Source organism: Macaca fascicularis, chromosome 15 (genome assembly GCF_037993035.2).
Source record: "Macaca fascicularis isolate 582-1 chromosome 15, T2T-MFA8v1.1".
Taxonomy (NCBI): Eukaryota; Metazoa; Chordata; class Mammalia; order Primates; family Cercopithecidae; genus Macaca; species Macaca fascicularis.
This window is the reverse complement of record NC_088389.1, coordinates 106,578,971-107,154,880: the sequence shown is the minus strand read 5'-3', so window position 1 is coordinate 107,154,880 and position 575,910 is coordinate 106,578,971. Positions and strand designations below refer to the sequence as shown.

At 40.6% G+C, this 575,910-nt stretch overlaps 2 protein-coding genes, 3 long non-coding RNA genes, 1 other non-coding gene and 1 pseudogene across 11 annotated transcripts; 5 read left to right on the top strand and 2 right to left on the bottom strand.

Annotated features, from left to right (window-relative positions):
- The first annotated feature begins 64,303 nt into the window (after positions 1-64,303).
- RFK (riboflavin kinase) lies at positions 64,304-72,403 on the top strand. Its single transcript, XM_005581950.5, has 4 exons — positions 64,304-64,746; positions 66,280-66,431; positions 69,273-69,375; positions 70,399-72,403. Exons 1-4 carry the CDS (start codon positions 64,644-64,646, stop codon positions 70,527-70,529), a joined length of 489 nt encoding a protein of 162 aa, XP_005582007.1. The 5' UTR covers positions 64,304-64,643; the 3' UTR covers positions 70,530-72,403.
- A 21,664-nt stretch (positions 72,404-94,067) lies between these two features.
- Positions 94,068-559,894, bottom strand: PCSK5 (proprotein convertase subtilisin/kexin type 5). Of its 6 annotated transcripts, XM_005581952.5 has the most exons (38): positions 559,195-559,894; positions 518,090-518,194; positions 462,972-463,085; positions 424,312-424,455; positions 421,409-421,485; positions 381,984-382,072; positions 378,415-378,587; positions 353,593-353,805; positions 342,604-342,704; positions 315,887-315,990; positions 292,961-293,078; positions 290,969-291,157; positions 279,548-279,684; positions 274,260-274,403; positions 269,753-269,855; positions 267,869-268,062; positions 264,716-264,800; positions 260,601-260,698; positions 260,040-260,169; positions 259,531-259,646; positions 215,535-215,637; positions 209,596-209,732; positions 203,983-204,189; positions 202,493-202,561; positions 154,475-154,517; positions 151,332-151,468; positions 149,872-150,072; positions 145,101-145,181; positions 141,086-141,169; positions 138,976-139,171; positions 132,871-133,088; positions 131,171-131,407; positions 126,236-126,466; positions 121,907-122,084; positions 116,067-116,284; positions 106,151-106,251; positions 102,908-103,094; positions 94,068-98,498 (listed from the first exon to the last, which is right to left on the bottom strand). In XM_005581952.5, the coding sequence occupies exons 1-38, from the start codon at positions 559,384-559,386 to the stop codon at positions 98,089-98,091; spliced, it is 5,664 nt and encodes a 1,887-aa protein (XP_005582009.3). In that variant the 5' UTR covers positions 559,387-559,894; the 3' UTR covers positions 94,068-98,088. The 6 variants fall into 6 exon arrangements, with proteins under 6 accessions (XP_005582009.3, XP_005582010.3, XP_073873792.1 ...); XM_005581953.5 differs by lacking the exon at positions 145,101-145,181; XM_074017691.1 differs by lacking the exon at positions 315,887-315,990 and having other exon boundaries at positions 97,258-98,498.
- On the top strand, positions 98,439-98,779 carry LOC135967475 (uncharacterized). The gene is made up of 2 exons (XR_012424802.1): positions 98,439-98,576; positions 98,672-98,779. It is a non-coding gene; the product is annotated as an uncharacterized lncRNA (long non-coding RNA).
- On the bottom strand, positions 105,637-105,698 carry LOC123569256 (U7 small nuclear RNA). The gene has a single exon (XR_006692898.2). It is a non-coding gene; the product is annotated as a U7 small nuclear RNA (small nuclear RNA).
- Positions 123,639-128,229, top strand: LOC123569106 (uncharacterized). Its single transcript, XR_010581617.2, has 3 exons — positions 123,639-123,763; positions 127,857-127,963; positions 128,100-128,229. It is a non-coding gene; the product is annotated as an uncharacterized lncRNA (long non-coding RNA).
- Positions 129,208-131,863, top strand: LOC141408673 (uncharacterized). Its single transcript, XR_012424800.1, has 2 exons — positions 129,208-129,363; positions 131,203-131,863. It is a non-coding gene; the product is annotated as an uncharacterized lncRNA (long non-coding RNA).
- On the top strand, positions 158,808-159,890 carry LOC102145457 (pre-mRNA-splicing factor RBM22 pseudogene; annotated as a pseudogene).
- Positions 559,895-575,910: the final 16,016 nt, after the last annotated feature.

Genomic DNA, 575,910 nt, shown 5'->3' with positions numbered 1-575,910 from the left:
ACTGTATCTGTGTCTTCTTTCGTTGGATTTTTAGCTCCTAGAAAGCAGAACGAGGTCTTATTTGTTTCCATGTTGTTATAAAACAAAATTCTGGCCGGGCGCGGTGGCTCACGCCTGTAATCTCAGCACTTTGGGAGGCCGAGGCGGGCGGATCACGAGGTCAGGAGATGGAGACCATCCTGGCTAACACGGTGAAACCCCGTCTCTACTAAAAATACAAAAAATTAGCCGGGCGTGGCGGCGGGCGCCTGTAGTCCCAGCTACTCAGGAGGCTGAGGCAGGAGAATGGCGTGAACCCGGGAGGCGGAGCTTGCAGTGAGCCGAGATTGTGCCACTGCACTCCAGCCAAGGCGACAGAGCAAAACTCCGTCTCAAAAAAAAAAAAAAAGAAAAAATTCTAACTTGGAGGCCATTACACTGTGATATGTTTGACACCTGCCTAATTTGTCAACAAAAATTAACATAAGATGATGATGTAGGGGAAGAAAGACTTCCCCTCTACTCTCTGAGGGTTGGATAACTAAGTCTATGAAATAAATTGACAGCAGGTAGATTAACAAGAGAAAAAGTATGCAGATTTCTTGTAGGGGGTAGCACAGGAAAGAAAAATTAATATTCACTCTGCCTCCCCCAACAAAAACTGAAATTTTAGGAGCTTGTGTACCCTCTTCATTGGGGAGGGACAATTTAGGGGAGAGGAAATGATTTTGGGGAAAACTCCTGAACTCCTTCAATGGCTAGCTTTGTTTAATGTCTCATGAAATTTTTCACGAGCAATTCAAGCATAATTGTTAAGAGCAACTGAATTAGGTAAATGTAAATGGAATAAAAGTTTATAAATAAACTTAAAAAAATGATGTTTTATAAAATTTGTCTACTTAAAAACAATTTTAAAAATCTTTTTTGGTAACTTGAAATCTCGAACATATTAAATTAAGTAATAGATATTCATTAAATGTCTGAGTCGTTTGTAAGTTAAAATACTGACATATTAATTGCTAAACATAAGTTTAAAGTATAGCTGGGGCCAGGTGCAGTGGCTCATGCCTGTAATTCCAGCACTTTAGGAGGCCAAGGTGGGCAGATCACCTGAGGTCAGGAGTTCGAGACCCGCCAGGCCAACATACCAAAACCCCGTCTCTACTAAAAATACAAAAATTAGCCAGCCGTGGTGGCATGTGCCTGTAATCCCAGCGACTCGGAAGGCTGAGGCATGAGAATTGCTTGAACCCGGGAGGTGGAGGTTGCAGTGAGCCAAGATCGTGCCACTACAGTCTGGCCTGGGCAACAAAGCAAGGCTCCATCTCAAAAATAAATAAATTAATTAATTAAAGTATAGCCGGCTGTTTGCAATGGCTCACGCTTGTAATTCCAACATTTTAGGAAGCCAAGGTGTGAGTATCCCTTGAGCCTTGAGCCTGGGAGTTTGAGATCAGCCTGGGCAGCATAGCCAGACCTCACCTCTACAAAATAAAAATAGATAAATTAGCCAGGGGGGGTGGCCAAGCAATAGATTTATGAATTAACTTTTAGAATATATCTTGTTTGTCAGTTGGATACTGCCTGTATACCATAAGTATAATCCATTTTGTGTGTGTGTGTGCATGACAGGGTCTCACTCTGTTACTCAGGCTGGAGCACAGTGGTGCAATCACAGCTCAGTGCAGCCTCAACTTACCTCTGCTCAGGTAATTCTCCCACCTCAGCCTCCCAAGTAGCTGGGACTACAGATGTGTGCCACCACGCCCAGCTAATTTTTTGGTATTTTTTGTAGAGATGGGGTTTCGCCATGTTGCCCAGGCTGGTTTTGAACTCCCAGGCTCAAGCAATCCACCCACCTCAGTCTCCCAAAGTGCTGGGATTACAGGTGTGAGCCACCTTGCCCAGTCCACTTATTTTTAATTCCTGCAATAACATACACCCATAAATCTATACAAGTAGTTTAGAAGGTATTTCTGGAATGCTTAGGGGTGTATCAGTCAGGGCCCAGTCAGAAAATAGAAATCACAGCAATTATTTTTACAGAGAATTTAAGGTCATGAAGACTGGCAAGGCAAAAACATTGCAGTAACAGAGAGAGAGAGTAACTGCAGGAAGCAGCTGCCATGCACAGAGCTGGGTAGAGGGGAAGTGTTGGGGTTGTTGGAACCTAAAAGCCGGGAGAGGACCCCTGGTTGGCTGGGAGTCAGACCTCAAAGGAGGGGGTAGTACCTAGCTGGTGCTCTTATCTCTGAAGGTAAACATTGAGGCTGGATGGGACCGGGTGGATTAAAACAAACAAACAAACAAATCTAAGAAACTGGAACCAGCTGCTGCTGCAGCCAGGGGGAAGAGCCATTGTTTGGTAACACGGACAGGAACAGTAAGCAGCTATAAAGTAGCAAGTCCCTCTCCTCAAGCACCCCTTATAAGCAAAACCTTATAGGAAATGTGATTTGCTGAGTCTCAGCCCTGGCTCACAGGGCAGAGGATAGAAGCTTGAGTTTCCGCTCTAAGTCATACTTCAATAACCGGCACAAGGAGCAAACTCATGATCACAAATATCCAACTCTCCTAATATTATAGATGTGGGAAAGTGTCTGATAAACACAGCTGTCATAGTAATGATGAATACAATAGCAATATATTCTCAAAATGTCATAATAAAACTATAGTTACAAGTCCAATCAAATAATGGGACAGAGGCCGGGCATGGTGGCTCATGCCTGTAATCCCAGCGGTTTGGGAGGCCAAGGCAGGCAGATCTCTTGAGATAAGGAGTTCCAGACCAGCCTGGCCAACATGGGGAAACCCCATCTACTAAAAATATAAAAATTAGCTGAGTGCGGTGGCGCACACCTGTAATCCTAGCTACTGGGGAGGTTGAGGGACGAGAATCAGTTGAATCTGGGAGGTGGAGGTTGCAGTGAGCCAAGATCATGCCACTGCACTCCAGCTTGGGCAACAGAGCAAGGCTCCATCTCAAAAATAAATAAATAAATAAGAATACATTAAAAAAAAAATAAGGGGATGGTGTTGCTTGACCTATACTTTGTGTTACTGGAGAACAGTGAAGATCTTCTCCCCCTTTTATTTTCTGAGAAACCACTAACTACATAGAACCACCTTTCCCCAGATGACTTAGGTAAGCATCGCATCGTGGATAACATCCTTTCACACCTACGACAAGGCCATAGACATGCCCTCCAAATTTCCATTCTCATCTTATAAATGGTTAGCTGAACCATTTGCCCCTACTGATCAATCTGGTCAAATACCTTACTTGATCAAACTTCAGTCAGGCTTTTCTCCTTCCACCAGGTCTTTGCCCTTTAATCTAGTCTTAGCCTAAACCAGCATTGGAATTGGGAATAAGCCCCTTAACATCCTGTATTAGTCTGCTTTCACACTGCTATAAAGACATTTCTGAGACTGGGTAATTTATAAAGAAAAGAGGTTTAAAGGCTGGGTGCGGTGGCTCACACCTGTAATCTCAGCACTTTGGTAGGCTGAGGCGGGCAGATCACGAGGTTAGGAGTTCGAGACCAGCATGACCAACATGGTGAAACGCTGTCTCTACTAAAAATACAAAAATTAGCAGGGCGTGATGGTGCATGCCTGTAATCTCAGCTACTCAGGAGGCTGAGGTAGGAGAGTCGCTTGAACCCAGGAGAAGGAGGTTGCAGTGAGCTGAAATCATGCCACTGCACTCCAGCCTGGTGACAGAGTGAGACTCTGTCTAACAAAGAAAAGAAAAAAAAAAAGAAAAAAGGTTTAATTGACTCACAGTTTTGCATGGCTGGGGGGTCTCAGGAAACTTATAATCATGACAGAAGGGGAAGAGGCACCTCTTACATGGTGGCAGGTAAGAGAGAGCAAGCAAGAGCAGGGAAAACAGCCTTATAAGACCATCAGATCTCCTGAGAACTCACTATCACAAAAAAAACATGAGGGAAACTGCCCCCACGATCCAATCACCTCCACCAAGCCCCTCCCTCGCCACTTGGGGATTATGGGGATTACAGTTCAAGATGAGATTTGGGTGGGGTTTGGGTGGGAGCACAGCCAAACCATATCACATCCCCTCCCAAGAAGCCCTTTCCCAGCTGACCACAAAGAAACTATGTCCTGATCAATTGCCTGATCAGGCCACCTGCTCATCCCACTCCCTGATACTGGTTCTTCTTCCTTTTTTTTTTTTTTTTCTTTTTTGAGACGGAGCTTTGCTCTTGTTGCCCAGGCTGGAGTGCAATGGCACAATCTCGGCTCACTGCAACCTCTGCCTCCCAGGTTCAAGCGATTCTTCTGCCTCAGCCTCCCAAGTAGCTGGGATTACAGGCATGCGCCACCATGCCCAGCTAATTTTGTACTTTTAGTAGAGACGAGTTTTCACCATGTTGGTCAGGCTGGTCTCGATTTCCTTACCTCAGGTGATCTGCCCACCTCAACCTCTCAGAGTACTGGGATTACAGGCATAAGCCACCGCACCCAGCCAATACTGGTTCTTTTTAACATTGTTTACTAGTCCCAGTAAAAGAAAAGCCCTTTTCCGCCTTACCTTTCAAAAACTTGCAGATCTTATGGTTGAAGCATTCTATTAGAATGCTGTCCCTCCCCTATTGCAACATTCTCTTCTTAGGTTGCAATACTCCTTTTAAACAAAGTCTCTCCTTACCTAGGTCTGGATTGGGTTTTTATTTGACAGTCCTCGTTGCTGTGATCCAGCTCAAGACTGGAACTCACCTAGGGACCTCCACAAGCCCCACCCAGGTAAAGGTGCCATGTTCAGGACTTGAGGACTCTTGGGTGCGTTCAAGTCTTGAACTAGCGCTCTGGCCATCTTGTCTGTTGAAGAACAGTAAAAGGTTACTTTGATTGTTTTAGGCAAAGAGATGCTTTGGCCCTCCTGTGAGACTTCTGTGCTTTTTCAGCTCCTCGACCTGGGGATTGTTCGAGGGAATTAATCAAGTGAGACTTTTTCTTGGCTCCTTTAAAGATTTTTTTCTTTGGGCTAACTATCCACTAATGCCAGGGTAACTCTCACTCTATCAGATGCCCTCCTCTTCCCCCACTGAGTATATGCCATTATGGCACTAAGTCAGTTTAATAGCCTCAAAAATGGCAAAATTTACTAAAGGTAACCTAGAACCTCAAAGGCCTCTTTGGGAAACATGAGATCTCCCTAAACCAGCTCATCTAAGACTGCTCCCTTCCCATCATCCCCATCCCTCCGTTTTTACCACTTTAAACCTTCTCTTTTGTTGCCTTGAATTCTTTAATCTGTCTACCTCCTTCACCCCTCTACCCATTCCTACAGACCTTTTCCTACCCACTCCAGCTCCTCAACTCATGGTCACTCAAGATTTAGGCTTCCCTTCTGTTCTGACCACCTTCTCTTCACACCATTGGTGAAGGAGGGATCTTCTGCACTAAATAGTATGAGATGGCTGAACAGATGGTACTCAATACTGGACAGATGAGATTGGCTACAGTTTTTTCAGTTACGTACAGCCTAAGGGATGAGGAGGTTGTTGCATGCCAGGCAGAGCTACAGGGGAATTGCATTTGAAAGTAGACTGAAGCAGCAGGGGCTGTGTGAGGCAGGCTTTGTAGTAATAGCACAAGAGTGAGGTAACCTTTTGTTCCATGGGAGGATGTAATTGGCTTGTTCAAATAGTTCTGTGGGCTGGCAGGGAGGTAAAGCTCCTTAGATTGAGGATTAAGTAGGGTATAGCTGGTCTGGCTGAAGGGGAAACTAGCTGGGTAGGGAGACTTTCCCACTTCAGGGGTGATATGGTTTCGATCGGTGTCCCTACTCAACTCTCATATCAAATTGTAGTCCCTAGTGTTGGAGGCGGGGCCTGATGGAGTGTAATTGAATCATGGAGGTGGTTTCTAATGTTTTAGCACCATCCCCCTGGTGCTGTCTTGTGATAGAGTTCTCACGAGATCTGGTTGTTCAAAAGTATGTGGCACCTCCTCCCTGCCTCTCCTCCCCCTGCTCCAGCCATATAAGACGTACCTGCTTCCCCTTCAACTTGTGCCATGATTGTGAGTTTCCTGAGGCCTCCCCAAGCCATGCTTTCTGTGCAGCGTACAGAACTGTGAACCAATTAAACCTCTTTTCTTTGTAAATTACCCAGTCTCAGGTAGTTCTTTATAGCAATGCAAGAATGGTCTAATATAAGTACCTAGATCATTTCTAAGTAAGATAGAATAGTGGAGCATAATTTAAAGCTTACATAAATTTTTTTAGTACAGGGAGGCTAAATATATTTTGGTCTGCTAATGATGTGTTCATTCTTGCCACATTGAAAAGTTGTACTGGCCAGGCATGGTGGCTCACGCCTGTAATCCCAGCACTTTGGGAGGCCAAGGTGGGTGGATCACTTGAGGTCAGGAGTTTGAGACCAGCCTGACCAACATGGTGAAACCCCATCTCTACTAAAAATACAAAAATTAGCTGGGTGTGGTGGCAGGGGCCTGTAATCCCAGTTACTCAGGAGGCTGAGGCAGGAGAATCACTTGAACCCAGGAGGCAGAGGTTGCAGTGAGCCAAGATCACATCATTGCATTCCAGCCTGGGTGACAGAGTGAGACGCCATCTCAAAACAACAACAACAACAAAAAAAATAAAAATAAAAAAAGAAAGAAAAGAAAATAAAAGTTGTACTATAAGGAGTATATGGCTATTAAAAAGTCACAAGATATATAACCTTAAGCTTGACTAGTCTGCTACAATATGCTGGTGTATGACAGATAGCTAATAGTTTTCTCGGTAGGTATATTAACTTTGCTAGTATGTCATAAGAAAGTACCATGGACTGGTACTTCAAACAACAGAATTTTGTTTTCTCACAATTCTGGAGGCTGAAAGTCCAAAACTGAGTGTCAGCAGGGTTGGGTTTCTTCTGAGGCCTCTCTCCTTGGCTTGTAGATGCCAAGATTAGTATTTCTTGGGCCTTTAATATTAAACCTTTTCATTAATATTTCTAATATCTAATAAATAATAATATTTCTAATATTAATATTTCATAATGGTAGGCATTCCTCATTTTAAGATACCTGACCCTTAAACAATTGATCTTTGCCACCACCTCTCAACAGATGCTTCAGCTGGTTTTGTCAGAACGACACCAACCAGAGTCCCCAGGAGATTGTTTCTTAGTCCCTGACTCACCCCATGCAGGAGGCTTAGGATTGCATCTGAATTGCTCAGTGGTGAATAATATTCATTTATCATCAACAAAAGGAAGGTCAACAGTGCTGATCTTTGCCAGAGACTTGTTTTCCTGAAAAATAGCACTGGCTAAAGAGCTCTCCTCATCCTTTTGTGATAGCCACCCATCCTCTTCTTTCAATAATCCTTTTGAATAGTCTCCCCTTGCCTAAATCCAGATTTGTTTATTTTGACAAATGCTACAAAATTAGTTTTGAATTGTTTTAGAAATTTAATCAAATTACATTGAAAGGAACATGAGGAAGACATAAAAGAGTAAGGTACGACTTCCAAAGCATGAAGATGAAGAAAGCAAATTCAATCATAAATATACCGTCCAGGAAAAAATAAAGTGTGGCTCCTGAGTATGCAAATTCCAGGTAGAGTAAAGCCTGAAATATGTTTCTAAAACCCATACATGTAAGTTCTTCAATGTTTTTTAAAAAGAGACAGGTTGATGTCTTTTAAGAGCAGGCAGCATTTCTCAGAATGGCAACAAAGCTAAAATCACACAAAATAGTTTGATATAGTTAACTTAATACATTAAAGTGTTAAATGTATGTATAACAAAATATATCATAAGCAAAGTTAAAAGTAAAACAAACTAGAAAACATATGCAATAGCATGTAAGCAAAAATTAACTTTTCAAATAAAGGGTTTTTACATAAAAATATGCACCAGGTGAAAAACAGGCAAAGGGCATGGTAAGATACTTCACTAAAGAAGAAATCCACATGAAAAGATCCTCAATTTCAATAGGAATTGAAGAAATGCAAATTAAAACTACAAACCACTTTTTACGTGTCAGATTGGCAAAGCTGAAAAAGATTGATAAACACAATATAGATGAAGGTGTAGGAATACAGATTGCTATGCTGCCCTCTGTCGTAGAGATCTCTACAAACTTTCTAGAAGGCATTTGGACAACATGAATACTTATTAACAACTATTCATCTAGGAATTTATCCTATGTAGGAAATTTTACAAACACACAAAGATTTCAGAATCGAAACACTGGAAACAATGTGAGGGTTGTTAAAAAATACTTTTCAGAAAAAGATAAGGTCGTGACTCATACCAATATAAAAGTGCACATCTGTTAAGGAATTTACGCATATGATAGGAGGGAATCAGGCATATGTTATAACCATTTCAAAGGAAAAGTCAAAAAGCACAGATTTATCTGGAGTAAAGGAATGTCAAGATGAATTGCAAATGGAAACAAAACTGGTATTTTCATAGGGTGGGGATGGTGGGAACCAGTTAAATTATTGCCAGACAGGACAGAATTTACACACTATCAGTTACATATAATTTATAAAAAGTGGCGAATAGGGCTGGGCGTGGTGGCTCACACCTGTAATCCCAGCACTTTGGGAGGCTGAGGTGGGTGGATCACCTGAGGTCAGGAGTTTGAGACCAGCCTGACCAACATGGAGAAACTCTGTCTGTACTAAAAATACAAAAAATTAGCCGGGTGTGGTGGCACATGGCTGTAATCCTAGCTACTCAGGAGGCTGAGGCAGGAGAAACGCTTGAACCCAGGAGGCAGAGGTTGTGGTGAGCCGAAATCGCGCCATTGAACTCCAGTCTGGGCAACAAGAGCAAAACTCTTGTCTCAAAAAAAAAAAAAAAAAAAAAGTGGTGAATATCTCAAAGACAATTGGACAAGGTTAGAGTTTATAACCTGGAAAGTTTGCTATAGACAATGCTAATTTTCATTAAAAAATTTTTAAAACAGCGTTCATTGATAGAGAAATTATTATGTTTTGCGACTGTCAAGAAGCTGTAAAAAATGATGAGGGATATTACACTATATTGTCATAGAATTTGTTAAAAAAAAAAAGCAAGCAAAATCAATACATGTATTATCTCCAATGGTGAAAGATATGAATAAATAATGGATATGCAGTCCTTACCAGGAATGTTTGCATTCTACTTCTTAAATGTTTAAATAAAGAAAAATAGGCCAGGTACAGTGGCTCACCCCTGTAATCTCAACACTTTGGGAGGCCAAGGTGGGCGGATCCCTTGAGGTCAGGAGTTGGAGACCAGCCTGGCCAATGTGGTGAAACCCCATCTCTACTAAAAATACAAAAATTAGCCTGGTGTGGTGTCCTGAGTCTGTAAGCCCAGCTACTCGGGAGGCTGAGGCAGGAGAATCGCTTCAACACGGGAAGTGGAGGTTGCAGTAAGCCAAGATTACGCCACTGCATTCCAGCCTGGGTGACAGAGCAAAACTGTCTCAAAAAAAAAAAAAAAAAAAAAAAAAAGGAAAGAAAGAAAGAAAAGAAAAATGTACATATATACATGCTTTTACAACTATCATTTGTCAGAGAGGAAAAAAGCATCTTTCCTCTAGCATGTTAGGTTCAGTAGCCAGGGCCTGTGAATTAAACTGACAAAAGGCAGATTAACAGCAGAAAAGGTTTCTTTTGGCTGGGTGTGGTGGCTTACGCCTGTAATCCCAGCACTTTGGGAGGCTGAGGCCGGCGGATCACTTGAGGTCAGGAGTTTGAGACCAGCCTGGCCAAAATGGAGATAACTTGTCTCTACAAAAAATACAAAAATTTAGCTGGGCATGGTGGTGTGCGCCTGTAATTCCAGCTACTTGGGAGGCTGAGGCACAAGAATCACTTGAGCCCAGGAGGCAGAGGTTGCAGTGAGCCGAGATCGTACCATTGCGCTCCAGCCTGGGCGACAGAGACTCTATCTCAAAAACAAAACAAAACAAACAAAAAAGGAAAGGTTTATTTTGTTTGCATATGTAAGCTTCACAGAAAAAAAGTGAAAACCCCAAAGAGGTGCTTAGACCCAGGAGCTTATACACCATTTTAACACAGGGCGATAAAGTGTGGGAAGCTACTAGACAAGGAAATGGGGAGAGGCTGGCCTTCTCTGGTGGGGATAAATTGTGGGAAGGTAACTGGGAAAGGTATGGTAATTAAGGCTTGTTTAGTGAGGTGTGTTATGCAGATGAATTGTTCACCTTATCCTCGTATGGGAGAGGGCATCACCTTTGCAAAGGGAAATTAGGCTCTGTCTGTAGGTAGAAAGAGAGAGAGCAAAGAGTTTTGCTTGTGTCTGCTGTTTCTCATTTGCCTTTAGCTCAAAATAATCCTTATGCCAATATGTCATGTTTTGAGGTGGCATATTCTTTTTTACTTTTACTTTTATCATTTTATTTGCTTTTTGTTGTTGTTGTTTTCTAGAGAGACAGGGGTCTTGTTTGTTGTTGCCCAGGCTGGAGTGTAGTAGTGTGATCACACCTTACTGTGGTCTTGAACCAAGTAGCTAGGATGACAGGTACACACTACCCTGCCCCGCTAATTTATTTTATTTTGTTTTTGGTAGAGACAGGGTCTTGCTTTATTGCCCAGGCTGGTCTCAAATGCCTGGCCTCAAGGGATCTTCCCACTTCAGTCTCCCAAAGTGCTGGGATTACAGGCCCTGCCACCATGCCCGGCCTGGGGTAGCATATTCTGATCCTTTTCCCATTGTTTCAGAAAGATGTTTCCATTTTGGAAAAACATCAAATAAATGAACAAATAATAGTAAATTTAGCATTTCTGTCCAAAAGAAAATAACATGTACAGTGAGCAGATGCCCATCAGGGTGTTTACCAGCAAAAACAAGTTAAAAGAAGTACCTGTCTGAACGGATCAACAAATTGCAGCATATCATATTCATACAATGGAATAACATTTCGGAAAACAAAATTCATTCACACTTCAACATGGATGAATCTCCAGAGCTTATGTGGAGATAAACATGCCAAACACGAAAGAGTACAGACCATTTGATTCATGTTTATATATTTGAAATTCTGGAAGAGGCAAATCTAATCTATAGTGACAGAAAGGAGAGCAGTTGTTGCTGGGGCTGAGTGTGGGGAGAGGAGGGTGCTTACTTTTTGGGGTCATAGAAATATTCTTTATCTTGATTGTGGTATTGCCTGGGTGAATAGGTTGGTCAGAACTCATTGAACTATACACCTAAACAGCTATCTTTTATTAAACCATGCCTCAATAAGATTGTTTTTGCTGCTGTTGTTTTGAGATGGGGTCGTACTCTGCAACCCAGGCTGGAGTGCAGCGGCATGATCACAGCTCTCTGTAGCCTCAGTTTTCTGGGCTCAAGCCATCCTCTCACCTCAGCCTCCCGAGTACCTGGGACTACAGGCACGTGCCACCACACCTGGCTAATTTTTGTACTTTTGGTAGAGATAGGGTTTCACCATGTTGCCCAGGCTGGTCTCAAACTCCTGGTCTTAAGTAATCCGCCTGCCTTGGATTCCCAGAGTGCTCAGATTACATGCACGAGCCACCATGCCTGGCTGTTTGTGTGTGTGTGTATATATATATGTGTGTGTGTGTATATATATATGTGTATATATATATATTTTTTAAAGTATCTGTTAGTAAAGACTAGAGGGGTAAACAGAAAGCAGACAGCATGTGTTGCGCAGGATCTGGACTCTCTGAGTTTGCAGTGATGATAAGCTTCCAAAGAGCAGAGGCTCTCCAGGCTTCTGAAAGTATTCCTGGACTCAGTGATTCCTATCTGGAAGCCATCTGGACAAAGACGGCTGGCGCAGACATGCCACTAAATGCACTCTTTTGAGGGTGAGAGTGCATAGAAGTTGTGAGGCATTTTCACAGTTTCAGGAATCCAGCACAGCAAAGGAAGATGACAGGGTCAGGGCGTACTGGACACAGGGATTGTGGACTGACATGCTAAAGAAGACGGAAGAGCCAGGGGGCTCACAGAGTTGTTTGTTGTTTGTTTGTTTGTTTGTTGAGACAGAGTCTCTCTCTGTCGCCCAGGCTGGAGTGCAGTGGTGTGATCTCGGCTCACTGCAAGCTCTGCCTCCCGGGTTCACGCCATTCTCCTGCCTCAGCCTCCCGAGTAGCTGGGACCACAGGGGCCCGCCACTATGCCCAGCTAATTTTTAAAAATATTTTTAGTAGAGACGGGGTTTCATCATTTTAGCCTGGATGGTCTCGATCTCCTGACCTCGTGATCCACCCACCTCGGCCTCCCAAAGGGCTCACGGAGTTTTTTTAAGCTGAGCACCAAAATGCCTATGCTAAATGAACAAGAATGTTCTAGTTATAAAAATTGTTTAATAAACATCCCCCATACTGACGTGTAAATATTGCATGAAGTGTGGCAGAGGCCCCCTCTGGTGGTAATGTGCAAAATCACATGTATAACTATAAAATAGTTAAGAAATGGGGTGAAAAATCAGCCCTAGTGTTTACATACATTAGATGTTAGAGGTATATACTAAAGAGGCAATTTAGGCCGGGCACAGTGGCTCATGCCTGTAATCCCAGCACTTTGGGAGGCCAAGGCAGGCCGATCAAGCCCAGGAGTTTGAGACCAGCCTGGGCAACATGGTGAAACCTATCTCTACAAAAATAAAAAGAAAAAAAAATTAGCTGGGGCGTAGTGGCACACACCTATGGTCCCAGCTATTTGGGAGGCTGCAGTAGAAGGATCTCCTGAGCCAGGGAGGTTGAGGCTGCAGTGAGCAGTGATCACGCCACTGCATTCCAGCCTGGTTGACAGAGTGAGACCTGTCTCCAAAAATGAAAAAGAAGAAAAAGAAAAAAGAAAAGGAAGAAGCAACTCAGCAACACCCACCTACCATCCATATCCGTTCTTTTTTTTTTGGACACAGGGTTTCACTATGCCCAGGCTGGAGTGTAGTGGCGCGCTCACAGCTCACTGCAGCCTCAATCTCCTGGGCTCGGACAGTCCTCCTACCTCAGCTTCCCAAGTAGCTGGGATTACAGGTGGACGCTACCACGCCCAGTTAATTTTGTATTTTTTGTAGAGATGAGGTATCACCATGTTGACCACGTTGGCCTCAAACTGCTGGACTCAAGTGATCTGTCCTTCTTGGCCTCCCAAAGTGCTAGGATTACAGGCGTGAGCCACTGTGCCCAGCCTAAACTGCCGCTTTAGTATATACCTCTAATATCTAATGTTTGGAAACACCAAGCCACCATGCTTGGCCCATATATGTTCTTTACTTTGCTTCTTCTCACTTAACACATTTGGAAAATCATTCCATATCAATTTATATAAAGCCTCTTTGTTCTTTTCAGTGTCTACCCAGCACAGGGGCTATGCCATGATGTTCAAATAATTCCCTAATGGGCATGCCAGTTATTTCCAGCTTTTTGCTACTAAAAACAATGCTACAGTGAATGTCTTCACACATATGTAAAACATATGCATAGTATTAATTGCCATAAGTGGTATTGGTTGGTCAAAATGTATTTAAAAAGTCGATAGGTCTTACCCTCTGTGTGGGGGAAGATGATTGGCAATAGATGCCATCAGACACAGGCAAAAGAAACAAGTTCCTTAGACCTTGATAAACGATAGGAGAATTTAAACTCTAAGAAGAGTGCGTGGAGCTGGAGTTTCGGCAGCCATCTTTTCCACAGGGGCAAACTTCCCTGGGTGCTGTGTGCTGGCTCCCATCAGCTTCTGCAAAAACTCTCCTTCTCTTACACCTTCTATATGTTCTGGAGACCCCGGCTATGTTCCTGACCAGAGAAGGGCACTGGAGTCACTCCAGTTCATTTCTGCATAATCTCTGCAAGGGGGACTTGAAGGTCAGTTTCCCAGGGTAAATTTTCTAGATAGATGATCCCCTAGGAACTCCCAGGCCTTAAGCTTCCTGATGACTCTTCATGTCTTCCACAGAGAAATTGTACCAATTTACATTCTCACCAACAATGTGTGACTTCCTGTTTCCCCCCCACACTCATCAGCAGAGCAAATTGTCACAGGTTTTAAAATAGTATTTATTGATTTACTTATGAAATGGGGTCTTGCTCTGTTGCCCAGGCTGGAGACCAGTGGTGTAATTGACCATAGCTCACTGCAGCCTCAAACTTCTGGGCTCGAGAGATCCTCCCTCCTCAACCTTCTGTGTAGCTGGAACAATAGGCACACACCACCATGTCTGACTAATTTTTGTATTTTCTATTTTTTATAGGGATGGGGGTCTCACCATGTTGTCCAGGCTGGTCCTGAACTCCTGACCTCAAGCATTCCTTCCACTTTGGCCTTAGAAAATGCTGGGATTACAGGTGTGAGCCACCCCACCTAGCCACAGTTTTTATCTTTGCCAATTCTAATAAGTAAAAACTGAGGGAGGCCAAGGCAGGCAGATCGCTTGAGCTCAGGACTTTGAGACCGGCCTGGCCAACATGTTGAAACCCCATCTCTACCAAAAAAGAAATACAAAAATTAGCTGGGCTTGGTGGTACATGACTGTAATCCCAGCTACTCGGGAGGCTGAGGGACAAGAATTGCTTGAGCCCGACAGGTGGAGGTTGCAGTGAGCCAAGACTGAGCCACCGCACTCCAGCCTGGGTGACAGAGTGAGACTGTCAAAAAAAAAAAAAAAAAAAAAAAAAAAAAGAAAGGAAAAGAAAAAGAGAAGAAAAGAAAAGGAAAACCTGAAACAAAGAGTTTAAGCTTTACATTTCTCTCATGTGTAAGGTACCACATCTTTTCATACAGTGATAATGAAAGACATATGTGTCTATATTCCTAGCAAAGCCAGCCCTTCCACTGGTGCACCTGATCCTCATTCCAGGTATAACATCCTCTGATGTTATACTTGAGAACATCATCTCAGCAATTCTTTCTTCTACAACTTCAACTTTTTTCTCTCCACGGAATCGTTCCTATCAGCATACAAAAATGGTATTTCTCCCTTTGACAATCCTTTCTTGAACCCCTTCCACCTTAGCTACTGCCCTAATTCTCTATTTATAGCAGAGCTTTCCTTTTCTGGAAAGGGCCAGATAGTAAATATTTTAAGTATGGTGTGCTATTCAGTCTCTCACAACCTCTTACCTGTGTCCCTCTAGTGTGACAGCAGCCACAGACAACACGTAAATGAACAGGCATGATCGTAGTTTGCTGCAGTTTACTGTCTCCTGCTTCATAGAAAACTGACCTTCATTCCCCCTTGCTGTGGTCAGGGAAGAAGGTGCTGCAGTTGTCTCCTGTTCCTTGCCCTCCGCAGGTTGGCAGCTGAGGCCTCCAGAACAACACAGAGGGCCCAAGAGGGCATCAGCCTCCTTGTGAAAACAGCAAAGGGAGTTTCTGGACGAACCTGATTGTTCTGTGTCAAAAGAATTCCCTGTATCTGGTGTCTCCAAATTCCATTAAACTCTCTCTAATCAGGAGCTTAGTCCGATGCCTCTAGGGAAGCTGGCCCTGTCCATTTTAGCTCCCTGGTTCTCAATCCAGCAGGCATTTATCTAAACTTGTTTTACCTGTACTCTCAGCAGCATTTCAGACACGTCATCACTCTTTGACCTTGAAACCCTTTTCCTCACCTGGACTCTTAATCCTCATGGTTTTGTTCTTGTCACTCTTTGTCAGCCTTCAGTTTCCTCCTCACACCGCAGGCCTCTTAACCCTGCAGAGCTTCACGACTCAGGCCTCAGATCTCTTCTTTTTTCTCTCTACAGCCCTTCTGTATGGCCTCATCCAGCCTCATGCTGTTAAGTACATCTAGATTTAACCTTGACATCGCCCTGATTTCTATCTCTAGTCTGGACCTGTCCTCAGAACTCCAGACTCATATTTCCAACTGCTTAGTTAACATCTCCCCTTAGAGGCAAAATTGGCGTTTCAAACAAACATGTCCAATACACAGCTCCTTATCTTCTTCTCCCGGAGCCTCCTTCTCCCACCGTCCTCCTGGACTCACTCATTGACAACTCCATCTAGTTGCTCAGGCCAAAAACTCCTGCAGTCACCTGTCTTGCCTCTCTTTCTCACACAGCACACACCCAATTCAACAAATGCTTTTGGCTCTATTTTCTTTCCTTTTTTTTTTCTTTCTTTCTTTCTTTTTTTTTTTTTTTTAGACAGAGTCTTGCTCTGTTGCCCAGGTTGGAGTGCAGTGACTCACTGAAACCTCCACCTCCCAGGTTCAAGTGATTCTCCTGCTTCAGCCTCCCAAGTAGCTGGGACTATAGGCATGTACCACCACACCTGGCTAATTTTTGTATCTTTATAGTAGAGACAGGGTTTCACCATGTCGGCCAGGCTGGTCTTGAACTCCTAAGCTCAAGCGATCTGCCTGCCTTGGCCTCCCAAAGTGCTGGGGTTACAGGTGTGAGCCATCAAACCCGGCCTCTATTTCAAAATATATCCAGATTAGGATCTCTTTTACCTACCTCCATTGCTACCACCCAGGGCCATGCCACTGCTGTATCTCACCTGACATCTGCTTCCTCTCATGCCCCCCATATAGCCTGGGATTACAGGCGTGAGCCACTGAGCCTGGCCAGTGCTTGTTTTGTTTTAAATCTGTTTTGGCTTTAGTATATTCTCAACATCTATAAAAGTGCTTGGCTCAAAGTAGGAGGAGCCCAATAATATTTGATGAATAAATGAGGGAATAAATGAATGAATACTTTATCTTCATATGTACTTTGTAACTTAAGAACCATTTTCACATTTCTCTTACTACTTCTGATACTCAGATAGTCAGATAAAACCACTGCGTTAGTTTCTTTCCTTCTTTTTTTTTTTTTTTTTTTGAGATGGAGTCTCACTCTGTTGCCCAGGCTGGAGTACAGTGGCCCGATCTCGGCTCACTGCAAACTCTACCTCCCGGGTTCAAGTGGTTCTTCTGCCTCAGCCTCCCGAGTAGCTGGGATTACAGGCGCCCACAACCAAGCCCAGATAATTTTTGTATTTTTAGTAGAGACAGGGTTTTGCCATGTTGGCCAGGCTGGTCTCGAACTTCTGACCTCAAGTGATCCACCCACCTCAGCCTCCCAAAGTGCTGGGATTACAGGCATGAGCCATGGCACCTGGTCACAACTGTATTAGTTTCTTATTGCTGCTATAACAAACTACCACACACAAAGTGGTTATAAGCAACACAAATTTATTTTCTTACCATTCTGTAGGTCAGAAGTCTGAAGCAGGTCTCCCTGGCCTCAAATCGAGGTGTCAGCAGAACCGTGTTTCTTTCTGGGAGTTTTAGAGGAGAATCTATTTTCTTGCCATTTCTAGCTTCTTGAAGCCACCCTCATTCATTGACTGTGGACCTTCCTCCATCTTCAAAACCAGCAATGGTCAGTTAAGTCCTTCTCATATGAAGTCACTGTGACCTCTGCTCCCACCTTCACATCCCCTGAGCCAGATCTGGTGAAGAGAGGTGTCGCCGAGTCACACTGTGCAAATTGCCATGGAACAGAGTTAAGCTGTTTTCACACTGATGCGTATCACAACTGAGTGTTTTCCCCAGCTCTGAGTCAGTCTTTCTTTTTAAATCCAAAACCATATTATTAAGTTTTTTAAAAACTCATGATTGCTTTACTTCTTTAGGTTTCAGGTTTCTCAGACTTAAAACCTTAAAACAGAAATGAATACCTGATGATTGCATTCCAGTTGTCTGCATTACCCATTAAGAGTCTCTGACCTTGGCCGGGCACAGTGCCTCACGCCTGTAATCCCAGCACTTTTGGTGGTTGAGGCAGGTGTATCACAAGGTCAGGAGATCGAGATCATCCTGGCTAACACAGTGAAACCTCATCTCTACTAAAATTACAAAAAATTAGCTGGGCACAGTGGTGGGCGCCTGTAGTCCCAGCTACTTGGGAGGCTGAGGCAGGAGAATCACTGGAACCAGGGAGTCGTAGGTTGCAGTGAGTGGAGATCACGCCACTGCACTCCAGCCTGTCAACAGAGTGAGGCTCCGTCTCAAAAAAAAAAAAAAAAAAAAAAAAGGAGTCTCTGACCTTCTTCTGGTCCTAGGAAACCTCAAAGAATAATATTGCGTCTTCCATTTCATAGGCTTTAATGGGAGCAGGACTGTGGACGGTGACACTGGGCTTTTCCCTCCTTAACAGTTCACCTGTGGTCTGTCTGGTATGACTCACATTTTCTTTGTGTCTCAAATTTCCCACATGCGAAACAGATAGTATGATGAAAATATAGCCCACTTAATTGTGTGAAGTGTTTTGAACAAAATTGTTACAACATCTTAGCATAATGTGGACTTTGTGTACATCATCTAGTCTAATGGTTCTCACCATTGCCGCCCACTGGAATTACTTATGGAACCTTAACAAATCCTGATGCTGGCTGAGCGCGGTGGCTCACGCCTGTAATCCCAGCACTTTGAGAGGCTGAGACAGGCAGATCACCTGAAGTCAGGAGTTTGAGACCAGCCTGGCCAACATCGTGAAACCCTGTCTCTACTAAAGATAAAAAAATTAGCCAGGCATGGTGGTGAGCACCGGTAGTCTCACCTACTCGGGAGTCTGAGGCAGGAGAATTGCTTGAGCCCGGGAGGCAGAGGTTGCAGTGAGCCGAGATTGTGCCACTGCTCTCCAGCCTGGGTGACAGAGCAAGACTCCGTCTCAAACAACAACAAAAATCCTGATGCCTAGGTCCTGCACCAAGGATTCTGATGTGATTGCTATGGAATGTGGCCTAGGCATAGGCATTTTTTCTTTTTTTTGAGATGGAGTCTCTCTCTGTTGCCCAGGCTGGAGTGCAGTGGCATGATCTTGGCTCACTGCAACCTCCGCCTCCCGGGTTCAAGCAATTCTTCCTGCCTCAGCCTCCTCAGTAGCGAGGATTACAGGCACGCACCACCATGTCCAGCTAATTTTTGTATTTTTAGTAGAGATGGTGTTTCACCATGTTGGTCAGGCTGGTCTTGATCTCCTGACCTTGTGATACACCCACCTCAACCACCCAAAGTGCTGGGCTTGCAGGCATGAGTCACCACACCCGGCTGGCATAGGCATTTTTAAAAGCTCCCCAGCTGATTCTAATGTGCAACCAAGTCTGGGACCAGGGAAGACTCCTCCTAGGTAGCTCTAAACAACTTCTTGTGGATATGCCACTTTCTGGACCCAGTCCCCAAGTCATCCCCCGTGAGTGCAGCTCATTCTCCCCTCTGGGTTTTGATCCTAGCAACCATCAGGAAGGAGGCAGGACAGGTGGGTGCAGGACCTGAGCCCCACACAGGGCACGGGGACACGCAGGTTGCAACATCATAGTGAAAAGGACCAGAATCTGATGTGTACACACTGGAAACCTGATACCACTGTAACCCAGGTTTCCTCCTCGCCCGTGGAACAAACATAAATCAGGGAAATGTAAATCGATGTCACCTTCATTCAGCATAGCTTTAGTGAAAGCTGAGAACTGGGGAATTTTTTGTTCACAAGGCAAACAAAGTCTTCAATTTAATTCCTTTAATGTCCTTGAAGATTATATTAACTAGTAGCTGAGGTTAAGACTTTTGAAAGTCGTGTGGGTATTGAACTGAACTGCTCTTAGAAGAAAATTCAGAGAGAAGGTGATGCGGATCAGGAGCAGGAAGAGAGGCTAAGCCAAGAAGAGAGATTTGGGAGATGAGATACCTCAAAAGGTTTGTTAGTTTATTTATTTATTTATTTATTTATTATTTATGAGATGGAGTTTCGCTCTTGTTGCCCAGGCTGGAGTGCAATGGTGGGATCTCAGCTCACTGCAACCTCCGCCTCCCAGGTTCAAGTGATTCTTCTGCCTCAGCCTCCCAACTAGCTGGGATTACAGGTGCCTGCCACCATGCCCGGCTAATTTTTTGCATTTTTAATAGAGACAGGGCTTCACTATGTTGGCCAGGATGGTCTCGAACTCCTGACGTCAGGTGATCTGCCCACCTCAGCCTCCCAAAGTGCTGGGATTACAAGCATGAGCCAATGTGCCAGGCCTTGTTTATTTTTAAGTGCAATCTTGATATCATGCTGTACAACTTCTCTCTTCTAGCTTCCTTCTAAAATCTTGAATACATTTTATATTCATCACTAATGCATTCATATTAGTGTAAGGAGAGTACTGTTTTCAAATAATTCAAAGAGGAGAAAGCCATAAGAATATGAGTCACAATATGAAGAAAGAGGCACACAGCTTTTACCAACAACCGATTTACCCCCATCTCTAATAAGGAAATGCAGACAAATTTTTTTTTTTTCCTTTTTAAAAAGAGAAGTGAGGCCAGGCACAGTGGCTCATGCCTGTAATCCCAGCACTTTGGGAGGCCAAGGTGGGCGGATCACCTGAGGTCAGGAGTTTGAGACCAGCCTGGCCAACATGGCGAAGCCCCATCTCTACTAAAAATACCAAAATTAGCCTGGTGTGGTGCCACACACCGGTAATCCCAGCTAAAGGGAGGCTGAGGTGGGGGGATCCCTTGAACCTGGGAGGCGGAGGTTGCAGTGAGCTGGGATCATACCATTGGACTCGAACCTGGGAGACAAAGTCTAGTCTCAGAAAAAAAAAAAGAAAGAAAGAAAGAAAACACAGATTGCTGACTGCACATCAGAGTTTCTGATTTAGTAGGTGAGGGATTCTAACAAGTTCCCAGGTGATACTGAAGCTACTGGTGTGGGAACCACCCTTTCAGAACCACTGGCTTACAACACTCTCATAGAAATTATCTCCCACTTTCATGTTTATCATGATCTGTTCTTTGAAATGTTAATAAATCTGATGAGAAAAGAAAAGAGTGTTGTGGTCAAATGTGTAAGGGAAGTCAAGATTCTTTAGAGAAAACAAAACTTACTGCCCACATTTACACGGCTTACTATCTATCAAGCTTGTCCAACCCAAGGCCCACAGTCTGCATGCAGCCCAGGAGGGCTTTCAATGAGGCCCAACACAAATTCATAAACTTTCTTAAAACACTATGAGATTTTTTTTTGCTCATTGGCTATCATTAATGTTAGTGTATTTTATGTGTGGCCCAAGACAATTCTTCTTCCAATGTGGCCCAGGGAAGCCAAAAGATTGGAAACCCCTGGTACATTTACCTGACTTTCTTATTTCAGGAAATTTTTACCCAGAAGGATGAAATGGCTGTAAACAAAAACTTAAATTCTAAGCTCCCCTAATCATCTGAATGCACCTCTCCTCTCAGTCAGGGGCATTCCAGAGTTAACCTGAAAAACTAATTCAAGTCATGATGGAAGAGAGGCTCAGATATGCCTCATTATACCCCTTCAGCATCAACATCATCACAGACCTTAAGTCTGGTAAGAAACATTTGCCATCTACTCTCTCCAAAACCTGCTACTGAGAGGCTTCAACTGCCTGATAAGGTCTTAGTCTCCACAACACCTTATCATAACCCAGACATTCGTGTCTCCTTTCTACTGATAACTCTTTCAATCAGTTACCAGTCAGAAAAAATTTAAATCTAGCTATGATCTGGAAGCCACCCCCCACACCTCCCTTTGAGTTGTCCTGCCTTTCCAGATCAAACCCACGTAAATATTACATGTATTGATTGACGTATTATGCCTCGCTAAAATGTATAAAAGCAAGATGGACCCCAACCACCTTGGGCACATGTCATCAGGACCTCCTGAGGCTGTGTGACAGGCATGTCCTTAACCCTGGCAAAATAAACTCTCTAAATTGCTTGAGACCTGTCTCAGAAACTTTTGAGTTCAAATGGACAAAAATTTTATTTGTTCTAGGATCTTTCTGAAAATCCATTAGCCCAAACACTAGACTACTTGATTTATGCTCATTAAAGTAAGTACCACTTTCCAAGGAAAATAGATACAATCAAAAGATCATTTACTCTTTAAGACATGCTTGGGAACTCTCACCTTGCTGTGTCCACCAATCCTAAATCATTGTGTCACATACTTTCCAATCCTAATCAAGCTCTATATCAAAATAGCCACCTTACTCCAGATTCCAAAAACCTAATAAATATTCTGCTTTGCTCTCACCCTTCCAAGAAGCCAGTAAGACTCTTGTTATGAAAATGATCATAGAAAGGGGTCCTGATCCACACTCCAAGAGAGGGTTCTTGGATGTCACGCAGGAAAGAATTCAGAGCGAGTCCACAGAGTAAAGTGAAAGCAAGAATATTAGAAAAGTAAGGGACTAAAGAATGGCTACTCTATAGACAGAGCATCTCCAAGGGTTGCTGGTTGCCCATTTTTGTAGTTATTCCTTGATGATATGCTAAACAATGGGTGGATTATTCATGCCTCCCCTTTTTAGATCATATAAGGTAACTTCCTGACATTGCCATGGCATTTGTAAACTGTCAGGCACTGGTGGGAGCGTAGCAGTGAGGATGATCAGAGGTCACTCTCATCGCCATCTTGATTTTGGTTGGATTTGGCTGGCTTCTTTACTGCACACCGTTTTATCAGCAAGGTCTTCATGACTTGTATCTAGTGCCGACCTCCTAACTCATCCTGTGACTTATAATGACGAACCATCTGGGAATGCAGCCCAGTAGGTTTCAGCCTTATTTTACCCAGCTCCTATTAAAGATGGCGTTGCTCTGGTTCACACGTCTCTGACAATCTCTCTTACCTCAACAAGCACTGAACCAAGCCTGGCGCTATCCATCCATTTTGAGGGAGTCAGCATTCAACTCTCCATTGCCTTTACTTCCTATACTAGGTTAGGTTACTCCTACTAATTCCCGTCGTACTCACAGCTTGTGCCTGGAAAATAGTAGGCATTCAATAAATCAATAAATGTTATTTGAGTAAATGGACGAAATTTTCAGTTTTTAATATGCTACTGTGCATTGTGACTTTCTTCTTTTTTTCTTTTTTCTTTTCTTTTTGAGACGGAGGCTCACTCTGTCACACAGGTTGGAGTGCAGTGGTGTGATCTCAGCTCACCGCAATCTTCACCTTCCAGGGTCAAGTGATTCTTTTGCCTCAGCCTCCGGAGTACCTGGGATTACAGGCAGGCACATGCCACCACGCCCAGCTAATTTTTGTATTTTTAGCAGAGATGGGCTTTCACCATGCTGGCCAGTCTGATCTCGAACCCTTGACCTTAAGTGATTTGCCCACCTCTGCCTCCCAAGGCATCATGACTTTCTAAGCAGGGAAACGGTATAATTTTCCCCTAATTCCCATCACTTGTGGAAGGTATGTTCCTCAAACACCCTTTGGAGAACCCTATTGTAATGTGTTACACAGATGTTTCCTTAAAAGATGGAGGCTGAGGTAGGTGGATCACCTGAGGTCAGGAGTTCAAGACCATCCTGGGCAACATGGTGAAACCCCATATCTACTAAAAACACAAAAATTAGCCAGGCATGGTGGCACATGCCTGTAATTCCAGCTACTGGGGAGGTTGAGGTGGGAGAATCGAACCCAGGAGGCAGAGGGTGCAGTAAGCCGAGATCATGCCACTGCACTCCAGCCTGGGTGACAGAGAGAGATTCTGTCTGAAAAAAAAAAAAAAAAGATATGGGAACTACTGCTTAGCACTCTGTCATTCTTACTAAAGGAAGTGCTCCAGGATTGAATGTACCAATAAATTTAAGACCCTTCACTGTGTGAAAATCCTAATCTTAGGACTCTTTTCCATTCAAGATTATGGTCTTTGTTATGGACAAAATTGTGTCCCTCCCCAAATTCATATGTTGAAGTCCTGACCTCTGATGTGACTATATTTGGACATAGGGCTTTAAGAATGTAATTAACATTAAATGAGGTCATCAGGCTGGGACCCTAATACAATAGGACCAGTGTCCTTGTAAGAAGACTAAAAGACACCTAAGAACTCTTTCTCTCTCTTTGTGGGTGCACACAAGAGGACAGACACAGTGAGAAGACGGCCATAGACAAACCAGAAAGAGAAGCCTCGCCAGAAACCAACCTTGCTGGCACCTTACTCTTGGATTGCTAGACTCCAGAACTGTGAAGAAATAAATTCTGTTGTTTTAGCCACACAGTCTGTGGTATCTTGTTACGGGAGTGGGAACTAACTAATTCAGTCTTCTTGGGGCTAAATTTGGGACCAGTGAGTTATCAGGGGAACCTGCCCCCAATATTTCAACATAGGTTCTTTCTATTTTCCATAAGTGTCAGCCAGTCTGAGAAATAAAGAGAAAGATTACAAGAGAGGAATTTTACAGCTGGGCTGCCAGGGTGACATCACATATTGGTAGGTCCATGATGCCCAACCGAGCCGCAAAACCAGCAAGTTTTCATTAGGGATTTTAAAAGGGGAGGGGTGTATGAACAGGGAGTAGGTCACAAAGATCACATACTTCAAAGGGCAAAAGGGAGATCACATGCTTATTAGGGAACAAGGCAAGGACAAAAGCAAAGATCACAAGGCAAAGGGCAAAATTACAATTACTGATGAGGGTCTATGTTCAGCTGTGCACGTATTATCTTGATAAACATCTTAAACAACAGAAAACACAGTTCGAGAGCAGAGAACCAGTCTGACCTCAAATTTACCAGGGCAGGATTTTTTCCCCACCCTAATAAGCCTGAGGATACTGCAGGAGACCAGGACGTATTTCAGTCCTTATCTCAACTGCATAAGACAGACACTCCCAGAGTGGCTGTTTATAGACCTCCCCCCAGGAATGCAATTCTTTTCTTAGGGTCTTAATATTATATTCCTTGCTAGGAAAAGAATTTAGTGATGGCTCTCCTATTTGCACGTCCATTTATAGGCTCTCTTCAAGAAGAAAAATATGGCTCTTTTTGCCTGACCCTGCAGGTTGTCTTCCCTTGTTCCCTAAAATCGCCATTATTCTGTTCGTTTTCAAGGTGCACTGATTTCATGTTGTTCAAACACACGTTTTACAATCAGATTTTATATTGTTCAAACACACATGTTTTACAATCACTTTGTACAGTTAACGCAATCATCACAGGGTCCTGAGGTGGTGTACATCCTCAGCTGATGAAGATAACAGGATTAAGAGATTAAAGTAAAACAGGCGTAAGAAATTATAAAAGTATTATTAGGGAAGTGATAAATGTCCAAGAAATCTTCACGATTTATGTTCCTCAGCCAAGGCTCCAGCAGTCCCTCTGTTCAGGGTCCCTGACTTCCCACAACAGTGATTCATGAACATGACCTATGACTCAGAGAGCTCTCTCTAGCCTAGCTATCCTGGTGTCATAGCTGCTGTTGATGATGATAATCATACTACATTAGTCCCCCCTTATCCACAGGGGGTACGTTCCAAGACCCCCAGTGGATAGTTACTGAACCTGTAAGTGGATAGTACTGAACCCTGTAAGTGCTATGCTTTTTCCTATGCATAATGTGAAAATAAAATGTAAAAGTTGTTGAAACCCCCCGAAACACTATAAGCCTTGAGAGAGATGTGACTCTGATCTGAGTCATGTAGCATGTAGTTGTAACTTCTGCTTCTTAGATTACAGATTAACTCTCTTCTTAATTCTATTGAGGATAACTAAAATTGTAAAAAGTGAACCCAAGAATAAGGAGGAACTGCTGTATTATTTGTATATAACTTTGCATTTTACAAAGCTCTTTCACAGGCCTGAGCTCAGTGGCGCTTCGCAACAACTGAGGGATACGAGGAGTTTCACTGAAGGACACAGTGAACTGAGGGCTTAAGTCGCAGCCACTAGAAAATGGAAGGGTCAGAATCCCGTATTGTCTTAAATCCATCACACAGCATACTGTCTGGTACGGATGCAGGATTTTTCTCAGCCACCTTGCCAGCAGGAAACCTCCAGCTGGTGACAGCCCTGCCCAGGCCTCACTCAGCCCAGGGCTCCCCACAGGAGACACCCTGCCCACTCAGCCTGCCGACCCGTGCCTGGCTTATACTCCAGCATAGATCCTGTGGCCACTGTGACTGCAGCGCTCAGCCCCCAGTGGGAGGGGGTTTGTGGGCAAGTGAGTCCAGGGTCCAGCTGGCCTCTCCAAGGGCCGGCACAGGAGCAGTCTACATGCGGGGCTAGTGGCTCGCCCAGGCGTGTGGCAAGTGACTCCCATGGTGGACTCCAGCATACAGATGAGGGGTACGCCGTGGCATACAAACAGCAAAACCTGCGACTCCAAAGCCCCAGAGGGGGTGTTACAGTGTGCTAATAGCTGTTTTAGTCCCACTACAGCCTGATGATCATGGGGGCATGTTAACAGTTCTGTCAGTCCCATTGCCCTGCTCCAGCCCACGGGTTTGGGGCTGACCTGGCCCTGCTGCTTTTCATCACATGTGGCAACTGCTGAGCTTGGAAGAGGGGGCAGGGCAGAGGGCTACAGTGTTACTGTTGTCTTTGTACCTGCATTCGGAGGGGTCCCGAGTTCTTGGTCCCCAACCAAGAAGAATGAGATTATGCTGACTATTGAGGGGTAAGGAGGGCAGAGAAGAGTTTTACTGAGTGATGAAACAGCTGATGAAACAGCTCTCAATGGAGAGGGGACACAATGGAGAGGGGACACAAGGGTGGTCTTGTCTTGTGTCCCCTCTCCATTGAGAGCTGTTTCATCAGCTGTTTCATCACTCAGTAACTAACACCAAGACCCGCTTGGTCGGGTGGTCTGTCTCTCAGTGTGGTTGGGTCTGGGGCTTTTGTGGGCTCAGAAGGGTGGGAGTGAGTGCTAATTGGTTTGTGAGTATCCAAAAAAGGCTAAAACAAAGGCACCATTCAAAGGTGAGCATGAATGTAAAAAAACAATTAGGAAAGAGTAGGTATATGTAAAATAGGAGAAGGGTGAGGATCCATCAGAAGAAAGCATGCCAAATGGAAAGAGATTCTCAATCCAGTTCCTATGTTTATCCAAGACTTTTAGCTTGGCTTTCAGGCTTTAAACTGCCTTTGGCTTGAAGGTGGGGTTTCACAGGGGACCTACCCCTGTTCTCCTAGTCATCTGACTGCCTCCTGCCGCTATCAGTACATGAAAGACAATATTAAACTAAGGCTGGGCACGCCTGTAATCCTAGCACTTTGGGAAGCCCAGGCAGGTAGATCACCTGGGCTCAGGAGTTCCCAGTCTGGGCAACATGGCGAAACCCTGTCTCTATAAAAAATACAAAAATTTGCCAGACATGGTGGTGAGTACCTGTAGTCCCTGCTACTCTAGAGGCTGCGGTGGGACCACTTGAGCCGTGAAGTTTGAGACTGCAGTGAGCTGTGATTACACCACTGCACTCGAGCCTGGGCTACAGAGTGAAAAAGCCTGTCTTGAAAAAACAAAAAACAAACAAATATATTAAACTAGATATTAGACATTTTAAAATTCAATTGCCCATATTTTCACTAGACAATTTTAATTTGAATTGCCTATATTTTTTTGGACTAGTAATACACTAAATGTAATATATTTACGTGGTCTTTGTCTCATGTTTTTGGCAAAGAGCTTCTAAACCCTTGGAATTACTTTCCTTTTTTTTTTTTTCTTGAGACAGAATTTTGCTCTGTCGCCCAGGCTGGAGTGCAGTGGTGCAAACTCAGCTTGCTGCAACTTCTGCTCCTGGGTTTAAGGGATTCTTCTGCCTCAGGCTTTCAAGAAGATGGGATTACAGGTGCCCACCACCACACCCAGCTAATTTTTGCATTTTTAGTAGAGATGGGGTTTCACCATGCTGGCCAGGCTGGTCTCGAACTCCTGACCTCAAGTGATCCACCCACCTCAGCCTCCCAAAGTGCCGGAATTACAGGCAGGAGCCACCGTGCCCGGCCTGGAATTTCTGAAAGAATAGGAGTCTTTGCTGTGCTAATGAGGTGATAATGGCAAGCTCTTGGATGGCTATAGGAAGGGGACTGGTCAGTGGAAAGACAACCACTTAATTTGAGGGTTGGTGCTTTAATATCCGTCCGACCCCCTGACTTCCAAAGAGGTGACTGGGGCTGGAGACTGACTTCAGTTGAGCAGACAGTGATTAAATCAATCATGCCTAGATAATGAAACCCCAATAAAAGTCTCTGGTCGCGGAGGCTCAGTAGGGCTTCCTGGTTGGTGAATACATTGATGTGCTAGGAGGGTGATGTTTCTTGATTTCAAGAGGAGAGAGGAAGAAAGCTCTGCGTTCCCTCCCAGACCTTACCCTATGTGTAACTTTTATAATAAAATTATAATCATAAGTATAGCCCTTTCCTGAGTTGTCCTAGCTAGTTACTGAAACTGAGTGGATCATGGGACCCTGAAATCTGCTGTGAGTAGGCCAGAGTATGGATGACCTGGGGTCCCTACTGAGGGCTTGCATCTGACGTGAGGGCAGTCTTGTGGAGGACCGAGCCTTAATTTGTTGAGTCTGATGCTAACTCTGGGTGGTTAGTGTCAGAATTAAATTTCAGTGCACCTAGTTATTGTTAGCCCAGTTGGGAATTTTTCCAAGACATTTTAACATATTCATTTAGTTTCCTCCCTCTGTAATAGATGCTCATTTTAGAAAATTTAGATACGAGAACATAAAAATTATCTGTAACTCCACTACCCAAATTGAACTACCCCAATATATGTTCTTTCATTCTTTCTCCTGTGTATGTATGTGCATGTTACTTTAAGAGATGAGGCCAGGTGCAGTGGCTCATGCCCATAATCCCAGCACTTTGGGAGGCCAAGGCGGGTGGATTGATTGAGGTCAGGCGTTCGAGACCAGCCTGGCCAACATGGTGAAACCTATCTCTACTAAAACTACAAAAATTAGCTGGGTATGGTGGCCTACACCTGTATCCCAGCTGTCAGGTCTCTGAGCCTAACCCTGCACGTATACATCGAGACGGCCTGAAGCAAGTGAAGAATTACAAAAGAAGTGAAAATGGCTGATTCCTGCCTTAACTGATGACATTACCTAGTGAAATTGCTTCTCCTGGCTCAGAAGCTACCCCACTGAGCACCTTGTGACCCCAGTCCCTGACCGCCAGAGAACAACCCCCTTTGACTGTAATTTTCCACTACCTACCCAATTCCTACAAAACAGTCCCACCCCATCTCGCTTCGCTGACTGTCTTTTCGGACTCAGCCTGCCTGCACCCAGGTGAAATAAACAGTCTTGTTGCTCACACAAAGCCTGTTTAGTGGTCTCTTCACACGGACGTGCGTGACACCAGCTACTCAGGGGGCTGAGGCACAAGAATCGCTTGAGCCTGGGAGGCGTAGGTTGCAGTGAGCTGAGATTGTGCCACTGCACTTCAGCCTGGGCCATAGAGTGAGACTTGGTGAAAAAAAAAGAGGGCTGGTCAGGTGCAGTGGTTTATTCTTGTAATCCCAGCACTTTGGGAGACCAATGAAGGAGGATGGCTCGAGCTCAGGAGTTCGTGACCAGCCTAGGCAACATAGTGAGACCTTGTTTCTACCAAAATAAAAACATCAGTCGAACATGATGGCAAGCACCCTTAGTCCCAGTTACTGAGGAGGCTGACGTGGAAGGATCACTTGAACCCCCAAGGTCAAGGCTGCAGGGAGCCATGATCACACTACTGCACTTCAGCCTGGGCAACAGAGTGAAACCCTATTTAAAAAAGAAAAAAAAAAAAATGAGTGCTCTGCCAATAATTATGCAAAAAGATATACAATCTTCCTAATGACCAGAAAAATGCAAATTAAAATAGAAACAATAGTAAGATTTTTAAAACTCCTTCTCAGATTGGCAAAAACTTTAAAAGTCACTTAATACTAAGTATTGTCAAGAATGTAGGGAAACAGAACTTTCACCCACTGCCAGTATATAGTAGGTTGCAAAAAAAAATAAAGCCACATATTTCTCCCATGACTGTATATATAACGCTTTATAAGGTAATTTTGTCTCTTCTGCCACCAAAGGCTAGAGTATGTTTCTCTGCCCCTTGAATCTGAGCTTGGTCATATGACTTGCTTTGGCTAATGGGACGTTTGCAAACATGATGAAAATAGAGACTTGAAAAGCTTCTGTTCATTAGGACTTTGTACTTTCTTGCTGGCAAGAATCTTTCTGCTTGTATGTGAGCGAGCTGGACCTAGCCTCCTAAATGATGAGAGGCCATGTGGAGAGAGACTCCAGCTATTCCTCTTGCCCAGCTATCACATATGAATAAGCTATCTTAGAAAACCCAGCACCAGCCAAGATCACAAGCCCAAGAGAACAGGCTGCCAATCCAAAAAATCATGAAAAATAATAAATGTTGGTTTTTAAGCCACTGTGTTAAGGAATGATTTGTTACACAGCAAAAACTACCTGATACACATGGGAGTGTAAATTGATACAACCATTTTGCAAAGCATTGAGGCAGTATCTAGTGTAGTTAAAGATGCATATACTTAATGCCTCAGCAATTCAAATCTTAAATACACACCTTGGAGAAAATCTCACACATGTGCCCAAGGAAATAGCTACGAGAATACTCATGGCAACCTTGTGCATGGTATAGGAATAAAATCAGAAAAAATAAACAAACAAACAAACAAAAACCAAGTTATTCACCAAAAGAAGAGAAAGGTATATTATAGTGTACTCATATAATGGAACATTATGTCACAATTAGAAGAAATATTGGGCAATATATTACCTGAGGGATTAAATAATCTGTACACCAAACGCCTGTGACATGCAGTTTATCTAAATATTAAGAACAAACCTGCGCATGTATCCCTGAGCCTACAATAAAAGTTATAATAATAAAAAAAAGAGACCTGGCGTGGTAGCTCATACCTGTAATCCCAGCACTTTGGGAGGTCAAGGCAGACAGATCACCTGAGGTCAGGAGTTTGGGATCAGGCTGACCAACATGGAGAAACCCCGTCCCTACTAAAAATACAAAATTAGCCAGGTGTGATAGTGCACACCTGTAATCCCAGCTACTCAGGAAGCTGAGTCAGGAGGATTACTTGAACCCGGGAGGCGGAGGTTGCAGCGAGCTGAGATCATGCCATTGCACTCCAGCCTGGGCAACAAGAGCAAAACTCCATCTCAAAAAAAAAAAAAAAAAAAAAAAAAGAATAGGCTACAGCTACATGATTCAAAGTAATGTATTTTGAAAATACAATGTTGAGTGAAGGGAATTTTTGACAATGGCTACCTTTCAGAGGATGAGGATGGTGGTGGGAGGAAAATACCATTGGGGAGGGGCACCAAGATTATTTAACTGGATCTGTAATGTTCTATTTCTTTCTAAAAAGAAGCAAAAAAAAAAAAAAAGCAAATTGTCAAAATATTAACATTTTCAAAATCAGTGATAGGTATTCATATTATTCTCATTTACTTTGTATTTAAAAGAGCTCATAAATTAAATAAATAACTTTATGTATATCTAATTGACCTGCCAAAAGAGCAATTGTAATGACTACTTGGTATTTTAGCTTAAGGAGCCAACATTTCTCCATTTCTCTCTCTCTCTCTCTCTTTTTTTAACGTTTTTAATGTGTGTTTTAATGTTTTTAATGTGTGGTTTTTGTTTGTTTGTTTGTTTTGTTTTGTTTTTGAGATAGAGTCTTGCTCTGTTGCCCAGTCTGGATTACAGTGGCATGATCTTGGCTCACTGCAACTTCCATCTCCTGGGTCCAAGCAATTCTCATGCTGCAGCCTCCCAACTATCTGGGACTGCAGGCATGCACCACCACGCCCAGCTAATTTTTGTGTTTTTAGTAGGGAAGGGGTTTCACCATGTTGGCCAGGGTGGTCTCGAACTCCTAGCCTCAAGTGATCTGCCCACCTTGGCCTCCTAAAGTGCTGGGATTACATGCCAAGAGCTAACATTTCTTAAACTAATCCTTTTAATTCTTATATCTAGGAAATTTATAATTTTTCACATGTATAACCTATGCTGTAATAAACATCTTTGACAACATTGATATTTCCATATCATTCATTCTCAAAAGTATAACTGATATGTCAAAGTGTATTCACTTTCTAAGGTTAATATTTCTTGTCAAATTTTTCTTCAGAAGGTAATACCAATTTATACCCCTGTCAGAAGTATATTACCCCGGCCAAGCATGGTGGCTCACGCCTGTAATACTAGCGCTTTAGGAGGCCGAGGCGGGTGGATCACTTGAGCCCAGGAGTTTGAGACCAGCCTGGGCAACTTGATGAAACCCTGTCTCTACAAAAAATACAATAATTAACTGAGCATGGGTGTGTACCTGCAGTGACTGAGGTAGGAGGATTGCTTGAGCCCAGAAGGTCAAGACTGCAGTGAGCCAAGATTGTGCCACTACACTCCAGCCTGGGCAACACAGTGAGACCCTATCTCAAAAAAAAAAAAAAAAAAAAAGGTGTTGGTAGAATTAGTGTCTCCTGAGGACTCTCTCCTTATCTTGCAGATGGCTGTCTTCTCCTTGTGTCCTCAGATGGTATTTTCTCTGTGTATGCTGGTGTTTAAATTTCTTTGTCATATAAGGATACCAGTCATTTTGGATTGGAGTCCACCCTAATGATCTCACTTTAACTAACACAGTCAGTTCTGAGGAACTAGGGTTTAGGACTTTAACTTATGAATTTGGGGATGACACAACTCAGCCCATAACAACGAATATTTATTCTTGTTTTGTTTTGTTTTTTTTAGATGGAGTCTCACTCTTGTTGCCCACGCTGAAGTGCAATGACGTGATCTCAGCTCACTGTAACCTCCGCCTCCCGGGTTCCAGCGATTCTCTTGCCTCAGCCCTACCCTCTGCCACCCCTGAGTAGTTGGGATTGCAGGTGCCCACCACCATGCCTGGCTGATTTTTTGTAATTTTAATAGAGACAGGGTTTCGCTATATTGGCCAGGCTGGTCTCAAACTCCTGACCTCAGGTGATCCACCTGCCTTGGCCTCCCAAAGTGCTGGGATTACAGGCGTGAGCCACCACTCCCAGCCTGTTCTTAAATTTATTATCTAATTTAAGTTTTCTTTTCTTTTTTTTTTGAGACACGGTCTCTCTTGTCACCCAGTCTGGAGTGTAGTGGCATGATCACAGTTCCCTGCAGCCTTGACCTCTTGGCCTCAAGTGATACTCCCACCTCAGCCTCCTGAGTAGCTGGGACTACAGGCATGCATCACCATGCCTGTCTAATTTTTGTAATTTTTGCAAAGACAGGGCTTCACCATGTTGCCCAGGCTGGTCTTGAACTCCTGGGCTCAAGTGATCCTCCCACATTAGCCTCCCAAAGGGCTAGAATTGAAACCACCATTGCAATATTATAACTGAGAAAATTATTACAGTGAAAGAGATCTGACCTAACCAACTCCATCTTCCTTTTAACCTCCAGGCTGTCCTTGTTCATTCCTGAGCGTAGGACGAACTAACTTTGGGGGGAACTTATAGTTTAATTTTGAAACAAAGGTGGTAACAGCCCTTTCCCAAAACAAACCTCCTTCCTGCCTCAGGACTAGACTGCATTTGTAGGACTAACAAATTAGCCACAAGATTAGAAATTATGGTTTAGGAGTCACGCAGCTAGAGGCCACGAGATTCTGACCCTTCCCAAATTGCTCCTGGGGAAGCAATATCACTACTGTAAAACCTAAGATATTTTGAGAGATTTTGCAGACCCTGCACTTGACGGATCAGCTGGCACCACCCAGATCAATCAACGGGTTCATCTGATCTTGTGGCCCCCCACTCAAAAACTGACTCAGCGCAAGAGAACAGCTTCGACTCTCGATGATTTCATCTCTGACCCAACCAATCGGCACTCCTGACTCACTGGCCCTGACACACCAAATTGTCCTTAAAAACCCCCATCTCTGACTTTTCAGGGAGACTGATTTGAGTAATAATAAAACTCAGGTCTCCTATACAGCCAGCTCTGCATGAATTAAACTCTTTCTGTGTTGCAATTCCCCTGTCTTGATAAATTGGCTCTGTCTAGGTAGCAGGCAACATGAACCCACTGGGCTGTTACATAAGCTTGGTCGTCCACTTTTTGAGTAAATAATAAGTATTTTAAAAATTAAATCAAGGCCGGGTGCAGTGGCTCATGCCTGTAATCCCAGCACTTTGGGAGGCCGAGGTGGGCGGATCACCTGAGGTCAGGAGTTCAAGACCAGCCTGGCCAACTTGGTGAAATCCTGTCTCCACTAAAAGTACAAAAATTAGATGGGCGTGATGGTGGGTGCCTTTAATCCCAGTTACTCAGGAGGCTGAGGCAAGAGAATTGCTTGAACCTGGGAGGAGGAGGTTGCAGTGAGCCAAGATCGTGCCATTGCACTCCAGCCTGGGCAAAAAGAGCAAAACTCCGTCTGAAAAAAAAAAAATTAAATTAAATTAAAATACTATTCCTTACTAGCCTTTGGGTGATGTTTTTCATGTGAACTTTTGTGATGGTTCTATGTCTTTTTTATTTTTTATATTTTTGACACGGAGTCTCATTCTGTTGCCCAGGCTGGAGTGCAGTAGCATGATCTCAGCTCACTGCAACCTCTGCCTCCTGGGTTCAGGCGATTCTCCTGCCTTAGCCTCCCAAGTAGCTGGGACTACAGGTGCGTGCCACCATGCCTGGCTAATTTTTTGTATTTTTAGTAGAAACTGGGTTTCACTGTGTTAGCCAGGATGGTCTCAATCTCCTGACCTCGTGCTCCACCTGCCTTGGCCTCCCAAAGAGCTGGGATTACAGGCGTGAGCCACCACGCCCAGCCTCGATGTCCTTTTTTATGGAAAGTTCTAGACCAAATACATTTGTGTTGATTTCAGTTACAAGATGGCTCGTTTCATTTTTACTCTTTTCTGAGATGGGGTGAATGAATCACCTTTGTCTTAATGCCAATATGCAACTTTTGAACTTTCCATTTTAAATAGGGCACAAAAAGAGATTTAGTTATCTATCATCCAGTTTTATATTACTAAGAGTGCTCTGTGAAACAGAAAGACTTTAAGGCCCAGGTCCTGTCTATCTATTTTTTTTTCTTTTTTTGAGACGAAAAGAGAGTTTGTTTATTATAAACTTTTTGGGCTACCCCAAGATCCAGCCTTACCTGAAGTCCACCAGTCCACATTAATTGCTGTGCTATTATCCATTTATTGCCTCTCAGTTCCAAATTCATTCATTACTTCCTCTGTGAAAATGGACCTACGTCTTTTAAATATTGTTTCTTTGCCTGTTGGCATAATGTTAAGCTATGTCAGTAGTGGAACTGGAGAGGCACTACAGGTAGAAGCAACTTTTTCCCCCCTAGTTCCAATGTGCACCTGAGGCAGGCTCCTGCTGCACAGACTGCTTCCCCAGGACCCTGGCCTTGGTTCCAGGTTCTGCTTAGCTTTTGAAAAATGCAAGGACTTTTAAAGTATTGAAATACTAGATACTTTTTATAAGATTTAACAAAATATTACAGTCTGATTTTTGCCTGTCTATGAGGATGGATATTCATTTCACTAGGAAGGCAAAGCAGCCTCTTCAATTCTTCCCCCACTGCTGCTGGCTTCTTAGCAACCATCGCAGTTCAGAAAATGTTTACACAGTCAATCGTTACACCTTTGATTCAAAGGCAAATCATTCTTTGTAATCTCTAGCATCTAGTTCTGAATGCAAGATAGAAAGTATCATGTCAACAAATAGTTCTGATGTGGTAAATTTTACTGTGAATCAACCCTGTTCAGGGGGGAAAAGCAAGCCTTTGATCTAACAAATTATTTCAGATTGTATTTAGAAACACCAACAACAAAAATGACACTATCTCAATAAATTCCTTGCCATTCCACAGTGGAAATTTTAATGATGGCATCAAATCAATTCACCTCTGTGGATTTTATCAAACTATGTCATAGCTTATATTATTCCTAGAAGAGTTGTTGAATCCCCATCTCACAGAAGCATGAGGAAAAAAGTGTAACATCATCTGTTCCTTTCTCATTGCAGATCTGCAGAAAACATGCCATTTTGAAGTATAAATTAAGTGATTCTTTTATTCATTAAAATCTTGCCAAAACTGGTAACTGTGATGACTGACCTCTGTTTTACTTTGTTTTGTGCTGTCATAACACAATTCATGAGACTGGATAATTTAGAATAAACAGAAATTTATTGGCTTACAGTTTTGAGGACTAGGAAGTTCAAGGTCATGGGGCCAGCATCTTGCAAGGGCCTTCTTGCTGCATCATCCCATGGGGGAAAGTCAAAGGGAGGGTGCAAGAGAGCAGGAGAATGAGCTCACAGTGTCAGCCTTTTTATAATTGGTATTAATTCATTCATGAGGTTGGAACCCTCATGACCAAAACACCTCCAATTAGGCCCCACTTCCCAACAGTGTTGCATCATTAGGGATTACGTTTCCAACACATGAACTTTGGGGACACGTTTGCTGTGGTAGCAACTGCCAAGGAAGAAAACATGATGACTAATGGCCAGGGTGATGGCAATGGTGGTGGTGACCGTGGACAACTCAATTAGAAAAGTGTAGATGTTCCTCAGTTTACAATGGGGTTATGTCCTGCTAAACCCATCATAAATTGAAAATACCTTAAGTCAAAAATACATTTAATATGCCTAACCTGCTGATGATCATAGTTTAGCCTAGCCTAACTTAAATGTCCTCAGAATATTTATTATATTAGTCTACAATTAGGCAAAATCATTGAACACAACGGTTATTTTATAATAGTGTTGAATATCTCATGTAATTTATTGAATATTGTACTGAAAGTGAAAAACAGAATGGTTGGGCCAGGCATGGTGACTCATGCCTGTGATTCCAGCAATCTGGGAGGCTGAGGCAGGCAGATTGCTTGAGACCAGGAGTTTGAGATCAGCCTGGGCAACATGGAGAAACCTCATCTCTATAAAAAATACAAAAATTACCTGGGCATAGTGGCATGTACCTGTAGTTCCAGCTACTTTGGAGGCTGAGGTGGGAGGATCACTTGAGCCCAGGAGGTCAAGGCTGCAGTGACTGCAGTGAGCCATAATCACACCACTGCACTCAAGCTTGGGTGATATAGCAAAACCATGTCTCAAAAAAACAAAACAAAACAAAACAAAAAAAACCCAAAATGAAAACAAAAAACACCAGAATGGTTGTATGGGTACTCAAAGTATGGTTTCTACTGAATGCATGTCATTGTTTCACCATAATAAAGCCAAAATATTGTAAATAAAATTGACATAAATCAAGAACTATCTATCTGCATAGTGAATGGATGAAATCTACTGTAGATTAAGATGCTACTGCTGTGTGCCGTAGTTCACGCCTGTAATCCTGGCACTTTAGGGGGCTGAGGCAGGTGGATCTACTGAGCTCAGGAGTGCGAGACCAGCTTGGGCAACATGGCTGATATGGTTTGGTTGTGTTCCCACTCAAATTTCATCTTGAATTTTAATTCCCATAATCTCCACATGTTGTGGGAGGGACCCAGTGGGAGGCATTAATAATTGAATCATGGGGGCGGTTCCTCCCATGCTGTTCTCGTGATAGTGAGAGCGTTCTCATGAAATCTGATGGTTTTTTAAATGTGTGGCATTTCCTCTTCTGCTCTCATTCTCTCTCCTGTTGCCTTGTGAAGAGGTGTCTTCTGCCATTATTGTAAGTTTCCTGAGGCTTCTCCCACCATACAGAACTTGAGTCAATTAAACCCCTTTTCTTTATAAATTACCCAGTCCTGGGTATCTCTTCATAGCAGCCTAAGAATGAACTAACATAATGGCAAAACTCTGGCTCTACGAAAAACACAAAAATTTGTTGGGTGTGGTGGTGTGCATGTGTAGTCCCAGCTACTTGGGAGGCTGAGGCAGGAGGATTGTTTGAGCCCAGGAGGTGGAGGTTGCAGATTGCTGTGACTGAGCCATTGCACTCCACCCTGGATGACAGAGCGAGACCCTGTTAAAAAAAAAAAAAACTACAAACACAATTGAGTTGCCATCAATAAGACATTAAATTGTGTGGGTTGTTTTTTGTTGTTGTTGTGGGGTTTTTTTTTTTTTTTTGGAGACAATGTCTTGCTCTGTCATCCAGGCTGGAGTGCAATGGCTCCATCTCGGCTCATTCAGCCTCCCTCCTGGGTTCAAGCAATTCTGGTGCCTCAGCCTCCCTAGTAGCTGGGACTACAGGCACACGCCACCATGGTCAGCTAATTTTTGTATTTTTTTTAGTAGAGACGGTGTTTTACAATGTTGGCCAGGCTGATCTTAAACTCCTGACCTCGTGCGATCTGCCCGACTTGGCCTCCAAAAATGCTAGGATTACAGGCGTGAGCCACTGTGCCCAGCCAACATTTACTTGTTTGTAAAAATCCAAATGCTGGCATTGTCCAGGAAAATCTAACAAGTTTATTTATAATTGTTATAAAGGTGAATTGCTGACACTTGTTTAATAAAACATTTTGATTTGCCTCAGTGCTTTATATTTCCACATTCATATTAACAATTCGCATGTAAGTAAAAATGGTAAAACTGTCAATATCTGATTTCTATCCCCTATTTTTCCACTTGCAATTATATACTTAGGTACTTTTTGACCCCACGAGGAAAAATATTGAACATTCAAAACTACCACTAACGGGAAGATGAGAGGTTTTTTTGTTTGTTTGTTTTGAGAATGAAATGTTTCCTTTCATAGTGGATTCCTTTTTTTTTTTTTTTTTTTTCCTTTTGAGATAGGGGCTTGCTCTGTCACCCAGGCTAGAATGCAGTGGTGTGATTTTAGCTCACTGCAATCTTGACCTTCTGGCCTCAAGCCATCCTCCTGCTTCAGCCTCCTAAGTACCTGGGACTACAAGTGCATGCCTCCAAGCCTGGCTATTTTTTTTTTTTTTAAATTTTTTTTTTTAACTTTTAGTAGAGAAGAGGTCTCACTATGTTGCTTGGGCTGGTCTTAAACTCCTGAGCTCAATTTATCCTCCCGGCTCAGCCTCCCAAAGTGCTGGGATTACAGGTGTGAGCCACCACACCCAGGCATAGTGGATTCTTTTTTTTTTTTTTTTTTTTTTTTTTTTTTTTTTTTTTTGAGACGGAGTCTCGCTCTGTCGCCCAGGCTGGAGTGCAGTGGCCGGATCTCAGCTCACTGCAAGCTCCGCCTCCTGGGTTCACGCCATTCTCCTGCCTCAGCCTCCCAAGTAGCTGGGACTACAGGCGCCCACCACCTCGCCCGGCTAATTTTTTGTATTTTTTAGTAGAGACGGGGTTTCACCGTGTTAACCAGGATGGTCTCGATCTACTGACCTCGTGATCCGCCCATCTCGGCCTCCCAAAGTGCTGGGATTACAGGCTTGAGCCACCACGCCCGGCTAGTGGATTCTTAAACACATTCTCAATCTATCTAGCATGGCAGCTGGATGTCTTTAGTCATACTTGGGCTGGGTGTGGTGGCTTGTGCCTGCAATCCCAGCTAAATGGGAGGCTGAGCCTGGAGAATTGCTTGAGCCCAGGAGTTCAAGACCAGACTGGGCAACATAGCAAGACCCCTCTCTCTAAAAAATTTTTTAATTATCCAGGTCTGGTATTGTGTGTCTGTAATCCTGGCTTCTCGGGAGGCTGAGGGAGGAGGATTACTTGGCCCAGGAGTTCAAGGCTGCAGTGAGCTATGATCATGCCACTGCACTCCAGCTTGGGTGACAGAGCAAAATCTTGTCTCTAAAAATATAAATAAAAATGAAATATAAAAAGAAAAAAAAGACACTGTTACACATTTGATACAGATGGCACCCAGGGTGGAAGTCCCACATGAGAGACCACACTTGCTTTCTACAATAGACCTCACTTGCTTCCAATAGCTGTGCTCTGACAACACAAATCTGTTTTGAAGTCCTAAGCAATTTCTAATATCAGGTACTGGAATGAAAGTTTGCAAATCAGAAATTTGGTGGACTTTTGATAACATCTAATTTCATGGAGTGTCACAGGATCAAGCCTGTAATGCTGAGGTTTCTTCACTTCTCCAGTAGAGGGCGCACTCTTGGGAAAGGCATTTGTAGCCAGATGTTTTCTGGGACCAGTTTTGTGGGAGCCATGGTTAGTAGCAGACACCTCCTTACTTACCTTCCTTCTTTGCTGGAGCTCAGCAAGATAGAGGTGCTGGTGTTAGAGAGTAGCAACTGTGTGGTGGCTGCTCAACTCATTTAGTAAATGTTGTTTTTAGACAGTACATTTTATGTCAGGATTCAATTTGTAAGTCACAATGTAGCAGTATGATCTGTACCACTGCTCCAGAGGGAAACATTGCTTTATATTTTTTCTTTCCCTTTTTCTTTCTTTTTAATTTTTTTGAGAGAGGGTCTCAATTTGTCCCCCAGGCTGGAGTGTAGTGGCATGATATTGGCTCACTGCAGCCTAGACATCTTGGGCTCAAGGAATCCTCTCATCTCAACCTCCTGAGTAGCTGGGACTACAGCCACACCCCATGCCTGGCTAATTTTTGTAGAGACAGGGGTCTCGCCATGGGGCTCAGGTGGTTTTGAACCCCTGGGGTCAAGCGATCCTCCCACCTTGGCCTCCCAAAGTGCTGGAATTACAAACAAACTATGCCCAGCTTACACTTTAAATTATTTATTTTCCATTTATTTTATCAACCAATATGTATTTAGTAACAACCCTGCGCCAGACATAGTGTTAGCTCTGGTGATACAGTAATGAAGATGGACAAAGTCTATTGTCATGGAGTGTATATTCTGGAGCGGATATTGTGACAGCCAATAATCATGTAAATAAGATGGTGATGATTGGGATGGGGGCTATAAGGGATTAAGCACTGAGAATCAAAAGAGAGAATGACTATAGATGTTATACAGACCATGCAGCAGTATAGAAGGCAATGTTGGGGCTCAGAAAAATGATACCCCAAAATATGGTGTTCTGGTATGCTGAACTAAAAGCAGCAGCCTCAAGGTCTCTCTGACCCCACCCTCCAGCCTCCACCAACACTTTGTCTCTCCCAAGGCACAGGATGAGGCTCTTCTCTGATATTCCCTTATCACCTTTAAGACTGGACCCACAAAGAAAACACAATTGTCTTCCATCCCCTCTCTGAAATCTCATTACCTATCACAGAAAAGGAGATGAATTTTTTCACAAAACAATGTCTGCCTTTCAGACTCATTCAAATTCTAAAGAGAATAATTTAGAAATTAATTCCTGTCTCCCAGGTTCATTCATTTCCCCTAAAAATCATTTACTACCCCTCAAAATTGTTACACCCTCATCCCCTCTTCCCCTGTGAACAAGAGTATGTAAGCAACTGGACCTCATTTGGGTTATTGGGTAATCCTCCTCCTGCAATTCCCTCATGTTTGTGCATGTTAAATAAATTTTGTATGCCTTTTTCTGCTTTTTAATCTGCCTTTTGTAAACCACAAATAAAATTGTAAGGCCCCGCAACCAACCATCTGAATAGACCCCCTCCTCTCAGCCAGGCCACTCCAACATTAACCTGAAAGCCTGGTTCAAGCCACGACAGGAAGAGAGGGTGGCACATGCCTCATTATACCCTCCTCCCTTTTAGAATTCTGAAAAAACTGACCAGCATGTACCATCAACACAGATTTTAAGCTAATAAGAAACACTTACAATCGATTCTCTCCAAAGTCTGCTACCTGGAGTTTTTCTTGGCATGATAAAACTTTGGTTTCCACCACCTCTTATTGCAACCCAAATATTCCTTTCTATTGATAGTAGTTATTTCAACCAATTGCCAATCTAAAATATTTTAAATCTACCTATAACCTGGAACCCCCTCCTCCCCTCTCTGCCCACTTGGAGTTGTCCCACCTTTCTGGACTGAACCAATGTATACCTCACATGTATTTGATGTCTCCCTAAAATATATAAAACTAGGCTGTATGCCAACCACTTTGGGCACATGTTCTCAGGGTCTCCTGAGGGCTGTGTCATGGGCTGTGATCACTTATATTTGGCTCAAAATAAACCTCTTCAAATATTTTTAAAAGTTTCACTCTTTTCATCAACAATTTTCAATAAACCCTTAACAGGATGATGGAAGCTTTCCCTTGGCCCCTCTACAATCATATAGGTGAGTGATGTGTGAGATTTGCAATGATCTTACTGGGGTTCTATGAGTTGCTGAGAAATTACTGAAGAAATTAATAGCCTACAAAAGTGACGTGAAAATTATTTTAAACTGAAAATGCCTGTACAACCAGCAGCTACAGAAATAAACATTATCCAAACTTAAGCAGGGCCTCCTGAAACTACAGATGCCATTGACTCCCCCATCCACCAAAGGAGTTTCCTGTTTGAATTCACTGAAGTGTGAATTCAGCCATCTATTAACATCAGAAAAGCCCACAGTATCTTTCATTCTTCCCCTTTGAAGTTTTAACCCCTCCCAGTTTTGTTCAGTTGACATAAAAACATTTACCTCTAGCTATTTATGTGGTTACTCCTTACTGAGTAATGAGTACATGTATAAATAATTCTTGTTCTTTTTTCTATTCATCTGTCTATTGTCAGTTAATCTTCAGGCCTCCAAGCAATTGAAACTTAGTGGGTAGAGGAAAAATTTTCCTTCCAACATTACACTGTGATACATACTCAGGTGGGTAAAAAAAAGACTAGGGCACATTTTGTTGAATATTTGTCATACTTCATCTACTGCAGAGATGGCATTTTTATATCCATATACCTCATTTGCTAACTCCCTGCATTATAACCTCTGAATTGTAATTTGAAGAAGTTGCTAAGGTAGGATTACATTTATTTCACCCATAGTTATTAAAGCAAATAATTTCATGAGCTTCATAAATAACTTTATAAATTATTTCAAAGAAAACAATTTCTTACCTCATTGTTTAGATTTAAGGCAGATAAAGGACACATTTTTTTTATCATATCTTCTTCTTTTTTTTTTTTTGAGACAGAGTCTGGCTCTGTTGCCTAGGCTGGAGTGTGGCACAATCTTGGCTCACTGCAACCTCCATCTCCCAGGTTCAAGTGATTCTCGTGCCTCAGCCTCCTGAGTAGCTGAAATTACAGGTGCCCACCACTACACCCAGCTAATTTTTTGTGTTTTTAGTAGAGACAGGGTTTCACCATGGTGTCCAGGCTGGTCTTGAACTCCTGACTTCAAGTGATCCACCTGCCTCAGCCTCTCAAAGTGCTGGGATTACAGGTGCAAGCCACTGCACCCAGCCAGATCATATCTTCTTAATTCCTAAGTATCACAAAAAAGCTTTTTCATCTTATTCAAAACTTAAAATTAAAAGAAGAATTTATGCCATAGTGTTAGTTAAATACATAGTGAGACTGGAGAGTTCCATGGATCCCTTCATGAGACTCACAACAGGGGTGTGGCTTGCTTACTCGGCCCCCTATTCAAACCCCTTGCAGTAGGGGGAGCATGCAGGCAAGCAGGTGCCAAGGCTGGGGCAAGTGCTTTTGGGCTCTGGCCCTACAGCAGCATCTAGGGGTGTGTTAAAATTAATGCTCTTTTAGCAGTTGCCATTCATGGATGGCTAAGTGTTAACTGACTCAGAGAGTCAGCATGACAGCCTTTTACTCCCTGCCCTCTTGGTACCCAGGTCCTTGTCCGGCATCCAGGAAGAATCAGGTCACACGGACTTGAAGGATGGTGAATGCAGCAGAGGTTTTATTGAGCAAAGGAGGTGGCTCTTAGTGGGATGGGGAGCTGGAAAGGGGATGGAGTGGGAAGATAATCTTCCCCTGCAGTTTGGCCGTCCCCGGTCAAACTCATCTCTACATTCAGATGCTTCTTCTCTTCTCTCCTTCTCTGCCATGCCACTCTGCTTGTCTGTAAGTGGAATTTGAGGTTTTTATGGGTATGGGATGGAAGGTATGATGAGCCAGAGCAGTTTTGGAAAAAGCAACATTGGAGTGGGAAAACAGGAATGTGAAGTTCTTATTTAGTGCTGTGGGCCCAGGCTTGTGGGTGGGGCCTTTGCCAGGGAACTGCCCTCTTCTATTCAGTATTTCCCTGCCTCCTGTCCATATCAATAATACTTGGCTACTGCTTCAGCCCCTGTGATTACCAGGAAGCATCAGAGCAATCTTGGCAGCAGAATAAAAAAACACTGAATAATGATTTGTGGGCACACCATACAAAATCACAATGGAAAGACAAACAGGAAGTCTCAGGGTTTTAGGTTTTTCTTGTGTTTCTGGGGATAGAGGGGGCCCAAGCATTATGTAATTCATTGTCAATAACTTCCTTTGTGAATTCTACATGTGGAAGATCTGTTTCACATGTGCTTTGGCATTGAATAGTTATTTTATTGATGCTTTGTTAAAACAAAGAATCCCATTTTATATCTGGTTATGTAAAGAGAAAACTGTACACACTGCCCTACTCTTGCTTTTCATGGGAAGGGAAATGGCTTTCCTCTACCCTTCTAGGTTCTTTGGTTAGGCCATGAATTAAATTGACAGATGATAAATTAACAGAGAAAAACCATCTTAATTACATATGTATGCATAGGACTCTGACAAATATGTGAGACTTAATTCCAGCTCCCACTAGGCATCCTGTCCCACCTAAGGTGGGGGAAAAATCCAAGAGGCAGAGACAATTTGTGAAGTTCACCCTCAAGGTCAGGTGTGGTGGCTCACACCTATAATCCCAATACTTAGCAAGGCTGAGATAGGTGGATTGCTTGAGCCCAGGAATTCAAGACCAGCCTGAGCAACATGGTGAAACTCTGTCTCCACAAGAAATACAAAAATTAACCAGGTATGGTGGTGTGTGCCTGTCTACACAGGAGGCTGAGGTGGAAGTATCACCTGAGCCTAGCAAATCAAGGCTGCAGTAAGCCATGATCACGCCACTGCACTCCAGCCTGGGCAACAGAATGAGACCCTGTCTCAAGGAAAAAAAAAAAAAGTTCACAGTTAAAGGGCACATAGAGGCTAACTAAAGGACTAAGACCTAATTATAATGCCAGAGGCATTTAAAGGAGAGCAACTCCACCTTGAATAGGGGCTAGGTGAAATGAAGCTCAGACCTGCTTGGCTGCCATCCCAGGAGGTTAGGCATTCTTAGTCACAGGGTAAGACTGGAGGTCAACAGGACTGGTATCACAAGTCAGAGGTTGTAAAGACCCTACTGATGAAACAGGATGTGGTAAAGAAGCCAGCCAAAACCCACTGAAACAAAGATGGAGATGAAAGTGACCTCTGGTTGTCCTCACTTCTCACTATACGCTAGTTATAATGAATTAGCATGCTAAAAGACACGCCTACTAGCACCATGACAAATGCCATGGCAACTTCTGGAAATCACCCTGCATGTTCTAAAAAGGGGAGAGACCCTCAGTTTCTGGAACTCCCCACCCTTTTTCTGGAAAACTCATGAATAATCTACTCTTTGTTTATCATATAATCAAGAAATAACCATAAAAATAGTCAACCAGCAGCCCTCTGGGTGCAGTGGCTGACACCTGTAATCCCAGCACTTTGCGAGGCCGAGGCAGGTGGATCACGAGGTCAGGAGATCGAGACCATCCTGGTTAACACGGTGAAACCCCGTCTCTACTAAAAATACAAAAAATTAGCCGGGTGTGGTGGTGGGCGTCTGTAGTCCCAGCTACTCGGGAGGCTGAGGCGGGAGAATGGTATGAACCCAGGAGGCGGGGCTTGCAGTGAGCCAAGATTGCCACTGCACTCCAGCCTGGGTGACAGAGCGAGACTCCATCTCAAAAAAAAAAAAAAAAAAAAAAAAAGAAATATCTTGAAAGAAGCCACAGGAAAAAACACTTTACCTATAGAGGAGAAACATAAAATTTACATCCAACTTCTCCTCAGAAACCACACAAGCAAGAAGAGTGTTCTATTTTTCTGTAATTTTATCTTAACGTCTCATTCTGGAGAATGGCAGTAAATTCCTGTCCTCTCTCACATGGCTTCAGGAGATTTGGTTGTGAATGTTTACAATGTGTCTTTCATAAGATACTTCTTTAGCCTGACAAACAGCCAGATGTCTAAGTGTCTGACCTGTGTCCAGGTTTCCCACTCACAGGAAACTTGTTTATAGTGGCAGATGTCCTTATGGCTCTTGTCTGACCTGTGTCCAGCTTATTTCTACCAAGATAGCCATTCTTTAGGAGAGCCCTGGCCAGGAAAGAAGTTAGGTTTAGATGTGTCATTCAGGTGAGACACAAAGGAAGTAATTCAAACAAAACATGAAATAACACAAGCAGTATATTACTTTCAGATCCCAGAAAGAAGACAGCAGCATGCCCCATGGGGCCAACAGGAAGTAGGGAGCTATTTGGGACATGTACAGTCAATCAGCAGGCAAGAAGCAAGAGAGAGAATGAGGAACCCATGGGCTGAAGCCTTTACTGGGGTCTAGGGCGTTACCCAGGCAGGTTTCCCTCGGGAAGTTCTAATTAGTGGGTTTAGAGGAAGTAGATACAAGTTCATGAAATCATGCTGTGACTGAAAAGTGGTCACTGTGGCATATCTGCACAGTAGGGGGTTCAGCAAGGTGAGTCAAGTAGGTTGTATCTAGCTGTCTGATAGGGAGGTGGTCACCAGGAGGCAGTTGTATAAAGCAGATATCTGGATCAACCACATTGAGGAACTGGAATGAAGTAGAGAACCGGAACCTGTGTCAAGGGTGACTAAGCCCTGCTTCCAATATGAGAAAATTAAACCTATGTTCAAAATGGATGCTGAGGTGACATAAAATTGTAAGAAACTACTACAAAGAGAGTCAAGTGAAATATTTAAAGTGGTGAGAGAAAGAAACTACCAACTAGAATTGTGTATCCTGTGAAATTATTCTTCAAAAGTGAAGTAGAAATAAAGACTTTCTGAGACCAACAAACACTAAGGAAATTTGTTGCTAGTAGACCTGCCTTGTAAGAAATACTAAGGAAATTCTTCACATAGAAGAAAAATAATATAGTTCAGGAATGTGGATCTACATATAGAAAGATAGAGTATTAGAGAAGAATAAGTAAAGGTAAATAAAAACTTTAAAAATGTTTAATTGGTCTAACATAACATTTTGTTTCAAACAATAATGGCAAAATGTATTTGATTGGATGTATATACATACACTTATGCTTATGGATGCTTTTCACTAAGAAAATATAAGCATTTATTAAGTGAAATGAACTACACAATAATACCAGGGACAGGAGGGAAGGCTTAAAAATATTTTGTTATCATAAAGTACTTGCACTACCTGTAAAGTAGTATAGTGTTAATTGAAAGTGGACTTCAGTTAGTTGTAAACATATATCGCAAACTGTATAGCAACCAAAAAATTATTTTTTAAAAGAAGCATAATTGGCCAGGAATGGTGGCTCATGCCTGTAATCCCAGCACTTTGGGAGGTCAAAGTGGGCAGATCACTGGAGGCCAGGAGTTTGAGAACAGCCTGGCCAACATGGTGAAACCTTGTCTCTACTAAAAATACAAAAATTAGCTGGGTGTGGAGCCATATGCCTGTAATCCCAGCTACTCAGGAAGCTGAGGTAGGAGAATCGCTTGAACCCGAGAGGTGGATGTTGCAGTGAGCCAAGATTATGCCACTGCACTCCAGCCTGGCCACAGAGCAAGACTCTGTTTTTAAAAAAAAAAAAAAAAAAGTATAATTGATGTGTTAAGAAAGGAGAGAAAATGAAATCATATAAAATACTCAATTAAAATCACAAATGGGCTGAGTGCATTGGCTCACACTTACAATCCCAGCACTTTGGGAGGCTGAGGCAGGCAGATGGCTTGAGCCCAGGATTTCAAGACCAGCCTGGGCAACATAGCAAGATACCATCTCTACAAAACATACAAAAATTAGCCACACATGGTGGCATACGTGTGTAGTTTCAGCTATGTGGAAGGCTGAGGCAAGAGGATCACTTGAGCTCAGGACGTTAAGGCTGCAGTGAGCCATGATTATGCCACTGCACTCCAGCCTGGGCAACAGAGTGTGACCCTGACTCAAAATATAATAATAAAAAATTTTAAAAACAAACAAATAAAAAAAACCAAAATGGCAGGGAAAAAGTGGAAGTCAAAAACAGGAACAAGGAATAAAGACAATGAATACAAAAGAGTAACAAATATTATAAATATTCATCCATTTATATCAATAATCACTTTAATATCAATGGTCTAAATACACCAATTAAAATACAGAGATTGTCAGAGTGGATTAGAAAACAAGACTCAACTATATGTTGTTTATGTAGAAACCCAGATTAAATGTAAAGACATATATAGATTAAAAGTAAAGGGATGGAGAAAGATATTCCATGCTAACACTAATCAAAAGGGAGTGGGAGCAGTTATATTAATTTCAAACAGAGCAGACATCAGAGTAAGGAAAATTATCAGGGATAAAGCATGGCATTACATAATGGATAAAGGGCTCAATTTTCAAGAAGATGTAACAATCCACAGTGTATCTATGCCTAACAACAAAGTTTTAAAATATGTGAGGCAAAAACGGATAGGAATACAATGAGAAACACATGAATCCACTGTTATACTTGGAGACAGTATCTCTCTAACAGAACTCAACAGCACCATCAATGGGGTATAATTGACATTTCTAGACTGTTTTACCCAACAACAGCAGAATACACATTCTTCTCAGACTCAAATGGAACATATACCAAGATAGATAACATTCTGGGTCCTAAAACACACCTTAAAAAATGTTATTAGTTGTTTATTTTTTAAAACTTTTTTTATTATTTAAAAATAGAGACGAGGTCTTGCTATGTTGCCCAGGCTGGTCTTGAACTCCTGGGCTCAAATAATCTGCCTGCCTTGGCCTCCCACAGTGCTGGGATGACAGGCATGAGCCACCACACCCACTCTTAATAAATTTTAATTAATTAATTAATTAATTAATTAATGCTTTTGAAGGGAGTTTCGCTCATCACCCAGGCTGGAATGTAATGGCGTGATCTCAGCTCACTGCAACCTCTGCCTCCTGGGTTCAAGCGATTCTCCTGCCTCAGCCTCCTGAGTACCTGGGATTACAGGTGCTTGCCACCGTGACCAGCTAATTTTTGTATTTTTAGTAGAGACAGGGTTTCACCATGTTGGCCAGGCTGGTCTCCAACTCTTGACCTCAGGTGACCCACCTACCTCCGCCTTCCAAAGTGCTGAGATTACAGGCATGAGCCATCATGCCCAGCCCAAATTTTAAAGATTATAAATCATCCAATATATTATTTCAGGTCACAATGGAATTAAACTAGAAACTAGTAACAGAAAGATAGCTAGAAAATCCCAAAATACTTGGAAATTAAACCACACTCTAACACATTGGTCAAAGAAGAAATCTCAAGAAAAATTTTAAAATATTTTGAAGTAAATTAAAATAAAACCACAACTTATTAAAATGTGTGGGTACAGTGAAAATAGTACTTAGAGGGGAATTTAAGGCATTAAATGCATATATTGGATAGGAAAAAATATCTAAAATCAGTCATCTAAGCTTCCACTTTAGGAAACTAGAAAAAAAAGGGGGGACCAAATTAAATCCCAAGCAAGCAGAAGAAAAGATATAATAAAAATTAGACCAGAAATCAATAAAAATCAGCCGAGTGTGGTGGCCCATGCCTGCAATCCCAGCACTTTGGGAGGCCGAGGCAGGTGGATCACCTGAGGTCAGGAGTTCGAGACCAGCCAGGCAATGGGGTAAAACACCATCTCTACTAAAAAACCAAAAATTAGCAGGGCATGGTGGCATGTGCCTGTAATCCCAGCTACTCCGGAGGCTAAGGCATGAGAATCACTTGAACCTGGGAGGCGGAGGTTACAGTGAGCCGAGACTGTGCCACTGCACTCCGGCCTGGGCGATAGAGCAAGACTCTGATCACCTCCCCTGATTCCCAAAAAAGAAATCAATAAAAATTAAAACAATAAAGAAAATAAATGAAACTAGATGCCGTTTCTTTGATAAAATCAATAAGCCTCTAGCCAGGCTAGCCAAGAAAAAGAGAGACATACAAGTTACTAATATCAGAAATGAGAGAGAGGACATCACTACAAATCCTGTGAACACTACAAGGATCATAAAGAAATAAGAAACTCTATATGTCCACAAATCTGATAATTTAAGTAAAATAGGCTAATTCCTTAAAGACACATTTGCCAAAACTCACACAGAAGAAATATACATTCTGAATAAGTCTGTATTTATTAAATAAATTGAATCAATTATAACCTTCGAAAACAAAAAACATCAGGCCCAGATAAATTCACCAGTGAATTCTTCTAAATATTTAAGAAATAAATTGTATTCACTTTCTACAATCTCTTTCAGAAAATAGAAGTAGAGAGGCCAGGCGTGGTGGCCCACACCTGTAATCCCAGTACTTTTGAGACTGAGGTGGGTGGATCACCTCAGGTCAGGAGTTTAAGAGCAGCCTGGCCAACATGGTGAAACCACATCTCTGCTAAAAATTACAAAAATTAGCCGGGTGTCGTGGCATATGCCTCTAATCCCAGCTACTTGGGAGGCTGAGGCAGGAGAATCAACCTGGGAGGCAGAGACTGTAGTGAGCCGAGAGAGCACCACTCAACACTCTAGCCTGGGTGACACAGCGAGACTCCGTCGTAAAAAAAAAAAAAAAAGAAAGAAAGAAAGAAAGAAGAAAAGAAAATAGGAGCAGACGAAATGGTTTCCAACTCATTCTATGAGGCCAGCATTATCCTAATACCAAAATCAAAGATATTTCAAGAAAACTACAGACCAGTATCTCTCATGAACATAGATGCAAAAATTCTCAATATTAGCCAGTTAAATCCAACAATGTGTAAAAAGATTCTTTGAACTGAAGCTGCAAGAAAAAAAATTATATACATGACCAAGGAAATTTATTCCCAGTATGTAAGCCTGGTTCAACATTTGAAAATTAATTATTATTATTATTTTTTTTTTGAGACGGAGTCTCGCTCTGTCGCCCAGGCTGGAGTGCAGTGGCGCGATCTCGGCTCACTGCAAGCTCCGCCTCCCGGGTTCACGCCATTCTCCTGCCTCAGCCTCCCGCGCCCACAACCGCGCCCGGCTAATTTTTTGTATTTTTAGTAGAGACGGGGTTTCACCGTGGTCTCGATCTCCTGACCTTGTGATCCGCCCGCCTCGGCCTCCCAAAGTGCTGGGATTACAGGCGTGAGCCACCGCGCCCGGCCGAAAATTAATGATTTAATAATTCATCATTTCAACAGACTAAAAAAGAAAAAACGTGATCATATTAATAGATGCAGAACAATTATTTGACAAAAACGATACCCATTCATGACAAAAACTCAGGAAATAAGGAATAAAGGGGAACTTTTTCAATAGAATAAAGAACGTTTACAAAAATACCCCACAGCTAATGATGAAAAATTAGAAGCTTTCCCAGAGCAGGAGCAAGTCAAAGATTTCCCCTCTTACTACTCCCTATCAAAATCATACTTGGAAGTTCTAACTAATGCAGTAAGAAAAGAAATAGAAATAAAAGGTATGCAGATTGAGAAGGAAGAAATAAAGCTGTCTTTGTTTGCAGATGACATGAACGTTTATGTGGAAAATCCGTAAGAATCAACCACTACAACAAAAAATTCCTGGAACTAATAAGTAAGTATAGCAAGGTTGCAGGATACAAGATTAATATACAAAATTTGATTCCTTTCTGGTATATCAGCAATTAACCAGTGGAATTAGAAATTTAAAACATAATATGAATACCATTTATATTAACACCCCAAAATATGGAATACTTAAGTATCAATCTAACAAAATACGTGCAAGATCTATATGAGAAAAACTACAAAACTCTGATGAAATAAAGAAGAGCTAAAGAAATGAAGAGGTATTCCATGTTCAAGGATTGGAAGATTCAATATTGTTAAGATGTCCATTCTTCTCAATGCAATCTATAGATTCAACACAATACCAACCAAATTCCCAGCAAGTTATTTTGTGATACTGACAAACTGATTCTTAAGTTTATATGGAGACACAAAAGACCCAGAATAGCCAACATAATCATGCATGAGTGTTAGTCAGAGGACTGACACTACCTGACTTCAGGATTTACCATAAAGCTACAGGATTTACTATGAAGTAATCAAGACTTAGTAGTGTTGATGAAAGAGTGGACAAACAGATCAATGGAACAGAACAGAGCAGCAGATATAGACTCAAATAAATATAGTGAATTGATCTTTCACAAAGGAGCAAAGGAGAAAATGGACAAGAGTCTGTTCAAGAAATGCTGCGGGAACAACTGTACATCTACATGCAGGAGAAAAAAAAAAGAATGTAGACATAGACCTTGTACTCATCCCCAAAATTAGTTCAAAATGAGAAAAATAACTATTATAATATACAAACGCTATTTTAGAAATTTGAAGTGTAAATACAGTGCAGTACAGTGTGGCAATAGAGAATACTGACCCAGAAACTAAAAAAAAAAAAAAAAAGGAACTCAAAATGGATCATTTTGTAAAATGCAAAACTATACAATTCCTAGAAGATAACACAGGAGAAAATCTAGATGACCTTGTGTATGGGAATGACTTTTTATTTTATTTTTTTGAGATGGCGTCTCGCTCTGCTGCCCAGGCTGAAGTGCAGAGGCACAATCTCAGCTCACTGCAACCTCTGCCTTTGGGGTTCAAATGATTCTGGCACCTCAGCCTCCTGAGTAGCTGGAATTACAGGTGTGTGCCACCATGCCCAGCTAATTATTGTATTTTTAATAGAAACTGGATTTTGCCATGTTGGTCAGGCTGGTCTTGAACTCCTGGTCTCAAGTGATTCACCCAGCTCAGCCACCCAGAGTGCTGGGGTTACAGGCATGAGTCACTGTGCCTGGCCAGAACTCTTAAAACTCAACAAGAAGAAAGTGAACAACGTGATGATTTTTTCTTTTTTTCAGATGGAGTCTTGCTCTGTTGCCCAGGCTGGAGCAAAGTGGTACAATCTTGGCTCACCGCAACCTCTGCCTCCTGAGTTCAAGCAATTCTCCTGCCTCAGCCTCCTGAGTAGCTGAGACTACAGGTGCACACCACCACGCCTGGCTAATTTTTGTATTTTTAGTAGAGAAAGAGTTTCACCATATTGAACAGGCTGGTCTTGAACTGCTGACCTTGTGACTCTCCCGCCTTGGCCTCCCAAAATGCTGGGATTACAGCCTTGAGCCACCGCGCCTGGCCGATTTGTTCTTTTTTCTTTTTCATTTTTTCTTTTCTTTTCTTTCTTTCTTTTTATTTATTTATTTTTTTGAGACAGGGTCTTGCTCTGTTGCTTAGGCTGGAGTGCAGTGGCACAATCATAGCTCACTGTAGCCTTGATCTCCCAGGCTCAAGTGATCTTTCTACCTCAGCTTCCCAAGTAGCTGGAACTACAGGCATGCATCACCCATGCCCAGCTAATTTTTAAAATTTTTTTTGTAGATATAAGGTCTCACTGTGTTGCCCAGGCTGTCTTGAACTCCTGGGCTCAAGCAGTCCTCTCACCTTGGCCTCCCAAAGTGCTGGGATGAGCCACTGCAACTGGTCTGATGTTTTTAAATGAGCAAAAGACCTGAACAGACACTTCACCAAAGATGATATACAGATGGCAAATAAGCATATGAAAAGATGCTCCACATGATATGTCATCAGAGAAATGCAAATTACTACTATAGGCCTATTGGAAGGTCCCAAATCCAGAACACTAACGACACCAAATGCTGGCAAGGATGTGCAGCAACAGGAGCTCTCCTTCATTGCTGGTGGAAATGCAAAATGGTATAGTCATTTTGTTATACAGTTTGGCAGTTTCCTATAAAACTAAAGATACTCTTACCATATGATCCAGCAATTGTATTCTTTGGTATTTACCCAAATTAGTTGAAAACTTATATTCACACAAGCACCTGCAGATTGATGTTTAGAGCAGCTATATTCAGAATTGCCAAAACTTGGAAGCAATCAAGACGTCCTTGAATAGGAAAATAGACTGTGATACATACAGACAATGGAATATTATTCTATACTAAAAGTAAATGAGCCATCAAGCCATGAAGATGTGGAGGAACCTTGACTGCATATTTTTAAGTGAAAGAAGGCAGTCTGAAAATGGTACATCCTTTATAATTCCAATTATATGTGACTGTGGAAAGAGCAAAACTATGAAGACAGTAAAAAGATCAGTGGTTGTCAAGGATTAGGGGTGAGGGAGGGATGAATAAGCAAAGCACAGAGGATTTTTAAGGCAGTGAAAATACTTTGTATGATATGATAATGTTGGATACAGGTTAGTATTCCTTTGTCCAAACCCATAGAATGTGTAACTCCAAGAGTGAACTCTCATGTAAATTACAGACTTGGGGTGATAATGCGTCAATGTAGGTATATCAGTTGTAACATATACATTCTAGTGCCTAGTGCAGGATGTCTATAGTGAGGGAGGCTGTGTGTGTGTGTGTGTTGAAGGTCAGGAAGTATACGGGAACTTTCTGTACTTCTCAATTTTTCTGTGAACCTAAAGCTGCTTTTTAAAAAAAGTCTATTTAAAGGAAAAAAGTATTGGCAAAACAGAGCTCACTAGCTGGTTTGACTATTTTTGTAGAACAAACCACCTCAAAATTTGATGACTTGGGTTGGGTCTGGTGGCTCATGCCTGTAATCTCAGCACTTTGGGAGACTGAGGGGGGTGGATAATCTGAGGCCAGGAGTTCGAGACCAGCCTGGTCAACATGGTAAAATCCCATCTCTAGAAAAATATACAAAAATTAGCCAGGTGTGGTGGTGTGCGCCTGTGATCCCAGCTACTCTGGAGGCTGAGGCAAGAGAATCTTGAACCTGGAAGGTGGAGATTGCAGAGAGCTGAGGTCGCGCCACTGCTCTCCAGCCTGGGCCACAGAGCAAGACCCTGTTTAAAAAAAAAGAAAAAAAAAACCCCCAAACAATAACAACAACAAAAAAAACTGATGACTTAAAATAATCTGTTATTTCAAATTATTTTCTGGTTTGCCTGGGGCTCACCTGCGTGGTATTTCTTCCGGGAGCTCATTTGAGACTGAAATGTCCAGGATACTTCAGGCCTCTCTTCATATCTCTTTCTCTAGAAGGGTAGCTGGACTTATATCATGCCCAGCTTCTAACAGAGAGCGTTCAAAGCCTATCACAGAGTTGCTGCAGATCTCTGTAAGTACACCTCTGAAGTTACACGACATCACTTCTATCAAATTTTATTGGTCAAATTTCACAATCAGGTCAGTTTTAATGGGGAGAGGAAATGGGCTTCCCCCCTCAATAAAAGGAGTGAAAAAGTATTTGCGAGCATTTTTAATTTACCCTACTATTTTTTATTCAACTGGTAATAATTTTCCAATCTATACCACCCCCCCCATGATACACTTTTGTTTTTCATCTTCTAAATATATAGTCCATGCTGACGGCCCGGCAGATTAGACCAATTTTCTATGTAACTGTATTATTTTACATATTGGACAGAAAAAATTTCTAAAATTAAAAAAAGTTCCTAAAATGTTATATCGCCATTGTGAGAAAAAAGGAGGAAAACACCAGTAATTTTGAAGACAAACTGAAATAATTAAATATGTAATTACTGTTGGTAACACCTATATTTTTGCCATGGCGGTCACATGCCAAAGGTATCATGAATTTGAGAGAACACAAGTCAGACACCTGTCATGGACACTAAAGAATGGTTAATTTCACAATCAGTAAATCGTGCCTTAAAAGGAGTATTATTCTGAACAGAGGTGAAAGTTCATCTCCAGAATCTCAGACGTATTTACTCATTATTATGAAAACAGTCCAGTGTTAGAAAGTTTTTCTTCTCTCTCGTCCCAGAAATTTTTAGCATCTTTATCTCCTATACCATCATTGCACCATATGTATAATAAAAAACATTTTTTTAAATGGGAAAGAAGTCTGAATTCTTCTATCTATAATTCTAGGTGCTCTTCTCCTCCTTTTTCTCTTTCTCCATTTTATTCTTCTATAGTGAAATATATATATATTCAGAGGAAGCACCAAAAAACATTAACTTTCCAAATTAAGACAGTCTTTTTATCTTTTGTGATTGAGGAAGAAGGTAGAATACAACAGCCATGCTTCACCAAAGAACCAAATCCAAGCACATGAAGCAATGAGCAAGCCAAACATTTCTGAGTACAGAATCCTCCCGTGTCTAGCACAGGGCCTGATGAACCTCATTCCCTAACTTTCATTTTCCATTTGCAGTTCTTACTTCACGTGTCACCGCAGTTCTAGGTTCATGTCAGTAAAAAGCAAAATTGTAATATGCCACCTTGTGGATGCATGAGGAATGAAATTCTCGTAGTGCTTTTGATTTTGGTGGTGAGAACTTAACATTGTATTTGCATAGTTTTTCCCCCGTAATACAAGCAATTTTTGCTCATTGCAAAAACAAAAAACAAAAATAAAAAATCCATACGGGAAATACACAAGGAACAGTAGGTACTCAAATATTTATGGAGTATAGATTTTTAAAAATTAGTAATCATCACACCCTTGATTTGGACTGGACCCTATTAAAGCAGCCAGTGAATGAATAGATGAAGGAAGGAATACCTTTCTCTAAAACATTTGATATTTTAGGTAAGCTCTTGGTTTTCAGGCTTGACCTGACATTAGAATCTAATTTTCCAGAGATATTTTTAATGTCTCATGTGGGTAGAAGTTGACAAAATTTGGTTTACATTCCATACAAGAATAAGAATTATTTATTAGTACTATTGACAACTTTCCATTTCCATATGTGTGGTATATTTATTAAACAATCTGGGCTGGGCATGGTGGCTCACGCCTGTAATCCCAGCACTTTGGGAGGCCCAGACTGGCAGATCACGAGGTCAGGAGTTCAAGACCAGCCTGGCCAACATGGTGAAACCCTGTCTCTACTAAAAATACCAAAATCAGCCTGGCGTGGTGGCACATGCCTGTAATAATGCCAGCTACTCAGGATGCTGAGGCAGGAGAATCGCTTGAACCCAGGAGGTAGAGGTTGTAGTGAGCTGAGATCATGCCATTGCACTCTAGCCTGGGCAACAGAGTGAGACTCTGTCTCAAAAAAAAAAAAAAAAAAAAAAAATCAGCCAAATAAACATTTCATTATGGGTTATTATGAATAGCTGCATATAGCAGACAGACCTGATCACTTAACTCTTCCAGAAAAGGTGATCTTAGGTCCATTGTCAAAGGGATGGATGGTTTCTCAGCATTTTGTAGACTGTCTGTCTTCTTTTGGGTTTAGCAGGTCGTACGTTCAGTCTGCTTTTTTGGTGCAAAATAACAATGTTAGACCAGATGAGTAATTTACAATCTGTGTTGCTACAAAAGGTTCTAAATATTCAAACCACATTTTATTTAAAAATGTCTTTTATGAATTTAGTTTTCAAAACGTTTTTTTAAAATACATTTTCTGAATTTAATATGATAAAATAGTACAAACAGTGATAAGAACCAAATTTGGATGTCGTTGAGAGTGTTGAAGGAAAACCAGATGTGTTAACCAAAAAACATGCCTCTTTGACATAAAATGTTTTAAGCTAAGAGCAAGGGGGAGGAAGCAGATATATGAAAGCTCTCTGCCCTTCCTCTTTTTACCTAGTGGCAGGACACAGATTTACTAAGACAAAGGTGCCCTTCTTCCCCCTCTACCTGGAAGGACAAAAGTTAACCACTGAAGATAACTTTAGCCCTCATCTGGCTGGAGATGGCACAAGAGGAATCTACATTAATAAGCGTTGCTAAGTGGACTTCATCTACCATTATTTTGCCTTCCCACAATTTGCCACCTCTAGAGATTCAAAGTTCTTTTCCTCTGTCTTGTACTAAATTTAGAAATTTAGTGTGTTTTTTGATTGTTTGTTTGTTTGAGACAGGCTCTTACTCTGTCACCTAGGCTGGAGTGCAGTGGCATGATCATGGCTCACTGCAGCCTCGACCTCCTGGGCTCAAGGGATCCTCTGGCCTCAGCCTCCCACAGTGCTGGGATTATAGCAGTGAGTCACTGTGCTGGGCCTTAATGTTCTTTATTGAAGTTTATATAAGCTAGAGGTCTGAGTCACCTCTTTGAGAATTATTCATTCCCTGGGCATCTCCTGTATACGTATAAAATATACATGATAATAAATATTTGTTTTTGCTCTTACTTTGTTATTCTGTTTTTTGTTACGGGGGTCCCTTCTAAGAATGCATTAGGGGTGAGGAAAAAATATTAGTTTTCTTTCTTTACACTGTAAACTTCATTAATGTGTTCTTATTGAGTAAATATATACTATATGTAGTAAATTTTGTGAGTTTAAACCACAAATACATTTGTGGTTATAACACTTGTTTGTATGGCATGGCATTGTACACCTGTAGTTCCAGTTATGCAGGAAGCTGAGGCAGGCAGATGGCTTAATTCTAGGATTTCAAGGCTGTAGCGTGCGATGAGTTTGCCTGTGAATAGCCACTGCACTCTAGACTGGGCAACATAGCAAGATCCCATCTCTAAAATAAATATGTAAATACATAAATAAATAAAACATTATTTATTTTCTATATTGGGCTTTTATGTGGAATTTTACATGTCTGTTTTCCAAGGTAGAATTCTGAAGACACTTATACTCAGCCAAGCTTATTTGGACTGTAGTCTGGTTACAATGAATTTTCTATAACAGATCATCAGGTAATCATCATCATAATAGCCAATACAGAAGGCTTACTACACGTTACACACTGATTTAGTTGCTTCACATGCATTAAGTCTTAAATCTTTCAAATGCTTTATGAGGTGCTATGGTGATTATTCCTTTCTCACAGACAGGAAACTGGTGTAAGAGCCAGAGTCCCTCTTACCTACTACTAAGCTCTATCACCTCTCAGTAGAGTTCAGTAGTTCTGGCTTGTTTATTGCACATCCCTTTCTTGGAAATATGATCACAGGAACTCTCCCTAGCCAGACACTTTTCTTTCCTCTTCTCTGTTTAGTGGATTCACACATGCCCCAAGGCTCCAGCTTAAGTCCCACCTCTCTGGAAGGCATTGTCAAGCATACCTAACTCACAGGGTTCTCTTGCTCTCTGGTCTACTGGTAGCATTGTCTCATGCTAGGAAGTCTGTTTATACGAAGTCCAAAGAGTGAGTTAGAGGAACTGGAAAAGTTCCCTAGGGCTTCTGGGTAGAGATTTTAGAGGCAGGAGCTGTGGGGTGTGATAGGGAGAATCTGTGAACAATGGTTTAGTTTAGACTGATCCTAAGACAAGGGGAAGCACAACATGACTTTTAGTGTGATGTTATCAGATTGGCATTTGAAAGGTTATTGCAGCATGAAAAAGCGGTTGAGAGAGACTGGTGTCAAATCTAAGGCTGGGAGAATGGAGAGTTGGCTACACCTGTGCAGGTAAGAGGTCATGACTTGCATTCAGTGGGAGGAGGGGTAAAAATGGATTGGGAGAGACTTGGTAACTATTTAGGTGTGGAAGGTGTGAACCTTGATGTCAGACTCCAAGTTAGCAATTTTTAGATTAATTATTCAAAAACTAATAGACTCTACTATTTAGAGCAGTTTTAGGTTGGCAACTGCTGTTGCTGTATAGTTCTATGGGTTTCGATACATGCATAATGTCATATATTCATGAGGACAGTATCATGCAGAATAGTTTCACCGCCCTAAAAATCCCCTGTGCTTCACATTCATCCCTTCCTCCTACCTCCAACTTCCCCAAACCCTGGTAACCACTGATCTGTTTACTGTCTCCATAGTTTTGCCTTATCCAGAATGTAATATAATTGGAATCATGCAGTATGTAGCCTTTTCGGACCAGCTTCTTTCACTTAGTAATATGCAGTTACGTTTCCTCTATGTCTTTTTGTGGCTTGATAGCTCATTTCTTTTTAGTACAGAATAGTATGGCATTATATGAATACACAACAGTTTGTTTATCCATTCACCTATTGAAGGACGTCTCACCTGCTTCCACGTTTTGGCAATTCTGAATAAAGCTGCTATAAACATCCATGCGAAACAAAATAAAAATAAAATAAAATAGAAACAAAACATCCATTCATCTGTTCCATTTGCATTCAGTGGGAGTAGGAATAAAAATAGATTGGGGTAAAAACAAATAGGTTTTTGTGTGGACAAAAGTTTTCACCTCATTTGATTAAATATAAGTGAGCACAATTTCTGGATAATACAGTAAAAGTATGTTTAGTTTTATAAGAAACTGCCATACTGTCTTCCAAGGGGCGGTACCATTTTTGTATTCCCACCAACAATGAATGAAAGTTCCTGTTGCTCTGCATCGTTGCCAGCATTTGGTGTTGTCAGTGTTCTGAATGTTGGCCATTCTGATTGGTATATAGTAGTATCTCACTGTTGTTTTAATGTGTATTTCCCTCATGATATATGATGTTGAACATCTTTTCATATGCTTACTCAGATCTTCTGCTCATTTTTAAATTGAGTTGCTTATTTTCTTATTGCTGAATTTTAAGAATTCTTCAGATTCATTTTTTATTGCTTACTTAGAGTGGGTCATTTTTTATTGCTTACTTAGAGTGGGCCTTCTTTTCCTTCACAAGTTGCCAGTTCTACTTTCTCTTTAGTCTCATTTGTGATCCTTCTTTCTACAGAGACAACTTAAACCAGAGATGTGGAGTCTTTCCTTACAGGCAGATGAAAGGATGTGTAAGTGCAGTTCAGAGGGGGAAATAAAAAGCATATTTTAGAATACTTCCTTGGTTAAAAGCAGTTAAGTTTGGCAAAGATACATACATTTTTAACTCTAGATTTATGCTAGGTAGCATACTTTGGGAGTCAAATGAATAAGAAAAATAATAAAAATTATTTGAAGCATATTCTTTGGCCTCTGAAGCAAGGTGGAGGGGTCTGCTTTGATCAACAGATTAAATACTTGATGGGAGTTCTTAGAAGTACAATTCGGCCGGGCGCGGTGGCTCACGCCTGTAATCCCAGCACTTTGGGAGGCCGAGATGGGCGGATCACGAGGTCAGGAGATCGAGACTATCCTGGCTAACATGGTGAAACCCTATCTCTACTAAAAATACAAAAAAAAAAAAAAAAAAAAAAAAAAAAAAAATTAGCCGAGCGCGGTGGCGGGCGCCTGTAGTCCCAGCTACTCCGGAGGCTGAGGCAGGAGAATGGCACGAACCCGGGAGGCGGAGCGTGCAGTGAGTCGAGATCACGCCACTGCACTCCAGCCTGGGCGACAGAGCGAGACTCCGTCTCGAAAAAAAAAAAAAAAAAAAAAAAGAGAAGTACAATTCTTGGAGGGTTTATTCTTCAGAGGGGAGGAGCCATTGAATGCTATTGAGCAGTGGTAGAAAATGATCAGAATTCTTCCTTCTTGGGAGGCCGAGGAAGGCGAATCACTTGAGGCCAGGAGTTGCAGAACAGCCTGGCCAACATGATGAAAACCTGTCTCTATTAAAAATGCAAAAATTAGCCGGGCATGGTGGTGTACACCTGTAGTCTCAGCTACTCGGGAGGCTGCAGCAGGAGAATCGCTTGAGCCTGGGAGGTGGAGGTTGCGGTGAGCCGAGATCGCACCACTGCACTCCAGCCTGGGTGACAGAGTGAGACTCTGGCAAAAAACAAATAAATAAATAAATAATTTAAAAAATAATAATAATAATTCTTTCTTCTATATCCTATGTTGATTACACAATAATTACCCATATGACTTGACATGTAAATGGTAGTTTTAAAGATTGGAGCCTGACTGTTCCATCTTAAACATTCTACAAGTCTCTCCTTATTTATTTATTTATTTATTTTTGTTGAGAAGGAGTCTTGTTCTGTCACTCAGGCTGGAGTACAATGGAACAATCTTAGCTCACTGCAACCTCCGCCTCCTGGGTTCAAGAGATTCTTCCGCCCCAGCGTCTCGAGTAGCTGGGATTACAGGCGTTCACTGCCATGCCTGGCTAATTTTTGTATTTTTAGTAGAGACGGGGGTTTTGCCACGTGGGCCAGGCTGGTATTGAACTCCTGGCCTCAGGTGATCCCCCTGCCTCGGTCTCCCAAAGTGTTGGGATTACAGGCGAGATCCACTGCGCCCGGCCTATTTATTTATTTTTTAGTGATTGTGTCTCGCTTTGTCATTAGGCTGGAGTGCAATGGTTCAATCACAGCTCACTGCTGCCTCAGATTCCGGGGCTCAGGCGATCCTCACTCCTCAGTTTCCCAAGTAGCTGGGGCTATAGGCACGAGCCACCACCACCTGGCTGAGACAGTCTCGCTGTGTCGCCCAGGCTGGAGTGCAATGGCGTGATCTCCAGCTCACTGCAACTGCCGCCAGGTTCAAGCGACTCTCGTGCCTCAGCCTCTGGTAAATCTAGGACCACAGGCGAGTGCCACCATTCCTGGCTAATTTTTGTATTTTTTGTAGAGACTGGGTTTCACCATGTTGCCCAGGCTGGTCTCTAACTCCTGAGCTCAAGTGATCCACTGGCCTCAGCCTCCCAAAGTGCTGGGATTACAGGCATGAGCCACTGTGCCAGGCCCTGGCTGATTTTTAAAATTTTCTTTCTTACTTTCTCCTCTTCTTTTCTTTCTTCTTTCTTTTCTTTTTATTGTTTCTTTTCTTTTCTTTTTTCTCTTTTTCTTTCTTTCTTATTTTTATTTAAAAATTTTCTGTATAGACGGAAGTCTCCCTATTTTGTCCAGGCTGGTCTTGAACTCCTCGGCTCAAGGAATCTGCTTGCCTTGGATCTCCCAAAGTGCTGGGATTACAGGTGTGAGCCACCACTCCCCGTCCTTTTTATACGTTTAGGTTAATGCTTTCCAACAAAGCTGATGAGAGGATTACACGAGACAGTGAGAAAAATCCTTAGCATTTTCTCTATTCTTAAAACCACCACTCCTCATTTACCTCCTATGACTCATTTAATTATTTTATCTCATTTAATTCTCATACCTTCTTGCAACCCAGGGCTTAGTGGAGTAAGACCCAGGGATGATTTATCAAGTTCTCACCTCCAGGCTTTTCTTATTTGGTATATCACTGCTGATGAAGTTAAAAATATGCCATTCTTGCATATTGACTACTTTGCATTAAAAGCACTTGAAAAACAGTAGATACAAAAAAATCATTCTGACCTCTTTTCTATTTCTTAGAAGCAGATGAAATTACCATGTGAAAGACATCCTCCCTATATTAGAAGGAATGCAACATTCTTATTAAGGACGGGAGTCAAGAGTGAGAGAATCCTGTACAGACCTTGCTAAAATAACTCTTAAGCGTCTCCAGATAATTTAATTGCTTTTCACAACTTGCTATTACTACTGTTACTACCGGTATTACTATTATCGTTATTCTCATTATTCTTTGTTTAGTTCCGTATAGATAAGTAACCAACCATAACTGCTTCTTTGGGTCCTTCTCCCCTTTCCTTCCCTTTCCTTTTCTTCCCTTTCACTTTCCCTTCCCCTTTCCTTTCCCTTCCCTCCCTTCCTTCCTCTTCTCTAGTTCTTTGACTGTGTCACCCAGGCTGGAGTGCAGTGGCGTGATCATAGCTCACCGCAGCCTCGATCTCCTGGGCTCAGTCAATCCTCCCCCATCGGCCTCTCAAACTACCGGGAATACAGGCGTGAGCCACCGCGCCTGGCCTAGAACATAAATTTAATATCAGGTAAATATTAACAGAGATACATACATGTAAGGTAGAAAGAGACTACATGGTCTGGACAGAATTGTATACAAACGTATAGACCAAAAAAGAAAAAAACCAACTTCTCTGGATTCCATTGATTAAAAATTTTAAAAATAAATTTAAAAACTTCTTTGTCTTTGAGAGGTAAGAGGATGCACCTTCTTAATAACCTTGCACCCTGCTTTTCCTGTGAGTGAGCCCAGAGCTACTTCCCCAGGAGCGTGCGTGTTTACAGCTCCGAGGGTCTGAAGGCCTCTATTTGCATTGCAGTAGCGGGACGGCCTGTTATCCGGCTTGTGAAGTTGTCAAGGAGACAGCCTGGAGGGGACAGTCACCGCCCATCTCGGTAACTGGGGTTATCAGCGTCACAGACAGGGACTGCTGCCCTGGAGCTTACATTCGAATATATTAGTAACTCCAGAACGTGGTCAATGGTCCCGGAGGAGGACGACCACTTCCGGTAGGGCGGCCAGGAAAAGCCTCTGTGAAGAGGCGATCTTTGAGCTGAATTTTGGAGCTTTAATAAATACTTAAAGGGCGAAAGGAACGAGTGATGCCTGACGTTCAATCCAGCGGTTGCCAAGAAACTAAAGAGCGTCTCGCTTTGGCTTCCGGATTGTTATGAAGAGGAGGAAGGAGAAAAAAACAAAACAAAACAGAATTGTTCGAGAATGGTGCTTTCGCAGCTCGCAGGTTGAAAACCGGGTTTCCACATTAGTTCCCATTGCCTGAGGGTGAAACGAAGCCCGGGATATTGACCTTGGGCGCCGCGGGGCGCGGCAGCGGCGGGCGGGCGGGGCTCTTGGTGGGGGCGGGGCTACGGAAGCCGAGCGGGCTCGAGGAGTTGGGCTGAGGAAGCGAGCGCACGCCGGCAGCGCGGAGGCCGGCTTTGGGCGTCGGGCCGCCCCCTCCCCACACCCCGCCCACACCCGGCACTTACTTCGGCTGTCTCAGCTGCCAGCCAGCGGAGACGCAGCTTTTGAGTTGCCGGGCGGCATTTGTTGGGTCGACGGCATCAGGGATCCGCCGCCGCGTGTGGTCGGCGTAGTGCGGCCCCTGCTGCGCCCCCGCGGCAGGCAGAGCTCACGCTTCTGCCCCCCGACTGGTCCGGGGTCTGGGCACCGCGTCGACGGCGGCTCCGCAGGACGCGCAGACCGGGCCGCAGCCCATGCCCCGAGCAGACTGCATTATGAGGCATCTGCCTTACTTCTGCCGGGGCCAAGTGGTGCGGGGCTTCGGCCGCGGCTCCAAGCAGCTGGGCATCCCCACAGGTGAGAGCAGGGCGGCCAGAGTCCCCCGGGCCGGGTCACGTGGGGAGCGGGGAGAGACTGCAGCCGGGGACTCGGGACTGGGTCGTGGGGCCTCCGGACCGCGGGCAAAGGGGACATCCTTCCTTCCTCCTCCGGGATCCCCTTGTCTGCGGCGGAGGACCGTTGGCCAGGTTGAGGGAGCTGGTCCCTGCTTCTGGCTCCGAGCTCCGCGGGGACGGGGTTGAGGGGTGGTGAGAGCGGGAAGCCGGAGTTGAATCGCGGGATCCGTGGTTCACGCCTCTCTGGCCAGCCAAGGTACAGCTGGTCAAGCATGACGCTTGTCTTGTCCATTAGAGACGAATCGTGGGCCAGATCGGCTGAACTCGCAAACCGGCTCTTAGGTGGTTTTGTTTTTAATTTGTAATCATGTGGTGTCCAAATGATAACATTGGTAGTTGAATGAGAGTCAGCTAATCTTCTTGGTCGGTCTACCTTAATTTCAATAATTGAGACCTGACTGTAATTCATCCTTAGAAATACATGCCAGGGCTGCGTCTTTACTTATTAAGTCAGCCTTGAGCTTGTGTATTTCAAAAATAAGAAACGTTGGCCGGGCTTGGTGGCCAACGCCTATAATCCCAGCACTTTGGGAGGCCGAGGCGGGCGGATCATCTGAGGTCAGGAGTTCGAGATCAGCCTGGCCAACATGGTAAAAACCCGTCTCTACTAAAAATACAAACATTAGCCGGGCATGGTGGCGCGTGCCTGTCATCCCAGCTACTCTGGAACCTGAGGCAGGAGAATCGCTTGAATCCGGGAGAGGGAGGCAGCAGTGAGGTGAGATCGTGCCACCGCCCTCCAGCCCTGGGTGACAGAGTGAGACACCGTCTCAAAAAAAAAAAAAAAAAAAAAAAAACTTTTCAAGTGATTCAGTACCTGGTTAGGAAAGAACAGATCTGAAAAAAATCCATCTACTCTGGTACTTGTTTTTTGCCTACTACTCAGAGTATGGCTTTTTTTGGAGAGCTTTATATACTTACCTGGTACTTTATTCATAACCTATCCACATAAATATGAGAGGGAAATCTGAGCCGGAAAATGTAAGGATGGGATTGATAATTATAGGCAAAGTTGTAGGAGTTTTGTGAATGTAATGATTTACATTAGCCTTGCATGTGATTTTTACAGATGTTTGTTTGTTATTATTATTTTGAGACAGAGTCTGGCTCTGCCACTCAGGCTGGAGTGCAGTGGTGGTGCGATCATAGCTTACCGCAGCCTCCATCTGTGGGGCTCAACTGATCCTCCTGCCTCAGCCTCTCTGGTAGCTTAGACTATAGGTGCAGGCCACCTTGCCCAGCTAATTTTTTAATTTTTTAGTAGAGACAAGATCTCGCTATGTTACCCTGGCTGGTCTCAAACCCCTGAGCTCAACATGAGTCTCCTGCCTTGGCCTCTTAAAGTCCTAGAATTACAGGCATGAGCCATTGCACTCGGCTACAGACATTTAATACAAAATTTGTAAGACTCAAAATATTTTCTTCTGTTGTTTAGCTAATTTTCCTGAGCAAGTAGTAGATAATCTTCCAGCTGATATATCCACTGGCATTTACTATGGTTGGGCCAGTGTTGGAAGTGGAGATGTCCATAAGATGGTGGTGAGCATAGGATGGAACCCATATTACAAGAATACGAAGAAGTCTATGGTAAGCATTATATTTTGCTCTGTAACTGAAAATGGTATGATGACGTAGAGTAATATACTGCAGTATTCGTTGCAGAAATAGCTTATCAATGGTAATCACAGCATAGTTCAAATACTGGAATTTTGGGCAATCTCTGCCTTTTAATTGGAGAGTTTAACTCATTTACATTTAAAGTAATTTCTGATAAGGAGGGACATCTACTGTTTTGCTCTTTGTTTTTTACATGCCTTATAACTTTTATGTCCCTCATTTCCTCTATTACTGCCTTTTGTGGTAGTGTGCTTTTTTGTTTTGTAGTGACATTTTAATTCCTTTCTCATTGCTTTCTGTGTATTTCTATAGATACTATCTTTGTGGTTACCATGGGGTTTATATTTAACATCCTGAAATTCTAAAAGTTTATACCAACTTAATTTCAATAGCACACAGAACTCACAAATTGCATCTTTTTTTTTTTTTTTTTTTTAAGATGGGGGCTCACTGTGTTGCCCAGACTGAAGTGCAGTGGCTGTTCACAGGCCAGGTTGTAGCACACTGTAACTTCAAACTCGTGGGCTCAAGTGATCTTACTCCTTCAGCCTCCAGAGAGCTGGAACTATGGGTGCATGCCACTGCCTGCATCCAGCTCAGATTACATCCTTATACATTGTGGTACCAAATAACAAAGATTAATGATTGTTTTTTTTATGCATTTATTTTTTAACTTATGTAGAAAATGAAGAGTGGAGTTACAAACCAAAATGATAATACTGACTTTGATAATTGCTGTCTATGAAAGACTCACTTTACCAAAGATAAAAATGATTTAAAAGCCTGTTTCATAAAATTGAGCTTGCCACAATTAATGCACTTCATTCACCGTTTACTTCATGCATCAATTACTTGGTCACCCTCTTAAGATAAAACAGGTTACTACGTGAATGGTGGATGGCGCTTATTGATACAGTCCCACAGTGGTGCTTTTCTTTTTCCTTTTTAAACCACCTGAGGGTATACTTTTCTGCCCTACTCTTTTTACAGGACCCCACAACTTCAGTGTTTTATCTGTTAGATTTGGCTGAATCTTTTGTCAGCTCAAATGTGTGGCAAAAACAAATTACAGTTAAGCTACATTTTGTTCTGTGTGGAGTTAATAGAAGTGAAGTGTGTCACTGCTGGAAAACTACAGAGCTAAATGCTGGCATAAGCAATAGTAATGACCCAGAACTACTTAACATTTTCCTGAGTATTTCAGTTATTTTTGAATATTAATGATTTGAAAATTATTTTTTGGAGACAAGGAAAACAATAGAAAGATCACAAAATACCATTCTATTGAATGAGGAAGGAAAAGAAGGGGAGGGGACCAATAGCCCATAACTAATTTGTCTTTAGCTACTCAGATAACAAAAATGTTATTATACAGCCAGTTAAGGAATGAATGCCTTTTGAGTGTTAGGAAAAATTGAATTTGAAACACAGGCGTACCTTACCAGCGGAAAATTGAACTTTTGCTTGCCTTTGCCAGTAACACACATCTATAAAGTGCCTGTGCCAGACCTTTGCCCTTTAAAAAGAAAAAAAAAAATGTGTTATCTTACCTTAAATAAGTTCTTAGTAACATATCTAGGTTCACTTCCTTTGTTGGAACTGTGTATTATATTACAAATTGCTTTCATTGTGTGTTGCTTTTTTTTTTTTTAACTCAATGGTGTGTTGAAGAACAGAGTTTTGTTTTGTTTTGTTTTGTTTTTTCAGATAGGGTCTTGCTCTGCCACCCAGGCTGCAGTGTAATGGTGCAGTCTCAGCTCACTGCAGCCTCAACTTTCTGGGTTGAAGTGATCTTCCCATGACAGCCTCCCGAGTAGCTAGGAAGGACCACAGGCATGTGCCACCATGCCTGGCTATTTTAAATTTTTTTTTATAGAGATGAGGTTTCTGCATGTTACCCAGACTGGTCTCAAACTTTTGGGCTCAAGCGATCCTCCTGCCTCAGCCTCCCAAAGTGCTGGGATTACAGGCGTGACCCGCTGCGCCTGACTGGTCTTACATATCTTAGTTTCTTTTTTATTATTCAAATGTTTACTGAAAAGAAAGAATACACGTCAGATATATTGGTTTATGGCCCCAAAGCCATGGTGTACTTTATGTATCTTCTAACTCAAACCGCCTCCTGCCCATTACACATGAGAAAACTGAGCCCCATGGAAGCTAGTTATACAGTTAACCAAGTGTGGGAACCCAGACTTTTGACTGTAAATCAGTGCTCTTAACCATGGTACTGCCCCGATGATTTAGCTGAACTAGCTTCTGAGGCACTTTCTACTTCATGCAGCATTTTGCTTTAATGTGCCCTGAACCCTTTTGCCACTTCACTCCCTGATCAGGAAGCTACATGGCTTTCCTGCCCCATCATTCCTCAGCTCTGCCACACTCTGAAGTTTCCATACGTGTTGTGTGTCAGAGGTGTGCAAATCCTGACCTTACAACTAGTTGTTTAGTAGTACCGTCTTTTAATACTTTGCTCATTCCCTCTTTGGTGTCCTGGTTTCTCACCTTGATAAGATATTTACCTTCTTGGATACATGTCAGTTTTTTTTTTGTTGTTTGTTTGTTTTTAAGTAATGGCAAATCATGCCAGACACTGCCACCTCACTCAGTTATGTTTATAAGATAGGGGCACAAACAGGAGTGCTGGGAAAATTTAGGAAAAACTGCACTTAGATTTTAAGCTAAATCTTTAAAAGTTTAAGGAGTGTTGATTGTTTCATTTAAATTAACTCACCATAAATATGAAGATATATTTCAGATTTCAGTACACTGTAGTCTGATAGCACTCTTTCTGACATGTCTTGACTATAGGAAACACATATCATGCATACCTTCAAAGAAGACTTCTATGGGGAAATCCTCAATGTCGCCATTGTTGGCTACCTGAGACCAGAAAAGAACTTTGATTCTTTAGGTAAGTTCTTATTTTGATCTTCTTAAATATTACTACTGCTACCACAGGTACCTCTACCACTACTACCAGTAATAATGATGGCAGGACAGATAATATTTGAGCATTTAATATATGCCAGGCACCGTTTTAAGTGCTTTACATGAATTTATCTTCTTTCACCTGTGAGGGATTATTTTGCCTATTTGTCAGATGAGGAAATGGCACAGAGAGATGAGGTAACATTCTCAAAGTCACATAGTAAATAACGGAGCCTGGCTTCGAACCTAGCAGGCTGGCTGCTTCTCTCCAGCAGTATGAAGTTAATGAAGTCTTTCAAAATGCGTGAAGTTTGAGATGTAATAAATCAGAGAACATTTGAAACAAATGTTATCAGGTATGTATTAGTGCAGTGTGATGGTTTTAACTCTGTTATAAAGTTTCTTTTACAAGTGTAAATACCAACCAAAAAGAATAGTGAATGCTTTTTTCCTCCATTTGATATTTGCGGTGTACATTTATGCCTGTGCCTTTCTCTTAAATTGTAAGATTAGGGACATACCTTTTTTTTTTTTTTTGAGACAGAGTTTTGCTCTTTGTTGCCCAGGCTGGAGTGCAGTGGCCCCTCTCACTGCAGCCTCCACCTCCCAGGTGCAAGTGATTCTCCTGTCTCAGACTCCTGAGTAGCTGGGATTACAGGCGCCCACCGCCACACCTCGCTAATTTTTGTATTTTTAGTAGAGACAGGTTTCACCATGTTGGCCAGGCTGGTCTTGAACACCTGACCACCTCAGGTGATCTGCCCGCCTCAGCCTCCCAAAGTACTAGGATTACAGGCGTGAGCCACTGTGTCTGGCCTAGGGACATATCTTTTGTGTACCATTGACTTAGGCCTGGAAGGAGTGATGGAACGAACATTTATTGGGTATCTACCCTGTGCCAGAGATACTGCCAGCCTGTGAGTTTTTAGGAGAGACTAAACACAGGAGTAGTAAAGAGTATGTTAACGGGTTTTCATAATTTTTACCTGGTATATTCTCTCTGCAGAGTCACTTATTTCAGCAATTCAAGGTGATATTGAAGAAGCTAAGAAACAACTAGATTTACCAGAACATTTGAAAGTCAAAGAAGACAATTTCTTCCAGGTTTCTAAAAGCAAAATAATGAATGGCCACTGATGAAAAATCATATTTATTCATTCACTGTTTTCTAGTGTTTCTGTGTTTATTACTGTCCAGCCTCGTCTTGGTTATATACTAAAAATCAAACACTTTGCTACAGTTGTGAATTAGTTTGAACAGTACAACGTAGTTACCATATCATGCTTCAACTGTTAAATTAAGGCCATCATGTCATAGCACGAAAAAGATTCAGTTAAAAATCAAGATTTAAAGAATATATATTGATTAAAATGTACCACTAGAAAGGTATTACATGTGTATAAGTATGGGTAAAAAGGCAAGTCACTAGTTTGAGATGAAAATTAAAATTTTCATGGTAAAATACCAGCATATATGTACTTGTATAATGTGTACTTCTAAACAGAGAAGGCTTATAAAAGTAAATGCATTAAGGCCAAGTGCAGTGGCTCACACCTGTAATCAATCCGAGCACTTTGGGAGGCTGAGGTGGGAGGATTGCTTGAGCTCATGAGTTCAAGACCAGTCTGGGCAACATAGTGAGACTCCATCTCTATAATAAAAAAAAAAGGAAATGCATTAAATAGAAGGTTTATCATAAACCTGTGAGAAAGAAACTCAGACTTTGTATTTTGGTATTTTGGGCATTAATACATTACAAACATGAAGATGTTTATAAAATTTTGTTGTAGTCATTTTCTTTGCAGTCACATTGTACCACCTTCATTATTGTATAGAGCTGCTTCAGTTCTGAGTCCTCTGGACTTCCCCTGCCTATCTGTTTTTTGTTGCCGTTGAAGACAGTAAAATAAGTGTTTTCAAATCGATATGTCTCCTTTTTGCTGGATAATGTTTCTTCTTTTTAACAGTAAATATTCTTGTTTTTCAGCATTTTTCTTTTGTTCTTTTTTCCTTTTTTAGGAAAAACAAAACAACAGACTTCATGCTTAGGTTTTTTCTAGATTTAAGTGAACACATTTACATGTATCAATTTCTTAAAGAACACAAAATGTTTCCCCCACCCCCAGCAAAACTATTTAAGAGCCAAACTATGAAATAGTTATAAAATTATTTTTAATATTTAAGGCTTTGAAATTAATTATATTCCAAGGCAAATCTAAACGGGTGTAGTTGTATATGCACGATGTAATTTAATGCTAGTCTAAAGAGTACTTACAGCTTGAGGGAAGAGCATAAAGTTTTAGTTTAATAGCCTTCATACTGTGGATTTTTCCTCCTACTAACTAATATGTGGGAAATTCAGATTACAGATTGCATCATTGTTCAACAGTACATTGCATCATTGTTCACTGTAGCAACAGATTTGGTGGTGATGGGGGAGGATAGAGGTAGAAGCAGATAGAAGGTAATGTTAAAGTTAATTTATTATGAATCATTTTCCCCTAATCTGCATAAATGAATTAGAACTGATTTTAATAAAAATACTTTATTTTGTATAAAAAGTATTCAGAAAAACATCTAAAGCTGTTGGAGAAGAGGGACTCATATAAATACAGTTGGATTGTGTTTGCTTTTTATTTCTTTATAAAAATATGTCAAAAACAGTTTTTAATTTTAGAAATCTTATACTTGAAAGAAGCCTCAATCGTCAGTGGCTTTATGAAGTAAAGTTAAAAACAAACGTGGGAAATGTGAAAATATTTGTGTTTGTGTTGTCTGACTAGCTTGCTGCTGAATGCTCTCTTTAGGTGTGTGAAAGTTCTTTGATATGTTATTGTCCCTTTATATCTGGTTAAATAGCCATTGCTTTTGAGAATCGGATAGTGTGTTGTTGAGGGGTTGTGTCTATATTTTTCAAAAGCTTTTATATTATGTGTTATAAGAAGTTACAGTAGTACCATTTTGATTAGTCTGAATGTTTTCAGGCCTTGAAATAAATTTTGACTAAGTGATATTTTTTCTTTCCCTGTGTCATCTTGAATCATTTACTTTATGTATTTCGAATTCATTGACTGATTGCTACTCTAAGTGTGTTAAGTTGCCTGAAGAGCAAGATATAGGTGGCAGCTGTAGTTCTACAACAAAGGGCCTTGCCTTCAGGATCCCCTGTGTTTTATGTCTGCAACACAGTGACTGAGGTTTATTTGGAGAGCATTCACAGGGCATCGCTACTAAAGTCCACTTCCTGAGGGTAAGGGTTCTCGTTACATTTTGGAGTTAGAAGAGCCAGAACAGTATAGATAGGTCTGGGTTCCCTTGCATAACTCGTGCCCCAAAACAGAGTTCTGTAACCTTCTTGTCTTTTGCTACCAACCCCATAAGCAGCAACCTGGAACTCAACGTGCCTTTCTCTGTTGCATGCTGGTACTCTTTGAACACCCATCCCCAGAACTCCCATCTTCCTCAACTATGGAGGCTTACAAGCCTGCAGTTTGATTGGGAGATGGAAGTGGAAGTCCGGACTTCAGAGATGGAGCCAAGAAACAAAACTATTCTGCCAAAAAAGATGCCATTATAAACAAACTTAGCAGAAACAAATTGTAGAATAAGCTCTACAGAGATGGCAGATCCAGGGTTATCAGATACAGAATTTGAAATGACTGTTTAATATGTATAATGAAATAAAAGAGTAACAAAAATGGTAAAATGGCAAGGTGTATAAAATTGGGCAGCTGGGTGCTGTGGCATGTGCCTATAATCCTAGCTATTTGAGAGGCTGAAGCAGGAGGATTACTTGAGGCCAGAAATTGAAGGCTGTAGTGTGCTGTTACGGGCACTTGTGTCTAGCCACGGCACTCCAGCCTGGGCAACATAGTAAGATCCTGTCTCTATTAAAATTTAAAGTAAAGTAAAAATTGGGCAGATAATTGAGAATTGTTCAAAATAGAATATATAGTTATAAAGAAAAATTGAAATTAAAAATTTGATGGATAGGTTAAATATATATTAAACAAGAGAATTGGTGAACTATGAGACTTAAGTCTATGACTGTGCTATCAGCTCCAAATTCACCATTGATACTCTGATGTGGCTGTGACTCGACATTTCTTTGACAATTGGCTGCCTTTTAGGTCAGATGATAAATGGAATTTGAACCCCAGCTTGTCATTTCTCAGGCAGCTCAGTAAGTCCCTGGACCTGCCCTGTGCTTATTTTGCTTGTTCCCATGTGTATATTTGAGATAGACATACTTGACTATTGTCAGAATTTCCACTTAGGTTCCCTGACCATTACAAGTGCCAAGTAGAAGCCGGGATAGTAAACCACAACAATGCTACATCTCCAGGAAAATTGGAGAGGTCATCATCAAAAATCCTGAAAGATGAGCTGCGTGTGGTGGTGTGGGCCTATGGTTCCAGCTATTTGGTCAACTGAGGTGGGAGAATAGCTTGAGCTCAGGAGTTCGAGACTGTGGTATAGTCTAATCATGTCCATGAATAGCCACTGCACTCCAGTTCGTACAACATACGGAGACCCTGTCTCCAAAAAAAAAAAAAAAAAAAAAAAAATGCAGAAAGTTTGAGGATAGAGGCCGCTATTATATCTGTTTAGCCTGCACAGAAATTTGCTAAATCTTGGAGAATGACTATTATCAGCTAATCAAGTGATGATTCCAACCGCAGCTATTGTCTACGATATATAAAAGCATCAGCAAATTTCTAAGGACTGCTATAAAGAACATACTGAACAAAATGCAATGGAGAAATCAATTAGGCATAAAAATACAAAAATGTCACAATGTAAAGCTATTTTGTAATAAATGATAATATGTGACACAAACATTTGGAGAATGCGGGTAACACTTAAAAGATTTATAGTTTTAAATGCTATTAGACAAGATGGAAGATGAGTCATGATCTAAGCTTTCATCTCAAAAAGCTAGAAAAAGAACAGTAAAACCAGACACCTCGCAAAAATACGCATGTATATAAATTTCAAGAACAGGCAAAAGTCATCTACAGCTGTCCCCAACCCCAGACCATGGATCTGTACCATGGCCATGGATTAGTACATTAGGAACTGGGCCATATAGCAGGAGGTAAGCTGCTGGCGAGTGAGCATTACCACCTGATCTGGTTAGGCTTTGTGTCCCCACCCAAATCTCATCTTGAATTACAATCCCCTAAACCCACCTGTCAAGGAAGAGACCAGGTGGAGGTGATTGAATCATGGGAAGGGGGGAACCACCAGCCATGTGGAACTGAGTCAATTAAATCTCTTTCCTTTATAAATTTCCCAGTCTCGAGCAGTTCTTTATAGCAGCGTGAGAACGGACTAATACAGCATCTGAGCTCCGCCTCCTGTCAGATCAGCGGGGGCATTAGATTTCCAGGAGCGCAAACCCTATCGTGAACTATGCATGCGAGGGATCTAGGTTGCTCGCTCCTTACAATAATCCAATGCAGTGGAAGAGTTTCATCTGGAAACCATCCCCACGACCTGTCCATGAAAAGATTGTCTTCCAGGAAACCGGTCCCTGGTACCCAAAAGGTTGGGGACCGCTGATCTACAGCAATAAAGATGAGGTTGATTCTCGAGGACAGGGTTGACAGGAGGATCATAAGGGTGTTGGGAGCTTCTGTTTTACTGTCCTATTTCTAGGTTGGGGCAATGGTTGCCTAGTGTGCTCCCTTAGAAAATTCATCAAGCTTTATCCTTGTGTACAGACAAATAATGTTCTGTATAGGCCGGGCGCTGTGGCTCATACCTGTAATCCTAGCACTTTGGGAGGCCGAGGTGGGTGGATCACTTGAGGTCAGGAGTTTAAGACCAGCCTGGCCAACATGGTGAAACTCTCTCTCTACTAAAAATACAAAAATTAGCCAGGCGCGGTGGCTCACGCCTGTAATCCCAGCATTTTGGGAGGCCGAGGCGGGCGGATCACGAGGTCAAGAGATCCAGACCATCCTGGTTAACATGGTGAAACCCCCGTCTCTACTAAAAATACAAAAAAAAAAAAAACAAAAAAACCAAAATTACCTGGGTGCAGTGGCGGGCGCCTGTAGTCCCAACTACTCAGGAGGCTGAGGTGGGAGAATGGCGTGAACCCAGGCGGCGGAGGTTGCAGTGAGCCAAGATCGTGCCACTGCACTCCAGCCTGGGTGACAGAGTGAGACTCCCTCTCAAAATAAATAAATAAATAAGATAAAATAAAATAAAAATTAGCCAAGTGTGGTGGCAGGCATCTGTAATCTCAGCAACTGAAGAGGCTGATGTAGGGGAATTGAACCCAGCGGAGATGGTGCCACTGCACTCCAGCTTGGGTGACAGAGTGAGAGCCCATCTCAAAAAAAAAGTTCTGTATAGCTCAGGTATGACTATCATTTACATGGTCATAGAATTACAGCACTGAATTTTTATGTAACAAAATGTTGTGTGTATTAACTGGAGGAGGAGGAAATGGGAAGTATGCAGGGGTGGCAACAGAAGGGAGGGATCTGGAGACAAACTGCTCATCTTGCGTTAGTGAGAATGAGTAGATAGATGCCTTGCCTGGAAACAAGCAGCAATCTAAGCATCTCACAGAGTTAGGCAGATAGATCTTAAATAGCTGAAAGGTTTGAAGTTGGTTGCTTTTAGGAAATGGGAAGTGGGATGTGATGTTAATGACAGGTTAATGTTTCTTTTTCTTAATATAACTTGTAGAACAATTTGATTCTTCAAACTATATGCAGGTATATCTTGATGAAAAGAAAAATTAGCCTTTAAAAATTTAATTATGGGCCAGGCACAGTGGCTCACACATCTGTAATCCTAGTGCTTTGGGAGGCCGAGGCAGTGGATCACTTGAAGCCAGGAGTTCAGGACCAGCTTGGCCAACATGGCGAAACCACTGCCTCTACTAAAAATACAAAAATTAGCCAGGCATGGTGGTGCATGCTTGTAATCCCAGTTACTCAGGAGGCTGAGGCATGAGAATCGCTTGAATCTGGGAGGTAGAGGTTGCAGTGAGACAAGATCGTGCTACTGCACTCGAGCCTAGGTGACAGAGTATCAAAAAAAAAAAATGTATTTCGAGAGTGTTCAGAAAGTTGGGAAACATGGGATGAACTTTTTTCTTTACATCTTCCATATTGTATATTCTTTTACTTAGTAGCAAAAGATCAAATGCTTTTTTAACCTCATTTATTTGTGGGCAGAACACTTAAAATCTACTCACTTAGCAACCAGGGTGAACTATTTTTTTTTTTTTTTAAGATGGAGTCTCGCTGTGTTGCCCAGGCTGGAATGCAATGGCGTAATCTTGGCTCACTGCAACTTCTGCCTCCCAGGTTCAAGCAATTCTCCTGCCTCAGCTTCCTGAATAGATGGGATTACAGGCACCTGCCACCACGCCTGTCTAATTTTTGTATTTTTAGTAGAGGCGGGGTTTCACCATGTTAGCCAGGCTGGTCTCAAACTCCTGACCTCAGGGGATCTGCCTGCCTTGGCCTCCAAAAGTGTTGGGATTACAGGCGTGAGCCACCATGCTCAGCCAACTTATTTTTAAACAGGATATTGTATTTGCAAATTTCATGCCCAGTATGTTTTCATTCGGTTTTTAGACATCTTTTCAGGTAAAGTACTTCTAAATTTAATGAGCTCAACTATTAATGTGGAAAAACCCCACAAACATACTCTATAGAGCATTTTTTTACTTGCATCAATAAATCCTTATAGAGCGTTTCATCAATAAATACTGTAAATGCCATATGTGTCTAGTGGCCACTGTATTAGACAAAACAACTATGACGGTCTATAAAGTCTGGAAACAGAGGAGATAGTAATTGTATTTTTTTTTCATTTAACAATTGGACTCTTACTTTAATTTTGAGCAGCTTCATCTGAAAATGTATTGAGCATTTTACCTGAAACTAACATGTTTCAGGTAAACTAATGTTTTAACTAACATTCTGACTAAAACTTTTTTTTTTAATCTAAAGAAGAAGAGAAACGCCGTCCATAGTGTTTCTCTATCTTGATTGCAGGAAGCTTAGGACTAAATTAGTTCAGTTACAGTAACTATAATTACTTAGAACTGTGAGTTTCAAAACGTTCTACAAAGAGCCCTGGGGCCTCACGGAAGCGTCTTGGTGATGAGCAAACAAAGGGATCTCTGTCCCTTCCCAACCTTAAGACAGCAACATTTTTCATTTGTTTGTTTTAAATTTTTTTAGAGATGGGATCTCGCTCTGTTGCCCAGGCTGGTGTGCAGTGGCATGATCATAGCTCACTGCAGCCTAGAACTGCTGGGCTCAAGGGATCCGCCTGCCTTAGCCTTCTCAGTAACTGGGACTACACGTACGTGCCACTGTGCTCAGCACTTTTTTTTTTAAACAGTCAGGGTCTTGCTCTGTCACCCAGGCTGGAGTGCAGTAACGTGATCATAGCTCATTGCAGCCTCAAATTTCTGGCATCAAGTGATCCTCCAGCCTCAGTCTCCCAAGGAGCCGAAATCACAGGCCTGGATCATTGCGCCTGGCTTATGCAGCACTCTTAATTGTTTTATTTTTATTCATTGACTTATTCTCGCCCATGGACTCAGGTCATACTAATTGTTTTATATATGGGTTCCTTAGAAGACTTCATTGCGTAAAAAGGCCTCCAATGCTAAGAAATACTAGGTAACTTCTGTTTGGTTTGATTAGTTACACTTCCTTCCTCCTCACTCATGGTTCACATTCTCTATTTTCATGTCAACAACATACACATAATAGGCAGCGCCTCAAGCATTTTCTGGAAGCAGTCCATGTCAAGCCTAGGAGTCACTACCTCTAGGGCACTGAGCAGATTCCCAGGTGTGAGTTCTGCCTGGCTCCACGTAAACATACACCAGCTGCTAACTACACGTCCGTCATGGGAATTTCAGGCTCATTTCAGAGTCCCTTTAGGTCTTTCTGAGCCTTCAAAATATTTTCTAGGGTTGCCCGGGGAGTTGTTTTGATTACTGATTTGAGGATATTTCAAATTTATTAATGACTCCTCACCTAGTACAGAATTTCTGCCAAATGAAGATTTTGTTTTATTTTACATTTTATCTCCTGAAATCAACAAAACCTAATATTAAGATTCTGAGATTCCCAGCATATTTTACAACCAGACTTTTCCCCTGGCCCTTTGTCTGACCAGCTGATTTATTCTGTTCTCTACTATTTTCTGTGGATTTGGTTTGAGTATGTTTTTGAAATTTTAGAAGACGGAAGGCAATGTTACCTTGGATTCTTTGCTCTTTGGAAAGTTTATTTTCTTCCTTTTTAGACAGTCTTGCTTTTTAGACAGTCTTCCTTTTTAGACAGTCTTGCTTTGTTACTGCCACAGCTTAACTACATTGAAGATATCTCGTTCTTCGTAACATTTGAAAAGGTAAACAAAGATAACTAGATGCACATTGAACATTCAAAAGAAAAAAGAAAAAAAAAATTTTAAAAAAGAAAAATGAGGCCAGCATGGTGGTTCATGCCTATAGTCTCAGCATTTTGGGAGGCAGAGGTAGGAGGATCACTTGATCCTGGAGTTCAAGGACAGCCTGGGCAACATGGTGAAACCCTGTCTCTACAAAAGATACAAAAAATAGCTGGGTGTGGAGGTGTGTGCCTGTGGTCCCAGCTACTCAGGAGGCCGAGGTGGGAGGATAGCTTGAGTCTAGGAGATAGAGGCTGCAATGAGCCATAATTGCATCATTGCACTCCAGACTCCAGACTGGGTGACAGAGTGAGATCCTGTCTCGAAAAAGAAAAAAAAAAAAAATTAAGTCCCCACGTTTCACCATAGAGATTCAACATGTGAGTGAGTATATTTTCTCCATTTCATCTACTAAACCAGTAAATTTCAGCAGTTGTAGCAGCAAGAATTTCAATTTGCTTTTCTTTATATCACTTCATTGTTCATCACAATACATCTGAATCATCTAGCTAGATGTCATTGTTACTGCACTTCAGAAGAAACTGAAAGACAAAGATAAACTGAGACCTACTCAAACCATGTAGCCAACATACCTCAGAGCTGAGCGTCAAATCTTAGTTTTCAGCTCACATTCAGAGGGACATCATCTTAGTAGAATCAGGCTTAGCTGCTACGCCCTGGAGTTGTGAACATCTGAGACTTGGGTCCCTGTGAGCTGTGAATGCTGGAGGGTAAGTGAGGACGATCTGCAGGCCCACCAGTTCAGCTTCTGCAGGACATGTCCGTTCATCCTTTGCTTGGCTCTTGCCCCTGCTAGCTGGATTGTTTCAGGCACCAGATTAAAGTTAGCTAAGTTGGAGATCAACCTTTTAGCAGAAGCAGCAAAAAGGCAGAAACTTCATAGACACACAAGCCTTAATCAACCTGATACACTGTGACAGGCACAAAGTCTCTGAGCCTGGAGGAATTGGGATGTAACGAGGATCCAGAGCACAGACTAGACCAGAATGGTCAACTAATGCCAGGAGAGAGTAAATTTAAATCTAAGCCCCTGGCAAGCTTCTTGGCCTACCTGTTGTTGCTTTTCCTTTGACTCATAGCTATCTTTTGTTCCCTGTGGAGTTTTACCACACCTGGACTCTCCATAGCAAGCTCATGTTCCGTAGTAATCCCCAAACTCTGATTGCTTATCCAGATTCCAAGCCTTTGCTCATTTCTTCCCGTTTCCTCCACTTACACCTACCCATCTGTAAGATGATGTGCAAATGGAGCCCTTGATTTCTTCATACTTTTGGAAGAGGCTGCCAAGGGAAAAATCTTTGTAATAGATGCAAATTGGTACACATTCCAAGTCCTAGAAAATCCAGGTCATGCAAAAAGATTGTGAAACCCTTTCTGCCCATAACTAATTTCAATTTATAAAGGAGTCAAGTTGAAGAGGGGAGGGAGGGAGAATTCCTTTGGAGATATCAGTGTGCGCCGCCTCCATCCCCTTCAAGTATCAATCAGAGAGCTTGACTTGTGTCCCCCTAGCTTAGGAGGTGGTACATAAGAATTGTTTGGGAAGTTGTGGCTGGATTGGCCTTAGAGAACAGAGCAGGAAGAGAGAAGGCAGCACCTTCACCCTCAATGTAGGGGGTTGAGGGTGGACAAAGATGCATGCTTCCCACGGACCAGGTCTGCAGATATGACTGGAGTCACATTTGCAGAAGATTCCATTCAAGATGGCAGCGTGCAGAGGTAAAGTGACCCAGAAGAGGGGCAGAGGAAAGATTTCCAGAAGTTCAGGGTCTGAAATGCTTCTTGGAAGCAGTCTGCTGAAGGAGGCATCGGGCACACTACAGACATTGTAACTGAATTGCCCCAGAAGGGAAAGTTCAGAAAGAGAACATGTTTTCATCACAGCAAGCTCGGGGTCAGCCAGTCAGTGTTGGGCTTTTTACCCTGACCTAGAGTTTCTCAAGCTATATATTTGGAAATCAAATTAGTGGATTTTGGTCATCTTTAAAAAATAATAATAATAAATTAGAATGTGTTGGAAAATACATTGGTTGGATATTGTTTCCTGAAACTTTTGCTCCAGTTTTATAAATAGGTGTTGGTGTAAATTTTATTTTTTTACTGTGAATGTGGTCCAAAAAAGTGTGAAAATTCCTGTTTTAATTTGTTCTCCCTGTGCTTGGTTTTGGAGGGATTAGGCAGCTGCAATACGGGAGATCAAGATCAAGGCCTCTGGAGCCAGGCAAGTTATTTTACCTCTCTGTGGTTTAACGTCTTATCCATAAAACCTGGATAACGATAGTGCCTACCTCATAGGGTTGTTAGGACGATTAAAAGGATTAAACTATTTGATCCATGCAAAGTGCTTCTAATGGTACCTAAAATAACAGTATGTGCTTCACAAATGCCAATTGCTTCCGCCTCCTGGAGATTTTTTTCTCCTGGCCAAAGATAACAAGGTGATTTTAAAGATACAGTAAATTCTTCCCTAAATTATGTGCACAATCCAGTTTTGTTCAGCTCAAGACAATGATTTCTGTGAGCAAATACATACTCCTCAAATATTTGTGGAGTAGCTATTACATGCTGGCATTCTGCTATGTGCTAGGGGTACAGAATGAAATAAGATAATATCCCTGACCTTGAAGAACATACAGTCTGCAAAAGAAATTCCAATTTATTTGACTTTATCTCCATCACCCCCACGTGGTGCCTGGCATATTGTAGGTGCCTAGGGAACAGATGTTTGTTTGTTTGTTTAGGAGACAAGGTCTTGCTCTGTCATCCAGGCTGGAGTACAGTGATAGGATCGTAGCTCACTGCAGCCTCAAACTCCTGAACTTAAGTCATCTTCCCACCTCAGCCTCCCAAGTACTGGGACCACAGGGGTTCACCACCATGCTCAGCTAGTTTTTACATTTTTGGGGGGAAGATGGGGTCTCCCTATGTTACTCAGCTTGTTTCGAACTCCTAGACTCAAGCAATCCTCCCACCTCAGTCTCCCAAAGTGGGAGCTGGGATTACAGGTGTGAGCCACCACACTTGGCCTCTGGAAAATATATACTGAGTGCATTTTGCTGGAAAGAATCATCAGCTCTCATTACCTCAGCCAGATGCAGTAAATAAGGGAGCCTCTTATCATGTCATCTTTTCTTTTCTTTTCTTTTTTTTTTTTTTTGAGACGGAGTTTAGCTCTTGTTGTCCAAGCTAGAGTGCAGTGGTGCAATCTCAGCTCACCGCAACTTCTGCCTCCCAGGTTCAAGCGATTCTCCTGCCTCAGCCTCCCAAGTAGCTGGGATTATAGGCACACACCACCACAACTGCCTAATTTTTTGTATTTTTAGTAAAGACGGGGTTTCTCCATGTTGGTTAGGCTGGTCTCGAACTCCCGACCTCAGGTGATCCGCCCACCTTGGCCTCCCAAATCATGTGATCTTTTCTAGTACATTTGAGATGTGGAGGAAAGAACAGCAGCATCGGAGACTTTTTCTGTAAATGCCAAAGGTTTCCAAAAGTCTACATTTGAAGAAAGATTAATTTGGTCTTGTAGACATCCTCTGGTGTCTCCTTTATACTGTTTATTGAAAAAAGTTTCTAGGGAAGGAAAAAGAAAGGAAACAGATGGCTCCAAATGACAGAGCAGAACCTTATGATTTCTTCTCTCTTTGCTGCTTGGAGCAGCTGAGAAGCCAGCGGGAAAGAAAATCAGGGATGTGGTGTGTCCTCCGGAATTGTTCCTCTCCTCCTCCTTCCACTCCAGCATTCCCAGTCCCTCAGCTATGTAAATAGAGCTCTGACGTCACAGCCCAGGGAGGTCAGGCGGGGTGAGCAGGGCCAACACTTCCTCCCACACCCTACTCTTCAAAGCCTCGCAGACTTCCAAGAAGGTTGCGTGGGAAATGAACCAATTGACAGGTTGGTTTATTTTTGTTTTTTGTTTGTTTGTTTGTTTTGTTTTGTTTTTGTTTTAGAACAGAGGAAGTGAGAACCAGAAAAGAAATGGGGGGGAAAAAAAAGACTGATTTGTGATTTGGGACAATAAAGCCCTCCCCGACTTTGCTTTAGAAAGAGTATAGAACTGTAGGCTGTAGAGTGACGACACTGGTGTGGCCGAGGGTCAGGAAGTGTGTGTGTCTCCTAAAAGGGCCAAGAACTACCTTCAGAAAGAGCATCAGTAAGAATTGATACTTAATTGTCATGCGCGTTTACACATTTATAACGCACAAAGCATACCCACGTACATTATGTCAGATGAGTTGGTCAGTGTCACATGGAGCTGAAATGGGAACGAAGATATCCTGGACTTGAAGACCAGCTGGCTTTTAATTAAGCTTTTTATGCCTGAAAAGAAATTCTTCCCCTTCCGTATCAAGCCATCTTCCTCAGCGCTTACATGCTTTGTAGATCTTAAAGAACTGTTCGCCTCCCCTCACAGCTCCCACGTTTGGTACTAAATTCTTTGATCCACTTGTGGGTGGAGGTAGATGCAGTAGCTGATGCATTTTGCATGCTGATCAGTGCTGTGAGTACATTGAATATCAGGGTCAGCCCCGTGGGTGTGCCCTTTGGGCAATCAGCAACACAGGGCCTCATGCTTATTTTTAGTTTTTGAGACAGGGTCTCACTTTGTCACCTAGGCTAGAGTGCAGTGGCACAATCTCGACTCACTGCAGCCTTGACCTCCCGGACTCAAAGGATCCTCCCGCCTTAGCCTCCCAAGTAGCTGGGACTACAGGTGTGCACCATCCCACCCAGTTAATTTTTGTGTTTTTTATAGAGACGGGATTTCGCCAAGTTGCCCAGGCTGGTCTTGAACTCCTGAGCTCAAGGGATCCACCCACCTCAGCCTCCCAAAATGTTGGGACTACAGGTGTGTGCCACCATGTCTGACCAGGGCTTGGTGCTTGTATGGGTCCCATATGCTGCTGCTGCCATCTTGAGATTTGTAATAATTTTTACACTGGGCCCCACAGATTATGTTGCCACTACCAATTGACTTTGTTAGTTTTCTGAGAAGCCAAATCCAGATGGTTGGTCTGAGAATATTGTTTGATTTCTGCCAGTTTCTACAGTATAAGTGGCATGCCTACCCAGGACGGATAACAGGTGAACAAGGCAATAATTACATTGGTGTAGCAACTTATAGTTTAGGACAGACTTTCATGTGCATAACCTCCTTTAACCCTCATGAGCAAATGTCAGGAGGCAAGTCTATTTAAGGCAATCAGAAACCCACCTATAGGAGATTAAATTGATTTGATAGGCAAACATCTCTTTAAGTGAAAATCAGCAGAAAAACAGCACAAAAAATTATCCAGATGTTACACAGCTGCGCTGCAAAAGTTACAAAGTCAATAAAGGACTCAGTGTGGAGTTTAGCCAAAGGGATCACGGGGAATAAAAATTCCAATCACAAGCCAAGGAAGAGAGAGACATTGTTCTTGGAGCAACTTGGAGCATCGGTCACAGAGATCCCTCATGGTTGCTCACAGCCCAGGGATATACATCACAAAGTCCAGCTGAGAACTCCTTTGTCAAGGATTCTGCCTTTGACTCATCACTTCTTGATTAGCAATTTGATTTGGTTTCTGTGTCCCTTTTTTTTTTTAAAGCAACAGATCAATGCTGAAAACAGGGTTTAAGCCACCTTTATAAGCTTGTTGGCCTGAGACCTAGACTCTCAAATCCAGACCAAATACAGCCCTTTGACAACCCGGCAACACCCAGTCTGTGGTTTTTTATTTGCTTCCACCTGGTTGTCCGACCTAATCTCCTGCCTCTCTGCCCGCCCCAATTGCACAACTGTGGTTCCGATCTGAAGTCTAAAGTCCAGGCTGCTGCTGCTATTGGCAAGGCACTGGCTGGCTGAATTTCCCTGCGGGAGCGTAATCTACTGCAACTTTGTCCCTAACTCACAGCCATTTGAGGGCAGAATGAGACAAAGAAAGATGCGTTCATGACTTTTCACCCCCATGCTACAGACATGCTCGCTTTTCCAACTCTTTTCTCAGGGCACTCTTCAAATCCTGCACCCTAAGGGGTTTTCTACATGCGTTCAAAGTAAAATTGACCTACAAGGAAGACTGGGTCATTGTTCTCCTTCCTTTTCCAGTGTCCTCAGCACACTCCTAAGATTGCCTGTGGCATCGTAGCCAAATTCCAACATTCAAGTTTTTCACAACTTGGAGAGAAAGGAGGGGTTTATTGTAGAAGCATGGATTTTCTTGGATGATCAAGGTATAAATAGGATTTCTATCAAGAGACTATCCTGCTGGGATGCAGCTATGGTTGCCTTATGGAGAATAAAAAGCTGTAGGGGAGATAAACACATTTCACTAGAGGTCAAGTACTTGGTCAGTGTATTTATTGATCTTCTGGCGCTTTAACCAAGACTTGATGACTTGAGTCAAGAATGCATTTTATTTTCTCCTGGTTCGGAAGCAACTCATTTTGGGTTTCTGAAAGAGCAGTCTTTTTGTTACTCTATCTGCTGAGAAATCAAGTTGGAAAATCCAGTTAATGATCTAGTTATTTAAAACCACTCATTAAAGTGTAATTGCTTTTTGGAGGAAAAAAGGAAGGTCTTATTAAAAGGAGCTGAGTGGGTGTGTGTTTGGTTCCAGATTGAGTTTATAGAGAAGTCAAATCTACTTTTCGCTCCCTTATGTAATCTTGCTTCACAAATCCTGTCAAAACAGATTCGAGGAAGGAAGACTATTAACAAGCTGCACAGCTACTAAAATGATATGGGAGGGATGAGGGGAAATTAACTATGACTGAACCCCTTCTGCATAACAGGAGTATTGATGGTGGAATCTCATTCCTCACAGCAACTTTGGGAGGTCAGGAATGCAAGTTTTCCACATGTAACAGAGAATCAGAAGTTTAGTAACTTGCCCAAGATTCCACATCAGCAAATGTCAGAACTGAAATTCCATCCCAGGAATCTTTGGCTCCCACCCAAACTCATGATGTTTCTGTTATGCCAAGCCCTCTATATAAAAATAAATACTGTGTAGGAATGATAAGTCTAATCATGGCATCACCTACTGAGGTTTATCTCTTTTTGTTTTTAAGCCAGAGTCTCATTTCTGTGCCCAGGCTGGAATGCAGTGGTTAGGTCTCAGTTCACTGCAACCTCCGGTTTCTGGGTTTAAGTGATTCTTACGCCTCAGCCACCCAAGTAACTGGGATTACAGGCGTGCACCACCATGCCTGGCTACGTTTTGTATTTTTAGTAGACATGGGGTTTCACCATGTTGGCCCGGCTGTCTTGAACTCCTGACATCAAGTGATCCGCCCAACTCAGCCTCCCAAAGTGCTGGGATTACAGGCATGAGCCAGTGTGCTCAGCCTTTTCTTTGATTTTTTTTTTCCTTTTTTCCTTTTTTTAAGATGGAGTCTCACTTCCTCGCCCAGGCTGGAATGCATTGGTTAGGTCTCAGCTCACTGCAGCCTCCGGTTTCTGGGTTCAAGTGATTCTTATACCTCAGCCACCCAAGTAGCTGGGATTACAGGCGTGCACCACCATGCCCAACTAAGTTTTGTATTTTTAGTAGACATGGCGTTTCACCGTGTTAGCCCAGCTGGTCTTGAACTCATGACATCAAGTGATCCACCCACCTCAGCCTCCCAAAGTGTTGGGATTACAGGCGTGAGCCACTGTGCCTGGCCTTTTCTTTGATATTTTAAAAACAAAGCTGAGCTGAAAGACCACTGAGATTTAAAAAAGAGAAGAGCTTTATACTTAGGAATAGTCTATGTTTGAACGGAATGGGATATAATTATTGAAATCGAAGTGTGGGTATAGTTTGTTAAGCTGGCACTGGGCCAATGTCTTTGGACACTGGTGGAACTTTCCCACTTCTTAGGGGTCATTGGTTCCTTGGAAAACTATCACAAGAAAAGGAAAATTAAGGTGACAAGAGAAAATAGGTTCCATTGATGACATTACTTATTACTTTTGCCTTGCCTCTGCCAACTTCAAGGAGCCTGGCTTGGTTCAGGGACTAATGTCCATTATCATGTTGAGTTGAAATTGACCTGTGATTTCAAGTTCACTTGAAAGTGCTTGTCATTTTATAGACGACAGGAAAGTCAAGTTAGAGACTTGACATCTATAGTTACTAAGCTCTGAAGATCCTTTTATTCTCCTAAACACTTTTCTCAACTTTTCTTCTAAAAGAGCCTGTATATGAATAAATTCGCTTTTCCTAATCTTCCCTTTCTTTGTGTTCCAATGTTTTGTTTCCCCCCGCCCTCTGAATTATTGCAATGCTCACATTCTCTCTCATATTGTGGCTATTTGTACACATATATGTTTTTCCACCTAATTATTAAGCTCTTTGAGGGCAGATCATATGTCTTGCTTTGCTTTCTACGGTTTAGCTAGCATAATCAACACAGGGCTTTATTTTTTTTTAATTGCAAAAATACAGTGGAAATGGTCATGTACATAATACACTTTTATATCTTGCTTATTATATGTAACTATTATAGCATATTTTGTATAGTCTTTATAAACTTAGGTTTAAAATGTTATGAAGTAGTTTTATATACAAAAATGAACATTTTGTGTGTGAAAGCTCTGGTTCTGCTTATAATATTTTTAAATGTGGAACTGGTGAATTCAAATAGAACAAACACTTAAAAGACTTGATTTTGCTAAATTGATTTCCAAAGGAGTTTTATTGGCTGTGGTAGGCCCCCAAGCTTCCCCACACTAAAACCTGGGACTGAATATGATGAAGTGTCATGCCTGTGACTGTTACAGCCAAAGGGAAATGAGCCAGGTGGGTCTAATCTAATCACACAGCGTTATCCCCAGCTGGTGGTAGAAGCAAAGTCAGACAGATTCAGAGTATGAAAAGGATTCTAGGCACAGTTGCAGGCTTTGAAGAGGAGGGAGCCAAGCACAAAACCAGGGAGCTCCCTTTAGGAGCAGAAAGTGACCCCTGGCTGACAGCCAGAAAAGAAACCTTGGTCCTCTAGCCGCCAGAAACAGTCTGCCAGCCACCTGAATACCTTGGAAAACAACTCACCTCCACAGCCTTCAATAAGAGGCCAGCCTGGCTGACACCTTGATTTTACCCTGGAGTAGAACTAAGCCGAAAACCCAGGGGAGCCTACCTGGTCTTCTGACTTTGAGATAACAAATGTGTGTTGTTTAGAGTAGCTAAATTGTGGTATTTTTTAAAATGCAGCAATGGAAAATAAGGCGAGGCACAGTGGCTCACGCCTGTAATCCCAGCACTTTGGGAGGCCGAGGCAGGGGGTCACCTGAGGTCAGGAGTTCGAGAGCAGACTGGCCAACATGGAGAAACCCCGTCTCTACTAAAAATGCAACATTAGCTGGGTGTGGTGGCGCATGCCTGTAATCCCAGCTATTCGGGAGGCTGAGGCAGGAGAATCGCTTGAACCGGGGAGGTGGAGGTTGCAGTGAGCCAAGATGGCGCCATTGCACTCCATCCTGGGCAACAAGAGCAAAACTCTGTCTCAAAAAAAAAAAAAAAAAAGAAGAAACAAAAGAAAAGAAAAAAAAAAAAAAGAGAAAATGAAGACATTGGCTTACTCTCTTACCAAGTAACACATGAAATTGCTGATGTTCGTGCAGGTGGTAGTGGACAGAACTCCAGAATTGTATACTACAATTAAAACAGTGTTTGCTGGCCCGGTGTGGTGGCTCACACCTGTAATCCCAGGTCGAGGCAGGTAGATCACCTGAGCTCAGTAGTTCGAGACCGGCCTGGCCAACATGACAAAACCCCATCTCTACTAAAAATACAAAGTTTAGCTGGTGCGGTGGTGTGCGCCTGTAATCTCAGCTGCTGGGGGGCTGAGGCAGGAGAGTTGCTAAGACATTATTAAAAATTTTGTATTGCCCTCTCATAGCACTGGAGTGTGGAAATAAATGAGAAAAAAAGAGGAAATTCTGGATAAGAGATTTGATACTGAGAGAAAAATCACAGAGGAGAAGATTCTACTTAGAAAAGAGTAGTATGTTCTAGACTTCTGGAAAAATTATTATATTTTTAAGAGTAGTGTGTTGAAGCTGGCTTCTCTTACCTTACAAAAGCCAATTGTTAAATTTTCAGGAATCTAGAGAGTCTCTTTCTTTCTTTCTTTCTTTCTTTCTTTCTTTCTTTCTTTCTTTCTTTCTTTCTTTCTTTCTTTCTTTTGACATAGAGTCTCGCTCTGTTGCACAGGCTGGAGTGCAACGGGGCAATCTCGGCTCACTGCAACCTCCACCTCGCAGGTTCAAGCAATCCTTCTGCCTCAGCCCCCCACGTAGCTGGGATTACAGGTGCCCGCCACCAAGCCCGGCTAATTTTTGTATTTTTTATGGAGACGAGGTTCCACCATGTTGGCCAGGCTGGTCTCGAACTCCTGACCTCAAGTGATCCACCTGCCTCAGCCTCCCAAAGTGCGGGGATTACAGGCGTGAACCACTGTGCCCATCCTGAGGGTCACTTGTTAGATACGGCTATCATTAAAAGTTAAGTTAGAAAAACTTTCAACTAAAGAAGTTATATTAAAAACATATAAAAAATGCCCCCCAACTCATCTTTCTGAAGTTTACATTTTATTGTTATCTATGCTCTTAAGATTATTTACATCTAATGCATTTGTATGGCAGAAATACTATATAATGGTTTGCTTATTTCCATTTCTTTCTCACCCTACATTCAGTGGTATGGCAGGTGAGGCTTGAAATTGGCCATGATGAGAGTACTTACACCATAGAACCAGGAAAATGCCTTTTCTAAGCCAATGAGATATCAAGAAAGCTTTTCAGAGACTTGGATCAGAGCTAAGGCCTTTTTCCTTTTGGATGTGGACCAAAGAGAATGCAAAGTCCAGCACTGGCGGCAGCCATCTTGCCAGTGTTTAGGGAGACTCCAGTGAGAGTGGAGCCAACGTATCAAAAGCCAGGAGAGAGAGATGGAGACAAACTGGTACTGGGGACATGGCTTGTTCATTTCCAGCAGTACCTGATCCCACCCCTAACCCTACACTTTTTTTTTTTTTTCTGTAAGAGACAGGGCTTCACTCTGTCCTCCAGGCCGGAGTTAAGTGGTGCAATCATAGTTCATTGAAGCCTCAAACTCTTGGGTTCAAGCAGTCCTCTAGCTTCAGCCTCCCCAGTCGCTGGAACAATAGGCTGTGCCACTATGTTCAGTTGTTGCTGTTTTGAGATAAGGTCTCGCTCTGTCGTCCAGACTGGAATGCAGTGGTGTGATCATGGCTCACTGCAGTCTCAACCCCCTGGGCTCAAGCAATTCCCCCACCTCAGCCTCCCGAGTAGCTGGGATTACAGACGTGTGCCACCATATCTGGCTAATTTTTGTATTTTTTGTAGAGATGGGGTATCGGCCATGTTATCCAGGCTGACCTCAAACTCCTGGGCTCAAGCAGTCCTCCCACCTGGGCCTCCCAAAGTGCTGGGATTACAGGGTGAGCCACCATGCCGGGCCCTCTACACTTTTTAATTGAGCCAATACATTTTTTTTTTTTGTATTTAAGTCAGTTTGGTTTGAATTTTCTATCATTTACATTAAAATCAAATTAAATGACACAGCAATGTCTGTATCAGGTCCAGAATTACACTGCTAGCCCCCAAAGTGGCTTCACTTGGTAACAGTAACTTAGAGGGATGGGAATTCTCCATCCTCAGTCATGTTCTGATCTTGTATTATAATCCTCTCTTTCACAAACAGATGTTTGCTTCATCTAATAAGCCTTATATAATTTCCCTTGCAGGCTGGGATCAGTTTTTCTCAGTAAACACTTTTGTTAGAGTGATATACATTCTTTTTTTTTTTTTTAATTAAAAAAAAATTAAAAAAATAGAAACGGGATCTTGAGGATAGGATAGCTATTCTTAGCTGTTGGTGACCTAACAGCTACCCTGTCCTACCCTCCTCTTCCATGATAATAAAAATTGATTTTTATTCAGAGCTACAAAGCCCCAGAAGATGAGTCATGATTTAATCTCATTACCCTTTATCACATAACTGCTTTCCAGCCTTCCTTACAGCTAAGTTTGGCCATGGAACCCAGTTCCATGGCTTCTACTCTTAGAAGGCACACATATACAAGCATTTTCATGTCTGTAATCACTCAGCAAATATTTGCCTTTGTACCATGTAGTGTGCTGGGCACTAGCACAGAGATGAACAAAACATCTGGTCATTAACTTCCTTTACCTTCATGACTTTTTTTTTTTTGCCTGTGTTTGAGAACAATACAAGGTGGCATTAGTGGCTTTAAAACCCCAAGATATAACCTGAAATTTTAATCTTGTTTATTCATTCTCAGAGTGCCTTGCTAAATTACATCTTGTTAATGTGTGGTGATCACGTTAGATCTGAAGTCTATATAGGCCAAACATGCATTGATAGAAATTCTATTTCTTTTTTGATACAGTCTTATCTGTACTTCTTTTTTTTTGGAGAGTGTTTTGCTCTTTTGCCCAGGCTGGAGTGAAGTGGTACAATCTCGGTTCACTGCAACCTCCGTCCCCTGGGTTCAAGTGATTCTCCTGCCTCAGCCTCCCTAGTAGCTCGGATTATAGGCACCCACCATCACATCTGGCTAATTTTAGTATTTTTAGGAGAGATGGGGTTTGCCATGTTGGCCAGGCTGGTCTTGAACTCCTGACCTCAGGTGATCCACCTACCTTGGCTTCCCAAAGTGCTAGGATTATAAGCATGAGCCGTCGTGGCTGGCCTGTACTTCTTATGTGACAGTGTAAAATGAAGGCCACTATGTATTTCAATTAATGGCATCTAAACTTGGTTCCTCACTTGGGTAGGACACGGAGCAGTTTCTTTTTTTGTGAATTCTAAAGCAAACCTTGTTAACTCTGAACAGATCTTGAGAGATGTGATGTCAGAAGTATGTATTGAGCACCTAAAGTCTTTACCTTCAGTTTTTCTAAATATTTTACCTCCAGTTGATGCCACCTCTGAATCCACATTTGGAAATTCATAATTCTTCAGATATTTTTTCTTTTATGGGGTAGAACCTCTCATGAATACTTTTTAGTGGGTTGAAACATAGTTACACAGCATTAATATTTACAGTCACCTAAACTTATTTCTTTGTTTACCGAGCCTCATCTCCATGCCTCTAGATGAGATTGTGCACCTGAACTGCAGGCTCCCTTTAGGACCTCATTGGCATTGCCTTGTGATGACTCACCATTATAGTAAATTCCACCCAGCTCAAACTAATCCCAAAATAGGGTTCAGGGATTACCGACAAAGGCTGGGCTAATTCTTTGCATAACAGCCGAGTGGTAGAGCAGAAAAAACAGGAATCAGAGAGTCCTAGATTCAAATTCCAGTTTGACCATTTGCAGACACTTTGACTTAGAGCACTTTAAGTATCATCACCGAGCCTCCCTTCCTCATTCGTGAAGAGGGATCATATTACTCACCTTATAGCATTTGTGTTGTAAGGAGTCAATAAGATCATCATACGAGTGAAGTGCCAAAGACCATGCCTGGCCCACAGATGTCATTAAACATGGTAGCTGTTTTCTCCCTAACTATAAAGCAGCATCATTGTCTGAGGTAAATACCTGAAGTTCATCATCTCACGCCAGGGAAATCGGGGATACGGACACATAAGAAGTGAATTTAAGAGCAGAGATTTAGCAGGGGAAAGAAAAAGAGAATAGCTCTCTCCTGCAGAGAGAGAGGGACGGCCTAGTGGGTCTTCCGGTTTCATGGTGAAATGCATGGGATTTTGTAGAGGAGCTTGAGGAGGTGGTGTCTGATTTACACAGGGCCTGAGAGGTTGGTCAGACCAGGCGTTCCATTTGCATAGGGTGCAAAGAAGATGGCTATCCCACCCTAATCTTTGATTATGCAGATGGGGTCTGTACCTGGCTGGTGCCATGTTGTCTGCTTTTTTACTGCACATGTGGTGACAAAGAAAAGGAAAAAGAGAATCTCCGTGCTGAATATACCTGCCTTCCAGGTATCCCTTTTCTATTGGCACAGCTGCTGGCAGTTACCTATGGAGGCTTTTAGCTTGCTTATCTATGCCCGCACCTTGATTTTTTGGGCTGCTTTTTATTAAAAGGAAACCTTATCGAGGACTCTCTCACCCTTACTATCTGCCTAAATAATTTCTTTCTAGCTCCTGTATCAACTAGATTGAAAGTTCCATGAGGCCTCAAATCTGATGGATCCCAGTTGCTGTTTTTCCAGTAACTAGAATAGTGCTGGGCACATGCTAGACACTTAACAAATACTTGGTAATTGATTGTTATAATATTAGCATAAAAGTCAGGTAAACTCCAGTGCCTTCTTCAAAGAATCCTGCCTCCATCCTCTTTTTCAAATTAAGTCCAAGCACAAATCTTTCCATGAAGCCACATCTGTATGCTCTAATTTGTAGCTATTTCATGCTTAACTGGCACACCTCCTCCCCTCCTTACCATTTACTGTCAGGATTAAACAGGAGTGCACTGCATATACAACGTAGGGCCTAGATGATTTCTCCATATCTTTGAGTCTTGTCTTCTTAAAATTCAATTCTACCAGTCATTCTTGATTTTTAAGCAATTGCTGGGCAGTGTGCTGGGTTCTAGAAAAGAAACAGTATCTGCCTCTAGGAGTACCTAGTTTTTCAGTGGATACAGCTTTGTAATCTAACAATTACATCACAAGGTGATATGAAAAACTATATGCACAGAGCATGTAGGTAGCAGAGATGGGAGAAAGTAATTAACTTTCTCAAAAATCAGGTTATAAGGAAATGTGACTTCTCAAGGAAGGTTAGGAATTTTCCAGCTGGTTAAGGTGGGAGAAGAATATTCCAAGGAGAGTAAACAATATGTGCCCAAAGGCATGAGATAGCAGGATATTATCCTGGAGAACATAGAAGCAATTCAGTACTGTTGGAGCATAATGAAGAAGCTGGGAAGTAAGGAGGGGGCCAGGAAATTGAGGGTGATAAGTTCAGAGACAGAGCCAGTGGCCATATGTAGCAAAGTTTTGAATGTCATAAATACTGTAGGTGACGGGGACCCTGGAATGGGATTATCTGAAGAAGTTTAGAAATGACCGTTGATGGCAGGGTAGAAAATACACCAGGAGAAAAAGTAAAAGAGATTAAAGCTGCACAATACTTCAGGAAGAAGTATGAGTGGTCTAGATGAGAAACACTGAGGGCCTGATGTGTAGCAGGACAAGCCGCAGACAAAACTCCTCAGACACAGAGTTAAAGAAGGAAGCAGTTTATTCGGCCGGGGGCATCGGTAAGACTCCTGTCTCAAGAGCCAAGCTCCCGAGTGAGCAATTCCTGTCCCTTCTAAGGGCTCACAACTCTAAGCGTGAGAGGGTCGTGATGGATTGAGCAAGCAGCAGGTATGTGACTGGGGGCTGCATGCACCGGTAATCAGAATGGAACAGAACAGGACAGGGATTTTTACAATGCTCTTCCGTACAATGTCTGGAATCTATAGATAACATAAGTGGTTAGGTCAGGGGTCAATCTTTAACTACCAGGCCCAGGGCGTGGCACCGGGCTGTCTGCCTGTGGATTTCATTTCTGCCTTTTAGTTTTTACGACTTCTTTCTTTGGAGGCAGAAATTGGGCATAAGACAGTATGAGGGGTGGTCTCCTCCCTTAGACTGAGTCAGTGCTGATGAGACAGAAAGACAGATTGAGCTGATTTTTAGGAGACAAAATTCAGAATTGATAAGGCTAGCTTGGACTTCGGGTGTAGGTAGATAAAAAGGAGAAAAAAATAGCACTGTTATTGTTGTGTATCTGTTACTCGGTAAAATGTAATGCTAATCACATAAAAATGCTCAGAAATAGTTCTTTAATAAGTAAGTCTTCATAGAATTATCTGGTCTTGATTTAATTTTATTTCCAATTTTAAAATTACTTTCTATTAACTAGAACCTTCCATGCTTTACCCAGCCTCTTGGTGTGTTTCCAGTCTACAAGGATTCTCTTAATATTTCCAAGTGATTTACAAGCAGAAAACTAAAAGGTGACTTTGTTTTCCAACCACATATTTATCTATTTAGATAGTCATTAGCATAGTATTCAAAAAGCCATCTGAGAATGACGTTGCATGACTAAAAACAAAGAAGGAAAGATGTCAAACCTCAATACACAAGCATGAACCTTCTTTTCATTGCAGGCCACATAGAGGAACACCACAATTTTTCTTAGTATTGAAGTTCATCTCAACCTGAACCAATCTTTAACTGTGTATCATAAACACAGGTTTTTTTTCATAGAAAACAATTTCTAGTTTACAGAAAAAAATGTCAAACTCAGTCTATCAGAGCTTTAGAATTATCATGGAAGATGAACAACAAAGTATAAGCAAAATTGCTTGTTTTTGTAAGCTAACTGCAACTACAGAGATGAGAAAGTCTTCCATTGATATGATGGCTATCGTGCATATATTTTTATATATTTCTAAGGATTGAAAGGAGAACTATCAGGGCTTCAGATACATTTTGAAGAGATAATGTTATGTATTTATTTTGAGACAGGGTCTTAGCTCTGTCACTCAGGCTGAAGTGCAATAGCAAGATCACAGGTCACTGCAGCCTTGACCTCCGGGGTTCAAGTGATCCTTCCACCTCAGCCTCCTGAGTAGCTGAGACTACAGGCACTTACCACCATGCCTGGCTAATTTTTAAAATCTGTAGACATGGGGGTCTCACTATGTTGCCCAAGGCTGATGTCGAACTCCTGGGCTCAAGCAATCCTCCTGCCTCAGTCTCCCAAAGTGCTGGGGTTACAGGCACGAACCACCACTCCTGGCAAGGAGATAATTTTATTTATTTATTTATTTAGCTATTTTTTTTGAGACAGAGTCTTGCTCTGTCACCCAGGCTGGAGTGAACTGGTGCCATCTCAGCTCACTGCAACCTTTGCCTCCCGGGCTCAAGTGATTCGCCTGCCTCAGCCTCCTGAGTAGCTGGGATTACAGGTGTGCACCAACACGCCCCGCTTTTTATTGTATTTTTAGTAGAGATGGGGTTTCACCATGTTGGCCAAGCTAGTCTCGAACTCCTGACCTCAGGTGATCTGCCTGCCTCAGTCTCCAAAAGTTCTGGGATTACGGGTATGAGCCACCATGCCTGGCCAAGGAGATAATTTTAAATGATCAAAAATTTTGAAGGCATATCATACATGTACGTGTATGATCTCTGAAAAGTGTTTTAAAGATAAAGTCAGCAAAGTATAGCCTGTTGGCCAAATCCGACCCACCACCTGTTCTTGTAATGCTGTTAATTAAGAATAGTTTTTGCATTTTAAAATTTTTAAAAGGTTGAAAAAAATCAAAAGAAGAATAAAATTATCTGAAATTCCAATTTCAGTGTCCATAAATAAGGTTTTATTGAAGCACAGTTCACTCATCCATTATGTACCAGCTGCATTCATGCTACAATAGCAAAGCTGAGTGGTTATGACAAGACTTTCTGGCCAAGAAAGCCTAATGTACTTACTAGCTGCCTCTTTCCAGAGACTGTTTGTCAGCCCTGTTTTAAAAGCTTTCCTCTAAAGAAACACAAGCCTTTAGTAAACTGAAGACTTCTTCATAAAGATTTTCTGTGTCAGTCATACATTATGTTAAAAAAAAGAAAATACATGAATTTAGTAAAGATAAAATTGATGTTATAGACTAAAATAATAGGCTTGCCTTTATATTTAGGATACTTATTTTCCCACCTTATGTCAGTAGCATAGTTACAAGAACACATGCTTTAGGGTGGTCATTCTTTTTTCTTGAATCTTGATGAGCTTTGCATGACCTTAGGCTAGTTATCTAACCTCTAGTAAGCCTTAGGTTTCCTACAAGAACAGAATAATAACCATACCAACCTCATGGGAGTATGGTAAGTACCAAAATGGGTAAGTGGGGCATTTTTTGGGGGGAATTACTTAGCTTGTTATCTGGTAGTAGGTGTGCAATAGATTATAATTATCATCATTCTCTGAAAATGTCACTTTTGCTTTCTGGTGCTCCATTCCTAGTACTGCCTGTAAGGTCTGCTTTGACAAGGAAATCTGTAAGACCGTGCCAACATCATTTTGCATAGCCAGAGCCCCTCTCTGTGTTACAATCTGGAGAAAAACTGTCCTCAGGTACATGAATCCAAGAACACACTTGACAGAAGAATGGAAAAAGGGAAGCCTAGGAAGTCTAGAAACAAAAATCATAGTGATGAGCGGTGCTGGAAGGCTGGTCAGCAGCCAGAGTACAGCTTGTGAGCAGCATATTGGGATTTTTTTTTTCCACGTTAGACTCTATTCCAACTCTTTCTATGGAGAGCCCACGGTTTTGTGATGGGTTGTTGATGAAGGAAAGCTCTGAATTTTTTAGAGTAGATGAAGTGTTTGTCATTTTATTCCATTTTATGTTAGGTTCACACTGCCATTTTTCTTTTATTATTTGATGTCTTAGCTGATGACATCCCAGGCGACTCCCAGGAGAAAAGTACTCGGAAAATCATGAGGGTGCAGTTACTGAAGACTCAGTGATTTCTTTTTCGCTGGGCTTGTTCTGCCTTTAGAATCGTTGTGACTGTGGATTCCTGCAGAGGAACTAGGGCCTGGGGACCTCATGGCTCCTCAGCTATGATGCACGTTCTCTTTTCTTCCCTTATCTCAAGTAGGTCCTGAGCAGCCCAGCCCAGGTGGTCTCTTCTGCTCACCAGGGGTGGCCTGGACTCAACTGATAAGAGCCCTCTTTTCTTGGCCCTTACAAAACAAATCTCTGCCTAAAGACAGCTAAAGGGGAAAAAAACACCACCAAGCCAACAACTCCTTTGTACCTCCATTATCCCCAAAATTAGATAAAGAAAAGTTAGAATACCAGGAGGCAGCAGACACCTCCACAATGCAGCTTGGAAGCAGAATTTCTGTAGATCTACTGTCTTTTTTTTTTTTTTTTTCAATCACATAGAAGAGTTTGTACAAATCTCATTTGTTTTCACTTCCTGCATTTTTGTGTCTTGACACATTATTTTGAGGAAAATTCCTCTGAATTTTATGCTTGCTCTTCAATTACGGTTGAACAGGAACTGTTAATTGAGTTTAGCCACTCAAAAGAACAAAGTATTTCATCATTCTCACATATTCTGGTTGGATTCATGGTTAAAGAAGACAAATAGAAACACACATCAGCCTGGTGTGGGGATAAAACCAAAAACAGCAATGCTCACAGGCATGCCTGAGAGTGGAATGGTGATGGTGGGGGGGTGCCTGTTTACTGGTAGTAGGAGTAACTCTCGTCATCGTATTCCAGCTCATCTTCCTCATCGTCATCCAGCAGCCCATACTTAAATTTCCGGTAGACTGTGCCATCCTGGCCCATGTAGACGATGTCATCATCATCATCCTCATCATAGTCCCGATCCCTGTACTCAATCACCTGATCCTCTTCAAAGCTGGTGCTCTCTCCATAGCTGCTCTTATAGGAGGAGTAAGACTTGTTGGGGTCGGCCAGCTTTTCATAGCCGGCCTTTGCTGCTGGCTGGACTCGGCCGCGAGATTTCTTCCACACGACCACAGCTGCCCCGAGCAGAAGCGCTAGCATCACGGAGGAGGTGATGAATAGAGCTGTCTTGAAGTGCTCAGCTGCAGGCCTAACCTTGCTTGTTCGAAGGATGCACTCTTCTGTTGGAGGAAGATCCCAAGGGAAGAGGCAAGAGGGAAAAAGTAGAAGAAATAGAATAGAGAAAATTAGATTCTGAAGTAAAGAATTTCACCTTTATTTTAAAAATTGAAAATGGTAGAATCACTGTCTCTGATTTTCCTCTTTTTTTAATTTTAATTTTAATTTTTTGTAGAGACAGCTTCCCACTATGTTGCCCTGGCTGGTCTCAAACTCTTGGGCTCAAGAGATCCTCCCACCTTGGTCTCCCAAAGTGCTGAGATTACAGACGTGAACCACTGCACCCGGCCTGTCTCTAATTTTCCTAGAAGGCATACCACTGTATAAAATTGGAGTATGTAGCCCGTGAGAATCCTAGCCTATGTCTGATGAAGCCAATAAATCCTTCTAGAAAGAAGGTCAGTTTGCCATCCAAAGGGAGTTCCCTTATCCCCGTACCTCATAGGTCAGTCACCAAGTATCCAACCTTATCAACTGATTCTTCTATTTCCCTCCTAAGAAAATATTTCATCTTGGACCAAGCTTTAGTTATTGCTAAATGCTCTATTTTCTTTCCCAATTCCAACTTCTTTTCTAAGACTGAGTCCTCTCCCAAGGTACCCTTAAGCCTGGGCCAAGATGACTGTCCCACCACTTAAGGGCAAGAGCAGATAATTTATAAAACTACTGACTCTGAGAGCCATGTGGGGCCTTAGAAATTACTTAGGCCAATTTGTTGTTTGACATTTGAGGGAACTAAAGTCCATTGAGAGGAAGTGAATTGTCACATTGTTAGAGACAAGACCTTATTTGTGGAGCAATCAGAATTCAAATCCAGGAATCTTAGCTCCATGGTACGGTCTAAAGACATTAGGACAAAAGGCTCTGACAAGTGTTCTTTGGCTTCTTGGAGTTTTGTGCTCCTAGCCTGGCAGAAAAAGAAGTACCATCTTTAAATCCTATCAACTTGAATGATAGGGAATTTTTTTCTATCATTATTAAGAGTTGTTTTCTTTTTTTTTTTGAGATGGAGTATCTCTCTGTCGCCCAGGCTGGAGTGCCGTAGCACAATAGCTCAGCTTACTGCAGCCTCTGTCTCCCAAGCTCAAGCAATTCTCGTGCCTTAGCCTCCTGTGTTGCTGGGACTACAGGTGCACACCGCCATACTTGGCTAACTTTTGTATTTTTAGTAGAGATGGGGTTTCATCATGTTGGTCAGGCTGGTCTTGAATTCCTGACCTCAGGTGATCCACCCTTGGCCTCCCAAAGTGCTGGGGTATAAGCCACCACACCCAGCCATTATTAAGATTTTTGAAATCCAGAGCTCCGATCCCTGTCATCCATCAGCCTTTGTTTTGATGCCTTGATTGAGAATATGGAGTAACCAAAACAGTTTCATGGAAGGAAAGATTCAACTGTAACTTTAGTGATGAGGATGAGCTCATTTTTCTTACTTATTCATTTATCCAGGTGGTATGATTTGGGTAGTATGTCTATTTTTTTTCTATTCTTTAACCCACCACATGGGAGTATGAAAGAACCAGAGAAAAAAACTATCAGGCCATGTTGGATGTACAGGCTGAGATACACGTAGGTTTTTCATAAATATTTGTTGAACCTCTTGGATCTCTCTTGTTCAGGGGGTAATTTCATGAACAATTCTAGGTACATTCTACACACTAGATAAATAAATATAACACTGCTGCCAAGGTGCAATGATTTTTGCTTATTAAATATTGACCAATTAGATCTGATTCATCATGACTGTGTATTTCTCTTTCTTTTTTGCTAGTGAGAAACAAGTTTTCTACTTTATCATAATTTTCATTCTCATGGGATTTTACCTATCAAGCCAACTTTCTTCTTCTAAAGTAACAGCCCTATCATTATTACATTCATCATTAGCAAGTTCAGCACAGAATTTTTCCCTGGAGAAAACATTAAAGCAATGGAGAGATTGATAAGCAATCTGTGTGTGGTACTGTGAGATAAACACTGCCTGAAGCAGTAGAATCAATATAAAAACCTTTCGATGTTGTTTCAATTACTAGGGTGCCATATGCAGTCATGGCTTGCTTACTATTCTCCATCCCAGATCTGCAGAGTCAGGGTTAGCCTCTGTGATATGGTTTCCTTGAAGGGGCAGAGTGTCTCTGTAAAGAAGGATCAGGTAATCAAGAGCATTTAGACTTTTGCAGATTGCCGCAGGTGGCTCTTCAAGAGCTGCAGGGGGACCAGAAGAGCTGACAAGATAGTTCTTAGTTGGAACAGGCTTTCAGAAACTCTGCATGCAACATGCACAAACTTCTGGTTTCATTTAAAGGCGTTAATGTTGTGAGGGTTATTATTCTTAGCTGATACAGAATGGATACTAGCAATCAGACCCTGAAGGTAGGTGTGTCTGAAGAACAGGGAAAACCAGCTGCTCATGGGGTTGGGAAAGCTGAAAGCAGGAAAATGTTTTTGGAAAGATGATACTTAAAACCCAGCTGAAAATGCTGATCAAGCCAGATGCGGTGGTTCATACCTGTAATCCCAGCACTTTGGGAGGTTGAGGCGGGCGGATCACCTGAGGTCAGGAGTTCGAGACCACTCTGGCCAACATGGTGAAACCTGTCTCTACTAAAAATACAAAAATTAGCCGAGTGTGGTGGCGCATGCCTGTAATCCAAGCTACTCTGGAGGCTGAGGAATCGCTTGAACCTGGGAGACAGAGGTTGCAGTGAGCCGAGATTGTGCCATTGCACTACAGCCTGGGTGAGAGTGAGACTCCATCAAAAAAAAAAAAAAAAAGAAAGATGAAAAGAAAGGAAGAAAGAAAGGAAAGAAAGAAAGAAGACAAAAGGAAGGAAGGAAGGAAAGAAGGAAGGAAGGAAAAGAAAGAAGAAAGAAAGAAGGAAAGAAAGAAAAAGAAAAAGAAAGAAAGAAAGAAAGAGAAAGAGAAAAATGCTGATCAAAAATAAAAAAGAAGTGGCTGGTAGCAGTTATGGGTCTGGGATTTTCTTTTTTCTTTTTTTTTTTTTGAGATGGAGGTTCGCTCTTCTTGCCCAGTCTGGAGTGCAGTGGTGTGATCTCGGCTCATCGCAACCTCTGCCTCCCAGGTTCAAGTAATTCTTCTGCCTCAGCCTCCCTAGTAGCTGGGATTACAGGCATGTGCCACCACACCCGGCTAATTTTGTATTTTTAGTAGAGACAGGGTTTCTCCATGTTGGTCAGGCTGGTCTTGAACTCTCGACCTCAGGTGATCCACCCGCCTTGGCCTCCCAAAATGCTAGGATTACAGGCGTGAGCCAACGTGCCTGGCCTGGGTCTGGGATTTTCTTTACTTACAAATGGACCAACTCAGAAATATGGCATCCTTTTTGTAGGTGAATGTTACTTCTAGACCCCAAGGAAATTATCTACTTCTGGCCTAGAGAGTATATTTTAAGAATATATGTTTCTTTTTCTTTTTTTTTCTTTTAGAAAAAATCACTCAGTTTGAGATTTTTCTAAGTTTATGACCAACGAGAACCAAGTACCCACATGGATGGGGTTAGTTAGACTTGAGGATAGCTGAGGGACTGGAAATTGGTAAAGGGGATTTTACTTCTTCTTACCCTTCAATAAAAATTCATTTCTAAAATGTCATAAGTCTCTAATGAGAGGCCCCGGTTTGGGCTGACTTTCATAGAATGATTCTTCAACAGAATCAAGATAATATTGACATCAGCTTCCTTGATAGTTGATTCTTTTCCTTTTTTCCCAGGAGGGAAGAATAAAAAAAGGAACAAAGTAATTCATAAAGATAAAATGCTAGCTCTACTTGAGTTCTAGTCTTGGAGGCAAGTGGAGCATCTAATTCCAGATGAACCATTTTTTTAAAAAAAATTGAGCCAGCATCTTGCTCTGTCACCCAGGCTGAAGTGCAGTGGTGTGATCTCGGCTCACTGCAATCTTTGCCTCCTGGGCTCAAGAGATCCTCCCACCTCAGCCTTCTGAGTAGCTGGGACTATAGGCATGCACCACCACACCCAGCTAATTTTTGTATTTTTAGTAGAGATGGAGTTTTGCCATGTTGCGCAGGCTGGTCTCAAGCTCCTAGACGCAAGCGATCTGTCTACCTCGCCCTCCCAAAGTGCTAGGATTACTTACAGGCATGAGCCAACGCGTCTAGTCTCCAGATGAAACTTTTAATATTGGTGTGGACTTGGGCATGTGAATCAAAATCTTTGAGCCTCAGACTTCTCATCTATAAAATGGGACTGATAATCTCTACTTGTGAAGTGAGACAATGGACGTGAAGTTTCAAGTACAGTAGGCCCATAGTAGGCACTCAATAAAAAGATAGCCATATTGATTCTCCTGAACTTTCCATCCCCACTCCCTCTGCTCCCATTGGCTTCCTGAGGACATGCCCTTCCTCTGCAGGCTGCTCTTGCTCTCCCCTCACCCGTGGTGTCCTGGCAGTCACAGCACTCCTGGGCACTGGTGGGATCGGAGGTGTTGCAGCAGTGGAGGCAGCGGCTGTCGTCCATGTGCAGCACCAGGTTGGCGGGGCACAAGGTGCAGTTCTTGGCCCCTGGTCCCTTGCATTCCATGCAGCTCTCGTGGCATTTTTCACAGTTAAACTTCTCTCCCTGGTAAGAGCAATCAAGAGGTTCCGTCTGAGTGCAGAGGGATTAACAAGCACTGGAGTTCCCAGATGGTATTTCATCTTGTCTCCATAAGGAGGGAGGTGTGTGGGGGACAGCAGAAGGATGGTGTGTTCTGAGCCCATTTTTAACTGTGCTGGGTGAAAGAACCCACTGTCTGTGATGGGGTGGAATCATGGCTGTGCCCTGCCCTTTGAGATCTGCTAATAACAGTGGGAGAACAGACGTCTAGAACAGTTTGGGTTAGGAGCTGACAGCTCCTGTGCTCAAGGACAGCTCCTGTGCTTAAGGACAGCTCAGGTCAAGGACTAGTTTTGTCTGGCCCACACTGTTGACTTTCAGTTTAAAATATTTTGCATTCATTTCCCACATCTCAAAAGTGGGATATTTCACATGTAAATTCGTTCCTAATTTCTCTTTAGAAACTAGAAGACCTGTCAACACTGGATTCGTCACTCCCACGTGGCAATGGCCCCCCTTTCCACTCTTCTATTTGACACAATTCCCAGCACTTGCTATGATGTCACCAACATGTAGGTGATACATCAATTTCTACTTCCCTTCAAGCTTCAAGCTTACACTGTGGTTTTCTTTGACCCAGCATTTATGTTTGTGACCTGCTTGGCCCTCTGTGGTTACTGGATTATTGTGGTCAGGCCCCAGAATAATATAGATTGTGGCTGTGTAGCTCAAGTAGTTACATCTCTTTAGGAAGAGAGTGGAGAGATGAGAAGAAAGTGGCTTCCCTCCTGACAAGTTGCTCCTTGACTGGTGCTGGAAACGTGGGTTAGGGAAGGTGCCTTCCTGTTTTACTTCTGTAACTTTGGAAGTATGGTATGACAGAAAAAGAAGAAGGAATGGAAATTGCTTTTGTTGAGCACCTTGGCATGTTTCAGGCACTGACAAGGTGCTTTCTCAGCTGTTACTATCTCATTGAATCCTGCATCTCACATATTATCTCATCCTTCAGGTTTAATCCCAGCTTTGTTACTTACCACTCATATAATTTTTTTTTTTTTTTTTTTTTTTTGAGACAGGGGCTTACTTTATTGCCCACGCTGGAGTGCACTGGTGTGATCGGATTCAAGCAATCTTCCTGCTTCGGCTCCACATATAGCTGGGACTACAGGCATACACCACCATGTCCAGCTAATTTTCTTTTTTTGTATTTTTTGTAGAGATGGGGTTTCACCGTGTTGCCCCGGCTGTACTCATATAATCTTTAACACATTATTTAACCTCTTTGAGCCTCAGTTTCTCTGAACTGTAATGAGGGCTGTTGCCAGAATTTAAAGAGAACTCATACGTAAATATATTAGTTTGTGTTAATGTCATCATGGGGAAATTTACTTATTTTCTAAAGTTTGAAAACACAATCAAGAAATTTGTGGTCTTGCCGGGTGCGGTGGCTCACACCTGTAATCCTAGCACTTTGGGAGGCTGAGGTGGGTGGATGGCTTGAGCCCAGGAGTTCGAGACCAGCCTAGGCAACATGGTGAGACCCCGTTTCTACTAAAAATACAAAAAATTAGCTGGGCATGGTTGTCAGAGGTATTTGAACCAGAGCAACTCCATCTTGAATAGGGGCTAGGTAAAATAAGGCTGAAACTTAGTGAGCTACATTCCTAGATGGTAAGGCATTCTAAGTTACAGGATGAGATAGGAGGTCGGCACAAGATACAAGTCATAAAGGCCTTGCTGATAAAACAGCTTGTAGTAAACAGCCAGCCAAAACCCACCTAAACCAAGATGGCAATGAGAGTGACCTCTCGTGGTTCTCACTGCTACACTCCTACCAGCGCCATGACAGTTTACAAATACCATGGCAACATCAGGAAGTTACCCTATATGGTCTAAAAAGGGAAGCCATGAATAATCCATCCTTTGTTTAGCATATCATTAAGAAATAACCATAAAGATGGGCAAGCAGCAGCCCTCACAGCTGCTGTGTCTATGCAGTAGCCATTCTTTTATTCCTCTACTTTCTTAATAAACTTGCTTTCACTTTGCCCTATGGTTTTGCCCTGAATTCTTTCTTGTGTGAGATCCAAGAACCCTCTTTTGGGGTCTGGATTGGGACCCCTTTCCGGTAGCATCTTTCTGGCAACCACAGAAGTGACAATAGTGAGGAAACTCCCAACCCAAAGGCTAACTTTGCGTAAGTGGTGGGGACCAGTGACATGGTAGTCCCAGCTATTCAGGAGGCTGAGTTGGCAGGATCACCTGAGCCCAGGAGGTCAAAGCTGCAATGAACTGTAACTGCGCCACTGCACTCCAGCCTGGGTGAGAGTGAGATCCAGGCTTAAAAAAAAAAAAAAAAAAAAAATTATGGTCTCAAAATCCATGGCAAATGAATCCTCATTTTTTTCCTTCCTTCCTTCCTTCCTTCCTTCCTTCCTTCCTTCCTTCCTTCCTTCCTTCCTTCCTTCCTTCCTTCCTCCCTCCCTCCCTCCCTCCCTCCCTCTCTCCTTTCTTTTCTTTTCTTTTCTGTTCTTTTCTTTTCTTTTCTTTCCTTTCCTTTTCCATGGGGGGTTTTCTGGTAGAAACCAGAAAACCCGCTGTACAAATTCTAAAAGAGCTGTAACACTGCAAATGAATCCTTCTTAATACACTGTGATCGGGTAGAGGAAACAAAAGGTCAACATTAGCTGTGTTGCTCCTATGTTATTCACATGTTTCTGGTTAGACCAGAGAGAAGTAAGGGACAAGATAGTTTGTATTTCTGACATAATATTCTTATGTTGACTGAAACTTCTGTGGTGATGAACAACAAATAAAGAATTCATTCCAAGGCCCTCACGACTTAACTTCTCCATTAGCTTAGATCTTCTCAGTTCCTTTGGAGTAAAAGTTAAGGCTACAGGTGGGTAGCACCATTATTACATGATGCAATGGTACAAGATTTTAAAATATTAAACATACAGTATTTCTATAGTATGAGAATGTTGGGACATTTTGATTGGCCAGAATGACATGCAGGAACTAAGCTCATGTTCCTCTCTGGAGAGAGCAGAAGGCCCAGCACCCCTAGCCCTCCATACCTCTCCCACTCTGTATTCCCCAACAAGACAGTCCGAGGTGCAGATCCCTCCCATGAGGTGGTAACTCCACACACAGGATAAGCAATTCAACGCTCCTTTTCCTGAAAGAGAAAACATTCTACGTTATGAGATTGACCTTAGATTTCAACCTCTGTCTCTGTTCCGGAACACTTAGGAACAAGGAATATGTCAAGTAAATTGAAGCGGAAGGGTGAATTGATTGAGGATATGAAAAAGAAAAAAGTCTCCCACACAAAGTAGAAATTATACAATTAGTTCAATCTATGTCGACTCTCAGTCTGAAAATTGAGGATTTTGGGATGACAGATATTTTATTACTGCAAGAGAAAAGATTTTCAGAGAATGAGAAATCATGTAGAAAGTGTATAAAACCTTTGTTATTCTGCTTATTGTTTAACTAGTGTGGAGGATGTTACCAGCTGTTTGGAGGACTGCAATACTCAGTGCATAAATCATGAATAGAGAGTTTCTAATTGAGAAACAGCACTAAACTTGGCACTTAAATGCTAGGGCTAAAAGGATTCAGCAGGTCATTTTGTTTGGTGGTTCTTAATTTCGGGGTGGTGTTGATGGTGCTAGATTTCTTTGACATTCTCTTCAAAGCTGTAAGTTCTCTTCTCAGAAATTTGACACCTTATTTATTTCTCTTTTTGAAAATACTGATAAATGAAAACTAAGGCCCAGACATGTAATGCCACCTATCCAGGGTTACATAGGTGGTGGTCAAGATTCAAATTCAAGTTTGTTGACTCATAATCCATTGATCTGTCTGTCTTTCTTTTTGTTTTCTTTTGTTTTTTTTCAGATGAGGGTCTTGCTATGTTGCCCAGGCTGATCTCAAACTCCTGGACTCAAAGGATCCCTCTTGCCTCAGCCTCCAAGTAGCTGGGATTACAGATGTGTGCAATTGCGCCTTGCTGAGGTGCTCTTTCTACCACACTATCTGCCTTAGCACATGAGCCACCAAACAGAGGAGGTCTGAATCTACAGCCTCTGTTTCCTGTGGAGACAATACTCTTTCTCCTAATTCAGACACCCCAGAAAGGACCGACCCAAACATTTCTTCTATGCAGGTATCAAGGGATAACTTCTGGAAAGTTTGGGGACAGGAGATCTAAATCTAGCTCATTCTGTTAGGAAGTCCTGGACATTTTTGCTGATCATTTTAAAATGGGAACATAAGATTAATGAGCATAGAATGTGCCTGGTATTGTAAGTTGGAACTTGATATAGGTCTTCCCATCAGAACAATCCTGTAAAGGGTGGTTTTTGAACTTGAAATAGAACCATGGATCTGTCATTTACATTCACAATGTAGTTAAATTGACATTTCATGGCTGAACTGTGAGCTCAATCATTTATAATGTTTCTGTGGAAAAATAAATTCTGAGCTCCAAACAACAGCTTAGAGAATAAACACCTTTATTACTGAACAGCTTCTTAGGTTGGAAGCTGCCTGTAGTGATATAAATTCAAAACCACTTTATTTTTATCTTAGCTCTAGCTTCATACAGAATTTCCTACATGTTCTGGAACATTATTGTGGTCTCTGATGGAAGAATCACTCTTCTCCTATTTCCATTCTTCCTTTTTCCCATTCTACATTTTTCTAAAATATAGCTTAGATGTCTTACTTCAATTTTTAACATACAAGAGACTTTTTTTTTTTTTAAATGAAGAGAAATTAAGGGTAGATACATGTTCTCACTTTAATGTGGAATCTAAAACAATTGAACTCATAGAAGTAAAGAGTAGAATGGTGGTTACCAGAGGCTGAGGGGACTGGGGAGATGCTGGTCAAAGGGTATAAGGTTCTCGACAGGAAGAACATGTTTTTTGAGATCTATTATATCTCATGGTGACTGTAATTAACAATAATATATTGTACTTTCAAAATTGGTAAGACAGTAAATTTCAGATGTTCTTACCACAAAAATGATTAAGTATTTGAAGTGATGGATTTTTTTTTTTTTTTTTTGGTGGAATCTTGCTCTGTTTCCCAGGCTAGATTGCAGTGGTGCAATCATGGCTTGTTGTAATCATGGCTCACTGCAGCCTCAACCTCCTGGGCTCAGGTGATCCTCCTACCGTAGCCTTCTGAGTAGCTGGTACTACAGGCTCACACCCCATACCCAGCAAATATATATTATATATTATTTATTTTTGTTTTTAGACAGAGTCTTGCTTTGTCACCCAGGCTGGAGTGCAGTGGCGCAATCTCAGCTCACTGCAAACTTTGCCTCCCAGATTCAAGCAATTCTCCTGCCTCAGCCTCCTGAGTAGCTGGGATTATAGGTGTGCACCACCACACCTGCCTAATTTTTTTGTATTTTCAGTAGAGATGAGGTTGCATCATATTGGCTAGGCTGGTTTCAAACTCCTAACCTCAAGTGATCTGCCTGCCTTGGCCTCCCAAATTGCTGGGATTACAGGCATGAGTCACTGCGCCTGGCCAAATTTTGTTTATTTTTTATAGACATGAGGTCTCACTATGTTGCCTAGGCTGGTCTCAAATTCCTGACCTCAAGTGATCCGCCCACCTTGGCCTCCCAAAGTACTGGGATTACAGGTGTGAGCCACTGTACCTGGCCTGATGGACATGTTAATTAGCTTGATTTAATTATTCCACATTGTATACATATATCATGACATCCCTTCGTACCCTATAAATATATATAATTATAATTTTGTCAATTTATAATAAAATAAATTAAGAGTAGAAAACACTAAAAGAGGGGGAACAGTCCATAACTAGGTTAGGTCACAAAATTCCTACCTTAAGGTTGGTTACATTTTCTTTTTTTTTTTCTTTTTGTTTTTGGAGACGGGGTTTTACTCTTGTTAGTAGAGACGGGGTTTCACCATGTTGGCCAGGCTGGTCTTGAACACTGACCTCAGGTGATCTGCCTGCTTTGGCCTCCCAAAGTTTACAGGCATGAGCCACCATGCCTGGCCAAGTTTGGTTACATTTTCCAGAAGACCAACAATAAATTATCTGAGGCCCAGATCCTAGGCAATACCCAAGGATATATGTCAGCTTTGGGTGACAAATCAGACTTCATTTACATCTCCTACACCGATTTATTGCAAAACTTGCACACTTAGGGTACTCAGAATCTTTAGCAAAAGGCACTTTGTTAATTTCCAGAAGGCTTTCTATTATTTTAAAGTTTAACACCCTACATCTATCATCGCTTCTAAGGTTCTGCGGGAGCTTTGGGACCTAAAAGACAGGCATTTTGTCATTTCTTTAAAACTCAGAGCAGCTCACCATCTGCTCTCCTTCAGACTGAATCCCATGGGATGAATTCAACAAATGCAGAGCAACTTCTGGGGTCTGTTCATGGGCCTCAGTCCGCACAGAAAGATGCAGCTTGGGAGAGTTAAGAGGCTTTGGTTACTCAGCCTGGATTTTGATTCCAAACCATTTTACGAGGAGAAGAAACAATAACACAAAACCAAAAAACAAACAAAAAATAAATAAAATTTTATGAGGAGGATAAGTAAAAGGTTAGGTGTGTGAAGGCAAGAAATGAGCTAATTATGGAGGTATCAGTTACAGAGAAAGGTACATATGAAGCCTGAGTGTGCTATGTTTTCCTGCTCCACCTCTCCTTCCATGCTTTTACATATTTTTCTTTTTTAACATCTAAAATTGTTGGGCAGTCCAAAGTGAAAGAAATGTAATTTAGTTGGTAATTTCTTATTTAGGTTGCTAAATTATTTTTCTGATTCTTTCATGCATCCTCATTTCTTACTATGAGAGTTAATGACTTAAAAAGGAAGGAATTCATCTTTTTTTTCTACATAGTTTGTATTCCATGAGAAAAACCTGTCTCCAGATTTTGTATCTATATGTTGCAAAACCAGATGATAGCACAACATTTTCCTAACCAGCAAGGGACATGTGTGCTATAGTAAAGAAAGGACTGCTCATTGCAAATAATTATATTAAAAAATAACACTAAATAAAAAATAAAAATTAAAAAAAGAATGATAGCAGAAAAAATGAGCACCAAAGATAGAAAACTTCAACTGGGCAAGTTCATGGGTTGACGTCAAATACAAGAGGAAGAGGTACAAACACTCAGGACAGCTTCAAGATTTACCCACTAACTCCTAGTCATCCCTTGAATACAATCTCAAGAACACTGTGTGGATGAACTTTTGAGACTGAGAATGCCCAAAATCATCATCCTTAATTCACCCAGGAAATCTCAAACCCAACTAAAGACACGTATAGTATTTCTATACTGTAAGGGCACAGTAACCAAAATACCATGGTACTGGTACAAAAACAGACACATAGACCAATGGAAAAGAATAGAGAACCCAGAAATAATGCCACACACCGAAAAACCTGATTTTTTACAAAGTCGGCAAAAATAAACAATGGGAAAAAGAATTTTTGGTCAATAAATGGTGCCGGGATAGCTGGCTAGATACATGCAGAAGAATAAAACTGGATCCCTACCTATCACCATATAGGTGATAACTCAAGATTGATTAAATATTTAAATGATAAACAACCCCATCAAAAAGTGGGCAAAGGATATGAACAGACACTGCTCAAAAGAAGGCATTTATGCAGCCAACAGACACATGAAAAAATGCTCATCATCACTGGCCATCAGAGAAATGCAAATCAAAACCACAGTGAGATACTATCTCACACCAGTTAGAATGACGATCATTAAAAAGTCAGGAAACAACAGGTGCTGGAGAGGATGTGGAGAAATAGGAACACTTTTACACTGTTGATGGGACTGTAAACTAGTTCAACCATTGTGGAAAACAGTGTGGTGATTCCTCAAGGATCTAGAACTAGAAATACCATTTGACCCGGCCATCCCATTACTGGGGATATACCCAAAGGATTATAAATCATGCTGCTATAAAGACACATGCACACGTATGTTTATTGTGGCACTATTCACAGTAGCAAAGACTTGGAACCAACCCAAATGCCCATCAGTGACAGACTGGATTAAGAAAATGTGGCATATATACACCATGGAATACTATGCGGCCATAAAAAAGGATGAGTTTGTGTCCTTTGTAGGGACATGGATGCAGCTGGAAACCATCATTCTCAGCAAACTATCGCAAGAACAGAAAACCAAACACCGCATGTTCTCACTCATAGGTGGGAATTGAACAATGAGATCACTTGGACTCAGGAAGGGGAACATCACACACTGGGGCCTATTGTGGGGAGGGGGGAGGGGGGAGGGATAGCATTAGGAGATATACCTAATGTAAATGATGAGTTAATGGGTGCAGCACACCAACATGGCACATGTATACATATGTAACAAACCTACAGGTTGTGCACATGTACCCTAGAACTTAAAGCATTAAAAAAAAAAAAAAAAGTAAGACTTTGGCCAGGTGTGGTGGCCCACGCGTGTCTTCCCAGCACTTTGGGAGGCCAGCGTGAGCTGATCACTTCAGACCAGGAATTTGAGACCAGCCTGGCTAACATGGTGAAACCCCATCTCTATTAAAAATATAAAAATTAGCCAGGCATGGTGGCGCATGCCTGTAGTCCCAGCTACTCAGGAGGCTGAGGCAGGATAATTGCTTGAACCTGAGAGGCAGAGGTTGCAGTGAGTGGAGATCATGCCACTGCACTCCAGCGTGGACAACAGAGCAAGACTCTGTCTCAAAAAACAAACCAACAAAAAATACGAAAATAAGCCACGGATGGTGGCATGAACCTCTAGTTTCAGCTACTTGAGAGACTGAGGCATGAGTATCACTTGAACCCGGGATGCGGAAACTTCAGTGAGCTGAGATTGCATCACTGCACTTTAGCTTGGGAGACAGAACTTTAGCCTGGGCGACAGAGTGACACTGTCTCAAAAACAAAATAAAATAAAACAGGTGGGAACAATAGACACTGGGGAATACAAGAGCAGGGAGAGGAGGAGTGGGGCAAGGGTTGAAAAACTATGAAACCCCGTCTCTACTCAAAATACACACACACACACACACACACACACACAAATTAGCCAGGCATGGTGGTGTGTGCCTGTAATCCCACCAGGCATTTGGATTAGTAGAGTGAGGCTGGGCAATAATTTAGGGTACAATCCTCTTCTAAGTATCTGATTATCCATTAGTAATACATATGCATTAAAAATAATATTTTATAAGTTCAGGTTCTGACAGCCCATTCACTTTAAACATAATGAAATTATGGAATAAATATAAAGAGAGAAAAACAAACAAACAAAAAGATAGATGGCCTTATATAGAAAATGTAATCTCTTTGGAACATAAAGGAAATATAAATGCAAAATGGCAGTCAGGTTCTAACCATCCACCTTCTCTGCTCCAGGACTGGAAGTAGGCAGTGGTGGCTGTGAGTTCACCTTTTCTACCAAAAAAGGAACTAAAAGTGTTTTATGTAAGACCAGGGCCAAAATCCAGGCTTAGAGCTTAAATCAGGAGTCATGTTGAGACTCTGCCTTCATAGACATCAACTTCTGACAAGAGCTCTCCTGAGCTGCTAGTTGAATTGCTGATGGGATCTGTGCTGTCATCAGTATCACTTCCAGGAACGCTGGAACATCTTGTTTCTGGACTGAGTTTCAGGTTGGAGACAGGAATAGTTAATGGAAAAATTTCCAGACTATGAGAAGTAAAGATAAAAGAAGAGAGAGAGGGAGTAAAGAACCAAAACCAAAATATTTCATTTACAATGAGCTAAGACCAGCATTCCAAAGTATACAGATAAAATGAATGCTAAGAAAGATGTCAGGCCAGTGCAATGGCTCACGCCTGTAACCCCAACACTCTGGGTGGCCAAGATGGGAGGATTGCTTGAGCCCAGGAGTTCAAGATCAGCCTGGGCAACATAGCGAGACCTCGTCTCTATAAAATAAAGTTAAAAAAAAAAGATGACAAACACAATCAATAATTAGAACATAAATTTACATCAGATAGTATTGATTTCATAAAAACATTTGACAAAGTCTTTAAAATTGGTGTGTTTAAGATGCTCATAAGTAAATAAAGACATAGTATCCATAAATATATTAAATTATAAGATACAAACAAAGATCTAAAATAAAAATGGATGAGAAAAAGAAACAATTAGAAATCTTTTTTTTTTTGGCATGGTCTCACTCTGTCACCCAGGCTGGAGTGCAGTGACACAATCACAGCTCACTGCTGTCTTGACATCCCTTGCTCAAGTGATCCTCCCACCTCAGCCTCCTGAGTAGCTGGGATTACTATTGTGTGCCACCACGCCTGACTAATTTTTGTATTTTTTTTTGTAGAAACAGGATTTTGCCAAGTTGCCCAGGCTGGTCTTGAACTCCTGGGCTCTAGTGTCACTCCCACCTCGGCCTTACAAAGTGGTGTGATTACAGGTATTAGTCACTGCACCTGGCCAATTAGAACTCTCAAAAGTAAAAATATAGTCACTTAAACTGAAAACAAAAAAATAGATGGGTTGGATTTTAAACGGAGCACGGAGAACAAGTCAGGGAATGAAATGGAGTGCTGAAGAATTAACCTAGTATAACTCACATAGAGTCAAAGAGGTAAAATATAAAAGAGTAGGTAGGATACAAAGGACAGATAATAAACTCTAAATTGCATTTAATAGAAATTCCATAAAAGAGATTGGAGGGGAGAGTGGAGAAACAATATTTGAAGATTTTTTTTTTTTTTTTTTTGAGACAGTCTCGCTCAGTTGCCAGGCTGGAGTGCAATGGCGCAATCTCAGCTCACTGCAACCTCCGCCTCCAGGTTTCAAGCAATTCTCCCACCTCAGTCTCCCAAGTAGGTGAGAGTACAGGCACTTGCCATTACGCCCAGCTAATTTTTGTATTTTAGTAGAGAAGGGGTTTCACCATGTTGGTCAGGCTGGTCTTGAACTCCTGACCTCAGGTGATCCGCCCACCGCAGCCTCCCAAAGTGCTGGGATTACAGGCGTGAGCCACCGTGCCTGGCTATTTGAAGATCTTATAGTTGAACACTTTTTAATTTGCAAAAAGACATTAGGAATTTGTTTCCTATACAGTCATTCATTCATTCAGTGAACAAATGCTTAATGAAAACTTACGTTTTACACTCCAGAGTAGAAAGAAGGGATACACAATGAATGTAGTATAATCCTTGCCTTTGCTTGAGGGGCTCACAATCAGTAGGAGGGGTGGACTTGTTTAATTACAATGTAATGTAAAATTTCTATGATAAAACAGTGTATTACAGAATTAAGAAGGAGGAAGAATACTCCTGGGAGGACTAACAAAAGCTCCACGGAGGAGATGAGATGATACTCAAGCTGAATCTTTAAGTCGAGGGTTCCCTAGAGCATTGAGTCAATAAAGGCATGAAAGAGCCTGGCACATTTGGTGGCTGCTGAGTGGTTCTGGGTAGTTCTAGCTTCTAGAATATATGGAAGAAGAGTCCTTAAGGCATAAGTTAAGGGAACTGCTGGGAAAATCTGAATCACCTTTTAAATATAAAAACATTTATTGGCCAGGTGCAGTGGCTCACACCTGTAATCCCAGCACTTTGGGAGGTCAAGGCGGGCAGATCATGATGTCAGGAATTCGAGACCAGCCTGACCAACATAGTGAAACCCCGTCTCTACTAAAAATACAAACATTAGCTGGGCATGGTGGTGTGCATCTGTAATCCCAGCTACTCAGGAGGCTGAGGCGGGAGAATCACTTGATCCTGGGAGGCGGAGGTTGCAGTGAGCTGAGATCATGCCACTGCACTCCAGCCTGGGTGACAGAGCGATACTCCATCTCAAAAAACAAACAAACAAACAAACAAACAAAAAACACTTATTAAAACTTTACTGAAGTGTAATAAGTAAATGCATAGAATGGAGAGATATACCACATTCATAAATATAACTCAGGATTGTAAAGGTGGGATTTTCTCCAAAATAAATTCAATGCAACGCCACTCAGTATCAAAATACTTTTTAAAAATGAAAGATTTTTAAAAAATGAAACTGGACTCATTACGTATTTACATAAAAGAACTAAGCACAGCCAAGATAATTTTGAAAAGCACAGGTATGTATCCTACCAGCTAATAATATTTTTTGTAGAAAGTTTTAACAATTAAAATATGGAAGTATTTCTTTCTTAAATATTGAGAAGCATTCACGGTGATCACATATTTATGGCAAGGTGTAGAGAAAAACGAGAAATTTGAATTTCAGGGCACTCACTGTGGCATTAGTATACCAGATGACCTGGTGTGGGGGCAAGATTCAGAGTTGGGGTGACCTGCTGGCTGCTTCAAAAGGTGTGATACTAGATACTAAAAATGGAAGATGAGGGTAGTGAGGGTGGAAAAAGATCTCATTAGATAACTATTTGGGAAAGAGAATCAACAGATCTTGAAGTTTAGCTTTGTTGGAGGTGGGTGGGTTGGGCAGGTGACAAGGGAAGAAGAGTCGAGGAGAACTTCAAAGTATCAGCCTGGGCTCGTGGGTAGATGGTGAGCCTTGAGGATCTCTTGGACAGACAGCCAAGTTTCTGTAAAAGAGGTATGGAACTTGGGAGAGTTTGAGGCACAAGTCTCAGGGAATAGTGCAAGTCATGAAAATAAATAAATCCCCCCAGACAGATTCATCAGGTAGAATAGGAAAATGATGAGTGGACGAACAGTGCTTCCTCAAGGAGATGATGCCTGTCTCTGGGCCTTGAAGGATGGGGGATGGGCAGGAGCAGCCCAGGTTAGAGGGAAGAGGCAGAAGTTAAGAGCCAACAGAGGGCGCTGATGCTGGAGAGGATCACACACGAGGTGGGGAAGCAAGAGGAACCTCCCAGGTGGTGAGAAGAGAGAAAGGGGCAAAGAAGGAAGAAAACCTTTTCATTTTTCTACGCACACATGCAAAATGACAGACTCTTACCTTTGCATTGACCACAAGTCGGATGGCATCTCTCACAGGTCTGTGTGCTTTGCTCTACATAGTAATGGTCTGGGCAGGAGGGACGACACTCTCCTTTGGAGCGGAGCAGAAAGAAAAATCTCTCGCAAGACAGGCAGTCTGTGGGCCGTGGGCCCCGGCACCCCTTGCAGATCCTGTGGCACCTCTCACACCGGCCGGTGGAGTTGTCTGCGTAATACCTGAAACCGAGGGAGAAGAAACGATGGAATACTAAGCTTTGCTCCTAAATTGGGTGCAGTGGAAAAACGTGGTAGTCAGGTTTCATTTACAAGCTGGGTGACTTTAGCCTCTTTACCTTACTCATTAGATTCATTGCTAATAACACTAATGAATCCAATGATTCCCAGTGTTCTTACCTGTAAATTGGGCCAATCCCTCCCCCATTATTTGTGAAAGTTAAACTGGGTAACTAACACATATGAAAAGACCTAGTGCTTATCACACCTAGTAGCATCTCCATTGTTGCTAGCTACCATTGCCTTTTTCTACCATGTGCCTCTCCAAATTCATGCTTTACGTTGTGGTTAATGGCTGGCATCAGAGAATGGAAGGATTAAAAAAAAAATTTTTTTTTTTTTAAATAGTGATGAGTGTCTCACTATGTTGGCCTGGCCATTCAGAGGTACATTTAAAAAATCCATCCAGGCTGGGTGCAGTGGCTCACACCTGTAATTATAGCACTTTGGGAGGCCAACATGGTTGGATCACTTGAGGTTAGAAGTTTGAGACCAGCCTGGCCAACATGGTGAAACCCTGTCTCTACTAAAAATACAAAAATTATCCAGATGTGGTAGCATGTGCCTGTAATCCCCGCTACTTGGGAGGTTGATGCAGGAGAATCATTTGAACCTGGGCGGTGGAGAGTGCAGTGAGCTGAGATCATGCCACTGCACTCCAGCCTAGGCGATAATGTGAGACTCCATCTCAAAAAAAGAGATCCATCTGGCCAGGCACAGTGGCTCACACCTGTAATCCCAGCACTTTGGGAGGCCAAGATGAGAGGATGGCTTGAGGTTAGGAGTTTGAGACCAGCCTGGTCAATCAACATGGTGAAACCTCATCTCTACTACAAATACAAACAAACAAACAAAAATAGCCAGATGTGGTGTGTAGTCCCAGCTACTTGGGTGGCTGATGCATGAGAATCGTTTGAACACAGGAGAGTGAGCTGAGAGCACACCACTGCACTTTAGTCTGGGTGACAGAGTGAGACTGTCATAAATAAAATAAAAGATAACAAATAAAATAAACGTACCTCTGAATTATTCTTCTAATTTGTCAACTAAAAAACAGATTTTGAAATAGGAGGTGACAAGTGTGATATTGACATTTACATAACAGATATAACCTTGTTTGAAAAGATTTTTGGAGGTTAAATATAGTAACTATAACCACTATTCATTAAGCTTCTACTAATATGCCTGATAGTATTCCAGGGACTTCATAAACATTATTTCACCTTGTTGAACCTGCAAATGAGACCCTAGAGTGTGGAAGTTGCCACTTGCCCTCGGGAACAAGACTAGTTTTAAATCCCAGCCATACCACTTACAAGCTGTGTGACCTTGGGCCAGTCACTCAACATCTCTGTGCCTCAGGTTTCTCATCTATAAGATGGGGCTAATGTTAGTACCTACAATTAAACATGTGATTACTGAGAAAGGGATGGGGACCATGATGGGCACTTTATAAATAATTAATGTACATTAGTGATAATTATAAATTGTGTGATTTATCCTCATAGCGAATCTTATGATTTAGGTATTACTATCCTTATTTTACAGAAGCAAACATTGAGGCTGAGAGAATTTAGACAACTTGCTTAAAGTCAGTTAGTGAAGTGGGACAATATGATTTGAGCTTAACTGTTAAACGCTGTAACAAAATAGTTCATTAATTGAAGGTAAACAAAGGTTTGCAAGCAAGACAGAAGAGGGTAACAAAATTCTTGCTAAGGATGAGCTTCTAAAGGTCATCTGATTCATCTCTGTATCTCTAGACATCAGCACCACTAAACCTATCCTAGAAACCTCAAGGTTCATCTTTGTTTCCTCTGGTGCAACACTACAGGTCCCAATAGGCTTTTTTTTGTAGACTGATTCAGCTCCGTGAACTTGCTGAGAACTCACACCATGCCTAGGTTATGCTGAGCCTTGCTCTATTTAGCCACCCGTCACTGATCTGAGGGAGCACATTGGAACCTCAGTGGCCCGGCTTGTGGTAACTGGAGACCTGCTTCACTTTGTGCAGTTATGTGAAGAACAATGACTACTATGTGTCAATCTGGAAGACTGAGGTATCTGAGAGACAAAGCGATGATGAGCTGAATGGCTGACAAAGCCCACATAAGACTCAAGAAAAGAAACCATCAGAGAAAAGTGAAATCTACACAGAGCAGAGGGAATACACAGGATTAGAGTCAGAAGATTGAATTTTTACTCCTGGCTCCGCCATGTATTAGTAGCTCCATGACTTTAGGCAAGTCACTTAACCCCTCTGAGCCTCAGTTTCTTCATCTGTAAAATGGAGAGACTAATAGCAACCTCATGAGATTGTTGTAGAATCAAATCATAATGTAAAGATACATTGTGAGTGGAAATACTTTGTAACTCTTAAGCAGCATACGAAAGTTTTTTTTACCTAATGTTTTTATTGTAGATTGTTATAAAGATGAAAATCATCAGTAGGAACTGTGGGAAAGAAAGCTTATCAATTTTAAGTAGGTTTTTTAAATTATCAAGGAGGAATGCTAAAAGAGACAACAAAGAGTTTATTGGACCAGATTAAAAGAGTACAACACCACTGCTTGCTTTGAGGACTCATCAGTGTCCCAGCTTCGAAGAGTATAAGCACAAGCAGTAACCTAGGCTTTAAAGAAACTTCTCTGAGTTAAACACCAAAATAATTATGTGGGTTGGGATAGGGTGCAGAGAAGTATATATCTACTTTTCCAAGGCAGAGATTTAACATACGAGGCTTATGCCAAGCATGTGGAACACTGATTTTACTAAAGGAAGAGTTCTCCTCTTATACCTCATGAATATTCAATTTCTTCTTTATTAAAGGGATCTATGGCAACCTGTGCCTCCCCTCACCAGCCCTGGGTTCACACACGGTGAAACAACTGTCTTCTTAATTCCATGGTCTGCATTCTACCTAGATGACAGGATGATTAAGTACCCTTTTTGTGCTTGAGAGTATTCACTGACTTGATTTGAGCAAGATGGGCTCCAGATCTTTTCAGACACTTACTAGGGTGATGCAGAAGGGCTAAGCCAGGTGGCCTCATCCCTGGTTGTTTTTTTTTTGTTTGTTTGTTTTTTTGACAGAGTCTTCTTCTCTTGCCCAGGCTGGAGTGCAGTGGTACGATCTTGGCTCACTGAAACCTTTGCCTCCAGGTTTAAGCAATTCTCATGCCTCAGATTCCCAAGTAGCTGGGATCACAGGCGCCTGCCAACACACCCTGCTAATTTTTGTATTGTTAGTAGAGACAGGGTCTCATCATGTTGGCAAGGCTGGTCTTGAACTCCTGGCCTCAAGTGATCTGCCCACCTCAGCCCCGGAAAGTGCTGGAATTACAGGCATGAGCCACCATGCCTGTCCATCCATCTCTGTTCTTAATCTGGCAGGGCCCTTTCTTCCTTGATCTATATGGCTGGTATTTTTCTTTCTGAGACAGAGTCTTGCTCTGTCACCCAGGCTTGAGTGCAGTGGTATGATCTTGGCTCACTGCAACCTCCTCCTCCTGGGTTCAAGCAATTCTCCTGCCTCAGCCACCCAAGTAGCTGGGATTACAGGCACATGCCACCATGCCTGGCTAGTTTTTGTATTTCTAGTAGAGATGGGGTTTCACCCTCTTGGCCAGGCTGGTCTTGAACTCCTAACCTTGTGATCTGCCCACCTTGGCCTCCCAAAGTGCTGGGATTATAGGCGTGAGCCACCATGCCCGGCCTGGCTGGTGTTTTTCAAGAGCTGCTAATGTGTGGCTCTGTGCTGAGTGTTGTAGAAGCAGATGTAAGGCATAAGAAGTGTTTTTCTTCCATGAGTTTATGATTTTCTTGGGAAGAGGCATATAAAAATAAGAATAAACTCTTAAAGTCAGTGATACGGTTTGGCTCTGTGTCCAAATCTCAGCTTGAATTGTACTCCCATAATTCCCACGTGTTGTGGGAGGGACCCAGTGGGAGATGGCTGGATTGTGGGGGCGGTTTCCCTCATGCTGTTATTGTGGTTGTGAATAAGTCTTACGAGATCTGATGGTTTGATAAGGAGAAACCAGTTTCACCTGGCTCTCATTCTCTCTCTTTGCCTGCTGCTATCCACATAAGATGTGACTTGCTCCTACTTGCCTTCCGCCATGATTGTGAGGCCTCCCCATCCACGTGGACTGTAAGTTGAATTAAACCTCTTCCGTTTGTAAATTGCCTGGTCTTGGGTATGTCTTTATCAGCCGCGTGAAAACAAACTAACATGGTCAGTCTTTCTCTTACTCATCTTATTTATATATAAAAAGTGCTCGTCATGAGATGTGTTAAATAAATACGTGAATGAATGAGATAAATCAAAATGCAAGGCAGCATATAGCACTAAAATGAATGAAACAAGCAGTAACTGCTATAGGACTGAAGAGACGTGTCAATTTGGGTGAAAGCATTTGAGGAAGGTCTAAGGTTACAGCCCTTGATTTGGGTCTGGAAACTCCCAGTGCTCTAGGTTATTGATTGGGTAGAAAGAGTCAGCAACAGGCTTATCATCAATCTTTTACTCTTTACTGGGAATGCCTGGGGGAAAAAAAGGATATCCTGGCAATCAGACCTTTGGATAATACGGACAGTTCTTCCTGGCAGAAAAATAATAGAGTCCTTATCCGTGAAATGCTTTTAGAGGGATACATCAAGTGTGTGTCTAGGTTGTTTATGATAACAAGACCTGTAATTTGTGGATTTATGGGGGACATGACAGGCTGGGGAATTAATGGGGAATAAATGGAGATGTTAATGGAGCTATTTCCTTTGTAAATCAATGTTCTGCATGCACTGCTCTCCTCACATAAGCAGGTTGGGAGAACATGAGACCCTGAATTTTAAATCTGAATCAGAACAAGTCCTGAAGCCGAAGAAATAGAACCTCCATTAATGGTCTTGGGCTTCTCTGAGGAAAGGATGCTTTGCTTCTGCCTTGTGATTACTGAGACCCTTTGCCAAATTGTTTTAATTTTTAGAAACAAGGTCTTGCTCTGTCACTGAGACTGGAGTGCCATGGGGCAATCATAGCTTACTGCAGCCTCCAACTCCTGGGCTCAAGTGATCATGCCCCGCCTCAGCTTCCATAGAAGCTGGGACTATAGCCTCATGGCACCACGCCCAGCTAATCTTATCTTAATATTTTACAGACGGGGTCTCACCGTGTTGCCCAGGCTGGTTCAAACTCCTTGCCTTAAGTGATCCTCCAGCCTCAACCTCCCATGTCGTTGGGATTACAGACATGAGCCACAGTGCCCAGCTGCCAATATGCTTTGAATCATCAGTGAGGACTGTTGCTGAGGAAGATCAATTGCTCAGGTGAGTCTGGCTTGACAATCTGACCCTTTGTGATAACTCACTGGATCACAAGAGTAACAGCCTCTCCTGTTTCTCCTCTGTTATTGTGAATTGGTTCATCTTTGCTCCTTACTAGCACTGAGACTTCAACCTGGTTTTATAAGTGTTCTGAATCTTAGTTTCCTCCTTTGTAAAATGGGTTGATATCTGGTGTGACCATGGAATTACATGGGGCGAGGGGGAAATGTATTGAGCACTTACCCTTCCCTGCACTGGAGCAGGCACTCTTTTCCCAGCTGGAACCAGCCTGGTCGGCAGGAGTGGCACTGCCTGCTGTGTCTCCCTTCACATGTCCCGCAAGAGCTGTGGCAGCGGGCACACTGGTGGCTGTCCTCATCGGCATAATAGCCCTCTGGGCAGTCCTTCACACAGGTTGTGTCTGTCATGGGAGGAAAAATGTCTCTTTGGACATTGAGCATGACACATGTCTCCCCTGTGTCCTCCCTCCTGTGCACCATGGTGGGAGGGAGGAGAGGGCTGCAGGAAGCATGGGACGATGTCCCTGTGAGCTGATGGATATGTTTGGGAACTAAGATGAGTGTCCAAGAAACAGAATCACCCTAAGACCATGAGGAATACAAGGAAAACAGAAGTCAGTGATGTGGTTTTGCTCTGTGTCCCACCCATATCTCATCAGTGATCCTATCTCATCTCATCAGAGATCCAAATCTCATCTGTGTCCCACCCAAATCTCTCAGTGGATTAGCCGAGGTGGGTAGAACAGAAACTATGGTCCGGCGACTGTGGATGTTGGCAATGACTCATAGTCCCGCTCATGTATCTGGTTAACTAGGGGGAAGCCCTAGCTTCCTAAAGAAAAAACATCTCTGTATTAGTCTCTTATTGCTGTTCTTACCAAGTATCCCCAACTTGGGGATTGAAACAATAATTTATTATCTTACTGTTCTGGAGGTCAGAAGTCCAAAATAGATCCACAGGGCTCTGTTCCTTTTAGAGGCTCTAGGAGGGAATCTGTTTCCTTTCCTTTTCCACCTGCTAAAGTTCACCTGCATGCCTTGGCTCATGGCCCCTTCCTCCGTCTTCAAAGGCAGCAGTGCAGTAGCTTCTCTCTGTCCCTCTGCTTCTGATCACATCACCCTCTACTACTGACTCTGATCCCCTGGCATCTCTCTTATCAGACCCTTGTGATGGCATTGGGTCGACGTGGATAATGCAGGATAATCTCTCTATGCTGAGATCCTTAATTAAATCACAGCCCCAAAGTCCCTTTTGCCAAATAGAGTAATACGTTTACAGGATCTGGGGATTAGGATGTGACATCTTCAGGGGGGCCATTATTCAGTCTAGCCTAATGTCCAAAAAAAGTATCTAATTTATAAATAGCCTGCCCTTGGTGGTGTGGTGGGGTGGGACAGGGTGGAGAGAATGTGAGGAGACCAGGCTGAGCAAATCTGCACCCACCCCCAGGGGCACTACACCTCTGTGTCCTACACCAGCGCTGAAGCCTCAGCTCTAGTCTAATCTGCAGCCTCCGATGAGGGGAAGGCCGCTTTGTGGAGGCAAGGTGTCTTCTCTGTATGAAGGCATCTGAGATGATTACTGGTGGCGCTCTAGATTGGAGGTAAGTAGAAAAGAAGGTTTTGGGAATCTTCCCATGGGATTACGTGGAAGACGTGCCTGGAGGGAATGCTTTTATGAAGTAGCAGCTGCTGGGAAGGAGAGTCACAGAGATTTGTGGGCCAGGAGCTAAGGTAGATGGATAGAGAAGAATGGTTTCTCTGAGTGTTTTCTATTGTGAAGGGATCAGGAATGGTATTGAGAATAGGCCTCCCTGTGTCTTAGCAGGGGGATGGTGTCCTCCCTCAATATGAAGAGGAAAAACTTGCCGCACATGTCTTTAAAACATTTTTCTTTTATTAATGTTTAAACTTTTAAAATTTAAAATTTTTATTTTTATTTTCCATTTTTTTGTAGAGATGAAGTCTCACTATGTTGCGTAGACTGGCCTTGAACTCCTGGACTCAAGCAATCCTCCTGCCTTGACCTCCCAAAGTGCTGGGATTACAGGCGTGAGCCACTGCGCCCGGCCCACCACAGGTATCTATTTGGAGTTTCATGCTTCTCAGGTCTACTCTCCTGGTGGGGGAGAAAAGTGCTCATACTTCCCGGTCTTCACCATATTCATGTCTCCCTTCTGTCTCCTATGGCTTCTTTTTTAGTTCAGTTTTGTTTCATTTTCTTTCTCCTATGCTTGTTTTAAGCCTAGTCACAGTATCCCTGGAAACCTGAGGATATTACTTCATATTAGCAATAACCTTCAAACTGGATCTGTGGGACGTGGCCTATGTTGACCTGTGCCACATTTTCCTCAAGATTTATTAATCAACCATGCTAAATGGACGGGAAATTTTGACGAGGAGGTGAATATCTACATGTTCTTAAAGTGTAACTCCACAGGCTATTTATTAGTTACAGGGGAATAAATAGTAATTATGCAGTAGAGAAACTGAACATCTTGGCCAGGCCATCAACATTAATATCACCGAGGAGAGGCAGGTGGAGATCACGTTCCTCCAGATGTGACTCTTGGAAGATACAACATTACTTCTGAAGTATGCTGGCCGAGCACGCACACTGCAACTCATCACGGACAACTTCACACTCACCCAAAAGGAAAAATGAAGACTGTATTTTTCTTTTCTCTTTTCTTTTTTTTTTTTGAGATGGAGTCTTGCTTTGTCACCCAGGCTGGAGTGTAGTGGCGTGATCTCGGCTCACTGCAACCTCTGCCTCCCGGGTTCAAGCGATTCTCCTGCCTTAGCCTCCTGAGTAGCTGGGACTACAGGTGCCCGCCACCACGCCCGGCTAAATTTTGTATTTTTAGTAGAGACAGGGTTTCACCATGTTGGTCAGGCTGGTCTTGAACTCCTGACCTCATGATTTGCCTGCCTCGGCCTCCCAAAGTGCTGGGATTACAGGCGTGAGCCACTGCACCTGGCCAAGACTGTATTTTTCTAAAGCATTGATACTGTAAAAGAAAAAGAAAGTCTGTGGAAACATTTCAGATTAAAGGAGGCTAAAGGGACATGGAAGGGCCTGGCATAGTGGTTCATGCCTGTAATCCCAGCACTTTGGGAGGTTGAGGCAGGAGAATAGCTAGAGCACAAGAATTTGAGACCAGCTTGGGGAACACAGTGAGACCCTTGTCTCTAAAAGGAAAAAAAAAAAAAAATTAGCTGCACATGACATGGAAGGACCAGACATGGTGGCTCATGTCTATGATCCCATCCCACCTACTTGGGAGACTGAGGCAGGAGGATCTCTTTTTTTTTTTTTTTTTTTTTTTTTGAGACGGAGTCTTGCTCTGTCACCTAGGCTGAGTGCAGTGGTGCAATCTTGGCTCAGTGCAAGCTCTGCCTCCCAGGTTCACACCATTCTCCTGCCTCAGCCTCCCGAGTGGCTGGGACTACCACACCCAGCTAAATTTTTTGTATTTTTTTTAATAGAGACGGGGTTTCACTGTGTTACCCAGGATGGTCATGATCTCATGACCTCGTGATCTGCCCGCCTTGGCCTCCCAAAGTGCAGGAGGATCTCTTGAGCCCAGGAGTTCAAGGCTGCAGTGAGCCATGATCATGCCACTGCACTCCAGCAGCCTGGGTACTGCACCTGGCCACCTTGTCTCTTAAAACAAAAAACAAAAACAAACAAACAAAAATGTGGCTGGGCGTGGTGGCTCACACCTGTAATCCCAGCACTTTGGGAGGCTGAGGAGCGCAGACTGCTTGAGGCCAGGAGTTCAAGACCAGTCTGGCCAACATGGTGAAGCCCCATCTCTACCAAAAACACAGGAAAAAAATAAAAACTAGCCAGGCGTGGTGGTGCCCACTTGTGATCCCAGCTACTCAGGAGACTGAGGCATGAGAATTGCTTGAACCCAGGAGTCAGAGGTTGCAGTGAGCCAAGATCATACCACCGCACTCCACTCTGAGCAACAGAGTGAGACTCCTTTCCAACAAACAACAAACAAACAAACAAAACGGGACATGGAAGCTACATGAAACAATGGACTCTAGACTGAATCCTAAAGGGGCACTGAGAAAATTTTAATGTGGATAGTACATTAAAGTATCGTATGAAGGTACAATTTATTAGAGTTGATAACTATCCTGTGGTTATGTAAGAAACTATCACTAATCTGAGGAAATATTTATGGGAAAGGGGCCATGATGTATGCCTTCAAATGGCTTCGAAAAATATATATTGGGAATGATGTACATGTATACATTGAGAGAGTGAGAGAGAGAGAACGAGCGAGAAGGGGAGAAAGCCCACAAACAAATGATAAAGCAAATGGGGTAGAAGATGAGCAATTTGCGAACTGGATGAAGCACATCCGTGTGCTGTTCTTTGTACAGTTGCATCTTTTCTGTAGGTTGGAACATTTCCCAAACACAAAGCAAAAAATCAAAAAGAAAGAAGCCAGTATCTACCAGACAAGGCAGTGTGCAAGGCAGTTTCCCAGAGGGAGGGAAACACAAAGCCCTCCTCGGAGGAGAAGTAACTCACTGAGAAGAAGGCTGACCCTGGGGCATGTTTGACACTGGTCCTCCGCCGGCCCCGTGCAGTGGAAGCACTTAGTGTGGCAGGGCTTGCACCCGGGAGCATCCTCATCCCAGTACTCGGAGGGACCACATTTCTTGTTGGCCAGGCAGCTCCCATGAGGGTTCATCCTCAGGCCTTTCTGACAGGTGGTGCAGGTCCCAGACGATGAGCAGGTCAAGCAGGACTTGTGACAATCTGTGGGCATGGAGGGGCAGCAGACAGAGTGAGTGAGAGCCAGGATGGCCGTTGGGGGAATGGGCTTCCCCTGGGAAAGGGTGTTCACATTCCTTCCACATTTCTTCCGGAGATTTCCAGAGCTCTGGGCCGAGGGCGTGGGACCATGAGTTGGGTACAGCCCTTGAGCTCTGGGGTGGACCATTCTTTTGCAAAATGAGAGACAAGTATTATTTTATTTTCTGTTGTATCCAGGGAGTGCCTTCCTGCAACAGCCACCTCAGAAATATTAGTAAGGCTCACTATAATTACCCAAACTGCAACAAAATAATAACAAGCCATTCTGTAACAGCACTGAATTTTCCACCATCACATCTACTGTTATGGTCCTCCAGTCACCTCCGGAGTACCTTGAACTTATCGCCAATACAGCAATTGTTGGAATGTATTTAATTGTCTGTTGACAAATGAAGGTCCCTTTTGCATTTATTTTTGAATACATAGTGCCTATGAGAGAGCCTGGCATGTAACAGGAATCGATAATTATTTGTTAGAAAAAGAAAATGACAATTCTCTTCCACCTCTAGGTTTTCTTTTTCTGTATTTAAATAGAGATGGGGGCTGGGTGCAGTGGCTTACGCCTGTAATCCTGGCACTTTGGGAGGCCAAGATGGGTGGATTGCTTGAGCCCAGGAGTTCGAGACCAGCCTCAGCAACGTGGAAAAACACTGTCTCTAGAAAAAACACAAAAATTAGCCGGGCATGGTGGCGGGCCCCTGTAGTCCCAGCTACTCAGGAGGCTAAGGTGGAAGGATCTCCTGAACCCAGGAGGTCAAGGCTGAAGTGAGCTGTGATCGCACCACTGCACTCCAGCCTGGGTGACAGAGCAAGACCCTGTCTCAGGGAAAAAAAAAAAAAAAAAAAAAGAGATGGGCCTTCACTTTACTGCCTAAGCTGGTCTTGAACTCCTGGCCTCAAGTGATTTTTCTGCCTTGGCCTCCCAAAGGGCTGGGATTACAGGCATGAGCCACTGCACCAGGCCGACCATCTCTGGGATTTAGTAGTTGCTGTTCTCTCTGCCTAGAATTCTCTTCTCCCAGATGCATGCATGGTTTGCTTCCTCCCTTTCTCTATGAAATCTAAGGCATCTCTCAAGTTTTATCTCCATCCTGCCTGTCTTCCTGTCCTGCCCCTCTGCCTTACTTTTGCTCTTGGCTTATGGTCTTTAGTACCTATCTTCCCTAATAGAATGTGAGCTCCATGAGGGCAGGGACTCTGTCTCACTCCCTGCTGTTCCCCAGGCCTGAAAGAGCACACGGCACATTGCGGGCCCTCCTGTAAGCATTCCCTGGGTGGATACGTGCATGGTATTATTATTGCTTATATTATCCTCTCATTTTATCTAAATCAGGAAATTGAGGCTGGAGATGCTAAGTCACTCACGCTAAGTAGTATCAGGAGTTGAGCCCAGGACCTCAGCAACTGCCTCCCTGCTTCTGCCCCAGTGCCTCAGGAAAGGTATGGGACTTTTGGAGGTGTCTGTACTATCTATTAGGGGATAATCTGCGTGACTGGAATGGATCCAAAGTCCTTGTGTTTCTTAGAGAAGATCCCGCTTACAGATTTTTTTTTTTTTTTCTTTTTTTTCCTATAGGTTCCTGCTCCATCACCCAGGCTAGAGTGCAGTGATGTGATCATGGCTTACTGAAACATTGACCTCCCAGGCTAAAGTGATGTCCCCGTCTCAGCCTCTTGAGTAACTGGGACTACAGGCACACACCACCACACCTGGCTAATTTTTGTATTATTATTTTTGTTTTAGAAATAGGGTCTTGCTATGTTGCCCAGGCTGGTCTCAGATTCCTCCCGCCTTGGCCTCCCAAAGAGATGACAGATGCGAGCCACCGTGCCCAGCTGAGATTGCTCCATTCTAAATGCTTCTCTACATTTCCCTGAATCTTAATTTTCAGATCAGGTTCTTTGTGTTATCTCTCTGGAAAGTCAGGTTGTCACTGTGTTTCTTCCAATACTACATTCCTTCCCATCCCTTTGGTCTGGTAGAAAGTGCAATGGCGGCCGGGTGCGGTGGCTCACACCTGTAATCCCACCACTTTGGGAGGCCGAGGCGGGTGGATCACCTAAGGTCGGGAGTTCGAGACCACCCTGACTAACATGGAGAAACCCCATCTCTACTAAAAATACAAAATTAGCTGGGCATGGTGGCACATGCCTGTAATTCCAGCTACTCGGGAGGCTGAGGCAGGAGAATCACTTGAACCTGGGAGGCAGAGGTTGCGGTGAGTTGAGATCGTACCATTGCACTCCAGCCTGGGCAACTAGAGTGAAACTCCATCTCAAAAAAAAAAGAAAAAAAGAAAAAGAAAGAAAGTTCAATGGCATTGTAGGGAGATGCCTCAAGTGAGTTTTCAACTCTGTCCTCACCAGGTGCTTACCTTCTCAAAGCATCTATTTGCTTCTCAGAAAAATGGAGAAAATTGCCATTTACCTCATTGGCTCTCAACCCACACTAAGCATCAGAATTACTGGCGGTGGGAGAAGGAATTACAATGTTGGGTGCAGGCATCTGTGGTTGTTAGAGCTGCCCAGGTGATTCTAATGGGCAAGCAGGGGCCTTTCTCAAGGAGATAATTAAATCAGATAAATTAAGAAAACATACTCTGAGACCTGTAAAACTCTCTGTATGGTAAATTACTTTCATTATTCAACACCAGAAAAAGGCCAGAAGTTGAACCTCAGTTCCTGCCCTCGCACAGGCAAGATGGCGCTGAAGGCCTGCGGCTGAGTCTCCCACCTCCCAGAAGCCATCCCCAGCTCCACAGCCTGCCTCCTACATGAACACCTGCCTCTTCTGCCTGCGGGCACAGCCTGGACATCCATGCTTTTTCGCATATGAGCAGGTAGGACATTAACACTAAATAGTGCTTTATATAAAACACACAAAAAGGCATAGCCACATCACAAGGCTGGAGCAGAAAGCCTTCAGGATGGAGACACATCTTCCTGTCCTACCAAAAACCTTCCCCTGAGTATGTCCTAGGGCGTGGGTGTCCCAGGGTTTCTCAGTGGAAGGTCATTCTCAGACTCTCGCGGTTGTTAGGGGAATTGCCTCTGGACATCTATCTTGTGTTTGCTTGGGGGCAACATAGTGGGGGTGAAGGACCGCAGGCTGCCTCATCGGAGTGAATTCTGGGGCTCTAGAAAAGCCCCCTGGCCCACAACATTTCTCTCACTTGCTAGAGAATTCTAGAGTGCATCACTTATTTTATTTTTCTGTTCCTTGATAATGAATAAGAGGCAAATTATTCATGCCGAGCTAAAACAGAAGGAGGTATAAATAATAGCAGAGCCTTTCTTGAACATGTAGGGACTGAGTGGGATGGAAATGGGGACCTTGGAGCAGGAATTGAAAGATATGAAGAGGAAGGTGGGGAGCTTCCAGGGAGCAAACCATGAAGGGAGGCTGGGTGCGGTGGCACACGCCTGTAATCCCAGCAATTTGGGAGGCCGGGGTGAGGTTAGGCATTCGAGACCAGCCTGGCCAACATAGTGAAACCCTATCTCTACTAAAAATACAAAAATTAGCTGGGTGTGGTGGCGGGTGCCTGTAATCCCAGCTACTCAGGAGGCTGAGGCAGGAGAACCACTTGAACCTGGGAGGTGGAGGCTGCAGTGAGCTGAGATCATGCCAATGCACTCCAGCCTGGGCAACAGAGCGAGACTCCATCTAAAGAACAACAACAACAAAACATGGGCCTAGTGCTGTGGCTCATGCTTGTAATCCCAGCACTTTGGAAGGGCGAGGCAGGAGGATCACTTGAGGTCAGGAGGTTGAGACCAGCCTGGCCAACATGGTGAAACCCTGTCTCTACTAAAAATACAAACATTAGCAGGGTATGATGGTGCATGCCTGTAGTCCTAGTTATTCAGGAGCCTGAGGCAGGCGAATCGCTTGAACCCAGGAGGCAGAGATTGTAGTGAGCCGAGATCGTGCCACCACATTCCAGCCGACAGAGTGAGACTCTGTCTCAAAAAAAAAAAAAAAAAAATTTCACCCATGAAGGGAGACAAGAGGCACCAAGAAAGTTTTTTTTTGCTTGTGCTATAAACTTTTAATGGCTTAACATTTCAAGAAAAGTCTCGGGTAACTTTTGAAGGCTCCTTCTCTCTGCTGTAAATCTTTATATGAGAACTTTTTTTGACCAGCAGTTCATAGCCACTATTGTGAGGAAGGTCCATGTGATTTGTCACTAATAAAAGTTACCTGTACAAAGCTTATGAGCGATTCATTTAAAAATGATTAACAACCGATTCAAAATATGTCTCCTTGAGTGAGAGGGTAAGAGGGTAAGTGAGAGGATGAGACAGGCTGGACATGGTGGCTCACACCTGTAATCCCAGCACTTTGGGAGGCCAAGGCAGAGGATTGCTTGAAACCAGGAGTTCAAGACTAGCCTGGGCAACATTCTGAGACCTCGTCTCTATGTTCCCAGCAACTCTGGAGGCTGAAGTGGGAGGATCACTTGAGCCCAGGAGGCAGAGGCTTCAGTGAGCCATGTTTATGCCACTGAACTCGAGCCTGGGAGATAGAGGGAGACCTTGTCTCAAAAAAAAAAAAAAAAAAAAAAAAAAATGACAGCTCTGGGGCTGGGGCTGGGGCTGGAACTGCAAACCCCGGAGCCTACTTTCAATCCCAGAAGTCTTTACCTCTGCACTCGTTAGTCTCTTTTTCATAATAGGTTCCTGCTGGACACTCCTCCAAGCACAGCCCATCATAGAGGACCCAGGAACTCTCACGACAGAGCTCGCAGTCGTCGACTTTGGGGCCACTGCACTCCAGACAGTCTTTATGGCAGGGGACACAGTGGCGCGAGTCTGAGTAGAAGCCACGGGGACAGGACTGGTGGCACATATCATCATGCAGGAAGAACTCAGGCATGCACTCTGGGGAAAGGAGGAAGCAGCAAGTTATCCCCGGGGGACAGGAGAAAGGAATCCATTGTCCACAGTGGGCTAGCTCCTCCCTCAGCACTTTGGTTGATTTGACCTGAGAGTACCCTAGCCCTTTCCCCATCCTACCAGGGCAGAGACTTGATGTCTAACAAGCCCTGCCTTGGGAGGAGGAGGCCACACATGGTGACCATATTAGATGGTGCTGGACTTACGCACTGAAATGGTCTGCCCTTTGGAGGTGCAAAAAATTGCAACGCTGCAAAAGACAAGGATGGCTGAGAGGCTGGCGGTATTGTTTGAAAACCCTGAAGAACATTAACAGATTTAAAAAATTGTATCAGGAACTTCACACTCTGTTCAATACAGAAAGCAGTTTAGGAATGGTTGGATTAGTTAACTTTTCATTCATTGATCAGGTACCACAATGAATAAAGCATTGATCAGTGTGAAGAATACATTGCGGGTTTATTTTATTTGTGTTCATTTTCTTACTTTGGGGGGAATCCTGGAAAACACTTGAGGTCACACCGAGAGAATACTTTGGATAGGACAGCACCAGTTAAATGAGTCTGTCTTATTCTGGAGAGAAAACTGAACAGCTTTTTTTGGGGAGATAATTCCTGAGGGAAAAAAACAACAAAACCTGTTCATAGGCAGAGCGGTCATCTCAGTCATCATTGCCCGAACTTTTCTTTCTTATCCTTTTTAACAATTGTAGTTTTCTAGCTACCTCTGTGTTTTGCGGCTTACTATCAGTCTATAAGATTTTGTGTTCAAAAAGATGGGAACGGGTGGGCATGGTGGCTCACGCTTGTAATCCCAGCACTTTGGGAGGCCGAGGCTGGTGAATCACCTAATGTCAGGAGTTCAAGACCAGCCCGACCAACATGGAGAAACCGCGTCTCTACTAAATATGCAAAATTAGCCGGGCGTGGTGGCGCATGCCTGTAATCCCAGCTACTCTGGAGGCTGAGGCAGGACAATCACTTAAACACGGGAGGCAGAGATTGCAGTGATCGCAGAGATCGCGCCATTGCACTTCCTTAATCTCATAACAGCAGCCTCTCAGCGGTCGGTCAAGCTAAATCCATTAGCTTATGTCTGACTTGCGAAACTCCATCTCAAGAAAAAAAAAAAAGATGAGAACATTGGGTTCTTCTCTGTATTGCTAGCACCTAGGATAGCACTTGCACACCTGCTGTGTGTGTACATGTGGGTGTGTAAGAAATCATGCAAAAAGGGGCTCTTGCTTGTCTTAGCTTGCAGCATCCGTAATGAAAAGACACTTGAGTGTATCTCACACTCGAGTTTTCTGATGACAGGCACAGAGACATACATTTCAGGAATGGTAGGGACACGGGTTCCCACAGCCCTTTGCCAGCCACCACCAGATAATCGGCCCCCACCTGGTGGCTCAGCAGAGCCTCGCTCTCCCATGGGAAGCTCCCAGGTACCTTTGCATGTTTTCTCATGGATGCAGTCCTGACACATCTCTGGACAATGCTTGCACACCCCCTCCACAGCCACGTGCCTCTCGGGGCAGGTTTCCTGGCACACTCCGTGGTGCAGGACGAGGCCTCCTTCACAAGAATGGCAGTTGGTGGTGTTTCCTTCACACGTTCTGCAAGGAGAGCTACAACGTTCACATACGCCATCTTCTGCGTAAGAGCCCCTGTGGAAGGAAAAGAGAGTGCAACTGGAGAAGCTGCCCTGCTGGAGAAGTGACTCTTTCCTGGGGAAAAGGAATTAGGGCTAAAAACAAAAGGGCTGCTGCTGTTGTCAGCTGAGAAGCATCCACGGGATTTATGAGGAAGTGAAAAAGAACATTCAGAAAAACGTAAGGAAAAGGACAGGCATTATTCTTGTGAAAGGAAAATAAATCTTGGGACCCCAATATTACTAAGCCAAACAGAAAAATCAAGCTGGGAACTGCTTAGGGCAAACCTGCCTCCCACTCTATTCCTTAAAAAGATAGCTACTGGCCGGACGCGGTGGCTCACGCTTGTAATCCCAGCACTTTGGGAGGCCCAGATGGGCAGATCACCTGAGGTCAGGAGTTCAAGACCAGCTTGGCCAACGCATGGCGAAATGCTGTCTCTACAAAAATACAAAAATTAGTCGAACGTGATGGCAGGCACCTGTAATCCCAGCTACTCAGGAGGCTGAGGCAGGGGAATCGCTTGAACCCAGGAGGCAGAAATTGCAGTGAGCTGATATTGCACCACTGCACTCCAGCCTGGGTGACAGAGCGAGACTCCGTCTTAAAAAAAAAAAAAAAAAAAAGGTGAATATCAGAAGCTGTCAGGAGACAGCCAGAAGGCAACCTGAGAGGTGATTTTCAAGGAGCCACTTGCTAAAAGTAGTCTCCACACAGATCTGCCTGCGAGTTTGTCCTCCTTTCCGCTCTCTGCATTCATAAAACTGTTTTTCTTAGTGCTTTATTTCACAATTATTTTATTTAAGAAGACTAATACTTGTTTTAGAAAGAAATGGTTGCATATACTAAATTGTTAAATTCAAATTACTTTGTGTTGCAGTCTTTCAGCTCAGATAAATCCATGTCTTGTGAAAGCTGTGTGGTCCAGGACCTTCACCTCCATTTCACAGACACCAAGACAGCGACCGGCAGCACTTAAAGGAAGGCCGTATTTCTTCAACAGAGCTTCAAATCTGTTCACATTTGGTGAATGTGAGTCCACCTTAAGTTTTCTGTTGCTTTTTAAACAGCCACCATAATGATATGTGTTACTGGCATGGTGGCTCATGCCTGGAATCCCAGCACTTTGAAAGGCCAGGTTGGGTGGATCCCCTGAGGTCAGGGGTTCAAGACCAGCCTGGCCCATGTGGTGAAACCCCATCTCTACTAAAAATACAAAAAATTAGCTGGGCTTGGTGACAGATGCCTGTCATTCCAGCTACTTGGGAGGCTGAGGCAGGATAATTGCTTGAACCTGGGAGGTGGAGGTTGCAGTGAGCTGAGATGGCGCCATTGCACTCCAGCCTGAGCCGTAAGAGTGAAACTCCATCTCAAAAACCAAACCAAAACAAAAGATATATGTTACTGTTAAAACCTATTTTTGGCCGGGTGCGGTGGCTTATGCCTGTAATCCCAGTACTTTGGGAGGCCAAGGTGGGTAGATCACAAGGTTAGGAGTTTGAGACCAGCCTGGCCAACATGGTGAAACCTCATCTCTACTAAAGATAGAAAAAAAAAAAAAAAAAAAAAGCTGAGTGTGGTGGCATGAGCCTGTAATCCTAATGACTTGGGAGGCTGAGGCAGGAGAATTGCTAGACCCTGGGAGGCAGAGACTGCAGTGAGCAGAGATAGCACCATTGCACTTCAGCCTGGGTGACAGGGTGAGACTCAGTCTCAAACAAACAAAACAAAACAAACAACTTTTTTTTTTTTTCATGAACATATACTATATTTGAAAAAGCAGGGGCCACTAAATGCTAACTTATAAATAGCTCTGAATATCTGGATGCTGTGTCATTGCAGGTTATGTTCCTGTTATAAATCTTATTGCTGTTCTAGGATGGATCACACCCAAAAGGGTGATGTCTCAGAAACAGCAATAAAGCTTCCAAGATAAGCTGGATATTATATGTTCCTCAGATTCTGTGTCTTCTGTTGTTAGTTTTCTTTTTCTTTTTCTGTAAACACAAAGATGAGGGATTCCACTATAATCAGATCACCCTACCCATAGCAGGAGGGCATATGCTTGCAATTCTATAGTCTGCAATATTTCTAGGCCATGCCTGTAGCTTTCCTACTGCTCGAGCAATACAGATTATATTGACTGCTGCATGTCTGCATAGTGTCTCACTGCTCCATGAAAATGCTTCACCCCAGACTTGGAGGTAAAAAATGTTGAGCGGTCGACTAACTGGAGTAAAGCAAAATACACTCTTTCTTCCTTGTTTTAATGCATTGTGAATTCCTGGAACACTCAAAGAACCCAAGAGAGCGTTGAAAAAGGTAATGATTAAATAAATAAGGCAATAATAATGACAACCAGTTCAATCCTACCACTGAGGAAGCAATGACTGACTGTGGTAAGCAGCTCTCTGTCTTTCACCTTTGCTTTGTTGTAACACTTGGCTGAGTTTGCTGCGGGGGAGCTCGGTTGATAGGGGAGGAGGACTGGAAGTTTCCAAACCTGCCTTCTCACCTGGGTTCTCTTACTCTGACCCTTTGCTACCCTTTCTCCACTCTCTGCTTGACAAAATCCTTCCAGAGCTAGTGACCATCAAGCTTTTTCTCAAATACCCAGCTGGGTATGAAGCTGGAAAACATTCTGCTAAGTCAAAAAGTCTGTCACAGAAAAACATGTTTTGTCTTTTTCGTTTTATATGTTTTGTTTTCATTTTCAGAGACAGGGTCTTGCTATGTTGCTCAGGCTGACCTTGAACTCCTGGGCTCAAGCAATTCTCCAGCCTTGGACTCCTGATAGCTGGGACTGGAGGTGTATACCATGGCCACCATGCTTGGCTCAAAGACCACATTTTATACAATGCCATTTATAGGAAATGTCCAAGAATAGCAAATCTATAGGGACAGGCAGTAGATTAGTGGTTGCTAAGGGCTGAGGGAAATGGAAAAAGTAGGAATAACGGCTAAAAGGGTATAGGGTTTCTTTCTAGGTTGATGAAAATGTTCTGAAATTGATTGTGGTAATGGTTGCATAACTCTGTGAATATACTAAAAACCAGTGAATTATACACTTTTGGGGTGAATTGTATGGTATGTGAATTATGTCTCAATACAGTTGTGATTAAAAAAAAATATATAAAAAATAATTATATAAAAAAATTATGTGATTAAAAAATAATGATATAACTATCAGCACTGAGTGATAGTTAAGCACCTGGACTTCAATGCCAGAGAGGTTTGGGTTCAAATTCTGGCCACACCATGTATCTGACATGTAAAATGGATTCTGCTATTCTTTTCCTCATCTGTCAAATGAGGGAAAATAATAGTATGTGAATAAGAGAATTCTTGTGAGAATTAATGGGATCATACATTTAAAGCCCTTAGCACAATACCTGGACATTGCAAGCATTCAAAAAATAGTGATTTAAAATGTTTTCTTTTCCCTTGGAATCTCTTAGCCTTTTGTACATTAAGGCTCTGAGAAGTGTGACGTTGCCTGATGTAAACCTCCCTTACTGGATTGTAAGCATTTTGCAGACCCAGACTTCCTTCAGTGGGTCTTAACTTAGCTTTCCATATCAAGGATCAATATCAATATCAATATCAATATCAATTGTTGGTAGAAGAATAGACTCCACTGAGCTACATATATACAATACAGTCTATTGATATTGTATCAGTATCAATTTTTACACCTAGTTGGTGCTAAATATGTATCTGTGTTGTTGAGGTGAATATGCTTGGCTTTCTATACTAGATTGGATGCTTTTTGAGAATAAATACCTTATATTTATACTCTATATTTATACTCATTACTTATATTTATACTCTATAGATAGAGTCTATCTCAGTAATGAAAACAAATAGGTCACTAGGAAATAGTGCCATTTTTGCTTTTTTCCTTTTTTGTTTTTTTTCGAGTCGGAGTTTTGCTCTCGTTGCCCAGGCTGGAGTACAATGGTGTGATCTCAGTTCACCACAACCTCCACCTCCCGGGTTTGAACGAGTCTCCTGCTTCAGCCTCCCGAGTAGCTGGGATTACAGGCATAGGACACCACACCTGGCTAATTTTGTATTTTTAGTAGAGGCGGGGTTTCTCCATGTTGGTCAGGCTGGTCTTGAACTCCTGACCTCAGGTGATCTGCCTGTCTCGGCCTCCCAAAGTTCTGGGATTATAGGTGTGAGCTACCATGCCCAGCCAGGAAACGGGTGTCGTTGTATCAAATTCTTTTACTAAGAGGGCAAAAGAAAATCCTAACTCCTTAAAGTAGACACTGTCAGTTACTTCCCCAAATTTATTTCCTGCCTTCCTCTCTCCATTCTTCGTGGCTGTCAGAGTCCTGAGTTGTTTGGGTGCTCAGGGGTAAATCTTGTCCAGCCTGAACCACGCCTATATTTCCATTCTTTTGGCCAGAGATTGATTTAGGGAGGTATCAGTGATGCATTCTTGGGACTGAGATTAGCAGGGAAGTCTGAGGAAATTTTCTTTTCTCTCAAGAAAAGGATAAACAAGGGGAGACATCCCCTTTCCTGGCCCTGATTGTGGCTGCATGGGGTGACAGTGTCTGGAGCTGAGACACACAACGTGGGCTCAGCAGCGGCGCCGGTCAGAGAGGACGAGCTAAGGAAGGTACAAGAGCAAAACAGAAAAACCAGACTTTGTGATGACCTTCTTGGCCGCTGAAGTGACCGATACTGGACTTGCAACATTTTTGTTCTGTGAGATAATAAACCCTGTTATGTCTCAGTCATTTTACTTGGCATTTCTGTTGCTTATTGCTGAAAGTTTCTTGCTGTACTCTTCCATTTGCTATTCTTCACTTTCTTCCTAGGTAAATTCTGGAGGTGGGACCATTGGTAGGAAGAGTAAAGCAATTACAAACCAGGGGACCAAGGAAGCCGGGAGGAATCAATAACTAACTAACCAAGTATTATTTATTATTTATAATTCATGCCTCACCTATTTAAACCTTTAGAAGAGGTTCACATCACAGCCTTACTTTTGTAATGGAGGAAAAAAGAAAAACCGTGACAACAGTTGATCATTAAGATGGGAAAATAACTTTTTCTTTTTCTTTTTTTAAAGAGACAGGGTCCTGCTGTGTCATCCAGGCTGGAGTGCAGTGGCGCAATCACAGCTCACTGCAATCTCCTGGGCTCAAGGAATCCTCCCGTCTCAGCCTCCCAAGTAGCTGGGACTACAGGCAGCCACTGGCTAAGTTTTTTTTTTTTTTTTTTTGAGACGGAGTCTTGCTCTGTTGCCCAGGCTGGAGTGCAGTGGCACCATCTTGGCTCACTGCAAGTTCTGCCTCCCAGGTTAACGCCATTCTCCTGCCTCAGCCTCTTGAGTAGCTGGGACTACAGGCGCCCACCACCATGCCCAGCTAATTTTTTGTATTTTTAGTAGAGACGGGGTTTCACTGTATTAGCCAGGATGATGTCGATCTCCTGACCTCATGATCCACCCGCTTCGGCCTCCCAGAGTGCTGGGATTACATGCGTGAGCCAGCGCGCCCGGCCCCCCAAAAAGTTTAATTTTTTAAACTTTTTGTAGACAGAGTCTTGCTATGTTGCCTAGGCTGGTTTCAAACTCCTAGCGATCCTTCTGCCTTGGCCTCCCGAAGTGCTGTGATTACAAGTGTGAGCCACCATGCCCAGCTCCTGAACATATTTTTCATAAAAGTAAAAATATACACATAAAATAGTCACAAAGGAGAAGTGGGCATCTGGCCTCATGTAAGTTTTGGCTGCTGCGGCCCATAGCCGTGTCAGACAACAGAGGACATTTATGCGGGTGCTCATAGAGCGGAGAAGAGTTTTTTGGTGAACAAGAAGGAATTGCTCCCAAAGTACCTTAGGAAAGCGACTACAAGCAGGAAGTAAAATTAAAAAGGAAACTTACTCCGGGCACTTGGAGTAGCACCTGCCTTCATGGAGGAAGAGAGGGAGGCCCAGCTGCATCCGGCACTTTTTGCAAAGATCGGCTCCAGAGCAGACGGCACAGGCCTCCGAACAGTTCTCGCAGCTCCTGCTCCTTACGGAAGGCCATGTGCCTTGGGGACAGGAGGAAACACAGGCCTGAACCAAAAGATATGCACCTAGAAATCCAGGGAAGATAGGAATAGTCATCATGTGTGTTTCTATGCAGAGACATGGCTTTTTTAAGCTTTCCAAAGACCAAAGTATCCAGGCACTTATTTCAGGCTTACCAAAATATTTACTAGTGATGCTAAGTCCTCCAGGATGAGTTACATTTCTAGAAGGCAATTGACAGCAAGAGGCTTTTGCCCTGGTTCTTTCCTTTCCCACGGATATTAGGTAGAGGTCATGACGGGGCTTCCCTTTGCCCAGCTGATCAGTCTTGTTAACACCCTGTCTATGTCTTCCTGGTGTAAGGCAGCTGTACATGCGCAGCTTGATAGAATCTATTAATACTCTGCTTCCCCAAAGGTCATCTTGTTAGGACACTAACATAGTTGCAACTGGTTCTTTTTTGAGAAGGAGTCTTGCTCTGTCTCCCAGGCTTGAGTGCACTGGTGCGACCTTGGCTCACTGCAAACTCCGCCCCCTGGGTTCGAGCAATTCTTCTACTTCAGCCTCCCGAGCAGCTGGGACTACAGGCGTGCACCACCACACCTGGCTAATTTTTGTATTTTTAGTAGAGACGGGGTTTCACCATGTTGGACAGGCAGGACTCGAACTCCTGACCTCAGGTAATCTGCCTGCCTCAGCCTCCTAAAGTGCTGGGATTACAGGCTCGGCACAGAGTTACAACTCTTCCACCCAACTCTCCCTTTAACAGAGGATCCATCTATTTTTTAATCGAACAACAGATACTCATTAAGAAAACCAGTTTTCAAAATCACTCTCAAACCCAAAATTCCAAGAAAATGCTTTAGCTTTTTGAGTGTAACCTTTTGTATTTTTTATGATTATAATTGTGGCTTGCCTATTGTAAATTTTTCTGCTTTTGCATCATATTCCACTATTAACATTGTACATTCCAACACGGACTTTATAATGATCATGTAAACATTCTTTTTTTTTTTTTTTTGAGGCAGCGTCTTGCTCTGTCATCCAGGTTGAAGTGCACACTGCAACCTCTGCCTCCCAGGTTCAAGTGATCTCATGTCTCAGCCTCCTGAGTAGCCTGGGATTACAGGCATGTGCCAACACATGTGGCTAATTTTTGTATTTTTATTAGAGACGGGGTTTTGCCATGTTGGCCAGGCTGGTCTCCAACTCCTGGCCTCAAGTGATCCTCTAACTTCAGCCTCTCAAAATGTGGGATTTCAGGCATGAACCATCATACCCAGCCCACTTAAACATTCTTTATGTCAGTGTACCATTTAAGTAAAATATTCCCCTAATTCAGGGAAGGTATGTTATTTGTGATTTTTGTTTCTATAGATGAAGCAATTGGTAAGTTATCAAGCTGTTATGTTGCTGCTCTTATTTCTTTCTCCCTCCCTCTTCATCATGCCTTTAGATCAAGAAACTTTTTTTTTTTTTTTTTTTTTTTGGAGATAGGGTCTTGCTCTGTTACCCAGGCTGGAGTGCAGTGGCATGATCATGGTTCACTGCAGCCTTGACCTCCTGAGACCAAGCAATGCTTTCATTTCAGCCTCCCAAGTAGCTGGAACTACAGGGACATGCCACCATGCCCAGCTATTTTTAAAATTTTTTATAGAGATGGGGTCTTACTATGTTGCCCAGGCTGATCTCAAACTCCTAGGCTCAAGCAATCCTCCCACCTCAGCCTCTCAAAATCTTGGGATTACAGGTTTGAACCACTGCACCCGACCACTTCTTTGTATTGTCCTTTGAAAACCAGTTTTTATCATTGGTCAATGTTTGGGTCCTTGTGTGTCTCCCAAGTAGCCACTGTCATAGGAACATGTGATGGGAGTAGACCAAGGCGTTACAGACCTCCTTACACAAAGATGCCACTACACATGAGTTTCAATGACTTGGCTTGACTGCTGCCATCTCCTGTCACACAACACACTAACCTTTGGGACATGAAGTGCACAGAGTTGCAGATCCATTGCAGGTTTTACAAGAAGAATGACAAGGCTGGGATTTTCTCAAAGTATCTGTATGAGAAAGAAACAACAGTTCAGGCTTCTCTTTTGAATAGGCACATAGGATTCCAGTGCTGAAAAAGATCTCATGGGTAACCTAGTCCCTTTTCCTGCCTCAAATGGAATCCTTTTGATTGTACATGAGCTGATTGTTGGCACTGGCTCATTGCCATTGTGTAGACTTCATTTATTTTTTTTTCTCTTACTCCTTCATTTGCAATTGAATATCAAGACTTCATTGGCAATTGATTATCAAGAAAGATACCACATGAATGTGTGGTACCAAAAGGAACGTGGTATCTTATAAGATAGCCTCAAATACTGTGGGGATATCTTAACTAACAAATGATTACTTATTTTGTGTGTTAAAAATGGGAGTGTGAGTTTGTATTTGTGTGTATGCATTTGTGAATTAGTTTATGAGTCAAAGGTAATCACTTCTATTGCCAAGATTGTTGGATGACCTTTTCTTTTCTCGTCTTTTTTTTTTTTTTTTTTTTTTGAGACAGAGTCTCGCTCTGTAGCCCAGGCTGGAGTGTAGTAGTATGATCTTGGCTCACTGCCACCTCCGCCTCCTGGACTCAAGCGATTGTCCGGCCGAGTAGCTGGGATTACAGGTGCACACCACCACGCCCGGCTAATTTTTGTATTTTTAGTAGAGACAGGGTTTCGCGGTGTTGACCAGGCTGGGCTCGAGCTCCTGACCTCAGGTGATCCACCCACCTCAGCCTCCCAAAGTGCTGGGATTACAGGCGTGAGCCACCGTGCCCAGCCGGATGACCATTTTTCTTCACTCCAAGATGATAATTGAGAATTCATTGTACCTCTTGTGGAGGAACTTCTTTTCTTTTTTCTGTTTTTGTTCTTCGAAAATCAGATTTTATTATTGGTCAAAGTTTGGGTCACTGTTTTCTTCAGAGTAGCTACTGTGCTATGCAACCTAAATTTATCTCATCTTAAATTTGTCCCAAATCATTGTTAAACATCAAAATTTTCCCCTACTCATGAGCTTTCTGGTTGGTCGGGCTATAAGTAGGCCATTCCAGGTTAATACACCATTCACCAGGGAAACATTGGAAGTGTTCCCTTCTCCCTTTCCCTCCAACAGCATTTGATGGGCAGGCTTTCCCAGGAGGTCACCTCAGCAACTCCATGGGACAGTTTCAAAGACAGAACAGCTTCAAGACTTCACTCAATCAATACACACTGAGACCTTGACTAGAGCTCAGGGATTGCTCAGAAATCAGCATCGCTCACATAGGGAAAAATTAGAAAACGACCTTCTAGCTCAGAATGTGGGATTTCAATGACCCTGACGCTCAACCAGTGTTGACATCGTACCATTTCCCTTCATTACCTCCTCCCTCCCTTTCTCCCTTCCTTCCTCTCCTGACTTTCATCTTCTTTCTTCTCATCCTAAGAGTCAGAGCCGGGTATAGATCGCTCTCTAGTCACACCTGCCTTCAGATCCCAGCTGTGCCACCGAAGGGAAGGGTAACCATGGATACAGTAATTAAACTCTCAGAGTCCTGCTTTCCTTGTCTCTAAAATGAGAGAAAATAATTCTGCCCTTATAGGATTGTTGTGAAGACTAAATGAGATAATGTGTGCTAAGTGCTTAACAGTGGCACAGTAAATGGTAGTTCCTCCTGCTTCCTGTTGTCTCTCTCCCGTCACCATTCCACTCCATTTCTGAGGCTTGTTTTACTCCCCTCTTCTTTCCCTCTGGTTTCATACCTGAGTGGCACCCCTCGGCTTCTACAATATCGTGGATACAAAGCTGATGAGCCTTGCTATAGAGGAAACTAGATTCAAATACAGATGGTAGAAAGATACGTACATAGATGGATAGGATGGATAGATACAGATACGGGGATAGATGCAGATACAGGTGGAGATGGTGTTGGAGATGTAAATGATTAGGCTGCCATGCAGGGTAGTTGGTTTTCTCCTAGTTTGGAGAGAAAAATTTACCCTGGTTTTCTTTGATTTTTTGAGACAGAGTCTCACTTCATCGCCCAGGCTGGAGCGCAGTGGCGCGATCTTGGCTCACTGCAACCTTTGCCTCCCAGGTCCAAGCGATTCTCCGGTCTCAGCCTCCCAAGTAGCTGGGATTACAGGCGCCTGCCACCAACCCTGGCTAATTTTTGTATTTTTAGTAGAGATGGGGTTTCCTCATGTTGCCCAGGCTGGTCTCGAACTCCTGACCTCAGGTGATCCACCCGCCTTGGTCTCCCAAAGTGCTGGGATTACAGGTGTGAGCCACTGCAGCCAGCCCCCTGGTTTTCCAATATACTAATTAAAGCTGATGACTGACTGGTGTACTCTCTCTGGAGCATCTGTTAAGGGCTGAATTTAGCCTTGTGCAGAGCCACAGGATTGTCACAAAGGTGTTCCTCATGCCTCTCAAAGTAACCGATTCTGTCCCCGAAGGCCTTTTAAACCTGCAATATCACTGAGCCCCAAAGAGATGGCAGCCGAAAGGCGAGCAACAATCCTGTTGCTACTATCAGTCAGATGTTCACTGAATGGCTGAGAGCAGTTGTGCAAAGAGTAATAAGACAACAATATTAATCAGAGAGTGAACACCTTGCAAATCTTCAATGTTCTACGTCCAGGCTTCAGGCTGATTTTCCTTTGATGTTATCATGTATATACTAAAATATATTTATAAAGACATGAGTTTTCATTAATTTTCTCATATTTGTATACATTTTGATGTCTATATCTACACATATGCACATATTTATAATTACATGTATCTCACATTCTGGCAATTTGGTATTTTACTGCATACACCTGGTATAAAATTCTATAATGTCAGCCAAGCAAGGTGGCTTATGTCTGTAATCCCAGCAATTTTGGGAGGCCAAGGTGGGAGGATCGCTTGAAGCCAAGAGTTTGAGACCAGCCTGGACAATACAGGGAAACCTTGTCTCTTAAAAAATAATAACAAATAAAAATAAAATAAAATTCTGTAATGTCTCCATATGTCCACCAGAGGGAGATCTGTACAAGCAGTTAACTTAGCAATCAGGCCTGGGCATGGGATAAAGTCCTCCCCAGCAAGAGTTCTTTATCATAAAAGATTAGGGACTTAACCTCAGCAAGTAAATTTTAACCGTGATCATAGTTTCTCTTTTTCCCACTCTGGAAATTCTAGACTGGACAGGACCGCAAAAAAAAAAAAAAAGAAAGAAAGAAAGAACCACTTTGATCCAGAAAGTGCAGTATCCATTCTTCAGAAATGCCTGTAGCTAAACTATATAAAGCAAGGGGTTCATTTATTCTACTTATTTTCTATTTAATACATAATCTGCACATGGTGCAAAATGGAGAAAAGGCATGTACTGTGATGTCTCCCTCCTAATCCCTTCTCCACCCTTTTTCGTACAAACTGTATCTATTCACATGGTTTATCACCTTGCCTGTAAACAAGCAATATATTTGGAGATTAGTCTTTATCAGTACAGAAAGAACCTCTTCCTTTTGGTGGCTCCATGGTATTCTATTGTATGAATACACTGACTTTATTTCTCTCGTCTCCTACTGGTAACCACTTAGTTTTTTCCAGTCTTTGTGACTTCAAACAATGCCGCAGGGACTGGGAAGGCAGAGGTGCTACCTCAGCCTATTAAAGTTTTGTGAGGACAGATGCTCTTCTTGATAACCTCTGCCAGGCATGACCATTTAGCACGTCACGCATGTCCTTATCTGTTACGGAAATCTCCACTGCTGAGCTTCTCACAGTCTTCCCTCTGAGTGACCGCTCATAGGTTGTGTTTATGGCCCCCTCCTCTCTCCATCTTTTTCTAATGACCTCTGCATCTCTGCACCCCATTTGCATCTGGCCTCCCAGCTTCTTGGGGTGATTTTTCCACGGAGACCGTCTCCAGAGACAGTCTCTGCCGCTGTGATTGTCGCCTCCCTATTTCCCTGTTACCTCTTTTGATTTGAACTTTCCACCTTCGTCGCTCTTGCAGCAGGCTCTTCACCACAGATAGGTTTGCAATGGGCACAGCTTCTTTTTTATTAAAAAAAAAGTGTTTAGTTTTTTTAATGCAAAAAGGATAAAGAAGATAAACTTCACCCATAATCCCACCACCCAGAAATGTCTGTTGTTTATACTGTGGTACATGGATGTCTCATCTTCACATCGAGTGTGTGAGTATAATTACATCTATGTATAGATGTGTGATCATTTATAGCTTCCGTATACATAAGACTGACCTTGAACACTGTATTTAACACTATAAATCTCGTAGGCATTTTCTCTTGTCATTAACATTCCTTGTAAACATTATTAGTATTTTTTTTTAATTTTTTTTTACGAGGAAGTCTTGTTCTGTTTCCCAGGCCAGAGTGCGGTGGCACCATCTCAGCTTGTTGCAACCTCTGGCTCCCAGGTTCAAGCGATTCTCCTGCCTCAGCCTCCCAAGTAGCTGGGACTACAGGCAAGCACCACCATGCCTGGCTAATTTTTTGTATTTTTAGTAGAGATGGGGTTTCACCATGTTGGCCAGGTTCGTCTCGAACTCCTGGCCTGAAGTGATCTGCCCACCTTGGCCTCCCAAAGTGCTGGGATTATAGGCGTGAGCCACCGCGCATGGCCCCCAGAATTGCTTTCTTTCGTGACCCAGGGAATGCTGCTTTCAAAGCAAACTAGTGTTTCAAGTGTTAAAACTGGCCTGAGTCAAAGAGTTAGGGAGTAGATTAGGCTTTATTGTGTCATATGTGTCCTGAGAGCTTTATATGCATTTTCTCATTTAATTCTTAAAATGACTTTGTGTGAGGCAGTTTCATGTTTTCACTTTACAGACAAGGACACTGAGGCTCAGAGAGGATGAGTAACTCACTCAAGGTTACACAGCTAGCAAATCACAGAGCCAGGATTTGAATTAATGTGTGCTGCGCTCTAAAGTCTGCATCTGCTAGAGGGTGTAGACATAGGCTTTTGAATTTTTCAGTAATAAATTTGAATTCTAAAGTAATTTGATAGAAGCCAAAGTAATGGTGTGCTGGTAAGACAGGTCTCTAGAAAATGAAAAACCAAAAACCTGATTTGTAGTGTTTCCAATTTCTGTGGTGTAAATACTCCCACCATAGCCAATTTCAAGCTGTCAATGGTTTCACAATCCACTTAGAGAACTCCTGAGTATGTAACGATCCGTGCAAGTTGATACGGATGCTTCCTTCATCCTACTGGCCAAACAGTTGATTACTTACCCAGTGCCATGTGTTTTTTTGCACTCTGTGTTCTGGTAGGTTAAATAAATAAAAATAGTGCACTCATTTCTAAGTGAGGCAGCTGTGCACATCTACAAAGTCCTTCTAAAAATCAGATTTCCGTGGCATCTTTGAAGTTTTCTAAAGTTCAGTGACTATTAGGCAACATATCTTCCCAGTACTGAAGTGGATTTTTTTTTTTTTCCCACATGTGTGTGGCTTTCAGTGTTTGTGACTAACTCTGGGATTCCAGTCTTTCCCCAAGGATAAGAATTAAGATCAAGAGACAGGCTAGTGATAAATTGTTAGGATGTGGTCAAAGACACAAAGCTAATTCACCATGTCTGTGTTCTGTAGATTAGACTATCACCAGAATATGTAATTAGAGCCTGTTATAACAGGGATTTAATCAATGATGGAAATATGAGGTAAGAGAAATGTGCAGAAATTACTCCTAGGACTTTCCAGCACTACCAGGGGAAACCACTTAAGAAAATCCAAATGGTTTAACAGTAACAGAGGAAACTCTTTCCATTCCCAACAATGGCTTCAGGAAACCAGCTGAAGCCATCATCTTCCTTCAAAGCCCATGGTCTGCCATACCTGAACCTTTCCACCAAGGTTGTGTGATGCTTGAGTCACTGCTGAGGCCGTTTGCAGCCTGTTGAATATTATATTGTTTTGTTGTTGTTTTTTGACAGAGTCTCTCTCTGTTGCCCAGGCTGGAGTGCCGTGGCACAATCTCAGCTCACTGCAACCTCCACCTCCCAGGTTCAAGTGATTCTCGCACCTCAGCCTCCCGAGTAGCTGGGATTACAGGCACCCACCACCATGCCCAGTTAATATTTTTTGCATTTTTAGTAGAGATGGGGTTTTGCCGTGTTGGCCAGGTTGGTCTTGAATTCCTGACCTCAAGAGAGCTGCCTGCCTCGGCCTCCCAAAGTGCTGGGATTATAGTCGTGAGCCACCATGTCTGGCCTTGAATATTGGTTTTATTCCTGCCATTTAGGGACACTAAATAATTGTCACAGTATACATCCCCAGACAGAGGGTCTGGGGATGATCTATACATTTGTGCAGTGACTTTTTGGTGGCTGAAAAAACAGAGAGTCGAGCGCCATCTTTGATGACTTAGTCTTGGCTGGAGGATTTGTCAGGCACTGTCTGATAGGTGGAGGAATCTGCATCCTTGGACTAGGTGGCAGGTATTCCCACTTTGCTGGTAGTTGGCAAAGAATGATGGCTCTCTCACTGTAGTCATTCTCATCCTGATTAGCCACCTTATTAAAAGAGGAGTTCAGGGAACTCTAGCTGGGCTTTTATTTCAAGGGTGTTTTCCCAGCCTATGCTGATAGATCTTCCTGGGTTGTAGTCTTCAGATGCAAACAGGATCTTACTGTTTCCACTGGGGAGCAGCATGGGTGAAGGAATGGATTGAAGTGTGCGTCATCTTACCTCTCCTACCTGAATCTGAATCTGAGTTTGAAAAACAAAATAAAACAAAACCTAAAACAGAACAGAAAAATGTTCTGGTACTACCTAGACAGCTATATCCTCTCAAAAACACTCTGTACTTTGCCTGGGTTTCCTCTGATTTGACCCAGGATGACTGCAGTCTGCTTTCCATCATCTTAAAGGTGTGGCTAATTAGTGCTTGTTCTCTGGAACCCTCTACTCTCCTATTACACTCTCTATCCTGTTTTTTAAGAAAAAGAAGTCAGGAGAAGGTTGTAGGCATTGGCTCAAATACTCCCAGGACTTTATGGAATGCATTTCCCATTTACTCTCCATTTCAGTGCTTACACTATGCTGGGGGAAGCTGAGCTATGGCTTTACCGTGCTTAGTGAATAAATGGCTATTTCTCTGTGTTAATGGTCTGCATGTCTTATTTCATAGGTCATAGGAATGAGAAAGTACAGCTCTGTCATTGATTTGTTTTTGTCCATCCATGAGAAACACTCCCATCTCTGTCCCCAATCCCCTGTTAGTGAAAAATCCCCAAATACACTAATTCCTCCCTCTCTTCAGAAACATTACATTGCAATAGTAGAAAATGCGGAGGGGTGGGTGTGGTGCTTCGACAAAAGAGAACCACTGAAGCCTGGTTTCTGCCTACAAAATGCGTAGTCCAGTTGAAGGGACGTGGAATCATTTGGGGAATCAAGCCTGCTCTAACTCTTGGCTCCCTGGACCGTGTCATCATCTGGACGCCAGATAAAATACAGATGTTCAGCGAGAAACACAGCACCAGACCATTCTCCTTTTGGCGTGCGCTGCCTCTTAGATGCCTGAATGCCAGACAAACTCATTTTCAGCATTTTGCTTCAGCTATAACTCACAGAAGATATCCCAATCTGGATTGAATCATCTTCTCAGCTATGTCTCTGAAAGAGGGCCCACGTTCTCTGTGGCCTTTGGCTGCCGGGTTTTTCACGGTCTCTGAGCTGCTCTTCCTTGAAGTCACATGTGTAAAACTGCTGTAGTAGACAGCAGCCATGGACAGGCCTCCTCTCCAGCCCAGCATAAACCACAGAGCTGTCACTCCCTCGAGCCCTTAGCACACTCCTCCTGCACAACCATCTCTCCGGCTGCCATTGCCTCTGCACCAAATTGACCCTTTAAACCAATTCTTGCCTCGAAATCAAATGAAGAGCAGCTCCTGTTTTTGTGACTGTCTCTGCATAGAACAGGAGTCAGATTTTTCCAGCAGGAAGAGGATTTTGTTTTGTAACAACCTCGGACACGGAGGGGTCGCTGCAAGTTTGTAATTACCTTGCAAGGAAGCCTGTAACTGAAGCTCAGGTGTGAGGAGGCGTGTTGTAAAGACGCAGGGAGGAATGCGCACCTGCAGGGCTTTGCTGTTGGATTCCAAGCTCCCACACCTGTCTCCTCTCCTCCCTCCTCAAGAAGCTTCATGCTTTCCCTGTCTGCAACTGGGGAGAGTAACTTTTAAAGGCAAGCTTGAATGATGGTGAGCTCTAACAACGCAGCCGTGGAGACCATCTGTTTTTAGCATAAATTCTAATATGTTCGAGCAGTCCTTCCTTGTCTAATTGGAAAAGCCTACCCTACAGGTAAAATTTTCCTTTACTATAAAAAGGACATGTAATAAGGACATAGGACCTGCCTGTGGTGGAAGTGACTCTGAAATTTCAGAGAAAAATGATACCGGGGCCATTTCCCTCCGTGACTCTCTTCAGTTGCTTCGGGGCCTGCTTCACCCAGGTAGAAACTCAAGGGGGTGGACCAATCATAAATTTGCGCTTTGGGCTCTCTCTGCTGGCTGAACACCAACCTCAGCTTCCTACCTACTCCTGCTACAAGCATCAGAGAGACTCAGGAACGACCCCAACTTGATTCTCACTCCAAACTCTTGTTTTTCTGCACAGCCTTTCTCTCCTGGATAGTTCAAAAAACCAGAGTTATAGAAGGAAGGAAGCAGAGTAGGCAGCTAGACCCCTGTGATCTCTTTTTGGGAGGCACATACCATTCCAGAATTTGGCCTCCTCCTGGGTCTGGGTGGCACGCACGCACACCCCACGCAGCGGCTGCAGTCCTTCCCGGCAGCTGCTGCACTCGTCATGACCAGGGCCTGTGCAGGTTTCGCACTCTCGGTGGCAGGGCTCACATTCTCCCATTTCTTGGTCACCATAGAATCCAGGGCCACATTTCCTCACACAACTGCCACCTATGTGAGAACGCAGAGAGAAAGCATGAAGGCTTTGGTGATCTTTGCAAGGCCAAGTTCTAAAGAGGCTGGAGGAAATTTTAGGGACCTTTTTCTTTGCATTTGTTTTTATTGTTATTTTTGAGATGGAGTATCTCTCTGTTGCCCAGGCTAGAGTGCAGTGGCACGATCTTGGCTCACTGCATCCTCCACCTCCCATATTCAAGCCATTCTCCTGCCTCAGCCTCCTGAATAGCCAGGACTACAGGTGTGTGTCACCACACACGGCTAATTTATATATTTGTAGTAGAGATGGGGTTTCACCATGTTGGCCAGGCCACTCTGTCCAGGCTTTTCAATTGTTTTTAAAGAAACCAAGATGGCTTTAGCTTATTTCAACCAAGAAATGTGTTTTAATAAATCCAGACTGGGCAAGGTGGCCCATGCTTGTAATCCCAGCACTTTGGGGGGTTGAGGTTGGCAGATCACCTGAGGTCAGGTGTTCGAGACCAGCCTGGCCAACAGAGGGTGCAGTGAGCTGAGATTGCACCACTGCACTCCAACCTGGGTGACAAGAGCGAGACTCCATCTAAAAAAAAAAAAAAACCCAACACTTTACCTAAGTCCTCTTTCAACTGGGAATTTACATTGGCCATTAAAGGGTTAAGAGCATTGACTACAGAATCCTTGAGGCCTTGAAAAACTACAAATAAAATAAATCTCTGTGTAGAGAAACACTGAAGAACGTTGTGGGCTGTCTTTCTCATTCTTTCTCCCCCAAACACTCAAGTGCATTGGGCTATTATCTCTTCAGCTGCAAGATTCACACTGTATTTCTTTCCTAACTATCCATTTCCATAAGTCAGTGACCAAAACCTAAGGCAAGGGATCTTGTTAAATTCTTACAGTGCACAGGGATATATGAGATGGATTAAATCTCAAGACAAGGGTCAGAGCTCTCAATATGCCAGGTGACTTCAATACCAAAACATTTATCTTCAGCTACCCACTCTCTATCTCCATCCAATTCAGCCTTGTTTCCATCAGCTTGGAGATATGTGAGATTAATTAGTGGAACAGGACCCATGCTTCAGTAATAAAAGCAGAAGGAAGTGGTTCAGCTAATGTTTATTTCTAAACCAAATTAAAATTTCTCCTTGGGCCAGAGGTGCCAGCACACACAGACTCTGAAACTAATCACATGTGTGCTCCTGCGGCCCCAACTGGGTGGAGCTCCAGTGCCTGGTTCTCACCTTGGATGGTACCATTTTCTAACTTACCCAAGAGAAAGAAGCCCTCTTCACACCAGTAACACCCATTCTGGTCACAGCTGCCACAGTTACTATCGCATGCCTTGCATTCCAGTTCCTCACTGTAGGTCTTCTCAGGACAGGTTTTATAACAATGCTGATCAAACCTAGAGGAAGAGGACATCATTTCTTGCATGACATACGTTGATGTATTACTCTTCACCACCATAATTTAATCTGCTTATATATATCTATGCAGAGTTTTTTGTTTCGTTTTGTTTGAGATGGAGTTTTGCTCTTGTTGCCCAGGCTGGAGTGCAGTGGTTGATCTCGGCTCCCTGCAACCTCGGTCTCCCGGGTTCAAGTGATTCTCTTGCCTCAGCCTCCTGAGTAGCTGGGATTACAGGTGCACACCACCATGCCTGGTTAATTTTTGTATTTTTTTTCTAGAGAGGGGGTTTTGCCATGTTGGCCAGGCTGGTCTCAAACTCCTGACTTCAAGTGATCCGTCCAGCTCTGCCTCCCAAAGTGTTGGAATTACAGGCATGAGCCACCACGCCCAGCCCATGCAGCATTTTCAGCAGGAGTGAGTAATTGAATTTCAGGTTTGGTCTGTTGTGCCCCCGTCAACCCAAGTCACTAACCACCTCCTTCTGGACCTCCAAGGACTCTTTATCAGGGCAGCTGGGAGAAGGCTGGGGAGAAGGAAGGGGTACTGATACTTATTTATAGAGTACTGATTATGTGTCAAGTATTAGCTCATCTAAATCTCCACAAATCTCGTGTGGTAGATATCATGTATCTTTAATTTCTAGGTAAGGGAACTGGAGCTCAAGGTTAAGCGCTCAAAATCACACAGCTAGCTAATGGTGGGACTGGGATTTTAACCAAAGTCTGTGTGAAAAGGTTGCTTGTGTGATTTGTCACATAGCAACTGGCACCGAGGCCTGAAATAGCTTGGTGTCAAGCCCAAGCAGCTTACTAAAATGTCTGTAACCAGATTATTAACAATAGTAACGAAGCAGCTTAGCTTTTATTTATAAATATTTTTATGTATGTTATCTGTTATTCTCATGATACAGTAAAAATGCTGTAATTCAGACTTCACTGAATTGCAGGCTTACCTGAAGGGGGAGTGGACTGAAATCGACCCCTGCCTTTGATGAATTTCAAAGCATCAGCATGATATCAGGGGAAACCTTTGCATATCTTCTTTAACAACTTCTTTTTTTTTTTTTTCTTTTGAGACTAAGTCTCCCTGTCACAGAGGCTGGAGTGCAATGGTGTGATCTTGGCTCACTGCAACCTCCTCCACCTCCTGGGTTCAAGCGATTCTCCTGCCTCAGCCTCCTGAGTAGCTGGGATTACACATGCGCACCACCATACTCAGCTAATTTTTGTATTTTTAGTAGAGATGGGGTTTCCCCATGTTGGCTAGGCTGGTCCCAAACTCCTGGCCTCAGGTGATCCACCCACCTCGGCCTCTCAAAGTATTGGGATTACAGACGTGAGCCAACATGCCTGGCAACAACCTCTATTATATAGCATTTCACTAGCTGTATTCAAAATTGCTAAATGTTTTCAAAGATTAGATATGTTTGTTTCTTGAAATAAATATCTCATGTTGTACCCTTAGTGATATTGGAGCATGTTCTTTCAGGGTATTTGTTTTTCAGAGGGTTTTATGAAACATGCTCATTAGCGAGTTAGTGGTGAACTGGAGAGGTGGCCAAGTTTGGCTCCAAAGTTTAACAGAGGGTGTTTAACAAAGTTTAACAGAGCCTGGCCAACACGGCGGAACGCTATCTCTACTAAAAATACAAAAACTAGCTGGGCGTGGTGGTGTGTGCCTGTAATCCCAGCTACTAGGGAGGCTGAGGCACAAGAATTGTTTGAACTTGGGAGGCAGAGGTTGCAGTGAGCTGAGATCTTGCCACTGCACTCCAGCCTGGGCCACAGAGTGAGACTCTGTCTAAAAAACAAACCAAAAAACAAACAACAACAAAAAAACAAAGTGGGTCAAGAGTGCAGTGATGTGAGACATAGTCAGGGTACAGAATGGCAGGCTATTCTGGAAAAGTTAGATTAAAACCAGAAGGCTAAGAACTGATAAGGTTAACTGATCATTTTTAGCATGTTTTAGCTTGTTGGTCTTCCTTTTCTTTCCCATCCTCCTCACTCCTTTCACTTCTTCCTACCTGTTACCACATTTCAAGCGTATTTGTCTTTGGACAGGTGGGTCACCTCCTCTTGTCACCATATTGCTTTGTCTGATTCCATGGATGGAGGGAAAAGGCAATGTGGTGACAAGAGGAGGTGACCTGCCAAAGTCCAAATGTTCCAAATGCAGACCTGTCACTAGCTGTGTGCAACCTGAGTAAAACCTTGTCCCTCTCTGAGCTTCAGTTTTCTCTTCAGGAAATTAACATCCTCCTTGTGTCTCTGACAATCTCGATAAAATGATGGAGAGATGAAATAGTTGTGGGAGTTTGTATATCACAAAACTTCTGAGTTCTTAGGAGGACAGGGAGGGATTATGCAGCCTGTGCATTACCCAGGGCCTTCCTTTCCTTTGCAGCTCCTTTCTCTTTAGTTTTCCTTCGAGGGCAGTCAACAGTGTGTGCTGGACGGGAGGCTAGACTAGGAAGAGGAGGTGATATTTTAACATGCCATTTTTGATTTTGTGGATTTTTGCTAGAGTGTGTTGGCAGTGATGGTTACCTCTGTTTCATTTAACCTAGTGGTCTGTGTCTGTCGTTACCTAGGGGATGATTGAGCTAATATAGCACCTGGCTTCGCCCTGGCGCCTTCGCTCTGGTTAAGGACAAGGTATCCATGCAGACGTTTGCAAACAGCTTACTTGGGACCAGGTATATTATTAAGGTCTGTCCATGAACAGCAAGATCTGAATCTTGGTAACCCATGGCAGGATTCCTAGACACCAGTGTCAGGCTGGATGACTTCCAGGATCAAGAAAGAGATGGCCTCCTTTCGAGGCAAGGAAACAGCTGGGCTCTTATTGCTAAATCCAAGAATTGCTCATTAATAGCCTGACAGGACAGAGTTGCTTCAGGCTACAGGGCCACTTTGCTTTAATCACTGGATTGAGGATTAAGTCAGTAATGCTTAAACTGCAGAAAAGTTAGTGCCATGAAAAGGAAGGCCAGACTTACCTGTAATACCCCATAGCGCAAGATGTGCACGTTCCTGGATCATCTGGAAAAAAATTAAAACAATAAAAAATAATAATTATGAGGAATTTGTCATTTGGAAAAATAGGCTCTGGAAAAGTTGTGGCTTGAGATAAACAATCCTGTGGGATAGTTTCATGAAATGTACTGTCCAGAAATAATATGTGAACAGATTGCACCATTTTTAATTAGTAACAAGATGTACACTAGGATTTATCTTTATCAAAGGTAATAAGAGTTCTTATAAACACTTGGCCCTACTTTCAAGGAGGAATAGGCTCAAGCTACTGGGTCTTCAAATTAAAGATCAATGACCATCCACATTAAGAACCTCCTGGCCTCTAAGAGATAGGGGGATCAAGCAAGTCCACACACAAATATTTGGAAAGGGCTACAAGCTTCTGACCCTGAATAGAGGGTTTTCCATCAGTTACCCCAGAATCTTGCCAATGGAAGTGAGCATCATTTGGGGCACTCCTTTGAAATCTACACAATTATTTTTCCCAAGTATCCACTTCATGTTATGCCCTTCGCAACCTTCTTAAAAAAATTGTCCTGGTCTCATTAAGAGTAATGATTCAATGCGTCCCTTCTGGCTCACAGAAGGGTTCTCTCCTGCAGCTTTCAGGGGACTTAAAGAGAGAAAGGATTTTCAGAGTCATCATCTCAGTCTATTTCTCTCCCTCCTAACACTTCCCAAGAGATGCAACTCTCAGATCTGGCTATAAAGAGAATTCTATGACTTCCTCTGGCCTGCAGTTCTTGCACGTAATAGAGCTATCACTGGCAGGTTCTTTCTGTGATCTAACCTACCCTCCAGTCTTGCTCTTTTTATTTTAATAGGAGATGAAAGGCAACTGCTCCTCTTTAAAATGTTCCTCTTGGTATGTGAAAATTTTATGTCACCTTTAATTAACAAAATAAAACTATATCATTTGAACTTTGTGCATAGCATTCCTTTCTAATCTGTTCTGCCCTCTTCTGGTTTTCTCAGACTGCCCTTAAGAGGTAGACACAACCTCATCCAAATCTTTAGTCACACGTTCATCTTAGGTCCTAGGGAGGCTACCAAATGATATTACTGTGTACTACACATAACACAACTAATGCATTGCACCAAATGTTAAGTGGGAAAATTTCTAGCAAAGGCTCTGCTAATTAAAGCAGGGATCTGCAGAAACTTCTGGAAATAGCTTGATGATGGTGCAGTGGAAAGAGCGCTGGCCTGGAAATTGAGCTTCCTGTTTGAAGTTTCAACTCAGGCTTAATTGTGTTGTGAACATGCACAAATGTCACTCTACTTTCTGGGTCCTGGTTTCTGCTGGTATAAAATGAGCTGGTTGGACAAGATGGTTGTTAAGACTTCCGGAAAGTCACAGTTTCCGAAGTTGAGCCTAGCAAGAGTTGGCAATTGTGGCCCGCCCCAGGACCTTGACCTTGCCATCTATTTATTTGTATTGTGTAAGAATGCTTTCATTCTATATAACTAGAGTTGAGTAATTGCAAGAGACCAAAGATATTTACTCCCTGCCACTTCACAGAATTTGCCATCCCCTGACTATAGCACTATCAGCTCGTGACTTGGTCATGCTCATCTCTGCTAGGGGACGCAGGTGCTGTAGTTGTCTTAACAGCTGGTTTCAGAGTTCCTCTTAGCAAAAGAACCATCTATATTTGGGAAACTACCTTGTTAAGCTCCTTGGGGTAGAAGTTTAATTGCAAGAGTTGAACAAGAGCCAAGACAGCCAAAGAGATAGAAGGGCCCTTCTGCAGGAAGCTGTTATCTGCTCATGGGTGGGAAATGGTTTTTAATGTCTGGGTCAGCATAGTTTGTAATACAGTGACTAAGACAGGACAGTGAAATGAACCAAAAACCAGGCTAATTAGGTGGAACCAGGAACTGAAGCTAGAGGTGACCATGAGAAAGAAAAGCTCCCTGGCATTCTTAGAAATCTTGGGGAAGGCCAATTCATAGACTGGGGATCTGAACCCGTTGTAAGTGCATGCAGAGGCCCCAACACCAGTGGTTCCCCTGTACCACTTCCCCTTCATTTTCCATTACGAGTCTATTTTTGCATCCATATTCTTTTCAGTTTCTAAATAACTTCCTACCACTAAGCTTGCATTGGGGCAGCTTGCTTTACTCTGCCTCCCTGATGAACATATTTGACTCTAACAGTTTTGCTAATTTGGCAAGGGCTGGGGAAATTCTAATCCTGTTCTTTAATGTTCTGGTCATCCCTCCCATCTAGAAACTTAATGAGCTTGCTCTCTGCTCCTTTAAGCAGGTCACTGATGAAAATGTTAAACAGAACCAAGCCTCAGAAATGTGCATACCAATGCAATCTTGAGTTCAGGGACTTTTCCAGCCCAGTTGCACAGCGAATTTGGTACCTTTACAACTGTTTGCATAAATGAATAATGCATAGAACAGGAACTGTGTCTTATAACAGTTTATGAATGTCCATTAGTTTTTCTCATTATTACCAGTTGTTCTAAAGAATGAGAATTATTTAAAAAATGTTTTCCACCCCAGAAGATCCACAAGTCAGACATAAGCTAAATGGATTTAGCTTGACCACTGAGAGGCTGTTATGAGTTTAAGGAAGAAGGTAACAATCCCAAATCTAGAAGTTGACTCTAAGTCAGCTTGGCATTTAGATGGTGAGGAGGGGTGGCTTAAGGAGAAAGATGAATTTTCCTGGTTTCTAGTGTGTGTGTGTGTTTGTGTGTGTGTGTGGTAAGGGGAATGGAAAGGGAGTCTAAACAAGCTACAATTGTTAGCTGTCTTGGAAGGTGTTATCCAAAGAAGGATGTTTAAATAGCTCGGGTGATTTGATCTTGTCAAACTTTTGAGCTGAGAGAGCATATTTTAGGGAGAGATAGGGAAAGTTCAGTCAGAATTCAGAGACAGCCTCACACATTTGGAAAAAAGCCTTCAGAAACAGTGGCTGGCTTCCAGCTGCTCATTGTCCCTCCTAAGGAGAGCATGCAAGCAGATGCCTTGTCAGGATGGGGATGCCGTCTTTCTGTCTCGAGAAAACTCATTGTTATTGTTTCATTTGTATAGGGTGGGGTGGGCAGGACTACAATGTCCACTCTATGTTGAGAGCTCTTCATGATGCCCTGTGTCACCTTCCCACTGTGACACAGTGGGATCATCCGTACCGTCGCTCATCATGAACTCACTGTCCCATGGAGAAATTGCCTCCTGCTTCAACATCACCTTCAGCAGCCAATTTACATTCTATGCCATTTTATTTTGTTCTCAGTAACACCAATCACCTTCACCATTGAATTTGGATGGATGAGGGCCACAGTGGGAGCTGTGCACATCGTACCTATAAGATGTATTGGGAAGGAGATATTTTAAACTTGAATGTCTAGAGAAGAATTTATTTTTATGGTTTACATGAACTTGGTGTCCCATAATTCAGGATACATACAAGTGGAGGGTGAGCATAACCATGGCAACCTCATGCAGACTGTGAGAGGGTCCTGGCCTCCTGCTGCTCTGTGAGAAAGAAAATGTCGGCCCAAGTCAGCAAGCTGGCATCTCATGAAGATGCAATGTCACAATTACAGGGTGAGACTGGCCGCCCTGGCCATACTGGCTGTCCAAAGAGACCAGGTCTCCCTATGGTATCCAGGCTGGTATCAAACTCCTGATCCCAAGTGATCCTTCTGCTTTGGCTTCCCAAAGTGCTGCGGTTACAGGGAAGTTATTTTGTCACTGGATAAAGATACTTGTGAAGAAACTGGACTTCCAGCTTCCAGGTTATGTGTCTCAGTATTCTAGCAGAAAAGCATGGAATTTAAGATGGGGTCTCACTGTGTTGCCCAGGTGGTTTTGAACTCCTGACCTCAAGCAATCCTCCTGCCTCAGGCTACCAAAGCCCTGGTATTACAGCCCAGTCCTTGGAGAGACCAGGAAATCCAGAGTTTTCTCCAAGAATGGGGATTCCTGAGAAGCGAGTTTCACATTGAGTCAAGAAAGGAGAATCATATACTATCAAGGGCAATGGCCCGGAGCCTCAAGAACAGGGGAACAAAGAAGAGCTGGGCTTGACAGGATTATGGTGGTTCTCTGTCCCACCTAAAACCTACCACTACCTCAAGACCCCCTCAAGATGGTGACCTGTCTTGGTTTCAACACCTTAAACAGGAAACACTGGGAAGATGCATACTTCTCTATTCCATATCAGACATGTCTTACAGGAAACCCGTATATCTGAGTGACCAAAGAAAAGCATGAGAAAAATGTGAAATCTGTGCCAGGCCATTCACAATGTTTTGCTGGTGCCCTGGGGCCCACATGCATTTCAAGAAAAATAAAGTGTGTCGAATCTGCAGAAGACTGAAGTATGTCTGTCAGACCTGCCCCTTAGACCTGGAGCATGGCCTGCCCACCCAGGTTTGTGATGCTGAGTTGTCTTTAAAAGATGATACGCCAAAGTCAGATATCAGAGAAGAGTACTACAGGCAGAATGTGGAGAGAGGGATTTCTAACTCGAATGGAAGACGGCCAGTTGGCCTGCTGGGGGGAAAGCCACATCTACCAGTAACATGCTGGACAAACTGGCCTGGACCATACCTTATTACCTAAGGAATAAGCCCCACATTTGCTCCTTCTGGGTGGAGGGAAAGGTGAGAGAGGAGAGGAGTTTTGATAGAGACATGAGAAGCCTACAGGTCTACATGATTCCTTTGCTGATCAGATATTAAAGACCAATATTATACAGTCAATGACCCTGTAGCAGATAAGCTTCTATTGTAGGCTTCAACCATGCCTCATCCGGAACTCCCAGAGGACAAGACTATCCCCATGCTAGTTGGTGATCCGGGTGATACCATTACTGAGACAGATCTTAAGAAATAATCTCTACCTATTTAGAGAGATCTGGACAATCCCTGTAGTGCAGAGACAACGGTGTGCATTCATCCAGGTTTCCACAGGGCAGGCTGCACAAGTAGCTGCAGAGAAGTCCTTTAATAAGTTCATCATCCATGGCTGCAGACTAAGTGTAAAATGGGGAAGATCCCAGGCAGCCAGAGGAAAGGAAAATGACAGAACCCCAGACCCGGGGATGCAGATAGAGCTGATTCCAGTACTGCCGGGAGCTCTTCCTCCTTCTGCAGCAGCAGATGCATCTGCCATGACTTCAGCCTACCTCTGAGTGCTCCTACAGCTGTGGTGAACATTGCCTGGCCATGTTCAGCTGCTATTGCCCTGTCCTCACCCTTACTATTGCTCTGCCCCTACCTCCAGGATTTGGGCCACGCATATTCCACTCAATGGAACCACCTTCCCCTTTCAAGAGGACTCCAGGATCAATCCACTGTCTTTCTCGGGACCCTCAGAGATGGAGCTCATGCCAGAAAGCACAGCAGGCCCTAGCACATTATCACACCGTGGCTGTATGAAAGAAAGGACATTTAAACATCCCAATCAATGAATCTTGGAATAAGTATTTTTTTTTTCCTTCCTTTGTGGTTTCCATGGTATCTGAATGTGTTCAGATGTGGGCAGGTGAGAAACAATGGCCATGCTTTTTTATGCATATTCAAAGGACGGATGGACCTCAAATAAGCTGCCACTAAAACATCTGGCTACTAATATCGCATGACAAATAAAATCTAATGCCTGTCTTCTTCATTTCTGTGGATGACAAGAAGCTGGGCGAATTGCAATATACAACAGAATTACCAAACCAATCATATGTTCACTTCGTCTGTGTTTATGGGGGGAAAAGTTGACCTGCAGGAAAAAAACCTTTTGAACATGTTTCTGTCCACTGGGTATACTGTATTTTATAATCTACAAAAAGGTTACTAGTACTAATTTTCATAGTGGCATAAGTGTGATTTAACTGTTTTAAATTCACATTATGAGAAAGACAAATAGAAACCCGTACCCATCACAGCCCAGATCTTTTCTTTCCTCTTCTTTTTCTCATTTATTACCAAAGAAATTGAATAGTTCACTATCTAAAAAAAAAACCAAAATGAAATGTCTTTGTATTCCAGTCAAAAAAAGGAACATACTAGCTAAAATGCTTCTAACTTGGTTTTTATCCTAATTTTAATACTCTTGTCGCATGTTTATTTCTCTTTTGGGGGAGACAGAAGAAACTCAATGTCTTCAGGATAGCCTTTTATCATAGAATGTCTATATCTGCCACAATTGGCCATGAAGTAGATACTTTGTTTAGGCACAATCCACCCTCTGCAAAACTGGTGGGGTGGGTAATTTTAGGGTGCTCCTATCTTATCTTTGGCTATCTCATTCAAGCTTCTAGGACTTTCATTCATACCCCATGTGAGCCAGACTCACCCCTACCACTCGCTATTGAAACCTATCTGCCCTGTGTCCTGTTACTGCAAGAACCTACTAGGTTACTGGCTAAGATGATAGACGAATGGGCATGGCAAATATGTGCTCTTGGGAGACTGCTAGGCTCTCACCTCTCTCACTCTCTTCTCAAGTGTTCTAGACTCCTTAGGTTCCTTCCACTTTGACTCTCTTAGACTACATCTGCAAATGTTCCATAAAACATTACCCATTTGATTGTAGTTTAGCATATCCTGGATACTTGCTTCTCCCAGACAATCTCAACCTTTTTGCCCAGTCACCTTCTCTGGTCCAATCATCTATATCTTATGCTCTACCAAACTAGGGGCTCCATTTACCTTCCCAGGATTCAGCTTGGCCACTATCTCCCACACTAGGCCAAGTATCAGACCAAAGTCATGCTCCAGCCATACTTCATAGAACTTCCAGCCCCAGTTACCCTCCAACCTCCATCAACAACAGAAATCTAAAGTTCTAAGCTCCATACTGTCTTGATTAATCACTCATTGGCTTAAAAAATTGGTATGTTAGGAAATATAACATTTATACACATTATGCTCACCCTCCACTTGCATGCTGACATACGTGTGTGTATAAATTATTATTCATTATTATTTATTATGTACCAGTGTATGAATGTATTAGTGCATTTTCATACTGCTATGAAGAAATACCTGAGACTGGGTAATTTAAAAGAAGAGGTTTGGCCAGGTGCAGTGGCTCACGCCCGTAATCCCAGCACTTTGGGAGGCTAAGGCCAGTGGATCACCTGAGGTCGGGAGTTTGAGACCAGCCTGACCAACATGGAGAAACCCCATCTCTACTAAAAATACAAAATTAGCTGGGCATGCTGGCGTATGCCTGTAATCCCAGCTACTTGAGAGGTTGAGGCAGGAGAATCACTTGAACCCGGGAGGCGGAGGTTGCAGTGAGCCGAGATTGCGCCATTGCACTCCAGCCTGGGCAAGAAGAGTGAAACTCCATCTCAAAAAAAAAAAAAAGAAAAGAAAAGAAAAAGAAAAAAGAGGTTTAATGGACTCACAGTTCCATATGGCTGGGGAGGCCTCACAATCATGGTGGAAGGTGAAGGAGAAGCAAAGGCACATCTTATGTGGCGGCAGGCAAGAGAGCGTGTGTGGGGGATCTGCCCTTTATAAAACCATCAGATCTCATGAAACTTATTCACTATTATGAGAATAGCACTGGGAAAAACCTGCCCCCGTGATTCAATTACCTCCCACTGGGTCCCTCCCGTGACATGTGGAGATTATGGGAGCTACAATTCGAGATGAGATTTGGGTGGGGACACAGCCAAACCATATCAGTGAATATTTCACATAGATTAAAAAGATGTGCTAGAGCAGAAAATTTAAGATTTAAGAGGATAACATAAAAATCATCAACATAAGTTCTGTTTTTTTGTTTTTTCGTTTTTTCAGCTTAAATGAATTATTTTGCCTACCTCTTTCTGGAGACCAGTGACCCAGGCCACACGTAAACAAATGCTACATCTGAGCTAATAAATTCATATTTAACCTTGTCAAAATATGTTGAGTTTTGTTCCTAAGATTGTAACCAGAAGAAATAGCTCTCTGACGGGGTCACTCAGTTGCATGTACATGAGGAATCCCCTGCACTTGGCTTCCAGCCCTTCTTTATAGATGTACTATTTGATTCTGATTAAATTGTTTACCTAGCATTTTTGGGTCATGAGACAAGTGGAAATATAGATGTGAATGAAAATGTTTTAATGATACGATTAGATTCCACTTTTTCCACCTCTTCACCACCTTCTGTAGCTTTAGTACATAAATTTATTCCCTAGAGCAAACTTTCTAGATGAAAATAATCAATGATTATGCCTTGATTAAAAAAACAACCTGAAAGTTCATCTGTTGGGAATATATTTAAAATGGTATAGTACAGGCATGCCTCAGAGATATTATGGGTTCGGTTCCAGACCACCTCAATGAAGCAAATGTTACAATAAAGCAGGTCACACAAACTCTATTGTTTCCCAGTACATGTAAAAGTAATACACTATACTGTAGTCTATTAAGTAAGCAATAACATTATGTCTAAAAAATGTACACACTTTAATTAGGAAATACTTTATAGCTAAAAAATGCTAATGATCATCTGAGCATTCAGATCTTTTTGCTGGTGGAGGGTCTTGCCTCGATACTGATGGCTGCTTGACTGATCAGAGTGGTGGTTTCTAAAGGTTGGGGTGGCTGTGGCAATTTTTTGAAACAATGAAGTTTGCCACATTGATTGACCCTCCTTTACACGAAAGATTTCTCTGTAGCATGTGATGCTGTTTGAAAGCACTTTACCCACAGCAGAACTTCTTTCAAAATGCGAGTCAATCCTCTCAAATTCTGCTGCTACTTCATCAACTCAATTTATGTGATATTCTAAATCGTTTGTTTTCATTTCAACGATGTTCACAGCATCTTCACCAGGAGAAGTTTCCATCTCAAAAAACCACTTTCTTTGCTCTACCATAAGAACCAATTTCTCGTCTGTTCAAGTTTCATCATGAGATTGTAGCAATTCAGTCACATCTTCGGGTTCCACTTCTAATTCTAGTTTTCTTGCCATTTCCACCACCTCTGCAGTCACTTCCTCCTCTGAAGTCTTGAACCCTCCCAGTCATTCATGAGGGTTAGAATCAACTTCTTCCAAACTGTTAATGTTACTATCTTGACCTCCTCCCGTGAGTCACAAATGATATCAAGAATGGTGAATCCCATGGACAGGAAGATGAGAACAGACACTGGGGACTATCGTGGGAGAGGGGTAATGGCTGAAAAACTACCTATTGGGTACTATGCTCACTACCCGGGTGACGGGATCATTCATATCCCAAACCTCAGCATCACACAGTATACCCACGTAATAAATTTGCACATGTACCCACTGAATCAAAATAAAAGTTGAAATTATAAAAACATAAGATGGGTGCAGTGGTTCATGCCTGTAATCTCAGCCCTTTGGGAGGCAGAGATGGGAGGATCACTTGAGCCCAGGAGTTTGAGATCAGCCTGGGCAACATAGGGAAACTCTATTTCTACAAAAAAGAGATATTAACTGGGCGTACTGGCATGTGCCTGTAGTCGCAGCTGCTCAGGTGGCTGAGGTGGGAGGATCACTTGAGCCTCGGAGGTCGAGGCTGCAGTGAGTCAAGATCGCACCACTGCATTCCAGCCTGGATGACAGCAAAATCCTGTCTCAAATAAATAAATAAAATAAAATAAAATAAAAAATTGGTCAGGCACAGTGGCACACACCTGTAGTCCTAGCTAATTAGAAGGATGAGGCGGGAGGATCACTTGAGCCCAGGAGTTTGAGGCTGCAGTGAGCTATGATCACACCACTGTGCTCCAGTCTGGGCAACAGAGAGAAAAGAGAAAAGAGGAGAGGAGAGGAGAGGAGAGGAGGGGAGGGGAGGGGAGGGGAGGGGAGGAGAGGAGAGGAGAGGAGAGAAAAGAAAGAGAATGGTGTACTGCAGCCTGGGCAACAGAGTTGGGGGGAGGTGGGGAAAGAAAGAAAAGAATGGTGAATCCTTTCCAGGAGGTTTCAATTTACAATGCCCAGATACATCAGAGGAATCACTATGGCAGCTATTGCCATACACAATGTCTTTCTCAATAAGACTTAGGCCAGGCACAATGGCACATGCCTGTAATCCCAGCACTTTGGGAGGCTGAGGTGATTGGATTACTGGAGTTCAGGAGTTCAAGACCAGCCTGGGTGACATGGCAAAACCCCATCTCTATAAAAAATATGAAAATTAGCCTGGTGTGGTGACATACACCTGTAGTTCTAGAAACCCAGGAGGCTGAGGTGGGGAAATTGCTGAGCCCAGGAGGCGGAGGTTGCAGTGAGCCAAGAGCGTGCCACTGTACTCCAGCCTGGGTGACAGAGTGAGACCCTGTTTCAAAATAATAATAATATTTGAAATTTGAAATTACTCTTCAATTCATGGGCTGCAGAATGTCCTGTTAGCAGATATGAAAACAACACTAATCTCCTTGTACATCTCCATCGGAACTCTTAGGTGACCAGGTACATTGTCAATGAGCAGCAATAGTTTGAAAAATCTTTTTGTCTGAGCAGTAGGTCTCCACCATGGGCTTAAAATATTCAGTAACCATTCTGCAAACAGATGTGCTGCCCCCAGCCATGTTTCATTTATGGACCACAGGCAGAATAGATTTGGCATAATTCTTAAGGGCCTAGGATTTTCAGAATGATAAGTGAACACTGACTTTAAGTGACACCAGCTGCATTAGTCCCTAATAAAAGAGTCAGCCTGTCCTTTGAGACTTTGAAGCCAGGCATTGACTTCTCCTCTCTAGCTATGAAAGTCCTAGATGGCATGTTTTCCCATTGGAAGGCTGTTCCACCTAAACCGGATATCTATTGTTTGGTATAGCAACCTCCATCAATGATCTTAGCTGAACAGTTTGCTGCAGCTTCTGCATCATTACTTGCTGCTTCACCTTGCACTTTTATGTTATGGAGATAGCTTCTTTCCTCAAGCCTCATGAACCAACCTCTGGTAGCTTCCAACAGTTCTTCTGTAGCTTCCTTACCTCTCTCAGCTTACATAAAATTAAAGAGAGTTAGGTCCTTGCTCTGGTTTAGGCTTTGGCTTAAGGAAATGTTGTGGCTGGTTTGATTTTCTATCCAGACCACAAAAACTTTCTCCATATCAGCACTAAGGCTGTTTCTCTTTTTTATCATTTGTGTACTCACTATAGTAGCACTTTTAATTTCCTTCAAAAACTTTTGCTTTGCATTCACAACTTCGCTGTTTGGTTCAAGAGACCTAGATTTCAGCCTATCTTTTTGTTTGGTTATTGTTTTTTTGAGACAGAGTCTGGCTCTGTCACTCAGGCTGGAATGCAGTGGTGTGATCATGGCTTACTGCAGCCTCGTACTGCTGGGATCAAGCAATCTTCCCACCTCAGCTCACCATGTAGCTGGGACTACAGACTACCACATCTGGCTAATTGTTGTATTTTCAGTAGAGATGGGGTTTCACCATGTTGCCCAGGCTGGTCTCTAACTCCTGGGCTCAAGCGATCCTCCTACCTCGGCCTCCCAAAGTGCTGGGATTACAGGCGTGAGCCTTTGTGCCCAGCCCCATCTTTGTTTTTGACTTGCCTTCCTCACTAAGCTTAATCAATTTTAAGCTTTTGATTTAAAATGAGAGACTTGCAACTTTTCATTTGAGCATGTAGATGCCACTGTAAAAGTATTAACTGGCCTGATTTCAATATTGTTATATCTCAGGGAAGGTCTGACGAGAGGAAGAGATACGAAGAAATGCCCAGTCAGTGGAAAAGGTACAACACACACATTTGTCAATTAAGTTCCATCTCACATGGTGGGGTTCATGGTGCCCCAAAACAATTATAATTGATCACTGATCACTGTGATCACCATAACAGATACAATAATGATGAAAAATTCAAAACATTGTGAGAATGACAAAAATGTGACACAGAGACACAAAGTGAGGATGTGCTGTTGGAAAAGTGGTACAGACGGGCTTGTGGCAGGGTTGCCACAAACGTGTAATTTGTAAAAAATGCAATATGTGCAATGTACAATAAAGTGAAATGCAGTACAACGAGATATGCCTGTTCATTTATATAAGATAGGCTAATAGACAGACATTGAAATTTTGTTTCTCAAGTGCATTTAATGACACAGAAACATTTCATGATAGGCTATGTAAAAAAGGATGATAATCCATATCTATGTATATGGTAGGTAGATACCTACCTGTGTGGATGGATGGATGGATAGATAGATAAATAGATAGATAGATAGATAGATAGATAGATAAATATACAGAGATGGCTTTATCGAAAATCAGAAGGCAAAATGCTAAAATATTAACAATAGTCTTTGTTTTACGTATACATATATGTTTCCTTGCTTTAAAAATAAATGTGTGTTACAGAATTGTTTAAAACAAAAATGTTATTAAGAAAAAAAAAAAAAAGCTCAGGTCCTGATTCTAGACATCTTTTGGGTCATGTGTTTGAAAACAACATCCTCCCACAGATCTCCCCTGAGGGAGCTTGTCATTTGGCTAAGCTCTTTATTTTTTTGTTCCTTTCTTTCCTGCCCGGTCCTATTTTCTCATCTTCCCATTTTGTCTCCTGGCATTTCCTAATTCTACACCATCAGGACGGGACTGATGTTCTTCCACGGGGTGTGGCTAAAACGGTGGCAGATGTTTGTATAATCTCCTTGAAAAAGATTCACTTTTAAAACGAATTGTTTTTCTGATACAATTCTGCAAAGGAGGCCAATGAATAGGAGACGGGGTTATTCTTGGCTCTCCCGAGACTCGTGGCTTTCACTGGGGCCAAGCATTCTTAAACAAGTCCCTAGATGAGCACCCGCAGCCTTGTTGAAACAGCAGCAGAATGTCCAGCCCTGCTGAGATGTCCTACTGCTCCCTTTGAGGAGAAAGACAGCATGAGAAGCAGCCAATACTTGAATTGTTTTGAGAGATAATTAAGTAAATTGTCAATAATGCATATTCTCCCAGGGTAAATATATACTTACTTACTGAACAACGCTGTGCAAATTTGCAGGAGAGTCACTGACATTTTTCAGTCTACCCGAAGATAATGAACTGGGTAAAACATTTATATTCCCAAAGAGTGCAACTAATTATAAGCTCCAAATAACACTAAAAAGTACATAATTCAAATAGGTCTTGCACTTAGAATTGCCTCAAGTAATTAACACTCGAATACAAAATGGATCCTCTGACAGTTTTGCCAAAGCTGATTTTTCTGGAAGGTTCAATGGTGCTGGGATACGAAGTATTTGGTTGAGGGTTTGCTAGTGATTTTCAATCATGTTGTCCTCATCGGTGCCCAGGGATAATGAATAAATGTTTGAATTGGCAGTAATGCAAATGGTGTGGCTGACAGTGGGGCACAACTCCCTGGAGGGACATGGTGGTAGAAGAGACTGGAATAAATAATCGCAATTATTGTCTACAAATGCTGGCTAAAGAGGGCTCAGTCTTCTATTGGACTCTAGTCTTTAAAATCAAGTTCTCTAATTCCAGCAAGGGAATATCATAATAGGCAAACTGTTTGTGGATTTCCACGCTTCTGTAGACTGACTAGCAGGTAGAAGTGCTGGATGAAAAATATGCAGCAATTCCTATAGGGATGGCTCACTAATGCTGTACAGTCATTCACATATTCATTTATTCTGAAGCCTTCATTCTTTTGGGGGAAGACATAATAAAAAGAAAAAATTAGATTATTATTATTATTTATTTTGAGACGGAGCCTCACTCTGTCGCCCAGGCTGGAGTACAGTGACATGACCTCACTGCAGCCTCCGGCTCCCAGATTCAAGCGATTCTCCCGCCTTAGACTCCTGAGTAGCTGGGACTACAGGTGTGCACCATCACACCCACTAATTTCTTTGTATTTTTCGTAGAGACAGAGTTTCACCATGTTGGCCAGGTTGGTCTCGAACTCCTGACCTCAGGTGATCCACCCACCTTGGCCTCCCAAGATGCTGAGATTACAAGCGTGAGCCACTGCACCCAGCCTAGATAATTATTAGAATGAAAACAAAGCATAAATTGTTGTTCAATAAATGCATGAAGCAAACACTAAAACGCAAGTTTCATGAAGACAGGTTGTTCTGTTTTGTTTTCCTATATCTCTAGTACCAAGCATTGCTGGTATATAGCGGATACTCCCGAAATAGGCATTGGGTGAAGAAAACACCTAAGTAAGTACATACATTCAGATAAAGGGTTAGAGAGTGATGAGACTGGGGTGGAGAGGAGAGGCCCTAATTTAGATGGGCTAGTGAGGCGGTGTCTTTCAAGAATTGACATTTGAGTAGAGATTCGAATGATAACAAAGAGCTAGCATGGGAGGTTCTGAGGGCTGGTGTTCCAGACAGAGGCCAGGGAAAGCTTGGCCCCTTCAAGGAACATCAAGAAGGCCGGTGGGGCTGGAAGAGATGGAGAGAAAGGGAGAGAGTCAGGAGGTGATGCCAGGGTCGTAGGCAGAACAAGATCACATAGGATCTCATAGGCCAGGATAAGAGGTTTACATTCTAATCTAAGAGTAATGGGGAGGCATGAGAAGCTTTAGTAAAAATGACCTATGTGATCTGACTTACTTAAAATGATGACTGTGTCTACTGTGTGGTAATGGCTTATTTAACTGCAGAAACAGATTCGTCCATTAAATCTTGTTCAACTAAGTTCTATGTAACATACTGCAGAAACTTTTTTTTTTTTTTTTTGGAATATACTAGAGGAGAAATGATTAGGGATAAACTAAGGCTATGGGTACAGTAACAGGAAAACTCAGATTTGAGAGAAAGTAAAGAAATACAGTTGAGAATATTAAATGATAAGATGTGTGCAGTGAGGGAATGGGATTACTCCCTGGCCTTGCCCAAGCACCTGGGTAGATGGGAGAAGAGGAGCACCCAGCAGTGAAGTGGACTTAGAAGTAATAAACACTTAGTTGATCCCACACTACGGTCCATCCATGGCTTTGGATACTATAAAGAGTATATGCAGATGAGAAAGGCAGTCCCTACCTCAAGGAATTTGCAACCTGGCAAAGGGACAGTAATTAACAAAGCTAATTAGAGAGAAACCACAGTGTGATGAATGATAGAAAGGAGAAACCTCTACTCTAGTGTACCACAGAGATATTTTTTCAGGCTGAAAGAAGCCAAGTTATGATTCTTTCTCTTCTCTCTTCCCACTTAATTAGGATTGTATCAGCCGGGCACAGTGGCTAACACCTATAATCCCAGCACTTTAGGAGGCCGAGGCAGGTGGATCACTTGAGGTCAGGAGTTTGAGACCAGCCTGGCCAACATGGTGAAACCCCATCTCTACTAAAAATATAAAAATTACCCAGCTGTGGTGGTATGTGCCTGTAATCCCAGCTACTCAGGAGGCTGAGGCAGGAGAATCACTTGAACCCGAGAGGCGGAGGTTGCGGTGAGCCAAGGTCATGCCACTGCACTCCAGCAGTGGCAGAAAGAAACGCCATCTGTAAAAACAAAAACAAAAGCAAACAAACAAAAATAACGAAGAAGCAAACAAACAAAAAATAGGCTTTTATTTATCTTGCTTAATGGGCAAATTCAGAGCATTCTTATTATAGTAAGGGTTGTCAGATAAAATGCAGGGCTGGAATAGGAACCCAAGGATTGCAGTCTTAGTGAAGGATGGATGAAAAATAAACTTTCAGGAGGAAGGGATAGGAAAAAATTATCTCGGTCTCATCCTTAACATTCAGTAGTGCTATTTGACCCTCCAAACCTCATGCTAAAATTTTAACTCCTCCCATTCATATAGGTCTAAAAACAATATATTTTTTAAAAGGATAAATATTTTTTTATCTCCAATGTTAGAGGTGGGGCCTAATGGGAGGTGTTTGGCTCCTGTGGGTGGATCCTTCATGCAAGGGTGGTGCTGCCCTCTTGGGAATGAGTGAGTTCTTGCTTTACTACTTCCCGTGAGAATTCCTATGAGAACTGCTTGTTCAAAAGAGCCTGGTGCCTCCCCTCCCCTTGCTTTCTCCCCCTTCCACCGTAAGTGGAAGCAGCCTGGAGCCCTCACTAGAAGCAGATGCTGGAGCTATGCTCTTGTACAGCCTGCAGAAGCATGAGCCAGATAAACCTCTATTCTTTCTACATTTCCCGGCCTCAGGTATTCTTTTATAGCAATACAAATGGACTAAGACAAGTAGATACAACAAAATAAAACAACAGAAAACCTCCTCTGAGAATGTGTAACCCTAAGCCAGATCTCACATAGGTTTATGGTCATAATTCATGTTATCTGTGTGTTCTGGAACATCTCAAAAGGAAAATTCAATTTCAAGTAGTTCCAGGTAAGTAATGCCTTAAGGCAAATGATAGAAGGAAATGCAAATCTTCTCTTAAAAAATATAGTCTTTAACCCAGACCTTAAAGTATTTTCATGGATAAATTTTCAAGGAAAATGGTCACAGTTTAAAAACATAAGCCGCCTAAGGAAATCAGTCACCATGAGAGAAAGTCAGCAGAAATAACACCAGAATCAAACCCATAGAGACTACAGATCTTGAAAGTATCTGGTACAAAATATAAAATAACAAATATTTAAAATTTTTAAAGGAATAAAAAGAACATCTTGAAAATATAAAATAACCAAGTGGTTTGTAAAACAACTACATATAACTTCTATAAGTGAAAGACATAAAAATTAGAATCTAAAGCTCAGTGGATAGATTAAACAGTAGATTAGGCATAGCAGAAAAGGAATTAGGTAAACTCAAAGATAGGTAAAAAGAAAAGACAGAAGCTTCAACCCGTAGAGACTATAAAAGCTAAAAAACAGGAAAGAGTGGTTAAGAAACATGTAGGTTAAAATGAGAAAGGCTAGAAAAATGTCAAAGTTCCAAAAAGAGATAACTGAGAGGATGGGAAAGAGATAATATTCGATAATAATAAAATCCTTAAAAATTTTCCAGAATTGTTGGGGAAAAAAAAAAAAAACCCCACCAATCTGGCTGGGTGCAGTGGCTCATGCTGGTAACTCCAGCGCTTTTGAGTCTGGGAGTTTGAGACCAGACTGGGCAATATAGCAAGACTCTGTCTCTAAAAAAAAAAAATTAAAAATTAGCCATTATGATAACATGCACCTGTAATCCCAGCTACTTGGGAGACTGAGGAAAAAGGATCCCGAGAGCCCAGGAGTTCCAGGCTATAGTGAGCTATGACTGCACCACTGCACTCCAAAGTGGGTGACAGAGACATACTGTCTGTAATGATAATAATAATAATAAATCCCCATGATTAATTTTAAGAAGCAGCACAAATACATATTTTGTTAATCTATAAGAAGACTCATCACAGTGAAATTGCAGAATAATCAAGAAAGCAAACAACTGTTAGCCCACGGAGAACGGTAAAGAGATATAGTATATAAGAAGAAATACCTTGAGAAGGGGCATTGAAATTTGGTGGATGAAAGAAGGAGGGTATGAAGGAGACTAATTCCTATTACAATATTTAGCTCAGAGTCAGGGGGAATGAAGCAAATAGAAAGATATTGCAATGAATGCTGTGTTTTCAGTGTTGCTAAGAGGACTCTGAACAATTTGCTAAGAAAATAAAGTGATAACTAAATTAGAGTGCACGGGTGTATGTGTGTGGGGAGTGCCTTCAAAGAATGGTTTCTTGAGGAAGCAAAACCTTAGGTGAGACTTGAAAGATGAATTAGAGGGAGTGGGACAGAGAGAAGGGAGAAAAGGAAAGAAAGGCATTCATGTAGAGAGAGCTAAATCTACAGAGATGATTCCTTTAGTGAAAGGATGTATTCAATTCTCCTTGAGGAAACTGTAGAGTGAGTGATGGACCTCAAAATACAGCATAGTTGCCCTCATCTTAAAAACATACAGGTTTTAAATAATAGGATGGGGAAAGTACCAAGGTGGATTGCGAAGAGTCTGGGGTAGCTAGAGTAAGGAGTAGATATGACTGGGGAAGCAAGAAGAGGCAGGAGAGGAAAGGCTGGACAGATCAGTGGCTGAAGATCAATGATCACGAAGAAGGTTTTATGTCATTCTTGGGAGTATCAACTTTTTTTTTTTTTTTTGAGATGGAGTCTCACTCTGTCAACAGGCTGGAGTGCACTGGCATGATCTTGGCTCACTGCAATCTCCACCTCCCGGGTTCAAGCAATTCCCCTGCCTCAGCCTCCCAAGTAGCTAGGACTACAGGCACGCACCACCACGCCCAGCTAATTTTTTTGTATTTTAGTAGAGATGGGGTTTCGCCATGTTGGCCAGGATGGTCTCAATCTCCTGACCTCGTGATCCGCCCCCCTCAGCCTCCCAAAGTGCTGGGATTACAGGCCTGAGCCACCGCGCCCGGCTGGGAGGATGAACTTCATCCATGGCCATGGGAAGTCATTTTCGATTTGTAGGCAGTGTCACCATCAGGTTTACATTTTAGAAAGAAGGCCATTATTAGAGTAGAGTGTGGATTTTTGAGAATGGGAGAATAGAAGAAGACTGGAATCAGAGAGACTAGTTAGAAGACCGATACGATATCTAGGGGAATACGATGTCCGTGGCCTGAACTAAAGTATAGTTGTTGAGATGGGTAGAAGTAGACAGAGTGAAAAATATTTAGGAAGTAGAAAAGACTTGTTCAGCCATTGTGAGTTGAATGATGTCTTCCAAAATGATATGTCCAAACATTAATACCTACTACCTATGAATGTGTACTCTACGTACACATTCACAGTACTCTAAGTACATAGTACACATAGTACATACTTATGGTACTCCAAGTACATAGTACACATCGTACATACTCATAGTACTCCAAGTACGTAGTACACATAGTACATGCTCACAGTACTCTAAGTACATAGTACACATAGTACATACTCATGGTACTCCAAGTACATAGTACACATCGTACATACTCATAGTACTCCAAGTACGTAGTACACATAGTACATGCTCATAGTACTCTAAGTACATAGTACACATAGTACATACTCATGGTACTCCAAGTACATAGTACACATCGTACATACTCATAGTACTCCAAGTACGTAGTACACATAGTACATGCTCATAGTACTCTAAGTACATAGTACACATAGTACATACTCATGGTACTCCAAGTACATAGTACACATCGTACATACTCATAGTACTCCAAGTACGTAGTACACATAGTACATGCTCACAGTACTCTAAGTACATAGTACACATAGTACATACTCATGGTACTCCAAGTACATAGTACACATCGTACATACTCATAGTACTCCAAGTACGTAGTACACATAGTACATGCTCATAGTACTCTAAGTACATAGTACACATTCAAGTATTCTCTGTACTTGGCAATAGGGTCTTTGCAGATGTACTCAGGTTACTAAGATGAGGTCACATTAGATTAAGGTGGGCCCTAAGCTAAATCAAATGACTCATTTCTGTATAAACATGAAGACACAGACACACAGACACAGAAGGGAGAAGGCCGTGAGACTATGTGGCAGAGATGAGAGTTATGCAGCTGCAAGATAAAGAATGCCAAGGACTGCCAGCAGCCACAAGGAGCCAGAAAGAGGCAAGAAAGAATTTGCCCTCAGAGCCTCCAGAAGAAGCTAATCCTGCCACTTCCTTGATTTTGGACTTCCAGCCTCCAGAACTGTGAGAGAATACATTTCTGTTGTTATAAGCCACACATTTAAAATTTTTTTTTTTTTTAGAAATGGGGTCTTGCTATGTTGCCCAGGCTGGTCTCGATCTCCTGGCTTCAAGCCATCCTCCTGCCCTGGCCTTCCAAAGTGCTGAGATTACACGTGTCAGCCACCTGCCAGCCTAAGCCACTCATTTTACAGTACTTTGTGACAGCAGCCCTGGGAAACTAAAATGTAACTTACTAGTGTTTAGGGGCACCATGTGTTCCTGCCTTGATCTTTAAAATATTGGAAAGGGAGCTGCCAGTTCTTCTTTTCAATTCACCTACTTCTTTTTAGTGAGAAGAGGAATGCTTTATCATGTGTGAATTGGTGAGTTTGGGAGAAGGAACTCATAGGCCCAGGTGAGCGAGATGGGAAAGTGAATGCAGAGGGGAGTGGTTAGGAAGTTCGCAGTTCAGAGATCTCATTCATATTTTTCCTTTTGGCCTTATGAGGAATAAAGCTGATGCTTTGATTTTTTTCTGTATAATTTCCTTTCTCCCTTAATTCTCATTTGATTCTGAATTGTGGGAGAGGCGCCACTATTTCCTTTTTATTTCAGTGAAGCCCAAGGAAAGGTGGAGGAATGACGGGTTTCCGGGAATTTTGGCTTGAGCAGCTGAACAGTGCTGGATTTGGATCCCTGGGACTCAGGAGTGGGATCTGGGGATATACGTGGAAGATGATAGCACGTAGCGGGCACTTAATATGTTTGCTGACTTTAAAGTGGTCTAACTTCCTCATTTTAGGGGTGAGTAAACTGAGCCCCAAAAAACCTCGGTTACTTGTCCAAGATCAGACAAAACAGGGGCAGGTTTGGAAACTTCTCTTCCTGCGATTTTCAAGTGATTTCCCTGCTCCCCTATGAACTACCTTTCTTTAAGATTACATATCCTTTAATACATATATTCACACACCCGCTGTAAAAGACCATATTACACAGGCTTAGGATGCTGTTCAAGATCACTGACCCCTCGGCTGGTTAGCAAAAGCCCACATCACATTTTCAACTAAAGAATGTCTGTCCAGGTGCAGGCCTCGGGACACTTCAGCTGGGGCCTGTGCCAACAGTTTACCCAAATCATTCAAGTAAGAGCTCTCCATCCCCCACAGAAGGGCTCCCCAGGATATTTAATCACTGCAGTTTTTATTTCAAGACCGTGCCTTGAATATCCTCTATTCAGAATACTGTGCCAAGGCTGAACTGCCTGGAGCAAAACAGAACAATCCTTTGGAGATGGTGGGGTCCAGGCTGGAGAGCCAAAGGGAATGGGCATACAGTTTCACCAAAATCATATTTTTTTATTACCTCTCCCTTCAGATAGACAATGGAAGGTTTCATCAAACACAACCTTCCTTTTCCTGATTGCTTAGGTACATTTCACATTCTCAGCATCCAAGGAAACTCTCCAAATAAATATATTGCTGGAAAAAAGGAAAACCAAGACAACATACACTTATCTCCCTCGCTGCTCAAACAGAAACAAAACTGCCGAAAAACAAAACTTAATCTCCAACAGACATATTTTCTGATCATTAATTTTTGCCCGAATTGCTGGTTCGTGTAAACAAACTATGCCTTGTATAAACAAGTCCTGTTATCTGAACAAAAAGAAGAAAGAAAGAAATCTAAGAGCCATCCTGTGTGATTCACTTTAAAGGAAAAAAAAAAAAGAGTTGCTCATATTTTTTAAAAAATATTTTGAAAGACTCTGCCTATTCATCATCAGGCATATTTTAAAGAAGTGATGTTTTCTTTTGTGTATCTTCAAGTCGCTATAGCAACTGGATCACTTTCTATTCGTTAATCAGGAGGCACCAGCCAGAGAATCTATCCTTTCCCTCTAGGTTTGGAGCCTTGGCCTATTGCTCTACCTTTTTAAAACTTCACAGATTTTGGAAATAGTTTTCTTCAAAAATGTTTCTCTTGATCTGAGAGTTGTGCTATGTTCCATGTGTTATTTATTGCTACACATTTTTGTCCTCTGTGTTATGTGATGGCTTCTATGGAATACTAGGTATATTTTGATTACTTCTCTCTACTTCTGTGGTTTCATTGCTTACAGCTATAGGAGATTTAGCTGAATCTCCAGAGTTGTGCAGCAAATTATACAGAAGCGCTTCCACTTGTTCTTTCTTTTGTATACTGCCGGGTGGAAATGCTGTCTAGTTACAAATGGAGCTTTGTTTTCTTTAATACCCTTTTAAAGCTTCTCCTTCTCAAAAGTCAGCAATCCATCTTAATTTTTGTTATTAACACCTGGACCTGCTGAAACTGTGCCGAGTGATCAGCGCAATTCTTAATCACTTGGTAGCCTGAGGAATATCGTGATCATCTTTCCTGGGTTGGATTCACTCCCCTGAACACTTGGATTGGATGTCAATTGCTGAATGGTTCTAAACATCACACAAAAGAGGGAAAGAGAGACTTGAGAGTGCCAGGAGTCTAGAAGCGGTGGACTGGAATACACTTTGCAGAAATGGTTTGTTCAGCCAGCACAAACAATGTTTTAACTGTATTTAAGGAAATCAAAATATTTTTCATGAAAGTCTGAATTACCTCGAGTTCTGCATGTAGCAATTGGTTGGGGCTGAGGAGCAAATGACTCGTCTAGACGGGGATGCCCTGTGGGCTCAGTCCTCAGTTGGCCCACTTGACCATGGTACCTGCCTGGCACTTGTAGAAATGAATTTCACCCCTTGCCAAAGTTTACAGATGAAGAAACTGAGACTAGAAAATTTTAGGGACTTGACCAAAGCCAAACAGTTAATTAGTGGCAGCTTGAGGACTAAATCCAGTTTTACTCATCACTAGCCCAGTGCTTCTAGTTTTGTTTTTTGTTTTGTTTTGTTTTGATTCTGAGACAGAGACTTGCTTTGTCACCCAGGCTGGAGTGCAGTGGGACGACCACAGCTCACTGCAGCCTTGACCTCCTGGGCTTAAGTGATCCTCCCTCCTCAGCCTCCCAAGTAAATAGGACTACATGTGTGCACCACTACCTATGGCTAATTTTTTTTTTTTTTTTGGTAGAGATGGCGTGTCATTATGTTGCCCAGGCTGGACTCAAACTCCTGGGCTCAAGCGATCTGTCCACCTCAGCCTCCCAAAGTGTTGGGATTACAGGCATGAGCCACTGTGCCCAGCCACTTCTAGTTTTTGAAGATTAAAACCGTAATCTTCTAGTTTCTCCTTATACTACACACTGGGGTACACACCAGGTAATGATGAAATATGCTTTAGACTGATTATGACTAAGAACTACACAAATCCATGTGGGCGACCACCAGGCAATGAACAACGCAACAACTCTTATCACTGCGGGCTTTAAAAAACACTTGGGGTTATTTAGAAAAAGAAGCGAATTATGATTCAGGTATAGAGAAACGCATTACCAGGTGACAAGCATGTGTATATGTGGGCTGGGTGGGCAAGAAAAGGGAAAATACCCTCTCAGCTCATTCTGCTCCAAAAGTGGCAGCTTTTCAGGATTTTTCAAAGGCAATCTGAGAGCTAGGAATTATGAACAAGATGAAAGAAACTTAGAAGCAGCATTATGAACACAAAGCCGATTTGTCTAGAGAAGCTAGTGAAAGAGAAAACATGGATACATTATTTGCTGTCCCACCAATTAATGGCAGATGTCTTAGTCTCTGGCACAAGTCAGGCTATCCACCTCTCCAGTCCCACGTTAGAACATTTTGAAGGAAGGCAGACCCACAAATGTGTGTGTGTGTGTGTGTACCCACAAGCATGTGTGTGGGTTTCGTGAGGGTAGGCAGTGCGTTACTGAATAAAAAGGCAATGCTCTTCAATTTCGAGAGACTTTTCTCCTTGTATCCATTCTTAAAGAGAACAAAAATTTATAAATAAATCCTTGTTGTTTTGATGCCACAGTAAATTAAGAGAAAAAGTTGGCCCTAAGTGAAGACTCAGACTGTGGTCATACTTCACCTAAATGGTTCATAGGGAAACAAAGCCATTATAATAATCAAAATAAAAGCTTAGCACCTGCCAATGGGGCAGGCCACCACTGAGATATTATGTCTTGCTCGGCTGGGAGATGCTCTGCTTTAGTGTCTACAACGGTCTTAACACAGAGCTTTGTGATAACGAAGAAAAGATTCCTGTGAACAACCAAATACCCCGTCTCTACAAAGCCAAGCTCTTCTTCCTAATGAACCTCATGTGACCACTTGAACAACATTCCAGGGGCACTGAGGTCTGAAGACAAGAGGGATTTTGCAGTATGATTAAGTTTACACAATAACACATAAAGTAGAAAGCAGGCTAACAATTATCAGCTGAATTTGGGGAGAGCTTTGCCCCACCGTGAAATACCTTCAATTGGCCGCTTATCTAAGATATGATTCTTTTGGAAAATTGCTGGCTTTCTCTCCCCCGCATTTCTACTTTTATGGGCCTGATTGTTTTATGAAAGCTCTTCTCTTTTCCTTCTCTCTGGCATGGGAATAGCCCAGAACCAGTTTGCAGGGTTTACTGAGAATAAGAGCTCCATTTTAGAAGGCCGGTGGCCCTTTAGCCTTGCACTGGGATGCCTCTCTCAGACACCGCAGATTCTGATTCCAAGGCCATTGTTCTTTGTGGCATTTCACAGCCCGCCAGGGGACTTCATTCAGATTGGCAGGTGATAAGCTATTTTCAAGTCGTGGGTAATCATAGTAATTCAGCATTTTTCCTTATTAGCACCTCTGAATGGGGAAGGTGCACTGAAACTGCTCATCTGTGCAGTCTATTTTTTTCCAGGTTTACAGCTTTTGTGCTCCAGATGGGCTATGCTGTTAGTCCAAAGGGACTCAATGAAAGAGCATCTACCAGTCTTTCTAATGGCCACGTACTGCATGGATGACAATGCTCAGCCTTGTTCCCTTTGCTTCAGGAGAGGCAACCAGCCAGTAGGAAAGCCACTGGTAGGTCAATTCCAGTATCTTGAGGCTCCGTTGAATGGTAGATGCACAAATAGCCACTTAAGTTTGTGAGTGTTTTTTCTTGGTGATGAGGCAATTTGCCAAAGCATTGATCCATTTTAGAAATCTTCAGTATTTCTAAGAAGTTTGGCACTGATGGAAGAGAGATGAGCTTGATCACAGAAGGCTCATGGATTTTGGCATATGTAGGGAGCAGAACAGGGTTCAGTTTCCATAAAAACACCACTGTGAACATCAACGTTTTTTTATCAATGTTATGAAAGATGAAAGGGCTTATTTTGCAATGGGAATTAAATAGGCACACATTTAGAAACATTTGGAGACCCTTGTGATTGACCCAAGCTGCTGTGATCCCTCCTTTTGGTCCATTATTGCCAATTATGTCTACATATAGTAAGTACCATGTAATTATTTTTTACAATGGACTATTTACTTCATTCATTTAGCCGTTTAGCTGACAGCTTTGCCACTTTTTTGAAGAGATATATAGCCTACCAGAAATAATTTATCCCATTAGATGAATATTTCCAAAGACTATGCTAATGCTTCAGTATCTAAGAACTTAGCATCTAAAACCAGTGGATTACATGAAAATTGTGCTTTCTTTAACCAGTGCTTACTTTTAATGCACCTAAAGGGAAGTTTGAAGAAGCTTTCTCTCTTTATACTAATTTTGAAAGCTCTACTTTGTGAAAGTCTTAAAAATGGGCAGGCATAATAACATAGTTATCAGATGAAATTATAAATCAGAAGAAAAACATGTGGTTTAAATGGGCACCAAGAGCTAACATTTCCTTCTCTTTACAGGATCTCAAAGAGAATTGGGTAATTTCTAAAACTCTTTATTTGAAAATAACTTCAAAATTACAGAAAACTTGCAAGAATAAAATATTTGCCCTTTACCTAGATTTCACCTATTGTTAACATTCTGCCACATTTGCTTTATAAGGTGGTCACTCACTTGTTTTATATATTATACATACATTTTTTTGGAACTATTTGAAACTAAGATGCACATTTGTGGTCTTTTACTCATAAATATTTCAGTGTGTATTTCCTAAGAATGAGTATGTTCTGTCATGTAACCACAATAGAGTCATACTTCAGAAAGTTTCAACTCAGGAAATTTAATATTAATACATGCGTTTACCTACTCTCCCATCTATATTCCAATTATTTCAGTTGATCCAGTAATGTTCAATAGAGATCTATTCTAGGATCGTGTATTGCATTTAGCCGTCTCATCTGTTTAGTTTCCTCTAATCTAGAACAATTTCTTGGCTCTTCTTTGACTTTGGTGACACTGATATTTTTAAAAGGCATTTTTTTTTTCACTTTTTTTTCAACTTTTATTTTCAATTCAGGTGGTACTTGTGCAGATTTGTTACCTAAGTATATTGAGTGACACTGTGGTTTGGGGAATAACTGATACTGGGATGAGGGTTTTTCAACCCTTATCGCCCTCCCTCCCTTTCCTCTTTAGTAGCCCCCAGTTTCTATTGCTGCCATCTTTATGTCCATGAGTACCCCATGTTTAGTTCCCGTTTATAAATGCGAACAGGCAGTATTTGGTTTTCTGTTCCTGTGTTAATTTGCTTAGGATAATGGCCTGCAGCTGCATCCATGTTGCTACAAAGGACATAATTTTGTTCTTTTTTTTTTTTTTTTTTTTTTTGAGACGGAGTCTCGCTCTGTCACCCAGGCTGGAGTGCAGTGGCCGGATCTCAGCTCACTGCAAGCTCCGCCTCCCGGGTTCACGCCATTCTCCGGCCTCAGCCTCCCGAGTAGCTGGGACTACAGGCGCCCGCCACCTCGCCCGGCTAGTTTTTTTTGTATTTCTTAATAGAGACGGGGTTTCACCGTGTTAGCCAGGATGGTCTCGATCTCCTGACCTCGTGATCCGCCCGTCTCGGCCTCCCAAAGTGCTGGGATTACAGGCTTGAGCCACCGCGCCCGGCCAATTTTGTTCTTTTTTATGGCTGCATGGTATTCCATGGTGTATATGTACCACATTTTCTTTATTCAGCCCACCATTGATGGACACCTAGGTTGATTCCATATGTTTGCTATTGTGAATAGTGCTGTGATGAATATATGAGTGCAGGTGTCTTTTGGTCAGAAGGATTTCTTTTCTGACCAAATATACCCAGTATACCAGTATAAAATATATAAAATATATACTGGGTGTGTATATATATATATATACTGGGTATATATACCCAGTAATGGGATTGTTGGGTCAAACAGTAGTTCTGCTTTAAGATCTTTGAGAAATCTCCAAATTGCCTTCCACAGTGGCTGAACTACTTTACATTCACACCAACAGGGTATAAGCATTCTCTTTCTCCACAGGCTTGCCAGCATCTGTTGTTTTTTGACTTGTTGATAATAGCCACACTGACTGGTGTGAGATGTTACCTTTTTGTTTTGATTTGCATTTCTCTGATGTTAGTGACGTGGATAATTATTTCGTGTTTGTTGTCAGCTAGTATGTCTTCTTTTGAGAAGTGTCTGTTCATGTCTTTTGCTCTTTTTTTTGTTTTGTTTTTTGAGATGGAGTCTCGCTTTGTTGCCCAGGCTGGAGTGCAGGGGCGTGATCTCGGCTCACTGAAAGCTCCACCTCCTGGGTTCACGCCATTTTCCTGCCTCAGCCTCCCAAGTAGCTGGGACTACAGACACCCGCCACCACAGCTGGCTAATTTTTTTTTTTTTTTTTTTTTTTTGTATTTTTAGTAGAGATAGGGTTTCACCATGTTAGCCAGGATGGTCCCAATCTGACCTCATGATCTGCCCGCCTACGCCTCCCAAAGTGCTGGGATTACAGGTGTGAGCCACTGCATGGTATCTTTTGCTCATTTTTAAAGTTTTTTTGGTTTTTTTTGCTTCTTGAATTGTTTGAGTTCCTTATAGATTCTGTAGATTCTGGATGTTAGAAATGTGTCAGATGTGTAGTTTGCGAATACATTCTCCCATTCTGTAGGTTGTTTGTTTACTCTATTGATAGTTTCTTTTGCTGTGCAGAAGCTCTTCAGTTTAATTAGGTCCCACTTGTCAATTTTGTTTTTGCTGCAATTGCTTTTGATGACTTACTGATAAATTCCTTCCCAAGATCCATATCCAGAATGTTGTTCCCTAGGTTTTCTTCTAGGATTTTTACAGTTTGAAGTCTTACACTTAAATCTTTAATCCACCTTGAGTTAATTTTTGTATATGGTGAAATATAGGGGTATGGTTTTATTTTTCTGCATATGGCTAGCCAGCTATCTCAGCACCATTTATCAAATAGGAAGTACTTTCTCCATTGCTTATTTTTGTCAATTTTGTTGCAGGGCAAATGGCTGTAGGTGTATGAATTTATTTCTTGATTTTCTACTCTGTTTCATTGGTCTATATGTTTGTTTCTGTACCAATACCATGCTGTTTTGGTTGCTGTAACTTTAAAGTATAGTTTGAGTAATGTAATGCCTCCGGTTTTCTTCTTTTTGCTTAGGATCACTTTGGCCTATTCAGGTTCTTTTTTGGTTCCATATAAATTTTAGAATAGTTTTTGCTACTTCTGTGAAAATTGACATTGGCGATTTGATAGGAATAGCATAGAATCTGATAGCTTTGAGCAGTATGGCCACTTTAATGATACTGATTCTTCCAATCCCTGAGCATGGAATATTTTTCCATCTCTTTGTGTCGTCTCTGATTTCTTTTAACAGTGTTTTGTAGTTCTCCCCATAGAGATTTTTTATCTCCTTGATGAGATATATTTCTACATATTTGTGAGGGGGTGGCAGGAAGGGGGTTATTGTAAATGGGATTGCATTCTTGATTTGGCCCTCAGCTTGAACATCATTGGTGTATAAAAATACTACTGATTTTTGTACATCGATTTTCTATCCTGCAGCTTTACCAAAGTCATTTTTCAGTTCCAGGAGTCTTTTGGCAATATCTTTAGGGTTTTCTAGGTATAGAATCATATCATCCACAAAGAGAGATACTTTGACTTCTTCTTTTCCTATTTGGAGAAAGGCAATGGTTTATTTTTAATAAAGGTTTTCATTTGGGATTTTCCTGATATTTCCTCATGTGTAAACTAAAGTTAAGTATCTGTAGCCAAACTACTATATGGGTCATGTTGTGCCTTTCTTAAGGCATCACCTCAGGAAGCACCCAGTGTCCATCTGTTCCTCTTTAGTGTTGTTAATCTGTACACTTGGTTCCACATCTCAGAAATTTCCTCTAACTGCTATCCAGCACAACACCTGGACCTTGAAGCTGGTGAATAATTCTTGTAAGATAACTGAGAGTAAACATCTGCAGGATAGGCATGAAATGGAGTTTCAGAATTCAAAGCTCAGCATCAAGGCCGGAAGAGGTTATTGAGACAATATAATGATATTAATAATTACCCCATTAATAATATTTATAAGAAATGCTCACATTTATTGAGCCCTTCCCATGTGCCAAGTACTTTATTACATAGTTTAAATGTAATGGTTAAATAGTTTTCTATTGCTGTCATAACAAATTTCCATAAATTTAGCAGCTTAAAACATAAAAGTTCATTATGTCACAGTCATATAGGTTAGAAGTCTGGTAGGGATCTCAATGGGCTAAAAGCAGAGTGGCAGCAGGGCTGGGTTCCTTCTGAAGGTTCTGGGAAAGGATCCATTTCCTCACTCAATCAGGTTGTTGGCAGAATTCTATTCCTTGCAGTTGTAGGCCTGAGATATCCATTTCCTTGCTGGCTATCAGCTGAGGGTTGTATCCGGCTTTTAGATGCCACCTGCATTTCTTGGCTTGGGGCGTCTCTTCTGCCAACTTCAGGGCTATCGATGATGGGTCTTTCTGACTGCAGTTGGAAAGGTTCTCCACTTTAAAGACTCATGAGCTCAGATTGAGTCCGCTTAGCTAATTCAGAATAATCTCCCCATCTCAAAATCTTTAACCTTAGTCTCATCTTCAAAGTCCTCTTGCTGTGTAGGGTTACATATTCATAGGCTCTGAGGATTTGAGCATGGACAACTTTTCGGGGGCTATTATCTGCCTACCACAGATGGATTATCTCATTTAATACTCCCACCAACGCTGTGAGACAGATATGGAAATCATCCTCCATTTACATGAGGAGTCTGAGGCTTAAGTGAATTTCCCCAAAGCGCACAACTAGCCTCTTAGAGCTGGGCCAGGATGAATTTCTAACAGAAGGGTTTATCCCAGCTGGGAGATTTAAAATTTTACTCTAGCAGCAGAATTCTTTACCAAATGAAAGCTTACGAAAAATCAAATACATTAACAAGATGAAAGCAAAGCTGTCCTGGCTAAACAGGGAGAAGTGGATGGTGAGGAAGAGAAAGGGCTTCATAGAAGAGAGGTGGCAGGCTGCTGATTTGGGCCACTGGTCTGGCCCAGCCCCCTCTGCTTCCAGATGAGGGCAGGAGACCCAGAGACTAGGTTGAAATGACTCAACTGAGGTGAGCCCGGATACTGAAGTATGGCTCTTCCGTGCTCCACAAGGGCCCTTTCAAACATTCACCATAGATTTACATGTGAGGACACTGCCATGGACTTGGTTGAATATTATGGATTGACCACCCGCATGTGGTAAGCATGATTCAAGGAGCTGATGAGACAACAGTAAATAGAACCGATCAAGTCTCTGCCTGCCTGGAAGTTACATTTTATGTGAGGGAAGAAATACGATCTACATATATTAAAAGTCAGTAAAACATCAAAATATCAGATACTTATATCTGATCTGCTAGAATTAAAGTAGGATGACTGATGTGTGTGAGTGTGTGTGTGCGTGTGTGTGTGTAGTGTAGACAGAGAGGGAGGGAGGCTGAATTGGGTGCTGAGGATAAGCTTCTTAGGAGCTGACTTTTCAACTGAGATGTGATGAAAGGAAGGAGCCAGCCACATTGGTATCTTGGGAAAAACATTCCAGGTAGAGGGAATAGCTAGTGCAGGGCCCTGGGGCAAGAATGGGCTACAGCAGTCGTGACTAGGGCCCTGCAGTGTAGCTGGAGAATGAGGGTGAGGAACAAGAGATAGACAGTGAGGCCAGGGATGTTTAGGAGACTAAAATTAATGAGGCTCTTTTGAATAAAGCACACATCCGTCAGGCATCAAGCATTATCTACTAGTTCTAGCTTCAGACAGACATATTCTAGAATTCCCAAGTAGAGGATCACTAGCTTCTTGGCACAGTAAAAGCATCATGCCCCATCATATGAGGTGTTTGTTAATTGGGCATAGCTCTGATGCTCTCCCTGGTTGCCTGCCAGGTTCCCAAGTGGCCCATCCCATTAATGCACATTTAGGCACATAATGTGACAGTTGGACAATAGCTTTGGGTAACTGTCATTAGTCATGTACACCATGGCAAAGTGAAGTTGTTACTGACTTCACGGTTCGGATTTGCAATTCAACATTCAAGGGGGGTAAATGACCGTACTCAGTCTTAAGGAATAATTGACATAATTTATCTTTAAAATCTCAGTAGGTCAAACTTCCCATTTGTAAAACTTTCCAGTTGCTCCTTTGCCGAGCACATAAAACGAATTTACTTCTGAGCTGAGTCCTCGTGTGCCAAATTTTTACAGCCTTAAATATAGTATTTTATCACTACTATAAATGGTTCTTGACTTACCTCCCACAGACCCTTTAGGGCCGAAGGCAAGAGGCCTCCCTAATTCACTTGTTTCAATTCATGTAAGATTTCTAAGTTGAAGCCAGGTCATTTGGATAATATTTCAAATGTACAGGCTGTATTTCTGCTAAACACAATAAATCTGAAATTTTACAATTGGCTTGGCCAGCTAGCATGATTGCACTAGGCTTTCCAGTAAGCACCCCTTCGAAAGAACTTCCCTTCTCTCTCAAGACTCACCTCCAAACCTGACCCAGAGGCTCAATGTCATCACTCAAATGCTGAGGTCATGGTAATCTGGAGTCTACATTTTTGGGTTGATTTTATTTTTCCAGTGGAACATCTGGGTTACTAGCCATTATGTGAGGGCATAAAATTCTACCAGGATGATAAATCAGGCTATCAGCTCTTTCTGGTCCATATCAGAGGCTGGAGAGACTGATACGCTTCTCTATTCTAATGTTCTACCACCTACCCCTCTGGAGATAATGCCATGTCTGTGCTCTTACCCTGGTGATCTGATTGAGTGGGGACTGTTCTCCCAGTGTCCCCAGGGCCCTCCCTGTCCCTGGGAGCCGTGGAATCAGGATCTGAGAGGTAGACATCCCTGGGTTACCTGCCTGGTTCATACAAAACGTTATTCACTTGTCTCACCTAATAATGGATAGTTTATAGCTAGTCAGAACACACTGTCTTTATGGAAAATATATACATATAGGAAAACATACATATAAAGGAAAGTTGGTTGCTACAGGCGGCCACAGGCACAGCTGCGAGGAAAAAAGGTTTCATTGACCCACTTGCATCATCAGTGAGAACATGACTAAGCTTTGGAGAGGTCAGTCTGGATACCCCTTGCCTTCCACTGCTTCAATTTGGGGTACTTGGTCAAAGGGTGATCAGTGAGGGATGGCCCTGTCCAGATCCTGCCCCTGGACCCAGTCCTTCTCCAGCTTGCCGCAGCGTTTGGTCCCTGTTCTGCTTCTGATGGCCCCGGCTGGCCCACTGTGCTGGAAGCTTAACTGGAGGCTGCGGGGAGGGCTGGAGCCAAATTTTCCCTGGTGGGAGGTGCAGAGAGACTTTGTGGAAAGGATGAGTCTGGACGCCTACCAAATTACCCTCCTGTTGACTTTTGGAAAGCGGGAATTTCAGGCTCTAGAGGTGCGGAGGCAATTTACTGACACTCATCGTTGGCCCAACTCTCAGTTGGAGACCAGCCTGTTAAGCAGCTGGGTATCAACATGCAGATGCTCCTGCCTCATCCACACACAGCGTCTCTCTATTCTGGTGTCTCCTCTGTGACTTAAATCCATTTTTTTTTTTCCTCTTCAACCAGTGGAGCTTGAAGCTCTTCCTACCATCTGGTAAAGGACTATGAAATGGCAGTTTGGTTGTGGCATAGGGAGATGAAGATTTGGGGGGTGAGATGAGGACAGCCAGTAACAGGCACAGAAGTCACAGATAGTTACTGAGCGCCTCCCCGGTGACAGGCACTGTGCTAAGTGCTGTGACACAGTGGTGCATGTCAGACATGTGGCTTCAGATACACCAAAAGGCTTCTTAGAAAAAGGCTGAACGTGGAGAGAAAGCAAATTAAATTTTGTTTTGATATTCACAATAGAGCCTCTTGGTTCCTCTCTCTTGAAGAACTGAATATATGAGCACCTTTCTAGTTTTCATAATAATCTCTAGGGACCTATTAGGAGGTACAAGGAAGGCAATGTATGTGATGCTTTCCTTTATAAAACAGGATCGAATTAAGAAACAAAAAATGTATAGGGCTTGCCCAAGATTTTCACTGTGTTAGGGGAAGGATGGAGATGAATAGAGACTAAGATTTCTGACTCAATTTTCCACACTCCTGCAAAGCGAAATGAGACCTAACCATCTGAAGTTCTAGTCGCTACTGCCAGACTCATTGTCATTTTCCTTTAAGCTTGATGAACAGACTTGAGCCGGGGTATTGATTGCCTTAGGATTTCAGAAAAATTGAAGATATTTCACGAAAAGGAAGCAATTTGGCAATGGTTTTCCAGGTTATTATTCCTAATCATGCAGAATCATTGTCACTGGTTTCCAGATTCATCTGTAAAGGTGAATCCATCTCTCCAGCTCAGCTGCCCTCGGATGTTTAACGACACAGACCCCATATTGATTTCAAGACCAGCAGACGGTCTTCTGAACCCTCCACCCTGTGTGTCCGGCTCGACCACGCTCCGCTTTTGTTTAACGAGGTTTGTTTTGGAAGCTCTTGGCTCAGTTCTCTCTGCAAGCTTACGTGATCCAGACAGACTTGGCTCACAGCTCGGCTTCACAGGTCAGTTACACAACAAGTAGGAGGAACTTTGATTATACCCGGCTCCGGGGGAAATAGCGTAATAGCACGAAGAGCCAAGATGATGAGCTAATTGCTCTAGAATTGAACTTAAGATACCTCGCCACTATGTTCTTCTCCCCCATAACTCTAAGAATGTGAGCTTGAATGTTGGAGAAGGAGCAAAGGAAATGTCAGGAGACACAACTAAGGAACGGAGAATGTAATCAAGAATGAAACAAAAGCAGCAGACTGACCTTTGCACAACTTTCATTTATGTTCTTTAGGAAAATAGTGTATGAGTGCAGTCTACTTTGGAAAAAGAGCAAATATTTGGATGGTCTGTGGGTTTGGAGCCAGACGGTCCTAAGTTTGAATTTGGCTCTAACACTTGCTAGCTGTGTAACTTTGGGCAAATGACATAAGCTCCCTGGGCATTGATTTTCTCATCTATAAAATGAGGATAAGGAATTTTTTTCTTCTTTTTGAGGCAGGATCTCACTCCCTTGCCCAGGCTGGAGTGCCATGGTGCCATCGTAGTTCATTGCAGCCTCAACCTGGATCAACCAATCCTCCTGCCTCAGTCTTCTAAGTAGCTGGGACTATGGGTGCATGTCACCACACCAGGCTAACTTAAAAAAATTTATTTGTAGAAATGGGGCCTTGCTGTGTTGGCCAGGCTGGTTTTGAACTCCTGACTTCAGTGATTCCCCTCACCTGCCACCCTGACCTCCCAAAGTGCTGGGATTACAGGTGTAAGCCACTGAGCCCAGCCTATTATAAGGATTTTGAGCAGAGAGAATTATATTGAAGATTAGAGGTCATGTTTATAAAATGTCCACCTAGCTGAACAATAAATTCTAATATAATGTATCTGCCTCTGTTTCAGCTTCCATTCTCAACACAGTAACTTAAACAGATGTTGAAGTTATTTGTTTCTGTATCTATCTTAATCAGTGGCTTTCAACTCTGATTGCACATTAGAATTAGTCAGGGAGTTTTTTTTTTTTATCATTATTTTTATTTTTGGGAGAGAGAGTCTTATTCTGTTTCCCAGGCTGGAGTGCAGTAGCATGATCACAGCTCACTGAAACCTCAATTTCCCAGGCTCAGGCAATCATCCCACCTCAGCCTCCCTAGTAGTTGGGACTACAGGTCTGTACCACCACGCCCGATTAATTCTTGTATTTTTAGTAGAGATGGGGTTTCACCATATTGCCCAGGCTGGTCTCAAACTCCTGGCCTCAAGTGATCCACCCACCTCAGCCTCCCAAGGTGTTGGGATTACAGGCATGAGCCACCATGCCTGGCCAGGGTGTTTTTAAAAAATACTGATGCCCACACCTCACTCCAGACTAATTAAATCAGAAACATTGGGAGTAGGTGTCAGTACCTGCATTTTACAGCTCCCCAGGATTCTAATGTGCACCCAGAGCTGAGAACCTCTGGCCTATCACATTTGCATATAAGTTGCTTAGGAGCAAAGAACAAGTTTTATTCATCTTCATATCCCCATGCCTAGCCTGATGTGGATGCTCAGGAAATATTTCTTGAATCTAACTCAAAAACTGAGAGATGCTGTTCAGATTCCCAAGACGTGTCTTATATGGGTCAATACATTTTTTAGGCAGCAAACAAAGGCAAGAGATAGCAGTACTTGCTATTCTCACAGTAGGCATTTGAAAGATGACAGTAAAGAAGGGTCAAGGTCCTTTCAGCTGACAGCCTACCTATTGACCTTAAGGCATTGACCACTGGCCCTCTTCTTGACTCATCAGTTGCCAGAGATAAGAGATGTGAGATAACAGAATACTCGGGGAAATTCCATCTTTTTTTTTTTTTTTTAAATAGTGATTTCTTCAAAAGAGTTGCTTTGAGGGAAGAAAAATGTTAGACATTTCCAAGATAAGACAATGGACAAGGTCAGAGGAGCAGAAGATAAATCATTTATTGAAGCATATTGGGCTCACGTTTGGGACTATTTCATGTACAAACACACAATGTGAAAGCTCAGGATATGCCAGCAACAGTCCCATGACCAATACTCATTCCCCTGTGAGACTGTCACCATCACTCACAATCATTATTTTCTCTCTTTTCTGCAGGCACATGGCAAGACTGCACCTCCCCACTCTCTCATCCCAGGCACAATCACGTAACTTGCTTTAGTTAAAAATGTGTAAGCAGGAGGTACAAGTGCCACATCCTGGAGAAACCTCTAAGAGCCAGTGTCTGCTTTGCCTTTGCCATGGCAAGATAGTGGCTGCTCTGTCAACCTGGTCTTGGATTAAGGATCCCGCAGAGCAGAGTTCTCAGCTCACCCATGATGAAGATGCAGCATGAGAGAGAAATAAACCTGTGTTGTTTGAAGTCACCAAGATTTGGGAAATACAACCTTGTGTATCCTACGGTTTATTTATAACCAAGAGCTTCTAAGCCAACTACTTCCTTTGTGAAGACAGAGGGAGCAAAATTATGCACAAGGTTGCTCCAAACAAATTGTTTCTGAACTACTCTGTCATCTCCCGTATGCACAAAATTGGTCACATTTCACCGTTTCTCTAACCCTCCGTTTCCCTATATGTAAAAATTGTTGGGTTGCAGATGTGAAAACACATCACATACATTAAGTATGTATCCTGGTGATGCTTGATCAATATCAGGCTATACAGTCCTATTATATGTGGAATAAACAGAACAAGTGATAGGAAAGCAGAAAGCACAAAAGCATGCAATAAATATGCGCCAAATGAATCAATGAAGAAAGCCAGGATGAGTAAGAGACAATGAAACTGCACAATGTCTGCAAGTTCCTCCAACTTTGTGTTCTCTTTTTTAAAGGTTTTACGTCGTCTTAGTGCCCACCTTTGAAATGAGGTATCATTTAGACAATGAAGGGGCAGGGAGGCTCCAATGAATAAAAAATAGAGACAGTTTACAATATTTTAGAGACAGAACTGTCTAATGGAGCTTGTTTCTCTTATCTTCAGAAAACTATTGACATTGTGTTTATTTTCGAATCCTTCCTCTGAAGCTGGCTCTGTGTTAGGCCTTAAAAAAAAAAAAAAAGAAGAGGTATCCTGAATGCCCCTTCCCCATGGAGACGATGACCGGTAACTCCCTGGGTCATGCACTAAGGTTGGCTACACAGTGGATGATGCACTAGGTCCCTGAAAAGACGATGCTTTATGAATGCTGAGTAGCAGTTTTACAATCAGCAACTTCCCTCCAATTTAAAGGAGACACAGTGCTAGTATATATTTTATTCTGCAATATATTTGGTTTGGAAGGTACCAAAATGGTTTGACACCATTCTTGTGCCTCTGAAAGTATTTGGAAAGGTTCCAGTGAGAGAGCTGAGTAAAAGTGAAATAAATAGCAATCTATGTCCACAGTATTTAATTTGAAAACCTTGCATATCTGCTGCATTAGCAAATTAAAGAGTGAACTTCATGTCTTCCATATCGCCAATACTTTTTCTATGAACTAGGGTATCACTTTTTATGGAAAGATGGAGTAGTAAGAGTAAATGAGGTTGGTTCTCTAAGTCCTAGATTTGAAGCTTGTATTTAATGTGGGTTGAGATGAAAAGGTTTAGGGTGTCTTCTGCCAATCACACGCTCATAATAGAACCCACTTTCCCCGAGCCAGAAAGTCCTTTGTAGAGGTAAACGAAACTGAAGGAAGGTAAAGTGGTGGGGAGGATGCCGGGGCTAACTGAAAATATGCTCACTGACTCAGTCTTGCTGCTGTAGAGCTCTCCGCTGTGTGCTCAATCCCATCTCAGAACCTTCCAGATGTAGGCCCTGAAAGCTGAGAGCTTTGGGTGAGCGGTGAACCCAGATTAATTTGCATGACTATGAAGAACAGTGTCACTGTTTGACTAGTGGCGTCAGTTATGTCATTGGGCATAAAGCTGTAGCCAAAGCTAAGTATGATGGCTTTAGTAGGAAGGACTGAGGAAAGAGGTAGAAAAGAAAGCTTTCTTTTATTGTTTTTTTTTTTTTTTTTTCTTGAGACGGAGTCTCACTCTGTTGCTTGGGCTGTAATGCAGTGGCGTGATCTCACCTCACTGCAATCTCCGCCTCCCGGGTTCATACCATTCTCCTGCCTCAGCCTCCAGAGTAGCTGGGACTACAGGCGCCCGCCACCATGCCCAGCTAATTTTTTGTGTTTTTAGTAGAGAAGGGGTTTCACCGTGTTAGCCAGGATGGTCTCGATCTCCTGATCTCGTGATCCACCTGCCTCGGCCTCCCAAAGTGCTGAGATTACAGGCGTGAGCCACTGCACCCAGCCTCTTTTATCTTTTTATTATTGCAAAAAGCATAATATTCTGCTTTAGAATCAGAAGGGAAGAACATTAGCTGGCATGATTAGAATGTAATAAAATACATGAGTTTTGGTCTTGAGCTATTCAGGGTCAAGTCCTGATTCTACTAGTTACCAGCCTAGTGAAATTATCCACATTTCGCAAATGTTCTAACCTTAATGTCTTCAGCTGAAAAATGAGAACAATAATTATTCTATCTATTCCATAGAGTTAAGTAAGGTAATATACTTTAAAAAACTTAGTATAGCACCTGGCACATTAGTAATATTCAATAAATGCTAGCAATTTGGTTACTATGTTATACAGCATCAGAAAAGAGAATACTAATGGAATCATTCTAATGTTGAAGCACTTTTCTTTTCTTTCTTTTTTTTTTTTTTTCCTTTCTTTCTTTAGAGATGGGGGTCTAGCTCAGTCACCCAGGCTAGAGTACAGTGGCGTGAATACAGCTCACTGCAGCTTTGAACTCCTGGGCTTAAGTGTTTCTCCCACCTCAGCATCCCAAGCACCTATAATTAGAGCCGTGCACACCACACCCTGACAATTTTTAAATTTTGTGTACAAATGGTGTCTATGTTGCTCAGGCTGGTCTCGAACTCCTGGCCTGAAGCCATCCTCCTGTCTTGGCCTCCCAAAGTGCTGGGATTACAGGTCTGAGCTATTGTGCCTGGGCTACTTTTCAAGTCAGATTGATTGAAATACAAATTTTCATCGTGTAATATTTGCCCTTTTTATGTGTACAGTTCTATAAACTGACAAATGCTTACAGTCATGTAATCACTCCAACAATCAAGATATAGGACATTTCTAAAACCCTAAATAGCTCTATCACGCCCTTTGTTTTTATTATAATGTGGTTATTACCAACATAAAGTCTGTAATTTATTCAGCTTTCTTTAGTTTTTACCTAGTGTCTTTTCTCTGTTTCAGAATCCCACCCGAGATGCCACATTACATTTACTCATCATATCTCCTTAGGCTCCTTTTGGCTGTGACAGTTTCGCAGACTTGACTTGTTTAATGAACCGGACAGTTTTAAGTATTAACCAGGTATTTTACAAAATGTCCCTCCACTGGGATTTGTCTGATATTTTCTTCACGACCAGACTGGGGTCATGGTTTTTTGGCAGGAAGACTATAGAGGTAAAGTGTTTCTCATTACATTGTATCAAGAGTACATTCAATCCATATGATTTATCCCTGGTGATGTTTCCCTTAATCACATGTATGATGTAGTATTTGTCAGCTTTCTGCACGGTGAAGTCCTTCTGCTCCTGTCCTTTCCATACTGTGCTCTTGGATGAAAGTCACACTTAAGAAGTAGTAGAGAGTAATGCTCCACTTTCTTTCTTTCTTTCTTTCTTTTTGAGACGGACTCTTACTCTGTCTCCAGGCTAGAGTGCAGTGGTGCCATCTCAGCTCCCTGCAACCTCTGCCTCCCAGGTTCAAGCGATTCTCCTGGCTCAGCCTTCTGAGTAGCTGGGACTACAAGTGCCTACCACCACACCCAGCTAATTTTTGTATTTTTAGGGATAGAGTTTCACCATGTTGGCCAGGATGGTCTCGATCTCTTGACCTTGTGATCCGCCCACCTCAGCCTCCCAAAGTGCTGGGATTACAGGCATGAGCCATCGCACTCGGCCTCCGCTTTCTTAAAAGAGGAGTATTTAAATAAATTATTTGGAATTCTTTTGCATGAAAAATTTGTCTCTTCCTTCCTATTTACTTATCCACCATTTATTTATATTTGTATGAACTCATGGATACTTATTTTATTCTTTGGGTTATAATCTAATACAATTCTATCTTTATTATTGCCAAAAATTTTCCAGCTTAGGCCATTGAGAACTTCATTTGGCTCATGTGTCCCTTTGACATATGTCCATCACTGTGGATTTTTTCCTTTGAGCACCTCCTTATTTTCTGAAGTCAAATGCTTTACCTCGGAGCTATACCCCTTTCTGTCCTACATTCTGTCATTACAAGATGCTGCAGGCTCATCCTGTATATTTCCTGTCCCAGTCTCCAAATCAGCCAGTTCTCTAAGGAGCCTTGTTATATTTTATCGGAGAATGGTATTAGAAACCACAATCAAGGCACCTGTGTTTACTGCTGCTGGGGTATTGTTGCTTCTAAGTCCTCTCTGCTGACAGAGCACTTCAGACATACAGCACTGTCTCAAAATAAAAATAAAAATGCTTATGCATCTTCTTGATTGTTTTTTCTCATTATTCTTTTTTAATTCCCTAATTTGCATTTCCCCCCCAAAATATTGAATTTTCTTTCCAAGCACAGGTCAATTGTCTTATAGATACCTCACATTCTTGATTTATCTTGTGATTATCTTGAGGCTAAATAAGGTTTTTCTTGACCTCAACATTATTGACATTTTGGACTAGGTAATTCTTTGTTGTGGGGGAGCAGTCCTGTGCATCGTAGGATATTTAGTAGCATCCTCAACCTCTATCCATCAGATGCAAGTAACAACCTTCCAGTCACGACAATCCAAACTGTCTGAAGCATCGACAAATGTTTCATGGAGGCATAATTGCCTCCAGTTGAAAATTAGTGATCTAGACACTTTTGTCAAGAATACAAGGTGAGGGCTGGGTATGGTGGCTCGTACCTGTAATCCCAGTACTTTGTGAGGCCAAGGTGGGAGGATTGCTTGAGACTAGCTTGGGCAACATAACTAGATCCTATCTCTATAAAAAATAAATTAGTCCAGGCTATGAGTGCATGCCTGTAGTCCCAGGAACTTGGGAGTCTGAGGTGGGAGGATCACTTGAGCTCAGGAGCCATGATCAAGCCACTGCACTCAAACCTGGATGACAGGGGGACCCTGTCTCAAAACAAAACAACAAAACAAAAAGAATATGAGGTGATATTATTACTCAAGTATCACATCAGGAGACGTATGATGTCAGGTTTATGGAACTGATAATACTGATTATTTAAGTTGGTAACCAGCAAATCTCTTCATTGTAGTTAACTATTAATTATGGCAGTACTTTGAGTCTGTGTGATTATCTTGTTCCATAGCAATTTTCCACCCAGTGTGTTTAAATCTACTTACAATTTGATGATTCTCCCTTGGGTCCATGTACTAGGGGATGCAAAATAATGATTTCCTAATTCTTTCCTGAAATACATGACAGCTGAAATTTCTCTGTAAAGAAGAGCTTTCCCTTTTATTCTACTCCCCTCTCTTTTCCTTTTTCTCACTATTGATGCATGGATTTAAAATATTGAGTTGGAATTCTTTATCATCCATATTTTTAAAATGCTCTAATTGTCCTACATTTGGCTAACGGGAGTCCATTCACACTACTCATTCTGTCATTTGTTATGAATATGTAAAATATTTATCTGGTTCAAATCAAAACTAAAAAGATACAGCTAAAGGCTGGGTGCAGTAGATCACGCATGTAATCCTAGCACTTTGTAAGGCCGAGATGGGAGAATTGCTTGAGGCCAGGAGTTCAAGACCAGCCTGGTCAATATAGTGCAACCCCCATCTCTTAAAAAAATTTAAACAAAAAAAAGATTAAGGTTGGACGCGGTGGCTCACACCTGTAATCCCAGCAATTTGGGAGGCCAAGGCGGGCAGATCACGAGGTCAAGAGTTCGAGACCAGTCTGGCCAACATGGTGAAAGCCCGTCTCTACTAAAAATACAAAAAATTAGTCAGGCATGGTGGCAGGCGCCTGCAATCCCAGCTATTCTGGTGGCTGAGGCAGGAGAATCACTTGAACCCAGGAGGCAGAGCTTGCAGTGAGCTGAGATCACGCCATTGCACTCCAGCCTGGGTGACAGGGCGAGACTCTGTCTTAAAAAAAAAAAACAGGAAAAGATTAAAAAATAAAAAGATATAGCTGGAGAAGTCCTGCCCATCTCCTTTACCTTTCTCTATAGATAACCACTTTTATTAGTTTCTTAGTTATCTTTTTTCTCTTTGCAAAAGTAAATGAAAATGTAAATACACTCACACATTTTATATCACCATTTTCTTACCACAAAGGTAGCATACTATGTGCACTTTTTGTGCCTTGCCTTCCATGTAACAGCCTGTCGTGAAATTACCATTAAGTTCTTCAGATCGTCTTTCCTGTTTTGGTAGCTGCAGAGTGCTCCATTGTGTATATGTATCCCATTCATTCAACCAATCTTCCATGGACAGGCATTTAGGTTGTTTCTGATAGTTTACTACCACAAGTAATACCACAATAAATAGCATGGTGAATATGCTGTTTTGAATCTGTGGATGTATGTCCCCAGGGTAAATTCCTAGAAGGGGTGTTGTGGGGTCAAAAGGTAAATGCATATGGAGTTGTGTCATATTGCCGAATTTCCTTCAACAGCCATTGTACCATTTTGTCTTCCTACCAGGAGGCAATAACAGTGGTATTTGCTTTCCTACAACTTTGCTGATAGAACTTGTAAGCTTTTGAATTTTTGCCAGTCTGATAAATGAAAAATGGTATCTCACGGTAGTTTTTTTTTTGAGACGGAGTCTCGCTCTGTCGCCCAGCGTGGAGTGCAGTGGCGCAATCTCGGCTCACCGCAACTTCCGTCTCCGGGGTTCGAGGGATTCTCCTGCCTCAGCCTCCCAAGTAGTTGGGACTACAGGTGTGGGCCATCATGTTCAGCTAATTTTTGTATTTTTAGTAGAGATGGAGGTTTCACCATGTTGGCCAGGATGGTCTCAAACTCCTGAATTCAAGTGATCTGCCCACCTCGGCCTCCCAAAGTATAAAGTGCTGGGATTACAGGCGTGAGCCACCGCACCGGGCCTCCCACAGTTTTAATTTGCATTTCCCATATAATGAACAAGCATCTTTTCTTATGCTTGAAGGCCATTTGTTTCTTGTGATTTTAAAAAACATCTCTCCTTCTGTCCTCATAATTTCCTGGCTATCACCTTAGATTTGGCTGCTTTATTTTATATCTGGATTTCTGAAATAGTCTTCTAGCTCGTTTATCTACTAAAGCCTCTCTCCCTTTAATTACCCTGAACACAGTTAACACAATAACCAACTTAACCTCTTAATACCCACTTCAAGACACACACTCTCCCACTTCTGTTTTTAAAAGAACCTTCAATGATTCCCTTTTAGTCACAGAATACTTTTAACCTCATTAGTCTGTAATTCAAGATTTTGTTTTTAACCACTTCTCCAAACTTTTCTTTGCCTATTTCCTTATATTTCCTCATTCTTTCTGCAAAATTAGTATACCCGGTGTCTCAAAATCCATAGCAGAAGCCTTTTTTCCTGCTGTTGTCCAAATATAAAGACCCCCTATAGTGCAGCTCTTCTCTCTTATCTGTCTAAATTCTACGTAAAAGCTAATGTCCACCTCAACTCTCATCTTCTTAAGAGCCTTCCTTGAACACTTCAGTGCCCAGAGGTTCTCTTTTTTTAAAAAATCCTTTTGATGCATATATTTGCACGGAATTTATATAGCCTCTTTTTTTTTTTTTGCAATTCCTTAAAATTTTTAAATTTGGATATGTTTTATCCCAAGAGTGCAGACTATGCTATTTCAATTGGCAAACACTAATACATTTTCATTATCTCTTTCTAAGTTAAAACAAGGGCACATTAACCATTATATTTATTGATGAGGTAGAAAAGTAAGAACATCTTACGTAATTTGATTAAAATCAATCATCAAGTCAATGGTATATAATCTAAGATGTCTGGATCTCAGGTTATAGTTAAGTGTCACAGCTATTGCTACATTCCCTAAATTAAAACAAACAAACAAAAAAGGTGCCTCAAAACATTAGGTAAAAGTCACTCCATTTACTTCTGTCCTCAGTTATTGAAGAAATATAATTTAAAACTCTCAGATTTATCTTAGTAGTTAAAATTTCCATTCAAGATACTGGTTAGAAAGAGAAAGAATTGACAGCAAATATTCTTGGAACAAAATGGTATTATATAAAATGTTATCTATTTGTTTACAAGTTGATAAAGAAGAGAAATCGAATCTCATAATTTCATCTCAAAGTATCTAATTCAACACTTTCCTCCAGATGAAACAATGATTTTTGGTCATGAGTTTAGTTTTCTGCCCCCTTTTTGGTAATCTTTTCTTGGAATGACAGATAGCTAGCTCCACCCAGGTAACAGATGAGATTTCAGTTAATATGGAATTTGAGGATTTTTTCTTATTAGATATAAAAGATAGATATTAATGTTCACTAAATAGCTGGAAAGGAATACAAAACTAAAAAAAAAAAACCAAAACAACAACCAAAAAACCCAGGATTTTTATTACTAATTATTTTATATAGCTAATTATTACATAATGTAGATAAAATGTCTCACAATGACTGATTTCACTTTTCTCTGACTCCCCTAGAGATGGTCTAGACCTGGCCTCGAGATGAATCTACATTATTAAAATGGAATAAAGTTAAGTTCTCTCCAAAGGATGATGTCCGTTCTCACAGGAAGGATCTTGGGGAAATCTATAGAAACGTATTCAGATTTTTCAAGTTAGTATTTATCTCTTTAAAATTATAAAACTTAATAAACCATAGTCTGATCAAAGCTTCCTTGCAGTTCTAATAGTTCATGAAAAATCATTTTTTAATTTAATTAATTTGTTTATTTAGAGAAAGGGTCTTGCTCTGTGGCCCAGGCTGGAGTGCAGTGGCATGAATATGGCTCACTGCAGCCTTGACCTCCCAGGCTCAGGTGATCCTCCCACCTCAGCCTCCTGAGTAGCTGGGACCACAGATGCATACCACCACATTGGCTAGTTTTCTGTATTTTGTTGTAGAGACAGGGTTTCACCATGTTTCCCAGACTGGTCTCAAACTCCTGGGCTCAAGTGATCTGCCCACCTTGGCCTTCCAGAGTGCTAGAATTATAGGTGTGAGCCATTGAACCTGGCCAAAATAATTTATTTTTGTATTGTATGGTTTATTTTTTCTTCTTCTTGGTTCATAAACAGAGTTTGATTAGAGAAAACAGCAAATCTAAGACCCTGGGTATCCTAAGTCATTCATCTCTGCTTTGAATTCGGGCAATTCTCAAATTCAATTCAACAAACATTCATGCATTAATTGCGCATTTATTATGTCCTGTGCACTCTGCTAGTTCAGAGTATATAAGTCAAAGAGCTTGTTCTCAGGTAGTTTAGTGTCCAGGCAGAAAGGGGTATACATAGCAAATATTATACTAGTCACCTCTAAATCATATTCTCACTGGCCTAAAAATAAAGGGAAACTAGAAAAGGGAGAATTTACTCTATTGGAGAGATCAAAAAAGGGTTCAGAAATAAGGTGACAAGTTGGTTCAGCCAAGTCAATCCAAGAATAAACGAGGCCCAATACATAGAGATATTATAAATTAAGGGACATTTTAGAATTTAAAATGAGAAATTAGAGGTATTTAGAATGCTCTTGCCACCCTTTCTGGTGGTGTCACTGCACTTTATACCTGTCTCTTCTCTGGCAGGTTGTCTTCTAAGAGATTTCACTCCAGGTGTGTCACTTGGGACAGATCCTGCTATCCCTTATGGCACGATCACAGCCATATCACCTGCGAAATTCTCACCACCAAGGCGAGCACTCAGCACACAGTAGACAAAGTTTCTCAAGTAATGAATGGACTGAAGAGCTTAATAGCACTTTGTAAAGTAAATCAAACTTTCTAATGTGTCTCTTTTTGCAAGTTGAGTCTTTCGGATTTTGAGCCCCCAGAGGGTCAGTATCTGCCATGGAGTCCATTTCCAGTGGCTTCCCCATGGTGTCATGTTTAGCTGGGTCAACTACATGGAGGATGAGGCCAGTACAGACCCCTAGTGACCGTGGTTTTCTTGTCACTGTTCCCACCTCCATGCTAAGATCCTCACTGATCCTGAAGGAGTTCACACACATTCATACATTCCTCTCAAGGTGTCTTGAAGCTATGGAAGGAACATCTCCTTTTCTCTACATGTATCTTGCTGGGTAGACTTGCCCCACTGTCATCACTGAGCAGAGCCAAGAGAGACCAAACCTCAGGTTTTAGATTATACACAACCCCTCTCCAAGATGCACAAAGATGCTAGTATGGACACACAACACACAACAGCAAAGATGCCAGAGAAGACCACAGAAATTAGCTGGGGTGTGAAATTTAATGGGAAAAATACATCTGAAATGGGCAAACAGTGAAATGAAGATAGTCAAAACATTCATCATTGCTCTGGGCAAACTCACCTTCTGTCACTTCACATGAGACAGACACTAGAATTTGCTTATAGTTTTTTACTTCAGTACTCTTATTTATGCCTAAGTTTATTTTTTGCTTCCCAGGTAATTAGCATTTTACCCTTAAATATCTGACTCTAAATTTTACCTTCTTCTTAAGTGTTTGTTAACTTTTTATGACATTTTATTATCCAGTAATATAAGCATCATATTATAGTGGAAGATAATGGGAGAATGATATTTAAGCTTCCAGAAACTGTATTTTCTAGTTACAGATATTATAGAAAATGTATCTTTTCCATTTAAGGCAAAGAGTGGTGGTGATAGCTACAATATAAATTATATAATTCATGTATAATATTTAAGTATTAATTTCAAATTAGCACAAAGAGAAGATTTAGAATATTCACAGCACCAAGAAAGGATAAATGTGTGAGGTGATAGATATACCAGTTATCCTATGCATCACACATCCTATGCAAATATCAAAGTATCACATGTATCCCATAAATATGTAAAACTATTATATATTAGTGAGAAAAAATTAAGAAAATCCATTGGGTAAGGCAAACAAAAAGTCTACTTTATTCTGGCACAATCTTACCGCTAGAAACTTCATGAGTATTCTATAGAACAGCATTGGCCTTACTGGGCGGCTTGTCAGAAACACAAATTCTCAGGCCCACTTTAGACCAGTGAATCAGAATCTACATTTCAACAAACTCCCCAGGTGATTTGTGCCACACTGAAGTTTTAGAAGCATTAGGCAACCAATCCTAGGGCTCCATGAAGAGAAATTATTCCATGAACTTTTCAGATGAGTTTCCTTTCAAAGATCACACATGCTAACTATTTTCTATATGTTGCCTAAACGTACATTAAGAAACAATCCTGGAATTCGGTAACCTCCCTAGTTTTCATCTTATAGCCAATGCAGTGGTGCCATGTGTTATGAACTGTCTCCATCGCCTCCTGCAGGCATGTGAGAAGGGGAGAAAGAAGGAGCCACTGACTTGAATTTAAGAGTTATACATGAGAGAGACAAGTGCTTTGCATTGTATGATGGGGAATTCAACTCCGCTGTCACCACGATGCTTTATTCTCTAAGGGTTGTCTTAGGCTCCAAGCAACAGAGTCATTTGTATTTTTATTTTTACTGTTTTGAGATGGAGTCTGGTGCTGTTGCCCAGGCTGGAGTGCAATGGCATGATCTCAGCTCACTGCAACCTTCGCCACCCAGGTTCAAGCGATTCTACTGACTCAGCCTCCCGAATAGCTGGGATTACAGGCACCTGCCACCACACCCAGCTAATTTTTGTATTTTTAGTAGAGATGGGGTTTCACCATGTTGGACAGGCTGGTCTCGAACTCCTGACCTCAGGTGATCCACCCACCTTGGCCTCCCAAAGTGCTGGGATTATAGGCATGAGCCACCATGCCTGGCCCAACAGAGTCATTTTTATAAAGGAAAACCCCCATCGCTCTACCCACAAACTTTTGTGTTTTACATACCAAGTGAGTTAGAGGAATTAGGCATTTCTTTGCTTAAGTTTATTCACTGTTAATCTTCCAAATGTGTCACCTTGAGAAACTAAGGAGAGGCTGAGTCTCAGGCACCTGAAATGCGGTTGCTGGTCAGTAAGCCCCACCAATTTATTGACAACCAGAGGAAAAGGTGCCATGGTCTCCTTTTCTAAACTTGAGTTTCATAAAGACAAGAAACCCATTCATTGCTTCAAAAGCAAGTATTTCCTCACAGTGATCCTGTTTGTGTTGAACAGAGCCTACTTAAGACATTGATGGTGACACTGATGCTGACAGCAATGACAAGAATGCCTGCTGGGGCAATGACAAGATGGAGATGTGTGGAAAAGGACTCAGCTATTTCAACTCTTTAGGTGACAAAGGAAGAGGACATACCCAGGCTGCATCCCAGACATCCTTCTTCACAAGGGACACATTCTTCATAGTCTGGGTCTTGGACTTCACCTACACAGAAAGAGAAGTGAAAAACACAACTCATTTCCATTGAGTGGAGACACGTGAATTGCTATAAAAATATGTTCTTGTGTAGCTTCTTTTAAAGTAAATCATAGAGCAATTATGAAGCCCAAAACCATCCTTGAGGATATATGTGGTTTCTACTTTTTAATCTCCTTCTATTAATTGAATAGATTAAATCAGCTTGATTGGGTACAAAGAGAACCAGGTTGGACCATATGCCATGCAGCTAGTTTTGAAGTCAAGCTTGGTGATTTTATTTATTAAAGAAACCAGTTTTGCTTCTGGGAAAATGGAATTGGGTATGTAAATGAACACGTTCCCTTCCTCTTTTTATCTGTCCTACTAAACACTTTTTAAAAAGTTTAAAACCTTTTACTACACTCATAAACATTAAGGAGAGACAGAATTGAGTGTCTTAATTATTCTAAAAATGTCTTGGAGCTCTCTTCAGCACCAGACCAGGCATAATTCTCATACAGAGCAGAGCAATAACAGTCCGTGGCATTCTTACATAGAAGAGAACCGAAACTATAAGTGTTGTTTTTTAATTTCCTTCTTCCCATAAAAGATAAGAAATTGGGCAATAACAATAACACATACGATTCACAGACCATTTTAATATTTTCAAGTAGTTTTAGGCTGATCCTCACTGGCTTCTCAAAGCCACTCTGTCTTGATGCTCTGCTCTTCCTTTGACAGATGAAGACAACAAGGCATGGGCAAGTTAGGTGAGTTTTGCCCAGGGTCTCGTGTCTAGTAATTGGGAAGGAGAAAACTATTGACCCAGACTTTTGGATTCTAATCTTATTTTCTCTCCCCTATATCCTGTCCACAATCCCCCCACCTGCCAAGATCATTTTCTTTTCTTTTTTCTTTGTTTTTGAGATGGAGTCTTGCTCTGTCTCCCAGGTTGGAGTGCAGTGGCACGATCTCGGATCACTGCAAGCTCTGCCTTCTGGGTTCAAGCCATTCTCCTGCCTCAACCTCCTGTGAAGCTGGGATTATAGGCATGCAACACCACGCCCGGCTAATTTTTGTATGTTTAGTAGAGACAGAGTTTCACCATGTTCCCCAGGCTGGTCTCGAACTCCTGGCCTCAAGTGATCCACCTGCCTTGGCCTCCCAAAGTGCTGGGATTAAAGCACGAGCCACTGCACCTGGCCAATTTTCTATACACTTAGGTGCATTCCTACAATCTTGGATTATGTCTGGGGAAACCCAGAGAAAGGGTGTGTGAATAGAGAGAGAGAAAGTAACCTCTCTCCCCACTTGGGTATGGAGTCACCCAAAATCATCCCAAGTGCCGACACGCAAGCCAGGAAGGCAATTCAAGTCTCCAGGACATCCAGGGCGCAGACCCTCCTCCCGTGTTCTGGTGCTGGGCAAGGGCCCAGGAGCAGGCTTACCTTGTCCACACTCCAACTTCTGGCACGTGTGGTTGGTGGGCGCTATGAAGTAGCCCCTTGTGCATCTTGTGCAGATGTGCATGTTGTGGCAAAGCTCACAGTTGTCTGGGCAGGGCAGGCAGGTATTCCCTTCAGTGGCATAGTGGCCCTCTGGGCAGCTCTCTCGACACTCTCCCTGGTATAGGAAGTACTCTCGGCCATAGTTGTCTGATCAGTTACAGGGGCAACGAGAAGAGGGATAATGTACCGAGTTAGCCATGAAGCTATTATAATGTAAGATATTATATTTAAAAAAGATGCAACTGAGTGCTTTCGTTCCTAGGGGCTGAGGGGTATAAAGATGGATTTAATGAAAAGTGCGATAACTACATCCTTGTAGTTGAAAAGTTTTCCTTGCAGGGAATTATTTTCCAATATTTTATATATTTCAGTGAATAGCGACTACTATCTGGGATATCATTGCAAAACCATGCTCTGTGAATAACTACAATTCAAAATGTGTTTAACTTTCCCAAGGGCTCCTTTGGTATCTGTGAAATCTCTCAGACTTGAGGGGGGGGCGGCTATAGAGATCCCATGAGAATAAACACATGCTTAATGATCGACATGTTTTAGGAAAGTGCAGTCTTTTAAAATGATTTTGAATTGGTATCGATCACATGCTTGCATTAATCATCTAAGGTCTGAATTTCCGCAGAGCTGCCAATGCCCATAATGACAGGCTTATTGAAGCACTAGACCAAGCACACTTCTTTGACTCTTTTACATGCATTCCTGAATGTTCCTGACTTCTGTCAACATTGGATTCTATAAGGAAAGAACTGGCAGTGCCCACAGCATAACAGACCATGGGAATTTGTTCCTGGTGGGAATGGAGAAGTCTAACCAGTTACAAAGCATCACAATTAATTACAAAGGATTCTAATCAGTTACAAGTACAAAAACAACAATAAGGTGAATACTGATGCATCTAGAGGTTTCCTACTCCCACGCTCTTGGAGTTTTTGTGCTGAGTGTGCTCGGGGTATCCATCTTCTCTGAATCAGATTTCCCATATGTCCCTGCCTCTGAAGAGCAGCCGATCTGTGTTACTCAGAATAACCAGGGTCTAGGGTTCATTCATCATGTGATCTACCACATGGATATCCAAAATCATTGACCTTCAAGATGCAAGGCTGCTGAATTTGTGGATAAAGATAACACTAAACCCATGTTGCAAGTGTGGAAACTGAAAGTCATTCTAATGTTAAATTGACTCACATGAAATTGCCAACATGTGACTATTTTTTACCTGTGAGCATGGTACTTTCACATCATTTATCATAATATTTCTTATTTATGCAAAGCCATAGTTGAAATACGTTTTTTTTTTTTTTTTTTTTTGAGACAGGGTCTCACTCTGTTGCCCAGGCTGGAGTGCAGTGGCATGATCTCAGCTTACTGCAACCTCCTCCTCCTGGGCCCAAGTGATCCTCCCACCTCAGTCTTTCAAGTAGCTAGAACTACAGGTGCATGCCAGCATGCCCAACTGTTTTTTTTTTTTTGTATGTTTTGTAGAGAGACGGTTTCATCATGTTGCCCAGGCAGGTCTTGAACTCTTGCGCTCAAGTGATCTGCCTGGCTTGGCCTCCCAAAGTTCTGGTTGTGAGCCACCATGCCTGGCCTGAAATGCAATTTTTAAAACATGCTTTTGGATTATGGGCTCTCAAGCTACCTTTTTGGCTGATTATGATTTTATACCTGAAGGCTACCGGTTCCCATAGGACCAAGAAAATAAAAACGGCTTCCACAGAGGTGGTGGAAGAAAATATTCTGCTGTTTCTAAATTAGACATAGAAGAGATTATCCTCTAAGGAAAGAAGAGGGTTTGGAAGGACTAATGTGCATTTGGTGATTCTATAGCTATCGATCAACATTGTGGAGCACAAAACTCTGATCTGGTGGAACCTGGAATCTCTAGAGACCACAAGAAGGTCATCCTTCCAAGTTATGTTCTCAGTCACTTTATGAAACCATAACCAATGCCATTTCCATCCACCATGACTCATTCAGAAAAAAAATCTTTTTTTCAGAGTTCCCCAATTTCTCTGGGGTAGGTAGGAAGATTTGAGGGAAAGCAGTGAGGAAATCTACCTCTTTTGCATCCCCTACGCCTTCACATGACATCAACTCAGGACCCAGATGCTTAGGGGGACTCTAAGGCTCTAAATATGTATTTGTGGAATGACCGAATGGAGTTAATTCATATTTGGCAATACTCAATTTTTCCCCTATATCCAACTGCATCATCAATCTTGAAAATTAGCAACAATGGGCCCAGATTTAGAAGGAAGTGTTCTTCAATCCCGTTTTTATTGTTTGGACATGGCTTTATTGAGGGGCCTCTTCAGGTGTTATAATTTGGGTTTAAAGAACAGAGATTTGAGGGGGTCTCAGTGTTTAAAATACATAGACCTGCAAAGGGAGGTCACTTAGATGCCTTGGTCATGACCAGCTTTTCCCACAGGTTTGGTCCAGGACTATGTCAAGATTTGGTCAGATTTTGAGTAGCCCTGCTCAATTAGTTATGGATAATAATTTAAATACCATGCATAAATTTTTGACTACTCGCCCAGGGTCTTCAAGTTTAAATTATTACAATAGTATGTAGACGAAGCTATTTCCAGTGGTAGAAGGGCTGATACTTTTGTTAGGCACCGAAAATTTTCCTGGGACAAGAGTTCAAATGGGATAATAGGGGACAAGAGTTTGGATTGGCTTTTGTTTATTCTGGAGAGTGATTCACTTTTACCAGAGCATTTCTTGGCAGCTGATTCTGTTAGGTGAGAAGGTAGACCAGCATGAAGATATTGGATGTCCGTAGGAGAAAAGGAAGGGTGAGGGTTGAAGGCATGAGGTGAAAAGGACTGCTGGAAAGGATAAAAGAAAGGTGCAGGGATCCTGAAAATAAACTTGATGAAGTTGACTACCACATTTTGCTTACTGTAGCTGTTGTGTGATTGATGGAACTCAGCTTTGGGTCCACTTTGGTAGTGAATAAATCTGGAAGAGAATTGGAGTGAATCCTCAGCAATATAGCTGGAGATGTACACTTCCAAAAGGCATCATACCTAAACCTTAGTGAAGTCACAATTAAACAAGGGATACAATCTCTACAAATTGGTGGGAGGGGCTTATGAAGATTGATGGGACCCCCTGGCTGGATGATTTTTAGCCTTTTATTAAAGCTTCCATTTATGGATATGGAACTTCTTCAATTAAATCATCCTTCTTCTTCAGCACTGTCCCATCAAGGTCTCTGCTACATTTGCTTCACTAATGTTCTTAAGAACATCACACTCTTAAGTAGGCAGAACTACCTCAGGGCTTGCTAAACAACAAGCCCTACCTCGAGGAAGCCTTCTCTGCTCATCACAGCTGGAAGCGATGCTGCTTCTCTGATCTGGCGTAGGATTTCTACCATGCATTTGGTCTTCATCTACTATTTTCTTGTTTTGTAATATATGAGGACAAACCTCCTTGTTAGACTGTAACTCCTTGAAGGTGAGTATCTGCTATCATTTATCTCATTTTCTCTGGCATTCAATATACAGTAACTTGTAAATAGAAGGGCTGCAATAAATGCTTAAGATAATGGATTAAGCACAATTTCAAACAGAAAAAAAAAAAAAAAACCAAAAAAAAACCAGAAGAAATGTCAGCTCATTTGTAGGTAGGTTGGTCCAAGTAACTGTAGGATGCTTAGAAGACTAGACATTTGTTTGGTATCTAAACTTCTTTCTAATTTTGTGCTATATATGGAGATGTGAACGTGATTTTGGATGCCATCTTATCCTTTCTCTTCTTCTTTTTTTTTTTTTGTTACAAATAAGAAGAGGCATAAAGAGGTAAAGTCACTGGTTTAGTACCTTCTCGTCAGTAACAAAGCCGGGACTTGAACCCACATTTTCTGACTGCTGGTCTTAACATTCCTTCCATTGAACCATTCATTCATTCGTTCATTCAGTTACTTATTGTGAAACTTCCATATACCAGACACTGTGATGGTGCTCAAAATACAGCAGAAACGAGTGAGAAACCATGCCATGCTCTTATGGGGCATACAAACGTATGGACCAAATAGACATCAAATGTGTTGAGGCTCGTGAAGGGGGAAGTGCAGCGTTCCCAGGTTGCTCCTGTGAAGGCCTAATCCAGGCAAGGAGGTTAGGGCAGCCCTCACTGAGGAAACGATGTTGAAACTAACATGGAATAGGAAGACATCAGCCAGACAACAAGTGGAAACATCTCAAATAAAGTCTTAAGAGCAAGAGAAACTCAAATGCCCAAAAGAGTAAGCAGCTACAAACAATAACAGTAATGATAATAAAAATAATAATAGTTAATATTCTAAGTGCTCACCATGTGGCTAGCCCTGTTCTAAATGCTTTACTGTTTTATCTCATTTCATGTCATTTAATTTTCATAAAAACTCTTAAAGAAGTAAGCATTATCATCATCTTGTAGATGAGGAAGGAAACAGAATAAGGCAGTCTAGAGGTAAAATATGACAGACATTTGTCTTATTTTGACACATGAAACACAAAGCAATAATTTTAATTTATACACAGAAATGTGTTATCTCCTGATCTCCTGCAAATGCCTGGTACTCCTAATGTGTTCTTCATTTTTCTTGGTTTACTGCAAGGAAGACAAAAGATCAATAATTCTTTTCCACCAGAAAAACGATCTAAGGATGATGATGCTGGTAACTGACAGCCTCAGGATCAGTGAGACAACTGGGAATGGTGGGGACTGGGGAGAGATGGAGAGCAGCCTCTTTTGGACTCCAGGTAATGATTTGGGAAATGCAGGTCTGGTGGTGGATCTTTTGAATTTTCAATAGACATTAAACCCTCAAGTTTTTATCTGCAATGTCCCAGTTTTTAAATTTGGCTCAAATTTAAAAAGTAGTATATACAAAAAAATAAAATATGAATCTGGCCCACATGAGGTCAGTAGGGGACAGGCATATGAGTTGAGGCTGGAAAGGAGTCAAGGGTCAGAATGCAGAGAACCCTTGAGAGCATGAAATAGAATCCAATGATTCTATTTCATGAAGGAAACTTTTAGTGCAGGTAAATCTGGGACTCAAAGGTCACATTTGTAATCATTTGAAATGATGACCTTGCTCTGCTGAGCTCTGGCAACTTCTAAGTGGCATACCTCAGCTCCACGAAGACTCACACACAGCCCCTAATACAATACTTTCCTTAAAGACAGAACGTGTCTGTCTTAATTCCCTAGCTTTTCACTTGTACTTCCACAAATCTTAGCTTCACTGTCTTATCTCATGTCTGACCTCATGCTTGTCTGTCTTTCTCTGGAAAGTCATCTCTTAGCTGCTTTCTCATCTTTTCAAGGGCACCGAGTCTACACCCAAATAAGGTGAACAAGCTTTTTGTGTCCTGACAACAAGCAGAAAGTTCAAGGTTGTCCAGGCGCTCCAGTGAACAGCTGTCTGATCTTAACCCTCAACCCCAGACACAAGGCTTTTGGGTCAAACCAAATGATGGCCATCAGGAGAGGAACAGGTTTGGGGTGAGGAAGACGGAGGAGCAGCCGTCCTCTCACCTGCTTCACAGGAGGTGCAGTGGGTAGGGCCGCTTCCTTGGCATCTCTGGCAGGTGTGGTGGCATGGATGGCATTGGTTCTCAAATTCAAATTTCTGTGAGGGACAGTTGGAAACACAGCGGCCATCATCAAGAATCCTAGAGGAAAAGCAGACTTTTAGAATTCACCAGGGTGACTTTCCAGAGTGGCCCTAAGTATCAGAACATGTGGTTTTCATGTTTGCTGTACAGATTTGACTTCATTGTTCCAGAAACAAGGGGGATGACTGGGAGTGATCGTCTTAGAACATGTAAAATATTAGTCATGTACCCATCCTTGGCCCAAGATTTGGACCTAACAGCCAGCGTGCCAGAAACTGGCTGGGAAAACAATCCCGAATCTGGTTCCAAACAAGCTAACTGGTGCCCACAGGGATTAAATCCATATTATAGGCCCCAACCAAACCCAGCCAACAGTCAGATGGAGGTTTCTAAACTTTCCATACACTCAGTGGGCCTCTGAGAGAAGCCTTGGAGAAAATATTCTTCCTTTATCTATCAGCATGCTTATGCTTTGCAAGGGAAATGTCAGCTCCAAGGGCTCTTGACTAGTAGAACAAAACACTGCTTGGTAGCTCGGGTGCTACTTAGAAGCCCGGCCTGAGTATGTTGCAAGTAATCAATGAAGTCTGATTTTGAGTGTCTTGTTTTGCAAGCATTTCCTGAGATACGGAGCACTGGAGTCTCTATTTTCTGACCATGAACACTTTCTGTGAACACCTACAAAGGGCATTACTGATGAGTTAGTATATGGGCTTCTAAAACTTTGGTTTTACACATATACAATATATATCCTAATGTCATTGTTAATATTTTTGTAGTTTTGCTTCGTTATTCTTTGCAAACTAATCATAAGAGCAAATGTGATTAAGTAAATTGTATCCAAGTGTTCTGTTCAGAAAAATACAAAATGTTTATCAAATGCAAGAGTCAGATAGGTAATATGAATAGATGAAATGAGCTGGGGGCTGCACACCCAGAGTTCCTAATTTAGTGGGTCTTAAAGGGAGGCAGCTGAGAATTTGCATTTCTGACATTCCAGATGGTGCCAGTGCTGCTGGTCTGGTGAGCAGTCTTCGAGAGCCGCTGCTCAGTGACAGTCTGGATTACTGTGGAATTCACTAAATGATTCTTGTGTAATACAGGTGACATCAAATTGGCATCTCTTACACTCCCTTAGAATAACAGTTATTGTATCAATTGTGAGGTTCACTGAGCACACGGCATACACGTGCTCCCGTGAGCATAATGCTGCCATCCAGGCCTGGGACATCTGAGTGGGCCTGTGAAGACAGGGAAAGTTGTCCTTTTCTCTCTACTACTCCTCTCCACTGAAGCTGCACCACATGAAAGGTCAGCTGTAGGCCTCAAGCAACTTGTTCCTGTATTGGCACTGGCTTGTTTAATGTTCACTGTTTCCAGAGCTAGAACCAACCCTGAACTGAGGGGTGGGCCATTTCAATCCCAGGATTAGAGGAAAGTTGGGTGGGGCAAGGCATCCTGAATAGTATGTCACTGCAGTCTTCTATCTCATTCATTCCCACACACTGAAAGTCTGTGTCATTTGCATCTGTTTGGAGGCAGAATGGGATTCAAGGCAACAACCTGAGACATACGTCCACCTCTGTCTTGGATTCCCAGGCCCTCATGTTCTGTTAACCATCCCCAGCACCACTGAATGAACAATCCTTCTGGCCCTCTGCAAAGCGTGAGTCCCAGTCCTAAACAGACACTCACACGCATCTGGCCGTCCATGTCAAAACAGATCCCCTGCACCATGGCGTAGAATGAGATGCCTGTGCTCCCAGCCCAGATTTTTAGCGGATGGCGCTAATGCCAAAGGGGGAATATCCCAGCCCCAGCCTGGCACCAGTTACTGAGCTAGAAGACTTTTCAAGGAATAGTCTGGATGTGGCTAATTTAATATGAACAAACAAAGAAAACTATAATCTTTCTGTAAGAAAAACTGTGGAAGAGCTTTCTGAGGATTTTAAGCTAGAAAGCTATTCGATGTTCTGCTGAAAAGGAGAATGGGGCAGGTTTATTCTGGGGGTTTATTTTCTTGCTAAAATCAATTGAGAAAGGGATATGAAGTACATCATCATTTTATCTCTTATAGCAGTGGTCCCCAGCCTTTTTGGCAGTAGAGACTGTGATTTGGTTTGGCTGTGTCCCCACCCAAAATCTCATCTTGAATTGTAGTTCTCACAATCTCAAGTCATGGGAGGGACCCAGTGGGATGTAACTGAATCATGGGGGTGGTTATCCTCATGCTGTTCTCGTGATAGTGAGTGAGTTCTCACGAGATCTCATGGTTTTATAAGGGGATTTTTCCCCTTTGCTCAGCACTTCTCCTTCCTGCCACCCTGTGAAGAAGGAGCCTTTCTTCCCCTTCACCTTCTGTCATGATTGTAAGATTTCTGAGACCTTCCCAGCCATGCAGAACTATGAGCCAATTAAACCTCTTTTCTTTATAAATTACCCAGTCTCAGGTATTTCTTCATAGCAGCATGAGAACAATCTAGTACAGACCAGTTTCATGGAAGGCAATTTTTCTACAAATGGGGATGTAGAGGATGGTTTTGGGATGATTCAAGTGCATTATATTTATTGTGCCCTTCATTTCTATTATTATTACATTGTGATATATAATGAAATAATTATGCAACTCACCATAATGTAGAATCAGTGGGAGCCCTGAGCTTGTTTTCCTGCAACTAGATGGTCTCATCTAGGGAATGATGGGAGGCAGTGACAGATCATCAGGCATTAGAGTCTCATAATGAGTGAACAATATGGTTCACACTCCTGTGAGAATCTAATGCTGCTGCTGATGTGACAGGAGGTTGAGCTCAGGTGGTAATGTGAGCAATGGGGAGTGGCTATAAATACAGACAAGGCTTCACTTGCTCACCTGCTGCTCACCTGCTGCTGTGCAGCCCAGCTCCTAATAGGCCATGAACCAATACCAGTTCATGGCCTGGAGTTTGGGGACCCATGTTTCATAAGATGAGATGACAGATTGGCTTGGGGGGAAATCATTTGTTTTGGGAGAAGTGATCTCTGATTAATGGGAACCACTAAAAACCACTCAGAAATAGGAGAAGAAGCAGAAATAGAACCCTTCCATGTTTACATAGGGAAGGGGCTGTCTTTTAGACTTGATTTTAGGAACATATCAATCACATAATCATGCTTGAAACCATTCCTTCCATGTCCACCCTAACAAAAGCATAGGCGACATCTCCAGTTTTTGTAAGAGGATGATTATTTCTAAAGATAGAAAGATAGGGAAGACAGTTATGCTTAAGTGAAGGCACTGAATTATGCCACCACGACCCACCCCACATTCTCCAAACTCCCCCCAAAATATTGCTAAGAAACTTGAAGAAAAATCCCATTCCAAATGGCCACAGTTTTCAACAGACACTAACAAATTTTCCGTAGTAGAAGAGAATAGATATTTTGCTCTGTAAAAGTAGAAAATGGGGCTGATGAAAATTTTCCTTAAAGCCAACTCAAGGCATCTCTGGGACCACCAGGCATCCAATTCATGGATTCCTGAGATGCCCAGGCAAGCTCATCTCTGCAGGGGAAGAGCTTCTCTCCCCAGCTCATGCCAGCTCTTGACCTTTTCATAGGAAGTGAACCATTCCAGACCCAACAGGCCTGAAAGAAAGGGAGAATGCAGTGGAACCAAGTGCTCAACAGCTGGGCAGAGATGATCTTAACATTGGCGCTGAGTATTCCAGAAGGCCCCAGGATGTGTGTGTGACATGAACTGCAATGAAAGAGTTGGCATGTCAGGGTTAGCTTGTCCTCTTTGCTGATTGTTGACTTGGCCTAATTAAAGTCATTACAATGGCACTTAGTGTACTTTCTTGGTGCTTTAATATTCTAAAAGAATGAAATCTAGTAGGAAGATTTTTTTGTCTGAATTCATAGAAATAGATCAAATAAAATGTTTGAGCACGGGTCAGAGCGGAGATAACTTTGAAATGTTTTTAATTAGTTCACTGACTCTGTAACTCCTTCAGGGCTGGGCAGGGAAATTAGTCTGGGCAGTGAGACCCCAGCATCACAGAGCTTTGCATGTTAAATACAGTGGCAAAGAGGGCGCTTGGTTTCTCCAGGTTTTTAATTGTCTTTAAGGAGCTAAACCCAGTGGTTTATAAAATTGTAAAGGAAGGGTGGTGGCTGCCTTATTAAACAAATGTTCAAATATTCTCCGGGTTCAAAAGACATGCACACATGCATTGGAATTTGATTCTTGGTATGGTGGGGAATTGGAGAAAAAAACAGAACCTCATTTGAGAATGCTATCTGTATCTTAGAGTAAGTCCTGAGGCTTCTTTAAGGCAAATTCAATATTTAGAGGCATAGTTATTTTAAAGAGACACTTGGAAAAATATGCTCATGGTTAGCATTAAAAATTCTTGAAACTGTTCCTTTGTGTCTTCTTCAGTCCTTTCTCCTTCCTTCTTTCCTCTTTTCCTTCTCTTATTCATTCTTTCCTTTCTTCCTTCCTCTTTCTGAGGGAGCTATTTGGAGAGCCAAACCTATGACATTGATTACATACTTCATCAAGTTCAATAAAACACATTTATTGAATTGTTATGTGTTGATCACTATGGGGCATAAAGGAACAAACACATCACAGCACCTGCTTGCAAGAATATACAGTCCTGCAGAAGCAGGACAAAATGACCATTATGCAAAGCGGAGGGCATGTCCATCCCAGAGATGCAAAGTGCCTGCCACTGGAGCAGCCTCATCACCCTTGCCTGCAAGAGACCTGCTTCCTTTGCATTGGGAAGGGCAGTGATGAGGCCATTCAGTGAAACACTCAGCAGCCAACAAATATTCAGTGCTAGGCTCAGAGGAGCATTGAATGAAAATACAACAGGCCTCCAGCTTTCTTTATTAGAAATTCCCAGTGTATTAGCAAAGATGCTTATTCCATTTACATACTTGCTACCTCATTAACTCAGTTAGCAAACATCACTGAGTGTCTACTATTATCCCAGAACTGTGGTAGGTACTAGAGATCAAAGATGAGTATCTCAAGTGGCTTACAGTCTGATGAAGAAATAGCTTTGTAAATGAAAACCTTCAAAGGCTACAGGTGCTCTTATGGAAGCTTATAGAGAGCAAAGAGATATAAAAATGGTTAATTTTTGCTGGGAAGAGATTAATTTTACTGAGAAGAGGTCAGAAATGCCTTTAAGAACAGTTCACCCCTTGTAATCCCAGCACTCTGGGAGGCCGAGGCGGGTGGATCACCTGAGGTCAGGAGGTCAAGACCAGCCTGGCCAACATGGTGAAACCCGTATCTACTAAAAATACAAAAATTAGCCAGGCTTGGTGGCGGGTGCCTAATCCCAGCTACTAGGGAGGCTGAGACAGGAGAATTGCTTGAACCCAGGAGTTGGAGGTTGCAGTGAGCACAGATAGTGCCACTGCATTCCAACTTTGGTGACAGAGTGAGACTCTATCTCAGGGAAAAAAAAAAAAAAAAAAAGAACAGTTCACTTTTGAACTGACTCTAGAAATAAGTAGACACTTGACCAGCAGATGGAAATGATGATTGAGGAATGGGTGTGCACAAAAGGATGAGATTTCAGGCATCAAAAGTGGCATCAAAGGCACCCTATTCATTGGTGAGGAAATCTGTTCCATGTCCAGGGAACTGGTCCCTGTGATGGGGACTGGGCGTCATGGGGAGAGGATACTACAGAGCTGGGCTGTGCCCAGACCAAGGAGAATATCTGTGGAGTGGGAAGGAGTTTGGTTCTTTCTCACTGCAGACCCATGGGGTGCCGCTAAGGTGGTAAGCACCTCCTCTCTCCACCCTGCAATCCATGAGCTCACACCACCGGGAGATCCTGAGAAGCCACTTACCTTGTCATGGGGCAGGTAGTGCAGTCTTCCTGGGTTGGTCCCCGGCACTTGGCACATGAGGCCTCACAGGTCTGGCAGTGGCCATGGTCATCAACGTATTCTCCTGGGGAACAAAATCTAGTTGTTTACTTCATTTCTACATGGCAAGGCTGCCTGGGCTGTCAGTCTGAGAGCAGCCAGATCTCTGTGGCTGCCTGAAAGCAATGCAGACAACACAGAGAGGAGAGGCCTTGAATGGCTTCAGCTGCTAGTCCCAAATCCTGATCTTATCATAACAACGGTTCCTCTCCTGGGGGCCCCAGAAGTTGGAACCTCAAAAAGTTATGAGGCAATGACATATTTCTGAATCTAGTCAACATGTGTTACAGATTTTATAAGTAGGGAAGGCCAAGCGGGGCTTCCCACCAGACCCCTTTACTGAACTCCTACTGACTTTCCCATTAAAAGCTGAGGTCTCCTGGTCCACAGAGGGCCCTATAGTTTTGGTTCAAGTCAAGCAATGAGCAGGACTCACCCAGATCTTGTCTTACCACCCCATGGGGTAGAGGTGCGGGAATCGTGGTTACTGGTCAAGAATGGGTGCTGAGTCTTGGCTGACATTGGGCAATTGTAAGCTACATCTCACTCGGAAAGAGTAATAGTGAAGAAATAGCCAGGGAATTCTTCCTTTAATTGGAAACTTTATCTTTCCCAAGGGAAAACACATATGGGGCCCTGCAACAGAAGCAAATCCAGCCTCACAAGTTTCTTGGAAACATTTTAAGAAATTACTCCCACAGTAAAGGTGGCAAAGGGGGGGGCCAGTCTCATGGAAAGTAAATCTCATGGATTTAAAGATGGGCCTCTACTCACTGAATCCAACCCTCATTGCACTCATCCTAACCTGCTATTGTCTTAAAAAAAAATTGACAGGCTTCTTTGGTCAGATCCACAGAGCCACTTTTTCTGGTTTAGAAACTGGTCATGCCCAGAAAATATGGTTTCAGATTTTGGCAGAGACACAACCTCCACTGGACCTCAACCCCCTCCAACTCTGACAGCCCCCATAAGCCATGTCTGAACACTGTCAATCTGAGATCCAGCTGGTGGGGTGAGATAGCAGGACCCGCCCAGGGTTTAATCAAGTTGTCTCACTGAAACGCCAAGACTCATTGCCTGATTTAGCACAGTTGCATTGAAAAGAGTCCTGGAAACCCAGACTTGACTGGTGAGGAAATGAGGGAAATTCATCCTTCTTTCTCCCCTCCCCCCGCCCCATCGCTTCATTGGACTGGTACAGCTAGCATGTAAGTAAATCTTATATATGTAAATTTTACACTTGCTAGCACTAAACCCCAAAGATGAATGTGAAGAGACAACTAGAGTTTGCCTTTATGTAGCAGAAAAAGCCTTTCATGTAGAGTTATTCTATTCATTTTGTTAAATGAAGGGAAAAGTGCATGTTCAAAGTGATGCAAACATGTAATCACAGCACAACCTGCACACCCCGGGCTCTGTTCCTCTATATCTCCTCGTTGTTACCAAGGTACAATTTGGACTGGGAAACTTACATACAATTTTTAGAATGCAAATGGGACTGGGACTGTAATTCTTACTTCAGGACTGAGTAGGAAACCTCCCAGGAGACCTAGGCCCAAAAGAGTGCATAACTAGCAGGGGCAAAGAATACAGGTATGCAGGTTGTTCACTGCATAAGGTGCCTACCCACCCAAATGGTCCCGTGGAGGCTGACATCCAGCCCGTTTGTTTCACCATGCCAGGCACTCTGGTGTAGGCTGCCTCTGCCTCTGCAGAGGGACACCTTTTATTAACTCACACAAAGGCGTTGACTGGACTGGTTACATTCTTGGTAACCAGTAGTCCCAAGACAGCAAAAAGCTGCGACCTCCATCTAGCAGGAGTGGTGATTTCAAGCTGAGACTGTGTCACTTACTACAGGCATCATCATAGTTATGCAGCCTTCTTTATATTTATCCAGGCTCCTCCACTTCACCTCTTATTTATGGCTTCCACTATTGTTGTAGGAGGCACAATCAATTGAGCAGGGTGATTATCAGTCCAGGTACCAGCAAAATTAAGAGCAGAGGACCCAGGGCAGGCTTGGTGGGAAGAAGTAGACCTTGCCTACAGGGGCCAGTGCAAACACTTTGTGTTTACAGTTAGATGATATCTATGTATCTTTCAAAAAAATATGCTGAGTGGAACAAGAATGGAGGAGGTTCATAGAAACTTAAAACCCCACAAAAATTGTATTCTAGAGAAATAAGGACTCTTAGAGAGCACAACTTATCTGTTCATTCATTTTATGGATATATTTTTTAACACTACATACATGCCAGCAACTAAGGGAGATGTAGAGAGGTACAAATTAAAAAGACCCTGCTCGTGGGTTCTCAAAGATTTTATGAGAATGATTTATAAAGAGATAGTTATAACCCAATTACTAGCCAAGGGACTTCTACTTCCTCAGGCCAGATTAAAAACCAAAACAGAAGGTGTACACAGGACTCTGCTAGACCCAGAGGCAAAGACAATTACTTTGCCTTGACATCGGTGCCTATAGGAATGGACACAGTGGTTTGGTTCTTCCACCTCCTCATATTCATCTACCCTCATTTCCATGACGTATCAGATCCAATGCTAGGATAGGATTTTAAACTAAAACACCTTGCTCTGCTAAGTCAAATGCTACTTAGAAGGTTCTGAAAGTTATATCATGTCTGTGCCCAAAGTTTTTATCACGCAGATGAGGCATCGTTAGCTTAGTTGAGGGTTATTAAGATATAACAGTGAAAATTTTGAATTTATCTCCTGTATCTCTTGTTTGCCTTCTCATTGGCTTCCATAAACCAGTAGGTGGCTTTAATACCCTGGCTTTGCATGTCCTCAATCTACTCAACTATAGTGGCCTCTGTTGGCACTCACAATGTGCTGCCTTAGATATAATGACCACAAAAGATTACCCCATCTCCAAGATTTTAAATACATCCTCCAAGCACAGGTTCTTATGTCCCACTATGAGTCTACATCATCCCAGGTGACTCCCTATCACTTCGTGATTATCCCTTCATTCATCTCTTCCAAACTCCACCTTGCCTCCCCCACTTGGGGTAGGCCAAGCCATCCCAAAGCCCAAGTTCCACCCATTCTTCTGCAAAAGGAGACATCACCTCCTCATTTGCAATAAGATGTCTGAGTTCCCTTGGCTTTTTTTTTTTCTCAATGTCAAAAGTCATCTCTGTTTCCTCCTTGGCTTTTTACTTATCTTCTGTCTCCAAGAAAGGTCTGCCTCTCTTCCTGGCTATTGTCAATTCCCCATCTACTGTTATAATCTTCTTTCCTCAGGATATTTCTCCACCAGTTCCTCTGCCTTTAATCTCTTCCTCACAACTCCCATCCTTGTCTGATCTACAAAAGTTTTCTGCTAACCTAAAACCTTCCCCAGCCCTTTCCCCACCCTGATAAGGTACTCGTAAAACTTGTTTTTTCCTCCTACTATTTGGAAACAAAATGGTGAAAACTTCATGACCTTGAAGCTTATGTAAGAGAGTCAGTATAAGACAGCTAAACTGTGCACGTCTCTCAAGTCTGCATGCCTCTTCACGTTAGAACAGCTGATGAGAATAGAGGAAGCTTCTCCCATGCTCATATTTATGTAGATGTTCAAGTAGTTACATAAACAACTGCCCCCAGCTCTTACAGGCACAAGTTTTCACTGCAGGTTTGGAACTGAAGAAACCAGGTTCCAAGGACACAGAGCTTTTTTTTTTTCTTTTTTTTTTTGGTTGTTGGAGCAGCAAATTCTTGTCATCTGTCTTCATTGCACAATGAAGCTGAATGTTTATGACAGGCATGATATACAAAATTCTTACAAAAAGTCGCTTTTAACAGAGCCTTCAGGGGCCAGTATTTTGTTTTCCACCTCATCCTACAAGCTCTTCTTTCTGGCATCTTCATCTGTTGTTATGATTTCCAGATCATTTTTCTCCTGTGATCAAAAATGTTCCATTCCCCCTTTAGTTCCTTTCTCATCCTATGCTATAATGGTTCAAAGGACATTGAGGAAGTGTAGTCACTTGGAGAGGAATGCTACCTTAAAAGTTGAAGACCCAGCTTAAAAATTAATACTTATAAATTTTAAAAAGTTATGAGTGGCTTACTGTGCTTATTCCATCTCTTGATAACACTGTAGAATACTGTCAACAAGTCCAGATTCTAAGGAAACGTTATAAAGTCTTCCAGAATAACTGAACGTGTATCACAACACCCACAGTTACAAAATATGATTGAAGTAATCATTTTTAAGGTTTACATGGCCAGAAGAGCCTCATTTCTCCTGAACAAATGCTATGCTTTCTTTTATACCTCATATTTCTTTATTGATTACAGCTAACTTAGAGAATTCTAGCAAATAAATATGTCCACTGAATAAACTAATCAACACATAAATCTGATAGTTTATGATGCGAGTTTAAAAACTTTTAGCAAGATGATTAGTAAGAGAGGGTGGGAGGAATTTGATGAGAATTCAGCTGCTTGGTTTTTGATCTGGTTATTTCAGTGAGTAACCTTGGGGTATGAAATTATCTGTAGACCTCCCTGTGAGGCCTATTTATGTGCCTTGTCACTCAGATGCCAGAAATCATAGAGTATGAGTGATTCTACAATCACAAGTGTTAATCAAATAATACTATCTCTTTGCAAGGATGCCAACATATAGTTTCCAACTTAAGATACCATTCTGTGAAGATAATTTTTATTTAAAACATCTATGTTTTTTTCACCAGCTACAATAAATATGCAGCAACACTTTCAGCTACTTATGTACTAATGAAATAAGTTGGTTTTCAAAGCCTTGTTAAGCATGAAGTTTTATAGCAAGACTCAGACTATGAGGCCATCAACTGAGACTGCAGCATCTTTAAGTCAACACAATCATTTGACCTTAAAAAGGACGGAAATTCCGACAAACTCTATAACATGGATGAACCTTGAAGACCCTATGCTAAGTGAAATAAGCCAGTCACAAAAGCACAAATATTGTATTATTTCACTTAGGTGAGGTATCTAGAGTAGTAAAAGTGATAGAAACAAAGTAGAATTGTAGTTTCCAGGACCTAAGCGTAGGTGGAAAGAAGGGGTTATTTAATGGGTACAGAGTTTCAGTGGAAGAAGATGATGAAGGTCTGGAGATGGATGATGGTAATGGTTGCACAGCAATGTGAATGCACTTAATGCCACAGAACTACACACTAAAAATAGTTAAAATGGTAAATATATGTTATGAATATTCTACCACTTTTTTTTTTTTTTTTTTAAGTCTACACAAAGAGGTTGTGGCTTAGCAGGCCAATACTTTATTTTAGTCAAAAAAAAATCAGTATTGCCTGTCTTTTGGGGATGGGCCCAAAGGGTATCAACCAATCCACCATCTTGGGAAGCAGTCCGTTGGAGTGAGGCTTGGGAGACCTCCTGTGATAATGGAAATAAATTGATACATGAATAAAACTCAGGATAAGGGAGACATCTGGCAGATGGAAAACTCTGTCTTCTTCCTTTCCTCAAGGATGCTCTAAAGACAGAATGAACATTAGGCAGCTAGAAGGAGGGTTCTACATCCCTACCCTGGAGGTGTCTGGAGGAAATCTCTTCTCTATCCCATTCTCGCAAGGACAACTTGCCCTTGTCCTTCCTGCATATTCTTTCTTTGACTGACAAGACTTATCCTTCCTGGTCCCATTGCTTTTTCATTCTCAGGCAGGCATTGGCATTGATCTGTGGGGTTTGTGCAGATGCTCTGAAATGCTACTCTGGCAACCTCATGGGTTGGCACTCCTGCAAAAAGGATGGATCGTAAATTGTGGCTCCAACACACACACAAATATTTAGTTTCTTTCAGCCTACACGTTGTTCAAAGGGCAGAATTAAGAGTTGATCTTTCTAGTTTCCACCGTCGTTTGGCCCTTGACCACAGTCAGGCAGTTAAAAAAGTGTATCCAAAGTGAAGTCTTGGCCAACACACCTGAATGTAGTGGCGATGTAGCAATCATACAAGCTCCTATTCATGGATGCCTACTGTATTACAAGTGCTGTTCTATGTAATACTTAATCCAGACAACAACCTCTTTTATAAACAAGAAACTGAGGCTCAGGGAGATTAAAAAATCTTGCATAAGTTCATTCAACTAGGTAAGTGGCAGAGTTGGGCTGTGACCCAGGTGTGTCTGAGACTGAGCCCATGCTCTTTCTACGATATTTGCTGGTGTGGATTCATTTCCCCCTTTAGTGTTCCAAGTAGCTTTGCTATTTATAAAAAGGAAGAACCGAATACACGCCTCATCTCAACCACTTGATGAGGTAAGGGCATCAGAAAGGAATTTACTGTGAAACAAACAAACTTTGAGCAGGCATGCTACACAAAGCAGATTTACTCAATGATTGATTATACCCTCCAAATTTGTTTTCTCTGTTAAAATGGCCACCATTCTTTAAAAGGCAATTCCATGTATCAAGTAAACTGAGATTTTACAAGCAGTTTGTTTTGCCCATTAGGCTGTAAGTTCCTAAGAGGAACTCAGAAATATTTTTTTGAATGAATTAACTTGGTTGAGGGTCTGGACAGGGATTTTCTGTGTTGTTTAATTCTGTTCAAAACAAATACACTGGCTCCCCAGCAATAGCTTACAACCACAAGTATGGTAACAGCTCTCTGTGGTGGTGGGGAAGACTGGGGGGATTTTGGTCAAAGGATACATTTCAGTTAGACAGGAGGGATAAGTTCAAGAGATTTATTGTGACTAGAGTTGATAACAATGTATTATGTACTTGAAAATCACTAAGAGTAGATTTTAAGTGTTCTCCTCATGCACAAAAAATAAGTATGTGAGGTAATGCATATATTAACTCAATTTAGCCATTCCATAATGTATACATATTTCAAAACATTTTGCTCTACACCATAAATGCACACAATTTTTATGTGTCATTTTTTTTTTTAAGTTTCTAAACAGCTGGTTGCAAGACCAGACCCAAGGGGTGGGGTCTGGAGGTGGGGTGGAGGTAAAAGGGCTGAGTGTGATTTTCTTTTTTTTTTTGAAACAGAGTCTTACTCGGTCACCCAGGCTGGAGTGCAGTGGCGTATTCTCAGCTCACTGCAACCTCTGTCTCCCATATTCAAACCATTCTCCTTGCTCAGCCTCCAGAGTAGCTGGGACTACAGGCACCTGCTACCACGCCCAGCTGATTTTTGTATTTTTAGTGGAGACAGGGTTTCACCATGTTGGCCAGGCTAGTCTTGAACTCCTGACCTCAGGTGATCCGCCCACCTCAGCCTCCCAAAGTGCTGGGATTACAGGCGTGAGCCACCACGCCCAGCCCTGAGAGTGATTATTGTCTGCAATTAAACAAAATAAATTTACAAAGCTTCTCATTGAACCTGTGGAGGAGGAAAATCATGAAAGACGTTGGTGGTGGATGGGAATCCATTGACTGCTTGTGTTAGTTGTGAAACGCTTCTTGACAGTCTCTTTATTTAGTGGGCTGTCTTTTGCTATTCCTGTGAGCCTAGAATTTCTACAGGTTTGCTACTGCACTCAGCCTCTCTGTTCATCAGAGTTATGATTTTATCGCCAACTGTCTCCTCTATTTGTGGCTGCAGAGGGCCCACCCTAGTGGGGAGAGCAGTACAGCATCTGATGCATTCACAGGGAGGCGACATCTGAGTTTACATACATGTTGACAGAAATAAGTGAGCATAATTTGATAGAATAACTTATTTATCTTTCAGAAAGCAGCGCCGACAACCTGATGCAAGTCGCCCTTGGGAGATGCTTACTGAGAAAGTGAATGACTTGAAAGGACTGAGGGCTGGGACAGCACTTCCCATGAGTGAGCACGACACTGCCAGGCCTTTAGGGATGTGCCTCTTCCTTTCTCTTTGGGGTGATGAAGATGGCAGGTGAAATTTTTAGGAGCGTGGCCCACAGAGACTTCCTGATGTTCTGGACTACATAAAGGTGCTAGTGCACCAAGAGTTAAAGCCCCAAGTCCTTCCCACAGAGCTTAATACCATCCAAATGCTCCTTGTTACGGCTTTTAAGTCCTCAAACACGGACACATGGATGAGACTTGTTATCCTCTTTCATTTCTTTAGCAACCCAATGAACCTCCCTCATGGCTTTTATAACTTCTCTTAAACCCCTTGAAATACCGCTGCAGTGTGACTTTCTCTGCTCCATTGCCCCATGGGAAGGAACATCCTCAAATTACCCTTTCTCTTTCTCTGCATCGACACATAGAAAGTGCTGGCTCATCATTCCTCTCCCACACTCCTTTCCTCTTTCTTTATGCCCCGACTTCAAGTGCTCAAACATTCCAGCCAAATCTCTAATCAAGAGAAAAGAGAAGCCCCTGGAAAGAGGAGGAGCTTCGTGCCAAGGCCTGGGGCTCCAGCTGCATAGTAGCTGGTCACAGCTTTGTAACTGACAGTTTTGTCTCTCACCGGTCCTCATTGACACTGTCTGAGAGATCCGCAGGTTTGCCCAGTGACAGGTCTGTATGGGATGCGGCACCCAGGGTGCCTCTGTCCCTTGGTGACTGAAGAAGCATTTGATTAGTCGGGCTGCCCAATGATTTATTGGGAGTGACCAGATTGTGCTTTCAAAAAGACTAAGTGTGGAAATAAAGAAGGGAATCAAGGTTTGCTCCGTGCCTACTGCAGGTCAGCATTGTAAGAAGAACTACATTGGGTAAGGGCATACATTTTGGAGTCATCCTGTCCTGGGTTACATTTTGGGGTCACTTCCTTCTCCAGCTGTATGAAATTAATCAAATCACATATTTCCCGGACATTCCTCTTCTGTAAAATGTGGATAATACTCTCTCTCTCTCATAGGATGTGGTGGGGAATCAAATGAGAACACAGACCTACAGCACCAGAAGAATGGATGACAGAGGTTAGTTATGATTCTGTTTCTTTAATTGTGTTATTAAATCTCAGATAATAATGTAGGGTACATAGTGGTCTCAGCTCCATTTGATCAAACAAGGAATTTAAGCACCAGAATGTTAACCCTGTGTGAATATCATCTAAACCCTGGTCAGACTGGATCCCAAATTGTGCTTTTTCTCCTGCCCCCAAGGAATGTATTGGCTGCATATGTGGGTGGCAACGAGGCAGCTAAAATTAATGACCCTCCGGACCGAGCACAATGATCTCGCAAAGCAACTGGGCTGCGGATGCAACCTACACATGTTCTTTTTTTATTATTAGCATCCCCTGGAGACAGCCTCCCTATGCCAGAACAAAGCCAGCTTTTCCTGCACTGTGCTGTGGAAAATTCCAGAGCCATGGTTGTGCCCTTCTTAGGATGCTGAGGTCGAAGTCGGTCAGGAATAGGTGAATCTCCATCAGATGGGGCTTTTCCCCAGCAGAGCCTCATCAAGTCAGTTTCAGAACTTGGAATCCTTGGTCCCCTATGGACTGGTCACTGCACTTGGGCTGTACCTGCTTCTTCACTGAGTGGTGGGGGCTCCCCTACTTGGCAGGTATCAGGACAAATTGTACAGTCCTCTCCGCCTCATTGAGGTGGAGTGCATAAACAGGTGAGAATGGAAGGGAGGGCAGCGGCGTGTGTATGGATGGGGGTGGGGAATGTGGTGTGGAGGGGCAGGAGGCTTCCAGATCCAGGTGTCAGAGGGCTCAGCTGTTTCCTTGCCTACCAGCATCCTTCCCCGTGGTTTGCATCCTATCAGAACTTTAGGCTGTCCAGGGTGTGGAATCCAGGACCAGAACCTCACTGGTTCCACAGTAGAGAGGATGGCTCTTTCTGCTTTTTGAGATTCCTCTCATTCCCACTGTGTGCTCAGATGACGATGAGCTGTCTCCTGCCCACTTGGACGCATGCTTTCCCCCAAGAAGTGGGAGACTGGTGAAGTGCCTGTATCTGGAACCAGCTGTCCCAGATGTGAACCTCAGCCCTGTCTTGGCTAGCTCTGTAACCTTGGGCAAGTTGTATAACCTCTCTGAGCTTCAGTCAGCTCATCTGTAAAATGGTGATAATCACAGCTAAGAAAATGGCCAGATGGATTAAATTAGTTGCCCATGAAATGTGTTTTGAAACCTACTGGCACCCTAATAAGCACTCAATAACATTCAGCTGTTGCTACTCCAGTGCATAAAACTCGGTCCCTCAGATAAGCAACACCAGAGAGATCGTTAGAAACACTCAATGCTCAACTCACTTCTGTTGTGTGGTGGCTTTGAATCATGTACTTAATCTTTCTTCAGCTTCATAAAATGAGATCAGTTGCTCCAAACTTTGTTAGTTCCCTGTTTGTCTCCTGCCTAATATCAAGTAATATTATTCTTTCTCATACTGTGGTTGATTTAGAAGTGCATAGTAATGGCTGGGCATGGTGGTTCACGCCTGTAACCCCAGCACTTTGGGAGGCTGAGGCGGGTGGATCACCTGAGGTCAGGAGTTTGAGACCAGCCTGGTCAACATGGTGAAACTCCATCTCTACTAAATACAAAAAATTAGCCAGGAGTGGTGGCGCATGCCTGTAGTCCCAGCTACTCAGGAGGCTGAGGCGGGAGAATTGCTTGAACCCAGGAGGCGGAGGTTGCAGTGAGCCAAAATTACACCATTGCACTCCAGCCTGGGTGACAGAGCGAGACTCCATCTCAAAAACCAAAATAAGAAATGCATAGTAAGTATACACAAAATATCTCAAAAGGATTTCTTTTCTCCACAACTGTTCAGGGACCCCTTAAGAAAACAGACTCCAATTTTATTAACCATTGTATTACCTTGAAGAAGTCAACCAGGCATGGTTCTGTTTGGCACCAAAGTTCTATTCAGGAAATGGCAGCCAACTTCCCTTTGACCCCCAATGCTAAATCCACAGTTCTAGAAGGATTCACTTGCTAAAAATTTGTGAGCACTGTAAACCAATATTGGACAGAAAGGCAGCTCAGCTATTCCTCTATTGCTTAATATTATTCCTCTTTTTGCCTCATGGAGAAAGCTCTTGAGAGTAACATAACATTGTGACATTCACTGATCTTCACCCAGCTCTTAGCACAGTGGTCAGGAATTGGTTGTGAGCTAACTTGTGCAACCTCAATATAAACCCAAGGAATTGTTTCTTTGACATTAATAACACCATGAGAGGATGCTTGACTCATCAAAACATTTCAGAGTGGTATGACTCAATGCATTCTTGCTCTTTTTTCCTTTCCTGAATGCCTTGATATCTCCTTTCAAGGCTCTACACGCCTCTCTCTACCCCATCTATGCCATAGAGAGCCTGGTTCCACCAGTGACATTGTAGCCTCTGTCCCCCTCTACCATATGAAACTGAGAACTTGCCTTCTCAGCCTAGTCCTACAGAGAAGTCCTGTGGAGACATAGAACAGAGGAGAAGCTTGCAAAAAACCTCTGACTTTGCTAGAAACAAACATTGCAGCTCTAGAAAGTCTACGTGGCCTCTGGAACAATTCAGCCCCTCCGGTAGAAGAGCCGATTTGCAGTGCCTTCAAACCCTCCTCCCCTGGAGTCTGACTCCACTCTCCATTGTTATTTTTATTTTTTGATTTTTTAGATGGAGTCTTGCTCTGTCGCCCAGGCTGGAGTGCAGTGGTGTGATCTTGGCTCATTGCAACCTCTGCCTCCCAGGTTCAAGCAATTCTCCTGTCTCAGCCTCTGAGTAGCTGGGAGTACAGGTGTGTGCCACCACACCCAGCTAATTTTTGTATTTTTAGTAGGGACCGAGTTTCACTGTGTTGATCAGGCTGGTCGTGAACTCCTGACCTCAGGTGATCCCTATGGAGAAGGATCACCCACCTGCCTTGGTCTCCCAAAGTGTTGGAGTTACAGGCTTAAGCCACTGCACCTGGCCTCCACTCTCCATTATTATCAAGCCCACCGCAAGTAGGTACTCAGCGTCTCCCCTGGAGGCCACTGGACCTTCCTAAACTAGGTAAGTCAGTCACTTTCCCCTTGGTGTCTTCTTTGGCAGCATCTCTAGAGAACAAGCAACCAGAGAAACAAGTCTGGACCCCATTTGTGGGGCGGGGGGCGGTTCCTGGGCCTTCAAAACCTAGCCCATGGCTTACATCTGCAGCTACCAGGCAGGCTTAGCATCCACGGCTCAGGAAGCCTGCCTTTCCCTGGAAACTCGATTCTAGTGATCATCTCAGGCAGAGCTGGTGACTCAGGCCCTCCTCCCCTTCCCAAACTCCCTCCGGCTGCTGTCTGACCTGCTTTGACTTCTTTTTTGCTTTCAAGGCTGCTCTTGATATTTATCTTAACCAGATTTTACATGGTATGATGTGCCTCGGGCCCCAAATCTTCCTGGGGAGGGCCAATTCCTCTCTCTGCTGTTCACAGTTTGCCAAAATGGGCAGGGATGGGCTGTGGAAAAGCTGCCTGTGGGCTTGGGGAACTTGAACAGTCTTTGGGTTATGCAATTGTCTAGTGTCATTTAGGTTACAATTTTCTAAAGATGAATTTGTCAGAGGCCAGCATTTTCTATGGAATAAAAACAACCGGCTTACTACAGTAGCATGTATGATAGACTTGCAAAATGGCTAAAGAAGTAGGGAGAAGAGAAAGTCGTAGTTGTGTTGTTTGGGGAGTGTAAGTCCAGGCCTTGGGTCAAAGATAAGGGAAGCTTTTCTAGTAAAGCTTTCTCAATATTTTCACACTTAATTCTCAGAGCCAGCTTATGGAGGTGAGCGTTGTTCTCATCTTGCAGATGAGGAAAACAAGGTTCAGGAAATTTAAGCAGTCTGACCAAGGTTTCTGAATTAGTAATAACAAGAACAGCTAACACTTATTTCATGATTACCACATGCCAGGAATTGTTCGGAGTGCTGCACAAATACTAACTTACTTGATCCTTACAGTAACTTGACCCTGTTGGGAGAAAGGCATTGTATACTGCTTGTTTGTTAAATTATCCCCAACACCTGCTTTTTGTTGTTGTTGAGAAAGTTGAGGCAATGAGACATTAAGTGGCTTGTTAAGGTCACCTAGCTGTTGGCAGAGCTGGGACTTAAATCAAGAAGTCAGATTTCAGACTCTTCTCTTCTAACCAGAGTTTTGTTATACCCCTTTTCCAAGAAAGTAGTAGAGATAAGATTTTATCTTTAAATGCCACCCCCCTTCCAATATGCCAGAAATTCAAATCATTGGTGGGCTGCATGCACACATATGTGTGTGTGTGCACGTGTGTGTGAGTGAATGTGGGGATAAAGTCAAACATGCAATCGTAGACTCCTCAATCATGTAACCTGGAACTATTTGCTTGCCTACCATTTTCTTGCATGGTGCGTGGGGTGTTGGAAGAAGGCTCACTTTCTACCCTTTGTGGGACAGACAGAATCAGCTCACATCAACTACCAAGAAAACTAGCTGATGTAGAATCAAGTGTTCAAATCTAAGGCTTGCCCAGAGCAGCTGGTTCTCATTGTACTCTTCCCCGAGGACAGGGCCCTCTCTTGCTTATTTTGGGGTCTCTGTGGCCTCACTGTATGAGTGGAAGATTGCTCCTAAGTGTGAGGAATTCATTCAATGTTTTTGTTTGTTGAACTGAAAATAAGATTGCCTTAGGCATGAAAGAATAGATGGAGCTAAGTGGGCAAGAGGGAAAGTGGAGAATGTTTCAGAGAGAGACAAAGCAAAGGGGTGAAGGTAGAATAAGTCTGATGTCTCTGGGAGCAGGTAAATGATTGAGTTGACTGAAGTAGAAACCGAGTTTGGGAGAAATAAAAAATGACCTTGGATAGAGGATGTAGACAGATAACGAACATCAATTAGAGGGGCTTCAAGTGGATATGGCTGGTCAAAGGGAGCCACTGAAGATTTAGAAAGAGATAAAGTCTATGCTGGGCACAACTTTGGTGACAATCACCCTGGTCAAGGGAGGCTAAATGAATTGAAACTGAGTTTGGGAGAAATAAAAAATGACCTTGGATAGAGGATGTAGACAGATAACAGAACATCAATTACAGGGGCTTCGAGTGGGTATGGCTGGTCAAAGGGAGCCATTGAAGATTTAGAAAGAGAAAGTCTATGCTGGGTACAACTTTGGTGATGATCACCCTGGTCAAGGGAGACTAAATGAATTGAAAGACAAAGTCCAGAAAAATCAACCAGGAGATGGCTGCAGTAAGCCAGGGTGAGGGAGCAGAACCACTACAACCAAAATGGAGAGGACAGAGTGGTGTCCAGAAAATTGAGCCATCAGATCTCAGGGAGAGATGACCTTTAGAACGCATCTACTGTAGCTGCCTTTATTTACCCTGCCCCCAGGGTTGAATTCCCTCAATGATTTTCTAGCCTAGCCAGTGACTGCTCAGTGTTTGAATGAATACTGAAAAGGAAGAACTCACTACCTCCTCTTCCATTTTTGGAAAACTTCAACCATCTGAAATATCTTTGTAGTAGGCTAAATCTGGCCTCCCATGAAATTTTATACATTGGTCATTACGGAAGAATCAGCTTCTCTGAACAAAAAGCATGATATTTATGGGAATAATGAAAAGAGAGAAGATCTGAGTCCAAGGCGTGGACGCATGGCTTTGAGTAGGTCGGTGAAACCCCGTTGGGCTTAGTCACTTCTGTGGAAATGACAATGATACATGTCCTGCCTAGTTCTCTGCTCCACTCGGAGGATCAAAGGATACGCTTTGTGACAATGCTTTGGAAACTTCAAAGTGTCACATAAAGGAGGGACAGATAAGATCATTAATGCTCTACAGGAGGGACTATGGTACATAAGTGGCTGGGAAAGCCAGATCCATATTCCAGCTCTGCCACTTTCTAGCTGTGTGGTGTTTTAGGCTTGCTACTTAACTTTTCTAACCCTCGTTTCCATAGCTGCAAAAAAATATAAAAATAGCCCTACCTCAGAAAGTTGTTGTAATGACTAAATTTGATAAAGTATTTAAAGGCACTGAGCACAGGGTTTGTCTGGAATATAGTAAATGGTAAATAAATGCTATTATTACTGATAAATGATGACAACCTGCATACAGGAAATGAGTGGCGAAAAAGGAGTCGAGCTGATGGACTTAAACTGGAGTGAGTAAGGAAACGGCAGTAGCATTGCCAGAGCCTGGGAATATAAGAAAGCTGGTTGGAATGATCTAGCGGATATATTGAAACTGAGCAACTCCTGGCGTAGCACTGTGTGTTTAACCGCATGCCACAGGCAGTATTTTGACAGTGGCAGTATTTTCAGCCTGCTCAATGCTGGGTGGCTGTGTTCTCTCTCTAACACACAACTCTTGTTATCTCTCTTGCTATATCAACCCAGATAACAAGAGTTGATGGAGCAAAATATAGTGCAGACGTTCACAGCCCGTTCCACCTATAGCCATGCCATAAACAATCAGGAGTGCATTTCATTGTTGCTGGACAGCGTGTCATGTTTAAATACCAAAATGATGAAAGAAATGTCATCACCTGCACATTCCTTCAGAGGGGCCATCCTGTCCGTGGCCTGCAGAACTGTCTGGCAGAAGAGTTGTACATCTGTAGATACTTGGCATAAAACTAACACAAAGAGAAAGTAAGTTGTTACGAAGGGCTTTTCTCACAGTGGTCTCAGTGGTTGGGATTTTGGGACCATCCTAAATGGTCCCAAGCATAGCTGCTATTCAATCAGTTATGAAGTGCTAGGTAAAAGATGAACCAGCATTAGCAGGTAAAAGGTGCAGTGCTTGCTGGGGTGAATGCTCATGGCTGGTGCAGTGAGGAGTATATATATATATATATATATTTTTTATACTTTATAGGGTACATGTGCACAACATGCAGGTTTGTTACACATGTATACATGTGCCATGTTGGTGTGCTGCACCCATTAACTCATCATTTACATTAGGTATATCTCTTAATGCTATCCCTCCCACCTACCCCACAATAGGACCTGGTGTGTGATGTTCCCCTTTCTGTGTCCAAGTGATCTCATTGTTCAATTCCCACCTATGAGTGAGAACATGCAGTGTTTGGTTTTCTGTTCTTGTGATAGTTTGCTGAGAATGATGGTTTCCAGCTGCATCCATGTCCCTACAAAGGACATGAACTCATCCTTTTTTATGGCTGCATAGTATTCCATGGTGTATATGTGCCACATTTTCTTAATCCAGTCTGTCACTGATGGGCATTTAGGTTGATTGCTATTGTGAATAGTGCTGCAATAAACATATGTGTGCATGTGTCTTTATAGCAGCATGACTTATAATCCTTTGGGTATATCCCCAGTAATGGGATGGCCGGGTCAAATGGTATTTCTAGTTCTAGGTCCTTGAGGAATCGCCACACTGTCTTCCACAATGGTTGAACTAGTTTACAGTCCCACCAACAGTGTAAAAGTGTTCCTATTTCTCCACATCCTCTCCAGCACCTGTTGTTTCCAGATTTTTTTAAATGATTGCCATTCTAACTGGTGTGAGATGGTATCTCATTGTGGTTTTGATTTGCATTTCTCTGATGGCCAGTGATGATGAGCATTTTTTCATGTGTCTGTTGGCTGTATGAATATCTTCTTTTGAGAAGTGTCTGTTCATATCCTGTGCCCACTTTTTGATGGGGTTGTTTGTTTTTTTCTTGTAAATTTGATTGAGTTCTTTATAGGTTCTGGATATTAGCCCTTTGTCATATGAGTAGATTGTAAAAATTTTCTCCCATTCTGTAGGTTGCCTGTTCACTCTGATGGTAGCTTCTTTTGCTGTGCAGAAGCTCTTTAGTTTAATTAGATCCCATTTGTCAATTTTGGCTTTTGTTGCCATTGCTTTTGGTGTTTTAGACATTTCGTCCTTGCCCATGCCTATGTCCTGAATGGTATTACCTAGGTTTTCTTCTAGGGTTTTTATGGTTTTAGGTGTAACATTTAAGTCTCTAATCCATCTTGAATTAATTTTCATATAAGGAATAAGGAAAGGATCCAGTTTCAGCTTTCTACTTATGGCTAGCCAATTTTCCCAGCACCATTTATTAAATAGGGAATCCTTTCCCCATTTCTTGTTTTTGTCAGGTTTGTCAAAGATCAGATGACTGTAGACGTGTGGTATTATTTCTGAGGGCTCTGTTCTGTTCCATTGGTCTATATTTCTGTTCTGGTACCAGTACCATGCTGTTTTGGTTACTGTAGCCTTGTAGTATAGTTTGAAGTCAGGTACCGTGATGCCTCCAGCTTTATTCTTTTGGCTTAGGATTGTCTTGGCAATGCGGGGTCCTTTTTGGTTCCATATGAACTTTAAAGCAGTTTTTTCCAATTCTGTGAAGAAACTCATTGGTAGCTTAATGGGGATGGCACTGAATCTATAAATTACCTTGGGCAGTATGGCCGTTTTCACAGTATTGATTCTTCCTATCCATGAGCATGGTATGTTCTTCCATTTGTTTGTGTCCTCTTTTATTTCACTGAGCAGTGTTTTGTAGTTCTCCTTGAAGAGGTCCTTTACATCCCTTGTAAGTTGGATTCTTAGGTATTTTATTCTCTTTGAAGCTACTGTGAATGGGAGTTCATTCATGATTTGGCTCTGTTTGTCTGTTACTGGTGTATAAGAATGTTTGTGATTTTTGCACATTGATTTTGTATTCTGAGACTTTGCTGAAGTTGCTTATCAGCTTAAGGAGATTTTGGGCTGAGATGATGGGGTTTTCTAAATAAACAATCATGTCATCTGCAAACAGGGACAATTTGACTTCTTCTTTTCCTAACTGAATACCCTTGATTTCTTTCTCTTGTCTGATTGCCCTAGCCAGAACTTCCAACACTATGTTGAATAGGAGTGGTGAGAGAGGGCATCCCTGTCTTGTGCCAGTTTTCAAAGGGAATTTTTCCAGTTTTAGCCCATTCAGTATGATATTGGCTGTGGGTTTTTCATAAATAGCTCTTATTATTTTGAGATGTTCCATCAATACCGAATTTATTGAGAGTTTTTAGCATGAAGGGCTGTTGAATTTTGTCAAAGGCCTTTTCTGCATCTATTGAGATAATCATGTGGTTTTTGTCTTTGGTTCTGTTTATATACTGGATTACATTTATTGATTTGCATATGTTGAACCAGCCTTGCATCCCAGGGATGAAGCCCATTTGATCATGGTGGATAAGCTTTTTGATGTGCTGCTGGATTCGGTTTGCCAGTATTTTATTGAGGATTTTTGCATCGATGTTCATTAGGGATATTGGTCTAAAATTCTCTTTTTTTGTTGTATCTCTGTCAGGCTTTGGTATCAGGATGATGTTGGCCTCATAAAATGAGTTAGGGAGAATTCCCTCTTTTTCTATTGATTGGAATAGTTTCAGAAGGAATGGTACCAACTCCTCCTTGTACCTCCAGTAGAATTTGGCTGTGAATCTGTCTGGTCCTTGACTTTTTTTGGTTGGTAGGCTATTAATTATTGCCTCAATTTCAGAGCCTGCTATTGGTTTATTCAGGAATTCAACTTCTTCCTGGTTTAGTCTTGGGAGAGTGTAAGTGTCCATGAAATTATCCATTTCTTCCAGGTTTTCTAGTTTATTTGCATAGAGGTATTTATAGTATTCGCTAATGATAGTTTGTATTTCTGTGGGGTCAGTGGTGATATCCCCTTTATCATTTTTTTATTGCATCTATTTGATTCTTCTCTCTTCTTTATTAGTCTTGCTAGTGGTCTATCAATTTTGTTGATCTTTTCAAAAGACCAGCTCCTGGATTCATTGATTTTCTGGAGGGTTTTTTGTGTCTCTATCTCCTTCAGTTCTGCTCTGATCTTAGTTATTTCTTGTCGTCTTCTAGCTTTTGCATGTGTTTGCTCTTGCTTCTCTAGTTCTTTTAATTGTGATGTTAGGGTGTCAATTTTAGATCTTTCCTGCTTTCTCTTGTGGGCATTTAGTGCTATAAATTTCCCTCTGCACACTGCTTTAAATGTGTCACAGAGATTCTGGTATGTTGTATCTTTGTTCTCATTGGTTTCAAAGAACATCTTTATTTCTGCCTTCATTTCGTTATGTACCCAGTAGTCATTCAGGAGCAGGTTGTTCAGTTTCCATGTAGTTGATTGGTTTTGATTGAGTTTCTTAGTCCTGAGTTCTAGTTTGATTGCATTGTGGTCTGAGGGACAGTTTGTTATAATTTCTGTTCTTTTGCATTTGCTGAGGAGTGCTTTACTTCCAACTATGTGGTCAAATTTGGAGTAAGTGCTATGTGGTGCTTAGAAGAATGTACATTCTGTTGCTTTAGGGTGGAGAGTTCTATAGATGTCTATTAGGTCTGCTTGGTGCAGAGTTGAGTTCAATTCCTGGATATCCTTGTTGACTTTCTGTCTTGTTGATCTGTCTAATGTTGAGAGAGGAGTGTTAAAGTCTCCCATCATTATTGTATGGGAGTCTAAGTCTCTTTGTAAGTCTCTAAGGACTTGCTTTATGAATCTGGGTGCTCCTGTATTGGGTGCATATATATTTAGGATAGTTAGCTCTTCCTGATGAATTGATCCCTTTACCATTATGTAATGGCCTTCTTTGTCTCATTTGATCTTTGATGGTTTAAAGTCTGTTTTATCAGAGAGTAGGATTGCAACCTCTGCTTTTTTTGTTTTCCATTTGCTTGGTAGATCTTCCTCCATCCCTTTATTTTGAGCCTATGTATATCTCTGCATGTGAGATGGGTCTCCTGAATACAGCAAACTGATGGATCTCGACTCTATCCAATTTGCCAGTCTGTGTCTTTTAATTGGACCATTTAGTCCATTTACATTTAAGGTTAATATTGTTATGTGTGAACTTGATCCTGTCATTATGATATTAACTGGTTATTTTGCTCACTAGTTGATGCAGTTTCTTCCTAGCATCGATGGACTTTACATTTTGACATGTTTTTGCAATGGCTGGTACCTATTGTTCCTTTCCATGTTTAGTGCTTCCTTCATGATCTCTTGTAGGGCAGGCCTGGTGGTGACAAAATCTCTAAGCATTTGCTTGTCTGTAAAGGATTTTATTTCTCCTTCACTTATGAAACTTAGTTTGGCTGCATATGAAATTCTGGGTTGAAAATTCTTTTCTTTAAGAATGTTGAATATTGGCCCCTACTCTCTTCTGGCTTGGAGAGTTTCTGCCAAGAGATATGCTATTAGTCTGATGGGCTTCCCTTTGTGTGTAACCCGAGCTTTCTCTCTGGCTGCCCTTAATATTTTTTCCTTCATTTCAACTTTGGTGAATCTGACAATTATGTGTCTTGGAGTTGCTCTTCTCGAGGAGTATCTTTGTGGCATTCTCTGTATTTCCTGAATTTGAATGTTGGCCTACCTTGCTAGGTTGGGGAAGTTCTCCTGGATGATATCCTGCAGAGTGTTTTCCAACTTGGTTCCATTTTCCACATCACTTTCAGGTACACCAATCAGACGTAGATTTGGTCTTTTCACATAATCGCATGTTTCTTGGAGGCTTTGTTCATTTCTTTTTACTCTTTTTTCTCTACACTTCTCACTTCATTTCATTCATTTGATCTTCAATCACTGATACTCTTTCTTCCAGATGATCGAGTCAGTTACTGAAGCTTGTGCATTTGTCACCGTAGTTCTCATGTTATGGTTTTCATCTCTATCAGTTCTTTTAAGGACTTCTCTACATTGGTTATTCTAGTTAGCCATTCGTCAAATCTTTTTTCAAGGTTTTTCATTTCTTTGCACTGGTTACGTAGTTCCTCCTTTAGCTCTGAGAAGTTTGATCAACTGAAGCCTTCTCTCAACTCGTTGAAGTCATTTTCCGTCCAGTTTTGTTCCGTTGCTGGTGATGAGCTGCATTCCTTTGGAGAGAGATGCGTTCTGATTTTTTGAATTTCCAGCTTTTCTACACTGCTTTTACCCCATCTTTGTGGTTTTATCTGCCTTTGGTCTTTGATGATGGTGACGTACTGATGGGGTTTTGATGTGGGTGTCCTTTCTGTTTGTTAGTTTTCCTTCTGAGAATCAGGACCATCAGCTGTATGTCTGTTGGAGTTTGCCTGAGGTCCACTCCAGACCCTGTTTGCCTGGGTATCAGCAGCGGAGGCTGCAGAAGATAGGATATTGCTGAACAGTGAGTGTTGCTGTCTGATTCTTGCTCTGGAAGCTTCGTCTCAGGGGTGTACCCCACCGTGTGAGATGTCAGTCTGCACCTAGTTGGGGATGTCTCCCAGTTAGGCTACTCAGGGGTCAGGGACCCACTTGAGCAGGCAGTTTGTCCATTCTCAGATCTCAACCTCTATGCTAGGAGATCCACTGCTCTCTTCACAACTGTCAGACAGGCGCATTTACCTCTGCTGAGGTTTCTGCTGCTTTTTGTTTAGCTATGCCCTGTCCCCAGAGGAGGAGTGTACAAAGGCAGGCCGGCCTCCTTGAGCTGTGGTGGGCTCCACCCAATTCGAGCTTCCTGGCGGCTTTGTTTACCTACTTAAGCCTCAGCAATGGTGGGCGCCCCTCCCCCAGCCTCGCTGCCGCCTTGCAATTAGATCTCAGACTGCTGTGCTAGCAATGAGGGAGGCTCCTTGGGCGTGGGACCCTCTGGGCCAGGTGTGGGATATAATCTCCTGGTGTGTCGTTTACTAAGACCCTCGGTAAAGCGCAGTATTAGGGTGGGAGTTACCCGATTTTCCAGGTGTTGTGTGTTTCAATTTCCTTTGGCTAGGAAAAGGGATTCCCTTCCCCCTTGTGCTTCCCAGGTGAGGCGATGCCTTGCCCTGCTTTAGCTCTTGCTGGTTGGGCTGCACCCATGGACCAGCGCCAACTGTCCGACACGACCCAGTGAGATGAACCCAGTACCTCAGTTGAAAATGCAGAAATCACCCGTCTTCTTTGTTGCTCACACTGGGAGCTGGAGGCTGGAGCTGTTCCTATTTGGCCATCTTGGGCACGCCCCCCAATTCTGAGGAATATCTTGTACCAACCCAGCTAAGTGCCCTGTAGGGCAAGAACGTGAGTTTGATTTTTTTTTTTTTTTTTTTGTAGACAGGGTCTCATTCTCTCACCCAGTCTGGAGTTCAAAGGCACCATCACAGCTCACTGCAGCCTCAAGCTCCCAGGCTTAATCACTCATCTAGCCTCAGCCTTCTGTGTAGCTGGGACCACAGGCATGCAACACCATGCCTGACTAATTGTTTTGTTTTTGTAGACATAGCATTTCCCTATGTTGTCCATGTTAGTCTTGAACTTTTTGGCCTCCCGTTATCCTCCCACCTCAGCCTCCCCAAGTGCTGGGATTACAGGTGTAAGCCACCATGCCCACATTTAAGATCTTTAGAGGTCAGGAGAGGGAAGAAGCTTTGGAAAGCTTCTCAAGAAAGTGTCTTCAATTGACTATCAGACAAACCAGTCTCCACTTATGGGATCCCCATTTTACAGATGAAGAAGCTAATAATTAGAGTTTCTACAGCTTGACCCAAATCACACAATTTGTCTTGTTCTCTCTCCAAATCAAACTAGGCTGAGGGAAAGAAATAATCATTTTAGAAAGATGTGGAGAGAAATAAAGGCAAAGCAATAGCTAGGGATGATAGATGCCAGGTCATCTCTAGCTTAGCAAAGGACTTCATATGAATGGACGTTGATAGTAACATTCAATCAACTCATCCCACATGGCAAACTTTCAGTTATGTATGCTGGAATTTCTTCTGCTTCTCTGCCCTTAAATCTCTTCCATAAACTGGTGGTTTCTAAACAGTTCTTCTCAGTCCAGATCTTTCTCTTGAGTTCAATAATTCTGCATCCATTGCCCACTGGATTCTCCACCTGGATACTTTACAAGTATCTCCAATTTACCATGTTCAACAAGCCTTACCACTTTAGCCCAGCACTGATACCCCTCCTGTGCACCCCATCTAGGTGAGTGCCACCATCATCCAATCAGGGAGGCCGTCACCAGGGAGTCATCCCTGATCCCTCCTCACATCTAATCCCTCACAATTTCAGTCACTTCTATCTCCTGAACAGCTCTCCATTCCATCTGCTCATCCCCATCTCTAGCACCATCCCATGTCTTTTAGCTCAGTCATTTCTATACCATATGGTGAATTTATCTTCCTAATTGGTCTCCTGGACTAGATATTCTCCACCCCCCCACGCCAATTCTGTCATTCATTCTGTAGCCAGAATGTTCTCTCTCAAATTCAAATCTTATCAGACCACTTTCCTACCTAAAATCTTGCAATGCTGCTTCCTCAATACAGAATAAAGCTCAAAGGAATGACATACAAGAGCCTTAAAAATTTGGCCCTTGCTGCAATTTTATCATCATCCTCTATTGCTCGCCTTACAAACTGTAGCAGACTCTTTTGGTGGCCTGCATACACCTCTTGGCCTCATCACATCCATATGCAGAAACCAACTTCCAGGGGAAAGTGTTGCTTCATACTTCCTTGAGGCCTATGCTCTGTCAGGAACACATGGCAGGCCAGAAGGAGCGAACTGACCCCCAGGAGTCGTCCTCAACTAATGACAGGGATTTAGTATATGAAAAGCACAGCTCTATTGCCCCATCAGTGGGATAACTCTGAGGCCTATGTTATATACCATTTTCCAGAGTTTCCCCACAACGCTGAACTCCAGTTGCCCCTCCGGTAGCTTACAGTAGCTGGCTTGATGACATAACCTTCATTGGCTGCATTCCCTTCCCTGTCTGACTCTCCTGCTTCACCACTGGCGTTTTCTTTGACCTCCCCTAGAAAACTCTTGGACTTGAATCTTTGTCTCAAGGTCAGCTGCTGTTGAAGTCAATTAAGACACATCCTCATGCTCTGGCGTTTCCAAGAGACTTCCAGTCCCCCAAGCCCATGATGCACTCTCCCACTTAGAACAGCCATTTGACATATGCCCACTCCTTTCTTTCTTCTTCTAGCAAACTTCTACTCATTCTCTACAACTCAAAGTAGCCTCCTCTGTGAAGAATTATCTGAATCTTTCCTACCACATCATTACGCAGCTGAATTAATTCTTTCTGTGTTTGGTTGTGCTTTGTACATATTTTAATTTATAATATATATTTAAATTCATAATTTATATTTTAATGTATAATTTTATTTATAATTATTTATATCAACTGGTGATTCTGCACATGTATGTCTCCTTGACAGGGACTAGTTGCTCTTTAAGGTCAAGAATAATTTTCTGTGATCTAGACCACAACTTTCTATGTGATGAAGTGATTGAAACATTTTGGTAGATAAATAAGTTGACTCTTGGAAGTTAGGGATGCAAAAAGCAGTGACACGACAGTTAAAAGCTCCATGAAAAGGCATTCATTAATTCATTCGGTGTCTAGTTATTGAGCGCCCACTACATGTCAGGTACTATTCCAGGCATCTGAGATACAGTAGTAGGCAAAACACAGATCTCCTTCCTGGTGGAGTTTACATCATAACACAGGAGATATATAGTAAACTGTAAACACATGCATGGTTAGTACGGTTAGAAGCTACTAAATCCTATGAACCAAAAAGCTGAATAGGGCAAGCAAATCAGGGAGTGCTGGTAAGGGGTAGCGATAGGAATGCAGGTTGCAAGTAGGATATAATGGGATCCAGAAATCACAACAATATAACTGAAAAGAAGAGTGTGTGCATTACGCTGGAGTGGTTATGAAAGTTAGTTGACAAAGTTAATTATCAACATGCAGTACAGTAATTTTGCTTTTAGTAGGCTAGACATTTGTGGCTTCAGAGCACACCAGCCCTATTCTATCGAGGCTTGAAATATCCTTAGTTAAAAATGACTGCTTTCTTAGACATGTGGTCCCCAGGCAGATTGCCTGCTGTGAATCCAGTTTTTAATGCAAAATGTCTTTCCAGCACAGAAGTTCACTGCCAATTTATTGAAGTTCATGGGGAGAATGATATCAGTTGACAAAAATATATTAGAGAGGGGTGCTAAGTTTCAGGAGGTAAAGTGGAGGGATAAAATAGACCAAGGACTATGCATCCAGGAAAGCAAACATTTTCAACTAAATTCATATCACAGTTACCATCAATCCACTTCTCAGCAAAACCACCCAGGTTGGAAAAAAATACTGCATGAGCAATCAGAATTATTCTTCTCCACCTAATAGTTAATATAGTGAATTTACCTTTTGAACATTCTCATATAAAAAGAACTGCAAAGATGAGAGAGTTAAATGGGATCCAGGGGTATAAGAATATTTTGAAGAGCAAATGACTTATAAATTAGATTGACAGAGATTCTAAGGGAGATGATGGCTCACTGTAACGAGAGGCTCTAAAAATAAAATTCTGAAAATATAAATCACAAAAGGTCTCAATGGGGAACAAAGGCAAAGGCAAGAGGCACTTAAGGAAACCACTACTAGTTCACAGAGAATTCTGTGAATTTGGTATTTTAATATTTATAAGGAGGACAGAGCTTTCAGGGTTTCCTGCCAGGAGCCTGGATCACTGCAGAGGATGGAATACTGAGAAGGGCCTCTTTAAACTTTCCAGTGGCTCCTGGAGTACATAACACGACCCAGATTTCTTTACATGGCACTTGGGGTCATTGCAGTCAGACCCTTGGGAGGATTGTTAGTTCATCTCTCTCACACTGTGCCTCAGTCTTTGGGACCTGCTATGATTTGAATGTCCCCTCCAAAACTCATGTTGAAATTTAATTGCCACTGTGACAATATCAAGAGGAGAGACCTTTAAGAGGTGATTAAGTCCTGGGGCTCTGCCCTCATAAATGGACTATGCCATTACTGTGAAAGTGGGTTAGTTATGGTGAGAGTGGGCTCCTGATAAAAACATGAAGTTTGGCTCCCATTTCTCTCTGACACATGCATACTCTCTTGCCATACCAGGCCTTCCACCATGTTATGATATAGCAGGAAGGTTCTCACCAAATGCAGCTGCTTGATCTTAGACTTTCCAGCCTCCAGGACCATGAGCCAAATAAACTTTTTTTTGGTAAACTACCCAGTTTGTGGTATTCTGTTAGAGCAGCAGGAAGCAGACAAAGACAGCCCCAAGACTCCATCAGGGAGAAACTCCTGGCACTTTCCAGGTGCTCACACTTCCCTGTCCCTTTCCAGCCTCCTGTCTCCAGCTCTATCCTTCCACTCCTACCTCCTCCCCGGGGACTAGACGACCCATTCTGTAGAGCATATCCTCTCTAATTTCTTTTCATAACACATGTTAACACATCAGGGCATTTGCTCCCTCATTTATCTCCCTTTATTACAGTATAAAATCTGTAAAGGGAGGGAATGTATTCTGTTATATCCTTATATACCCTTATATTATATCCCCTTTGCCTGGCACAGTACTTAACACATAGTAAGTGTTTAATAAAAGTTAGATGAGTAAATAGATGAGTAATGAGTTAATGCAAGATATACACGAAAGAGTATTGCAGGAAGCATTCAACAATCCAGCGGACATTTATTCAGCGAGTTAGTGTGTACCACGTGGTAATGTTCTCATGAGGATATATTATTATTTCCACTTCACTGAAGAAAAAATGGTGGCTCAGAGAGCTAGACAACCAATCCAAGTGTGGGAGGCTGAATAATGGCCCCCAAAGATGTCCAAGTCCTCATGCCTGGGACCTGCGAGTATTACCTTGTACAGCCAAAGGAATTTCACAGATGTGATTAAGTTAAAGATCTTGAAATGGGGAGATTATCCTGGATTATCAGGGTGGCACCAATATAATCACAAGTGTTCTTAGAAGAGGAAAACAGAAGGACATTTTACTACAGAAGAAGGTGATCTAATCTCTCTCACTGTAGAGTGAGAGATTTAATGAGGCTACTGCTGGCTTTGAAGATGGAGGGTAGGGGCCATGAGCAAAAGAATGCCAGGAATGCAGCTCTAGAAGCTGAAAAAGACAAGGAAATGGGTCCTGCCCTGGACCCTCTGGTAGGGTGGCCCTACTGAAACCCTGATTGCTGACTACTGACCTCCAGAAGTGTGAGGGAATAAATATGTATTGTTTTATGGTACCAAATTGTAGTTTTCTGTCAGAGCAGCCATAAGAAATTAATACAGCAAGATTACAAATATAGTTCAGTACAGGCGAGTCAGCAGGTGCATTGTCCTAACTCTGGAGCTCTGCCATTACTAGTTGTGTGGTTTTGGATGAATTACTTTATCTCTTAGTCTCAGGGCAAAAAGCGATGTGAAACACCATTCTTGCAGAAACATCAGGCAATAGCCTTGTTTGTGCTCTGTGAGGTGGGCTGATGCTCATCTTAGCGTTGCCCTTGTGGACAGGACACCACTGGACAGAGGCAGGTGGAGACAATTAGCTGTGCACTGCCCACCGCTCAAATGTTCCTACAGCAGTCCTGTTAAGGAGAGTTGCACCTGCAGCCTGGGGAAAGCAGGGGCTGGGTGTGGTGCAGGGAAAGGGGCTCTGTATTCTGGGGTGGGGATGTTTCGTATGCTTCCAGATGCGTTACCTATTTAATCCTCAGCATTGCTGCGGTTAATACTTCTTTTTATAGATGAGGAAAGTGAGAATTTGAGAGATTTAATACTTTAACCAAGGTTACATGCAAAGTGGCTGAGCTGGGACTTGAACCCACGTCTTTCTAGTGTCATTACTAAGACTATGTAATTAACATCAGTGTTGGTGGTTCTCATGGTGGGACCAGCAGCAACAGCATCAATTGGGAATTTATTAGAAATATAAATTCTCAGGTTCCACCTCAGATCTACTGAATTACAAATTCTGAGGTGGGGGTGGCAGATAGGAATCTGTGTTTGAACAGGCTGTCCTGGAGATTCTGATAGCCATTCAAGTCTGAGAGCCATTGCTCTATGCTCGTTGCCTCAGAGTCCTTCGGAAGGACTGTTGCCATCTCAACCCAGGCTTAGGCTGCTTGCTACTCTGAGTTACTGTTTAGCACCAGTGGTAGAAAGTGGCCAGTGCACTGATATTTCCAGACCTGCCATCCGGAAGGGTGGGTATGGCGTATGTCCTCTTGGTGGAGGGTTTAGGAGGGAGATGAAGGGGGATCCAGCACAGAGTCAGAAATTCTGCCGACTGCCTGGAGAGTGAGTTTTAATATGAATCGTTCAGTAAGACATGGCTAAACATCATCTTTATTCTATTTCAGAATTGTCTAATAATTAGCCTGAGACAACAAAAGGAGGCTGATGTTGTCTCTGTTGACAACCATTTGATTAAGCTACAGGTTTAAAGCACCTGCCTGTATCTGGAATTCTCCATGCTAGACATGGTCCCTACGTTCCTTGGAGCTTATAAGACAGGGAGACGGAACTTCAATGATGGAAGCTCAGAGAATACATATCACAGAGTTGTGGGGCGTGAGTTAGATTCTGGAGGAGGGTTTCAGACCTCCACGTTCTACTGGCCTCATGAAGAATTTGTGAGCTTGGACATTCATGAATGATGTATCTGTTCATCAGTTTTTTTTTCTGGCACAGACATCTGAGGTCAAGTTGCCCCAGCCCGCCCCTGAGGGCCCTCTATGGTCTGCGAATGTCTCGTCACCTCCTCACGCTGTGTTCTGTGTGGGAACAGCATAGGCGGGTCTTCATTCTCCAGCTCTGGATCATCGTGCTTTACGCCTACAGAGCTGGAAGTGGGAGGTGGAGGGTTGAATACGGAAAGGGACAGTGAGGGCTAACCTAGCAGTGAGATAGCTGCAAACTGAGGCTTATGTATTTTGTTGGGGGAAAAAAATTCTGATGATGAAATCTTTCTAGGCAACAAACCTAAAGAAATGATAGATATGGTGAGAGAGTGGAAAGAAAATTTTTCAGCTTTTGGTTCTTATATAACCCCTCAGACTTGTAGCATATTTTGAGATGGCCCCTTTGCTGAACCAACTTCTGGTTTCTCCTCCTGTGCTCAGCTACTTCCAACATAGCCTGTGACACACTCACAAAGGTTGCAGCAACTCAACAGTGATCCAGTCAGTGAATTGATGTTTTCAATCTGACATAATTTAATTCTTGCCCTCCCTGCCCCCAAGTAGGAGTCAAACCAAAAGAAGCACCAACATCTTATTTGTTCTGCCTCTTCAACTGTGCCACAGTATTTTTATTCATTCATTTGTTCATTAACTGTTTCCTTAGCCAGTATTTGTGCCAGTGACTGTGCTAATTATGGGGTATGCAATGATGAGAAAAAGCAAATGCACTCCTGCCCTCGTGCTTAGAGTCTGGAGTGGGACTCAGACATCCATCAAATAAGAACAAACACAATTGTGGACCTGTGATTCCAGCACTCTAGCCTTAGGGAACCATGTCTGCAAAGGGTTCAGTGAGGGGAGGGTTAGCCACTGGGACAGGCTGAAGGAAGGCCAGAGAAGCGGGGAAAGAGAGAGAAGAGAAGAGGGGATAGGGAGAGGAGAGAGAGAAAGAAAGAGAAAGAAAGAAAGAAAAACGAAATTGAGTTGGGTGTAGGGGTATCAGACTTTGCAGGACACGTTAGTGGATCCTGTATTTACCCCGATAGCCACAGGTTTTAGCAGGAGAGCATTGTGATTAGATTTATGTTTTGAAAAGTCACTTTAGCTTCTTTGTGGGACTGGAGAAGATTCACAGAGTGCTTCTGGGAGGCGATGATGATAGCTAACCTAGGATGGTCATGGTGGAGATAGAGGGAAGAGGACAGATTCAAGAGATACTCAACAGGTAAATTAACTAGCTGGGTGATGGATTGGATATTAGTGGAGGGAGACGGATCAACAATGAATCAAAAAATTCTGGTTTAAGTAATATTAGTAACCAACATGTTTTCTGCCTAATACATATAGGCACAGTCCTAAGTGCTTTCGTGTGTTGTCATTTAATCCTCAGAATGTTCCTGGAAGAGAGGTAGGATTACCATCATCCAAACAGGGAAGCAGGGGCACAGAGAAGTTAAATGTGTTCCCTAAGATCACATAGCTAGTAAATGACAGAGCCAGGATTTGAACCCAGGCAGCCTCCCTTCAGATCCTGTGATGGCAACTATGACATTGAACCATCTCTTGAAAATATCAACTTGGGATCTGGCAAAAGGACATAATGTGATTGAGCAGGTATGGTCTCATTGTGCTACTTTCTACTGCTGCCATCACAAGTTACTATACACTTTGTAGCTTAAAAAAGCACCCCTTCACTAACTCACTGTTCTATAGGTCAGACATCTGGGTACGGTGTGGCTCATCTGGTTCTCTGCTCTGGGTTTTACAAGATTGAAATCAAGCTGTTATCAGTCTGCATTCTTTCTGGAGGCTCTGGGCCTGGGTCTGCTGCAAGTTCCTTGGCTGTGGGTCAAGTTCATCTCACGCCTTGAATCTGACTTCCCCTTCTGCCTGTTTTGCCTTTTTCTACCACACCTCTCTGATCGCCTCTACCTTGGGCCCATCTGGACAATTCAGGCTGATCTCTCTATTTTAAGTTCATTTGATATTAACCTTTAATTTCTCCTGCAAAGTCCCTTGTCAACAGTGAGTACCCAGGGAATGAGAATGCATGTTTAGAAATCTGCTCTCACACTAGCCAATTCCTGGCCGCTATTGCTGCTGCTGGTCCACACTCTTAGTGGCAAACTTCTAAAGCATTGGCTTTAATGAGTTTGTGCCAATGGTTTTGCGTGTGTTTTAGGACCAGCGATGGAAACTCTGTGAAGCCTCCTGCTATTTTCCCTTGACATGGAACAGAAGGGCTGGAAGGTTCACGGGGATGGTGCTGAAGAAGGGGAAACTGAAGTATAGACATACAGAGAGCTATGCTGAAATTTTACAGAATTCAGGCTAGAACTTAGTTGACCAAGTATTGGATCAGAGCTATTCCTTTCCTGTCATTTGCTCAATGTTTCATTTAATTATTCATTCATTCATTTTTTTCAACTATCCATAACAGTTATCAAGCACCTTCTCTATGAGACATTTTAGCAGGTTCATGACATAGAAGGCATTTACAGACTTTGCTCCCATCCAGCAAACTATGTAGCGGAAATTACATACATCAAACAAATATTCCTACAAGTAACTAGATATTTATTATAAAATTAATATAAAAGAAATGTAGAGGCTTCCAAGAAAGCTTACACTAAGGAGATCTAACCTTGTCTGTTAAGGACCAGGAATCAGAAGTGACATTTAAACTGAGGCCGAGATGATAGATGATTCGGGTGGGATAACATTAAAGGAGGGGGAGTGATGTGTGGGGATGTTCTGGGGTGCAGGGAAGAATGGAAGAATCAGGGAAAGTAAATGTGGCAGGAAAATACTTGCGGAAGAAGAGAATGTCATGAGCTAAGTTTGGCGGCCGGGTGGTGGTGGTGGGGGGGGGTTCAGATTGACCCTGGCCTTCAAGCCCATGGAAAGGAATTTCAATTTTATCCTAGGAAATGGGAAGTCACAGGGAGAGTGGAGTCTCATGCTGAGTTTTGAATTGTTAAAAAGAGCGTTCTGGCTGTTGTGGAAAATAGAATAGGAGATGAAGATGGAAGACACGTGACTGTGGACACATGGGGTGTGTTCAGGGAGGCTAATGAGGAGATATTGCAATACCCCAGGTGAGAAGTAGCTTGATCCAAGGTGCTGGGCTAGGATAGGGGCAGAAGAGGCGAAGAACAGAAAGTGGATCTGGGAGAGTTGGGAGGTGGAATTGTCTTGACCTGGTGGTGTGGGAGTGACGAAGGAGAAGGTCAAGATGGCTTCTGGTTTCTGCCATATTTGTGGCTCTTCTCATAACATAAAACAATTAAACATTATATTCCTATATATAATAAAGAGCCTTATTTTTTATAGTTTATAAATATAGTAGTTTATAAATATAGTTTATAGTTTTTTATAGTTTAGCTTTTATTATATTGCAACCATTATGATTTTGGTGGCAAGAAATCCTGTTTAATATCACCTGGAAAGAATTTATGTTTCACCAGATTTGTCAAAGGAGCTCACAGAATTTGTATTATGTATTTGTATTAACTTTCAGCATGCTAATATTTCTTCTAATGTTCCCAATATCTCCGTTTTATTTCTTCCTCATTTCAACTAGGGCTAGAGAATGCAAACAATAGCCTCTTGACAAATAAATTGTGAAAGGAAGCATCATATCATCATATCCCCATTTCTTTGTAACAGTCGCTGCCTCATTTAGCTTAGGTCTATTTTGATTTTGTCCATGTGGCCCATTGGTGGTTACTAGCTTTAATGATCAAATATTGACTCCTGCCTTGTTCACACAAAGCATGATTTAGCCACAGTGTATACTCCTGGGTGGATATTAACAACATGCACCTGGAACCTGACAGCACCAGCTAAAATATAGAAACCCGTCGCACACTCCACAACCACAGCTTGAAGCTTGTTTTGATGGAATCCTCCTTGGCTCTTGCATTTCTCCTTGTGGATGCTCTGACATCAGATTGTCTGAGTTTAAATTAATCCCAGACCTTCTATCTACCACTGGAGTACCTTAGGCATTTACCTCATCTGCTTCCTTATTTGTAAAAAGGAGATCGAATCAGGCTATTTGGAAGTATTGCATTAAATAACCCATATGAAACCTTTAGCTCGGCATATAGGAAGTACTCTGCATATGGGGGTTACTGTTTTCATTGTTAGGGAAGGGAAGTGCTAGCACATCATGTTTTTTCCTTTTGTTCTTCTCTGGTGATGACAGTTTAGAGGGCTAGGGGGTCTTCTCTTAGAAAAAGATAGTACTGAGCAGGCTTATGGTCCCAAGTCCAGTTTTGCAAAACAGGCCTTGCCAAATCGTTGCTCTGGCTGTGGACATCACAGTGAACAGAGGCTGTGGGCTGCTGCCTCTCATGTGAGCTTGCACCCTGTTCTTTCATTCAACTGGCTCAATACAGCCATAAGTGCCTGGGGACTGAGGAAATCTGGCCTCTTCAGCATTCTGTCTGAATGAATGCTTCTCAAATATGTTGGCAGGAGGCCAAGAGTTGACTTGATGGGGTCCTTGAGCAAATCAATTAGCCTCTCTGAAAAGAGGGTTGATGACACTGATGACAAGAAGGTGGAGGAAGGGCAACAGTCCAGTGAAGGTCCTTTACCGATTGACCCCACTCGTCTCTCCATCCTTTCTCCCAAGCTGCCTGCCCTGCTCATCCCCTGCCTGGGCCTCCAAGTGATCGCCATCCACAAGCCCTTTCAATGGCTTTGTGCCTTTGCACAGGTCCTCTCTCTCAAATATCCTTCCTAAACATCATCACCTTCTTTGATTTGTAATTTCTTGCTTATCCTTCAAGGCTCAGGTCAAATGACACTTCTCTTGGATATTTTTTTTATTCATTCATTCCACAAATATTTCTTAAGCAAGGCATGTGCCTGACATGTAAGATACAGCTGTGAACAAGACAGACAAAGCACCAGCTCTCATGGGGCTGGCTGACAATAAGTAACAAACCATAAAATGTCATGTGCTGGTAAGTACTATGGAAAGTCAAAATGAGGTGGGCAGGTGTGGGGTCAGTGGTGGAAGGAACTGATCAGAGGAAGTTATTTTTGAACTGAGATCTGTGGGATGAGAAGAAGCCAGCCATGTGAAGAGCAAGGGTCCTGGGTCCCAAACAAGCTGGTTTTGTTTGAAGGATGAAAAGAAAGTTGGCATGACTAAAACATGTGAGGGCACGGGGGATGGTGGTGTGAGGTGAGATCACAAAGACCTCAGGTAAGGAGTTCAGATTTTAGGCTCAGTAAACAGAGAGATGAAATCTGATTTTCCATTTGTAATGGCACTGTGCTGTGTAGAGAACTGATTAGAGAGAAATGAAGGGAGAGGAGAGGGAGAAGTCTGGGAGCTGGTTCGGAGGCTGTTGCAGCAGTCTGGGATGGCAACAATGGTGGTTTGGTCACAGTTACAGCTATGGAGTGGGCAGAAGTAGACCATTTAGAGATATATTTGGAAATACAGTGAATGCCATTTACTGAGGTGGGAGAGATTTGGTGGTAAAGATGGTCAGGGGGTTGGGGTGTCTGAAGTCTATTTTGGACATGTTAATTTTGAGATGCCTATTAGACAGCTGAAGGGAAATGTCAAGTAGTTAATTGAATCTACAGGTGTGAATCTTGAGGGAAGAGATCAGCAATCTATATATATTTTAAGAGTCATCAGCATATAGATGGTATTTAAAACCATGAGATTGACAAAGATCTCCTTGGAGGGAGTGTAGAAGGCACAGGGAAGAAGAGAGGATGATATCCAGGAAGACCTCCACATATTGCAGTCCTGTACACTGCCCTTCCATGCCCCACCCCAGTGACCTCCCTTACCTACCACCAAGGATAGGACATGTATCTCTCTCGTCTTTTCTATTCCCTAAAGGGTGAATAGTGACTTCCTCCCTCCTTTGCAGGGCTATTAAGATTCTCAAGATCCTAGATTCTCCCACCTCTGCAGGTCTCACATCATATCAAACATATTAAAATTCTCCTTTATTCTACATTAATGTTAATTATAGTCATGTACCATATAATGACGTTTTGGTCAATAACAGACTGTATATATGACAGTGGTCCCATAAGATTGTACCATATATTTACCATACCTTTTCTATGTTTAGACACACAAATACTTACCATTTTGTTACAACTGCCTGCAGTATTCAATACACTAACATGCTGTATAGCTTTGTAGCCTAGGAGCCATAAGCCATCCCATATAGCTTAGGTGGGTGGTAGGCTATGCCATCTAGGTTTGTGTGAGTGTGCTCTATGATGTTTGCATGATGACAAAATCACCTAAGGATGCATTTCTCAGGCATATCTCTGCCGTCAAGTGACAATGGTTATAAGTATAATTCCTTAGTTGCAGTGGACTAGTTTGACATGATCCACTTTGTAGATATTTAATCAAGATATCATTTGATTTTGATCTTTGCAGTTTTATTTGTACATTTTTGAGTCAACTCCATTTTTAAGGTTTCATGCTATTTTTGGATATCCTTGGAAAGCTTGTAGTGCAAGGGCATGGAACCTTAGCACGTGATTAGTGAAGTGAGCTTGCTCCTTTGACTCCTGACAATATTTTTTACCCTTTAAAGGCTTCACATTATAACTATGTGTTTTATGTCTAAGTGTCTGTTTCCCTCATTAGACTGTAAGTTTGAAGAGGGCAAGAGAAACCTCAGAACCTAGTTTGTGGCAGGGACTCAATAATATTTATGGAAGCAACTCTTTTGGAATGAGAAAAAGCCAAGCCTAGGGACACAGTGTGCTTTCTATCTTCACTTGAGAAAAGGCTCTTACACCCTGCCTTGCAGCATATGTAATGTGGACATGCTTTTCTCCAGCACTCTTAAAAAGGAATCAGTGTTGTACAGAATGTTGAAGCTGTGGGCTTGAGTCCTAGCCACACCCCTTACTAGCTGTGCCTCTTGCATCAGAAAATGAACGTCTATCGGCCTGATTTTTGTGGGGGCCACATTAAATAAATCCATTTTAGTAAAACTCTGTGAAGCTTAAAACACTGTATTTTTAAAATAATGTACTGTTTTCTAAAATGAAAAAAAAGTTAAAGATCTTCCAACTCAGACCTCAGGGAATGTTTCTGGAATTTTCTAGAAAGTGGGATACAAAACATCTTTTGTTGTCTGATACCTGGCCCTAGAAAAACCACAACTGGATCCAAACAATGGTCCTTTAGAGAGGAGCCCTCGTAAGAAAGTCCTTTGGTAATAAGCCAGTCAAACTGTCCTTGTAAGTCCCTTGGAGGTAGAGAATGGGAAGGAGCGCTGGCTGTCCCAGGTCACATTGTGGTCTGCTGAAACATAATGATGCTGCATAACTGCATCTTTATTGCTCAAGAAATGAATCTGGACCTGATCTTCACCTCTCATGATGAAGAGGAAACAGGATTATGCAGATTAGCCCCATTTCTAGGTGCCAAGTAGTTTCTAATGAGCTACAGTGAAATTAGGTCCACCTTGGCTATGCCTTGCTAAATATGTCAAAGGCTCTAAAGCATTCTGTTGAGAACTTCAGATTTTATAAGCCTGCAACAAACATAACATTTGGAAAGGGATGTTGGCCAGAGAAGAGAAGCAGATCTGTGCTGTCATCTACATGTATTGCGTGCAGGGCCCAGGGCCCAGCCTGGTCTGGGTGAGGTCACACTGCAGCTGTCCTCTGTTCAACCTCTGCCATCTTGTGCTTGAGGACAGAAGGAGGGGGTATTAAATTGGCTGGTCCATAGTTGAAAATTGTCTCCAATATGCAATTTCTATTCAACACATTGCCGTCTGCCATTGCTCTCTTTGTGCAGGGCTGAATGATAATATGGAAGCTGTGAAGAATGAATGTCTATTTTATATTTTAGCTGCATGACATTCTTTTTACATGAGGGGGATAAGATGTTATGTGTTTATTTTCATACTCAGATATGTCACAAGTATTGATCACTTTGATTGAGAAATTTAATTTAGTAGTTACTATAGCAATCACCTCCCCTTCTTTACCAAGTACTCAGTTTGTAAGTTCTTCAAAAATGAAGGGTAGATTATTCAATGGAAAATAATGAATCTGGTAGAAGAGATCAGTGTGACAAGCCTCTGATAACTGGAGTGGAAAATGAGTGATAATTAGCAGTCTTCCATGGATGTGGGGATTGAGAATGGGCACACTATCCTTCTTCTACAAAGTGTACAAATGTAGATTTTTCTGAACTAAACCACCAAATTTTGAATCACTGTTCTTTGTAGCAATAGATAATTAGATTAAAACCACGAAAACATCTTACTTCCCTAAGCATCTTGTATGCAGCAAGTTCACTGGTAACATTCTTCCCGCTCTCTTCCTGTCTGTCCATGCTTCAGGGGCCAATTCTAGCTCTACCTGCTCTAGGGAACTGAACAGTCCAGTTCAAAGGAATCTCTGCCTGTTCTGAACTTAACAACTCAGTGTACCACTCATTTGAGATTTGGCATGTACTACTTGCTGTGAATTGTCTTAATGTTAAATTGTATTATGATGATGAATCTGGATATGGAATCTCAATTAATTTGTTTCAAGTCTATGTGACTCAGTGTTTCTCATGTGTAAATGGAGGATAATACATTCACCTCTAGAGTCCTGAAAATTGAGAGAGAACATATCCACAACAGTATGTATATACATACTCTATATTCCCACATTGTGTAGTACATAGTGATCAATAAAATTAATTTCTCTCCATCCCCATAATGGGACTTCAAAGCAGTAGAGGCTCTTCCTCATAACTGGTTGTTATCTCCAGATCTTTAAACCTAGTTGGGGCTCCATTTGTTTGTGGCTTTGGCTGATTTATCATTTCTTTTCCCCAAGAGGTAGAGCACTGAACCTTTAAGACTAGTAATTGTATCTCAGGCATGGTTCAAAAAGATCTATACTCCATTGCTGTTTTTAGCTAGCTTGTTCAGTCCCACCCCATGGTATATACTTGAGATTTATTTTAGACAAGATCATCTTCTAGACATCCAGCCAATGTCGACTTTACACAAGATGTCAGCAAATTGAACAAAGCCACCTTCCTCTTTAACAGCTTTTACACTGCCTACCTCCTTGCCCCCAGCCATGACTCCCAACCCTACAGACATACACCAGTGGGTGTGCTGTGCACTAGAGGAAGAGCGGGACCAGGTGGGCCCTATTCTGGGGGCCAGCATCTGTACGATCTGATAGAAACAATATCAAGCCTTTATAGATTTTTTTTCACAGCTTGCTTTCTAAAAATGGGATTTAACACATATTCATGACCAAATCTAACCCATTCCTTTCTTACACTGCTGTTTCTCACTCCTTCTCAATTCCCTCCTCTGCTCACTCTCTTTTCCAACTTTATTTAGATGTTTCATGCACCTCCACCCTTTCCTTCATATTCAGCTTCTATGTAGAAACAGGGAAGTTTCTCATGACCTTACCCTTTCAGAGAAGTTTATACGTGGGTATGAACAGATCAAATAAACAGGAACTTAGGTTAATTTAATAGAAAAAATAAAATATGGAATAACATTGATTTTGGCCAGTATCAATTACAACCATTCTACTATATTTTACAAAAAAACAACTGAACATTTTACACATGTACAGTATTTTTCAGTAAAAGTGGATTTGGATTTAACAATGGGTCACTAATTGAAAATAAAAAGACAAAAGAAAACAGAAATAGGACTTTTGTCTCTAGAAGGTTAGAGCATTTGTTGAGTCTCCAAACTTTGTACTATCCATTACATATATCTCATTATGAATATATATATTTATACATAATATATAACATTAACTTAAACTTTGAAAGCATTATGTTCTAGTTAATAATGTTATGTAGATAAATGAGGCAGTAACACACTAGTAGTTAAACCAGTATTTCCGCAACGTGCACCTGCATGGCCAGTGGGAAATGGAATGCACGCTGGTAGACCCCGATGAATTTTGTTGTCATGTTGATGGTTATTCGTCTAAGAAAACAGACATCATTTTTATCTTTCCTATCACAGTAACCTCGTGCCTTAAATATTATGGGCTGGTTCAGTTAAATAGATTTCTTTGCAGGCAAATTCAGTTTTGCCATCTGCTTGACCTTGCTTTAGGCTTGTGCTTGCATTTGTCCATGTAAGACTGTGCCTTTAAATGTAAAACCGTATGCTGTACCCAGGATTAACTCATTTTTTTTGTGTGTCAGAAGGGCCTGCGGTATTATGAAGGGGAAGACTGCTTAGCAAAATCAGTTGGTTCCCTAATTACTTATGAATCATTATGTGATTCAATAAAATTGCAATGCTATTAACAGGGTCATCAGATAATTTATTTATTATTCACCTTGGGTTGTAAGTTATCTTTGATGTCTAGAAATATTTTCAAGGCAGGCTTTTTACTAGCTTGCTGTTTGGATGGGGACCTTAGCATCTACTTCCCACCTCTTTCCCAGGATAGTCCATATTGATAGTATTCCTCTCCTCAGCTGTGACTCCAGCAGCATCTTCGAAGTAAGGCTCTCAGAAGCATGAAGCCTGCAAGATGGCTGGTCACTCGTAAAGCAAATGAGGTCACCAATGAAGCTTTGATATGAAGAAACTTGATATCAGTCTACCCTCCCCTAAACAGAGAAATTGTCAAAAGATCTATAAGATTTCATCGTTTCAGGCCACTAATTCAAACAGTGTTCTCATAATTCAGTCTTCTAGTTTTGATGAAGTGTTTAGAGAGTCATAGAAAACCAGTGAAAATATTTCTTAAAAAAAAAAAACCCAAAGAAACAGATCATCTCAACATTCAGTGGACCAGCATATAATAGTATGGCATAGTTATAGAGGGACAGAGGAGTGGGAAAATAAGAACTAGAAGGGTACAATCATGCCACCCACATTCAATTTCCAGTTTTATTTTCTTAAAATGACAAGATGAAAAAACTTCTAATAAGCACCATTGAAAAAAGTTGCCTGGCCAACATGGGCACCAGCTTAAATATTATTTAAATAAATTCCATTTCTTAAAAATACAGGACCTCTTAGAAACTTTTGACTCCAGGAAGAAATTTCCTGCATCATATTCAAAATGCTTCCCACCATGACAAATGGAATTTCTGATGGCCTTTAAAAAAAATGGGGTAATGGCTAGATAGCACCAAGAGGTTGTGCAGGGTCTACAAAGTTAACACTCTGAATATCAGGGGAGCTGGATCAGCCTCAGCTCATCTATGTACCTCTGCATTCTGCCCATCTGTCCATCACCAATTTGACTATATAGAGCAATCCCATTTGGCGAACTGTGTGTAAAATAACCCAATCTACAATGGAAAAGCCAGTAGCAGCAAGTCTATCTGATGAAACCAGTGCAGCAGACTTATCAAGTGAGTAAAATGCAAAAACCAGTACATAATGCATGAAGTAAATGATGTGTGGAGAGTATCAATGTTTCACTGTGAAATACCATGGCAAACGACACTAAAAACACAACTCTGTAGGATGTTCCTAATGCCCTCAGGTCCAGTTTTCTGTCATTTCCCCCAATGGTGGACTCAAGCATGCAAGAGCTTTCTATTTCATTTTTGTCTATTTATGCTCTTGCAATGTTTTGGAAAGGTATTTTTAGGTGTTTCAAAGGGGGAAACAAGCAAATCAATGCAAAAGGGAAAAAAATGGACCTTCAAAACCAGGGCAGGAAATCAAATCATTACTTTAACGTCAAATTTTGGCATCAAATGCTTTGGTCATACAATACTGTCTCTGTGGTTCTGGCTGTTTAGCACTAAACACCCAGTTATAAAAGGTAGGCTTGTTGTAGGTTTATTTTTTTTTTCCATTTAAGTTCTGACAAAACAGTTCACCATCTCCCTGCACAAACTTGAGAGAGAGAGAAAGAAAAAGAGAGCAAGAAAGAGAGAGGTGGCTTGCTTTTTTTTTTTTTTTTTTTGGCTTGTTTTTTTTTCTTTTTAATAATATGGAATAATCTATAAGTCTACAGGAACAAAGAAATCTAAGATGGCTGCTCAGCCTTGAAATGTACATGTTTTGCAGCAAAGTTGTTGAAGAACCTTCCGTTGGCACAGATTGTTCTTTTTCACAAGCATACAGAAGCCTCCTTCCGCCCAGGACTCTTCCGTTGCTTTTCCGGAAGTCAGCAAGAGAGGAGGGGAGTTGAAGACCAGAGCGGCATGATGGACACACACGGAAGAAGGTTGTGATTGGCCAGAGAGGCAGATTTGGGGGATTGGAAGAGATCATTCAGGAGTAGTCAACAGGAGGAAATTTGGTCCACCCAAAGTGATTTCAGTCAACAGCATTGTTTTTCAAGGAGAGACATTGCAGTCCAATGTAATTGGTATCCATTTGTGAAAGAAAAAAAAATTAGAAAAAGAATAAATTAGAAATCAATAACACAAGCAAGAAATTTTTCTTCTTTGCGTTACCTAGAGCAGAGAGTATACAGTCATTTATACCATATTTCATTGAATCTAAGACACAAGATTTAAGATGCACCATCATTTTAAGTAACACAAAGGAAAAGATGCTTCTTCATATTAAACTGTGACACAATATTCTCTTATCAGTTAGAATTTTAATTTTATACTTATTAAAAGTATTTGTTATATTTATGTAACATTCTGTTTTGTTTCCATGCTTATGCAAGAATCTTTCCTTTGAATATTGAACAATAGTTTAATTTTCGAACTTCTTTAGAACTGCAATTAAATTCAACACAAGAAGTAGTCGTGTGCCTAACTCGGTTGAACAGATAGCTCTGCATCCAAGTCTCATATCTGGGCAGTAACACTGATATCACATCAGTTTTCTGGTCAAAAGCGGTTGTAAACTGCCACAAATTATAAGATGCATCTGATTTCCGAGATGATAAAATGTAAAAAATATGTCTTAGAATCACAGAAATACGACAGTTGAAAGAGAATAAATAACACATCCTTACGTGCAGCTGCCATGTGATTTCAAAAGCCTGGTGAGCCATCAATGATCTCATTTTGTAACTGACCTGAAAATGGGCTCACTGCAGATACGATTCTTCATTTCCCACTTCTGTCCACAATGCTGACACTCCGCTTTTAGCAAAGCGCCATTTGACATAACTTGTCTGGTACTCACCATGGTTTAGGGAAAGTAGTTAAAGCATTGCAACTCTTGAAATGCCTGGTACCAAGTGCTATTGGTGAACATTTCAAGTTACAATGGATTTCCTGCATCTGTCACTTTTTGTTTTTGAGACAGTCTTGCTCTGTTGCCTAGGCTGGACACGATTTCTGCGCTCTGCAACCTCCAGGGTTCAAGTGATTCTCATGCTTCAGCTACCCGAGAAGCCAGGATTATAGGTGCATGCCACGCTTGGCTTATATTTGTATTTTTAGTAGAGATGGGGTTTCACCATTTTGCTCAGGCTGGTCTCAAACTCCTGGCCTCAAGTGATCTGCCCTCCTTGGCCTCCCAAAGCGCTGGGATTGCAGGCGTGAGCCACCATGCCTGGCCCAATCTCTTTCATCTTCCTCAAATTTTCTGTTACTAATTACAAAAAATTCCGGTCATATTCAGAAATAGGGGAACCATGTTTTTAAGTAAAGTAAAGGAGGCACTTGCTGGTAACTAAAAAATGACACTTACATGGTCCCTGGGGTGCCACCACCCCAAGCCTCTCTCACCTCAGTGTGCTATAGTAGAATCAGCCCTGGCAAGAAAACCTCGGAACACAGGGCCTGTGTCGGGCCCATCCCTGCCCCAGACCAATCATAGACTGGAAAAACCATGGAGATGCAAAGTCATCTACGATGCTCCAAAGAAATAAGACCACAAATGATGTCCTATCAGTGCTATCATGTGCCCAGTCCTTTCTGACACCTTTTTGAGATTCCTTGTAGGGAGTTGTGGAATAACCAGATGAGGTCAGTAGTATTATCTTCTTCATTTTCTAGAGATGGTGGAAATGAGGCCCAGAGCAGTTCATAACCTGCCCAAGGCATTCTGACTTCCAAGTCCACATTCTCCTGACAATGGCACTGTTTTTTCTTTCATGAAATTTCCAGAAGGGGAAACGTTCAAAAGAAGGGAAAGAATAAACCTAGGGCAGGGATCGTGTCAGTCAGATTGTTGCAACTGCTTATTTTTTGTTTTCTTTTTCTATTTTTATAACAATCCGAAGATGTTTTGAACAACAGTAGTTTAAGCAATGTCTTTCTACATCGTATCTTTATCTTTCTATATCTGCATAAATTTAGGAGTACATTTCAGGGTCCCTTCAGCATAAGTTAGCTCACAAAATGTTGGAGTTGGAGTAATTTTAAATTCATTCATTTTACAGATGGGGAAACTGAGGCTAGAGGTGAGGGAACTTGGTGTTAGTTAAATTGTTAGGGAGAATTGGATGTGCAGTGGTTCTTAAACCTGGCTGCAGATTAGAAACACTTGGGAAGTTAAACCCATGATCATGGGCTGCACCCTAGATCAATTCAATCAGAATATCTGGGGATGGTGCTGCATCCTGGCATCTTGGTTCAGAATCTGGTGCAAATAAGAACAGATCAATATTGTGAAATATTAAGTTCTATACTTAGGTCGATCATTTCCTAGCTCTACACCCTGGGTTTTCCCTTCTGTAAGATGAAGATATTACTTCCTAGCCTCACAGGCTTAATGAAAGATTCAGATACCATTTAATTACTCTTTATATATCAAAATTATAAACAATCCAAATAATAGGAGATTGGCTAAAAACTGTAGCATCTTCACATGATTGAATTTTATGCTGCTATTAAAAATAAAGTTTCCTAAAACTGTAAAAACATAGGATAATGTTTCTGCCTAATGCTTAGTGCAAAAAGTAACATACAAAACTCTATGTGCATGGTATTTTTAAAAATCTGGTGAAAAGTACCTATGGTAAAAACTGGAAAGAAATACAACAATTAGCTAGAAAATGCTACATATTGTATAATTCCAATTATATAGATTCTGGAAAAGGCAAGTCTATGGAGACAGTGAAAAAAAAAACCAGTAGGGGGAAGGAGAGATGAGTAGGTAATTCACAGGAGTTTCAGGGCAATAAAACTACTGTGCATGGCACTATAATGTTGCATATATGTTGTTATACATTTGTCCAAACCCACAGAATGTACAACCAAGAGTGAGCCCTAATGTAAACTGTGGACTTTGGGTGATAATGATGTGTCACTGTAGGTTTATCAATTGTAACAAATGTACCCCTCTAGTGCTTGATGCTGATAGTGGGAGAGGCTATGCCTGTGTTGGGGGAAGGGGGTATATGGGAAATTTCTGAACTTTCTGCTCAATTTTGCTTATGAATCTAAAACTGTTCTCAAAAAATGAAGTTTATTAATTTAAAAAATTAACTTGAGCTATATTGGCCAGTGCCACTATAGCTGACTTATTTCTTCTTGCAATTCAAACAAACAAATCCATTAAGGGTAGAAGTTCAAGATGAATGAATGACACCAAAATATTGGGCATGTCATATCTGATGCATGCTGTGAGTTTCTTTTTTAAGTGGAAAAATATTAGTCCTGAAAGTAGAAAGATCATACTTTGCTCATAAGATCGATGTGAGCAGTTGTACTCACCATCCTTGCAAATGGCTCCCATTTGACACATTCCTAAGTCTAAGAGATACCCACTGGGGCAGCTTGTACAGTTCTTGAATCCTGGGCCATTGCACGTCAAACAACTGGTATCACATCTATGAGAAAAACGTATAATTTTTTAAGCCATTCACACATGCACAGGGGAAGGTGTGTTTACTAGTAACCTCATAATGTCTTAAATTTAATTATCCCTCTGAAGATGACTCAAAAATCTTTTCTCACAAAAATTGCTAGGTTTGATGACACAGGTAGACACTGTGATTTTAAAGGGTATCGAGCATGTACTTGAAATTGAAATAGTAAAGGTATTAAGGTGCCCCCGAGGCAAAGGAATAAAATATCAAAGATAAGCTGGGTTAAAGCTTCACAACAGTGTCCACAGGTACATGTTATCATTACAAATTCTACGTTTTCTTATTTTCTTATGAAGGTAGTCATCAAAAGAACTTAGGTCTAAATGCTAGGACCCAGGGGGCAGATCCACTTACTTTTTGCAGGATTTGTATCCATTCTCTGAAGAGTGGTCAAAGTAATAGCTGATACTACAGCTCTGCACGCATCTCCCATCCTCCATGAAGTAGGCCTCTGTGCAGTTAATGCACCCATCAGCTCCTGCCCCTTAAAAGCAAGACAAGCACAGGAAATGAGAAATAAAACCTCAGAGGAGGTGGTGTCATGGGCTTCTTTAACAGTTTGAGAAAATGGCATCAACCTGCTATAATTTTAAGATTAATAATTGAATATTCATGCTTTTTCTTAATTTCCCTGGGAAAAAAGCCTTCCCAGTTAAAATGGAACCTCTTGACAAAAACATCCACTCCCTTTAGAAAGAGGCGATATCACTGGGCTATGTAAGTTTCTCAGTGAGGATAGGATGCCGATGACTGCTTGACTTTCAATGGGAATACGCACACAATTATCAAAAGAGAAATATACTTCTCCAGCATTCCTTTAAAAGTAGCAAGTGGGTTGCATGAGTGACGGCTCAAACCAGAAAGAAAAGCAAAACCAGAACCAGGAGAATAAACAAAAGAACTAGGGGAAGGTACCAGCACAAGTGGCGCAGAAGCGGTGGCAGGGCTGGCAGTCCTGGCCATTGAAGTACCGTCCGTCTTCACAGGAGACAGAACACCGGGATCCCTGCAGGCTGGAAGAAGTATAAAGGGAGCTTCAAACAGACTGTTGTGATCAGGCCAAAACGTAATGACTCCCCAAACTCCATATGTAACAGATACAGTTTCCCTCAGAGGCTAGTGGACTTGGCAAAGCTTCAAAGCAGGGGAAGTAGCCCGTGTACCCTTTTTTTTTTTTTCCCCTCCTCTCAATGCTTATAACGTTTCTCTGTGCCTACAATGATGTCCATAGCATACACACATGCTGCTAGGCCTTGGGGACATTCTCCTTAATTTGTTAGACTGATGGGCACCCTCCTACTTTGTGCAACATCTTACAACCCAGAGGTTTTAAAAAGTATTTGATTGACAAAAGAATCACATTGTCTAGCAACATGCCCAACAACTTCTTAATATCCAGACTTACTATATAATAAATTAAAGAGTTATTTCATGATTATAAATGCAGTAGGGACACATGGTAAAATGAATTACGACTGAGCAAAAGTGTACGACCATCCTGTCCAATCCACAGCTCAAACTCTCCGAGTAGCCATTCTGATTGTGTTTCTGATTTCAGTCTTCCATGGGTTCTCATCAAAACAACAAGATTTAAAATACTTTTGCCTCTATTTCTTGGTTTATTCATTTTAAACACTCTAATGAAAAATTTATCAAAACTGTACTGCTATTTCCCTAATCATCTTGACTTTTGTTATATTATTATTTAGTGTTTCTGGGAATTAACTATAGTAATCTACTTAAATTTCTATTCATCTAGCAATATGAGATAGTATCTAATGAGTTGTCAGAATGTCAAATGAGAAATGCATATTTTTCTCTCCCTTCTAATTTCTGTTAGCGATTATATTTTTTCACAGTCTACAGGTTGATTCTTAAAATTGAAAACAAATAAAAAATTGTTACTATATTTGGCTGGGCATGGTGGCTCTCACCTGTAATCCCAGCACTTTGAGAGGCTAAGGTGGGTGGATCACTTGAGGCTGGGAGTTTGAGACCAGCCTGGGCAACACAGTCAGACCGTATCTCTACAAAGCCTAAAAAAAAATTGCCAGGCATGCTGGTACCTGCCTGCAGTCCCAGCTACTCGGGAGGCTGAGGCCAGAGGATTGCCTGAGCCCAGGAGTTTGAGTGAGCTATGATCGTGCCACTGTACTCTAGCTTGGCTGTCAGAGCAAGACTCTGTCTCTTAAAAAAAAAAATTACAAGTTAATATAAAAAATTACTCACTGAATAACTAGTGTGATTTGAAACATAGTGAGAAAATGTAATCCTATGCTACCAAATCAATGAAACTAGAAGATCAGTATCTAAACAGGGTTAAATGGTTTCCATTGTTTTAAACTCTTTATATTGCTCCAATCGACATCTTAATTGACTGCTTTGTATGTGGATAATGCTTATTTTAAAAATTAAAATTTATTTTTCCCTATGCTCTTAAAAAATTTTGGAAAGTACAAAAACAAAGTTGAAGTAAATGGGGAGGGGGGAGGGGGGAGGGATTGCATTGGGAGTTATACCTGATGTAAATGACGAGTTGATGGGTGCAGCACAGCAACATGGCACAAGTATACATATGTAACAAACCTGCACGTTATGCACATGTACCCTACAACTTAAAGTATAATAATAATAAATAAATTAAAAAATAATAATAATATAAAAAAAAAATAAAGATGCTCGGTCTTACTCAAAAATAAGATAAATGCACATTAAAAATACTTTGTAATATTAAAAAAAAAAAAAAAAACCTGAACAGTCCCCATTAGCATTTTAATTTATTTCCTTCCTGGATTTTGTGCATTGATTTTTTTTTTTCCTGTTTGTTCTTCACCATTATTTAAAAATTTACAAGTCTCTTGAGGCAAAATGGTCAACCCTGGAAGCCCTTAGAAAAATGCAAGGAGACTAAGGGCAGCATAACTGAAAGTGGACTTCATTCATAGATCTCACTGGCCAGAGAGACCGAGCTGTCATTTAAAAAGCCAAAAGAAAATCCCTTTCCCTTTCTGTAGCACTAGAAAAAAGGATATTGCCTTAAATGGATCTATTTGAGAGGAAATAAGGACCACTGAAACACTTATCAAAGTTAAAAAGCTGCCTAGTTTTTCTAATACAGGATAGCACTTCCTTGTGAGGCTGGCATCGGTTCAGCAGGACACAGAGGTTGCACTATGTGGAGAAGGAATGAGGTAAGGGGGACGTGTAACCCTGAAGTTTGCTGCTGCTTCCAAAATACAGGTACTGCGAGGCTAATGCACCTGGGATTGTGAACGCCTCTGTTCTCTCTGTGATAAACTGGCCAGGTTAGACCTGTGCTGTACAACATAATCTGGCACACATGGCTACTGAGACCTTGAAAGGTGGCTATAGTATGGCTAAGCAACAGAATTTTAAATTTTATTTAACTAAGTCTAAATGTGAAAAACTGGCACTTGATTCCATTATTGGCAAAAATTTGGGTAAGTCTGGAACAACTTGGCTACGTAAACTTTTCTTTTTCAACTACAAAACCTAAATAAAGATCAAATATTTCTCATGAAAACAATTTTGTCTGAACTCAGATGTGTTTTAAGGGTAAAACATACATCAGATTTTGAAGACAGTAAAACAATGAAAAAGAATGAAAAACATCTGATAATAGTTTTTCAATTGTTGAAATGATAATATATTAGATGAAATAAAATATTTGATGAAACTCGAATTTCCCCTGTATCTTTTTACTTCTCTTAATGTGGTTACTGGCATATTTATAATTACATATATGGCTCTCAAATTTCTATTGGCATACACTGGTTTAACATACCCTATATAATGTTCCCTAAGAAATAAAATAATTTAAATCATCTTTTATTTCTCATGAACCAAGCATGGGCCAGGTGCTACAAAAGGTATTTTGTAACTGTTATCAGAGTTAACCTTTATCATAATCCAGCAAAACAGGGGTTATTATCATCATTTTATAGAGGAGAAAATGAAGGCTCGGAGTAGTCAAGTGACTTGCCCAAAGTCACACAGTTAATAAGTAGCAGAGGAGGATGTGAGTCCACATCTACTTTCTTTTTATTATACTGCTTTGCTCCTTCTCCAAGAAGAATTAGGTGGCTAATTCTTTCTCAGTACTGAAGTCTCGAGATGAAAATTGCCAAGTAAGCTAATACTGAATGCATTTATGGGAGCGGGGGGGGGGGGGGGGAAGAAATAAAGCCATAGATAATTGATCAATCTAAATGAAAATGATGCTCCAATACTGGTTAATGGTGAAGAATGTACCTACCTGGAAACTGCCTGGACCCTGCCTAGTTTGCCTCCAATCACAGGTGGAAATAAAGATACGATCAATACCTAAAAGAAATCCAGTGCAGCAGAGTTCTAATTCCACGTACAGCCCCAGTCCAACTCCTCACTAAATGCAGAATGGTCTGACCTTCCCTACTGAGATCAAGAGGCTACCTAGTTAATTTGAGCTGTACATTGTTCTCTTAGAGAGTAGACCAACTATTGAGCTTTAGCAATGAGCAAGTCATCCGTTCAAGGAAAACATCTCCTGGTGTTAAATCTATGTGCATACCATAGCATAATGGAACCAAGCCTGAGGTACTTAAGATAAGAGAATGATTGGGTATGTGGAGAGAAATAATAAAGATAAGGGAATAATTTCCGACCATCCAAGGAATGAATCAGGGGGATTAAATATAATTCATTGGTATTACCTGCACAGTAATCCTTGACTGGCACAATGCAGGTTAAAAAGCACAAAGAATGCCTCTCAAATGGCCATTTTTATTGACTTATATCTGAGCCATCTTTTCTAAAGAGAATTTGTTTGGATATAACCCTTCTTTAGCCAACACAGCATCCCATTTTTCACATATAATAGTAGAGATAATGCAAATAGCAATCAAGTGCTTGAATAGGAGTCAAACCAAGGGTAGATCGTAAGAGGGCTATTTGTTTAGCATTTTTTCATTTTATTTACATTGAGAAGCTCTTTGGGCTGTGTTACTTAATAAAATCCTTCACTCTCTTACCTTAACCCATCCCTACATTCTGTACAGTTATGGAATTCAGTACATGTCTTGCAGTTTTCACTGCATTTCCGGCAAAGATTTTTTTCTGTTAAAAAAAAAGAGAAAGTTATAAATCAGTTGGTCAATTGGATTCCATAAAAGCATCAGAGATGTTCTAATGCTGGCTAATGTATGCTATAGTACCTATGGCCTTGACTAGAAAATTACAGGAAAAGCCATAGAATCACTGTTTGTTATCATTTCTCAGCAAACCAAGTACAGACAGGAACCGTAACACTGGAAAACACCTTACACTTCTCTGCCATTTTGCAGACAAGAAAATGATAGCCTAGCTAATTCTTAGTTGAACAGTTTATAGGCCTTTTTTTTTCTTCTTTTTCTTCCTAGTCTCTCTCCCCAGCAGGGTTTCTTAACTTGCAACAGTGCAAAGCCCACTCACGAAGCTGGAACAACATCACTTTATAAGGATTGAAAGGCAATGCCTGAGACGGAGGAATGGGAATGTAGACCCTCATGCTCATAACTTTTAGGGCTGGTCAGTGGAGCTGAACTAGAGAAGGGAATCTACATTTAAGACTGCAAGGTAAGGACTGCTTATTTCTTACATTGTTTATTTTAAACACTATTTTAGTGTCTTGCACTTTACAGCAGCCATGGAATTGGTATAAATGTTATTATAATTCAGATAATATCTATATTCTGGAGAATAGAAATGCATCATTTGAACAAGTATACTGTAAATACTTGCCTTCCTAGTTACTACCAGGTCCATATTGAAAAAAGTTGGCAAATTTATGGTGGTTCTGTGGAGGAAAACATTTGGCATATTAAGGAAGGACTTCTACCTTAGACAAAATTTTGCTAAAGTCTTGGTACCTGCTCTGATATGCAAGTGGATTATAGCCATGTGAATGTGTAGAACTGAATGAAGTTTCTTCGTGAGCTTCCATCTGCTTTTTAAACGTTGGTGTTCTTCAGGGTTCCATAGAGAAACACAACTTAGTGGATCCCTGCAAGAACCTGCTGGATCAAGTCTGAGCCTCTGAGCATGAAATACGAAGCCCCTTACAATCTTAACAGTAGTCATCACATGGTCTCTCTCACTGTCTCACTGAGAATACTGAACATGCATAGAATCTGAACTCAGATGACCTAGATTTGCATTCTGCTTTTAGCAACTCCAGTGGGCAAGTTCAGGGTCTCTGTTCTCTCACTCATTAAATGGAGATTATAATGCTACCCACCTCTCTGGTTGTCTTGAGAAGTTAAATAAAATTAATTATTCAAGGGAACGATATGAACTATTAAGCACTGTAAATGTGTTGGCAGTAATTACTACTACTGATGATCATATGTGATCATTATGTTGTACATAAATGGACTCATTAGAGAAGAAAACTATAACATAAGGCAATTACATAGAGATATACAAACCACTTGTATCAACACTTTGTGGTAGCTGAAGTCATAGTTTGAACACCTTAATTATCTACCTTCTAGGCTCTGGAAACAACTGACTCTCAATTACTTTGGTTCTGTCATATAATATTCCAGAATCAAATTTCTTTTCCAAGGCTCAACCTTCTTGATAGAATTTTGACTTTTTTTCCCCACAAGGAATACTGCATATTTCTGTGGATTCTTTATGCCCCCTTCTCTCTCCCAATTTCTCTTTTCTCCCTCAAGTCAAAGTTCATGTTCTAAATTTTGGGGCAAGCAAGAAAGGCAGAGTCCCTACCCACTGCCCTAAAGGGTAAGTTGAGAGATCCTGTCTGCCTCACAGAGAAATGCTCCTCTTTGAAACCAGAGAGAATTTCACTTCTTAAGAAGCAAGAGTATTCACTTCAGATTTCTTGTCTGATTTTATTTTAAATACCTCTTGTTCCTTTAAACTTGAGTTTTCTTTTTTCTTCCTTAGGTTGTGCAGAAACATGAAATTTCAGTGCCATCATATACCATGGTATGACGTTCTTGTTAAGAGAAATTATCCAGAACTCAGAAATAAAGTAAAAGGTAACTGCAGTCCTTTTCAGAGCCACACTAGAACACTGTCCAAAAGGTCTACCTTAAGATTATTTAATTCTCTAGGGCAATATACCTTCGTCTGTTTGCTAATGATGGCTGATTATGGCCCAAACTCTGTGTTAATGCACAGATTTTTGTTTGGTAAGCTTGCAAATTACTTCTATTCATTAGAGGAAAAAAAAAAAAAACACTTCCCCAAATTCTACTTGTATGGCCATGTAGAAAATTATTAAATGATTCCATTTTGTTTCTAACTTAGCAAAAGGATTTCCATTTTGCCTTTCCTGGTGGACTACAGTACCTGATCATCTTTCCGCCCTGTTCGTCACCTTGCAAGTTCCCTTATTAGTGGGTTCAATAAGTCATTGACACATGTTCATTCTACTCTTAAAAGACAGTCATATTTTTTGAACGTTTTAAAAAGTAGATTTTGATATCATACAGGCCCGGTGTCTATTTGGTCAGTGTGCGGAAAACAGCAGGCCTGAATGTTGTCCTTTGCAAATCTGCTTCTAAGGTTGGTCCATGACTGGCACGTCTGGGAACTGGAATTTTGGGAGGGTTCCCACTACCCTGAAAAGAGTGGCTCACTTTGTCTAAACTGTTTGTACAAATAATATGGTTTATGGGGAACACCTGTTTTCCTTTGAAGAGTCTGGAATTTTGGTACGTGTCAAGTTTGACCAGCCCCCAGTGACAACCCTGGGCCCCGAGTCTCTAATGAGGTTCCCTGGTAGACAACATTTCATGCATGTTGTCACAGATGGTTGCATGGGGAACTGAACACGTCCTGTGTGGCTGAACCTTGTCCCATATGCCTTTTCCTGTTGATGATTTTTTTGCTGTAATATCTCCTATCTATGAGTTCATGAGCACGACTATATCCCAAGCCTTGTGAATATTCCCAGCAAATCACTGAATCGGGGGGTGGGCTTGAGGATACCCTGATAAAGTTACAAGCATTTTTACATAAAGCTTCTAAAGGGTTCGCTTAAAATCAATGAACTAGATCCTGTTTGATATGAAGCACAATTCCAGATTTCACAAAGAGGACTATCCTTCCTGAGGTCACTCACATGAAAACCCCACATTTCTTCTCTAAAACCCAAATATTTGAAGTGAGCTTACTGGTATCCTCATATGACCCATCGGGGCAGTGAGTAACACAGCTGTTGGTTTCTTCATTCAGAAAGTATCCATATTTGCAGGACAGGCACTGCTCACCATGGCTCCCGAAGCAGGACTCACAGTTGGGAGCACACTTCCTGCAGCGCTTCTTGTCGGCGTGGTAGTGGCCAGGGGGGCAGCTGGAGACACAGATCCTGCATTGTGAAACAATGAGAAAGAAGGCAGCGTCACGAGCGAAGCAGTCCTCAGCATTCTCTTGCAGGTGCTGAGCAAATGGCTGAGCTCAGCCTCCAAATCACTTTTAAACCAGGATGCCAACACCACATCCAGAGAGCCAGATTGATTGTTAAACTTCCTCCTGCACAGTGTGCTGAAGCAGCCATGCAGTTACCCAACACCAAGTCTACCAAGACTTGGCAAACCATTTCCTGGTTTACACCTAGCCCTCGAAAAAGGATGATGGTTACAGAGAGGAAGGTTATGGGGGTGAATCAGAGGAAAACTATGTGGGAACCACGACTTCATTCAAAAAGGTCCCTTTAATAAGGTGTGACTTCTATTTTCATGTGTTGTTTGTCATATGGATTCTGTATGTGCATATGTGAGTGGCGGTGGTGGTTGTATGCTGTTGTCTAAATTAATATAAATATATTTAAATTTATGTTGTGTATGAGAACACTTAAAAAAAAAAAACTTTCTGGTTTGCCCATAATGGAAGGACAGAGTTTTATTTATCCATTCAACAAATATTTACTGAGCACCAATTAAATGTTAGGCATTTTGCTAAGTGCAGGAGATAACAGAGGCTGAGAGATAGTCAAAGTCCTCCTTTCTCTTAAGGAATTTAAATTCCGGCAGACTTACAACAGGAATTCTTAACATGTCTGGGTCTGTCTGGGGGACTGGAGTATGGAGGAACCATGAGGCAGCTCCGCTTAGTGAGTTTTCGCCTGAAGCAGGAGGGAGAAGGTGGGTGAGGCTGTGGGAGACAATGGGAGGTCAGGATGAACTCTGATTGGGGCAGTCTCCATTCTTTGGCCCTGCCCAGGAAACGTATCTGCACAGCTCAAGCAGACACCAGGGGCTCAGAGGCACAGGGTCCACCTTAGTGCCCACGGCAGAAGAGTGAGATCAAGCAGGACCAACCCCTTTGCCACACTGATGGCCTACGTGCTGGGGAATGTGGAAAAGCATCAGTTTGGCCTGTGCATTGGCATCTTCGTGAAGCCATGAAATCGAATATCAGTGGGGTGGAAAGGACACAAAACTTGTGTGAGATGGGAGGAATAAGTTCAAGAAATCTGTCATGGTGACTAGAGTTAATAACAGTTCATTGTGTACTTGAAAACTGTCACGAGAGTAGTGTTTAAGTGTTCTGGCCACAAAAAAAGATAAGTATGTGAGCTAATGCATATGTTAAATAGCTTGATTTAACTGTTCCAAAATGTATGTATGTATGTGTATATGTGTGTATGTATACACACATACATATACATACATACACACATACACATATATAACATCAGTTGTGCATTATAAATACATGCAATTTTTACTTGTCAATTAAAAAGAAAAAGGTCTGGAGGGGCAGGTGCTTAGCTGGTCACTCCACCATCCTCCAAATGTGAGAGAAGACATTACAGTTTCACAGCATACACGCACATTTTGCGTTTTGTAACTTAATATAGTTTTCATCATTCTGAATAACACAGGGAGGCAGTCGGCCTGCACAGCAGCCTCTTTTCTATGCTTAGGTCCTGGTGGGAGAATAGTGGAAGATGCCAGTGGCCTGCACACACCCCATGGTATTAGCCTTGCAGGGACTCCTAAGATGCCTGTGGGAGTGGCACATGCTGTGGGGATGTGACTTGGCCCCTCTCTTACCTGGTATTGTTTTTCAGCTTGTAGTAGTAGTGCAAACAGTCATTGCAGTGGTCTGGTCCTGGCCCGTCACAGCCAACCTCACTGCACTCAGGGTCGCAGGGACCTTTCCAAAAGACATTAGAACAATACTTGGAAAAATGATTTTAGAGCAGGTAAGCTTTACCTTGAATTTGGTATAAAATAAGTCTTTTTTTTTTTTTTTTTCTTATGCAGAGAGTTTCTTTAAGACAGAGGAATAATTGTCAATGTGGCTTTAGGTCCAGAGATGAGCTCTTGACTTTTTTCGACTTTTGATTCTTAGGCAATTTCAATTGCCTAGGTATGAAGAATGTAAATTCTAGTCATGGCCTGGTCTTCAAAGCACATATGGCTGCCTCGTGGTAGATAAATATTTTAGAATTCAAATGAACTGTAGCAACTGGAAAAAAACCAACTGCAATTAAGTATGTGTAATAATAAAAAGATTGGATTTGTAGAAAAGAGAGAAGTTGTTGACAAGAAAAGAGTTATTATTTAATGCCTGGACCAAATGACCTGTCTCATTTAAGATCATTAAAGCTACTGAATACCTCTCAAATACTGTGGCCGGTAAGAAACACCATTATGGCACCTGGCACAAGCTTATCAGCATCCAGTCTCAAACACAGATAATAGATTTAAAATTGCTTCCTATACAAAGGCCAATGGGCAATTCGACAAAAGAAAATGATATATAAATTTAAAAAAATGCAAGCAAGTTTAAAGGATTCCAGACCTGAGATGAAAGTTCCCAATCTCTCTTACTACTTATTCTTTGGTATAGAACTGGAGAGAATGCACAGTAAGAAAAAAAAAATGTCAGAAAGATGGAGCACTTTTGTGATTGATGAAAAACTTTCTAATGACATGGGCTAGTTTAGAAGTTTTTAATTCTTCTTTGTTCGCCATATTCTGGAACATTTGGTCTCATAATCTGCAAACTCTTTCCCACTGAAAAGTCATATGATTTTAACTAGCAATAAATATATTGAATGAAATGTACAAATAGTAAATCAAGGGTAGTAGAAAATCTACTTATTTTAACCCAAAGGACTTACTGTTATACCTTGGTTTCTTTGAGTCATTATGGGACTGTGTTTCATAATTACTGAATCACAGAAACATAAAATGTTAGATGTCGGGTGGAATGACTTAGAGAAAAATCTGGTAGTCAAATACCCTCATTTTACTGATGAGGAAACTGATTTTCCAAGAATTTCAGTGGCTTGCCCAGTATCACATGGTGAGGAGAGGGGTCAACATAGGTCCTGATACCTAGGTAAAAATTTCCTGCTTAGAGGTAGCAAACCATGTACTAGGGATGACTTCTCCATCTGAATGGAAATAAGTCATTTCAAAATGCTGCAGACTTGAATATACTTCTTATTAACTGCAAGAGTCATTTGACAGCACTGCTTATTTCTATTTTCCCCAAAGCTTCAAATTGATCTCTAAATTCCATAGCTACTGCAACTTGGGACATTTTAGCCATCTGCCATCGTACACCAGGGGAGTGGTGTCTCTGCTGCCTATGGACTACAGTTCAGCCAGCTGTGATCTCACAGTCCCTGGGATCCAATGACACAGTATGGGAATCTGGTTATGATAACGCCATCTGTGTCTCTAATCTGGCTGACTTCTAAATGAAGGTGAAAATTGCAGCTCCAAAGGAAAGGAATCATGGGTGGCCCTAAATTTTCACCAGATGACTTCTAGAATTAAAAAAAAAAAAATCCCAAACATTTATTCTTAATATTTGCCAAAAGGGCTCTCACTGTATGGCAAGTTCACATACTATGTTGTTTCTTTATCATCTTAAACTGTCCCTACAATGCAGTTTAGCATTGTAGGTTGCAGGATAATAATGCAATAATTGTCTTGGTTCTCTCACAAGTGCCAATGTTGATGTTTTAGAGATATAATCAGAAAAACCACAAAGATGTATAACTGTTCTGAACTCAACATTCCGAAATTTGAATTCGAAACATTACCAAAATATGAATAAAGAGTAACAGCTTACTATTACACTCTATTTATGTTATTTTGGATATACTTTCTCCTATCCGAGAAGACAAAATAGTTCGCTAGTTAAAATATAAATAGTAATGCTATAGGCTCAAAGCAAAACATCACAAAATCTAATACAATCCAGCTCTGATTAGCTCGATTGGTCTTAATTTCAAGCATGTTTATTGATTCTAGGATGCTATCTGTTTAGAATAAAAGTAACTACATGTGTATTTAAGATACTCTGTTCAGGTGGTTAATGAAGTAATTTTATTTTCAGTATTTAAAGGAAAATCTCAGAACTGCAAGAAAAAATATTTCTCATCTAAAGATACATTAAACTTGTATTTATAGTTCTTTTTATTTTTTGAGACTGAGTCTTGCTCTGTTGCCCAGGCTGGAGTGAAGTGGCCTGATCCCGGCTCACTACAACCTCCACCTCCTGAGTTCAAGTGATTCTTGTGCCTCAGCCTCTCCAGTAGCTGGGATTACAGGTGCGCACCACCACACCCGGCTAATTTGTTTTTGTATCTTTAGTAGAGATGGGGTTTCACCATGTTGCCCAGGCTCATCTCAAACTCCTGAGCTCAGGCAATCCACTCCCCTTGGCCTCCCAAAATGCTGGGATTACACGCATGAGCCACCGTGCTGGGCCTATAAATAGTTCTTCATTAGAAGAAGCTTTGTCCATTATGTGTTATATGTCATATCTCAGAAGGATTGAATGCTCCTAGGAGTGCTAGCCAATGCAACAAGACAGTAGTCAGAAATAATGATGAGAAGGACAACAAAACCAATTTGCAGATGCTAAGGCTGTAGTACCTAAACCATCCCAGAAAATCAACTCTAAACTATATAAATTAATGAGAGAGTTAAGCAAAGTGGCCATATATAAAATAAATACAGCCAATGGATTTCCTACACACCAGCATATACTAGTTAGAAAGCAAGGAATATTTTCCACTATAAGAGCAACAAGGCCCAAAATACGTAGGTGTAACACTAACAAGAAGAAAACGACATAAAATTAAAAGATTTCAGTAAAATGGGACATGATCTATGTTTTAAATGGAAAGATTGTATGTTGTAAAAACAATTATTCCCACAAGATTGCATATAAATTCAAATTAAATTCCAATGAGACTTTTAAAGGGAGACTGAAAAATCATTCTAAAATTCATCTGGAAGAATAATAGGGCAATAATTGCTATGGAAATGGGAAGCAGATGTTCTACAAATATAAAAATACATCATGAAATGAAAACAAAACAGTGTGGGTGGTATTGGTTTGAGAATTATTAGATTGATGAATCAGAAAAGGTGGAACCAGAAAAGATGCTGGTATAAGATCTTACTATATTGTTATAAAGGAAGCATCCTAAACTAATAAAAAAAGAAGGGATAGTTAGCCAATGATGTTAGTCTGTTTGGAAAATAACTAAAGACAGAGCTTCAATTGATACTATATGTCATAAACCAAAATGAGTTCCAGATGAATTAATGGCCAAATGTAAAAAACAAGAGATTACCAAACAAAGCACGTGAATATTCAGTAGACATTAAAGGATGAAACGTCTGCAAAAAATCAGTGTTATATTTGAGACCATAAACTCCAGCCTCTAATAGTTTTTTGTCAAAACAACACAAAACAAAACTTACATTCTCAGTGATAAGTGAGAATATGTTTTCAGCAAATATGAAACAATGTGAGAGACAATAACATACAGAGTGTTCACAAAGAAATAAGAGGATTACTGCACTTTGAATAGAAAAATGGGTAAAAGACAGCTGTATTTAATTCAGAGAACTACAGAGGAAAAAAATGTTCAGAATTACAGGCAATCAAAGCTATAACATTTTTAAAACGTTCACCTCTTTCTTTTTTTACTTTCTTTTTCTATTTTTTTCTGTTGGCAGGAATGAGTGTAATAAACAATCACATAGCTGGTCACAGTGTAGACTGGTACATCCTGTCTGGATAGCAAGTGACAAAATGTTTCCAAGCCCTAAAGCTGATTATCCTCTTTGATGCAGTGAGTCTCAAAACAGAACTCTATTCTAAAGAAATAATGAAGATATAGACAAAGACTGATAAATAATGATGTTTATCCAACCCGTGTTTAAAATAGTGTAAAACTCTGTAAGCGAAGTATGTGTCCCAGATTATGGATTAACTATATATTACAGTACAATCACAGTATGGACTATCAGCTTTGTAGATAACACATATGGATATTTGAATATATAAGTGCACTGATATATACACACATACAGATATTAAGGGGATAAAAATAAGATGGAAGAAAATATGTCAGAATATGGGTAGTATATTGCTCTGTTCTATCATTCCATTCCATTCCATTCCATTCCCATTCCATGCCCACTCCCACTCCATTCCACTCCACTCCACTCCCCCCGCCCGTGGTGGGATGACACATGAGCTTTCTCTCTTTAGGCTGTGTCCCACTGGAAGCCAGCTCACCTGCATAATCCTCTGTGCCATAGTCGTCTGTGGGGTCTTCAACTCGGCTATAGCGGAACCGTTCCACTTTAGGAAACTCATTGGTTGGTGAATATGGCTGCACGGAGGTGCCATAGAGGACCAAAGACCATTCTTTCAATTTACCTTGAGAAATAATAATGAAATAACAGCATGACCAAATCTTCCCTCTTTAGCTTTGTAACATCTTTAAGTCCTTCTCACTCAAGAAAAAGCAACAGAACTGTAGGAAGCAGATGGATATGAATCACTATGTCAAACGCAGAGCTAGAAATGCATATTTCTCACCATTTGCAGAATTAACTATTTAATAATTCACATACCACACATGGACTGAGCACGTACTACAGGAGAGGCCTTGATTTAATCAGCATTTATAGGAAGACTGAGAAACAAACTTCAGATTACTGGATCAAGGGCTGAATTTCAAATTACAAATATTTAAGAGAATCCCAGAACTTAATAGAAGGCTTTGTTTTTCTAGGTATAAAAGTCTTATATGGCCGGGAGCGGTGGCTCACGCCTGTAATCCCAGCACTTTGGGAGGCCGAGACGGGTAGATCACGAGGTCAGGAGATTGAGACCATCCTGGCTAATACGGTGAAACTTCGTCTCTACTAAAAATACAAAAATAATTAGCAGGGCGCAGTGGCATGTGCCTGTAGTCCCAGCTACTTGGGAGGCTGAGGCAGGAGAATAGCTTGAACCCGGGAGGTGGAGGTTGCAGTGAGTGGAAATCGCACCACTGCACTTCAGCCTGGGGGACTGGGCAAGACTCCATCTCAGAAAAAAAAATGTTTTTTTCTTGGCATTATCCGACTTGTTAATAAGTAGAACAACTCTTTGTTCTCCCTAATTCCTGGTATCATTCATTCAATATTAAGAATACATCACCAATTATAGTATCCTATAGACCTGTGCTGTCCAATGTGATAGCCATTACACATTTGATTATTTAAACTTAAATGAACTAAAATTAAAAAAATTTTAAGATTCAGCTTCTCCATGACACTAACCATACAGTGCTCAAGAGCTGTATGTGGCTAGTGGCCACCCTACTGGACAGCATTTCCATCATTGCAGAATGTTCTCTGGGTTAATGTGCAAAACAGCATTTTCTTTTTCTTTTTTTTTTTTTTTTGATCTTGCTCTGTCACCCAGACTGGAGTGCAATGGCGTGATCCAGGCTCACTGCAACCTCTGACTCCCTGGTTCAAGTGATTCTCCTGCCTTAGCCTCCCAAGTAGCTGGGAGTACAGGTGGCCGCCACCACGCTCAGCTAATTTTTGTATTTTTTAGTAGAGACAGGGTTTCATCATGTTGGTCAGGCTAGTCTCGAACTCTTGACCTCAGGTGATCCACCTGCCTTAGCCTCCCTAACTGCTGGGATTACAGGCGTGAACCACCGCACCTGGCCCAAAACAGCATTTTTCTGGTCAAGAACGCCTTGAGACCTGAGGCAAGTGTTTCACCTTCTATGAGTTTGGATCACTCACAAGGAGCATTTTTTGTTGCTTTAGTTCTTATTTATTTGTTAACTTATTTAGTTCTTACTTGTTAACTTATTTCTTAGCTTCATAAAACTGTGTTCAACGCAAAAAGTAAAAAGAAAAAAAAAAAAAAGGAAACATGCCTCCATTTCATTAAAGTTAGTAAAACTGACCTCAAAAGGAATCAACCCTAAGCAGGAGTGATTAAGACAAAACTTTACAAACATAGGCATATGCTGGTAGGAAGGCAGGATGCCCCTCAGAGCCCCTCTCACCTTGGCTTAATGCATAGAATCCAGACAAGGTCAGGGGCTAGGGTCTGGGGCTAGCTCAGAGAGTGATGGATTTCAGCTGTCAGCTTCCTTCATCTATTAGCATCTACCATCACCATCAAATCGATGTTTGATGTTTTTAAGTGCTTACTATATGCTAAGCACCGGCCTAAGTGGTTTGTAAGTTTTATTCCATTCAATGTTCAAAACAACTCTAAGGTAGGTACTAACATTCCCAATATATAGAGGAGGAAACAGAGCCACAGAGGTTGGTAACTTCCTCAAAGGCAATAAGAGGACAGACTGGTATTAAAACATACTCCGAGTCCAACTCCTGTGTGTTTAAACCATATACAGTATTGTCTCCTATTCATTTCTAGGAGTTTAGGAGCATCACATTTAAAAATGAACATTCTGTGATGCATGTATTTTTTTCTGACTTTTACATTGCACCAGTACAATTAGTTTATATATGGTTTGCCCTCTGCCAGCTTTTCTTTGGACTCATTTGTTAATGACCATGCTTTTCACAATCAGGGTATTATTTAGGCCCAGAATTCTAAGTAGCATGCATTAGGGAGTGGTAAGAAGTGAATGACTGCTGGAAATTGATGACCTATCTGATTGCCTTTAGGTAGCAGTGCAAAAGAGAACCCATTTTCCTTATGGCATCTCTCAAGTGTACAAATGAAGCATATAATACAAGGACACTATAGGTCATCCTAATCATCAGTCACCTTAGAACTCAGTTCATTTTATTTAAGATCATTTTGGATGCAAAAGTTTACCCTCTAAGTGCTTTGAAGAGTGCTGTCTCAAAATTGATTATTTCCCTTTGTGTTATTTCTGAAGGACATCATAAGCCCACTAGGCATATCCTTCCTGTGTAATTCATCTCTTTATATTTCACTTATTATGTAATTTTATTTCCTTAGAACTTCTACTACAATTCACATCAAATAACTGCCATATTTGGGCCATCATTTTTTTTTCTCCTCTACCCCTTTTTCTGTTTGCTAAATTTTATAGATGATTTTGCAATTAATATTGAAATCTGTTATTATGAAATAGCTTTGTAAATACAGAAGGAGAAAAATCCATCTTGCTAACACATAAATGCAATCTGCATATATAGGTTCAATGTGCCAAAAATCAAAACAACACCCTCAAACACTTTTAATATGTATTGTAACAATAAATGGGAAGAAACAATAAACAAATATAAATTCAGTTTGGAGCCAGGAAGTTCTATATTTGGGGATGAGTCTACCATTTAATCGGGCTGGAAAATTCTACAGATGCAACTGAAATTCTACTCGCTTACTGATGTAATCCCTTATTAATCAGAGAGGAAGAAACCTATCATAGGACTGTATACTACAGAAACAATGATGCAGACACATGCGCATACACACACACGCCCATAAACAGGCCACTCAAAGTCCACTACTGAAGGTGTAACTCATCCTGAAATGAAAGGTTGAAGGAAAGATACACAAAGACTATATGTTTCTATTAAAGTCTCCAGGTCCGTAATAGCATTAGGGTATCTCTCGTCTGGCGTAAAAAGAACACCTCAACACTTCTAAAATGACTGCAGGTGGCTAGGGTTAAATGTGAACATTTAAATAGCATAAGGAGATGCCAATGCTATGAAATAGGTAACTCTAGATTACCTGAGCTACTGTGGAGTTTTAAACACGCATAATCACAGTAAGCTCTGTATAGACTCAGAACTTTTTGAGGGCAGAGGGATTTATATTCATGGTCCCTGACCCTTAGATGCAATGCATGGTTAACCAGTAGCCCTTAGAAGCAGCCTGGGCTTATCATGGAGAGTGGAGTTGCTGGTGTCTGGTGGTAATAAAGAACAGACTCACGTTTAGTTAGTTTTATAACTGTTTAAAATGCTCAAAAACGTACTCTCTCTGTCTGCACCTTCCTTGGCACACAACTGCCACATTTGACAGTGTTTATTTCTCCGGGGTCTCTTGTCCTATAAGAGTCGTGCAGTGATGCCTGCTAATGGATCACAGCCCAGTCACCATGCTTCCATTTCACCTATGTGCCATGACCCTGTGCATCCTCATGGCAAGGGCAATAAGCATGGGCTGCAAAGAGGAAGAAAGGAGAGAGGAAGGTCCTGGGAACTATGCAGATTATGAAGAGGTGAAAGGGTCTAGAAACTCTGGTCTATAATCTGCATGTTTTCTCTATCAATCCTGCCTTGTTGACAAACATTTGCTTTCTTGATAAAAACTTGGTGACCACTATATTCAGGCTGCATTCTGGCAGTGAGCTGGACACAGATACTCTTGAACGAAACGTTTATCCTGATTCATTGTGACCTGGCCACCATTCTGGCTTTGACCTCCCTGATTATGGGACCACTGTGGCAAACAAAGATGAACCTCATTATAGAACTAGGGAAGAGACAGCCAAAATGTACAGTCAACAATGGATCTCTCAGAATGAGTAACTTTCTCAGATTGGCAGGCAAAAGTCTGGCAAATGTGCCTTTTAGCCCTGTGTTCTGCTGTGTGCCTCCTTTGCCCTGAGCAGCTAGCTGTATCTGAATGGTACACACTCCTACAGTTACAGAATGTCTAGGTTACTTGATTCTGTAATCTGGAGAGGGCTAGAACTGGATGTCAGTCCTAAAACTTCCCCCCAGGCCTGGTTCTTTTAAATAGGACTGGACAGAGCATTGAGAAGGAGGACTTTATCTGATGGCTGAAGATGCGTTCATGGATGGGTGGGAAGCTAGTTAGTTATCAAACAGATCATTCACTGCTGAGCCACTCTGCAGGGCTCTGTAATGGGCAACACAGTCTCTCACCCCATGTTGCCTTATACTTTCCCTTATTTTATATTATAAACAAGCTTTACAGGTTAGCATGAAGACGGCAATAGGCTGTGTGAAGAAACAGACTGTGCCTACCTGAAAAGACCTTTGCTAACATCATAATTTCTGTTTTACATGTCAAGAAGCATTTCTTTTTCCTTGGCTCTTGGGCTCATTCAGGGAAGAATATCATCATCATTTTCTTTGGTGGTACCCAGATTAGCTGGCATGGGCTGAGCTCAATGTCTTGCCTAAACTGAAAAGTAAATTTAGGGAAAACTAAAAAGAAATAGATAACTACGGAAGCCTGTCTCTTCTTGTGAAATCATGCAGTTGAACTCATTGCCAGTGGACAGGTTGGCTTGTTTACAGACAAAGGAAGTCTGGGAAGCTGGTTAGAGATGTGGATCATGTCTTCTGAAACATCAATCAAAAGCTGTTATGTTTTGTTCTATACTATATATATTCTTTATTTCGTATCCTTAAATTATTACCTCTCAAATGAATCTTGAAAACTGAAAAACGTGCAGGTAATTCAAAGCACACATGAAATTAATCACTAGAAAAAAGATGCTAATATGTGAGTGTGAAACACTCTGGCCAAAATATACTCCATCATTTTCTTCTACACAGTAGACCAATGTATAGACAGGGAGTTCTCACCTGGAGTCTTAAAGTTCCTTAGCTGAGAGGGAGTATCATAAACTTCAAGGACCCAGTCACCAGCAGCTCTTTCCCCCCAGCAATGAATGGTCATGAACTCCCAGTTTTTAAATCCTTCCATGGAATGATCAAATAGCCTGAAAGAGAACCATAAAACATTGCTATGTGCAACATTTCAAATCCAGTGAGGGTCTAGTTAAGACCAAGATCAACACTGTTTCTTGTACCGATTAGCAAGTTCAGCTGGGCACTGGAGCTGGTCTGCATCCTGGATGTCACCAATTTGCAGATATATATATATATATATATATATATACACACACACACACACACACACACACACATACATATATATAAATCACTGTTTTACCACAGAGAAACAGAACTGGGGCTGGCTATGTAACAGCAAATCTGGAAGGGAGAACCCACTGGGGATCAGGAAAACCAGGTTAAGACTCTACCTACAAGACTGACAGTAGAGTACTGAAGACGTGGAGGAACTGGGGCTCTCTTATACTGCTGATGGGAGTGCAAAATGATATGAGGTTCTGGAAAACAGTTTGACAGTTCTTATAAAGTTACACACACACTCACCATACAACTCAACAATCCCCTCCTACCTATTTAAACAAGATAAATGAAGACATATATTCACACGAAGAACTTCACATGAATGCTCATAATTCCCCAAAACTGTAAACAACTCAAGTGTCCATCAACTGGTAAATGTGTAAATTGTGATACAGTCGGCCCTCTGTATCTATAGATTCTGCATCTGTGAATTCAATCACAGATTGAAAATGGATGACTGTATATCCATACCACAAACTACCCAGTAATAACTACTAATACATACCATGACATAAATGAATTTAAAAAAACATTATGCTAAGTGAAAGAGGCCAGACACAAAAGACTACATACTGCATGATTCAATTTATACAATTTTCTAGAAAAGGCAAAATTGTAAGTAAAGAAACAGATCAGTGGTTGCCAGGGGCTGGGGAGGAGTGAGGAAAAGAGTCATGGAGAATTTTTGAGGGTGATAGAATTGTTTTGTATGTTGAAAGTAATGGCGTGTGGCTATACAGCAACACAGATTTGTCAAAACTCACTGAATTATTCACATAAAAAACTGAATTTACACTGTAGGTAAATTATGCTTCAGTAAAATGACTGCTCACTAATCTTATCCAGTTCAAGGAGTCATGCTTGAAATCCCAGCCTATATCCTGCTCTTTCAGCCCTTCCAGTGATTTCCAAAGCTTCGAATTTGTAGTTTAAAATCACTTCCTGCTTGAAATAGCTAGAATTATTCTGTTTCCTGCAATGGAATCCTGAAAGATATAAAGTATGAAGGGAAAGAAAACAAACAGATTCCCTTCCTAGAATAAAGAGACATTAATAATGTATAAAATTAACATATTAAGAAATAAGTGGGTGCGGTGGCTCATGCCTATAACCCTAGCACTTTGAGAGGCCGAGGTGGGCAGATCACCTGAGGTCAGGAGTTCCAGACCAGGCTGGCTAACATGGTGAAACCCCGCCTCAACTAAAAAATACAAAAATTAGCCAGGTGTGGTGGCGCACCTGTAGTCCCAGCTACTCAGGGGGCTGAGGCAGGAGAATCCCTTGAACCCGGGAGGCAGAGGTTGCAGTGAGCCGAGATCACACTACTGCACTCCAGCCTGGGTGACAGAGTGAGACTCCGTCTCAAATAAACAAACAGACAAACAAACAAACAAACATATGGCTGATGCAGGTCTATAACGTAGACTTGACTACCCAAATAAATATCCCAAAGACACAGAAGACACTTTCTGTAAAGATGAAACCTACATAGTAGAAAGTGGAAGATGGGGCAAGTCCTTTTTTTTATAGTACTTTAAAAAATTATGTTCATCTATTATTTCACTGAAAAAAATAAAAAAAAATAAAAATTATGTCCATGTATTATTTCACTGAAAAAAATAAAAAAATAAAAATTATGTTCATCTATTATTTCACTGCAAGTGAGAGAGGCAAACAGAGAGGAAAAATATCTCTAAAATTTTCTTCGGGGTAATCATGTCCAGTTACTGGGATATTTCTCTCCTTCGATGGGGACAAATGGTAACAAAGGTTATGGTAACTGAAGTCTGATGGTTATTCAAAACACACAAATCAACTGTCTTTGCTTTAATCTCATGTTTACCAGACAAATGGGTGGGTATAATTTGACCTTCTCTGTACCTCTTCCCGTTGAGAGAAAATGTGCCCTTCTAAACATAAAAGTAACTAGTTCAATTTTCTTATCACAATATATTAGAACTCTGATTTTTTAAAAATGTATTTTGTCAGTGTGTCTGAGGCTCTTTCTAAAATGCCAGCAAGATTCTAAAGCTAAAGGGTTCAGAAACACAATGGTGGACGGTGATAGGTAAATGACTAGCACTTTGCAATGTTCCCTAGAGAAAAGCAATAAACAGGAAAATCACCTGCTATATGTTCCTGAAGCCTTGAAACACAGAAAAATGAAAATTATTAGGCAGTATTCTCAGGTGTCCCATGGTCAAAAAATTTGGGAAAGGCTGAATCAAACAAAGATGAATAGAACTCTTTAATAGAGGACATCTCAGGTCTTTAGAATACGCAAATGTGTTTTGTCAATTTCCATAACGGGGTTAATTGGGAGGCAGTGATTTTCAAACTTTACCTGGACATGAAGCCTATTCTCTCTCTGTTTTTAGGACATCTGTATATGATCTATAACGGTTTCCTCTCGAAATAGAGGAGTGTGGCACTTCAGTGAGGAACCAGGTTGGATCTGGCAACTTTGGCTCATAATGACAAGGATGAAGATGGTAGCTTTTTACATGAATATTTTCCCACTGGAATGGGTCCTCAATAGAGAAAGGATGGCGCACTTTATGGAGATCCTACAATCCACTGAACGACCACAATTGGCTCATTTCACAAGTTTATGGCTTAAGACTAGACTTGGGTAAGAAGAAATGGCTGTGTCATTATATACTTAACTTACATCCATTGCATCCTTCACTAAAAACCCACAACATGTGTATGTTGGGCAAAAAGACAACAAAGAGAGGGGAAGAGGAGCTTTTTCAAACTGCCCTTTCTAACAGAGAGATGTTGTTAAAGGGAATATGTTGATACAGAAATGGCTAGAGGCAGAAACGCAGTTTAGAACCACTTCCTTCCTTAAGTTCCACAGCTCCAGCTTAAGCTCTAATTCGTTGAGGCCATGGTGCCATTTGAGGGCACTGAAGCAATAACTTGTCACATAATACCTCTCCAAGAGTGCTGAACTTAAAAGCAGTTCCCAAACAGTTTAGACAGAACATTTGGCTCATTGCCTCACATCCAAAAACTACAAAGGAGACTTGAAGCTGCCATCACATGAGGGGTAGTCTTGTTTCCACAACCTCAGCCAACTTTTAATCACCCATGGGTCAATGATTTGACTGCTGGATTAGCAGACCCTACGTTTCTTCCCTTCCACCCTTTCCTGTCCACCTTTGAAAGCCATTCCATTGCTACCAATCACTTTCAAATCACATCAGGAACAAAAATTAAACATAAACTGAGTGCCAAGAAGAAATATCCACAAATCAAAATTCAAATAAGTGTTTCACAGCCCAAACATAAATGGGCTTTGTCTATGTGGCTAAGCAGTTTTCCACTCCCCTGGTCTCTTCACATTATTCAGAATTGGAATGTTCATTAATTTCATGTGAATATAAGAGTTGAGAAGAATGAAAATACAGCCAAACACGACCATCACATTTTGCTGAAAGAGTTGATGGGGAGAAAAACAGGCATGGATGGATGTTGTCACCTAACTGGGCTTCACATTTCTAGTTTCATTCCGTCCTTTATAAGTACACATTGTTGTGTATTTTAACCTGGCTTCAATACTTCAGCTACTTCTTATTTTCTACCATTGTAACATTAAAGGAAACTGCACCTCTGTGTATAACAAAAGGTAATATAGCTTGTAGATGTGCTTTGCTTGCAAAGAACATACTTGCTTAAGACAATCAAGTGTCAAACCATGGACACCTGCTACAGAGATTCCAATTGTGGGATCTTCTTTTATCAACTAAAAAGTTTAATGCCCAGTGTGAATGTCTACGCTGTGCCAACAGTGAAGAAGTCAGACACATGCCAACATTATTAGTGTGGATAAAATGTCAATAAAGCAGAGCCAGTGTGCTGAAAGCCTAAGTAGATTAACTCCATGCCTTTATCCACTTCTCCTCTTGCAGTGCAATTCTGTCCTGTCAAAGTTGACTTCATAATCATGTGCTTGATGAAACGATATATGCATGTGATGGCACAAATTATGCATCCAGTTATTAAAATGGTGCCCCACAGCCCTATCCTTGCAAGTGGTTTCCAAATAAATTACTTTGGATGAAGCCTGGTAGAAAAGAGGACCATCAAGTGTAGTATATCCTTTTGAGGAATTAACTCAGGAAATAACTTACATAATTACTGTAAGCTTTATTTCCTTTCCTCTTAAACAGTCTAGCCAATGTATCAAGGCTATAGCACTCTTTTATGATGTTATGGCAACTAAATCACAAGATGTTTTATAAATACTGACAGCTATGTGTTATCATATAATTATCTCTAAAATTGTAAATGGATCTTAGTTTCGGAATCATCCACTACTATTCAAACAGTATTAATGTTCACTACAGAACTAGACATCAGGACAATATTCCTGGAAGTTTTCTCTCCTCTCTCTCTCTCTATTTATTTATTTGTTTATTTATTTGTTTACTGAGACAGTCTTGCTCTGTCACCCAGGCTGGAGTGCAGTGGTGCGATCTCGGCTCACTGCAACCTCTGCCTCCCGGGTTCAAGCGATTTTCCTGCCTCAGCCTCCTGAGAAGCTGGGATTACAGGTGCCTGCCACCACACCTGGCTAATTTTTTTTTTTTTTTTTTTTTGTAATTTTAGTAGAGATGGGGTTTCACTGTGTTGGTCAGGCTTGAACTCCTGACCTCATGATCCGCCCACCTCGGCCTCCCAAAGTGCTGGGATTACAGGTGTGAGCCACCAGCGCCCGGCCTTATTTTTTATTTTTTTAAAGTGCTTCATTACAATTGAAGGTAGAGCTCAAAGAACACATCCGGCTCCACTGTAGTTGAGTTTTTTGTTTTCTTTAGATGTTTGGTTTTTGTAAGTTTTAGATAATTTCTTCTGATACAGGGTATTTAAAACATACTATGTGCTTTTTCTCTCTTTCCTAATCTCAATTACTTCTTTAAGATTGAGAAGGAGAAAGAAACTGGTTCTAGAGGTCTGTAATACCCAAAATGATAAGGTTTTTTTGTTTGTTTTCTTTTTTTCCTGGTAGAAAACCTTCCAATATGCAAACTATTATCAATTCATTCACCAACCCCAAAATGCATTCCTTCTTGTGGGTACATAAGTACTTAATCTTCCTCAAGATTTAATTCATTTTAGAGTAGATGGATTTTACTGAAGTATCTGTTTTATATTATAAGCCCCTTTGTAATTTCCTTGCACAGCATCCAGCAACATACTGCTCCCAAGTCTTTTGATGACACAAAAGTAATAAGAATGTGTATGAAAAAGCTGGATGATCTTTTAAATCCTTGCTATTTAAAGTGTGATCTGTGGACAGGTAGCTTCAATATCACCTGGGAGCTTATTAGAAATGCACATCCTTGGACCTCACCCCAGACTGATTAGAATTAGACTTTTTGGGAGAGGGGCCCAGTCATCTGCTCCTGACAGAGTCATGTACCAGGTGCTTCAAGAAGCACTGTGTAAATAAGAGTTACCACTTATTAAGTGCTTACTATGCTAGGCACTGTGCTAAGTATGTAACTGTACGTGATCTTACTACATGTACTAACCAACTCTGTGAGGTATATACTATTACATCTATTTTATAAATGAGGAAATTAGGCTTTCTAAATTGAAACACAGATATCAGTGAAGTCAAGAAAAACCCAGCTCTGTCTAACTCCAAAGGCTGTACCTTCTTTTGAATGAAGGAAGAAGGTTCACGTGGTTGGGTGTTACTGGAAAGTAAAACATTCACTGCAAAAGTGTAATTTTTACTGCAAGCCACAGATGCATTTATACACCATGATGCCTTACAAATGTCAATAGTCTGTCATTGAACATTTGGGTAGGGAAGTGACAGAAACGACTGTAGCATAAACACTACATTTTAAACATATCTAATTATAGGACCCTATAGGTTTTGCAGATTAGAAAGTATACCTTCTCTCTATTTAAGGACGTAATTAGAAGCAGAGATATTCATCTGTAATCAAATTTAGAAAGGGAGGCAAAGTTTCAGCTTTCAATCAGAGGCCAAAATTTGGAACAGAGGGCCAATACATCTAAGCTAAGTCTAAAACTCAATGAGGGAGATTCAGGAAGAAAAAAAAAAGACAGCTTTTTATAATTCTAACAAATGCAGTTGAAGAAAGAATCTGCTGGGATAAGCTTTTGTTTGGAAAATTTTGACACAGGCGGACTTTGAATGTGTCATAGTATATAGGCTTATATCTAAAGTTGCTCTCACTAAAAACATTTTCAAAGGACCCAAGCCCACGTGACTTCTCCCTACACACTCGACCTCCATGCTCTTTATACAAGTAAATCACTTGCTGTGAATATTCAATTTGCCTTTTTGTTAGGCAGGGTATACAGGCCAAGGGGAGAACCGAGAGGGTGTTAGGTAGGGTATACAGGCCAAGGGGAGAACCGAGAGGGTGGGAGGGCAGGGTATACAGGCCAAGGGGAGAACCGAGAGGGTGTTAGGCAGGGTATACAGGCCAAGGGGAGAACCGAGAGGGTGGGAGGGCAGGGGAAGAACAAAGGAAAGTCCATTCCAGGACTTCTCCATTGACCCACGGCGCCCACCCACTGAATGATCCATGGGGCTTGCCAGGGGAGCGTGCACGCCGGGCTAATGGGGCACAGAGCTCAAGCTGGACTGGAGTTCTGAATGCTGCTGAGTGCCTTCCAGTGCTTAGCACCTGCAGATGCTTGGGGAAACTGTTCCTCCTCCAACAGCTGTTCTCCACAGGAGTTCAGGCGAGTGCCCGTCAGCCAGGACAGGGAGCCACTGAGGGGCTCCAGACGGCCCACACGGACTACATCAACGTGTTCAGCACTTCGCAGAAAACAGACTTTCAAGGAATTCCTGTGGTGAGGAGATAAATGATTCTGACGCAATTCCTCACTGAAATGTCTAGGTAAATGAGGACTTCTGGAAAGCCAACCATACATAGGGACCATAGTTTCAGGTCCCCAGACTAGGATGTATATTTTGTCAATACTGAAAAGGACAGCGCCATCCTCTGGACTCTCCCTCTCTGCTTCATCCTTATTGTCTGGTCTCTGGTTTTTTCATTGCAAAGGAGAGGTGATGCCAAGTGAGCCTCCAGATTCTGGTTCCTTCTCCCAGGAGCCAACACGCAGTCTGCTGTGAGTAAGCCATGGAACAGAGGAGCTGCTTCAAAGGCCTTGGGGAGTTTTCCACGTTGGCTGCCAGGCTAGTTAAGTGTGCAGTGTTGGAAATTCTAATTCTGGATGAAAAGAGTCACCCCCGCCCCCAGAGGGGTAGGACAGATAAAATGAGGAAAGTCTGCCACAAGAAGCCAACGTCTTCATCTCAAACCACCTCTGCTAGGGAAACATTGTTTTAAACTTTTTCAGAATTCCTATTTTTTTTAAAAAAACTATTCTTTGCTTTACATGGTCCTCCTGAGAAATCTTGACTTCTCTAAAAAAAAAGACAAGGATCTGGCAGGGGAAATATTTATTGCTCTTACCAATCATCTCTGGCAAATTCCTTCAAAACCTGACCTCTTCATTTTTTTTCCCCACCACGGAGATGGACTGCCTTGCACACCAACAGGAAGGACACCAGGAGCAAAGTAGGCCTTTGCTTCACCTCCTCTCCACCCCTTTCTACGCCCTTGTTCCCAGCTCTCCATTCTGGGAATGTGCTTTGAAACGGGGCCACGGTGAGAGGGCGTGAGGCCTCCTTGTCACTAGGTCAGAAACTGAGAGGTTTTGAGGAGAAGTTTCCTCTAATGAAATGAAAGCTTCAGAGTACTCCAGATGGAAAGAGTGCCAGAAGAAACTGTCTTTCCTTAGCTGCCTCGGTAGGAGGGACGCTACCAGTGTCAAGCACAGCGGGAACGGGGGAGCCAGGCCTTGGAAGGTGGCCATTCATGGTTTTGGGACCGGGTGCAGCTGTTTCACATGGAAAGGGTCAGCGGCTCAGAGCAATAATTCTGTGGAGCTTGTAGACAAATGAATTCACAATATCCTTGACATATCTTGGCGTCTCCAGCCCCCTCCAATCTCCAGGCTGTCTACCTCTCTTCGGTGGCTACTTATTTCAAGGACTGAGATGGAGGATAAACAAGAGCTGCACTTAAAGAAACTGCTCCAGACCAAGAAGACACATTCTGGGAGCAAACTTGATTCCCAGGTGGTCTTGATGAGGGACACTGAGGTACACTATGGGAGCGCCGGTCACCGCGCCTCGGAAATGCCTGTTTCTTTTCTCCGACACAAGTCATGCAGCACTCTTGTGTTCAGCACTTTGCAAAGAGCAAAGCAGATGTCGGCTGTTGAAGAATGCATGCGAGCCTGAAGCCAGCAACACTGCAATCCACCAAATGCCTGTGATGGAATCCATAGCTCCTCTGCTCACAAGTTTCCTCACTGACGTCATTTCAGGGGAAGCCAAAAATAAATAGCAGAATATGCAGGAAGAGCCCAGACAGGCTGAAGTGGTTGAGTGTTTCAAGCAAACAGCAACAGCGGAGGGACTGTTTTTCTACAAGGGAGGGGGCTCGGGGGAACACGATCCACACATATGTGAAGCCAACCTTTGCACTTCACAGTGTTTCACCGGGATACGTTTTCAAGTTAAACCCAGATGAATAATGGTAAAGAAAAGAAAAAAAAAAAAGCAAGAAATAAAGGCCTTCCCTAGCTTCGGTAACAACAGCTGGAGAGACCTTCATTAATCACGTAATTGTGTATCTGAAGTTCTGCTTGCTAGAAAGAAACCTCAGGCAGGTAGCTGAAATTACCCTGTAGGCAGCCCGCTGAGGCCTCTTTGTCTGCAGTGGGAGGAGGACATGAAGAAGTGCCCAGGGATCCTCTGCTGAGGAATCTTTATGTTCCTTGCACCTGCAGACACTTATTCTGGCAAAGCTGCACATCACATTTAAAGTACTAAACCCAGGTTTCCCATACACTAATGGAAGATGTTAGATTTGAAAGAACACAGCAAGTCTAAGACAGAAATAAAACGCACATGAAGATTTCAGATTCTGGGCTGGGTGCAGTGGCTCATGCCTGTAATCCCAGCGCTTTGGGAGGCCAAGGCGAGAGGATCACTTGAGACTGGGAGTTCAAGACCAGCCTGGCCAGCGTGGTGAAACCCCGTCTCTACTAAAAGTACAAAAATTATCTTGGTGTGGTGGCGTGTGCCTGTAATGGTTGTACATTTCACCTGTAGAAAATAGTTAGAGGACTAGCTGCCCAAACCCTGCAAGGGCCACATTATCTGAGCCTGGCACTTAAGAGATTACGGGAACTAGGATCAAAGGCAGAGGCCAAAGTTCTGATTAATTTATTATCACTAGTAACATTTTAACTAATGTTACTACTGGGGAGGCTCAGGCAGGAGAGAATCACTTGAACCTGGGAGGTGGAGGATGCAGTGAGCCCAGATTGTGCCAACACTGTACTCCAGCCTGGGTGACAGAGCAAGACTCCATCTCAAAAAAAAAAAAAAAAGATTTCAGATTCTGTACTCCTAGTTGCTATAGGCCAGAAAAGTTATTGTTCTCTCCTTTTATCACTGTCCTATAGTAGATGAGGTTGGGGATTTTTAAAAGCAACTGGCAAATTCAGTCTCACTGTTGGCTGTGCAGACTTTCATGGGCCTCTTGCCTCTCAACACCTCTGGCCTGTTGTTAGTGTTCTAACAAAGATCACCACTGCCATGGTCACCTGGTGTGTGGACAAGTGGCTATATCTACATAAAAGGTTGACTTTCACTTGAACTATATATGCCACTGATAAGAATGTTTTTGCTCCCATTAAATGTTCTTCTGGGAGAAAAAAAAAACATCAAAGAAACTTTAAGCTTTGGGCTGTGGTTTGTCGTTTAGAACCACCATGAGAATGAGGATCACAAGAAACCCTGACATCTACCCTCTTCGGTCCCACTTGCGGACAACTTTCTCCCATTCACCCAATCACTCAAAAAGCCAAGGGAGCAAAAGAAAATGTGTGATAGAACATTCTGGCCATATTCTCTCAGCAGGATCTTGGCCTGTACAAAATACAGTTACTTACCTGCTGGGGAAGTGTTTTGGAGGAAGCAGGGAGGAGAGGCTAACAAGAGAAACTGAATACCCTCTAGGGCAGTAAAGACTGAAGAGTCAGCTGGGCACGGTGGCTCACGCCTGTAATCCCAGCACTTTGGGAGGCGGAGGCGGTTGGATCATGAGGTCAGGAGATCGAGACCATCCTGGCCAACACGGTGAAATCCCATCTCTACTAAAATACAAAAAACTAGCCAGGTGTGGCGGGGTGTAGCTGTAGTCACAGCTACTCAGGAGGCTGAGCCAGGGGAATTGCTTGAATCCGGGAGGTGGTGATTCCAGTGAGCCAAGATTGCACCATTGCACTCCAGCCTGGAGACAGAGTGAGACTCTGTCTCAAAAAAACCAAAAAACAAAAAACAAAAGACTGAAGACTCAACCTTAAAAACAGGGGTCAGCAAACCATAATCCTCAGGCCAGATCTGGCCTGCTGCCTGTCTGTAAGTAAAGTTTGATTGGCACACAGGCATGCTTATTCATTTATATTGTCTAGGTGGCTTCCGTACTCGAATGGCAGAGTAGAGTGGTTGGGATAAAGACCGGGCTTACACAGCTCCACACATTTACTGCCTGGCTCTGTGCTGAAACAATTTGTTAACACCTGCTTTAAAAAATTAGAATTTCCTTTAACTTTTGAAAGTAAGTGCTTGGCCAAGAGAATTCGGTTAATCTGTAACGAATGGCAGCAGATACTTAATGGTGGGGGAGGGGATCTCAGAGGCCTTACGAGTCAGTGTTCTGCAATTCTTTTGTAGGATAAAGGACAAGTGGCCTTCAATTTTTCTCCTGCATCCTTTTCTTAGCCAACTATTAAATGCCCCACTTTTCCATGTCTGTAGATTATAGGCAGCTTCACACTCTCTACTTATGATCAGTGAGATCCTGACATCTAGGTGCCCCCTCTGCTGGTTCCCAGGGTAGATGAAAGCAGCAGTTGTTCCCTTCTCCCTAAGGCATAGCCGAGTGTCACTGTGACTACTACACTGGTGGCCAGAGACCACTGCTGTACCTGTTGGCCAAAAGCTGAGACCTAGTTCCCGAGGGCGAGGTCAGGTAGATGGCCAGGTCTCCTCTCCTGGGGTGGGTGATGGTGATGCGCACAACGACATGCTCCAGGTAGTTGACATGGCGGTTGGGGTTATCCGAGCAGCCCGAAGCTTTGTAGATGGAGCGCACTGCACTGTTAGGGCGGATTGTCCTGTAACAGAGAGAGAGGGAGTTTGAGCAAATGACACCATAGAGCTCAGGTGAGTGAAGCTGGAGGCATGGAATAAACTTACAATGTAAGACAAGCAGCTGATAGCTGGATACTAAACAACAGTGCTATCACCAAAATAACTGGGTCACTGAAAGGATTACCAGTTAGTGGGAAAGATGCAAGGGAGAGGTGAAAAAGGAACAAGGGTCTTCCATCTTCATGAAGGTAATAGATCTCAAACTTGAGTGTGCATTGATACCACCTTGTTAAAACACAGACTGCTGGTCCCAGAGTGTATGATTGAGTAGGTCTGGGATGGATCTCAAGAATTTGCATTTCTTACAAGTTCCCAGGTGATAGGGATACACTGTGAGAACCACTGTACTGTGGTACAGTGGAGGCTTGGGGATGAGCATAACGGGGGTTCACATTCCTCGCTCTGTAACCCGCCAGCACATTCTTCCCTCTTGCCTACAGGTTCCCGTCTTCCTCTCTAGCTTCTTCCTGTGCCACAGTTCCCCTTGAACACTGGGCTGCAGCCACAATGGCATCAGGTTCAACCTCTGGGATAATTCAAGTTTCCCACCTTGGGGACTTCACACACACTACTCTGCTTGAAGTACTGTTTTTTTGTTGTTGTTGATGTCCCTATGGCTAACTCTTCTTCCTTCAAGGTCAAAGCTTAAATTTCCCCTCACTGAGACCTTCATCGAGCCACCGGTGAAAATACGTCCCCCATCTCTTATTTTTTACATTGTTAAAATTTCCAACATTCATTTATTATAATTTGTAATTATTTACTTATTATATTTTTGGTGTGATGCCTCCATTAGACTGTAACCTCCACAAGGGTAGGAAGTATTACTTATTCTCCTTTTTATTCCTAATATTTTGCTCAGTGCTTAATTTTCAGTAAGTGGGAGAAAAATAGTTACTTAGTGAAAGAGTCTGTGAATGAATAAATACATAATTCCTTTGATCCCATTTTCTCATTTTTCAAATGAGAGTAACGCCCAAGTTGTTACACAGCTTTAACATGAAAACATACATGAAGTCTCTAGCCCTTGGCGTGGCCCATAGTAAGTGCTCAACAAACACTGGTTCACTTTCCACCCTTTTGTTTTTTCTCTCTCATTCTTTGCCACAAGAGTAGAATGAAAATAAACTCAAACAACTTTAGTTGGTTTACTTCTGCTTCCCAACACATTTTCTCAAGAATGACAATGTCTCTAGTTTCAACATTAGCCAAGGTTCAAAAATACTTTTCAGAGAGAAAAGTCTCTGAACAGAAAGCCAAGAGCAAAACACTAATAAGCCTACTAAGATAGAATCCTGTTGGCAAACCTTGTCAGCACAGCCTCCAAGTCTATGCCACTAAAACCGGGGAATAGGCCCTGAAAGCTGTGAGTAAACTGCCATCTCATTGACTGTACATTTTGCATCACTCTTTGGATAACTACGCGGTATAGAGTAGTTACAGTTTTTAAAAGTACACTGACTTCTGGAGAATACTTGCACCATCAAATAGAAATAGCGACAGTGGAAAACCTTCAATAGCCCAGAGGTAAGCATATCCCCCAATCCCTTTTTAAAAGATGCTTTTCTTTGAAGGATTCTTGGGCTATACTAGTATCAATTTAATAGCTCAAAATCCTAGTCATTCTATTACCATTTCATAGTCACATTAGAGAGATACTACAGAAGCTTTTGGCTTCTGTGTGCAACAAGGGGCTGTCTTGAGCAATTTACTGGCTTGCTGTAGTTTGGGGCATTGTTATGCTGTTTGCCAGCAGCAAGCATTACTTGATTTGTCGGTCTGTGCTCTCCACACACACGTGCTGCCGGGGAACGGTGGTCCACTTCTCTGCCTCCATCACCATGGCTTCTGCATCCATCAGTCCAAATCCATATAGATGGCTCACTGTGGAAAGCAAGAGACTGGTCAGCTTCACTAAGCTACATATGTCGAATTATAAAGTCACTCAGTGGAGACTCCAGATACACCCCTGTGGGATCCTAGCTAAGTTTCCAGCAATGATTTGAGAAATAAATCCAGCAAAACAAATATATAATCATGTCAAGAAAATAAGACATACATACAGTTTTCACTGATTGTCTATCACTACCAGTAATATGCCTATCATTTATGAATTGTTACTCCATGCCAGGCACTAGTTTACAGTTTTACATTTAGTCCTCCCAACAATCTTCAGAAGTTAGTGCCATTATTATTATCATCATTCATTAATGAGAAAACTGAAGAACAGAGAAAAACTTGGCCAAGATTGACTAGCAAGTCACTGGTCGAACTAGATTCTAATGCACATAGTTTTTCTCCAGGGCCCACCCTGTTCAATCACTTGCATTTAAGTGATGATACCAATGTTCTGACATGTCTAGTAATTAAGTTGACTACCTTAGAAGACATAAATTATTACCTTTCTTCTAGCATATACAAAATGTATCAAACTTGATCCATGAAATATTTGGAGGCCTCTAGACTTTCATGCCAGCTTCGAGTCTTTGGATCTTTTGGTTCTCAGTTAGCATACCTATTGATCTAAAGCTGAATTTGACGTAACTGTCTCAGAAACTTCAATTAGATATAGGAATACTTGGTTGATACAGTAATATATACATGTGCAACAGATCTTTCTAAAAATACTTTAAAATTCCAGTTGGCACTTAAAATCTCCACTTCTTATTGAACTGTCTCTTATAACTTTATATTCAACACTATGTCCTATTTCCAGTTTTTGCCTAAAACGTTTTTTATTATCACATGAATGACTTTACGCAAACATTTATATAGCTGCCCATGCTTATGGATTACGTAAATACATCAGCTTGATGGTCAAGGTGTGCTCAGATGTAGTTCCATTCTACCTGCAAAACCACCTCATCACCAAACCTTTTGCTTTAGGAAGGCCACTCTCAGAGACCCTAGTCAGAAGCTACTCTTTCTGCCCCCCTGCCGTTGTCCAGGTTGAGCACTTGGCCTCACAACCCCTCTTTCTTTCTCTCTGCAGAGTTAAGCCCTACTCTTATAAGTTCCTGAAGGCCTGGCTAGTCTATCTTTTCCTTCTTGAAGTACTCTCTGACCCATGAAATAGTCAAAAGACATTTACTGAAATTCGACTATCTGTGACCGATGGACTTTTCTCCTTTCTATTCTGGTAACTAATTAATTTGTCAGTCCATCTGCCCTTCTGCCCATCCATCCATCCATCCATCATCTATCCCTCCATCCATCCGTCATTTCTTGAATGCCTTTGATGTGCCACACACTGTTATCAGGCACTGCACTTTTTATCTGTGCCATCAATTGCATTGCCAATTAACTCCCTCTGTCAGCATATGTCTTTTGACTCCAGCTGCATTATAAACTGCTTGATGACAGCAACTGGGTCTTGTTTCTTTACGTGTTCTAAGTTAACAGAACTTGATGCACATAGAGGACAAATAAATTATAGTATATAAAAAAGCAACATTGTGCTAGGATGAAAAATACTGACTTATTCATGCTTATTTGCTGATAATTCTCAGCAAACAAGAAAAAATAATACACATTTTCCTTGTTTTGGGATGTTACGATCTACGTCATCTACATTATTAAGTTCAGGAAGCTCCATGTGAAAAATCTGTGTAAAGAACCGTAATAATGTAAGGTCACCTTACTTTAATAAGAGGTACTTAGCCAGATAGGACATACGAAATAAAAAAAGTGAACCTACTTCGCTACGGCACGGATATAGGTAGGAGTTTTATAAAATGTACTTCTGTAATTTTTATTATTTTTCTTAAATTAAAAAGTAAGCATATTCATTGTAAAACATCTTATCCAGAAAAGAGTAAACAAAATGAAAGTTATCAAAAACCTTATCACAAGTTGATAACTTTTATGAAAAATTCTGAATATTTAGTTTTAGTTCCACAACATCATGAGGGTTCATTAAAAAGGGACAGAGGTACTCACATGATACAGAAAAAATGTCAAATTTGGGCTTAAGGAACTAAACAGTGGAGATCATGAGAATCATTATATTCTTACTTATCATTTAACCATATAGCCTATACCAGGTCATCATGGACAGTCGATGGGATTTTTCCCCCACCCCGGGGAAATTGAAATTGAAAGATGTTGTCAGGAGTTCTACCTCCGATCGTCCTTAAATATCCCCCATGCTAGGGTCAAGTGGTTTTAAACTAGCACAACTCATCATTTTATTTCAGTTTAGGGAAGTAAGATGAAAGATTTGATTGCATGTTGGGGGTATGGAGAAGGGAGGTGGGGACTTGGAGAGGGCAAGGGCTTAGAGCTGTCACTGCAATACCAGGTACGTGCCCCACCTGAGTGCGACACTTGCACTCAGCTGCACTGGCTCCTATTTCCACCTCCCCTCCTCCATAACTGTTCACCTTACAACCATGAGGACATAAATTAACATGAACAATCAGATACAGCAAACACTTCATGCCTGTTAAACAACCACTTAAGTAGAAACGCACCTTGAGACTTTATGAAGGCCATAAATTTGTTTCCTTTTCCAATTCAATTTCTACCCTCCAGAGACAATGTCTGTTCATGAAACACTCAAACTAGATGCTTAGAAAAGAGGCTGACTAGCTACAGTTAAACTGCAGACTGGTCAATGAAAAAAAAAACTTCATATTAATATAATATTAATAAACAAGAAAACTGGTTGCTGAGTAGATCAATGAAGGTCAATATGTCAATAAGGGAAATTGCACAATAAATGTGTTGGGCAGATGAACTCCCTCAAAATCTGGTGTCAATAGGGGAAAGAGCCATTAAGCAGTTTGGAAGCACTGACAATTTTTTTACATAAAATTTTCATACTCAAAATGACCTATAAAGAGAGAAACATTGACTTTTTGGGTGACCATTTGAGTCAAGTCTGTCTTGCTCATCTACTGTTATCCTGAGGGGCTCCCAAGGGTTCAGAGTATGAGTCTCTCCAGGGGCTGTGAAATGCCTGGCTTGGAGCAGGGCTTTCATCAATATTTGTGAAATGAATGAATGGTACCGAGAAGAGAAATGTTATTTAATTCACCAAGTGTCATAAAGTGTTTACTAGGGAATTGTAAGGGGAAATTAAGAGACCTGTTCTTTTTATTACTGATTTCTGTAAAGTCACCCTTAACATTTGAAATTTATTCAAGGACAGAGCCAATATTCACATTTTACAAAGTACAATTATAGCAAATATACTGTACAAATGGTTGGTTACGATACGGCCATTCCATAAAGAAAGCAATCTTACTTATGCACATTTCTCATGCCCATTTCAGAGCAAAAGCTGAGCCTGAATATAATTTTATGATGATCAAGAGGAAGCCTCTCTGTGCAAGCACTGTGTAAAATGCAGAATTGCATGAAATCAGAGCACTGTTAACATTGGTGTGAACAGGAATCCCGACCAGTTCAAATAGAATTTTTCATTCCTAAGAGTGGGGGCAGAAACATTCAATTCAGTTTTAACCTTAGTTAAAATTCAAAAATCAAATATTAAAAACATATTGAGGGAACAAAGTACGTATATGGAATAATTAAAGATCTTGAAGCAAAGTTACTGGGGTACATTTCGGAAAGTAAATTTGTTTTTTAGTGGAGTGAGGTAGGACAAGCTCTGTTTCAATAAAGGAAGTTTGCAAAACTTGCCTACCGTTATATCTGTTCCTTTAGAGTTCAGGGCTGTTTACATTTTGATAGGTATAAGATATCAACTGAGGTCTCACACATAGCCTCATGTATGCACGTAAGCTCAGGAAAGCCGTTTCATCTTGCACCAGAAGTACAGCTAGTTTTTATTCAAAAGTATCCAAAGGCTTCCCTGCTTGGAATAGTCAGATGGACAAGAGAACACAGGAAAATAGTTAATATTCTCTGGCAGGTATATTCTCATTTTCTGATGAGACCAGAAGTGCTGAGAGAAGATAATCGTTAGGCACACAAGTAGGTAATTGCGTAGTTTGAAAGCAGATTCAGTTAATATACACAACAGCTTTAGCTAGGAGGCCTAAAAGACTCTATTCTAAAGATAAGCTAGAAAGCTCAGCAGGAAAAAAAAAAATAGAAGTTTCTGGGCATAAGAAGCTGTAACCAGGAAAAATTGGGTATATGTTCATCTCTTTTAGTGGATGGTCCTTACTGGAACCAGCTATTTAACAGTTTTACAAAATTACACTGAATGGATAATTCATGATGACACTAACCAGATTATCAGTAAATCACTCTACAAGGAATTGACTGGTTACAAACAGTTTGAGCTTCCTAAAGTGAAAGAGGACCTTTCTGCTAAAACACAGCATTATGCAGTGTCCCGCAAACAAATACATAAAATAGGGCAAACAAACAAATTAAGGCCAACAAGCAGCACCAAAAACTCTCTCCAAGCAGCCCAGGAGAAACTTTAAATTTGGCCTATGCCTGAAAAAATGCAACTTAGTAACAACTGTCCATTACTGAGTATTTAATGTAAAAGCATAGCTAAAATACCTCTCTATTCCTTATGACCAGGGAGAGTAAATGTCCACATTTGCTCAGGGCTGTCTGATGTTAGCATTGAAATGCTTGAGCCCTGGAAATTCCCTCATTCCTGGGCAAACCAGGAGACTGGTCACCGTACGTGCAACTGAAATCGGAATGTGACAGTACTGTGGAGAGCCAGTACTCTCCCAACTGTTAACATCAATAATCTAGTTCCTAGAGGGCAGTCAGGCATCCTGCACCTATATTTCTATTTGTTCAGATGCACATAACCATCAAACTATGAAACATGGACGATAAATTAGATTCAATTATTTGACTATTTGAAAGCATCTGTTTCAATATACTTCACCAATGTAAGTTAAAAATTGATCCAATTAATTATCATATCACTCAGGTTGCAAAGCACCTACTCTGTATTCAACACCATACTCAACAGTGGGATCCAAATGCAACAGAAAATAATTTGTGTTCTCACTCAAGTAGGAGGTGAGACAAGAATAACTTTATAATTTGAGAAACAAAAGCACCAAAATGTATAATTGCTGTAAGTATAAAAGGACATCCAAAGAGTAAGAAATCAGTCAAATACAAGGGATAGGAAGCAACCTCATGGAACCAGGTGTACAGTGAGTACTCAATCCATGTGAACCCAAATCTGCAGTAACCTAAAGTAACCTGAGGGGAAAATGATCCATATTTGGATTGTGCTTTCATGCATGTGTAGGATTTAGTTAGGTGGAGACGAAGGTAGCACATTGCAGAGGCCAGGACTGAGCATCCTAGTTAGATAATTAAGTCTTTGTGTGGTTCATTGAGGCACCAAGGAAACCAGCATTCCTACAGTCGGGTGAATGGTCAGCAGGGGAAGGGGAGAGTACGTATGCAGGGAATAGAGGGTGAGACCATACTGCAGGAGAACTCAAAGACAACCACGATTGCTGGGTGTCAGCTGCCATCAATCAAGTTGTTGCTATTCTCATCTACCTATAAGTAAACCACCAGAATAAAAGGTAGTTACCTAAATTCCTGTCTTGAGGAGGGCTGCTTGATCTGTGGGCTGGGTAGAAATTCCGAACCAGAGATCAAAGAGCTGCCTGCAGCTGTTGCAGTCCTAGCACCTTGGGATTCTTTGATCCTCAATGTGCTGAACCACCTGCTCTGAAATAACTGCTCCCACCACGTACCCTGTGCCTCCCTCACCTACTAATCAAACCAGGCCAAATGTGCAGGACAGGAGAGCGTGCAACTGAGAGAACCTTGGGACACTTTCCCAAGTTGCCACATCCCACAGGCATAATGTAAACACTTAATTTTTTTTAAAAATGTAAAAAGAAACAGCTAAATATGAAAACAAAATGAAGCTTCCTAAGGAAGAAAGAAAAAGTGGGAAGTGATACTTTTCAGTCTCCTGTTGGCAGTTTCACGCCTAAATATCTGACAGTGGAAAGCCAGAATGCTCCCAGAAACACCTACTTCTTCCTCTTATTCCCTTCCTCCGCTCTCTCTTCTTCATGTACTCTTATATTTCAGGGCGAAAGGAGCATGAGCTTCTTAGAGATTCAGAACTATAGTTGCAATGCTTTCTTCTGCTTCTCACTGCAAAAATCCAGACTCCCTTGGGGGTAGTACAATGGAGCAGCTGGCACCTGTGTTCTGCTGCCTGGTATTTATTTATTATTTATTTATTTAGAGATGGAGTTTCACTCCTGTTGCCCAGGCTGGAGTGCAATGGTGTGATCTCAGCTCACTGCAACCTCTGCCTCCCAGGTTCAAGCGATTCTCCTGCCTCAGCCTCCCAAGTAGCTGAGATTACAGGCATGCGCCACCATGTCTGGCTAATAGAGATGGGCTTTTCACCATGTTGGCCAGGCTGGTCTCGAACTCCCAACCTCAAGTGATCCACCCAACTCGGCCTCCCAAACTTTTGGGATTACAGGTGTGAGCCACTGCGCCCGGCTGCCTGGTTTGTTTTTTATTTTTCCCTTGCTCTTCCTAAAATCTCAGGCTCTCATAACAACTCCAGCCAGATCCAAACATGCCAGCCGTCACCAGCGCTACTGAGAACTTGCACATGGAAAGTTTCCAGATACTGTCTCCTGGGCCTGCACTTCAAAGCTACTCTTGGGGATGGGTTTGGTCAGCAGCTGTACATAGTCAGACAGGCTCTTTAGTACAGACTAGGAAAATACTGCGGAGCTCCTCTTCTCCATGTACGATGTACTTCATTATACATATAGGAATATAATGTTTATATATACACACACAATTTATTATATTCTATATGCACATACAGAAACATATTTATTACTATTTGTTTCATTTGCAGAGTAAAAACAAGAAGGAGATATGTCTGCTTTCTGTCAAGGACCTCTTTCCATTTTAAGAAAAGAAAAAAGTGTCAAATTATTTTCTTATTTTCTTCTGACCAGTCTTCATTTATTTGCTCCCAGCATGGTTACAATAGGCAAGTAATTTGCTTAAGGTAATTAATGGGTATTTCTTGAACAGGAGTAGGAAAACTATTATACCAGCCTGGGGAGACCGAGCCATGTAACCCACAGCATATCCAGATCCCATTTTTGCTTGTTTTTAGGAATGACTGTCTGGACAAAGATGAGAACAAGATAGAAAATGTACCACAAGGGCCTTTGGGTAAAGGCTAGTTGAAGATTAGATTGACCAGATGTCAGTTCCCCAGCCTAGATCTTCTTGATGTAAAACTTGAGCAAACAATGAATGAAATGGGAGTTTGGTTAGCCGGCAGCCAAAATTCCTGTTTGTGGATTATTTACATATTACTTTTAGATAATTCTTTATTTAATTTTCCTTTAGTTTTGCTTTGCTTTTCCCTTAAGTTCTCGTAAGATAAAGGAATAGAAAATTTAGTTGACATTTATTTCAAGTGAATGCCTGTTTACTCAGTGGTTAACAGTAATTACAAAGATTTGGTTATTTCATCCAGCTACACATCCATCAGCTCACCTCACAAGGAGCCTTCTTCACCCGCTGCTGGAGGTGATGATGGCAAAGAACAAAGAAAAATTTATTCCTCATCACTGGGAATGTCACCATTTCACTGAGAAGAAAGCTACCACATATCCTTCTCAGCTTCTGCCACTATGTTAGGCTTCTCAGGAGCATTTCCTTTATTTTCATGAAACTCAAATAATTTTTAAGCTTAATGGATATCAGTAGGGAAATTTCTGTAAAATTTATGAAAAGTAAGCCATTACTGAGAACTGGATGTCCTTTTAGAAAAAATAAGACTTGAGATGGCCCTTAAATCCTTCAGTAAGATTTGGGTTCATGGAGAAAAGGTAATGAGACCAGGATATCTGGAATGGTGACGTTTTCAAGGAAGCTCTGTGGTCCTGGAATGCATGGCTCGATTTACTCTGGAGGCGATGAGTGCCAACGATCAAGGAAATGACATAATTGAATTGATATTCTGGAAAGATTAGTCTGGGATTTGTTATACGGGATATCAGGGGCAGAAGGACTGAGGCAGGGAACCTATTGCAATGGTGCAGGCATGTGAGATTATGAACCAGGTTATGGGAATGGTGAATTTTCGAAATGAGAGATCAGGTAAGGAAGAAGCAATGGAGTTTTGCAATTAAAACTGGAGGTGACCAAGGATTCAAGAACACCGTGATGGCCAGAAGGGTATCCCGTGACAACAGAGGTCAGCTTTGGGGAGAAGTTGTTTTGTGAAAGATGATTGACAGCTTCTGTTTTAGAAGTTCTCAGCTGTAAATGACACAGAGAGGGCCTTGTGCAGAGATTCTAGATTGGTAATGGTTGAAGTCAATGTTGAAGACGTACAACTGAAAATCTTTACTGAAGACATGATACTTGTAACTGAAAAAAAGGCAGACACGTGAAAGAAAAGCAGTGGCATTAAGAGGATGGGAGAGGAAGGGAGGGAGAGAGAGGAAGAAAGAGAGAAACTCCCTCCTTCCCTCTCTCCCTCTGTAAACAACAGACCTCAGGGAATGGCTAAGGTTAAAGAAGGGGAGAAAAGAATAAGTAAAGAGTCAAAGAACCAGGGCTATATCTGTACATCACTAAAAAGAAAGAGAGATCTAGACTGGGTTGATCTAGAGCATGAATCCTAGAGGAAGACAATAGGTCTTCAGATATGGCAAGCAGGAGATGGGTCAAAGAATAATTTCTCTTCAAAGGTGGAAGTAGAATAATTTCTCTTCAAAGGCGGAAGTAGACACAATAAAAGTAGAAACAAGATTGCAAAGAATTACGGAAGGACTGAATGAACAGTAAGGAAATGGATGCAGCTAATTCGACTACTTGCTGGGAATTTTTAGTTGTGAAAGGAGGGATGGAACGAAGGCAGTAGAATGGAAAAGGTTTTCGGTTTTTTTTCTCCCCCTTTAAGAGTGATAGGAAGTTTGAAAACATAGGGTCATGGTCCAATTGACAGAAAAGAGAATGGATGTAGCTGGGAGCAAATGGCTCAGCTACTGAAAAGAGAGATGTCTGAGGAAAACCTTTCACAACTTCCTTATTGAAACAGCAGGAAAAACACGATTTGAGAGACTACTTTTTCATTTCTTCTAGGGATGGCATTTTATTCTTCTAAGGATGGCACTTCCAGATGCACAAGAGAGAAGGTGATTCATTACATATGGTGGGCGACTTAGGACAGTGGTCCTCAAACTTGCATGTGCATCAGAATCACCCAGGACTTGTTAAAGCACACACTGCTCGGTCCCAATGATGCAGGAGTTTTGAGGTAAGGCCCAGAAATGTGAATTTCTAACATGCTCTCAGGTGATGCTGGTATATTGTTGGTCCGGGGACCACACTTTGAGAACACTTAGGTTATTAGGGATGGCATCTCCTGGCAAAGTCTGGTTAATTAGGCTAACATCTCCAGCATAGGCCCTGAGACTCTACAGGCATGATTCTCAAATACCCCTTCCCTCATGCCAGGAGCAAAAGAAATGAGAGTTGACTGCACAGTATATGATGTAAGTATCTTTTTATATGGTTATCCCAAACATTTCTGCTTCTCTTACAGAAACATTTTGAGAAGATAAAAGTTCCCTTAATTAACTTGCACTTGCATTATCACTCAAAGAAGGAAGTCTAGATACTTCCTTATGTATCCTACATATGTCAATATTTACAAGGACTCCACCCCAAATATGGATCTTCTACTGGAACTCAAATGAAAGAATCATACATTTGAATTCAAGAAGCTTCCATCATTTTTGTTGAATGTAAAAAAAGCACCTGAAAAGAATTATAGATTTGTGCTTAGCACTTATGTTCACTTAAGATTCTGAGATTTTACTTCAAACTTTGTTTAGAGAGCTGATGATAAAGATAGTGATGAAATAGTCACAGATATTGCAATTTTTTTTTTTTTAATGGAGTCTTGCTCTGTCACTCAGACCGGAGTCTGAATGCACATTCCTTAAGGTGTTAAGTACATACAGCATTGTTAGGATAGAATCAGGGTTTGACTGAGTTGAATGAAAAATCATGCTCAGTGTACAAAGGTGAAAATAGAAAATGTACTGACTTGTCTATTTCTGAATCCTACTGCCCCTACAATTGAAGCACATTTAATGCATTGAGCGTGCTTCTCAAAATGAGAGGCTGGGGGAAAATTTTACAGGGGAGGCAAAATTCATATCTCACATATGTATTTTATTACACAGTAGCTAATAAAATCCTCACAACGATCTTATTAGCAAGATAGTATTATTCACATTTTCTAGCTGAAGAAACTAGGTCTCATGAACACGAAAAGAACTTGTGCAAAGCCATAGAAACTCAAACTCAAGTCTTCAGAATTTCTTTCTACTATATATTTATCCATTGATTACTGTGGTCTACAAGACATACAATATTTCTTACCACTAAGGTACTCAAATCAATTATAATCCTCAGAATAACCCTGCAAGGTAATAAAGGGGGAAAACATATTAGGAAATCATCTACATAACTTTGTCTTGTCCAAGTCAACTACACACAGTACTGCTCTCATCTTCAAAACTTCAGAACTCATTAAAACATCATGTGTTGGACTTGGAAGGAAAGTTTAACATCTGTCCCTAACACTTTCCCCTATTCTTGCTGAGAAATGACCTTCTTCGGTCATTTCTATCAGGGATTTTCTGTGGCACTTATAGATTGAAGAATGACATTGAGTATCAAAGAGCAACTTCCCATTTGTTAACATCCAGCAGTGATCACAATAGCTTTCTTTTTGGCTCTTCCAAGGATGACTCTGGAAATTTCAGGGTGTACTGCGTCTCCTGGTATAACACCATAAAATGAAGCCTGTTGAAGCCATTATTGGGACATGTGATAGAAGTTTAATTGCTTTGAAATGCCAAAGGCTAGCAAGATGTGAGCATGTGTAAAGAGTCTGAATTGAGATTCTAAGAAAAAAAAAAAGAGTCTGGATCTATTTATTTCCCAGAAGATGTATCCAGATGGATTCTGCAAAGCAACTGCCTGGAATCTCACTGTATAGTGCTAGGTGCAGCGGACTTAGGAAGTTATGCATAGAACCAGGGAAGGATTAATTTTCAGCATTTCTTTTTGAGCCTTTGGATTTGGTTTATATTACAGACATTGGCACTAATATAAAGATCTCTCTAGACAACAAAATAGGATAGGCTAAGCCATCTTTACTAAAATTGAATTTGGAAAAGATGTAATCATAAGCCCCCTTTCCTCCTGTTTATTTGGGCCCTCTTATTGATCCTCAACTAGTTTCCACAGGGCTCACTTACCACCACAGTCTCGGTGTGGTCACAGCAAGTTAGAGTCCTCTGTCCCTGATGTGGGATATGAAACTGGTGCTACAGTCTGTGCTAGGAATATCTGATGCCAGAATCCAAACTTATATGCATGTATTAATTTCAATGAGAGAGTTTCTCCTGTTTACCTCAATCGCAGTTTATTCCTTTCACATTTAAAGCTCTATTCCTTGGTAGAAAAAATGAGCTATGGGGAGTATGTTCATAAGACAGGTTGATGATAATCATGGAAGACTCCAAATGAAGCCTTTTCACCCCTGCTCTGGGCTCATGTATCCTACATATGCCAATATTTACAAGGACTCCACCCCAAATATGGATCTTCTACTGGAACTCAAATGAAAGAATCATACATTTGAATTCAAGAAGCTTCCATCATTTTTGTTGAATGTAAAAAAAGTACCTGAAAGAATTATAGATTTGTGCTTAGCACTTATGCTCACTTAAGATTCTGAGATTTTACTTCAAACTTTGTTTAGAGAGCTGGTGATAAAGATAGTGATGAAATAGTCACAGATATTGCATTTTTTTTTTTTTTTAAATGCAGTCTTGCTCTGTCACTCAGACCGGAGTGCAGTGGCACAATATCGGCTCACTGCAACCTCCACCTACCAGGTTCAAGGGATTCTCCTGCCTCAGCTTCCCGAGTAGCTGGGATTACAGGCGCCCGCCACCACGCCCAGCTAATTTTTGTATTTTTAGTTGAGATGGGGTTTCACCATGTTGGCCAGGCTGGTTTTGAACTCCTGACCTCGTGATCCGCCCACTTCAGCCTCCCAAACTGCTGGGATTAGAGGCATAAGCCACCGCTCCTGGACAGATATTGCAAAATTTTATTTAACTCTAGTAACACTGAGTTACTTTGCCAATGAAGAAATAGGTTCTGTGGGTATCAAGACTGAAGCAATGGCTGCAGGTTAAAATGAACAGAACCATCTCTGGTTGCATACTTCTTAAAAGATACCTGTGCCTTTGATAGCTCTGGAAGAAATCACAACAGAATTCCATGCAACGGGGATGCCCATGTGGGGCTTCTGTTGATTAGAGAAAGGTACCTCTTTCCTTAAGGTGGACATCATCCCACCGCAGGGCACGGCACATTCCTTGGTGACTGGATCCAAGGCCAGATTTCTGTCCCCACCCACTCAACCCTTTAGTTTGGCTCCCTTGTGCAGTTAACAACCTATGAAACCAAGTGTGGCAGCTCTGTCAAACAATCAGATATTTCTCATGTTTTTAGCTATCTTCTCTGATTCTTTCATGATATGTGACTGCAATTCAGTGGGGGTTTTAGGCTTCTAAGATGCACAGTATTGAACTTTGGAACCAAGCTGGATACACATCTTCTACCTTGGCTGTAAATGTACTTCTGAAGGTAAAACAAGAAAAGAAGCAGATGATTTCCTGACAAAACCATCCCACATAGTATATTAAGAAAGCATATACATTGTAACCTCTGGTGGGTTCAGAAAAACAATATAGCTTCTTAAGACTATTGAAAATTCTAAGTTGGCTTCATGGCCTAGAAAAAGAATATGAATACAATACTTTGGAAGGAGGAAAAGTCATTTATAAACCCTAAGAGCTTCTGTCATTCTGCTTGCATAGCACGTGTACATCAACTCAAGATGCTAACCACAATTATGTATACTTGCTTTCTTTAAATGTTTGTAAGGTTATATGGCAAATACAAAGACTACAATTGTATGCTAAAAAGAAATTCAAATATCAGAAGTTAGATGGCTTTTTGGAGGTCATGGTGAGCAATAACAACCAACGAAAAGACTTTGGTCAAAGGAAATATGTGAAGGCTTCTCAAAGCACAATTTCTGATCTGATACTTTTCAAGAAGTAATCTTGTCACCACTCCCTTTGCCCGGGGTTTATTAAAGAGTCATTTCAAAAAGCACTTCTTTCTCTTCTTAAAAAACGAAAGTGGGATGTAGCAAAGATGATTATATATCCCAACTCTACAACTTTCCTCATTTAGAAGAAGGCCAAGAGATGATAAAAAATTTCGCTGAATGTCACAGTCTTAAGGTCACGAATACACAACTGCATACTAAGATAATATAAAATGATCACTGCAAGACAATATCATTTCAACCAGTCAATTTGTTACATACATGCCATTTTGTAAGACATATCATAGGAACAATAGATTCACACCATCAATGTAAGAAATAATATTCTTTTTGACATCAGACTAGCAACTTGAATCAACTTGCTTGAAAGTCATTACTATTATCTAGCTCACTTTCTCAATCACTGCAGTGGCTCCAAAATGGTTTTCAAATGAAATGAGAACTCCTAACTGTAGAATTCAAGTAGCTCTGCTTTTGATTTCTTTTAGATTACTTTCCTCATCACACCATACCTGTCCTTTTTGCACACTGGGCCCTCTCTTTTGCTCCTTCCCCCGACCTGTTGCCTTCACCATAGCTGTCTCCTCCAGTTATAATTTCCAGTCCCCAGGAAACACAAACAAAAGAAGGCATTTGTTTAAACTAAAAGAAACTACAGTATTCCAGATAAGCTTGGTTCTCTAACTTTTGGTAACCCTCAAGTTCTCAAACACCTTTCGTCCTTTCACTGTACTTATTTATGCTTTATTTAGGTTAGGGATATGACATTAATATACTTCATAATCATTGGCAGATTATGCTATTTCCAACACTTTTGAGGCCATTTATTGTTTACTGAAATCCAAGTAATCTTATAAAAAAGAGAAAATAAGGAGGTTAGTAATTTATCCAGAACCATCAACTAAAATCGCTGACAATATGAAATGAAAACAATAGCCCAAATTAGAGAAAACAGACTACAAAGAAGAGAAAAGAAGTGTCACAAGATATATGTGACTATAATGTAGGGAGTCTAATATTTGAAAGGGCTAGGGACCAAATTTCATTTCTAAAATACAAATTCCATGTTAATGGATATAGCTCTATATACATCTACATCTGTAATTCTATATAAAATATGCTGGATTCTTATATTGCAAAAATCTGAACAGAATATTAACTGAATATGTTATATTAGAATGCATGACATATAGCTCATAAATAATTTTCCTTAAGTGCATACTATGAATGAAGAGAGGCATTAAATTCTTTATATGATACGATTTTCCTCATTCTTCCCTTTGCTCACCCCACCCCAGCTAGGATGGCCTTCTTGTTTTTCTTTGAACAGGTTTTGTACATGCTGTTCATCTTGCCTGAAATGCTCTATATCTAGTTAGCCTCTTGGATTGCTCCCTTATTCTTCAATTGTTCAAATTGAAGAGGACTTTTCTAACTAAAATTTAAAAATTATAATTTGTCCACATAAAGATTTGTACACAACTATTTGGGGCAGTTGTACTCATACTAACTCGGAACCAGTAAAACAATAAAATGTTCCATGACAAAGTGAATGAGTATAGAAATTGTGGTATATTCATACAGTGGAATACTAGATAGCAATAAAAGATAATGAATGCCTGATATACTTTTAAAAATTTAAAACATTACTTTTCTTTAACTTATATTTTAGGTTTAGGAGTACCTATGAAAGTTTGTTATATACGCAAACTCATGTCATGGGGCTTTGTTGTACAGACTATTTCATCCAACAGGTATTAAGCCCAGTATCCAATAGTTATTTTTCCTGCTCCTGTTCCTCCTCCCACCCTCCCCCCTCACGTAGACCCCAGTGTGTGTTGTTCCTTCTTTGTGTTCACGAGTTCTCATCATTTAGCTCCCACTTATAAGTGAGAACATGTAGTATTTGGTTTTCTGTTCCTGTGTTAGTTTGCTAAGGATAATGGCCTCCAGCTCCATCCACATTCCCTCAAAGACATAATCTCATTCTTTTTTATGGTGGGAATGCCTGACTTACTTAACGACACAGATGAACCTCAAAAATCTTATATGGCAAAAAAGAAGCTGGTTTCAAATAATTCGATATATATGAAAGCCTACAAAAGACAATCTAATCTATAGGGACAGAAAGTACATGAGTGGTTGCCAGGGCAGGAGGATAGAGGATGAAAAAGGAGTGCAGAATAACTATTTAGAGTGACAGAGGTTTCTATAACTCGATTGTGGTGATGGTCACATGGATGTATACATAGGTCAAAACTCACTGAACTGTACACATAATGTGTTTTTTTATTGTATGTAAATTTACCTCAATAAAGTTGATTAAGAATGTATGAAGATTACCAGATATACTGTGTAAAGCTGGCATTCACTTCCATGTTGCTGGACTCTGGAGCCCAACCACTGAACCACTGAGTTCAGAGCTGAGTGAATTTTTTGTTTTAAATAAATACAAAACCTCAAATAAGAAGATGATTGTTGAATTTCAAAATAGGCTGTAAAAGGAATGTAGAGGGGTGTGTTGTGTGTACTTTGCTAAGACTCTCTTGACTTAAATCATTTTTGGGCATCTTATTTTGGAACTGAATTCAGAATCCAATTATGAGTGGTTCAATTTCATTACTTTATAGTCAAAATACACTTTTGGACTGACACCATCCTCTATAATCACAAGCTTAGAGCTTGACGACATATATCTTTGCCTAAAATATCAACCATAACCACAAAATAATAAGAGTTGCTGTTATTAAGGATAGTCAAAGTCATGGGCTGAAAGAAGAGTTTTACAAATACCTAAAGTCCAGTGTCATTAGAATTACAGATTTGAATTTCTTCAGGTGATTACACAGAAGAGATGTCTACTTTCTCTTAAATGTAGATGCTTTTACACATTGCTAAAAATCATATTTTAAACTCACAGATTTACACTGTATATCAATTACTAGAGTTGATAGGCTGTTGATAGGCTACAATGAGTTCAGATTTCTATCATTAGTTCCTAAGTTGAAGCAATTAATTACAGCTTTAAAGATTTAGCAGGTTGAACTTAAGGTGACATTTAAACATTTAAATTAATTTGCAAAACAGAATTTAAGTATAGTTGCATTATCATTGATACACAATTAACGGTTAAAAAACATTGATGACATATTAGTAATATTTTGTTATAAAGTCCTTGATATATTTTCTGTAGCCCACTCCAGGTAACTGAATTAATTTTCAACCCAAAAAAACATTTTAATTCACATCACAGTTCCATGTCTTTATTCTCATTTCAGGGAGTAGAAAGTTTCACGTATGAAAATATAGTTTTAAGACTCTTTTTGTTTGGGATTTTCCATTTTCAAAGCACTTTTCATTCAATTCATTCTTCTCATTATGTTTAGTATTAGCTATCCACATTCCTCAAAAACCAAGGTACAAAAACTCTAATTGACTTCCTCAAAGGCCACAGAAAATATCACTAATAGACTTTCTACTTGAATTTAAAGGCTCTTAAGATTTTGGCAAAATCACAAAACCACTCCAAAGGTAGTTCTCTTCGTTAACTAATTACATCTTGTATAGAGATAACAGGCAAAGAGTGCAACCATCATTTTAATTCTATTTTGAGAATGGCTTTTAAGTGTGAAACCGCATGCATTTAACACTAACAGGGATGAAAGGACGAAACAAAATGAAACCCCCAAAAACCTAACAAACCTAATACCACCATTCAGTCAAGGACAGGCAGAGAGAAATCATCACTTTTCATTTGTAGAAAATATTTTTGAGCATCACATATTCGGTAGGCATGAGTTGAACATTCTGATGAGACAAGTGGGCATTTGGGATGAAAGACTCCAGATGAAGCCATGATTAAGCAGAGTTTGCTATCAGGGTTTCTCTATTCCCATGGAGATGTTACGGTAAATCATCTACCAGGCAAAACAATAAGGGTAAAATTCCTAAATTCTGTGTGATTCACACTTTTGTTTGTTTTGTAAATGAGCTAGAAGATAAACTCATCTATACAATGGTCAATAAATACAAAAATGAAAGGGTTTCAGTCAATAAATATGAAATGGGTAAGAGTTCACAGAGCACAGTGGTAGAAAACACATTATCTTAAAAAAATATATGAGGCGGCATTTCCAGGGAGTACATTTTATTAGGTGGAATCAAATGTATTTACCTCCCTCTGTCTTTTCAAGTAGGAAGGGCCTTATTTCTGCAAGTGGGATCAAGACTGGAGTCAAGCGACTGATTTTTCTGATAATACCACCTCAGACACTGACCAGATGAGTACCATTTCACTTCAACCTTTCTTCAAAACCACAATGTACAGATTACCAATTAAAGTGCATTATGTAGCTTTAATCATGGCTACCAACAGTGTATGAGCATAGCAGGTGGTGAAGATGGAATATTATTTGTACAGTGAAATAATAAAGTACAATGAAACTTTACCCTTTCAAATGGTAACACATCAGAAATCACTTTACACTCAAAACACAACTCAAAAACACTCAAAAACACATTTTAAAACCTTTCGTTTTGATTGAACACACAGCATGCTTAATGGTTTCAGCGCTTTCAATTCTTTTTAATAAGTGTTACAAACTGAAAACAAGACAGGTAGGTATTAAAAATATATTGGACATCTTAAAATTATCAACCCTACCAGTGGAAATAAAATGATGGCAATTAAAAGTAATACAGGTTATTAAAAGTTAAGGCCTCGGAGGCTAAGAAGTCATGTTAGACTGTCAATTGTTTTCCCCACGGTGGGTAATCAGTTAGAAATTAAAAAAAAAAAAAATCTAGTAGTTTAGTTGTGGTCAAAGAAAGAGTCAGTGGGGATGGGGGAGGTTTCAGCAACATGCTGGTAGAAAAAAAGAGACTTACATAGTCTGGGAGGGCAGTGAAATGGAAGGCGTGGTAACCTCTCTCACTTAGTTGTCATTTTTTGATTTTCAATGACATTTTTTTCATTCTTTCGCCTAGTAAAGATGACAGAAGGTCCTAATTTATTATCTGACGTCTATTCCTGTTCCTAGATTTAAGAGAGTTTAACTGTATACAGTCATATAATCCAATATAAACACTTTGAAAAAAAGAAAACTAGATCGCTGATGTTGCATGCATTCAATTATAATTATAACTGCACACCCAAACCAAAGATAAGGACTCGAGGCAAGAATCAGCCCGCACAGCCCAGGCACTGGTGGGAGAGATCAGTGGATTTACAGTTTCCTCAGATTACAGCAGTAAAAGGGAGGAGATCACAAGACAGAGCTAACTTCTTCCTGAAATGATGATAAGCCACAGGTTATGAAAAATGCCTGCATTGAAGTCTTCCGCATGGCTCTGTGGATCTGCATAAACTATATGCCCAAATGGAGCTGGTCAAAATACACAGCAGACAAAGATATTCTCTATAGCAGATGCCTTCTGCTGCCGACATTAACCTGAATTTTAGATGAGAGAAGGATCATCATCACTTATCTAACATGACCTGACAGATTGCTTGGGCTTGACTAAAGAAAAAAAGAGATGGAGTGTAAATTTCTGTTTCTGTATGTAAGTTACACCAGGGCAGGTCAGATTAGTCCATGCCATGGTGTCCCTGACGTTTCTTCCCCTCCCACTTTCTGTGCTCACTTCAACATGTGTTGGGTGGGCATGCTGAAGGTGCTCAGGAAATACTGGGAAATAGATAAATGAAGAGACAATATCCATTAAATTCCAGGAAGAAAAACCAGCTGGAATGGCAACAGCCTTCACTTTTATGGCTAATTCGTATGCTTTAGGGAACACGAGGGAAAATTAAAAAGAATAGAAAACAAAACAAAACAGAAAAGACTTTTCATAAGCAGAAAGGGAAGGGATCAAGCGAGGAAAGAAATAATATTAACAAAACCCCAAACAGCTTAATGCCAAAGTCACCTCCTGGCGTTGCAAATATTGGTCAGAAGCAAAATACTGGAATTTGGATTTCAGTTCTCTGGTGGCAGAATATCACATCTGTTCATCTGGTCTAAGGCAAATAATTCCCTATTCTCATGGGCAATCTAAAGTAGATTCTCTGATAGGTACATGATCTTTATTCCATTTAATTTAAAAAAACTATCTCTGGAGGAGGTTTAAAGTCAAAAGCTGTTGTCTGAAACTTAGCTAGGATTATTCACAAGATGAACAAAGCAAAACAACGTTTAGTCAGTTTCCATAGGTATGTATTCATCGGATTATGTTTATTCTGAAAAACTAATCTATTGGAAAAGATATTTTAATTATACTATAAGAGATTGTTATTATTATTTAAGAAGCAGCAGGGCAGAATAATCTTAGTTTGATTAAAATTGTTGAAAATTAAGGTGCCATTAGCATAAGAATGTTTACATGTGGCTTCCCTGTGAGGTCATCTCATGATAGGGTCATTTACAGAGTGCTTTTATAAGGAGGGCACAGAAAAAGGAGAAGAAAGTTCTCTGTCCCTAGCTCATCAGTGAGCACCTCCAGGGTAATCCCACTCTCCGAGAAACAGAGATGAGTCATCAGAAAGCCACATTCTTTAGTTGTTCAAGGCCAACTTCCTAGCCTGAATGAGAATCTGTCCAAGCCAGCAGCTGCTTCAGAATGAGAAACCTTCCCTGTTCCAGTCCATAACACATGTGGGTAAGAATGGATCAAGTCTGCCTTCAGGAGGGCCACACACAAGTCTAGCTCAAACATCATCTAGTGCTGCTGTCTGCCTAGGATGTAGGACATGGGGTATGTCTGAAGAAATGTAAGGAGGTTGGATAAAATGGATTTGGTAGGGTTTTGGTAGAGACTGTTCTTTGGGGTGTTGGCTTTACTGAAGTTATCAGTGATAATAAAGACTATGAAGTCTAGTGATGTCTGAACTCCAAAACTGAGTTGTTTGCTACCCTAAGTGGCTTCTGCCTTACCTGATGAGAAAGAAATTCTGATGGGGGACATTGATGTCCCTATTACTGGCAATTGAGCAATTTGTGAAATTGTTCTATTTTTTTTTTTAAACTACTCTTCCAACAAGTTATTAATAAATTACTCAACACTGGGACACAAAAGCAAGCCCAAGGAAGAACAGGAGTTTTCAGATTCATTTCATGCATATATTTCACTCAGTGTTAGGACAGAGCTGGGTGGGATAAAGAAGGGCACCCAGGACCACACATTTCTGTAGGCAGGCAATTTCCGTTTTCCCAGTCTAAGGAGAAATAGGTGACTATGGATTCCTGCTAAGCAAGACCTGCGAAAGCCGGCCGACCTAATTTAAATACAAGCCCTTGTTGAGCTCTTGGTGTAGGAACCTTTTCTAAGCCTTAGCTCTTTTTTGTTCTTTCAGATGTTATTTCATAAAAAGTCATAGCATCTTTCTGCAGTCCTAGTACCCCGCATTCTCCACTTCCCCAAAGCATGTTGCTTCTCCTGCTAGCCTCTGCCTTAATCACATTTATTTGTGGGACTCCAGGGAGGGGATGGTAATGTTTAGAGTAGAGAAGAAAATAACTCCTTTTTTTAAAGTCATCTTATTATGATCCTGTTTAGATGAAATATGGGACTTGCCATCAACAAAATTACAAAACAATCCCACTGGGAGTCCAGCCCATTCAGAATAATTCATCTGTGAAAAAGTGAACTTTAATTGTTACTCTTGGCAGCCATCTAAGAGAAGAGTGAAATATTATACTAAATATTGCCACGTGCAATAGTAAAATACCATTTCCTCCTTGCCAGAAGCAGTGCACAACCCTCTTCAAATTCAGGTTTGGGTCTGGTGATTTAGTCTAAATCCTCTGTTTCCCCCTCTCCTAAACCAACAGAGGTTTTCAAAAGAGCTGCATTTTTGTTAGAACTATTTGCTCTTTTTAAATTGCCAAAGAGTAATAAGTAAAACTAAGACATTTATTTGGGTTAAAGTTTCCTCAACTTCATGGAGGTTAATGTCCTTAGTCTGTGATCCCTCTACTAAGAAGTTCATTCCAGCTTTCAATCAGCCAAGGTTATGTGTCAGCTCCTTCTCTCCCCTGCAGCCTCATGGATTTATATTGTAGGAGTTGGGAGCATGTGGAAGCTAATCAAAATGAAACATACATATGGAAAATTACATCCTGGATTTTCTGGAACAACTGAAATTTCTAATAATTTTGATGTTGCCCATACAATTACAATTTTGGGATCAAATCTCCTGATTTGGGCTTCAGAGAATGCAATGCCAACAGGTATTTACAATTCTAGATTAAAAGTTCATTGAAAACTGCTGCATTATATAGTTTACATGCATGGAAAGGTATTTGATAATACTCCAAAGCAGGGACATATTCTTTTCCTAAAAATAGAGTGAAGCCTTCTGTGAAGATATTAATCAAAGAATTCTTAATGTGGCACTGGTAATCCAGGATATTTATAGGTTTTGTTTCAGCATGAGTCTATAATAAATTATTTACAAGTAATTTTAAAAATATACATTCTGGTAGAAATATTTGCATATATTGGTCATATATAAGGATATATTAAGATCATATGTAAGATATGATATGTAGATAATATTACTTAGCATCCAAAATGCTTAAATTATTAGGGCCCTTAAAAATTAAATGACTTGCTCAGGACCATGTTACCAATGGTCTGACCATCAGAACCTCAATTTTTAAGTAGATGTGCCCTGTGCTATGGAACACTGTATTTCATCCATACAGATACATGATGATACTAAGATTATTTGGGAATATGTTTTAAGTCTGTAGATATAAACAAATTAATCTTTGTTATAAGTTAGATTACTGAATTAAAACTTTATTATAACTTAGGTCACTTACAACTTGAGTAAATGTACTAAACTTTAGGATATATGTTTTATATGGCCATTTTATTTTTATTATAACATATATTACCTATGACAATAAACAGAATAGCTACTGTTAATAAGACTTTGGGAACTGTGATCCGTATTAGCCATGGGAAAATCTTCAGTACTTGTTACATACTGTGCACAATTGCATAAGGACTGGACATTACAAAGCTTCATCAGAATTTTTAGTTTATATAAAGTAACATTTCTTAGAATTATTACCTGTTTTTCTTTGTGGAAAATTTAAAACAAACAAAAGCAAAATTTATAGAATGCATGGCCTTAGCAACTAACAGTGCTACACTAAAGTGAACAATATATATCAGTTACTATTGAAGTGGAAGTAGTCCTATAGAAGGTGAGGAATTTTAAAATACATTATTATAAATATCACTTACTCAATGACAGCAAATAGTAAACTAATCAGGGGTCCCATAGGTCGACTATACATGGGAGTTGGTCGATCTTTTAAAAAAATTGACCTATGATGTGGGAAACCAAAGAAATCTCACTTATCTGTGTAGTTTTAACTTAAAAAAATCAACCTGCCTTTTATTTTACTAAAAGATCAAGCTCTTTGTGTGTCAGCACAAAATTTAAAGTTTTGTTTGAGGGGTTCTATTTCCTGCTCTCCGTTTAAAATGGGGGAAAAATAAAAATATTTTGCCTGTGACAGAATATGAAAGAAGTTCTCACCCTTAAAACCAGCAGCATTGGTTTTCCAGTCATTAGCGTTCAAATGTCCCGCACGGGAAGTCCTGACAATAACATGCTGTACGTCTCTCCAGGTCAGAAACGGACTGGGGAAAGACAAGGTAAGAATCATTGTACCAAAAAAAAAAAAAGATGGGGGAAGCAGAGAGTCACAAGCAAATTAAAAAAGCAAAATCAAAATGGCAAAGTACTAAAAACAAAGGGTCAGAGATTTGGGTTTGGGATAACCAAATGCCAAATGTCGCTCTTGTTCTCAACATGGAGAAGTGACATTAGTCTGTGGGAGGCAGAAAATGTAACCTTAAACTGAAGAAATAATAAGACTGTAGTCAGGGTAGCTTAGGTTTTTAAAAGGGTGAGCGTTTCCAGTTTCCTCAACAAAATGGCTGCCCACTATGGTGCTGTCGTCCTTTGTATAAAAGCTGGCATCATCATCAGAAGATTACAGTAAGCTAGAATCAAAACAGAAGGCCTCCAGAACATTTCTTCTTTAATCATTGAATAGTTCGGTAACTGAGTTGCAATTAACCAAAAGAACTCAGCAATGTTGAACCTTCTATGCATACATAGGTGGGATATGGAAAAATCTCAACAAAACAGCATCCCAATTGTCAGCATTTTTAAGGAAGAGAATATGGTACAGAACCCAAAGCTGGGCTCCAAGGCACAGACAGTTATAAGGGCATTCTTAATTTGCAATGGGTAGTTGTTATACTGTGTTATTAGATACCTACTTCTTATGGCTACTAGCACTGAAGAGCACAAAAGAGACTACTGAGCAGGAGATACTTTCATTGGAGAACTGCAATGCTAATCGTAATCACACAGAAAACAAATCCAAGCACATACACACAGACTTTTATTCCCTTTCATTGACTATGTATATACTCGAAGGCATTTGACTCAGGGCATGCATGCAATTCTAATCAGGATACTTATTTGATTCAGTCTTGAATTCTGAGGTGTGCTGATCTTTTCCTTAACTAAGAAATATGACAATTTTCAAGCAGTGTGTGCAGCCATTTTATTTATTTCTCACCAGCCACCTTCACTTCAGCAGAAATATTTGCAAAGGATGGGAGAGAAGATTAAGGGAAGAGGAGAAAATTACTCACTACCTGCCTTGAGGTGTGATGGGCCTTGAGGTAGTCTTTCTGCACTCTCTTTTATAGGTGTATGGATATTGGGGTCTTTCAGGCAGAGGGAGAACTTAGTATCTTAATTGTGCCTAATTTTTCATGATAGGGGCTGTATGTTTCTTCACTTTATAGTACATTTTTTCCCCCATCATACTCACCACATCTATGCTCTTTAGGGTGGTCACGGTGGCCTTCTAGTAAGAAGGGGTCTAGTGATCAGATTCTGACTCCTTCATTTTCTATCTATGTGAAAGTAACCTCTCAAAGTCTTAGTATCCCCACTTAGAACATGGATGCTAGTATCTGCTTTATATCGTTATACTGATTGAATCAGTTAAAATAATGCCAAGTACTTAACCTTGTGCCTGGTGCATAATAAGCCATTAAGAAGTGGTAGATAGCAAAGCATTTTGCTAAAATTTGCAGCCACAGCTCTTATTTGGTGGCTTGAATATGAAAGAAATGGGGAAAGAAAAGTACTATTGAGTTCTGACACTTTTTCTGTTATGGTCTCAGATTAAAAATAAAAGGAGACTGAGTCCTGCCATTTTTTAAAGTTTCCCAAGTGGGTAAGACTGGATCTAGACTACTTGGTAAAGTGATATTAACAAAAGAACTTTTATTGTGGAAATTAAATCCCAACTACATAAACTTTAAAACTATGAGAACGATGAAAACAGAATTATTCTTGTTTTCTTAGGTTACAGCACTTGTTAGGAACCAATTTCAGAACCTGATAAAGCAAGAAACTTTCAAGAAAGGGAGGGAGGCTGTTTGGTGGAATCCAGGGGGCAGGACGTTTTGCTTCTAAAACAAATTGCATGATTTGACCCTTTGCTGAGTAACACTAAATTCATTCACATGATCCTTCAGTAGACTCAATGCACTACTGTCAGGGAAATCAGAAAGTAAGTCAAGGGATAATTTTGAATGCCAGTCTCAACATACGATGTTCTAGCTCTGCTAAGATGGTATGTCCTAGTTATTAGGGTGAAGGGTAAAAATGACAAGAAAGCTTGGTCCAGAAAGGCATTCTAGCCACTTATTTATGGTAAAGCAGAATCCTCCCAAATGAACATATATATTTTCATTTTGTCATGAGTAAACAGTGAGACACCAAAGAGTACACTTGGATTTGATGAAAATACCTACATCAACCTAGTAATTTTAAAACAACATTTGACACCTAGTTAGAACTTCCACGTTTTAACTCCTTAAACTTAACTCTCCTTTAGGGAGGAGAAAATAAGAAAAGAAGTCAATGTCTCATGTTACCTGTCACCAGGGCAAGATTCTTTCAGATATATCAAGCAAGAAATTCTGATCATTGGGAGATCTACGTTTTCCCTAGTTAACCTTAGCACTAAACATTTAATTTTCGTAATAGAACAGGGAACATTTATATTGATCTTATACCTTAAGCACCTGTATTCTGGCAGATTCAGGAAGTCTCCTGCATTCAAACTCAGACTGAAGAAATAAGAGTTACTTGTTCTCATGCTGAGTAGCAAAACCTAGTTCTTGGAGTGCTTGTAATTAGAAGGAAGAAATTAGCTTCAGGAAATTGGAACTACACATGGAAAGAGAAGGTATTTGGATGGTTTTACTCTGATATTTGGTAATGCACAACTTCAGAAATGATCTAATTTGAAAATTTCCTGAATTTCACCAAAATAAAGGAAGGAAGACAAATTGAAAAACCAGTGGACCTGGAATCAGTAGTGTTTCTATCTGTGGGAAGATAATTAGCTCAAGAAACAGCCATAGGTTAATTTTACTGGACATTATGGTTTATTTATTGCTAGAATCCAGAGACGACTCTTGTTTATGGATACGTCTGATTCACATCTTACTTTTCATTTGTATTTAGACTCACAGCGATGATGCATAAGTAAAGACTAAGTCAAACTATGAGAGATCTCGTAAACCATTTATAAAGTAAATGCAGAGAGAGAAGGCTGAGTGCTCTCTGCAGGGAACTCCACAGTCCACAACCATAATTTAGGACTCGCTAATACCTATTCCTCTCTGCCAAGTATCTTGGACCCAAACTCCAATGGCCTCTGAAAACCGAGACCTCTCTGATCTCCAAGAATAGACAGACTTGTGCAACAAGAGATTTGAAGCAAGCAACTGTTGAGAGATCAAAAGTCTAACCCACCTGGAGAAAAGAACATCTCCCAATCCTGAGTCTCGTGACCACCGCCCTATAATAAATCACATGTAGTTATGCTACACACCCCTCAAATTTCTTCCTGGAATTATTAACAAATGCCCTTAAACAAAAATATACATGAAGAGAGTAACATTTATAAACACCTACAAGATATGGGTAGCCATCTATGACCTTTCAAACCAATGAAATGAACATGACTTTCTGGGGAGTTCTATATATGTAATCATTTCTAGTTTTGCATCCTTTGCTGAACTCATAGTAATAACCAACATTTAGTGAGCACTTGGCCATGGCTAGGCACTGTATGTTTTATGTACATCATTGTTGCATGATATTGAAAATCATATGATGTGGGTAACATTCTTATTCCTGTTTCACAGACAACAAAATTGAGGCTATGAGTTACACACAGTAACTCAAATACACAGGTAGTAAGTAGAACTAGAATTCAAGCCAGCTGGACTTGGCTATATAACTTATGCTATCAATCACCATATAACACTATTTCCTAATGGATACACACACACATCTATTTGTCAGGAAGTTCTTTGACAACTGGATCAAAAAGCCAAGTATGGCACGTTGCGTCCTCATGGTTACACACACTTTGTGCACACACTCTTTCTCGACTCTGTTGATTTTTGTTTACCATAACATTCAGAAGATTCCTGAGTCTTAATTTGTTCTGCAGGTTCCAAAGGCCTAACTTTTACCCATTCTTTCAAAGGTAAACAGAAAAATAACACACCAGGAAAATCACATGATTTTTATAATAGTTTACATTTATGCTGTGTGTCATAACATCAGTATATTATTGCATACCATTATTGTTATGAACTTGTCATCTTGCCTGCCATGGCCACACTTGGATGTGGTTCACAGCCAGGCTATGTGACCCTTCTCTGTTCAATGAACCTCAGCTGAACCTCACCTTAAACACTTCTAGTTTTCAGCTGCAAAAACAGCATAATTGACACTATCACTACACAGTGTTTGCATTACATTTCTACTCTGAGCAGTTCCGAGTATTTCACAGGCCCAACACAAGGTTTAGAAGAAGCAGGACATCTCCCAAGAGAGACATTTTGTGTAGTGTTTCTTGTTGGGCTAAGTGCAACTGCCAGCACTTCAATTGAAAAAAAAAATGCTTCACCAAAAGGTTTTCCCAGATAATTCTGGGAAATTCATGTGTGAGTGCTAAGCCAAGATGGGCGGATCACGAGGTCAGGAGATCAAGACCATCCTGGCTAACACGATGAAACCCCCTCTCTACTAAAAATACAAAAAACTAGCCGGGCGAGGTGGCGGGCGCCTGTGGTCCCAGCTACTCAGGAGGCTGAGGCAGGAGAATGGCGTAAACCCGGGAGGCGGAGCTTGCAGTGAGCTGAGATCCGGCCACTGCACTCCAGCCTGGGTGACAGAGTGAGACTCCGTTTCAAAAAAAAAAAAAAAATCTGTACCTGGTGGTCTTTAAAAACAAGGACCAATTTGAAATCTTGGGTGACTGACTCACCTGCACTTATTAAGGAGAAAAAGATAACCAACCTCCTGCTCAACCCACCACCCAAATATATCCTCATTGTCATTTAGGGGCAGCTGATAAAAAAGACAACAGATACACATCTTATTACAGAAAGAGAATTTATCAATAAGAGGAGCAACAGCTAGTCCAGATAATGAACCTGTTTCCTAAAAGAGCAATCCTAAAATACAAGTGATTCTGTCTAATGAAATGATGAGGCCCAGATCAATGGGAAAATTGCATCACAAATATCCAACTTCCTAAATGTTCAAAACCAATCCAAGATGAAACTAGTCTCCTTCAATGCAAAATAAAACCACTTTTGTATATGTAAAATAGATATAGAAACAGTCAGAAAATTAATGTCACTGTACCGATGCTAAAAAAAATCGGCAGTTATGGGAACAGATTCATTGTGAGCTGGAGACACAAAGATGAGGCAGAATGTATTTAAAGCCTGCTGAGATCGGTGAAAACATTACTCCGATTGCAGCTAGTGTATGAAAGTGGTAATTCAAGAATAAAATACCGACCTTCCTACAAAGAAAAACAATCTTCTTTTGTTAGGTAATGAAGAGCCCGAAAGGATCATCAGATTGTCAGTCGTATTGCGAGCAGGATTATCCACCACTGGGGGTGCATTTGTTTTGCTTTGTTTTGTTTTGTATTCTACAATAATTCAAAAGTCTCAGGCCTAAAATTGGTTTGTAGTATTGGAAAATACAGCTAATAATGCCTCAAGACTTAGAAATGTGAGTTGTATTAGTATTATCCAAATACCCACTTATGATTCCTCCACACCTGAACCAAAGTGGAAAAAATGAAAGAAATAAAAAATTGGTTCAGGACCACGTGAAGTTTTATTGTGAAAATATTCGAATCCCCTGGATTTACTCTAAACCAAAGGTAAATTTGGATTCTAAACACACTTAAGAAAAGATAGCCCCTAATTTATAAAGAAAAATTTTGTCATTGAAGCTGAAGTATCTTCTTTTCCTTAGAAATCCTGGCTTATCACTGGAAATACTTATTGCATCTAAAAGACAAAAATTACGTTTTTATGCAGGCCCTATGAAAATATAATATGTTGTTTGCAAGCTCAATAATCATTTCCTTGAAATACTTTGCTACATAAGCTCTTAGAAAATAGAACTTGAGGAAGGGTCAGTCATTTGAGATCACAAGCATTGAAATCAAATCGCAAATATGAAGCTTTCCACCAGGTCTCCCTTTAGACTTAACTCCCTCCAACAATTGTGCCCTGAATATAATCCTTAAGGCCTCTTTTTATTCAAACTCATAACCCAGAATCTAGTTCTGCCCTTCATTTTTACCCCAAGCTTGAAAACTGTTCAGAGTAGGCAACACGTGACAGTGTCAGTGTTCCTAAACGTATCCTCTTCAACCTGTGAGAAACTCTTGCTCACTTTCCCTTTTCTGCTCATTCTGTGGGCTGTCCCAGGACTTAGCATGAATAAATTATGCAGTTCTAGGCTCACAGACTAAGTCCCGCAGGAAGACATGGTTACCCCCCTCATTTCTATTTCTCATTCAAAATAATAAAAAAAAGTTGTTTTGCGTTCTACAGCCTCTAATCATATGAGAATGGTGGAAATTACACATCAGAGTCAGGAAGACCTAGGGGTGAATCATGACCTCCTACCTGATAGTTCTGTAACACCGGACAATTTACTGAACCTCTCGAGGTCTCTTGTTTCCTCAGCCGCAGTGTGGAGAAAACAGCGCTGATTCCACAAGATAGTTGCAAGAATTTGAGGTAATGGAAATAAAGAGCTTGGCATATGATAGGCTACCAAAGACAAGCGCCATGATGATTTACTGAGATTAAGAACCTACTGTACCATTATAACTCAGAAGGACTACTTTCGCTGAATTTACACCAGCATTTGATGAATCTGTATATAATTAGGCTAAGTTTTCTGCAATGTTCCTAAACTTTAGTAATATGTTTTTTACTTTCACTAACAGATGAACAAAACAGCATTTTTAACACCTTAGTATATTTCTGCTTAGTGAAACAACAATGCTACTAAGATCTGTCAAAAAGATCTGGTTTTCACAAGCCTAATAGTGTAGGTGGCAATTTAATTGGCTGGTGAATGAACTTTTTGGATCCACTAGGACTGTTAATAAATCCACTGTATGTGTGGGAAATCTTCCCTCTTAATAGTTAGCCATTGATGTAATTGTGGAGGATTGTGAGATGTTCTTTGGTTTGATATGAGAGTGTTTTAGAATATCAAATGTTAGAATGAGGACAAGTATACTTATTTGCCTAGCCAAATTGCCAGACTGAAGTGCTTTTGATACTGTTCTACATAGTTCAGAGATTTGCAGAGTTTTCACCTCAAAAGCCAGTAGTTAAACCCTTGGAGAGGCAACAGAAATCATTGGTTGCATTGCCATTATTATTATGATTCTAAATTACTTTATAGCTTTTTTCTCCCATTTTTTCCTGTTAAGTAAAAGAACTAAAATGATGCTTCTCTTGATGTTTATTGAAGTATATTTTAAAATGAGGCTTTTCAATGATCAGCTTTCACTGTCAACTTTAATGAAAATAAGAATTTTGGCCTCTAGAATTTGAAGTAAATGTTATTATGCCTATTTAAAAAAAATTTGTATAAACTTACGGGGTACAAGTGTAATTTTGTTACATGCATATATTGCATAGTCATGAAATCAAGGCTTTTAGGGAATCGATCACCCAAACAACGTATGCTGTATCCCTTAGGTAATCTCTCATCATCTAACCCCCTCCCACCGCCTCCCACTTCTCGTTCTCCATTGTCCATCATCCCACACTCAACATCCATATGCATACATTATTTAGCTCTCACTTTTAAGTGAGAACATGCAGTATTTTGTCTCTCTGTGTCTGACTTGTTTCACTTAACAGTCTCTAGTCCATCCATATTGCTATAAAACACATGATTTCTTTTTTTGTTTGTTTTGAGATGGAGTTTTGCTCTTGTTGCCTAGACTGGAGTACAATGGCATGATCTCAGCTCACCGCAACCTCTGCCTTCTGGTTTTAAGCAATTCTCCTGCCTCAGCCTCCTGAGTAGCTGGGATTACAGGCATGTGCCACCATGCCTGGCTAATTTTGTACTTTTAGTAGAGACAGGGTTTCTCCACATTGGTCAAGCTGGTCTCAAACTCCCGATGTCAGGTGATCCGCCTGCCTCAGCCTCCCAAAGTGCTGGGATTATAGGTGTGAGCCACTGCACCCGGCCTATTTCATTTTTTAATTGCTGAATTATTATGCCTATCTTAGAAACTCCCAGTTTAGTGTATCAATTCCTAGCAGTCTTTCTAATTATTAGACATCATTGATATGAACAAAAAATATTTTAAAAAATACACACCACACACACACACACACATACACACACGCACAGGAAAAGATCAACAAAGACTAACAGAAATCTATTTCAGAAATTTTGGAAGTATTTCAAAAAACCTTATGAGCTAATGTGACTATGAGGAAAATAATTTTTAACTTTCTTTTTCATTGTCTCCCTCTGTTATATATCTTGGGATGCCAAAATGGTATCTTTCCAGAATCCCTGATAGTGAAGGGTACCCAGGAGACAGAGTTCTGACTAATAAAGCAAAAGTCTACTGGGCATTTCTGAGAAAGCTTTGCTTTCCTGCTATAAGGATTGCTGGTCCTGCATCATTTTTTCCTTTCTCCTTTTATTTGGAATGTGGATATGATGATTGGAGCTGCAGCAACCATTCAGAAAAGAATAACAAAAAACCCCACATAGACCTTGGCCTTGGTAGCCTTCAGCTTCCTTGGCCTTGGTAGTTTGAGCTTGGTAGCCTTGAGTCAACATCTTGACTGCTAACTCGTGGACTTTTTCTTTTTCAACCCTCTTTCTTACTACTGAAGACATTTCCTAAAAGATGTATCTCCCATAGTATGGCGTAGTAGATGGCATGTATTGAAGGCTTACTGTGAGCTAGGCACACACACTATCAAAAGAATTCTACATCCATTATTTCATCTATTCTTTGTGACAGTCCTGTGAGACAAATACTGTTATTACTTTCACTTACAAAATAAAAACATCAAAGCAGAGGAAGTTTAATGATCTTCCTCAAAGTCATACAATTAGCCACAGTTGAGACTGGCCCAGGCAGTCTGATTTCAGAGCCTCAGCTCTGACCCTCGCCACCTGCACTGTCTCGGACTAGAGGGGGGCATGACGGAAAGAGTCAGGTTAATGGTGCTTGTAGGGACTGGCCGTTCAGCCTCTAGTTTTGTCAGAAGGGGTAGGAAATGATCCTCTCACTTCAGAGGGATCTCTGCTAGAATCTCAGAATTGGACAAGGAGATTTGCTCCTCATCCCATCCTTCAATGGCAGATTTGAGTAGGTCTGTGCTTGGAGGCTAAGCAGAGCAAGGACAGAGCCACAGCCTTTCTGTAGCAGTTTTTTTTTTTTTTAATTGAGAATGAATAATTTTTTTTAAAAAGGAAAGAATGGAAACAAAGGAAAGAAAAGGAAAAGAAGGAAAAAGAAATGTAAGAGAAGAGTACAGGGAAAGGAAAATGAAGTGGTGAGAAAAAAGAGATGAGTCCAGACTTGAAGAATAACAATAATATGGAGCTGATGGAAAACACAGTGCAGGGAAAAGGAATCAACCAAGTAATAAAGCAAACTGAGTGAGAATAAGGAAGATTATGAGGAGTATGAAGTGGTATTAGCAAAAGCAAAGGATGCATAGGAAAGAGTAAATTGACATGGATAGGTGGAATTGATATCATGGAAAGCTGAGGTAATGATGTGGAATACAAATCTGAGGACTTCTTGCCTTTTTTTTTTTTTTTTGAGATGGAGTCTTGCTCTGCCACCAGGATGGAGTGCAGTGGCACGAATCTCGGCTCACTGCAACCTCCACCTCCCCGGTTCAAGCGATTCCCCTGCCTCAGCCTCCCAAGTAGCTGGGTCTACAGGCCCACGCCACCATGCCCGGCTAATTTTTTGTATTTTAGTAGAGACGGGGTTTCACTATGTTGGCTGGGATGATTGCGATCTCCTGACCTCGTGATCCGCCTGCCTCGGTCTTCCAAAGTGCCGGGATTACAGGCATGAGCCACTGCACCCGGCCACTTCTTGCATATTTTTAAGGAAAGAGATGACAAGGAAGACAAGATGATGGATTTGGAGGACAGGAAACAAATCTGGCTTCAGAATATTAGCTTTACCTTGCTCTCAGGACTAACAATTACTGAGTCTTTCCTATTTATCAGATGCTCTACTGGGTGCTTTAGGTATATAACTTCACTTAATGAACACACAACCCCATGAGATAAACAGCATTATTAGTCCCCTTTTACAGATAAGGAAACTAAGGCCTAGAAAGGTTAACTTTCTTTCTCAAAGCCATGTAACTAGTAAGAAGCAGAACAGGAATTTGAAGGAAGGTTTCTCATATACTTCAGGACGCAGGCTCTGAAGCTCTGTGGTGATCTTCACCACTAATCAAAGTCACATTTGATTAAAAATGTTCAAGGTGGGCTAAAAATACTTAATGTTTTCCAGGACATATTAATGAAAAGAGTTGCATCCCCTAGACTAGTCCTAAAATATATACGTTTTCATTACAATACAAATGAAAAAAAAAAATCCTAAAACTAAGCAAAACAGGACTTCTAGTTTAAGATTTTCTCTGCAAAGCTAATTTTAGAAGATAATAATAGAACAGTTAAAATGATTTAAAAGAAATAAACCCAAGAATTTTACACTAGCTTTGTCATCCTTCATGAGTGAATACAGAAGACATATTCGCAGGATTGAGAAAACTGACTAAGTTGCCCGTCGACAAATACAGACTCTGAAGATCAAAATAAAATAAGTAAATAATTTAAAGATTTATTTCGATTTATGAATAACTCAAAATTTAAAACTGTAGAATATATAGTTGTTATTAGAAAAGGCCTAATGATGACTCCAAAATAAAATGAACAGAATTGAGACTTAATAATTGTTTTAAAAGAATTCTTCTGGGAATAAAAAATTCTAAGAAATAAATTAACAAAAATGGTCTGTGGCAGAAATCCAAATTATGGTATTAAAGATAGGGAAATAAGTAGATGAGGGCAGTAAATGTAAGCCATGTTTATATAGCAAGGAGTCAAAGGTGATACCTGTTCTATTACAAAACACATTGATTTCAAAATACGGCTTTATTTACAACTGTGTATAAAATATGAAAACTAAAAATTAAACAATAGACATAGATTTTTTCCCCTGCACAAAACATATACAAAGATTCACGAATGGGAGAATTCATTGCAAACAACATAACATTTTAGATAAAAAACACTTAAAAGGACAAAAAGTTGAATTTACTTGAAAGACAAAGTAAAATAAAGATGTAACAGCATGACATTTGCACATGAAAATGGATGAATCAAAGACTTTAAGAAAAAAGAAGTAGGCGGGGCGCAGTGGCTCATGCCTGTAATCCCAGCACTTTGAGAGGCCGTCGTAGTGGGCAGGTCACTTGAGGTCAGGAGTTTGAAAACAGCCTGGCCAACATGATGAAACCCTATCTCTACTAAAAAAAATAATAATAATAAAAATAGCCAGGCATAGTGGCGGGCACCTGTAATCCCAGCGACTCGGGAGGCCGAGGCAGGAGAAAAGCTTAAACCTGGGAGGTGAAGGTTGGAGGTTGTAGTAAGCTGAGATCGCACCACTACACTCCAGCCTAGGCAACAAGAGGGAAACTTTGTTTCAATAAAAAGAAAAAAAAAAAAGAAAAAATAAGTAACTGATAGAAGCACAGTAATGTTCAGATAAATTTAATCCATTTATGTCAGGAGAAAAAACATACAGGATTTGTTTACATTATAGTTAAAATTTAATAATATTGAAATATATGTCCTATAAAGAGTCTTTCTTTTTTTTGAGACGGAGTCTAGCTCTGTCGCCCAGGCTGGAGTGCACTGGCACGATCTTGGCTCACTGCAAGCTCCACCTCCTGGGTTCACACCATTTTCCCGCCTCAATCTCCCAAAGATCTGGGACTACAGGCGCTCGTCACCACGCCCGGCTAGTTGTTTTATATTTTTAGTAGAGACAGGGTTTCACTGTTAGCCAGGATGGTCTTGATCTCCTGACCCCGTGATCCGCCTGCCTCGGCCTCCCAAAGTGCTGGGATTACAGGCATGAGCCACCGCACCCGGCCAAGAGTCATTTTTTTTAAGACTTCACAGATCAACTTAAGAGCTTGTAATGAAAAGTTGAAGTTACATTGGGCCAAAAGGAAATTTCACCAATTGCCCTAAGCGAAAACAATACCTCACAAAACACTGGTGTTGTTATCATCTAACCCTATTATCTGACCACAATGTAGTGAAAAAAGGGTCAAATCTCAATAGTGACAAAGTTTGTTTAACACTTAACAGTACTTTGCTCAATTGTCATTCTATCAAACAGGATGTGAAAATATCATTAGAAAATGACAGTCTCTCAAAAGTGTGTTCAGAGATAAATTCACATCTTTAAAAAGTTTTATTAATATAAAAGGAAAAATAAATTAACAATGATTCAGCCAGTAAGATTCATAAAAGAATGAAGAGGAAAACAGGAAAGAAAGTGTAAAAAGAAAGAAAGAAAAATGGAAAAAAAATTACTGATAAAGAAATCTCAAAACTGGACCTTTGAAAAACAGTAACAAAAGAACTAATCGAGAAAATTAAGAAGAAAACACTAATAAATTCTAAATATTAAGGCAGTCATAAAAACCAATACAAGAGATGTTTATAGTATTAGAAAATACTGGGGTTACTTCTAAAAATGGCTTTGAGGCCAGATGGTTTCCTTCAAACATGCAAGAACTCTGATCCCAAGGGTCTCTGGAGAGAAAATACAAATTGCAAAATTCCATAATTTATTTTGTGAATTTAACATCATCTGATACCAAAAACTTGCAGAGACAGAGGCCAGTTTCAAGGTCAAACCAACATGGGTTTAAAAAAACGTGAGTTAAAAGCTTGACTCTCCGTTTACTACCCGTGTTACCTTACAGAAAAGAATTACATGAAATATACCAAAAATATACTTTAGAAAATGCTATTTATCTGCTGTAGGTACACAACTAATGTTAGCTAGCTGCCGTAATAACAGCATAGAACACACATATATACACATACATTATGTAGTAAAAGAAAATCTCAGAAAAATAAACTCAAAGACATAAAATATGCTAAAATTAAACCAATAGCATATTAAATAACTAAATCTGATTCATAAATATAAGCAGGGAATATTAACAATGTATTATTCTAATAAATTATATCAACAAATCTAGTATGAGAAACTATATATTCATCTCAACGGATACGGAAACACCCAAATCTCATTCCTAATGATAATATAAAACCAAAAATGCTGCATAGGCATTATGAAGAACATCTAAAAGAAACACAAACATTGACAAAAAGTGAAACAGAAGGTGGAAAAAAAAAAAGGAATCAATAGAAAATCAGGATCTAAATGTGAATGCTTACTATTTCATAATATTTACTATTTTGTGAAGGGTTAATGTAATCGAAGTAATATTGTGATGATATCAGCTTCCTTATTTTTAGTACTTTCCATATACCTAAGTTCATTTTTTGCTAGCAACAATCCTGTGATTCTGAGTTATTGACCCAAATTTCAGATGAAAAAACTGCAACTAAACAAGGTTAAGAAATACGACTTCCACTTGCTCAAGTCTATCCAGGAAATAATAGTAGAGGCAGGATTGGAACTGAAGTTAGCTTGACTCCAAAATCTCCACTTATAATGACTAATCTGTACCACTATCCAATAAGAACAAATATGAAAAATTCTTAAAACACAGACAAGTATTACTATCATCAGATGCTATGAATATATTCTGAAAAAAACAAACAAGATATAATGTGAGCTATAATATAATGTGAGTTAAAGGACCTAGGGATAAGAAAAGCATACAAAAATAATGGCTCTGTTACAGATAAGTAATAATCAGTTAAAGAAATAATACCAATAGCAAAACAAACAAATATTTGCTATTCCAAAAAATATGTCTGAAAACCTATGAAACTAAGGACAAGTCTGATACATTAATATGCCAATAAAAAGAAGATCTAAACAATGTATAATGATTTTCTTGATTGGGAATACTTGTAAAGAAGCCAAGATTTACACAATTGTTATAAATTGCCACTGGGATTGTTTTTGGAACACAAAAGACTAGTTCTAAATTTTATCTGGGAAAATGAACGAATAAGTATGTTTAAGAAAATGTTTAAGATATGAAGTGATTCTGTAATGTTTAAAGATTTGGTAGAATGATAGAACAGAAAATAGTAAAGGAAGTCTTCATACATGCAACAACTTAAAAGAAGACAAAACAAACTGCTTTTGGAGGAGATAGATTACTTAACAAATGACATTGGGCAAATAGGATCCCTATAAAAACTCAATTTAGATCCTCATACTGGACAACAAAATAAACTCTAGTTGGTTAAACTTTAATGATGACAAATAAAACAAGAAAGCAGCATCACATATCATCACTGATTTGTGGTATCTAAAAATTAAAACCAGTGAACTTATGGATATAGAAAGTAGAAGAATGGTTACGGAGGCTGTGAAGGGTGGTGATGGGGAGTGCTGGGGGGAGGTAGGAATGGTTACAGGTGGTCAAAAATAATAGTTAGAAAAAATGAATAAGACCTACTAAATGATGGCACAACAGGGTGACTATAGTCAATAATAACTTAATTGTACATTTAAAAATAACTAAAAGAGTGATTGGATTGTTTGTAACTTAAAGGATAAATGCTTGTGTCACGGATATCCCATTCTCCATGATGTGATCACTACACATTTCATGCCTGTATCAAAGCACCTCATGTACCCCCTATATACACATACTATGTACTTACAAAAATATTAAAAATTAAAAACTCAAAAAATAAAGAAAACACTACATGAAAATGTCACTTATTAATAAATTTTGAAATAGGAAAGAACTTCCTAGCCTGAGACTTTTAAATCTGGGGTCCATGAATTCCCTGAAGGTACAGGAAATTCCTTGCCACATGTAAGTCTGGACTCATTTAGGGTGAAACATACATAGCTTCATCAGCATATGTAAAATTCTCTAGGAGGTACAAAAAGATTGGGTATGCCTATCTAATTGAAGATTTCATAAAGAACACATGTATTTGACTAAATAATACTTTTAAAATAAATTTAAAAATTCCCTATTTCAAAACAATATAAACAATACCTAAAAGCAAATGAAAAATTAAAAAATTACTTGCTATAACTATGGCCAAAAGGTAATATGTTGGGTATATGCAGGTAAGACAAATACGAACATGAAAGAGTATTAGGTGATTAGTAGAGGATTCGAAGCATTATTATCTTTTCGAGTGACTTTGAAATACACTTTTCAAATTCAATTTGAATACCAGTCCTTACAATTCAAAAATGTCTCAGCATCTAATTTCCAAGAACTGAATGGAGACAGCACCTACAAAAACCTGAAACCTTCTTTAATCTAATCTTGCTTGACTGCAGGTTAGAAGAACATTATTTGGTTAAAAAAAGGTTGGTTTAAAAAAACAAATGGGAGGGGAACAACAAAATGAACAACACAATCTGAAAGGAAGGCAAAATGCAGACTGAAGACAAAGTATGCAGTATTTTTATAGTAAACATGATGCATATATTAAGAATATTTGGAACTAGCATCATAGCATTAGGAGTTACACTAAAAGCTTAAAACATGCTTAAAGTTGGCTGTGTAGGGAGATATTTGATTTACATTCTACATGATTTATATATATATTACATAAAATGTATTTTGATAATACTTATATTAATTTGAAGATTATATTATAAATAATACATTATATAAATAAATACCTAAATTTTAAAAATGGTTCTATTGCTAATAATATATTATAATCATCATGGGATTGCTCTTCCTGGAATCTGTCAGTATTAAATAAATATTTATTTGCTTCTAAGGTATTAGTGGCAAATGAAATTAGTAGAATGCTTGCAAGCACCACTTTGATGAAAAAGGCTCTCAATCTTTTGTATTTCAAAGACTGGAACATTGTTTTTCAACTTGGGAATCAACGTGAGATTCATCACTTTCATTGCTAAGTAAGGATAGCATCATTTCCTACAAGTAGGAAAATGTTATGCGAAAACAGTATATATAATCAGAATGAGTCACTTGAAAAATTCCTTTTTTGAAATTAAAAAATATACCTTTGTTTTAAAACTAACCTACATTGCCATTGTTATTCACCTTTGCCTGGTGACCCCTGAACACTCTCACTGAATAGCATCTCTACAGACCAGATGGTTTCTGGGCAGTCTTCCAATGTTATGATTCTTCAGACAAACTGACAACAATTGCTTTATATTCCAGGTATGGGATCCCAAATGCTTGAGAGTTTTAGCACACTGAAAATTATAAAATTGAATACATCTGCTATGGAAAATGAGGCTATCAAATGTCAATTCCAATGGCACCTAAATTCAGAGCAACGAACAAAAATTCAGCATGACTAATACGATCACTCCTGTATCACACTCTCTCCAGGAAGCTCGCTACAACATTCTTTCAAGTTGTTTGTAAAACCAATAGCTAAATAACAAGCAGACTCTGCTGAGAGCCCTTGAGAGACCCTCACCTCCCTATTTTAAATCTCACTAGAATTCTCTTCCTTCGCACCAACATTCCCTGGTTGTGTACCAAGATTTTCAAATAAATTCGAGTGCTCACTGAAGACTACATAACTGCATTCTTGCTGACTAGATGAACAATTTTCATCTGTGAAGTCATGCCAGTTTTCAACCTGTTTTCAATCATATACAGGCAGGTTTCTAAATTTGTTATAGGAATATAAAAATTATGGATCATTCAGGTATTCCTCTTTATCATTTGGCCTTCTATTAAGGCTTGGTTGTGACTGCAAGCTCTATTAGATGAAAAAGGTAAGATGTGTTTAACGTTGCCAGAAAGCAATAACTCAGTTAAAAACTCACAAAAACCAACTGTAAGTTGAATCACTTTTATGACTCCAGTTGCAGCAAAAATGCTGTCATCTCCTTGATGACCTTGCCACTTCTTTTCCTTATTTGCTGTTATTCATCCTTTCCTACTCTTCACCCTACCATCAATCCCGCTAGCACAATATAATGTTTTGTTCTATTTTTTCCTTCACGCCAGATATAATTATCTTTAATCTCTACCTCCCTAGACTGAAATGTAGGCTCTGTTGGAGCCAAGTTCAAGGCCTCACACACATTTGTGCTCAACTTACTTGACTGTTCCTGGCAGCTCTGGCAAGGACCATGCATGTTTTGTTCATAGATGTATTCTAGTTCTTAGCACAGTGCCAGGCACATACCGAACTAGCTAAACATTGCAACAATGACTTGTAAGATGTATTACAGGTTTAGAAATATGAAGAAAAAGTTTGTTTCAAAATAAAGAAATTATGATAACAAGCATGACTCAATAAATATTTCCTGAATGAATCAATCAAGATTTAGAGTTTAAACAATATCTCACTAACTACAGATACTGGAATAGATACCTATCCCTACTTTTGAATAGCTGTAGGGAAAGTTCCTTCTCTCCATTTACTCATTCATTCACTTTGCAGTTTATAGTGTCCATTTGTAATTAACCATGTCCCGTTACAGTACTTAACACAGAAAGGTGATGTGGTAGAATGGTGGGTTCTGGTGTCACATTACCTTGAATCCACCTACCACACCTATCACCTGTGTGAATTCTTACCCCTCATTTTCCACATAGGAAATGTGGTGATAATGCCTACCTTAGAGCACTGCTTTGAGGATAAAATGAGATTACCAGTGTAACACTCAGCTCAGTATTTGGCATAAAGCAAGCATTCAATGAAGGTTGACTGCTGTTTTTTCCACCGTTTTCTCTCTTCATTTTATCTTTTTGCACTATGCAACATCTCCACACTCAAGGGGGGCCAATGGCAAGAAGAATCTTTTGGGTCACAAACAGGATATCACTGTCTGATGTACTATAATCTTTACTGGTAGGGATGATACTACCAGGCGTCACAGACTTACTGCTTTTTCTGTGATATGCAAACAACATAAACTTTTACTTCATCTTACTCACACATGAGGTGGTTACTCAATAAAGTTCAGAATTATGAATAGAGAAATGAAAACTTAATCTAAGATGGTAAGAAATAATGCAATCTTATAAACACACAATGTCTTTCTTTTTGTGTTGCATGTTCTATTGCAGGTATTACAGTTCATTTCACTATGAATGTGTCGGTTGGAGCTTTCAACACATCAGATGCCATAATCAATTTGTTGATGTCAGGATGAATAAAATCTTACATGTTAGTAAACTGACATGCTTTCAATCTGTCCTTTTTATTTTCCTTATTTACTTTTCTCTCCTAGTGATGGCAAAATGCATTATGATTATAAATTTTTAAACAGAGGAAAAAAAAGAATGCTGGAATCAGTTAATACAAAAACTAGATTCCAGTGCCACTAGGAACAATTAGGCTCTTCCGAGCAAATGACACCAAACAATTTTAACTTTTATATGACAAAACTGTCCTGGAAGTAAAAAATTACAGGGCAAGACAATGTAGCCATAGGCTAGATCAATTCAAAACTCAATCGAAGAAAACTTAGCATATAAACAGATTAAGTTTGAATTGTGTTTCAATATAGAGTAGAGGAATATAATCTGAGAATTTTTAAATACAAAAACAGCAATATTTGATGAAGCCATCCAATGAGTTATTATGCAATGAATCTTTTAATATGTTTTGACTAAAGTGATTAAGTAGCAGGCTATGATGTGAAACTAATAGACCCTAAAAAAAAAGTCATCTTCTCTTTTTCTTAGCAAGAAAAATTATATTTGATGGTATTTGGGGTGTTACCATAGGCACTATCAAGAACAAAAATGTCCTGGCAATGAGTAAAATCCACAAACCCTCAAGAGACTAAATTTAATACTAAATTTCACATATTTCTTGTAAACTCACTAATACATCAGTGGAGTTTCTAAGCAATCTTATCGGGCAACTGTGTAAAGGTTAATTTGCTAACACTCTGTTTAAATTAAAAGACACAGAAGCAGATGAGCAATTCATAATGTAAATAATATTCTCTGTTTTCTTTTACTTTTTAAAAATGGGAACCGTCTCAGTCATTGACAGCAATCATGATCTCTGGGTAGGCACCTTTCGCGGATTAATTAACTGATGGGGAGGCTGATGTACCAGAGGACAGTCAATAATTGCCAGAGAAATTTGCTACGGGTCTTGTTGCAAAATCTGTAGGCCCAGAGACTTTCTTGTACTACTGGATTTTTATGCAGCTTCTAATCCCCAGAATCCCATGGGAAGAATAAAGGGTATCTATTTCCATAGATGGTACCACAATTTACCTGAGTTTAGCAAAGAAACTAGATCTTGATTTTTTTTTTTCCTTTTCCCAAAGGCACATATGTAATTCATTACCTGTTGGTTATACCTACAAAATATACATCAAATCTACCCACTTCTCTCTGTCCCCATTCCCATCACCTTGACCAGACTAGCCTAATCCCTCCTGCACTACTACACTGGTTTCCCAAATGGTTTACTTGCCTTGCTCCAGCACAAACTGGATATTTATAACATGAGACACTTCCAACATTTGACACTTGAAAATGATACTTCATCAGCTATACAAGGAAAAGGTCTGGCAATTGCAACAGGACTGACAACTATTCTTTGGGAAAAGCAATCTTTATTATTACAGTAATAAGAATAAAATGTTTTCAGTAACTAATACGTTTTTCAAAATATAGCTAAGGAAAAAGAGGCAGGTAACAGTCTCCTAAGAACTTTTCTGTCTTCAGTTCAGTCTCTGAGCAATTCAACTATCCAACATGTTTCTTAGTTTTCTCATCTAGGGAAGGAGTTGGAACACACTGGCTACATTTCAAGATAATCCAAGGTGAATGAGCCGTTGACCAGGGCTTTTCCAGTCATAATGGACACCTCTGGAAGCTGTAGGTTTTGAAACCATTAGTGCTTTTCCAGTCATAATGGACACCTCTGGAAGCTGTAGTTTTTAAAACCATTAGTGCTTTTCCAGTCATAATGGACACCTCTGGAAGCTGTAGTTTTTGAAACCATTAGTTAAGGTACAAAGTTGAGTCCAGGAAAAATTGGCTTCTACATAATTTGAACTTGAGAAGGACTAGAGGACAGAGTGTATTGTCTGTGTGTATGTAGACATAACAAAGCTATTTTCATGCACAGTCCTGGCAGAAGGCCCGTGGTAACTGCTCTGTGGGTCTGGTTACAATTATTTCACTATAGGGAAGAGTTCAGGACAGTACATCCCTTCTCTGTCCGCTAGGCCTCAAGTCGAAATGTGCACTGTTTTTACCTTATAAACCTTTTTCAGCTCCCCTCCCTGGTTTTCTAGTTCTCTTCACCCCTTCACGCTGTATACCCCAAGCATTCATACCAGACATCTCAGCAAAATTTTAAGCCCAACATCCAACGCTCCAATACACAAACACTCTTAAGAGTGTGTGAAAGGAAGGGCGTGTGGAATACCTGCTTCTTTACCCTTGTATTTGTGTGGAATCAGGGCACATATGCTTGTAGTTCTCTCTGTGCAAGCACTTCCTAAGTTCTCATTAAAATAAATAAAACTGTCGTAAAAGGAAAAGCTTGGTATGCCCTCTGCAATTTTACCTCAATAAGCAAATACACTTGTGCTCCCCGCCCACTGCAGCATCTCACAGAGCTGCATGTGGCCCTCGGGAAAATTTTTAATGAGACATTTTATACTAAAATGTGTTTTTAATTTAAAAAATACAAAGATGATAAGACTAGTTTACGGGATATCAGTACTAAGATGCTAACCTCAATATTAAGAAATGTGTATGTCTATCCTTCTTCTGTAGCCTCCGTTAACAGTGCTCAGTTCTAGAAATCTGACGCACCCCTCACCCCAGTGAGTACTTTAACTCAGAGCTGGCTGGTTCAAAACTCCAGAACCCCTTCTCGACTGTCCCACATATTAACTTCTCACAATCACTGTATCCCAAATATTCTGGTCATTTTCCAACAATTTTCCAACACTGGAAACACATAGGTAAGACAGATTATGATGAAAGGTGAAACAGAAACAGAGTGGTTGATTCATCTGAACTACGTAAGATTTATATAGACGGACTTTTTAGGTTTACAAGAAATGCAGATGGTCAGTTTAATTTCCTGAGAAAATTTTCAGGATGGATTTGTGAAATCAACAGCATATGGTGTGAATCATCCTTTGGCTCAACACTTCTTTAACTTTTCACACTTTGACCTTTCCATGTCTCGAATGATCCCTTCCTCCAAAGATAAAAGGTAGAGGGGCTTCTCTTGGAAGGTGAGAGGGGGAATAGCATCATGTCTTTATTTTAGCCAGGTGAAGTCCACTTCTAATGAATGATAAATCAACAGGATGAGAGACGAGTTGAGGCAGTATGGGAGAAAGAAGTCACTAATGAATATCAGCTAAAGTATTTGGAAGGTAAAAGTAATTAATGAGCAATTCTTTAACTTCTCTAGGAGTCAGTTCCATTGTACAAAAAATAACGCTGGACTAGATGAATTAATTTAATATTTGTTGAGAATGGACCTTGTTCAAAACACTATACTTAGGTGTCACGGAGGATACAAATTTCTATGGAACCAATGTTCCAATTTGAATCATCAAAGCTGGGCATCTCTATTTTCATTCAAGTCCTGCACCCTCTACAAGCTTTCCCCCAGAATGATTTCATTGACTTCCTTAAATAATTTGCATATATCTGTTAGTGTACATTTGCTTCCCTAATGAGAATATATAATCCCCTGAAAGCAAGTGATATATAATATTTTATACATATTTGAATTATGCCCTAACTTAGTGCCTAGTATGATGCTTTAATTTTTTGCAGCATTCAATATATTTGTTATATACACATAAATAAAGATAAGATATAATCCTTATTCTCAAGGAATTTAAATTTAATTTGCAATAGGAGGGAAAAGATAAGTAATAAGGAGAAAGTAGATGACCCTACCTAGAAACATGTGAATGTGTATATGTATGTGCATATATAAGATACCAGAGGGAGCTGATGTTCAATATGCATCGGGTATATTTCTACTGTAGAAGAGCAGCTGTTATTTTAATTTATTTTCTAAATTTAGATCTAGATATATTGGGTTTTCGCACAGTAAGGTATTCTTGTGGCCTCTGAGATATGAAATGTAAGAAAAAGGCTTTGGGGTCACTTACAGCAAGAATTCGTAGGAGATTCTTTATACCAATACCCTTTTAGGAAGTTTTAGATAATTTCAGACGTTTCAACCTGACTCAGTCCCTTTTATTTACCATTCACAGTATAGTGTAACGTTTCTTGATCACTGAACATATATTCTTCGATTTTCCAATGAAAGACCCTTTGCAATCAGCAGAAGAAAGGTTCCTTTGATGAACTTAATTTTTGTATTTCCTGAGTTGATGCTGATATTTTTACATATGAAATATTCCACTAAAATAAGCTTTTCTTTGCTAATAATTGCAGATGGGTGAGGAAAACTTTCAGTACAACTTATTATTCTGAGCACTCTGTACTTTCATGAATGTTAGTTAGACTTTATTTTATAAACCATTTAATACAAACCATCATTTAATAGCAAGCTCTTTTATTTTTTTTCCCCATAGGTCCATAGCACTAGGAGCATATACTAGGATCTAGATGCAAAACACTTACAGACAGAAGGTGTCCTGGCCAGGTTGCTAAGCTAAAATTAGTACAGCCATCTTTCTTTTTGGTTTTTCATTTAATAAACCTGTTTCCTTGCATACTCGTTTTATTTGAACTTTTTGAGTTAGGTTACGTAAAAAGACACCATTTAAGCAGCAATAGCCCAAATGATATCCTATAATCACTGATTACATGTTCCCTATTCACTTAGCTGAAACACCAGAAAGTTACCAAAAAAAAATCCACACACACACAAAAAATTCGTACTGTTAAACCCTCTGAACCAATAAAAATGTTCTGAGGGTACCACAACACAAAAAGTTTTTTCTCCCCTCTCTTTTAAGATTAAAGTATTTTCTCTTATTCTGAAATTGTCCATAATTTTTGGAAGCATCTTTGAGAGCAAGGAATAAATCTCCCACTTTAGCAGAAAAGCAAGACTCATGATGAGATTGTCAAAGGTGGCTGATCTGCCCGCCTCAGTCTCCCAAAGTGCTGGGATTATAGGCATGAGCCACTGCGCCCAGCCTTAGCAAAGTTATTTCATGATCAAACTTGTTATGTTTGAATAAGAGATCTGGATACTTTATCTGTTTCTATGTTTTCTATTTCATTCCACTTCTTTTTCTTTCTCCCCCACGACATTTTTTTTGAGATAAGGTCTCATTCTATTGCCCAGGCTGGAGTGCAATAGAATCTGGTGTGATCATAGCTCACTGCAGCCTTGAACTCCTGGCTCAAGGGATCCTCCTGCCTCAGCCTCCTGAGTAGCTAGGACTACAGGATGGATGTATTTATTTTCTTTTCCCTTAAGTTTCCTGGGAAGGCTTTCGAATGGCAGAGAGGCCAATGGTAGAAGCCGCATCACAGAAGGCACCACAGTCCTACCCATGCAGGCAGACATCTGGAATGTAAGGAAAGGAGGCTGGGGAAAAGCTCAGGATCTAGTTTTCTCTAATGTTCCTAGGACTGAGTAAATACAGTAATCTAGTGATGTTCAGAGAAACAATACATTTCTCCTGATAGTACGGAGATAGCTAGGACATGCAGTTAAATAGGGACTGGCAGACACCCGCAGCTTTTCATTCAAAGGCTCAGCATATCCAGTTACTAAATGAACCCTGACAGGCCATGCATTCCCAGCGAGTAGGGCAGTATCCTGAGTCATAACTCTGCCTAGCACGGTGGCTTTCTCTCCTCTCTTCTTAAAAGAGAGTATCTTGTAGATCTTGCTCCTCAACTTGTGATAGTAAAGGCTGAATCTCAAAATACCAAAGTTCAAGTGCTGTTGAGAAGTAATAGTGTAAGAGGAGATTGCAAGGGGTGGGGCTGGGTAAATGAGTGAGGCACATATACAAGGAATAGGTTTAGATTTAGAGCAACTGCAGCCTTAATGCAGTTGGAGCTCCTCTCTTTAATTTCTTAGTTTTAGGTATGTTTCACATTAAGCTGGAGGCCCAGTGCTTATTGATGCTAATTTAACATCAGTATCTGACCCACCCTTTTAGTAACTCAGACCTCTTTCCCGTAATTTTGAGCTTCATTTTACAGGCAAAGATTGGCCTGTACAACAAACCAATGGAGTCACAAAAAAAGGTTTGTTCTTTCTCAGTTTATCAGATAGTTTACCATCCATTTTGGCCCCACAATTGGAGTGGACTGTTCACATCTTAAAACACAGTGGATTTTCCAGGTAGCCTGTATCTTAGGAACTTCCTTCTACTCATCACAGTTTTGTCAAAAATAGATCTTTATAAATGCTCAAAATGCAAAAGAGAGAGAGAGAAAAAAAAAACAGCTGTAGTCTTTCAATGTGTTACGCAGTCCGAAGTGACCTTATCTCAGGCTATTTGAGGCACAAAGCAAGATTTTTACATTTCAGCTTAAATCATGATTAAAACAACTGTTTTTTTTTTTTTTTAAATAATAGTGTTATAGTAATATCTCAAAGAACTGAGTATCACCTAATTCTATGTGGCAATAGTTACAGTATCAGGCTGCCAAGTTTTAGTTTGAGATAGCCTTTGAGGGAGAGTAGGACAGAGGAATTCCTAATGTTTTTTCTTTTAATATTTTGTGGAAACATATTCCAGAGAAACAATCTAGAATTTCAGAATAAAAACTATGTATTTTTCAAAACTCCTGGGTAGAGTTCACCAAATTAAAAACACAGACACTTAACTGAGACTTCTGCTGCCAGAACACGTTAGTGAAAAGTTGTAAAGTGAGAATTTAATAGGATAAGTGCCAGTTCCTTGCTAAACCCAAACTTTTAACACCTTAAAAGATGTAATATGTTGAAAATGACTTCATATTTAACCTCGTCAAAAAGAAAGAAATCCAAATGTTCATGTGGGCTTGGATATCTCTCAATGTCAAGGCTTGGGCAAGAGGCCACCCAGAGACGGGGCACCATATCCACAGCCCATGTTCTTCCCCCAGTTTCAGTCCAACACATGACTTAGCAATTTACTGTATCCACGTTATATTCAGGTCCAGCTGCCTTAACATAGGCTCTCCGTCTTACAGAGGGGCAGCTGCGAATGCTGGGAAATTACCCGTGTCCTGAGAATGAACTAGCATGATTCTTTTTTTTTTTTCTTTTTTGAGATGGAGTCTCGCTCTGTCACCAGGCTGGAGTGCCGTGGCACGATCTCGGCTCACTGCAAGCTCCGCCTCCCGGGTTCAAGCGATTCCCCTGCCTCAGCTTCCCCAGTAGCTGGGACTACAGGTGCCCGCCATCACACCCAGCTAATTTTTGTATTTTTAGTAAAGATGGGGTTTCACCACGTTGCCCAGGATAGTCTCGATCTCTTGACCTTGTGATCCACCCGCCTCGGCCTCCCAAAGTGCTGGGATTACAGGCATGAGCCACTGCGCCCAGCCACACAGTTCTTATTGTAATCGCTAAGCCTCTTCATTATCTTCATATTCCTTCCCTGTCACTGGCTACTGCGCTACTTCAGGGTGCAACTAGATGAATGGGCCTTTCCCTTCCTCCCTAGGGCAGAGGTGCAAGGCTATTTTTAGAATACCGCTTATATCATTAGTTCAGTTCCTTTTTCTTATGATCTTCCGGCAGGGAGAGCCTCAGAGAACAGGCCTTCCATCCCTATTCTAAAATTGGACAAGACGGGTTTGGAATTCAGATTCTTTTCAGAGATGGTGCCTGTAACATACATGACACAAAACCTCCAGCGGGGGGCTGAGCCAGCACCTCACAATCAAATACATGAATATTTCACAGTAAATGTTATAAATAATACTGTAAATAGCCTCAAATAAGTATATGGCAAACTTTGCCAAAAAATGAACTCTAGTGTTAAATTTGCAAAAGAACGTTCAGTTTTCCCGGCATTTAGGATTTTAAAATTGAGGACAAGAGATTTTAGATCTGTATTATTAGGTTTTCAAAAAGTTAAGACAAATTAACCTATTTGTTCTTAGAGAAAAAAGAGATGGGGACCTATTTACAAATAGCCTAAAGGGGTCTTTCACAGTAATCTTTTTGACATAGAATTTGACTATATTGAACAGGATTTGATATAAGTGGGGTTGTCCTAATCCCTGGCATATTCTATTCTGCAGAGCTAGTCTGTGACTGTGCTATTGTCGTGGAATCTGAGCTGCCTAGTCATGCTTCAGAGCAAGGGACCAGAAATGGGCAGCCCTAACCTCTCTGGGACGCTCAGGAACATTCCCAGACTAGAATAAAAACCTCAACAAGGCAAGAGAGGGAGCCAACTGGCATGCATGTGCTATGACTCCATAATAAAGTAATTACACAGTTTGATTTTTTAAGCATGTAAAACCAAAAACCTTATCTTCTTAATATAGGGGAATTTTTTTTTTTTAAAGCCCAAACCTTTGAAGTTTTAAAGGTGGGATTGGGAAGATTATATTCTAGGTTGTCATGCTAGGGGCCATATACAAGGGAAGGGGTACGTTTTCCCTGAGATCAGGGGTTGTCACCATTGAAGACATATAGAGATCAAGGCTTACTTGGCTTCCAGGGCCAGTGCAATGATGCCTGCAGCCATGGGGGCTGAGGCCGACGTCCCAGTGTGGTTGTCCGTGCAACGCTGCCTCAGATCTGTAGTGATCTGGAAAACAAAGTGAAAAGTTTAGATCTCTGAGGCCAATGTGAGTTATCTGCAAGTAGAAAGAAATATACTCACAAAAATAGAATGGGGGTATATGTTAAATACTTGTTTTAAATTCCTTGTTTCTACATGCCTGTAAATCATATCACTTCCAGAGAACTGCCTGCGTAGATCAACTCTGAAAAGGCAAGGGTTTGGAAACTGAACTCCATTTCTGTTAAAACCAGGGTGAAAACCAGGATGAGCCTATGGATGAAAACATAAAGACTGTGCAAATACCTCTTTAAATTCTGCTCTGTAAGCATCTTGCTTGCTTCTCCCTAGTGCCAGTTCTGGTTAAAACTGAAGTTCTTTCCTTGCCCCAACATTTTAAAATAATCAAACACATTGTATCAAATCCAGACACTGAGCAGGCATTGGCAACATACAGAATAAAAGTACACAGTCCCTGCAGCCCAGAACTCTTACCTTGGGGAACCACAGATTTCAAGCCAAAAGTATGCTCTGCCATAGAAAGAACCTTTGGTTGTGGACCTGTTTCTAGAATCAATAGAAACGTTGCATGGATGAACCAAGAGTTCCTCAAAGACATAACATGGATACTAAAAATAAGGCTGAAGCCAGTGTACTTGATATGCAATTACAGCACTAAGTGTAAGCTTGTACATTCGAGAAAATTAGTTATTTCTCCATTTTATTTTTTGTTTTTTTGTTTTTTTTTGAGACGGAGTCTCGCTCTGTCGCCCAGGCTGGAGTGCAGTGGCGCGATCTCGGCTCACTGCAAGCTCCGCCTCCCGGGTTCACGCCATTCTCCTGCCTCAGCCTCCCGAGTAGCTGGGACTACAGGCGCCCGCCACTGCGCCCGGCTAATTTTTTGTATTTTTAGTAGAGACGGGGTTTCACCGTGGTCTCCATCTCCTGACCTTGTGATCCGCCCGCCTCGGCCTCCCAAAGTGCTGGGATTACAGGCGTGAGCCACCGCGCCCGGCCTCCATTTTATTTTTTAATCAAAATGTGAGAACTAAGTCATTTTTATCCTCTTGGCTTAAATCCAGTTCACTTCAGCTGTGACGGAATAATATTATCATCCAGCAAAGGCAATGTTTCTCAACCTTTGTTTCATTATTTTCTCACTATGGAAAAAAATACATTAAATTTAAATTCTACTTAAATACTATAGAATAAGATTCTAGAAACCACTGTAATAGCTCTAAGATTTTTAAAATCCTCTCTCTTGGACAAGAATCCATTTTTTGACCTCTTGGGGACATTATCACCTCTGGGGGAGTATAGAGGGCTGTGAGAGGAGTTAGTGGTCTCATTGAAGTTACTGGAAGACTATTAGTATCTGTCTTTGGCATCAAGGCAAGTATATTACCATATATTACAGATAAAGGTCAGCAGAAAGGTGAAGGGGGATCCAGGCAGCTGAAAACAAAGCCCTCTCCTTCAAAGTGCTTCTTTCAAGAGGAGTGTGAAAATCAGTTAAATTTGGTTTGGAAAGAAATTTGATCTTCACAGGAACAAAGTGCTTTATAGCTCCTTAGAGACAGAGTCTCACTTAGAAGTTTATTCTAGGTCACACGAAGATGTCTGAGTAGACTCTTTTACGACCTCTCATGGATCTAGATAGGCATTCTGGCTGATTTAGTTTCACATGAGACCGTAAGTTCTTACTATCCTTTCTTCGTTCCTTTTGACAATGCTAATGTTATCAGATTACCTGTACTAGATGGATGTGGGTACTGATATAAAAGGAGAGAAAGAATGAACAAAGATCTATAGAACTCCATAGATATGGTGGTGGGGAAGGAGTCAAACCTTTCACTATGCGTTCCTGAATGAATGAACGGTGTGCAAAAACCCTGAAGCCATCTACTGAACCTCGACATCTGATGCTTGCAGGATGTTTGGGTAAACAGGGCCCTACCCACTTCTATGTTAAGAAATCGGGCTTTTCACTGTTGACTTTAAAAGGTATTTTTTTATTATGTTAAAAAGCATATAACATAAATCTACCCTCTGAACAATTTTTATGTGTACAGTACAATGTTGTTAACCATATGTACAAGCTTGTACAATATCACTAGGTTTTTTCATCTTGTAGAAGTCAAACTCTGTACCCATTGAACAATTCCCTATTCTCCCTCCCCTTACCTCCTGGCAACCACCATTCTTGTTTCTACTGCTATGTGTTTGATTCCTCTACATACCTCATGTAAGTGGAATCATACAGTATTTGTCTTTTCATAATAGGATTATCTCATGTAGCATAATGTCCTGAAGGTTTATCAATATTGTACCATATGACAGGATTTCCTTACTTTATAAGGCTGAATATATTCCATGATGCCACATTTTCTTTATCCATTCATCTGCTGATGGACACATGGGTGGCGTCTACCTCTCAGCAATTGTGAAGAAGGCTGAAAATGCACATGGGGGAGCAGAAATCTCTCTTAGACCCTGTTTTCAGTTCCTTCAAATCGTTAATTCCAGAAGAGGAATTGCTGGATTGTTAAAAGGAATTGCTGCCTCATTTGAAATTATGGGTGAATTTGCAGCCTGATTTTCCAAAGCCCTAAGTCAATGCATGAACACCCCAGAAGTAGCCTGTTTCCAGGTGTCCAGATCTGCTGTTGTTGAGACGGCCTTGCCTGCATTCTTCCTATTTTACCTCACCCCATGGTCACATTCCTTTGTTCAAGTTTTATTTTTTTTTTCAATGATTTGTGCCTGGATTCAAGACTTTTCATGATATTTTCCCACTTGGCTCTCCTTGCTTATTCTTCAGCTGCACCAGACACTTTCAATGCACAGAAACAAATCCAGAATAAACACTCCAAGTGTGTGCAGCATTTGAGTCTAATAAATAACCACCTTCAGCCAACCTCAAATGTGAACAATCAAAATTTTATATCTTGCACTTGCAATAGGAATATGCTTCGTCTGTACAGTGACCAGGTATCTATGCATACAACATATACTTTAATATAAAGTCACTTAGTACATTTGTATATAAACACAAATGAAGTGTTAAATGCTATTAATGCAGGCAAGTCTGTGTAATTCCAAATCCCCATTGTGTTATAATTTTTTTCAACCACTTGAAATGAAACTTGAGACTGGTGGCTAGGGCTGGATGGGGTGGAGGAGAAAGGTGATGGAAAGGAGTAGTTAAAAGGAATGGGGAGAAAAGAAACAAAAACATCCCCCGCTCCCTTCTCATCCTGCTTGAAATGGAAGTTCCAGCTGGGTCATTTCATGAGGACGTTACTATCAGAGGGAGCAATATTTAGGTGTACATTGCTGGAAAGATCTAAGGCAGGGTTTTCGTCATTAAGAGAAGCCACAGTATTGGAGTTTTTGTGTCTATCTTCAGAAATAAAAGGCAAAGACCACCAAAGAGCAGGCAATCTTGAAGAAAAATGACATTATGAAAACTGGAACCATATGGAATATCCCCATTAATCACAACACATGTATATAGGATCTGACAGTGTCATTTAAAGGCAAGTTGCATTCAACAGTTGGCCCGCGACATGGGGCAGGGAGCGCAAAGATTCTACATGCAAGAACTTTCACTTTAGATTCCATTTTAAAGAATGTCTCAGAATGTGGTCTCAATCCTGATGGCACATCTTGCATGCTCCAAATTCACTACACAAATCAGAAACAGAATTTTTTCTCCAAAGAACTTCTCAGATTGCTCGAGAAAATATCATTTGCGCCCATCAGAGTGATGGAAACTGGAAAGGACACCAGGTCCTGAGCCAGATCAAAGCTGTCCTGATCAGCAAATTAGATTTTCAGTATCTCTCAGGATCAAGTAGCAGTCCACTAACATAGTGGATTCCACTATGTTAGGGATGTCATCTTCCTTTGGTGAGAAGCGGTGAATATTGTTCAGGTTTAGACAGCCTCCACTAAGATGACCCATCACTTTTTCTCACCTTAAGCAATTATTTCCTAATATTTCACATTTCATTACTTGTTCTGATTGGACATTTGGTTTTAGCCTGTTGATGTAATTCTCCAGGGAATCTCAGTTCAGATTGACTTTGGCCATAAGTGACAAGCTTTCACAGCAACCCCACAGTCAAGCGTTTCTCTCTCCTTGATATCTAGTGATCTATTTTACTTTGAAGGTGCCATATTGTCTCATATCTGTTAAAAGAGCAACTGAACAGATACTTTTGAAACATGAAATGATTTTACTGTCTGTTAGGTTGAATTTGTTTCTGGTGTTGATTTTGATTTGAACTAGAATTGTGCCAAGAAAGCTGTTTCAGACACAGCTATGGGGGAGAAGGGCAGAAACTAAATCTTAAATGTGTCAATGACTAAAATAGAAGAAGCTGATTTATTAAGCACAGTAAAATAAAAAGGAACTGAAGACTAAAGAAAGCTTTTTGCGTCCACAGAAGTCACAAAGACTGGTGAAAAATTCAATCATGACTGACAAGTCCATACAAAATCCCACTCTCATGTTGCTAAAAGAATCCGTAAATGTGAAGTACAAATAGATTTTGCTCACAAATGGAGGGTTGCTATCACTAAAGAAGAAGCCCACGTTATATCGCTTTTGTACCTCCATAACGTTCAGCTCAGTTCCATGTACCAAGAGGCACAATATTTATTTGCTAAGTTGAATCCCTAAAATCAAGCCCCTTTATATTCATTTCATTCTATACTTCAACTCTTCCGTTCTTAGAAAACAGTCAAAGTCATTCTTTTTCCACCATCCAAACAAAACTCACAGAAGTTTGTAGTCAACCTACAAAAATTATGTGTGCATATATGTATATACAATCCAGGGTTTGAAGTACAGCTAATACTCTCACAAGTACTACAGGTTGTGTATCCCTTACCCAAAATACTTGGGACCAGACGTGTTTTCAGTTTCACATTTTTGCAAATTATGGAATATCTGCATTATACCAGTTCAACATCTCTAATCTGAAAACTTGAAATGCTCCAAAATCTCAAACTTTTGGGATGTCAAAATGACACTCAAAGGAAATGCTCATGGGAATACTACAGATTTTGAAATTTTGTATTAGGGATGCTTTATCTACCACCAGCTACCTCTAAAACTACCTCTAAAACTCCACTGCTTCCTCTAAAACTCCCACGATGAGCAGCCTGCAATGAGTGAGACAGTGTGCAAGAGGTACTTATGTGTGTCTGTATAAAACGATATATAAACCCACAGGAACGCTGCAAGGAAGATATTTTATTACCTAAGGAAATAGAGGCTCAGAGGGGTTAAGTAACTTGCCCAAGGGCAAACAGCTACAAAAGGACTCGTAAGTGGTAAAGATATCAAATTCTTCAATAGTAGCAAAAGAAAAAAAAGCTGAGTTACAAAGTGTAGTCATTCATGAGAGCAAAGGCAACAACAATGGCAGAACTGGCCTTGTAGCCCAGCCCAAGTCAGCAAGTCCGTAAGGAGGTTCCTTCGGGCCATTAAAATGAGACCTTTTCAGAAGCAACGTTTCCTTTTCGCTTTTTAACTTTCTCAAGAGAATATGTATCAAACTTCCAAATAAACTAAACACATCTGGATTCGCTAGACTTTTACTCATGAAAAATAATGGCATTTTTTAAGTCAAAAGAAGAAATGGAGAGATGACAGAGAACAACCCAGTGCAAAGGGTGAATGTATTTGAAAAATGAATCGGGTGGTAGAAGAGGAAGGAGAGGAGACAGCAGAATATTTCTGCAAAAGAAAATGGAGAGTTGCTTAGAAGCATTAAAAGCAATAAGATAATTCCTCCACATGGAATTTGGTTTTCAGGCCAACTCTGAGATACCCCAGGCAGCAACTTTGTTTTGAACACAAATAAATAAAATGACATCAGGAGAGGGCTAAGCAGAACATATATTCTCCCAACTCTGGCTCAGAGAACCCCTCCCAGGAGGAATCTGAGAGACCCTATGTCCCAATCACTAAGATAAATTACTAGGGGGGAAAGAAGTCAAAGTCTGAACAAGTCCAAAAAGAAAGAGATAATTTAACGATGGGAGGGACTGGAGAGAAGGGGGAGCCTTATTCATAAAACAGAACTTGACAGAAACGTCAGGAGGAGGTGAGGGGTTATAGATGGGATCTTTTAGGCTTTTTGACACTAAAAACAGGTTACGTGAACAGCTTTATCATGTAGCAGGGTTCCTGCTGGCAATTTTCTATGCTAAATATCCTGTCAAATAACATTTAACTTTCACCAACCTACCAATAGAAGAAGTTTCTCTGAAAGAAACAGAGCAGCTCCCTGTCTTCTTGCAGCTATATAAACAACTTGTGAAGCCTCCATCCTTCCAAATGTTTGCTAGTCATTTATGCACGAATATTTATTGAGCTCAGACTCTGGAAAGGAACAAAACACGGTCTTCATCCTCAGGTAGTTTCCATTGTAGCATGAAAAACAGACAGTAAGTAAGAAAATATGTACCACCATGTGAAGTACTTATAAGTGCACTAGAAAAAAAAAAATTGAACTGGGTAGAGTAGAGAGTGGTGGAGGGGTGTGCCCCTATTTTAGAAAAGGCGATGAAGAAAATCCTCTTTGAGGTGAAATTTGAGAGGAGACAAAAATGAAGTGATATTTGGTAGAGGAGTGTTCTAACAGAGGGCACTTTGCACATCAGAGAGCCCTGGTTTGAACATCATACAAAAGCCATAACCTTGGGAGCTCAGTGCTAACTCTGCTGCCATAGGAACTAGCAACTCAGCTTGAGTTTTTTGCAAGAGGTTCAATTGTCGGAGGGGGTATGAAAAAGGGTAAAGGAATGAAATTCAAAATGAGGAGACTAGTGAAAAACCATGGAAATGTATATATTCTAAATGCTTCTTCATGACTCTGAAAAGAACTCAAAATAGGTAAGAAAAGCACTATTCTTTCACATAGCCCCATACTGGATATCCCTAAGACGTATCAGGGTAGGATAGCATACTGATTACAAGATGAGTTTGGGGGTCCATCCTGACTTTGATTGGAATCCAAGCTCTACCATTTATTAGCTGTGGTTTTTGTTTGCTTGTTTAACTTTTCAAGCTTTAGTTTTCTTATCTGTAAAGTGGGGGCACCATGATCTTTCTGCATAGGGTTTCCCAAGAATACAATGAGATGTTGCATGCGACGTGCATAGCGCAGTGTCAGGCACAAATGAGAAGGGCAAAAAATGTGAGATTTTCAACACGTTAATATATAAATGTATCACATGTGAGACATGTAATACAATGTGAACAAATATGTTCCTAAAAACATTCTTTCATTATATGACTTTAAAATAACTAGTCATTTTAAATGACTTCTATTCAGCTTATGAAAGAGCTTCTTTCATTGTAATCTTTATACTTTGAATGCTTCCTTTGCTGTAATAAGATATAAGGCCATTGCTGATCCAAATCTACTAAAGCATGAATGCAATACCAAGGTCCACAATTGTGCTAGAAGTAATGGCAGGAAACCAAGGGACAGGGACTTCCTTATGTTTTGAAACCCAGGGCAAGGCTTTCCTGTTTGCGTATCATGAAAAGTCATTTTGTCCAGAACAAGTACGATTTATTTAACAAAAATGCTTTCCCAGAAGCAGAGAGGAGATTTTTTCCCCTCTCTCCTCAGATCCTCAGCAACTGTCTTGGTACAAATCACAAAGGTGCTCTATGAATGAAGAATGACAACTGTGCTCTTCTGGGGAGGCTGCAGATGACAAAAGGAAATTAATGTCTCAGGGAAGGGGGCCTAGTACAAAGACAGGCACTGCCATTCCTGTAGCACTCAATCACATATGCCACTAACAGGATGCGGGCATCACCGAGGGACCAAAGGTGTCTGGGTTCAAAGCCTGGTGAAGGAAAGGTCCCAGGCGCAACACAGGATGATTTGTCATTCTGATATCTAGAAGGAAAAGGGGTCAGCCGGACCATAAAAGGCTGACGTTGCTGCCAATGCCACTCATGTTCAAACTGTTAACGTGTTCCTGATCAGAGTGTCTCTCTTTATGGGATGGGTGGAACAGATCACAGTGTTTTATAGATTGGAAAGATTGAGGTGCAACAAGCAACTCTCTTAGGAAAAACGCCCTAACCTCCCAGGATGCAGAAAGTTACAGGAGCGTAGGTGAAAACGCGGCTGAGCATGCACTGAGCTGCTCCTGTGGACCAGGAACCAGGTACCTGGTCAGTATTTTATTATCTTCATGGAAATCTCTGAGGTCAGCGCTGGTATCATCTCCATTTTACAGACGAGGCAATCGAGACTCCGCGAGCGTTGCTTATCCACTGAGTGGTTTCTCTGAAGCTAGAGACTAATACAAACAGCTTCCAAATTTCCTCTCCAACTGGGGGTAATTTGGGAATTCAGGCGAAGTAAGGGAATCTAAGAACTAGCTAGAGAAAATTGACTAATATAATCTCACAAAAACGGAAGAAAGGCATTAAACAAAAAGGAAGAAACAAATTAAGTTAAATACATAGAGTGAGTCACAGAAGGCTTTGAAACCATAAGCAAAAACTGGGGAAAAGTATATGACCTCACGAAAGGATATTAACATTTCGTCATGGTGTCCACTTTCCCTGGGAAGCTCTCTCCCTGCCCACAGAATGGATCAGTTTGTCTATCCGTGGGAGAATCCGAAATGACACCCCTGCCATGGGAGTCACAGCAGCAACCACACAACCACAGCAAATAATGGCGAAGGCCCCAGGAGGTTAGGTTTAGAGGGTAAACCTCACAATAGTGATTCTGCAGTCCCTCTGTACACACTGCGTTCTCCCATCTGGACCGCGACAACCTTTCCTACGTCTTTGATATTTTTGCCATGAGACTATATGCTTCTCTTACAGAAGGCATTGATAAAACTTAACAATACTCTCCCCACAGCAATCACCCCACGGAGAATAATAGGACTGAGTAAATGGGCATAATTACTTTGAAGCAATAGTGAGTTTGCCTTAAGATGATTTCAAACTCCAGAGGTAAAAAACGAGAACTCTTATTCCAGAGTTGTCATCAGGAATGTCACGATGCAGGGCTGACGGATGTCACTCCGTGCTAATGGACGTTGACCATGAGTTAGAAGACACAAGGTCTTCTTATTGAAAAGCAGAGGGATATTTCTAGATTATAACATTTCTCTAATGGAGGCAAAATTTCACTGGGGCATCCCCGTTCCAGTTAAGGAAGCCAGAAACTTCAAATGCGAAGCTCATCTCTGCATGTTCGCCTTTTATATTTTACTTGCTGCTTCGGAGTTATGCTTATTGATGAATGTTGGAGGTACTGACAGATAGAATTGGGTGTATATATTTAAACCCAGACATTGTGGAGCAATTAGGGAAAGAGGGGGATATGTATATGGGGAGGCAATTTTTACCTAAATCCATCTACAAAATGTAACTAAAGAAGGTAGTAAAAAGTAACTGATAAATGAAACAGAAAAATCATATAGTAACCAGGAATCAAGAGGAATAGAATGGATGTGGATTAAGACTTGCACAAAGGAGGTACAGTCCTATCCCCTATGGACTGCGGGAAAGGCAGAGGGAGCACCAGTAGAGTGACCCCAACCTGCGTAGATCTGTTAGAGCCAGAAGCAGGGTCTTGGCTAAGCGCTAAAAAGTGTCAGGTACAGCATCTTAGCTCTACCTTAAAAAGAAATATTCAGAGACAGTTTACAAAATCATGATCAGGAAAAAGGGCAAAGTGCAAAGGTGTGTGAAATTTATAATCAGCAGCACAGTGCTGGGCACCCCCGAAAAGTTAGAGCTTTTGTAAGCACTGAAGGGCCGGATACTATGCTAAGCACTTTTTACTGCCTTCCTCATTATTTTGTAATAACTCCATGAACTCTGTGCTACTAAATGTCCTCTTTGTATAAATAAGTATGCTGAGACAGACAGATTAATTTGTCCAAAATTACTCAACTAGCAAATAGCTCAAGAGTGAAAGAAACTCATGCAGGCTGGGCCTGCCACCTGAACTCTTAATCACACTGGCTGTTTGCCTAGAGTACAGGATATGTTGGTAAACGGGGGATCCCATGCAGCTTCTGTGCTTCTCCACCCAGAAAACTTTGTGCTGTCTATAAGAAATGCACTTTTTGGCCAGCTGTGGTGGCTTACACCTGTAATCCCAGCACTTTGGGAGGCCGAGGCAGGTGGATCACTTGAGTTCAGGAGTTTGAGACCAACCTGGCCAACATCATGAAACCCTGTCTCTACTAAAATACAAAAATTAGCTGGGCATGGTGGTGGGCTCCTGTAGTCCCAGCTACCTGGGAGGCTGAGGCAGGAGAATGGCTTGGATCCGTGAGGCAGCAGTTGCAGTAAGCCGAGGTCACGCCACTGCTCTCCAGCCTGGGCAACAGACTTCGTCATCAACATCATAAAAACAAGAACAAACAAACAAAAAACTGCACCTTTTATAGAGGTTTAGTTCATGTTAAGTAAGTATAGTTTCAATGGAATTCTGAGTTTCCTTACACACTTTTGTTTTTCACACTGAATTGGCTGTACTTAGAAACCAAAGCACTAAAGCTAAAGTTAAAAGTCAGTGTGGAAACACAGTGATAGGAGCCCAGGGCTGAGTCAGGCATAGATTCCAGTCTCTTCTCTGCCACTAACTCACAATGTGAATGTGAACCAATAATTTATCCTCAATAAAACTGAAGCTTAATCACGTCTAAGGCCGCATTAAATGTTGCAATGTGATGACTGCACAAGCATTTTCAATTAGCAATGTTTACGACTTCTGATGTTATCAACGAATCTAATTTTCTATTTCCATATATTACTTGTGTATATGTATTTATGGTTCTCCCTTTGTATTTCAAAGTGAACATTAAATAAACAGATCGTGATGGGCATGCACATGGCACGTACAATTTTCTTATCGTAGGACTCCCCGCTGCTGTAGGTTGTGGCCAGCGTGGATGAGCACTCTTCCAGGTACCAAGGTTTCTTTCCGCTTTCTGCAGTGCTGCTGATGGAGATGGTGTAGATGCTGTTGGTGTAGCCATCACAGGAGCAGTGGTCTTTGCTCCTTCCGCCATTTCCAGATGCCCAAACAAACACAGAGCCGAGGCCTCTCCGCCCCTGTTCACAAACAGAGAAAGCTAAATGATGGTGTGAAATGACTCTAAATGAAGAGGTCAGAATCCACTGAGCCAAACTGAGTATGTGCAGGTGGCGTGTGTTGCTATCTTAATATGCTGGGCTTAAGCAGCTTTTGGGAGTGGAGTAAGAAGAGTTGGTCTTATAGACTAAAATGGTCAGAAAAGTTACAGGAGCACACATAATGACAATAATAATGGCTAATATTTATGGACCAAGCACAAGTCAAAGAGTTTTACATGAACTGGATTGAATTCTTTCAACGATCCTGTGAGGCTGGCACAATTCCTGTCTCCATTATGCTGTGGAGAAACTGAGGTACAGAAGTTAAGTAATGAAATTAAAAATTTTTTTAAAAAGGAATTTAAGTAATGTTTCTAAGGTCATAATCAGTAAGTGGTAGGGCCAACATTTGAACCCAGTGAGATATGAGAGTTGGGATATTATTAGTTGTAATTACCATAGTTACGCACTATTGTTTAAAATCTTCACATCTGCTATGAATTGGGTGTTATCATGCACCCTCGTTTACAACTGAGGAACATGAGCTATACAGAGGTTATGCCTCCATGCTCAATCACACTGTTGGTGAGTGTCAGAAGCAAGTACTAACAGTACTTCTTTCTATAGAACTGACCTTCCCATGAGTGGTGTGGGCACTAATTACTGAGGGATGTTAATGGATGCTACCATAAATAAAAGGATTTCAAGATCACATATGTTTGGGAATCCCTGAGTTAAACAAAATTAAGTGAGCCTCTTTATTACAAAACTTCTAAGCACCTTTAATAAATGAATGCTTACTGTAAAATTCTAAAAGCAGGATACAGTCTAATGTAATTTTTCCAAACATATTTGACCATAGATCTATTAACATTTTCTTAGAATGCTAGAAGACAGTGTCACATTCTTCATACCAAAGCTTGGTAGCTAAAAATAACTAAAAGAATTTCTTGGTTAGGCATGGTGGCTCATGCCTGTAATCCTAGCATTTTGGGAGGCAGAGATGAGCAGATCACCTGACAGGAATTCAAGACCAGCCTGTCCAACATGGAAAACTCCGTCTCTACTAAAAATACAAAAATTAGCCAGGTGTGGTGGTGCATGCCTGTAATCTTAGCTACTCGGGAGGCTGAGGCAGGAGAACTGCTTGAACCTGAGAGGTGGAGGGTGCAGGTTGCAGTGAGCCAAGGTCATACCACTGCACTCTAGCCTGGACGACAGAGTGAGACTCTGTCTAAAAAAAAAAAAAAGACTTTCTTAAAGTTCTCAATAATTAAGGAATAGAAGAAAAGTAGAATATAGACATACACAGTGAAGTGACTATAAGCTGATGTCTTCGGGGAAAAACAGAATTAAGCCAAAATGGAGAGTATTTCTGGGAATAGCTACAGCTGAATCTCTAAGAAATTGTGCCATTTTAAAGCTAGAAGGCAAACTGGAGGACATTGAGGCCAAATCCATCATTTTCTATTAGGAAGTGAGAACCCAAGTCACAAAGCTAGTGATGGCAAAGACTTTCTTCCTTCCTGGCCCTAGTTTTCTGGTCCCCAGGTGGAAGGAAAATTTGGGGGATGCTTTCTTAGAATTTCTGGAAAAAGAGCCCCCCAAAAAAAGAGACAACAAAGTCTAGAATATCTGTGATAAACTCTTCCTGACCTTGACTCTTCAAGGAATGGAATATTTATGACATGATTTGACAGACCTGATCATACATTTCTTTTTGTACTTGAACTTGGAAAAAATGCTTTATGATTACCCAGGAATTGGAAATATTCATGAAGAGAGAGGGGGATAAACTTTCAGTTGTTATTGCTGCTCGACAGCTGGGCCTGGTTTACCATCCCTTAACATTTCATCAAAATATTCATGAAATAGAGAGAAAGGTGCAGTAATCACCAAGCCATCACAAACTAAGAATCTTGTTCAATGCTATGATAATCTCTAGGAGGGATTATGCATCACTATGGTGAGGGTGGTCAGACTGAGAAACTATGTCTAGACCTCAGAGACAGAACAACATACCAGAGGGAAAGAAAGAATGTTCCAAGTCATCATCAATATGTTCCCTCTCTATCAGACACAGAGGGGCTGTGTTACAGGCAAAAATCAGGGTCCCACTGGGCCTCACCTGACAGGTCAATAGAATATATGGGATTGTGCAAAAACCCACCTGATTTAAACAGCGCCATAACAGATGATAGACAAAGACTCACAACGCAACTAAAAGGCATATATGGTACAAGCATGTGTGTGTGTGTGTGTGTGTGTGTATTTGTAAAATTATGACAGTGTGCCCATGAATAAAATTCAATTAAACTATCTTTAAAAAGTAACTTGATTTTAAAGAATATTTAATAAGAAAATATTTAGGAAGCATTTTTGTGATAATGTAGTTATAAACGTAGGATACAAAATGATATAGCATAGTCTCAGTTTAGGAAAAAATGTGTGTAGACTGGGTGCAGTGGCCAACGCCTATAATCCTAGTGCTTTGGGAGGTCAAGGCAGGAGGATCATCTGAGGCCAGGAGTTAGAGAACAGCCTGGGCAACAGGGTAAGACCACATATTTACAAAAAATTAAAAAGAAATATCCAAGTGGTGGTGTATGCATCTAGTCTCAGCTATTTCAGGGGCTGAGGTGGAAGGATTGCTTGGAGCCAGGAGTTCGAGGCTGCAGTGAGCTACGATTGCTCTGCTGCACTCCAGGCTGAGTGACAGAGCAAGACCCTGTATCTTTAAAAAAAAAAAAAAAAAAAAAAAAAAAGGGAAAGACAAAAAAGTGTGTGTGTACAGCAGTCTATATGCATAAATTTAGAGGCATACCATAACGTGAAAATGTAATTGAAGTTATCCTGTATTGTAAGATCAGAAAAGCTTTTTATTTTTTTTTTATGTCAATCTTCTATGGCCATGTCTTACTTTAATAAAAAGAAACAAGAACTTTAATTCCTCTACTAAGAGGGAAAACACAGTCAATTCTTAAGAGATAATTTTTTCATGTTATGGCCAAAAGGGGTTTTACCCATAGAAGGTCCACTGTGTACTAAAAACAACAGAGGCTAACATTTCTAAAAAACCTTCTATGCGCCAAGCGCTGTACAAACATTACTCTGCACGATCCAAGTTTATATTATCATCATTTTACAGATGAGCAAACTGGTTCTCAGAACTGCTCACTAACGGGCTGGGTGCAGTGGCTCATGCCTGTAATCCCAGCACTTAGAGACAAGCCTGGGAAACATAGCGAGACCTTGTCTCTAAGAAAAAAATAAAAAATTAGCCAGGCACGGTGGCATGCGCCTATATTCCTGGCTTCTAGGGAGGCTGGGGTGAGAGGATCACTTGAGCCCAAGAGGTCGAGGCTGCAGTTAGTTATGGTCACACCACTGCACTCCAGCCTAGGCAACAGGGCTCAGAGAAAGACTGTCTCTAAACCAAAAAAAAAAAAAAAAAAAAAAAGAAAATGCCAGACCTTGAAAACTGACTGGAGCCACAGCCTGAGCTATTAATCCTTACAACAGTCTTCCTTTGGGCAAAAAGAGGGCTACTGGTTATTGTACCCTTTCTGGCCAAATCTCCCATGACTTCATTGCAGCTTGGCCTTAGAATGTAAGAGCAGACCAGCACTCAAGTCCTTTCTAGACTTGGCAGTAGTATTAGAACTGATAAAGATTAGATGTATGCCTTGCCCCCAAGAGGTAGGACGTAGTTTCCAACCCCCAAGTTCCCTGAAATCCCACCCTGAGGGGGGACTCCCTCAGAAGTGTGAACACAGGTCATTCTGTTCTGGCAGCACTCACGGAAGACACCAATAAGGAGGGGCAATGGCATTGCTGAGGGGTGCTTTGGGGATCTACTGGGTTGAGAGAGTCCTGAGTTGAGAGGACAGTAGGTTGCTGCTGCCCTGAAAATGTCCCTTTCAGACAGAGGTGATGTCCTTGTTTTGAACAAATAATCTGAGGGAACTGTTTTATAACTGAGCATGGTGAAGGAAAACCTCAAAGGACCGTGTGGGGTCAATAACCACTTCTAGGCCTGAAGAGGCCCAGAGAGAGGGGAGTCACTGGAGCTGGTGACAGAGGGGTTAATCAGAGTTGGTCAGGGGACACACTAGCCTGTGCTGGCCCTGCAGATTAGGGGCAGGTGAATGTATACCTGAGTCCCCAGTCTCCCCGTCTTACATTCCAATTTCTGGCCAGCGTACCCCACTGGCCAAACCTCATTAAAACCCATAGAGATCAGTGTCCACACGCACAGAGCTTGTGGAGAGAAGGGAAGAAGAGATCTTAAGGGTTAAATAGGAGACACTGGAATAGTCCTGAAGGTGTGTGGTGGACTGCACTGTGTTCCCCTAAAGTCATATGCTAAAGCCCTAAAGACCAATGTGACTATATTTGGAAAAAGGGTTTTCAGTGAGGCAATTAAGCTTAAATGAGGTCATAAGTGTGGGGCCGCACAGGACTGGTGTCCATATAAACAGAGGAAGACATATCAGAGCTCAGATCTCTCTAGCACACACTCTCTCTCTTTTTCTCTCTCTCAGGGTGTGGGCACAGAGGGAAGGCTATGTGAAGACACAGCCAGAAGGTGGTATCTGCAAGCCGAGGAGGGCCAGGACCCAGCTCTACAAGCATTGTGGTCTTGGACTTCCAGCCTTCCAGCCTCCAGAACTGTAAGAAGATAAATTTCCCTTGTTTAAGCCAGGGGTCTGCAACCAAAATTGATCTGTGGCTTGTTAGGAATCTGGCCACACAGCAGGAGGTGGGTGGTGGGCAGGCAAGCGAAGCTTCATCTGTGTTTACAGCCATTTTCTATTACTCACTTACCGCCTGAGCTCTACCTCCTGTCAGATCACCAGCGGCATTGGGTTCTCATAGGAGCTCGAACCCGCTTATGAACTGCGCATGTGAGGGATCCAGGTTTCATGCTTCTTAAGAGAATCTAATGACTGATGATCTGTCACTGTCTCCCATCACCCCCAGATGGGACCATTTAGTTGCAGGAAAACAAGCTCAGGGTTTCCATGATTCTATATTATGGTGAGTTGTATAATTTCATTTTATATTACAATGTAATAAGAGAAATAATGTGCACAATGAATGTAATGTGCTTGAATCATCCCCTAAACCCCGGTTCTGTGAAAAAAGTGACTTCCACGAAACCTTTCCCTGGCACCAAAAAAGTTGAGGACTGCTGGTTTAAGCCACCCAGTCTGTGCTGTTTTGTTACAGTAGCCCAGGCTGACTAACACGAGGAGAGAGGAAGAACAGGGGCCTGCCTCTCGTTGGATTCTGTGTGCTCTACCACAGAATGCAGAGAGACTGCCATCATTTGACCCAGGAGGCAAGCTGACCTTTATTCCTGTGAGTATGGTTTATGATTGAAGTCTCAGAAATAAACAGACTGAATTTGTGGGCTAGAATGCCATCAAGACAGCTGCTAAAGATCTATGGGGTTAACCTTAAACAATTAGCAATTCAAAAATACATTTCCTACAGAGGCACAGGGGGTTTCCATTCATATGAAATATCCAGAAACCAAAACATATGTGGCAAAAAATTAAAAATCTGGACATTTCTCCAAAAAAAAGTAAAATTAAGAATTAAATCTTAATGTGGGGTATAGGGAGAAGGGAGGGTGCAAGGAGTACTATGAAGAGAAAAGAATTTTGAGGCATATATTTTCCTAAAGTGTGGGAAATAATGACATTTTCTAGCTTGGTGAAGTAGTGTGATTGCAATTGGCTATTTAAATATGGCTTTGCATGCCCAAAAAAAAGAAAAATCTCTTCAATTTAATTGAGTGCTCCGTTAAAAGTCAGCTAACTTAAGGCAAAATACCTTGTGGAATCCATGCAGGATCCATTTGAACAACCTGTAAATACTCTCTTTGTATCTAAATGCACGTTTTTTTCTCATGAATGCCCTATGAAAATCAATTTGTAATACCCTATCAGCATTATTATTAAAGGATAGAAAAGAATTGGATTTCCTTGTGGCTCAGAAGGTCAGAAAAGGCCACTTTATGCTGGATTACCAATTAAATCATACACTCTGAGCCAGGCTTTGAGAACATTAGTGTATGATGGAACTAAATTTCTTTCTTTAAAATAGTGTGATTATTTTTTAGTCAGTGCAGTTAGGTTTTATTTGATATTTTAGTATTACTTTCTTCTCCTGTATTGCTTAGTAAGTATTTTTAAAAGGCCATGAGTAAATTCTTGTGATATAAAAAAGAGTAAGAAAGATAGTAACATATATTAATATGTGGCTAGATACTGTGCTAGAAGCTTTCACATATTATTAGTTAATTTAGAGCAGAATTTAGAGCAACACCAGCAAAATAGATAGCACTGAATGGATTGTTCCATATTAGGAAACTGATAACGTTAAGTAATAGGCCCAGTATCATATAACTAGGACGTGGTAGAGACAAGAGGTCGAGACCCTGAGTCTGATCAGAACCTCTGGATCTGTATATGTCAACTTGAAGAGACACAAAAAAAACAACTTTGGAATGAGGCACTTCCATTCATCCATGATGTCTCGCAAGCACCGCCTCAATACCCAACTTATCAAAGCCCCTTGTCATTCCTCTCCCCACCTTTTTTGCTATTCCTCCTTTTGGGGAGAAAAGAGCACAGTTCTCTCTGTAAGCTTTTTATGCCATGGTTATTCCATACTCCATATTCCCTGGATAAAGGGGCATCCAGGGATAAGGGGAAGAAGTTGGAGAGAGACAAGGACACTTACTACTAATGACTTAGTAGCTAAGAAATAAAGAACTGTTCCTATTTTTAAAGCTCAAGGATATTCTGACTAGCATTTTTGAAATAAATCTTGTTGCTTTATAGAACAGGGTTCATTGAAAGAAATAGATCTCGTCTAGAAACATAATGTAAAGACCAAAAAAAAAAAAAAAAAAAATTAAAAAAACCTCACAAATACCACCAAAACCCCCTTTAAAAACTACTGTTTTTTTGTAGCACTCACACAAAACGTTTGTTCCAGAATTCTAAAACATATTGCTTCTTTAAGCAACTTAAATAACTTTTTGATCACATTTATCCTATCGTTAGAAACAAGCTAAACTGGTATAACTTGGTGGGAGAAAGCGTTCTTGGTCATGCACGGAGATGATGCAGTCATGGTAAAGGTGTATGAAGACATCTATGGGATAAGAGCTTACTTAAGCCCCAGACTTGTTTTTTCAATCAGTTCATCCGAGTAAGATGGAGCTGAGGTTACAGAAATTAATTATATGGAATCAAGTTAAGATTCAGGGAATAAGGTGGTCCATCCCCTCAAAAAATCCACAAGTAACCTGAATGAGACAATATGAGATGTTTTGCCCAATGTAGAGAGTATCCAGGTTTCTCTTGTTCCGCTTCTACACTTAGAATATTTCATAACTGTGCTCTCAGAATAACTAAGGTAAACAGAGGAACTATTATATGTAGTTTAAAGCAAACACTCATTAATTATGCTTTATTTATTTGGTGATTTGAGTAAAGGAAACAGTTCATTAATTCCGCTTGTTTCCAAGCAAAAATTCCAGGATCGAAAATGCTTACCAATGGAAAGCAACAGCTCCCTAAAGCTGATTTCTGCAACCAGCCAACAACCAGTGAGTGGCCTCCACCAGCACCTGCTGATGTCCAGTGCTTCCCGCAGCCCAGTTCCTGGCCCTGCTACTGGTCTCAATCTTTATGCACCTGCTTTAGCCTGTCCGCTGCCAGACCCACCCATGCAGCCTAAGAGAGACTCTGCGGAAGGGCTGCCTAAACATCATCAGACTGGCTTCCAAAGAACACTGTACGGGAGTATCTTCATCATTCACATTCTGTGCTACTTAGCCACTCAAAAGATGGCTGATGAGAGGGATGGGAAATACAAATGCAGTGATTTTCTACTTCTCTAGTAAGAAAAATGGAGCAAAGAAGGCTTTTGTGGAGAGTTACCTATTTCCGCTCATTTCTGCCTTCTTGCCATTTCTTATGCGACGTGATTTCGCTCCCTCCTCTTCCATCGCATCTTAACCTCACCAATCTATCTTTTCAGCCCTATACCAGGTAGTCTGTATTATGATTTTCTGTGCACACAATAGGTCACTAGGCCAAGAAATTTTTAATGTTCTTTTGACTTTTTAATGATGCACTCAAGTTATCAGATGCAGTTATTAACAATCATATTAATTTTACCATTCACAAATGAAAATCCATTTTATATGCTTCCTGAGCATATCAAACGCAGCCGACTTCACTTTTCAAAAAATAGAGAGCCTAATAATGACTATAGGATCAACTGCAAATGACAAAATTTTAAATATCATTTATAAGCTACTTTTAGGGTCTTTTCATGATATTGTTCATGTCCTAGTCCATGAATGGAGAGCACGTTGCACTGAATTCAGGGACTTCAGGTCAGTTTTCTAAAGTGACACTTGGAAATGGTGAGTAAGGTGGTCAAAGAGTAATGTCAAGGACAATGAATCGGTGCTGCAAATACAGAACTTGCCTACATCCCTATCATTAGCTAATTTTATGTTTATTGTGTGAATAGAAAGAAAAAAATTGAGTTACTTATCCACCATATCTGCTAGAATATAAATTTGGTAGAGCATCAACTCACTAAAGGCTCAGTAGAATCAATTTCCTTATCAGAGATGCCCTTTCTTCATAAGGGTTGATTGACACTGAGGATTTACACACTTAACACAGCTTCTTAACTTTATCACAACAGTGTACAAGTTGGTGTGACCCTTGGCTCCTGACAGCAATATCACAATCGTGTAGATTTCTTTTACTTTGTTTATTTTCACAGCATAACTGGAAGAAGAAAATCAGTCTTACATGGAGAAAGAGTAGTAGAATATGTATGATGAAATAAAAACCGGGTGTGTTTACCAATGAAAATAAATACACTTTCATACAACGAATTATATTTCGATGAACTTTTAGATATTCTGGTCATTCAGGAACTTCAAATAATATAATTTTGGAGCTGAATAATGCCCTATGGATATTATGTAAAGTTGGACACATAAAAGGTTCATTCAGCATAATTTTACATTTCTACATAAGGGAATTCAGGAAATGATGTTACCAGAGCCAGTTAGAGGCAGGGCTGGGACCAGAATGCACCCAGTCTTACCTCATCCAATGCTGATTTCCCCTGACTAGTACTGACACCAGGTGTTCCTAAAAATACTTAACAGCTTGTTTAGGAAAACATGCTTAGCCATAGTGGATTCGAGAAAATTAAAAATAAAAAACAAAATAAAACAACCTTCCCTTCTGCCTTATCTCCTTTGCCAAATCAACAATTCCCAAATAATTAGCTGCGTTAATAGTCCCTCGATGGTCAATTCATACTGGTCAATTCTGTTTTTTCTCAGACCTCATCTCATCTGTTCACAGAAGCCTCAGCAAGAATCAGGTGATTAACTTCCGGTCACTCCTTCCTACATCCTCTATGTTTTGAGCCCCTGCACAAACAGTTTTCCCATTGTGTGAGGGCATCTCACATTGGCTGGAAAGAGGGGCAGGCAGACTAGATTTCTCAATTCCTCACTCCAAGCAGCTAAGAAAATAAATGTGTATCTGATATGCTCTCTGAAATAACCACAAGCAATAATTACTAGCAACAACACAGCTGTCTGGGTACATCCACCATCTCAGCATCCCCATTTTTGGGAGAAGAAAAGCTATTCTCTGTTTTTTTGTTTTGTTTTGTTTTGTTTTGTTTTTTTGAGACAGAGTCTTGCTCTGTTGCCCAGGCTAGAGTGCAGTGGCGTGATCTCGGCTCACTGCAGACTCTGCCTCCCGGGTTCAAGTGATTCTCCTGCCTCAGCCTCCTGAGTAGCTGGGATTACAGACGCCCACCACTGCGCCCAACTAATTTTTGTATTTTTTAGTAGAGATGGGATTTCACCATCTTGGCCAGGCTGGTCTCGAACCCCTGACCTCACGATCCACCCGCCTCGGCCTCCCAAAGTGCTGGGATTACAGGCATGAGCCATCGCGCCTGGCCAGAAAAGCTATTCTCACACCTTCCAAAAGTTTTTACAACTTGGTTCATCCCAGAGCAAAGGCCAAACCATGCTCAGACTTTCAGGAGGGCCAGGTTTATGAAGTTAAGAAGGACATTTCTAATATTAACATTGATTACCATTGCTGAAACTGCTCAGAAATATGTATCACCTTTAAATGTATATGGAAGGCATAAAATTTGAAAAATTCCTTTCATAGAGAATAAAAACATTTATTATCGACAGAGGTATGAAAGGAACTTACCGTAAATATTTGGACAGGCACTTGGAAAGGAGGATAGAAGGATATTCCAACAATAATGAAAAGTTCATACTCTTCCCTAAGTTAGCTCTAAATTATGAAATCTCTCACTGTGAAGTGGTTCCAAGTGCCAGCTCAAGTCTGCAAGGGTAAGCTACCCTCATCCAGAGCCCAGCATGCGGCGTGAACTGTCACACGCCTCTACTATATGAAGTAGTAATCTTGATCTTACACAGAGTAACTCCTAACATTTCTGAAATAGAGATCAGCTCTCTCCATTTCCTACCCATGAACACGATCCTGTCTTAATTAAAACAAACTATGCTTTAGAGAAAATTACAGCTGTTATCAGGATCACATTATTTACAAGCCTCTGTAGTGACTATTTTCGGGTCCTTAAAGATGCATCCAGTGTGGCCCTTCCTTTTATAAGAAGCCGATTGCACGACTGCACACTTCATATGTGCAATATCATTCAGCCTTCACGATAGCTCTGTAAAGCAAGTCCTATCATAGTCTTTTCTCTGGGAAACCAGTGCTCAGAGTTTGTCTCAGGTGAAATAGCCAGAGAGTAACCAACTTGAGCAAGGGAGGGACTCTATACCACTGCAGGCCACATCCAAGGATGAAGAGGAAGAGAACAGACCACACGGTGGGGTTCAGGGATGTGCCAAATCAGTTGCCTGAATGATCAGTTCTCCAGGAACTCAGAAAAGAGACAGATCTTTGTTGTAGTGTTCACTTTGGTGACCACAATTCAGCTACGGTTGACTGGGAGCTGCGTGTGAACAGATGGGCCCATGTGTCCCACCCAACAGGAGCTGCTATTGCACAGAGCATGGTGGCAGAAAGTGCCACAGTCATATTTCTTACTGGCCCCGTTGCCTAACTTTGCCAAGACTCAGTTTACACATCAATAAGCTGAGTATTCCTGTGAGGCTCCTGCTCATGCCTATGTCAACTGGCTGTAGGCGTTATAATAATGTTCACAGCTAAATATTAGGTTTGACTGTATTCATCAAACATGAGGTGAGGAATGCAAGCTCAGGTGAAGTGGAAAAACAAATCTGCTATCTAAGCCATATGTACTTTAAAATCATTTGATATTATCAACTGAGTTCAATGGGCCTTTGTGTATTAAATAGTGGTTTTTCTTTTCCGATGACTGCCGTGTTATGTTGAAGGAAACTAATCTGTCTGTTCTCCCTATCAACTTTCTCAAAACTATGTTGAGAATCAGAGCAATTCAAAATTAGTATAGACCTCAACTTGACCTAATCTAATCCCTATATGATTTGGAATCTTCCCTTAACAGGGACACCCATACTATACTATACTAGAACACTCTTGTGAGGAGGAGTTCACTTACCTCCCAGGTAGCCCAGCAGTAACTATAAACAGAGCAAACAAACCAAAGGAACAAAGGACTGTTATTGATAACTGATTAATCCAGTAGTAGAATAGTCTAACAGAGGGATTTAAAATAGGATTTGCAAAAGTTGATTTAAACTGCCCAGTTACTAATGGATCTCTAAACTAAAACTGAAAACAAGATGTTAATAAAAATTTGAAATTTGCACCTATGCAAGGTTAGAATAGATTTGTGTTCCTCTCCATAAAAATGCACAACAATTCATATTAATATAGTAACCTAAATTTGATACTTGGATGTCAGATAACTTTGTGCAATTAAATAATGTGAAATCACATATGTATTTATGAAAAACGCACATTTGTTTCCAAAATGGATATTATATTGGGTACACTCGGCAAGCCACGTCTTAGCTTTGTTAATGTTCTAAATACACAGAATTCCACCAGGATGTAGTTAAATCTTAAGGCAGAATTTCTAAAGCAAATCCCAGTTAAAGTCAATTTTCATTAAGTGGAACCAATTTTTAAAGAAGCTCCCTTTTCTTTCCGCCTAGCTATGTATCATTCCAAAATTTTACATTTGCCAACTAGTTTAACAGTAATCTGTCATTTATTAGAAAGCAAACTGGTACTAATCCTGCTACAGCTGGGTGTGTATCAGATAAAAACATATCCCTCCTGGATGGAATTGGTTAACTTTATTATGATTATTATTACTGCTTTCATTATACCTCTTCTCTGCCCTCCTGGTGAACATATGCCTTTAATTTAAGGGTGGGGAAATATGTGTATGTTCACTTGTGTGTATGTTCAAGCAACCTTTGCTTTCAGCAAACACTCCATATAATCCATCAGTTTTTAAATCTGGTGAATTGAAAAGGCAATTGATGATGGGAAGGGAAAATAGTAATCAGAGTCTTCCTAAGAGACTAAATAGTCAGACATATGCCAATAGATGTCTATCAGATGTCTTGGTTTCCATCTGGACCCCTAAATACAAAAGAGTCAGGATGGGATGAGGTCCACAGTTTCAACAGAGAGTGAAGGGGCCAATGATCCTGACTTCACTGACTCTTCTTGACCATCCTTGACAGTGGCTCTGTTCTGTTAGAATTCACTGGAAAGCTTTAATTGATATTACTAAAGCCTAAGAAGCTCAAAGAACGATGACTTGAACTCCAAAGTATACTAGTAGATAAAATGACAAAGCAAACTCTATAAGCTATGCTCCTAAAATATCTACAAAAAACTGCATGATTTCTCCAGGAAAAAAAAAAAAGACTAAGATAAATGCCAAACCAGTGCTTGGCATATAGTGGGTATTAAATAATTTTTTTTTTTTTTATATCTTGCTTTTTTGAGTCTTGCTGTGTCGCCCAGGCTGGAGTGCAGTGGCCCAATCTCAGCTCACTGCAACATTGGCCTCTGGGGTTCAAGCAATTCTCCTGCCTCAGCCTCCTGAATAGCTGGGACTATAAGCATGTGCTACCATGCCCAACTAATTTTTGTATTTTTCGTAGAGATGGGGTTTCACCATGTTGGTCTCGCCTGACCACAAGTGATCCGCCCGCCTTGGCCTCCCAGAGTGCTGTCATAACAGGCATGAGCCACAGCACCCGGCCTTAAAAAATATTTGAGTCAAATAATAACGGGAACACTGGTAACCTTAACAGAGGCTTTTCTGACTATGAAAAAGATTCCATTTCAAGTTTTTTTTTCTTTTTCTAAAAAATGTTATTAAACACACTTGTCAGGAAATTGTGAAATGCTGTCAATATTAGACACCTGCTGATGCATATCGATTGCACCAAGTGTATTAAAATCTGAATGGAGCAAAAAAGATGATTCCAAGGCAACTAGACTGTGCTGCAGTAAGTCTTCTTATTGTGGGCTGTCTACTCTGCCCTAGCTTACCAGATTCTGTAAACTGAAGGGACTTTGGAAGCTTGCTGGCACTTTATTTAGAACATTTATTCATCATTATACAGTGAGCTCCCCAAAGACAAGGGCTGTGTGCTATTCATCTTTCCCTACCATCTAGAAAAGTGCCTGGAATATTATAACCCCTCAGTGAATGCCTCCTCAGTGCAACCAGGAATAAATGAATGAATAAAGAATCAATCATAGAAAACTTTAGGGTCTTAGCTTCTTATTCTGACACAAACCCTAGGGTCATCTACAGCTAAAACATTGTCAACTCACTTGTTTTATAAAATCATTTTCCTATTTAGGACTGACTGGGAAGATGAAGCCAAGAATGTTCCCTGAGAGAATGCTTTGCTGGTCATGCCAAGGAGCCAAGCCAAAGGCTCACCATGGTAAACGCAACTGTGTAAGTCTGAATGAGAGAAACTTTTAAACTATCCTTTCCTAAGATGACATGTAAAATTTCAATTCTGAGACCCTGGCAAAACTGAGAAAGAACCTGTGAGAGAACCTATATGCCCTACTAAGAAGTCTAGGATGTTCCTTCTCAGTCATAAGGAGCAGTGATGAGTTTTAAAGAGAAAAAAAAAATGACAAGATTTGCCTATGAAAATACTTCGTTGACTGCAGTATTCAGGCAGAATTCAAAGTTGAAGCTCAAGCTGGGAAGTTTGGAAAGTATGATATTGCAGAAGTCTGTATGAGAGATTTGTTTCTAACTGTAAGGACAAGAAGGCAGATGGATTTCATAAGGTTTTAGGAAACAGAACATGCAAGACTTACTAGATGACTAGCATGAGGAATGGAAGAAATCTTAGGGTTTAGGAAGGGAGACTGGGTGAATGGGAGTGCCATCAACAAGTGAGAGAATACATACATGTTGATAAAATTAACCACTAATATTATTTCTAGTTCCAATGTTTGGACTCTAAAGGTCTAATGACTTTAGCTGAATTGCACAAAGTAATTCCGCAAATTTTAAAACCAAGTTAAATTTAAAAGCAATTCAAAAAAGTAATAAGAAAAGCTTCTATGTAGTTAAAGTTGAGAACCGTGGTTAAATGCATCACTTTCACTACAGGACTTCTCAGAGCCCTTAATATGCTTTTATTTATTTATTACTATTTTTTTGAGACAGAGTTTTGCTCTTGTTACCCAGGCTGGAGTGCAATGGCATAATCTCGGCTCACTGCAAACTCCGCCTCCCGGGTTCAAGCGATTCTCCTGCCTCAGCCTCCGGAGTAGCTGGGATTACAGGTGCAGGCCACCATGCCCGGCTAATTTTTGTATTTTTAGTAGAGACAGGGTTTCACCATGTTGGCCAGGCTGGTCTCAAACTCCTGACCTCAGGTGATTTGCCCACTTCGGCCTCCCAAAGTGCTGGGATTACAGGCGAGAGCCACCACGCCTAGCCTTAATATGCTTTTAAATCTTCAAAAGGAGCATATAGGAAGTGGAGTTTCTTAAGTATACTTGACAGTAAAACCTCTCTACCCCCAACCCCTTTTGCCTATCATTTTATTAAATTAGTGGTTTATGCCACATACTTAAGAAAATATTATCTTTGATATTTTTCCCACTTATATAGGCCATTCTTGTATAATAACCTCAAGATTGTATAATGACTTTCTATAAGGGTTACTCAGCAACATGAGACTTAGAACAATAAAAATTTTTTATGGTACTTTGCGTGATTAGTCAGTTTTTTGTTTTTATTACCTTTGCCCATTTTAAATAGTGATAATGACTAAGATTCATAACATACTTAGAGACTTTACATTGTTACAGGAGCTCTGCTGAATATTTTATGGGAATTAATCATAAAATCACCACAACATTACTATAAAGCATTTACTAGCATTTAGCTCCATTTTAATATAGAAACAAACTGATCCTCAGAGAGGCTAATTAACTTGAACATGATACGAAAGTACTGGAATTCATATTTCCAAATCCAGGGCCTGGGTACTTTAACCATCACACTATACCATGTATGTTTATAACATTTCTAGAATATTAAGCAAAAATAATACCAGTGTGATCCTTAAGTAAATTATCTCAGTACATGCATCAAATTGGCATGGAAGTCATTTATAAATTCATTCACTCATTCATCCTTTCTTCATTAAACCCCTGTTGAGTGCCAGACACTATCGTGGGTACTTGGGTGCAGTAGAACAAGCATGGAAGAGAAAATGAGATCAGTAGAAATAATCAATAGAAGGAGGTATAATAATTGCAAAGAAGGGATTCTGAAGGGCTGGAGTACGTGTGTGTTATATTGTATATAGGAAAAACCAGTGAAGCCTTTTAAAAAAACAAGTTAGATGAGAGCTCAGAGAAGCATGGGGTTTTGTATATAGGGGTCACTGTGACCTTGTCAAAAGCAGCTTCAGTGGACTGCTGGGGTGAAGTCCTGAAGCAGTGGCTTCAAGAGATAATGGAAAACGAAAGTTGGAGGATGGCAAGGTGGGACAACAGCTTCAGAGAATTTCATTCTACAGGGGAAAAAAGGAGAAACGAGGCAGTATTAGGGAGGAGATAAGAAACCGAATCCAGCAGCACATCAAAGCTAATACACCACAATCAAGTTGGGATGCAAGGCTGGTTCAACGCATGCAAATCAATAAATGTGATTTACCACATAAACATAATTAAAAGCAAAACCTACATGATTAACTCAATACAGACAGAAAAAGATTTCAGTATAATCCAACATCCCTTCATAACAAAAATCCTCAACAGACTAGGCATCAAAGGAATTTACCTCAAAGTAGTAGGAGCCATCTATGACAAACTCATAGCCAACAACACACTAAACAGTCAAAAGCTGAAACCATTCCCCTTGAGAACTGAAATAAGACAGGGAATGCCCACTCTCAACACTCCTATTCAACACAGTACTGGAAGTCCTTGCCAAAGCAATCAGACAAGAGAAAGAAATAAAAAGCATCCAAATAGGAAAAGAAGTCAAACTATTTCTCTTTGCTGATGATATGATTCTATACTTGAAAAACCCTTGACTCCACTGAATGGCTCCTGAAACCAATAAACAATTTCAGTGAGGTTCCAAGATATAAAACCAATGTATGAAAATCAGTAGCATTTCTATACACCAATAATGCTCAAGTTGAGAGCCAAATAAAGAATGCAATCCGGCTGGGTGCAGTGGCTCATGCCTGTAATCCCAGCACTTTGGGAGTCCAAGGCAGGCAGATCACCTGAGGTCAGGAGTTTGAGACCAGGCTGGCCAACATGGTGAAACCCCATCTCTATTAAAAATACAAAAATTAGCTGGGCATGGTAGTGTGCACCTGTAGTCCCAGCTACTTGGGAGTCTGAGGCAGGAGAACCATTTGAACTTGGGAGGTGGAGGTTGCAGTGAGCCAAGATCATGCACGCCACTGCACTCCACCCTGGGTGACAGAGTGAACTCCATCTCAATTTTTAAAAAAATGCAATCCACCCACAATAGCTACACACACATAATAAATACCTAAGGATACGTCTAACCCAGGAGGTGCAAGATGTCTACAAGAAGAACAGGAAAACACTGCTAAAAGAAATCAGAGATGATACAAACAAATGGAAAAAAACATTCCATGCTCATGAATTGGAAGAATCAATATTGTTAAAATGGCCATACTGCCCAGAGAAATCTATAGATTCAATGCTTTTCCTAACATCTTTCACAGAACTAGTAAAAACTATTCTAAAATTCACATGGAACCACAAGAGAGTCCGAATGGTCAAAGTGATCCTAAGCAAAAAGAACAAAGCCAGAGGCATTACATTACTTGATATAAACTATACTAAAAGGCTGCAGTAACCAAAACAGTACAGTATTGGTACAGAAACAGACATGTAGACCAACAGAATATAATAGAGAATCCCGAAATGAAGCCACACATCTACAGCAATCTGATTTTCAACAAAGTCAACCAAAAAATAGCAATAGAGAAAGGACTCCTTATTCTTTCTCTATTATCCCAGTATTATCTCTACTTATCCCAGTAAATGGCCCTGGGATAAGTAACAAAGAAAGGACTCCCTAGTCAATAAATGGTGCTGGGATAACTAGCTAGCCTTATACAGAAGAATGAAGCTGGACCCCTACATTTCACCCTACACAAAAATTAACTCAGGATGAATTAAAGATTTAATGTAAGACTCAAACTATAACAATCCTAGAGGAAAATCTAGAAAATGCCATTTTGGATATGGGTCTTGGGAAAGAATTTGTGACCAGGTTCTCAAAAGCAATTGTAACAGAAAGAAAAGTTGACAAGTTGGATCTAATTAAACTAAAAACCTTCTGCACAGCAAAAGAAACTATCAATAAATAGATAACCTACAGAATGGGAGAACATATTCACAAATTACACATCCAACAAAAGTCTAATATCGAGGATCTATAAGGAACTTAAATAATTCAACAATCAAAAAACAAACAACCTGATTAATAAATGTGCAAAAGACATGAACAGACACTTCTCAATAGAAGACACACAAGCAGACAACAAACATGAAAAAATTTTCCACATCACTAATCATCAGAGAAATGTAAATCAAAACCACAACGAGATACCATTTGTGGAAAGCAGTCTGGAGACTTCTCAAAGAACTTAAAACAGGCCGGGTGTGGTGGCTCATGCCTATAATCCCAGAATTTTGGGAGGCTGAGGCAGGCAGATCACCAGGTCAGGAAATCGAGACCATTCTGGCTAACACGGTGAAACCCCGTCTCTACTAAAAGAAAATACAAAAAATTAGCCAGGCATGGTGGCGGGCACCTGTAGTCCCAACTACTAGGGAGGCTGAGGCAGGAGAATGGCGTGAACCCAGGTGGTGGAGCTTGCAGTGAACCAAGATTGCGCCATTGCACTCCAGCCTGGGCGAAACAGCAAGACTCTGTCTCAAAAAAAAAAAAAAAAAAAAAAAAAAAAAAAAAAAAACCAACAACAACAGAGCTGCCATTCAACCCAGCAATTCCATTACTGGGCATATATCCAAAAGCAAATAAATTGTTCTACCAAAAAGACACAAGCACTCATATGCTCATTGTAGTGGTATTCACAATAGTGAAGACATGGAATCAACCTAGGTGCCCAATCAATGGTGGATTGGATAAAGAAAATGTGGTAGACATATACCATGGAATACTACACAGCTATGAAAAAGAATAAAACCATGTCCTTTGCAGCAACATGGATGCAGTTGGAGGCCATTATCCTAAGCAAATTAACACAGGGACAGAAAATCAAATACTGCATGCTCTCACTTATGAGTGGGAGTTAAACATTGGGTACTCATGGACATAATGATGGGAACAACAGACACTGCAGACTATGGGGAGAGGGGAGAGGAAGGGGTGGATGGGTTGAAAAACTATCTGCTGGGGACTATGCTCACTACCTCGGTGAGCCTCAGCATCACACAATTTACCCATGTAACAAACCTGCACATGTAACCCTGAATCTAAAATAAAGTTGAGATTATTTTTAAAAAGACCAAAGAGGGAGTCTCCTCTCGTTCTTTAAGACAGGAGAATGAACAGTACAAATGTATATTGAAGGTAATAATAGAGCTGAGAGAGAAATTTTGAAGATAAAACAATTTTTTGAGGAGGTCTTTGATAGGGCGACATGGGATAGGGTCCAGTGAACAAATGGAGGAGGTGGCCTTAGGTAGAAGATGAACAATTAATTCATCATAGTAACAGAAGAAAAGCTAGAGTATGTGGCCACAGATAAAGGCGGAAGGTCTGGTGTGCCAAATAAAATCAAAATGACAACATGTAACAGAATTTACCAGATTTTTTTGAAGCCTATGTTTTGTCTTCTTGGCTACGGGGAATTTCTGTTTTTCCTCTCTATAAATTGGGAAGAACAGTACCTATCTTTTGAGATCATGAAGATTAAATGTTATCATTTAAGTCCTAGAAGATGACTACAGTATAATAAACTGAACAAAATGTTAAATATTCATGTTGCTATTATTATTACTATTAATTGTATACAGCCCAAAGTATATAACTCTAACTCTTGCACTTAATTTTATAGCTCCTTAGCATCAAATAAAATGCATTCCTTAGAAGAAAGAGCAAGTTGTCAACTGTGACATGGTTTATTTAACACTGTTTCTCTAATGTAATTTTGCCACATTAATTCTAAAGGGGCTATAAATTGAATCAATTCTGATTTTGTTAAAGTCTTTGAAAACAGTATTACATTCTTTGAGCCAAATGCTTATCTTATAGTAAACAAATAGGGAGCATTTTGAAATTCAATATTTGCTACATTTTTTGATTAGCTTGCAGAAATAATGGATGCAATCAATACTTGGACTCCCTGAGCAAAACATATTTATTTCCTCTGTGAAAATCTTTCGATACTTGGGCTTATCTATTGCTGCCTGATCTCTTTGAAGGTCTTGACGCTGCTGCCACCCTGATCCAACACTCTCCTGGACCACTTCAATCTTCCAGTCATGCCTCTTCATCTCTCACCCCACATACAGTTACTGTTTACATAGTAGTGATCTTTTAAAATTGTATAAGGTCAGGCCACAATTCTGTTTAAAGTCTTTCATGGCTTCCTGTAACAGAACACAATTGACACGCCCACCATCATTTAGAAAGCCCTGTAAGCTGGCCCCCACCTTCCCCTCCAACACATCTCCCTTTGCCCTCTTTCTGTTCCAACTTGCTCTCAACACCTACATTAGTATTGTGTTCTGGAAATACACCTAAATCTTTCCCTACCTGGGGTTCTTTGCTCTTTCTGTTCCTTCTTCATATAATAGTTCTTCATATGATTAGCTTGTTATCATTTATGTCTCTGTTCAAATATAACCTCCTCAAAGAAGATGTTCTGTCTTCCCTAACTAAGGCAGCTGTGCTTTCCCTCAGCAGAAATCAGTTTACTTTCATTCCTACACTTACCCTCAGCTGAAACAGTCTTGATTGTTTCTACCTTGTTTCTTGTTTTGTTGCTAGAATGTAGAAACTTTTATGTATCACATATAAGATGCAGATGTCTTTTTGACCCCTTTATCTACAGTATATAGAAAGTGGGAGTTGGCTAAGCTTAATATCATGAATAAATAAATTCCAATCCCTACATTTTTGTAGATGATAAACCCCAATAGGCCAGAATGACTTTAGGCTGCTGTGTAGGTTTTCAGCTAGCTAACCGAAGGAATTATTTTATCATTCATTTATTTCTTCATTCCTTAAGTAATTAAGCCAATAAATCACTTTTTTATTTCATTGTTGTACCCTATAGTCTAATATACAATTGTTTTTATTTAATTATTTTCTTTATGTTTGACAATGTATGTGACACAAAAATACAAATGATAATACTATCAAAGAATATAAAATTTCCTGTCTCACTTGATGCCTCATAAAAAAGATTTATTTAACCTGGAAAAGAGAAATACACTGCTTAAAATATTAAATTATATATCAATAGATATTTAGAGGAACATCCTTTGGGAAAATACAAACAAAATTCAGGACTACAAACACGAATAACTAGACTGAATTTGTATATCCAGAGGCTATCTCACTGAAATTGAAGATATGCCTTTAAAGGCAAGTGAAATTGAAGCTTTCGTACAGACATAGGAAGAACAAAATAAATGACACTACATAGCTCAGGAAGGCTACGTTGACTTCCATCATATTATTATTATTATTATTTTATTGAGACAGAGTCTTACTCTGTTGCCCAGGCTGGAGTGCAGTGGCACGATCCTGGCTCACTGCAACCTCCACTCTTTGGGTTCAAGGGATTCTCCTGCCTCAGCCTCTTAAGTAGCTGCGATTACAGGCACCCACCACCACACCCGGCTAACTTTGTATTTTTAGTAGATATGGGATTTTGCCATGGTGGCCAGGCTGGTCTCGAACTCCTGAACTCAGGTGATCCGCCCACCTTAGCCTCCCAAAGTGTTGGGATTACAGGCATGAGCCACCACACTAGGCCTGCATCATATTATTTTTAATCTACCCCAACAGGTAACTTAATGGAATTATCAGGAACTAGGCAGTGTGGAAATGGTATAGGAGAGAAGGATGATGGACTGAAGACAAATTTAAATAGCTTTGTAGGAGGACATGATCTTTTCTCTGAAAAATAAAATGCATTTATTATATTTCAGGTATTATACTAGCTGTTTTATATGCATTATCATCTCATTTTACACTTATAACATCTCTGTTAGTTAGTATAACATCACTATTAGTGCCCTACCTTAGATAAGAAAATGGAAGCAGAGAGGTAATTTGATCTATATAAGCTTAGAGAGACGTAAATGGCAAATATTGGACTCAATCCTAGCCCAACCCGAAAGCCTATTTGTATTAAATACATGAAAACACTATCTTGTTGACCTCATCACATTTAAATGCATCACCACGGTTTTTCCATATTAAGATGTGCAATGCTATCAGCCAAAAAACAGTTTGTTCTTATTGATAGCTATTTCTTTTGTTACTACCTCAACTCTAAAAGCAAATGGTTTGATTTAAAACTGAATTCCTTTTTTTCCCTAAGTAAAACCTTGGAAGATCTTCAATGGAATATTGAATTAATTATGATAGCTCTATATTCTAAAAATTTTGAAACAAATAAAATAAATGAGTTCTATTCTTAAGGGTTGCCCCAGAAAGATGTGTAGGATAGACCATTAGGTGCAAGTAGTAATGTGCAGAGGTATATAATCCCTGTTTGCATGTTAATATACACAAGAGTATGGAAACATGTAGCCTATACTCTTAACAGTGGTTACCCAGTTGGGTGGGGAAATCTATTATTAAGTTCATCTTTACACTCATTTTTGTATAATCTGTTACAATAAGCATAAGTTACTTTCATAATTAATAATGAATATAAAGTAAATTTCCTCCAAATTATTTCTAAATATAATCTTCCTATGTGTTTGAATAATTTTCTCAGATGATTTTGTTTCTAATCTTAACCTCTTTTTCCTCTTCTTTTAACAAAGTACCACATTTTTAACTTTTTACACAGTAAGCTTCCAGTTAAGATTTCCATCGAATGAAAGACTCCCCAGCAAAAATAAATTTGAAAATTGTTGGTTTATGTGTTCTGCTTCAGTGAGATGCCTACTAGTCTGTTAGTAAAACCAGCTATTGAATATGGGGCATTCTTTGTATATACATGCACATTCATGAAGTTATGTGTATTACTAATTTAAATATTTTCAGATTAGTGAGAAAGTCCAGATTGCTCTTTATTATAAGAGCCATATACATACAGTTTTATGATTAAATATGAACAGTGCTTGGTTTACTTAATTTGAATGATCATTCTACTGAAAACATAGAGATCATAGCAATTTGTAGTCTGTGGCTTCAGCAATGAAATCACCAGATTACACAGAATATGTTCATTTGTTGTTAAGGCACCTTGAAAGAAAACTTCTAGACAATGAGTTAAAACATTATCCTATGATTTAAAAGACTGTAATATAGAGAGCTGAAAATTGACAAAGAGCTAAAAAAGTGAATGTTTTAACCAAACGTGAACTATCTTTCAGCTAGGAAGTATCTACAAAATAAGTATATAATTTTCTCCTCCAGTCTATTTCAGAATAACTAGAAGACAGCTTAGCTCAGTCTTCTATTAAAACTGTAACAAAAATCCCACAGAGATGTGGGCAAATCATTTTTACTCCAGCTGCAACATTACATTAATCAACAATGCATTCCACTGTAAATATCTGAGCTGGATATTTAACAACCCTGTGGTTAGCATCATTTGTAGTTAATTAAATTTGATTCAACAACTTTATTGAATACTCACTAGAATTCAATGCACTGTCTAGGTTTTGCAAAGCCCATGAAGATGTATAGAGCACAAGGGCGGCTCTCTAGGAACTCGCAATTTACTATGGAAGATATACCCAGAACTAACTCTGATATAAAGCACAATATGAGAGGAACTCTATGTAACAGTAGTAAGAATATAAAGCACAGGTAGGGTCTGTTTATAGTTAATTCTAGTTTGGGCAGTGAGAAGGCTTCTGGGAAAAGGTAAACTTTTTTTAGCTGGGGCTTGATGGTCAAACAGGATTTGGGCTTACAGTGGGAGGACTTGGGAATGGCGCACGGGAACTATGTAGGAAGAACAAGGAAAACATTCTGTGCTGTTGGATAGGAGTGGAGCACGTCTACATTATAAGGAGTAAAACAGAGGAGGAAGAAAAGGGAGGTTAGGGCCAGATCAATAATGGCCTTAAATGAACAAGACTAACGGTATGCTTTAAATCACCCAAAGGTCCATTCATGAATAAGAAAAAGACATTACTTTCGGTGGAGCTCTCCTCCTTTCATGATTACAAAGATTAGTATCCTTATTTTCAAAATTTAATTTAAATAAGACAGGATTTCTTAAGATCTGTAATTTGAAATAGACATTTTATTACATTAGATTATATTGTTAGTTTTTTGGGGGAGAGTGGTCAATCAATTTTTTGGTGCAATTAAGGAAAAGAACGATGCATTAAGCTACTTGGTTGTAGAGATCAGGAGCTGGAACACAAATAATATTGTCCTGGGACAGAGGTGGGAGAAACTAGGGAAAGTACTAAAAAAAGGGAGATGCCCCTTGGGGGCAATCTATTCACTACCTGGAGAGTGTTAAATTATCTTCACTCAATTTCACAGTCCTAAGAATGTATTTCTCTGAATGCAAGATTTACGTATTAATATATTTTCTTTGAAAGAATTTAAGCACTGTAATGTACCTGTTTTCTTCAGAAGAAACTCTCTAGCTCTTAGTTCACTGGCAGAACAGAAATAACTCACAATCCCAAATGTTCACCACCTCTTTCCATTAGCCTACCTGCTGGCTCAGCCTAAGAGCTCCATCCAATTCTCTAGACTGCAGCCAAAAACCCATAGATTCTTCATATGAGAATCATCACCCATCTACACAGTATAAGCCTTCATGCTTTTAAAACCTACCATTCTAACGCCGTTTTCAAAGGCTTGCCGGGTGAGGGGGGCTGGTCCGTCCACAGTCTTGCCATCATCATCCGGGCCCCAGCTGGCGCTGTAAATGTGCACGTGCTGGGGGTTGAAGCTAACTGATTTTGCTTCAACCATGTCCGTGACATCTCCGTCCAGCATTCGCACTCCTTCAACACAGAAAGGAGAACTAGTTCCTTACAGGGCTTCACTACACAACACTCCAAAAACACAGCTGCAGGATTCTCGGGGGGAAGAATACATTTTTCATCAACACTTCAGTGCGCATATCTTCCCCTAGCAAAAGGATAATGTATACTTTGCAGGCAGTGTCTTGGGCAGAAAGGATGTCACATTGTATATAAAAGAGCAAAACTTAAAAATGTTTTTTAATCCATCATTTTCTTTTTCTAAGGTTCCATTCCTTCTAACAGCTGCCACAGCCTCTCCCTTTGCATCCCTCTCTTGAGTGAGTACTTGACAAAGAGATCTTCAAGCAATTCATCTTCCTTAAACTCTTTATTGAATAACTTGTGTTCTTAATTGATACAAAACATTCTATCTAACCTTAGCAGTCATATACTATTTGGAAAGCTGCCAAGGTAGGATGGTCTCATGTCTTCCATATTTAATATTAGCCTCTAATCATAAGATTGATGGGAACTTAATGTTTCTTTTTTTGCTAAGTTATTTATGTCAAATAACAAATGAGAATGATCTCTGTGGATGCAACAATTCAAATAATTCTCAAAGGATTTTAGCCATGTTTAGTTATTAATCTTCATTTAAGCATATTTCTATCAAACAGATACGAATTTATTATTAACCCTACTTTGCAAAAAGAGACACTAAGATACTCAGAAATAAATTCTATGCCAAATGTCAGGCTTTCCTTTTTCCTTTTATTTTGGAGGCTCATAAAAACAACCACAACCAAGCATCTAATTGTTATGTAAACATATCTCTCCTTCAGCTTAAATTAAATGCCATCACTGAAACACTGTATCATTTAAAAATTATATTTTTACAGGCCAAATTTAATCCTTCGGAAAACCTCGTCATCAGTAGGATTTTAAGTTTTTATTGGTTATCAACAAACGGGGATTAAATAATAAAACCCCAAACCAAGTAGCTTTAGATAGAATTATGTGAGTTGAGGTGGGAATACTGGTAGAAATAAAAATATTCTTGAAGTAACTATATCTTCCTTGTGCATTAAAAAAATGTTTAACTTTTAACTATAAAACTTGCAAACAAGGAAAAATAGAAAGAATGAAGAATGAACATATACATACACATAGCCACTACTCAATAACTGTTACCATTTTGTCTCATTTTCTTAATCCAAAAATATAGATATTAGGTTGAACCATTTTAAATTCCATGACAGATATGACTCTTCATCCTTTAAAATTTTTTACAAAAAAGTAGGGAAATAAGTTCCCATGGTCATCTAACATCTAGCCAACATTTCATTCCCCTCCATGTATCTCTAAAGACATTTGGGTGTTAATGTCTCTTGACTGTCTTTCCTCAAGACTTTTGAATTTTTAATGGAGATGTGTGTTAACAGGAGAGGCGGAGAATGAAAGCTATGAACAAGTTCCATTACAAATTTTGGAATGAAAATTGGAAAGTTTTTCCATGGTTTGTTTTGTGTGAGTAAAAAACCCTACATAATGATCTCAATGTACTGCATCCTGAGTGACCACTGGGCTAATTTAATTTAAATATTCAAAATTCACCTGCATGTTTTTTAGCAAAGAAAGATGAACGACTCTATCCTCTTACTTCCTATTGAAAAGCATAAAATGAAACTATTTTATTGGTACAATGAGGTCTGAAATAAACACAGTAATTGCCCCAAATAAGCTCACTAGTGTTCTAAATGCCAACAGGAGAGTAGGACGTAACACTTGAATTCAGTTTCTACGTCATGCACAAAAAAATGCTTGCAAATCATACTTAGAGGGTGATGTTCATTTTCTAATAGAAATTTCACAAAAAAGATTTTTACTTTGTTAAGTTTAAAGATAAAAGGCTATTTTTCCCTCATTTAACTCCAAGCCTTCATGCCTTGGGTATGGGGGTTAAATTTATTATTCAGAATGTTCTTGTTTTAGAACATTTTTGATTTGTTGCCATACATTCCTTTTTTTTTTTTTTTTTAAATAAGGTTCTGTAAGCTAGGTCATTGGTTTATCTGTGAGTTCACAAGTTCATCGTCTCATTTTTTCAAAATTATTAAGATTTCTGGGTTTCTGCTGGAGAGTAATGATAAGAACCAGGAGCTGTGTGTCTGTGTATGCGAGAGACTATATCCTGGACCATGAGAAGGGCTGACCTGGCAGCCTCTGATCTCATTCTCTTGGGATCATGAGGGGCCTCCAGAACTCTCATCGTTCTTCAGGGAATGAAGAATTTTTTTCTTTGCCTCTTTTCTTTAGCTCTTTCATATGCATTGTGCTTAATAAATAGCAGATGCTCCCCGCTAATTAATTACTGCTTAACAAACTATCATACTCATAAGAATTCAGGGGTAGAAAAAGGAAAGAGATCAAATGCACTGTGGACTGATATTCAAGGTAGATTCAGAAAGCCTTTTCTTAGTTCTATTATTGTATACCTTAAATATTTCATGTTAGGGAAACTCTATATTCATATTCCTATCCCAGACAGAATTGTCATTTTAATTTTTTAGCTCCAACACTATTTCCCACTTGAAAACAAATAGTGCATTGGAAACAAGGAGGTCAACCTGGTTCCAGGAGCTTCATTCATCTTATGACGCCCTTAGGAGACCCCTAGGGAATACCTTCAGGCATAACGATAAAATCATGAGGATACGTAGACTGTATTACGATATTTTCTTCCCATTTGTGTGTGGCTGTGGCACCGGGCTGTTTCTTACAAAGATGATTACAAATGGGAAAGTTAAGAATTTGCTTTTATTAATGCTTAAATTTATACAGCTTTGGCTGGGTCCTTATAATAATTGAGTTTGTACATACACATGCCTGCATATAGATATAATCTGAATCATTCATAGAAATAGTATCACTATGTTATGGGACTACAAAAGGAGATTTTTGCCATGTATCATTTTAATTACAATTAAAAGGAACTTTTTAAAAGCCTAAGCCAAAGGAAAAAAACAAAAACAAAACCAGGATTTTTTTACTTTGAGAGAATTACAAAATGCTTCTTTCCATAGAGGTATTATGGCCTAATGTTTATATGATTAGTTCTTTCTGACCCAGGCACCAATTGTAGCATTTTGGTACAAATGTCAATGACCCCCAACTTCACTACTAGATAACATTTTTTCAAGTCTGTTTAAAAGAAAAGTGTTTACAATAGTTTAGGGTGACTGCTTCAGAAGTCTTTAACTAAATACATTTAACAGCGCCTGCTAACATGGCCATGTTGGGGCCAGCAATAGTTGAACACTATTACGTAAAGATATGCCCAATCGTTTAACCTCCATTTAAAAAGGATTCTGAAAGCCAGTCAGCCAAAGAGCTAACTGGTGCATTTCTACATCCACGTAAGTTGGTTTCCCGTACCTCCGATCTTGGCGTTGAAAGCAATTCCGACTGTGCAGTGCGAATTGTTTGCAGCGGCTGCCACTTCCCCAGCACAGCGAGTCCCGTGCCTGCAGGCAGAACACACACACTTTCTAAAGTAAGACAAGCACCGTTCTCACAAAGCCAACGCATCACTGCCACCACTCAGAGTGGTGAAGAATGTACCCAGCTGTGGTGTTTCTGGAACTTCCTTCCCAAGTAGCACTTTGTCTGTCCATGGCAAACTTCTAGCACTTAATTAGACCGTTCTGGATTATATTCTTGACATGTTTATTTTGGATATCTTGCTTTCCCAACCGGACAATCTCCTTGAAGGATAAAAGTTAGAAAAACTCTGTTTCTATATCCCCCAAACATCTACTGATCCGCATAGTGGTCACCGGATATATGTGCTACCAGATGTTTGAAATGTGACTACTGCAACCTCATCTCAATTTTTTATTTAAGCTTAAGAACTAATACTCAAATCAATTATTAGAAAACTTAAGATGGGTATGAGAATCTGCTTTTTAAATTGTAAATTTAAATACAGATCAAGTATTTCCAATACAGTTTATTAGCTGAAATGTGATGTGCTTTAAATAAACACTGGATTTCAAAGATTTTGTATGCAAAAATGAAAAGGTAAAATATCTTATTAATCATTGTTTTATACCAGATACATGTTAAAATATTTTATTTAATAAAATATGTCATCCACACTTATTTTACTTGTTTTCACCTTTTTAAAAGAAATGTGGATACTAGAAAATTAAAAAAAATACATTTACCGAAAAAACATTCTCTGTTATTTCTTGTCACAATAATTTTGTGCCTTGATCAGAGAAATCTTTTAGCTGAAAGAACTTCTAAGATCCTCTTTTAAGGACGGCAAAGAAGTTTTCAGTATAAAGTACAATTTGCTTAGAAACGGTGGCCTAAAACTGTGTGCTGAGAAGAATTCTAAAGTGTGACTGAGCCCAGAGAAAGAACACTAAGACTGACCTCTAACGTCTGCCATGCCTGCAGAAGGGGGATGTAACAGTCACTATGGTTTATCTGTCATTGCTAGTGAAGTTAAATGCCCATCCCTTCCCTCGTTTTTAGAGAAGAGGGCATCTAGGACCAGAGATATGAAAAGGTATGTTGAGAGTAGCACAGTTAGCAAAACAGTAACTAAAACTCAAGTCCCCAAATCCATTTCAGTGCTTTTAATTTCACAGCACAGCTGCCTCAGACCACTACTCTCTGTGCAACTATAATCAAGTTACTGCTTACAACTGAAAGGTACACATACAAGTTTACAGAAAAGAGATATATACTGCTTTTTTCACTTAGTAATATTATGCATATCTTTCTATATAAATATTAATCTATATATTACCTTAATGGTTATTAATGTACTACATAATTCCTTAAATGATATATAAAAATGTTTGTGAAGTGTGTATCTGTCAATATATACACACACCATAAGCTTTTTAACAAGTCCTCTTTTCCTGCAACTTTGCTCAGTTATTCACTAATATTAACAACAATATGAAGAGCAATCTTGAGTACAGATATCATTTTATGGCTTGGGATGAATTCCTAAAAGTAGAATTACTGGATCAAAGAGTAGACAGTATGTTGTCAAATTGTTAACAGCACACAAAAGTAATATAACCAAAACTCATAAAAGTTGCAAGATCGAAACAATTACTACACAATGAAAACTATAAAAAACAGATCAAAGAAATTGAAGAGAACACAAACAAATGAAGAGATGTTCCATGCTCCTGGACTGAAAGAATTAGTATTGTTAAAATGTTCATACTACCCAAAGCAATCTACAGATTCAATGCAATCCCTGTCAAAATACCAACGACATTCTTCACAGAAGTGGAAAAAAAAAAATCCTACAATTCATATGAAACCACAAAATATTCCAAATAGCCAAAACAATCCCAAGCAAAATAACAAAGCTGCAGACTTTAAAATATACTAAAAGTTGTAGAAACCAAAACAGCATGGTACTAGCATAAACCAACAGAACAGAATAGAGAACACAGAAATAAATCTATGCATATACAGCCAACTCATTTCTGACAAAGGTGTCAAGAACACATACTGGGGAAAGAAGAGGGTCTTTCATAAATAATGCTGGGAAATCTGGATATCATATGTAAAAGAATGAAACTATTACGCACCCCCCTCCACTCACCTCTCACCCTATATGGAAATCAAATTAAAACGTAAGACCTGAAACTATGAAACTACTAGAAGAAAATATTGAAGAAATGCTTTGGGACATTGGTCTGGGCAGAGATTTTTTTTGAGTAACACCTCAAAAGCTCAAGCAACAAAAGCAAAAATAGACACATGTGATTATATAAAGCTAAAAACCTTCCACAAAGCAAAGGAAGCAATTAACAGAGGGAAAAGACAACTCACATAACGAGAGAAAATACCGGCAAACTCTCTGACCAGGGATTAATAAACTGAATGTATAAGTAATTCAATAGCAAAAAGCCAAGTAATCCAATTTTAAAATGGGCAAATGATTTGAATACACATTTCACAAAAGAAGACATATAATTGGACTACGGGTATGTGAAAAAAATGCTCAACATCACTAATCATCTGGGAAATGAAAATTGGAGCCACAGTGAGATATCTTACCCTGGTTAAGGTGACTATTATCAAAAAGACAGAAAATAACAAATGCTGGCGAGAATGCAGTGAAAAGAGAACACTGCTGGTGGGAATGTAAATTAGTATAGCCACTAGAGAAAACAGTATGGCGGGTCCTGCAAAACCTAAACATAGATCTAGCTTATCATCCAGCAATCTCATGGCTGGGTATATATCCAAAATAAAGGAAGTCAGCCTATTGAAAAGATATCTGCACACTTATGTTTACTGCAGCACTATTCACAATAGCCAAGATAAGTGTCCATCAACAGGTGAATGAATAAGAAAATGTGGTATATGTACACAATGGAATATTAGCCATAAAACAGAATGAAATCCTGGCCAGATGCGGTGGCTCATGCCTGTAATCCCAACACTTTGGGAGGCCAAGTCAGGAGGATTACTTGAGCCCAGGAGTTCAAAGCTAGGCTAGGCAAGATAGGAAGACTGCGTCTCTACAAAAATAAAAAAGAAATTAGCCAGTAGCCAGGTGTGGTGGTGCACACCTGTTGTCCCAGAGACTCAGGAGGCTGAGGTGGGAGAATCACTTAAGCCCAAGAGATCAAGGCTGCAGAGAACCATGATCATGCCACTGTACTCCAGGCTGGCTGACAGAGCAACACTCTGTCTCAAAAAAAAAAAAAAAAAAAAAATTAAATCCTGACATTCTTAGCATGGATGGAACCGGAGGTCATTATGTTAAGTGACATCAGCCAGGAGCAGAAAGACAAATATCTCATGCATGCTCTCACACATACGTGAAAGCTAAAAAACCTGATCATGAAGGTAGAGTAGAATGATAGTTAAGAGAGGCTGGGAAGGGTAGGACAGTGTGGGGGATGAGGAGTAGTTGGGGAATGGGTACAAAAATACAGTTAAATAGAAGGAATAAGGTCTAGTGGGCAATAGCACAGTAGAATGATAATAGTTAATGATAACTTATTGTATATTTCAAAATAGCTAGAAGAGAAGATTTGGAAAATTACCCACAGAATGAAGATACATATTTAAGGCAATGGATAACGTAGTTACCCTTATTTGGTCATTATACATTGCATGCATATATTGAAATACCATATATAACCCATAAATATGTACAATGATTATGTACCAATCAAACATTTTTAACAAGAAAGTATTACTATAAAAAATTAAATTTTGTGCATGGCAAACAAAAAGGCCATAAGCCAAGCTGAATGACATATGGAGAAAATATCTGGATAAACCCCATGTACACACACCCCTGCATACGAGTTTTTCAATCTCTTTCATCCTTGACAATTCAACATGAAAACTGTTATCTCGTTGTTTCCCTCCTCCTGCCCCTTATATTTGATGTTGAATATTTTTCAAATATGTATTAGCTATTTCTATTTCTTGCTTTGTAAATAACCTCTTCATGCCCTTTGCCCAAATTTCTTAATTTCCTTCCTGTCCTATCTGTCACAAAAGTTTCCAAATTTAATATTTGGAACATACAATCTTATTTATATCAATTTTGGGTTGTCATACACAATTTCATTTTTTTTTTTTTTTTTTTTTTTTAAGAGATAGGCTCTTGCTCTACCACCCAGGCTGGAGTACAGTGGCTTGATCATAATTCACTGTAACCTCAAACTCCTGGGCTCAAGCAATTGTATCACCTCAGCCCCTTGAGTAGCTGGGACTACAGGTGTGCACCACCACAGCAGGCTAATTTTTAAACTTTTTTGTAGAGACAGGGTCTTGCTATGTTACTCAGGTTTATCTCCAACTTCTGGCCTCAAGTGAATCTCACATCTTAGCCTCCCAAACCAATGGGATTAGAGACGATCTATAATTTTGATGTACTAGTAATTATCTTCCCATTCTGGTATGTGGTTATATCATTTTAATCATCAAAAAATGATCAATTTAAAACATTTTTCAAAATTTTTATAGATTGATATATGAGATGTACATATTTTCAGTATACATGTGATAATTTAATACATTCACATAATTTGTAAAGATCAATTTAATGTAATTGGGATATCTATCATCTTAAATATTTGTCTTTTCTTTATGTTAGAAACATTTGAATTATTCTCTTTTAGATAATTTGAGATATACAATAGATTACTGTAAACTATAATCAATTGTAAACTATGATCAATTTTTAAAAGAAAAACTATTTATTTTGGAAACTCCAAGCTCAACTATTAATTTTCTCCCAAACCTAGCAATTATTAACTATAATCCTTCATTAGGCTTCATAAGTTATTTTTATTCGAATGTGTAATTTCTTTAATGAGACTACTGTTCTTATAGTTCATTGTATCTATTATTAATTAATGCCCAGTGCTACTGAACCATAAGGGCCTCTATTTTGAAATTCAGCTCTGGTTTATTTTTGGCCCATGGATTACTTGTATGTTTTGATATTTAAATATATATGTGGGTAATTAGTTAACTTTTGATATCAATAATAATCTGATTAACTTGTGATAAAATAACATTATTTATATGAACCAATTCTTTGGATTTTGTGAGATTTACCCAATGGCTGAGTTTGTGATCAATGTTAATAAATGTTCCATGTGCTTAGAAATGATAGATATTCTCCAATTATTCTTTATGTGTCCACCATATCAGGCTTATTTATTATACTGTTGGTTTGTTAATATGCTTTGCAATTTTGTTTTACTTAGAATGGAATTATTAATCTTTCTAATGAAACACACCATTTATAAATATGTAGTAACACTGAATGGCTCTTGCAGTTAAAAACAGATATTTAGTGACTAATTTGTATACATATATTTTTTATTTTCAAATACTCTATGTTCATATTAGTTACATCTCTTATAAATAGAATATAACTTGGTCTTTTTTGAAACTAGATGTTCAATGAGTCTTTAACTAGAGAGTAAGACCATTTATAGTAATTGTGTTTACTGATATATTCATGTTCATTTCTGTAACCTTTTTCCCTATATCAGCTTGGTTGTTATGCATTCTATTATTTAGTGGCAATCCTAGGTATTGGATCACAAATACCTAACAACACAAAGTCTAAAGTTATCAATCCTCTTTTTCCAAACAATACAGACTTTAGACTGATTTAACTCCGATTACTCATCTCTTATACCCATGTACAAGCTTCCTATGATTATAGTGATACCCTGGATTTTTTAACCCTAGAAATTAATTAGTTACTAATTTGAACAGTGTTTGTCTAGATTTACAAATACAGTTGACCCCTGAACAGCAGAGAACTTCTTGGGTCCACTTATATATGGGTTTTCTTCCACCCCTGCCACCCGAGACTGCAAGACCAACCCTTCCCCTTCCTCCTCAGCCTATTCAATGTGAAGGTGATGAGGATGCAGATCTTTATGACGATCCATTTCCACTTAATGAATACTAAAATAATTTTCCTTTATGATTCTCTTAATAACATTTTCTTTTCTCTAGCTTGTTTAATTGTAAGAATATAGTATATGATACATGTAACATACAAAATATGTGTTAATTAGTTGTTTATGTTTATCAATAAGGCTTCCAGTCAACGGTAAGCTATTAGTAGTTAAGTTTGGGGGAAGTTAAAAGATATATGCAGATTTTCAGCTGCATGGAATGGAGTCAACATGGCTAATTCCTGAGTTGTTCAAGGGTCAAGTGTACATTCTTTGCTCTGTTTCTTTTTGTAGCTCATGCTTCCCTCTTGGATCATTTATTTCTTTCTGAAGAACATTTCATAAATATTCTGGGCATTTATTCTACAAATGTGAAAAGGCCTTTCAGAGAGTCTTTTGGCTCTTGAAAGGCTTCAGAAAATAACTTTTTACTTTTCTTAAAAAATGATTGCACAGGATACAGAGTTCTAGAGTAAGCCCACTTCAAAAGTGTCATTCCACTGTCTTCTAGTTTGCATTGTTTCTGGTAAGAAATCAGGTATTTGGGCAATCTATTTGTCTCGGATGCTTCTCTGTTTTTTTTTTTTTATTCTGTAGGATAAAAAAATTTAAAACATTTATAATCTTTTAGAATTTAAAAAATTTCTTTCGAGGGATTCTTAAACCTGTCGTTATAAAGTCTAATTCCTCAGAATTTTCAGCTTTACTTTCTGAAAACTGCCTTTCTTTCTCTAGTTCCTTTTTCAAAGTCTTTTGACAAACCTGACAAAAAAAAAGAAATGGGGAAAGGATTCCCTATTTAATAAACGGTGCTGGGAAAACTGGCTAGCCATATGTAGAAAGCTGAAACCAGATCCCTTCCTTACACTTTATACAAAAATTAATTCAAGATGGATTAAAGACTTAAATGTTAGACCTAAAACCATAAAAACCCTAGAAGAAAACCTAGGCAATACCATTCAGGACATAGGCATGGGCAAGGATTTTATGACTAAAACACCAAAAGCAATGGCAACAAAAGACAAATTGACAAATGGGATCTAATTAAACTAAAGCAAAAGAAACTACCATCAGAGTGAACAGGCAACCTAGAGAATGGAAGAAAATTTTTGCAATCTACCCATCTGACAAAGGGCTAAGATCCAGAATCTACAAAGAAACAAATTTACAAGAAAAAAATTGAAGTCCTAATGAAGCATACATCAGATATTCTCACATCACCTTAAAGGTTACCCTGTCCTTCAGATTCCCATAACCTTCTCTCTCTGGGCTGTATTCTGTGTAACTTGCTCAATTCTATATTTCACTTATGCTACCTTAAATCACGACTAATCTGCTATTTAATCTATTCACTGCATTATTCACTTAGATTATTATACGTTTCTTTTCTTTTCTTCTTTTTTTTTTTTTTTTTGTCTATGTGGGGAGGTGGGGGTGGGTCTCACCAAGTTGCCCAGCCTGGTCTCAAACTCCTGGGCTCAAGTGATTCTCCTACCTCAGCTTCCCAAGTAGCTGGGACGACAGGTGTGTGCCACCATGCCTGGCTTAAAAGTTTCATTTTGTGAAGTTCCTTTTCAAATCTGCCTGGTTAATTCTGATAGTCTCTTTTGATTTAAACACTTCAAAAATATTCTTTATACCTACACAGTATGCTGTATCTAATAATTCCAAAGTTGTGAATTTAATTCCACTGTTGTGTCTGCTGTCCTTCTGTTTTCATGTCAATTTTTTTCCCCATGTAGCTATGAATTTTCCATTTAGAGGCCACATTGCTTGAGCTTTTATCTCTGTGAATTCTTTGAGGCTTGAGGGGGAAGCTCCTTGATCCAAAGAAGATTTAAATTTGCCACTTCCACATTTAAAATTTGGGCCATACAGGTAATATGAATTACAGGTGTAAATCCTATGAGGATGTTAGTAATTCATATACACAAGTGTAGTTATTTATTTTTCCTCTTGTCTCATCTCTTACCCAGATTGGGAAAGTCAAGTATGTCCTCTATCTCACTGTGTGTAGGTTTTGCTTTTCCCATATAGTTAAAGTACTGTAGATGGTATCTCAGGGGTTCTGTTTTACACAGAATCCTTACTCACCCCACTGAACCAAGGCCCTGAGCTTATTAAAAAATAGCTCCAGGCTAGATGAGGTTGGTTGCTCACTCTCGAAAATGCATGTACCTGCCTAGTCGTATAGATTTGAACTTTCTCAGAGATATTCTCTTGGTGTCCCGCCAACTCAACCATACACTAAAAAGTCCCTTAGGGTCGGACATGGTTGCTCATATCTGTAATCCTTGTAGTTTTTGGGGGCCAAGTTGGGAAGATCACTCGAGCCCAGAAGTTGGAGACCAGAATAAGCAACATGCTGAGACCCTGACTCTACAAACAAACAAACAAACAAACAAACAAACAAAAATTAGCTGGGCATAATGGTAAGTGCCTGCAGTCCCACGTACTCAGAAGGCTGAGGCTGGAGGATCACTTGAGCCCAGGAGTTCATGGATGCAGTGAGCTGTGTTCATGCTACTGTACTCCAGCCTGGGCAACAGTGAGACCCTGTCTCAAAAAAAAAAAAAAAAAAAAAAATCCCTGAATACTTCCCTGTACTATACTAGGAAAGATGTAATTGAATATTTATTCTACCATATTATTAAAATATGGAAGAGCTAACTTGGTTCTGTAGTCCAACAATGTAAAAAAGCCCTGCACAGATTACATGCATCATTAATACATAGTGAATGTTCCTGAGTGAATAATATAGTGACTATTTCCTTATAAAGGGCTGCTTATAAAGATTTCTGTACATTGCTTTACACCATATTATATGAACCATTTTTGGAAGAGAGTGAAATTATCTGAGCTGAACCTTCACTCTACTGCCAATACATATGCATTATGTAACAGTTAAATAACACATTCCAGCATATTGTAATTGATGGTCCAAACGGCTAGCTCAACCACATTTAAATCACCCTAGCCCATTCTCTTCAGATGACAACGATCACTACCCCGAGAAAAGTATCAGTCATCTTACATTTTTATATCTTAGTGGGACTCAGTGTTTTCCCATGGATTTAAAACAAGTTATAGAGCAATAGATATCATGACCTGTTTGAAGTTCAAGGGTATGAACCAGATTCATTTTTTAAATTCCCACAGAATTATAAGGGTGGTCAGCAAGAGGTATGTTTATGATGTCAGTTAAATATCAAAGTCATAAAAACAAAAGTCTATGTTTCAGATGTGCTTTTGCTCAGAGACCAAAACACAGAGTATGAGCATTTAGAATACTTTCAGCATGGGGAGAAAACTTTAGTAGATTTTAGTCCAGAAAAACAATATATTCATTATATTACACTCTAACATACATGCACCTACACATGAATTTTACTAGCCAATTCTTATGTAATAAATACTCATTGGAAAATCAGTCATCTGTTAAGCTCTCTTGCATATGCCCACGATATTACTAAGATGCATATTTTCCTAGACTTCCAGAAGATAATCCACTATGTAAATCATAATTGATCTATAGACCAATGACTTAAAAGAAATTGGATGTCATCTAATATAAATTGGCTGCAGACAAACTAATAACTTAAAAAGTTGCCTCTTATTGCATCACTTCTTATTCTCTTAAGGATACTGTCATTACTGTCAAAGCCCTAGTAAGCATGAAACAATTTGTTACATAATTTTTACCTCAAAAAACCATTTTAACTCTTGAAGAGCATCTTGACTTAAAGATCATGACTGCCTTTGTTCTACTGCCTTTCTTACCAAGTTTTATCATCTACTACTAACAATAAATCACTATAATTAAAGGTCTAAAGTTTTACCTGGAATGCCTTATTGAAAAGATGGAAAATCAGATGAGAAAGTGCCTGTTAATTTCCGTATATCATGAACACATACAAATTAGGTGAAGTGAGCATGGGACCTTCATGGGGTCACTGTATCTTGCTAAGTGGGGAGATGTTGCCTTCACTTCTCCTTTTGCCCTCCCATCACATGGCTTTGAGAACTTTTTTTTTTCCGTATCAGTTAATGTGGATGGAAACATTAACTTATTTGATGTTTCACCCCAGATCGGAAGACAAGATGTGAGTGAGCTCAGAATGAATCAGAGACATCAGGTCACACACAGGGGATCACCCTTTACCCTTGATATTGCATTGCTTGACAGTCACAATTATACTTAAAGGTTATCAAGCAATGGCAAGTGGAAGAAAGGTGACTTTATATTTCATTCCTTTCTTGGAACAAACATCTTCAGGTGTTCATGGATTCTGTCTACTTTCACCGTTGGTATTCCCTTCTGACACCTAGGGTGTCTATTCTTTCTTGCAGGTTTTAAATTTTGTATGAATCTAGGCAAAAATCATTTAGGTTTATTTCAAAAGTCCTCTTAGAAGGGGAGAGGGGAGCCAGAAATGGGAATATGTTCTCCAACATATTGTGCAAAACTGATGTTTCTCATTGGTCATGTTGTGCATCATCATATTACCGCCTTCTGCTTATATCACACTCTGTAATGTCAAAGTACTTTTGCCTCATTTGGTTCTCACATCAACCCTGTGAAGTAAGCAAAACATATATTATTTCTCTTATTTTACAAATGAGAACTAGGCCAGGGTATCCTAGTTCCTTGTATGATGACTTTCTACCATTCTGCTAAGCCTCACAAAGGCCTACATTCTTAAGGCTTTGAATGATTGCCAAGATTTCATGGCTCCTTTATCTGCTACCCTAATTTTTGCCTATTATCGATGCTCTGTGGAGGAGCAGTGACTACACTCCATTAGTATTGATGACAGGATATTTGAGAGTATATTTCGCTGAACCTCCATGTTTCGCTGAACCTCCATGATGTATTTTTCAACTTACTTACCAGAAGGAAATAGTAATAATCTTAAAAATGAAACTTAAGAATGGAAAATAGCTGAAAATGCATTATCCCCCTGTTGTCAATGAAAAGCTTACCAAAATACATTTGAGGAAAAAAATGTAAAAATTTCAGAAGTAAAAAGAAATCATATAGTCTATTTGTGGTGATTAGTTTTTGTGACTCAATCATGATAATAGCTTCTGAAGTACTTGGAATTACATGAAGTCCATGAGGCCTTAAAAACATTAAATTTTTTGTTATGGGGGAAGAGAGTCAGGAAAACTTGGTTCAAAATAACAAATAAATAGATACATAAAATAAGATTATGTTCAGAGATCCTTTGAGAGCCTAATACTGAAATAATCTTAAGCATGAACTTTTAAATTATGATGGTTTTTAGATCTAGCAATAGAGATTCTGAATCCTTATTCTGGCCATTGGGAATAATGTACAATATTTTAAGAAATTATTAAAAGCATTCATCAGCTGCTCCAACATCTGACAGATACGTTGTAGGCAAGAAAAAAAATGAAAAGTATATTTCATAGTACTGAGTAATAATAAATCACTATTGATAATTATCATTAGATATATCAAATGTAAATAACTAGCAAGCTTTTAAAAACAAGAAAATATTTTTTATGGTGAGTTAAAGTATTGTCTGACACACACACATGCATGTCAAAGCCAGTGAAATCTGAGTAAGTCCTGTAAATTGTATCAATGTTAGTTACCTGACTTTGATATTATACTAGAATAACATAAACTGTTACCATCATGGGAAACTAAGTAAAGACCTCTGTACTATTTTTGCAAATTTCTGCGAGTTTATAATGTTTTTTCAAAAACAGTATTTTAAAAAACAGTTGTAGGTTTGAAGAATCGGTAGGTATTTATAAGACTGGTTGTAATTCAAGTAGATTTCGGTCAGAACACAAATAATATTGACAATAAAATAACATCAAAATAAATAAAACTCAAGTGGTCAATCTACTGCTTTAGAAGTGTTTTCATACCTGTCATTTTGCCTCTTTCTTATCCTTCTCTGCCTAGATCTTTGATATCTTTTCTCTCCTTTTATCTGCCCCAGTCTAGGAAAATAGCTTATTCATTGTTAACTAAAAGAACATGAAAAATTATGCTGGTCCATGTTTAAAGGAATGAATACGTAGCTTGGTTTACCAGAAAATCTAGTTCTTCACCTTACTTTGGTTGTCTTCTCAAATATAATGTTGCATGGAATGATGAAGTACAGTAAAAACCCAAGGCAGGGTGATATGCTTTGGCTGTGTCGCCACCCAAGTCTCATCTTGAATTGTAGCTCCCATAATCCCCACGCATCGTCAGAGGGACCAGTTGGGAGGTAACTGAATCATGGGGGTGGGTTTTTCCCATGCAGTTCTTGTGATAGTAAGTCTTATGAGAGCTGATGGTTTTATAAAGGGCAGTTTCCCTGCACATACTCTCCTGCCTGCCACCACGTAAGACATGCCTTTGCTCCTCCTCACCTTCTGCCATGATTGTGAGGCCTCCCCAGGCATGTGAACTGTGAGTCTATTAAACCTCTTTTTCTTTATAAGTTACCCAATCTCAAGTATGTCTTTATTAGCAGCATGAGAACAGACTAATACAGTAAATTGGTACTGGGTAGTGGGGTGCTGCTGTAAAGATACCTGAAACTGTGGAAGTGACTTTGGAACTGTATAACAGGCAGAGGTTTGGAACTTCCTAGAGACTATGAGGGCTCAGAAGACAGGAAGATGTGGGAAAGTTTGGAACGTCCTAGAGACACGTTGAATGGCTTTGACTGAAATGCTCATAGTGATATGAACAACAAAGTTCAGTCTCAGGTGGTCTCAGATAAGGATGAGGAACTTGTTGGGAACTGAAGCAAAGGTGACTCTTGTCATGCTTTAACAAAGAGACTATGGCATTTTGATCCTGCCCTAGAGATGTATGGAACTTTGAAGTTGACAGAGATGATTTAGGGTATCTGGCAGAAAGTGACAAATCATTCAAGAGGAAGCAGAGGATAAAAGTTTGGAAAATTGGCAGCCTAACGATGCAACAGAAAAGAAAAACTCATTTTCTGGGGAGAAATTCAAGCCCACTGCAGAAATTTGCATAAGTAACAAGAAGCCAGATGTTTGGGAACCTCCACCTAAATTTCAGAGGATGTATGGAAACGCCTGGATGCCCAGACTAAAGTTTGCTGCAGGGGAGGAACCCTCATGGAGAACCTCTACTAGGGCAGTGCAGAAGGGAAATGTGCGGAGGGAGCCCCCCCCAACAAGAATGTCCCCACTGAGGCACTGCCTAGTGGAGCTGTAAGAAGAGGGCCACTGTCCTCCAGACCCCAGAATGGTAGATACACTGACAGCTTGCACCATTTGCCAGGAAAAGCTGCAGACACTCAATGCCAGCCTGTGAGAGCCTCCAGGAGGGGGGCTGTACCCTGCAAAGCCACAGGGGTGGAACTGTCCAAGGCCATGGGAGCTCACCTCTTGCATCAGTGTGACCTAGATGTGAGACATGGAGTCAAAGGAGACCATTTTGGAGCTTTAAGATTTGACTGCCCTGCTGGATTTGCGACTTACATGGGATCTGCAGCCCCTTCATTTTGGCCAATTTATCCCATTTGAAATGGCTGTATTTACCTGATGCCTGTACCCCCATTCTATCTAGGAAGTAACTAACTTGCTTTTGAGTTTACAGGCTCATAGGTGGAAGGGACTTGCTTTGTGTCAGATGAGACTTTGGACTGTGGACTTTTGAGTTAATGCTGAAATGAGTTAAGACTTTGGAGGACTGCTGGGAAGGCATAATTGGTTTTGAAATGTGAGGACATGAGACTTGGGAAGGGCCAGGGACAGAATGATATGGTTTGGCTGTGCCCCCACCCAAATCTCATCTTGAATTGTAGCTGCCATAATCCTCACGCATCGTGGGAGGGACCCCATTGGGAGGTAACTGAATCATGGGGGTGGGTTTTTTCCCATGCTGTTCTCGTGATGGTGAATAAGTCTCATGAGAACTGATGGTTATATAAAGGGCAGTTTCCCTGCACATACTCTCTTGCCTGTTGCCATGTAAGACTTGCCTTTGCTCCTCCTCACCTCTGCCATTATTGTGAGATCTTTCATTGAACCTCCTTTTCTTTATAAATTACCCAGTCTTGGGTATGTCTTTATTGGCAGCATGAGAACAGACTAATGCATAGGGTTTATGTACGTATATATGTTTATGGTTCTGACCAAGACACTAAGCACCTCCTTACTAACATTTCTTCTCATTTGCATCTTGGGGATCAACAACAAGGTCACAGGGTATGAGAGCTCCCTGTTGATGAAATATACTAATTATAACAATGAAATGCAACCCCTTGTCTTGGCTCCCTGGTTAGTACTCCAGATTTACCCTGCCATGCTTTTTGGTTCCTTTTCTTCTTTAAATGATTAGTTTTTGGTGTGGTACTTGAGCTTGTTTCTATGAAAAAAGATTGCCCATGTCTGTCTGTGGCCCCCAGTTATGCCATGATTTTCCTTCTGCATTGGGTCTACTAGGACTCTCAAATCCTGCGCTTCAAGCTTTCTAACTCTATCAGAGGGTTCTGTTTAGTCTTCTGAGACTTAGATCCACTAGTTTTTACTCCATGTGGTTGGAGCTTTCGGAGCAACCTGTCTCATTTTCCACCACAAATGGAGGACTGGGAAATTGTCTTCTTTACTCCTTGACAATGAAAATACAGGAAGTAGTCATTCTTGCTGATTCACTTTAGGTCTGTTCTCAGTGTGCTGGGAGGCAGTGTTTTCTCACACAAATGTGAATCTGGAGGACCAAAATCTTCCTTGAAATTGGAGGGGTCAATGTGGTGCCTGTTTTTTCTTTTTTTTTTTTGGACATCTGTCTGCCTTACTGAGTTAAGTATTACCTATGATATCAGAAAATAAAAATATGACACTTCCTCTTTAAGTAAGGAATGAGCTGTCAGAAATGCTGTTTGCATTTTCCTGGAAAATACCAAAGTACCACTTAAGAAATATTTTAGTTAACAATATTAATTCTCTTCTTCTTCCCTCCTTCCCTTCTCGAGTCCAAATAATTCACGTACTATGTAGTGAGCATTTCTGGGGCATGGGGTACACAAAGCTGAATAATGCAGGGCTGTGGTGCTCACCGTCTTAGCGGGGAATATTCTGAGTAAAGGATTAACAAAACCTTTTTTTCCTCATGTTTGGAAAAATTACTTTGGTTTAACTTTCTAGCTCTGGTCTCCCTGATATCTGATAAATGTGGGATGTCAGACACTAAGCAATGCTACTTACAGTACAAATGAACCCTGGTTGGTAAATTACCATGAACTGGGAGATCTGTGACCAGGACTATAAATAAATGATGGGGAGTCTTAGCATTGGGCCTTTGAGGTTAGACCCCTAGAAATGGAGTGTGGCCTTCTTTGCATGGCTTTGGAAGTTATATTCATAGGCTATTGCAAAAAATATTGCTCTTATGAGCATGGGCTTTTATGGTAAACTGACTGTCATACCCCCCTCCACCATATGGCTCATTCTTTACAACTGTGGTGTCACTTGGGAGGCAGTGAGATAGGGGAGGAGCAAAAAATTGTTCTGGGACTGCTGGTCACTCTTAGTGAAGATATAAACCAGATACTACCCTATTAGCACATTGTTTCTATCCTAGAAGGACAGAATAATTACCTCCGGTGGCCTAGTGAGTTCCATGAATTTGACTAACTAATGGAACCTAAGACCACTGACAGGGGCATTGCAAAGCTCATGCAAACAATCACCAAGTATTGTGGTACATGTTAAATTGAGGTTTATGTACAAGCTGTTATAAGAATTTCTGCTCCAGTTGTTCTGGTTTGGGATTGGTGTTTGTGAAAACGTACAGTATGCAATCTAAGCAGCTTCCTCCTCCTTACACCTGAACTGATTTTCCTATAATTTCACATCATAATTAAAAGAAAATTTTATAATTAGAATGCAGTAAAGCATAAAATATGAAGCGTACACCGAGTGTATATGCTAAGAGACTAGAAAAGATCTATAAAGAGAATGAAAGAAATAATGACCTGTATCAAATTATAATTTTGATTTTGGGGGACTATTTCTTTCCATATATATGTTTTTTGAAATGTACACTGAAATTGATCTCATGTAAATATTTCTGAAGTAACAAAGCAAGGGACCAGCAGGGCAGAATGGAAACAGACCACATTTCAACTTCACCTATACTCCTGTATATAGATAAAATCCAATTTTATGAATATTATTATAAAGACCTTCTTAACTATACCTAATGAGACTATTTCCATCTTCTGACTCATAATCAATTTATTTTTCTGAAGCATTCATTCAGTAAATATCTATCAAGTACCAACTACCTGCTAAGAATGTGATTATTCACTAAGGATTCAACAGTGAGAAAAAAAGACATGGTATGACATAGTTTCAATAAATTCTGTTGGCCAGAAAATCCTGAATCATGGACAATAATTTACAAGTCTATGTTTATGTAACAATGAATATATTTAATGGATCTGCTTTTATTAAAATATTCAAATAAAGATAGCATTCAATACTTGTAAAATAGGCCAAAAATACTTGTCTTGCTCAAAATCTGTTAATGATTGACTGATGGAGAAAGATATTATCAATGTCTGATTTCACTCTGCTCAGGGCTGTTTCCTGATCATAAGCAAACTGTGAAAACACTTCTGAAAATAGGAGCCTTCCTTCCCAGGGAGTAAGGGTTGACAATACCTGTTTGACTGAAATACAGGTAAACAATGGCCATGAAATTCTGATCCAAGGGCTCCTTGGTGTTACTAAGTTTCTTCTGCAATACACTTCAGGGTGTGAGGTGGGTGGAGCTTCGTCCCAGGGTTATTCTGCACTCTGCACTCTGCACAGGGGTTGCTGAGTACAGATAAGCAGGGCTAACACCATCTATTCACCGAGCTTTCATGTTACCACTTCAAATTAGCTACACCAAGCAACCACAGACTCGTCTGTTTACTGACAGTTATTCCTGGTTCTTTTTGCAGAGTTCATCAGGGCCATTTCCACACACATTGGGAGACTATCAGCATTATGGAAGTACTAAACCAAAAATTAAAGAATGCTTCCCCTTCAAAACATATAATTTATTATAATCCCTAATGTTCAATTCAACATTTTAGCATATACACCATATTTCATTTAGAAATAACTTATGGGATGGGTTTTTACTATGATGGTATTTGCAAGAGCTTACGAACAGGAATCGCCAAATATTTTCTGCAATGGGCCAAGGAGTAAATATTTTAGGCTTTATGGGGACACATGCAGTCTCTGATATGTCTCCTTTTCCCTTTCTTCTTCTTTTTTTTTTTTTTTTTAACCCTTTGAAAACATGAAAACTGCTCTCAGGTAGAAGGTCACTGGGTAGATTTGACCCCCAGTCTGTAGTCCGCCAATCTCTAATTTCCAGGCATAAAGGATACATATGATAAAGATGATCATAGCCATTTATGTCATCTTGGGAACCAAAAACCACATGCTTCTACCTTTTCTACCTACACTCGCTAGGATTTTATATTGATACTGAATTCTGTTTTATGTAAATCAATAAACTCAATAAATATAATGTATCATTCATATCTACTGAAATAATTTCCATTTGAAAGAATACTTAACATAATTTGCAATGTAGACATCACATCAATTAAGGTTGTAAGGATCACTTATCTTTTACTTGTCAGGCAGTTTCACTTAGGTTCTCATATTTAATTTCATTTGATCTCTCTAATAGTCTTGTATTACACGTATTTTTATCCCCACCTTATAGGTAAGAAAATGGAAATTCTTGCAGGTTAAGTGACTTTGCTAAAGTAATACAGCCATCTTACTTTGAAAGAACTTAAACCCAGATCTTCTGAAACCAAGTCCTAGAGCTTAACAGTAAATGAAAAATACATTTAAACAAGAACATGCAAACATCCTCAGGTACACACGGACTTAGTGCCAGAACAAAGTAATGATGATTTGAGATCTTTCCTGAGACAACTGCTCAGAAATCGCATCTTTGAAGCTATCTGGATCAGTGTTCACAGGTTCCTTCTAACAGGATACCATAATTATTAGGTTTCCTAAGTGAGAAAGCCAAACAAATCCATGCAAGAATGATACTGTTACTAATGAAATTAGTGCCAATTTGAGAACCCCTCTCCTCCTTAGTGCCATGACTTTTAATCTGTACAGACATAAAATGCAAACAAACAATAAAAGTCGAATCAAGCAAATCGATTTCCTAATGAATTTTCAGGACACAGGGTTTATACAATGAATGAAAATAATATTTGAGAACAGCTTCGGTCACACTCAAAGTCATGTTGAAAGAGGATTCAGAAGTGTGAGATCAGTAAAAATGGAAGCGAGAAAATCAACAAGGATGGCAAAGTGACACTGGCTTTAAATGAGAATGATTTGTCAATAAAATGATTCCAAATGGCCCTTGGAAAAACCGATAAAGATTTTTATAAACTTAGTCTGCTTACGACCCTACTAAAATTCAAATTTCATAATATTACAGAAAACCTACAACTTTAAACATGATTCATTTTTGTCTGATACAAGAATGACTATATCTGCATGCTCTATTAGGTAATAAACTACATGAATTTTCATACATTTACTTTTATTATTACAAATAAAGCACCATTTGCGAGGTTTATAACAAGACTCTGGCCTCAACTTAAACAGATTCATTTTTAATGTTTTCTCCCCACAACGCTCATTTATCCCATTAATGAGTCCCCCCTGCACTGCCTCTCCAAATTGGGCAAGTCGTAGATTAAATAAGAGAATAAGGAGATTGCTCCTCTCTCTTGAGAGGGCAGAAATGGTGACAGCGATCGAGTCACTGCCAAATGCAGAATTGGTTTGCTACCTTGACCTCTAATGTGTATTCTATGCAAGTCCCTTTCCATATCCTAAATAACTTTCTCAAGTCACTAGAAGTCACAAGCTGTTTACACCAAAATCGTTATCAAAGTGATAGTCCCCCATGAATATGATAATAGAAAATCTCAGGGTCTGAATTGCAATCTCAGCATCAGTAAGATTTCCCTTGAAGTATCCACGCAGTTTCCTAAGTTTAGAAATAAGGATCTCATTTCCTTGGTTGACCTGTTTTGGCTAGCTGTGATATCACACTTAGAGACACAGGGGCAGTCCATGGCTCGAAGCCATTATGTTTGCTTTTCTTCATTAATGTCAGACATTGGGACATACAGAAACTCCTTTTCATCCCCAAGAGAAGAAGCGTGTTCACAGACAGTACTGGACGACACTTAAGAACTAGAGTTGGCCGGACGCGGTGGCTCACGCCTGTAATCCCAGCACTTTGGGAGGCCGAGGCAGGCGGATCATGAGGTCAGGAGACCGAGACCATCTTGGCTAACACAGTGAAACCCCATCTCTACTAAAAATACAAAAAATTAGACGGGAGTGGTGGCGGGCACCTGTAGTCCCAGCTACTCGGGAGGCTGAGGCAGGAGAATGTCATGAACCCGGGAGGCAGAGCTTGCAGTGAGCCGAGATCATGTACTCCAGCCTGGGTGACAGAGCGAGACTCCATCTCAAAAAAAAAAAAAAAAAAAAAAGAACTAGAGTTGTATTCCTTTAGTATCTAAACATCATAAAATATAAAAGAAAAAATTATGTGTTAATGCCACTAAAGTTAGCATTTGAGCATTCATATTGATTCATCTGTCCAGAGTCATAAAACAAGACAAAAGAAAACAACTGTATTAATACTTAAACATTGTATCGTAAAGCATTTATTTCTAGTATTCTTCATTCTCCTTCCTATGGAATAGTTTGGGAAAATGTAGCAGTTATGAACAATACTTGCAGAACTGGAAAACCCTCATGGCAAATTAACTAACAATCTCTCAGAAGAGAATTTGACAACCCCAGTCTATCTACCACCCCCGCCACACCCTTTATCAACAGATTATCATTCCCTCAGGTTACAGATCACTGAGATCACCAAATTGTCTCCTCCCAACATCAAAATCACTTCAGTGCCCACCACAGGGATAGCAGGTGGAGAACCAGGAAGTCCACCACAGGTCAGTTATTAATAAATCACAATGAGTTAAAGAACTTGGTGAAGGGTAGAAAAGAGATTTAAATTGATTAGTCAAGAGACATCGTTGGACTTTGTTTCGTCTGATAGTCATCTGTCAATAGCTCAGACAATCATGAAACTGTGTCCTTTTCAAAGGGAGAAAAATGAAATGACTTGGCAAAACTTTTCTTTTCCTCTCCCTCTGCCACTTTAAAATGGAAGAATTCTGAATCCTTGCTGTTAACCAAATGGCATTTACAGCTCTCAGTTGGCATGGGGTAGCTGAGAATCTAAAAGGAGGAATGCTTATTCCATTTCCATTTCCATGGAAACCAATCACCAACTGGTGAAAACAAGGTAGATCAAATTTTTGAATAAGAATGTTGAAATAATCACTGTTTTAAAACTTTTCTCTTGCATCAGGATGAGAGCATAGTCTAATCTCCAAAAACACACAGAGATGTCTGTGTGGATAAATAATTCACTGCGGCTTTATTGTTGCAACTCTTCTTCATAATCACGATAATTACTGTATCCTAGTGAGGTTTTCTGATCATTCACTGAACGACAAATTGCTATAAATCCAATAAATAAATTATATTTGAAAATGGGAAAATTCCAAACCCCTGAAATCCATTCAAAATGTATTATCATGTTCCGCTTCTACATCCTCTTAGCAAATGTATGAGGAAAGAAAGTATGATTTTCAGAGAAGGAAGAGACTGTGATCTGTTTTTGCGAAAAGGTTTGGAGGAGTATTCAATTTTTTGAAACTCTACCATGAAAATCAGACTTTAAATAGACTATTTAAATGACCAATTATTACAAAGCAGAAATAATCTTCATAGCTCTTAAAACCATTCAGCCTTTCCAAGAGAATTTGAATGGCCCCCTTCATTAAAAAAAAAAAGAAAAGAAAAATCCAGGTATTACTTTGACTGTTTGCACACTTAAAATACAAACATCCTAATAATTTCCCACAAAGGAGTAACAGGATGAAAAAATGTCAATAATTTATTTAGCTTGGAGCTCTCTTACGAGGCTATTACTAGGCTTTCCTGATGACCAAAACCTCTAAATTAGCTCTAATACCATGAGTTATTACAAAAGGTTGCACTGCGTACAGCATTCCAAACATTCAGAATGCATCATCTGTAATGCTCACAGAAAACTGCTGGTAGCTTTTTTTTTTCCCCCACTGTTTTACACACAGAAGATAATTAAGTCTCCCAGTGGTAATAAGACTTGCCCTAAGTTATTCCCACAACCTTTGAGCTTCTTTCCCCATATCAGACTTTCACAATCGTCCTGCACAGGCACATTTCCATGTTTCTAGCTTGTAACCCCAATTCAAAAATATCATCACATTTACTTCCCATCTCATTAATTCTAATCTCCTCATATTAGTAAAAGATAAATCAGTGTGAAATGTCTGACTTCAAATACTACCACAGATACATGCCAACTCATTTACTATTCTTATTTCCGATTTTTAAAATCTCAAGTTGTTAAAACTATAGCCAAATTCTACATCTGAAGTTGTTCTTAAGTCGGTCTAATTATATCTGATTTGTTTCCTCATTTCTGCTTATGCTACTTAAGAGGCTTAACCTTATATTTATTAACAATTATATGGTTAATAAGACTGTAATAACAAGAAAGTTGATAACATTTTTCAAGCCACCTTCTTTTATTTAAAAAAATTGTCCCTAATTATAATTAGTTAGGTGTACATGTGTGTGATGAGACACAGAGAGAGAGAGAGAAAGACTGACTGATTTTGGCTAAAATTCAAATATTTCAAGGGATTATTTCAAAAGTTTTATTAATCAGGCTGGGCACAGTGGCTCACACCTGTAATTCCAGCACTTTGGGAGACTGAGACAGGTGGATTGCTTGAGCCCAGGAGTTCAAGACCAGCCTTGGCAACATGGTGAAGCACTGTCTCTACTAAAAATATGAAAATTAGCCAGTCTCATAACTCAGACTCAAAATAAATACACACATAAAATAAAAAGTTTTATTAATCAATAATTACATGTGCATGGCCCATTTTCATTTTTTCATCCTAAAATTTCTTAGTGAACACATTTTGTAAAGCTTATACCACTGATTTACCTCCTATAAGCAAGGCCAGCACATGACATCTGAAAGAAAAACAAAAACCTGCAAATCAAAGGTTAATTCATAATTTCCTTTCAGATGCCTAAGAATAAGAATTAGTCAGTGTTAATGAAAACAGCCCCAGGTAACTTGCAACATTTTCTTTCCGTGAAAATTGCAGTCTTTTTTTCAGAGCCTAAATGGAAGCCTGTCTTTTAATATCTGTAAATACCTCGAAAATGCAATTTTTTTTTTTTTTTTTTTTTTTTGAGACAGAGTCTCGCTCTGTCACCCGGGCTGGAGTGCAGTGGTGCGATCTCGGCTCACTGCAAGCTCCGCCTCCCAGGTTCACGCCATTCTCCCGCCTCAGCCTCCTGAATAGCTACGACTACAGGTGCCCGCCCCCACGCCCGGCTAATGGTTTGTATTTTTAGTAGAGACCGGGTTTCACCATGTTAGCCAGGATGATCTAGATCTCCTGACCTTGTGATCCGCCCATCTCGGCCTACCAAAGTGCTGCGATTACAGACGTGAGCCACCACGCCCAGCCTGAAAATACATTTCTTTACCATCTTTTATCCTTTCCTAGTCTGCCAATCCTTTTGCAATAGAAAATCTTGGGAGATTGGTTGGGATTAAAACCTCAAACTCTTCACCTCACTAGTGTTACAGTTCAATCCCCTTTGAGAGGAGGCCCTTCATGGGAAGGAATTACAGGCTGTTGCGATGCATGTTCATCAAAAACATCTGAAAGAACATCACTATGTGATTGTGCTAATACTTTATGTAAGTTTGTACATAAGTAAATTGGAGATTTGGTGGGGGTGGAGTGCTTCTTAATTCTAGCTAAGGGAAAATACTCGCAACAAATATTCAGGCAACAAACATTCAGTCTACAGTAAAGTTTTTTCCCTTTGCTGAAACTTTTAGGTTTTTAAAGAAAGAGTCTTACTCTGTAACCCAGGCTGGCATGCAGTGGCGCGATCTCAGCTCACTGCAACCTCCACCGCCCAGGTTCAAGCGATTCTCCCACCTCAGCCTCTCTAGTAGCTGGGATTACAGGCGCATGCCAATATGCCCAGCTAATTTTTGTATTTTCAGTAGAAATGGGGTTTCGTTTACCATGTTGGTCAGGCTGGTCTTGAACTTCTGACTTCAAGTGATCTGCTCACCTTGGTCTCACAAAGTGCTGGGATTACAGGCGTGAGCCACCACGGTGCCCGGCCTGAAACTTTTAGTTAAGTCATTTAAGAGAAATAGAAATAAAAGACAAAAATGGCAGTACGGTTTTACACAAAAATTTGGAATATCAGAAAAAGACTAAAGTTCATTTAAAACTTATTTCTGCCACCGGTTTTAGGGCTTTTATCCATACAACTTGAATATTTTGCATTTCATGGCCTTTTTTCTTTCCCCTTTTTGCTCAAGAAGTGAAAAGGGGGCAATGATCTTGACACAGGACAGGGACGTAGCAAAACTCAGCTTCCAAGTAGGTTAAATCAGAATTAATCATAACACACAAGGTAACATCCTATATATAAGGATCTCCAAGCACTGTAGAATAACAACATGACCACTTATTGGGTATCTACTATTCGTCAGTCTCTAGCATTCAATGAGGTATGCTATTTTCAGATAACTGTAAAAAACATTAGTTGAAACCTTAGCATATTGTAGAAAGGGTTAAGGGGTGAGGCTAAAAAGATAGTGAGCATATTATAAATTCTTTTTTTTTTTTTTTTTTTTTTTTTTTGAGACAGAGTCTCGCTCTGTCACCCAGGCTGGGGTGTAATGGTACAATCTCAGCTCACTGAAACCTCTGCATCTCCAGTTCAAGTGATTATCCTGCCTCAGCCTCCCGAGTAGCTGGGACTATAGGCACATGCCACCACGCCTGGCTAATTTTTGTATTTTTAGTAGAAACAGGGTTTCAACATATTGGCCAGGATTATCTCGATCTCTTGACCTCGTGATCCGCCTGCCTTGGCTTCCCAAAGTGCTGGAATTACAGGCATGAGCCACCGCACCTGGCCATAAATTCTTTACATACATTTAAAGAGTTCGGATGTGGTCATAAGGGGTTTGAAGATAGAGGCAAAACACATTCAGATTTAAGTTTTAGATAGAGGAGAAGCTCCAGGGAAAATAAGAAATGTCTGGCTTAAGAAGAAGATGCCTTTTGTTTCAAAGCTTGCAAGGAGCTCACTAATACCAGAGCACTGTCAGTCATTACAAAAGTCATCTCACGAATGGTTGCTCCCTTTGATCAGTCATTTTCCAAGACTCAGGTGAAATTACTATTGCCTCCAGAAGTCTTCTCTGAATTTAACGTACAGTAACAACTCCTCTAAATCCTGTACCTATGGTTTATGGCCCTGGTTTACCATTGTGTATTGTATTTTACATAAAAAGAACTTTTTACTTCAAATATAATTCTAAGAGAAATTCTACCATGTAAATAAGATTTTAAAATAGATTTTGGTTTGTTTGAGGAAGAGAGAGCTACAGCCATCCACACAACCTCTTGAGCCACAGCTGGACAGCCTGTGAAATCCATCAGCAGACTCCAGGATTCCATGAAATGCTTTTGGAAAACTGATGGTCTCCAAATCACATCCTGCCTCGTGGTTTGTTTTAACTGCACTGTGTTAGTTAAGTGATGGATCAATACTAAATTTCTACGTACTATAAGTATATCACTAGCAGATTTTTAATGAATAACCCAAACACGGCTATGTTTCTACTAGGTATTCAGAAATCCTTTCTAAATGAAATGATATACCATAAAATAAACACTAAATTTTCATAAATTAACTACAATTGTTTCCATGAATTAAACATTGTCTACTGCTTATAAACACTATGTTCAGAAAAAGCATCTCGGATCCTGCCTCAAATTAGAGTGTATTATGTGATATAAAGAGCATGGGTTTGGAGGTCAGACTCACTTTCATAAGCTATGTGAGCCTGCCTTAAATTTTACTTTCTTTCTCTGCAAAGAGAGGGCACTGGTAATGACATTTAATCCCTGGTTCTTTGCTGTAACTGACTGAGTTAAGCAGAAAAGTAGTTTGTTAAAGGGACCTTGGAAAGCTCAGAATTGTTGGGAGCACTGATTAACCAGGGTAGAAGCTAAGGATCAAGAAAAAGACACAGCTAATCTACGAGAAAAGACCTGTTGAGAGAGACAGAGAGAGACAGAGAACACATCCAAGGGAGTGAGACCTTACTTGACTCATGCTCTTAATAGCAGGTGCAATTGATTTTTACAATCTAGATCACTGGCCTGTGCCCTACAGTACATGAAGTGAGGAGTGTTAGGCATTTCAGCTGCCATACTACCAAGCAGTCTTTGTCCTCAACCAAGACTTAAGACAGAAGATTCCTTATACATAAAAAAGAATTCAGAAACTGGGGGACAAAAACAAAAATCTACCCGACCTATCTGACACGAATGTTTATAAGTGATGTGAGCATAAATGTAAAAGGACTTTGTGAACTATAAAATTCTAGATAAATTATTATTTTTAGTTGATGGCTCCTCCTTGCTTGACAAGGTGAGATCCCAGACAGTTTGGAGGGGCTAATGTCATTCAAGGGAACCTGAGATGTGTTCTTTTTTTCTCAATCTGTCATGAAAAACACATAATATCCCTGCTGAACTCTATTTAGTCTTTACTGAGTTTATAGCCCAAGGCAAAAGCAGCCAAAGTTTTTTTGGAAGACAAAGTTATTCTTCGTTTACCCACCCAAATCATACATCAAGCTTCTCAAAGCTGTAGAATGGCTCACAGGAAGACCAAATAAGCAGTTCTTGTATACTGCATTTTAAAAATTATTGTAACAACATGACAATAACTTTTCAAGTACAAACATGTAGTGTTTGTCCATGGCTCAGCATAGGCATGCTTTTATAGGTTATTGCTTAGTACATTCTCTTAGCATATAATAGAATTATTAAGTTTTATTAAACAATTTACCTAGCAGTTACTTGGGCCTCCCTTCCTCATACACATTTTCCTGTTCTCCTCCAAATACATGTCTTAGAAATCTATGAGTACGTACTATCCACATGTATTTCAGAAATCTATAACTTTGTTAAGAAAAACATTTTGTGGCCGGGTGTGGTGGCTCACGCCTGTAATCCCAGCACTTTGGGAGGCTGAGGCAGGTGGATCACCTGAGGTCGGGAGTTCGAGACCAGCCTGACCAACATGGAGAAACCCTGTCTCTACTAAAAATACAAAATTAGCCAGGTGTGGTGGCACATGCCTGTAATCTCAGCTACTCAGGAGGCTGAGGCAAGAGAATTGCTTGAACCTGGGAGGTGGAGGTTGAGGTGAGCTGAGATCGCGCCATTGCACTCCAGCCTGGGTGACAAGAGTAAAACTCTGTCTAAAATAAATAAATAAATAAAAGGAAAAAGAAAATCATTTTGTGAATATAAGATATGGGTAGCATCCTTAACTAAGTACTTTGTTAGTATGACATCTCCCTAACCAAAGACAAGGGAAAAAAAAACCTGACATCACAGATATAAAGAAGTTCTGGGTATTTTTTTTGTTTGTTTCAACCACGATGTATTAAACATGTGTTAGTATACCCTATAACTGAAGTAAGTTTTACAGTGGGGATTCTAACAGAAGCTTATAAAAACACAATGAGAAAATGGGATGAACATAAATGGAATGAACTGATGTAAGAACAGTATCTGAAAACATGAAATATAAAAGAACAGAAATATAATTTGCAATTGCTTACCTCAATACCTCCTCATATTTGCATTCGGCCTACAAAGATTTCAACAAATGTGAACACACCTCCAAATATAACAGTGAAATTGGTATTGTTCCTGCACTCCATGTTATGGAATGTGGTTCTACTAAAACAATGCCACTAGTATTTCTCCCTGCAAAGGGCTGAGCAATTTGATATGAAAATCAACCCATGGAAGAATTGAACCCCCGTTGCTGTGGCATCTCCGTACTGGAAAAACCCAGTCGCAATGATGGGGCTCCTATTGTCCCAGGAATGGCATCATTCAATGTATGGGTGATAAAGTGAAAGCATGGTTGTCAGTGGAGCTGCATCTAAGATTGTTTCTGACTTTGGGGATTTCCCTTCCCTCTTTACGAATTAAATTTCAACAAAGCCAAGTATCCTAACTCTTTGATCTCTTCAATTCAAACTGCAGTTCCCCTTGGATGCTCCACTGTCCAACCTATCCCATTACTTCTTATGTGATACACGAGATGGGTGGATAAGAGAAGAAAACAATCAAGTGTTTTTGTTTCAAGTATAACAACACCTATTTCCCACTCCTTTGGAAAACATTAAAGGGATTTGTCATTCTTCAGGAAAAATAAATTTTATGAAAGAGTATGACATTCAATGAAATTAACGACACAGGTCACAATTAAGACCGCTGACCAATGTGAATTCAAATCAGATCACCTAGCATAAATTAAAATGAACCGGTCCCAAGACAGAGGCAACTGCTAGAGACAAACGTGTCCCTCTGACTCTGCAGAGTAACAACATAATACTAGAGCCTATGGGAAGATCAGGGTATCAGGATAGTGGAAAAAGAAAGGGATATGTGACAACCTGATACTTGGGGCAGGGGAGCTGAAGGGCTGGAGAGAAAATGAGAGTCTATGTATGGTAATTGGGACAGGCATGGGAGGGGGTGTGATCCTTTGAGAATGAACCTCAGAAGGAGGGAATACCAACCAAGAGCAAAAAGGTCATACAAAAATGTTAGCAGTCAGCTCATCTCAGCTCAGGATGTCACCACAAGGGATTTTATCTGCAATTCATGCAAATTCAAATGCATTTACTAGCATATGTAAATTACATGCAGCTGGTGCGTGGATGTCTAAAAATAGGAAGTGGTGAACTGTTAACAAAGGTCACTGTTTTCTAAAATTCATGAGATGGCAGCTTCGGATGAGAGTGGAGAAGGAGGGGATTCAGGAGAATTGCCAGGGATTCCACAGGTACCCTACTGCTCTTCTTAATTCCTTGGAGCTATTTTAGGTGTTGTATAGGCAAGAGAATTCATCACAATTCCCCACATAGGACATATCCTCACTATCCCATCCCCTTCTTAGGGTAAAAGGAGGTTTCCGATTTTCACAGGCTCTTCTTTGGCTCAGTCTTTTCCTCCTACAGAGAATCTTTCTTCCACAGCCCACATTTCTGGAGGGACTCACAAAGGTTGTCGCTGAAGTGCAAAAACATTGCAAAAGTGTCTTTTATTTTATGTGATTCCAACCTCAAAGAATCCATATCTCCAAATAGAGAAATACGAAAACTAACCACCTGCCCTCTGAGAATTAGACTAAAACCTTATCTCTGCTTACTGTCACCTGTAACAATATTAACAACATCTGTACCTGTGGTACTTCTATATAGTTTCCAAAAACCTTTTGTTTATATTATCACCAGCCGGAACTCATTCAAGTTTAATTAAACAAACAAACAAACAAACATGTCAATATATCTGAGTAGAACTGTTTGAGAACAAAGAGACCCAAACTCCAGCTTCTCCAAGACATTCTCCAACAGACCAAATGTGAAGTTTTCCCTTTCCTTTGTTTGGCTTTTTTCCCCTCACTATAAAGCTTTCCCAGTCCTGTGTCTGCTTTTGAGTCTCTCTGCAAGTGATGGTGGCTGACTCCTTGCTATTCCAAGCTCTGAACAGTGTCTTGTCTCATTTGGGTGGCCTTCAGTTACTTCCACAAAATGAATACCACTGTGGAGTCAAATTTATATAATCATTTACTGTAAAAAATAATCTTTGTTACTTGTTCAAAGTTACGCATACACATGGTATTAGGAAACGACGCAGACCAATCCCTTCTCTCTGGAGAAACAGGGACCTGAGTACCAGCACTTGGTACAGCCAAGTTATTAAGTGCTTACTGAACACAATGCTGAAAATTCTGGTGATTCTAGTTCTCCATTGATAGTAAACTTACTGAAGCTTGTGCTCTGCACAAGAATTGATTTCTCATCTACTCATCTACTTGACCACCGATTAATTTAGTTATGCAGGTAATCAGACAGTGTGAGAACAAACAAGCTCAAATTCCGATTCCGCCATTCAGTGATGTTAGGCACGTTATTTAACCTCTCTAGATTTTTCACTCCGAATGTGGGTTGTTGTGAGTAGTAAATGAGACAACATGAAGATGTACTAATTTTGTTAGCAGTTGTTTACATTGCACTCAAATAGAGTCAAATAGCAACCCCAGACATTTGTAGGTGTTTTGGTTGTTTAATTGGAACAGGAACATGGAGAAACTGATATGGTGAGGAAGGTTCTGAGAAGAATGCTTCTCCAAGGTCACAGACATAGTCAATAAAAAGGCTGGGGCTGGTACCTAGGTCTCCTCTAAAAGCAGAATATTTTTTCCTCTATCACCCTGCCTTCTTTGGTGAAGTATTTTATGAGAATCAAATATGTTGTAATCTAAAGGACATATTTTCTTCCTTTCCACTTTTATTTAAATAGCCTACAGACCCAATGTTATTCACCTTTTATTAAGGATTATAATTAAAATGCATACCTATCATTGGTATTAAACACACATACACATAAACAAATACTTAAATACACTGGAACAGAAAGCTTGCATTGTAATTAACTAAATTGCTAGAATATAAAAATTATAACCTTTCTTTTAGCTTATAAAAATAAAATTCTAACTTTAGTTCTTTAACTGAGAAGCTGTATGATATGAATAGTAGGGTAACCAATACCTAAACAATATTTTGATAATGCTAAAATGAATAATCTATAAGCTTGAGGTTTATTTATTTTTTCAGCATGGTCTTCTGGTAGCTGTACAGGGAGAGAAAAAAAATAAAATAAGGCTTTTTTCTCCTCCTTGTTCAGCAACTAACCTGAGTATTCACTGGCTGATGAGATCTGAAAATTCTTAGATGTCTTCTCCAATGTTTAGTAATGAAATAAACAAAAAACTGCTATTGTTGACCTCTCAAGGGCCTCAGTCTCCACATCTTACAGATTTCTACACATAAGGAAAAAAGAAAATATAAGGATGCAAGAGAAGGTTAGAAGGGAAGATTAAAAGAGAAAGCTAATTAAATACACCTGTCTGGAAAACCTGTTTAAATGCTTAATCCATTATTTAAAAAGGATACTTATCTCTTTCCTTTACTGCAATTTCCATCTGCTTTAGAGGCCCCAGGAATTTGTAAGTCTGTTTTTTAAATAAGAAATTTAAATTCAAGCAACTATCAAGTATTCATGTCAATAATACACTGAGTTAGCATAAATTACACTCATACTTCATTTGAACCTATAACATCAATCAGACCCTTTATCAAAACTGAAGTTCCCAAATCCGGAGAACATACTAAAATTGGCAAAGAGAAAAATAAGCAGTTCCGAAGAATGCATCATCATGATTATGAGCCTGGGAGTAATTAACGCATTGTTTTACAAAGATGAATATTTACACTGTAGGTAACAGGTATATAGGAATTTGAGGTTAGATAATCATTTTCTATATTTACTTGGCTTTCATTAAAGAATAAACAGGTATTTAGACAACTGCCATGAATTTAGTTCATTCTCAGTGGTATTTAAACATTTTTCCTTTTATTCTACCAAAGATACCAGGATAAAGAACATACTCATGTCAGTCAAGGGCCTATCAGGAAAACACTGGGCTCTTTTACAATGGGAACCCTGAGAAGAATTTATTCAAGGGGCTTGAATTTATTGACTCGAATTTAGTCAAGGGACTTCCCAAACCCAATGGGAAGACAGAGGGCAAGACAGACAATTAATGCGGTCCCTCAAAGTCAGCCTTCTGGGATACAGAGCAGAAATGGAAGGTCAGAAAAAAAGATATCTAGCACAAAGGACCACTTTATATAACACCATTTAATAGGTCAGCAACTTCAATTCGGACACATTTTGCTCATTCATTTAGATGAACCGATCAAGGTCAGTACTCTTGTAATTATTCTAAGAAAGAACAAATAGACATTTTATATCCCAAACTAAACTGAAAATCAACTTAGTATATGTTCTTGCCTTTCTATTTCCTACTCTGACAAATGTGACCCCATCTATGATTTTAAAAAAGTTTTATAAAAGAAATAGTAAGTTCCCAGGTGCTGAGAAACTGATTGGAGGGATAACCAGCTCATACCATGGGGGGTGAGAGAAGGCACCACTAGGAAAGTGACATGCATTAGAGGTAGAGGAGGAATTCTCCAAGTGTAGATGGTGGAAGGATGAACAGTTGGAGCACGTTAGAGGAATGACACGAATCCTGTAGGGCTGACGAATGGAGGAGGAGGAAGAAGAGGAAGAGAAGGAGGGGATAGATAGAGTAAAATAGAATAAGGAAGGGAATGGATCCTGAAGAGTCTTGTATTTTTAATACATGTCAAGATATTAAAGGAGTTTAATGTTCTTATTTTGGTTCAGAAATATCACTCAGACAGCAGGATGGGGGAAAACCAGAAACAAGAAAATGACTTAATGGACTCTTACAAGGATATAGGTAAGAGAAGGGGAATAAACATAGTGGCTAGTGTGGGTGGCTGGGGGTTTGTGTCTAAGGCTTTTGAGAGCTACTACAGAGGAGGAATTAAGTGGTGTGAATTGTCAGGACTTACTGACTAACAGTTGTTGAGATGAAGGGGAAGGGATGGCTGGCTTCTGGTCTGAAAGAAGTCTTTTCCTGTTACACACTGCAATTTTCCATGGGAGGCCACTTCCCAGAACCTACATGATGATCAAAGATGTTACTTACTTCAGTGTAATGTATCATGAACTTGTATGTATAGAAATGAATTTTCTAAAATATTTGCTGTAGATTCTTTCCTGAATAGAACATCTACAGCTATTACTATGATCTGAATGTTTGTGTCCCTCCAAAATTCATGTGTTAAACTCTAATCCCCAACATGCTGGTGTTAAGAGGTGGGCCTTTGGGCAGTGGTGACTAGGTCATGAAGGTGGAGCCCTAGGGAATGGGATTAGTGCCCTTTTAAAGAGGCCTGAGGGGCTTGTTTGCCCCTTCTACCATGTGAGGACACAGCAAGAAGGCACCATTTCATGAGGAACGAGCCCTCAGCAGACAACAAAATGGCTGGTGCCGTGATCCCAGGTTCCAGAACTGAGCATTACATTTCTATTACTTATACATTACCCAGTCTATTTTGTTATAGCAGCCTCAGCTAAGACAGCTGTGTATGGAAAGTGTCAGATTTTTTTTTTTCCACAATTGCATGTTTGGTATACATTAAGGCTCTAGTAATGTACACTTCTAGTCCATGTTATCTAAATTCATTTGATAATCATTGATCAACTATCTACTATGTAGTATATTGTAGATGTTATTTTGCAAAAGTATTAGAGAAAAAAATTGGAAAATATTTGAAAATCAAATCAGCCTCTGATACTGACCCTCATTTTCTTTAAGTTTTGTCTGACCTACTAAGCTATACTATAACTTTATCTTAACATATTTGGCCAAATCCTTGGTATGAAGAAAAAATGTGTGTACTTGTTAAGGCCACAGACCTATAGTGTGTGTGTTTTTTTTTTCTCTAGTACTATTATAATAAGTTAACATATTTCCCCCATATGTGGAAAATGCTGACTATACCTGGCTTTGCTTTGGAACACTATTTCCTCACAACAGTCCTTGTCTACAGAAATGGGAAAGAGAAGGACACACTTTGGTTTCTGCAACATGGCAACACTCGTAAAAGAAATGATGTGTGAAAAGAAACTAAAGAACCAGAAGAGATTTACTTCCATTCACCCTGGTTAAATCTTCCTTGAAACAGAGATAAGAAACAAAATGAAAAATCTATTCCTTTTAGAAAATGAGTCTTTAACCCAGAGGTTGGTTTATTTTGAAAAGGAATTAGACTCTGGGCCCAAATATACCACTCTTTCAAAATATAATGCCGTGGTTTCAGCTCCTACTAAATGTTGCTATGACTTTTAAGCAGAGAACTTCTAAGAGGAAGTAACCTAGGGAAGGGCTGATCTAACTCAGACATCAATAATTCATTTTATTGGAAATAGGAGGAGTAGTATGAAATGCCAGCAGACTGTTTCATTTGTAGGGAGGCATTTTCTATTTTAAGCCTAGAACAATGCAGTCAGCTTTATTTGGCAAGCTAATATGAATGGAGGCAAAGCTGAATCAAAGGATGGATTTTTATGGTCTCTTCTAATCACACTATTTCTTTAGCATCAGTTATTTAAATCTGACATGCCACCATTTGGGAACTTGTAAAAGTGACGAGAAAGGGATTTTTATAACTTTTGTACTTCAGAGGTGATTTCCCTCACTCCAAAGCCTTGGCACTAGAAATGTAATCATGCAAGTCTAAGAGAGACAATTTGCATAGTTTTGAGGCTAGATCCTCTATTAGTATTAAAAACCCTTCAGGCATTAGAGTTTCTTACTACATTTTCTCCCAATTCAGCCCATTAATAATCTATATTATTTCATCATTGATTCCCTAGGTATTTAGCATAGAGCCACTTGCCAAGCAGTGTCTTAATGAATACTGCTTGAATGAATAAACAAATGCAGGCAAGTATGACATAATTCCAAATATGTTCTGAAGTCTACTGGTCTGATTGTACAGTGAGGAGGCACTTGCATAGCACATGCCTCAACTTCCTTATTCTGATGATAATTACAAATTCCTCACCTTCACTATTTTGTATCAAATTCAAGGACTCATGTTTTACCAAGGGAGATGGGAAAATGGAATTAAAGAAAAACAGACTTACTGTAGACGGAAGAGTCACAACTCCCAGCCCCAAGGAAGCAGACAAACCTGTCTCAACTTCTAACCCTGGAAATAAACCCTAAATCTTAATTTAAATTTGAAGTGTTCATAAGCACACATATTTTGAGATAACTGTAATTTTTAACTAGTTATCAAGAATTAGATATATGAATAGAACACACAATTACAACAATAACAGCTGTAATTATGTAGTATCTATTATGTAGTAAACTTGGTATTTTACACATTTTATTGATAATCTTTAGAGGTATTTATTTTATTTTATTAATTTTTTTATTTTATGAGACAGGGTCTTGCTCTGACACCCAGTCTGGAGTGCAGTGGCACAATCTTGGCTCACTGCAACCTTGACCTCCTAGGCTCCAACCTTGACCTCCTAGGCTCAAGCAATCCTTCCACCTCAGCCTCCCAAGTATCTGGGACCACTGCTGCGTGCCATCACATCTGGCTATTTATTTATTTATTTAGTAGAAACAGGGTCTCCCTATGTTGCTCAGGCTGGTTTCAATCTCCTGGACTCAAGTGATCCTCCTGCCTTGGTATCCCAAAGTACTGGGATACAAGTGTGAGCCACTGTGCCCAGCCTAGAAGGAAGTATTATTATGCCTATTCTAGAGACTTTCTAAAAAGTACTGAAAGCTCAGAGTTGTTAGCTCAAAAGACCACAAGATAATCAAGGAGAGCCAGAGCTAAAAGTCAACTCCTCCAAACTACAAAGCTACTCATTTCCTAACTCTAGGTGACCGCTATCCAAACAGAGTTATTTATCTGTGGATCCATGCTTAAAGATAGATCCACTGATCATATCCATTATTACGGTCTAATGAGCAAAGAGGGCATTTTAATCCTAAATGCCTGACTACATGCTCTTGGTCAGCTGAGGGAAAAAAAAATCAGGCAGAACTACTGAGAGGAGCTAATGGTACATCTATACCCTCAGGGCACTGCTGACTTCCATAAAACAGAGGTAGGGAGTTATACCTGTGAAAATTCCATATTTCACTGTCAAGATGGCAAACCTAAGCACACATTGGGAACAATGTCTGTGTCCTCCAACAATCAATCCCCCACTGTACTCAATGAACCATGACCAGTGCTCAGGACGGGTTAAAGCGGGACACACTAGAATACCCCAGATGAACATGACTGTCATGATTCTTCTTGAACAAGGGTCTTGGGAAGTGGCCAAGTTTAAAAGAAATCCTTAGGAAAAAAAAAAACAAAACAGTTTTAAAAGGATAGACTATAAAAAGCCATCAAAGCAAATATTCAAAGAATTGTCTTTACATATAGACATTATAATTCAGACTACAACACATATTCGGCTTACTTAATGTATTAAAATCATGCAGGAAACACTGTTAAGTATAAAATGGTTTTTAACTTTCTTTTGGTTATACTCATATAAATTTGTTATTAGTATGTGTTACAAAATTGTGTAAGATTCCTATAATTCTGGTATGTCTCAATACATGTCATCAGTAATAATTATAATTGTTATGTTGAATTATCGTGTGTCACATAGTTAACAAATTTCCTTGTCAATTGTGTCTTTGACTGTGGCTTCCCTAAAATATTTTTGTCATCCATAGATAACTGTTGTCTTGATTTGGTCCTCTTTAGAAGATGGTTTTATAATCGGCTATAAAACTTTAATAGGTGCTCTTGAATGCAAGTTTCTGATAACTTTGGATATTATGACATTAGAATAAAGGAAAAAAAAACTTTCAGGACTCTCGCAGAGAGCTAAAATGTTTATGAATATCCAGCAGAACAGGAGTTAACTAAATGGACTGAACTAACAGAAAACTGAAGTAAATATTTTAGATTTTTTTTTTTTTTTTTTGCTTAAAGTGTTGCTGATCCTTTTTGTTTTTCAGAGACAAAAACACTTTTCTTTTGAGCTATTTCCAGCTTTTAACAATTGAGTAAAGTATACTCCTGTGGACAAAATTTAGAGCATATTTGATTCTCTCTACCTAATTTCTCCAGAATTTAGAAACTATCTGTGAGTATTCTTAACTTATGGCAATACAGTTATTTGCATAAGTGCAATAAGAATGTTTTCTTTTGAACAGGACACAGTTGAAGAAACTGGTTATTTTACCAAGGCTTTGACTGGAATGGTATGCTTTCCTTTAAGGAATCAAACTTGACTTGTAAAGTCAATAATAGCCCCTTAGGAAAACTTGCCTCAAACCTTGCCTACATAGTTCCTTTACAGGGTGCCTGACCTGTGGTAAGTAAAGAATGCCACTTTCTGACAGGCCCAGGAGCCCTAAGTTACCTTGGGACCTCAAGAGGACAGAAATTTACCCAACTGACAGGTATTAGAGGGTAAAAACCCATGGCTGGGCTTGGCTTTAAAAAATTCTTATGTGAGATTCCTTATGGAACACAGTTCCATCAAAGCCAATTTAAAAAGCCTATGTAAAAAATAATTACTCTTGCTGCACCTGATGCAAATAATCAGGCCAAGCATAAAAAAACTAAAGTTTATTTGTAAATAAATCAGTCCTATCATGATTTGTTTTAATAAAAATAAGGACTGGAAAGAGAAAAATTATGTTCCCAAAACTACAGTACACCTGTTGTTAGTTGTTTTTGAGATTTCATTTTTATTTTTCTTCAATTTAAACTAAATCCTAAATTTTTGGTGGACTTTAAGTCCCCAAACTAATGCTTTCAAATCTTTACTTTTAAAACTGGGAATTGCACTCCTTATCCTAAAACTCACTATTTACCTTATAGTACACTGTCTGCTTAAATGCTGTACTAAAACTATAGATGAGAATACTAACATCTTTGTCATGGAAGCCTTGGAACCCCAGCCTGGCCTGAGTGAGTACGGTCAGATAGCTCAGACAGCAGCAAAGCAGTTCCACTCCTCTCACCTTGGGGTCAACACCTACCCCACTATGCCCCTATCAGCAAGAAGAAGTCAGAGTGATCGATGGTCTTTTCCCGTCTTCATAGGCCACACTTTAAGAATAAGGTGCTATGAAACCCAAAGGGAGGGATTGGAATCACCTTTGCAAAAATTATAACTGAGAAAATTATGAACAGTGAAAGAGATCAGACCCAACCGACTTCTCCATCTTGCTTCTAACCTTTAAGCTGTCCTTGTTGATTCCTGGGTGTGGGCCAAACTAAATTTGGGAAGAAATTCAGTTCATGGTTTAACCCTGAAACAAAACTGATAATAGCCCTCTCCTGAAAAGACTCCCTTCTTGGCTGGGGACCAGTCTGCCTTTGCAGGACTAACAATTTAGCTACAAGACTAGAAATGACAGTTTAGGGGTCATGCAGCCTCTGGCTCTGAGAGTGTGAAACTCCCCAAATTGCTCCTGGGGATAACATCACTGTTGTAAAACCTAAGATCAATGCTTGAGGTATTTTGCAGACCCTGCACTCGATGGATCAGCTGACACCACCCAGACCGATAATCTGGCTCAACCATTTCTGCCGTCCCACCCAGGAACAGAAGATGGCAAGAAAACCTCACTTCAGCCCCCTGTGATTCCATCTCCAACCTGACGAATCAGCAGTCCCCACTTCCTAAGTCCCTACCCACCAAATTGTCTTTAAAAACTCGGATCCCCATATGCTTGGTGGAGGCTGATTTGAGTAATAATAAAACTCCGGTCTCCAGCACAGGCAGATCTATGTGAATTACTCTTTCTCCATTGAAATTCCCCTGTCTTGATAAATTGGCTCTGTCTAAGCTGTGGACAAGGTGAACCCACTGGGCAATCACAGTAAATCTGAAAGAAAACTATCCAGTTTAACGTAGGTCTCTGTTTGCTTGGAAAGTTCTGGAAAATTCTACCTATAGCAATTCGTGTATTAATGCTTTCACCACTGAATCTGATCTAGAAGATTTACTTGGTTGTTCATGTCAACCAGCAGCATGTTTCTAGTTATTTTGTTAAGCTTTGTTTGCCGACAGTAAAGAAAAACCACATAGGTACAGTGACAATTTTCTAGGTCATATGGTTTTATCTAAACTTACTGACTTAATCAAATAAACCTAGTTAAGACATTTTTCCCTAAAGAAAAAAGCAGATCAGAAATAACAAAATAAATGGGCTAAACAGTTCTCTTTGCAACTTCTGTGTATGTAATGTAAATAAAACATGTAAATAAAAATTCACATGAAAGTATCTAAATTACAGCATTATCCTGAGGAGCTTCATAGTAAAAGGGAAAAAAATTAATTAATGTGATTTAGAGATTAGAAATATCTACTAATAATGTAAGGAATCTGGGTCATTACGTAAGCAAGAAAAACCATTCTCTCTTACTTGCCTGAGGAATGTTAAAATATTCTGTTATCAAATGGATGTGAATGTTGATTTGCATTCACCAAAAACCACAGCAGTAAACAGAAAGCATAACTGTGGTTAACCAGGTTTCTGTGCCTCTTGCCTGGGCGGGGGGAGAATAAGAAAGGTAATGCCTTCTTCAATTGGCGATAATCCTTCCAGGTATTTCAGGTATATTAGTGAAAAACACAATAACTACAGAGGAGAGAGGAGCAAAGGAGAAGTAAAATAAACTCTCAGGTGGGGACCTCAAATGCAGTATTCAATCATGTGTTGAATTTAACAGAACAAAGAATTCTTTTGGGAGGTACTTTGCTTGGCCTCTCCCTTCACCACCTCTGTCCCTAAACAAATGGGTCACAGGGCAATTACCATGTGAGGGGTCATCTCTTAGTCCCAGACTCAAGATTTGGAAATGCTGAGCCATTCCTCAGGGCTCTCTCTGCAACCATTCTTTCTATATGGAGCATCCCTTTTTTCTTACTCAGAGGCTTCAGTGGAAAGACACTTGTTTATCTTGGAGCAAATTAAGAATCATATTGTTAGGCAGGAATCTAGACCTAACATGGCGGCGCTACCCGGCGTAGCAGGCCTTTTGTTAAAGACTCCCTTCACCCTTGTACACACCCGCAGACTTACATGCGTCAGAGTTCCGGCTGGGCAACCACACTCCCCCATGACCTGCAGCTCACCTGCATTCCACAAGTTTGTAAACAGCAGTTTCGGTTGACAGTTTCCAAAGACCCCTTCCTCATGACCCTTACTCAACTCCTGCCCTAGTAGTTTCAAGACCCCCCAGGCCCTGTTTGCACAATCAGCTTCCCTACCTCTCAGGCTGTAAGAAGGCCCTACCCTCCTCCCTCAGCGCGACTTCCTCGGCCCATGCCTTTGGATAGAGGAACCTCGCCTGCAAGCCCTAATAAAAGGCTATTCTCACTGCCATTTGCCTTGTGTCTTCGTTCCCGGTTCGGCTCCAGCCTCAGTTTACCTTTACACATGTTATCAAGGATTTTGAAGAAAATACTTCCCTCAGCATGAGCAGAAAACAAAGCTCCTTGCCAGCCACATGACAGCCACCCCTCACTTGGGCCTTACTTGTTCTCGTTGCTTGCATCATAACGGGGCATTGGGTCCAAGTCATTCCCATTCACGTCGCAACTTGCCAGAGCATCCTATAGCCACAGAGGAGAGAGCAAGGGAAAAGAAATGGACATTCATTAATTAGCCATTGACCCACAGGCTCATGCATTTTTAAATACATTTCTGCCAGAAAGTAATTAGGTTAACTAATACGCTCACAGTTCAGTGGTGTCAGGCCTTAGGGAGGGAGTGCTCATTCAGTGATAATTAGTGCTGTATTTTTCCCCCTTAAGGTGAAGAAGAACTCTACACAGACCAAAGAATTGCCTGGTTCATTCTTGCCAGCACTTTTCCCCCTCATACCTAGAATGACCCAGTTCATGAAATGTATATCTTTCAAAGACATCCTCATTACTACCTTTTCTCTCCTTGACTACTTAGGCACAAAGTGATTTATTCTCCATAGACTCTCTCCCTACTCCTTACTTGATTTCTTGAGTTTGCAACTTCCTTATCATAATATAGATTTCAGAAGACAAAAATCATTCACGTATCATTGGCAAGCCAATTAACAATCAATATCAGATCTTTATTATGTCAGGTATCTTGGCACCGCTATTAGACAACCCTCGTCTATTAGATACAAACCAGATATTGTATCTACTATAAAGGAGTCCATGATTTAGACATTCTACTAATACCCATTGGCTTTTGGACCAACCAAAATGATGAACAGTTTTCCTACGTTAAGATTTCAAAATAAGGAAATAGTATCTCCAAAACCAAAGTTGGATTTGCTTGTTTGCTTTTAAAAATGATTGTGAAAAATATCTGCAATACTGAAAAAAAAATTACTAGACTGTTACCATTTATCAAATTTATGTCACTGTAGCCAGCCTAATTTAACATGCTTTGAATTTTCTTTGATTGATTAATTGAAATAGGGTCTTCCTCTATCACCCAGGCTGGAGCGCAGTGGCGCGATCACGGCTGGGCTCACTGCAGCCTTGATCTCCCACGCTCAAGCAATCTTCCTGCCTCAGCTCCTGAGTAGGTGAGACTATAGGCAGGTGCCACCACGCCCAGCTATTTTTTTTAACTTTTAGAAAGATACAAAAATATAAGGAGGGAAAAGAAGTGCTCAGAGGGAATACAAGAGATTAAGACCACAAGTGTATGGGGTCACTAGAATAATTTGGCAGAAGTTTCTTTCTATGTAGGTTAGTTGGCTATAAGAAACGTATCTTACTATCAAATGAAAAATGGGCTGCTTCCACCTTCTAGCCTGGAATAATGTGGTATTATTGGGACCCCTTCTCTGGAGTATAATCTGGCTTATTTTCAGTTCTGGTGGTCTTCTGTTGAGTGGCTTGGTCTCTCTCTTTCTCTCTCCTCATTTTTTTTACTTTTATTACAGGTAAGGTCTCGCTGTTTTCCAGGCTGGTCTCAAACTACTGAGCTCAAGCAATCCTCCTGCTGCAGCCTCCCCAAATGCTTGAATTACAGGTGTGAGCCAGTGCACCTAGCCTGAATGTTCTTATACTTTATTATTATTCCTAATTTCAATGTTAGTGAAAGTAAACACTATCTTGATTTTCTGTCTTTATCAAAGGCTCTTCTTTCTGAAAATAACTTTTAGAACATAAAGACTGAAATGTTTGGGGAAATCAAGCAAAATATATATTGTATATACAGGTGGTAAGTTCCTGCTTCCTGTGCAAAAGAGGCTCGACGGACCTGCTTAGTGTCCTTTAGAGCACGAAGGCTTCAGAGTGTATCTAATGTATCTTACTAATTTTACTGGTAAGGAAAAAGAGGCCTGAAACAGAGGACCAACCAAAATGATAAACAAAGTTTTCCTACACCAAGATTTCAATATGAAGAAACAGTATCGCCAAAACCAAAGTTGGATCTGCTTGTTTGCCTTTAAAAGTGATTAAACAAATCCAGACTGGAAGGAACCCAAGTCTTTGACATGTTACCCAACGTGCTTTCTCTACTCCCCACCAGGTCCAGCATAAAGAAGAAGCAAGAGGGCGCCAATCATGCTAATTGCACAGATTAATTCTAGAGAATTTTTTCTCAAGAGGAGAAAAATGAAAAAGATAAAAGACTGCACTCCCAATTACATGAATGCTATTTGTATTTAGTCAAATACATTCATATGCAGTGGGGAAGAGCAGCATGCTGTAAAACCCTCTTTGCGTGTGACAAGAAGGATATCTCCGCTGGCACACAGAGAGCCATAGTTTCTGTTCTTCTATCTGACCATGGATAACTCCCTTCTGTCTTCAGGCTACAATTTATTCTCCTATCAAATAAGGAGAGTAACCTGAAGTTCCTTTTTAGCTTTAAAATTCTATTCTGTAAAGAGACACAGTTTGTCTGGGTGCACTTGGATGCAGCAACTCAACCATTTTGTTCAAATGAGAACTAAATGAATTTGTGGCTTCTTCTTAAGAAAGGAATTGATTCCTACAGACCACTGGGAGGCCGATCATTACTGTCCTTTAAAAAAAAAAGAAGAGGCAGAGAGAGAAAGAAGACCATCAGATAACTGGAGAAAAGTTTGAAGTACATTTTTCTCCATAAAAGAAACAAAGAGTACTGCCTGGTTGGTTGGATAAAGTGTTGAGAACAGCGAATGTTGCTGGTAGCAGATGGTGTTGGTGGTGAGGTTTCTGCTACCTTATTGCTTTCTTTTTGTAAGTCAGAACATCAGAGTCACTGGAAAGTTGAAAGGGTTATCTCATGCTTCCTATATTCAAAGAACTCATCTTTTACCAGAGAAAAACAAAACACAATACCTTATTGTATGCTGCTACATTTTTCAGTAGCTATCCACCTTATTGATAACCCTAACATGAGTTTCCCTGTTTCCCAGAAGGAAAGACCTTCCAACCACAGCATACACTCACGTAGTTTTGCATCAGATCTGGATGGGTTCTCTCAATTCCGTCATCCAGAATAGTGACCACAATGTTCTTTCCCGTGTAGCCTCTCTTCCAGGCTCCTTCGATATTCATGTCAGACTGGCAGGGATGCGTATTGTCACTGCAGTGCTGAAATAAGAAAAGCATGCTGCAAGATTACTAAATAGTGAGGAAATTGAAGAATTACCTATTCATTTATTTATTTATTTATTTTTCTTTTTTGCTTTACTGCCCGGGCTGCAGTGTAGTAGTGTGATGAGCTTACTGTAACCTCGAACTCCTGGGCTTACGGGATCCTCTCGCCTCAGCCTCCTGAGTAGCTGAGACTACAAATGCACACCACCGTGCCCAGCTACCTTTTAAATTTTGGGCAGAAACAAGGTCTTGCTTTGTTGCTGAGGCTGGTCTTAAACTCCTGGCCTCAAGGGATCCTCCCACCTTGCCTCCCAAAGTGCTGGGATTACAAGCGTGAGCCATTGTGCCTGGCTCTACTTCTTAAGATAATGCATTAAATTAACAGTAATTTGGCACATTGTCTACTAGTGTAGAAACACAGATCTCCAGCATGAACAGGGGAAGACAGGAAAGAAAGATGTGGGAAAAGCAAGCGAAATAGAAATCTCTCCGCCACCAGCTCTGACCTGTTTTGATACCGTAAGTCTTTTGGAAAAGCATAAAATAAAGTGTTATCTCAACAGCAGAAAAATGGATGTATCATTTTATTGTTAACATGTTTTAATGACATACAAATAGGCATCATAGTATTTCATTTATAAATCCAAACCATGTCACTGAAGAACATATACTTTATAATTTCTTAACCAAGCGCCTAGAAGCCAATCCAGCTACAAATGGAACCACTCAGGCAGCTTCTGTACAGCAGCCAGATATGCGCTCCTGTGAAAAACCCATGGGCAAGAAAAAATAACAGGTTGTCCACATTTCTTTCACTAAATTAACAATGGCTATTGTACTATAATTTGTAGGCAGTAGACAAATTCATCCAGCACTATTTCTTCAAGAAGGCAAAGAAGAATAGTGCCAAGTCCAGAAAGGTGCCCTACACAGGACAATGTGTGTGAAGGCTTCGAGGGGCAGGCTGTAAAACATGGAACCCGAGCTCATTATGTATAGTAATTTCATTCTGCAATGGCTACAACATACAAACATACTGAAAAACAAATTAAGGCAGCAGCTTTTCCTGACATAATTTATGAGCATTCATCTAACCCACACAATTGTTCCTTTAAAGTCCATCTCTTTGAAATATCCCTCTGTGTGATGTTTTCTAGGTTCTTAAGACTCAGGACAGGAACAAAAGAGAAGAGCTGTGCTGCTATATAATTCCATAGCAACACGAGCCACCCCAGATCTTTCCCCATTCATGACTTTCTTCCTGCTTTGTAACAAACACTTCAGCATATTGGGAATGGAGGAGAACAGAAGCTTACTATGCCCTAAATACAATGCAGACTTCACTGCTATGGATTCACTTAACACACACTTCGCTGAGTACCTACTATAATTAAGAAATTATAAAGCATATGTTCCTCAGTTACCCGGTTTGAATTTATATGCTAGGGTGTGGCTGTGCACAAAGCAGAGGAGGTCCCTGTCCTAAAGGCGAGACACAGAAGATAAACTACCAAATAAACAAGACCATTCAGTGAGCTCCCTGTGTTTTAAAGGCTCCTTGTGTTTTAAACACTGTGATATGATGGTGCATGCTGAGGGATCTGAGCACACCACTTTAGATGAGAGATGGTCAGAAAAAAGATTCCAGTCTCTGCAAATGTGAAATGTGAGAAGGAGTTGGTCTGCCCAAGAGCCTAGGGACAAGTGTCCTGGTAGAGGACACAGCACATGCAAAGATGGTAAGGCAGGAAAGAGTTCAGCATATCAGAGGATGGGTATTGCTGGAGCTTAGTGAAGAGGGAGAGAATGGCACAGAGGCAGAAAGTTAGAAGCAGAGGCATGTCAGATCATTCAGGGCGTTGTAGGCCACAACTCAGCTTTTATTCCAACTACATCCTAAGCGGAAGCTCCTTTCCAAACCTCATCCCTTACAGGTGCTTCCAATGCCTCCAAAATAAATTTGTTAATTAATGTATTCCCCAAATGAGACTGCCTTTTGTTGAGTGTTATAAATACACTCGAGTAGTTTCAAGGATTCATTCTAAGAAAGGGTGCACCCATGTTTTCATGACAGACAACATTGATTTCCTACAGAATAGGAGCTTCTAATTTTGTAAGAACATTTGTATCTTTTCCCCCACCTTCCTGACTTCTTTCTGGCACTTGAGGCCCTGAACACACACACTCTACTATTCTACTCTACTAATCCGAATTCTCCTTCCCTCGTGCCTTCAGTTTTTGGGCCCCAGCTTTGGACCTACCTCTTAACACACAGCCTTTTTCAGCCTACTTGTCTTTTTCCCTTCTCTGAACTTAAAAATACACCCCACCCCCTCTTCCCCACCCCACACACACTTTCTCTCCCTCTCTCTCTCTGTTCTATGCAATCCAACACCGACTCAGTGAATTCTGCCCAACTGTTGTTGACTGTTGAATCCTGGGTGTGAATTTTGTCTCCCTGACTATAAGCCCCTAGAAGACCATGTAATAAACTAAGTCTGACCTAGGATTTCAAAAATATTGGCTAATTATATCCCATAAATGAGGGTATATTCTCAACTTTATTTCCAGTATGTGTACTGCTCTGACCTCTTCCAAGATACACAGCCAGCTAACACTTAGTTAACAAAGATTGATTAAAAAAATAGTGTAGATTTCTGAAATGCCTCCATTTGTCAGAAGCCTCATTCTGGCCAAGAGTTTGGGCCTCTCCTCACCAAATATTTTAATTTAACCCAAAGCAACCTTGACAGGTTTTTATTCCATTCTCCTTTCAAAACCTGCTGTGGCCACCTGCGGTATCGATTGTGACATGAAGTCATGTTAATGTGGCCAAGAGGTGGGCCGGAGGAAGGAAATGCACAGGAAATGGGTAACCCACAAATGGGATAACCAGCCTGGAGTGGAGGGATGCTGCCTGAAATTGTAATTACGAAAACTGAAGAAAACCAGCCATCTACGGAAAACATGTGTGTTAAAAGTGAAGCAACTAGGTTCCTTTCTTCCACCTCTGCTTCTATTGAATCTGACTTTACCATTAAATATTCTTGTACCACCTTTTTGCTTGTTTTCTTTATATACATCACCATGGTAGGAGGTGAAGAAGAAGAAATATCCAACTGATGCTTTCATTTGGATAATCTAATATAGCAAGCCACCAAAATACAAAAGACAAAAAGGAATGTTAAAGCCTAGGGTGTCTTTTGCAAATGTTAGTAATAAGGTCAGAGGGCATTTAAATTAGAACCCTAAACCCTGAATGTGGATCTTTGACTTTTAATACATTTCAAGTGGCCTAGGCTTCCAAATGTGTTTCTAACATAGTTGTTTCCTGTACCTCAAGAATCCAGAGACCAAAGGCTATGGGAAATACTGATGTCACCCAACACTGACCAGAGATGAAAATGAGTTCATTTCCTTAACCACCTAGTTGAGATAGTCTTTAAACTAGGCCCTGTTTACTTGCCAGGAATCTATGTTACCGCAGCACCCAGAGGCAAAAGGAACACAGCCGTGATCCCCTCATACATCATCAACCATGGTGAGAAGGTCTCTGCCAGAGCGGGAACTAAAGAAGAGTGTCTGGAATTGTTACCACACATGCAGCCCGCAGCCTGGTGTTCACCAAAGGGGCCGGTCAGAAATTTCCAGCATATTTGAAGCTATTGAAAACCACATATGGGCACAGTATATGCAAGATAAATATTTACAGTAAATGTAGGTACTTTCAGTTCTGAATAATGCACTGTATTTCAGTGATGGTTCTATTAAGTATTTAGAAATGACACTGGACACATAAAATGGAAAATATCCTGAAGAAACAACCATTACCACAAAGTTCCCCACTTTCTTATCCATATGAGCTTGTGCCTTTTTAGGAATGAAATTTCAAAGACATTGTCCTGTGAGTTCAAGAAATGGCCTTTTCCACACCAGGGTTACGAGCTATTCTGCCTATAAACCACTCTGGGTGTGTCCATTTCTCTTAGATCTTCATAAACATCTCACACTTCAATTAAAGATAGTTTCTACCCCAAATAAACACCTTTGTTATGTTCTCATGATCATTGTTTTTAAGACTGAGGTGGGAGGTGCTGGCGGAGTTTATTGGGGGGGGCGCCTTTTGGTATTATATTTTTAAAATTTCTCTAAGTTCTGAGGGTCTCCAATGAACTGCTAATTTAAATGCTGTCAATAATCTGCTAACAATGAAAACAACTGTTGTTCACTATTATTGATACAGTGGCTTAATAAGACTTCATCTCCGACTATACAACATTAACAAGAAAATAAAATTAAATATACAAAAACCTGCTTTACAGACAAATGAAGACACACATCTAGTCAACTAGGTAAAGAGTACATATACTTGAAATTATGTGTAAAACTTGTAGTTCAGGAGTGGTTAGAAGTTTAAGAAAAAAAAAAAAGAATTGATATTCCTTAAATGAAAATATAACTACCGTTTACTAGGTCCTTACCATGGCCAAGCATTTTACTAATCACTTTATCTGGATTACCATTATTTAAAATTTAGAACAACTATTTGCAAGAGGTACTATTGTCATTTGCTTTCAACAGATAAAGAAAAAGAGACTTAATCAGCCTAGGTAACCTTCCAGAATTCAAACAGCTGGCCAATGTGAAATCAGGATTCAAACCCAAGCAGTCTGACACCAGAGCATTGGACTATGTAACTCTTGTGTTAAAACTAAAACAGAAAGGGCTTAGAGCAGGGTCAAAAACAAGCAAATTCAGATAAGGGTAGATAAGGAGGAGATAAGGCATGGATGTTGGAGAAAGGTTCCTGTAAAGAAACTCAAATAACAGAAATCACTCTGGCCTTAGCACTCTGATGAGTACATTCAAGTGATAAAGTGGAATATAGTTGTTTAAGACCTTAGAGACCTAATTTTCCTTTATTCCATTTACTGCATCACATCTTTCTGGAAACACCAAGTTTATATTTGAAAATTTTCAGCAACGGGAAGTTCACTTCTTTATTAAATAGGCAATAAAGTGCTGGTAAATCAGTTCTTTAAAACAGTGGTCCCCAACCTTTTTGACACCAGGAACTGGTTTCGTGGAAGACAATTTTTCCACAGATGTGGGGTGGTTTCAGGATGAAACTGTTCCACCTCAGATCACCGGGCATTGCTTAGATTCTCATAAGGAGCATGCAACCTAGATCCCTCGCATGCGCAGTTCACAATAGGGTTCGTGCTCCTCTGAGAATCTAGAGGCGCTGCTGACAGGAGGCGGAGTTTAGGCGGTCATGCGCACCCACCACTCACCTCCTGCTGTGCAGCCTGGCTCCTAACAAGCCAGTATCAGTACTGGTCCGCAGCCCAGGGCTTGGGGACCCCTGCTTTAAAAAACAGCCCTTACGTGTTCGTGTTTCCCAATTTCCACAGTGTAAATACTCACATCATGGCTAGTTTTAAACTACCACAACTGCAAATTTCTAAATGTGCAACAATCAATGTTCATGACTTATAGAAGGTGGATCCAGGGTACCACTGGAAACAGCCCGCCATTGTTAGTCTTGCTCCATTTCTGATTAAGTCATGCCTTCCAAGGTGTCCAAAATCTGCTTCTCAGTACTTGGGAACTACCCAAGACTCCATTCTTCCCTTTGTAGTTTCAGACAATAGTTTCACTCCCTCTTGCATGTTTTTTTTTTTTTTTTTGGAGACCTTCTTTACCTTTCCTTCTCAAGATCACCTTTTAAAAATGAACATTTGATATGTGTGAGGAAGGCCACAGTTGATGGGTTCTTTTTGAGGTATATGAAGTAGAGATTCTGTGCCTCCAAGACTGCAGGTGCCTTTACAGATTCTTGGAAATATAAATCAAGGTAGTTAAGTCCTAAGATGTTTATTACCATACTTAACAAGTCAATTTGATGGACTTCAAATCCTTAGTAACCTTAGTTATCTCTCACACACACACACACACATACACACACACACAATTGCCCCCAGATAAAACAGATGCTCTGTGCAATTATTCAGAGGATGATTATTCAGCCTGTGGATTATCCAGAAATCCCATGGAAGCCCAATACATTTCAGTAACACCAAATTCAGCAGAGCAGATAAGGATGTGAGCTAAAGAGAATCGGGCAGAGGAGAATTTGAATTCCACCTCTGCTACTTTCCAGCTGTATGAGTTGAGTGTCAAGTCACCTAAATTCTTAAAACCTCATCTGTAGTTTGAACACAGATAATTGCTATAAAGATTAAAGAAGATAAAGTATATAACAATTGGTTGCTGTTATCATGATCATGCTACTGTTGATGGCAGCACCTATGTAGAGATAACAGCCTTACTTACAGTTTAGGGAAGAACATTTTAGTTTTCTTTAAAAAAGGAGATCGATTATCATAAAATGAGGAGAGGATGATTTTCTTCATTGTCTGGAGAGATAGATTAGGCAAACTTGAAAGGGCAATTGATCATTTGTAAGTTTAGCTGGAATGACCTGAATTATTTTACATTTGAGGTCGTGGGCTGGAACTGGGAAATGGAGCCTGGGGATGTGGTGCACAAGGAGGAAACAGCATGCAACGGCCTTTTGGCACACTGGTCAAACGTTTTGGTCTCCTGTGAATCATGCTTTTTACTCCACACAGTTATTCCACTATCCCAACTCTGCTAGAACCATGATCCCCATCTACTATGCTACAGTCTTGACATAAGATCATTTCTCAGTTAGAAATGTTAATAGCACCTGACGTAATGCCAAGGGAACATCAGAAAACAGTGGAGGTTGGGAGAAGAAGGCTGTGATGTACAAGATATGCTTATAGAGAGGAAAGCAGAATAAATCCAGTTCCAAAATTCTACTCATAATTGAGGATTAAGAAATCAAAGCATAGCAGTTGAAGTATAACTAGATGGCCTTTAGATTTAGTTAAGTGGATGGCATTTCTCATTTGTACATTTTGTGGCCCTCTTGGAATCTTTCCAAACCTGACCCATCTTACATTAGAAACTTCCAGCCTTAAAATCATTTAACAAAATAAAAAACGATAAACCAACAAACACATCTTGTGTCACCTTTAAGGAATCTTTACAAGCCTCACATTAGTGTTTGGAGACCTGGTTTCCACTATATTACCTGGCCTTGGTGCTAAACCATGTTTTATGCTTCTAAAACTTAGCGGGCATTTCTGAGGCACCAAGAACAAGCTTATCTGTTATATGTATAGCTCTCTGGAGCTGCCAGGGTTCACACCAACCTCAAGTACCTCAGTTCAAAAAACTGAGTCAGGCTTCAGAAATCCAGGTCTGAAACCATTGCCTCCATCTCTATTGTCATTTCTCCTTCTCACTTAGTACATTCCAGTCACCATACTGGCCATGATACTGTCCCTATTGTTAGGTCCTGGAAGTCTAGTCCACGCAACAGACAAGCAATTGCAAAATAACTGTTCATTAGTTACAGGTGGATCCAGTGTACCACTGGAAACAGCCCACTATGGTTGGTCCACACCTTTACCAAGATGGAACATATCCTTTCCATCCCCTGCTTGCCCTTTGGCAATACATGTTAGGCATCATTAACACAGTTTGTCAGGATACTGTGGGAACATGGAACCCAGTCAGGGGGAAGTACAGGAAGGCTAAGAGCACTTTCTTGAGAAAATAACATTTAAACTGAGCCCCTAATACAAGCTGACTAGCCAAAGGGCAAGTTGGGGATGAAGAGGATATGTTCCATCTTGGTAAAAGTATAAAATAATCATAGAGAGACTGGACTGTTAAAGGAACTTAAGAAAGTCAGTATAGCTGGAGAATACAGGTTACAAAAGGTGAGGTGGGAGATGAGAAAAACAGAAGAATTGAGGCTGGAGAGGTGAGCAGGGTGTGGTTTGCTACACAGCAAAAGCTCATTAATGTTCAAGATTATCAATCTAAGGGAAGTTGGCCAAACCAGAAGGGTAGGAGAAAATCCGTGTATCAAGTTGAAGCCACTTCTCTGAGCGTTGGCTGTATAATTGGGGAAGAAATGCAATGAGAACACCTAAATTTGTCCGGTATATGATTCTAAAGCAAATTCTAAGATGCCTGGGCATTCCGTTGAACATTCTTTTCAACGAAAGTCCGATGTCTTTCTGCTCACGCATCCACCACTCTTCATATTAGTCATCTTTGGTTATATATGTGTTTTATCTTCCTAGTGAAATTACAAGCCACTTGTGCTATATTATTATTATATCTTTATAATCTTTAAAGTTCATAATAAAAATACTCAATAATTCATAAATCAATATGTTTTGAGAGGATGTGATGGTTAATTTTATGTGTTACTTGACTGGGTTAAGGAGTGCCCAGATAGCTAGTAAATACTATTTCTGGATATGTCTGTGCACGTGCTTCCAGAAGGGATTAGCATTTGAATAGATAGAGCTAGTAAAAGAAAACTGTCCACACAATGTGGGTGGGCATCATCTGATCTGTTGAGGGCCGGAATACAACAAAAAGTCAGAGGAAGAGTGAATTTGCTTTCTCTGGTAGAGCTGAGACATCCATCTTCTCTTGTCCTTGGGCACTGTTGCTCCTGTTTCTCCTGTCTTCGGATTCAGACTGGGCCTTACACCCTTGGCTCTCCTGGTTCTCCAGCTTTCTGAGCTTCACTAGAACAACTGGCTTTCCTAGGTTTCCATCTTGCAGATATCAGATCATAGGACTTCTCAGCCTCCATTATTACATGAACCAATCCTTCATGATAAATCTCTCTCTCTCCCTCTCCCTCTCTTTCTCTCTCTTTCTCCATATATATAATATATACTATATATATGTAATACAGGTAATATAATACAGATAATACATACAATACAGGTAATAAAGAAGGTATAAATAAGATCTAGAAATCTCCATCTTCTGCACATTGACTCTCATAATGGGGCATTGCCAATGTAAAGGTCTAAGACAGAACTTAAGGAATGTGCAGGGACTGAAGCCTTCACAGGGAATTCTATGAGAAGAGAAGACATTCATTTGGGGTTGCTGATTATTCTAATATGTCACTAACAATGTTCAATCCTTCCGGCAGAAGAAGTCAGAAGAGTGGTAACATAGCAACAGGTGGGTTTATAGGTCTGGTGGGAAATTTCTGCTGTCAGGGGAGGAGCTCAGGGATGCAGAAGTTTGTTTGGAATAACACAAGGCAAGACAGAAGCGAATATTGTTCAACTCTCCTCTGGTTTCAGTATATGATTCAATTGGAATATTATTTCCCTTTTTAGGTCATGCAGAAATTCTACCATAAGTTGAGGAGAAATTTAGTTTTGCCAAATGACTTTCTTCCTGGCTGACTATGAATCAAAAATCAAATATTTCTTAACGCATTACCCTCTCACACAAATTGTGCAATTAGTATATTAGTTAATCGTGTTTGCTTATGGATGATCTCAACTAAAATGTTTTCCTTAAGTGCTTATATGCCAAGAAACAATTCCTATTCTGGAGCTCATAAAAATGAATTTTAGAAGCAACTGAACTGCATTATTTAATAATTATGGGAACATGAGCAGTAAGCAGCTCTCATTCTTTTCTAAAATGTAATTTTTTTGGTTTCTATTATTTGCAAAATTCTGCCTGCATAGAACTCTTCACCCTCTCGGTCCCCTCTGAGCATAAATTTGCTCAGAAACCTCTGCTTCCTCTCTATTCACTGAGGTCTCAGGAAGCAGTGCTCATAGAATGGAGTACTTTTTCCTTTTTAAAAAATGAGCAGACTTCGGTGTGGCTTGGATAAGCACAACCAACAGGCTTCAGTTCCCACTACTTTTATTTCTTCAAAGTCACACACAAAAAAAAAGTTGAGAAAAAAATAAGGGAAGTAATTGTTTTTCTAATGTTGGAGACATATAGGGTCAAGGAGAGGGAATTTAAATGTCATTTGAAAATATTGAAAAACAACTTTATTAATATGTCATCTTCATTTATATTGCTTCATAAATGACAATAATCTCATGAAATATGATGGCAGCTATTTTTTAGGTGAGAAAATAATCCATTTTTCAGTTGAACAAATCAAGCAGCACAGGGGTCTATTTATATAATATCTCCCAAAGCCTTCATTCACTCTGCAATCAGCTTTTGACAACATAATCATTAGCTTTTCAATGAATGGGTGAATGCACGAATGAACAGACAGACAGAAAGACAAATAAATAGAAGAGCAATACATAATTTACTCTCCAAGTCCTATCACATTTCAATTTCTCACAAATTTTTACCAATAGGTACACCTCTTTCCAGGACTCTGCAGAACATCTGAACAGTAAAAGCCACTTCAGCTTCCTTAAATCAACCCCTAGAACTCCCATAGATAAGATGCTTTCAAGGGATGTTTTCAAAGCCAAGTCACACAGGTGGCATATATATGAAAAGAAGAGGACATAGAGGGATGAAGAGGAAGACAGGATCAAATGCACAAAACAATGAAGCTGTGCACATTTAAGTGATGGACGTGTGATCATTAAATAGTCTTGGCCACTCCAAGAATAAGAACTACTCGATATTTCCTAGTAAAATACAAGTTTAACCTGTTTAAACTCAACAGAGCAGCAGACATTTGGTATTAAATATTAACAGTGGTCCCCTAATTTCTGTCTCAAATTAAGGCACTAAGGTAGATACCTTAAAAGACAAAAAAGACTTAGTGTATTGAAATTATATCTAAAAATAGGGGATGCAGAATTTCAAATAGGTCTTTCCAGATTTTTTTTGACTCTGCTCCTCTCTAGATCTATGAGATTACTGGCTCCACTTTTTGAATATTCTAACAGTTCTAAAGGATTTTTGCCATGCCCTCTAATAAGTTATTACCCAAAATATATTTATTTCTATAAGAAATCTGACGCAATTGTGGCATGGAAGCTCAGAAAACAGGGAGTAATGTAAACTCAAGCAACCATATCAAAGAGGCAGGGTTTCTTAAGACCCGCATGAACCATAAGTAGTTGGAGACAAAATCTGAATTCGACTTTGCTTTCTTACCAACACACTAGCCCACTGTGACCCTCACAAATCTTTTCTTTTTCCTAGTAACATGACTTCTTCAGGTATAAACTCATCATTATGTTTTTATATAATCAAAGAGTATGTCTAATACACACAATCACCTCAATAAAGGTGCGCTGCTTAGAAAAGGAGAATAACGTAATATCAATAGTTAAAGTCTATATTGCCAAATTTTTGTTTTTCCCATATTGCACAAGCCAGCTATCCCAAAACATAATGGCCGGAAGCAATAATTTATTATTACCACTCACAGTTCTACAGGTTGAGTAGGATCAGCTGTGTGGCTTTCACTTGGGGCCTCCCATACTTTGCAGTCAGATGTCCACTGGGGATAAAGCCATTTGAAGGCTTGACTGACATGGCAGTTAATATGGCCTTTTCATTCATGTGAACACTAAGAGAATTTTCAACCTGATGTGTAGGATTTAGTTATTAATGTGTGTTTGTCATAGTTGAGTTATCTGAAAGTTCTTCTGAAGGACATATATCTATTGCATAATGATTTATCCCATAATAGCTAGAGCAATAGCAGTTACATTACAGTTATACTACATCTGTAAACTGTCAAAACATGTACTCATTTGCTTCTGCATGTGTTTGTTTTTTAAAATTTCCAACCATACTTATTAAATGCCTTTTAGACACTAAGTCTACATTGGGGAATGAGAAAACACACGATCTAGTCTTCATAAAGGTGATATTCAAATTTGGGCAGATGGATAAATAATAAATAAGTAGTCAAATAAGACAAACTATAATTAGAGATCATGGTAATAGTCATGAAGGAAACAAAAAGACCTTGCATGACATTAAGGAAAATGTGTTATTAAATGTATACCCTGAGTTCTTTACAGTTTTTCTGTTACTGAGCTGACATTTATTCAATAAACCCTGAAACTTCAGTTTGGAAAGAGGCTTTTATAGGCATCAGGCAATAAACTCAGGCCATGGAAGAGCAAGTCAGAGCAAAATTGAGGTTCCCAACCTATTGGCATTTAAAATTTAAAAACAAAACAGAGCACTTTTCCACATTTCAAATAAAAATTTAAAAACAAGAAAATTGACAAAAACAATCCACACTGTGGTATGTGTGATGTTTAAAGAGCATGATAATATGCTATGCTATGATGTATCCACAGAAAAATAAACCTACTTACAGGGCAAAGGAAAAACCATCTCACTTCTGACTATCAGCAAAATCAATTCTGATAGCTACTAAAAGACTGCTTTAATATCATTCCTTTTAGGCTGAGTAAAAACAATTGTCCAACTCTACCTGACATCTTTGCTTTTATTGTCCACTTGAAGATGTAAGCTAGTATAAAATCTACAAAGTTGCTTGCAAGGAAAATCAAACATTTTGCCTGGACAGGCCAATCATATGCCCAGGGCTTCTTGCACAGTGGTAAGTAGCAGAGGCTTCAGAAAAGATGAAGGATCCCATAATGCATTTGATTAGCCACTCAATAAAGGAACCTACAGAGAAGACTGCCTCTTCGACCTGGTGAGATTCTCTCCAGACCCTGGAGTATAATGAGCAAGAAAACAAACTCATTTTTATCCTCCACTAGCAAGCGTAATTGCAAATGTTTTTCTTATTAATAAAAAATGTCGAATCCTTTCAAGAATCTAACCAAGCAACTTGCTTTAATAGCATCCAACAGAATTTCTTGTTAGAGAAAAACAGTAATTCCAGAAAAGTCACTATCCAAACTCAGTGACACATCTTCATGTATAGAGCAAGGACACTGAACTCTATGGTAACTTCTAACCTGTTACAGTGGCGTATTCAAGGTAAACTGGAATACTGTTCCTGTAACCTAACCCACATTTTTTCCATTCATTAATGAAAGGAATAATGTTAACACAATTAAATTCAACACTAGGGTAGCAGCTTTCCACAGCCCCATTCAGCAGCCCACATACTTATTTTAGAACATTGTTTTCCAAGCATGTCGTCTTTTCTATCTAATTAGTAAGCTCTTCATGGGTAACTAACATAAACACCTTACAGATAGAGTCCAAAACATCCTCACATCTGACAGTGGTATGTTTTCACTGATGATTTAGAACAGGGCTTTCCAAAGTGGAAAAAGTGGAGAAAGATGTTGAAAGATGTTAAATTGGAGTTACAGAGATCCAAAAAGCTGCTCAGTCGACACAGCAGAAAAATGCAGCCCTTTCCACTTTATTCTCCAACACCTTATTTTTCATTAAAAGGGAAGAAAGGGCACAGTGAACAACAAAGTGATAGATCACAGTCCTCCAAAGATTCTAAGACAAACAAAAAATAAAACTTCCTTTAAAAGGATGTGTTTAACCTATCAATTCCTGAAGTTACTTTCTAGTGAGAAGTTTGTACCATTAATAGTTTGGAATGTTTTTAGCTGCAAGGAAAAAAAGCCCCAATTAACCATCATCAGAAAAAGCATTTAATTATCATCCAGTTAATCTGAAAGCTGGTGGTTTCAAGTTAATGACATCATTATGGAACAGGACTATTTTCTCAGTCACCAGACTTAGCTGTTGGCCCTTTGTCCTCTGAAAGTGCCTCCTGATTTGAAGATAACTACCATAGCTCCTTGTATGATATCCCTCATCAGTATCCCAAGCAGAAAGAAAGACATCACAAAAGGCTTTCTCTCCTAAGAGAAAGAAATTCTTCCGTATCAACTTCATCAGTAGTTGTTATTTGGCTAAAACTGAGTCACTGGAATACCTCTTTCTTCATCCCTGGTGCAGCGCACATGAATCCCATGACTGGCTTGGAGCACTCGTGATTTATTCCCTAGGGCTAGGAGACAGTTTGCCTTCTCTGAGATTAGGTAATTTCCACCAGAGCTACATAAACATAAACCTAGGGATATAAAGCAGGTATTAATGAAGTACGATTATAGGGTAGAAAAAGACACTGTCTGAAATACGGTTATTCCTTAGCTTTTGTGATTGCTCCATGTATCTGTCCATCTAGCTTTCATGACACTTATCTAGCTATATATGATCTATGTCTCATATATAAATATATATAAACTCCACCTTGTGACAGTTTAAGGTAGTAGGATTTTTCTTCTTTTTTTTCTTTTTTTAACTTGAGATGGAGTCTCACTCTGTCGCCAGGCTGGTGTGCAGTGGCACGATCTCGGCTCACTAAAACCTCCGCCTCCCGGGTTCAAGCGATTCTCCTGCCTCAGCCTCCCAAGTAGCTGAGACTACAGGCATGTGCCACCATGCCCAGCTAATATTTTTTTTAATTTTTAGTAGAGATGGTATTTCACCATGTTGACCAAGTTGGTCTTGATCTGACTTCATGATCCTCCCACCTTTGCTTCCCAAAGTGGGTAGTAGGATTTTTAAAGGTTATTTGAAAAATCACACATGAAGAAAACCATTAAGAAGAACATCAATTCATATAACTGGAAAAAATAAATGTTTTAGTCCAACTGAAATTGAGATTGAATAGAACTGAACTGAACTTTTTTTTTATCCTCACATTTCATTAGGAAATAACATATTATGATCACTAAGGTTGTTATTAAATTAAATTTGCATCTTTAATTCAACAAATATTTTGCACATGCTGTTTGCTCAGCACCATCCCAGGTATCATTCTAGGTACCACGTGGACTATGAAAAATAGTAACAAACATTTCTTTCCCTAAAGAAGAGCTGCTAGATAAAATACAAGAGCCCCAGTTAAATTTGAATTTCAGATAAACAAGAAAAACTTTTTTAGTATAAGTAGATCCCATATATTGTATGGGACATACTTACATTAAAAAGTTATTCATTGCTTATCTGAAATTCAAATTAATATCTATTTTCACTTTCTACATCTGCCAACCCTCAGTGCCACCAGTCTAAGGGAGGGTAACTTTACAGCATAATACTAATTTGTCCTATGACATTTCCAACTTTAATTAACAGCATCTATCTTTCTTAAGGAAGAATTAAGATGCCTGTAGTAAGAATGCAAAGCTCACACCTGTAATCCCAGCACTTTGGGAGGCTGAGGCAGGCAGATCACGAGGTCAGGAAATCGAGACCATCCTGGGCAACACAGTGAAACCCTGTCTCTACTAAAAAGACAGAAACTAGCTGGGTGTGGTGGTGCACGCCTGTAGTCCCAGCTACTCAGAAGGCTGGGGCAGAAGAATCACTTGAAGCTGGGAGGCAGAGGTTGCAGTGAGCCAAGATCGTGCCACTGCACTCCAGCCTGGGTGACAGAGTGAGACTCCATCTCAGAAAAAAAAAAAAAAAAAAAGGCAAAAAGAAGGAAATATGCAGTGTTCTATTTGCTTCCTACCCAGAATAGGATCTAAAGAATCTAATCCTGGCTTCAACAGGATAATGAAAGCCATCTAAATCTTAATCTCCCCATGCATCCTTCAAAAACAACATAAAGATAAAACAAGCAGAAACTATGAAATTTTTTTATCATAACTAGGAAAAAGGGAACACAACAACCTCAAATTACACATAAGCAGGAGAAAAATACTCAAATCCAGCAGCACCTGCTCTTGAGATCACTCCAGAGCGGAAAGTTAGATAGAGACAGCAGAAAAGTAAAAGGAAGCAAAAGCCCAGTAATGGTGAGACACAAATAGAACCATCCTACAGAGAAAACTCCTCGTCAGTAGGGAAATACGGTGAACAGATCTGAGAGCTGCACAGAGCTCAGAGTGCAAAGGAGCAGAGATGGAAATTATAGAGAGGCACCAGTTCTGGGAGTGAAGGAGCAAATTAGAAGTGGAACCCCTTGAAGACATGATGGAGAAAGAGACAAGAAAGTGACGAAAATCACTTTATCTCAGGAGTTTGAGACTAGCCTGGGCAACATGGCTAAACCATGTTGTACTTTTTTGTGTCTACAAAAAATAGAAGCTGAGGTGGGAGAATCACTTGAACCCAGGAGGTCGAGGCTGCCGTGAGCCATAATCACGCCACGGCACTCCAGCCTGGGCAAGAGTGAGACCCAGTCTCAAAAAAACGAAAGTGATGAAAAGCACAAGTCATATTAAAGCGACGGAGAATCACTAAATCAGAAGGCCATCTACCCTCCTCTCACTCCTTCCAAGTACATTGATAAAATCAAATGATTCTTACTGTTTCAAAATATTATTGTTCTTTTGAACTAGGAGACTTAATAAGTCATTCAAATTCCCACCTCTTTCTACACAGAATTGCTACTAATGATCTAAGAAAATAAAACATCTCAAAATGAATGGAGACTAGCAGACAAATATTTACCTAATGTTCTATAACAAAGAAGTATAAAAAGAGAATCAAAATATTGCAGTTGATTAAAATTCTACTCAAAAATTTGCAACAGCACAAAAATGAAACACATCTGAACCTAAGTGAAACACACTGAAATAGTGAAACAGTGAAACACACTGAAGATATGGAAATATGGCTCAAAGAAATATTTTTAAAATATATGGACACAACAAAAACCAGAAAGATGTAAAACCAAAGTTGATTAAACCCTGGAAATAAACTGAACACTAAATTATATTAGAAATAAAAACTAATTACAAGGTGTCCAAGAGAGCAGTGATTCAATTGAAAATATCAGGAGCATTGAGGAAAGGCATAAATATGGGAAAGAGAACAAAAAGCAACATAGAGGTCAAAAGTATTCAAGAAAAAATAACTAATAAAGAAAACTGGCGAATAAGACCTAATATGCTTGTACCTGTGTCTAATTTTTAACAGGACACTTTAAGAAAAAAAATCTCCTGGACCTCCACACCAAAAATAAATAAATAAATAAATAAATAAATAAATAAATAAAGGGTTACCTGCAGGGGAAAAAACTATCAGTGAAGCTATCCTTCAAATATCAATCCTCTAGAAAACATCTTATACAATTAAGAAACCAGGGTATACTGCACTTACAAACCCTTTCTAGGTAATCTAGCAGATGCGTTTCGTCCAATCAAGATATGACTGGCAAAAGAACTGATGGCGCATGAAACACATTTATTTGCAAATCTAAGATAAAAGCAAAGGAGGGAACCAGGGTGCAAGAAGAGTAAGGAGGCCGGGCGCGGTGGCTCAAGCCTGTAATCCCAGCACTTTGGGAGGCCGAGACGGGCGGATCACGAGGTCAGGAGATCGAGACCATCCTGGCTAACACAGTGAAACCCCGTCTCTACTAAAAAATACAAAAAACTAGCCGGGCAAGGTGGCGGGCGCCTGTAGTCCCAGCTACTCAGGAGGCTGAGGCAGGAGAATGGCGCAAACCCGGGAGGCGGAGCTTGCAGTGAGCTGAGATCCGGCCACTGCACTCCAGCCTGGGCGACAGAGCGAGACTCCGTCTCAAAAAAAATAAAATAAAATAAAATAAAATAAGAAGAGTAAGGAAACCTATGTTATGTGTTCGGACAAAATAGAAACAATGAACTTAGAAGGAGAAAAGAGACAGAAACAGTAAAATAGGATAAGCTAATGAATTGTTCCATAGGTAGACTCAACGGATCTGATTTAAAGCTGGCAAACCAAATATAGATTAAGTGAAGGAAAAAGGAATGAAGGGCATATAAAGGTTACGTTTAATAATCACTAAAATAATAATACAACTTTCCCCATAACTAAAATTAGTTATTTCAAAAGAATAAGGAATGGGCCACATATAAAACATAATAACAATATAAACTATATATACATAAAATCTAAAATAATATGACAGATGAGATTAAACATATTGGTCATATTTATAAATGTAAATGAGCTTAAAAAATCTCTATTAAATAAAAATACATTAAAACTGTCTCACAAAGCAAAATCTAACACCTAAAATAGAGTACTTCAAATGCCTAAGAATAAAGAGTTGGGGCAAAGCAGGGTTGTGATTCTGATATCAGATAAAACACACAGAGATACCATTTCTCACCCATCAAACAAGCCAAAAGTAGCCTTGGAAAGATGGGAGACTTGTCCTCTAGAAAAATATTTTTTAAAAGAAATGGGTGTGGTGGTGTGCTCCTAGCCACTTGGGAGGCTCTAGTCCCAGCCACTTGGAGCCTAAGATGGGAGGATCCCTTGAGCCCAGGAATCTGAGGCAGCAGTGAGCTACGATTGTGCCACTGCACTCCAGCCTGAGTGACAAAGCAAGACCCTGACTCTTAAAAAGAAAAATTTCAAAAATTGACAACAGAGCCAGGTGAGGGGAAGAAAACATCCAAACATGGTTGATGAGAATGTAAACTATCCTAGCCCTTAATGAGGGAGATTGAGCAATATCTAATAATGCTATATTCCCTTCTACCTTTGGAATGAGCAATCTACTGCCAGGAACTTATCCTGAAAATACATCTATAAAAACAACCACAAGGTTATTCAGTTTGGAGTTATCTGTAGAAACACATGGAGACAAACTACCTGCACACTCATTGGTAGCTAGTTAAATAAATTATGGTATCTCTACCAGAACACCACTGCAAAAAAGGATAAAGATCTCTATGAACTAATACATAGTGATTTCCAAGAATAGAATAAGTGATAAAAGCAAAATGTAAAGAAGTGTGTATATAGTGTTCTATGTATTTTACTTTGAACCATATGTTTCACATATTTTAACATAAATTTAATAATAAAATTAAATATATAAAGATGAGAGACAGAGCTCTAAAACTGAACAGAACAGAGAAAAATTAACCTAACTATATATCAAATTAGTGACATAGTCATAGAAAAAAAAATTTATTCAAGCAACTTTGGAACCAAAGAGTCTGACTCTAAGGACTTTGTCCTTAGAATATATTCCTCAGGGAATATATTTTTTAGAGACAAGTGAGAACTTGTCTCTAAAAAAATAAATAAATAAAAGAGAGATGGAATAAATAATGGCAATGTATGACCCTTTGTTCTGCAATCAAAAGGGATAATCTATTAAAAAAACATTGTGGACAACTGAATATGGATAGTAATTTCAATAAAATCACCATTAACTTTCTTAGAAGTGAGGGTGGTACTTTTGTTATATAGGACAATGTTGTTCTTAGGAGATGCAATCTGCAATAATTTGGACTGTATCCCTGAGGAATATATTCTAAGGACAAAGAGAAATCTTAAATTGCACATAAGTTTGCGGTTGGTAGTAGTGGTGGTTTGGTAATTCCAACAGTATTTTGCATGTACTGTAGTAAATTTACAGATATGGTTAACAACTATGATTCTCACTGTGAAAGGAAGGGAAAGAAATCTGAAATTTGTCAGGAAAAGGAAGAACCTGTGGTATGGAATTGCATTTGGAGGTAACCACTATAACCTCCAGATACATCTTCTTAGCTCTGTCGGCTGAAAAAGGACGTTAGAACCAATGATACCCTTCTCACCGATATCTTGATTTTTAGACACCATTCCTAAACAAGATAAACCACCTATTTGAGAAATAGCTATTTGTAGGTCTGGAGCAGAGAAGATACAAGGTGAACATTCTGTTGTGCTATAAAGGAAGAAGTACTGAAAAACTGATGGGAACTTCTGAAAAGGACACAGAAGTCAACTTGAACGGTTTCCCACTCATCAAACGAGGGCCAATTTCAGAACCAAAAAAGAAAGTCAGTAATGTCAGTAATGAATCATTACTGCTGGATGGAATCCATGAGTTAATAATGATATTTTTAAAAAACAGCAGAGTAAAGAAGGGATTCCAGAATTAGAAAACCAACACCTTGCAAGCAGTGATGTAATGATTTATTTAGGTAGGGGTCATCAATAAATGCTAAAATCCTGGGGAAAAATTAACAGGGAATAGGATACGCACATGCTGTGAAATATCATCCCTCAGATATCCTGTTAATTACAAAGACAAACTGTATCTTTACAATAGAGAAATCAAGCAGGTGTCATCTCAATCCACCAAGTGAACAAAGTTAACGTTATACCACCTGACAGGAAGCCGTGAAAAGGATGCAGTCTTACCCTAGGTAGTTTTTATGCTAAAAATATTTAACCCCTCAACTACTCCTGGAAAAAAAAAAATCAAATAAATCCAAAGTGAGATTTGTTTTACAAACCATAAGCCTGACCTCATCAAAATCATCAACATGAAAGACCACTTCCTACCCTCCCCACTTTCCCATTTCTCCAGTAAGGCAGAGGAGCTCTTCTAGATTAGTAGTTAAAAGAGATGGCACAAGCTGGACATGGTGTTTCATGCCTATAACCCCAGCACTTTGAGAGGCCAAGAAAGGAGGATCACTTGAGGCCAGGAGTTTGAGAACAACCTGTGGAACATGAAACCCTGCTCTACAAAAAATAAAAATAAAAAAATGGCCAGCTGTGGTGGTGCACACCTGCAGTTCTAGCTATTCCGGAGGACTGCTTGAGCTCAGGAGTTTTTTGCTGCAGTGAGCCGTGATCATACCACTGTACTCCAGCCTGGGTGACAGAGTGAGAACTTGTCTCTAAAAAAGTAAATAAATAAAAGACAGAGAGATGGAATAAATAATGGCAATGTATAACCCTTTGTTCTGGAATCAAAAGGGATAATCTATTTAAAAAAACATTATGACAACTGAATATGGACAGTAATTTTGATAAAATCACCATTAACTTTCTTAGAAGTGAGGGTGGTACTTTGGTTATATAGGAGAATGTTGTTCTTAGGAGATGCAATCTGCAATATTTTGGACTGTATTTTCACAATGTCTGGAATTTACTTTCAGAGTTCAGAGAAAACATTCTACGTGTGTATAGAGACAGAAAAGAATATTAACTTTTTGGTAAATCCAGGTGAATGGAAGGTATTAATATGTGTTCATTATACTACTCTTTCAACTTGTTTGTACTTTTCAAATTTATTAAAACAAACTATTGGAAGGAAAAAAACCATCACAGACACTATTTTATTTTTATTTCTTTGAGACAGGGTCTCACTCTGTTGCCCAGGCTGGAGTGCAGACGCACGATCACAGCTCACTGAAACCTCAGCTTCCCAGGTTCAAGTGATACTCCCACCTCAGCCTGCCAGCTGTCTCTTCTTGAAAGCTGTCAAGTGAGGGCTTTTCATCAAGAGCTGCCTTTAAGATGGAACACATGTGATAAGAATGTCTGCCCATGTCCCAGGATTTCTACTGGGGTGGGATGACCTCCTTTCCCTAGCCTCGCAGTCCTCTCCAGATTCTTGCTATCTCTTACATGCTACTCTCCCTCTAAATCACTTTGTCCCAAAGGCATCCAACAAGGTACTCACGGTTTAGTCACCAGAAAACAAGAACAGACCTCAGAAAGAGGTAAGGAGAGATGGAAAGGAGAGTGTGCACCCGTGAGAATTTTTCTTGGCATACCAAGGCAAAGGCTCTCACTTTTTTCCTATTACACTTGAACTGAGTACTCCTGACAGTTACCTTGCAACGATGTGCAGAAGACTTGTTTGAGATCAGGGCTATACTGAGTGGTGGAAAGAACTGAGTTCCTGGAGCCCTGCTTTACCTCTGAGATCAAGTGAGGCATGCCAGAGTTCAAGAAGCCAATAAATTCCCTCCTTTCACTTTTTTCCCTTCCACCAGTTTGGATCGAGTTTTCTGATCACTTACAACCCAATCTCAATGGACACAATGTTTTGCTGTAAAAATGTACCCTCTGGACAAACTGAAAAATAGATCAGGGAAACAAATACTGCCTATTTACATCTCTTCTGTCAATTCACACAGCATATTAGGATAATAAAGTCTATGAGAATTCCCACAGTAAATAAATCTTACGTTTGTTCATATCGGTATGATTTACATTTGGAGATGTCTATTAAGAATCCTTAGAAGTAGTCTTCCAAGGGAGGCAATTTTTGCAGTAATTGTGTGAAACTTGTTCATTTGCATGCAAAGAAATCCTCTCCTGTTTCACATAATTTTGACATCTGACATATGTCTGTTCTCACATTAGGAACCTGAGGCCCATGTAATCAAACTAAAGATCCTAACAAGATTGAAATGCTTGAGTATGTTTGTAAGGGTCTCACGGCACTTCATGCATGCCTGCACTGTACTATTAGATATTACAAAAAGTTAGCTATTTCCCAGTGTGACTATGACCTGCTAGTGAGCAGGGTATATAACCTTTTCATACTTGTTATCCCTAGCAGGTTGAATTACACCTGATACATAGGAGAAATTCAATACATGTTGCTGAATGAATAAAATCAGTACCAATTTACTTTTCTTCTATGGGAATTACATGTCTTGTTTCTTTCCTTCATTTTCCCTTCTGTTACACATTAAATTAATGCCTTTATTGAGCAGCCGGTAGTAACTCCTAGTTCTTAGTCCTGGGAGGATAGAACGAATTCAATGCTCATTAGTGTGTACAACTAGTTTAAATGATTTGTTCACTGCACATTCCCTTTCGCTTGTCCAGAATGAATCAGGTTTGATTATTACGGATCTCTTCAATCTTTCATTTTCTTGGACAAAATTCTACAAATGAGAAATGTTTCCAGCCCTGCTTTACCTCATCTTTCAGACTAATAAAGAAGGGCAAGTTTAACACACTCCTTTCTGAAACAGGCACATTAAGGGAAATAATTATATGCCACTGTGCAAGACCTCATAGAGTTAATGTCATCCCTTCAAGATAGAATATTTATTTCCAGGGCATCAGGTTGCTGGAACAGATGGTTTTGCTACCTTCCACTTACTATTGCCTGTGCAAGCTAGAGTAATGCATATCGTTGTAATATTTTCTAACCTTCCAATGACAGTAGAAAGAGCATAAACTAAACTATGTTGGTAAAAAAAAAAAAAAAAAAAAAGCTATGATGGTACAGCAGACTTGAAATCATGTAATAAATAACAAAGATTTTTTTCTGGAGGACTAAAGATAGCTCATCTTGAGAAGATTCTGGGCAGCATAAGAGTCATTTCAAAATACTTGCAGAGAGAGAAATATTTCAATCAATTTTGAACAAATAACTTGACCACATGACATGTGTGGGATACATTTTTAAAGATAAAAAGAACTATATAAAATTTAAATTATTGGCAGCTATCACAGCGCTGATGGTAGTTCTGTCATTCTAAGAGAGTGTTGTATATAGCATGAGATAAAATCAAAGAGTAATTATACTGGTGACACAGAACAGAATTTTCAACATGGGGAAAAGATGCAGATGTAAAATTGGTGAGAGTAAAACTGAATGGGTTTTAAATTGAAAATATCTGTATAAACTCATGGGCTATATTATAAGTAAAAAAAATTGCTCAACTCTGCTCACTGGAAACTCCTAAATATTAATCCAACAGTAATGAGAATCGCAACACTCATATTGTGGTCTCTAAATAGGAATTTCAAAAAAAAAAAAAAAAAAGGAACAAAGGGTCTCAGAGAAAAGGTTGATTCCAGGCCCGGAACACAAAATATACAAGATAATAATGGAAGTATTTATTATACCCGAAAAAGAATGTACTGGGGTCACATTAAAGAACCTAGAAGTCAACTTGAATAGGCTCTCTCTAGCCAAAGATGGGGCAATTCAAGCAAGAATAGGTTTACAACTTCAATGAAATAAAACACATCAAATATGTTTAAGTTCATGAATTTGTAATGAAACTAGGAAAACATCTCATTGATGCCCTTTAGTGAACACTAGGGAAATAGCCCCGATACAGAAAATGAAAGAACTGAGGATTAATCTCACCTTTCCTACAAAAACTGTATCTCACTGTGACAAATAATTGATGAGAAGTTTCTCTTTATAAAAATATTCTAGCCAGTAAATGAAGAAGAAATCACAGAAGGAGTATCATTATCTAGCAAACCTCAATGAACACTTATAAGAATCTAGGTGATGGCAGCTGCTATTATCACAGGGAGGGACAAGCAGACATTTTGTACCTACAGATGGAAATGCACACCACCACTGGGAAGCAGTCTTCCCTCACCTTCTCAAAAATAAAATTAAACTTGAATTTGAGCCTTTTGGTCTTACTACCTACCAATTTATTGATATCAGGATCCCTGATTCCCATTGATATCAGAACTTGCAAAATGACCCCATGAGATTGCAGCCAGCAAAATCCAGATCACATGAAGCCTGAAATAACCTAGATTCTTCAACCAAAAATTTTCAAAGGAGAAAAAAATGGAGAGGAGTCTGTAAAATTAAGGAGATTTAAGAGACATATCATCCTTCACCCACTTGTTGATGAGGTTGTTTGTTTCTTGTAAATCTAAGTTCTTTGTAGATTCTGGATATTAGCCCTTTGTCAGATGGACAGATTGCAAAAATTTTCTCCCATTCTATAGGTTGCCTGTTCACTCTGATGATAGTTTCTTTTGCTGTGCAGAAGCTCTTTAGTTTAATTAGATCCCATTCGTCAATTTTGGCTTTTGTTGCCATTGCTTTTGGTGTTTTAGACATGAAGTCTTTGCCCATGCCTATGTCCTGAACGGTATTGCACAGGTTTTCTTCTAGGGATTTTATGGTTTTAGGTCTGGGAGTTGAACAATGAGAACACATGGACACAGGGAGGGGAACATCACACACCGAGGCCTGTCAGGGGCTGGAAGGCTGGGGGAGGGATATACCTAATTAGGAGATATACCTAATGTAGGTGATGGGTTGATGGGTGCAGCAAACCACCATGGCACGGGTATACCTATGTAACAAACCTGCATGTTCTGCACATGTATCTCAGAACTTAAAGTATAATAACAAATAAATAAATAAATAGGAGACATATCATTAATCAATCACAATGTATAAGCCTTATTTGGAGTCTGACTCAAAAACAAATGACACAGAAAAATTTTAAGATAGGGAAATTTGAAAACTGGCTGGATATTTGATAATATAAATAAATTAATTTTTTACATGATAATAATATGGTTTTATGAAAAGTAGTTCCTATCTTAAAGAGATAGATACTAGGCTATTCAGTGATGAATGAGGTATGCTATTTGTTTTAAGATAATCGGGGGGCAATAAATGAAAGAATACTGGACTTGAGTTGATAATTATTGAAGTTGGTAATGGAGATGTGGATGTTCATGATATATTAGTCTCCTGACTTTTGCTTTTAAATTTTCCAAAAGATTTCTATAATATTTACAGTGAAAGCATGTAAACTTGATCAAATATGTAATCCCCAGCCTGGAATTTAGACCAAGCGTCGTTAAGTTTCTGATAAAGTACAAGGAAGTGTTTTTGAGTGGAATCACCCATTATAGAAAGAGCCATCTGAGCATATTTCTAGTTATTGAAAACATACTAGATTGGTATTGAGCATGAGCTGAGGGCTTCAATTATGATTTAGACCCATTCTAATTTGGTGGTCTGTGAGCCCTTTTTCAGTATCTTCTTAAAGACCACCTGATTCAAAGTAAGCACTAATTGCAAAAACATGCACAGTGTTTGTTTTTGCGTGCTTGTGTAAATGCACAAACGTTAAGTAGAAGGGCCTGGGACAGAGTACAGTAATGAAAGAAAAGTCAGAATTAGCATTTAAAACATTTCAGCAGACCAGGAATGAGCTGAAAAAAAAAAAATTATGTGGGCCTGCTATGCTTAACTTACTGTGACTGAGAATACTGCTGAATTTCTATGAGTTCTCTAAAAGATAAAAATGATTTCTCTATCACTAGGTAACACACCAAAAGACCAAGTTTTAAAGGCACTAATTTAACTAAGTTTCAGGACACCATGCAACGAGACTATTAGAAGAACACAGTCCTGTGCTACCTGACCATAGTTTGTTTGACTTTGCTTCAGACACACTAATTTTGAATGTCTGGATCAGAACTTCTATACCAGTAGGATTTTTATAAGGGTCAAATTCAACTCACCAGGAAACTAAAAGAGAAAAAATGTAGAACAAAAGCTAGACTTCTTCCAAATAGTCATTTAAGATTATTCTTTAACTCTTGTACCAAATATTTGAATAGACACCATCCAGACAAACTGACTGACTTTTTTTTTAGCATAAAGAAAGAAATTAGGTTTCTCATCAGGGTTTTCCTCTTTTTAATCATGGAAACAATAAGTGGTGGATGCATTTTTGACTGTCCACATCATCTACCATCAAAAAATAACACCTCTGCATTCTGAACCCAATTTCAATTCCAACCTATGCAATTAAGCAATCAAATCCTGTTTCAGTAATTAATAGTTTTCTTCTGCAGGTCTCCCTGTAATTTCACTTCATCTGCTGTGGAGAAGCTCTTTCAGCTTGAATCATCTGCATTTTGAGCTATCCACCACCAGTCTACAATCTCAACCTTAGGCTGAGGCAGCCTACCAAGGATCTCCTTACACTGAAGAAATTGGAAAAATCATATTGATGTGCATGAGAATTCTACTTGAAGATGGTTAATACTTTCTCCCCAGGCGATTTAGGCATTTTTCTTCTTTCCAATTCTTTTCATCACTGGATTGCTAAAAATCATTCCTTTTACTCCATTAATTTCCTAGCCAAGTCCACTGCCAACCAAAATTAAGAAAAAGAAGCATTCCAGATGCCTCTATCTCAGATAATTTTAGAACGTGAATCTCAACACAGGACATCTGAAGGCATAATCACCTTTTAGAAAGAGCCAAATTTACTTCTGTGAATTTGTAAATGAAGAAATCTAAATGACCGGCTCTCTCCTCATGTTATATCCACAGACATTTATTGAGCAATTACTAAAAGAACCCTAGTTATTGGCAGAGAGATAGGTTACAGTAAGCCAGAAAAATGTGCCTTGATCACTACAACTAATCTCAATACGGAGTGAAAAGTAAATGAGCAATGAGGTACCAGAGCAGCTGTTTGATAAAAGAACTTGAATCAACATGTTCAGGGAGACAACCACAGATTAAGACAGGTCAAGGGTCAATCCTATCTGCTCTCCAAAAGAGAATGAGTTACTAATTAAAGAAAAATCTTAGCTAAAATCTTGATTTAAAAAAAAAAACCTGGCCGGGCGCGGTGGCTCAAGCCTGTAATCCCAGCACTTTGGGAGGCCGAGACGGGCGGATCACGAGGTCAGGAGATCGAGACCATCCTGGCTAACACGGTGAAACCCCGTCTCTATTAAGAAATACAAAAAACTAGCCGGGTGAGGTGGCGGGCGCCTGTAGTCCCAGCTACTCGGGAGGCTGAGGCCGGAGAATGGCGTAAACCCGGGAGGCGGAGCTTGCAGTGAGCTGAGATCCGGCCACTGCACTCCAGCCTGGGTGACAGAGCGAGACTCCGTCTCAAAAAAAAAAAAAAATAAATAATAAAAATAAAAATAAAAATAAAAATAAAAACCTTTGCTTCTGTTAACAGAACCATCATGGTAGAGAGGGGCCCAGAGGGCAAGACTACTCACGAATTTTTTACTCTTTGACAGCACAGCTGAGAAAATAAATTACCAGTATGAAATAAGTTGTACCTTGTGCAAGGAAATTCTTAAAAGGTTGTAATAATTTGCACTTGCAGAAATAGATGTTATCAAAATGGTTTTTCTCAGTGGACCATTAATTACTGGCATCTTCTGGAAGCACTTTGGGTAGCTACTTATAGGTTAATTTAACATTCTTTTTTTTCTTGTTGCTGTTTTGTTTTTTGAGATGGAGTCTCGCTCTGTCACCCAGGCTGGAGTGCAATGGTGCTATCTCGGTTCACTGCAAACTCCGCCTCTCGGGTTCACGCCATTCTCCTGCCTCAGCCTCCCGAGTAGCTGGGACTACAGGTGCCCGCCACCATGGCCAGCTAATTTCTTGTATTTTTAGTAGAGACGGGGTTTCACCATGTTAGCCAGGATGGTCTCGATCTCCTGACCTCGTGATCTGCCTGCCTCGGCCTCCCAAAGTGCTGGGATTACAGGTGTGAGCCACCGCGCCCTGCCAATTTAACATTCTTAATATAGCCACTTCCATCACAACCATCATGTGGGACAATGAAATCGCAGTTGTCATAATTATCATAACTTAATTAACAAGTACCCAATTATAGTTCTGCCAAGTCCGAGTAGGCCAGCATCAACTGATTAGGCAAAAGGATAAAAATTACCGAAATCCCTACCCATAAAATGCTCCCCCCCCTTTTTTTTTTTTTTTTTGAGACGGAGTCTTGCTCTGTAGCCCGGGCTGGAGTGCAGTGGCCGGATCTCAGCTCACTGCAAGCTCCGCCTCCCGGGTTTGCGCCATTCTCCTGCCTCAGCCTCCTGAGTAGCTGGGACTACAGGCGCCCGCCACCTCGCCCGGCTAGTTTTTTTTTTTTTTGTATTTTTAGTAGAGACGGGGTTTCACCGTGTTAGCCAGGATGGTCTCGATCTCCTGACCTCGTGATCCGCCCGTCTCGGCCTCCCAAAGTGCTGGGATTACAGGCTTGAGCCACCGCGCCCGGCCAAAATGCTCCCCTTAAGCTTCATTAAAGAAGGCAACATGGTCATTGCATTTACTATTTTATCCTTGGCATCAGGAATAATATAAGTTCTTGGAAAAAATAAATCTTTGCCAAATATAAATGAATGAATAAATAAATGCATTAATAAAAGTCTTCTTCATAGGAACTTTGATTCAGTTGGGATTCCCTAAGCTGTAGAACAAATACAGACCACACCTGAGATACAAGTTTGCTTTTTCTTGGAATTATTAATTATGAAAATTTTTATTTTGTGTTATTGATTTAATGAATACAAAGTTGGTTGTTTTTTTTTTTTTTTTAAGGAGGTGCTATTATTCCAGCTCAGTCATTCACATGTTTGGCTCCCTAAATAGCCTTGGCCCAGTATTTGGAAGTCTCACAGGTCTAAACTCATCAAGGAAATGAGAGATTTTCAAAATGCCATAGTAGAAATAGATCTTCACAAACTACCACAGAAAATTATGATTACTACCCACAATGAAAGAAATACTGGGTAGGAAACAAATGGTAAAGAAATATTATGAAATATTATTGACTTTTTCTTCCTATTGAAGTCATCATTATTGGGAAGAGAACAAGATCAGAGAGGGGTGTGGGTGTGTGGGTGTGTGTGTGTATGAATGAATCCTGTTAAAAGTATTGTCAACATTTGCAACTATTAACAGACTGGACCTCCATCTAGCCCACAGACCTAAGTGAAATAAATAGTCCTCCGTGACTAGAAGCCAAGTAGGAAAGTTGTAAATGCACCAGATATGAGGGCCAAATCACAAGAATACCTCAAGAACACAACACTCAATTCAAGACATCAGAAAAAGCACTCCCAGATAAAATCACAAAGACATAACTTCTTCCAAAACATCCCCCAAAAATCATAAAACACCCATTTCTCCTTTTACTGGCAGTTTATTGAAGTTAAAGTAAACTAGAAATATAGTACAGTATAAACATTAGCACAAATAATGTTTTATTTATTCATGCTTTATTAATCCATTCATTCATTCAACACATATTTATAGAGGCCTATTTTATATCAGGAACTATGGGAGTCACTAAGGTTTCCATGATGATTTTTATGGTTTCTTCCTCCATAGAATGTATCTAATGGGAAAGATAGTTATCACACGATCACACACACAGATGGAAAATTATAACTGCATTAAATACACAAAAAGAGGTGTGCATGGTGACATAGCAAATGGAGTGGGTGACCTGGCTACTCAAGATTATGGGAATCTCAAGGGAGCACTGGAATTAACCCAACAGAGGGACACGGGAGAAGCATCCAGGCAGAGACCATGTGTACAGGATCTGTGAAGGGAAGGAATTTGGTATGTTCTATGAAGAAAAATAAGGCCTATGGGCTGAAAGCAGAAAGTGAAGTAGAAAGTACTGCAAGATGTTTGGAGAGGTGAGCAGAGAACAAATCACGTGAGGCCTTAAAGGCAATGGCATGGATTTGGGTTTTTATTCCTAAAACAGGGGGAAGTCTTTTCAGAAGTGTTAAGCAAAGGGAAGTGACTAAATGGGGAGGTGTTTTCTTTGGTTGGTTGGTTTGGGGTTTTAATAATCACTCTGGCTACTGTATGAGGAAAAGACCGGAAGAGTTCAGAAGTAGAAACTGGGAGGTGGGGGCGGGTGTGGTGGCTCACATCTGTAATCCCAGCACTTTGGAAGGCTGAGGCGGGTGGATCACAAGGTCAGGAGATCAAGACCATGCTGGTTAACATGGTGAAACCCCATCTCTACTAAAAATATAAAAAATTCGCTGGGCGTGGTGGCACGTGCCTGTAGTCCCTGCTACTTGAGAGGCTGAGGCAGGAGAATTGCATGAACCCGGGAGATGGAGGTTGCAGTGAGCTGAGATTGTGCCACTGCATTCTAGCCTGGGCAACAGAGTAAGACTCCATCTCACAAAAAAAAAAAAAAAAAAAGAGAGAGAAAAGAAAAAAAAAAGAAACTGGGAGGTGGATAACTAGCTGTTGCTGTTGTAGTAGTCTAGTTAATAGGCGATGGCTTAGACTAAAAGGTGGTGGTGGGGAAGGGAAGATGGCAACTGACTCAAGAGGTAAAACAGCTTTGACTTGGTGGTAGATTGGTTTTAAGGGTAGAGTGAAGGATGACATCCAGGTTTCTCTCTACTCGCTAAGAGCAAAAACAGTGGAAGCAGGTAAATCTGGGGGGTAAGATCACGAATTTGGTTTGGAAAAGTGCAGAGGAGTTGACATAGCAGACCTGAGACTGGTGGACTTTGAAAGTCCTGTGTGCAAGGTTGGGCTGGTTGGTATCTGGGAACTTGGGTTTCAGGAGGGTTCCTGCCATTCCCCAGTTAGAATTGCTCACTGCACTTAAACCATTTATACAAATGATAGGGTTTATTGTGAACACCTGCTTTTCTTCTGTGAATGTGGAATTTTGGTACATGGTGGGCAAGGGATGCCTATGAGACCATCTCCTAATACTGGGCACTGAGTCTCTAATGAGCTTCCCTGGTAGACAGCATTTCACCTGTGTGGTCACAATTCAGTGCTAGAGGAACTAAGTGCTTTCTGTGTGATCTACTAAAGTAAGTCTCTTGGAAGCTTGATTCTGGTTTCCTCCAGACTTCACCCCATGTGCTTTTTCTTTCTGCTGATTGTGCTTTGTACCCTTTTTAGGAAATAAATCATAGCCATGAGTATGACTACATGATGAGTCATGTAAGTCTTCCTAGTGATTTACCAAATTTGTAGGTGGTCTTGGGATCTCCGAAACAAGGTACATATTGACTTTGAATTAGTAATGTCATGAAAGCATGGTATACATCTCATGGGGTAGCTCTTGGCTGGAGATCAAGACATGGGCCCATTGATGGTACGTGATCGCTCTAGGCTCAATATGCAGTACAACTAGCCGTGTAGAACTAGATGTTCAAGCAGGAATGATCTTAAGAAAGTATCTAGTCCAGATTCCTCAGTTTTTCAACTGAACTAAGGTTGAGAGAGGTAAATACCTTTCTAGAGGTCACAGAGCTAGGACCAGTACAATAAAACTACATCTCAACTCTTACGAGTTCCTACCAGTTCATTATTTACTGCCTAGCTGGCATCTGTCCTTTCTCAGGAGGTCTCCTGCTTGCATTAGAATGTGCCACATGGTTGCAGATGTCTACCATGTTGCATTTTCAATTAAAACAGCTAAATAGGGTGTCTTAAAAGGACGCTTTCCAAGCTGCCAGGACAATAATGCCACAAACTCCACCAGATTTTATGAGTCAAATGACAGTATAAATCATTAGAAAAATGTGTGCCAACCGCAGAGACAGTGATGTCTCAAACTCATGGAGTACTGAACACCATCCAGTTGGCTGAGAAAAAGCCATGGGGCTTAAAATCATTTTTCACAATTACTATCCTAGCTAGTTCATAGCTTTTGGCAGATATGCCCCACACACATAACCGAATTCAGCTAATTTTCACTCTGCTGATCGACAAATATGAATTGTTTTCCCCCTCAGAAAAACCACCCAGAGAGCATTCATGAAATCTGAGGTAGTGCATCAAAAATGAATCCATTTATTACAGTCTGCCTTTAAATAATGCATATTAAATAGGCCACCCAAAATTCATCACAAAAAGTTCTACTGTGCTAACTAGGATGATGAGTCAGGAGTACCAGACATGAATTACTAGAGGTTGAGAGTCAAATAGAAACACTTTTGAGTCCTTCTGTGAGGCAGAAAAAAAATTGTGTGTGTGTGTGTGTGTATTTACAGTTATTTACTACGGGCTTCTCCAAAATCATTATTGGCTAACAGTTAAACTTGAAATACCATAAATGCGACATCAATTTCCTTAAACAATGAAATATTTACATAACTAAAGGAATAAAAGATCTTTTCTATTAAACTCACATTTTCAGCCAAGTGTCATTTCTAAGTTGTCATCTTGGGACTATGCAATAGCCCAGCTGTTGAATTCCATGTACGAATGTGTATTTTACGTTGATTTCAGAAACACACATCTATTGTAAATTGAATAAGCCCTCCTACAAAGGGAAGCCTCCCACCAACAAGGGAGAACCCTCACAATGTATTTCGAATTCAGTGCAAGTAGACTGCAGACGATGAAGACATGCTACTAAAATAGAGATCACAAAGGACTTCAATTATACAGATGATACTCCATTCCTTAGTTTGGGGGTGGGTGGACAGCCATTTCAATATTTATTTATTTGTGATTTTTAGAGATGGGGTCTTGCTCTGTCTCCCAGGTCAGAGCATAATGGTGCAATCATAGCTCACTGGAGCCTCGACCTCCTAGACTCAAGTGATCTTCCTGCCTCAGCCTCCCAAGTAGCAGGAAGTACTGGTACATGCCACCACGCTTAGCTTATTTTTTAATTATTATTTTACTTTTTTTTTTAGAGAGGGGATCTCACTCTGTTGCCTAGGCTGTCTTGAACATCCTAAATATTTTATAATTTTAAAAATATTTAACTCCTTGAACTTTCTCAATTGATAGTCCCAGATTCTTGGGGAAGAGTCTTACTTCACCTTGCTCTCTCTAGAGTCAAACTGAGTTTTCTTTAGTCATGAAAATATGGCTCATTGTATCAGTTAGGTACCTTAAAACCAATTCTATTACACTGAGTTCCCAAAGATGTGGCCAAATCCTCATGACCTTTCCTATCAGATATCCTTTGTCTCTGGAGAAGCTTGAAAGAATATATAAGCCAAGGGTATTTTCAATCAGTGAAGGTAAAGTGAAAATATCTTCTCATATTAGAGCTGCCAGCTTTCCAAATAGAAAATTGTGTCAGTAAGAGGAAAGTATAAGATCCAGAAAAAGTTAAATTGACCAAGTGCTTTAAAATGCCCCATAATTTTAAAAGACTTTCTTTCCCCATTTGATAACTGGGAGGCTGTGCTCACACAAACTTGGGTTTAAATACGGTAGGAAAGTGGTGTCTCAAAGGGGTTTTGAGACCCCAGCATCAGTATCAATTGGAAACTTGCTAGAAATACAAATTCCCAGATTCTGTGCTGGGGGTTGGAGGGTAGGCAAGTTTTAAGAAGACCTCCAGGTGATTCTAATGCCTGTCCTTTATCGAGCATGATGTAGAATTATGTTACAAGTAAATGACTGAGTTTGAACACCAGGGTCAGTCCCTGGTAAATGGTGTGACTTTGGGCAGGTGACTTAACTTTGCTTTCATTTCCTCATCTATAACATGAAGATAATAACGGTGGTTATTAACTCACTGGAATACTGGCGATAAGATAATACACATGAAAGTGTGGCAAAATGGTTGACACACACTAAGCGTCCTCTACCATGGAAATGACACAGGTTTGCTTTTATTATAGAGTTTGCTCATCTATTTATTCAATCAGAATTTTTTGAGCATTTACCACATACTACACGTTAGAATCACCTGGGGAATTCTGATGACATCCCACTGCCTTAGCCCCACTCCACACCAAAACCTAAAGGAAGGCCCAAGCTTGGATTTGTTTAACAGTTCTGCAGGAGCTTCTAATGGAAGAAACAAATCTGCAAGCAAAAATTAAGGGCCAATGTCCAGGCAGCAGAGGCTAAATGTATGCACATGATCCCAGAGAAACTTTTAGCAGGGAGATGCTTGCCCAGTCAAGTTTTCTTTGATGCTTTATTAATCTTAGGAGGCACAAACCATGTTTTTCTAAACTCTCAGCACTTAGCACCATGTCTAACAAATAATAGATGCAGGAGAAGTTTGTCAGTGCAATCAGAAGTGAGTCGAATTTCTAGGATTAACCCTCCAACTCCTAGAAATCTCAACACAGTATGTCAGGATAGAGCAGTAATTATACAGCTATCATATCCATAACAAACTCATAAAAGCACTTTTCCCTGAATATGTTGCCCAAGCCTCAAGGCTAGACATAATGATTTTGCACACCAGTTTCCAAGGGGAGGAGCGACATGGGAAAAACTTTCAAGTTAATTAAAAGAGACACTCAGGCACACTTCATGCCATTCTTTAATCTCCATTCTCCTGTGATAAATATTGAATGACAGAAACGGGCCCAGGCTAACGAGCTGGAGGCAGGACCCTACGGAGGTCAGATACACAGCAGCAGCTCCAGGGCTCAGGAAAAGGAAGAAGGATATCAGCACCCTGCCTGGGTTGTGTCAGTGATGTGCTGCCAAACAGTACTCCAAAGGATGCCCACTGGACACGGGCTCTCACCCTTCTTTGACTAATTTAAGTAAAAGGTAAAAAGGAACTACCATGTATTGCAATTAAGAAGTCAGAGAATAATAACAATTATGATTGACTGAGGGTTTTCTGGTGTCAGGTACTGTGTTAAAGCCTTCTCATTAAAAATTTCATTAATTGTGGTAGCCGGCCTCCAGGATGGCTCCCAACACTCCTCACCTCCTAGTACATCACCCATACATGTTCCCTGTTACACTGAATCAGCGTTGACTCCTGTGACCAATAGAAAACTACAGAAATAAGGGTCTGTGACGTCTGAGGTTAGATGTCATAAAAGACATCACCACTTCCAACATGACCTCTTGGACCACCTGCCTGGGAAGCCAGTCCCATGGCAAGTGGACACTCACACAGCCCTGTGGTGAGGCCCACATAGCGAGGAACCCATGTGCCAGCTTTGTGACTGGGCCACCTTGAAGTCTATCCTCCCACTCTCACCAAGACTTTGCGTCTTCCAGCTGAAGCCCCAGACATCCCAGAACAGAGGAAAGTCATTGTCCCTGGGCTCCATCTGAATTCCTGACCCTCAGAATCTATGAGATAATTGTTTTGTTTTTTTTAATTTGAGAGGGGGTCTCATTCTATCACCCAGGCTGGAGTGCAGTGGTGCAATCATGGCTCACTGCAACCTCTGCCTCCCAGGTTTCAAGGCATCTTCCCATCTCAGCCTCCCAGGTAGCTGGAGCACGCCACTTCGCCCAGCTAAATTTTGTATTTCTGGTACAGATGGGGCTTCATCGTGTTGCCCAGGCTGGGAGATAATTGTTTTAAAAACTAAGTTCTAACAAAACTAAGTTTTGTTATGCAGCAAAACACCACTCATACATAAGAGCTAGACACTTATGTTACAGTTGAGGAGAGTTGGACCAATTCAATCATGGAGATTCTAAGTGAAGCAATGGGGATGGGCATCCAGCTTTGCAGATCTGAGAGTCTTGCCTCTCGTTCTGTCCTAACAGAGAAGCATAAGGTATGGAACCTGCTTCCCATCCCTTTTATTAAAGGAAAGTAGTCATTTAACAGGAATCTGTAAAGCACTTTGGTTGTCCTCAAGATACTTTGTTCATCCTACAGGGGACCCACCATTCTGTCATGTGTGTTTCAGTCATTTCTCTCTGGATAGATCAGAGGCTTCCTCACAGCACCCGTAAATAGCAGAAGGGTGGAGACAGGATGCTGTGCTAATCCCGTGGACTCTGCATCAACCTGCCTGCCTTGGCATCTCCACCACGTTCAGGCTTGGTGATCTTAGGTAAGTTAACTAAATTTCATAAGCCTCACAGATTTCTCATTTTTAAATTAGGGCCAATTTTAACACACACATTTGTTCCAGCTGCATTAGAAAAATATTCATGGCCAGGCACAGTGGCTCACACATGTAATCCCAATACTTTGGAGGCTAAGTGGGAGGATCATTTGAGCCCAGGAGTTCAAGACCAGTCTGAGCAATACAGTGAGACCGTGTCTCTACAAAAAGTTTAAAAATTAACCAAGGAGGGTGGCATGCACCTGTGGTCCCAGCTATTTAGGAGGCTAAGGTGGGAGGATCACTTGAGTCTAGGAGGTCAAGATCAGCCTGGGCAACACGGTGAAACCCCTCTTCTACAAAAACTACAGAAATTAACCAAGCATGGTAGTGCGCACTTGTTGTCCCAGTTATTTGGGAGGCAGAGATGCGAGGACTGCTTGAGCCCAGGAGGTCAAGGCTGCAGTGAGCCGAGACCACATCACTGTACTGCAGCCTGACACAGCGAGACTCTCTCCAAAAAGAAAAACAAAACAAAACAAAACAAAAAAACCTCATAAAGACTTAGCACATTGCCTGGCGCATAGTAAGTGCTCAATAAATGTTACCTATTTGTAATATTATCATCAAATATGTATTGTAAAACACCCAACATGTTAAATGGCCAATCAAAAGCTCTTCTCTCAGTCTTTCCTCATGTCAGAAAGACATGAAATAATAGTGGTTCTTCAGAGTGACAAGATCTCACTATGCAGGCACTGAAACCTTCAGCCACCAGGCTAGCCAAAGGGCTAAAGCCTTGGTCATGGCTCCTGCTAGAGTTCAGTCTGCCCTGCTGGGGTGAAGAGAGGATCAGGGAAAGCTGCCAGATAGTTCTACTGTCCAGTGGATCATGCACAGACAGCAATTTGGCTCTTTCCTATGAGAACAAGCAAAGAGGGTCTCTCTCAACCTGGTCTTATAAACAGGGGTGTAGAGGCAGCTTTGTTTCCTCCTATATCTCAATCCCATTACATTCTTATCATTTTGTCAGTGCAGACAAAGCTCCTTAGCTCCTGCCAGTGCTCCCTCCAATGCCTTCCCTTGGGGTTCACTCTCTGCGGGTGTTGGGGCTAATAACCTGCCACCTATCTTCCTGTCCCTCAGGGGATTCCCACCGAAATGATGCTTAGATTCCCACCTCCCCTGGAACTTAGCTTTAAGATTCCTCCCTTTTTTCCCCTTAAACATGAGAAAGATTTCTCTGTAAAATTCTGTTTGGAGTCCAAAATATTTCCATAACCTTTCATTTCTGGGTAAGACCAAGAAAAGGGAAATTAAGAGAAATACTAGCCACATTCACCCATCGCAAAATAAGCACAAATTCCCAGCCTTACAAAGTGCTGGGTTAGGTTTCTGGGGAGATATAAAAAGGGATCAAGATGCAGAGCTTGCCGTCAAGTGACCCCCAAGTCCAACGGGGAAGGTTAAAAAACAATATGAATAACTACAGTGTAAAGTGCCATGATGGATGCCATGAGCAGCGGGGAGAGGGTCCAAGAGATGAGAGGAGGGAAAATGATAAAAGACAGGAACATAGGGAAGGTCTTCCAGAGCAGTCAGCCTCAGGTGTGGACTCTGAGGACAGGGGATCCTGCCCCAAGGAGGTGGGGAAGGGCAGTGAACGTACTCCAGGCAGAAGGAATGGGAGGCAGGGAGCCAGGAAAGCATGAGGCAGCTATGGGAATGCCATGGATTCATGTCCTTCTTTCAGTTTGGAGACATTTTGTAAAAAAAGCAAGAACAGGAATACAAAAACTAAAACAGGAATACAACAGCTAAAGTAGTATAGTGAATAATATGCTGGCAAAGTTTAGCAATAAAAACTTTCAAGACAGAAAAAAGTAAAGGGTGATTTACACATTACAGAGTAAATTGGTGACATGTGGATTTCATGAGTAAGAGTACATAACATATTCAAATTCATTTCTCAGTGATCACGACCTCAAATCCCTAAGAGATTAGAGATGTATGTTTTCAAAGGAGGCCATGCCAAGTGAACTGGTGGATTACTCTTCCCAACATGTTAAGTAAGTTTCCTTCACTGAAAAATCTTTTGCTTGAACCATGAACTACCAAACCGAACACTTTCCAACGATTTCTTTTCCTGGTCTACTTTTACAAAGTTATTACCTAAAGTGAGAGGATACATATTAGATGACATAAGTTTGGGGTCTGTTACTTACCAGCAGAGTCATTTCAATGATGTTCAAGAATCAGTATGCATTAGCCAGACTAGTTTCAAGGTGGAGTAAATGTGTATCAGAGGTGAACATGAATTATTGATAGGTCTAAGGGTGTGTGCACCTTTGCATATTTTTCTATCCTCTGGCCCAAACTTAGAAAGCTACTGCATAAAGTAAGCTCTCAAGCAGAATTTCTGTGAATCGGAGCTCCCTTCTTTTTCTCTTTATTATAATCAACAAGCTATGTTAGAAAGAAAATCCAGACAGCATCATAGGCCATTAACCAATCTCAAATGGTGGGTATTAAGATAGGAAATGATCCCTGGTCAGTATTTCTGTGTCCTCCCAAGTCCGTTAGATTCTCTGCATATAATACAAAACTGGATGACATGGCCCTAGGCCAGGCTTCCTTAGCAAGCTTACCATATACCACATGCTGGGCCACTTGGGATCATTGAAATAGGTAGACTGGGCACGACTGAAGTCATAATCCCTCTTTGTCCGCTTTTTTACCACTTGCTGTTGGATCCATTCCACCTGCCAAGAAGGACATTTGGTGAGTATTCATGTTCCATCAGGGTTAGCACAACATAAATGACAGTCTGAGGCATTTCCCATCTTATTAAATAGTCAATGCTATTTAAGTCACAGGTTTCATTGTGGCAACTAAAATCTCTGAGTCTAAGTGCTCAGAGATTCCTTAGAAACCCAGGGTTTTTTGTGTTTGTTTGTTTAATGAAAGTAGGGATTTTAGTTTTTTTATGTATAGATTATTTTGTTTTTTTGTTTTGTTTTTGTTTTTTGAGACGGAGTCTCGCTCTGTCACCCAGGCTGGAGTGCAGTGGCCGGATCTCAGCTCACTGCAAGCTTCGCCTCCCGGGTTTATGCCATTCTCCTGCCTCAGCCTCCCGAGTAGCTGGGACTACAGGCGCCCGCCACCTCGCCCGGCTAGTTTTTTTGTATTTTTTAGTAGAGACGGGGTTTCACCATGTTAGCCAGGATGGTCTCGATCTCCTGACCTTGTGATCCGCCCGTCTCGGCCTCCCAAAGTGCTGGGATGTATAGATTATTTATATCTCTCAACAACAAACTAACCTTTTTGCTTTCTCAGAAATCCTATTTACTTCCAATTTACTAAAAATTGGTAATGTTAACTTTTAAGGTAATTTTTCATCCTTACTTTATGCTAAGGGCTAGTCAACTTTTTCTATAAAGGTCCCAAAAATAAATATTTTAGGCTTTGCAGGTCACATGGTCTCTGATGCAATCACTCATTTTGCCATTGCAGCACCGTAGATGATATATAAATGAATGGATGCGAATGTGTTCCAATAAAACTTTATATACAAAACCAGGCTGGATTTTGTTCCACATGCCACAGTTTATAATTCCTGACTTCAAGTATGCATCAATTTTTTAAAACTTTCTGGGAGCAAAATGCTCCAGGATCACAATTTTTTAAAAATGGCTTTCTACAACACCGTGCGGTGGAAAAGCACTATGTGGAGAATTAGAAAAACCAAATCAAATCCCTAGTCCTATCTCTGGCACAGAATTGGAGAAGCCACTCAATTTCCTGAGCCACAGGCTCCCTGCCAGCTCTAAAATTCAAACAGGCCCTATTTGAGAAAAGTCTCAATATTTAGTTATAAACTTGTTTAAACAAAGTAACCAGAACCCTTGAGTCTAATGCAGAATGTATAACCTAGTGGTAGGGGTATGTATGCGAACACTTTCTTTAACACAGATTATCCTTATGGCAACGCAAAAATAAGCATGTTGCAGTTTTAGTGGGATGTCTCGAATGCAGAAACAGCCCTGGTGGCGTTCTTCAATTTGTGCCCAAATGCTCCTTTGTTTGATTTCTTCTGGTGATAGCTCATTGAGTCACAATGCTCTGGAATGTTTTATTCCACCATTTATCCCTCCTCTCTACAACGGAATTAAAAAATGAGTGGGGAGGAAGCGGGCTTTGTAGTCCACTGCTGTAATTCCATATCCAGCCATTCAGTGAACATTTTAAAACCTCTCTCACCTACTCAATTAAAAGATTACCGGAGGAGAAGGGATCCTAAGGCATCCTTCTCAATCAAAGTAGAGCAGCAATGATGGGTGTGCATGTACATTTTCTATTTCCAGGAAACATTTTAACCTCTTCATTTCAAAAAATCTAAGGAATGCAGTTCATTCACTCATTCATTCATTCAACAAACAAGTGCTAGGTACTGTGTTAGAAATATGAAGATGAGCAAGAATTGCTTTTAACTGTGAAGGACTTACACTTTATCAAGGAAATGTAACAAGTATTCCACAATTCGCCACTTCATAAAAATATCTTTACCTCCACGAATGACATCTGACGCAGGCCCTATCACTGTATTACTTAGACTATTTATGATGATTTTGAGTATGCAACTTGTAATCCTTATATTACTATCTGTAAGTCTTATCCCAATAAAGTTAACAAGTTCATATTTGCATGCTTGGTAAAAGAAGGCTGCTTAGACAACTCTTTTCAAAACAAATCCTATAATGGCAGTGGCCTTTCCTAATGAAGCATTCATAAATTCCACATTGCCAACCTATATATGTGCATAAACCAGAAAGTATCATGCCTCCCCCAGTGTGGACTCATTAAAGAGACTGCTAGAGATCAGGAAAGTCTGTCCTGGGGTGGGAGTGGATAACTGTTCCTTAGAAAGACACTATAAATACTCACTTCTCCCTGTGCACACATTCAAACAGACAAATGAAGTAAGTATGTGAGAAAACCAAGTGACAGCCATTTTCCTAGATGAACTATAGGTACCAAAATAGAACAAAATATCTTACCCAACAGCATCCCTTCTATAATTTTACCAAACAAAAATGCTTAGTTACAGGACTTACTGGCTAGAAGGTGACACAGCAACTTGGCATCTAGATTTGACTACAAGTCACTCTGTCTGATCACAGGGCTGCAATACTCAAGAAAAGTTCAGCGGGTTTTTTTTAGCGTCAAATACCATGTATTTTGCCTTGGTGCCTTATGGGTATGTGTATATAGCCCTGTATTTTTTGGAAAGTGGGAAAAGCACCTCTTGGATCGGAAGGTTTCTATGACTGGAAAGACCATATTTATATTTTTAAGCTATTATCCATATGTCTATCCTTGAGCTCTTTAAGGAAAAAGCCAGAGGTAATGCATTATACAGATTTTATTTCTTGCCAAGAAGCCTCATGCAAAGAAAAGATACTTAAAAATTCATTTTCATAAAACTATGGTCAGCCTAGGAGAAGGGAATTATTGTGTGTTTTGCCTCACTGGCTTAACTTCTGAAAGTTCTATTTCCAACACATTAAGGAACTACAGTTAATCCAGAGTGTAAAAGCTACAGGACCTTTGAAATCGTCAGTCTATCCTTTGTTAATTTAAACATACATGTGCCATATGATTTCAGGGACACTCCCTCCCTCTATTCACAGTACTCTCTTCCCTTTGGACCTTGGTCCAAGTAAACATTGTGCATTTGCTGCTTAAGAACCTTTGTCTAAAGATGTCCTCCTTTATAAGATCCAAAACACATTAATTGACAATTATGGGAAGCCCGGCCTCATAATCTCAGCTGAACTTGTATCTCATTATTTTGGAATTTACCAGCTTTCTGATACTACACATGGGGAAAGCAATAGGAGGAGAAAAAATGTGATCATATGAGTATAAATCATGTAAGTTATTACGTAAATATAAATGGGAAACAAATTATGCTGTTGCTTTAAAAATGCATCCTGCAGTGATAGGGAATCAGCCCTTTAGATATTAAAAAGTATTATGCTAATAATTAAAACACATACTAGTAGCAAATGTCTACAGATATACCAGTGTAATAGCATAGCAAGTCAAGAAATTGACTCAAAACATGTAAGAATACAGTATATGATAATGGGATTATTCTAAATAAGTAGGGAAAAAAATTACTTCATAAATGTTTTGGAACACGTTGGTTGGAACCACCACCAACTGGAAAAAAAAAAATCAAGCTGAAGGCATTTCTCACGTCTTAGATCAGAATCAATTTCAAATGAATCAAATATTTAAATGTAAAGGTACTATAAGAAATATGAGAGATGTTTAAAACTAATCTCAGAGTGGAAGATTGTATCTAAGTATAACACAAACCAAAAAGATGATTTAGAAACACTGATTAATTTAACTACATAAAAATAATGTGAATGACATGGCCAAAAAAAACACACACACACACAAAACATCACAGGGAAGGTAAAAGACAAACTGGGCAAAAGTGCATAGCTCCTACTATGAACAAAAGACTATCTCCCTAATACAGAGAGAGTTTCAACAATTAATAAGAGAACAATTCAACAGGAAAAGCAGCCAAAGATACGGGTAGAGAAACCTCTGAAAAGGTAAATCAGATTCTTATATAAAATACACTTAGCCTCATGCATATTAAGACAAAAGCAAGTAAAACCAAACTGAGATACCCGTTTTCACCTTTCAGATACAAACAAGCTAAAGGTTGATAACATACCGTTAGTGGGGGAATGGGAAAAGGTTCATTGTCACATAATGGTGAGGGGAATGGAAACGTGTACAACTCTGGAGGTTCATTAAACAATTCCTTTAAAAGGGTGAAAGAAGTAATTCTATTTTTAGGAGTTTATCCTACCTATGTACACATGTGAATGTGCGAGTTTATTTACTCAAATACTGCCATTAAGAACCAAAAACTGTTCGCAACCTAAATTTATGTGTCAATAGAGATTAATATAATAAATGATAACATATCTGCATGATGGAGTAAAGTACAATACAACCATAAAAGAGAATTAAATGGTCTTAATGTACTGACAGAGAATCATCTCCATGATACAATTAAAGTGGAAAAAAAACATAAGTTACAAATGGTTTAAAGGGATACTATATTTCTGGCATCTCTCTAAAGTGATTATACACAAAAAACCTGATAAACTGGTTGCTTTCTGGGCAGAAAACTAGTGACTGGATACAGGGATAAGAGGGAGACCTTCTACTGTATGCCCCTTTAAATCTTGTTACTTTTGATCCATGGGAATATGTTACCTATACACACTATCATACAATCAAAAACCAATTTCAAATATGACTAAGCCTGGGCCCACTGGCTCACACCTATAATCTCAGCACTTTGGGAGGCTGAGGCAGGAGAATGGTTTATGCCCAGGAGTTCAAGACCAGCCTGGACAACATAGCAAGACTCTCATCTTTACAAACAAACAAACAAAAATGTTTAAAAAAGTAGCCAGGTGTGGGGACATGAGCCTGTAGTCCCAGCTACTGAGGAAGCTGAGGTGGGAGGATAACTTGAGCCCAGGAGTTTGAGGCTGCAGTGAACCATGATCAAGGCACTGTCCTCCTGCCTGGGTGGCGGAGTGAGATCCTGTTGCTAAAAAAAAAAGACTACATGTCTAAATCACAGCGTATTTCTTTGAAAAGCAGTTAATGAGAAAAAAAGATACATAAAAAGTGCCTTAGATGATTTTATATTATATTCCAACACAACTTAAATATTAAGAAAAGTTGGGTAAAGTAAGAAAAAGGAGTTGGATTTGGAAGAGCTTGGTCATTATCTTAGATTAGCTACCAGTCACCTTTGTGATCTTGCAAAAATCTTTGTGGGCCTCTTTTATCTGTAAAATGAGGGAAGGTAGACTAAATGTGCCCTCTACTCTCTTTCTTCCAGCTTTGAAATTTTATCTAGAGAGTCTAATTCTCTGGTTTGACTAGGAATAAACATTTTGTTAAAAACAACAGACAGGTGAGGTCGATGTTCTAGTTGATCAATGATCTTAACTCATTCTGTGAAAATGTGAGATTAATATTCATAAATGAGTGTAGTAAATTATATGTTACTCTATGATTTGAATGAAACAGTTGCCAGGAAATAAAATAGGTGGTATTCCATATTTTGTATCTTTTTTGAACTAACTAGCTTTGACCAATTTAGGGAAAAGAACATAAAAATACTTCCCCTCTATTTTCTTCTTTGATTTTGAAAACGAAATAGGGCACTTTGGGTTTTGTTTTTAAGTATGAGTTAGGTGGATAATGGACATACACACTTTTGCTATGGAAAGCAAGGGCTGAAGAAAACATTTTAGTACTGACATGCGGTTCCAAGAAGTTCTAAAGTCCAAAGGCAACAGATCCTAGAAATTTTCGAAAAACTCTGATCAAAACATCAAAGCTTACAATCCCACCAACAGTGTAAAAGTGTTCCTATTTCTCCACATCCTCTCCAGACTAGTTCAACCACTATGGAAAACAGTATGGCGATTCCTCAAGGATCTAGAACTAGAAGTACCATATGACCCAGCCATCCCATTACTGGGGATATACCCAAAGGATTATAAATCATGCTGCTATAAAGACACATGCACACATACGTTTATCGCGGCATTATTCACAATAGCAAAGACTTGGAATCAACTCAAATGTCCATCAGTGACAGACTGGATTAAGAAAATGTGGCACATATACACCATGGAATACTATGCAGCCATAAAAAAGGATGAGTTTGTGTCCTTTGTAGGGATATGGATGCAGCTGGAAACCATCATTCTCAGCAAACTATCGCAAGAACAGAAAACCAAACACTGCATGTTCTCACTCATAGGTGGGAACTGAACAATGAGATCACTTGGACTCGGGAAGGCGAACATCACACACCGGGGCCTATCATGGGGAGGGGGGAGGGGGGAGGGATTGCATTGGGAGTTATACCTGATGTAAATGACGAGTTGATGGGTGCTGACGAGTTGATGGGTGCAGCACGCCAACACGGCACAAGTATACATATGTAACAAACCTGCACGTTATGCACATGTACCCTAGAACTTAAAGTATAATAATAATAATAAAAAAACAAAAACAAACAAAAAATACACATCAAAGCTAACCAGTGAGGGGAAAAAAAAAAAATCAGAGAATTTAGTAAAAGTATTTGTTAGACAAGGATATTCCATACTTTAAATTGTGGTCCATCTAGCAACTTATCATTAATTAGTTTTTAAATACTGGCATTGTCATTTTGTCACCTTTTTAAAGAAAAAAATTATGAAGATTGTTTAAATTCTGTTTATTTCATAAAGCTACTTGTGAACCAAATAAAGCCTTACTTTTGATGTGATGGAGAATTCTACCTGATTTACTTGAAACAGGCGTTTTGAATCTTATTTGATGACTGCAAACATCAGATGCTTCTATTAGAGAAAACATCTGGTCATGAACGTGAAAAATCATATAATTTTTGAAAGGTCATTCAGAGGGAAGTTGTGAAATAAACACTGCATGTACATTCAGAACAGTGTTATCGAAGAAAATACAGGCCAAACTGAAAAACTGGACTGTGCTGTAAAATTTTATGTTTAGTTGGCTTTCTCTAAGGAAGCCAAAATTTTAGAAACGTATGTTATCAATTTAATCTCGCTATATTTTGTTTATAGAAAAACTCATAGTGTTACTATTCTAATTACATTACTCACTTTCAAAGAATTAACATCACATTTCTCCCCTTAAGCTAGTCCCCTATTATGTACCTACTTCTAAAAATCTGATTTTCCAGTTTGTTGCTTATTTCTTTCCCCCAGTTTTGATAAGATGAAATGTGAATGTGAAAAAGAAATGGTTATATCCCATCAAAGCAGTAAAATGTGCTTTCTACCCTCAAGACCCTTTCATTTATTTTTGTTCATGGTAAAAATATTTATTGAGTAGCTCCTAAGTGGGAGGCACTCTCCAGATAATGGCAGTGAACAAAACAGCCAACTGACTTTCACAGTTATTGATGAAAATGTTAAATGATGCAAAAAGTAAATAATGTAAGGAGGTAGAAAGTGATTACGGAGGAAGGGGCTATTTCAAGTAAGGTGGTCAAGAAAGTCCTCTTTGAAAGATGTGATCTTTTAATAGAATTTTGAATAGCGAGAAACCATCTGTGCAGATTTCTCAAAGAAGATATTACAGGCAACGTGACCAGCTAATGAGAAAGCCGTCTAGAATGACTGTATACCTTCGTATTTTTGTTTGCAGTTCACTATTGTAATCTCTCAGGCCTACCAGTATTGCATTCGCCCTCCAGTGGACAGACAAAGGAAGAAGTTCACTCAGATCATGGAAGCAGAACCCCAGCCATCTGGTCAACCTACTCTAGGATCCTAAGTACCTGGAATATAATCTAGAAGGGGGTACAGGCTCACGCTGCACTTGTCCCCACAACTCCACCAACTTCTCAGCTAATGGTGATAAACTCAGCTGAAAGAGGGATCAAGCAAGGCCCTCTAAAGCATGAGGTCCTAGGCAAAAACCCTCTTGCCTAGATCTGGAGGTAGTACCCTTATGATGCTAGCCAGTATGAACTGTTTTGTTTGTTTGTTTTTTTAAGAGGGTTTTGATGAACATCTGTCTTTTCAACTAAATTATGGAGTAAAAATCACAGATTCAATCAATGCTGCCCTCTAAATAGCAGAGAAATTATAAAATAATCTCTATGATAAAAAGTGTCCCAGGGCAGAAGCGGTGGCTCACACCTGTAATCCCAGCACTTTGGGAGGCCAAGGTGGGCTGATCACCTGAGGTTGGGAGTTCGAGACCAGTCTGACCAACATGGAGAAACCCTGTCTCTACTAAAAATACAAAATTAGCCGGGAGTGGTGGCACATGCCTGTAATCCCAGCTACTTGGGAGGCTGAGGCAGGAGAATCGCTTGAACCCGGGAGGCAGAGATTGCAGTGAGCCAAGATTGTGCCATTGCACTCCAGCCTGGGCAACAAGAGCGAAATTCCATCTCAGAAAAAAAAAAAAGGAAACATTCAAACGAAGCCTAGAATTCAACTTAGTGCACCACCAGATGTAGACCATTCCTCTACTAGGAATCAGAAGACACAGTGAATTAATCCTTTGATTTTGGATATTAACACCTCTGAAACTCTATGAAAAAAGAAATAATATCAGTTGTTGGATGAATCTTGCTAAACAATTTAACATTAAATTAGGTTTTATAAGAATAAAGTAATTCTTTCTGGAGCTATTAAAATATCTAAAAACATCCTGTGTGTGATCTTCACACCTACCATAGCAGCATGATTCCGTCTGTGCCCAGAGCTAGGCTAGACTCTGCCACAGATGGGCAGTGTAGAACAAATTGGGAAAACATTTTACTCAAGTTCTTGGTAGAGAACTACCAATCACTAGTCCGGCCACTTGGGCAAATCACATAAATTCTTGGTATTCTATAGTCTCATTTGTAAAATGGAATTACCTGTATTGTTAACAGGGACACACTTATAATGTGCTTCACAAATGCAAGCTCCCATAGTACTTAGTAACTTGTGTTTTTATTGCATGTTTCTACCACTGGCCTGGGGCAAAAGAAACTACGTTTTAGTATCCCTAGTACCAAAGGCAATGCTTGACAACAGGCCCTCAAGAAATAGGTAAGGTGAATGGATATTTTTACCTGGTAAATACATTTCTTGGTAGGGATGTCTAAATGTTCTCCTTATTAAAAGAAAAACTGCGAAATTTTAAATAGAAGGGAGTGAAAAAAAAGGAGCCAAAAATTTAGGCTTAATCCTATCAAGTTACAAAATGTTTCATATTTCAACAACAGATAGATGGTAGCACAAGGATGATTACGTTACTAGCAATGAACAGCATGTAAAAATATTAATGAAGGATATAATCTTTCTTTATATAATTCTATGTTTTTAATGTTTCATTGACCCCTTCTCTGTTTGACACCCACATGAAACCCACTCTTGGCTGGGCGCGGTAGCTCAAGCCTGTAATCCCAGCACTTTGGGAGGCTGAGGTGGGTGGATCACCTGAGGTCAGGAGCTCGAGACCAGCCTGGCCAACATGGCAAAAACCCATCTCTACTAAAAATATAAAGAATTAGCCAGGTGTGGTGGCAGGCACCTGTAATCCCAGCTACTTGGGAGGATGAGGCAGGAGAATCGCTTGAACCCAGGACGCGGAGGTTGCAGTGAGCTGAGATCACACCACTGCACTCCTACCTGGGTCACAGAGCAAGACTCTGTCTTAGAAAACAACAACAACAACAAAGAAACCCACTCTTGTACATATTTTTATCTTTTGAGAAGGAGTCACTTCCTCCACCTTACCTGTTTTACTGGTAAGACTGGAGGAAATGGCTCCATCTCAAGAGACAAAATCTCAGAAGGAAAGAGATAAAATCTCAGCAGCAAAAAAGACAGTGGGTACAATTAAAACAGATAAACACAGAAGAACAAAGTAGGTGCTGACACAGGTCAAGAACCTGGAATATGTGGCGGGTTGGGGGAGGGAGAGTATCAAGAAGAAGAGTGAATGGATGCTGGATTTAACACCAAGATGAAAGGACGATCTGTGCAGCAAACCAACATGGATGGCACACGTTCACCTTCGTAAGAGACTGCACCTCCTGCACAAGTACCTCTGAACTTAAAATAATAGTTACAAAAAAATTTCATTGTATGTATGCTTATCCATCCACCCATTAAAAAAGTTTGGTTTATTCCAATTTTTGACAATTACAAATAAAGCAGTTATAAACAAACATATGAACCTGGAAATAGATAAGAGCTGTTGTTTCATAAACTGCAAAGGCCTAGGGTTGAATCAAGTCAATGAAACCTATGATGTTAAGTGATGCATTCTCCCAGACTAATAAAAGACATCTCCAGCATTTCGATGGTCAGTGCCTAGTCCATAATCAAAGCACACAGCAAAAGAAGTATGAATTTAAAAGTACTTACATCGGGGAAAATATAAAGAGCATAGAAATGACTGTCAATCAACTCTCATAGCTAAGTGGAAAAAAAGGTGTCAAACTGATAAATTAGGGGATATTTCTTTAACATTTAATTATTAAGTATGATTAAACATTTGAATTTTAATATTTTTATATTAAATATTAATATTTAATAAAAATATTAATATTACAGCATGACATAAATATTGAATAAAGTATTTAATATTTTAAACATTTAAGTTTAAGACTACCAATCTTGGCTGCTAGTAGTAATACCCACAAGCAACTGGTTTTTCACAACATGTAAGGACAATTTTTTTTTTTTTGGCTTTACTTTATCTTTCCAGGAAAGATAATTTCAAAGACTTCGGGCTCATTTTTCCATTGACGCTGCCGCTCTCAAAACTTGCTTAAAATCCCTCAAAGGCAACACACTTATTTTATATTTGGCTCAAGTATATTTGTTCTTTGGGACAAGTTAATTTGTCCTCTGGGAAAAAAAAAAGGATAGCTCCTTTATTCCTAGTCATGCCAAGATGCCTTCCAGAGGGTAAAAAGCACTTAATTTATGTGAAAAGAGAGAGAAGGGGGGAAAAGAGAGAAAAAGATGTGTGTGTGTGTGTGTGTGTGTGTGTGTGTGTGTGGTGTCTGGGTGTATGCGCCCAACATGAAGCAGGGGGTTGGAAAAGCCAGTGATGAGAACTCATTAAATACTTGTTGAATGGAAAGATTATACCCCCAAACCTTCCATTTTCTAACTTGTATTTCAGGTTCTTACATTTTAAACTTTAGGACATGTCATGTAATCAATAAGAGGAAATTTGAAAACAATTTCAATTGCTCATGTATTAAAAGGAAACAAATTCTAAAGTATCTAAAACAAATTCTACTGTCTGAATGCCACCTGGGGTTAAATTCACACCATTTGATTAAACGTAGTCTTAATTCAGAGATTGAACTGGGCAACACAGAATTCCCTCCAGCTTCACTCTAGGATCAAAATCATCACTGCATTAAAAACACAGTGGCATGACTTCATTCTACATTTATTTGTCTTTTGAATAATCATCCTCTAAGCAATTTGAAAGCCAGGGCAATGTAATTAATAAAATCTATTCAACATTTAAAGTAAATATATGTTACACCACTCTGCTCTTAGTATTGCTGAAGTTTTAGATAACTGCAAGAATGATAATTTTACCTTAAAACAAAGCATTAATCACTTAATGGGTTTTTGTTCTTTGACCAATCCCACAAGTCTGTGCCTAAATCATTTCAGATATTCCCAGATCTGTATTTGCAAAAATTGGATGCCCTCAAGTTGTATATCAAGTGAATACAAAGAGGAGCTTTATTTTGTACAGAGTAGAGAAATTGTTCAATTCAGCTGAGATTAGTATAAAAAAGAGGCAAATGCTGGCAAAGGAAAGGGCGCTCTCATTATTTCTCCAAGCAGAGGACATAGGGTGATCTGCTAAATATCAAAAAGCATGTCAGCATCTTGCTTCTCAATATAACATACCACTTAATTCCATAACTCATAAGCAATGGTCATGAAAGTTATATTTCTATGGAGAGAAACACTCTTCCCTTGTGACTAATTCAGCTCCATTGCACATACTGTCTTCTCCTAGCTATTTAAATATAAATGGCAATGGCTATTGTTTCTAAATTTCCATGGCTCCTACTGCTATGGTTTTGATCACAGTGGGAAAACTGAGGGAGGGGGAATGGTATGAGCGTGTAAGTTCAGAGCCGGGTACCAGGAGTTTTCATTTCATCCATTTTGCGCTTTCTCTTTTTAAATAAGAGGCATTCTCAATACTCTGGGAGCTTCAGTTTTATGTTTTTAAAATCTTTCCAGCACCTTTCAATCTCTTCATTGTCAAGATTTAAAATCTTAGAAGTCAAGGGGTGACCAATTGTTATGCTGGCAAGCTCTAGCCTTATGAATCAAAGGGAGATGGGTAAAAATTAGTCTTTTCTTTCTGTTGTTACAAGATAAATATGCAACTTTTACGGAAATGTGTGAAGTCTGCATAAGTGTACTCTGTCCCCTTGAGGTTAACCTACGTTTGTAAATCCTAAAATGAGTTCAAAATACATAAATTAAAAAGTAGCATGAAGTCATTGGTGAGGAGGAATGTGAATGAAGACCCCCAACATGGGCCCCCCCCCACACACAACAGAGATAAATGATAAGGGACTGCCTTGGGGGAAGGTCTCTGACTTGGGGTTTTCATTTCCTTTTTCCTGAACTCTAACCTTACACTTGGCAGAAAGGGCAGGGGTGTTTTGCAACCAAAAACACTGGAATTGTGGCAGCTCTTAAACACCATCATCACCCTCTGAAATATTTAGCAAACAGCTACTTTGGTCAGGGTGGGGGAAAGCATGCCTTTCGGCCTCAGGGAAAAATGCTGTCCAAAATCCCTGGGTAAAGGGAAAGGGATTGGCATTTTCTCCCCTAAATCCAGTTGACTGAGGCAAACCGAATGTTTTCTCAATTTGAGTGCTATTCCCTCACCTCAGAAACCACTGTAGGGGCTTCCAGCGAGGTGGTGCTTGACAAAACTTGCAGGTCATAGCACATAAAAATTTGGAAGAAGGCCTGATAAATGAGTGCATCGGCTGGAGCTCCTGTCGGTCCTAAGCCAGCCCTACCGGAAGGCGAGCAGCGCCCCAGCTCCCAGCTTCCTGGCAGTCTCCATGTGCGTCGCAGAAAGTAGTGCCAAGTCACTTCACTGGGCCTCCCTCACCCTGAGCACGTAATCCATGCCCACCACAGTCAATTAGAGGAGCCCTGGGGCTGAGGCTCAGAGAAGGAGAGAGAAAACACATTTTCATCACTGTCATCAAACCTGACACTTTCTCAGTCTGAAGACCCAGGAGCAGCGAATCTCCCCCACCAAGCTTCCTTCTTTCACGCTGTGTGTTTTGGATGGCTCACCCTGGAGTCTGTTGTGTCAATGTTCACAGAAATGTGATGTGTTTACCGGACCCAAGGGGGGTGCCTATCACCAGTTCTCTCTATCCACTCCTCGGCCCTCCACCCCCAAAAGGGTTCCACCCTGGCACATTTGGGCCCTCAGCACTAAAATGAGAGCTGGCCTTGACCACAGTTCCCAACAACCCTACTGAGCATTAGTGACTTGAGGAAGGGCTGTCAAATTTTTAGCACCTGTATTACTCTTTAAACATTTTGTTCAGTATAATATTAAATATTCAGCAGCTCAGTTTCAGAGTGAAGGAAAGTAGAGGATAAAGACTGAGACTATAGGCTAGTGGGAGGCTGAGGATTCTAACTAGATTTACTGGAGATCCAGGAGGCCAAGGCCGGGTCTCCAAGTTTCTCTAGTCCCCACAGTGGCTATGCTAGCGCCTTGCCCAGAGTAGGTGCTCCGGAGGGATTTACAGAATGAATGACTGTATTCACTGCTCTTTGAGTCAAAGAATAATTGGTGGTCCCGTTGTTTTGCAGGGCCTAAACACCTAGGAGAAAGCAGAAAAGCAAGCTCTACTTCAAAAGTTCTCAGTCTGGAAAGAGGAAGAAAATAATCCTATGTCATTTACAGTTAGGAGCATCTGGACCTAGGTTCATGACAGATCAATGAAGTTTTGTCACAAAGCCAAGGCGTAAATAATGTAGGTAGTGATGGTTGTTTTTCAGGTACTCTGACTTCCAGTGGGTAGAGAAATCACTGGTTATAATAATCTTTAAAGTATAACTATTTAATTTTTTCATGTTTTATGCAAAATAAAGTATTTCTACCTATTGTTTCCTTAATGCCACCAAACTGTGCCATGGAAGAATCATCCATTTTTTACCAGGGAGACTGAGGCATAGGGGGGTTAGGTGACTTAACCCAGTCACATGATTGTAAAGGACCTGACACAAGAACCCTGATGACGTAAATCCATACCCATGGATTTCCACAGAGCACAGGGACTCCCTTCTGAAATATCTTTTCAGCTGATGGCACAGGTTGGAGCACATCTTTTTTCTCTCTCTTTGGGTTATCACAACATTTCAAAGCCTGGAGATTAATTGAAGCCAATCAAACACTTTACTAAAAGTTGTACAGTTGAAAGCTGGGGGAAGGAGGAAAGAAAATAGGAGAGAGATAGTCCAAAAGCTTCTTAAGCTGATAAGCAACTTCAACAAAGTCTGAAGATACAAAATCAATATGTAAAAATCACAAGTGTTCCTATACACAACAATAGACAAGCAGAGAGCCAAATCATTAATGAACTCCCATTCACAATTGCTACAAAGAGAATAAAATACCTAGGAATATAGCTAACAAGGGAAGTAAAGGATCTCTTCAAGAAGAACTACAAACCACTGCTCAAGAAAATCAGAGAGGACATAAACAAACAGAAAAACTTTCTATGCTTATGGATAGGAAAATCAATATCATGAAAATGGCCATACTGCCAAAAGTAATTTATAGATTCAATGCTATTCCCATTAAACTGTCATGGACATTCTTCACAGAATTAGAAAACACTTCTTTAAAATTCATATGGAACCATAAAAGAGCTCATATAGCCAAGACAATCCTAAGCAAAAAGAACAAAGCTGGAGGCATCATGCTACCTGACTTCAAACAATACTACAAGGCTACAGTAACCAAAACAGCATGATAGTGGTACAAAAACAGGCACATAGACCAATGGAAGAGAGCAGAGATCTCAGAAATAGGACCACATATCTACAACCATCTGATCTTCAACAAACCTGACAAAAGCAAGCAATGGGGAAAGTATTCCCTATTTAATAAATGATGCTGGGAGAACTGGCTAGCCATATGCAGAAAATTGGAACTGGTCCCCTTCCTTACACCTTATATGAAAATTAACTCAAGATGGATTAAAGACTTAAATGTAAAACCCAAAACTGTAAAAGCCGTAGAAGAAAATCTAGGCAATACCATTCAGGACATAGGCATGGGCAAAGATTTCATGATGAAAACGTCAAAAGCAATCACAACAAAAGCAAAAATTGACAAATGGGCTATAATTAAACTAAAGAGCTTCTACACAACAAAAGAAACTATCATCAGAGTAAACAGGCAACCTACAGAATGAGAGAAAATTTTTGCAATCTATCCATCTGACAAAGGGCTAATATTCAGAATCTACAAGGAATAAGGAACTTAAACAAATTTACAAGAAAAAAACCAAACAATCCCATTAAAAAGTGGGCAAAGGACATGAACAGGTACTTCTCAAAAGAAGACACTTATGCTGCCAACAAACATGAAAAACAGTTCATCATTGCTGATCACTATAGAAATGCAAATCAAAACCACAATGAGATACCATTTCATGCCAGTTACAATGGTGATCATTAAAAAGTCAAGAAACAACAGATGCTGGTGAGACTGTGGAGAAACAGGAACACTTTTACAGTGTTGGTGGGAATGCAGATTAGTTCAACCATTGTGGAAGACAGTATAGCAATTCCTCAAAGACCTACAATCAGATATAACATTTGACCCAGCAATCTCATTACTGGGTATATACTCAAAGAAATATAAATCATTCTATTCTAAAGATACACACCTGTGTATGTTCACTACAGCACTATTCCCAATAGAAAAGACATGGAATCAACCCAAATGCCCATCAATGATAGACTGGATAAAGAAAATGTGGTACATATACACCATGGAATACTATGCAGCCATAAAAAAGAACAAGATCATAACCTTTGTAGGGACATGGATGCACCTGGAAGCCATTATCCTCAGCAAACTAACACAGGAACAGAAAACCAAACACTGCATGTTTTCACTTATAAGTGGGAGCTGAACAATGAGAACATATGGACACAGGGAGAGGAACAACATATACTGAGACCTGTTGTTGGGGTGGGTGGTGGTGGGAGCGGAAGGGAGCACCAGGATAAATAGCTAATGCATGGGGGGCTTAAAACCTAGGTGATGGATTGATAGGTGCAGTTAACCACCATAGCACACATTTATCTATTAACAAACCTGCACGTCCTGCACATGTATCCTGGAACTTAAAATAAAATTAAGCTGTACAGGTGTGGTGTCTCATGCCTGTAATCCCAGCACTTTGGGAGGCCAAGGGGGCAGACTGCCTGAGCTCAGGAGTTCAAGACCAGCCTGGGCAACACAGTGAAACCTCATCTCTACTAAAATACAAAAAAAGGAACCAGGCGTGGCAGTGTGTACCTGTAGTCCCAGCTACTCAGGAGGCTGAGGCAGGAGAATTGTTTGAACCTAGGAGGTGGAGGTTGCAGTGGGCTGAGATCAACCACCGCACTCCAGCCTGGGCGACAGAGCGGGACTCCGTCTCCAAAAAAATAAATAAAATAAAATAAAATAAAGACAAAAAAGAAAGAAAATAGGAGAGAGAATGGCATAATTCTAGAGCCTTTACGGTCCACACAAGGAATTTTGGGAGGTCCTCAATTACTTAACTGGAAGCATTTTAAAATGGTTGAGATTCGTTTAGTCTGCAAATGACAGGAGAACTGTCTGATGAGCAGAGAATAAAAACCTAAACAGGCAAAAGAATTCTTAGGCACAGCCTTGGCAGTGATGATAGAAATCCTTTTTCCCTCCAGGGCACCTTCTGACTTATAATTTAAGAGCACATAAAGTTCAAGGCCTGAAAATTGCCCAAATTTTGAAAAAGAAAGAGAAAAACCTGTAACTAAAATCCTTAGTTATCCAGCTGCTCTGAATTAGATTGAAATAACAAGAGATTGAATTAACAAGATGAGGCAAAAAAGATATGATGATTACTGATTAAGAATTGGGTTTCTGTGGCTGGGCACAGTGGCTCACACCTGTAATGTCAGCACTTTGGGTGGCCGCGGTGGGTGGATCAACTGAGGTCAGGAGTTCAACAGCAGCCTGGCCAACATGGTGAACCCCATCACTACTAAAAATACAAAATTAGCCAGGCGTGGTGGTGCACAACTGTAATCCCAGCCACTTGGGAGGCTGAGACCTGACAATTGCTTGAACCTAGGAAGCAGAGGTTGAAGTGAGTCGAGAATGCACCATTGGAACTCCAGCATGGGTGACAGTGCGAGACTCCATCTCAAAAAAAAAAAAAAAAAAAAAAAAGGGATTTCTGGAGTCCAAGGAACTTGTGTTTGAGAATTCTTGTTTGCCCAGTGCAAAGCAGGGTGACCTCAGGCAAGTTAACCTCTGATGTAAAATGGCGAAGATCACTGAATCTAAATAGTAAATGAGCTGATTCATGTCACATACTCAACACAGTCCTTGGCACAGGAATATCCACCATGCAACCATGGTGATGCGTTCATGAGCCAAGCTACACCCACCAACGAGCTTGCTTCTTTTATTGGCCTAAGAACTGCAAGCTTGAGTTTAGACTCGATTGGCCAGAGGATGATACCGAAGGTAGAAGTTTCATAAAGAAAGTATAAAGCTGGAGACCTATACTATCCAGCCCTGTTACTTCTTTGTTTCAATTTCCCTAGGTATAAGCTTAAGGGGTTGAGTGAAGTCAGTGATTTGACTCTACGGGTCCAGGGAAGTGCCTCCAAGACCCAGGGAGTGAAGTTAAGCAGTAAGGACAATCAATGTTCTGGCCCCCTCCTCCCTACTCTCCAAAGTAGGTCATCTCTTGAATGAAATGTTCTGCTTCAAACAAAAGAAGACAATCGCCAAAGTTCTCAGATTCTGTGTAGTTAGTAAAAGTCTACTGAGTCTCTGAAACTTGTAGACCTACTTTTGTCTAGCATTAGGACCATCACATTAACCTCTGAGAACTGGCATCCAGATCACTTATAAAAAATTATAGCTATGTTAAGTTGATTCGTTGCTGTTTGTAACAATTTTTCCAACTATTTTTTCTTATGGAGTAATTAGCAGTAGCCTTAGAATGAAGACTAGAACCATCCTCAGCTGTGTTGATGCCAGAACCTGCCTCCCTCCCCACAGAGGGCAGGCCATGACATTTTCCCATTGAAGCTGACTTCCAGACCTTCTCTATAGCAATTCCAGTGAACACAAATGTCTCCGAGGACAGCAAAGCCATATTTAGAAAAGCAAGTGGGTAATGTACACAACGACGTCTATGATGATAAGTAATCAAGTCTATAATAAAGCAGGTCACACGAAGTTTTCACACACCTTATCAAATGGTCCCTACCACTGACTATGGAGAATTTTTGAGTCTTTATGAGATGAATCAGATCTGACCATTTTTCCGCATTCCCATAGACATAACCCTAACTTAGACGCTCATTTTCTCCATCTTGCTCACTGAAATCCCTAACAACCTGGATGGATTTCTATAAAGTCTTGCCCTCAGGTATTTCATCTTCCAAGCTCTTGCAGTGGACTTCAGTAGGCAAATTCTTTCACCCTTGCACCTTCTAGGTGAGGGCATCTTCCTTTCCATGGTGCTTCCAGAGCACACTATGTTTATCTCTGCCACAACCACTATGAACAGCAGTTTAACCGTCTGTCGGACTTTTTCATGAAGCATGTTCCTCTGGAAGGAAGAGGCTATATTTTTCATATCTGTGTCCCTGGCATCTGGCAGGTTACTTGGCTGATAACAGATGTGCAATACACGTTTGCTGAATAAATTTACCTGTTAACGCACGAGCAATACAACAGGACTCTGTGATATACTCAGACTAGCAGTCAAGACCATGCATCAGTTGAGCTAGTTCCTGAGACTGACCCCTCAACACTTGTCAGACACAGTCGTTCCTGGCTAAGCTTTCAAGTCAATTTGATTCAACACACGTTTACTAAGCACAATCAGGTGCCAGGCACTGTGCTAGGCACTAGTGTTGTATCAGGGAATCCAACAGCATCTCTCTGACTCCCTGGATCAGTGAAGATGACTTATTAATTGCTGGCAGTTAACTATAAAAGGCTGGGCACTGGCCAGGCAGGGTGGCTCATGCCTGTAATCCCAACACTTTGGGAGGCTGAGGTGGGCGGATCACCTGAGGTCAGGAGTTTGAAACCAGCCTGGCCAACATGGAGAAACCCCATCTCTACTAAAAATACAAAATTAGCTGGGCGTGGTGGCGCACGCCTGTAATCCCAGCTACTCGGGAGGCTGAGGCAGGAGAATCGCTTGAACCTAGGAGGTGGAGGTTGCAGTGAGCGAGATCACACCATTGCATTCCAGCCTGGGCAACAAGAGTGAAACCCCATCTCAAAACAAAACAAAACAAAAAAGACTGGGCCCTGCCCTGGAGACGCTCACAGCCCAGTGGAGGAGTTGTTATAATACCAAATGACATGTCTTTAGCAACAGAGGAATCCCCTTGGTCCTTTCATGTTCTAAAATGTTCTATCACGCAACCTTTTGAAAGCTTCAGCATGCTCTTACCACTAAACTGCATTGTATGAAATGGGTCAACAACACAGAAAATAGGCACCCAAGCTTAATCCTCAAGGACTGTTTGTGAAAGCTGTTCCCTTAAGGTACATAATAGCCGCTTCCAGGCTCTGCATTATAAAAGGTTGCTCTCTACATATATGCCAAGGAATACTATAAAGCCACAAAAAAGAATGAAATCATGTCCTTTGCAGCAACACGGATGCAGCTGGAGAACATTATCCTACGGAAATTAATGCAGGAACAGAAAACCAAATGCTGCTATGTTCTCACTTAAAAGTGGGAGCTAAACACTGGGTACTCATGGGCATAAAGAAGGCAACAGCAGATACTAGGGACTACTAGAGGGCGGAAAAAGTAACTGTTGGGTACTATGCTCACTACCTGGGTAATGGGATCAATTATACCCCAAGCTTCAGTATCAGAAAATATACCCATGTAACAAACCTGCACATTCACTCCCTGAACCGAAAGTAAAATAAAAGTTGATATTATTTTAAAAAAAAAAAAAAGAAAGAAAGAAAGAAATGTTCCTTCCTCTTGAGGAAGACTCAAGAGGAAATGGATTACCTCCTTCCCCTTGGAGACTATTTACTAAGGCTACCTGTGACCCAGATCAAGAGGACTAAAAGCCAGGCCGGGCACAGTGACTCACACCTGTAATCCTCCCAGCACTTTGGGAGGCTGAGGCGGGCGAATCACGAGGTCAGGAGATCAAGACCATCCTGGCTAATACCGTGAAACCCCGTCTCTACTAAAAATACAAAAAATAAAATTAGCTGGGCGTGGTGGTGGGTGCCTGTAGTCCCAGCTACTCGGGAGGCTGAGGCAGGAGATTGGCGTGAACCCAGGAGGGGGAGCTTGCAGTGAGCCGAGATCGCGCCACTGCACTCCAGCCTGGGCAACAGAGGAAGACTCCATCTCCAAAAAAAAAAAAAAAAAAAGGACTAAAAGCCATATAGAGGCAGAACTAGTTTTCCTTTATGTTAAAGATATAACTTAGAGTGCTTAAGGCTTTTCACAACATAGGCTGTGGTAGAAATAGGATGGACAAAACTAGATGGTTCTAGATTTAATTCTAGGAAGCAATACATACTATGTGACCCTGCCCAAGTGACTGAACTTATCTAATTTATTTGTTTTTCTCATTCTGTTGTGAGCTGAAGTGCAGGGCACATAATAGGTATTTAGTAGAAAATAGTTCTCTTCCAATCCCACTACTACCTTTGCTACAAAATTGTCACATATGTTTAATGACAGGTCAAGTGGACACCCTGGAAGTGAAAACATGGGTAGGTTCACCTGCCATTCATTAAATTTCATTGAAATCTGTAAAACCACTAAAAGAGAGCTACCCGATAGCAAGAAGAGAGACTTTTTGCAAGAGCACATTCCCATGAGATTGGGATGACAAGTTGCTCTTCTTATGGGCAATGTATCCAATAAATAACCTACTTGTAAGTAGAACTTAAAAAGTTATTGTTGAGGGGAGACACTTCAGCTGACAACCATGATGTCATGTTCCAATTTGATGCTGCTGCACACTGTTCAAAATACAGTTATCACAGGTGTTGTTTCACGGTCACCATTGTAAGAAATATCCGACAGGCATTTGGGCCAGTCCCCACCAATACACAATCTGTGAAGACTGACTTCTGAAGAGACTGTTCCTTTTTGTGACATACCTCCAGGGTGGGGTATTGAGTACTGTTTCTAGCCCTGCCTCAGTATAGATTAGTATGTACCCAAAGTGTTAACCTCGGAGTGATTCCCAGAAACACTGGTTGACATAAGGGCTCAGGGCCAAGAGAGGTCAACACAGCATCTAAGAGCAACACACCTTGAAGTGTGTTGATCCTTGCAAGGAACTTGTCTACCTTACAATACCTTTCATCCACCCTCTGGTATATCTGTCTATAATATGTCCCTGATAGCTCACATGCTGCTGAACTTAGTCCATGTTCCCTATTACAAACCACTTCACTGCTAGTAATCTGTAGCCCTCGGGTGGCGGTTGCAGAGTTTAGGATATTGTTCTTCCCAAGAATCCCCTCTTATTTTGGAATCAGTGACTGAAAAAGCAAACAACTGGCTTTCTACATTCATTAATTTTTACTTCATAGATCTAAGAACGGGGGAAATAGCCTTACCAAAAAAGACACCAATAGGCAGTGTGATAATTAATTTTATGTGCCCACTTGACTAGGCCACAGGGTGCCCGGATTAAATACTCTCTTTGGGTATAACTGTGAGGGTGTTTCTGGATAGGATCAGCATCAAATTGGTGGGCTCAGTAAAATGAATTGCCATCCCCAATGTGGGTGGGCATCACTCAATCCACTGATGGCCTGAATAAAACAAAAAGCAGAGGAAGGGAGGATGCATTCCCTTTCTGCCTGCCTGCATGAGCTGGGGCACTGGTCTTCTGTCCTAGGGCTGGGATTTCCATCCGTGGCTCCCCTGGTTCTCAGACCTTTGGATTCAGACTGGAATTATACCACTGGCTTTCCTGGGTCTCTGACTTGCAGAGGCAAATCATGGGACCCCTCAGCTTCTGTAATCAATCCTCATAATTAGTATCTCTTTCTCTCTCTCTCTCTCTATATATATATACACACTCACAAACATAAACACATACACATATATAGGATATAAACAGCAGATGTATATCTCCTATTAGTCCTGGGTCCCTGCAGAACCCTAATACAGCGTGTACTAAAGGCCTACAAATTGCTTCACTTGGCTGCCTCTTGTGTCCTCCCACAGGTGCTTTGCCTTTGGGGCTGGATCTAAGAGATCTTCCAGTTCAAACCCTTCATTTTACAAGTAAAGAACATGAATCCAAGTGGGATCACAACTTATTTGTGATAGGAAAGGTCTATTCCCTCTCAGGCCTGCCTCTGGACCACTATTCCACCACCATTTCACGGTCTAATCCTTGATGCTTGGCTTTGACATGGAATTGAACCAATATGGATTAATGCCCCCAACCCCCGCCATCGGCAAGAAGAGATAAGATGCTATTTCAAACAAACTTTTGGCTTCCTAAACAAATTGCTGATTTGGAATATGGGCCTACAAGGAAACAGCCTTGTTACACCTACACAGTAGATATGCAGTGAGCACATAATTAATACATGAAGTTGAAATGGACCATGAATTAATAATGGCATTCATCAAACCAAAATTCTACTGCTATTAGTCATGCACTGGCATTTATGGGTTTTATTCCCTCACCCATACATAAACATACACACACCTAGTAACCATCAAGTATCAAGGACAAACATCCCAGGTGCAAAGCACAGACTATCGGCTTACGGAAGGCAGGTGGGGTGGTGCTAGCTGCCCCATAACTCACTGTGTTGTTGGCATGTTTTTTTCAACTGTGTCCTAAACACAAGTTTTATTTTATTGCTTTTATCTCGAGGTGTGGTTAAATATTTGAAAACATTAAGATAATGTCAGAAAGAGGGTTCTAGAATACTTTCAATGTAAGCACACTAGTCAAGCAATTAAATATTCACTGTCTTGAGTGGGGAAAAAAATGTAAAAAGAAAAACATTATAATATAAGACATTTTTAGAGCCCTGACTTGGTGTTCAGGCCAAAGGACTTTCACCCAGTTATGATCTGAGCTACCTAAGTATGGAATTTAGATTTTCCTGGTATTCTGGCCAGTGATTTCTCAAACCCATATATACAATTCAGCATGTTCTCTTGAGGAAAATAAAAAAAAAAGATACAGCAGAAAGTATCATCAAATGTGCTCACCAAGAGATACTCTCCTTACATAGCTTCTAATCTTCTCAACAAAAGAAGCGGTTGGATGTTATTTCCATTTTCCAGGTAGAGAAACTGAGATTCAAAAAGGTTAAGCAAAGTGTCCAAGGCCACATAAAATGTGCAGAGCTGGGATGTGAACCCACTCCTAAGCCTCTGCTTTTTCCACTACATGGTATACGGTGATTAAATTATTTTTCTTTTATTTATTTATTTTTTTCGAGATGAAGTCTTGCTTAGTCACCCAGGCTGGAGTGCAATGGCACAATCTCGGCTCACTCCAACCTCTGCCTCCTGGGTTCAAGCGATTCTCCTGCCCCAGCCTCCCAAATAGCTGGGATTACAGGTGCATGCCACCACACCCAGCTAATTTTTGTATTTCTAGTAGAGACAGGGTTTCACTATGTTGGTCAGGCTGATCTCAAACTCCTAACCTTGTGATCTGCCTGCCTTGGCCTCCCAAAGTGCTGGGATTACAGGTGTGAGCCACCGTGCCCGGCCGACTGAATTATTTTTTAACCAAAAGTAAAAATGAACTCAAACAAATGCTCTAACACTACCCCAACCCACATCTGGCACGAAGTCTACACCTCTTTAAGTTGGCTAAAAACCACAGGAAAACTAAATGTCAAGAGGCTCTATGTGGCAGACACTGTCAACAAAATGATTCAGGTGAAGACGCCGCTCTATAATTCTTACTCTTCCAAGTTGCTTATTTTAAACACAAAAGTTCCTTAGATTTTCGCCATAAATTGTTAGAATTGAAAATGTGAGAATAATTTTAGAGGAAAGCTGTGATTTCCATGGGTCTGCCAAAGCCTGCAGCCCAGAAGAGCCAAGATTATGTTATTTTTCCCCAGAGTGGTATGTTAGTAGAGCCATCTCTCTCTCTTGTTGGATAAAGTATCCCCACATGCTAACCTCTGAGCCGTGGCCCAATCTGATCTTTTAACTTTGCTTTTATATGGTAATTAAAAAGAGAAAGAAAAAGGAGAATAAAAAATATGTTAATAAGAATAATAGCTATAATTTATCCATACAACAGTATTAGGAGTATGGTTGGCAACGTGTAAATGACATTATTATGGATGAGGAAACTGGACTCAGGTTTCGTTCTTTGCCCATGTTCCCACAGCTAGTGATTGGCAAAGCAGAATTCAGACAAGATCTGACTCCAGAACCCATGCGATTAACCAACACAGTGTCTTATGAAGCAAGAGGGGACCAGCTCTGGGTGCGTGGAGAGGTCCATTCGGGGCTGTGCCGCCACTCAACGCTTCTGTGGGTCCCATTTCAATTTCCACCAGCCACTCGGGTGTGATGTCTTCCCAGCTCCCTGACATTCACTGATGTGGCCACTCTGTACAGATGGGCCAAATTATGTGTACCCATTACAAATGCTGGTTCTCGGTCTGCTTCCAAATCTCCGCTGAGAGCTCCGTGAGCAGATGACAATGAGTGTCTACTTCAGTCTGTCTCTTTCCAAGGTTAGGCTGCACAGTGGAGCCAGGCTCACACTCCAGCACCACAATTTAAAACCTACTATCTGTTCTGCTGCGAATACCCAGTTGTCAAAATGCAAGAGTTTTGATTCTTATGAAAGAGCCACTCTACCGCATTCCTAGCCCTCAACATCCAGCTGGCTCCAGATGAATCTGCCAAGACTCTCACCCCATGTGCTCGCTGATTGCCTGGCCCCTGGCCCAGCTGGATCTGCACCTGCCGAGTTGCCAGGCCTGGTCTGAAGCCAAGCGCTTTCTCCACATCCTCCTTTTGACCCAGGAGCCGAAGACGTCTTTCTGAATGAGCTAAAGAACGACATATCCACCCTTCAGGGCCCACATCAAAGGCCTCCTCTTCTGAGAAACCACCCATGCTCCTTCCCAGCTCCTCCCAATCCTCAACTCCACTGAGAGAGGTCTTCCCTGACCACACTCTCTCAACGTGGCCTCCCTCCCCCAGTTACTTGAGCACCACCCTGCAGACGTCCCTCCTAGTGCTCACCACAATCCCAATCCATGCTGGTTATTTATGTTTATCTGTTTATTTTCCATCCCCGCACAGGAACCCTGAGCTCTGCCTGCGCAGTAACCTCACAGCCTCCATCCCTGCTGCCCTTGGTGAGCACAGCGCCAGGGACATAGCAGATAATCAATACCAGAATTAGTGCTATTCAACAAAAGGAGAATGTAAGACGTGCTAGTTTAAATTTGCTAGTGTCACACTGAAGATGCAAAAAGAAACAGTTGAGATGATTTTTTAACAATATGCTTTATTTACCCAGAATATCCAAAATATTATCACTTAATCATGTAGGTGATATAAAAATTACTACTGAGCTATTTAACGTTCTCTTCTCTGATACTAAGTCCTTAAAATCAGCTGTGTCTTCACTTACAGCACATCTCAGTTTGGATGCCAAGTTTTCACTAGAGATATTTGATCTGCATTTAGATCTCATAAAATTGACAGCTGAAATAGGTTCACATACCCAAATCGTATCAAACATACTTAAACATGTTCTAATAACTCGGTCGTCAGTTTTAAAATTTGAATTTAAAGTTAATAAAATTTAATTAAGTGAAATTAAAAATTCAGTTCCTCAGATGCACTAGCCACATGCCAAGCACACAATGGCCACACTGGTTAGCGGCTGCCATATTCAGGAGTCAGATTTGAATGACTAAATGAGAGAACAAATTTATAATACATTTTACAATATTGGTCATGAGAAGACAAATTTATAATACATTTTACAATATCGGTCATTTCACCAATTAAGTGTAAGGGAAGTACTGTTGGCACCAATTGACTGAAAAGCCTTAAACTTCATAGATTTCCTCGGGAGCTTAAATCACTTTGTAGCAAGTGAGGGGCATTTTGTATCACTCCCATGTAGGGGTGCACCAGCCCCGTGGGCTGGGCCACCAGTCAGAGGCGAAGCTACGTAAGAGGAACCTGATGCAGTGGACTGGACTTCAGGCTCAGCTTGATCACAAGGACTCAGTTCAGTAGCAGCAGTAACTGGTAGAATCAGGGACACGGCTAAGTTACACTGCTCTTTTGTTTGATTAGCAAGAAGCCATCCTTCTTCCAGGCAGATGTTACTTGATGCCATTCCTTTGCTACTCTACCCCTTTCCACTTTTCATTCTAACTAATTGTGAACATCATTTCAATTTCCCTTATAGAGGAGACATCCACTTGGTTGCTGGAGAGAGCCTTCTTCATTACTGAACAGGGTGGCCAGATGTGCCCATTTGACCAGGACGACTGGAACTCAAGCCCGTTGCGCTGGTGTCATCTGCACCCCCTTTCCCTCTCAAATTCTGGAAGAGTATAATTTATGGCAGAGCCTCTCAGGAACTGAGCTCCTGGCAGGCACTCGGGAAACAGCTGTCGAACGTTAATGAGTAGAGCATGGCCGGAGCACGAAGGAGAGCCGATGCTCATCTCTGGCCTTCTCTTCCACGAATATAAATTTAGGGAATAATAAATGCAATCCTGTGATATAGAAAAAGCGTAAACTGGCCTTTATAGCAATAAGGTTTAATTTACAATCTTTGGCATCTTAAATTTCCTTTTGTTCTTCAGCTGTTTTTCTTTATTCATGCCCTTTCACATGATCACATTCCCTCTGTTTTCCCAGAATATTAAAATTAGTTTTTTCTCTGATAGTCTCTCTCTCGTCTTGCTTCTTCCCCAGCCCCTATTTCCTTTCAAGGATTAACTGCCCACAGAGTTTTGGATTTCTCACTCCTTCAGAAGTCCACACTATTGAGCTGCCCTGACCTCTGGTTGTTTCAAACTAATCCTATTCCTTCCAAGTCTTTCATTTGTTTCCCCTTCAGTTCTCCAGCTTGTAAGAATATGACAATTGCTCTGAGTCTTCTGACCTATAATTTAACAAAGGTAGGCAGAAGAAGAAAGAACTGTCTGTTTTATTTTTATTTCACAGTTGAAAAAACACCTAAAATCTATACTATGTTGCTTCTTCAATCTCCTTCACTCTCCAAGTCTTCACCCTACATACAGTTAGTTACACTTCTGTTTCCATCATCGAACACAGGTAGGATTACAAACATGGACTTTGGTGTTGGGCACATGAGTTTGAATCCTAGGTCCTCCACAAACTAGTGTGCAAAATTGCTGCTTCTGCCCTACATAGAATAGGAATTACAATATCTACCTCAGAGGGCTTTGCAACATTTGAGTGGAACCACCACAGACCCACAGTGACCACTCAACAGGCAGCTATTGTCTTTACCATAAAGCTTTAACCATCCCTTACTCATTCCTATTTCTCCCCTGCACTAAGCACAGTGCTGTGCGCAGCACATGGTGAGTATCCAGTAAAGTCTTTTCAGTTGAATGTTGATTGCTGCAAATGAAACCAATGGAACTTGGTTCCCATAAGGATTCTTAAGTTTCACTGGCAAATGTCTCCATTTGTGCCATCACCACAGAGTCGGCCCCAAGCCCAGCCACACCGGAATGTGTACAACTGCTGGACATGGGGCATTCGGTAAGAAGTTAACTGGGTTCATACAAATGCTTCTCCAATCTGGGTAGGGAGCAGGGGGGATCATCGAATTACATGAGCACCTCACAGTGGTTCAATAGCATCCTCTTTCAGTAAGAGCATGACATCCTATGGTCTCGTGTGTACATGAAACCCATGAAACCTTAACCCATGCAAGGTGAAGTCCAAGCTTGTCAACATGGAACAAGCAGCCCTCTGTGACATGGTTCTTAGGGTATCTACCTTATCAGCCTGGCCCTCCTCACCCCACTTGCTCCATATTCACAGACCTTAGCTTGAGGAACAATGAAATGTGGCCTAAACAATGCCACTCTCTGTCATGCATCTGAAGTTTCCCCAGTCTTCTTCCTTAGAATGTCCTTGAGCCACTTCAATGTTTTTGTCCACTGGCAAACTTCTTCTTAAAGATTGGCTCAAGAGTCTTCCCTTCTCTGGAAAGATATTCTAGATTCTCTGAACAATTTTGTGTGCTCTTTCCTCAAAGTTCCCTACATGTCATGGGCACACTTTCTTCAGAGATCATCAACGATCACTACCCTCCTATGAATTTCCCCCCTCCCAGGCCTAAAAAAATGTCATTTGTAATATTTTGTCCCCTCAGTTTCTATTTCTGCCAAATTGCAAGGTTAGACCTTTGAAGGAAGGCCAGTGTGCCACAATGTCGGCTTTTGTGTCTATCTGCCCTGTAGATTACCAGCTCCTTGTTAGGCTGCACAGGGGATATGTAATGTTGATGGAGTGAATGGATAAATACACTGCTTTCAAGACTACAATGTGCTTTTTGCACGAATTAACCTCTCTAACCTTCACACTACTCTGAGTTCTTATTATTACCATTTCTATTTTATACAAAAGGAAACTTTCACTCATAGAGCTAAATCATTTGCCCAAATGTTCACTGTCAATGAAAGACAGAGACAGAACTAGTTCTTCTGACTCCAAATCAAGGGGCCAGAATCTTCCACGGGGAGAAAAAAGAAAAATCCCAGTGCATTATCTATCTCACAGAGAGTCTCAAGCTCATGAATCTTAGATGGGTAATGGCCTGGGTCCTCGAGACAGGTTTTAGCCTCTAAAGCTCATACCCTTCCCCTGAACCAAGCTGCCTGCAAGCTACACAATCCATGGATACACATGGGTACCCAGAAAACAGAATTCCATCTGTTGTTTATAGTCAGGTTGTGTAAATCACTGTTAAGCATACAGAGTAAAACATCCTAATAAACTCATTTTGTTCTCCTCCCTTGAATTACACTCTATTCCAACTCGGACAGGAGCTAAGAGAGGTCAGGTCTTGAACACTATTGAGCCTGGATTGGGTCAAAGGTTGAGTTCATTCTAGGCCTGTTACAGGGGATTGTTCTCACCCAGGCATCATTTAAAGCTAAGTAGGCTTGCCCCAACTTAGACCTTAAATCTTACAACTGTGAATGCATTACGTTTTGATTACTTTTTGCATAATCTTTTCAAGTTTACAAAGCGGTTTTAAATCTTATTTGAGCTTCACAGCAACCCAGTTAGATAGATAGGGCAGACATTGTTCCTAATGAATAACTGGCTGGAACAAACAAATCTCAGGTTTCTGAGAGCTGAGATTTAAGGCTCAAACTCATGGTTCGTTCCTCTGTTTCATAAACCATCATTCTCAGGTAAGAAAGGAGGATCCATTTGCCCGCTCTTAGAACCTCGGTGAAACACTAAATGCTAACAGAATCTCTCAAAATAGAATTACCTGAAAGAAAACAGTCGCGCCATACAACCACTGCAAAGCAACTGCTCTCTGTACCTACATCATTGTTCCAAACGTTTTCATTTTTTCTTCTTGCCTAAGAGGAAATGTTGATATTAATACTGCAGTGTCTTCCAACAGCATATTTTAGATTTTAAAAATGAGATGTGTAACACATTAGATTAGAAAACAAAACGGCTAGACACGTAGGTTAGAACTTTTGGTGCAGATACTAACAAGCCAGCTGTATATAATTAGGAGACAGCCAGATCCTACTACAGTCACCATTTCAGCCTTCCACAGAGAGGCAGGACTGTGCTCCTCAACAGATGGTAGCCAAAATCCTAAAATTCTGTTTTTGTCAGAAAATTGGAGGAAGGTTTTTTTTTTTTCCTAGTGACAACTTCTGATTCTTTGCTACACCCACAAGTCATCAACTGTAGGAAATTTAAGCTAGAGTCACTAATTTGCTATTTATTGTAACAACACTGCTTGGTGTTTATACAGCACATTCCATTCTGTGATCTCCAAGAATGTTACGATCTTTTTCTACTAAAACAGATGGAGAAACTAAGGCACACTAGACCACCCACATAGTCACCCTGAGAAGCTAAGAGCAGAAGCCATCTGATGGATCACTTGGCCCGAAACGCCCTGCCAGGACTGAGTCAAAATTCAGTTTAATAAAAAGACACAATACCGAGAAGGTGGGCTTCCCTTAGCACAGAAGCTCAGCTGTTGAAAAAGGTGGGCATACAGCAAATCTCATGACACCAACACTCATTAATTTGACTTATAACTCGCTGATGGGTAAGCCTACAGACAGCAGCCCTCTGTGTAGGATGCCAGGGACTTGGTAAGGCCCTCCTATGAATTTTCCCTCTCCCAGGCCTAAAAAAACGTCATTCGTAATATTTTTGTCCCCTAAGCTTTGATTTCTGCCAAATTGCAAATCTGCTGGGGAGAAATAATACTTTAAGCTAGTATTGGTCTTTCACAATTTGTGAATTATGCCCATGAGAATCAGTCTGAGAAGTGCTGAGGAAGAGAAAATGAGGAATTCCTATAGGAGAATAAGAACAAAAAGAGGTGGAAATAGAGGAAAGAAGACTTCAACGAGAGGCAGACCACCAAGAAAATAAGGGATCTATTTTGCAATCTTGTCCAAGTTCCAAGATATTTCCTCTTCCTTTCTAATTAATGTGCAGGCAGTAGTGCCTTTTAGTCAGCATTCCAGTGTTTCTATGTAGTTTATATCTTAAATCTTATATCTATAAATGTCTTAGATTTCAGAGAGGGTAATTCTGAGTCACTCTACTTTTGCCTTCAAATCTAGGATTATTTCAAAGAAAACTTTAAATGATATTAATATATTTTCAAATGTGTAATGAGATATTGGAAGTCTACCCAGAGGTTGCCATGGAAGATTATCTGGGAAGTGACCAAGGATAGGCATGGGCTTTGGAATCTAACCAATCAGGATTGCTTGCCTAGTTTAGTAGTTGACCGGCCCTATGGCCTTGGGCAGGTTTCCTAACCACCCAGCACCTCCCTGATTTATCAGTAGAATTATGGTAATAACACCTACTCACTCTACAGGTTATCAAGAGGATTAAACTAGATAAAAGAGTGACAAGCTTAGTAAAGGACTGAGACAGAGTATGTGCTCATGCTAAGCATTGCAAAGTATGCCAAGGCCAAAACTTCAAACCAGAAGGTAGCAAACAGGGCAATTCTAATAGACTTGATTATATTAATTAAAGATGGCTGTTTGAGATATAAAATGTGTTTGCAGAGAGGCTGCAGCCAGCAGGAATGACTAAAGAGTTAGAGGCAATATAGTGTAGTGTTTACAAGAGTACAGCCTGGACGCTGTAGCTGTTTATTAAATATGCTTTGAGCGAGTTAATCTCGTAGGGTCTTTTTTTCTCATTTGTACCATAGGGTGACTACTAACAGTGCCAAACTCTTAGGGTAGTCAAGAGCACTAAATGATTTGAGTTAGTACATGTATTCTCAACAGGGGTGATAGCACATTGGAGGGTAAAAACAATCTTAGGTATTAGAATGGTTTATGACCCTCTAAAGCTCAACCCTGTCTGATAAAAACTTATTCCTTTGTATTTAATTTTTCTCATTATGGATAAATTAAATTTAATTCAAATTCAAATTAACACAGTTAATTTAAATTAAACCTAAATTTAATTTAATTTTTCTCCTCAAGGGGACAATAATAGGAAAAAAAAAAAAAAGGCTGAGAAACACTGAGTTAGTATATACAAAGCACTTACAACAGGGCCTGACCTATAAGAAGTATCTAAGAAGTATTTATTGTGGTAATTTTTCTTCCTGTTTTTAGTAGTAGAGGTAGCATCCCGGCCTCAATTAAGTATGTTACAATTGAATTAATTTGAGGCTACAGTTTAAAACTAAAGTTTAAATGTTTTAAGCTCTTTAAAATTAATTAAATCATTAAAAAAAAATGACTACAAAGCATGTGGGTTGGTGAGAGGGGGGTTTAAAGAGTAGGAGAAGGGAAGCTGATTTTCCAGCCATGTCTGTGAATTCCAGTGTAAATAATGCTCATCTTTCGTCATTGCTCCTTTCCCGCTTCCCGCTCTGTATTTTTGTCAGAAAGAAAAACAAATGCCGGCGATAGCCCGGCATAGTGAAAACAGCAATATTTGGCTAAGGTACCGGGCCTCTCCAAGTCTGTTTCCTAGGAAGAGGTACACTTTCCCCAAAGTTTGTTGAAAGCATCGATTGACAGAAGATTTATGAATGCACAGCACTTGCCCAGCACCTATTAGGTGCTTGACAAATACTAGGTGTCCCTTCATATAGGCAGTCCGAATTAATGTGAACCACAGATTTTTCCTTAGGACGCAGTCAATACTCAGTGTAGAACCTAAAAGATGTCCAAATCATTTTTAAAGGAAGATGTCTACTTTAAAAAGAGATATTTCATGGTTCGGAGAGAATGTGCAAATAGATAGCATTTCAGAGACGTACAGGCAAGCACTACACAATGAAATTTTAGTGTGCTTTCTCATAATTTTCCTTTCTCCTTGGCAAGGACAGCACAGAACTGGTCTCCTGTTGAGAAAGCTCTAGAGTAAAAGGATAGGACAGATTTTCAGGCCATGCTCCCAGTATGCTGGCTTGGTTTGGCTGTTGGAGGCTTCCACCGGGTATGTGTGTATCTCCCTTTGGTTTTCCTGATGTCTCAATCCACTTGATCCATGTAGCCAAATTCCCACTTCAGTCTCCTTAATAGGGATGTTCTGGAGAGCCAAGCATTTTAAGTTTAACAAATTGCCATTGTAACTGCTACAATTATGAGTAAATTTGATCTTAAAAGAAGCCAAGGCGCAGTAACTCAATAACTTTGTGACACAGCCATCATTATAGTAATGATAAAGTACCACAGCGTTTTCCTGGGTGCCTCATCAGTTTCCTCTAATACTAGGAGTGGGAGGGGGGGATATTCGAGGGTATGCTTTCCCTCCCACCCAGGATGTTCATTAACCAGCTTGTGTGCTTGTAAATTCATTAGCACCATGAAGGTTTACAAACACAAAGACAGACTATTGATGTGCTTTGAGTGTTAAAGTTATTGATGAGTGTAATCTGAACAATAGTGTTCCAATAAAGAAAAACATATCCTGATGATAATCTCAGAAGCCATGTACAGATTCTACCAGGAGGAAAAAAAAATAGGCCTGTTTCTACAAACAAAATGTCCAGCATGTTCACAAAATCACTTGGTTTTCTATACTCCCATGTACTGTTTAGCCACATAGTTACAGATTATTAACCTATTCAGATGGCTTACAGTGTCCTTTTATTCTTATTTGAAGTTTATTGGCTTAACACCTTCCAGTGTGAATGTGAACACAAAGGTTACTATAAGACCTTTCTCATCTTGATTCTTAGCTCCAAGTCCAAATTACTGCTAATTTAAGGTGCAAAGAGAGAGGGAGGCTTTCCCCCACAGGACTTCACTGGGGCTCATAAGTAAAATGCCATCTCTACTCAAATCTTACAATAGTGACAAAACCACATACTCACTTTTTGTTTGTTTTACTAAGGTCTAATTACTCTTAGTTTCAAAAGTGCGGGAATTTGATAGGTGCTTAAAACACGTCTGTCGAATAACTGAGTAAATGAATAAAGCAAATACGATATTTTGCTATCTCTAACTCCACTGTAAATCTGCACACGTTAACACAACACACACACACACACACACACACACACGCATGCCAATAAAACTACCAAATTGTTTCTGCTTTCACAGAAAATGCAAGAAGGAAGAACAAGCATGTTTCCTTCCAGTAGGCACGCGGCAGCAGGTTCTCACATTTGGTACCAGATTCCTGGCCAAAACAAAAGGACAATCTCATGGTGAAATCCATCCCTTCACCAGTCTCTCAGCTCACTTTAAACCCTGCATCAACCTGACTTACTGTTAAGCAACTTGACTTGGTGTAACCATTGCCACATAGCAACACAATAAAATATTTATTGGTGGTTGCTGCTCTTCCTGGAAACCCTCCCCTCCTCCCTATCTCTTTTCCCTAATCTCACTTCTTCTGCTTCCTCACCATTAAATCTTTACTCTTGGTGCTCGGAGTACAAGGGTGGATTACACATACTCGCTTCTGAGATGAGACTGGAAAAGTAAAACATTTGCCCCGCCCAGGAAAGAAAAATGCTCCCAAGTCCATTTGAAAACAGTTTCAAATGAGACAGTCATTTTAGACTTTGAAATCCCAGCAATTAAGGATATTTTTTCATGTTCCCAAAGTCAAAATACATAATGTAATGGAATACATATTGTCAATCAGGTGTTAGAAGCTACAGATTTCAAGTGAAATAACTGAACAATTTTCTCCAAATCATAGAGTTCATACTCCTGGAAACTCCTGACTGTGCAGTTGTCTTGTATATGGTAATAGATTAAAGTTACAAATAAACACCAAAAGGTGGATAGTGCAAACCCCCAATGTCCTTCAACTGGTGAATGGATCAACAAGCCATGATACATTCATGTAACAGAATACTACTCAGCAACAAAAACGAACAAGCTTTGACACACACTGCTTCATGGATGAAATCTCAAAGGCATTATGCTAAGTGCAAAAATCCAGACTCAAAAGACTACATACCAAATTATTCCATTTTTTATGCCATTCTAGAACATGCAAAACGACAGGTCCAGAAAACAGATCAATGGTGGCAGGAAGCTAGGGGCAGGGAAAGGAGCTGAATACAAAGGAACCCAGGATAATTTTTGGTGGGGGGTAGTGGGGACTGTTCTTTGTCTTGACTGTGGTAGTAGTTACACAACCATATACATTTGTCAAAATTCAACAGAACTGTCCAATAAACAGGATGCATTTACTATATATAAATTAAACCTGATTTAAATTTTCAAAAAGTATGCCATTCAAAACTAACTGATAGTGGAAAAAAACCAAACAAACAAGGATGGCTTCAGTATAGAGATGACGGAGTAGAACGGGGCTTAAGGGAAGCTTGTGGGATGAAGTGACAGTCTGTATCTTGACAGGGATATAGACTTTGGTTCTAAGTCAAAGACTGTATGCTTAAGACTTGTAATTTCACTGTACGTAAATTTTACATTAAAAGAAGAAAAAGCATAAACAAATATTGAATTATAGTTAATGACATGCATGTTGAAGTATTCAGGGGGAAGTGGATGGATGTCTGCATTTTACTTTGAAATACATTGAAAAATTAGCTGGATTAATGGATGGATAAAGATAGGTGCACAGATGTGATAAAAGAAGTGTGTAGAATGCTAATGGTAGAATCTAGGTGGTAAGTATAGTGATGTTCACTTTAAATTCTTTCAAAACTTTACTGTATGGTTGAAATTTGTTATAATGAAATGTTGGCGGGGACATCAGTTCTAAAGAATTAAAATACAGTCATCCCTCGGTATTTGTGAGAATACTAAAATCCACAGCTGTTCAAGTCCCTGATATAAGATGGAGGAGTATTTGTATATGGCTTATATACTTTTAGCCATCTCTAGATTACTTATAATACCTAATACAATGTAAATGTCATGTAAATAGTTGTTATACTGTACTTTCGGTTTTTAATTTTATTGTTATTTATTTTATTATTATTTTATTGTACTATTTTTACTGTTTTTTCCCAAGTATTTTCCATACATAGTTGGTTGAATCTGTGGGAATCTGTGGATAAGGAGGTCTGATTGTATGCATTAATACATAAAGCAAAAGATTTTAAAGGATGTAAGAGTTAATATGCCATAAACTGTTAAAAAGCTGCAGGGTATCATTTTTCTGTGTCTATCCTTTTGAAGCATCTAACATATTATTCAGATTCAAAGTTTATAAATCATGCCACAAATGCAGAACCGTTCACATTTCTTTACACAGTTTGCTCAACTACACGCTTGAATTGGACACATGAGGCTGAACTATTTATCCATTGATTTTAAGAGAAAACCGACTCTTTCAGAATGCCTTCATAATTCCCTGCCCCTGTATTAACTCACAGTGCAGGCGCTGATGCTGGTCCACTGGGGAAAACTGTCTCTAAGTTTCATTCCCAGTGATGTAACCCCAATGACTCCCAAAGTCTAAGCTGTGCAGTCATTAAACTGGAAAAGACCAGCATTGTCTATACCAGCGACTCATTCTGTTATCTTCATATAGGTCTACCTGTGAAGCCTTTGCCCTCTCAGGGTAATTCAGCAATCTCAGATTCAGTGCCAGTTTGGACTCTCAACCCTGTTTCCAGCAGTTAATACTAACTACTGGTGAGGACTTCTGCCTACCAAGTGGAAACGTTCTCCTCTGAAGGAACAGTGCTACAACTACACTGCTTACAAAATTTCCAAAATCTACAAATCTTTCAACGGTTGCTTTGCCTATAATCATACAATCTGAAAGACAACAGCTGATCAGAAAGCAACTAAATAGATGCATTCATTTAAAAGGCCCTTGTTGTGGCAGCTCTGAGAAGGTTAGCTGTAGCAGTTCCCCACCTGAACACACACACACACGCACATAACTGTGTCTCACTATAAAGGTTTAAGGGTCAGGTATACAGAAGGACAGTTTGTAAAGTATCTTAAAAGGTGCAGAATGAGTTTGTCTTTCTACTAAACTACAAAGAAACAACCACTATGGGGTGGAGAGACTTTACTTGTTGGATTACAGATACTGTTATAAACAGGGAAACCAATCTTAATGTCCCAACATAGCTGGATACCCCATTCTCCATGACGTGATTATTATGCACTGCATGCCTGTATCAAACATCTTGTGTACCCCATAAATACAGACACCTATTATGTACCCACAAAAATTAAAAGTTAGGCCTGGCGCAGTGGTTCACGCCTGTAATCCCAGCATTTTGGGAGGCTGAGGTAGGCGGATCACGAAGTCAAGAGATTGAGACCATTCTGGCCAACATGGTGAAACCCTGTCTCTACTAAAAATATAAAAGTTAGCTGGGCATGGTGGTGTGTGCCTGTAGTCCCAGCTACTTGGGAGGCTGGGGCAGGGGAATTGCTTCAACCCAGGAGGCGGAGGTTGCAGTGAGCTGAGATCGTGCCACTGTACTCCAGCCTGGCAACAGAGCGAGACTCCATCTCAAAAAAATAACTAAATAAAAAATAAAAAATTTAATAAATATTTGTCCCAACATAAATATTGGCAAAATAAACGATGGTTATACAATGCATGTTCCTTTATGATGAGGATTTCAAGGAAAACTTCATGACATGGAAAAATAGGAAATCCCCTGACTTACTGATGTCAGAGGATAGTGGGATTTTGGTCAGTCCTTACACCTCAAATCCTTTCAAATGCTCCAAGCCCATTTGAAAAAAAAGTTATGCCTCAGTACTTACACCAATGTCGCAGTACTGGTATTCTTAATCCTAATCTTAAAATTGTTTAGGTATAAATTAGGGTTACCCAAATAATAACAAAGGATGCTGAGTTAAATTTCAGATAAGCAACAAATAAATACTTCAATATAGATATGTCCCTTGACATATCTAAGACATACTCATATTAAAAATTTGTTATTTTATCTAGTATCCCTAGATACAAATATAAACTTGAGATGTGTTAGTGAAAACTTTTCTTAAAACATATTCATTAGTAACTTCAAAAGCAGTTTTTTGGTTTTTGATCTAAAATCAGGCCCAGATCTTACATTTGATAAGATAGGAAGTGCTATGAGGGCAGTGACTAGGTTTGCTTTTCTAGTTTTATATCTGATGTCTAGCTCAGTGCCTTGTACACAATGAGCTCTCAAAGTATCTGTGGTGAGTTAGAATGGCAATCATTAAAAAGTCAAGAAACAACAGGTGCTGGAGAGGATGTGGAGAAATAGGAAAGCTTTTACACTGTTGGTGGGAGTGGAAATTAGTTCAACTATTGTAGAAGACAGTGTGGCAATTCCTCAAGGATCTAGAACCAGAAATACCATTTGATCCAGCCATCCCATTACTGGTTATATACCCAAAGGATTACAAATCATGCTACTATAAAGACACATGCACACGTATGTTTATTGTGGCACTATTCACAATAGCAAAGACTTGGAACCAACCCATATGTCCATCAACGATAGACTGGATTAAAAAAATGTGGCACATATACACCATGGAATACTATGCAGCCATAAAAAAGGATGAGTTCGTGTCCTTTGTAGGGACATGGATGAAACTGGAAACCATCATCCTCAGCAAACTATCACAAGAACAGAAAACCAAGCACGTTCTCACTCATAGGTGGGAGTTCAACAGTGAGAACACATGGACATAGGGCGGGGAACATCACACACTGGGGCCTGTCGAGAGGTGGGGGGCAAGGGGAGGGATAGCATTAGGGGAAATACCTAATGTAAATGATGAGTTGTTGGGGGCAACAAACCAACATGGCACATGTATACACATACGTAACAAACCTGCATGTTGTGCACATGTACCCTAGAATTTAAAGTATTTTATATATATCTATATATCTATATCTATCTATATATATATATATATATATATATATCTATATATATATATATCTGTGGGGAGGCCAGGCATGATGGCTCATGCCTATAATTCCAACACGTTGGGAGACTGAGGCAGGAGGATTGCTTCGGGCCAAGAGTTTGAGACCAGCCTAGCCAACATAGTGAGATCCTGTCTCTACAAAAAATTAAAAAAAAAAAAAAAAAAATTAAGTGGGCATGGTGGTATGTGCCTGTGGTCCCAGCTCCTCAAGAGGCTGAGGGGGTAGGATCACTAGAGCCCAGGAGTTTGAGGCCACAGTGAGCTGTGATTGTACCACTGCACTTCAGCCTGGGTGACAGAATGAGGCCCTGTCTCTAAAATATCCGTGGAGAAAGCAAATGTGTGAATGGTTAGTAAAACTCTGGATATCTCTCTCATGCTACCTCATTCCTGGGAGACTTCAGTTTTCTCCATGTAAGGAGCAACCTCATTTTTCCCAAAGTTTCTATCTTCTTTTCTCTCTGTACAAATGTGAGTTGAAGAAGGGAATCCCATGAGTCCCAGGAGTAAGTCTGAAAAGTGTGTCCATAGCCTAAGGGACATTATTGGAACATTCCATTTAGAGCAAAACCTGCCTTTGAGTTGGGGCCTAGCAAATCTGTCCTAAGGACACAGTCCTGTTTCTTACCTACTTGCTCTGTTAGTCTTTTGCACTTTTGTTGGTTCTTTTTTTTTTTTTTTTCAATTTTTCTTGGAATGGCAGCCTAGGCTTGCCAACTCATGTATGAAAATGCTTACTTAGCTCTGCGAAAGGATTAAAAAGTAATCTACATAGCTACCAACAATTTTCATTAACTGCATCCACCCTCGTTCTATCTGACTTTATTTTTGGTTTCTTCTATTTTCTATCCTGACCCTATCACCACTAGCCTCCTAATATATTTCTAATTCTAATTTTCATGGCTTCGTAAAATTTGCTCTACTGCCATTGTCATTTTAGAAGGTATGCTATTTCTTCAAAAGCCACATAAAGTTTTTAACTCCTTAGAAGAACCTCTGTTAACTACAATGTTTTGCTATTTGGAAGTACCTTCTTCTGGAACTTCCTGAATGCCAGCAATAACACTTAATTATTATTATTCTCATCATCATTCTCCTATATTGTAAGAAACACGTACTACAGGAGCAAAGAAGCAGTTACTTGTTCCTCATTTATTACATGCATAGCTGAATAGAGAACATCTGTATTTGTCTCAAGACTAACCAAGTTAATCTCAAGTCTAACTGCAAAATTAGCCTTTTAAGGCAAAACAGTGTCTGGGGAAGAGCTCAGAGTGCTAAGAAATATTTAAATATTGGCCAGGCGCGGTGGCTTATGCTTGTAATGCCAGCACTTTGGGAGGCCGAGGTGGGTGGATCACGAGGTCAGGAGTTCAAGACCAGCCTGGCTAACATAGTGAAACCCCGTCTCTACTAAAAATACAAAAAATTAGCCGGGCATGGTGGCAGGCGCCTGTAGTCCCAGCTACTTGGGAGGCTGAGGCAGGAGAATCACTTGAACCTGAGAGACAGAGTTTGCAGTGAGCGGAGATTGCACCACTGCACTCCAGCCTGGGCGACAGAGTGAGACTCCAACTCAAAAAAAGAAGTATTCTAAATAATTATTGAGGAAAAAGGCAGAAGGAGAACGTTTGGAAAGAAACTAAAACAGAGAATATGAAAAAGCGATATGATGGCAACGTGAACTAATAGTAAAATCACAAGTGACACTGATTCAAGATGGTAATTAATGGATCAGAACGAACATTAGAAAGCAGCTCATCTGCTCCATGATTTTACAAGTGAAATAAGCTCAATGAGGAGTGGCATGCTAATAGCCACTCTGAGCTAGTAGTAAAGCTGAGATCAGAATCCAAATATCCTAAATGCAACTGATGCACTTTCATTTTATAACAGTGTCTCTCCAACTAGCTGCTCTAATGTCTATACTTAAAAGAGACAGTACTGTGTATGTCACCATAAAATGATGTCAGTACTAGGAGAATAAAGAAAAAAATTACAGCTCCAAGCTTTATTATTGCCTCTATCACTTATCTTCTAAAATTAATTTCAAATGTCATTTATTCATTCTTTTATTCTTCTATTGAAGGTTTTCTACGTGCTGGATATTGTTCCAGGCCATGGGAATATCACAGTTAACAAGATGCATGGCCTCTATTGAATCTATACCCTAGAATGAGAAAACCAACAGTTACCAAATATATATAGAGAGAGTTTTGGATTCAGATAGATACCAAAGAGGAAATTAACATGCTGAAGGCAGACAGGAGTTGGGCAGGTGAGATTAAAGATCTACTTTAGCAAGGATACTGGGGGAAGTCTTTCAAAGGAAGTGACATGAAGGCTGAGAAGACATCCATCATACAAAGACCAAAGGAAGCATATTCCAGGCAAAGGGAACAAGGGGAAGGGCTTGAGACAGAAAGAGAGATAGAGATATGGCCAAGTGTGATGAGCAAAAAGGAGGTGTGTCAAAGACTAGCTCAGAGAGGTAGAAAGAGGCTAGATCATAATGGCCTTTGTAGATAACTTTAAAAAAATGGATTTTACTTCAGAATCAATAGAAAGTCATTAAAAAAAAATCTCTTTTGAACTCTGGAAATTTACTGTCTGTGGCGAATGACTGTAGAAGAACAGCAGTGGAAGTAGAGGCAATTGCTGTGAACCAGGTCAACACTGATGGTGGGATTAACCAGGATGGTGGCAGTGCAGGGGGAGAAAGTCCACAGATTCAGAGCTGCAAGATAAATTTTAGTGGTGGGGCCAACAATATCTCTTGATGACTCAATGAGGAGAAACGAGGGAAACGGAGAGAATCAAGAATGATTCTGTTCCATTTCTGGCTTCGGCAAAAATGGATAAATCATGGTGCTATTTATTGGGAAAGAAAAGGCTTGGGCACTATGGTGATGGAAAATGTAAAATTTTTTTTATGGTGATAGAAATGTAAAAGTTCCATGTATGTTATTTTTATTATTATATTTTATGTTATATTTTATTATATATGTATAACATATATCTTATATGTTATTCTTATATTATTATATTTTTATATGTTTTATTTTATTTATTTACTTATATTTTTTGAGATGGAATTTCACTCTTGTTGCCCAGGTTAGAGTGCAATGGCATGATCTCAGTTCACGGCAACCTCCACCTCCCGAGTTCAAGCAATTCTCCTGCTTCAGCCTCCCGAGTAGCTGGGATTACAGGCATGCACCACCATGCCCAGCTAATTTTGTATTTTTAGTAGAGACAGGGTTTCTCCATGTTGGTCGGGCTGGTCTTGAACTCCCGACCTCAGGTGATCCGCCCGCCTCAGCCTCCCAAAGTGCTGGGATTACAGGCGTGAGCCACTGCGCCTGGACATCTTATTTTTATTATGACATTTTAGGTGCTTATTAACTATCTAGTTGGGGATGTCAGGAAAGTAAACAGTGATAGAAATTTGAGGCAAGGACACCAGCATGATGGTGATTTAAAGCAATGGAAATGAATGAATTCCTCTAGGGAAAGAACAGAGCTGACTGAGCCCTGGGCTCTCCAAACTTTACACATGAGGTAGAAAAGTGCCCTCAACAAAGACAGAAGGTGCAAGGGGAAAGACAGAAAGAAAACTCGGGGAATGTGCTCTCAAGAAACAAGTCAACTTTTTCAAGAAGGAGCAAATGATCAACCATGATGTTAAGAGCATGGTAGAGTCAGATAAGAACAGAAATATATCCATTAGTTTTGAAATAGCAAAGCACTGTTGCTTTGATATTTCAACAAAAGCAATTTTACTATCGTTTTTAAAAATCAGGCACTGTGGAAAGGTTAAGAGTTATTTTTATGCATATGTGCATCCTTCCAAACCTATCCTGCATAAAATGATAGCCACATACACACAGGTCTTTTTTGTTTAAATGTAAAACATAAATGGGAACACATCTTCATCTTCTACTCTCTTCATATACTGCTTTTTAAAACTTTATATATATATACGTGTGTGTGCATATATGTGTGTAGGTATATACGTATGTGTGTATATATGTGTGTGTGTGTGTGTGTGTGTGTATATATATATATATATATTTTTTTTTTTTTTTGAGATAGGGTCTCACTCTGTCACTCAGGCTGGAGTGCAGTGCTGTAATCTCAGATCACTGCAGCCTCAACCTTCCTGGCTTAAGTGGTCTTCCCATTTCAGCCTCCCAAGCACCTGGGACTAAATGCCCCTGCCACCATGCCCAGTTGATTTTTTTATTTTTTGTTGAGACGGGGTCTCACTATGTTGCCTAGGCTGGTCTCAAACTCATAGATTTAAGTCATCCTCCCCTGCCTCAGCTTCCCAAAGTGCTGGGATTATAGGCATGAGCCACCACACTCGGCCTACATATTATTTTGGAGATCATTCCTTACCTGAATGTATAAATTTATGACATTATTTTAATGGCAACTTACTATTTTGTTATAAGGATTTAACCTACACTTCTTATCTTTTCTTATACGCACAATTCATTATATTGCATTATACTGTGTACTTCTCTAAGTATATGTATGAAAACTGGAAGTCTTCAAGTGACGGAAGATTGATAGGTACAGCTCATCGTATAGGAATGGGAGTAAGAACTAAAACACAAAGGTTCTTTCCACTGCGTCATATTGCCTCCTTTTGTATTGTAAGAATTGATTGATATTTGGAAGAACTCAGCACACAAATAAAATTTGCAAGCATTTAATTAACAAATAACGACCTTTCAATGGCGGTGTTTTAATTGGATTTCTTATTTACTCTTGCATTCATTAAAATAAAGACATGAATTAGTACAATTTCCCTTCAAAGCCAGACAATTAAAATGACTTTGAGTTTTTTGTTGTTGCTGGATTTTTGTTTGTTTGCTTGCTGTTTCCACTTCCTAGATTTGCTTATTTTATCTTAATTTGGCCAAGATTTCAACAGAAACTATAGGTTCAAAATTCCCTTCTTAGTACCTATCTAGAAATTTAGAATGCTATCATTACATTTTCTAGTTTCAACAGCTACCTTTTTAGAATCTGACATTTTAGGAATATCACATAGGCTGGCCATGGTGGCTCATGCCTGTAATCCCAGCACTTTGGGAAGCACAGGCAGGTGGATCACCTGAGGTCAGGAGTTTGAGACCAGCCTGGCCAACATGGCGAAACCCCATCTCTACTAAAAATACAAAAATTAGCCTGGTGTGGTGGCGTGCGCCTGTAGTCCCAGCTACCCAGGAGGCTGAAGCAGGAGAATCGCTGGAACCGGGAGGCAGAGGCTGCAGTGAGCCAAGATTGCACCACTGCTCTCCAGCGTGGGTGACAGAGCAAGACTCCATCTCGAAAAAAAAAAAAAAGAAAAGAAAAGAAATACCACATCAACTAGAAAAAGTAAAGATTTTACAGTTAGTATCTTTCCTTCAAGTGGCTAAAGAGATTATGCAAAATCCATAACCTGCCTCCCCTGATCATACTCTTCTTCCTGTTTTTATGGCCATCACTTCTATTTCCTATTTGTTCTTTGCTTTAACTTATGGCGCTTCCTCAAACAAGTCTGTTAAGCCTGTCTCCCAGGGCAGTCATAGATGTCAGTGAAAAACCGGAGGAAGCAGAAGAGAACTAGAATAAGCCCTCCACCTTCTGCCACCATCACTGGCACCCTTCGCGCCACAACTTGCAAGACCTGAGCCTGTTATGTTTTGCGTGATACTCATATTTCAATCTGGAGACTAAAAAGGCACAGAGGAAACCATGTTGGAGCCATCACCGTGGTACATAACTGACACAACTAATATTGTGTGTCCATGTGAGCATCAGACCAAAGCGAAATTATCAAAGTGATGAGATCTGTCGTTTATGCCTTTCTCCCTTTCTTCCAACACAGCCAACCCAAGGGGTCACAAACTGTGATGCCCCAAAGATGTGTTTCCTTTGGTCCGTACAAATATTTTTAAACTTTTGAACTAGTTGCCAGCGTTTAAAAATGGAAAACGATACGTAAAACTCAAGACTTGCAGGTCCTTTTAAATTGGCAACACCAAGCCAGCTCCGCGGCCTGAGGACAATGGGCCGCAGCTGAGTAGCAGCTGCTCCGTGCAGGCAAAGAGGGCGCTACGCTTTGGCGCATGCCCGGTGAGCTTCTGCCTGGCCCTTCTCACTCACTCATGTTACCTGCACTCCCACTTGAGGCATGTGAGTTTACGACCTTTCGAAGTGAAGTACTGCCAAGTACTTTCTAATAAAGATTTGGCAGCGCTGCCAAAATAGCTGAGAAATCATTTTTTAAATAATTTACTTCTGCCTATAAGAGATTGGGTCTTTGATCTAAACGTTCCCATCAGATATTCCAGCAGCGTACAAACTGACCCTCTGGTTTCTGACCATCCAGACACCTAGGAGACCTGGAAACAAAACAGATAGGACAGGGAGGTGGAGAACACAGTGGACCCGGCACCCACATGCTTCTTGAGGTCTCTTCCACCCTCGTCGTCATCGTGTCACCATAAATGGATCAAAGGGCTAACCTAAAAGGCTGAAAGGCTTCTCCCGAGAGTGTATGCATTCTAGTGGGATTTGCAAAGACTCAGAAATGCTATCAAATGCTAAAAACAGGGATTTGCTATAATGATTCGCATTCATAGCTGGTGAAAACATGGCAAAAAAGGTAGCCAGAAACGAGAAAGATGCCCTAAGTCCCTCTTGATCAGCACGTCCGCAGTCTCTCTGCTTGTCATTGGATCCAAGCTCATGCTATTTCCAGAATATAGTGTATTCTCAGGATATTTAGTAACCATTTTTACTTTACCAGTAAGATGAGGAGAGGCAAACGTGAAATCATCATTCCTAAGCAACCACACAAAGCCTCAGGTACCTACCCGAAGAAAACACAGCCACCCTCGTTGTGCAGGAACATAAGGCCAAAGCCACAGATCTCAACACACCCTGGATCAGCCCACACAGCTGGATGAGCACAAACCCTGGATTGTTATATTACACTTACAAAACTGCACTGCACAAAAGAAAGCCCAAACATTAAGTCATTATCGCATTTAAAACTGAAGAGCAGCATGTTAACCTGCCAAAGAAAACACCCAGGAGTGCTCTCTGGAAGGAGGGCAGGCTGGGAGAGAGGCAATGCAGCAGTGGCCTGCACAGGAAGCACTTGAACTCCAGGTGAAACTCATTTTGAAGCTATGCTAGACCCCATGAAATATTATTTGTGAAAAGGTATGGCCACAATTAATGAAGAGGCATGGTAGCAATGTAAGCCATGTAAGATTGACCTCACACACTTCTGAATACTTATTTTTAACCAAATAAGGTTCTTGAACTCCAAAGTTCACCTAGTAGATCAACTGTACGTAAAAAGCTCGCAAATGGTTTCGTCTCCAAGTTCAGGAAAGAGATAGCAAATGTGATGGTTGCCTCCACGGATCAATTGCAGATCAATTAGTAGTAAAGAAAAAATACTTCTGAAATTATAAAGTGAACCCATGGGGAAATAGAATTCGACTGATAAGGAGTAGATGCGCACAGCCTCTCCATTATGTACAGGGAAGTACTCCTGTACTGCAGTTACTCCATCACACCTATTTTACTCTTGAGGCAAAAAGAGAAACCCCAGGTACCTGAAAATCTAATCCTGAGCACAACAGGCACCAACCTGAATGAGTAGGAAACTTGAACTTGCTTTTCTTCTTTCACAGGTCTGATTTCATCTAATTCTGCCAGCTACATCCAATCACTTCATTTCTCCCTTCCTGTCCTTTTCCTATGTCCTTTCTTCATTGCACAATGCTTGAATGCTCTGCTTTAAATTCTCTTCAGAGGAAATGGCTACGGATAAATGTAACAAATGGGAAGCTAAAGCCTTGAACTTGATGCTGGGCCACACTTATAAGGAGACAATTGCTTTTCCAAGAGAATAAACAAAGGGCTTCAATTATTTAAAGAGCTATTATGAAGAAATGGATTTAACACTATATAGAATTCTGGAAGGCAAAAGTAGACTCAATGGATAGATGTTACAGGCAAGCAGATAATAACTAACAAGTTAAACCTCTTAAAATATAGAAATGTTTGCCCTGTCTGATGGTGAAACCTCTTTCATTGGAAATGTTCAAACAGATCTGAAAAAAATTCCTTTTAGAAATACAATGGATAGAGGTGGCAGGCGCCTGTAGTCCCAGCTACTCGGGAGGCTGAGGCAGGAGAATGGCGTAAACTCGGGAGGCGGAGCTTGCAGTGAGCCGAGATCTGGCCACTGCACTCCAGCCTGGGTGACAGAGCGAGACTCCGTCTCAAAAAAAAAAAAAAAAGAAATACAATGGATGGTATGGCAGCATTGGATAAAGTGATAAGACTAAATCAACTCTAATTCTAAGGAGTCTGTGATTCCACAATAAGTAATGTTATATGAATAACTTTTCCAAGTGAGAAACGCAGCCACACACAACCACGTGAAGAGGCAGGCTGGCTGAGGTGAACATAGGGAGCAACAAGATGGGAGATGCCCATCGCTGACATATCAGAGGGGGTAACACTGTCCTAGTCTTGGGATAAAAACTGACCCATAATAGACTGTAGGATAGAAAAAGGATTGGAAAAGATAAAAGATTGATAGGCTAGAACCTTTGAGATAAAATCTAACAGGGGGAAAAAGGGGAAGCCATGCTTATGTAATTAACTACATATGCATAGGGCATGGGTGTCTAACTTAATGGCAGTTTATGGTTTTACTTTTAAAAGTCAAAAATGCCCTACCCTACTAGAAAAGTCAGGATTTTAGTTTTTCTGGTTTTGGATAAGGGGAAGGAAAATGAAAGAAAACAATCTTCTTCTCTTCACTCCCTCTCTCACACTCTTCCAACTCCGTGAGCAACTAAAGAGCTTCCATCCAATATTCTCCTACAGATAACACTGTCCTTGACCCAAATGTCTGTGGCTGGCCAAAATTTATAGACAGACTAGTAAGAGGCTTTGAGGATGTGAACTCAGACTATTGTTTCTAAAATTTAGCTTAGATCTCTCGGAGAAATGTTGGTAAGTCAACAAGAAAGATGTGGACAAGAAGAATGAAAGCCTTATTGGGCAGACTGCTTTAAAATATAACAGCACTTTCTGCAAAACTGTGTTATTATTGCCCTAGTGCTTCTATGTTAGTATGTTAGAAGTCTGTGAATCTCTGTCATTTAAAAAGTTAATCATAACATAATGTTAACACACATTATATGTGTGAGTCAAGGCTATTCTTGTTCTCTGGGCTCATGTGCCCAAACTGACCACATCATTTTCTTAGCACCAAGAGGGTTGTTCTTACAATGTGGCTACTTTTGCATTTCCTTCTTTGAAGCCTTGTAAGTAAAGAATAAAAGGAGGGGAAAAAAGGAGTGTGCAATTTACTATAGTAAGTAAAAGCCAGGATCTGTTTAGCGTGTGTATTCCCTACGATTCACTCATGTGTTTTTCCTTTCTTGAGAAGGTGGTGATCAAAATTAACTTTAAGGTTGCATCACCGATTTTCCACGAAGCCATTTCACATGGTCCAAACCCACAAATGTATCTCCACTCCGGCACACAAATCACCCACCCTATCCACACCCAAGATCAAAGAAAAGGAGACCTGCCCAAGAAACCAAGTCACACCAACACTTGCCTTATATGCCCAATGAAGCCAGCTGGGAGTAAAAAAATCAAAAATGAGCTTGTAGAAATTTGCAGTCTCTAAGTATTTTTTTCCCACAAAAGACTTATTAATTGGGAAAGGGGAAATACAGGTGTACTTTGTTTTATTGCACTTCTATTTATTGCACTTTGCAGATACTGCGCTTTTTACAAATTGAAGACTTGTGGCAATCCTGTACCGAGCAAGCCTGTTGGTGCCATTTTTCCAACAGCGTGTGCTCGCTTCGTGTGTCTGTGTCACATTTTGGTAATTATTGAAATATTTCAGACTTTTTCATTGTTATCATATCTGTTGTGGTGATCTGTGATCAGTGATCTTTGATGTACTATAATTGTTTTAGGGTGCCACAAACCACACCCATATGACAGTGAACTTAATCAATAAATGTTGCGTTTGTTCTGACTGCTCTAGACTGACTGGCCATTCACCATCTCTCTCTCCCTCTCCCCAGGCCTCCTTATTTCCTAAGACACAACTATATTGAAATTGGGCCAATTAATAACCCTACAATAGCCTCTAAGTGTTCAAACGAAAGGAAGAGTCACTCTGGTCTCACTTCAATCAAAAGCTAGAAATGATTACACTTGGTGAGAAAGGCATGTCGAAAGCAAGCATAAGCAGAAACCCAGGCCTCTTAGTTAGCCAAGTTTGTGACTGCAAAGGAAAAGTTCTTAAAAGAAATTAAAAAGTGCTACTCTCATGAACACACAAATGATAAGAAAGGGAAACAGCGTTATTGCTGATAGGGAGAAAGTTGTAGCGGTCTGGAGAGAAGATCAAACAAGCCACAACATTTCCTTAAGCCAAAGCCTAATCCAGAGCAATGCTGTAACTCTCCAATTCTAAGAAGGCTAAGAGAGGTGAGGAAGCTGCAGAAGCAAAGTATGAAGCTAGCAGGGATTGGTTCATGAGGTTTAGGGAAAGGAAGCTGTCTCTGTAAGTTAAAAGTGCAAGGTGAAGCAGCAAGGGCTGATGAGAAGCGGCAGCAAGTGATCCTGAAGATCCAGCTAAGATCACTGATGAAGACAGCTACACTAAACAACAGATTGTCAAGGTAGATGAAATAAAACAGCCTTCTGTTGAAAGAAGATGCCACCTATGACTTTCATGCTAGAAAGAAGCAGGTGCCTGGCTTCAAAGCTTCAAAGGATAGTCAGGGGCTAATGGAGCTGGTGACTTCAAATTGAAGCCAACGCTCATTTGCCATTCTAAAAAATCCTAGGACCCTTAAGAATTATGCTAAATGGGGGGCTGGGTGTGGTGACTCACAGCTGTAATCCCAGCACTTTGGGAGGCCAAGGCAGGCGGATCACCTGATGTCAGGAGTTCGAGACCAGCCTGACTAACATGGTGAAACCTCGTCTCTACTAAAAATACAAACATTAGCTAGGCATAGTGGTGGATGCCTATAATCCCAGTTACTCAGGAGGCTGAGGCAGGAGAATCGCCTGAACCCGGGAGGCAGAGGTTGCAATGAGCTGAAATCATGCTATTGCACTCCAGCCTGGGTGACAGAGCAAGACTCTGTTTAAAAAAAAAAAAAAAAAAAAGAGTTACACTAAATCTACTCTGCCTGTGCTCCATAAGTGGAACAACAAAGCCTGGATGACAACACAACTGTTTACAGCATAGTTTACTGAATATTTTCAGTCAACTGTTGAGACCTATCACTAAAAAAAGGTTCCTTTCAAACTATTACTGATCACTGACAATGTACCCAGCCACTCAAGAGCGTGGACAGAATTTACAAGGAGATTACTGTTCTCATGCCTGCTAACACGATATCATTCTGCAGTCCATGGATTAAGGAGTAATTTCTACTTTCAAATGTGTTTAAGAAATAGATTTTATAAGACTACCACTCTGATAGATAGTGTTTCCTCTATTGGATCTGGAAAAGTAAACTGAAAACTTACTGGAAAGCATTCACCATTCTAGATGCTATTAAGAATGTTCTTGATTCATAAGGGGAGGTCAAAATAGCAATATTAGCAGGCGTTTGGAGGAAGTTTATTCCAACCTTCATGGATGACTTTAAGGAATGCAAGACTTCAGTGGAGAAAGTCACTACAGATGTGATATGTGATAGAAACACCAAGAGAATTAGAATTAGAAGTGGAGCCTGAAGATGTGACTGAATTGCTACAATCTCATGATAAAACGTGAACAGGTAAGGAATTGCTTCCTATGGTTGAGCAAAGAAAGTGGAATCTACTGGTGAAGGTGCTGTGAACATTGTTGAAATGACAACAGAGAATTTGGAATATGACATAAACTTAGTTGATAAAGCAGTGGCAGTGTTTCAGAAGATTGACTCCAATTTTGAAAGAAGTTCTACTGTGGGTAAAATGCTATCAAACAGCATTGCACGCTACAGGGAAGTCTTTGGTGATTTCCCCGTAGTTACAGGGAAATCAACTGTGTTGGCAAACACAGAGTCAACTGACATGGTAAATTTCATTATTGTTGGATTTTAGGAAGTTGCCACAGCCACCCCAACCTTCAGCAACACCAGCCTGAGCAGTCAGCAGCCATCAACACTGAGGCAAAACCCTCCACCAGCAGAAGGATCATGGCTCACTGAAGACTCACAAGATCATTAGGATATTTCAGCAATAAAATATTTTTTAATAAAGGTATACACATTTTTCAGACATAATGCTATTACACACTTAATAGACTATAGGATAGTATAACTTTTATATGCTTTGGAAAACCATTTGTGTGACTTGCTTTATTACAATATTTGCTTTATTGAGGAGGTCTGGAACCAAACTGCTCTGTCTCTGAGGTATGCCGGTAGTAATGTTAAAGTAGAGAAACTGGCAGATACGATATTTACCATGTGTTCAAAGTTAACACCACCAGTAATGAAACAAAGCAGTATCCCATGCCTCTCAATCTGATGCACTGAGAAGAACACATCGCTTCTCTGATATTCTTGCCAAAAATGTTTTTGCCAAACCTCAATCTAATCATGAGGAAACAGACAAACACAACTTCAGAAATATTCTACAAAATAGCCGGCTTGTACTCTTTAAATGATTTCTAGCTTATGAAAGAAAAAAAAAAGAAAGCCGAAGAAATATGACAGAGCAAAGAGGACCTGGGAAACATGACAACTAAATGTGATCCTGGCCCCAGAGGCAATCAAAAAATTTGGATAAAGTCTGTAGATAATATTAAATTAATATTAATAGCCAGATATTTATTGTTATACTTACGGTTATAAAACAGAATGTCCCTATTTTAAATAACTACACAGTGAAGTATTTAGAATTGAAGGTGCATCATATCTGTAACTTGATCCCAAATGTTCAGAAAATTTATATATATGCATACATTACATACATATATGTGTGTATATCAGCCGGGTACAGTGGCTAACTCCTGTAATCCCAGCACTTTGGGAGGCCGAGGTAGGTGGATCACGAGGACAAGAGATCAAGACCGTACTGGCTAACACAGTGAAACCCCGTCTCTACTAAAAATGCAAAAAATTGCCAGGCATGGTGGCACACACCTGTAGTCTCAGCTACTCAGGAGGCTGAGATAAGAGAATTGCTTGAACCCAGGAGATGGAGGTTGCAGTGAGCCAAGATTGTGCCACTGCACTCCAGCCTAGGTGACAGAGCGAGACTCCATCTCAAAAATAAAATAAAATAAAAATAAAAAATATGTGTGTATATGTGTGTGTAGATAGAATGATCAACTAATTGTAGTAAAATGTAAAGCATTAACATTTGGGGGATCTAGGAAGAGTATATAGAAATTCTTTGTAACATTTTCATGTTTGCACATTCTCTGTAAACAAAAAGTTTCTTAAAATTAAAGCAAACAGGCCGGGCACGGTGGCTCAAGCCTGTAATCCCAGCACTTTGGGAGGCCGAGACGGGCGGATCACGAGGTCAGGAGATCGAGACCATCCTGGCTAACACGGTGAAACCCCGTCTCTACTAAAAAATACAAAAAAAAAAACTAGCCAGGCGAGCTGGCGGGCGCCTGTAGTCCCAGCTACTCGGGAGGCTGAGGCAGGAGAATGGTCTAAACCCGGGAGGCGGAGCTTGCAGTGAGCTGAGATCCGGCCACTGCACCCCAGCCTGGGCGACAGAGCAAGACTCTGTCTCAAAAAAAAAAAAAAAAAAAAAAAAAATTAAAGCAAACAAACAAAAAACACAAGGCCAGGCACGGTGGCTCACGGCTGTAATCCCAGCACTTTGGGAGGCTGAGGTGGGCAGATCGCTGGAGGTCAGGAGTTCAAGATCAACCTGGCCAACATGGTGAAACCCCATCTCTACTAAAAATACAAAACTTAGCCAGGGGTAGTGGTGGGTACCTGTAATCCCAGCTACTCAGGAGGCTGAGGCAAGAGAATCACTTGAACCTGGGAGTTGGAGGTTGCAGTGAGCTGAGATTGCGCCATTGCACTCCAGCCTAGGCAGTAAGAGTGAGACTCCGTCTCAAAAAAAAAAAAGCAGGAACTCCCAATGTCCTTTGCTCCCCCCACCCCCAACACTGAGAAGCATTGCAATGCTTTGGGTGGTCTTCCCTGAAAGCATCAAGTTCCCTTCGGGCATTAGTGTATCTCCAAACCCCAGAGCCTAACACAGGGCCTGACATCTGCTAGGGGCTCGCAAAAGGGCCAATGAATAAATGAACTACAAGAAAGATCCAAAAGAGTGGGCAATCCCCAATTTGTGGCTCTCCCTCTGCAGAGCTGGTAGGAACCCTGGCTGTCTTGTGTAAATGTTAGCCGGGAATGATGAGCAGACGGCATTGGAATGGAGAGTAAGTTGTGGCTCTACTCTAAGGGATTATTTTTGTTGAGGAGGCAGGGGAGTGCAGCATGTACTCTTGGGCTGGCCTGCAATGGCCCCGCTCTCCTGAAATAGGAGTGCATTCCAGGTACCACATGTCCTACCATACAAGGTCTCTGTCAGATCACGCATAAGCCATGTGATGCACTGAGATAAGAAGAAATAAACACCAAGATGCACCAAGATAACAAGAAGGATCGAAATAGTTTCACGTTCAGTAAATCCTTTATCATGAAAATAATGCCTCATGACATTTTACTTCCCAAACCACGAGTACTTAGTTTATCAAATTCACATTGATTTTGTACATGAGGTCTGAAATTAGCATCATTTTAATTATCAAAGTTCAAGAAAAACTTCAAAAAAGTTTAAGAGTTGAAAAATAAGACTTTGCTTTGAAAATGCAGCTAATTCATGAATGTCCCAAACTGATTGCCTCTCCAGAAAACTTCAATTCTGAATAGTGACAAAGGAAAAAACATGTAATCCACAGACCATGAAAATGTATTAGGGGATGTTCCTATAACCCACAGAAAATAGGGACACAGAAGAGATGTGCTTTTTCTAGCCAAGTTACAATTTCACAATCACGAACACTGTGTCATAATATTCCAGAAAAAAATTAAACAAGGCTAACTACAGCACATAACTGAGGGCAAGACGCAATATTGCAAACCTCATTTGCATATTAATTCCAGGGGCCTTTTTGCTTTATAAGGAATATAATTTTCGAGGATATCTAGATGAGATTGCTATGCACACTGGTAGGGACTTATCTACCAGTTTATTTGAAAATGAGTTCTTAGGGCAAACCCAAATCATAAGGAGGGGAAAAAAGCAACACCACCCTACAATCAGGAATACACAATCAGGAGCCCACTGAGGAACTAGGGCAAGTTGGTACAGCTGCGCCCTCTTCCCCTTTACTTGACACGTCAGAGAGGCCAATTAGTTCTCAGTCAAAACTCCATTCCTTCCTCCAACTTAATGAATAAGGGCAGGTACTTAACTCGACCTCAGAGTCTTAGTTGTCGGCTATTAGTTTGTCCCTAACAACCCTCAGCTTCCCATCTCCCATTTCAATGCTGCCCCACTTCTCTAAAACGGGAGAACCTATGCATAGCATGCTTGCTTCTAGGCTCTCCCAGGGCTATGTTGTCTGTAAAACCCAAAAGGACTTGGCGCAAGAAAGATACCTGATGAGGCCCCAAGAGCAGGAGTGAGCTCCTCCCCTTTCTGGGCTCAGTATCCCACCTGTTCCAGACACAGTCTAGTCCTGAAGCTGCCAATGGTGTGGGTCTATCAATGCCAAGTAAAATCACGAGGATTCACGGTGATCTGTACCCCCGACCTAAGGATTCTGGAAGAAAACCCTCCTTTTGTGGAGCTCATACAACCTCAGATCTGTATGCAAATAGGCAGACAGCATGGTATTGTTACAGTTCAGCTGTTCTCAATCAAACTGTCTTCCCCAGTCCCTAGGCCCTCTCACTTCTCGGTGAGAACCCGTAGCTATGGATACCCCTGGGCTGCTCTACAACTGGGATTTCAATAAAAATCAAGCCACTGCCTATTTTTGTCTAAAGAGGAAGCAAAGACACTAGACCAAAGGATAATATGACAGTTCTAGAAATCTGAGTCTTCATGCTGGTCATCAGCTCCTAGTGTGTTATCACCAATGAAAAATGCAGAAGCTTTGCTTCTTGGTCCCCACCCAACTGGTTCTTCTTACCTTTGGTTCCATTGAAATGAAACTGTGGTTCCCTCTGCTTGAGATAACTGACCTTTTAATCGTCCTGCTATGGTAGAAGTGGTAGTAGTCCTTCAGGGCCCCTATCTGCAAAGGAAGGGTGGGAAGGAAAGAACAAAAGAAAGACATTAATGCATGACAAACATCTTCTGTTTTCCTGTTTTTCATTTAAAAAGGAACACAAAATGAAAAAGGTCCATAAATTATGCAGCTGCTGGCTGTGCTTAAATGTTACCTGAACCTTGGTGATCACTTTTCTAAAGAAGGACATGTGATATGAAATGGAGTGTCCTTGAGGCAGTGACTGCGGAACTAAAGATTATAATGGGGCAGCTTAGCCTCTCCAATCTCCTTTTAATGTTTAATTTATATGCAGCATTTTAAGTAATTCTATATCAATCTATACCCAAATGTGGGAAAGAGGGGGAAAAAAATCAAATAGCTATCTAGTTATAAAAACACATTGCATTTTGTTTGCTCTGAGAAATGTACAATGAAGGACCTTGTTAGATTATTTATATAGCTAATTTGAAATATGTCTTAAGCAATTGATCATTCACAAAGATAACATGACTCGGTTTGTTTCTGACTTCTGTAGAGAGTATAAATATAGAGCTCTTATTCATTTATTGCAAAACTAAAAGTAAAATCGCAATTTCTAAAACGAGACAAAAATCATACACCCTACCAATCAGCTAAGTTTCCTGTATAAAGACAGTTGGTTCTACTTTATCTTACCCATTTCTTCAACATTCCAGTCCTCCCATTTACATACACCTTTCCTCAGGTAGCTCTGTTTAGGATGGCTTTGAAAATGAGCCCCTGTCCACTTTGAAAAAGCAAACGAGCAAAACCTCAACCAACCATATTTTCTCAGCAAATTATAAAATGTAGATCACAGAATGAAAACTGAACCACGCATTGAAGACAGAAGAGCTCGGTTCTAATTCCAGCTGACACTCACCAGAGCTAAACAACATACACTAAGTCTCTGTTTCCTGTTCTATAAAATTGGACTTTGGGCTAGTTAATTTCCAAGACCACTGCAGCGCCCAGATTCCATTCTTTGACGCTCACATGCTTTGGGCAAATACTATAGTAGCTGTTTCTCCAGGACATCCATGGCTCTGCCCTAAAATAATGACTATCATCAGGAAGTTTTCCAATTGGGACAAGTCAAAAGTTCAACTTTCCTAATTTAAAAAAAAAAAAAAAAAAAAGTCTTGGCCCAGGTTAATTTTTCCAGATAAAAGCTTCATTTCTCATTCCCTCCTTTTCATCACGTTCTCAACCATCATCCCACTCGATTTCTGTGCTATTTAGAAATCATGTCCTCACTAGGGCTTTACACAGTAATTAAATGTCTCATCATTAAGATTTGAAAGAAAGTCTAAGTCTCACATTTTTTATTCAAGTGGAAACTGCTCTGACCTACACAGATGAAATCCTGGACTCTGAAAACAAGTGGGGAATGCAGGCGGGGAAGCTTCTCATCTCAATGATCCTGGACTCTGAAGCAGCAGTGAACAATGAGGAAGAGGGCACAGATGCCAGCCCCAGCCTCCAGAAGTGTTTTAAGGAGGGATTTACAGGCCCATTTTAAGATTCCAGAGGACTAAGGGTAGAATTCAGGAGTGGTTGCATAATCCTTTACAAGAAAACCTTAAAATCCCAAGAAGCTTAGAGTTTTCATCGCCTGTAACTTCTGTCAAGAGCTCTCTTTGGTAAATACAGTAGTTCTCATGGAAAGAAACAGAATCTCCATAAGGAAGATAGATCCTCACAGAACAACCCCCTCTCATATGTTTTCTACACAGTAGCTGGAATGAAGCTTTCAAAATACAAATCCGGCTGTGTTCTATATCCTACCCCTGCCTAAAATCCTTTAGTGGATTCCCTTTGCCCTTAAAATAAATAGTATCAGTCAACAATTAATAATATTTCATAATATAGTTTTAAAAAGTAAATCAGAATAACAATATTGTATTAAACTTTTATTCACACTGTGCCAGGAACTATTCCATACGCTTCATCTAACTCACTGAATAGACCATTCTCCTCCTCTGACCTAGGGGCCTGCGTGGTCTGGCCCAGCCTCTCTCTGGCCTCACCTCAAATCACACTTACCAGCGTTCTCTCTGTACTCTGGCTGATATTGTTTGGCTGCGTCCCCACCCAAATCTCATCTTGAACTGTAGCTCCCATAAATTCCGCATGTTGTGGGAGGGACCCAGTGGGAGATAATTGAATCATGGGGTGGGTTCCCCCATACTGTTCTCATGGTAGTTAATAAGTCTCAAGAGATCAGCTGGCATGGTGGCTCATACCTATAATCCCAGCACTTTGGGAGACCAAAATAGGCGGATCACTCGAGGTCAGAAGTTCGAGACCAGCCTGCCCAACATGGTGAAACCCTGTTTCTGCTAAAAATACAAAAATTAGTTGGGCATGGTAGCACATGCCTGTAATTCCAGCTACTCAGGAGGCTGAGGCAGAAGAATCACTTGAACCTGGGAGGTAGAGGTTGCAGTGAGCCAAGATCGTGCCACTGCACTCCAGCCTGGGCAACAGAGCGAGACTCTGACGGGAAAAAAAAAAAAAGAGCTGACGGTTTTATAAGGGGAAACCCCTTTCGCTTGGCCCTCATTCTCTTCTCTTGTCTGCTGCCATGTGAGACATGCCTTTCACCTTCCTCTATGATTGTGGGGCCTCCCCAGCCACATGGAACTGTAAGTCCATTAAACCTCTTTCCTTGGTAAATTGCCGAGTCTTGGGTATGTCTTTATTGGCACCATGAAAATGGACTAATACACTGGCTATGCTGGACTTCCTTCCATTCCTTGACTGTGTCACGCTCATTGCTCCCTCCACCTGTAGCACCTCCCCTACTTCCACTCTCTCCGACTGAACTCCTCTTCCTCATACTTTGAGTCTCATCTCAAGTAGGAAGTCTTCCAAAACTCCCCAGGTGAGGTCAGCGTCATTAATTATAACATCTCATATTAATAGAATCAAAAGAATATGCACCTCTAGTTATACCTTAATTAGTACAATTACTGGTTTAATGCCTGTGTCCCCATCAACCCATATGTTCTATTGAGACAGGAGCACATCTGTTTGCTCAACCATTTTATTCCCAGCTCCTAGTGCATGGCTCAACATAGGATAGAATCTCACTAAAGACTGCTGAATGAATGGCCCAAAAATCAGAATCCAGCCGAGTGCGGTGGCTCACGCCTGTAATCCCAGCACTTTGGGAGGCTGAGGTGGGGGGATTATGAGGTGAAGAGATCAAGACCATCCTGGCCAACATGGTGAAACTCCATCACTACTAAAAATACAAAAATTAGCTGGGCATGGTGGCACACGCCTGTAGTCCCAGCTACTCGGGAGGCTGAGGCAGGAGAATTGCTTGAACCAGGGAGGCAGAGGTTGCAGTGAGCCGAGATCATGTCACTGCACTCCAGCCTGGCGACAGAGCAAGACTCTGTCTCAAAAATAAATAAATAAAATAAATACATAAATAAATAAATATCAGAATACTTAAATTACTAAAACCACATACAGTAGAGCTACATGCAGCTCAAAATCTCTAGTATGAGTATCAAAGAATTATCACATCAAGGCTGATTTCAGCAAAAATGGTTTAGTTCTACCTTAACTGCAGTACCAACTCTTCCAATGTTCTGAAGGTTGTGGGTTGAGACATCTCTACCCTTTATTTTGTTTCATTTTGCTTGCAAGACAACAGTTAAAGAGTAAAGTGCCTTAGTTCAATTATTCTGCCCCATCTAAACAAAATAATCTATCACCTTCTAGGAATATGTATATATAAAAGCATGTTTATGTCTCTCATCTATTAATATGCATGTTCCTTATTGACGAGAATTATCTTTTGTATTCTTTCAACAGCACCAAGCATACTATTGGGCATTTAATAAATATTAAGAAGCAAAATGTCACAACACGTTGGAAGTTATTCAATAGAAAGGCAGTGTATGAAAAAAGAGCAGTGATATTATCTATAAGCAGGCATTCCATCTAGCTTCTCCAGGGTAATGTAAAACAAAAGCTGATCGTGGTTACGTTATTCAATAGCAGCAAGGACTAAAACAAGAAGCAATATATAACTAACATGGGGATATCTTATAAATAAATCAGAAACAACAGGAGTATATGAAGTATAAAATCAATAGCAAATAGTGCAAAGCCCAACCTTTTCCTTAACGCTAGCTACATAAAGGAAAGAGAATAATTTCTTCACTCTTAGCCCTCTAAAGCTCCGCTTCTATACAGTCACACACTAACACAACTCTATACACAACTCTAAGTCAAGGAATTTCATCTCTTGTTCCTGATTCCGTCAAGTTTTTGTGCTTTTTCTTCCTGAGTAGTAGCCCGTCACCCTTGCACCGAGAATTCTCCTATCTCTATCCTTTCTAGAACCAAAATGTGTTCTTAGGAAAGGCGTTGTAAAGTATTTTATACTAATAAATGACCGGTAGACTCAGTGTTTCAGTTCTTTCAGGGACAACTGCATTTGATGAGAAAATTAAAACTTGAGCCAAATAAATGCGTTCACAGAGCCTGTTATTTTGAAAAAATAACCATTGAAGTTTTGGGTTTACTTTTTTTTCTAGCAGCAGGAGGGCATCTTCCCAATGTTCCTACATTTTCGTATCACAAGCAAGCTGATGACTTTTGAACAGAGAGCTGAGACCCATGCGTTACACTGGCTTTGCCCCTGAGGAGCTGTGTGGCCTTTTAGAAATCATTCACCACTGGCGGCTTCACCTGAGCATGCAGCGAAACCCCTCACCAGTCTAATGACACAGAGTTTGCAGCTTCCCTGTACATAGTTCTGAAAGGTGACCAACTGACCCCCATAGAGAGTTTACCCAAGACTAAGGAATTTCCTGGGACACAGGATTTTTCAGTGCTGAAATAGGGACAGTTGGTCACCTAGTTATGAAGCACTGGGGTCACCAGCACTGTGGCCCCCTTGAAGAACCAGTCACTTCTCTCGGGCTGCTTCTCTGCTTGGTTTTCCCTCCTGCCTTCCTCAATTTATAGATTCCTCCAAATTCTGTACCTCCTTTTTGAAAAGTAGTTTACCTTCATTCTACACACAAATTAACCACAGGGGCAAAAGCTGGAATGGACATTTCACGAAAGAAGATATACAAATGGCCAGGTGTGGTGGCTCACGCCTGTAATCCCAGCACTTTGGGAGGCCAAGGTGGGCGGATCACGAGGTCAGGAGATCGAGACCATCCTGACTAACACCATGAAACCCCATCTCTACTAAAAATACAAAAAAATTAGCCGGGTGTGGTGGCGGGCACCTGTAGTCCCAGCTGCTGGGGAGGCCGAGGCAGGAGAATGGCATGAACCCGGGAGGCGGAGCTTGCAGTAAGCCGAGATCGCGCCACTGCACTCCAGCCTGGGTGACACAGCAAGACTTTGTCTCAAAAAAAAAAAAAAAAAGAGAAAAAAAAGAAGGTTTACAAATGGCCAATACACACATGAAAGAATGCTCGAATGCAAATTAAAATCATAATAGCACTGCACACACACTACAACAGCTAACATTAACAAGAAAGGCAATGCCAAGTTTTAATGAGATTGTCGGGCATGAGAATTCTCATATATTGCTAATAGGAGCATAAAATTGTTCAACATCTTTGCAAAACCATTTGGCCATTTATGAAACACACACTCTCTTCATGATCTAGACATTTTGTCTCTAGGTATTTACCCAAAAGAAATTAAAACATTATTTCTAGACAAAACTCATACACAAATGTTCATAGAATTTTCTTAATAGTAGCCCCAAACTGGAAACAATGCAAATGTCCATCAATAAGTGAATGAAAAAATATATGTACCATAACTTATTTTTATAAAGCATAAAATAGAATATAATAGGATAAAAAAAATCATATGGCATATAATAGAATTATACCCAGTAATGGAAAACAAGAGGAACAGTCAATCATGAATACATTTCAAAATATGTTAACACAAAAAAGTGCATACTATATGGTTCCATTAACATAAAATTCTAAGACAGATAAACCTACTGTATAGTGAATGAAAACAGATCAGTGATAGCCTGGGTGTGGAGTGGGAACAGGACGGGAGATGCCTGGAGCCCCACGCTGAGAATGTTTTGCATTTTGATTATGATGGTGATCCCATTGGTAATAAGTGCAAAGGTGTGTGCTGGAAACAGCTCCTCCTCATCGGCTTCCAACATCCAAACACATCTTTTCCCAGCACCCTATTCAGTGACAGCAGGTTGATGACTTAACATCAACAAGGATAGAAGTATTTACATTACAAAAAACTGGCGGAAGGTCACAAATTAGGGCCTTCTTTTCTCCAAGAAGAGCCAGTTAACTATTTACCAGCACACCACTGGGTATGTACATTTGTCAACACTCAGCCAACTATATACAGGAATATACATCTATATACAGGAATATATACAACTATATACAGGAATATATACATCTGGGATATGTAAATTATACCTCAATAACCAGTGATTTCAAAAAAGTTATAAATTCCCCTTTTCTGAATTCTGGTTATCTCTTTGCAATCCACAGAGTGACTTAGAGATTGGGAAATGAAAGAATCCACGATGTGGAGCTGGAATGTGTCCTCCAGCTCACACCTACCTGTTCCTACCTGTTCAGGTGAGATGGGGAAGAACCAAGTCATCAAGACCATTGTTCTTGTTGACCAACCTCTTTCCAATACTCAAAACTGAAAAGTCTGAAACTTCTACTTGTTAAACTCATTTCTGATTTAGACAGAAAGTTACCGAGGCAGTGCCTGAGATACTGTTTTCATTAAAATTTAAGTGTGATGCTTCCTTAGCACTTGGCTAAATGTGAGAATGTTAAAATAACTGTAACTACTTGCCCTCTGTGTTCTAAACTCCGTAATATTCAAAGGAGAATCCATGAGAAGGAGGCCACGATTGCTTTCCTTCGTCACCAAGAGCATTCCCAACCTTGGGGCCCTTGCACCTCCTTCCTTCCGGCTGAAATGCTCCTCCAGAAATCTCTAGAACTCACTTCCTCACTTCTCAAAGACCACCTTCTTAGGGAGGCTTTCTGTGACCATCCAGTTTAAAGTTACTGTTGCCCCTCTGGCATACCCCATACCCTGATTTATTTTTCTCCATAACACTTATCCCCATATAACATATATATTTATCTTTATGTGACCCATTTATTGTTGTCTTTCCCCACTAGAATGTTAGCCCCATAAGGGCAGAAATTTTTGTTTTATTCACTGCTGGATTAGTCTCAGCTCCTATTAACAGCACCAGGCACACTCAATAAACGAGTAGAATAAAATGAATGAATAGCCCCTGGCATTGAGGAACTCAAAATAACAGTGGGCATGTCTCTAAACTTTAGGGAAAGTTTCTTGCTCATTCTTTTATAGCCCTTTTTGGGTAAATCATTGACATATAATGTAGCATATGCTCTATGCTTAGTAAATAAATGGTGAATGAATAAAAAATATATCTGAAATTAAGAATATATCACCAATAACTATATAATCATCAAAGTCTGTCTTTATATTTCTCAGTCCCCTCCCTCATCCCATCACACTTAATGACTTCTTCAAATCACTAAACAAAAATCATACTTATAACAAGGCTATTGAATTAATTTTAAAATAGTAAGTCAGAAGTCAAGGGAATGCAGCAATCTGATGAACTGCTAATATTTATGAAGTACAAGCCAGCTATTACTTCACTGCGGACTCACAACAGTATCAGCAGGCTATCATCATCCCTGGTCTACACACGAGACAGCAGAGGCTCACAGAGTGTAAGAACCTGCCCAGGGCCACACAGTTAAAGGATGAAGCTAAGATTGATGGTGGGCAGCCTAATTCCAGAGCAGATGCTCCTCACTACCCTAAAAGATGTTTGAAATACAAAGCTTCTAAGGATGAACTTAAAACTACAGCTACCCAGAGATCTCAACCGCTGTCCAGCAAGCTGTATTTCTAAGAGTTGTATAGAGAGGGGATATTTTCTAGGAATATTTCCATCTACTTTGAGCAGATGCAAAAAGAGATTGCCAAGTATCTCCAAGAGTAAGAGAGAGCTCATTCCTTTTCTCTGGGGGCGGGGGATGGGGGCAAGAATCCTGGCCTTCATACCTGGTTATACCGCTGACCCCAGAGAACTTACATTAGTGTTTCCATGTCGGCAATAAAGTATTTTTAAGGCATACCTTCACCTCAAAGTGTCCAAGCCAGGATTTGAAACCATGCCAGCCTAACTCCAAAACAAGCACAGCATCCTGACACCCAAGATTTGTAAATGCTATTGCAACAGGCAGTAGAATGCCACACAATGACACAAAAGCTATTTTTCTTAGACTTCAGGTTTAAGTCAGTCATTCAGAGAATCCTTGATTCCTTCCTAAATTCCTTCAGGTTGAGACTCAGCTTTGAGCTTTTCAGAGAACGGCATTGGAGGGCATGAATTCAGAGCAAAATCACTACAGTATAGTTATTTTTAAATCAGGGTGCTCAAGGAAAGATGTATAATCTCTATAATTTCAGATGTCTAATCTCTATGAAATGCAGGTATGTGGTCGGCTGATTAGTGCTCCCCATCAAATGTCTACATCCTAACCTCCAAAACCTATGAATATGTTACCTTTATGGCAAAAGAGACTTTGCAGGTGTGATTAAGTTAGGATCTTGAGATGGGGTTTAATAACATCACAAGGGTCCTTATAAAGAAAAGAGGAGGCAGCAATTAGAGAAAGAGATGTGATAACCAAAGCAGAAGTCAGAAAGAAGGAGATGGAAGCAGAGACTGGAGAAAGATTTGGAAATGCTATGCTGCTGGCTCTGAAGATGGTGGAAGGGGCCAACAAGCCAAGGAATGCAGACAACCTCTGGAAGCTGGAAAAAGCAAGGAAACGAAGTCTCCTCTAGAATCTCCTGAAGGAGCACAGCTCTGCCAGTATCTCAATTTTTGGTTAGGACTTCTAGCCTCCAGAATTGCAAGATAATAAATTTGCATTGTTTCAAGACATTGAGAGTGTAGTAATTTGTTACAGCAGCAATAGGAACCTAACACAAGGTAGAAGTGTCACCTCAGGAGACGCCCATAGGAAAATGAAATGACCATTGGAATTTGGTGCCTTTTTATTCTTCGTAATTTTCAGGAATCCTCAGGTATTTGGTTATCAGCTTCCAAATAGTTATACCAATATAGCCATAGCAATATAGGTACTCTGCTAAGCACTTTTTTTCACATAATCTTGATCTTGTTTAATCCTCAAAATAAACTGAAGTCCAAAATGAAGCAATTTACCTAGAAAAACAGAACTAGTAAATGGCTTATCTATTCAAAGCCACTGTGTAATTAACATGACTACCAATAAACATTCCCACTTCCTGAATGCTTTCCCTATATTATGTCTAACCTTCCCAACAACCCTCCAAAGGAGGGAGAATTATTCTAATTTTATGCACAAGGAAACAGACTCTAAACCTAAAAGAAGTTAAGTAATATGCCCAAGTGAAGAAGTGTCCAGGCCAGGATTTGAAACCAGGTCAGCCTGACTCCAAAAATCTATGCTTTTTCCAGGTACAACACCTTGATTTTATTTAAAACTTACTCAAAGGGTTTTGTAGAGTCACATTCAATTGCATAGGTATGCTAACATAGTATCCCCAACCTGTCTCACCTCCTTGCCCTCACTAATATGAAGCCTCATTATTTTACTCTAAAGCCACCTGAATAGAGTACAGAAGAATTTAAGTCCTCATAGTTTACCTTACTAGCAAGTAATCAAAAACATCTTGATTACGAATCCTGAGCAGGTAAGAAACAGATACAACACTTTCACCAAGGAAACTTAAGACACAGCAAATTGAATAAGCACCAGATTTTCCCAGGTTCATGTGAAAATCTGATGGTCTGTCCATCTATTCACAAGGGACATGAGATTTGCCTCAAAGCAAATCACAGAATCTCAGAGCTGGAAAACACCTTCATAAGATTTTAGTCTGCCCTTCCCCACTGGATGCAGAAATCCTTCCTTCCAATTGGCTAGGGTGCTGCATTTTCTGGGGCAACCCATTTGTTAGAAAGTTTTTCCCAATAATTAGCCTAGGTCCACTGACTACTCGAGGCAACAACCCAACAGCATCATCCCTCTTCTACATGGCAGACAGCCAACAGATCCCTACTGGGTCTTCCTTGTTTCTGGCCAAACCTCAAAGTTTCTCCATTTTTTCTCATGTAGCAAGCTTTTGCAGGTTACTTCCCCTAGACAAGCCATCTGTAATGTCTCCCCAGAAAACTTGGAGCCCAGAACATAACACATCTCAACTCCAGGTAAGGGGGAGCCGGGATGGACTCCATAACACCATGACCTCCCATGGCAATGTACTTCTAATAAAGTAGTTTAAAATTAGAATACTTTAGCAGAATAAATAATCCTTGGGAACTCTTTTTAACTTGGTTCTCCTCCAGTCTGTACTTTAATTTTTTTAATGTACATGTAAATGATAGAAATCTATATTTCTGTCAAAGGTTGAATTTCATTTTCTGTACCCTACCAATGCTTTTACAGGGTATCAGACATTCATCCATTAACTGAGTGTGTACTATGTGCCAAGCAATGATCCAAAGACACTGCAGATAGAGTGAACAAAACACAGTCCCTGTTGATATGAAGATGATGTCCTGACTTGATTCTGCCAACCCCATGGTGTCAACTGTGAGTTTGAAATATATGTCTTCTACTGAATTAGAACATTTCTCCCAAGAGTACTCAAATAAATTTTCATATTAGCACACTACAGATAAGGACTGGGTTCAACATTCAACCTACAGTACATTTATAACAGTTATTTAAGAATGACCTGGCAATGACATTACACTGTTATTTTCTTCAATCCATTTTTGTCCAAAATGAGTAATTATATCCTTAATATAAAATAACCCATGTACTCCAGTCCTCAGATAAGAGCATTTATTACTGCTATTTATAGTCAGCTATTCTTATGAAAATTTCTTCAAAACCCATCTGTAAGTAATTTCTGGAGAAACTTACAGAAATTATTGTTTAATATTTAAGCTATCCCACCTGTTTTTAAGACACACATTTCCCATACACACACACACATGCATACACACACACACAAATGAAACAGAGAGCCCAAGAGAGGCTGAGAGAAAGAACACATGTCTGAAAATGGGGTCTGCACTCCTTTCTGTAGCATCATCTCAGGAACCTGAAGCATTGCCACATAGATGGAAACAAACAGAAAATAGTACATATTTTTACAGGTGAAAACATTGCTAGAATTACCGCCTAGAACAGTATATGTTCACTTTAGGTTCAGTGATGCTCAACGCTGTCCATGCATTAGAATTATATGGGGACTTTAAAAAGTACTCATGCCAAAGGACCGACCCCCTGACCCCCGCATACCTGCCCCAGAGATTCTGATTCTGACTTAAGGGTCTGAGTTAAGGCCAGGGCATCGGTACTTTTCTCTTTGAAAACCGACTAGGTGATTCTAATATGCAGTCAAGGTGAAGAACTACTGTTTCAATTCATCCATCTCATTCAGCAGAAATAGAAACATTTACCCTGAATCCTGCAATCTCCATTTAAATATTCCTACCTAGTTAATTAAAATAAGCTTAAATGAAAAAAATCTCTAATCACCTTTTTATTTTAAAACTAATGTAACTGGCATGTTTCATTCTTTACGCCTTCTATTAATGATCCCAAAAGCTCTCTCTCCCCTCAAAAAAAAATTTAGAAAATATGTATTTGAATGTGTATGGTATAATCAGATTCAGAATTGCCAACATTTTTTCCATACTGGTAAACAGAGGCTATTTTGAACTCTATAGCTTTTTTTTTTTATATTGTTGTTGTTGTTGTTTCGGAGGGAGAGTCTCACTCTGTCATCCAGGCTGGAATGCAGTGGTGTGATCTCGGCTCACTGCAACCTCTGCTTTCCAGGTTCAAGCTATTCTCATGCCTCAGCCTCCAGAGTAACTGGGATTACAGGTGTGTGCCACCATGCCCAACTAATTTTTGTATTTTTAGTAGAGACAGGTTTTTGTCGTGTTGCCCAGGCTGTTCTCGAACTCTTGAGCTCAGGCAAACCACCCAGCTTGGCCTCCCAAAGTGCTGGGACTACAGGCATGAGCCATCGCACCCGGCCTTGAGCTCTATAGCATTTTAAATAACCCATTTTATTCTTAAAGGAGAAGATTCAGAGTGGACAAGATGTGAGCATTAAATTAAAAACATGTGATAGATTCTAGCACTTTGGGAGGCCGAGGTAGGAGGATCGCTTGAGCCCAGGAGTTTGAGGCTGCAATGAGCTCTCATCACCACAGCACTCCAGCCTGGGTGATAGAGAGAGACCCCACCTCTTTTTTTTTTTTTATTATTATACTTTAAGTTCTAGGGTACATGTGCACAATGCGCAGGTTTCTTACATATGTATGTATACATGTGCCATGTTGGTGTGCTGCATCCATTAACTCGTCATTTATATTACGTATATCTCCTAATACTATCCCTCCCCCCTACCCCCTCCCCACAAGAGGACCCGGTGTGTGATGCTCCCCTGCCTGTGTCCAAGTGATCTCATTGTTCAGTTCCCACCTATGAGTGAGAACATGCGGTGTTTGGTTTTCTGCTCTTGTGATAGTTTGCTGAGAATGATGGTTTCCAGCTGCATCCATGTCCCTACAAAGGACACGAACTCATCCTTTTTTATGGCTGCATAGTATTCCATGGTGTATATGTGCCACATTTTCTTAATCCAGTCTGTCACTGATGGACATTTGGGTTGATTCTAAGTCTTTGCTATTGTGAATAGTGCTGCAATAAACATACGTGTGCATGTGTCTTTATAGCAGCATGATTTATAATCCTTTGGGTATATCCCCAGTAATGGGATGGCTGGGTCAAATGGTATTTCTAGTTCTAGATCCTTGAGGAATCGCCATACTGTTTTCCACAATGGTTGAACCAATTTACAGTCCCACCAACAGTGTAAAAATGTTCCTGTTTCTCCACATCCTCTCCAGCACCTGTTGTTTCCTGATTTTTTAGTGATTGCCATTCTAACTGGTATGAGATGGTATCTCATTGTGGTTTTGATTGGCATTTCTCCGATGGCGAGTGATGATGAGCATTTTTTCATGTGTCTGTTGGCTGTATGAATGTCTTCTTTTGAGAAATGTCTGTTCATATCCTTTGCCCACTTTTTGATGGGGTTGTTTGTTTTTTTCTTATAAATTTGATTGAGTTCCTTATAGGTTCTGGATATTAGCCCTTTGTCAAATGAGTAGATTGCAAAAATTTTCTCCCATTCTGTAGGTTGCCCATTCACTCTGATGGTAGTTTCTTTTGCTGTGCAGAAGCTCTTTAGTTTAATTAGATCTCATTTGTCAATTTTGGCTTTTGTTGCCGTTGCTTTTGGTATTTTAGACATTTAGTCCTTGCCCATGCCTATGTCCTGAATGGTATTACCTAGGTTTTCTTCTAGGGTTTTTATGGTTTTAGGTCTAACATTTAAGTCTCTAATCCATCTTGAACTAATTTTCATATAAGGAGTAAGTCACCATCATCAGAGACCCCACCTCTTAAAAAACAAAACAAAACAAAAAACATGTGATAGAGTCTAGCTTGGGACAGCTTATGGCCCTGTCACTCCAAGTTTAAAAACCCTATTAGGAGGAGAAGCTCCCCCTATATCTTTGCTAATGGCTGTTCAGTTCAGAGAGGTTTCTTTTTTTGTGTCTGTGTGTGACGGAGTCTCACTCTATCTCTAAGGCTGGAGTGCAGTGGTTTACTGCAACCTTTGCCTCCCGCGTTCAAGTGATTCTCCTCCCCCAGCCTCCTGAGTGGTTGGGAATACAGGCATGTGCCACCATACTCAGCTAGTTTTTGTATTTTTTGGTAGAGACGGGGTTTCACCAGGTTGGCTAGGCTGGTCTCAAACTCATGACCTCAGGTGATCCACCCACCTCGGCTTCCCAAAGTGCTGGGATTACAGGCGTCAGCCACCACCCCCAGCCCAGAGATGCTTTTTGTTCACTTGTTCCCATCTGAGTCCTTCTAAGGATTGGTAGAGTTAGCACCTGCACCGTGGTGACCACAAAAGTGGGCCCAGAGTAGGGGAAGAGCAGCAGCATCTGTGGATAATGGCAGAGGGGAAGTGGGCGAGGCTTTTAATCAGATGTGAAGTTCTGCATCTAGGCAGATGTGAGGATGGGTCCTCTTTTTACAGTTCCTGAGGTTCAGACACTGTTGGCAGCCATTGGCTTGTTGTATTAATTAAAGACATTACAGATACATACCTATCAAAACAGATAAAAATAAAAGGAAAAAATGGAATATCAAACGACGGTGAGGATATGGAGTAAGCGGAATACTCATACGTTGTTGTTGGGAATACTTGGAAAACAGTTTGGCAGTTTCACATAAAATTAAATACTCACTTAACATACAACGCAGAAATCCTACTCCTAAGTATATTCCCCCAAGAAAAATAAAAACTCAACGTTCACTCAAAAACTTGTACATGACTGTTAGAGCAGCTTTAGTCATAATCACCAAACACTGGAAACCACCCAATGCCCTACAGCTGGTGAACAGATAAACCGGTACATCCATACAATGTAATACTGCTCATCAATAAAAAGGAGCAAACTATTGATTAATTAATCAAGGATGAATCTCAGATGCATTACAACAAACGAAAAAGCAAAACTCAGAGGGCTGCCTACTGTATTATTCCAGTTATATGACCTTCTGGAAAAGAAAAGGTACACCAGAACACACATTAGCAGCTGCCAGGGGTGAGAGGTGAGAGGTAAGGCAAAAGGCTGACCACACAGCAGCACTAAGGAATTTTTCGAGGCAAAGGAATTTTTCTATATCTTTCTTATAGTGGTGGCTATACAACCATATGCATTTGTCAAAACGTACAGAATTGTACAGTGAATTTCATTGCATGCAAATGATACCTCAATAAACCTGATTTTTTTAACTCTATAGAGAAAAGCCCTGTCATCAAGAGAGCTGGTTGAAAAGGTAATGCAAAAGGAAAGGCAAAACATTAAGAAGTTATTTGTTTAGATTAAAATATATGATCAAATTGATGTTATTCAACTGAAGAACTTCCCTAAAGCCATAGCAACCACATCAACATTTGGAACTACACAGTGCAAAAAGCAACCTTGAGAATCATTTACAATATGTAAAGCCTCCCTTTTATGAAAGAAATGAAATATTTCAGCATTTCCAGTAAAGTGCTGCTTTCCACTAACATGACCATCTTAGTCACAACAAAATATAAACGATTATGCTACATGATGGAGTCATTTGGAACTACTGTAAACTGAAAAAAAAAAAAAAAAAAAAACACACAGCTGGCAATTTTGAAACAAAGATGAGAAGCTGTGTATAGTTTGATGTCTCCTAAGTGCTATCAGCCATACAACACCTAATATAAATGTCTTGAAATCAGTAATAAAAATCTACACATCAGTGGCTCTCAAAGTGTGGCCCTGGGGCCAGAAGCATTGGACCAGCAGCATTGGCATCTATGAGCTTGGCAGAAATGCATGTTAATCAGCCCCACCCTAACTGAATCAGAATCTAGTCATCACCTGCTCAGCCAGCTCAGTCTACGAGGTGAGAAGGAGGTCACCAAGCATGTTGATGAAGCAACATTCAACAAAGGGTGCAGGTGCAAGCACATTATCGTCCTTCCTGACCTGTGCAGTCAAGATGAAGCACCAATACACGCTGCATATACCCACCCAATCTATATTAATTTTCATTATTTTACAATGCTAAGGGCCCAACCTATGTTTAAAATAAAATGGGATTTCAAGAAGAGTTTTATCCAAACTCAACTCTAGAAGATAATGAAAAAACATTAATAATGTTCACAGTATTAGAAGTATAGTTACCTATGAGAAACTATCTTGAGGAAAACTCAGTTCGCCTCATAACCAAGTGAGTAAAATTTCAGAACTAAAAATTCCCAGGTGACATGCATACTAATAATTGTAACTATTAAAAGTTAAAAGTTTGTCTTCCCATAACCATTAGGTCCTGCCATATTCTACTTTAGGTTAATGCTCTTCTTAGCTTCTACTTCCTAAATGGAAGGACCAATAATAATCTCTAAATTTTCCTTCCTCTTTTCAAGTAAAATGTTTAGATATCTCAACAGATATCTTAGTAGAAAAATGTTATTCTTATCAGGCTTCACAGGAGTTCATCAAACACAAGCAAGATGAATAAAGTAATCCCAAATATCTTTACAATTATATCAGCAGATATGTGCAATGTGTAAAGCCAGGCTTTATTTGCATCAAATTATCAATGTCTCCTCTTGGTGTTCTGTTTTACTGATACTATCTGCCCATGATATCCATGAACTATAAATCCTGATTCTGCATAAATGAACCATCTACTCTTTGAGCTGCCTCGGGGCAAATATTGAATCTGATGCTAGCTCCCAGGTGACACATGGTTCTTCAGCAGATCATGCTCAAAGCAACAAAAATTTGAGTATCAGCCTAATTAAAATATTACCAAGATAGATCTGCTGCCTCTCACTTCACACACACTTGTTCCCAAAACACACAAAAAAATGCCAAGTGTTTTGGATTATCTGTGTGTTTCAGCATCGTACGTGATTGTCCACTTCAACAGTTTTACAACCTTGTAAACAGAATAAATAACTTATCAGGCCACGTGTCTTTGTCTTACTGTCTTATCCTATGTAACACCAATATTAACTGCTTATATTCATATGCTTTTCCCATCTTTTTTCTTTTTTTTTTTTTTTTTTATCTGAGACAGAGTCTGCCTCCGTCACCCAGGATGGAGTGCAGTGGCGCAATCTCAGCTCACTGCAGCCTCTCAATTCACTGCTCACTGCAACCTCTCAGCTCACTGCAAGCCTCCTGGGTTCAAGCAATTCTCCTGCCTCAGCCTCCTGAATAGCTGGGATTACAGGCACGTGCCACCATGCCCAGCTAATTTTCGTATTTTTAGTAGAGACAGGGTTTCACCATGTTGGTCAGGCTAGTCTCAAACTCCTGACCTCATGATCCACCCGCCTCGGCCTCCCAAAGTGCTGAGATTACAGGCGTGAGCCACCTCACCCGGTCCCGCTTTTCCCATCTTTAAAGAGCTTTCCCTTACATTGTTTTGTGTAAGGTAACATCACCCCTTTGGGAAACTTGTCAATAACTTCCTGTTACTTTTATAATAAGATCAAAAATGCCTTTACTGGACCCAAGGGGCTATCCTATCTGGCTCCCATTTACCTAATATCATCCCCTAACACCTCTCCCTAACCCTCACTCACTATGCAGCAACCCACTGGCCTTCCTTCCAGCCTCAGAACTCTTGCACTTGCTGTCCCATCTGCCTGGAATTCTCTTTTTTTCAATCTCTTGCTTCTTACTTCCTTCTCGTTTTTTAGATCTTAGCTCAAATATCACTTCTTCAGAAGTCAAAGTCTTCTTTGACCTCTCTGCTAAATTGCCTTCCCCAGTTACTCTCTATCTGGTCAAGCAGTTTATTTCCTTACTTTAAACACACCGCTATATTGCCAGCACCTATCACAGTGGGTGGGATAAGACTGGTTGCCAAGTAAACATTTACAGAATGAATAAGTTATAATCTCCATTTTTGAAATAATAACACCGAGGCTCCGCAAAATTCAGTAATTTACCCAAGTTTATCCTAATAGCAAGAGACAGAAACAAGATTTTTCTGACACCAAGCTCAGTGCTATTTTCACCATACTATATTAAACCTAAATAGGCTAAATGGTACAGTATATCATAATTGGTGCTTGGAGTCATATTTTCAATTTTTATTAAAGTTTGAACCCTGACCTGATTAACTTTAAGATTAATATCTTTATCTCAACAATTCCTGAGCCTGGTTTTAAAGTGCCAAGCTTTTAATTTTCTTTCTTAACATAAAAAGTCCACTGACCTTTATCTCGGCAGTTTGCTTAGTCTTAAATATATGTCAAATAAACCCAAAAAAGAGTTTAAATAACCATTATGCCTACCAAGTAAATGTTTGTATCCATAAAATAGAAAGTTAGAAGTGATGTTTAAGAACATGTAACTTCCCGCACTAGATTGACTTTTAAGTATCTCTCTTCCATCATTCTAAGTACTTACTGTTGATGTAAAAGATAAACTCAATACAGTGTTTTACCAAAAGAATCACTGCAACATTTATAGATTTTTGTAGTAACTCAAGACTTATACTTATCTGGACAATTCCTCATATCTGCATAAGTGAAGAAAAAGTACATTTAATATATATTAAGCTTCCATCAGAGGTTTCTACACAACTGAAAATTAATCCATGAACTACCTTAATATTCCAAACACCGGATATTGCCTGACTGTTTTATTTGCATTGTTCAAATACATGCAGGTAATTTAGTGGAAGAACAGGGCTTCACAAGTTTTCCTCCCTCTTGGTTCTAACATGCCAACAGTCTGTCACTAAGTTGTGAAATAGGTTTAAAGCCCCAAGAAATTAAAGTGATAAAGACCAAGAGTGGGGAATGGTTCCCACAGCCACAAGCACTTTCTCCTACTTCAAATGTATCATGTTAATTTTGATTCTTAACAGTGACTACATTAGATATGCAGATAATGTCTCTATTCTATTGATTTGGTTACTGTATAACTTCTACAGACCCCAAAACAGAACAGGCTGCTCAACATGATAGAGGCAGCAACTTACTCCTCATCACACAATTTCACAAACTATATAATACCGTCAGGGTCAGCCAAAGAAAGCCAAGGTTAGCTTGCCGGCCCTGAGCACTGCAGTCATGGGTAAAGGCATCCCCATTATAACACGGTCAGATTCCTACTTGGAAAAGCCATCACTATGCATGCCTCCCCAAAATGAGCCTTCTAACTTCCCCTAGGAAAGAGTTCTCTGGTTCCAAGGGACAGACCAAGATGGGCATGCTTTAGCCATTCAATCATTTACCTTATTCTTAAACAGTCACCAAGGTAGAACTGTAAGCTATTCCTCACACCTTTTGCTGTATCAAAGTGTGGAATATTTATCGTTTCTTATCAAGGCAGTTTAATGAAAGGAGTGGAAAAAGCCAGATTTTCACAGAACTAGGGAAAAAAATACTATCTCTAAAACTGAATTATTTGCTTATATGCCATATACCTATACATACTAACTCCCTTGACCAATTTTCCCCACACATGTATCTCCTAAAGAAACACAGGCCCTGATAAATACAAAAATTATTAGCAAGAATTATTAAGGAAATATATACATCCTACTGAGGATCCTGAGAAATAGAAAAGCTTCACTATGCTATTAATGAGGCAACTCTCAGGAGTTGCTTTCGTAATCAGAACTTGAAGATACTGGGACTCAGGTCACTAAATACCAGTTCAGTGTTCTCTCCATACTGAAAGGAGACTTAGTTTTTTCATTTTTGCAATGAGGGGGTCAGGTGACATTCTTGCTCCCAACTCTAAAACCCAATCATCATTGGGTTTTAGGCCATTAGGTCCTCCAAAACTACCTAAAGGTCATTTATATTTTAGGAGACAAGTATTAGGGCTCCTCTAAAGCCATGGACTGTTGGAAGTGGCATTTCTTTCAAGACAAATATTAATTTAAACACACTCTTCCTAATAGTAAGTAAAAACTAAATCTGACATGGTGCTGTGGGGGCAAAAGGCAGTGCCTTAAGGGAACACTGAATTCAACAAGATTCAAGCAATAAATTTTATGGAACTTTGTCATACTCTCACATCTCAGAGCCCTTTACGATAACACTCAACTAAATCCATCTGGTTGAGTTAATAATTAGTTTAAATCTGTTACAAGTTAATGATGCACAGCCAAGTCATTCCAGGTACATGATGATACAGCGAATCTGTGACACGATTTGTAGATAACATTTTGCACTGCCTTTCATTTTCCTTTATTTCCTCCAATGATTAGAAAACTATAAATCATTTAAGAACAAACTGGACCTATAAATAAGACCTATATACATATAGGCTGGATTAAAATGGGAGAAAAAAGCATTATCTTAAGGAATAACATAGGGTTTCAGAAGGGCCTTGAAAAGTTTGAGATAGAGCCCAGGCTACTTCTATATACATATTTTGGCATTCCTTTTTTTGTAATACAGTAGGAATTACTGTATAACTTCCTACTGTATTATATTAGGTTCCTACTGTATTACAAAAAAAAAGGAATGCCAAAATCTGTAGCTTATTTATTTCAATATTTACATGTAACCTCCAAATACAACTATGCTATTCACCAGATAGTTCTGGAATGCACAATGTGTATTAGCTCCTAGTGTACTAGAAGCAGTGAGATGTGGTAATGAGACATGAGATGAAAGTTTTCAAATGGACATTATATTTCAATCCAGCCAGGGCAACAAACTGTATCTAAAAACTCATTGAAAGGTATCTCATAAGTATGCAGCCTGGAGCCAAATGATTTTCTAGCCCATGTTCCCAGTATCCCCTGAGTAAGACCCTGAAGTTTACTTAGAGATTTGTTATATGTTATATTCTCTACAGAATCGATTACATTTTAAAAGCACAAATACGTGACACTAAACATCAACAAATATTTAAATACTCATATATGTATAGCTATGTAAAGATCATCCCCTATCTCAAGTGCAAATGATTGTAATTAACCAAAATCTGACACATCAAAATGCAATAGGGTTGAAAATAAGCTAATGATTCATGTGCTTTGATGGTAATGAAATGAGAAAAGACTGAGACCAGAGTGGAGGGAGAGTGGACTCCTCTGGGAAAGAGAAGCTCTGAGCTCTGTGGGAACAGCCAGCATACCAGGTGCTGAGGAAGAATGTGCCCAGTCATTGTTCTGAATCCAGGCTGCATAGTTAAGATCCCACCCAAACCCAATTAACTGGTCTCTCTGAAGGTGTCTCTTAAGGCTCCTAGTTGTTTGAAACAAGTAGCCAGGATTGAGAGCCACCTGAGTCAGGGAGCTAAGGATCAGAGAAATAAAAGCCTAAGAAGAGTTCCAAAAAATCAGGATTTGAGCGACTGCAAGGAGAGAGAGTAGGTTCATTCTAGAAAGGATCTGGTATGAGAGTGGGGTGGGGAGGTGTCCAGAGCTAGGTTCCTTTGTCATTTACCAAAAGAACAGAGAAAAATAACTTTCTGTAGAGGAAATGATATTCAGATGACTGAAACTACAGCAAGCTGAACAGATAATGTTCTCCATACTACAGACTGTAGTCATTCCTTATACTATATGTATGTATGTACACATTCTCAACAATTACCTTTTGTTATCATGTAGTAGAGAATGGGTTACATGTCTGCTCAAAGCTGTCTAACGCTTCCCTCCTCACTCAGAAAATTCAAAGTACTGCCTGTGCATGCAAGTCTGCAAAGACCTATAGGCTTCCTCCTCAAAGCATTGTTTCAGGGCCACAAGCAGCAGTAGCAGCAGTAACAACTGAGAGCTTGTCAGAAGTGCTGAATCTCCAGCCCCATCTCAGATCTACTAAACCAGAATCCACATTTTAACAGGATCCCCAGGTGCACATGAAAGTGTGAAAAGCACCAGCCTTCAAGATTGAACCCATCTCTCCAGCCCACTCCCACTGCCTCTCCAGCCCATCTTCTACCACTCTCTTGTTCACTCCGAATCACCAGGCTTCTTGCCATGCCTCCAACATAGTAGGGTTCTCTCCTGTCCACGGCCTTTGCACTGGCTGTTCCCTCAACCAGAACGTGCTTCCTCCAGGCATCTTTAAGGCTCATTTCTTTCCTTCACCTTCTTCACAAATTTGCTCATGCCACCTTCTCCATGAAGACTTTCTAAGCCTGTTTACAATCGAAAAAAAAAATGTTCCAGTCTCTGTTCCCCTCTTCCCTTTTTTTGTTGTTCTTTTTTCTTCTTCTTCTTTTCTCCTTTCCTGTTCTCTATCCATAGCACTTACCACTATCTGACTTACCTTTTGTTTCTTATTCATTTGATTATTAGAAATCTCCTTTGATAGACTGCAAAATATGGCCACAAATTCTACGCAACTCCTTCTATCAAGAGATGAAATATATATCTCTACCTCTTGACGCTAGACTTGGTCATAAGACTTGGTTTGACCTATGGGATATTAAGACACAGGAAGAAACTGGAAAAGCACTTTGCACATTGAGGCTACTCTCTCAAGCTGCTGGGATACCTTCTTGTCACTATGGGAAGATACCCACCACTTCCCATAACCCAAGCCAGCACCAGCAACCAGCACCAACCACCAGATACGTGGGTGAAGCCATCCTAGACCAGCCAGGCCCCAGGTGACCCAGCAGTCAACTCAAGAACCTACCAGTCAACTCATAGCTTCAGAAGCAACAATGACTGTGGTATTAAACCACTGAGTTTCGGGTGATTTATTTCGAAGCAAGTTGGCACACTCTTCTGATGAGCACATAAGTTCCACGAACGCAGGGATCATTATGCACTGCTGCATCTTCAGGGCTTAGCACAGTGCTCAGCATAGCGTGGGCATTCTCAAATATTTGCAATGAATGTTGAAGGACAGAACGATGGCAAAGAGAAATCTCACAAGTGAAAGAAATGAATAAATGCCAGCCATGACTTCCATAGGTGAGAGACTAGAAAGTGGGAGAACAACTTCCTGGGTTCACTATAACCTTTGCCTTTTCAGAAATAGGTTGAACAAAATAAGATTTTAACTACTTTGGCAATAGAATATCATAGCAAAAAAAAGAAAAAGCTTACATTTTCACATGCAATATATCAATTATTTCAAAATAGTTCTCGTTTCATGATGCTTAATTTGCCTAAGACTTTACAACCAGGTGACCTTTAGAATATTTTTCACATTACGCAGGCTTTACTCTCCCCCATTTTTAAGCTACTCAGATTTTTAACAGATCCCAAACCGGCAAACCAAATCACTGCATGTTGCTTCAATTCTGTCTTGCCAAAGGAGAAAAATCTGCTGCTTTGGATTCATTTCAACAGTTGGAAATTCAGGCCATCACATTTTAAATCTCAGATGTTCCCCACTGTGTCCACATCACATAAATCAGTGAGTGAACCGATACCCACATGTTTGTGAAGCCAGTTCTCTCACAACTAAAGCATAACGTCCTTTGGAATGGAAAGGCAAATTTAAGTGGATTCTGCAGCAGTGGGTGTCATAATTCTGGAAGCACAACGTGGCCCTCAGCGAAGGCACAAGCAAGGGCTACTGGCAAGCAGAAACAGAGTTCTCTATTAAACGATTTTTTGAAGTACAAAATTAACATGCTATTTTCAACTGATGGGGAAGAATAAAAGACAACCTGCAACACATTAAGTTTCTGACTTCATGAAAAAAAAAAAAAAAAAAAACTCTGAATTTTCTAACGAAGCTTACCAGTGATTAACAGGTCTATCTGAACTCATAGAATAAGTTTCATCCAAAGAACCGGCAAGGTCAATAAATAATGTGAGGACAAAGAAGCAACTCTGAGAGCAATTAAGCTTTAGGACCTTTAGGGTTTCTTTCAGGAAATGCAAATCTCTAAACGACAGAATCACGTACACACATTTGGAAATAACTAAGTGACTTCTGATTTTTTTCTTGGATATACATAATTACCAATTGAATAATCAGCAAAATGTATGCTGGGGTTCACTAAGGTCTTCCTGTTACATCACAGGGTTCTTATCCAGAGTATCACAATCTTTTTCTCTCCTTTGATCACCTATCTTAGTCTACACTGCACACAAGGCTAAGGAGAAAACTACTGAGCTTGGTCTTTCGTGTTTGTCGGGATGGACTAGGTTCCACCAGAGTGAACTGATGCCATGAGACTCGGTGACTTAAAACAAAAAAGGTTTATTTCTAGCTCATGTTAGTATCTATTGTGCACTGGGCTGGGAGTGCTGCTCATCGCGTCCCTCAAGGACTCAGACTAATGAAGCATCCACCATCTGGAGCTTTGCCAATCACAGGGCAGATGCAGCTCACCACAAATCACTCACTGACTGTAAATGAAGGGACACGTGCCACTTCTGCTCACATTTCACTGGCCCACTGAAGTCACCTGGCCATGCTCAACACCAAATATAGGGAAATTCAATCTTATAACACAGCCAAGGGAGAGAACCAGAAACATTCAGTGGACAGTACTAACAACTGCTGCGGGCTTTATTTACTCCCTGCCTGTTTTTGCCCACTCCCATTTATCCATTTTAGAAAATGTTTCTGAGGGCATTTTATTTTATTTTTTTTTTTTGAGACGGAGTCTCACTCTTATTACCCAGGCTGGAGTGCAATGGCACGATCTCAGTTCACTGCAACCTCCACCTCCCAGGTTCAAGTGATTCTCCTGCCTCAGCCTCCCGAGTAGCTGGAATTACAGTCACCCACCACCATACCCAGCTAATTTTGTATTTTTAGTACAAATTGAGTTTCTGCATGTTGGTCAGGCTGGTCTCGAACTCCTGACCTCAGGTGATTCGCCTGCCTCAGCCTCACAAAGTGCTGGGATTATAGGCATGAGGTACTGCACCCAGCTCTGAGGGCATTTTAACTACAGAAAATTCTTCTAGGTGCCTACTGGGTCACAAAGGTGAACCACACAGAAATCCTGTCATGTTTGTGTGTGTGTGTGTGTGTGTTTGTGTGTGTGTGTGTGTGTGTGTGTTTTTGAGATGGAGTCCCACTCTGTCACCCAGGCTGGAGTGCAGTGGCGCGATCTTGGCTCACTGCAACCTCCGCCTCCTGGGTTCCAGCGATTCTCCTGCCTCAGCTTCCCAGAGTAACTGGGACTACAGGTGCGCATCACCACACCCGGCTAATTTTTGTATTTTTAGTTGAGACAGGGTTTCGCCACATTGGCCAGGCTGGTCTCAAACTCCAGACCTCAGGTGATCTGCCCGCCTCGGCCTCCCAAAGTGCTGGTATTACAGGCATAAGCCATTGCACCTGGCCCAGAAATCCTATGTTTAGGGGGATTATTATCTAGCAGAGGAGAGAAAATCAGATAGATAGATAGACAGATAGATAGATAGATCGATCGATCGATCGATCGATCAATAGATAGACGGCATGTGAGATGAAAATGCCAAGTGCCAATAAAAAGAAGCATACAAGGTTCAATGAGAGTTTAAACAAAGGAGGTTTTGGCCATAGGAAGTTTCATTTGAGGAAATGACATCTGAGAAGCGCTTTGTAGAACATAGTGAGATCTGGACATGTGGATGTTCCGGCAGTGAGAATGACATGAGTAGAGGCGAAAAAGCAGGACATGCCAGTTCATGTGCACAGAATGGCAAAATAGTTAGGTTGAATGATGTTGAGAACCCTAAGGAAGGAAGAGGCGGAAAAGAGAAGAAAAAAGGAGAGGAAGAACTCAAGTCTTCTTGACCAGAGGAAAGGGGGAAATAGTGGGGACAGGGTAAGACTTGCACAAAAATCCACATAAGAGTAACAAAGGCCTTACCTACAGTAGTCCCATCACAATTGTGAGGAAGGAATAGTTCTACTCTCAAACTATATATCCTATGAGAAAGCTCAGCTTTTCCATCACTCCTTCATCTGACCTAGAAAATACAACTCACCTTTCCCTCTATCTACCCAAGCCTGAAGGCCTGGAGGTTTGCAGCTTGGATCTGATAAAAGAAAAGACGTCAAATGCGGAGACTCATCTCTATTGAGAGATTGGCTTCTGGCCATGTCACCCAACCAAGAGAATGTTCCTTTTATCATTAAAGGGAGTTAACTCCCAATAAATATTTGTTCTATTTGTCCTGAGTTTATTTCCTATCTCTAAGGATGTTTCTGAAGCCACTCCTTAAGGACTGAGCTGCAGGGCTTAATTTATTTCTGTTTGTTCTGGAGTCTGCAATCCCTCCTCGTCTCCGGATTTAATTTCAGTGTTTTGGTGCTTAAATGGCCAATCCGGCTAGGCCCTGCCATGAGCCTCTGACCATCATAAGAGTCTACAGCTTATTTTATACAGAGGACCTTTCTTTTAGTATCTTTCATGTGCATCAAACCTGCTTGTTTTTGCTACTTCCATTGCTTCTATATAAACAGTGAAATTTGCCCGTGATTGGAAATTGTTTCTTACTACTGACCAGTTCCTTCATTAGGGAACTCTGTGCTATTCTTCCCACTGCTCCAATAGACAAAAGACTTTCACTGCCACCCCAAGGAGATGGTCACAGCCGGAAGGACCCTTAGGGTTCACCAAGATCCACAGAAAAGCAATCACAGTCCTAGGATAATCTGGGACTTGGCTCTTGGAGTGCATGCTGTCACACTGTGTACTCTGACTCTCATACCAAAAATGCTCATACAAGTCAAAATCAGAAGAATGACCCTGCTAATGATGCCAAGGTCTGAAACACTAAAAGATAAGGGTTAGGCTATTTCCCAGGAAGCCTGGACTTTCAAACCCACACATAAATGACTCATCAATCCTAGATCACTGCTTTTTACCATACCCCTTTATAGAATATACAATGCACTACTGATTTCATTCTTGACTGTATAGAATTTTTTGTAATTTTTCTCCAGTGTTCATATTTATTTTACATTTTATGTACATTCCATGTCTGCAAAATACTTTAGAATTCAACCAATATTTAATGACTATATATACAGAGTGAGACACTATGCTATATGCTACAGAGTAATAATTAAGTCCCTGTCGATGGAAAAAGAAAAAGAAAAAGAAAAAGAAAAACTTAACTATATTTACTTCCCTGAGAGAATTTTGGGCAAGCTATTACGCAAGTCAATGAAGTTAAAAATCAGAGCAATTTTACCTATACCTATATTTTACATATACGTCCAGAGCAAAATATAGGTAAAGAGGTGATATTTGATGAGACAGGGCGCATTCAGCATAGTATGGCCATAGACAAGAGGTGACATTTGAGAGGTGCCTTCAAGAAGAGATAAAATTTCCAGAAGAGCAATGGATCAGGTGAATAGTTCAAGCAAAAAGACTGACACAGCAACAGGAAAGCATTGAGCGTAATATCTGGGGAACAATGGGAAGGTCTAGCTTTATTAAGGGAATGAGTAGGAGAAATGATGGAAAAACTATTTCAGGACAAGTAGGTACAGGCCTTTAAAAGGCCAGCGAAGGAATCCATTGTAACGCAATAGGCAAATGGGAGCTACTGGTGGCTTCTGAACAGGGAAATGACATCACCAAAATTAAGCCTTAAGATCATCCTCTCCAATCTCAAGCTCTACCTCTTCTTCCTTGTTAGTCTCCATTTACACTGTCTGACCTCTTTCTCTGAGGCCTTTGCATTTGCTATCTCCTCTACAAAGACCTCATCCAACTCCAGACTACCATGTGGTTGGTGCTTTCTTAAAATTAGGTATCTGCGGCTGGGCGCAGTGGCTCACACCTGTAATCCCAGCACTTTGGGAGGCTGAGGCGGGCAGATCACAAGGTCAGGAGTTCAAGACCAGCCTGACCAACATAGTGAAACCCCATCTCTACTAAAAATACAAAACATCAGCCGAGCATGGCGGCCGGCACCTGTAATCTCAGCTACTCAGAAGGCTGAGGCAGGAGAATCGCTTGAACCCGGGAAGCGGAGGTTGCAGTGAGCCGAGATTGCACCACTGCACTACAGCCTGGGCGACAGTGGGAGACTCTTGTCTCAAAAAAAAAAAAAAGAAAAAGAAAAGAAAAAAAAATTAGGTATCTGCTTAAGTGTTCCTCCTCAGTGGGTCTCCCTGACCAACTAAATGAGTTCTCTCACTCTTAGTCACACTTTAGTCTACTAACATGTTGCTTTCCAACAGCACCTATCATAATTTGAAATTATTTTACTCATGTCATTACTGGACTATGGCTTGTCTCCTCCCACTACAATGCAAGCACCATGTAAGCAGACAAATGTAACTGTATTGTGCCCAGTAGAATGGCTGATAAAATAGGTACTCAATAACTATTTTAACAGCTTTATTGAGATATAATTCACATACCAAACAATTCACTATTTAAAGCAGTGGTCCCCAACCTTTTCGGCACCAGGGACCGGTTTCATGGAAGAAAATTTTTCCACAGACAGGGGAGGGGGCAATGGTTGTGGGTTGAAACTGTTCCATATCAGATCATCAGGCATTAGATTCTCGTAAGGAGCACGCAACCTAGATCCCTCACATGCACAGTTCACAACAAAGTTCGCCCTCCTACGAGAGTCCAATGGCACCGCAGATCTGACAGGAAGTGGAGCGGCTCACCTGCAGCTCCACTTCCTGCTGTTCAGCCTGGTTCCTAACAGGCCACAGACCGGATCAGTCCATGGCCTAGGGGTTAGGGACCCCTGCTTTCAAGCAGAGTATTACATTGTTTTTAGTATGTTCACAAAGTTGTGCACAAATCACCATAATCAGTGTTATCATTATTATTAGTTTTTGAGACAGAATCTTGCTGTCACCCAGGTTGGAATGCAGTGGCACAATTACAGCTCACTGCATCCTCAAAATTCTTGGGCTCAAGCCATCTGTCTTCCTCAGCTTGCCGAATAGCTGGGACTACAGGCTACCATGCCCTGCTAATTTTTTATTTTTATTTTTGTAGAGACCAGAGGGTCTCCCTTTATTGCCCAGGCTGGTCTTGAACTTCTAGCCTCAAGCGATTCTCCCACTTTGACCTCCCAAAGTGTTGGGATTACAGGCAAGAGCCAGTGAGCCTGGTCAACAATCAATTTTAGAACATTTCATCACCTCCCAAAAAAATCTCATACCTATTAGCAGCCACTCCCCATTTCCCACCAACCCTTCCAGCCTTACACGACCACTCATCTACCCTCTGTCTCTATAGATTTGCTAAATCTGGACATTTCATATAAACAGAATGATACAATATGTAGCCTTTTGTGACTGGTTCCTTTCACTTAGCATAATATTTTCAAGGTTCATCCACATTGTGGCACGTAGCAGAACTTCATTTCCATTGTGAATATTCCATAATATTAATATGAATACACCAAATTTTGTTTATCCATATATCCATCGATAGACAGTTGAGTTGTTTCTGCTTTTTGGCTATTGTGAATAATGCTGCCATGAACATTTATCTACAAGATTTTGTGTGGAAAAATGTTTTCATTTCTGTTGGGTATACATTTAGGAGGGAACTCTGGGTCATACAGTAGCTGTATGTTTCACCTTTTGAGGAACTGCCAGACAGTTTTCTAAAGTGATCTCACAGCTTTACATTCCCATTAGCACATTCCCATTGCAAATTGGAGAGTTGCAATTTCTCCACATTCTCGTCAACACTTGTAATGATCTGTCTTTTTTTTTATAGCCATCCTAGTGAGTGTAAGCCAGTAGCTTATTGAGGTTTGACTTACATTTCCCTGGTGACTAATGATGTTAAACATCTTTAGATGTGCTTCTTGCCTATTTGCATATGTGCTTTGAAAAAATGTCTACTCAGATATTTTCTGCCCGTTTTTAATTGAGAAACTGGTCTTTTATTATTGAGAGCAAGAATTCATTACATACTTTGGGTACAAATCTTCCTCAAATATGATTTGCAAATATTTACTCCCATTCTGTGGGTTGTGCTTTCACTTTCTTGATGGTGTCCCTCAATAACTATTTTTAAAATAAAACAATGAATAGAATTAATCTTTTATGACAAAGGAAACCTGTAACCGGCTCATAAATATGTGACAAATTCATGGCAGCGCTGGATCTAGAAAGGTGACTCAAGTCACCTGTTTTCAGCTTTGAGTTTCCTTCACTGGTTCCCAGCATTGTCCAACTAGCCCAGGAACAATGACATCATCCTGTGATGAGTCAAAGAATGCAGCATTTGGTAAATTGGTCCATGAGCACCAAATAGAAAGATGCCCCATACTTAAAAATTAAAAAAAAAAGGTTTTGCTGGAAGCTAGCCTGTAATAAATCCTAAGTGGCCTACAATTTTGTTTTCTTTGAGAAACTGAAATTGATGAATGGGGTTCCCGCCGACACACAAACATATTAGTTAAATGAAACTAGAATAGGCACAGGATGAGTAAGCAGTATCTTTCTAAATTTACATTATGGATATTTGCTTACAAAATTATAGGCCCTGGGATGATCTCCCCTCCCTGCTCTGTATTCAGACTACCCAGCTTTATTTTGGTTGAGGAACTCCCACCAGAGAAAACAAGGTACAAGCATGGGAACATGGATATGCAGAGATCTGGTATATTTTTACAGCTGTAAGAGCTTCTCAGTATAGAAAAATACCAGACCTTAAAAACTTATTACAAAAATATCATTCCTTAAGTACTTATTTTATATATATATATACACACACACACACATATACACACACACAGAGAGAGAGAGAGAATATAAACAGTTTGTCATACTGGGAAAGGCATCAAGGAAAGACTTGCTTTTAATACATCTTAACTAGGTTCAATGCTGGCATGGTATCCAAAACGTAATTTTCCCAGGATAGAATTAACCTCTTAGATAATGCACCGAAAATTAAAATAGAAACTTAAATACTTATTTTGTGATGCTAACCTCAATTAACAATCAGATTATCATACAAATGTAAACAAGATTAATCTATTATATAGAACAATCTAAAAATGTTATATGTGATAGAGCAATCTATAAATAATTTTAAAGACTCATATTTTAACACATATCTGTATTCCTATAAGGTGGTAAAGTTTAGGCTAAGAATACATGAAAGGCATGTTCGGAACATAGCTTTGTTGTACTATATAAAATATGTATTTAAAGGGCAGAATACAGGAAATGTGAATAAATTATAGTTATAATTATCTGTTATAATACTGAGATGGAAAGTAGATTATGTGACAACCTAAGCTAAAAGTCAACCTAAAATGTGAGGTAGTATAGACCATTTAAAAAAATCATCCTTAAATATTGTGTCCTGGTTTAACATTCTCTGTTTCCACTGTTCCCTCTATATTCAGTGTTCAACACAATCTTCAGTTTTTAAACAAAATATGGGAGTTGAAAGCAATCACCCCTGTGTCTGTCTTTATCCCTTAAGTTGGTACGGGACCTGCAGTGCAAATAATAGCACACAGATGTGTAAAGCAGAGATAATACCTACATTTATCCAAAGAGAATGAAATACGGGGTAAGCTTCATGTTTATCTGCCCAGTGGATATATCAGCACAAATTACTTGGAATCCTCTTCTTCCACGCACTGATAACCCCTCAAATACTCTAGCCTCTGTTTCCTGACTCTTTCCAACCCATTAGCCTTCACCTGTTCTCTGCCTGGTTGTCTCACCTGCATCTCCATACCCTGGACCTTATCATCGAGCAGAACAACTCTAGCTAGTAGCTTACAAAAACATATAAATATTGGGTTGACTCTCATCTTTCTGCTTCTACCACTCTTATCAAATTGGCCATCCATTTTTCTTTTGTTTGTAAAGCCCCTATGACCACCCTATTCCATTGGTCCAATAGTCCTATTTTGGCCCCACCACCTTCCTCACAGACTATGGTCAACTACTTCAGAGGTGGCACCTTTTGTATTCAAGAACTGTTTGCCCCCTAGTTTCCCAGAGTCTCTCTTTTGCCTTCTCTCTTACTCTGGTAAATTCAAATTCCTTGTTTTGTCCTTTTCTTTTTTTGTTTTTTGTTTTTTTTTTTTTTTTTGAGATGGTGTCTTACTCTGTCACCCAGGCTGGAATGCAGTGGCGCGATCTCGGCTCACTGCAACCTCCACCTCCCGGGTTCAAGTGATTCTCCTGCCTCAGCCTCCTGAGTGGCTAGGATTGCAGATGCTCGACACCATGCCCAGCTAATTTTTGTATTTTTACTAGAGATGGGGTTTTGCCATGTTGGCCAGGCTGGTCTCGAACTCCTGACCTCAAGTGATCCGGCTGCCTTGGCCTCCCAAAGTCCTGGCATTACAGGCGTGAGCCTCTTCACCCAGCCAAAAAATTTTTAAACTAGATACTCATTTACTGAGTATTTGTGTGTCAGATACTATTCTGGCCACTTTTAACTCATCCTCACAACAATTGTACGGGGGTGGGGATCACTCTTGTTATTATGTCCTTTTCATACACAAAGAAACCGAGGAACAGAGAGCTTAAGACATTATCTAGGGTCCCCCAGCTAGGAAGGAGCAGTATTAGGTTTCAAACCCTTTAAATTCTAAACCTATGATCCTAACTACTCCAGCACATTGGCAAGAAAGAGATGAAGGGAGGGAATGGAGGCCGGCAGGTGGATAGAAGCAGATGTGCAATGCAAAACTGTTGTGCTCCATTTCTCTACTGCCCCACAACCTGACTTCCACTCCACTATTCAATCAAGCGTTGGTGCTAAGAGCACTGGAAGCCTCCTTATCACTTAACATACATCCTCCTGGATTCTTTCTATAGCACTTCTCACTACTGCACACCATCTAAAGGAGGCACCCTTTCTTCCGGCGGCTCTCTCCATCTTACTGACCCCTTCATCTACTCCCATTCTCCCTTGCTCCCTAAGTGGAGACATTCTTCTCTCTGCCTTCTCAGTGCCCCTCTCTTCATGCTTCATCTCTTAACAATCCTAAGCCCTTCCACAAGCTTCCTTTATACTGAGGTTGATGAATGCTAACTGATACTTCTTTCCCAATCTAAATGCTCTTCCACCTACTGGGCATTTCTATAAGCATGTCTTTCTATCTTCCAACAAAAAGAATGCTGATGATCCCACTTATATGTGGAATTTGCGGGGGGGGGGGGGGAATGTTGACTACATAGAAACAGAGTGTAACAGTGACTACCAGGGGTGAGGAGAGGAAGGAGGGAGATGTAGGTCAAAGGGTACAAACTCACAGTTATATAGGATGAATTTGTCTAGAGATGGAATGTGCAGCAGGAGTACTAGGGATAAACAACATAATACTGTGTTGTTTATTGAATATTTGCTAAGAGACCAGATTTTAGGTGCTCTTACCACAAAAAGGAGAGATAACTATGGAAGATGATAAATATGTAAATTTGCTTACCTGTAATAATCATTTCACTATGTATATCAAAATATCATGTTGTATACCTTCAATATATATAATACAGATAAATCTAAAAAGAAAATTAATGCTGAGCCTCTCCTTTTGTTCTCAGAAATGATCCTGCAGACTGTCCTAATTCTACACAACAGTCCACCCTTCTCCTGGTCCCAAGGCTAAAACTTTGCAGCTATCTTCACGTTCTCCTGCCTCCTCATCCCCTACTTCCATTTAGTTACCAAGCCCTATTGAATCATCCTCTACACGAACGTCCAAATCTTTCCATCGTCACGGCTCCTGTTTTCATTACCAATCATCATTGCCAACACAATAACCACTCTGCCATTATGCATTCAGTTCATTGTGCACACTGCAACAGCAGACTCTCCCAAGGCGTGACTGAACCATACTCTACCACCCAGAAGTCCATTACTATTTGTCTTATTAAATGATAATTATGGGTGAAAATGTTCTAGCGTCTCAAGAACAGAGAATGTTTTCTGATCCATATATTACATGGTAGACTTGTGTTGGTAATCAGTGGGCTGTTGTCTGTCCTTCTCAGAGATCTTCAATCTAAACTTATCCTAAATGGTAAGCTTGAAACTCTCTAGCCTAGGCATTTGGGGCCTGTAAAACCTGATCTCTAGTGGGGTTTTTTTTTTTTTCCTTATCTCACATCTCTTTTCTCGTATTCTAGTAACACCATCCCACTTTCCTTTGGGGAACTGTCTCTACCCAACTGGTGGACTGCCCATCAAAGGTCAACATCTCCCGTCGAGGGAGGACATGTGGTCCAAGCTCACCCATCAAAATACTGCTACCCTCCTAGACAAAGTGATTGGCCCACATGTGGAGATATGACCCCACCCAATGATCAGGAGTATTTTTCAGGGGTTAATTTCAATACTGGATAAGAAAGGTACTAAGAAGCATATGAACTTTGCTGCTTGCTGGGAAGCACCTTCTGAGGGAAAAGGAGAAATGGCTGACATTAGCACTACCTCTGGCTTTTCAGCTGGACGGGCCGCCCACAGTCATTTTTTTGAAACTCTTGGATTTAAATATGTTTCAGAACTCAGAATTATTCAGGTGAGAAAAGCATAATGAGGCACATACTTGAGTATATTACACACACCTCTATCTGGATCAAGGACAACATCCCTGCAATCAAACTCAATTCATATTTCTGCAATGAAACAAATTAAGGGCCTAATAATGTCAGTTTAAGTCAGGGTAGGTTTGGCCATGAAGAAAGTGCAGATCAGGTAAGGTCTCATTACAAAAAGGGTTCAGCTGTTTTCAGAAATGCACATAAAGGCATGTGAATCTGTTTAAACTAACACATTCCCAGTCTGCTTATCTGCTTGTTCGTTAGTTTTACTTAAGCAGTTTGGGGTTGATTTTTAACACTTGTACCTGAAAGACTCCCATCTATAGTCCTCACGGGCCTATTATGTTTCAGTTTTACTTCCCACTAGTTTTTTATACAGACTCACACTGGAGTCAAACTAAAAGACTATGTTTTGATACTTTAAATAGAAAATCTTGCCTGGGCCCAGTGGCTCACGCTTGTAATTCCAGCACTTAGGAAAGCCAAGGCAGGTGGATCACTTGAGGTCAGGAGTTGGAGACAAGCCTGGTAACACGGTGAAACCCCGTCTCTACTAAAAATACAAAAATTAGCCAGGCGTGGTGGTGCGTGCCTGTAATCCCAGCTCCTCAGGAGGCTGAGGCAGGAGAATCACTTAATCCTGGGAGGCAGCGGTTGCAGTGAGCCGAGATCGTGCCACTGCTCTCCAACCTGGGTGACAAAGCGAGACTCCATTTTGGAAAAAAAAAAAAAGGAAAGAAAGAAAATCTTGCAAGTTCCATATTGTATATGTCTTATAGACGAGGGCTGTCCAATAGGAGATGGGAGCCTTAGCCGGCTGATTTTCTTGTCAGTTGCCCCCGCCCCTGTCCTGTCTCCATGGCTCTTGGGGGAAAAGTGTAGCTATCCCATCATCCTATGGGATAATCAGGCACAACACTTATTCAGTTTCCTTTCAGCCCCCATCATATCCCCAGGAACAATCACAAGAATCTGGAAAGTCACTGCACGTTGTTATTTTCCTTTGAGTGCCTGTGCATCTCTTCGGTGTCTTTCAAGATCATATAATGCTCCCTATGCCTTATTTTAGCTACATACACACTCATCTTCACTAACTATTAGGGCACCTGATTTTCACAGCAACCCTAGGAGGTGGATGGAGTAGGTATGACGGCTCCCTATCTGAAAAATGAGGAACTGAGGGTCAGGTTGGTTGATGAAAGTCAAGACTCTGGAATTTCACTCAAACCTGACTCTTAGTCTTGTTTTCTTTCTGATCTAATTTTATTCCCAGGATGAACTCAAATTGGAGAGTTTATTGGCAGATTGTTCCTCCTTGGTACCCTTGGATGTAGAGATGGATAATTTGTTGAAACTAGTGAGAACACTACATGCGTAATTTTGCTCTAAACTATGTGCAAATTTTATTCTGGTAAAAATAAAAATTGACGTATATATACTGTGTATATATACACATATTACACATACATATCTGTGTGTATATCATATATGTGTGTGTGTGTGTGTGTGTGTGTGTGTGTGTATTCCAGCATGGATGAATGTCTATAAGCATTTATTTTTACCAGCCAGGAAGCTAAAGTCAGCTTTTTTTTGTCATTGATTACAACCTGAATTAAATGAATAGTAAAGTCCCAATGCAGAGCAATGCCTGGAGATACTTCAGCCTTGGTGAAAACCAGACACTGCTTCACATAACTTGAACCGACAACAAAAATACCCCTCCCTGCCCAGGGGATATTTCTGGGTCAGGACTCCCTCTCTCAGCCAAAGAGTCAGACATTGCTGAAAATTTTCCCACCGTACTACCCTGTTTCTCTGGCTGACCTTTAAGGTTAGGACCTCTGGACGCAAGCCCATGAAAGACAGTCATAAGGCAAAGTCAGCTGCCTTTAGGCTCACAAAAATGCAGTTTTTCACTTCAAATAGACCCCAAAATCCCCAATGACCACATACAAGCCATTCCTTATCTATGAGGTTAATGCAACAGACCTGCCATCATCAGGCCATGCACTCTGAATTGCTTTTTCCAGCAAAGGTTCCCCTACTATCCCTTCATTTGCCTCATGATAAGAAATATGCATATGAGAGTGGCTAGCAGGGGTCAGGACTGAGGTTCTTGGGCATGAAGAGCTGCCTATGCAAAGCCAGATTTATCACACCAAGACCAATCTGGGACTACAGCACCAATTAACTCTCCTGTTTACAAAATGCCTAAGAATTTATTAGGCAAGCACAATCCACTCCCATACAGCCCATCAGACTAACCACATCCCCTATTTCCAGGACTATCCATAAGCACCCAGAATTCACTGCCCACCGTCAATCAACATTTCAAGCGTCCTATAATATTCACAGCTCAAAATTAATTAGCAGGGTGGGAGGTGTTCAAGACATCTCTGAACAAAGTTCTCCCTGCGAATGTATCTCTTCCTACCTACTTGAAAAATATTTCTTCTAGCTTTACTCATACAAACTACATCCAAAATAATAAATCAAATGTAAATGCGAATATGATGTAAGAAAATTTTTCAGGTTTTTTTCTTCCCTTTTGTCCATCTGCAGTATGCTTATCTTATAACAATTCATGGCCTGTGACTGGGATCAATGAGGGAAGAGGGCCCTGCCATGGGAAATCAATCCTAATTGTTTAGAATCTAACATGAAACTCTTTCTAAACTATTAATATTTTAAATTACTCATTGAACAGGAAAATTGCACAAAGCTATGATATGGCTCTTACAATTCAATCTTCAAAAATTTATTTTCCTGATCTTCACCTTTCGCATCTCCATTTTTAAAATGTCTTCCTTTCTCCTTATCTAAAACTTTGGATCTCATTTATTTTGACCTTTCTCCTCAGATTCAGATTAAATAAACCTTTCGCTGCAAGTCTAACTATGTGCTGAGCAATGCACAGTTAACTCACTCTATTATCTAGAGATTTATCATTTTACAGATGAAGGAACAGAGGCTCCATTAAGTTCAGTGACTTTCCTGCTTTCACAGCCTCGAAAGTGGCCTCTCCAGAGTTTCCAAGTCCACATACTGTCAATGGGGGCTCTAGGTAAAATACTTCCCCAGCGTGGCTTGCATCTAGTTTTATCCTTCAGAGGTGTTACTCAAATTGTTATGTGGTTTGGGGAACGGGCTTTGCTACTGGTAATCTCAGGCTGGAATCAAGGATTATAAGTAACTGACAGAAGGATAAATACAGCTATTGCACATTGCAAACAATCTGTTTGTTCACAAGGGATCTTCTCCCTGAATTCAAATAACCAGATATTAATTCTCCTTTGTAGATTTACTCTAAATGGAGGTCCACAATTAACAATATGTCAGGTCCTATTCCTTTATATCATTTCAATTGTCTAACCAGTAGATCGTGAGCTCAAAGGGTCAGAGCACATGATTAGTGAGGGAGGACAAAGGCTTCTCCCTCCATTCCCGTGCAGGTCAATAGGCATGCACACCTCCTACCCTCGGCCAGCTCAGAAGGTGCTGCTTCCACTAGATCCTAAGAGGGCTGGTAGTCAGAACTTGTAGGTAAGAAAAGGAGAGCATTTTGCAGCTGACTCTGATACCAACCAAAAGATAATATATGCTAACATGACAACAACTAACAATGATTATGGTTAAGTATTATTATCGCAAGATTTCAAAGCACAACTATTCACAGAATATAAACATTTTGTGAAAACATATGCTAGCTCTATAAACAAAGGCAAGAAAATCCTCATTTATGTTTCCTTCTGGAAATCAAGCCCGTCCTTTTTGCTTGTTTGCTTTCTTCTTGTGTTACTCTGTACATCCCATCTTTTTTTTAACAGAAGAGGCACAACTATTGATCCCATAGAAATCCCCCGGCCCAGCCAGAAATGTTACCTCTCGTGACTTTTAAATGCTAAGATGCTACACAAAACATTACATTGATATTCTGAGTAAACAGTCAAAACTGTACCTTCACTGTGGTAAAAATTCACTACCTTACTCACCTAGAATATCACACCAAAGATATAAAAAAATACTACCAGGATAGTAAATGGCTGCAGAAATAATAACAAGTTTCAGTTCCAATTTGCAACACATGAGACCCCAAGCCCAAATGGGTAAAAATTTACAGAACAATCCAGAGGTATCTGCAAATTAGTGACTGCCCTCAGCTGATTACCACAGCTGGTTTACTGATGAAAAAAAGAGTAACAAAAGGATGTCTAAAGTGTTGAAAGGTCAGAGCAGTAAAGGATGATTAAGAAATACATTTGGCCCTTACAGTGCAATGATACTGCACGTGTGAACTCAATTTACCACCCCAAAGACTTAGCATAGGCTTAAGCTCCTTTGATCTACAGAGGAAATGCTCTCCACTCTAGAAGAGCTGATCTTTTTACACTGGTTCAAGGGGTCCTCTGTAACCTCTGTAAGCACTAAATTTCCTCACTGTCGCTGTAAAAACCACAATAAATCATTCTTGGTGTTATTTGTATGTAAACTTTCTTAGTATTATTATTTTTAATGAGAAGCCATGAATCTTCATTATAAGGCCTTTTATAAAAAGTCAGGCAGAGGCTGCTGGACATTGCAATGTTTGCTTGTTCAAAAGTGGGTTGGGTGACAATTTCTCCCATCTCACTATGCCAGATTCTGTCATATACCAGTTCTGCTCAATTAATTCAGAAAGGTAACAGCTGTTTCTGCCCTTGTTCTTAACGTCAAGAAATCTAGGTTTGTTTGAACTAAGTATCTGTGAACTGAGACCAGATATTTGCTTCCAGTCTACTGAGCCATTAAATCAGAATTCAAGGAAATGGATATTTTACTTTCTTCCTCCTTCATCATGGGATGGAAGGGTTCCCTAAAAGGCAGGATCCATGGGGGGCTGGGCCTGCAACAAAGTCCCAGGTCTAAATCATGGCTTTGCCACTGTTTAGCTGGTCTCGGTTTCCTCGTCTCCTGAGTGAGGTAATATTCACCAAACAAGGTCGTTTTGAGATTTAGAAAGAAGGGTATGGTCAAGAATTTATTCCTCCAAATATGCCTGGCATGTGTGAGATGTTCAATGTTAGCAGAACCCGAGATGAGTCTCTGGAAAGATTAATAGTACTAGCTACTTTCAGTGCTAACCTCCCCAGTTCCATTCCCAGAGCATAGGCAGTGCCCAACTTTAAGTTCATGTAAAAAGACCTGAACGGACTCAGTGTTTTCTCCTAGAGAAAAAGCAGCCAGTAGAATCCCAACAAGCCTTTAGAATGGAAATCTTCCGCAGATGACAGTCACTCAAGCAACAAAATCTGGCTGGCTTCCCTTACTTCCCTACTTCCAGGGGCGGAAGGGAATACAAACCGTGCCCCTTGCCCTAGTCTCAGTTCTCCACAGGGCTGGCTTCTCTGGAATATGTCCTCCCTCTGAGCGGGCAAAGTGCAAGATCTTGTGCTCCTGCTGCTCGGAACACTCCTCGCGCTCCCCAGCTCCTTCTAGACTAGGCAACAGCAGCTCTGCCTCCTCTCCAGGTGCCGCATCCCCCAGGCGGCGGGGAGGAGGCGGGTGGGGTGTCCCCGGGTTCCTGGGCGTGGAACGCAATGGCCTCAGAAACTGTCCGTACTCTCCCACTCCTCTGGCACCAGCCAGCACCTCCCTCTCCCTTCCCCCAGGCAGAGCACGCAGGGTGCGTGCACCCCGGGCAGTCCCCAAAGCGCGCCTGCTGGAAAGGCGCCATCTATCACCCTCACCTCCCATTCTAGCGGATTCTCGCCTGAGCCCAGCCAGGACCCGCTCCTCCCGCCAGCCTCAAAGACGCTTGCGGTGTGTATGCGGAGGGAGGTACTTTTTGGAACCCAATTTCATAGCCCTCTCTACCCCCATTTCTCGCAGGGGTGTGGGGGGAAGAGAACCAGAAAGCCAAGACTACTGAACCCGTAGCCTCCAAATCTGTTACGCTTCCAGTCATCCTCATAGCATCACCTTAGTTTATTGGCATTTCTCCCTAGCAGGGGAGCTCTGCGAAAAGCCCGCGAGCGGCACCCCACAAAAACCCAGCGCCCCTGCTGCCTGCCCAACTCTCGCCCCACAGCGCAACCTCCCGGCTCGGCACCTTCCGTCCCGGGGTAAGACTCCTAGTTTTCCCGGAGCGGAACCCAGCCAGCCGGTTTCGGAAGTTTCCCACCTCCCCATTCCAACTCCCTTCTGGGAGCCCCCACGCGGACCTCGCTTAAGGCAAGGAAGCCTAGATGTCTCCCCTAAATCTGCACTCACACCGGGTGCCGCCCCTCTTCCCTCCCCCTCCTTTTTCCTCCCTTCCAGCTCCAGTCCCCGCGCCTCCGGCGTTTCCAGCGCCAGCGGTTCCCTCGCCCAAGAAGAGGAAACTTCTTTCTGGGCTAAATTCAGGTCCGAGCAGGAAAGGCTTTCCCTTACCCGCAGGCATCAGAGGCGCGCTCATCCCCTATCCCCCAAAAGACCTCATTTCACCCTCTCCCCACGATCACCCTCTCCGAGACTTTGCCTCAGATTACTAGTGCTACTCAACTTTTCAGGTCAAAAGGTCCAGCCGTCTCTAAAACCACCACGGGGGCACTCTGGATTTTTCCCGAGACCCTACCAGTCCCGCGTGGCCTGCAAAAGACAAGTAAACAAAACACGGACCCGGCAACTCTGGGGTGTGTGTGTGTGTGTGTGTGTGTGTGTGTGTGTGTGTGTGTACGCGCGCGCGCGCGCAAGAGACAGAGCATCGCCCAAGAGTTAGGGCAACAGCTGCTAGAGCACATCTGGAAGGGGGGAGGGGGTTCCACGCAGAGGGGACAAGAAGCCCTCAGTGGCTTCAGGGCCGAGGGCTGGGCCAGCCTGTAGTTCGTTACCTGTCCTATGTTGATGAATCCGTACTTGCTGGCGATACGGTTGGCCTCCGGGAAGCCCCCGGCGATTTTGACTGCCCAGTGGTTTGTGTAGACGCGCGTCCGGCACACGGGGAGCAGGCAGCCCCCGAGCAGCGCCAGCACGCACAGCAGGTCCAAACGTCCCGGGCAGCAGCAGCGGCTCCCCCAGCCCATGGTCCCGGCGCCTCGCTGCTCCCTCGCTCGCTGGCTGGCTCAGCGCACTAAGGGCGCGCACAACTAACTTCTCCGGCCTGGGCCGCCCGGCGCGCAGCCCTGGGCCGCCGCAGCTCGCAGCCCTGGGCGATCGGCAGGAGGCGGCTAGCCCCGGCAGGGAGCAGAGCAGCGAGCCTTGCGCCGGCTCCTAGACCATCCCTGGGGCTTCGGGGACCTGTGCTCCCAGCTCTCCGGCCCGCGGGGCGCTCGGCGATGCTCCCCGGCTCGGGCGCAGGAGGCGGCTGAGTGGGGCGGGCGTCCTCCGCAGTTGGGTTTCGCCCGGCTCGGCTCCCGGACTCTCCGACTCGGTCTCGCTCCTCCCGGGGCCCCGAGCGCGGCGGAGATGGCCAGCGGGAGCGGTACAGGCAGCGACCGGGCGCCCCCTCTGCTGGCCCGGGCTCCGAGCGCTCGCTTGCTCGCTCCCAGCGCTCCCTCCGGCTCTGAGCAGCGCGCGGGGATTCTGAGTGGCAATGGCAGCAGCTCCTGCTCTGCATAAATGACTTCCCCCGCCCCCCTTAACACCCCTCCTTTCCCACATCCCCCTCCTCCTCTCCCTCCTCCGCCCTCTTGAAAGCGGCCGCAGCCAGGCGCCGACCAGGTCCTAGCGCCTCCGGGTTCTCCCAGCTGTAACCTCCAGGGTTCCGGGCAGCAAAGGCAAGTCTTTCCAAAGGACTGAGAAGAGCGCTCCGAGATCGTGGTTTTACCCTCTTCTCTCCCCTCCCTGCTGGATTTGTATGAATTTACCGCCACTTCCCGAAAGACTGAAGAAATTTACACGCCGGTGCGAAGTAAGCGCCCTGAAGATTCATTCATCCTCGTTCTAAACGTCCTTAAATAACTAGGCATTTAAGGAGGTCACTTGCGTGTCAATTGCCGAACAAATAGCTCGAGATTTTCACTTCGTTAATTCTTCATGCTTTTCAGCAACTGTTTATTTTACACATTCTGCTCCCGGGAGAAGTTACCACACAGGACAGTAAGTCGCATCGACTCCTAGAGAAGCCAACCACGGTGGCTCGAAAGCCAAGTCTGTTGCCTGCTCGCTTTCGAAATCTGCGCATCTGATACTAGGCAACGCCAGGGGAGAGTAAAATTCCGGCCTTGGAAGTGAGGAAAGATGTTTCTATGAATATTTCGTATGCCAGTGGATGGACATGTTGGGCCAAGGAAATAACTCCATTCATTTGTTGGATTGCGTCTGATGAGGGCTTTTCTCCACCAAGGGAAAAGTTTTCCAACTTTTCCAAGCACAGTCCTGTAACAGTGAAAGACTTTAATATAAAAAAGACCACAGAGGAAGTTCAGATGAAATATGTGGCCCTTCATTATTCTATCATGCACTGTGACTGCAGCAGGCAGAAGGGAGCTCAAATTAACCCTCTTCTCGCTTCTCCTTTACAACCTCCCTGCCTTCCTGGAGAGGGGGTGGGGCACAGGGTGATTTATTGTGACAAGAAAAATTACCCCGTATGAAATAATTCAACTTACTTTAAAAGTATTCACTGTATCCCTAACTGTCCCACTTTCTTTCCTCCTACCATGCCCTATTTCTTTCTTCCTGTTAGTTAAATGTGTCTGAGATTAATTAACTCATCCCACCTATAGCTTTGGTAATGGTTTTTTTTTAATCTGAAACATACCTGCAGACTTAAAATTCTACTAGTACCTTTGAGCATAGCATTTGACATTTTACACGTTGTATAAGGGATGCTATATTATTTAATCTTGAAAACAAATCCACGAAATAACATCATCCCCACATTATAGCTGAAGAAATAGAAGATCAGAAGAAAACATGTGCAGAAGGGTATGTATTGTATTCATTTGACTGATTCAACACATCTGTTTTGAGCACCTAGCTATGAATTGTGCTGTACACTGGAGAAAGGGGAAGGGGGAGACACAAAAAAATTAGTGGAATTCAGAATCTCTGAATATTCTAGAGTAAATGTGGTTTATTATTGTATGTATGTATGTATGTATGTATGTATTTTTGAGACAGAGTCTTGCTCTGTCGCCCAGGCTAGAGTGCAGTGGTGTGATCTTGGCTGACTGCAGCCTTCGCCTCCCAGATTCAAGCGATTCTTCTGCCTCAGCCTCCCAGAGTAGCTGGGATTACAGGTTGGCTAATTTTTCTATTTTTAGTAGAGACAGGGTTGACTGGTCTCGAACTCCTGATCTCAAATGATCTGCCTGCCTTGGCTTTGCAAAGTGCTGAGATTACAGGCATGATCCACCGTGCCTGGCCTATTATTATTAAGAGGAAAACATAAGCAGTATGCTTGTGCTTTAGAGTTTTGGTACAGTCTCCCTACTAGCCAGTCCCTGTAGACACATCTCTTTCTCCTTCCCCAGCCATGGAGTCCGAAAGTTCACAATCTATTACAACACTGTTAACTCTGATGATCTGCATCTATGCATGGACATTGGATTATCCCTCTTGAAGATGGTAAATTTCAGATGGGATAAGACTTCAGTCAAGGTCCACATCTCAATACACATATAAAGGACAATCTCCTTTTTTTTTTTTTTTAATTCAGAATTGTGGGCATTTCAGGTAGGAGGAAGAACCTGTCTCACACGATCCACAGAAGGGTTGCCACTACATAAGGTACTCTGTAACAAGTTTGAAGGATGCCCTACGGGTTTCTCTTTGGGACTCGGGAGCTGTTATTGTTTCGGACTACAAAGGCAGCACAAAATGCTTCTCTTTCAAAGCCGTGTTGTCTCTGGGCTTCAAATTCTGAATGAAATGGAGAGGAATCACTGCACCCGGTCTTCTGGAGCCTGGAGATTGTTTTCTTGGGGTGGAAAAATTGATCATTAATATGTTTTTCTCCATGGTGTCTTTCTTTTTCTTTCCACTAGCACCCTTTCCTTCTGTGAGCATGCCCTGGTTGGCACACACAAATGTAACATTCACTGCATTGAACATGAGAGAGAATTGGAAAATGAGGTAGGAAGTGGGCAAACCACTTTTCTGCTTTGTAAACTAATCCCTGGGCCAGCATTTAAACTTAATCAAAGGGCATATTCTTTCATTTCAATGCATATGTATTTTAAAGGGAAAACCTAGCCCTGTTTTTTTTTTAAAAAATGAGTTGAACCCTCATTCATCTGTTAAATCAAATATATGGATGTAGACTCATTCCTCTTATTATCCATAGCTTTTGCAGTTATATCACAGTTCCATAAGTCCATTCTCAAAAATTGTGATTCTTAAACCTAAACGGTATAAAAGAAGTCCCACTTCCATTGATGAATAGGCACATTCTGCTTCCTGCTTTGGGATCTACTTTATGAACTCATTAGCTTCCTTGGGTAGAGCCTTGTTGGCCAAGAAGGAAGCTTCCAGATAAGCACCAATTGCAACAGCAAAGAATCTGTCATATTTCATGACCTTAGGCTCTGACGGTTATGACAGTCAATTCTATTACAAATGTCTCACTAGCTAAAGGAAGGAAGAACTGATAGACTAGTAGTGGTTGATGGAAAACCATTTCTAACGTTGTAAAGAAGCTAAAATCCAAGTCTTGCATGAGCGTTTTCTTTTCGTATGCGAAGAATAGAACTGCAAGATTTGCCCCTTGACTCTTCCTCTGTAACGTGCCATATGGCAGGACACCAGGCAGTTTTCAGTTTTACCCTGTCTTATACTTAGCAACATATTACTTGATAATGAGGCCCCACTAGTGTTTGGCCTGTCTGCCAAAGTCCCTTAAATCTCTAAAAGAAAACTTCACTGAAAATGCAACGAACAGAAAGAAATCTAAGCAGTTTAATGGAAGGAGAAGGGGAAAATAACTCCATAAGGACCCATCTTGAAACTCTGCAAACTGGAATTATTCTGGGCAGAGTTTGCCTTATGAGACACCTTATTTCTTCCTCTGCTATATCCATTGCTAGAAATTAATCTCTAAGATCTCTTATAACCTGAGATTCTGTGAATCAATGATAAATTGGTAATGGGCTGTTTGGAACTGACCAATGGGAGGAAAAAATGCCTCTGAACATTTCGCTGCCAATCAGAAGAGTTATCAACTCTGTGGTATCCTAGTATATCAGATTGAGAATTGGTGCGAAAGTTCCCCAAATTGAATAATGCTAATAATGATAAATTACTAGTTAACCCTTAAACAACTTGAATTTGAACTGCACAGGTCCATTTCTGCAGATTTCCTTCAATAAATATATTGCAAGGTTTTTTTGGAGATTGCCACAGTTTCTCTCTCAGACAAACCATGTAGCTTAGATATATTGAAAAAATTAAGAAAAAGTGCTGGGTATGGTGGCTCACGCCTGTAATCCCAGCACTTTGGGAGGCCTAGGCAGGTGGATCACCTGAGATCGGGAGTTCAAGACCAGCCTGACCAACATGGAGAAACCCCGTCTCTGCTAAAAATACAAAATTAGCCAGGCATGGTGGTGCATGCCTGTAATCCCAGCTACTCGGGAGGCTGAGGCGGGAGAATCGCTTGAACCCGGGAGGCGGAGGTTGCGGTGAGCCGAGATCAAGCCATTGCAATTCTAGCCTGGACAACAAGAGCGAAACTCCCTCTCAAAAGAAAAAAGAAAGAAAGAAAAAGTTAGGTATGTTATGAGTGCATAAAGTATATGTAGATACTAGTCCATTTTATCATTAAAAATATGTATGATAAAAATTAAAATGTACTAAAACTTATACACACAAACACCTACAGACCATAAATAGCACCGTTCACAGTTGAAAGAAATGTGAATAAACATAAAGATGTAATATTAAATAACTGCATAAAATTAATTGTAGTGCATATTGTACTATGGTAATAATATCTCAGCGACCTCCTGTTGCTATTGCGGTGAGCTCAAGTGTTACAAGTATCTGATGACACTAATCGTCTCCACATGAGCAGCTAGTTTCTCCAGTAAATTGTGTATCACAGCAAAAAGCGATCTCTCATGGTTCTTGCATATGTTTCATTGTATTTAGGGCAATTCCGTAAATCTTGAATAACACCATGGGACCCATATGAAGTGCTAATAGTGATGCTGGAAGGACTCCCAAGAATTAAGAAAAATCATGATATTATGAGAAAAAGTTGAATTGCTTGATATGTAGCATAGATTGAGGTCTGCAGCTGCAGCTGCTTACCTTTTCAAGATAAATGAATCCATCCAGTATAAGAACATTGTTAAAAAAAAAAAAGAAAGAAAAAAGAAGTAAAGAAAATTCGTAAAGACTTCGCTGTAGCTACACCAGCAGGTGAGACAACCTCGCACTGTTTTTCTCACCAGCAGGTGAGAAACATGTATTTTTATTTGGTATTGGTAGTGCAGCTTTTATATGGGAGCAGGATTGCTAAAAGAAAGGCATACCTATAGAATGTAATGTGATTCAAGAAAAAGGGAAGTTGTTATATAACAACTTAAAGCAAAAGGAAGCTGAAGAATCTAAAGCTGGAGAATTAATACTGGCAAAGGATGGTTTGATAATTTTAGAGTTTTGGCTTTAAAAAAAAAAGGGTCAAGATAGGCCAGGTGTGATCAGTGCCTGTAATCCCAGCACTTTGGGAGGCCGAGGTGAGTGGATCGCTTGAGCCCAGGAGACCAACCTAGGCCACATAGTGTGACCCAATCTCTACAAAAAATAAAAAATTAGCCAGGCAAGTTGTCAGGCACTTGTGGTCCCAGCTACTCTGGAGGCTGAGGTGGGAGGATCACTTGAGGCCAGGAGTTCAAGGCTGCACTGAGCCATGATCATGCCATTGCACTCCAGTCTGTGCCACAGAGCAACACCCTGTCACACATAGAAAAAGAAGCCAAGAAACATACAAAATATGTGTTAATCAACTGTAAGGCTTCCGGTCAACAGTAGGCTATTAGTTAAGTTTTGGAGACATCAAAAGTCACACAAGATTTTCAACTTCAGGGAGTGAGGGCACCCCTAGCCCCTGCATTGTTTAAAGGTCTACTGTAAACTATAACTACCACTTATTAAGCACTAATTATATGCCAGGCTCTGGGCCAAGCAGGTCTTAATGTTATTCATAGAGCATCAAAGCAGAAAGAGACTAAATATATCATATAATCTAACTTCCTTATTTAATAGATAAAAATACTGAGGCCGATAGAAAGTCAGTTACGAGGACAGTAATCCTATCTGGCAAAAATAAGTTAAGAAATACATGAATAATATAAATAAAACAAAGGAAGAGCTACATGGATCAAAGATGACTGTGTGCTATGAAATAAGGATTAACAGTAATCCAATTTACTTATGTGAGTTAATAAAATAAATACAGTCAGGAGAATGGAAACTTGATTTAACATTTCAATTCTTTAGATGTTTAACCACTACTACTTAAAACCATGATCCATGACACATGAGCTTCTAGGACAAGAGTTGATTCAGGGTTTGATACTACATTTAAAGTATCGTATAATATTGATAAAATGGGACACCAAAAAGTGAGTAACAGTCTATCAATTTCAAGAAGCTTTAGCTCCTTCTTTGACCTGTTTGAAGTTGACTTAATTTGGCACAGTTGGCTTTCCTCTGTGGACATTTAAATCCTAAAATAACAAGCCGGTTCCCAGAAAGCTTTTCTTTTCCTTTCTTTTTGAGATGGAGTCTTGCTCAGCCACCCAGGCTAGAGTGCAGTGGCGCAATCTCGGCTCACCACAACCACCATCTCCCGGGTTCAAGTGATTCTCATGTCTCAGCCTCCCAAGTAGCTGGGATTACAGGCGCCCGCCATCATACCCAGCTAATTTTTGTATTTTAGTAGAGACAGGGTTTCACCATGTTGGCCAGGCTGGTCTTGAACTCTTGACCTCAGGTGATACGCCTGCCTTGGCCTCCCAAAGTGCTAGGATTACAGGCGTGAGCCACCACACCTGACCCAGAAAGCTTTTCAGTTAAAACTGAAGTGTGAAGGTTGTAGGTGATTTCCTTTAGATATATATGAAGGAAGTGACACCAACTGTCTCTTACCTTCTACTTCTGGTCCCAGATCAGTGTCTTCTTCAAGATGGATATGATGAATGAAAATGGTTCCCTCCCTACCCCTGGTCCACTTTGGACTCTAGTTCAGAAAGAAAGCAGGTAGGGAAAGGATGGTAGAAATCAAAGAAATAGGCTTGAGTCTTTGAGCTTCACTCACTAAAAAGAATGGGTCCTATGCCAATGGCAGCAGCCTATCCCCAAGAGTCAAAGCTTGCTCTTTTTGTAATGTCTCTGGACTCTTTTCTCCAAACATTTTATTGGCTCTTGTATTCTTAAGATCCCCTCAAGGAATCAGGGGATTAATAAGTAATAATGTAGCAACTTCATCTTATTTAGGAAGACAAAGCTAAATGGGTTTTCATAATTAAAATCTGTTTTGAGGTCGGGCGTGGTGGCTCACACCTGTAATTCCAAGACATCGGGAGGCCGACGTGGGCGGATCACCTGAGGTCAGGAGTTTGAGATCAGCCTGGCCAACATGGTGAAACCCCATCTCTACTAAGAATACAAAAATTAGCCAGGCGTGGTGGCGCACACCTGTAGTCCCAGCTACTCCGGAGGCTGAGGCACAAGAATCACTTGAACCCAGGAGGCAGAGGTTGCAGTGAGCCAAGATTGCTCCACTTCACTCCACCCTGGAGTGAAGCCTGGAATTCATAGATTGAATGCTATGTGGAAAGAACAGACAATATATTCAGCATCATTAATCATTTCTTATTCTAGTCTTTGTCGTACTTTTTTGGTGTGTCCATACAGATACAAGTTGGCAAATTCATAGGATATTTGCCTGTTGACATTTTGGCAGCAAAATAAAAAATGAAAAGAATTTTGTCATAAATGTCAGCAATGAAAAATTGTGACATTCTACAGGGTGAGACTCCATCCCCAAACAACAACAACAACAACAAAAAAAACTTTGTTGATTCCAAGGAGTAGATCTAATTCGTTGATTCCCAATGAGGCTTTCTAAATCAAAACATATTCAGTATGATTTTACTTGTCAATTTGAATTATAAAAAAATAAATTATAATAAAATTAGTTTGAAAATACCCTGTGTAAGCACATCCTTTACATTTATTACATTCCATTGTTTCCAGAAGCTATGTGTCTAGATCACCTACTGCTCCCTGTGTATGACATAGCTTCATTCTTCCGATGGTGTATTCAAGATGTAGTTATTACACAGCCATCGTGCAGCTATTGTTCCGGCATCTCTCTACCAATCTTCCCTATCCCTGCTTCAGATTTTTGTAATACAGATGGTTCCCAGTTTATGATGGGTTTACATCCCAATAAACCCATTGTAAGTTGAAAATGCCATAAATCAAAACTGCATTTAATACCCCTAAACTTTACAAACATCATGGCTTAGTCTAGCCTACCTTAAATCTGATCAGAACACTAACGTTAGTCTACAGTTGAGCATAATCACCTAACACAAAGCCTATTTTATAATAAAGTAGGGACTATCTCATGTAATATGTTGAATACTGTACATTATCTCAAAATTATGATGGTTTCACACACTCGTAAAGTCCAAAAACCATGAGTCAAACCATTGTAAGTCAGAGATGGTCTGTATATGAAAACAAACACACACACAGACCGCCCCACACACACACACGCAAAACAAAAAACAAAACAAAACAAAACAGACATCTTCTGTAACCCTTAACCCCTTAACCTTTCGATTCATGATAAGGGTGTTTTCAGTAAGATTTTTCAGAGCCAGACCTCACTGCAATCATTTTCCTGGAAGAAAATGAGTTCAGGTTCAACTTATACCAATGAGCAGCAAATATCCTTTCCTATTATGTATCTAGAGTGGCAGCAATGTTCTATTTTCAAAAAGGTTACCCTACACTTACCTACACTTAGAAATAATTTATCAGTAAAATTTTATTTTTCTAAAGATTGGTGGAATGCAGCTCAGCAGAAAGCTTCTAAGGGCTTTCAGATTTAAAAAGCATAAGATTTCCCTGGCTCTGTGTTTACAAGTTCCCTGTGATGACTCAAAAACAGATACTGCATAAAGAAAAAACAGACCCCAATTTGAACTCTGGCAAATGCTACCCTTTTAAATCCTATGACTTAGTTAGCTTTTCCAGCAATTCGACAACTAAGTCTACTAAATCACTGGAGACCTTAAGGCAGGCTTCTCTTTAATTTTCTCCAAATATGCACAGGGAAAGCCTATTTTGCAGAAGTGCTAAATAATACTATAACATAAATGTGTTGTATTAATGCTAAATATTGCCTTCTCTGTGAAAGTGAGACCAAGTTCTATGAACATCCTGTGCCTCATAGTTAGGGTTTGAGTGAGGAGAACATCTTTCTCTAGTACTGTTCTTTATTTATTTAAAAATAATAAGAGCATGGTTTTGAGATCTGGCAGCATATTGAACTATGAAAGGTGAGCATAGATTGAATGCTATGTGAAAAGAACAGGCAATATATTCAGCATCATTAATCATTTCTTATTCTAGTCTTTGTCATACTTTTTTTGTGTGTCCATACAGATACAAGTTGGCAAATTCATAGGATATTTGCATGTTGACATTTTGGCAGCAAAATAAAAAATGAAAAGAATTTTGTCATAAATGTCAGCAATGAAAAACCATGACATTCTATAAAACTGGGCTATGCATTATTAGAAAATAAAATCTTAAGGGATGACAGTAGTTAAGACTTCTAGGCTCAAAGGAGCTAGATGCTAGATGCTTGATAGAAAAGAAAAGTTATACTTACAGGTAACAAGCTGACCACCTAAAGGTCAGTGATATACTTAAGGCCACAGCATTGGCTAAATGAAAATATTGATTTTACATTTAATACCCTGGACACCTTAGAAAACACTTTTTCTGCTCAAGTGTATGTGTAGGGAGCTCCAAGTTTAGTAGATTGATTCTCATGATTTGAGAGATGTGAGATTCCAGAAGTGGTTCAGTTACATGTGGAAACTAATGACTCTGAAACAAATTATCTAATCAATATTCTATTATCCAATAGCTCTTTTACTTTCATTGGGCCAAGAAATGCAGCAATTCTCCTGTGTTAGTCATGTTCTCTGCATGTTTAATGATAAACTCTCTGCTAAAGGGAGTCCGGGCGGGAACAGGCCTTTTCCTTTCTACGAATTCAAAAGTAAGTTTCCCTGAAAACATCTGGATCAAATGAAAAGAGGAAATTGATGAATCTGTGTAGGAAGGGTGAAAGTAAACCTTGTCACATTGATTGGATAAATAATGACCCAGAGTGACCTTGGTGACTAACACTGACAGAGCACTGATATAGCATTTATATAGACTTGACAAAATACCTTCAGCTTTTCATCATATTTACTTCTCACAGTGACATGCCAAATAAGTAGAGACATTGTGATTATTTTAATACTGTTGTAGCTATCAATATCATGTTGCAGATATGAGACGTCGACAGTGAAATGATTCGTTCAGCTGCACACCGGTAGTGAGTGATGGGGCTTGAACTGGAACTCAATTTTTTGAAGACTGTATTTGCACTATTCCACCATTCCAGAGTTACAACAAAGTCTCTGCAAATATAAGCCCCAGAAAATATGCACTTTTTTTTTTTTTTTTTGAGACGGAGTTTCACTCTATCATTCAGGCTGGAGTGCAGTGGCATGATCTTGGCTCACTGCAACCTCCGCCTCCTGGGTTGGAATGATTCTCCTGCCTCAGCCTCCTGAGTAGCTGGGATTACAGGTACACACACCACCATGCCCGGCTAATTTTTGTATTTTTAGTAGCAATGAGTTTCACCATGTTGGCCAGGCTGGTCTTGAACTCCTAGCCTCAGGTGATTCACCCACCTCTGTCTCCCAGAGTGCTGGTATTACAGGTGTGAGCCACTGCGCCTGGCTGAAAATACGTACTTTTGTTCTATCCCTGCGCATATGCCAATCATTCATTCTGGAAAGTTCTTACAGTGTCAATTGAGGAGGAAGGACTGGAGGATTCAAAGCTGAGAGCCTTTCTTCAGGGCTTCCTGGGTCTGTCAGTGAGCAGCAGTTACTTTTCACCTCCTCCTCTCATCTCTCTTCACCTCAAAGTTCAGTCATTTCTCAGCTCTGTCCCTAGATGAATATCCAAATCAACACTACCCAGACATTTGTAGGATGAAAGGGAATGTTTGATTCACTGTGTCTAAAATGCTTTTCTCCTGTCCTGACTGAATTCAGAGGTTTTCTTTTCACTTGCTAATTATCCAGGTCCCACAAACTGTGGATGCAATTAATTGCAATATGCTCATTGTGATGAAATTCCAGTAGCTTTATGAGAAACAATAGCTAAGTCTGTTGGAATTCATTACAATAGACACTCTTACAAAGAATTCTCTTAAGATTCCCAGTAACATGTTTATTTTATGAGTGGTTTCTATTATCAGAGCTCTTCTTACATGATGACAAAAGGTGCATTTTAAGAATTGGATCCTCCCCACCATCACCACCACCACCACCACACACACACAAACACACACACAAACACAGGCACACACATAGGCACATCCCCAACACACATAATAGTCAGAACTTTGAGACACACAGCAAAAGGTTCATACAGACATGGATGGAAGGATTCTTCAGGTCGCAGATGCCACAAGTAAAATTCAATGTGGTTTAGAAGTTTTAACAGAATCACTTCTCTTTATGGCAAATTTAATTTCTTTCTCCTACATTAGCCCCAGTTTTCTTCCAACATTTCCCTTGCTCCAAGTTTTCTATCCATCTGTCTATTCATCACAGGTTGTCTTTCAACACCCTGATCTTCATTGGAATAAATAATAAAAAAATTAAAACAGTTTGAGAAAAGGAGAAATGTAGCGACATTTCTTTTCACTGCTGAAAGCTAACGATTTTCATATTTATGTACTCTTTTCTAGTATTGGTCTGAAAACAACCATATGTTTATTAAGTTATAAACTTACCACAAGTACACTTTTATATTCTGCATTTTTCAAGTAATATATGCTATAAATATGTCTCCATGGTCTTTGTAATTATCATTTTAATGACCATACTCCATTGGGTTGATGTATCATAATTTACTAAACTCTATTGTAAGATACGTAAATTATTTCCAATTTATTATTGTGTATATAATACGACAGAGAATGTCTTCATGAGTAAAGGTTGTGCATGTTTTAAATTTTTTTCCTTAGGATGAATTCAGAACCTTTAGGTCTCTCAGGTTCCAAAAATAAGATAATAGTTTGTAGCCTCAAACCCTAGAGAGACCAGGCAGGTAATTTAAACAGGTGAAGTGGGCCAATAAATATTATGAACTGAATCACATCTTGTCTCAGCCCTGACCACATTCCCTGAATCTACTGCCCTGTCTGCTAATCTTGCTGCCTCCATCTGTCCACCCATCCATCTGTGTATCCATCTGTCAGTCAGTCAGCCAATACTAGCTGGGTGCTATGATCAATGACTAATATAAAATTCACATTTATCACAAAGCTTTAAGCTATTTGGTGAAATCCTTGAATTGATTTTTACAGTCATGTGCCACATCAGGATGTCAACAATGGACCATATATACAACAGAGGTCCCATAAGATTAGAGTACCATATTTTTATTGTACCTTTGGTATGTTTGTGGGTTGTTTTTTTTTTTTCTTTTTCAGAGTCTCCTTCTGTCACCCAGGCTGGAATGCAGTGGCATGATCTCGACTCACTGTAGTTTCCACTTCCCGGGTTCAAGCGATTCTCCTGATTCAGCCTCCTGAGTAGCTGGGACTACAGGCACGTGCCAATGCACCCACACATTTGTAGGATGAAAGTGAATGCTAGCTAATTAGCTAATTTTTGTATTTTTAGTAGCAATGACATTTCACCATGTTGGCCAGATTGGTCTCTAACTCCTGACCTCGTGATCCACTGGCCTCAGCCTCCCAAAGGTGCTGGGATTACAAGCGTGAGCCACTGTGTCTGGCTTTTTTTTTTTTTTTTTTTTTTTAGATGAGGTCTTGCTCTGTCACTCAGGCTAGAGTGCAGTGGTGCAAACCTGGCTCACCACAAGCTTAACCTCCTGGGCTTGCTTGAGTGATTCTCCTGCCTCAACTCCCCAAGCAGCTGCGGCTATAGGCACGTGCCACCACACCAGGCTAATTTTTATTTTATTTATGTATTTATTTATTTAGAGTCAGAGTTTCACTCTTGTTGCCCAGGCTGGAGTGCAATGGTGCGATCTCAGCTCACCACAACCTCAGCCACCCGGGTTCAAGCCATTCTCCTGCCTCAGCCTCCCGAGTAGCTGGGATTACAGGCATCTGTCACCAGGCCTGGCTAATTTTGTATTTTTAGTAAAGACGAGGTTTCTCCATGTTGGTCAGGCTGGTCTCTAACTCCCGACCTCAGGTGATCCACCCGCCTTGACCTCCCAAAGTTCTGGGATTATAGGCGTGAGCTATTGCACCCAGCTTTTTATATATATTTTTAAGAGATGAGGTTTTGCCATATTGTCCAAGCTGATCTCAAACTCTTAAGCTCAGGCAATCCGCCCACCTCAGCTTCCTATAGTGCTGGGATTACAGGCGTGAGCCACTGCACCCAGCCCTTTTTTATGTTTAGATACACAAATACACAATTGTGTTCCCAATGCCTACAGTATACAGTACAGTAACATGCTATACAGGTGTGTGGCCTAGAATACCATATAACCTAGGTGTGTAGTAGGCTATACCATCTAGGTCTGTGTAAGTACACTTTATGATGTCCATGTGATGACAACATAGCCTAAAGATGCATTTTATAGACTGTATCCCTGTCATTAAGCGATGCATGACTGTATCTAATCTGTTTAATTGTTGGAGTCAAGTGCTGAAAGTAAGAGAGAGGTGAAGCAATGAAGTGCTGCTGGAGCGGTCTAGGCAATTTCATGGAGAAAATAGAGCTTGAGATAAACTTGAAAGAATGGGCTGGGAGCTGAGTTTGAATAGAGTAAAAACATCATGATTCTAATACTTGGTAGACTTCTCAGTGCCCTTTATTAAGAACCTTGAGATTTTAGGTACTTTTATACTTTTATTTTTAATTAATTTTTTTTTTTTTGGAGACAGGGTCTTGCTCTGTTGCCCAGGCTGGAGTGCAATGGCATGATTTTAGGCCACCACAGCCTCAGCCCCCTGGGTTCAAGCAATCCTCACCTCAGCCTCTCGAGTAGCTGGGAATACAGGCGTGTGCCACCATGCACAGCAAATTTTTGCATTTTTTGTAGAGATGGGGTTTTGCCATGTTGGCCAGGCTGGTCTTCAGCTCCTGGGCTCAAGTGATCTCCCACCTTGGCTTCCCAAAATGCTGGGACTACAAGTGTGAGCCACTGTGCCCAGCCCTTTTTATAACTTTAAACTAAAAAGTAAAACTTTAGACAAATTAAATGTAACAGAGTTTAACTGAAGAAAGAATGATTCTCACATTGGACAGTCCCCAAAACTGGAATAGATTGGAGTGGCTCCAGGACTGCCACACTGGTTGGATAGGATTTTTCTTTTTTCTTTTTTTTTTTTGGAGACGGAGTTTCACTCTTGTTGCCCAGGCTGGAGTGCAATGGTACGATCTTGGCTCACCGCAACCTCTGCCTCCTGGGTTCAATCGATTCTCCTGCCTCAGCCTCCTGAGTAGCTGGGATTACAGGCACACTCCACCATACCCAGCTGATTTTTTGTATTTTTAGTAGAGACAGGATTTCTCCATGTTGGTCAGGCTGGCCTCGAGCCCATGACCTTAGGTGATCCGCCTGCCTCAGCCTCCCAAAGTACTAGGATTACGGGTGTGAGCCACCAGGTCCAGCCGGTTGGATAGGATTTATAGACAGAAAAGGAAAGTGATGTATAGAAAATGGAAGTGAGGTACAGAAACAACTGGATTGCCTACAGCTCAGTGTTTGCTTTCCTTGAATAGGTCTGAAGAGTTGGCTGCTTGTGATTGACCAAAACTGGCCGCCATGACTGGCTGAGACTCAGCTACTTGTTACAAGAGTAGGTTGCAGCCTGTTTACACATTCAGTTAGGTGACAGTTCACTACGTATGGAGGAACCTTTAGTCCAAACCTAAAATATATAAGGCTGCAGAATTAGGCTAAACTTAATTTAACAAACCATTCTCCAACTCTCCAGGTTGTAAAATACCAAGGAATCCCTCTTCAACCAGAGAGAATCTTTATGACTTTGTGTTTTCCCTTAAGCTTAGAAGTCAATTCTGAGCATGGTGTGAACATTTGGACTGTTGATTAGGGAACAGTTAAAAGGGACCTGGAGAGGGTGCTCTGTTCCCTGAGACATTTAAAATCCATTCAAAATAATCTCCTGTCGTCAATATATGCAGAAAACCAGGCTTGAGCAGGAAAATGGTATTACTATAAGCCTTCCACGCAAAGATTTTTGTCTGAGACTCAGTCTGCCAAAAGGTTCTCCAAAATGCAGCTTTAAGCTTCTATAGTAACCAGAGATCAGGAGTATGTTTCCAATAAATTTAGACATCCTGAACAATAGTTTTATAATTTAAAATTTCCTTGAAACACTGCAATCTAGTCAATAATACCAGAGGCGCTACTCAAATGAGACACTCAACAAAGATCACCAATTTCCCTTCTAACAAAGAATGGCCATTTCCCCCAACCCTTCACGTCTCATTCATGAGGTTTTTCTCTTTAAATAGGAGATGCATTTAAAGGCTTCTTGTATTTTCTCTAAAGTGTTCATTTCTTTTCTTTCACTCTTCCCCTGTTTTTCTGTCTAAAGTCTTTAATACTTCTTGCCTGCCACTTTAATTATTTAATTTTTTTACTACATTATTTAAAGAAAAGACAGTTTTGAGACTGCAGTGTGCATGAAGACAGTATGACTCCACGCAAAATTGAAGAAAACTGCATAACACTGCAAGACAGCAGATAATTTAGCACAGAATACATTGCAATCTCTACTCCTCTCTTATCTTAATACGTATCCTTCTGCAAATATGGACTAAATGACCATTTTACGGCCAGGCACAGTGGCTCACGCCTGTAATCCCAGCACTTTGGGAGGCCGAGGTGGGTGGATCACGAGGTCAGGAGTTCGAGACCAGCCTGGACAATATGGTGAAACCCCATCTCTACTAAAAATACAAAAATTAGCCAGGTGTGCTGGCACATGCCTGTAGTCCCAGCTACTCAGGAAGCTGAGGCAGAACGATCACTTGAACCGGGGAAGCAGAGGCTTCAGTGAGCCGAGATCACACCACTGTACTCCAGTCTGGGTGACAGAGCGAGACTCTGTCTCAAAAAAACAAAAACAAACAAAAAACCCCACTATTTTGCTTAATGGTATCAGGTATATATCAATTAAGACAAGACCTTCAGGAGCTTGAAGAAAGACAATATATGTGAAGGCATATCATTATTTTTTGTTAAAAGCATTTAGAAATGGGTCAAAGACGAGACAAGACTAGAAATGCTTATCACAGCATTTGAACACAAAATTTTCCTCCCGACCTACA

Coding starts and splice junctions, on each gene's coding strand:
- RFK (XM_005581950.5), top strand. CDS start 64,644: ATGCCCCGAGCAGACTGCATTATGAGGCATCTGCCTTACTTCTGCCGG. Junction 64,747..66,279: donor GCAGCTGGGCATCCCCACAG/GTGAGAGCAGGG, acceptor TCTGTTGTTTAG/CTAATTTTCCTGAGCAAGTA. Junction 66,432..69,272: donor AGAATACGAAGAAGTCTATG/GTAAGCATTATA, acceptor TCTTGACTATAG/GAAACACATATCATGCATAC.
- PCSK5 (XM_005581952.5), bottom strand. CDS start 559,386: ATGGGCTGGGGGAGCCGCTGCTGCTGCCCGGGACGTTTGGACCTGCTG. Junction 215,638..259,530: donor GGGAGCCATTTGCAAGGATG/GTGAGTACAACT, acceptor TTTGTTCCCCAG/GAGAATACGTTGATGACCAT. Junction 122,085..126,235: donor CAGGGTCAGCCTTCTTCTCA/GTGAGTTACTTC, acceptor CTCCCATGACAG/ACACAACCTGTGTGAAGGAC.